This window comes from Mus musculus, chromosome 3 (assembly GCF_000001635.26).
Source record: "Mus musculus strain C57BL/6J chromosome 3, GRCm38.p6 C57BL/6J".
Taxonomy (NCBI): domain Eukaryota; kingdom Metazoa; phylum Chordata; class Mammalia; order Rodentia; family Muridae; genus Mus; species Mus musculus.
The window spans coordinates 87,435,545-87,998,867 of NC_000069.6; the positions used below are offsets into that span (position 1 = coordinate 87,435,545).

General features: G+C 47.2%; 18 protein-coding genes, 4 long non-coding RNA genes and 3 pseudogenes across 96 annotated transcripts in view; 15 read left to right on the forward strand and 10 right to left on the reverse strand.

Moving 5' to 3' along the window:
- Nucleotides 1-232: 232 nt before the first annotated feature.
- On the forward strand, nucleotides 233-65,134 carry Fcrl5 (Fc receptor-like 5). Of its 5 annotated transcripts, none has more exons than XM_017319623.2 (13): nucleotides 233-404; nucleotides 4,644-4,664; nucleotides 6,461-6,724; nucleotides 7,990-8,100; nucleotides 8,513-8,797; nucleotides 10,701-10,982; nucleotides 12,615-12,893; nucleotides 19,080-19,187; nucleotides 20,208-20,235; nucleotides 21,564-21,646; nucleotides 21,826-21,888; nucleotides 22,240-22,309; nucleotides 31,451-31,986. In XM_017319623.2, exons 1-12 carry the CDS (start codon nucleotides 341-343, stop codon nucleotides 22,290-22,292), a joined length of 1,641 nt encoding a protein of 546 aa, XP_017175112.1. In that variant the 5' UTR covers nucleotides 233-340; the 3' UTR covers nucleotides 22,293-22,309; nucleotides 31,451-31,986. The 5 variants fall into 5 exon arrangements, 4 of the variants coding, with proteins under 4 accessions (XP_017175112.1, XP_006501662.1, NP_899045.3 ...); NM_183222.3 differs by having other exon boundaries at nucleotides 238-404; nucleotides 7,990-8,250; nucleotides 31,451-31,980; NM_001113238.1 differs by lacking the exons at nucleotides 6,461-6,724; nucleotides 31,451-31,986 and adding an exon at nucleotides 64,125-65,134 and having other exon boundaries at nucleotides 238-404; nucleotides 7,990-8,250.
- Nucleotides 51,477-77,099, reverse strand: Gm40085 (predicted gene, 40085). Its single transcript, NR_168327.1, has 2 exons — nucleotides 76,564-77,099; nucleotides 51,477-51,785 (listed from the first exon to the last, which is right to left on the reverse strand). It is a non-coding gene; the product is annotated as a predicted gene, 40085 (long non-coding RNA).
- Nucleotides 77,100-90,032: 12,933 nt separating this feature from the next.
- Nucleotides 90,033-104,614, forward strand: Etv3 (ets variant 3). 5 transcript variants are annotated; one of them, XM_006501545.3, is made up of 5 exons: nucleotides 90,033-90,115; nucleotides 91,714-91,772; nucleotides 92,326-92,563; nucleotides 93,680-93,806; nucleotides 99,967-104,612. In XM_006501545.3, the coding sequence occupies exons 2-5, from the start codon at nucleotides 91,727-91,729 to the stop codon at nucleotides 100,030-100,032; spliced, it is 477 nt and encodes a 158-aa protein (XP_006501608.1). In that variant the 5' UTR covers nucleotides 90,033-90,115; nucleotides 91,714-91,726; the 3' UTR covers nucleotides 100,033-104,612. The 5 variants fall into 5 exon arrangements, with proteins under 5 accessions (XP_006501608.1, NP_001273773.1, NP_001076787.1 ...); NM_001286844.1 differs by having other exon boundaries at nucleotides 90,034-90,434; nucleotides 91,717-91,772; nucleotides 93,680-93,795; nucleotides 99,967-104,614; NM_001083318.2 differs by having other exon boundaries at nucleotides 90,034-90,115; nucleotides 93,680-93,795; nucleotides 99,967-104,614.
- A 9,728-nt stretch (nucleotides 104,615-114,342) lies between these two features.
- Nucleotides 114,343-125,561, forward strand: Etv3l (ets variant 3-like). 2 transcript variants are annotated; one of them, XM_006502501.4, is made up of 6 exons: nucleotides 114,343-114,386; nucleotides 119,170-119,275; nucleotides 119,367-119,604; nucleotides 119,805-119,991; nucleotides 120,415-120,526; nucleotides 124,552-125,561. In XM_006502501.4, the coding sequence occupies exons 2-6, from the start codon at nucleotides 119,215-119,217 to the stop codon at nucleotides 125,016-125,018; spliced, it is 1,065 nt and encodes a 354-aa protein (XP_006502564.1). In that variant the 5' UTR covers nucleotides 114,343-114,386; nucleotides 119,170-119,214; the 3' UTR covers nucleotides 125,019-125,561. The 2 variants fall into 2 exon arrangements, with proteins under 2 accessions (XP_006502564.1, NP_001357785.1); NM_001370856.1 differs by lacking the exon at nucleotides 114,343-114,386 and adding an exon at nucleotides 114,513-114,691.
- Nucleotides 125,562-147,127: 21,566 nt separating this feature from the next.
- Nucleotides 147,128-147,247, reverse strand: Gm25167 (annotated as a pseudogene).
- A 34,756-nt stretch (nucleotides 147,248-182,003) lies between these two features.
- Nucleotides 182,004-302,495, forward strand: Arhgef11 (Rho guanine nucleotide exchange factor (GEF) 11). 20 transcript variants are annotated; one of them, XM_006501264.2, is made up of 43 exons: nucleotides 182,004-183,248; nucleotides 246,316-246,348; nucleotides 247,606-247,620; nucleotides 247,942-248,033; nucleotides 248,924-249,022; nucleotides 250,455-250,504; nucleotides 251,371-251,428; nucleotides 252,270-252,448; nucleotides 253,235-253,306; nucleotides 259,854-259,973; nucleotides 261,801-261,846; nucleotides 262,444-262,520; nucleotides 263,221-263,358; nucleotides 266,614-266,688; nucleotides 266,911-267,012; nucleotides 274,020-274,118; nucleotides 275,956-275,998; nucleotides 277,467-277,563; nucleotides 277,677-277,799; nucleotides 280,441-280,464; nucleotides 281,486-281,630; nucleotides 281,877-281,976; nucleotides 282,685-282,714; nucleotides 286,813-286,939; nucleotides 289,935-290,114; nucleotides 290,193-290,240; nucleotides 290,420-290,607; nucleotides 290,828-290,974; nucleotides 291,591-291,670; nucleotides 291,826-291,951; nucleotides 292,419-292,536; nucleotides 292,972-293,150; nucleotides 293,661-293,736; nucleotides 293,941-294,108; nucleotides 294,865-294,955; nucleotides 295,632-295,757; nucleotides 296,238-296,299; nucleotides 297,116-297,328; nucleotides 297,604-297,960; nucleotides 298,880-299,008; nucleotides 299,801-300,027; nucleotides 300,262-300,451; nucleotides 301,500-302,490. In XM_006501264.2, the coding sequence occupies exons 1-43, from the start codon at nucleotides 183,217-183,219 to the stop codon at nucleotides 301,556-301,558; spliced, it is 4,740 nt and encodes a 1,579-aa protein (XP_006501327.1). In that variant the 5' UTR covers nucleotides 182,004-183,216; the 3' UTR covers nucleotides 301,559-302,490. The 20 variants fall into 20 exon arrangements, with proteins under 20 accessions (XP_006501327.1, XP_006501328.1, XP_006501335.1 ...); XM_006501265.2 differs by having other exon boundaries at nucleotides 281,880-281,976; XM_006501272.2 differs by lacking the exon at nucleotides 298,880-299,008.
- Nucleotides 212,884-213,129, reverse strand: Gm19242 (predicted gene, 19242; annotated as a pseudogene).
- Nucleotides 244,099-244,481, reverse strand: Gm6570 (predicted gene 6570). Its single transcript, NM_001370863.1, has one exon. The coding sequence runs from the start codon at nucleotides 244,452-244,454 to the stop codon at nucleotides 244,107-244,109; it is 348 nt and encodes a 115-aa protein (NP_001357792.1). The 5' UTR covers nucleotides 244,455-244,481; the 3' UTR covers nucleotides 244,099-244,106.
- On the reverse strand, nucleotides 301,379-313,079 carry Lrrc71 (leucine rich repeat containing 71). Of its 4 annotated transcripts, none has more exons than NM_028971.1 (15): nucleotides 312,761-313,079; nucleotides 310,338-310,487; nucleotides 310,125-310,253; nucleotides 309,905-309,980; nucleotides 309,679-309,756; nucleotides 307,748-307,816; nucleotides 307,399-307,558; nucleotides 307,242-307,325; nucleotides 307,080-307,169; nucleotides 306,170-306,319; nucleotides 305,892-305,985; nucleotides 305,431-305,519; nucleotides 304,288-304,402; nucleotides 303,805-303,926; nucleotides 301,379-303,641 (listed from the first exon to the last, which is right to left on the reverse strand). In NM_028971.1, exons 1-15 carry the CDS (start codon nucleotides 312,918-312,920, stop codon nucleotides 303,531-303,533), a joined length of 1,677 nt encoding a protein of 558 aa, NP_083247.1. In that variant the 5' UTR covers nucleotides 312,921-313,079; the 3' UTR covers nucleotides 301,379-303,530. The 4 variants fall into 4 exon arrangements, with proteins under 4 accessions (NP_083247.1, XP_006502270.1, XP_017175266.1 ...); XM_006502207.3 differs by having other exon boundaries at nucleotides 303,427-303,641; nucleotides 304,288-304,399; XM_017319777.2 differs by lacking the exons at nucleotides 309,679-309,756; nucleotides 309,905-309,980; nucleotides 310,125-310,253; nucleotides 310,338-310,487; nucleotides 312,761-313,079 and adding an exon at nucleotides 304,478-304,519 and having other exon boundaries at nucleotides 303,427-303,641; nucleotides 307,748-309,321.
- Nucleotides 313,080-313,552: 473 nt separating this feature from the next.
- Pear1 (platelet endothelial aggregation receptor 1) lies at nucleotides 313,553-333,566 on the reverse strand. Of its 7 annotated transcripts, none has more exons than NM_152799.2 (25): nucleotides 333,334-333,409; nucleotides 327,716-327,814; nucleotides 326,668-326,737; nucleotides 324,680-324,841; nucleotides 323,933-324,037; nucleotides 323,550-323,650; nucleotides 322,781-322,873; nucleotides 322,383-322,626; nucleotides 321,600-321,720; nucleotides 321,305-321,441; nucleotides 321,008-321,220; nucleotides 320,562-320,736; nucleotides 320,361-320,481; nucleotides 318,954-319,117; nucleotides 318,749-318,851; nucleotides 318,520-318,666; nucleotides 318,222-318,350; nucleotides 317,164-317,292; nucleotides 316,928-317,056; nucleotides 316,563-316,775; nucleotides 316,310-316,398; nucleotides 316,106-316,229; nucleotides 315,896-315,970; nucleotides 315,566-315,811; nucleotides 313,553-314,753 (listed from the first exon to the last, which is right to left on the reverse strand). In NM_152799.2, exons 4-25 carry the CDS (start codon nucleotides 324,772-324,774, stop codon nucleotides 314,602-314,604), a joined length of 3,105 nt encoding a protein of 1,034 aa, NP_690012.2. In that variant the 5' UTR covers nucleotides 324,775-324,841; nucleotides 326,668-326,737; nucleotides 327,716-327,814; nucleotides 333,334-333,409; the 3' UTR covers nucleotides 313,553-314,601. The 7 variants fall into 7 exon arrangements, with proteins under 7 accessions (NP_690012.2, NP_082736.1, NP_001276530.1 ...); NM_028460.2 differs by having other exon boundaries at nucleotides 327,681-327,814; NM_001289601.1 differs by lacking the exon at nucleotides 322,781-322,873 and adding an exon at nucleotides 322,915-323,002 and having other exon boundaries at nucleotides 322,383-322,516; nucleotides 323,809-324,037; nucleotides 327,681-327,814.
- A 9,133-nt stretch (nucleotides 333,567-342,699) lies between these two features.
- Nucleotides 342,700-359,698, reverse strand: Ntrk1 (neurotrophic tyrosine kinase, receptor, type 1). Of its 2 annotated transcripts, NM_001033124.1 has the most exons (17): nucleotides 359,389-359,618; nucleotides 356,126-356,200; nucleotides 355,830-355,901; nucleotides 354,073-354,141; nucleotides 353,078-353,229; nucleotides 352,773-352,915; nucleotides 350,424-350,556; nucleotides 348,126-348,455; nucleotides 347,743-347,760; nucleotides 347,530-347,585; nucleotides 347,181-347,283; nucleotides 346,607-346,753; nucleotides 346,197-346,327; nucleotides 345,887-346,059; nucleotides 344,527-344,767; nucleotides 344,092-344,250; nucleotides 342,700-343,055 (listed from the first exon to the last, which is right to left on the reverse strand). In NM_001033124.1, exons 1-17 carry the CDS (start codon nucleotides 359,598-359,600, stop codon nucleotides 342,870-342,872), a joined length of 2,400 nt encoding a protein of 799 aa, NP_001028296.1. In that variant the 5' UTR covers nucleotides 359,601-359,618; the 3' UTR covers nucleotides 342,700-342,869. The 2 variants fall into 2 exon arrangements, with proteins under 2 accessions (NP_001028296.1, XP_006501187.1); XM_006501124.3 differs by lacking the exon at nucleotides 347,743-347,760 and having other exon boundaries at nucleotides 342,870-343,055; nucleotides 359,389-359,698.
- A 1,665-nt stretch (nucleotides 359,699-361,363) lies between these two features.
- On the forward strand, nucleotides 361,364-380,557 carry Insrr (insulin receptor-related receptor). 5 transcript variants are annotated; one of them, XM_006501451.1, is made up of 22 exons: nucleotides 361,364-361,964; nucleotides 364,794-365,345; nucleotides 366,835-367,138; nucleotides 367,225-367,367; nucleotides 367,529-367,673; nucleotides 368,460-368,674; nucleotides 368,855-368,981; nucleotides 373,027-373,265; nucleotides 373,733-373,900; nucleotides 373,989-374,184; nucleotides 374,349-374,390; nucleotides 374,469-374,689; nucleotides 374,887-375,023; nucleotides 375,104-375,266; nucleotides 375,395-375,500; nucleotides 376,038-376,090; nucleotides 377,409-377,638; nucleotides 377,980-378,129; nucleotides 378,237-378,396; nucleotides 378,642-378,771; nucleotides 378,904-379,038; nucleotides 379,591-380,557. In XM_006501451.1, exons 1-22 carry the CDS (start codon nucleotides 361,880-361,882, stop codon nucleotides 379,829-379,831), a joined length of 3,942 nt encoding a protein of 1,313 aa, XP_006501514.1. In that variant the 5' UTR covers nucleotides 361,364-361,879; the 3' UTR covers nucleotides 379,832-380,557. The 5 variants fall into 5 exon arrangements, with proteins under 5 accessions (XP_006501514.1, XP_006501517.1, XP_006501516.1 ...); NM_011832.2 differs by having other exon boundaries at nucleotides 361,407-361,964; nucleotides 378,019-378,129; XM_006501452.2 differs by having other exon boundaries at nucleotides 361,885-361,964; nucleotides 364,943-365,345; nucleotides 379,591-380,552.
- A 4,440-nt stretch (nucleotides 380,558-384,997) lies between these two features.
- Gm40086 lies at nucleotides 384,998-387,530 on the forward strand. The gene is made up of 3 exons (XR_867413.2): nucleotides 384,998-385,394; nucleotides 386,824-387,025; nucleotides 387,501-387,530. It is a non-coding gene; the product is annotated as a predicted gene, 40086 (long non-coding RNA).
- A 1,680-nt stretch (nucleotides 387,531-389,210) lies between these two features.
- On the forward strand, nucleotides 389,211-395,724 carry LOC105244486. The gene is made up of 3 exons (XR_867414.2): nucleotides 389,211-389,836; nucleotides 390,948-391,179; nucleotides 395,697-395,724. It is a non-coding gene; the product is annotated as an uncharacterized LOC105244486 (long non-coding RNA).
- A 15,486-nt stretch (nucleotides 395,725-411,210) lies between these two features.
- On the forward strand, nucleotides 411,211-420,178 carry Sh2d2a (SH2 domain containing 2A). 7 transcript variants are annotated; one of them, NM_021309.3, is made up of 7 exons: nucleotides 411,211-411,563; nucleotides 412,093-412,247; nucleotides 412,814-412,995; nucleotides 413,519-413,608; nucleotides 413,767-413,935; nucleotides 416,179-416,331; nucleotides 416,523-420,178. In NM_021309.3, exons 1-7 carry the CDS (start codon nucleotides 411,530-411,532, stop codon nucleotides 416,862-416,864), a joined length of 1,125 nt encoding a protein of 374 aa, NP_067284.1. In that variant the 5' UTR covers nucleotides 411,211-411,529; the 3' UTR covers nucleotides 416,865-420,178. The 7 variants fall into 7 exon arrangements, 6 of the variants coding, with proteins under 6 accessions (NP_067284.1, NP_001020742.1, XP_006501617.1 ...); NM_001025571.2 differs by having other exon boundaries at nucleotides 416,179-416,307; XM_006501554.4 differs by having other exon boundaries at nucleotides 411,226-411,563; nucleotides 413,719-413,935; nucleotides 416,523-417,229.
- Nucleotides 420,179-423,358: 3,180 nt separating this feature from the next.
- Prcc (papillary renal cell carcinoma (translocation-associated)) lies at nucleotides 423,359-450,018 on the reverse strand. Its single transcript, NM_033573.2, has 7 exons — nucleotides 449,331-450,018; nucleotides 436,666-436,713; nucleotides 434,039-434,605; nucleotides 431,771-431,866; nucleotides 426,587-426,730; nucleotides 424,602-424,667; nucleotides 423,359-423,802 (listed from the first exon to the last, which is right to left on the reverse strand). Exons 1-7 carry the CDS (start codon nucleotides 449,796-449,798, stop codon nucleotides 423,716-423,718), a joined length of 1,476 nt encoding a protein of 491 aa, NP_291051.1. The 5' UTR covers nucleotides 449,799-450,018; the 3' UTR covers nucleotides 423,359-423,715.
- Nucleotides 450,019-470,545: 20,527 nt separating this feature from the next.
- Nucleotides 470,546-480,588, forward strand: Hdgf (heparin binding growth factor). 6 transcript variants are annotated; one of them, XM_030252435.1, is made up of 7 exons: nucleotides 470,546-471,170; nucleotides 477,547-477,623; nucleotides 477,769-477,907; nucleotides 478,297-478,366; nucleotides 478,508-478,693; nucleotides 478,929-479,146; nucleotides 479,358-480,588. In XM_030252435.1, exons 2-7 carry the CDS (start codon nucleotides 477,617-477,619, stop codon nucleotides 479,362-479,364), a joined length of 627 nt encoding a protein of 208 aa, XP_030108295.1. In that variant the 5' UTR covers nucleotides 470,546-471,170; nucleotides 477,547-477,616; the 3' UTR covers nucleotides 479,365-480,588. The 6 variants fall into 6 exon arrangements, with proteins under 6 accessions (XP_030108295.1, NP_032257.3, XP_006501092.1 ...); XM_030252436.1 differs by lacking the exon at nucleotides 470,546-471,170 and adding an exon at nucleotides 471,239-471,545; NM_001331051.1 differs by lacking the exon at nucleotides 470,546-471,170 and adding an exon at nucleotides 471,306-471,621.
- A 1,998-nt stretch (nucleotides 480,589-482,586) lies between these two features.
- On the forward strand, nucleotides 482,587-487,906 carry Mrpl24 (mitochondrial ribosomal protein L24). 4 transcript variants are annotated; one of them, XM_006501940.2, is made up of 7 exons: nucleotides 482,587-484,161; nucleotides 484,259-484,284; nucleotides 486,273-486,504; nucleotides 486,587-486,682; nucleotides 486,844-486,947; nucleotides 487,391-487,521; nucleotides 487,666-487,906. In XM_006501940.2, the coding sequence occupies exons 3-7, from the start codon at nucleotides 486,322-486,324 to the stop codon at nucleotides 487,800-487,802; spliced, it is 651 nt and encodes a 216-aa protein (XP_006502003.1). In that variant the 5' UTR covers nucleotides 482,587-484,161; nucleotides 484,259-484,284; nucleotides 486,273-486,321; the 3' UTR covers nucleotides 487,803-487,906. The 4 variants fall into 4 exon arrangements, with proteins under 4 accessions (XP_006502003.1, XP_006502004.1, XP_006502005.1 ...); XM_006501941.3 differs by having other exon boundaries at nucleotides 482,587-484,107; XM_006501942.3 differs by lacking the exon at nucleotides 484,259-484,284 and having other exon boundaries at nucleotides 482,587-484,107.
- Rrnad1 (ribosomal RNA adenine dimethylase domain containing 1) lies at nucleotides 487,057-495,175 on the reverse strand. 15 transcript variants are annotated; one of them, NM_153562.4, is made up of 8 exons: nucleotides 494,312-494,651; nucleotides 492,380-492,504; nucleotides 492,019-492,211; nucleotides 491,511-491,573; nucleotides 491,187-491,330; nucleotides 489,403-489,887; nucleotides 488,800-488,984; nucleotides 487,057-488,368 (listed from the first exon to the last, which is right to left on the reverse strand). In NM_153562.4, exons 1-8 carry the CDS (start codon nucleotides 494,420-494,422, stop codon nucleotides 488,247-488,249), a joined length of 1,428 nt encoding a protein of 475 aa, NP_705790.3. In that variant the 5' UTR covers nucleotides 494,423-494,651; the 3' UTR covers nucleotides 487,057-488,246. The 15 variants fall into 15 exon arrangements, 6 of the variants coding, with proteins under 6 accessions (NP_705790.3, XP_006501401.1, XP_030108431.1 ...); XM_006501338.4 differs by lacking the exon at nucleotides 494,312-494,651 and adding an exon at nucleotides 494,900-495,175 and having other exon boundaries at nucleotides 487,762-488,368; nucleotides 492,019-492,171; XM_030252571.1 differs by lacking the exon at nucleotides 494,312-494,651 and adding an exon at nucleotides 494,900-495,172 and having other exon boundaries at nucleotides 487,762-488,368.
- On the forward strand, nucleotides 494,770-505,142 carry Isg20l2 (interferon stimulated exonuclease gene 20-like 2). The gene is made up of 4 exons (NM_177663.4): nucleotides 494,770-495,067; nucleotides 495,787-496,731; nucleotides 503,030-503,230; nucleotides 503,694-505,142. Exons 2-4 carry the CDS (start codon nucleotides 495,940-495,942, stop codon nucleotides 503,805-503,807), a joined length of 1,107 nt encoding a protein of 368 aa, NP_808331.1. The 5' UTR covers nucleotides 494,770-495,067; nucleotides 495,787-495,939; the 3' UTR covers nucleotides 503,808-505,142.
- Nucleotides 505,143-513,148: 8,006 nt separating this feature from the next.
- Nucleotides 513,149-517,828, forward strand: Crabp2 (cellular retinoic acid binding protein II). The gene is made up of 4 exons (NM_007759.2): nucleotides 513,149-513,366; nucleotides 516,571-516,749; nucleotides 516,934-517,050; nucleotides 517,443-517,828. Exons 1-4 carry the CDS (start codon nucleotides 513,297-513,299, stop codon nucleotides 517,491-517,493), a joined length of 417 nt encoding a protein of 138 aa, NP_031785.1. The 5' UTR covers nucleotides 513,149-513,296; the 3' UTR covers nucleotides 517,494-517,828.
- A 6,867-nt stretch (nucleotides 517,829-524,695) lies between these two features.
- Nucleotides 524,696-530,182, forward strand: Gm32518. Its single transcript, XR_375786.3, has 3 exons — nucleotides 524,696-525,357; nucleotides 525,447-525,537; nucleotides 530,149-530,182. It is a non-coding gene; the product is annotated as a predicted gene, 32518 (long non-coding RNA).
- Nucleotides 530,183-531,213: 1,031 nt separating this feature from the next.
- Gm3745 lies at nucleotides 531,214-533,149 on the forward strand (annotated as a pseudogene).
- A 2,399-nt stretch (nucleotides 533,150-535,548) lies between these two features.
- On the forward strand, nucleotides 535,549-544,907 carry Nes (nestin). The gene is made up of 4 exons (NM_016701.3): nucleotides 535,549-536,444; nucleotides 537,448-537,572; nucleotides 539,258-539,331; nucleotides 539,877-544,907. Exons 1-4 carry the CDS (start codon nucleotides 535,659-535,661, stop codon nucleotides 544,484-544,486), a joined length of 5,595 nt encoding a protein of 1,864 aa, NP_057910.3. The 5' UTR covers nucleotides 535,549-535,658; the 3' UTR covers nucleotides 544,487-544,907.
- Nucleotides 544,908-551,986: 7,079 nt separating this feature from the next.
- The window catches only part of Bcan (brevican), a 14,645-nt gene continuing 3,308 nt past the window's right edge, over nucleotides 551,987-563,323 (reverse strand). Inside the window, exons 1-14 of one of the 5 annotated variants that reach the window (XM_006500937.4) lie at nucleotides 563,154-563,281; nucleotides 562,201-562,311; nucleotides 561,441-561,812; nucleotides 560,995-561,169; nucleotides 560,574-560,701; nucleotides 559,866-560,159; nucleotides 558,568-558,789; nucleotides 557,511-558,098; nucleotides 555,131-555,238; nucleotides 554,596-554,754; nucleotides 553,624-553,706; nucleotides 553,149-553,293; nucleotides 552,728-552,918; nucleotides 551,988-552,423 (exon numbers count right to left, since the gene is read on the reverse strand). In XM_006500937.4, coding sequence (XP_006501000.1) covers nucleotides 552,328-552,423; nucleotides 552,728-552,918; nucleotides 553,149-553,293; nucleotides 553,624-553,706; nucleotides 554,596-554,754; nucleotides 555,131-555,238; nucleotides 557,511-558,098; nucleotides 558,568-558,789; nucleotides 559,866-560,159; nucleotides 560,574-560,701; nucleotides 560,995-561,169; nucleotides 561,441-561,812; nucleotides 562,201-562,291 — 2,652 coding nt within the window. In that variant the 5' untranslated portion in view covers nucleotides 562,292-562,311; nucleotides 563,154-563,281 and the 3' untranslated portion in view covers nucleotides 551,988-552,327. Of the gene's footprint in view, nucleotides 552,424-552,727; nucleotides 552,919-553,148; nucleotides 553,294-553,623; nucleotides 553,707-554,595; nucleotides 554,755-555,130; nucleotides 555,239-556,969; nucleotides 558,099-558,567; nucleotides 558,790-559,865; nucleotides 560,160-560,573; nucleotides 560,702-560,994; nucleotides 561,170-561,440; nucleotides 561,813-562,200; nucleotides 562,312-562,910; nucleotides 563,282-563,323 lie in introns of those variants that run through there. The other 4 variants (XM_030252396.1, NM_007529.2, XM_006500936.4 and 1 more) reach the window with 4 other exon arrangements.

Below are 563,323 nucleotides of genomic sequence, written 5' to 3' on the forward strand. Positions count from 1 at the left end.
ACAATCCCACAGCCATGATCACGTCTGATGCTTACATGCTCAGACAGTGCTGAATGTCAGCCATTTTTTATAGAACCATCTTCTCATAATCTCCTTAAGGTACTTTCCCCAGCAGCCAAAATGTGGTGTTGAAAGCATGTGATTATTAAACCCCAAAGTTTTCACTTTGTCTGTAGGGCAGGAAACTAATTAACAATTAAATGCGGCTACTTCTACTTCCTTTTTCTGATTCAAGTTACACTCAACTGTTTTAGAAGAGCAGTTCCCCAGATTTCTCCTTGGAGCTGTGAGTGACTACCATTGCGAGCAAGAGCAAGAGGAAAGCACTACCTGTGAGCAGATGTCTGGTTCATTCTCACCCTGTGTGGTGTTCACACAGATGTGGCTGACTCTACTGGTTGTGAGTGAGTAGATGGCTCAATATGGGGATAGAGTGGGTCGGACAGCATCTCTCTCCACTACAGGCCTGGTACTCTCTTAAGTTTTAGCTCCTCAGTTTCCCCGTGTGAGGCTGTGTTCCCCGACTTTACTGTACAGCTTAGAATTTCCTCTCCTGAGCCCAAAGAAAGTAGTCACAGGTTGAAAAAAAAATCCTTCAATGGACAGAGGAAGAAACGGTAGCAATGGCACTAGAGTTTCGCTTGCTTTCTTTTCTTTAACAAATACTTTATGAAGCACAGAAAGTAAATCACACTTGCTTGTTCAAACTCTTTTATTCAAATGAGAACTATATTTTAATCCCGTGTAGACAGGCTAGACCCTGGTCTTGTGCCTAAGATGATAGCTCCTTCTGCACATTAGCAAGAGCCATGAGCAGGACTGGGCGCCTTAAGTACAAGAGGGGAAATCAGGAAGGAGAGGTACCTACAGCAGTGGCTATGTCACTGCCCATGGATATGCATGCATTTCTGTCAGTTCATGCCTACAAAGGGTTTGCTTCTTACTAAATTTTAAATGGAATTAAATGTGGGTTCATCTATTTTAAAAAAGTTCTTAGGCCGGGCAGTGGTGGCGCATGCCTTTAATCCTAGCACTTGGGAGGCAGAGGCAGGAGGATTTCTGAGTTCGAGGCCAGCCTGGTCTACAGAGTGAGTTCCAGCACAGCCAGGGCTATACAGAGAAACCCTGTCTTGAAAAACCAAAAAACAAAAACCAACCAACCAAACAAACAAACAAACAAAAGGTTCTTAGCGCCATCTATGCACAGCATTGTATGCAATGCTGAGGACGGAGGGTTGTTTTGTGCCCACAAGGGAAAACACCAAAAAAAAAAAAAAAAAGCTCTCAGCAAAGCCAGTGCACAAGAAACAGCTGGGAAACACAATTCTAGTAAAATAAAATCCCAGTGGATGGCACAGACAGATAACCATAACCATCTACATACCAGTCAGGTGATCAGACTAAGCAACAGATAGGGCAAGGCCCATCAGAAACAGAAGCATATCCAAACTTAAGAAGTACTTAAGAAGGCAGGGGAAAGGAGGGAAGAAGAAGGGAGGGGAGGACAGGACAGGACAGGAAGGTGTTCATACAGTGTGCTGTGAGCTAAGGTTAGAGTTTGGATTCAAATCTGTGTTGTCACCTACTAGCCACTTAACAAGCTTTCTTCTTTCTTTTCTTCCTTCCTTCCTTCCTTCCTTCCTTCCTTCCTTCCTTCCTTTTTTCTTTATTGAAAATAGATTTTTTTCTTACATAATACATCCTGATTATTTCCCTCCCTCTACTCTTCCCACTTTCTCCCCACCTCCCCTACCATGTGAATCCACTCTCTTTCTGACTCTCATTAGATAACAACGGGCTTCTAAGAGATAAGAACAAAAAATATAATAAGTAAGATAATACAAAAACTATCACATCCAAGTTGAACAAAACAAACCAACAGAAAAAAAGGAGTCTAAGAGCAGGCACAAGAATCAGCCCCACTCGTTCTCATGCTTAGGGCTCCCATTAAAAGCACAAACCTGGAAGCCATAATATATGCTCAGAGGACCTGGTGCAGATCCATGCAGGCCCTGCGCACGCTGCATCAGTCTCTGTGAGTCCTGGTAACCTCTGCTTATGTTGATTTAGAGGGCCTTATTTCCCGGTGTCCTCCGTCCCTACTGGTTCCCTTTCCTGAGCTCTGAGGGGAGAGAGAGAGACTCTCTCTCTCTCTCTCTCTCTCTCTCTCTCTCTCTCTCTCTTCCCCCCCCCCAATAATGTCAGGTCCTCTGGTTTCGTTCCCATCTACTGCAGGAGGAAACTTCTCTGATGATGGCTGAACAATGATCTACAAGTGCAGCAGCACATCATTAGCAGACACTCACTACATTTCTATCTTGTTTTTTAACACTAGTAATACTTGGTGCTTTCATTGAGACCTCCTCCATATATGTATATATTTTAGGAAGTTTCTACTGCATTAATTTTCCATACTAACCCTCAAATACTCCTTAACTTTAGCTGTCTCTCCCTGAGTTCCCTCACTCAGTTCCCTCCCCTCCCTCCCCATGAGATCCTCCCATCCCAGCCTCTCTCCATCCATCCGTAATTATATATTCTGTTTCCCTTTTCTAATGAGATCTATCTGTTCCCTCTAGTCTCTCATCCTCTATACCTACCTTCTGTGGTTCTAGGGATTGTAACTTGGTTATCATTAACTTAACAACTAATATTCACATATTAGTGACTACATACCATATCTGTCTTTCTGGGTCTGAGTTACCTCACTCAGAATGATCTTTTCTAGTTCCATCCATTTGACTGCAAATCATAATGTAGGGTTTTTTTTGTTTTGGTTTGGTTTGGTTTGGTTTTTGTTTTTTGTTTTTAATGGCTGAGTTATACTCCATTGTGTAAATGTACCACATTTTCTTAATTCATTCTTCTGTCTGTTGAGAGACATCTGGGTAGTTTTCTGACTATTATGATAAGAGCAGCAGTGGACATAGTTGAGTCTTTGTGGTACACTGAAGTGTCCTTTGAATATTTCCAAGAGGAGTATAACTGGATCTTACAGTAGATCCAGTCCCATCTTCCTGGGGAACTGCAACACTGATTTCCATAGTGTCTGTACAAGTTTGCAGTCCACCAGCAATGGAGGAGGAGTCTTCTGCTTATTAAATATCCTTGACAGCATGGACTGCCACTTGAGTTATTGATCTTAGCCATTCTGACAGGTATAAGATGAAATCTCAAAATAGTTTTGATTTTCATTTCCTCGTTGGCTAAGGATGTTCGACATTTCTTTAAGTTCAATCAGCTTTCTTGTCTATGATATGGAACTTAAGTTAGAATGTTTCTGACAAGATTATATAGAATGACATGAAAATGCATACCAAATAGAAGCCCTCAAATACAAAAGCCATAATAACCATGATATGTAGGTAACAGTGACTAATTATTTGGTCTCAATAAAAATAAAATAAAATAAAATAAAATAAAATAAAACAAAACAAAATAAAATAAAATAAAATAAAACAAAACAAAACAAAATAAAATAAAATAAAATAAAACTTGGATTTAAACTGTTCTTCTATCATTTCCAGCAGACAGGGACGATATGTCCCTCACTCACAGCTGGATTTTTATTGCATTTCCCAACAAATGGCTGGCATTCCAGAAATTTCTTTTAAGTGAGAGGATCAAATCCATCCTTCATCTAAATAATTCATAAATTAATAACCCTGCTGAGCTCTGCCTACTTCCTCTCCTCAATACTCATGTCTCCAACCTGACCGATTTCTACTATTGCAACACTAGGGTTTTGCCTTTCTGGGTTTTGGAAAGGTGTTTGTTTGTTTGTTTAATTGATTCATTACTCAAGAAAGCTTACAGCTCTCCCATTGCATAGCAGTCCTTACAGTCTAGACCAGGCTTTAGGAATGAGCAGCAAACACACACACAGTTCAGATAATCCTGGATAAACAACTGAAGGAAGCTTGCCATTGCCACCACCCTGATGTGCTATTTCCTGTCTTCTCCATGGAAGACTTCTCTCTGCCGGAATACTTCATCCAAGCCTTAAGTTCTGACTTCACCGCACTCCTTGGACTCTTTCTATAGTTCCCCGATGGCTTCTATAAGAAAAGAATGGCCCCCGCATTCTTCCCCAACCATGTCTGTCCCACTACTCTTCACCCTTCAGAACTGCTCAGTCCACTTGGTGACACCAATGTCATCCCTTATTTCTGTGCCCTTCTCACCTTAACCACCCTCTCTCTGTGTTCTCATGCCAGCACAGCGTCAACCTTCACTTGCATGATTCCTGTGTTCTTGGTCATAATTTCCTTCAAGTATCATCCATGGTATACCCACCTCCTCGGCGCGCGAGAGCGCGCACGCACACACACACACACACACACACACACACACACACACACACACACACTGAATGTATTTTACTATTGTTACTTAATTCCCTCCAGGACTATACTTTTTTTTTTTTGTCAGAAAGTAACATTTTAAAATTTATCTTTAAAGTTCATGGACAATGTCTTCACAAATATGAACATTTGACTAGCAATTGTCAATATTTTTATAAATGAATTTTTCATGAGAAGTAATTTGTAAAATGGGTACAGAAACATTATCTTTTTTTAATAGGAAAAAAATAAGGCCTTCCTCTGTGCCCTCATCTCTAACTCTTGGTGTTTCTTTTCCAGCTCCTGTCAATGGACAGCATGGTGAGTCCTTTCTACTGCTTTGGGAGTGCTTGGAGAGTTTCTCCCTCATGCCAACATTTTTCTACTCAGGCTATCAGGGACTTGAAAGTGATGGCTGCCCCCTGGTATGGTTCCAAGCCAGAGCAACTTCACACTGCCCTCCAGCACTTGCTGGGTTAGGTGGTGAATGCACAGGCTGCCTGGGTCTTTCTGAGGCCCTGAATTGAATCCCATTGACAATGGACCCCACTTAGCAATGAAAAAAAATCATCTTTGTCTCTGCCTTAAATACAAAGGGCTCGGGATGGAATCCTTTCCAATCAGTCAACTAGGAAAATTGTGAAACATTCAAGATGCCAACAGTAACACTGTTTCCTTTGCTGTTTTAAGAGTAAAATTCTCCAGGAAGTGCAGGAGGAGTAAGAGAGTATCCAACCGTTGGAGCCTGGAAAAGTGTAGAGGAATAGAACCAGAATGAAAATGTATGTGCACACACACACACACACACACACACACATTTGTATATAGCACAGAACTTAAGTGTGTTTTAAAATAGCAACAGAAGCTAAATCACATCCAAGAAGCTGAGAACTCATAAGACACACAGTCAGAGTAGGTCCTAGAATAGCTGTCTCACACTAGAGTGGGGTGACTAGTAATTTATTCAGTCTACAAGGCAGTAGGCCCTAATCTGGCATTCAAAGTCTGGATGGTTCCTGGAGCCTCTGGTCCCAGTCCATGATGGAAGCTTGGAATGCTGGTTCTGCTGTCAGTGGCAGAAGCAGAGGCAGCAGCTACAGGGCAGATCAACTCAAAGGGAAGGCCAGGAGAGCAAGGGTGGGATACGCTTCCTTCTGAAAAACTGTTCTATCTGGGCTGCTACCCAAGAGTGCTGCCCACAATCAAAATGGATCTTCTTGCATCAATCAAGATAGTCCATACAGCTCTTCAGGTAAAGTTCCCTACTCCAGTGATTGTGGCAGGTTAGCATGAAAGCAAAGAGAATTATCACACATTTTCTCAGTCCGCCATCATTACCAATTTCCTGGGTCACAGGGGTCTTGGGTATTTGAGGATCCAAAGTAATATCGAGAAGTCTCTCCCTTCTCCCCATAGCTAGCCACCCGGTCACTCGAGTGTCTAGTTCCCCTGGGGATCAGCAGGTGACTGTCCATTCCTTATTCTGACACAACTAATGACGGTGGGTTATGTAGCTATATCATCCTCTACGAAACAGCAGTTAAGTGCATGATCTCTCAAGCTTTTCTAGTGTAATGCCCGATGGTAAAATGATTCACTACCTTAGGGGAAAATGCAAAGTTGTGATTGTAATGATTCTGAAATTCTTTGAGGGTTTCTGAATGACAAGATAGCAAAGGAAGAAGAAATGACTTTATCTAGGATCCATTCTCAGAGCAGGCTTACTAACCACACAGTGTTACAGTGCTAGAACTATCTCCAGAAATTGTCTTGCTCCTTGCCATCCCTGGGCAATCACTCTTCCCTGTGGGTGGTGAGTGCTCCTAAATGATGCTTCTTCAGCCTTCAATGACCCTCTGGGTGGGCAGGGGCAGGGCACGAATTGGGGGGGGGCACGGGTGACACAGGAGGACATGGAGGGGGGATGGACATGAGACAGGGGAGGGGGAAGGAACACTGTGTTCTTGGGAACTGTCCAAAGCCAGGTCCTTCTCTCTCTCCCTCCCTCCCTCCCTCCCTCCCTCCCTCCCTCCCTCCCTCCCTCCCCCCCCCCCAGGGCTCTTCTGGATTGGAAACTGTGGGAACATCTGCTACAGATTCATTTCTCTCCTCCTCAGAAGCTGCACAGCAGTCTGTGGTTTCCCTTCAGCCTCCATGGACCACTTTCTTTCGAGGAGAGGTCGTCACACTGACTTGTTATAGATTCGGCTTCTCCGTACCCCAGAAAACAAAATGGTACCAGAAAAGAAAAACAGTGAAGCAAACCCCAGGTGCTTTGGTAATTAAAGCACATACCTTAAAGGTCCATGAGTCCGGAGAGTATTGGTGCCAAGCCGACAGCTTACTTCCGAGCATGCACGTGAACGTAGAGTTTTCTGAAGGTGAGACAGAAGTAAAAGAACTGAAGCTTCAGACACCGTTTCTGTCCAATTTGCCCTGTAGAGTTAATTATTACTTACCACAAACAACTCATGAACAAACCATTCTATTTCATGCTATGGTTACAGAGAGATTAAAAGTGTCTATAGAGAACCAGATATGGCACAGAATTCATGTAAATTTAAACATAAAAATTAATAAAATTTAAGTAGTCTGAATAAAGTCTGCTCAGCCCAGTAGGCAGTGACTTTGACAAGTGCATACAGAAGGTCATAATTGTCACTAACTGCTCACTGAGTTCTAGATCTAAACACATTCACTCCTATCCCTGTGGTCCTTAAAGTCTAGCACAAATGAGAAGGCTTGCTCAGCTTTGTGACTACACAGAAACTCAGGAGCTACTCAGGATTTACAAACTCAAATCTTGAGATTATTGAGCCCCAAGAATATGTACTGTTTATAAGATGCTCATGTAAATGAAATTTGAGAAGCAATTTACTTGCATACTTCTTGAATCCATTTTGTTTATTAGGAATAGTAAGTACCATAAGGACTTTCGTGTGTGTGTGTGTGTGTGTGTGTCTGTGTCTGTGTAAATATTAAATAGATAGAAATAAATGGATTGATTTTATAGGTACACAAAGAGAGGAAGGGGAGAAAGGGAGGGAGGCATTTTTGGTTTTGGTCTTGAAGCCTTCTGTTTTAAAGTTGAAGTAGTGTCAGCCTTGTGAAAATAGTCTTTGATTTTGTGAGCAAGAAAACATACTATTAGCAAGGAAAAGAAAAAAGTAATACTCTTTGATCTCATGATTCTCTTGAACATTTACCTAACAAAGCACACAAATCTGCACACCCCAAAATAAAAGGCACTCCATTGAAGGGAGACCCCATTAAATGATCTTGAGAGTATTGAGAGAAAACTGTGGCTTCTGAAAATTTAGCTGCAGTGATGGTTCAACTTGAAGGGGCACTAGACAAATGAAAGGCAAGCCGGCGTCATTTAAATCCCCTTAGAGCGACAGACATACAGAAACTCTGGTGTACTAACATGGAGAAGGGACTGGAAGACTGTGTTCACAATGATGCAGGGAGCTTTCTAACTCGCCTTCTGCTGCCCAGCTTTTCTCAAGGTGCAGGTGTTTATTTTTAGTTCAGAAAAAGAATTCATGCTTTCTCCACTTCCGCTTCCTATAAAGCCTGTGTAGAAAGGCAACAACAAGGAGAACTGGGAGGATGAACCAAGTGGTGTGCCTGATGTGTTCCACAGATTTTCTGGTGCTGCAAGCTCCACCTGCTGTGTTTGAAGGAGACTCTGTGGTTCTGAGGTGCTACGCAAAGAAAGGCATAGAAGCAGAGACCCTGACATTTTACAAGGATGGTAAAGCTCTGACATTACATCCTCAAAGTTCTGAGTTCTATATTCATCGTGCAAATCTGAAGGACAACGGTCAATACAAATGCACTTCGAAGAAGAAGTGGTCTTTTGGGTCCCTCTATACTTCCAATACGGTCGTAGTTCAAGTCCAAGGTAGGGCTTTAATTATTCTGAACAGGTTAGTCAGAGACAGGCTTTCTGTGGTTGTAGAGGTAGAATAGGAAGAAAGAGTGGGCTGCCAGTCCATTGAGCAGAAGGACAGTCTTTGGGTGGGAGGATGTGGGTAATCAAAAGCAGCACCTCCCTCTAGCCAGCACTCGGGGAGTGGTACCACTCCACACCTCAGTGTTGAGGATGAAATGGGGTTTTCTGCAGACTACTTAACTGCTCAGTGGATGATTGTGATCCTTTGTAGAGTTGTTCCCACGGCCTGTGCTGAGAGCCAGACCCTCCCATCCCATAGATGGAAGTCCAGTGACCCTGACGTGTCAGACCCAGCTCTCTGCACAGAAGTCAGATGCCCGGCTCCAGTTCTGTTTCTTCAGAAACCTCCAGCTTCTGGGGTCAGGCTGCAGCCGCTCCTCGGAGTTTCACATTCCTGCCATATGGACTGAAGAGTCAAAGAGATACCAGTGCAAGGCAGAAACAGTGAATTCCCAAGTTAGTAAACAAAGTACAGCGTTCATAATTCCAGTGCAGAGTGAGTATCATTCTGAGTTTTTTCCAGGCATGGAAGCTATTTAGAAGCATTCACCAGTTTGGGTCACTAGCCTCTATAAAAGGTATTTTTCTCAAGCCTGTGGAAGTTGTATGGCTGTTGTGGATTGCTAAACTGAGGAGCTTAGAACCAAGAAAGAAAAACAAACCAACAACAAAAACCATGTTTGTTTTTTCTCTCGATGCCTTTAGGGAAAGGCTCTTCTGGTCTCAGCCTAACATGAGTTTTCCTTCCAATGCTATGATCCTAAACTGTAGATTACTAGGTGTTGCATGTAGCTTTTGCTACTCATCATAACTCCAGGAATGGTCCACGCTACCAGCCCCCCACCCAGCTTCCCTTGAATCCATAGATAAAACACACACACAGAGTTGTTCATTTTCAACTTGCCTTCTGGGCACAATTGCTGAGCATTATTAAACTCTCGCTGCTAACATGCCCTTATCAATTTTCTTAACTCCGCACCTCCCACAAGCCCTAAACTTTAGTTGCTCTGTTAAATCTCGTCCCTACTAAACATCCCTGACCATTGCCTGTTGGATAGCCACTTGCGTAGCCACTCTATTTTGAGATCTCACATGACCTGCCAACTTTTCTCCATCAGAAGCATGGTGAACTCTGTCTCTCTTCCCTTGAATCTGTCTCTTTCCTCCGGGAACCTGGAAGTCCCCCTATTCCTTCTGCCCAGCAATTGGCCCATGGCCCCTTTATGGACAGATCAAGAACCAACTGGGGAACAGGATAGCATCAGAACCATCCCTACAATGGGGTCAGCCTTCAGACTGGGCTGAATGTTCTGTTCAGCCAAAAGGACAGGTGTCCAGAACATGAGGTGCCTGGTGCAGACTGGTTAAGGACAAGAAAGCCAAAAGATGAAATCTTGCAGAATAAACAGATCTATCTTGATGCCCTTAGAGATGGTCTTTCACAGACTAACACTTTTTCCTAAGGCTCAAAAAAAAAAAAAGTTTTCTTAAGCGTGATCATTAGCCAGTGGCTTTGCCCGACTGAATTTGGCCTATCTCACAGGAAATCTAGTTGAGCATAGTAGGGGACACATAGTCTAGAACACCTAGATCCTGGGTCTGGAGGGAAGGGAAGTGAGAGCATCACCTATGAATTTGTTCCCATTGCTAAGAAACCAATCTGACTGACTAAATTCTATCAGTCTACTCTTTGGTTGTAAGCAATGGGTGCTCCTGTGGCTACTGATTTAAAGATGAGCAGTTCAGAGAGGAAAGAGAGGGCATTATCCATCAGTCACATCACAGTTATTCTTAGCACAGTCTTTCCTTCAACTTAATTGCTGAACCATCCCATCATCCCCATCCTCTAGTCAACTATCATAGTTTGTTCATTAAGTCTGGAAAATAATCCAAAAGGCACTGTCCTAAAACAGTACACCTAAAACCTTTCCCAGGGTGGACAATCCTTCCTTGTGAGTCGATCCTGGACACTAGAGAAGTTAAGAAGTGCCAACTCAAGGCCAGTTCGTTACTTATGACAATGCTTCATTTCCAGTCATACACGACTGGCACTGTACTCAGGACTATCATGTTTGATGCCAACTCTCTTGTTTCCTTCCTCCACTTTTCCTAAGTGTTGAGCCATGGGTAGCAGCTCTGGAATTATCAGGATAGGGCAGACATGCAGTCAGGTTGGGCAGAAGAACCTACAGTCCTGCTACATATCCTTGACAAGGCCCTCAAGGAATGTGGGGCCGTATCAGCTGGCAGAAAACACAGTCTCCACTGTCTTCTCACTTCCCAGAGACAAGCCTAATGTTACTCTAGGGCCCCTCCCCACATGGTAAAGCAGGTTTTGTCTTCTTTCCACCCCTCACCCATTGCCAAAAGTCCCATGCATGTCATTGTTATTCATTTAGGAGCTTCTGCGAGATTCCAAACACACATCATCCCAGCCTCAAAGTTGGTGTTTGAAGGGCAGTTGCTGTTACTCAACTGCTCAGTAAAAGGAGTCCCAGGACCCCTCAAATTCTCCTGGTATAAAAAGGACATGCTGAATAAAGAAACAAAGATTCTTAAGTCCTCCAACGCAGAATTCAAGATCTCCCAGGTGAACATCAGTGACGCAGGGGAGTATTACTGTGAAGCTAACAACAGCCGCCGAAGCTTTGTCAGCAGGGCATTTCCCATCACCATAAAAGGTGTGTGTTACAATATGAACTAACCAGTACCTCCAGAGCTCATGTCTCTAGCTGCATATGTAGCAGAAGATGGCCTAGTCAGCCATCATTGGGAAGAGAGGCCCCTTGGTCTTGCAAACTTTATATGCCCCAGTACAGGGGAACACCAGGGCCAAGAGGTGGGAGTGGGTGAGTAGGGGAGCAGGGGTTGGGGAGGGTATAGGGGACTTTCAGGATAGCATTTGAAATGTAAATGAAGAAAATACCTAATAAAAAATGTATAGTTAGGAGGTGTTAGTATATTCACAAATTGCCCAATTCTGTAATGTTTGCCTCTCAAACATGTATTTCCCTGGGACCTACAGTTGTTGACTTGTTTTTAAAATGAATTGTTGCTAATGCCATTAAAAAATCAAAAAAAAAAAGTGTGTGTTGCCAGGTATATCTGAGGAATGGATCCCTCACATTGCACATGGGGATCCTTGAGGAAGACTTGAAACAGTCAAGTGGAAGTAGATGTTGTCAGTTACCAATAATTCAATGTTCTGAATAACTTGCCAAGTATTAGTCAAAGACTAATAGGAAAGACTTAGATGGAATGGGCTGAGGGCAGAATGGGCTGAGGGCAGTGGGAGCTCTCAGAACATCAGATGGAGGAGAAAACACTCAGTGACTAGGAACATAGCCTTTGTAAGTCCTCCTCAGTTAAAATGAAATGGCTCTTTATAAAGGAGGAACAGATGGGATGCCAGAAACAGTATATCTTGAGAGATGCCTCCTGGCATCTTACTGTAACCAGAAGAATTCTCAGGGACCCATCCTGACCATGCTGCTATGTCTTCAAACCCTAGTAGCTCTCTTATTTCCACTCTTGGTCTCCTACAGTAAGATGCTATGGATAATGTAGTAGAGCTTCACCAAGAGGCTGAGGGCTTCTCCCTCTGGCCCAACATCTGCCTATTGGTTTTAACATGAGACTGAAATCCTCTGTTCACTGAGCACTTGCAAAATTATTCCCATGTCCAGGCCAGTGGGGCAAGGAGAAGCTATTGTCCACCAGAAGTAAGCAGCATCCAGAAGTCATATACAGGATCAGGTTGCATGCTCCTAACAGGCTACAGTTACCATCCACAGAGGCTCCTTACTTACCCCCCTCCTGCTCAGCTTCTAATATTCTGATAGAATGGATGGTTCTGGGTACCTGGAAGAAGGCAGTACTTGAGGAGAGCATCCTGCAAGAGTATGTGAATTTAGCAGCTTAAAGGTCCTGGAGCAAAGCACGGAAGTTACCCTAAGTAGAGAAATGGAGAGCAGAGACTGACACAGAGACTTAAAACTCGGGAGAGGAAATGGGCCACAGAGGAGCAAAGAGTTGATTGAGAAAAGGGTATCAGTCCTATAGCAGCAAAATACAAACTTCTCCCCTGAGGGTACCATCTCTGTAAAATTGAGGAGAGTTGGCTGACAAGGGGAGCCAGAAGGGATAAGGCAGATTGGAAAGGAACTGATGGAAGGCCATCATGGACGTCAGGAGATTGCTGATGTCCATCCAGCCTGGGAGGTTGAGCTGTCCCAACATCTGGTAGAATGGAAACCAAGTATGTGCATTGGAACAAAACAAAAGTAACCTGCAACCCACTTTCTTTCCTCCAGTCCCAGTATCTCAACCAGTTCTCACCCTAAGCACAGGCAAGACCCAGGCCCTTGAGGGAGACTTGATGACACTTCATTGTCAATCCCAGAGGGGCTCTCCATGTATCCTGTATGAATTCTTCTATGAGAATGTCTCCCTGGGGAATAGCTCTATACTCTCTGGAGGAGGAGCATACTTCAATTTCTCTATGAGCACAGAGCGATCTGGAAACTACTACTGCACAGCAGACAATGGCCTGGGAGCCCAGTGCAGTGAAGCTATAAGGATCTCTATCTTTGGTAAGTCCTGGGTTCCTGCTGATACCCACCACTATACAGATTTCCCTCTCACCAAACCCTTTTGGAAATTTGTCCCCACACCTTTACTTCCTACCATAATCACCTCAATCCTGTTCTAGGCTCCTATCTCAGTCAAGCTCATTGTCTGTGCTTATCTACCTCCTCGCTAGGCCTGACTTTTGCCTAGCTCAGAAGCCTCCACAACTCTTAATAAATGTGTGTGGTCATCACACTCTGTCTTCATATGCCCTGTAATGTTTAGTTCCCAAGCTAAGAGCATCAACATGGGCACCCAGTTCTCTACAAGCACCTATCATCTTCCCTACAGAACAGTGGCATGAACAAATACTCTGCAAAACCTTAGTTTTTCCAAAGAGTTCCAAGCAATTACAACTCTCAGTGTAGGTTAGGAGGAGACTGGATTTGAAAGAAAAGGAGAAAATGGCTTCCTTAGGAAATGTGTTCCTTATTTTCTAGGGTTTTCATGAGCCTCTTTCTAGAAGCCCATTTAAGCAAATTTAAATTTACTGCATGATGTAGTTTTCTAGACCTTTGTTAGAGGGTGACAGGATATGCGTCAGATCCAAAAGAATAGCTAACTCTGGTGCCTATTAGCATACCAGAGTGCATGTTGGCCTCTAGGCTCCCTCAGCAAGGGCCTGTTACAGAGTCCTGCTCTGGCACCCTGGCTTCTCTCAGTCCTTCTCACCCCACCCCCTGCCCTAAACTTCTCCAACCCATGAGTTTCCCTTGCCCCAGCTTCTCATTTCTACATATAATCCTGCCATTTGACCATGCACTCTCTTGGTTCTCTTTGCCCTTTTGGCTTTTGGCTCTCTCTCAGTCAGCTTGCCCCTCTCTCTCTTTTGCCTCCCTCCCCCCAAACCTTGGTCTTCCTTTCTTGCTCCTCCTGCCCTCCTCTCATGGCCCAGGTCACTCTCATGGCCATATGCAGACCACTACTTTCTCTCCCTGCTCTGAACTCTTCCAGGTGTCTTTGGCTGTACTCTCCCTCATAACTACAATCAATCGGTCAATGGATTGATCAATCACTTCTCCTCAGCCACACCTTAGATCAGTTATATTCTCCTTTTGTTCAATATATAGATCATGGTTGGTCTCTGTCAAGGCCACTAGTTAACATAATGGAGCCACTGAAGGAACAAATGTGCTTGTATTTGCACTTAGGAGAAAGTAAAAACCTAGCTGTTTTTTTTTTGTTTTGTTTTTGTTTTGTTTTTCAAAGCAGTAGAACAGCATTGTAGAAAAATATTGAGTCTGATACGTCAGACACATCTCCTTTGTATCACAAGGAAAAAGAAACCCAGGAGCCCTGGGTAGGTGCCAATTTTTAATACGGCTGTTTTGAGAGTAAATAAATAAGAAAGACGACATATAGGCAATTCAGGGAAGAACTAGAAGATTTCTCACAATGGGATATATTTCTCAAAATAGAATTATTGGGTTTTGGGGGGGGCGGTTGTAAAGTCTGAGGCTATGAAAGCTTACATAATGAGGATCTAAGAACATGTTTTAGAGTTTAAGTTAGATGTGCAAATGCGAGTTATAAAGGTTAGAGGATGTGAAAGCTTAAAGAGTGATAAGAAAGTGAGTTAAGGTATACAAAAGGAGGAAAAATGCTTCAGATTCCTTCCCCTCGATATGCTACTGCTGTATTAAGACTTCAAAATTCCAAAGTTTTGACATTGATGACTGGAGTTCTGCTAATATTGTAGACATAAGCTCAGAATTTTAAGTTTCTTTTGGTTGTCTGCTAAGTATAGATTTAAAAGTGCTCATTGTGCTAAATTTATACACACACACACACACACACACACACACACACATCCAGTCTTCTGGATAGAGGAAAGAAGCCACTCTTTCATGGTTTGCAATCATACTGAAAATCAAGATCAAGCAATCTTTTGCCATTTCTGCTCCATGGAAGGTTTCTGTTTTTCTTGAGCTTGCCTTAAAGAGTGGTTATGCTGTTAACCCAAAACTATTTTCCAAGCTTCTACTATGACACAAAGATGTGAGTATGTGAGTTTGAGTATGTGAGTATGTGAGCTTCAGTATAGACTACAAACAGTCGTAACACTAACATGTTTAAAACTTGTCTCTTTTTGTAAACTTAAAAAAAAAAAGATTGTAGTAAGCTTCGGGGGATCAACTTGAATCCACCTCTCATGGGTCAAATGGACTCCAGAGAAATACCCTTACCAATCAATCGCCTAAGGGGCCCAACCCATTACCTATTCCAGAAGGTGGGGTCCCTTACTCTTTCCCTGGTTTAGGGGCTCCTCTCCCTCAACTACCAGGACCACGTCTCAAATGTATACAAGAAAAATTTCCCCCCAGACTCTTTAATTTTACATTCTGTCCTAATATGTGTGTGTGTGTTCTAGCAGATTTCCAATCAATTAAAGACTATAAGCTGCTCTAACCACTGCCTGTACATCCCTAGCCCCAGATGTTCTTGCAGAGCCTAGACACAACTTGTTCTTCCCAGACTTGACCAACATTCCAGCTTCATGCCCTTCCATCATTTGATAAAGATCAAATCTTTAGCAGGAGCAGTCCTGACTGGGTCTCCAGCCTTCTACTCCATCACAGTTACTGGGCCTGTCAGACTGCTGCCCTACCCTCTGCAACAATTCAAATGGACCAACCTGTCTTCAGTCACTGCCCACACTGCCTGCCTCATAACCTATACGTAGTCCTCCCATATCGGATATGGCCCCTTTCTACTGCAAGTTTTGGCATAGTCTCTGAAGCCCACTTCTTTCTCTTCTAGCAGTCCTCATCTCTCAGATGCCCAGCTTTCAGCTGTGTCTTCATTTTCAGATTCCTCAAACATGTTTGTGTTTATGTGTCAGGTACTTCAGAATATATACAACACTATGCAAACATTCTCACTTCCCACATTGGGATAAATAATAATTGAGCACTGAAGAACCTGAGAAGGTCACTAAAACCTAATAATGACATTTTGCAGTCAGAAATGCCTTTAGTCCCCTATACCCTCCCCCTGCCCAGCATTTGAAATGTAAATGAAGAAAATAGCTAATAAAAAATTTTTAATTAAAAAAAAAAAAAGAAATGCCTTTAGTGTGGAGGGCTGTGTTCAAATGGGAGAAACCGATGGCTGGTTCATCTCCCTCAGTTCCAGGGTCCCACCCTGCCCTAATCTTAGACGTTCCCAGGGGCCCAAGCTGTAGTGTAGTGAGGGGGGGTGGTGAAGCTAAACTGTGAGACCCTGGAAGGCTCCCTTTCCTGATCTTGTACCATTTTCATCCTGAAGATGTCACCCTGGGGTGCAGGTTAGCCCTCTCTGAAATAGGAGAGTCCTTCAACTTCTGTCTGACTGTGGAATGCTTAGGGAATGGAGTAGTTCTACTCCAGTGAGGCTGTCGATGTCCCAGGGCCCTAGCACAGTGAGGCATTGATGGTCAGTATCACAGAGACTTGTCATAAGCAAGCACTGGAGGCACCTGCTCCTTCTGGCCGCAGGAAAGCTACTTCCTGTTGGTATCTTCACAGCGCTCCTTTCATCTCTCATCCTCTAATCTTTTGGCTCTCTTCCTTTTATATTTTCCCTCTCTCAATGTCACCTCCTACTTTCTTGTCTTTTTTATTTTATTTTATTTTATTTTACTTTATTTTATTTTATTTTATTTACTTACCTTGCCCCACTGCCTTTAATTAGGGTTGTATGCATAAACAGGGGTTGGAGTCATTTACTTGAACTTGCCAGATGCTATATTCCTGAGGAGTAAGGCATAACGTGTTTTAGTATCAGGATTGTCCTGTGTGTTTACCTATAAAACCTTTATTTTTAAGTTTAAAATAAATTCTATGCATCTACCCAGTCTATTCGGTTGTCTACAGGTTTTGTTGTGTTACAGAAACATTAGAACATAGAATTCTTGCATGAACTAGATACATGTACTATATAATGTTATATATAGGTATATAATGTATTATCATACAATATATAACATATATTTGAAAATAAAATTTCCATACTATATGATTTTCCCCTCCCACAGGGGACTTCATCCATCTCCATGCCTTTTCTCTCTCTCTCTCTCTCTCTAGAATACAATCAAACAAACATTTTTTAGAAAGAATAGCAAATAAATAAGAAAAGGCACAAGAAACATAACACAAATCACACACACACACACACACACACACAACATAAAAGTACAAAACATAGAAACTATAATACACAAGCAAAAAACCCAATAAGATAAAAAAAAATGCCCAAATAAAGCAATTTGAGTCAAAAGTGTACAAAAGCACCACTGTGTTCTTTTCGTGTTGCTCGTCTGGTGCTGGGCATGAGGCCTACCCGTGACTGTGGTCGTCTTGGGCACTGCTCTATTGCTCTGAAGGGACACCATGACCAGGACAACTCTTATGAAAGAAAGTGTTTAATTGGGGCGACTGCTTACACTTTCAGAGGTTTAGTCCATTGTCATCATGATGGGAAACATGGTGGTAGGCAGGCAGGCTGGAAGACACAATTTGCTTGGTGTCACCCATCTCTTCAATTCTTACAATCTTTTTACTTCCTCTTCACCAACGCTCCCAGAGCCCTCAGTGGAATAATAAAGACATCCAACTTAGGAATGAGCGTTCTAAAATCTCTCATTCTCTGCACATTGGCCAGTTGCAGGCCTCTGTTCATTCCCATCTACTTCAAGAGGAAGCTTTTCTGATGGAGGCTGAGTGAAGCACTACTCTACAGATACAGCAGAATGTTGCTAGGAGTCATTTTATTGCTGTATTACTTTAGCAGAACAGTACTGTTTCTTTCCTCCTTGCCCCATGTCCTATTTGCTTTCCTCTTAGTCTCAGGTTCTTGGCCACTAAAGCAGTGTCAGATATGGTTTTCATCTCATAGAATGGGCCTTAAAGCCACTCAAATACTGGTTGATTACTCATCCAGTTTTTGTGTCATTATTGTATCAGTAAATCATAGAGGCAGGTCAATTTTGTAGATCACAAGGTTCATGGCCAGGTTGGTGGACACCTTTTTCCTCTGGAAGCACTGAATACACATTTTTTTACCTACTTGGTCCTCCAAGTAGATTGTGGGCTCCAAATTTATGCATTTCCTTAATTTTGTAGATATTGTCAAACTACCTTTCAAACGACTGTCCTCAGTTTCCTTTGCCACAATTTCATCAGTATTATCAATCTATGTAGGCTTGAAAGGGATAATAGTTTATGGCTGAATCTAATTGTACATTTAATTAATAATGAAAATGAGTCTTTAATATATTTGTTGGCAGATGTTTCCAGTGATGCATATAACACTTTTCCCTTTTCTATTGAATATTTTTGTATATGAAAAACTACTTGTGGATCAATGTCATTAGCTTTTGAAATCAGATGTTTTTTATTTTCTTTAATTTGCTTATAATACTACTTTTCCCTTGTAACTGCAACAAATATGTTAGACGCAGAAGCTTCTACTGAAGTGTCATTTCCATTCAGTTCCAGTGTCCCCTCCCTGTCCTCACACTCAGGGTGTCTCAGGAGCTCAGGCAGTGGTGGCTGATACGGTGGAGCTTCACCATGAGGCTCTGAGAGGCTCTCCCCCAAGTCCTGTACCAATTTTACCGCAAAAAAATGTCACCCTGGGGAATATCTCAGCTCCCTCTGGAGAAGGAGTCTCTGTCGGCATCTCTCTGACTGAAGAACATTCTAGAAACTTCTGTGAGGCTGACAATGACCTTAGGGTACATACTTTTCATCACTGGTAAATATGCTTTAACATACAGTGTTCACCATGGCTGATCAGGAAAGCGCTTCTCAAAGGCAGGTCTCTTGAGCTATTGGCTCTCTAAATCATTGTGTTTTGGTTCAAGAGAGCCAGGCTTTAAAGAGTATCTCAGAACTTAGAATCATCAGCTAGCTGCTCCTTCTCTCTGACCACAGTCTATCTTGACCCTTTGCCTTTCCTTAGGCACAGAGACAAGCTTTCTCATAAACAAATGAGCCATCTTCTGTGCCATGTCTGTCACTACTAAGGCTTGGTACTCCTGGTCACAAAGGTTCTTCTCCTCCCCAACACTAAAACATCAGATTCAAGACTCAGAGCCACTCAAAACTGCCCATTCCTTCCTGGTTTTATGCTTAGGTATCCTCTGTCTCCCCCCTCCCCGCCCCCAGACATGACAAAGAACAGAAGTGTTCCTATGGCTGCCGGAATCACTGTGGGACTGCTCATCATGGCTGTTGGAGTGTTTCTGTTTTATTGCTGGTTCTCTAGAAAAGCAGGTGGGTGACTCCCTAATCACACCCTTCCTGTCTCTGTTCCTGCTTGCTCACACTGAATATGTGACCATCCGTAGGCTCTCGAGAGTTTCTCCTCTTTCATCGTATGATTCCTTGCCTTTCCCTCTGGGTCCCTCAGAAGTCCTGTTAACCAAATACAGAGTTGCTCCAAAAACTACCTGAGCGCAACACACCTTGATGAGATGCCATCTACCTAACCTCAGAAAGGGTCCTGTGTTTATTATATTCCCCCGAGGAAGGAGAAGAAGAGAAAAACACTAAGAAATGGAAGTCAAAACAGAATTCAAACTAGATTTGGTAGATTACTGATCCTTAAAATGTATAGTATTTTTATAGATGGTCAAGTCTATTTTCTGGTCTAAGACTATTGAACTATCTGTAGTCATTAAAGACCACTATCTTTGAAAAATCCAGGTTAAAGGAGTATGGACTGAGCTTAAGGAAGTAAGGACTGAGGTTAAGGGAGGATTGACTGAGGTTAAAAGAGGATGGCCAAAGTTAAGAGAGGATAGACTGAGGTTGAGGGAAGATGAACTGAGGTTGAGGGAGGATGGACTGAGGTTGAGGGAGGATGGACTGAGGTTGAGGGAGGATGGACTGAGGTTGAGGGAGGATGGACTGAGGTTGAGGGAGGATGGACTGAGGTTGAGGGAGGATGGACTGAGGTTAAGGGAGGATGGACTGAGGTTGAGGGAGGATGGGCTGAGGTTGAGGGAGGATGGACTGAGGTTGAGGGAGAATGGGCTGAGGTTGAGGGAGGATGGACTGAGGTTGAGGGAGGATGGGCTGAGGTTGAGGGAGGATGGACTGAGGAGCCTCCCTTCACTTGGGGCCAGCATGAAAAAATCAGTTGCTTTTACCCCTCTCCCCTCTGTCGGCATAGCAAAGATTCAGATCTCAGTAACAGAAGTTCCTGGCAGTCTCCATGTGAGCCCCACCTAAGCTGCCTCCTAGTCCCCATGAAAGACCCCTCTTCCTGAAATTCAATGTGTTCCTTTACAGGAGGAAAGCCTACCTCTGATGACTCCAGGTAAGAACTTGGACATATTTCAGGAAGTAATGTAAACACCCACAGGACAGAAATTTTAAGTCAAATCTCAAATCTTATTACCTTATTATCACCAAGATTACAATTTCTATGCTCGTTGCTGAGGTGGGTTGTACCCAATTGATGCTACCCCTCCCTTGGGATGCCTCAAGTCAATTCCCAGAACGTTCACCTTAGCTACACCTTAGAAGCCTCCTTCTCGTGTCATGAGGCAATTGATTTTCATTTATTAAATCACTTCCTTGTACTACTGTGAGCTTGGTTGTCTAAATGATCACTTTGGCAGTTACCAGGGAAACAGGTTCCCTTTGGAGATCCTTATTCTCATTAATAAAAAAATTTAGAAACAAGCTAAGAAGAAAGCTCAATACAAATTTACTAGAATTTAATTAAAAAACAGGTAGATGAAAATCCTGGTGTTACTAATGAGGAAAGATGAAGGAAAAATTCATGCCTTTGAAGTTGGGCGGCATAGGATAGAAATAGTTTATTTAAAAAGGAAGCATCACTCTCAAGAATGGAACCAGACTAGCCAGCCAAGAAGAGAGTCCCAAAATCAGCCATCCATGTGGCTCCTGATCGTTATAGCACCACTCCCCCCATTTGTAAGTCCTGGGCTTCAGATCACACGTGTTCTCTTTGTTAGATGATGCCAAAATGAGGAAGGGCTTCAGGTTTTCCTTCCTCTGCAAACTGGCTTCCTTCATGTTAATCGTATCGCACAGACATTGAATCCACCCACACCTTGAGATGACATATCTTAATTAGCCTAGAAATCTCTAGGCATGGCCTGCCTGATCAAAATCTGTTGCAATGACAGCCAAGAATGTGGAGCACATATCTCACACCTAGAGGAGTCATTCTGCAAAGAAGTAGGATCTGTGAGAAGACTGCCACCATGCCACGATCCTGCATCCTGAAGGCTCGCTTTAAGAGTCATCCCACAGCTCACAAAGTGCCATGAGCCTCCCATAGTGGCCTCATCCAAACCACAGGAGTTCCTTGGGGTCTTTGTTTGTAGAAGATTGTTGTCTCTGAAAGGGGTCTCAGCCTGTTTTAAATCTTGGCTCTTCCCCTTTTCTAGTTTAGTGGTGATGGTAAGCTACTTCACTTTATAAAACACTCATTGCTTATGCATATAAAATGGGAACAAAACAGAACTAAATACTTACAAGTATTGGCATGGTGCCTCTTACATACCATGGGGGCACAACATAGAAACAGAACAATGTTGGTTGAGAACTCCTTTGGAGGGATCACTATTCCCTTCCTCTCACTCCGGGAAACATCAGTGTTTCTATCTCTTACAGGAACCCTTCAGATTCAGAACCCCAGGAGCCCACCTATTACAACGTACCAGCCTGTATAGAACTGCAGCCAGTGTACAGCAATGGTGAGGACAAGAGCCCTCTGGTCTCGGGGTAATCACAAGATACATATTGGAGCAGCATCGGGAAGATGATAAAGCCTAGAGGGCTATAATCCTTCTAGAGAACAAACTGGCCAAGGGGTAGCTGAGAAGAGAGGGAAGCTCCTTATTCTCCTCTGAAATTCTGCCTTCTTCCTAAATAGAGCCTGAGGAAAACGTGATTTACACAGAAGTACGGAGAACTCAACCAAGACAGAAACATGCAGGTAAAAGCTGGAGACCTCTCCGTCCCTTGCTATTGTTCAGCCTTGGCTTCTCAGCAGGTCTGGGCCAGCCAAGCCAGTCTCTTCACTAGGACGCTAGGATTCCTTAACTTGCACCTACATTGTTTGGAGTTAATCCAAAGCCATCATGTAGTGCTGCTGGCTTCTTCATTGTCTATGGATGAACTCACGATAACCCGAGTTACAAAACCATGACAGAGTCCCCTCTGAGCATCTGTGTCAGCACCTATAAGGTGGAATAGGGCTATCTATTTCTGGGTGCTTTTCTAGTTCTGGGTGGCTGAAACAGAACCCTGTAGACCGGGCAGCTGAAATAACAAATATTTGTTACAGATCAGGAGTCTGAAAGCCCAAGATCAAGGTGCCAGATGGCTGAGAAAAAGTAGGATATGTCTCCTCCAAGGTATGGCTGTGGAGAAGGTTTATTGTGGATATGAGGGAGAACAGCCAGAGGGATCTGGATGAGTCCAGACTGAACTGGGCCATGGGGTGGCAGGGCAAGTGGACCAAGAGAGACCCAGGAGCAGGGCAAGCCAGGGGGACTGGTGACCAGTCTCTGCTTTGATGTGTTAAATGGGCACCTTAGTTAGCCATTTGTCCTGAGTTTGAGACTTAACACTCTAGCCTTTTGGCTAATGATAAAAGATGATGGAATTTCTTCTATAACTACTTTCTGCTGAAATTGGGGTGTCATCAGGGCCCAAGAAGACTGGAATATTGATCAAATATTCCAGGAAGGGACAGATGAGGGCAGGTTGGGGAACATCTGTTTCACTTGCTGCCCAGGTTCTGAGGGACCGCCTGGGGCAAGGAAAGTGCAGGGCTGCTTTGGAGCAATCTGGCATGTGGGTTGCAAGGAACACTTGGGGCTGGCACATTGCTGCAGTATTGCAGTAGTCTGCAGCTGTTTGGAACCTGCTGGGACAGATATAGACAAGGACAGAAGGTAAATTTAAGGAGTTTAGGAGACACTTTTTTTTTTCCAAATCAAATATCCTTTATTGAATAAAACAATGCACTATAGAATATTTTCTTTAAACAACAGTGAAATTTTAGAGTATTCCCATTAGATATACATATACCTTGGAAGATGATAGTTGTTCAATCACCTTTTATAAAAAGAAAAAATAAGATTTACATTTTACTTAAACTTGAATTTAGGGTTATTTGACTACCTTAATTATTTTATAGTGACAAAATACCAGGAAAAATTAAAGAAATATATTAATGTGATATATATATGTGTGTGTGTGTATATATATATATATATATATATATATATATATATATATATAATGTATTTTCCTCAATTACATTTCCAATGCTATCCCAAAAGTCCCCCATACCCTCCCCCCCTACTCCCCTACCCACCCACTCCTACTTTTTGGCCCTGGCGTTCCCTTGTACTGGGGCATATAAAGTTTGCATGTCCAATGGGCCTCTCTTTCCAGTGATGGCTTACTAGGCCATCTTTTGATACATATGCAGATAGAGTCAAGAGCTCCAGGGTACTGGTTAGTTCATAATGTTGTTCCACCTACAGGGCTGCAGATCCCTTTAGCTCCTTGGTTACTTTCTCTAGCTCCTCCATTTGGGGCCCTGTGATCCATCCAATAGCTGACTGTGAGCATCCACTTATGTGTTTGCTAGGCCCCGGCCTAGTCTCACAAGAGACAGCTATAACAGGGTCCTTTCAGCAAACGCTTGCTAGTGTATGCAATGGTAGGAGACACTTTTTATTTTGGGTGTATACTTGAAAGTTCTAGGCCCATGGTCCTGGTAGTTGGGGTAGGGAGCAGCCCCAAAACCAGGGGTAGGCAGTAGGTGGGAAAACTTAGGTTGCTGATTGACAGGAGTAATTGTCTGGAGTCCATTTGACCTGTGACAGACAGGTGGATACAAGTCATGACTTCCTGAAGCTTACAAGAATTTTTTTAAGTTTACAAAAAGATAAGTGTTTTCAACATATTAGCATGACCACTGTTTGCAATCTGTACTGAAATCTGCATTGTAGAAAAAGCAGTGGCCTCAGGCCTTTGAGGCAGAGTAAAAGCTTGGGACCATCAAGGCATGATTCTGAGTTCAAAGCATCAACACTGCTCCTATATATCCTGAGGCCTGGTTATATAGGTTGGACAGAGGTGGTTTTAGCGTGATTGAGAAGGTTGTTAAGTCTATGCTTAGAAGACAATTTTGAGCTTGTGACTGTAATAGCAGCAGTGACTTACCAGGGCTAGATTAATAGCTTGTCAGAACTCCACTGATTAATGTTAAAACTGTGAACTTCAGAAGTCTTTATATGACAACAGCATGGAGAGAGGAAGCGATCTGAGATGGTGTCATCACTTTAAATCACTGTCTTACACCTTTACAAAATGTGTGCTTACACACCTTAAATTACTACCTTAGACCTTCACAACTCAAGCTTTCACGTTACCACAACCTGCATTTACAAACTTCCCTACAAATCACTTTCCCAGACCCCCACAACGTATATAAACGTTGGGCTTTTTCTTTTCAGCTGATCATTTATCATGAGACACAAATGGTTGATTATTGAGAGTAGTCGCTGCAAAGCAAGTTCCTTTAAATAAAGGAGCTGTACAGTTCATGAAAACCTGTTGTGAGTGTTTCTCTATCAGTGTGGTAAACTATGACTTTGTCTCTGAGCCAGAGACCTAGTAGCTCTAGAAAAGTGAGTCCTGGTGCCTGCTTCTACATAGAAATGGCAGCTGTAGCCTCAGGGAGAGGAGCTGGGTACCTGCCACTGTTAACATACAGCTACAGTTAGCCATCAATATCATCAGAGGTCTGAGAAGGGTAAATTATAGCAGGAAGTACAATCCAAATGTATGTGTGTATCAAGTAAAATGGCAGAGAATGACTGCCACCTGGACGTTTGTCCTAGGCTCCTGTGGTCTCCGTGGCTTCACTGAGGGCACCGGTCTTTGGTTGTCACTCAGTTCAGACAGCATTATCTCTTTCGCTGTTACACAGGAGAGCACTGGCCTTCAACTACCAGACCCAGAAAGTCTGAGAGATTCTTCTGTGGAGGAACTGGGAAAAACTGACCCACTTTGGCAAGGCAGAGTAGAGCAGTCAACACAATAGTGTACATAATTTGTGCAGAGCCCTGGTGGTAGGTAAGGCACAGGCAGTTTCAACCAATGGTTAGTGTGACGGCAATCCAGGTAAAGTAGTCTGTATCCCATCTTCTTCTTTTGAGAGCTTAAGGTTGCCTCTAGGAGCTTGCAGTTCTGTCTGTCATGGAAATATTTTTCAATCAAACATGTTAAATGCTGTATTAGTGGATTTCTGTAGAAGTTAAGTCCTGGTTCTTTCTCCCAGCCCCATGCTCCCAAAGTAAGACTCAGATTCAAAATATATTTGCAGATACCTTGGCCACACAGTTAGGTCTTTAGTTAGATCTCCTCTGACTAAATCATAACTAAAATAACTCAATTACTTAGCCTGCATTCTACCATGTGGCTGGTTACCTGTGCTCAGGTACCATGAATCTATCTCCTCGCATCTCCCTGGGTAGATCTTCAGAGCCTGACTCTATCCCAGAATTCTCTCTCCTCCTGCATGTCTCACCTGCTATTTCCTGCCTAAGCCATAGGCCGTCAAATTTATTATTGGCAGGTGCCACATCCGTACAGACATAAGATATCTTCTCTACAGATCTCTGAAGAGTTTGAGGATCATTATCTGTTGTATATTCATGAGTTAAACAAAATTGACTTGTTTCTTGCTTTTAGTTACCAGTCTTAGGCTTAACTTGGAAACATATATTGAATACTAAATAAAATTTGCCCCTGTAAATGAATTACATTTGTACTTAACATGGCTTATGTGCATAGTTTAGAGTACATTAAAGAATTTGATCATTTATAAGGTGGCTGACCATTAACTTGCATGTCTTAGTTATCTTTAACACTGTACAAGTTAGTAGTTTTATAATATCAGGATTTTACAACTTTATCTCTGCTAAGTTTGAGCCTTAAAACTTTGAACTTTGTTGAAGAATTGATTGAAAATCCTTTAGCATTAAAACAAAACTTTAAGCCATAAGTGTATTCCATAAAAGGACTAGAAGTTTTACAAAACCATAAGTACAGTTCACATAGAGACCAGAAACCATTTTGGCTGTCGTTTGTTCGTTTTCTCCTTTCATGATGCACCATTACAAAATATCAGTTTCTTGTAAGACTCTGTTTATCTAAGTAACTAAACTTAGAAAAATCAGTAAAGACAAAGAGGCTAGACAATAGGTCTAGTCGGTTAGTTAACCTGTGTAGACCTTAGGAATGTATAAACCTTATTTATCAAGCATATGTTTTTTATTATTTAATGTTCTAGAAGCCTGATGTTGAGCAGTTAGCAAAGGCATGAGTGGTTAAATATACATCCCTAAAACAGTCCCTGTTCACCTGAGTAGACTTTATAACCTTAGGAACTTATTACCGCATAAAAATTCATCCTAACCTGAATGTTTAGAAGCCCTGCTGTTGCCAAGTGTGTTTGAAAGGGAGATACAACGATAAACAGAGGCCTCGGCAGGACTGAAACGTTGTATACTTGTTGCTTTATGCCACATGGTCACCTTAACCAAGATGGTGGTAAAATTACATCACATGTACACTTTTTGACCTTGGTAAAGATGAGCTGCCAGACATGTGGTTGCTATTTAAAACCATCTATTTTCTAGTAGACCTGTTTTTTAAACAAGAGTTAAATCTAAATTACATATACAAAATATTCTAAACAAGAGTTGAGTCCCAAATATAGAATGTTGTAATAAGATTATACAGATATAGTTTTTTTTTAACTTTAAGCCCTTCTGTTACAAGTGTTAAGCTAAATTTTGTTCAGATTTTTAATCATACCCAATGAACTTACAAACCCTGAGATAGTTTACAGTAAGAGATTGGGGGGAGTGAGGCAGGGGAGGAGAGAAATTGTAAGGATAAAGGTTGTTTATGAGTGGAAAGTAGAAAAAACCTTAGAGGTAAGAAACTTTTCGAAGTGTAAAGAAAGTTTAGATATAAGAGATTTGATGTTGTTTGTTTGTTATGCGGTGGTATAAGCTGTTACCATAGGAGAGAATTTAAAATCAAGCATGCCACACTGACTGAGCAGTACTGAGGCCAAGGCATGCAGAGTAAAACAGCGAGGCTTTAATAAGATCCTTGAGTCTGAGGAGGAGAAGAGAAAGGGTCCTATGAAGCCCAGGAGGGTTTAAGGAAGCTGAGGAGCTTCCAGGAGGGAGCTGAGAGACAAGGGATGGGGTCTCAGAAGCCCAGGAAGGCTTATGGAAGAAGATACAGGACCACAGCTCCTTGAGGAAGGTGCAGAAGCTCTGAGAAGGAGCTGGGAGCAGGTCGCTCCGGAGGAGAAGAGGCAAAGAAAGGGTCACAGGCCCAGGAGGACTTAAGGAAGCTGCAGGACAGCAACTCCTAGGGAGAGGCAAGAAAACACCAGGAAAGAGCTGAGAACAAACAGAACAGAAGAGGTTTAAGAATTTCAATCCTGTCTGTCCCCAAGTAAACTGAGAGACTCCTCTGAGAGAAGTGTCCCAAATCACAGAGACCAGGCATTTTTTTTCCCCATGGGAATGGAGCCCCGTAGGGCAAGAGGAGCAGCCTGGTGCACTGCTGTGGCTTTTGTAATAATAGTGGACAAGGCAGGCAGCTCCAGGGTGACACTTACCCAGCTGAGGAGGAGAGAAGAAAGCAGCTGAAAAAGCAGGCTGAGGCAGGCTTTTGGAGAAAGGGAGAGGGTAGATGTCTTTAGTAGAGATATGTGGGTGTAACTGACCAAAGAGACAAAATGATATGCACGGATAGGGAGTAGTAGGTGCCAGGAGCCAGAGAGACACTGAGTAGCTATATTTGGGACACTTAGAGATAGAAATGATAACATTTACTCTCACTAAATGTGTATCTCATCTTCACCAGGTCTTCCAGGCTCCCTACTGGAACACCTCCTGGACTTAAAGTCTGCCAAACAACTCACACACTAAGTTTGGCCCCAATACCTCTAAACAGCCACTTAGCAACACTTTTGAAGGAACTTTTACAACTTTTGCCAGAGATCCGGAAATGGAAGGTTGCCTATGTGCAGGCTTCTCCATACCTTCACTCCAAACCTCTTCATTCCTCCTGATCCCCAACTCATTTCTATCCTTGATCAGGCTAGCTTGCTTTCTCATTCTTGCTCCCCATTCCTTTGACTCTAAAAATACTCTCCAGACTTTGTTTCAGACTTAACTCACTCTTGTTCTCGATCCCTGCCTGGTGCCCTACTCTACCACACACTCTCCCGTTTGCTCCAGCTGGCAGCCTTGAACTTCTTAAACTCTACTTCCTAAAAAATAATTTATCTCTGATTTCTGCTTTTCCATTCTGATCTGCAACAGCTCTAAGCCAGCTGTGGCCAAAGACAGGCCCGGTGGTTACTAGATCCCTCCGTGCACAAACACAAGAGGGAGTGCTTAAGTGGGTCCATGCTGAGACATCTTTCCCTGAGGTACCATGATGGGTCTAGTTTAAAATAAACCATTTGGGGGCATGAGAAGGGGTTTGAGAAGAGAGTAGAGGCAGAGAAAGAGAAAGGACAGAGAAGGACAGAAGGAGGAGAGCGAAAGGGAGAAGAGGCCGGCCAAGAGACAGAGAGGGGGAGGGGGGAAAGAACAAAAGGAGAAAGAGGCCAGAGAGAAAGTCCAGAGAGAGAAAGGCCAGAGAGATGTGTGTGTGTGTGTCTGTGTGTGTGTGTCTGTCTGTGTGTGTATGTGTGTGTGTGTGTGTGTGTGTGTGTGTGTGTGTGTGTGTGTGTCTGTGTGTGTGCAAACAGTCCTTTCATAGCAAGTGAGGATTGTACCTGGCTGTTGCTAGAGAACTGTTGGGCAGAGCCTTGAAGAAATGCTATCATTGACTGTTTTTACAGAGGACCAGGGCTGGATTCCCAGCATTAATATGGCAGCTAACATCTGTAACTCCAAGATCCAACACTCCTACACAGACATACATCCAGGCAAAACACTAGAACAGATTAAAAACAACAACAACACAGATTAAAAATAAATAAATAAACAAATAGACATTATTTAAAAGAAGAGAGCCCATGAAATTGAGAGAGAAAGGTGGTGGTGGGTGGGAAGTAGAAGTGGGATTGCAGACAGGACCGGACTTGATCCAAATGCATCATATGTATTTAACACAACATTAAAAAACAGACTTAAACCATCAAGTAAAGTGAATAAAGAAATGAAAGAAAAAAAACTGGCCATTGTTAGCCCTCAAAGAAACCTGGGAAAATGGCTAACTGAGACCTATTTCACATATCAAACCCTGCTTCTGTCCACCAGTCTCCCTCAGTCCTTATTCACAAGAACCTGCTGTAGAATTGTTCTAGGAAGGAACTTCTACATTGCTGTTCATCACCAAAGGAGGTCAGGTCAGGAACTCACAGAAGGCAGGAACCTGGAGACAGAAGCTGATGCAGAGGCCATGGAGGGATGTTCCTTACTGGCTTACTTCCCCTGGTTTGCTCAGCTTGCTTTCTTATAGAACCCAAGACTACCAACCCAGGGATGGCACCACCCACAATGGGCCCCCCCACCCTGATCACTAATTGAGAAAATACCTTACTGCTGGATCTCATGGAGGCATTTCCTCACCTAAAGCTCCTTTCTCTGAGATAACTCCAGCTTGTGTCAAGTTGACACACAAAACTAGCCAGTACAATTACTTTAAAGATTTACAAAAGTAAAAAGTTAAGGACCACTACTTTAAAGATAGGTTTAGCTTTGTTTTTGCTACTATGATTATTAAGTTACAATGTAACCTCTTTGTTTGCTAGAACAAATAATTAAAAACAGATACAAATTGTCTAACTCAGATATGCTTTATAGATACTAGCTCTCAATCTTGTCAGAGATCTGCTAAATATTAAATGTTTAAGCTTGCTATGACAGACAGAGACTCCCAAATCCTAACAGTGACCCCCGCCCCAAGGTCTCCAAGAAGATATGGGCACAGCAGCAAAGGACTCTACCTGGCCTCTATCTCAGAGGTCTGATGACCACTGAGAAAGACTGCTCCATTGCCTTTCCTGCTGCCAGGGCTCGGCCTGGTCTATGGACAGAGGACACCTGGAGAATTAAATGTCTCATATTGCCTAAGACAAGATGAGTCATTTCTCCCATGTTCCTCCTCCACAGGAAAAGGCCTCTTATCTTCTGGGCCTAATGGCCAGACTGCCTCTACCCAAGTTTCGAAGGAGACCACAGAGACCTGGGAGAACTGTTTAGGTAGTAGACTATAGACTAACCTCTGTCATTTTAATTAATATATGATATCTAGACTATAATTAATTCTCCCCAGATTTCTGATTACATTGACAGCTAAACTAACTGCAGCTTGACAGCTAGAAAACAACTAACTCCTTACCCCAAGGTGATCCGCCAGCATATTAGCTCATTAGTCAATTTGTTAACTAGTTAAGACTACCAGATCTCGTAGTTTCATGATAAAAGATACACAAATTTCCCATGTAACCTTTTTGCAGATATAATCTTCTGCTACTTATCTAAAGAAAATCAGTTTACAGTGACTACTCCCCAGTGATTAGATTTATACCTTATGGTAAATAATTAAATAAAAGGCTTAAATATTTATAAAGCTCTAAATGGGGGTCTGGAAAGGTGTTTTGAGGTCAGTAATCATAAGATATAAAGGTTAGAGGACATACAAACTTAGGTGGTGATGAAAATTGATTCAAACTACAAAGTGCTTCAGATTCCTGCCCCTTGCTATGCCACTGTTAAATTGAGAGTTCAAAGGTTCAAAATGGAGTTCTGATAAATTAACTTAACTTTAATCAAACATCCCACTATACAGTTGAACTTTTGTAATCGCAGGTTCAAATTTCAAGTTTCCTCTGATTGTCTTTTAACTATAGGCTTAAGATGTTTCCCATGTTAACTCTATATGATCAGTTATCATATGCACGAGGTCAAGATTTTGAGTTTACTCTGATTGTCTCTTAAATGTAAACTTAAAAATGTTTCTCATTGTGCTAAATTAATATACATCTACACAGAGGAAAATAACTGGCTTGCCCCTTCTACTCCACAAAAGGTTTTTGTCTTCCCTAAGACTGTTTGTGCTGTTAAAAAATTATTATAAACTTATAACCTCCAGGAAACCCACTCAGATCTACCTCTCATGGACCAAGTAGGCTCTGTCTAGATAAGTACACCTGCCAGTCAATAGCCTAAGTTCCTACCTCTTACCTATTCCAGAGGGTGGAATTTCCCCCCTGTTCCCTGGGTTTAGGACTCCCCTCACCTCAACCTCCAAGGCCTAAGTGTTTCAAGTGTACACCTAAGAAAAAGTTTTTCTCCCAAACCTACTTCCTACTTAACTTTATTCTGCCTCCAATGTATGTGTGTGTGTGTGTGTGTGTGTGTGTGTGTGTGTGTGTGTGTGTGTTTCAGCATCTTGCCAAGTCCAGGCATTTACTCAAAATCTACATCCAGAACAGCTCCAGAGAAGAAACCCGAAGCTTCCTCAGTCTAATTTCACCGATGCTTCTACTGGGCCTGCACTTCCCTACCCACGGATGGCTCCACAGATCATGGACAGCAAGGAAACGGCCAACTCTCCTAAGACTGGGCCAACATCCCCATCTTCTCTTTGGTTTCCCAGAGCCACGCCACCCCAAAGTCAGCAGGAAGTTGCAAAAGATCACAACGACCCTATTCCTGTTTTGTAACCACCCCCAGCCTGAAGCAGGCTGAGCCAGACCTTGACCTTGCTGCCACTAAGAAGTTTACCTAGGGTGGAGCCTGCCTCCCTAGATCACTCTATTGTTCAACCACTGCCACTGTTCTCCATCAAGACACTGCTACCTGCTGGGAGGCCACTGAGCTATTCCAGAGACTACACCCTATCCTGCACATCGTCACCTGTAGCCTGTTCCAGGCTCCAAGAATGAATTGGCGGCAATGGGCCTCCCCCCTACCCCCTTTATAAGCGCATTTGCCATTAAACATTTGGGCTTTGATCAGAAACCTTGACTTAGCTCCATTTTTCTCTCAACCTCCTAGTTCCCCTCTCTTTTCAGCTCCAGCTTGCCTCCCAGGTGAAACCCGGTCCATGTGAGCCTCGGGTTGGCTTCCAACAGTCTGGCGTCCAAACAGGGACCTGAGGAATGGCAGAAAAATGCTGGAGGAAAGCTGCTTGGTATGGAGCTCCACGGGAAGAAAAAGAAAAGGATTGTATCGGGCACCAAAGCAACAGGTACACATGCTAGTGCTAGCCTAAAACTTCATTTTTAAAGTGTTGCTAGAGGTGCGGGAGGATATGGGCTAAGTTTGGAATCGGTGCTAACCTAGTTATAGTCTAATATTGCAAAAGAAACTTAAAAATTCTAAAATCTGTCCTCATGGCAAGATGAACAAAGCTCAGACTAGCCTCTGCGGGGCTTGTGTGACTTTCTTTTGTCTTGCAAACAGTGCCTAAGGAAGCTCTCAAAACTTGCCTCTCCTTGCCTTCAGGGAAAATTCCTTTTAGCTAAAAGAACACTGTTGCAGATCTATCCTGATGTTGTTCTAAATAAAGTTCAAATTCAAAGTTTATAAAAAGGTCAATCAGGCTGTAGAATTTATCAGGACATTGCCATTTGACTTGCCTACTTCATGTAAAGTTATTATAGATTTAAGAGTTTGTTTTTTCCTTTGCATCCAGAAAATTGTAAAGAGTTTGCTTCTAGTGAGCTTGTAATCATTGGAAAATTTTGCCTCTGGGTACGGCTAATATAACTTTACCTCATGTAAGAGAAATTCTTATTGTCTTTGCTTCAATACAAGACGCTAAGAGTTTGAATCTTTCAGTATATATTGTTTCCTAAGTGGAAAGTATTTTATTAGCTAATGCCTCTCAAGGGAAGTTTACTTTAAATCCTTGCTCTCACACAAGGAGCTTTTAAGTTCTGGGGAGTAGCTGTTGCTCCAGAAAAGATTCAGAGGCAATATCTTTTGAATACTTAGGGTTTTGGTTATACTATAAAATTGTGGTATAGAAAAATCTAAGAACAAAAAATTAATTTGCTTCAAAGTTTTATTTTCAAAAGCTTCCAGGAGATGTTAATTGGCTAAGACCTCACCTTAAACTCACCACAGCAGAACTTAAGCCTTTGTTAGGTGCTATTAAGTGAGACACAAATTAACTGGCAAAAAACAAAAGGCTTTGCAGAAAAGAAAGAAAGCTTTTATGATTGCTATCAATTATAATCAATGGTAATTAAATATTAGCTGCCTATTTTAGTTATTGGTCATTAAATGTGCCCACAGCAATTCCTTGGCAAGAGAAAACATTATTGTAAAGTCAGCTTTCTTCTCCTCCCGGCCGACCATTGGCCCACGTGGAGCCGGCCAGCTGCTGGCTGCTGCAGGGCAGGGCCTGGGGTACACAGCTTTCCCTGAGCAGTGGTGGTGTAGGAGGCTGCCAGAAAGCGGCCACCTTTATAGCGAACTCAGGGGAGGGCCTGAAGCACCGGTTGTGCGCGCTATTGCTCCTATGAGCATCCACTTGTCCCCATGGCCATATTTTTCCTGCTAGGACTCAGGGTGCTCTGCCACCCTTGCTTGGGCTTCCTAGCCTACAACAGATTGGGCTGCTTCAACCTCTATGGCCTGGGAGGAGGGCCGGAGGCAGGCAAGGCCGAGGTGTCGTTCACCCCAAAGCACAGTTTTAACATCCTATTAAGGCTGCTGTGGTGCTAATAAATAATTGTAAGATAAATTTGTATATTTTAGAAAACCTATAACAAAAATTGTGTCTTAAGAACCTGACAGCCCTTCCGGTCCACTCGAGCACCGGGGTGCCTTGCCAGCTGAGTCTCCCGACACCCGCAAGGGCCCACACAGGATTCCCCACAGGATCCTAAGACCTCTGGTGAGTGGAACACAGCGTCTGCCCCAATCCAATCGCGCGGAACCTGAGACTGCATTAACTAGGGAAGCAGACGATCCGGGCCTGACCTGGGGCACAAGTCCCTTCCGGTCCACTCGAGCACCGGGGTGCCTCGCCAGCTGAGTCTCCCGACACCCGCAAGGGCCCACACAGGATTCCCCACGGGATCCTAAGACCTCTGGTGAGTGGAACACAACTTCTGCCAGGAGGCAGTTTCGAACACCAGATATCTGGGCACCTTCCCTGCAAGAAGAGAGCTTGCCTGCAGAGAATACTCTGACCACTGAAACTAAGGAGAGAGCTAGCCTCCCAGGTCTGCTTATAGAGGCTAACAGAGTCACCTGAGGAACAAGCTCTAACTAGAGACAATTATAACAGCTAGCTTCAGAGATTACCAGATGGCGAAAGGCAAACGTAAGAATCCTACTAACAGAAATCAAGACCACTCACCATCATCAGAATGAAGCACTCCCACCCCACCTAGTCCTGGGCGCCCCAACACAACCGAAAATCTAGACCCAGATTTAAAAACATTTCTCATGATGATGGTAGAGGACATCAAGAAGGACTTTCATAACTCACTTAAAGAAATACAGGAGAGCACTGCTAAAGAGTTACAGGTCCTTAAAGAAAAATAGGAAAACACAACCAAACAGTTAGAAGTCCTTAAAGAAAAACAGGAAAACACATCCAAACAGGTGATGGAAATGAACAAAACCATACTAGAACTAAAAAGGGAAGTAGACACAATAAAGAAAACCCAAAGCGAGGCAATGCTGGAGATAGAAACCCTAGGAAAGAGATCTGGAACCATAGATGCGAGTATCAGCAACAGAACAAAAAATGGAAGAGAGAATCTCAGGTGCAGAAGATTCCATAGAGAACACCGGCACAACAATCAAAGAAAATACAAAATGCAAAAGGATCCTAACTCAAAACATCCAGGAAATCCAGGACACAATGAGAAGACCAAACTTACGGATAATAGGAGTTGATGAGAATGAAGATTTTCAACTTAAAGGGCCAGCAAATATCTTCAACAAAATAATAGAAGAAACCTTCCCAAATATAAAGAAAGAGATGCCCATGATCATACAAGAAGCTTACAAAACTCCAAATAGACTGGACCAGAAAAGAAATTCCTCCAGACACATAGTAATCAGAACAACAAATGCACTAAATAAAGATAGAATATTAAAAGCAGTAAGGGAGAAAGGTCAAGTAACATATAAAGGCAGGCCTATCAGAATTACACCAGAGTTTTCACCAGACTATGAAAGCCAGAAGAGCCTGGACAGATGTTATACAGACACTAAGAGAACACAAATGGCAGCCCAGGCTACTATACCCGGCCAAACTCTCAATTACAATAGATGGAGAAACCAAAGTATTCCACGACAAAACCAAATTCACACATTATCTTTCCAAGAATCCAGCCTTTCAAAGGATAATAACAGAAAAAAAAACAATACAAGGACAGAAATCACGCCCTAGAAAAAGCAAGAAAGTAATCCCTCAACGAACCAAAAAGAAGACTGCCACAAGAAAAGAATGCCAACTCTAACAACAAAAATAAAAGGAAGCAACAATTACTTTTCCTTAATATCTCTTAATATCAATGGACTCAATTCCCCAATAAAAAGACATAGACTAAAAGAATGGCTACACAAACAAGACCCAACATTCTGCTGCTTACAGGAAACCCATCTCAGGGAAAAAGACAGACACTACCTCAGAGTGAAAGGCTGGAAAACAATTTTCCAAGCAAATGGTCTGAAGAAACAAGCTGGAGTAGCCATTCTGATATCGAATAAAATCGACTTCCAACCCAAAGTTATCAAAAAAGAAAAGGAGGGCCACTTCATACTCATCAAAGGTAAAATCCTCCAAGAGGAACTCTCAATTCTGAATATCTATGTCCCAAATGCAAGGGCAGCCACATTCATTAAAGACACCTTAGTAAAGCTCAAAGCACACATTGCACCTCACACAATAATAATGGGAGACTTCAACACACCACTTTCATCAATAGACAGATCGTGGAAACAGAAACTAAGCAGGGACACAGTGAAACTTACAGAAGTTATGAAACAAATGGACTTAACAGATATCTACAGAACATTTTATCCTAAAACAAAAGGATATAACTTCTTCTCAGCACCTCACGGGACCTTCTCCAAAATTGACCATATAATTGGTCATAAAACAGGCCTCAACAGATACAAAAATATTGAAATTGTCCCATGCATTCTATCAGACCACCATGGACTAAGGCTGATCTTCAATAACAACATAAATAATGGAAAACCAACTTTCACGTGGAAACTGAATAACACTCTTCTCAATGATACCTTGGTCAAGGATGGAATAAAGAAAGAAATTAAAGACTTTTTAGAGTTTAATGAAAATGAAGCCACAACATACCAAACCTATGGGACACAATGAAAGCATTTCTAAGAGGGAAACTCATAGCTCTGAGTGCCTCCAAGAAGAAAGTGGAGAGAGCACACACTAGCAGCTTGACAAACCATCTAAAAGCTCTAGAAAAAAAGGAAGAAAATTCACCCAAGAGGAGTAGACGGCAGGAAATAATCAAACTCAGGGGTGAAATCAACCAAGTGGAAACAAGAAGAACTATTCAAAGAATTAACCAAACGAGGAGTTGGTTCTTTGAGAAAATCAACAAGATAGATAAACCCTTAGCTAGACTCACTAGAGAGCACAGGGACAACATCCTAATTAACAAAATCAGAAATGAAAAGGGAGACATAACAACAGATCCTGAAGAAATCCAAAACACCATCAGATCCTTCTACAAAAGGCTATACTCAACAAAACTGGAAAACCTGGACGAAATGGACAAATTTCTGGACAGATACCAGGTACCAAAGTTAAATCAGGATCAGGTTAACGATCTAAACAGTCCCATATCCCCTAAAGATATAGAAGCAGTTATTAATAGTCTCCCAGCCAAAAAAAAAAGCCCAGGACCAGACGGGTTAAGTGCAGAGTTCTATCAGACCTTCATAGAAGATCTAATTCCAGTTCTGCACAAACTATTTCACAAAATAGAAGTAGAAGGTACTCTACCCACCTCATTTTATGAAGCCACAATTACTCTGATACCTAGACCACAGAAAGACCCAACAAAGATAGAGAACTTCAGACCAATTTCTCTTATGAATATCGATGCAAAAATCCTCAATAAAATTCTCACTAACCGAATCCAAGAACACATTAAAGCAATCATCCATCCTGACCAAGTAGGTTTTATTCCAGGGATGCAGGGATAGTTTAATATACGAAAATCCATCAATGTAATCCATTATATAAACAAACTCAAAGACAAAAACCACATGATCATCTCGTTAGATGCAGAAAAAGCATTTGACAAGATCAAACACCCATTCATGATAAAAGTCTTGGAAAGATCAGGAAATCAAGGCCCATACCTAAACATGATAAAAGCAATCTACAACAAACCAGTAGCCAACATCAAAGTAAATGGAGAGAAGCTGGTAGCAATCCCACTAAAATCAGGGACTAGACAAGGCTGCCCACTTTCTCCCTACCTCTTCAACATTGTACTTGAAGTATTAGCCAGAGCAATTCAACAACAAAAGGAGATCAAGGAGATACAAATTGGAAAAGAAGAAGTCAAAATATCACTTTTTGCAGATGATATGATAGTATATATAAGTGACCCTAAAAATTCCACCAGAGAACTCCTAAACCTGATAAACAGCTTCGGTGAAGGAGCTGGATATAAAATTAACTCAAACAAGTCAATGGCCTTTTTGTACACAAAGGATAAACAGGCTGAGAAAGAAATTAGGGAAACAACACCCTTCTCAAAAGTCACAAATACTATAAAATATCTTGGCGTGACTCTAACTAAGGAAGTGAAAGATCTGTATGATAAAAACTTCAAGTCTCTGAAGAAAGAAATTAAAGAAGATGTCAGAAGATGGAAAGATCTCCCATGCTCAGGGATTGGCAGGATCAACATTGTAAAAATGGCTATCTTGCCAAAAGCAATCTATAGATTCAATGCAATCCCCATCAAAATTCCAACTCAATTCTTCAACGAATTAGAAAGAGCAATCTGCAAATTCATCTGGAATAACAAAAAACCTAGGGTAGCAAAAACTCTTCTTAAGGATAAAAGAACCTCTGGTAGAATCACCATGCCTGACCTAAAGCTTTACTACAGAGCAATTGTGATAAAACTGCATGGTACTGGTATACTGACAGACAAGTAGACCAATGGAATAGAATTGAAGACCCAGAAATGAACCCACACACCTATGGTCACTTGGTCTTCAACAAGGGAGCTAAAACCATCCAGTGGAAGAAAGACAGCATTTTCAACAAATGGTGCTGGCACAACTGGTTGTTATCATGTAGAAGAATGCGAATCGATCCATACCTATCTCCTTGTACTAAGGTCAAATCTAAGTGGATCAAGGAACTTCACATAAAACCAGAGACACTGAAAATTATAGAGGAGAAAGTGGGGAAAAGCCTTGAAGATATGGGCACAGAGGAAAAATTCCTGAATAGAACAGCAATGGCTTGTGCTGTAAGATCGAGAATCGACAAATGGGAACTCATGAAACTCCAAAGCTTCTGTAAGGCAAAAGACACTGTCAATAAGACAAAAAGACCACCAACAGATTGGGAAAGAATCTTTACCTATCCTAAATCAGATAGGGGACTAATATCCAACATATAAAGAACTCAAGAAGGTGGACTTCAGAAAATCAAATAACCCCATTAAAAATGGGGCTCAGAGCTGAACAAAGAATTCTCACCTGAGGAATACTGAATGGCTGCGAAGCACCTGAAAAAATGTTCAACATCCTTAATCATCAGAGAAATACAAATCAAAACAATCCTGAGATTCCACCTCACACCAGTCAGAATGGCTAAGATCAAAAATTCAGGTGACAGCAGATGCTGTCGAGGATGTGGAAACAGAGGAACACTCCTTCATTGTTGGTGGGATTGCAAGCTTGTACAACCACTCTGGAAATCAGTCTGGCGGTTCCTTAGAAAATTGGACATAGTACTACTGGAGGATCCCACAATACCTCTCCTGGGCATATATCCAGAAGATGTCCCAACCGGTAAGAAGGACACATGCTCCACTATGTAATGGGCCATCACTGGAACGAGAGGCCCATTGGACACGCAAACTGTATATGCCCCAGTACAGGGGAACGCCAGGGCCAAAAAAATGGGAATGGGTGGGTAGGGAGTGGGGGGGGGTATGGGGGACTTTTGGGATAGCATTAGAAATGTAATTGAGGAAAATATGTAATAAAAATATTTTTTAAAAAAAGATCCTGACAAAGTGTCTGTTCCTTGTTCCAAACAGCAATTAATTTGGTTATTACAGAATATTAATATTTGTTCTATTGCATACCATCATTTTAAATAAAATTGTCAATCATTATCCCAAAGATAAGTTAAAAAATTGTTTTTATGCATGCTTCTGTATCTTCTATAAATTCAAGCATGCATGCATTCCAATTACTCTATTTAAAAACAGCCCTTCTATGCTAGAAAGGTATATGTGAATTGGATCACACGCTTATTCTTTTGAGTTTCCCCCTGCTTCAGCACAGATAATTAAATTGTGTGCTGTAGATGGTGTTTTAAAATGTTGAATAATCAAGCTTTAATTTGTATATTTATCAATATATATCTCAGAGCTTACAATTGCTTAAAATTGTTCATCCCTCAGATGCTATTAATTCTCAAGTTTGCAATTGCTTATGCAACTCATAAGAAAAAAATGCTGTTCTTTTAAGAAGACTGTTTTTGGACAGTTAAGAATTTGTCCTGGGTTGCCTGGAAAAGACCCCCAGGATTTGCTTTTGTGTTATAGAGATTTACAAAAAGCTTTAGCTGATAAAGGATTACAGATAGCTCTTGAAAAGATATAAACTCCGGATCCTTATAATTATTTGTGTTTTAGACTTACTAATCAAGCTGTTTTCCCCCAGAAGATAGTTATTTGCAGAGACAACTTAAGGACTTTGAATGATTTTCAAAAATTGTTAGGTGATATTAATTGGTTTCACCTCTATTTAAAGCTTACTACAGGGGAGTTGAAACCTTTATTTGATATTCTTTAAGGGAGTTCTGATCCTACTCCCCAAGATCTTTAGCCTCAGAAGGATTGCTGGCCTTGCAACTAGTGGAAAAAGCTATTGAAGAACAATTTGTCACTTATATAGATTACTCTTTGCCTTTACTTCTGTTAATTTTTAATACGTTTCATATGCCTACAGGATTGTTATGGCAAAAGTCTCCTCTAATGTGGATACATTCGAGGATTTCTCCTAAACGTAATATCTTGCCATATTATGAAGCAGTAGCTCAGATGATTATCCTTGGAAGGAAGCAGGTGCTAACTTATTTTGGCAAAGAGCCAGATATTCTTATTCAGCCTTACAGCGTAGGTCAAGACACTTGGGTAAAACAGCACAGTACAGATTTGTTGCTTGCTCAAATAGGGTTTAAAGGAACTATAGACAGCCACTACCCTCAAGATAAGTTGATAATTTTTTTTAAATGTATATGAGGTGATATTTCCTAATATGACCTCTTTACTACCTTTACACAATGCTGTTCTGGTGTTTACTGATGGCTCCTCTAAAGGGCAAGCTGGATATCTTATAAATAATCAACAGGTAATCATAAAGACTCCTGGCCTCTCAGTTCAATTAGAAGAATTAACAGCAGTACTGAATGTCTTTCAGTCTGTGAATGAGGCTTTTAATATCTTTACTGATAGTTTATATGTTGCACAATCGGTACTCTTATTGGAGACCTGTGGTACGTTTAACTTTAATACGCCAGCAGAATCCCTGTTTTCACAATTGCAAAACATCATTCTTGCCCGAAAACACCCGTTCTATATTGGCCACATACGATCTCATTCTGGTCTTCCTGGACCTTTAGCTGAAGGCAATGATTGCATTGACAGAGCTCTAATAGGGGAGTTCTTAAATTCAGATCCTGTTGCTTTGGCCAAAGGTGATCATGAAAAATTTCATCTCTCTAGCCATACCTTAAGGCTCCAACATAAGATCACCGAGGAGCAGGCAAGAATAATTGTAAAACAATGTCCTAAATATATTACATTATCTCCAGTGCCACATTTAGGAGTTAATCCACGAGGTCTTATGCCTAATCATAGTTGGCAAATGGATGTAACTCATTATGCAGAATTTGGAAATTTAAAATATATACATGTTTGTATTGACACTTGTTCAGGATTTCTTTTTGCTTCTCTACTTACTGGAGAGGCCTCTAAAAACGTAATTGATCATTGCCTACAAGCCTTTAATGCTATGGGATAGCCTAAATTTATTAAGACAGATAACGAGCCATCCTATTCTAGCAAAAATTTTACTTCATTTTGTAAAGAATTTGGCATCAAACATAAAACTGGAATTACTTATAACCCCATGGGACAAGGAATAGTTGAACATGCTCATCACACTTTTAAAAATTGGCTATATAATCTCGATCTTTATATATTCAAAACAGTAATGGTTTAAGATAATATTTTGATATTTTTGGAGAATGTGTGTGTCAAATTGTAAAAAATTTGCTCTTGGTGTCCTTAGTTCCTACCTGTTTCCACATAATGGTGTTAATTCTTGAGGACCTATACTGAATAAATTGCTGCAAATGAATGCTCTTATTTCTGATTAATAAATAAATTATGCACATGTGACTATTAATAACTTTTCAAGCTTTCTAGTTGCAACCGCTCTTCAAGAGAAACAATTGAAAGTGTAATTAGTCACTGCCCTTGTTACATTAAAACTGACTTTAACAGTCAAGTATTTGAGATGTTTTGTCAACAATTTAATAATTCTCAAAGACAGGGTATTGTGGAACTTTAAAAACTCTTCTTCTTAAAAAACAAAGAAAGGGGGAAATTATATCCCTGTGCACATTATTTAATATATCCCCATGCACATTATTTAAATCATACTTTTATTTTAAGAATTTTGAAATTTGGATGTCAAAGAACTTAATAAATGCCTCATAGTATCTTAAAACCAGACATAATCATGTCTAGGTGAGATGAAAAGGATCTACTTATTGGCATATGGCTTGATCCTGAACAGCTACCTTATTGGGAAAGGAAAAAGCATAGGTTCTCTTCACAGAACGCTGCAGAAGCATGACGGCTAATTCATGTGACAAGCTGACAGGTGAGTTCGCTGAGTGCCCTGACTGTAGTGACAAGAAAGCTGAATTGGGTATATGTTTTTGACCCACCTTTGCTTGCCATTTTCCCAGTGTGGACAGGCTAAGCTGCCTTGCTTCAAGCTTTTTAAACCTTATGGGACATAGAACATTAGAGACTGTGTAGTCTGACTTAGAAAGATTAGTCACAAGAAAGAGTTATAGTGATTCTTCTCCTTCCCTCATTGTGACCAGTTATTCTAACTCAATCTTGGACTGGTCTAGTAATAATTCCAGTATTAGAGAATCCTAGGGAAGATAGCTAAAATCTTAATTACCTAGCAAAGTTAATTTGGAGCACAGCCTCCACTCCCAGAGAAGCTGCAACCTTTCTGCAATTCTCAAAGCCACCTCCCCTACACCAGGAGCTCATAGTCTAAGCTTGATCGTTGCTAATTTGCAATTGAATGGCGTACCTGGACTTCCCCAAAGAAGCTTTTGTACTTTCACTGTCTCAACTTTGTTTTTCAAGCAGGTCAGCCAATGCCCTTCAGCCTGACTGCAGCAGGTGTGCAGCCTTGCCTCCAACAGCGCAGGTGGCAGTTATTAATCTTCATGAAGAAGCATTCTAAGTGCATATTGTGGCTTTGGACTGAATTGGGAATAAGGTGTGCTAATGAGTGCCAGACAGTCAAAGATGGGCACCCAGATCTTGGAACCATACCAATCTAAGACAGAGGTACATGCCAAAAGGCCGTGGTTGTTGATAACACACCACAGAGCCATGTTTTGTGTGAAATATAACACAAACAGCTGCATGTAGCCTCCAAGATGGAATTGGATGGTTCGGGAAAATCGAAGATTTCCTAAGACAGGCGCAGCCGCCAGCCACCATAAGTCCCAGGCAGGACTAAAGAGCATAAATAAATTTTATGCCTCAGTCCAGCTTTTTTTTAATATTAATAACGGGGGGGGGGGGATTGTAACTACCCCCAGCCTGAAGCAGGCTGAGCCAGACCTTGACCTTGCTGCCACTAAGGAGATTACCTAGGGTGGAGCCTTCCTCCCTAGATCACTCTATTGTTCAACCTCTGCCACTGTTCTCCTTCAAGACACTGCTACCTGCTGGGAGGCCACTGAGCTATTCTGGAGACTACACCCTATCCTGCACGTCACCTGTAGCCTGTTCCAGGCTCCAAGAATGAATTGGTGGCAATGGGCCTCCCCCTACCCCCTTTATAAGCGCATTTGACATTAAACATTTGGGCTTTGATCAGGAACCTTGACTTAGCTCCACTTTTCTTTCGACCACCTAGTTCCCCTCTCTTTTCAGCCCCGGCTTGCGTCCATGTTAGCTGCGGGTCGGCTTTCAACACTTTCACCATCACTGCCGCAGACCCTCTGGGTCCCTTTGTCTGTGTGGAACGAGTCTCTGGGCAGGTGGACAAGGCGTCAGCGGGTGACAGACAGACCAACACGGGAGATTGTGTAGAATCTGAATGTATTCTCACAAAGTGAACACCAGTCTTATATAGTACAGAAAATACAAAAAGGTAGCAGGCAAAGAACATTGAAGTTACCTGATACAAAACAAAGGAATGACTTCAAAAGGATTTAGAGGAACCAGGTAGATGTTTACAGTAAAGATAAAGCAGTCCTGCCTAGGGTCAGCTTAGTGACAGGTAAGGATTTCACACTCTAGTGCTATACCTTTGAACCTTGTGAAAGCTAGCACCAGGGGGTTCTTCTCTTAGCAGGCCTCATGAATAATGCAACATCACAAACCCCTCCCCTCCCCATTTCCTAGGCCTTGCCAAACTCCCACATGAGTGTAACTTTTAAGTAACTGGAGAATCTCCATTTGTCAGGAGAATTCACCAACTTGCTTCTAATATGCAATGCAGCCTATACTGAAGATTTCTATCTCAGTGGGATTCCCTGGCTCTATTATGGTATTCCCTTGTTTGGGTGAGATTTGCTACTGTCCTTAGTAAATATTTTGAAGACCAGCTCTTAGCTACTGGCTCCGTCCTTTGTAATGCTCAATTAGTAACTGAATAGGTTAACTTCCTTACTGCATTCTTACAGGATTCTAAGCTCAGCTTCTGGGACCTGGAAACACTAGGGAGACTTAACTATATATAACAGAATTTAATCTTAAAAGGCATTTATAATAAAATATGAAAAGAGAGCTCATAGTTCCATACACCAGACTAACGCGGGAATAGAGTATGAGTATATGGGTAAATGAGAACGCCAAAGCTCCAGGAGGTGAGTTTCCGTAAAACTCTTTTCCTCGTTGAGTGCTTACAGACTTTCAGCCTGTCAAACAGACTTGACCGGAGGGTGTGGCATATCGCCTCTTTCTAGTTTCTTAATTTTTTAAATTAAACCAAAATGGAGGAATGTTAGCATTTCTTCTAAGCTCCACCCAACAGTTACCTAGGAACAGCCAGGTACCAGTCTGGCTTGCTATAAAAAGACTGTTTCTTTCTCTCTCTCTCTCTCTCTCTCTCTCTCTCTCTCTCTCTCTCTCTCCCTCTCTCTCTCTCTCTCTCTCTCTCTGAATGTTTCCAGGATCAAATTCTGAAGTTTCCAGCAACCATAACAGTATTACACACTGAACAGTTTTTATGCATTGGGTTCATTTCTAAGGCCTGTAAGTAAAAACATATTTTCTCCCTTAGCACTACACCTGTGTATATGACTGCAGCATATATGAAGACAATGAAAGGGAACAAAGATACTGTCCACACTAGGAAGATAACAGGTATTATGCAGATACAGATATATACACAGCACACACATACCTGCATGTAGATACACGTGTCTTCACAGTAATTCTATATGCAGATAGTGAGATGGCTCCCATCATACAGATGAGAAACAGAGGCCAGGGAAGCTGAGTGCTGTGGCCCTGGCATAGTGGTGGCAAGGCATACCCAGGGCAAGGCATGGTACCTCTGCCTCCCTACAATGTGTGGCAATAATCTAAGATCAAACAACTAACAGAATAGAAAGCAGCATCCTTCCCTTGAGTGCCCTCAGCAGCATGGCAAGCTGCTGTTGGGTAGGCTGGTCAGGGAAAGGATGGAAGGCAGAGGGTGACCTCACTATACAGGACACAGAGTCCTCTAAGCAGCACCCACATCTTAATTCTCCATTTCTTTGTACAGTGGCCTCTGAACTCAGGGTCCCTACAGATACAGTGAGTGTTCTGACGCCACAGGCGTCCCTTGTGGCCCTGCCAGCTCTGCCTTTACCCTGATGCTTCATCTTCCAGGTATCTTGTCATTTACTCCCATGAAGCTGACAAGAATCACAGACTATAGGCTCCAGAAGTCGGTTACCTCAGCACCCCATAGATGAATCCACAGACCTCCCACCTCCTGCCTCAGCTGGTACACCCTTAGCATTCTCCTCAGGAGAGAGAGTGCTCTTTGGTGAGGCTTCGGTGCATCCTCCACTCTCTGTACCAAGTGGCCAGGTCTCAGGGCCCTTCTGAGCTCCCACCAACCCCCAGGGATAGTCATATCTCCTGGCTTCCTCAGTGACCTTCAGTTTTGATGGCTGTTGCTCTCCTAGATTAGGACCATTCAACTGTATCTGGAAGTCCTGTTCTAGGGGAACATGGTGTCAGCCGGGTGGCCCTCTGTACTGCTCCACCAAATGGGAACACACACTCTGGACCTCGGACTCATGAGGAACTCCTTATGGCTCGGCTGCATTTACTCTCTTCTGATTGTCTAAAAGTTAAGGTCAGCACCTGGTGTGAAAGTCAGGATCAGCAGCACCTAGGACTCCATAGTCCATGTTGAGCTGTAAAAAGTACTGTGCAAATGTAGGTAAACCATGAGGAAGAGAGCAATATGGAATCCTATACGCAAGAAACCCAGAAGCACCCTGCTCTTTCCCAAGTGAAATGTGAGAACATCTGGGCAGGAAAGACTGTCTGCCCAGAGTTAGGGCTTCAACTTTCCATGCGCTCGTGATCACCCAAGGACGTGGTGGACATGCAGGTGCTCATCCCAAGCCTGGGTAGAGCCTGAGATTCTGCATCTCTAATAAGCTTCCAGATGGTACTGGGATCTAATAAGCGTCCTTGTTGATTTTCTCAAAGAACCAGCTCCAGGTTTTGTTGATTCTTTGTATAGTTCTTTTGTTTCTACTTGATTGATTTCAGCCCAGAGTTTGAATATTTCCTGCCACCTCTCCTCTTGGGTTTATTTGCTTCTTTTTGTTCTAGAGCTTTCAAGCGTGCTGCTCCAGTTTCTTTTTGGAGGCACTCAGCTATGAGTTTTACACTAAGCACTGCTTTCATTGTGTCCCATAAATTTGGGTACATTGTTCCTTCATTTTCATTAAATTCTAAAAAGTCTTTAATTTCTTCCTTTATTTCTTCCTTGACCAAGTTATCATTGAGTGGGGCATTGTTCAGCTTCCATGTGTGTGTGGGCTTTCTGTTGTTTTTGTTGTTATTGATGACCAGCCTAAGTCTGTGGTGATCTGATAGAATGCATGGGATTATTTCAATCTTCTTGTATCTTTTGAGGACTGTTTTGTGACCAATTATATGGTTAATTTTGGAGATGGTACCATGAGGCACTGAGAAGAAAGTATATTCTTTTGTTTTAGGATAAAATGTTCTATAGATATCTGTTAAATCCCTTTGGTTCATAACTTCTGTTGCTTTCACTGTGTCTCTGTTTAGTTTGTTTCCATGATCTGTCCATTGATGAGAGTAGGGTGTTGAAGTCTCCCACTATTATTGTGTGACGTGCAATATGTCCTTTGAGCTTTAGTCAAGTTTCTTTTATGAATGTGAGTGCCCTTGCATTTGGAGCATAGATGTTCAGAATTGAGAGTTCATCTTGGTAGATTTTTCCTTTGACCAGTAGGAAGTGTCCTTTCTTATCATTTTTTTTTGATAACTTTTGGTTGAGAGTTGATTTTATTCGATATTAGAATGGCTACTCCAGCTTGTTTCTTGGGACTATTTGCTTGGAAAAATGTTTTCCAACATTTTACTCTGAGGTAGTGTCTGCCTTTTTCACTGAGGTGTGTTTCCTGTATGCAGCAAAGTGTTGGGTCCTGTTTATATATCCAGTCTGTTAGTCTTTGTCTTTTGGGGGAAATTGAGTCCATTGATGTTAAGAGATATTAAGGAAAATAAGATTGTTACTTCCTGTTAATTTTATCGTTAGAAGTGGAATTATGTTTATGTGATTATCTTCTTTTGGGTTTGTTGAAAGATTACTTTCTTGCTTTTTCTGTGGTGTAGTTTCCCTCCTTGCGTTGGTGTTTTCCATCTATTATCCTTTGCAGGGCTGGATTTATGGAAAGATTATGTAAATTTGGTTTTGTCATGGAATATCTTGGTTCCTCTGTCTATGGTAATTGAGAGTTTTGCTGGGTATAGTAGCCTGGACTGGCATTTGTGTTCTCTTAGGGTCTGTATGAGATCTGCCCAGGATCTTCTAGCTTTCATAGTCTCTGGTGAGAAGTCTGATGTAATTCTGATAGTTCTGCCTTTATTTGTTACTTGACCCTTTTCCCTTACTGCTTTTAATATTCTTTCTTTGTTTAGTACATTTGGTATTTTGATTATTATATGACAGGAGGAATTTCTTTTCTGGTCCAGTCTCTCTGGGGTTCTGTAGGGTTCTTGTATGCTCATCAGCATCTCTTTCTTTAGGTTAGGGAAGTTTTCTTCTATAATTTTGTTGAAGATATTTACTGGTCCTTTAAGTTGGGAATCTTCACTCTCTTCTATACTTATTATCCTTAGGTTTGGTCTTCTCTTTGTGTCCTGGATGTTTGGGGTTAGGAGATTTTTGCTTTTTGCATTTTCTTTGACTGTTGTGACAATGTTTTCTAAGGTATCTTCTGTACCTGATATTCTCTCTTCTATCTCTTGTATTCTGTTGATGATGCTTGCATGTATGACTCCTGATCTCTTTCATAGGTTTTCTAACTGCAGGATTGTCTCCTTTTGTGATTTCTTTATTGTTTATATTTCTATTTTTTAGGTCTTGGATGGTTTGGTTCATTACTTTCGCTGGTTTGATTGTGTTTTCCTATAATTCTTTAAGGGATTTTTCTGTCTCCTCTTTAAGGGCTTCTAGCTGTTTACCTGTGTTCTCCAGTATTTCTTTAAGGGAGTTATTTATGTCCTTCTTAAAGTCCTCTATCACCATCATGAGAAGTGATTTTTAGATCTGATCTTGCTTTTCTGGTGTGCCAGGACTTGCTATAGTGGGAGAATTGGGATCTGATGATGCCAAGTAACCTTGGTTTCTGTTGCTTATGTTCTTACGCTTGCCTCGCACCATCTGATTATCTCTAGTGCTACCCTCCCTATCTGACTGGAGCCTGTCCTTCCTGTGATCCTGGGTGTGTCAGAGCTCCTGGGAGTCAAGCTGTCTCTGGGACCCTGAGATCCTGGTGTGACCAAGCTCCTGGATCCTGGGATCCTGAGATCCTGTAGTCCTGAGCGTGTGAGTGCCTGGGAGTGGATCTTCCTTTGGGTGTTGTGGAACTGGCTGTGGATTTTGCGCCCAAGGTCTGCTCAGGGCACTGGCCCAGATCTGAAGGTGAATTTTTGTTTCTTAACCCGTTCTGTCTGTCTGTGTTTTTTGATTGGAAAATTGAGGCCGTTGATATTAAAATTATTTATTTAAATATGTGTGTTGATTATGGCCATTATGTTATTTGAGTTCTTGATGGTAGTTTGTTGGTTTTGTTTGTTTGTTTGTTTGTTTGTTTGTTTTAATTATGGGGCTTCATATATCTTTTCACTGCCTCTTAGCTTTGTTCATTCTTCTCATCCAAAAACAATGCTGTCTGTATTTTCCTTAGGTTTGTTCTGTTGGATATGTTTTTTAGGCTATTTATATCACGGAAATTTTTCTTTCTCCTTCAATCATGGAAGATAGTTTTTCTGGGTGTAGTATTCTAGGTTAGCATCATAGTCTTTTAGGACTTGGAATGCATTGCTCCAGCTTACTCTGATCTGTTTTCCTTTAAAATGACTTACATTTTTTTTCTTTTACTGCTTTCAGTACACTTTCTTTATTATATATATTTACTGTTCTAACTATGATATGCTTTTGGGAATTTTTTTGTTCTGTCTATTTAGTGTTCCATGTGCTTCTTGTATTTGTATGGGTGTATTTCTTTCCACATTTGGGGAAGTTTTTCTTCTATGATCTTGTTGAAGATCTGGCCTATGCCATCAACTTGGGATTTTTCTCATCTATGTCTATAATTTGAAGGTTTGGCTTTTTCATGGTGTCCTACATTTTCTTTGTGATATTTTCCTGTTCTGTTTTGTTTTGTTACCCTTTTATGTTTCTTGTTCATTTGGTCTAGATCCTCTACTTTATTTTGGAGAACTAATATTCTATCTTCTGCTTGATTCATTTGACTTGTAAAGTTCTACTGTGAATTTCTACAGTAGAACTTTAGCTATTATCTTTTTCTTTTTTATTTAATTTTTTTATTATTACATATTTTCCTCAATTACATTTAGAATGCTATCCCAAAAGTCCCCCATACCCTGCCCCCCACTTCCCTACCCACCCATTCCCATTTTTTGGCCCTGGCATTCCCCTGTACTGGGGCATATAAAGTTTGCGTGTCCAATGGGCCTCTCTTTCCAGTGGTGGCTGACTAAGCCATCTTTTGATACATATGCAGCTAGAGTCAAGAGCTCCGGGGTACTGGTTAGTTCATAATGTTGTTGCACCTACAGGGTTGCAGATCTCTTTAGCTCCTTGGATACTTTCTCTAGCTCCTCCATTGGGGGCCCTGTGCTCCATCCAATAGCTGACTGTGAGCATCCACTTATGTGTTTGCTAGGCCCCGGCCTAGTCTCACAAGAGACAGCTATATCAGGGTCCTTTCAGCCAACGCTTGCTAGTGTATGCAATGGTGTCATCCTTTGGAGGCTAATTATGGGATGGATCCCTGGATATGGCAGTCTCTAGATGGTCCATCCTTTTGTCTCAGCTCCAAACTTTGTCTCTGTAACTCCTTCCATGGGTGATTGTTTCCAATTCTAAGAAGGGGCAAAGTGTCCACACTTTGGTCTTCATTCTTCTTCAGTTTCATGTGTTTTGCAAATTGTATCTTTTTCAATTCTATCTTCATTTCAGCTTGAGTCTTCCTCAATATTTCTATCTCCTGATTGAATTCTGTTCTCAAGCCTTGGATTATCTTTATCATTTCCATCAGCCTTATGCTTTCTTGAAACCACCAGTTTGTGGTTTCTTGGACATCAGTCAAACAATTATTTTTCTTAAGCTCTTTGTTCTTGATTTCAGCAAGCTGGTTCTTTGTTTTATCTTTAAACTCCTTGTGCTCTTTGAGGAAGTTTATAATGGTTCTTTCAAATTCTGTGTTCTGAGGTTCATCTAGGTAATTCTCATTGTTAAACATTTCTACAAAACGGGTACATTTTAGAGAGAAGATGGTGGTTTGATTCTTCATACTGTTATTATTGCAATGAGTAGAGCATGTGAACTTCCTTTGTTAGTTCAAGTTTCCTATGGACAGAAAATGTTGGGGTGGAAGGGAAGATGTGGGTGCAGGTTGGATCTAGATGTTAGAAATGGCTTAGTGGAATTGAAGTCAGGTAGACAGAGGGAACTGGGATGGCATAGAAGATGTGTTTCCTGTTCCAATCATGGAGTGATGGGTAGAAAGGTTAGATATGGCATGGTAGAGTCCTATAGTTTGGGGATATGTAGTGAGAGGATCCTGCCTAGGGATCTTTTACAGTGAAGGCAGGGTATGTCGGTGGGAAGGTTAAGAGATCAAGGCGAAATCCTCTGGACTGTGGAAAGGGTATAAATGGGAGGTCAGGGATACACACTAGGCTAGACCCTTGAGGAAGACATGGGAAATCTGGATATTTGGGGAAGCCTCATCTTCACAAAGATGGGATATCTTTTGAGGTTGTAGAGTTGGCCCAACAAAGAACTGGGGACAGGGGCTTTGGGTAGGTCAGATTTCAGCAGAAACCTAGAGCTTGGCTGTGGTATAGATTGTTTAGTCAGAGTAGGCCAAGGCACAGAATGTGAGACCCAGGCTAGAGCCTGGAGGAGGACATGGAAAGTCTGGGTGCCTAATGGGGTAGTGTGGAAAAGACTTATAGTGGATCTATTCAGTTTCAGGTAGCACAAATTTTGATAGAAGCCTAGATGTTAGCTACAGTGCAAGCAAGAGTCTCTAGTCTTCCATTTTCTTTTTTTTTTTCCAAGCCCAATGCCCTGAAGACAACATTGTATGTAACTATAGTTCAAGACCAGAGGCTGGCTCCTGTTCAATGTACCAGGTTAAGCCACTTACCAAAGAAAGCAAAGAAAAGTAAGATGAGAGGCAAGAAAATATTTTATCAAAACAGTTGTTTAGAGAGGCACAAAACACTGGAGCCCACCTTCATGGTCCTGGCATGAGTTTTAACATTAAATAGAGGAAGAATTGAGGCAGTGATGAGAAGCACATATAAGTAAGCCATCTTGGTCCAAGAGTGTTCCAGTTACTCATTCTCTACAGTCTGATTCAGCCATGTGGCCCAAAGAAGTCCTTCTTGCTAAGGGAGCAGTCTTGTTCCCCATGAGATGATTGCTCCTACTTAGGCTATCTCATGATGGAATGATTTGTTTGTAGGTTCTGATGTGTCTGGAATACAAGATGAACACAGATTTAGAATCTTGATGAGGGTGTGGCAGCATTCTTTGATTACACACATCTTTGTTTCTTTAGCCTTGAAGAGAACTGAGAGTATTATCATTTTTGAGACAGTTTTAAGCCTGCCTTCTGACTGGTGATTCTCCAGCCTCAGCCTCCCATGTCTAGAATTATAGCAATGCATCACACGGCTGCTCAGACAGATGTTCCTTCGGTAATTAGCATGCCCAAGTTAACTGTCCAGTTAAGCATAAAGTTTGAAGGAACGGGGTCGGGGGTGGGGAACAATAAAAACTGAAGTCCCAAAAGCTAGACTTTCACTCAGCTCTGAGTCACCTTACAGGCCCCAGAGAGGAGTTGGTGCTTTTCATTAAGAGCAATGTCTAAGAGCCTGTTATAGATTCCCTTTAATATATTTCACCTGCTAAAGAGCATCCAGAAATGGAATGGTCTCCATTCTGTCACAAAAGCTCCCTATTTTAAATGACGCTGAAGAGCTCACTGATCATTCCACAGCCCTATTTCACAAATGTGCTCTATCCAGTCCACTAAGCTGCATGAAACTCACTGGATGTTCATTGCTGGCTGGGGTTCTTTGTAATACGAGTCAAAGCCTTCCTACCATTCAGCTCATTAGCTCTTACTATTTTGTTTCTTTTCTTTTTGAAAACTTCATACAAGAATACATTCTTGTGTGTTGAGCATTCATTCCCCCACCCCCACCCTCTGACTCAGTGCTTCTTTCTCACCAGTCCCCTGATAGTTTCATTTCTCCTTTCACAACACACACACAGACACACACATACACACAATGTGGTTCAGTGACAGAATGCTAAACGAAACCAACCACATCATATTTGCATAGGATCTTTTAGTTCTAGAAACTGTTTGTTCTTTTATAAAGAGGGTTTTCATTGAGTTTCCTGAATCTGAAGGCTGAGAGTCTTTTCACTGGGAGCTGGAAACTCCTCACATACAAGAGTCACATTTGTTCCTTTGAGCCTGTGTCTTACTCCACAATACATACTCTCCTGAAGGTGGTCACCTCCTCTGGTTTTTAGGGTTTGCTAAGAACCATTATGAAATAATTCCCAGTGTGTTAACATTTCTTCTAGGCTCTGCCCCACAGTTACCAGGCAACAGCCAGGTATGTCTGACTCATTATAAAAGGGGCTACTTGCCCCCTCCTCACTCTCTTGCTCTCTTACTCTCTTGCTCTCTAACCCTCTTCCCTCTCTGTCCCTTCTCTCCCCATTCCCCTCCCCCATCTCTCCACATGTTTATGGCTGGCTTCTTCTCTTCTACTCCTCTATTCTCTCTCCCTCTCTCTCTCTCTCTCTCTCTCTCTCTCTCTCTCTCTCTCTCTCTCTCTCTCTCCCTCCCTCCCTCCAACCCTCCCTCCCTCCCTTCTCAACTCTCAACTCTCTCTCAACTCCCCTCCCCATGCCCTAAAATAAACTCTACTCTATACTATATCCATCGTGTGACTGGTCTCTCAGGGGGACGGGATGCCTCAGCATGGGCCCACAGAGGCACCCCCTTCCCAGCACCATACTGTGCCTCTACCAAACATATCCCTGACTTCTTTTTCTTTTCTTTTTTTTTTTTTTTTTTTTTTTTAATGAAACACAACACCCAGGGCCAGGCAGCGTGTCAGAGAGGAGGAAGAATCAATACCCAGGAATGATAAGGAGGTTTTCTGCACACTGTTACTCTCATCCAACTTTTTCATATTTTATAGGAGAACAGGTGATAAAATGTCATGCATAGATTTAAGACATACCCAGGCCCTGAAAAGGCTTCTGCTTAGTGGCAATGAACCTGGAAAGGAGCCCCTGAGCCAGAAGAGAAGTGTACACCAACAACTCTCCTTGCTCACTGGAGAAGCCCAGGCCAGTGCAGCCCTCTCCAGCTCAGACTCCAGAGTCTAGCTGACCCCTCTTTCACAGCACAGCTTCAAGACAGTGTTACCTCCTGTGTTTCAGGCATGGATACCACAGTGTGAAATCCTCACTTCTCTGCTCCAGGTCTGACATCTGTTTCCATCCCTTTCCCCTTCAGCCTCAGTCTTTCCCTCTTGAGAAGACATAGGGCCTCACCCCTTTTGTAGCCTAGAGTGCCTGAGCTTGGATCCTCAGCCTCCTCTTCACTGTAAGCTAGTTGCCTCTCTCCCTTCATCCTGATTTTGTAAATGTTAACAAATATTAAATGCTCTGAAGAAAGGCTAGAGAGATGGCTCAGTGGTTAAGGGCACTGACTGCTCTTCTAGAGGTCCCGAGTTCAATTCCCAGCAACCACATGGTGGCTCACAACCATCTGCTTTGTAATCTGATGCCCCCTTCTGGCCTGCAGGTATGCATGCAGATAGAGGGCTAATAGACATAAAAATAATATCGAGGGATATTAGATCTTGTCACAAGCCTTTTCTGCCTCTACCAAGTTGACCATGTGATTTATGTCCATGAGTCTATTTAATTTATAATATTTATTGATTTATTATATTCTGAACATCCCTGAATTTCTGGGATAAACTCAACTTCATCGTGGTAATTGCCTTTCTGATGTATTCTTAAACTTGAGTTGCAAGTATTTTACTAATCTATTATTGTCTAATATTGTCAGGGAAACTGGTCTGTCTGTAATTTTATTTTGGTGAATCTTTATCTTTTGATAGCAGAGTAATACCAACTTCATTATAAGAGTTTAATAATGTTTCTTCCTTTCCTAATTCCCTCTTTAGTTGGGAAATTTTTAATTTCTGTTTATTGTAGGTTATTTTTATTTGATTATAGGAATTTTTTCATTTCCTTCTTGATTTTTTTTTCATGGACCCATTTGTCATTCAATACTGCATTGCTTAATCCCCTGAGTTTGTGCATGCTTCAGGGTTTCTCTTGTTGTGGATTTGTAGCCTTATTCCCTAAATAGGATATTAAATATTAGAGCTCTTATATCCGGGCTATTCCCACCCAAGAGAAGGAGTCCAGGAAGAGTTAGTTCTTCATGAATTTGAAATTTTTATTGAGCCACATAGACCTGGCAGGGGACACATACTCTTATAACTACAAATCTCGAGGCAGTCTCAAGCTGAGTGAGCACAGGGTTTAAAAAGGTAAAAAATAAAATAAAAACACAAGTTTGTTATCTCCCATTGACGTAGCTATAATGGCTGTTAGCAAGCATGACAGGATGTGGACCTTTAATAAAAGCAGGGCACAGCTGTGTCTCCATAGTATTTCTGTTTGAGAGATGAGCAGAAAGCCTTATAGTTACAGAAGCAGAACAATGCAGGTTAGCAGAAGTTCCTGTCAGTACCATACATGCCTGAGAGTCAGGCAGACCTCAGCTTTAACAATTACATCTCTCTCACCTCAGAGCAACCACGGCTGTTTGATATTACCACTATGGTGCTGTACTACTACCCAATAATAACTATGGCCCCTTTGGCTGCAATAACTGTTGGGAGATAAACAACCAAGGATAGTATGGAGTGAGACCCTATCTTAGTTACTAAGATTAAGAGTTGGAGGAAGTATCAAAAGATGGCCTAGTCGGCCATCACTGGAAAGAGAGGCCCATTGGACACACAAACTTTATATGCCCCAGAACAGGGGAACGCCAGGGCCAAAAAGGGGGAGTGGGCGGGTAGGGGAGTGGGGGTGGGTGGGTATGGGGGACTTTTGGTATAGCATTGGAAATGTAAATGAGCTAAATACCTAATAAAAAATGGAAAGAAAAAAAAAAAGAGTTGGAGGAAGCTGGGCAGTGGTGGTGCACGCCTTTAATCTCAGCACTTAGGAGGCAGAGGCAGGTGGATTTCTGAGTTCAAGGCCAGCCTGGTCTACAGAGTGAGTTCCAGGACAGCCAGGGCTACACAGAGAAACCCTGTCTCGAAAAAAAACAAAAACAAAAACAAAAACAAAAAACAAAAAAAGGAAGAAACTCATCCCTTCATTAAAAAAAAGAGTTGTAGAAAAATAAAAATTAAATATTAGACTGACATTGAAATGAGAAAAAAAGTGGTGGCTAATGTATCTAGGAGGAGGAAGTCGAGATATTGTTAGTTAGGGTCCACAGATTGTAGAGACTGTTAGCACTATGGAAGGTTATAATTAAGAAATAAATAGCTAAGGGGATAATAATGAGCAAAAGAGAAGATGTGGGAATAAAAGGAGTAATAGCTGGGGCTGGAGAGATGGCTCAGTGGTTAAGAGGACTGACTGTTCTTCTAGAGGTCCTGAGTTCAATCCCCAGCAACCACATGGTGGCTCACAACCATCTGTAATGAGATCTGATGCCCTCTTCTGGTGTGTCCAAGTATAGCGACAGTGTACTCATATACGTAAAATAAATAAATCTTTTTAAAGGGGGGGCAGGGGTAATAGTTAAACTGAAGGATAAATAATGCCTTAGAGTAAATCATTCAGAAAACCACAAGCAACAGCTCTGACTATAAGCTGAGCAATGTTCAACAGAGGTAAAACCATCATGAGACCTGTCTGAGAAAGTGGAATTTAAGTATCAGGAAATAATAAATTAAAGACTACGTATGGGGCTAACTGTGGGCACAGCTGTGCGGATGTGAAGGGTAACATGTCCAGACATGTCTGGTTCTAGCAGTTGCTATGCTGTGCTGGACGGTGGGGAATTAGGTGAGGACCTGCGGTGTCTGAAGCTTCAGCGTTCTGGGGGTCTCTTCTGGGTCTTTTGTGCATCCACATTAATTTTAGAAATTTTCATCTAGGTCTATGAAGATATTATTGGAATATTTAGGAAGACTATATTAAATGTATGGGCGCTTTAAGTTGCATGGCTATTTTTTTTTATTATTAATCCTGCCAATCTGAGAATGTGGGAAGTCTTTCCGTCGTCTATCATCTTCATGTTCTTTGGTGCCTTACAATTTTCACTGAAGAAACCTCTCACCTCCTCGCCTAGGTTTGTTCCTAGGCCTTTGTTTTTTAAGCAACTGTAAATGGGATTTCTTTTTCCTCCTAGTTTCTTTCTCAGCAAGTTTGTCATTGGCATGCAGAAAAGCTAATAATTTTGTATGTGTTGGCTTTATTACCTCCTATTTTGCTGGAAGTGTTTATTGGATCTAGCTGTTTCCTGATGAAATCTTAGGGTGTTGTTGTTGTTGTTGTTGTTTTTGTTGTTTGCTTTGGTTAAAGGCCATGTCCTCTGCAAATAGAGATGAGTTGACTTCTTGTTTCCTGTGTGTGTCCCTTTTATTTATTTCTTTTATTTTCTTGCTAAGATTTCAAACACTATATTGAATTATTGAATTATTTATTTATTTATTTATTTATTTATTTATTTATTTAATAATATCCTTCCTTGTCTCTTTCCATATCTTAAAGGAAACTCTCTGAGCTTTCTCATTTTGAATAATGATTGTTAGAGGTTGAGAGATTAACTCGGAAGCCAGGCAAACACAGACCCCGGATTCAGTCTCCAGCTCCAAAGAGTAGTTGTAGTGATGATGATGGCGATGGTGATGACAATATTAATATTGTCATATGTTTGCCATGTGTATGCTTATTAAGATAACATGCTTTTCGTATTCCTAGTTTGTCAGGATATTTGTCAGGAAGGAATGTTAAACTTTAAAACCTGTCCTACATCTATTGAAATGATCATGTGACTTCTGTCCTTTAAATATATTTATATGCCTAATTACTCTTACTGATTTACATGTGTAGAGCCCACCATGAATTCCCTGCAGTGAACTACCTTGGTCATCATGCAAGATCTTCCTAATGTATTCTTGAATTCAATTGACAAGAATTTTATTCAGAACTTTTGCATCTATGTTCATTGGGGAGTTTGGTGGCTACTTTTCTTGTGTGTGTGTCTGTGTGTCTGTTGTGTCTGTGTGCACATGCGCACTCCTATCCAGTTTGGAGCATTAGGGTAATGCTGGCTTTACAGGATGCTTTGGGTACCACGCCTCCCTTTCTTATTCCATAGAACAGATTGAGAAGTATTCATGTAAGTCCATCTTTAAAGGTTTAGTGTAATTCTGTAGTGACTCTGCCTGGCTTTCTTTGTTGGGAGATTGTTTCTATTAATGCTTGATCCTCAGTGATTGTTATGGGTCTGTTTAAGGTTTATTTCCCAATTGATTTAATTTTGATATGTTACATATGTCTAGGAATTATCTATTTTGAGATTTTCTAAGCTACTTTAGTATTATGTTCAAAGTTGCCTCTAAATATTCTCTGGGCTTCACTGGAGTCTGCAGTAACCTCCATTTTCCATCTCTAGTTTTATTAGGTTGGGTCTTCTCACTCTTTCCTTTCATTTGCCTCAAGGTTTATTAGTTGGGTGTTCTCAAGGAACCATTTTTTATAGATGCATTTGGTACCTTTATTAATTTTATATATTATTCTTTTATTCTCTGTTTCATTAATTTCTGCCCTGATCTTTATTTTTTCTTGACATCTGCTAGTCTGGGGCTTGGATGTACATGTTTTTCTAGGACATTGAGGTGCATCATTAGACACTGTTGGACAAGCTGGACCACAGCCTGAAAGCTATTCTAATACATCCCTTTCTGTAAATGATAGATAGATAGATAGATAGATAGATAGATAGATAGATAGATAGATAGATAGATAGATCAGCTCTGCTGCTTTCAGTGCAACATCTAAAAAAGTCAGGGTTTTTTTCCAGAAAAAAAAAAAGCACTTAAAATCCATATGGAATTTCAAAAGACCATTTGTGCTGCCTCAAGAAAGTATCTATTACTGAACAAAATATTGTTGCCTAGCAGTTTCCTCTGAATTGAAACATTCTTCCAGGAGAGGGGAGGAAGACTGTGAGACTCAGAAGGTAAACAGCCTTCTTCGTGTGTCTTGGATAGCTGAAACCCACAGGATTTATGAGAGGCCCTCTGCAGAGGTGCAGGGGCAATAAACATCTGCTGGGGAAGGAGACTGAGGGGCTGAAAGGAGATTCCTGGGAGTGTAGAGCTGCCTGTAAGCTGTGCAGGGAGCCCCAGGGTGCAGCTTTCTAAGTCACCACCCACTTTGGGGTAGGGATTTTGCATCATGCAGATGCAAGTGACTCCTCACCCAAAGCTGCTGTCAGTGACCCCACTAAGAATTCACTGGATCACCAAGTTGGACTTTGATGCAATTGCTTCTTTGGTGTGTTATGGCTGCCTTTCTCAGTGCACAGGCGTATGATGTTCCTCTTGTTGAATAAGTCTTAAGCCCCATTAGAATGAACAAAGGACAGACAGTGACATTTAAAAAGTGACAGAGACACGTGGATACAGAAACGCTGGGGTCAGGTAGGTCTTGTGTACTCTAATGGAGCCACTCCTACCTCTACCACAATCTGGAACCTTAGAATATTTGTTGTATGCAGCACAGAGAGAGCGGTTAGCTAGTGTATATAAAAATAGATAGATAGATAGATAGATAGATAGATAGATAGATAGATAGATAGATAGATAGATGATCCTGTTTTTCCCACTCAGACCCTGCTCCCAGAATGACGACTCTGAGACTAGTTATTAATGCCTAGGCCACAAGCTTTGGCTCATTTCCCTACTAGCTTGTAACTTATTCAACCTATTCTAACCATCATGTCTTCCACATGGTTAGTTACCATTCCTCGGCTTCATAGGTTCAAGTCTAGGGCAAATCTCCTCTGTATTCTATTCTCAGCTCAGCTACCTGCTGGTTTACCACAGTTTCCTCAGCGTTCCCAGGCAATTCTCTCAAGCCTCTCACTATTTCCCAGAATCCTCTCCCTTCTGCCCAGTGTCCCACCTCCCATTTTCTGCCTCAGCTCATTGGCCAGGGCTTTTATATTGACAGGTGTTGCTAGTCTGAAGGAAAGGCCATCCAGATACTGCCCCACCTGGGGCTTCATCCCATACACAGTCACCAAACACACACTATTGTGGATGCCAAGAAGTGTTTGCTAACAGGATCCCGATATAGCTGTCTCCTGAGAGGCTCTGCCAGAGCCTGACATATACAGAGGCGGATGCTCACAGCCAACCATTGAACTGATCACGGGGTCCCCAGTAGAGGAGTTTAAGAGAAAGGACTGAAGGAGCTGAAGGGGTTTGCAACCCCATAGGAAGAACAACAGTATCCCCCTCCCCCAGAGCTCCCAGGGACTAAACCACCAACCAAAGAGTTCACATGGAGGGACCCATGGCTCCAGCCACATATGTAGCAGAGGATGGCCTTGTAGGGCATCAATGGGAGAAGAGGCCCTTGGTTCTGTGAGGGCTCAATGCCCCAGTGTAAGGGAATGCAAGGGTGGGGAGGCAGGAGTGGGTAGGTGGGTGAGGGCACACCCTCATAGAAGCAGGAGGAGGGGAGATGGGATAGGGGGGAGTCTCCTGGGGGGAATTAGGAAGGGGGATAACATTTGAAATCTAAATAAATAAAATAGCCAATTAAAAAAAAGAGAGAGAGAGTCTCTCTACAAGCTAGTCTTGGTAGGGTAGGAGATCTCTGTAGGTAAGCAGTCTGTGGGTGTTTACAAGGAGTCTCTGAATATAAACATTTGAGAGGAAGAAGATAGGGTCACTGGGTTTTGCACCTATGGCTCAATCGTTCATAAACACTCCTAGTTGAGCCAGAGGAAGACGGTTTTAACAATCCAAAGCCTGACCCATGTCATCAACAGCCATACATTCAGCACTTCACTAACTCAAGGCTTCCTCTGCTCCCTACAGAAAGGGGAGGAGGAAGGAGCTTAAAGGGAAGAGAAATGGAAAGTGTAAATACTGAAAGCAGAGAGGGGACTATTGGGGGAGGGGGGCTAGCAGGTAAGGGAGCGAGGCATGGAAGGGCAGTGGGCAGTGAATGAGAACAAAGTATAATAAGTTAATGCGTGAAAGTGTCACAGCGAAACCCATTACTCTGTACACTGACCAAAATAATAATAACTTGAACAAATATTAACTGTTGGACCCTAGTCTCACTGGTAGAAAACCATCCATGGAATATTCATTGCCTTGTTTATGCTCCCTCTTTAACTCCAATTCCACATTCTGATGTTGCCTACCTAATTGCTACACTCCTCAGCAGATTGCAAGCAGCCATGTCTTCTCAACCCTATTTAAAGTGACACTGACTAATTTCCCACAAGTCCTTGGACCTCTCAGAGGGAACTATTAAGAGATGGTCTGCCACAGGTAGCATCTCTCCTCTCCATACCACTGTCTGCATGATTATTGTAGCCTGTGGCTGCATCTTACTTGCTTCTGGCTCTGGGGCAGTTTTTGGCCAACCACAGCCCTCTCCTTTTATACTCAGAGGCAGAGGATCAGAGAGTTTTGTTGTGAGATAGTGTCTGCTAGTAATATCAGAAGCTATACTCACACAGTCTTACCCACGTGACTGCCCAAACATGCGCTGAACAAGGACAATAACAGGCATACCAAAGTGGACAGGGAAAGCCCAGGAGGCCATAGCCCTACACAAAGGACTCAGGCAACGAAGGAATGCTGACTATAAGAGAAACAGTCTGCTCCAGGGAAGAACACAGCAATGGTTAGTCAATGCCAAGGAAAACATGCATACAAGTAACATTGTACAGACTGAGGAATATCTACGTATAGGCATATACATAACGTGCTTGTAATAGCAATGAAAAGAGGACATGAATTTGGAAGGAGGAGTATATGGTACTGTTTGAAAGGAGGAACAATAAGAAAGAAATGTTGTAATTATGTTATAATCTCAAAATAAGAGCAATAACTTTTAAAAAATTCTAATCATAACCCAAAGGATGAGGTAGGAATTGTAAATCCATGAATGTGCAGCTCTGTTCACACCTTTCTCTCAGGTGCAAGCCTCTTGCTGAGTTCTCTCAGGTGCGAGCCTCTTGCTGAGTTCTCTCAGGTTCCAGCCTCTTGCTGAGTTCTCTCAGGTTCCAGCCTCTTGCTGAGTTCTCTCAGGTTCGAGCCTCTTGCTGAGTTCTCTCAGGTTCGAGCCTCTTGCTGAGTTCTCTCAGGTGTGAGCCTCTTGCTGAGTTCTCTCAGGTTCGAGCCTCTTGCTGAGTTCTCTCAGGTGCGAGCCTCTTGCTGAGTTCTCTCAGGTTCCAGCCTCTTGCTGAGTTCTCTCAGGTTCGAGCCTCTTGCTGAGTTCTCTCAGGTTCGAGCCTCTTGCTGAGTTCTCTCAGGTTCGAGCCTCTTGCTGAGTTCTCTCAGGTGCGAGCCTCTTGCTGAGTTCTCTCAGGTGCGAGCCTCTTGCTGAGTTCTCTCAGGTGCGAGCCTCTTGCTGAGTTCTCTCAGGTTCCAGCCTCTTGCTGAGTTCTCTCAGGTGCGAGCCTCTTGCTGAGTTCTCTCAGGTGCAAGCCTCTTGCTGAGTTCTCTCAGGTTCGAGCCTCTTGCTGAGTTCTCTCAGGTTCGAGCCTCTTGGTGCCCCATGGCAGAAGTAACTGCTTAACAGTTGACTCTTCAGAAGATAAAAGGCCCAGTTTCTTGTGTTTTCCAGCTTCTCTGCTATAAATATCACCACCGTAGCTGATTGCAAACTATCAGCATTATAACTGAACACAGAGTTTGGAAGCGACCACATAGATCTAGCTCTTAGCCTGTTCCAGCTGGCCCCGGCACGTGGCAGCCAGCAAATGCTAATGTTTAAATGTGGAGAGTAGTTATTTTCTTTTAATTTTTGAGACTGTCTCACTGTGTAGCCCTGGCTGGTCTGGACCTCCCTATGTAAACAAGGCTGGCTTCAAACCCAAGTTCTGGGATTAAAGGTACCTGGCTTATAAGGTACACTCTTTATATACCATGGACCCTAACTAACTGCCCCTATTTTTTAAAATATGTATTTTTTTTTAGAATTTCGCACATGGATTTAATGCATCTTCATTATATTCCCCTCTTTCCTGATCCACACCCCCTCCCCCACCACCCCAACTCCATTTCCTCTTTTATTACACTCACTGAGTCCAGTTTGTACTGCCTATACACTCACGGATGTGAGACCGTCCACTGAGGCCTGGTCATGCTACCAGAGTCCACACAGGATGCCTTAAAGAAAGCGGACCCTCCCTCCCCAGCAGCTCTCACCTCTCAGCTAGGAGTGCAGGCTCAAGATCCCCTCCCTACTCTGTGCTGGATAGTTCACTGGCTTGGTCTCGTGCAGGTCTCGTGTAGCCACAATAGCTGCTATGTGTTCATGTATGCAGTAGTCCCTCCCGCTGTGTTCAGAAGACATTGCTTTCCTCTGCTCCTCCTTGACTGATGGCTCTTACGATCTTTCTGCTCTCTCTTCTACAATGACTCTGGAGCCTTGGGGGTGGGAGTGGACGACGTCTCAGTTGCTGAACACCCAACTTATCCCTGCGCTTCAGTTGTGAGGTTCTGCACTAAGCACTGGTCACTGCACCGTGAAACTTCTCTGGTGAGGTTCAAGAGATGCTCTGATCCATAGATATGGAGCTATGGATTTAGAGCCTGTCCCTATCTTATAGGAGGAAGTGGCCATCTGCTCCTAAAGCAGAAGGGAAAACATGCGAAGAGAGTTCGTTGCTCTCCGGCACAACAGCACCATTGTGGAAGTCACAAGAATAATTTTAACAGTATGATTCCTACCAGAAACTCTTTAACTTCCTTTCAATGGCCTTAAGAAAGAATTAGGAACTACTCATGTAGTCCCGCAGGGTGGGGCTGAGGTTAGGGTTACAATATTATAGTGAAAGACCTTTCTAACACAATGTTTTCTCCTTCGCTGTCCCACACGTTACCCATGTTCTCAAATATCTATGTCCCCTGAGTGTAATCTAAAGCCACTCGGGATCCAGACAAAGTAATCCATTTCCCACTCCTACTACTAAACTGTATAATCCTAAACAGATCTGTGACCACCAATGATTCTGGCAAATGAAGGCTTCCCTGAAGATCTGCTGGGCAGATGAAGTAAACGGGTTGTAAAAGCTGCTTCCACTTCCAGGAACAGATGTGCTGAGCCACAGGCATGCAATATTGCCACCTTGTGGCTTCTCACAGAATTGCCCAAAAGGCAAACATTCCTTGGAGGTCCAAAAGGAACCTTACTAGGGGTGTGGGGAGTGCAGTCTAGAGTTGTGATGAGATTCAGAGCTATGATTATAAGAAGCCAGTCGGTATCACAGGAAGAGACTGGCCTCTACCAACCACCATAAAACTGATTTGGGGAGTTGTTGTTTTGTTTGGACAATTATCAGCTCTTTGGCCCCCAAAGACAAAATTATCTAAATATACATTTTACAGTTGAAAGGAGAAGATAACAGTTCCTACAGTTTGTTCAAACACTCGTGATTATCGGCTGCCCTTCATATTGTTCTTGCCCCTCTTTCCTATTCCAGATTCCCAAGAATAGAATGTGCCTGACTCCCACAGTACCCTGTAGATCTGGCCAATCATCTCAGTTTTCAGTGGAGCCATGGAATATGCTCCCAATACCCTCCATCTCTTAGAAGAACAATCTCAGGTTCCAATCTCGTCCCCGGTGCTTCAGATCCAAACCTCCAAAATTTCACATTATTTAGTAACAGATTTGGTGGCACGCTCCTGACAAACTCAAGTCAAGAACCCCCGAGGAGAATGGCAGACTAGAAGACGTTTCTACGCCACCCTTTAAATGAGAAGAGCCACAATAAGAAAAATAGACACTTCTGAAGAGAAAGAAAGAAGAAACGTTTTAAAATGCACCAAAATAGTGTTAAAATACCTGGAAAGTGGGGAGGAAAGACAGGTAACGCATGAGAAACAGCCAACGTAAACACAGACCAGCAGCATGGCTGTGGTGTGGACAGGGTGAACAGACTTCTCATAAGCTAAAGGAAGCTGCCCTGGTGAGAGAAAACTGGCCGTCCTGCCCTCAGAGCAAGTCCTCAGCCCTCACAAGCCTGAAAACCAGTGGCAGCTTTTGTGAGACAACCATTCCTCCGGCACTGAGAGAGGAAGCACACCCAGCAGCTGCGTGCGCCTCAGAGCGGAAGTGACCCGGTTTGAATGAGAAGGTCTCCCACAGGCATGTGGATTTGAACTCTTGGACCCCAGATGCTAGCACATTTGGAGAGGTTATAGAACCGCTAAGGTATGGAACCTTGCTGGAGAAAGCGCGCCCCTAGAGATAGGCTTCGTTAAGAGTGTAGCCTGCTTCTAGTTTACCCTCAGCTTTCTGTTTGAGGTTGAGGATTCAATCATCCCCGCTTCCTGTTCTGGCCCCTCAGCCTGCCGTGGACTCTGCCTTTGGAACCAGAAGCCAGAATCGGCATGTTGTTCCTAAGTGGCTGCTGACTGGCCATGCCATTTTCCTCACAGCAACAGAAAAATGTCTGATCCAGACGTTGGTACAAAAGAGTGGGTACGGACAAAATAAAAAAAAAACAAGTGAAGAACTTGACCATGTCCTTTAGAGCAGTGTGGAAGGCTTGGGAGGACTGGACTAGAAAAGTGGTAAGATGCTCTAAAAAGAACGTAACGGCCGCTCTAGCTGGAGCTTGGAAGACAACAGTGCTGATCGTGCAGATGGTAGAGGCATGCTCACAAGAGGCGAGCAACATTAGCAATCGTGCCAGAGACAGTTTCTATATGCTGGCAAAAAGTCTGACTGTTTTCTGCCCGCACCCCTGAGAATGCACAGAAGGCTGAATTTCAAGTCATGAACCAAGTTTTGGCAGAGAAAGTCTCAAGCAACATAAGGTCGAATCCGTGAAATGGGCATTATTAATAACTCTTAGGCAGGTCTACAGTGAAAAAGAGCAAGCAGGATCATCATGTACAAAATGTGTAGTTATGAGGAGAAAAACTCTAGCAAGCTTAATGTGGCTCCCAAGGTATGATCTAGAAATGAAGCTGTACTGTTAAAGGGCTCCGCGCTGTGCCGTGCAGGAGAGGCATCCTGCCCTGTACTGAAGCAGAAGGAAGTGTGCCCACACAGAGAGGCCCCACCCAGCTAAACTTCAGATTTGTCAAGGACAAAGCCTAAGGGCTGCTTTGTCCTGGAAAGCAACATTGCTTCAACATAGGATGACTGCTTAGCATGTGGTTTAAAGGTGGGAGGCTCCCTCCCAAGCTGGCAGCCAAACTTAGCATCTATCTGATACTGGCAATAAAGGCAGGGGAGACACGGGACATGGAGCTGCAGAAAAGCACAGGATTAGGGGTGGAGGCCGTCCTATCAAGACCACGGTGCTGTAGTTGGCCGCTTCTCATTCTCTCACTTCACGCTCCCCCTCCCTCCGAAGCTCATCTCTAGACAGCCACTCCCTTTACACAGACAGCCTCTGGTAACTCTCCTAATTGCTCTCCCACTTCCAGACCTGATCACAGACCCCCGCCAACTCAGGCTTCCTCTCCTAACTGAGCTCATTTTGAAGGGTAATTTTGTATCAGCTCCTTTCCTAGATCAACCTACCTCCCCCAGTCATCCCTGATTCATAAAAGATGAGGGGTAACCCTGGGAACGGAAGACCTCTTTCTCACACCTCCAGGAGGAGGCCATCAAAGCATCAGAAGGCTGATCTGTGTACAGATTCCGTTTCCCAGAAAGCCCCCTCCCTCACTGTGACCTTACACAGCTGAAGATGAAGCTTTTCCTGGCTTTCTGTGAAAAGTCCCGCATTTACTACTTTTTGCTGGTGATAAGTACTTTACAAAAACAACTTAAATGTTGCAAGGCTGCATTCCTTCACAGTTCCAGCCCCAGTCCCTCTGGGGAAAGGCATGGTGGCAGGAACTGATGATTCACCTGTGTCTACAGTCCGGGGCTGAGAGCAGTGAACTCTGGTGTATTCAGTTCAGGACCCCAGCCCATGAAATGGTGCTGTTCACATTTAGGGTCGTTCATTCCACCTCAATGGACTGAATTTATAAAATCCCTCCCAGACACACCCAGAGGTTTGTCTTTTATGTGATTTTAGACCCTATCTAGTTGACAGCAATACAAAGAACCCTAGCCACTAATCCCATTCATGGGGCCTCATCCAACTGTGACCTCACATCCCAAAGGACCCACATCCAACACCCTCCACACTGGAGATCATGTATGAATATGGGGGTAAAACAATGTATATCAATTAGCAAATTTTCAAATACCATTACTTGTTAAATGGTTTCTTCTCCTTCTCCTCCTCCTTCTGATACGTCACTGTCCATCTGCACTCTTCGGTTCACTGTTGTTTCTTGTAAAAGCTCTTGAGGTATTATGGAAATTAGCTATCTGTCTGCCCTGCATGCTAGATATGTAAATAGAGTTTCCGGGAAAAAGACCCAGTTCCTGGATTCACAGCCACCCAACCCCATATACTAATTAAAGAGCTAAGAGGTGATAAAGATCAAAAAAGCAAGATTTAATCTGTGTTCACCTTGGAGAAAGGAATGGAGAAAGGAGTCAGGTGACCCCAAGTCTGTTTTCAGAGTATTGACATGCTCTGAAAGAAGAGCATGGAAAGAACTGGGAAGAGACAAACCATGTACAACTCAGCAGCCCTGGCCAAGGTGCAGTCTGGCTTGTCACTGTTTCTGGTCTTGTTCTGCCAGGTGTTTCTAGGAGGCTCTGTTGCTTGCGAACCAGAACGGCCTCACCGTCACAGAGACCTGGCCTCACCCAAGGGCTTGTCTGCCCTTCGAGGCTGGCTCTACTGTTCCTAGAATCCAGGACTGCTGAGGACAATAACCTGAGATGTTTAGATGCCCCTTGGATATCTACAACCGAATGTTGTGAAGAGCAGGCAGTAAGGTGCCTGAACCTTGAATGAGAGCTGTTAAGTCCCCCCAGCTTGTGGACAGATTCCCCCTTGAGTGATCAACATGCCTACATGCAGAGGTGAGCAGGTAGCGCAAAGTAAAGGAAACAGGTGTGGAAATGCAAGCCAGACTTTTCATTCCACCTTTTAGTTACCTTGTGAGCCCAAGAGCAAAGCCAGAGCTTTTCAACAAAAGCAGCTTCCACAAGCCATTATTGATATATATCTTCACACTGTACAATGTGTCCTTTTCTGTAATTAGCGCTTGCTATCCCCACAGGGCCTTAAAGGGTTCTAACTGGCCATCTCTGACATAGGGCAGGGACAGGTGGTAAATATTTGTGGGTAGGCAATCAGGTAGGACAACATCCCAGTTGTAAGCATATATTGTTCCCCAGGGGAATACCAGGCCTCTACTGTAACTATCTGACAGGAATTAAGATATTCTAAAGATATCCTATAGTCCTCTCATTGCCTGTTGAAACCCAAACAATTGGGATTGCCCCCAAGAATTTCATAATGAAAGGAAGAAAGGGGTAGAACCCTAGCCAAGCAGTCTCCCAGAAAAGATTTCCCACCGTTAGCCTTTCAGTAGACTAGAGCTGGGTCAGTGGTCACAGGCTGGGACACACCTTGGCTGCGACTACTCAATTACAAGTGCCTCTTGCCTTCTACTTAAACCTAAACCTCACGTGTGGACCCCAAGTGTGGACTTAGGAAGTCACTAGAACTGTTTCTCTCCCCAGTGTGGCCACATCGCATAAACCTCTTTTTTCTGCTTCCCAGTATTACTTCGTCGCTTTAGTTAGCCTGTTGAGGACATGTGACCTGCCTTGGCTTGTCAAGGCTGCCAGGGCCCAGGTTTTGACCTTCATAATTCCATCCACATGCATAGTCCTGTGAGAAAATGTGAGATGCCACATTTTGCGGATAGACCAGAGAATTCATGGAGCTGAGACAGGAGTCTGATAGTCACCAAGAAAAGGGGAAAGTCAGCTTAGAGAGGAGGTGCTTTTGAAGTGTCTCAATCGAGAACACACAGTACCAACCACAGCTACTGAGAGCTTTCGACTGCTCCTTGACTGAGAACAGCCTCAGACCCTCCCCAAACACAGGTCCCCTTGACACTGAACACCAGAAGGGCAGCCCCTGACTTTGTAACTGTAGCACAGGGTCAGAATGGCCTGTACAAGAGGAAGCACTATGGTAAAGAAGCCAGGGCTCTTTGTACAAGTACTGAGAGCTTGCCTGAGACGGGAAGAAGTTCCCTGAGAGGATAAAGGATGAAGAGGAGCCCATGGGCCAACTCTGCCTCCAAGAACAGAAGAAAGTATGGCTTATCATTCAGGGATCTGCCTCCCCTTCCCTGCTTCTCAGGGTCTGACCTGTAGTACTCTTGTCTTCCCTGAGATCACTCTGGAAGAGATCGGGAGACACTGTCAGCCCCTGCCAAGCTATCTCTGCCAGGACCTGGGTACAGTCGCCATCTGGTGGTTGATAAGCAAATTACCAGTAGTGATTCAATAAAAGGAGCTGGTCACCACTGGACAAACCTATAACAAGTGTCTGCTTTGTGCCAGCCTCTCTGGGCACAATGACAGAAGCAAGATCGCTTCATTAGGAAGCCTTCAAGCCAGCGAGAGGCGGAAGCAGAAGCCCGTTCCCGGCAGGCTGTGAGCTCCCGTGTAAAGGTCCCTGGAGGCATCACTCACAGGGAGACAGAGCAGGCCAGACCATGTGATTCTGAAATGATACAGGAAAGTATCCTAAGGTAGCAGGTGACTTCGAAGAGCAGGTGCAGCCCACACTGTGAGGGAAGAGTGTAAATGTAGCCTTGAGGCCAGATCTCTGCTCCTGATTAGGCCAGGTAGCCAGAGACTGAAGGAGCTGACCTCATTCGGGTGGGTCAAGAGCTCCTGAGGGCTGAGGCAGATTGGCTGAGGCAACAGTCTTAAAAGGAAACAGAAACGGCAAAACAGCTCTTCCAGATAAGCTGTAGAATTAAGAAAGATGGCCTCTAGAGACCAGGCTCCAGAGAGGGGTTCAGACAAGGAGCTCCCCTCCCACGGGTGAAGGTGTGAGCTCTCAGGCAGCTCTCCTCCCAGAAAGACTCTATACCAGTCTCTTCACAGATGCTCCTGTCTGCTGGGGACTCTGCAGCTTGGCCTCCCAGACACCAAGGTCCCCAAAACCTAGAACCCAACCCTGACTTCTGCTCAGCCTGAGCCTTAGAGTGGAGATGCCTCCCACCCTCCACAGCCCCTTCACTGACTTTCTGCTGAGAGAGAGACAGACAGACAGACAGACAGACAGGGCCTGGTGTGGGGTTTTGAAACCTCAAAGTTCATTCCCAGAGACATTCCTTCACCTCCTCCAACAAAGATGCATCTCCTAGCCCTTTGCAAACAGTTCAGCTGGGGGCTGAGCATGCTAATAGATGCACTGGGGGTGTATTTTCATTTAAACCACTACAGTGAACTTATTCAACTATACCCTAGGCCTCCTTGGAAGCCAGGAACAGAACTGGCTACAAATAGCCCTGGAATTTAGTCTCTAAGTTCACCCCAACTAACTTGTTCTCTAAGTGCACCCCAACAAGTATTGGCAGTTCAATTTCCTTCTGGGACAGTCTCCATCCGTACAGTACCCACAATTATATTAGTGCTTCTATCCAAGCCTGAGGACCACAAATTCCCTTCAAGTCCCTGTGCCCCTCAGTTTTAGACACCTCCTCTCCCGTCTTATAAACTGCTGGCACCCGATTTGGACAGACGGAGGCAGCAATTGTCCCAGGTCCTTGCTGCCCAGGCTTGTCCTCTGGGAAAGGACAAGCCAGAGGAGCAGATTCCCTCTTCTGCATATAGAAAATCACCAGACCCAGCCTCGCCTCTCCACAGGTTGATGGTGGGGGCAGGAGTCACAATTTTTTCTTTCCCCTTGCCAACATCTCCTGGGAATTATCCTTGACTAAACCCTGGTCACCATAAGTCCACATGAAATTTCATGCATAGCTGTTAAGACAGAAACCAGCTGCTTTCTGGTTGTAGCTGAGACCCATTCTACAGGAAATTCTTTCCTGTCTCTGTACACCTGGCCAAAGATCCGTGTTTCTAGAGGTCGTAGGCCTTGGAGTAAACTTTTGTTTTGCCAAATGGACATTTTGTCAGGCAGCTCCTGTTTATGTGGATATCCGGCAGCATATGCTCTCAACCTTGATAGATAAAGCTGCTTTGAGCAGGGAACAGCAGTTAACACAAAAGCTCGTGGCTTCTTAAAGAATTAGTGACTACTGAGTGTTCACCCTTGAGTACAACATGTATATCACCCCCTCCAGTGTTCAGGGAACATGACAAGGGAGGATGCAGAAAGAACCTAAAAGCCAGAAGGGGAGAGGCCTGCGAATCATTGTCTTCTGGACGTGACATAACTGTTGCAATCACAAACTCACAGCAGCTGAGATTGTCTGCAATGGGTCTGTGCAACCACCAATGATATATTGGGGGAGGGGGGACTCAGGAGCCTTGCCCCTCCCCCAGGGAACCATTGGCTGCTGTGGGAAGGAGAAGTCACTGTAGTCAGTGGTGGCCATGCTCTAGTAAATAGTTACATCTGTGTTCGCAGGGGTAGCCCTCACTGCACTCGGTGAGTCACAAAACAGAACAAAAGAAGACCTGAAAGAGGGAAGGGAAATTGCTGGCAGGAAGGTGAAGTCAGTGGGGTGGAAGAGATATAAGAGAGGGTGGAGGGGGTGAGAATAATCGGATTGTGTTATATCCATATATAAACCTCAAATAATAAATTTAATTTAGAAAAACAAGCAGCGCATAAAATTACAAAAGATTCTGATTGTTTCTTCAAACCCCATGATACCCACAGAGAGAGTGGAGGAAGAAAAGAGGGAGAGAAGAGAAGGTGCTAATACCTTGTGATAGGACCTCAGTGAGAAATGGGGGGTGACGGGGGGGGGGGTGTTTTGTTCTTGTTAAGGAAGGAAGTCTTAAGTAGACCTCACCGGCTGTGGACAGGAGAGAGAACGAAACAGTAAGACTGGGCTCTGTCTTTGAAGCCCCAAGGAATGGAAAAACTGGTGCCAGAAGGGCTTAGGAGCAGGAAGAGAGGTGACAGATGCTACATAGAGCAGGGAGGACCCTGAGGGAGTTGTCCAATGTCCATGAGACAGAGTAGGAAGGAGCCCTGTGTTCGTGCCAATGGCCCGCTAAATATGCAACTCATGCGATCACAGTCACTCGGTCCTCTTCTCTAGCTACCCACTCCACAGCAACAGGACAAGACTGGTGTTGTGATCAAACTTGAGAGTCCCCAAGGCAGGTCCAGCCACCCTCCTCAATACATCAACTAAAAGAGCAGAAGGGGTGGGGGTATTCATTGTGGCTACACTGGAAAGAAGGACAAAGAGAGCCAAGGAATCTTCTCAAGTCTGTCTTCTGGGTCCTGAAATAAACTTCAATTTTAGTACCGGGTCAAGAATATGAACATCAAAACAGGCAAGGTCAAGGTGTGGTCCTGCCCATCTCTGATCCATTCTGTCCAGACTTCGGTCTCATCTTATAAGATGGTCTGACAACTTTGTTAGAACTGTGTGAGATCTCTTTCTGGGGGAGACAAGTTTCTCCCCCCCACAAAAGACCTGAGGTTTTTGTTTGTCCCAGTATGAGACACCTGGGGAAACTCCCATTTCTTTAGAGTCGCTCGTTCCAGTCATCTGATAGGATAGTCAGACGAGAGACACAAGTATCATTTTAGAATATCTTCATTTCTGCCAGGCCTAGTACAGTGAGAGAGAGTCCTGTGGTACTGAGTGAAGAGAGTAAGGGAGAAAAAAAAGAAAGAAACGATTGTCCATGTGTGACCCAAACTCAGACCAAGCTTAGCTGTCACGGTTACATTCTGAGGGGTCAAACTCGAGAAAAAGCGGTTATTGTGATAAGGTTTAGGGCATGCATAACCTGTGGCTGCGCCTGTCTTGACCGTGGTCCGTGAGGCCACGCTGTACCTTTAGTTTCGTACACTGTGTTCTTGTTCACAATCCAGAAGAATAAATTGGGTGTTTCTGAGATTTTAATCTCCCTCCTTAGGGTTATTTCTAGGTAAATCCCCAGGTGTCCACTGAGGTGTGAATGCTTTTAGAATCCTCTTACTCGATAGTGACAACTGTATATCTCACTACTGAATCACTTCGATGACTGCCAGTAAACCGGGACATTCTCTGGCCACATCTTCTGATTGTAAGTTACCTACACATATCACTGGGTGGCTCCACCTTCCTCCACCTGCTGGCTGTACAGAGTCCAGTCCAATCACAGGGCTAGTGACTGAGCATGCAGAATACTCCACTAGGGGGCGGTAGAGGCTCGGGGATTCCCTTCTATAACACCCTTCCGCTTCTTTTTTCTAAAGATCCAGACTCCAGTCCACCCAGGGTTTCCCTCACAGTCATTATTCCTCTTTGCATCATTTTTACCTCTGCTCTAGAACAGGCGCTGGAAGAGCCTACCCTCTAAGAAGAGGTTTAGAGAGTAAGTGGCCTAGAGGGTGGCATGGCTGGCTGATGGGACGGGGAATGTGCTCTGTCACCAGTGTTTTCTGCTTCGTCCTCCCCAAGGGCTATCGCTGGCTCTTGTTCGTCCCCTGCTGCGTTTGCTGCCGGAGGTCCCCAGAGGCTCATTTAGAGCCAGAGAGCTAAGTGAGGCATGGGTAAGAACAGAGACTGAGAGATTAAGTAAGAGTCCTGGAAGAAGAGGCTCTTGATCAACCGCCCAATTAATAGGGTCATTCCTTCCAACGCAGCCTCGCTAAGGAGAAACAGCGCCAAAAAAGACCAGTTTCCAGACACCCTCCTTCTTGCCCATGATAGGTCAGAATTGGGCCACACGTGGACTGTGCGCACAAACCTAGTTTCTCTAGGACAACTGGATTTCCGTAAGCACGGAGGATGAAATGCTCGTGTCTCCTTACCAGCCCCAGGATTTCGGATGACACGAGTGTTCAACTCAGGAAAGTCAACCATCCTATCTCACGGCATGGACAGGGACCAGGGCCAACCAAAGCAAGGCCTGGGAGACAAAAGGTGGAGCAGTCTCTCTCTCCTGTCGCCCTCTAGCTCCACTTCCTTCCCCTGAACTTGGCCTTGCCCTCCAGCCTCAGGGACCCAAGTCCCCAAGTCCAGATAAGTAGAGGTCAGAGTGTGTCCCCAGCTGACCAGGGAAACAGGCCTCTCCCCTGAACTTTGGTCTTGCTTAGTACCTGGGCAGCAGCCAAGAGTCAGGCTTTCCCTCTCCCAACTCAGACTTCCTGCTACTGCGGGCTGGGGAAATCCCAGACGCTAAACTGTGCCTCCCCACCCAGAGGCCAGGTCCTGAAGGCAGGGAGGGTTGGCAGGGAAGGGCCCTGGGAGATGTGGGTTCTAGGGATTACAGGAACCAAGGGAAAGGAAACCCAAGATGAAGATAGTTGGCCTCCTTCACTCCTTGTTCTTATGAGGATTTGACCAGTGCCAGCCACCTCAGGGGAGACCACTGAGAGCTGCTGAGGGCCAGTAGAGGGAGAGGGAGACGGCTGGGAAACACAGGGAGAGAATGATGTCTATTGAGGAAAAAAAGATCCAGACTGGCTGAGATGAGGGACCCTCGTTCCCCACACTGGGAGCTGGTCCCTCCTGGAGTAGGGGGAGGGGAGTGTCATTTACATGGAAGCCCCTCACCCACCCACCCCTCCCCCACTCCAGAGTAGCTGGGCTGTGGAATGGCCCTGTGCATGTGACAGGCTATTCTTTATCCTTTTCTGTATAGATTTGGGTCTGGACCTTCACAGCAGCTGTGATAGGCTTTCTCCCATGCTCCTGAGATGCATCAGTGGACTGTAGCCCAGCTAAGACCAGCAGTCTTCTGCTCCATTCCCCACTGCTTGGCAGTTACTGCCCTTCCTGGCCAAAGTGAATCCAGGACAGACACCTGGACCTTGGGTCATAAGTCAGTTCATGGGTAAGAGACTGAGAAACTTCCTTTCACAGTATAGAAGCCTAGCTCCATCTCCCTACACTGAACCCATCTGAAACCTACCTTCATCCTCCCTTCCCTTCCTCCTGGAAAAAGCCAGTCTGGAAGCCTCCATACCACCTGTGGTACCCAGTCCAGGCGGATGGCAAGCCCCTTTGGCCCCCAGAGCCTCACCACTAGTCTCCACACCTTCCAGGGGTCAGCTGGTGTCAGGTGCCAGTTCTGGAGAGATGAGTAAGACACCAGCCTCGCCCTTGGAGGGGGTTACCACAGCACAGCGAAAGTACTTTGCCAGGAGCACAAAGGGCTTCATCGGTGAGAACCGTAGCTCTAATTTGGGGCTAAGCAATGCAGTCTGCCCTGTTTCTGTCTGTCCTCTCTGAAGGGAATGCGGGGCTGGCTCTCTGGCTGCCGGCTGAGTGGTCTCACACAAGTGTCCCCCACTCCCCGTGACCTGTAGGATTCGGGAGGATTAGATTTCAGTGCCAGCACTGTTAGCTCTCATACACCAAGCCCTGCCCTGGGTGCCTCGTATGGAAGGTGCCATTTAATCCTTGCAACCCCAACTTCCTACCAGGAAGATGGCATTATCATCTCTACTTTCAGAAGAAAATGAAGCCTGAGAGGGTAAGTTGTCCAAATTGGTCCAGCTGGAAGGATTGGCAACAGAATTGATGCAAGATTGAGCTTCCTCAGCCAGGCAACTCTGCCGTCAGAATCATTGCAGTAGTAGCTAACTCTAGCTCTGTTTTGCTTTATGTGTGGGGTGTTCTGTCTGCTTCGCGTGTGTCTGTGCACATATGCATGCTTGGTGCCCACAGAGGCTGGAAGAGGGTATTGGATCCCCTGGGACTGAAGTTACAGGTGGCTGTAAGTGACCATATGGGTGCTGGGAATTGAACCTGGGTCCTCTGAAAGGACAGACAATGCTCTCAACTGCTGAGTCATCGTTCTAGCCCCCGTTTTGTTCTTTGAGACGAGGTTTCAGGGTCCCGTGTAGCCCAGATTGGCCTGGAACTCAACACTGTACCTGGCTTGTCTATGCCTGATTTCATTTTGCTTATATCTAAACCTTAAAGCACCCCCTGAAAGGCAGATACGGACATTCTGAGGGAGCACGAGACCCTGACAGGGTAGGCGGTGACCAGGGTCCTGCAGGCCATTCCCTGCCGAGCCAGACCTGAGCTTGAGAACGTCTAACTTCAGAGTCCCCATGTCTGTGATTGGTCACCCACCCATACTCAGTCAGTCACCTTTCGGGCTCACGGTCATCCTTCATGTCTCCCTCTTGGTTTGTTGGCACACCTCCCCTTTCCAATTTCTAGCTGTGATTCCGTGCCCCACCAAAGTACACCAAATAAACCATCTCATGAGCCCCTGCATGTGGACTCGTTCAGTTCACCCCTGCATTCTTCTGACAATATATAGCTAAACAACATGGACCACACCTATTTTGAGACTTGATAATATTTGACAATGTGATATATATATATATATGTGTGTGTATACATATATATATATATATATATATATGCTTTTTTTTCCAATTTTTTTATTTCTTTATCCCTCATCAGAATGTACAATTCCTTAAGGGGCAAGAATCTTGAGATTCCTTTACCTCTTCTGCCTGCGCACCCTGCCCCCCCAGTCAGATAGTAGAGTGCCCTCACCCAGTGCTCTGTAGAAAAAGAGAGAAGAAAATGACACTTCTCTGGGAAAGCCAAGAAGCCACAGTCACCCCACCTGTCCACACCTCCTGTCTGTGCACGCTCTAATTCCAACATAGCCTCAGCCCCATCTGGAGTAAGCCTGGGAGTTGAAGCCCTCAGAGGAGATCAATTCAAGGACAGTTTTACTCCCCCCCTCCACAAAGCCTCCATCCTTCCCTAAATGGGGTTGCGGGTGGTGGATTAACTGGCAGGAAGGAAAGGAGAGAGCATACATGTGGGGCTGCCAATAGCACAGAAGTCCTTGTATCTGACCCATGCCGTTCCTGAAGCAGCCAGGCATCGGGCCCACCCTCCTAAGCTGCTAACCTGCATGTGATGTCTTGAAGGTCTTGGTTTTTGAACGAAGAGCTCGCCTTTTCACTTTGTGTTTCCTCGGTATTTCCTGGCAGGCAAAAGGGAACACGTGAAGAGTGCCTGCCGTGGTTATATGGTACACCTTGGCAAACTGTGCCTGTTGGGAGCGCCAGGACGATTAGTGCTGAGACCACTTTGCACAGGGGAGTTGCAAAGGCAGATGGGGCTGGGGGATGCTGGGAAGGCTGCCTTGTTAGCAGAGGGTAACCCAGAGCTGCAGACTGTTCCAGAGATGCTGAGAAGGAAAGAGTGCTGAGAGTGTTAACTGCACCCCACCCCATCCCTGCCTGCTCAATAAGAGCCTGGGCTCTGTCCCAGGCACCTCTCTTATCCTGTCTTATCTTTTCTTATCTCCGCTCTCTACTTCTGAAACCTCAACTGTTTGCTCTCCCTCCTCCTCTCCCCAGGCCTGTCACCTCCTCTCTGAGGCCTTCCTTGGCCGGTGGCACGTTTCCCTCAGATCCTTTTCTGTGAAGCAGCGGCACACTGCAATTGCTCAGGACCCTGCTTAGTCATGGCTTGCTGACTTTCCCCACCCACTTAGAGGAAGCAGCTGCCCTACCCCTATCGTGACGGCCAGACACCTGACCCCACTGGAAGTCTCCCCACCCCTTTAGAAACCTTTCCTCTGAGCTGTGAGCTATTTGCCAGCCTCTTCTCAGCACCCAGTTTCCACCTTTGCCAAAGATAGTGGAACAGCAGCCTCCCCTTTCCTTGGAGAATGGGATGGAGGGTGACGAGTCAGATCCAAAGGCTGAATTGCTAGAGACTGGGCTTCCGGAGAACTCCAAAACGATCTAACTTCCATGTGCTCTGTCCTCCAGAATATCAGAAAAAGTGATCAGTCTTTCAGAGCCAGTGTCTGAACTGCAAGCTCCACGGCTGATGATATAAGTAGCCCTTGCAAGGAACTGCTCTGTGACTCAGTTTCTCTGACGTGCCCTGACCTCGGTGTTGGATGTGGCTTATGAATGCAGGACACTCATACAGCAGCCCCTCCAAATAAAGTTTTGTCTTTCAATCATATACGTGTGCATGTATGTATGTATGTATGTGTGTGTGTGTGAGTGTGCATGTGTGCATGCATGCATGTGAGTGTGTGTGAGTGTGTGTGTGAGTGTGTGTATATGTGTGTGTATGTGTGTATGTCTGTGTGTGTATGTGTGTATGTCTGTGTGTGTATGTGTGTCTGTGTGAGTGTGTGTATGAGTGTGTGTGTGAGTGTGTGTGAGTGTGTGTGAATGTGTGTGTGTGTGTGTGTGTATATGTGTGTGTATGTGTGTGTGTGTATGAGTGTGTGTGTGTTCAGTACAAGTTCACTCATGTCCACAATGGGTTAGGTTGTTTTGTTTTTTTGTTTTAAATATTTTTAAATTAAGTGTTTGGAAAGAGGTATTGCGGACATGAGTACAAGCGCCCTCGGAGGTCAGAGATGTCAGATCCCCTGGAATTGAAATTACAGACAGTTGTAGTCTGGGTGCTAGGAAGTGAACTCAGCTCCTCTGCAATATCTATATGTGCTCCTAACCACCAAGCCACCTCTCCAGGCCTAAATGTGTTGTTTTACAACTGCATACATGTGCACAATGTATTTTGATCAAACTGAACTCCCATTGTGGTATCTTTCATTTGTCTACTTACCCCTGAAAGGAATCTGAGCTGGTCCTGTGCAATCTGGCACACCTCAGACCCTCCTCAGCCTTCATGGCCAATACTCTCACCTCAGGCCCTGTCCAAGACCAACCATGCTCAGGGGAAGAAGAACGGGGGTCTCTTCTCCTCAGTGTTGCCATGAATTGTTTTCTGTATAATAAGTTGAGTAGTGGTAACTACTCTTACAGGAAATAAATGAGGTCAGCTACTTGTTTCTCTCCAGTTGGTTGAACTTTGGGCCTTTATCAGTAGCAGCATGAGTGACTATATTACTCCAGTAATTGCCTGAGGCTATTTTGATAGGGACCAGAGGAAGCCCTCCTTGTTCTGAAGTTCCGTGTACCCACAAAAAATATTGTAAGCATCTATTTTTCCCATATTTTGTTCTGTTACCTACTGTTTTATAATAACACATCCCCAGATTTAAGGGACTTAAAACAGTAAAGTTGATTATATCTTATGACTTTGTAAGTTAGATTGATCTCAGCTAAGTGATCCTTCTGCCCCATACAGCACTGATTAAAGTTTCCCAGTAATGTCCATCTTGTGGGTCAACCCAAAATGACTTATAATACATCTACATTTCACCTGAGATGAAAGACTGGAATCATCTGGGTACCTCTCCCTTTCCATGTGGTAGTCTTGAGGTCTTAAGACATGTTTTCTCTAATAGGGATTCTAGGCTTCTTAAATGTCAGCTCAGATGGAAGCTGAAAGTTATCCCAAAGGCTCACCCCCGGCCTCATACTTGACTTTTCATGCGTTCACTTGACAGCTCAGTCATGGGCCAGCCAAATCTCAGAAAGAGAGCAGAGTCCTCCTATCAAAAGAAACAAGTCTAATGCCTCACATGCAGTACTCTTGGCTATGAGAAGAAAGGGGAGGTGTATCCCTTGGATGAAGGATGCCGGGGAGAGTTTCCTGGGATGACTGACTAACGATTGGGACCTGTCTAAAGTTCCCCCCAAAGGAACCAAACATCTCACTCCACTCCTTCTGTCCATCCCAAACCTAGCTCGGCCTGGACAGATCTCAGGGATTCTTCTCACTGAGTAATTCAAGATCTAGCCTGTGGTCTGGAACACACTCCGCACAGCAGCTGGCCGTCCTCTAGACCCCTCTACTAGCCTTGTCCTTTGTCCCTACCAGTCACTTTATGAGCACTTCCTTTGCAGTAGAGGCTTTGCAGCAAGGGCTATACTAACTGTCTTCTAGGTGAGGAAACTGAAACCTGTAGGACTTATGCAACACACCCAAGCTCCAGAGGTCCAACTCAAAAGGCTTTAAGCCCTGTGCTAGACATTTCATGTACTCAAGTTACCCACGGTGTATGCCTAGACCTTATAGGCATCCCTGGGGAGAGAGGAGGCTAGAAACCCGCAGAAAGCAGGAAAGAGGAAAAGGAAGCCAGGAACCCTAAATCCCTAAAGGAAGAAAAGCCAGAAATCTTTGTTAAAAGGGTGATAGAGCCAGGCTGTAATCCCAGCTACCTGTGAGATTTAGACAGGAGGATTACAAATTCAAGGCTAGCCTGGACAACTTAGTAAGGCCTTTTCTCCAATTGTTACAAATTTTAAAAGTCTGGAGACATAGCTTGGTGGCAAGGCCCTTGTTTATCACATAAAGCACCAGCATCAGTCCTCAACATCACAAAAGAAAAAAGGCTACAGTAGAGGTGTTTCTGTTTCATCTATGCCAGGGCACGCATCGTAGGGTGCAGGTTAGCTTAATGGTGAGGGTAAATCAGAACATATCACTGAGCACTGCTTACAGAGAGATACAAGGCCCTAAGCAGAGAGGATTGGAAACTGCCCGGTCCTTCTGATAATGAGAGATCACAGTCGCCACACCCCGCTTAACTGGAAGTCAGACTCTGACAATTTCAGTTCTGTGGAATGCGGCAGCAAATCCGGAAGTGAAAAGGACCTTTGAAAACCAAAATAGCTGACGAAGACTGAACCAGAGCCAGGTCCCCCGGGGGCTCTGCAAGGAGCCTGGCTGGACTGTATTGAACAGAGTACTGCAGAGGTTTGACCTGTGTCTAGTGGAGGGCCTCAAGAACAAGGTGCGACAGGTGAAACTTTCCCGGAGAGAAAGGCAAGCCGTGGAAGAGTGAGATCAGATAGACGCTCTCTGTCACTCCACCACAGAGAAGTATTGAAATACCTCAGCATACAGTGACTGGTGCTTTATCAAGCCCACGCACACATTACGTCATATCTCTACAGAAAACAAACACTCAGAGGCATCATGGTTTTGCCATGACCACACAGAGGAGTTAGTCTGGGGCTGGGAGCGACCCTGCTCTGAAGACGTCCAGCAAAGTTTCTCACGATGTTCCCAACACTCTGCCTTGACCCTTTACTCCGTGATATCTCTCCCTTTTTCATAGTGGTGACCATGACTCACCAAGAAAAGACTGGTCTCTGTCTAACACACTGTTAAAAAAAAAAAAGATAGGGAAGTAGTTAATACTTTTATATTAAAAATAGAAAATTGACATTTGGGATAAAGTTCAGCTTTCTGGTATTACGTATTTTATCAAGTCCTACCACTTACCTCTTACCAACTGCCACAGTACAGGTGGGGTACTGGTGTGTGGTGCTACAGTGCGGCACCTCCAGAGCTCTGCCAGCATTTCCGTCTCCGTTTCACTGCCTGGATTCTCTTCTCATCTCTCTACCTCCCCATGCTCTTCACACTCTCAGCTGGGTCTCTGCCTCCTGTTTTGACCCCTTAAATGTATCTTCTGCTCACATCATTGTGACCAATCCTGGAGGCACTATGGCCCAGTTCCTCACTCCAGCATCCAACTTCTGACCCCCTCCTCAGCCCCCTGCTTGCAGTTCCCTGCTCTAAACAGGGGCTTCTGCAATGTCAAGGCTTGTAGGCTTCTCCTGAACCTCACTGCCCCTGGCTAAAAGACTCTTTATCCAGCCTTCACTTTCAGTGTGTCTCTAAAACCCGAGTACATTTTTTCATCCGGCATACCTTCTTGATGTCCTCATAGGACTGCCGTGCCCCTGTGCTTGCTCTGCATCACGTGGTAACTCCCAGAGCAGAACAGCTGAGAACAGAGCGTGGGGGTCTCCTCACAAGAATCCTGGAGGTAGATGGACCCCAGGTTGGTGTGGTGATGCCACCGTTCTAGGTTAGCACCTCTAAAATTCTACTGGCCCTCTGCAAGGTGTCCGTAGTACCTCCAAGTGCCCATGACTACAGTGAAGAACAAGAATGTAAATTAGCTCATAAGGCCACCACGACAAAGTACCACTGACCAGGAAACTCAAACAATAAGAATTTATCTTACAATTCTGATGGCTAGAAGTCCAGTATCAGGGTGTTGGCAGGGCTGGTTTCCTCTGAAGCCTCTCTCTCTCTCTCTCTCTCTCTCTCTCTCTCTCCCCTCCCATCCCCTCTTTCCCCACCTCTCTCCCTATCCCCCCTCCCCCTCCCCATCTCTCTTCCTCTCTCCCCTCTCCCTTTCCTTCTTCCCCCTCCCCCTTTCCCTCTCCCTCCCTCTCTCCCCCTCTCTCTCCCTCTCTCTGTAATGTCTAAATACCCTGTTCTTGTAAGAATCCAGTTACACTGATTCAGGGCCTTCCCTAATGGCCTCACTTTAACCTAATTACCTCCTTGAACATCTTACTGGTCACATTCTGAAGTGCTGCAAGTTGGGACTTAAATATATGAACTTGGGGGCCACACAGATCAGCCATGACGAAGATTCCGTAATAGGAGCTCTTCTTTGGGATGACTTTTCAGGTAAAAGGTCTTTCCTAGAACCTTCCAGTAGACTGGCAGAACAGGCTCTAATAGCCTGCCTTTTCCTATGAAAGCTTGTCTACACTGAGGAATGGGGATCGGGGAACGGTGGGAAGGGTCACAGAGTAAGCTACCAATCGGTCTTGCCAGACTGTGCTCCTATGCTGGTGGGGCTGTCTGCTTAGTGTTACTCCCAGTGTTAGCAGGACACACGCACCTCTCCCATTAGCTCTCTGAAGCAGAGTTGAGTGCCCCCACCATCTGAGTACCCCTCATGACCAGCACAATGCCTGGTTCAAAGTGAATGTTCAACCACTACCCACAGAAGGAACAAACAAATAGAATTTAATGAACTAGATGAACCTGTTTGTGTTACATTTGATGGCAGCATTAAATCTTGTTCGTATGTTTTGCCTTGCATAGTCTGTGTGGATCATACCTTTAAGTAATTGTGGGGTGCATGGCTGATGAAGCTGCTATTACAATCAAGTTCTGTGAGCTCAGTCTCCCCTGAATCTGTATTGCTGTATGAATTTTTGTTGAATGAATAAACAGATAATGGATGTATGAGTTAAAGTGGAAAACTGGGTTAAGTAATACGATCTAAGAAGTTACGGTTTCTAGAAGACACAGCCCTCTAGACCTAGCATCTGTCTTGCTAGTGCTCACAAAGGTGGGTGTCAAGTCGTATCTGTTTCTTCTCGTAGTAAAGAATGATCCAGATGACCAGCCAATAGTCTTAAGACTGTCATGCTGAGAGCAAATCAACATGAAGTGAATCCGCTTGACATGGTCCTTGAGTTTGGCTCAGAGGAGTGACAGGGCATTCCGGATACCCAGAGGCCTGCTGACCTCCACCTAGCATGCACTGCTTTTGCTCCACAAAACCCCACATATTTAATCTTTGGTATTCTGTAGAACAGAAGAGAATAAAAGCACCTAATTAATGAACATCATTAGTTGTGGGGGTGACTGATCTGTTGGTGATTCCCCAAATTCTGACCACATACCCCCAGTGTTAGAGAGACTGGTGATTTCCAGACAAGTCATGCTTCTCTCTTTGCATCAGAGGGGCAGGACTCAGGCAGCTGAGGCACAAATCATGCAGATAAAGGAGAAGCCAAGGAGGCAGAAACTCAGAGTCACTGCAGGTAACCAACCAGGCTCCCAGAGGCAGTGTATTTTGGCACCATGAGACAAGCTTTGCAACTGAGAGTTGAGTCTCCTCTCACCCTATTTCAGACCCAAAGGACTCATCCTCCCTCGCACCGTTCAAATAATGAGGTTCAATTAAAACATTCAGGTTCAATTAGTGTGTTAGGGCCTCAGAGGCTGGCTCAGGGCAAAATATTTTCTGTGAGTAACTTAAGAGAAACTAGCACTGTTCTGGTCCAGTATGGCAGCATGCAGGGGCAGGAGACAACTTGGTCTGCAACCAATGTGTGTATATCACAGAAGAGCTGGACAAGATGGCACTTGTGTGTATTCAGGCTCTAGCCGTGCCTGTTCCCTGGGCCCCAAGGGCTTTCCTAACAGCCAGGAGAAGGAATTGCATGCTAGGGTGTTTTCCTAACAAGTTGTGACTTTTTCTTCTTTCTTCATTGGTAGCCCAGAATTTTGCTGAAAAAAAAAATATATATATACTGTTACTATAATGATGTTTTTTAAGTTGTACCAATAAACTAGGTCTTAACACATTAATGCAAGCATATTAGCCAAACCCATTATAATAAACTATTGTTGAGAGAAAACTATCCTGGCAATACCTGTATCTAGAAATTCTGTTGTTGGGATTATTGCCAAAACATGATAGATTCCCAGTTCCTTATGATGCCCCACTGCTGTGCATGAACTTGCTCCCCTCTGTTGACTGCCAACATAATCACTAGCTTTGCTTTGATGTTCTCTGCCCCTCCCTCTCTCTCTCCCTCTCTCCCTCCCTCCCTCCCTCCTTCCCTTCAGGATCTTATGTAGCCCAGGTTGGTTCCAAACTCTGGACTGTCAAGAACAGCTTTGAACTCCTAATCCTTCTGCCTCCTTCTAAGTGCAGGTATGTGGTATACACACAGCCTGTTCTCTGCTTTCATGGCTTTGATTCTCTCACACACTAAGCACATTGCTATCTGGAATCCCATTACCTTGAATGCTGCTAATTGGCATCCCACAGATCAAAGGCACAGTGACTTTTGAGTCATTTAGAAAATATTTGAGTACGTTCAGAATAGTTTAATGTTAGTATCTGAATGGATATTGTAGATGTTGTTTTCCTGTTACTCCAAGTGTGTTAATAATTTGCAAAACAATGCAATCTAATAATCAAGATGATGTGGACAATCTAGAATAAATACTAGAATGAAATCAACAAGATAAACAGGTGGGAATTCATGTAATTAATACAGAGTCTGTCGTCTGGGGTTAAAGGCTACTTAACAGAAGAACACTGGGTTAGCAGTCCCTCTAAGGAAGCCAGGGGGATATGCTTGCAACTCAGCAGTGTTTGATGCTTCTGAAACAGTGGTTCTTATCCAATGGCACCTGGGGTTTGTTTGTTTGTTTGTTTGTTTGTTTGTTTGTGGTTTTTTTTTACTGGTTTTTAAGTGTCCAAACAAAAAAGGGAACAGCATCACTCTATACCTAGCTGGTCAGTCCAGGTCTATGGAGGACTGTGTTTCCTTCTGGAGGCCACATCTGAAAGGGAAAGGAGCGCAGGATGTTTCTTTTGGCAACTCCAATATAGTAGCAGTCTGCAAATCAAGTGGGAGAAGCATTACATTTAACCATGGAGCACCAGAGCCCAGAACCAAGTGTCGGGATTAGAAATGACATGTGTCAGCTCCATACGAGATAAGACTTCCTACAATGTTAATGGTGGTCAACACTTCAATGAACTCCAGCAGAGGCCAAGATTTGGGCAGGAGACTTCTAGGACAAAGTAACTTCTATTCTTTGCCCTGTGGTAGAAGTTTAGATCTTTTATTGTGCTATGGTCTTTCCATGGCCCATCATAAATTTTCATGTAGGTATGACACATTTTATGATGAAAAAACATTGACTGGGTTGTAAGTTAAGTGGTGAACTTGGAGTCACCATGAGGGTTTAAAAAGGAGCTGGTGGCACTGGGTGAGAGGCTAAAGAAATGACGTTGATGTTCACTCATCTCCAAGATCCTGGGACACAAACAGACAATTCTTACAGCAAAGCTCTTCTAAAGTAAGGAGGCAACAGACTTTAATTAACTTCCTGAGAGACATCACTTGTGGCAGGCTCAAAATGAGTGTAGCTGGTGTGTACTAGACTATGACCCCATGTCTCTGTCGCAGCGCTTGTCGTTTTATAGGCGATTATACAAGAGAAAGAGATAAACAAAATTCCTGTCCTCTCCAGATGGCAAGTGGCACTGATAGTAATGAAAAAGAAGAGAATGAGAGCCAGATGTGAACAGTGGATAAATATTCAATTTTAAAATGTTTGTGTAGCGAGCAGGTCAAGGTTTGGAAAACAAATGCCAGGTCTTGGAAAGCACAATCTAGATGGGTTCCCACCACAAGCTAGCCGGCTGCTCCCACTGCTTCCATGGGCTTCCTGGAAGAAGCAACACATAGACTGACAACCAAAGGTTTCAGCAGGGGAATCTTTCTCCTGAGCTGCCAGGAATAAAACAAAGCCAAAATAGCCCGAGCAGTCATTTCCTCATGTAGATCCTGTTCTCCCATCCTGCTCCTCATGATCTCTCTCTCACTACCCTCTCCACTGTGCTGATCTGAAGGGGAACTAAGACTTAAAAAGGGGAAATGAGAGGCCGGGGTATTTGTGGACTGTGAGGGATGTAGAATCCCGGAGAGTCCTTGAGTCCCCAAGTCATTGCAAATAAGTAGCCAAGCTCTCTGCTCCTCCTGGCTTGGCTGTAACCTGGAGCAAAGCTACTTCTGCTTTGGACCCACTTAACCTTTTAACTGGGGATCCCCAATCATGTTACCGACATTAATTCCTCTATCCTTACAATGACCTTAGGTTGATGGGAAAAACAAACCAAACTGAGCTTACAAGCTAGTCTAGTCCAACATGCCAAAATGCAAATAACATCTAGTCCAACTTTATTCTATAATTTATCTTCACTTTACTGAGGAGCACACTGCGGTATTAGAGGTGTAAATAACACCAATTTTATATCAGCCTTCGTGTCTTTGAGTTCATCTCTATCAATCATATTTTAGTATCTTTTTTTCTTCTTCTTCCTGGAATTTATTTATTTGCTCAGAGCATCATGTACTCCAGGTTGGTTTTAAATTCAGCATGTAGAGGAAGAAGATCTTCAACTCTTGGTCTCCTACTTCCCAAGTGCTGGGATTAGTGTTAGCTGGCACACTCCTCTGTGTACTGCTAGGAGTCTAACGTGGAGTCTTGTGTTTAACAGACAAGCACTCTGCCAACTGAGAATGTCCCATCCCCCACCCCCAGAACATCTTAGCATGATCACTTGACTGAGAAACTGAAACAGAGAATGACTGGCATGCATCACCCAAGGCTAGGCATCAGAAAGTAAGAAACCCAAAAGCCTGAATTCTGGGGACAAAAATACTTTTTTCTCATTAGATTATGAACCAAGTTTAAAACACTGAATCTACTCAAAGTTTGTAAAATTATGTGGTAACTGCTGTCAAGTTTGAGCTCTTGATACCAAGAATAGTGTGGAATCAGAGATGGTGGTAAAAGTAATTATGATCCAGAGTTTAGAAAGGCTATTATACTCTGTCCTCACCAAGAACATCAGTAGTGTCCCGTCTTAGCTAGGAGGAGGTGGACACTCAGGGGATGCTAATAGTGTCCAGTCAGAGAACAGATAGCAAACACAGAACAGGGACTGAAGCCTGGGTCTTGGAAGTCCAAGTTCAGGAAGGATACACTTTGGGGGGGGTGAGGTGTCCTGCCTTCTAGAGGTGACTAAGAAGTGGGTGCAGGAACACTCACCAGAGCCTCCACCTGACAGCAGAGGAAGAGGCATCTTTGGGTGCTTCTAGCGAAGGGACAGAGCCTATGTGGTGGCCTGCAAGCTAAGGCAAACACTCTAGGAAGAAGAAGTATGTCCATGACACAAGTCCTCGGAATAGAAACAGCAGCCTCTGCAAGAGTAGACAGGAGAGACTTTTATTATACACATGTTCAGGTAGGTTCAGGGTGTGGAAACCTTTGAGTGCATAAATAAAAATGGGAGCAGTTAAGTAATGCAAGCTGGAGGTAGGGAGAGGATTCCAATCCAGGAGGGGTTGTTGGAAGGAAAATAGAATTTCCTCTCTGATTTGTTTTGTTTTGTTTTGTTTTGTTTTTTGAGACAAGGTCTCATGTCACTCAGACCATCCCCAAACTCTCTGTATGGATGCTGGTCTTGAACTTCTGATCTTCCTCTACCTCCCAAGTGACTGGAATCAGTCATATGTCACTATGCCCTGCTCTTCTTTAGATTTAGGAATCAGAGAATAGCTGTATTTTAGTAAGAATGGAATTTTGAGAATGCATGGCTTAGAACGGAACCTGATCCTAGATGTGGGACAATTACAAATATGGGTGGGGAGGGGGAGGAAGGCAGCGTCAAAGTTACTTTGAGCAACTGGAAATTCAAGAGTGATTACAAGATAGCTTGACTAGTAGGCTATATCTAAGTGTTTCCACGCCCGTACTTGTAGAAGGTACATGCTCTCCCCATTTCAAGAGCATAAAGAATCTTCAACTTGTAAAAGCCTGTTTGCAACAGATGATGATGGCAGCCATGGAGTGGTGTACACAGTAGATAGGGACTTTGGTAAACTAGGTAGGAAGTCCCTATCCGTCCCAATCTGCCCCCTCCAGATCCCTCCCAGGTTCTGTCACACTGTTAAGGTTTCCAGTGAGCAACCCAAACCTTTGTATTGTCCAGTTTGCTTTATCAAAGCTAAATTCCCCTGTTAAGTTTCAGGCGATTAACTAAGTTCTCAGAATATGAACTCTGTTGAAATCTGCTGTGACATAAACATTTCTCAAGATATCAGTTCAGGCTCAAGCCAAATACTGAGGCCAGTTCATCTGTGTAAAGTGCGTTTATTCATCCTCTGTGACCCTAGTTAGAGAAATAGCCATAGAAAAATCTAGAGGAACTATCTACAGAAAGTATCCCCATACTCTGGCTACCAGTCCTCGATTATTGCTGGTGCTAGCCGTGCCCACCTAACCCATGAGCTGAAGGTTGGCAACCTCAGTTTCTGAAGAAACCGCTCATTCTGATCGCCTTGGTTTCGGAGTTGACAATGACTAAGGTTTGCATGAATGGTGTGAGACTTTGAGGATTCTTATCAGTCTCAAGATCATTTTCTCACCACCTAACCATATGCTATATTTACACTGTGCCATCCTCCGTCCTAAGTCGTAGAACATGGTGTTCACACATTAAATATCAAGGAAGTACTTATTGTAATCTCCTACGCAATAAGATACTACTAAACATCTAAAGGTGTCCACGGGAATACTCCAAAAATACTACATTCAAACAGAAGAGGAAGTGACAGTGACTACTTAACCGAGGTAACAAAGCCCATCAGTAGTTGAAGGCAAGAGGACTAAAATGTTATGTTCATTTCGCTCGGTGGTTCTCAGCCTTCCTAATGCTGTGACCCTTTAATACAGTTCCTCATGTTGTGGTGACCCCAACCATAAAATTATTTCCGTTCCTACTTCATAACTGTAATTTTGCTACTGTTATGAATTGCAATGTAAATAGGTTTAGACATAGGGGCTTACTAAAGGGGGTCAACCCACAGGTCGAGAACTGCTGATTCGGCTAAACCCTAGCATTTGTTCTGTAGACCCAAACATAGAAAATGGTGTTCTAGACTGGACAGAAGATGGAAACCATTATAAAGCAATTTCTATGCTCAGAGTGCTCATATTTCTAATCCTCTCAATGGTATTTAAATTTTGTTCATTTTACTGACTTTCAAACTAGAAGGGGCGGGAAAACTAGACCTCACCAACACTAGTCCTTCCTTTTTAAGCAGGTAAGGTAACCTTAGGCCATACTGAGTACTGAACTTATCTCAAGACCTCAAGAACTATCAATTATTAGTCTTGCATTGTGACACATATCTTTAATCCCAACAAGTGTGAGGCAGAGGCAGGCAGATCTCTGTGAGTTCGAGGCCAACCTGGGTCTCTACATAGTGCTTTCTAGGGCAGTCAGAGATACATTGTCAAGACCTCTGGCAAAACAAACAAAACAGTAGTAGAAGCCAGAAGGCCAGTTGTGGTAGTATATACCTATAATCCTACACACACAAGTACAGCATGAGATAATTACAAATTCATTGGCCAGTCTGGGAAGGGAGGTGCTAATAGGCATATCCAAAGCTAGAAGCCAACCTTTGATACAAATCATGGTAAGACTTCCATGTTCTGTGTCGTTCCCAGGAGGGAAAGGTTGTGATTGCATAAAGTTGTTGCTACGCACTCGTGCACTCGATGAAGACTTCAATTCTGCCTCTCATCTTCGCCTTCCCCCACTTTTCACCACTTTTCACTCTCATCCACTTAACCTTTACTGGTCCCAACACTGCCTCTGGAGGGAAACTAGGGCTGGGAACCATTTGGAATTACGGAAGCTGATTTCACATCCCTTATCACTAACTCTTGAACAAAATTTGTCTGGGACAAAATTGTAATTGCTTAATCGGGAACAAAAGGCAAAGGGAAAGGGAGGGGGGAGCGGTGTTTGAATGGCAAAGTCGTGCACGCTGTAACACTTGGACGAGGCAGATCAGGACTAAAAATGGAACAGTGCAAGGCAAGGCCAACTTCGCACGTGCCTCTGAAGCTCCTGTGCTCCTGTCAGCGCGGAAGAGCCTTCCTTCTGCAGAGGGTTCCAGCCCCGCGGCCTCCGAGCCACGGAGGGGCACCGGTACCTTCTGGGCGGAAGCCGTGCCGCTCACGACACCGCCCCCTCCCACCCTGGCCCAGAGTGGAAGTGACGAAAGCCGCCGCGGAGTCACTTCCTTCTGGGTGGATGAGGAGGAGCCCGAGCTGCCGCGGAGGAGCCCGAGTGGAGACGGACGGCGCCGGAGAGGTGAGACTGGTGGCGTCGGCGGTCGCGGCCCGCGCGGGCAGGACGGAAGGGACGCGGATGAGGGCGGCCGTGGAAGCCGCTGCGGACCAGCGGGAGCGGCGAGCCCCGCCGCAGGCCGGGAGGGTGACCGAGCGCCCTGGGGGAGTCGCGAACACCTGCAGACGCGCCTGCGGGCTCCGAGGGGCTGGATGGGCACATCGGGGGCCGGAGGATCGAGGAGAGGGTGCCCGGCTCGGGCGTCGGCCAGCGCGAGCCCACGGACACCAGGCTGAAGGGTGTTCTGGAGCAGGGAAAGGGCCCTGCGATCCGACAGCGCAGGGTAGGAGTTAGTCCCGGACAGTGTCCCAGAGCCTTGGAGAAATCGGTGTCTCTTCAACCCCATCATCACGGAAATGGGAGAGGAAGCTCTGCCCAGCCCTGGTGCCTTGTTACTTGTGTATATCCTGTGTGTGCCACTGTCTGTCTGTTGCCTCTTTCCTTGAGCCATTTGTCAGCTCCTGGATCCCGAGGGTTGTCATGGACTGAAACTTACTGTTCTCCTTAGTGTATTTGTCGTCAACGAAAATGCAGAACACCTAGAGGAATTCTAGGTTAGATGAAATTTCCAAGATTAGGAATTTGTCCCACCCCACCCTGGGGCCTCTGAAGCACCTGCAGTTGCTCCAGACCTGCTCTGGTTGGTGCCGGGGGCTGTCCACCCTGCAGGGTAATGAGAGTAAGTCAGGTCTCTCCTCCTCCGTCATTCCCGGTCAGTTTCACCCTCTCCTCCTATTCGCTGAAGGACTGACACAAAGCTGTCTGCTGCTGGGAACGGGAAATTTATTGAGGAACTATAAATCTGCATGGAATGAATTCAGATCCTAGCAAGATGCCTTCCTCCACCGGCCAGGCGATCTGAAGTACCTACTTTACCCTTTTTATTTCCCTGTTAAGTAGATGGCATAACATTTTTTTTCACAAAATTTTAGGAAAGTGACATGTTTCTTGTATGGAGTGGCTGTACACAGGACATGTTTACTTTCTGTATCTCAGAATACTGTTGGAAGGTGAGCCCAGTTTCTGACTGGAAGATGTCCTTCTCACACAATTCAAGAAATACGTAGGATCGGATGTTCCTTTTTGAATAGGGGATTTGGATTTTTTTTTTTCTCCCACTTCTTAAGTTGGTGTGTCTGGGTGAATTCAGGCTTGTGTATCTTGGCATCTGGGCTTGTCTACCAACAGAAAACAAACTGTGTGGCTTGCTTTTGCTGCCGTTTTGGACTTCTTTCACTGTTCCCTTCCCTCTCTTATGTCGGAGGGTCGGTTGGTCACAAGGAAGAAAGCAGATATTAAGGACAGTGTTTACACTTTGCGGCTAAGGTCAGGTGAGAGATAATTATGGCTTTTGAGGTGGATGACCCAAGGACCATCATTTGAGGACATGAGGATTACTAGTTTAGAGGTGACATGTTTGAAAGGTTAAAGAAGGCTTTGAAACGAAGTAAAGGCAACAAGAAGGATGTTGGGGGGGGGGAACTGTGACCCTCCCCCCCAAAAAAGCCTTAATTAGATAATTCATAACATCTCAAAATAGTAGTGTGACTTGTCTCTCTCAGCAGGAGGGCGAAAATGAAAGCAGGCTGTAGCATCGTGGAAAAGCCAGAAGGAGGTGGAGGTGAGCAGAAGTTCGTCATCGTCGCTGATAGATCTGGAATGTCCCTTGGTGCTTCCTGTTCTCCCTACTTGGGCTTAGTTGACAAATGCTAGACCACGACCGAAGGTCTCACAGCTGTCTAGATCTTGGTAGAGTGGCTGTAGGCCTGTTTCCTATGAATAAGCATATAGCTTTCGCACCCTACACACGTTTACTGCACGTTTTCGTGTCTGGGGATAAGGTGCCTTCTGCCATATGTCCCTAAAACATTAGTTTATCTTTCTTCTTTGTTCCTTTTTGACCTATCGTGTCAAATAGGTAATCTACATGGAAAGGTCACGAATTAGGGTATATAGGCACTGCTGCCCAACTTGTGTTAGATATCAGTGATTGCCACAAGTATGGGTAATTTCTCCATCCTTTCCTCTCCTCTTCGTGCTGAGCCTAGCTGACTGGAAGGGTGTGTTTGCCAAGTACTCTAGAGACTGTGAGCCGTGGAATGTGGAGGTGGGGGTACTGGCATGTTTGTACCTAACTCCTAGCTACTTTGATCTTGCCCTCTTTCCCACACAAGGGTATCAGTTTCCGGATTGGGCCTACAAAGCCGAGTCGTCGCCGGGCTCCCGGCAGATCCAGCTGTGGCACTTCATCCTGGAACTGCTGCAGAAGGAAGAGTTCCGCCATGTCATCGCCTGGCAGCAGGGAGAGTACGGGGAGTTTGTCATCAAGGATCCAGATGAAGTGGCTCGCCTCTGGGGCCGCAGGAAGTGCAAACCACAGATGAACTATGACAAGCTGAGCCGGGCCCTCAGGTGAGAGAAATGAGCCCCCAGATGTGTGGCATTAACAAAGTTGGAAAGAGAGTGTGCAGTTCTGTGACTGTTATCAGAAAGGGTATCAGGTGATGAAGGACTGCGCTCCTCGAGTGGTGTGTGACTTGAAAGTGTGAGAAAAGAGGTGTCGGGTCTGAGTGGCCTAGGAGGTGAAGGGGGTGGGAGGGAGTTCCAATGTGGCTGGCACTGGCTCCTGACAGCTGGTTCTGCTTTGTAGTGGGTAAGAATACATGGCGAAACATGGACTCGGACTCACTGATAATCCACAGGATTAGTGTAGACTTCCCTGTTGGGAAATTCCTACCATTTCTTTGCTGTAGGCTCTTCTATAGAGGAATCGAGAAGGGAAAAACCGAGTATGGCAGGGAGGTTTGCCTGAGTGGCTCTGAGCCCAGCTGCTCACGTACCCGGGCCGCAGCCTGCATGCCTGCATGTCTTCTCTGTCAGCTTTTAAACTTTATAACTCTTCTGTCCTCAAGGGGCCAGCAGGTAGTTGATGATATCTGCTACATAATAGACGCCAGAGATTCCATTCTCAGTAGTGAGAGTGTAAAATCTAGGCAGTGAAATGTTATCTGGAGCCTCCCACATCCTATGTGTGCCACATTAAAGGTGCAGAAGGCCAGGGTGGTGGTGGTGGTTCCCAGCTCATCCCATATCCCACTTGCTACTGTAAAACAGGTTTCCGGCGCTTTGCTTCTTCCTTGCGCTTGGGCTCCTGACTGACCTCGGGAGGTTTCCCTGAAGACTTGTCAGACCCAACCAGGGCAAGACAGAAAGCAACTGCACAGTTAGTTTTATTCACAGTGGAGCAGGAAGGAAGTGGACTGTAGATCGAAACTGTAGAGAAATGAGACGGTGAGTGGTTAGAACCAAGGAAGGCGTTTGGGATCTTAAAGCAGAGTCGTCAAGCTCTGGCCAAAGACTACAGCCAGGCTGACACTGGAGTTAGCGCTTAGGTCTGCAAGGCCTAACTCCAGGGCCAGGCGACAAAGGGATGCTGGAGGTTTTTGTAAGCAGTGCTTAAGAGCCAGGATTGGTCTTGGTAATTACTTGAGTGTAGCAAATGCTGAACCGTGTGTCCTTCCTTTGTAGATACTATTACAACAAGAGGATCCTTCATAAAACAAAAGGGAAAAGGTTTACTTACAAGTTTAACTTCAACAAGCTCGTGATGCCCAACTACCCGTTCATCAACATTCGCTCGAGTGGTAAGATGCAGGCAAGCACCTGTGATGGAGAGTGGGTTTGAATTCTAAAAGAATTTTTAAAAGCCCAAATCTGAGACATTCCCCGTGTAAGGAGATGTTTAGAAGCAGTGAAGTAACGTGATCCCCTAGACTACCTCAAGCCCTCCTTACTCATCTATGGGGGTAGTGGGCTGCGCGGGGCTCCGATGAGCTGTGCGGGGCTCCGATACGCTTGCTTCCCCCTTTATATGAACTATTTTCAGTCTCCTGGAGAGCAACTGAACTCAATTTGGGGAATGAGCCCATAGGTTTATGTTGTGTTTTAAGTTCAAGACTCTGTTTTAACACCTTGCCCAGTGGCTGTTTCATAGCTGTGAACCTGTTTCTACAAACGTTTCCGATTTTCTATGAAACTACATGCTCTCCCTTATCACGTGAATGCCATCAAAACCACAGCATCCTTGATCGGAGAAGGGGAAGTTGACGTGTTCGCAGTGAAAGGCTGAGGCTGTGATGTGCAGCAGCGCTCAGCTCCGTGCCTCAGTGCAGGGCTCAGGGCTGCAAGCAGGCTTTCCCAGTCCAGGTTACAGCATTGCATCACAGCTCCCAGCCTCTCGGTCTGCCCCTCGATAAAGACACGGCCACTTAGAAAAGTGTCAGATGTAGTTGATGGTGAGATTAGAGTTTTCTTTTTGCTTCGGGGTTTTTTTTTGTTGTTTTTTTTTTTGGTTGGGGGGCAGCATTAAAAGATGATAAATTATCCACCTGCTCAGGAGTCACTTTTTTTTAACATCGGAGACAAGTTTCACTGTGTAATCAGATGGTCTTGAACTTTACTCTGTGGTCAACCTGGCCTAGAGCAGTCTTCTGCCTCATCATCGAAGTGCTAGGATCGCAGGTGTCAAAGGACCCTCTTGACCAGTCTTATCTTTGTTCTTTGTGTCATTCTGTGCAAAGAAAACGTGATGATTTTGAATAAAAGTCCTCAGAGATTGGCAGAAACTTAAAAACTCAAGGAGGGTGTGGCTAGGAGAAGCTAATACCAGATGTCTGTAGATGTGTAATTACTACACATAACAGGTTAGGGCAGCTTTAGCCTGACTGCTCTCGGTGCAGTTCCATCTCTCCAGTAACCGCTCCCTCCTGTCCCTGGGGCATGCATTTGGGGGTGGGGGTTGGAATGCACCTCTAATTACAGCCTGTTTTCTTTCCCTGTGCCTAAGGGAGCTGCATTAGGAAATCAGGGCTGTTCTAGCCCCTGGAATCTTGTTTCCTGTTTCTCACTCTGGCTTCTCCCCTGTGAGCCTCTAGACAGTAGGTCTGCAGGTAGACAGCCATCAGTCTTGAAGTAGCGTGTTGGTCCTCACACGCTTTCGCTCCAGCTCCCGATACATTGGTCTTGTTCTTTGATCCCTTTTCAATCACTTGAAAGCCCAGAAGTCCAACCACTTAGGCAACTTGACTAAAATGTCCATCCAGCCTAGAAGTAATCCGATTTTCCAAGGCAAGGAATCATGGACTCTGACTGTAGAAGTTCTTCTGGTCTGCAAACCTAACAGTAGTTAGTGGTCTGGCACACCACACCTGAGACACCCAAAGCTCTTAAACCACAGGTGATCTTAAATAGGTTCAAGATGGTAATCAGAAAGTCCCGGGGTGCCATAGCTCAGAACAGCACTGCCTGGCATGTATAAGGCTGTGGCTTCAACCGTCAGTACAAAAAAAAAAAAAGAGAAAATAACAAAGTAATCCCAGGAAAAGCACAACAGTGAGCCGTCCCTTTAGGCTGTTGGTTTCTTGGTATAGATAAGACCAACGAAGCAGAATCATTTGTTTACAGAGAACTTTTGCCCATATAGACCAAGTGTTCAAGATTAACATAATGCTGACGAAGGAAAATGACATTATTAAACATCTACTTAGTAGAGGTACTTTGGTTTGGTTTAGTGAATTCCTCTATGCCTATGATAGGGACATATATCATGATACTATGCAGAGGACAAAATTAAGGATGGAAAGAGCAGAGCCAAAGGCAGAAATAGGTTCAGTCCTTCATCTCACTATTAAAATCAGGCTTTGGGTAATGTATCGTGCATCTTCCTCATGATTAGGACTCACCCATGCATTAGCGGACGTGCTAATCCCCAAAGAGAACAAAGGAGTGTGGGCAAGCTCTCTTCCTCCAGGAACCTGGGAGTTTAGCTGAGAGATAGAAGTCTGGGTTTGTGTGTTGGGAAGTAGAGAGTGTGTTAGAAAGTTTGTCCCGTGACTTAGACCCTGAAGGCCTAACAGAGATTCTCCCTGTTGCTGGGCTGGTGTATAGAACTATTTTTGTCTTTCTGTTTTTAAGTAGAAATAAATGGCCAAATACAAAACCAAATACTACAGAACTTTTATCAGTGTGAATATTGCTTTTCCCTCCACATTTGTTCTATTCATTGTTATAGTTTATAAGGTGGAACTGAATATGGTAGAGCAAGTTTGTAATTTTGACACTGGAGAAGTAGGAGGTCCAAGGAACTGGAGTTCAAGGTCACCCTTGGCTGTTTGGCAATTGACATAAGCCATAACCTGGACTACTCTAAGACCATGTCTCCAAAGCCCCCAAAAGACACTTTAGGGTAGAGTATTCAATATTTGAGTGGTGTTTTGATACTTCTAGAAACTAAGCATTGTGGTCCACACCCACAATCCCAGCACTTAGAAGGCTGAGGCAGGTGGATCAAGAGTTTGAGGTCAACATTGGCTATATGATGAGTTTCTGTCTCAAGAAGGTACACCTGTGTGCAGTATCTTATTTTATGTATGTGTGTGTGTATGTATATGTATATATGTATATCATATATAATATGGTCCACATGTAAAAAAGTATTTAAATTTTTAAATTATTGAATTTTTTTTGAACCATTAAAAATTAAGCCTGGCGGGGCGGTGGTGTCACACGCCTTTAATCCCAGCACTTGGGAGGCAGAGGCAGGTGGATCTCTGAGTTCGAGGCCAGCCTGGTCTACAGAGTGAGTTCTAGGACAGCCAGGGCTAAAAGAGAAACCTTGTCTCGAAAAAAAAAAAATTAAGCCTGGCATAGTGGCTTATGCTGGCAATCCAGACATCTTATTCTTTATACTTTTCTATACTTACATATGTGTATTTGCCTAAGAAGCATTGGAAAGTTAGAGAAGATGCTGGTTTAAAGAGGCTAACGCTCAGTAGGTGGGGGCAGGGCAGGCTAAACCTGTCTCTCAAATTTGCCTCTTTGCCAACACCCAGATTTTTAATACTGACCTTGGAAAACTTGAAGCCTACTGAAGAATTGAATGGCAAGCAGAACACTGGCCTACCCTCCACCTGATGACTGGTGGCTACCATCGTTGCCACATGTGCTCAAGCTCTGTCTGCAGATACTTTCTGTATCAAGAGATTAACGTGCAGGGGCCATGGCTTCTCTGCCAGAAACAAGGATGTTCTTTCCCATAACTGCAGTAACATTGCCACACCCAGGACATTGAGTGTTCCTCTAATAATATATATAACATGCATGGCCCGTATGTAAACAGTATTTACATTTCTTAGATTTAGAACTCTGAATTCTGAATTTTTTTTTGAACCATTAAAATTAAGCTAAGCACAGTGGCTCGTACTGATAATAAAAGCACTTGGAAGCCGGCAGGTGGATCTCTGTTAGTAGCAAGTTCTAGGCCAGCCAAGACTGTATAGAACAAAAAGAACAAACAAGTTTAATTTTAACAACATGTTCGTGCTATGCACAGGTGTATTCCAAAAGCCTCACAGATATTACCTATTTCTCAAATATTAGGATTGGTCTTATTATTTCCTACGTGAGAAAACAGGGCCAGAAAGGTAATTTTCTTTTTCAGAGACACGTGGGAAGCATGGGGTTTGAACCTCCGCAGAGAACTTATTATTTGCATTGTTTACAGAGGGAGTACCAAAGCTCCAGCTTACACTAGTTACATGGTAGCAGATACAAGAATTAAGGTTCAGATTTCTGACCCTGGTCCGCGTGGCCTGCCAGAAGGCCCTCTTCTTTCAGGTACTCACGGACACGTTTCAGCAGGAGGGTTTTTGTTTGCTTGCTTGCTTGTTTTTCAGACAGAACTGTAGATTTGACACCTCGGTATATAACGTGCAAAGGCGAGGGACTTTGCATGAGTCAGCAGCCACCCTTCACATCAGCCACACATCACCCTTGTCCTACCTTACCCTGTCCTGTGGAAGTGCGTTTGGAAATAACTTATTCCTCCATACAGGGGTGCAGTGTGCCTTAGTAAGTGTATAAAAACCAGAGGAGACTCCATTAAAAGTAAAAACAGAGCTGACTTGACTTAAGCCAGCATCTCTGACTTTTTAGGAAACAGGACTTCCTTCTCCTCTCCACATTCTCCTTGTATCTTATATAATCTGCATTTCAGATTATAAACACATTATTTTCACTTTTGCCTCTATGTTTCACCTGTCTGCGTGTATGTACTTGCACGGCGTGTGTACAGTGCCCATGGAATCCAGAAGATCCAGATTTTGGAGTGGCTGAAACTGGAGTTACAGATGGTTGTCAGCTACCGTGTGGGTCCTCTCAAGAGCAGCAGGTGCTCTTAGCCACTGAGCCACTTTTACAACCTTTAGATAAGACTTAATAAGTCAAGAGTCAGAATAATAAAAATAATGGACTCTTGGTTGTTGTAGTAAACTAAGGAAGAGATCCATTGGCTTGGACCCAGCTTGGCTCTTTTCAAATCGTATGCAAGGTCATGTGTCTAGTTCTCCTAGTTATTAATCTCAATAATTAAGGAGCCTTTAAACAAGGCCTACAGGAGAGCTGTCCCTGGCAGGTTTCACTCAACCATGAACACCAGGGCAGCCAGTCTCCCACACAGTGGCCTGCTCAGGAGTTAGGCCCGAGAACACTGCTGTCAGTGTCTGACAGTGTGTGTCAGAACAACAGTCCTGGCACCATGCCTTATGCGCTGTCTTTTCTCCTGCACCACCAAACTTTAACTGTCTCTCCCTCCCCCCTTTTCCTTTTATCTTTCCTCCATGTGTACATCATCATGTTAGCAGCCCCTGGTTTCTCCAGGAGCTTCTAGGGCACCTGAAGGTTCAGGTGGCCGCTTTCTTCCTTACACCTTAATTTAGGGCTTTTAGGGGAAGTTGAGAATTTCTGAGCTTTTCAAGTTGATGTGATACGGTGGTCGTCTCTTCTTAGAGTTTGAACTGTGGCGGTTGAACTTGGTTTTTTTGATCTATCCCAACCTCAAATCACAGTAATTTCCCTGCCTAAGCCTCCCGAGTACTGGGATTCTAAGCCATCACACCTGCCAGCAGTCGGACTTGGGAGAGAAAACAGTAGGTCGTGAGTTTTCTCCCACCCTTCCCGGTGCTTGAGAACAGCAGAAGGAAGTATCATTATATAGGACTTGTCGGTCATAGCTACAGAACGACTGGGATCTCTGAGATAATGATTGTCTATCACAACTCTATTTCACTGAAGTAGGACCTTGTCCCTGCCCATCTATGTGCGGTAGAGACTGGGTTTTCAGTGCAACCACATGCATGTGTTTTGTGTGGCTGCTGGGTTTACTTACTTTATAAACACAGCCAAAATTACGATGGTGAGAAAAACCTTCCTCGTCAAGTTGGAAACAGAGATAGATGATATCTACACGTGATAGAGTTGCCAGGCAGAGGCTCTCAGACCCATTGGGATATCGTTTTAAATAACAGGTAGTCTGTTGTATGAAACGTAAATATTGCTCACAGATGGATGACATGGCCTGTGGGGAGGAGGGCCACGTGGACAGAGGTAGGAGGCCAAGCTGAATGGAAAAGCTGAGCTACTGCCCTTGAAGGCTCAGTCCTCCCACCTCAGCCCCCGAGTGCTGGGATTGCAAATCTGGGCCACCACACCCAGCCTGAGCAATAGTTTTGAAAAAGACTCAGACTAGGTAGACTAGGTAGACGACTAGGTAGACAACTAGGTAGACTAGGTAGACGACTAGGTATCAGACTAGGTAGACTAGGTAGACGACTAGGCAGACTAGGTAGACTAGGTAGACTAGGTAGCAGGTTTGCTTGCTGTTGTCACTTCACATGTGTACTTAGCTAGTGTAAGTAAAGGCGATGATGGCGAGTGACCCGGTGGCCAGTGCTGACTTCGGTTCTTTTCTTCCGTCACAGGTGTGGTTCCTCAGAGTGCGCCACCAGTGCCAACAGCCTCCTCCCGGTTCCATTTCCCACCTCTAGACAGCCATTCTCCTACTGGCGATGTGCAACCGGGTCGCTTCTCTGCCAGCTCACTGAGTGCTTCTGGCCCTGAGTCAGGGGTTACCACTGACAGGAAGGTCGAGCCTTCGGACCTGGAAGATGGCTCGGCCTCTGACTGGCACCGGGGCATGGACTTCATGCCCTCCCGAAATGCTCTGGGCGGAGGAGCAGTCGGCCACCAGAAACGCAAGCCTGACATACTGCTTCCTCTCTTCACCCGGCCAGCCATGTACCCTGACCCGCACAGTCCCTTCGCTATCTCTCCGGTCCCTGGCCGCGGAGGGGTCCTTAATGTCCCCATCTCACCAGCCCTGTCCCTGACTCCCACCATGTTCTCCTACAGTCCCTCACCAGGCCTGAGCCCCTTCACCAGCAGCAGTTGCTTCTCCTTCAACCCAGAGGAAATGAAACACTACCTTCATTCTCAAGCCTGTTCGGTGTTCAACTACCATCTGAGTCCCCGGACTTTCCCCCGTTACCCAGGGCTCATGGTCCCACCGCTGCAGTGCCAAATGCATCCTGAGGAGCCTTCCCAGTTCTCCATCAAGCTGCAGCCCCCGCCGGCTGGACGGAAGAACCGCGAGAGGGTAGAGAGCCGGGAGGAGGCTGTTCGCGGCTCTGTGCCCGCCAGCGCTCCTGTTCCCTCTCGGATTAAGGTAGAGCCGGCCACAGAGAAGGATCCTGACAGCCTCCGGCAGTCAACCCAGGGAAAGGAGGAACAGACCCAAGAAGTGGACAGCATGCGGAGCAGGACCATAGAAGAGGGGAAAGGCACCGGGTTTGCCCACCCCTCACCCACCTGGCCCTCTGTGTCCATTAGCACTCCCAGTGACGAACCCCTAGAGGGGACCGAAGACAGTGAGGACAGGTCTGTCAGGGAGCCCGGTGTACCCGAGAAGAAAGAAGACGCCCTGATGCCCCCTAAGCTTCGGCTGAAGAGGCGGTGGAATGACGACCCTGAAGCCAGGGAGCTCAACAAAACGGGCAAGTTCCTCTGGAATGGGGCAGGACCCCAGGGCCTGGCCACAACGGCCACTGCTGCCGCTGATGCTTAAAACCACAGTGGAAGGGAAGCTGTTCATATTACAATCAAAATACATATTTATGTAGCAAGATTCTGGGGCGGGAGGTGGGGTTCAGCTGGTTTGATAATTCTGGGGCGTGGACTTGTACTTTTCTGTTGGGGATGGGACGAGGATCTTGTGTTGTATAAATAAGTGGGGTATGGACACTTTTTTTTCTTGGCGCGTAGGACATAGGGAGGCTATGAACTTTGGGGAAGGAGCCTGTTTCCTGTCCCCTCCTGCTGCCTGACAAGCTCCATAGGCCCATACACTGTAGTCCCATCACAGGTCAGGCCCTATAGTCTTTCCTATTGTGTTTATACATACAGAAAGCCCATAGTGGGATAGTTTGCTTTGAGAGGGAGAGAGAAGAGGAAGAGGCTGGAAGGTTAGGCGTGAGAAACATACTAACCATGTACCTGAGTATGTGTTTCAGGAGAGGAAAAAGTTCATCGCAGTCTTACCGAAGTGGGGGGCATTTAGATGGGGTTCTCTACTCCCCTCTCCCCCTTCTCCCTCACTGGAGTGTGTGTGTGTGTGATGTGTGTGTCTATGTGTGTGTGTGCACACACACAGAGACACACACATGCTCTCTCCCATGCATGCACTCTCTCTTTCTCTCCCTGGGGGGAGGGTGACACACGCACATTTGGCTCCCCTCCCCCCTTTTTAGAAAATGTTTTCAAGACACATGAGTGTACTGCCAGTTATACTGGGCAGGGAGGGCACCGGAGACCCCCCACCCCCGGCCCCTCAGCTTCAGAGTTGAGGTGGGAAGGCAGCCTGGCTGCGAGGTCCTCAAACTCTCACCTTCTTCACCTTCAAAAAGCCATGAGGAGTTGTAAACTCTTGATCAGGGAAGAAAGAAGAGGGCAGGAGGAAGTAACCCAATGCCTTTAAAAACAAAACAAATGACAGAAATAGTCTTCATTTTCTTTTTCTTTTTCTTTTTCCATTGTTGGTTTGGTTTCCCAAACCAAGCGTGACTGAGCACGTTTTATGAGGAGCAGGATAGCGCCGTTGAAGATGTTTTTCTGTTGTGTCTGGTTGTCTTACTGTTTTCTTAAGTCGAGCCTTAACTACGAACATGCTTTAAGATGATACGGGTCTGTCAACATAAACCTGTGAAGGGCATGGACGCTGTTCAGATAACCCAGGAATGTTGAGGCACAGTCGAATTCCTAGCTGATAGTTATTCCCTCTGATGTTGCCGGTCCGGGTGGCAAAAGGGCAGAATTGTGGGAATGAAAGGCAGATGATAACCTGCAAACTCAATGTACTGCTTGTCGAAACTGAAGGAAGAGGTAGGAAGGTGGTGACCAGATGCCAAAAGGTCTGGTGTAAAGGAGAGAGCGGTGTTGCCTGCGGTGGTGTTGCCCGCCTTGTGGTCCCCCGTTGCCCAGATTGTTCTGATCGGTCGACTGTTCCCAAAATGCAGTTCACCAACAGGGGTCATTTGTCCTTGGGAAATCCCCTTACAGCAACTTCAAAGGAATGGGAAGATACTGATCTTAGGTGAAACAAAACACTAGCACTAGGGTAGAGAGAAAGCGGCACCAGCCAACGGCCTCTGTGCACGTGTGTGCTCTAGTAGCTCAGAGCAGCAAGAAGAAATGGTTTCCTATCTGCTGAGGCAAGGGATGGCACTCGGGCATCAGAGTGATGACTCACTCCGTCCGCCACCTGAGCCTGGCCAAGAACTCCATACTAAGTGACATTTGAGTGTTGTCTTCTGATGGAGTGTTTGGGTTTGGTTTAGTTTGGTTTTATTTTCTTTAACTGAAATGCATGCACAAAAGGAGCTCAGGAGACATTAGACCTGGTGAAAGGTGTGAGCTGACGTGGATCACTTGAGGCTGTCATTGCTGTTTCTTGATGAGTGTCCTATAACTTGGTCCAGATTCCACGCATGTGTGAAAGGCCAGGAAGGGGGCCGAGTGGTCTCTGGTGACCCAGGCTCTGGTCGGGCCACGAAGGACTTCAACCCTCCTGTTGCCTTTGGTGGTTGTGTTTTGATCAGTTTCCTTCTCTGCACCTTGACGGACCTCTGAATCAGAAAGCAGGCCCAGCAGGTAGAGGAAGGCTCTCTGGTTGGTGTTGCCCATCAAACCAGGGAGGCCAGCTGGCCACCGGTTGTCTGCTAGTGGGGACGGCCAGCGAGCATCAGTATGAACTCAGGAATAGAAGCGTGGGGCCTTTAAAATGAGGGCAGGAAATCCATGATGCATACCTGAAACCCCTAGAACCCAAGTGCCGGAATTCATTCTAGATGCTGCTTCCATTTGAATAAAGCCACTGCTTTTACACTTGAAAGTGAACTCCATGAAAAATGCTTTTGGACTTTTATGAAACTATTTGCCGTTTGTTTCCCTTGATTGCCATTCCACCAGTAATCTCTTGGTTGATTGGCACTGCACACAGTTGGAGTCTGGATCTGGGGAAGGGTCTGTCTGCAGAGCAGAACTTGGGCTCGCTCAGGAAGTGGACCAGGAAATGTAGTGATCACTGATACTTCCTGGGGCAGAGGAGTGAGAGTGCTCGTCTCTCCCCAGCCCCAGCCTGGCAGTTCCTGCCTCCAGCCTGGTGTCACCTTCTTTCTACGAGCACGCCATTGACCATCAGCCAGGCGAAAGGGGGCTAAAAGCCGGGCCTACTTCCTCTCCCTGGGTTTTTTCTTCCCTCTAAATTTTGTTGTGCCAAATGTGTAAAACTTTGTAGGTGTAAATCTATTGCAATCTCACTAATCAAGAGCTTGTTTATTTAAACAGTTTGCTTTTTTAGCTGTAAAGAGTAGCAGACTCTCGGGGCATCAGCTCTGCTGTGCTCGCGGGTCTTCCTAGACATCAGGCTGCACTTCTAACCCCAGCTCGGGAATGCAGGGAACCCTAGTGACCCATAGGCCAAGAAACTTCCAGAAGCATTAAAAAAAAAAAAGTTATATTCCACTACCAAGTGGATAGTCATTTAGCTGTTTGTCCCTTGTTTTTTTATTTATTCCATAATTATGTTTGTGCTTTTTCTTGTGTGAACAGTAGTGGTGAGGCCTATGTTTTTATGTGGCTTTAGAGAAAACTTCAGTCTTCAAAGAACTCTTCTAATTAGTTCCTTCTTAGAAAAAGTTATGCGTTAATTTGTTTCAAAATATTTAGGCATTCTTTGAATTATAAACTTGTGATGCAGGGATTTATGAATGAGACGTTCACATGTGAAGATGACTTCACTAAGCATCTGTGTAAGCAGAATAAGATGTGTATATGTACATAAACTATAAGGAACCTGAACACCATTGTGCAGTGCCTTTTAGATGTTCTGCTTTCTAAAGTCTTCAAATTTTTTGCATATATATTATATATATGATGTAATGTTATAGAAATATATGTATAATATACATATTTTTTCCAGGGGTATCTGATAGCTCTGTATTTTGTTATGGAAGTCGAAAGAAAAAAAGTATTTTACCTCGAAAATTAAAGTTAAATTTAAAAACAAAGAGTACTTAAATGTTTGCTGAGTATTGATTTTGTTGTCCCTTGCACACTGAGCCAAAGTCTGCAGGCCTGCAGGGGCCCAGCAGAGTGAGGGGTGGGTCTCTCGACAGTGTGGAAGTTTCCGTGAGTGAGAGAGAGTGAGTGAGTGAGAGAGTGAGTGAGAGAGTGAGTGAGAGAGTGAGTGAGTGAGTGAAGGGTACTGAACCCCGAAACAGGAGTAGGGAGGAATGCCTGCATACTGACTGTCGTGAGGATTATTTAAGCCACGTGGTCGCCTGTGTGGAAATGTCAGCCAGACAGATCCGTAGACTGAACTTGGGAGTCCTCGCCAGAGAGTTAGAGTGCAGCTGCTGATGGCTTACAGTTCACTGTAGGGTGCTGGACATGATCTGGGCTAAAGGAGTAAATGGCAGAAGAAGTAAATGGCAGTTGGAACAAACCGTCAAGGCACTCCAAATGATGGACATGACAGTGTGTGAATTATAAAATAGATACAGGTCTGTGATTGTTTTCTTAGGATTTTTTTTAAGTGCATGGCAAGCCAGAACTAGAGAAACGTAGTAATCTCCAACAGGGACAAAAAGGCAAATGGGGCAGTCTGAGCGGGTCCTCCGGAGAGCTGGGGTCTGCTGGCAGGTGTGAGCCTTACTGTTGTAAGTGTGAGTTGGCCAATGAGAGTCACAGAGGCATTGGGTGGGAGGAGCTGCCCTGCCAACGTGATATGCCAATGAGATAGTCCTTTAGGCCGGGGCAGGAGGCCGGGAAGCAGTGGGCAGCTGCTCTCTTAAGCTCCCTGCTGCTGAAAGGTGTGCACAGCAATCTGAGCCCCTGGCAGCAGGCTCTGCCAGCCGAAGCTGACCATTCAGCGATTACTGCTGGAATTCTGAATGAAGAGGCAGGAGGGGTGGTGAGCCGGAGGGAAGAGAGCAAGAGGCAGGCAGCTGAGCACAGGGGAGAGACCTCCAGCCCCTCCTGCAAGGTCAGCCAGCAAAAAGCCTTAGGTGCAGTTCCTCCTAGTCTTCAGGATAGTTGGGAAGCTGAGCCTGGTCTCTCTCTATAAGCAGCCTATTCCTTGCCACAGACACAGACCCAATGCCTGAGCACCAGAGCCAGAGAAGCACTTAGCGCATGCTGGCCTTTCTCTAAGGGCTGCCCGTGCTGACTCGGCCCTCATGGCAGCTCGTGAGAAGCTGAATTCATCCCTATGCTACAGAGGGGAGCCCTAGGCTTCAGAAAAGCTCCTGGATGCCAGCCACACTGCACAGGCCCTCCCTGACTGCGCACCCTCTTGCCCTACTTCCGGCCAAGTGTCTTCTCCAACACTTTCAGTTCCGACCAGTCACAGGCACGTCAGGATAGTGCATCATCTGTCTCCCTTTCTCCAACACCCAGTGCTGGGACCTAAAGATGCTTGATGAGAGATGCCTGATGGACTAATGTTTTTCACTGTTGGCATGGGAGACACCAGTTTAGATGGGACTCAAAAAAGGCAAATAACTGGATGAGGCAGAGAAGATGCAGTCCAAAGAGTGCATGCAGCCTTGTGACCTCCTTTCTAGCATAGCTTCCGACCTCTAGGCCCCGCCCTCAGTTGCTTCTCGGGCCTGTTTTTGGGCTTTCCTGCCCTGTTCCCATTCCCATCTTCCTTGGGACATGGTGACTGGATTGATAGCTAACCCTCATCCCCCCTGTGTTCATAGTGTGCCTCGATGAAGGAGATGACAAAGAATGCTCACAGGGAGCGCTCAGCATTCAAACAGCAGCCCGGCTTCACCATTCCTTCCTCTGTGGGGCTTTGTGCTTTCAGCTTAACACTGCTCAAAAGGAGATGGATCCCACAGCCTTTTACAGGCGGGGAGATAGAGTGCACTCTGACACACACAGTGAAGGGCATACTCCCTCAGTGACGCTTGGAGCCAGTGATGCTTGGAGCCCGGGGCCGTTCTTGGCTCCAAAATTCATCACATTTTGCCCACTGAAGACACTTCCTCCCTCCTGTCCTCCAAAAACCAGACAGTGTTCTGGGCAAGCCAGACTTGACTTTTCTTCACACATCAGGCCAGGGTGTTGCAGTCTGGAGTTGAGCAAGAATGCCTCTGGGATGGCCAGCACCTGTGGAGGTTTCCCTCTGGTCATTTAGGCTGGGAAGAAAAGAAACCACAGATCAAAGCATTCCCAGAATGCAGAGGGGCAGGAAGTCCACCTCCACCACCTCTGCCTACCCCAGGGGAACAGTGATGGTCCCTGTGGGAAGGAGGCAGAAGCCCCACCTAAGCTTTCTCACCCAGCTCCAGTCTCTAGGGATTAGGTCAACAGACAACGGGATGCATACCATAAACCCAGGGGATGCCACCCAAACCACAGAGGCGAAGGACAAACAGCAGCAGTCATCTGTCCCTGCTCACTAAGCCTGCTTATTCCAGCCACAACCCCTGGACATGACCAAGCCTCACAGCCTGGGTCCTGAGAGCTGAAGGCCCTTGTAGCAGGAATTCACTGGCCTCTCTCCCAGGAGGGAGAACAAGAGGGTCAGGGCAGAGGTTAATCTGGAATCTCTGGCTGCAGATGTGAGCTATTGTTATCCCCACTGTGCCCGCCCTGTTGAAGAAAACAAAGGGCAGGAAAGCTAAGGGAACTGCCCAAGGTCAACAGCAAGTACCCAGTAGCCTGAGCTTGAGTCCAGGCATTGCCCCGCTGTACTGACGCAGGGACTGGGGAGGGGTGGGCTATTGCACTACCTTAAAGTGATCCCATGTTTCTCTATGGGAAATTGTTCACACTTGCCTGTGCCGACCTTGGGGCCAAAGCGTGTCAGCCAGCCAGCAAGCCAACTTTGGCTTGTGTCTGCTGGCCACTGATGCTGGCTTTCTAAGGGCTCACAGTAGGGATTGGGGGAGGGGGGAGGAGGGAGCAGTGCAGACAGCCAACAGCATGCACTGAAATACAAGTAACAGTGGCCATTCATTTATCCCTCCGGTCCAGGCATTGACAGTCTAACAATAGGGACAGGCAGGTAAATGTGGAGGAGTAGGGGGCTGGCTCCTATTCCAGGCCTGCCTGCTTCCACAGCTCCATAGCCTTTCTTTGTACTACCACACACCCTACACACATGCACACACTCACACCCTTGAACTTCCAACTCTTCAGGTGGTCATAGGCTTTTCAGTGCTCAGGCAGAGATGCTCTGCTCTCCCCACAGTCAGAAGTTCTCATGTCTCAGAAACCGCAACCCTCAAGCACCCACCTACGCACTGGAAGCCCCCAGTTGGGCGAATGAGCTTCAGTGGTGGCACCTGCACCGTAGCCCCTACAAGCACCTTTGGATGGGTGGGGCCCAGGGCCTCCTCCCAGCCCCCTACCTGCCCTCTGAGTCCAGTTCAGCCAGCACTAGCTTGTGGGCAGGACTTTGCACATGGAGGCTTGTGATCGGAGGACAGACTTAAGAGGTATGGCGGAACTCTTCTCACTACCCAGGCAACCTAGGCTGTAGCCACTGGTATAACAAGGTGGGGGACATGGAGGAGAAGGGAGGGCATCAGACCAGGAACCAGTTGAGAACGGGGCCCACTGGGAAGGAAGAGGGAGTCCATGAGGAGCTACAGGGTAGCAGCTGACACAGGCTGGAGGCAGGGGTAGCACTTTCAGGATCCCAAATGTAAAGGCTGGGGTGGGAGGTGGACTGACAGATGAATTTCTAAGAGGGACGGGAGAAGATGGAGGCGGGCTGAGAGCAGGAGCACCCGAGCCCATGGTATTGATCGGTGGATTACTCAATTTCACCGGTATTGATCATGTAATTGCTTTATCTCGCGTCTCATTTGGGCTCCACATTCTCTGGCTCCCTCTTTCTTCTCCCTTGTTTTTTCTTGTCAACCTGACACAGGGTTCCTTACCACAGAAATAGGAGCTTGGTTAGGCTGCTTCAGGTTAGTGTTTGGGCAGAAGCAAGGAATGAGGTAGAGAGAGGGACGGACCGGCTGTGCTCGGAACATCTTGGAGCCTCTGAGTTCTCTTCCAGGAGATTCTCCTGGGCTCCAGGCAGTAGAAATGCCTAGCCAGGTTCTCAGGGTCCAGGAAAAATAGCCTATGAGTGATCCCCAAATTCCAGAGGCCTAGGGCCTCAGATGACATCATGCTGCTCCCATAACTGACATCCCTGGGGTACCCCAGTTATGGCCTACCACAGGCTCTGGACACCCTACCTCTAAACCACAGTCTTGCCTTCACTGGTCTTACTGCTCTTTCAGGGCACCCTAAGTCTCATGTGACCTAGGCTCCCATACCCCTTGTGTGCACCCTTCCTTCCCACCTTCCTCTTGTCCTTGCCTCCCCTCACAGACCCCAGGAACACAGTTTCCCAAACCTCAAATCCTCAGCATTGTATTCCCAAGCTAAGATCCCAGTCTGAGGAAATACACACACACACATACACACACACACACACACACACACACACACACACACACACACACACACACACACACTAAAGACAAGGTCCAAAGGGAGTGGTATCCTGCAAGAGTCAGTTCTCTGCCATCTTCAAAGCCTTGCCCTGATGGCAGAGATCAAGGAGAACCTGACACCACATGTCACAAGCACCTGGAAGAAGACTGGAGGGACCAAGGAACCATGTCCCACCACTAGCCCACTCTCTGTGTCTTGGCATCCAAGCAGCCCTGCCTAAAACACAAGGCACTGCCTCTGGGAGCACCTGGCAGGGCCACAGGGACAGCTGCCTCCATGAGCTCTCAAAAGTGTCAGCAGTAGCCTAGGGGACCAAGACACCCTTAAAGTCCCACTCAACACTTCACCTGAGAACTCAGTTTAGGAAGTGGATGCTGGTGCTGCTGCCTCCAGACAGCTTAAATCCTGAAGGTTCTGCCAAGGCCTCAGTTCCCATAAACACTTCATCAGCCACTACAACAGGGACAGACAGCAGAGGCTGGAAGCTCCTGTCTGAGCAGGTAGGTCATTTAGCCTTCCAGAGACTTCTGCAGTCTCCTTTGTGCTCCCCTGGGGTGCTCCCTTGTGATGCTCCTCTGGGGTGCTCCCTTGTGATGCTCCTCTGGGGTGCTCCCTTGTGATGCTCCCCTGGGGTGCTCCCCTGTGAGGCCCAGTGCAGCAAACTCTTAGAGCAGACAGGACTAAGGAGGAGTACAGAGAACTAAGGCCTCTTTCCTGCCCTCACCCCAGACAACGTCCAAAGCTGGCAGAGCAGGCCACAGGGCTGCAAGCTTACAGTCTCTCAGGAGGCAAGGGACACAAATTCAAGGCTAGCCTGGTCTTATATGCTAAGATCTGATACCCCTCCTGCCACCCCACCCCCCCCAAATCAAAGTGCTGGAGATCAAGAGGGAGCCCTCATCAGCATGCCAAGCACTGGAGGAGCTGGAAGGCCACTGGGAGCACAGTGACTTTATCCAGACCCTCCTAGGTCAGGAACCAGTACTGCCACCCTCTCAGAACCTCCGCTTTCCCCCCATCCACCTGTCCCTCACTCAGGACCTCAGGGCCCTGACCTGTCTTCTTTGAGGAAGGGAACCACCAGGCAGAGACAGGGAAGGGCTTGAAGGCAGGCACCAGAGCGTGAACTGACTGACCCACCCCCCTTCACTCTGGCCAGCACAGTGTCAGCGGAGATGTGTAGGAGGGATGGGGGAGTACTGACCAGGCCCTGTGCCTGCAGACTACCAGGTAAGCATCCTCACACTCTGACATTGCTTGCCCCCCCAGGAACTAGCACAGCCCCCCCCTACAGTGTTCCTGAGTGGGGACAACCCACCACACTTTCTGTAGCTTCCTCTCTCAGTGCCTTAGGGAAACTCCTCCTACTACTGCCCTGGTGGTCTTTCCAGTTCTTCCTCTATCCAAACACCTTGACCTCTCGGTTGCCCGTCTTCTCAGCCTTTCCTCTGTCCTTCCTTCGCAGCTACCTGCACTTCCGTTCACTAGCTTCCGAGTCAGCTCTTAGCCCTGGGAAAGCAGGGTGGTTGAGTGCCCTGCAGGATGCTGCCTGACTGACCAGGTTGGGGCAGGGTTTTCCTTGAGTACTGGGATTCCAGCATCATTTCCCCAGTGTCCAAGAGACAAAGACAGGCCAGATACAAATCCACAAACACCCACAGTCTCTGAGACAAAGCACGCTGCAGACAGCCACCGAAACCCAGACCTCACGCTCAAAGCTTATGTGGGGCTCACACACCCACGTGTGACAGGCATGCGTGGACAGACAGGCACACAGACACTGGAAACACAAAAGCTGACACAGACACCCACGTACACAAATACAGCCCCAGGCAGACAGCCACAGAGGAATGCATGCGCATTTCACTATGACTTGTCACACTCATAGACCTACTGAGGCAGACAGTTGAATTCAGACACCCACACTGGACCCAACCCTCCTACTGACACAGGAACACAAAGAGGCTTCCATCTGTGCCCCGGGGGAGCCAGTCCACACACTCCAAGTCTGTCCCTGTTCCCACTGGTAAGGCAGGGGCCTGGGCAGGCACACAGGATCCTCCAACAGCCCGCAGAGCTGGGCCACAGCAACCTCCTCTCTCGGCAGCAGTGGGGGCGAGAAGTGTGAATGAAATAGGTTTATTACTGGGAGTCTGTTGCCTCGATTGGAATCGATCCCACATGTCACCTTCTATTGCTGCTAATGGGATTTGAAGGGTCTCCAGTCCCCAGGACACCACTGGCCTGCAGCGCCAGCTCCCCTCACCCTCTCATCCACCTCCCTGGCCTGACAGCCCCTGCATCTCCCTCTCCTCTGTACCTCCTTCCTTCCCTTGGCCATCTCTGGCCACCTAGGGTCTCCATTCTTTATCAAGAGCGTGTCTTCCTTTCTGAATCCATTGAGGCCACATCCTTGTCTCATCCTTGACTTGGACACAGGGAAGGAGTCACTGGGCGGGGCCCCTATTTCTCCAACAGATGGCCAAATGTACTTCTAAGTGTGTCTGCTGTGATGACTAAGCTGGCCAGACAAGCCCCCCAGGAATCCCAATGGATCCTCAGAACTTCACTCCACCAGGCTGGGGAGAGGAGTCTTGCCTCCTTTCCTATTGCTCTAGGAAGGAAAGGGTGGCCTGCACTCCCATTCCCAAGCCATGGAGAAGCTTTGCCCAAGGTCTGAGCCATGCAGGGCTTACCTCCATGGAGGGATTTTACCAACCCCACATCAAAGCAAAAGTGAGGAAGTCCGGGAGCCCTGTGGAGGTGAGAGGACTGTACCTGAATCAGATTAATTCCAAGCCTTGGGGCCCAGCATGGCTGAAAGGAAGCGTCCCTCCCATCCACCTCATCCCCCTGTGCCCAGCTCAGCCCCATCCAACCTCAAGCCATCAGGACTGTCTCTTACCCCCAAGAGGCAGGCTTCTACACCACTCCTGCAATCAGCGTAGGCCGGTTATTGTATCACCAAGCCGGGGCAACTGAGAGGAGTGAGCAGACAGGAGAGCTGTCAGCATGGATATTCTTGGAGATGAATTTGACATTTTGGTTGGTTGGGTCATTGGTTTTTGTTTTGTTTTGTTTTCAGACAGGTTCTCATGGAGACTCAGCTAGCGTCAAACTCAATATGTAGCCTAGGCTAGCCTCAAACTCAATATGTAGCCCTGGCTAAGCTTGCCCTCCTGATTCTCTAACCGTCATGTCTCAAGGCTGGGATAACAGGTGTGGGCCACCAGACCTAGCTCACTTTGTTTGGAGGTTTTTGTTTTTCCCTATGGTTCTAAGGATTGAACCCAGGGCTTTCCGTATGCTAGGCAAACCCTCTCCCACACAGCTCCTCCCCAACATTATCTTTCCTCTTTATTTTGAGACAAGATCTTGATAAGTTCTACAGGCTGGACTCAAAACTCACTGTGTAGGCCAAGGTAGCCTTGAACTTGTGATCCTCCTGCCTCAGCTTCCCACAGTGCTAGGATTATAGGCATAAATCACCACACTCCACATATTTTAAACCATCTTAAAACCCCCAACCAAGTTGGCATTTTCAAGTGTACACTTGAAATCTCACCTGGATGCTGAGGCAGGAGCATTGTCATGAATTCAGAGCCAGCAAGGGCCATACTCAGCTAGGATGAGGTCCTGTTTCTAGAACTGAAAAAACATGAATGTATTAACTGTGTATGGAGGCCGTGTGAGAAGCTGGGTAGGTAGGTGGATACAGGAGGGGTATGGGTGCCTCCTGGTGTTCTGCTCAGTGACAGGGCCCATTACCCCAGGACTCTGCCCACTTTGCTTTTATCTTGTAGAGGAAACAGCTGGCCAGCTGAGAAACCACCTTCAAGCCCAGTGCCTGGCTGGCTAGTCCACATATAATGACATGGATGGAGCAGGAAGACAGAGACACTGGAGGCTGGCAGCAAGGAGGGCTTCCCTGTCGGGTGTCCAGGAAGATGAGAAGAAGTATGCTGGGGTGGTGACCAAGCAGCAAAGGAGAAGAGATGGAAATACTAAGAAGCAGCCAGCCCCCCTCTCCCCACCCCCCAACTCTCACCCTGGCCTCAGCTTGTGTTCTGTAAGGGACTCTGCACTGTAGTAACAGAGCCTGAAGAGCAGCCTCCTGTCTATGGTGGACAGGAGGCCCAGGCTTCAAACTCTTAAGTGAATGAGCGTAGGTGGGTGATGGCGAGCAAGGGGCAGGCCAGCCTGCTGCACTGCAGACCCAGCACCTACGACAGACAGCAGGATGCTAACTACATCTCCTCTTCCCTTCACCGTGTGTCTCCTCTTGCCCATCACTGTGCGAGGTTACCCTTCCTGCATGGCTCTGGCCTACGGAGCCCTGCCTTCACCAGGACCCTCCCTCCCTCCCTGAGGCCCAGCTCTTGTCTTCCATCAATCAGCCCCTCTCCCACCTGTCCATCACGCTAGCTTCGGTTGATTTAACCAGAAAACAAGCCCAGAATGTAATTCCGTGCCCTCCATCCCATCTCCATCAGCTCAGAAGGCAGTATGCTGAGGGGTGGGGGCATGGCCTCCCAGAGTCAGTGAAGACAGGAAAATCATACTGATACCAACAACATCCATCAGCCTTCTCCCTGCTTGGGGCTGGAAAGCTGAACACAGCCCTGACAGGCTCCAGGGTGGCTTGGTCCCAGGTATCAACCTGAGATCCTGTTCCTTAGGCATCTCAGCTAAGTTCTCATCTCCTCCCCAAGATGTCCTGGGAATTCTAGCCCTTATCTTGTTCCTCACTGAGCTGTCTGATACTCCTGTAGTCACTGTCTCCTAACTGGCTTAGTCTTTAGTTGGAAGTTCTTCCTGTTGTCTAACTTCAAGTCAAATTAGTAAGGTCTTAAAAAAATTTTTTTAATCTCTAGAACCATAAGAGAGTAAACATATTATGTGCCTTTAAATCTTTAGAAAAATGACCTTGAGTAACTATCATGTGGAAGATGGGACTCACTGGTGGAAGAATTTGCCTAGCCATGTCTCCAGTACTAAGGAGTAAGTAAAAAATAATATACTTTAAAATATATTTCATCTATATCATTTTATTCTAGCCAAAGAAGGAAAGTTACAGGTTGTGACAATCTGGCACTAGTGAGTGAGTGAGTGAGTGAGTGAGTGAGTGAGTGAGTGAGTGAGTGAGTGAGTCAGTGAGTCAGTGAGTGAGTGAGTGAGAGCGCATCTCAAGCAAAGGCTGGAGTCACGTTTAAGTCTGGGAGGTATGAGGTCAGTTTTTAGATCTGAACTCCGATCTCCACAGAATGCTACACAAGAAAGAATGGATGGCTAGACAACTCGCAGGACGTCCCAGCAGGTCAGTAACCTTGAGAAGAATTGAAAAGGAGGAAGTGTCCCTAGCAGGTACTTTAGGAGCCAGCCACCCCACAGGAAGAGCCCCTACTCTGCTGCAAGGTGGACACATGTGTGGGGTGTCTGTATAAGGCATCGAGCCGTGCCACTGGCTCTCAAAGGGTTAATGGTGCTGTCTGCAAACGACCTTGGCTCCCCTGGGAGCTTGGAGATCCCCGCTCTCATTTTAAGTAACCCTAACGCGATGAGCAAGGGCAAGGAGCGAGTCAGAAGGAACCAGACTGCGCGCAGAATTGATGATCCAAAGCGGTAAGCCATCCTGGCAGGTCTGAGACGGGGGCTCCTCTGTGCACCCGGATATGGAGCCAGTTATGGGACAGTTGGGAAGTGGGGCGGAAGGAGCTGAAGCCCACAGGTGTGGCGAGGCTTTTCTTTCTCCAGAGGAATGGCACAGAGCTGGAGTTGTGTGCTCAGGGCAGAGAGCTTTCCGGCATCTGTGGGAGGATGTCACAGGGACACTGGTTCAGTGTAGCAGGGAGTTCTTCTATGAAGGTGGGGCCAGTATCTACTATCTGGAACAGACAAGACTCTGGGGTGAATGATGAGCAAATAACCAAGCTCTCAGCCAACTTCTCATCCTGCTAGCCTTGTGGGTCCTTAGGAGCCATGCCCCTGCCCAGGCTCATTGCTCCAGGGCACGGGTTGGGGTGGGGGTGGGGGTTTCGGGGGACGACGATAGTCGGGTCGGTCGGGGGTAAAAGGCCAGTTGTTGAGGCTGACTGGGGAGCAGATGGAGGCAGCCGAGTTGGGGAGCATCACGGAGTGGGTGGAGACAGGACAGAGAATTCCTCCTGAGCCTGGCAGGATGAACTAAAGGGATGCATGCCTCTGGTGGGGCAAGAGGGTTCTGCTCCATCCACCTGCCCCTCTTCCTTTCTCACACCGTTTCCCAAAGTACTAGGGCCAAGAATCCTGACGTATGAGAGCCCTTATGGTAGTGAGCACAGATGCAGGCTAGAGAGGCAGGTGCGATGCCAAGAGAAAGTTTCAAACTCTCTCCAAGCCCTGGGTCAGGGTCGGGGTGGAGGGGGTTTGATCTCTCTGGCTTTGTCAAAGGACAGTGGAGCCTCCTGGGCATAGAGACTCAAGCACAGAATCAGCTGAGAGAGCTTCAGACTTGATAGAAAGTGAAGGGCTCAGGTCTAGCCTGGAGGTCTGGGCTAGATGTAGACACGGGATTGGTTTTTATGGACGGAGGCCTTGGATGCTGGGATGCAGGGTTGCGGGCTACCTCTGCTTGCTGCCGGGTTTTCCGGCTGATCTAACGCCCTGCCCTGGGCAGTGATGAGCTCACCCAGCTCAACTGTTTGCTGGAACTTTCATCTCCTGCCTGCCTTGCCCTGCTGCCCCCTTAGTGCCTGCTGCACGGGATTTCTTGTTCCTGGTGGGGAGACTAAGGGCCGGGGTGGGATGTTCGGGAGGCTTCCCTAAGGAACATTGGATAAGAATATGATGAATGAGACCAGCACTGTGGGAAGAGAGTGGGCACCAGAGGCAGTTGTGGAAAGGGAGCAGCCCAGGGTAGGGGGAGACAGAAAAGGGCGGGCAAGAGGCAAAAGTGGCAAAGCCCGCCACACAGAACAGGGCTGGATGATCGGTGGTGAGACTGAGACCAGGAGAGACCAGCCACCCAGACAGGGAGCAGGGGTGAACAGAGACCGCACAGAGCTGAGGAGGGAGCACAGGAAACAGCCCGACAAGAGGAAGCCACAGGTGAGAAGGAAAGCTGGAGGGAAGAGGGAGGGGTGGGGGGAGGGAAGAGGTAGGCTGAAGATCAGAGGAGGGCAGAGCCCCAGACTGAAGCCTGTGACAACCACCTCCATGGCCCATTCCCCTAAGCATCTGTGAGGGGATTTTTCTCTAACCTTCAACAACCCATTCCTACCAGCCCTATGGGAGTTGACATTAAGTGTCTGGGTTTGGAGTTCTAAACCTTAGGCCACAGGGGTGGGGCTGCCACCAGAGGCTAGGTGGAGATCTAAGACCCATGATGGAGGGGCTGAGGGAGCCTCTCCCCAAAGGTGCCATCCCCAAGAGAGGGAGGAATACCAGGTCAGGGAAGAAGGGAAAGGACGTGAGTAGAGGCAGAAAGGCGCTGGCTGCTTCCCCACCATCCCCAGCTGCTCCACCCATCCCCATTCAAAGCCTTCGCTAATATCAGCAGCAGCCTCAGAGCCAGCGTCCCCACCTGCCAAGAGCCAGGGCAGAGATGGGAGGTTTCCAGTCAGACTGGGGAGGGAAGGAAGGAGAAGCGGCCTTTCCAACCTCTGGAGCCTCTGAGGTCTCTCCTGCTGTCACTGTGGCTGTCACTGTGATCTCCTCTCCGTTCCTGTCCTTCTGGCCCTGGGTCCCAGTCTGGTCTCACTGTCCAGGATCCAGCTCTCTGCCTGGCTCTTTCAGGCTTATGTCTCTCTGCCTCTCTCTTCTCTGCACATCAACAATCCTACCTGCCGCTGATTCAACAGGGCGCTGAAAAGCTCAGGTTTTGTCCAGTCGATCTGGTTACTTGGTCCCTGGCTTCAAAGGTCCCAATGACAGCATGACTTTCTTTTCATAACTTTTATTGATTTGTTTTGTTTGAGGCAGGGCCTACCCATGGCACATTTGCTGGCCCCTAACTCTTTGTCGCTCAGGCTGGCCTTGAACTAGGAGCAAGCCCCTTGTCTCTGCTGATTCTACAAGTGTGAGCTACCCCATCCAGCACCACAAAAATGACTTTCACTCTAAGTTTCTACATACATACTGTACTGGGCTCAAAGGCTTGTGTTTATGTGTCTGTGTCCTTGTATGTGAGTGTGTGTGTCTTTATGTGTATGTCTGTATGTCTGTGTGTCTCTAAAAATGTGTGTCTGTGTGTCTCTCTATGTGTGTGTGTGTGTATGTGTCCGTGTGTGTCTCTGTGTGTACGTGTCCGTGTGTGTCTCTGTGTGTACCTATGTGTATGTGTCTGTGTGTATGCATCCATGTGCCTGTGTGTTTATGTGTATGTGTCTGTGTCAAGTATGTCTCAGTGTGTATCTATACATATGTGTCTGTGTGTATGTGTCCATGTGTGTCTGTGTGTGTATATGTGTATGCTTGTGTATATATGCTCCTGTATATCTATATGGAAATCTGTGTTTCTGCATGTGTCTGTGTATGTCTGTGTATTTATGTGTCTGTGTGTATGTATGTATGTGTATCTGTGTGAAACTATGTGAATGTATCTTTGTGTGTCTATGTGAATATGTCTGTGTGTCTATGTGAATGTGTCTGTATGTCTATGTGAATGTGTCTGTGTGTGTGTCTATGTCTATGTGTGTGTGTTTGTGTTTCTATCTTTCTCATGCTTGCCCATTGGGTTGGCTGGCCTCTGGCTTCCTGGGACTACTGTTGAAATTTTTCTGGCAAAGAGCCGACATCCCAGGCTTGGTTGGACAGTTTCCTTCAGGGCCAGGGCCTCCTGTCAGCCTTGCCTCTCTCCTTAGAGTTCCAACTCTTCTGCCCCAGTTGACCAATTACAGCTCAGTGCCTGGAGTCAGACAGACCTGTTCTCATCCAGCTCTACCACTTGGCAGGATCTTGAGCAAGTCTCTTAATCTTTTGAGCCTCTGTTTCCTCAGCTTACAAAATGTAGCCAATACCAACCTCAAAAGATTATTGTGAGGAATTAGTGAAGTAACGTAACAAGAGCAGCACCTCGTCCTGAACTGGTGGCCGTCCCAAGTTCACATCAGCTTCGAGGGTGAAGCAGCTTGGGAGGTTGTCTTTGGCAGCACGCCCAGCTGGAGCTTTGTCCCCTATTGTTTCCATCGTTATCTATATTGCTTCTATTAAATAATGACCTAGAACCTACTTGTGTTGTAATGAACACTTATACTGGCCAAGGGGATTAACATTATTAGTAATCAGACGGATGGCGGTGGTAATAACGATCACTTGCTGCCGTAGCCCTTCCTGAAATACAAAATGCTTGGGAGAGCAAGGATGATCATGCCAGACAGGGCTATGATCCTTTCTAATTTATGGTTCCCAGTATTCATCCTGGAAGCCACTGTATTAATCTTGCCATGGGTGCCGCAGGGCTGTTTGCAGCCAGTAAATAGAGTGTAGCCAATCTTTGTGTGTGTGCCCTCCAGCCCAAGAGAGACAGAGCTAGGGCCCAGGGCACAGGTGACGGGAAGGCACAGAGTGGGATGCTCCCAGCCAGGGAAGTTCTACACCAATGAGTAGATTAAGGTAACACAGGGATCAGCTAGATGGCTCAGCAGATAAAGCACTTGCAGAACAAGCCTGGTGACCTGAGTTACATCCCTAAAACCACTTAAAAAGGACAGGAGAGAAGAGATTCCACAGAGCTGTACTCTGTGCAAACACCCATGCGCACATACACACGTTAACAAATGTTTAAAGTTTTTCTTTTTAAGTGACACACAAGGGATTAGGGTTAAGTGACAAAGACAGTTGACACTGTTGGCAGTGGAGCTGAAAGCTGCTCTTCTCTGGAGTTCCTCCAATGTTCATCTCTCTGTCTAACTCCATCAAGGATTAAGATGGAGGACCATTTGCCTTTTTACTTTGGGCTTAGACCCAAGCCACCGCCCTGGGGCAGCCTTTGAGCAATAAGGAGGTCTGCATAGAGGCTGGGCTGTATACAAGAAAATTCTTGCTTTAGCTTCTCTTTTCACCCTGGACCCTTCCTTCCTTCTTCTCTCACCTCCATTCTTTCCCTCTGTCCCTTACTTCAGCAGGCCTTCAGTTCAAACTCAACCCTCTCTCGCCTACCACTCACCATGTACTGCAACTGCTTCTCAGAAGGCATCCTGGCTGCCCCTGTCAACCACTGGGTCTCAGGTAAGCCTCCCTGCCTCCTCCCCATGCTCTTGAAGCTGACATGGGCAGGGCCTGAGGACAGCAGGTGACCCTCACACTCCCCCCGCCCCAGGTCTGGCCTTCCCCGATTGGGCCTACAAAGCTGAGTCGTCTCCGGGCTCCCGGCAGATCCAGCTGTGGCACTTCATCCTGGAACTGCTGCAGAAGGAAGAGTTCCGCCATGTCATCGCCTGGCAGCAGGGAGAGTACGGGGAGTTTGTCATCAAGGATCCAGATGAAGTGGCTCGCCTCTGGGGCCGCAGGAAGTGCAAACCACAGATGAACTATGACAAGCTGAGCCGGGCCCTCAGGTGAGAGGAGGGTGGCCAGCAGCAGGAGAGGCAGATCTCAAGGAAAAGGGCTGTGGTTCTTGGCACTGCAGGCCGCTATTGCAGGGCTTAGGAAACGCTCTCACTGTGTGAAGATGGCTGGTGTCCTCCGGCAACTGCTAGACCAATGGAGGAGACTCCAGTCTCTCCCTTCTTCACAGAGGTAACTCTCAATTCTCTAGGTATTACTACAACAAGAGGATCCTGCACAAGACCAAAGGCAAGAAGTTTACCTACAAGTTCAACTTCAGCAAGCTCATGGTAGCCAACTGCCCTCCGTGGAAAGTGTGGGCACCCCCCAGCCCTCGCCTGCTGCTGAGGTCCCCTGCCCTGTGTCAGCCCTTGGTGCCTATGGCTAAGCAGAGTGAGGTAGGCATGACATCCTGTCCTTATAGCTCTGACAGGACCTGATCTTCGGTCCTGGAGGCTTCTGGCCACTCTCCACCTTAGAGCCCTCCTTGTCTCCAAAGTTCTTCTATATTCTAGTCCCTGAGTGCTCTGGGATCTGGCCTTTGAGATCCATAGCCACCTTTGAGGAAGGATGGTTTCTATGCTAGGCACTATCTTTTAGCAGTGTGTCAGAGGGACAGCTAAATGGTGCAGGGGAGGGTCCAGGGAGATGGAGACAGCAGGCAATCCACAGCAGTCACTGGCTGCTTGGGACAGTATGAAAATCAGTATGGGACTACTCTGTCATATTAACAACTGGCTGATAGCCCTGCCGAGCCTTATAAGACTACACCCTGGTGAGAGCCATCTCCACCCCAGCTTTCCTTCTTCCCCCCTCCTTAGCCCCTGTATAGCATGCTGTGCACACGGGCCACAGAAACTCAGCCAGCTGGAGAGAGGACCCCACAGAGACCACCAAAGGCCTCTGGGGACAAGGAGAGCAGCAGCTTCAACTGTGAGTGTTGAGCACCGAGTTGGTGGGGATCTCAAACAGAGGAGGGGAGCCTCCCAGAGCCTGGCTGGCTGAGCATATGCCCACGTAGGCATGAGACAAGAGATCTTCGTGCAGTCAGTGCTTAGTGACTGATTCTAGCTGTTTACTAGGCCTGGGGCTCAAATAGGAAAGATTAGCTCAGGAAGAAGCAGAGGCTGGTGGGAAGCAGAGGTGGGAGGACTGCCAGTTACTACAAGTGCTGGGAGGGCACAGGGGAGCACTCTGGAGGCACAGAGGAGCACTCTGGGGGCACAGAGGAGCACTCCAAGAGGAGAGAAGAAGGGCAAAGAGAAAGTGCATGTATGACGAATCTGGAAGGCATATTGTCAGTGTGGGTGGGAAGGAGAAGGGTGTGTGGGAGGCAGTCTACCAAGCTAACAGCTAACCAGGTCCAAAAGTCCTCAGAAATAATTTGAAGTGCAGAGAGTCCAGTGAGAAGAGCTGTTTAGGTTTTTGTTTTGTCTTTGTGGTGCAGGAGACAGAACCCAGGGCCTTTATATGTTCATTGAGCCCTCTACCAACTGAGCCACATCCCCTGTTCCTATTTCATTGTATAAACTACCAAAGCTTCCAAACTGACGATTTGACTGAAGGTTTCTAGGCCTTATGATCCAGTACAGAGGCAATACGCATTCCGTGACAGAAATCATATCTTGAAGTTTGAAGTTTGACCTTCCGTTGGCTATGAATGGGAGGTGCAGGGAGCCACCTCTCCAGTCACCCACGTAGCCTGAGAGTAAACAGCCAGCCCTCCACAGCGCCCTGCACGGCTGAACTGACTCATTCCACAGGTTATATACACCCAACACAGTCTTGATGTAGGTTATTTTTAACCCACAACGGGTTTATCAGCATGCAACCTTATCATAAGCCAGTGAGTATCTGTACCCAAGCTGTCTGCGGCTGTGATTAGGGGAGAAGCTCTTCTATTGTTGAAAGGCTCTTATTATTTTAAGTTATGTGGAGGGGGTGTGTGTCTGCACACAGGTGTGTGCCCTGGAGTGCAGGTGCCCTCCAGAGGCCAGAGACGTTGAACACCCTGGAGGTAAAATCAAAGACAGTTGTGAGCACTCTGACGGGGAGGGGTGCTGGGAACAGAACTCAGTTCTTCGGGAAGAACAGAAAGGCTCTTACCCACTGAGCCATCTCTCCAGCTCCCACTGGGAAGGTTGTTGTTGTTTGGTTGGGTGGGGCGTGTTGCTGTTGTTTGTTTGTATTTAGACAATCTAAGAAGAAGACTCTAGGGCCATGGGGAGAAGGAGGGACCTCAGCTGAAGAGAGATGGGCAGACCAAGCTCATGTTCTTCTTCCTTCTCTCGTCCGATGTTTACATGACCTCCTGTTTAGTGTGCCTTCTTGTGTTTACTGTGCCTTGGCCCCAAAGGAAACGCCATAATTTTATAACTATTATTTATTTAATATATGAGTATAATGTAGCTGTCTTCAGACACACCAGAAGAGGGCATCCAATCCCATTACAAATGGTTGTGAGCCACCATGTGGTTGCTGGGGGTTGAACTCAGGACCTCTGGAAGAGCAGTCAGTGCTCCTAACCACTGAGCCATCTCTCCAGCCCTGAAACACCATGATTTTAAGAGAGAAAATTTTAGCCGGGTGTGGTGGCCCATGCCTTTAATCCCAGCATTCAGAAGGCAGAGGCAGGCGGATTTCTGAGGAAGAACACAGACTAGGAGTTCAGAAGCCTGGAACATTAAGAGGGATGGGGAGCAAGCTATCAGTGGTACTTCATGATGGGGTAAGAAGAGAAGGTGGTCAATGGTAGACACCAGTGGCTATCGGAGCAACCAAGTCAGGCTTCCTGTGGAAAGATCCAACCCAGGTATCTTCTGCAGAGGTTCAAGCCCCTCTGCTTCCGGCAGTTTTGAAGATTAGGGTCACCCAGATTTACCCACCCACAATGCAGGCCATGGATGCAGGGTGGTTGGGCCATCACTTGGGCATCCTAGAGCTACCTAGCATCGAAGGGCTTCTCTGTTCCTCCACATCACTGTTCTCCCAGCACCAGAGTGCTGAGGACAGCAAGCTTACCCCCTTTGGAGCAGGCTGCTTTTCTTTCCTTCTCGCACTCATGCACGCGCACACACACACACACACACACACACACACACACACACACACACACACATTCCTTGTGCTTGGACCCTGAAGGGTGTGAAGGTTTTAGGTCCGCAGAGGGCTGCCAGCAGTCACTTGCCATGCTTCAGGACTGGAGTTCCACTTCGTGCCTTACCTCCACCCTCACTCAGATCATGCGGTACCAGGAGAGGGAGCTGCTGCAGAACACTCAACCAGCTTCAGGAAATAGGGAGACTCCAAGTATCTCCTCTGCGTGCCCACTCAGCTACAGTGTGGACACAACCCCGACCCCAGGAGCTGGGGTCACAGCCTTTCTTTAGGACAATAGCCCTTACCTCGTCTAAGGGTCTAAGGAGAACAATACTGGGCCACAGAGAGAGAGCACCTCGGCAGGAGTCCACATGTTTTCTTCTCAGGGTGAACATTCTGACTACTTCACTCCCTCACGAATCTGGCTTGAGAAATATCCCTAGCTAATAAACTGGCTATATTAAGTAACACCTGATCTGTTTTCCCAGGTTTTATTCACTATATCACACCCATGTGACCCCATTAGTCTCTCAGCAAATTGATGTGGCCTTGCTGAAGGCAGAGCACTTCAGGGAGGCCCACTGAATCAGAAAAACATGGTGTGGAGCTCTGTCTAGCCATTTCCAGGAAGCCCAGCCTGGGCAACCCCTGTCGGGCCTGGCAGGTGGGAGGGGGAAAAGGTGGGTCTGGATGGAATGGAAGGAGGAGAGGGAACTATGGGACCAGAGGAGGGCTATGGTTCTCACACACGGACGGCCCTGAACTCCATGGGCCTCTTATTACACATACGCTTAGCGGATGCCACTTGATCTTAACCAAGAGAGTGGACTTTACGGAGGCGACAGAGGCCTTCATGCTTAAATGACAAGCACCTGGTCCCACAACCAATTCTTTACCCAGCTAAAATTTGGAGCCTTTGAGCAGGGTTAGGGGGAGTTAAAGATAGAGTCCCTAGATTAGAACACAGGGCATCCATTCAGTCTCTCAGCACATTTTTACTGTGGACTTAATCCATTAAGTCTGGACTATATTCAGGGGAGAATAAATCCCTAAGTGTATGGTTTCTAACAGAGCCATGTGTCCCAGCAAAGGTGAGGAGGGAGAGGACAGCAGGAGCAAGCACTCTCACGAGGCTGGCAGAGTCTCCGGGAAGTTCCATCCAGAAGTATGAACCAAATGAGCAAAAGGAGGGAGAGAGATGACCCCCTCCCACCCTCCATCTCCCACCCCAGCCTCATTGGGAGAATACTTACCTAACAGACAGGCAACCCCGGGTTTGTAATGCCAGCCCTCTGGAGGTGGGTTCAGGACAATCAGGAATTAAAGGTCATATTCAGCTGCAGAACAAATCCAAGCCAGCCTACCTCCTCAAGATTCTGTCAGAAAAAAAAAGGGGGGGAGGGAAGGGAAGTGGGAGGTAGAGGGAGAAAGGGAAGGGAGGGGAGGGAAGGGAAGAAGAGAGAGCAGTGGGGAGGGAGGTGTCTTAGTCAGGGTTTTACTGCTGTGAAGAGACACCATGACCAAAGCAACTCTTACAAGAACAACATTTAATTGAGACTGGCTTACAGGTTCAGAGTCCATTATCATCAAGTTGGGAGCATGGCAGCATCCAGGCAAACATGGTACGGGAGGAGCTGAGAGTTCTACATCTTCATCTGAAGGCAGCTAGGAGAAGACCGACTTCCAGACAGCTAGGATGAGGGTCTTAAAGCCCACACCCACAGTGACACACCTACTCCAACAAGGCCTTACTTCCTAATAGTGCCCACTCCCTATGGTCTATGAGGGTCTATGAGGGAAGGAGGCAGCGGAGCATCTCGGGGAGGGGCCCTCTTGACCACTTCTCTCTGTGTCTCTAGGTTTTGGCTCTGTCCTGGGCCCAGGCTGGCAGAGGCCTTGCTGCTGTCTCCGGAACCTCCAAGGTGGCCTGCCCAGCCCTGCTCCCCTTGCTTCTGTGCCCTGCCTCTGCTGTAACTGGACCCACCTCTTGGGGCCCATCTTGCCTCCTCTTCCCTCAGAGCAGTCACTTTCGGGGTCCTCAAAGCCTGGTCCTCGGCTCTCAGGCCCCATGTGTATGCCAGGTACCTGGCATTTTCCAGGGCTCCACCTTCTGGCCAGGCTGAGACAGAACACTGGCCAGGGGCTTTGGTGCCAGTTTCTCAGGCCCGAGGAATTGGTGGTAAATCCTGGCCCAGGGCCAAGCAGGCATCTGGATTCCAATGAGGGACTCTCCTCAGGGACTCAGGGACTCAAACTTGGGAAAGGAATCTCCATGTCCCCCAATCCAGAGAACATGAGAGTCATGTGGCCTTCTGATCCTCCTTAATTGGAGAGAAAGAAGTGAAGGGGTGGCTCTTCCCCCTGTCTCCTGTTCCCCCACTGGAGGCTCTGAAGGGTGAAGTTGAACCAAGGGCAAATGTGGGCATGGGGAAATGGAGATGGCACCCCTCCCCTATACCAAATTGCTATCTGACTAAGGAGACATTATTAATTAACTTTTTTTGGAGAGAAATGAGATTAGGAGTTTCTATCATTAAAACTGCCCCCTGCCTACTCACAGGAGGGGATGAAGGGGCTGGGCTGGGGCAGACCAGCGTTTGTTTGGCTTAAGTCTTAGGATCTCTTTCTTCCTCTGGGTTCACTTCCCCATCCTGGCTAAGGTTTCCCAGGACCTCTCACAGCCCTTCCCATACTTCTCTGCCCTCCCCTTGACTGCACAGCCACTAGGAACCTCTGTTCCAGGGAGGGTCTTGCTTCTATGAAGGAAGGTTCTGTGCTTCTATCTCCATGACCCCAAGATGCAGGCAGGGGCACAGAGAGGGAGGGGTGGTTCTCTCATCTCTGTAACACTCCACTGCCAACTGTGAATAAAAATGTCCTTGGACCAACAATCTTTCTCCCGTGCATCCTAGTTTGGCTGCGTTCCTTCTCTGTGCCCATCGGTGGTGGTGCTAAATGCAACGCAGGAGTCCTGCTGGGTTTGAGAGGAGGGCCTGAGGCTTAGACTGGAAGCATCCAGCCAAGCTCCTCTCTTCTACCATCATGCCTGAGAGTGAGCCAAGCAATGAGGGAAGCCGGTCCCAAAGACAGAACAGCAGAAAGAGTGGGGGGTCTTTGCCAAAGACCTTAAGGCTCCTGTAGAGGACCTCTGGGCAAGGTTCTAATGGTCCAAGTGGGAAAGGAAAGGACACTGGTGCTAAATACCCTCTGCTTCTGCCTGTGGGCTCCTGAGAACGAGCAGCAGGGCTGACTTGAAGCTCCTGGTGCCAGAGAGCATAGAGAACACACAAGAAAGCATCTCTACTTGACGACAGATGAATCAACGAGGAAGAGATGCCACACAAGCCAAAGCCACCGAGCCACCCGCTCTCCTGCCTCTAGGCTATCAATTACCTGACCTGGATCTGTCTCTTTTTGAGGAACAGCTCATGAGCTGGAAAGGCCCAAGGGCTCTACTGCCCATTCCAAGTTCCTCTTGGAGCCGCTCTCACATTTACTTCCTTCAGCCTCACTTGGTCTTCTGACCATACGTTGTCAGTCAGCTAGAATGGGTGAGAACTGCACAGGGTGTGACATAGCCCTCGTCTACAGGAAGGCCAAGGTGATTCCCAAGCTGGGCCTAGGGCAGGAGAAAGGGTCTCTGTCTCCCTCCCTCAGCCCATCCCCAGTACAGTTTTCCTGTTACCCCGCCCAGCTTAGGAGATAAGCTTAGGAGATAAAGCAGTGTTGCCTGTGTGCACCAGGAAGTGGACGGGGCACTCGCTGGGCTTGTGTCCGGTTCAGAGTGGCTAGCCCTAAGGACAGGGGTTTCTCCATAAAAAAAAAAGAAAGAAAGGATGTGTTCTCTACCTGGCCCCACCTCCTCCTCAGTAGTGTGTGGTGATTGTGGTCCCTGTATTTCAGGTGATGAAAAAACGCTTTGAGGTATACATTCTAAGACTCCTCTGAAGGCTAAAGCCCACTGTAAGGACTTGCTTCCAGGTGGAACCTTGTGTGTAGGTCACAGATCTCAGTAAAGAGATCCTGCCACAATAGGCATTTTTTTGTTTTGTTTTGTTTTTCACTAAGTACTCCATTGTTAGTGAGAGCTGCCTACCTGTACAGTCCTGAATACTCATCAGAACTTGGGCTCCATATCCAGAAGATAGTACCACCAGCACCTTCGTTCATCCAACTGCAATAACCCAAAATGCCTCCAGACAGGTGTGAAACGGGAGAAACTGCCCAGGGTTGAGGGTTGACTGCCTCTAAATTCAGGAAAACCCTATGTTCTGTCAAAGATGTAAGTAGCTTCCTGGAGAGCTGTTGGCTTTCACGTTGCAAGAGTGCCCTCTAGTGGCTAGAGTTGGTACTCTGCGCTCAACGCTCAGGACTAGGGTACAAAGTAAGGCCAGCTCTATGTTGGTATAAGAGTGAAGGACTCAGAACCTCTGAGATGAGGGAGTGAACGGCAAAATCCAGGGATGCAGATGCAGAGCTCTTCCTCATCAAGCTCCCTTAAATATGGTTGTCAATCTATCAAAAGACCAACTCGCCTGACACAACAACGCAGGCAGTGGAGGTTGTCAGTTTTTTATATAACCATGCCAGTCACCAACCTCAGCTGCCACATACGTTGGCACCCTCATGTGGGGAAAGGCACAGTGAGCACTCAGTATTTCTCAGGAGTAGGACTGCAAAGCGTGCTCAGCAACCACTCTCCTCTGTAGCACTAGAAACCCTGGGAGATTCAGCAGGTCTTCAGAAATTAGAGAGTCTAACTCCTGGGCTGCCGGAAGAGACCTCTGAGATCCCAGAGAAAGGGGCTTGTTTCGAATCACAGGGACGAAGAACAAGATTTGGAATACAAATTTCTTAGTCATTAGTCACCACCATCACTCGGCTGGAGAGTTTAAAACCCATTAGTGTGAGAGTTTGCTATGCGTGCAGAGGGGCTTTTCAGAAGCGACTCCTGTGAAGGCTTTTCATGAGGCCCTCTGAGGAAGCACTTTCCTTCCCAAGAACACTTGGGCAGTTTGGTGCTTGCCTCTGATGGTCTCATAGGCATCAGTATAGTGCTGCATAAATCTGGTGTTGGTAGGACAGTGCTCCAGGGGCTTGCGAAGTGGAGGGAGTCTAGGCACTAGAACACTCAGCTAAGCACATAGAAGAAGTTTGGAGGCTGTCTTAGTCAGAGTTTCTGTTGCTGTGCAGAGAAACCATGAGTTTGGCAACTCTTATAAAGGAAAACATTTAACTGGGGCTGGTTTTTCAGACGTTTAGTCCATTACTGTCATGGCAGGAAACATGGCAGAGTGCAGGCGGACATGGTGCTGGAGAAGGAGCCCAGAGTTCTACATCTTGATCGTAGGCAGCAGGACACTGCCATACTAGGCCTAACTTTAGGATATGAGACCTCAAAGCCCGCCTCCATAGTGACACACTTCCTCTAACAAGGCCACACCCACTCCAACAAGGCCACACCTCCTAATAGTGCCATTTCTTACGGGCCAAGCATTCAAACATATGAGCCTTTAGGGGCCACTCCTAGATAAACCACCACAGATGCTTAGACACAATAGCAGGTGTTCACTCCCCTGAGTTGGTGGCAGTGTGGATAATCCCTACCCTCTTCCTTTCATTTCTTAAGGAATCTTCATGTGTCTCCTTCTGTCAGATGCACTCTATGCTGTTAGGTGGTTCTGTCCATGTAGAAATGTCATTGAATGAACTTGCAGGAAAGCAGATGGCAGAGATCAATCATGGTGAATGGCAGCAGGATGCTATCAAGCAAACACATGGTGCACAAGGCTGCTAACCATGCTGTATACTGCTGGTACTTTGTTGCAAGTAGGGATATGAGCTAAAATTTTTAGAAGAGTGCCTACCAGAGAGCAACACCTTGGTTATAATCATTTTCAAAACGTAGGCATTGCATACCATTGTACTGCTATACTTCACATGAGCAACTTTGCAGCAATTGGCACACATAGTGCGTTTATCTACACCGATTCACCACAAACATCTGAGTCATGGTATCACATTGATCTCACTGGGTCATATGAATCTTTCAGGTACACATACGCTTATATGGCTATATATGCATGTATATACGTATATATGAACATCTGTATATATGCACACACATATAGACCAGTAAATACAATCCAATAGGCATTTATTAAATGTTTATTGTGATTTGTTTCTTTGGTTGGTTGCTTGCTTGGTTTTGGATTTTCTTTATTCATTGAGATAGTCTCACTATGTAGCCCAGGCTGGCCAGGAGCTTGTAATGTGAACTATGCTAGTCTCAAACTTGTAGCATTCCACCAGTTTCTGCTGCACAAGGGCCGGGATTACACATGTGTGCCACCATTCCATGAAATGCCATACATTTCTACTGTGCTTATATATGCACTGCTGTCATAAGGATAGGGACAGAATAAAATTACTGGGTGAAAAATCATGACACTGTAATGGCTTCAGGCACATATCACTCATCTGACTTCCAGAAAGGGATATGTTGTTTAAAACTACATTTATGCACCACTCGCTATGAGCCTGACTGTGGTGGTTGGGATGAAAGTACCCCCCTCCCCATAGGCTCATACATCTGCATGCTTAGTCCCCAGCTGATGAATTGCTTAGGAGGGGGGCAGTTAGGAGGTGTGGCCCTATTGGAATAGGTGTGTACTTGTCAGAGGAAGTATGTCACTGTGGTGGACTTTGAGAAATTAAAATCCCATACCAGGCCCAGTCTTCTCTCTCTCTCTCTCTCTCTCTCTCTCTCTCTCTCTCTCTCTCTCTCTCTCTCTCTCTCTCTCTCTCTCTCTCTCTCTCTCTCTCTCTGCCTTCTACTAGAGGATCAGGATATAAAGCTCTCAGCTACTGCCCCAGTGCCATGCCTGCCTTTGTGCCACAGACAAGCCCCCAGTTAAATAAACATTTAACTTTATAAGAGTTGCCTTTGTGTCTTAGTCAGGATTTCTAATCCTGCACAAACATCATGACCAAGAAGCAAGTTGGGGAGGAAAGGGTTTTATTCAGCGTACACTTCCACATTGCTGTTCATGACCAAGGAAGTCAGGACTGGAACTCAAGCAGGTCAGGAAGCAGGAGCTGATGCAGAGGCCATGGAGGGATGTTCCTTACTGGCTGCTTCCCCTGGCTTGCTCAGCTTGCTTGCTTATAGAACCCAAGACTCCCAGCCCAGGGATGGCACCACCCACAATGGGCCCTCCCACCCTTGATCACCAATTGAGAAAATGCCTTACAGCTGGATCTCATGGAGGCATTTCCTTAACTAAGGCTCCTTCCTCTGTGATAACTCCAGCTGTGTCAAGTTGACACACAAAACCAGCCAGTACACTTGGTCATGGTGTCTCTTCCTTGCAATAGACCAGACCTGCAGCATCCTAAGTGCTTCCTATATGTCATTCCAACCAATGCTAGGGCTTCGGGAGGCAGTCCCTGTTTTCATCCCACTGTGCAGGTAAGGACAAGTACGGAGAGATGAAACCTGCTCAAGCAGATTCCTGCCAAGTGGCAGAGGTTGGGTGCAGACCCAAGCAGTCTCTTTACAGTCTGCCCAGGCATGCCGCTTCAGCGTGCCAACTACAGAGCAGAGACTTCCGGTGTACTCACCAGCAGCCCAAGACCCATTCCCTCTACCTGCACAGAAAGCACAGGCAGTAAAAAGGGGGCTCTTCAAGCACTAGTCTTTGTATGGCTCTAATTTGACAGCAAAGAAAGGCAGCAGTAGGTGATGCGCCCCATAGACTATAGAATACTAGGTCCTTTGCTTTAGAGGCGGTCCATGGTCCTAGAAAGTCAGGATGTCTTAATCCTTCTCTCAGGCTCTGCCTTCTCTCCACCATCTCCACGCCCTGGCTGCTCATGTACAATTCATCAGCTTCTCTGCCAGCCTAATGTTGCAACAGTGCAGGGAGAGGCAGCAGAGGCAGCCCTGAGCGGCTCACAGAGCTGAGCAGCCAGCTTACATAGCACCAATCACAGTCAATTACACATGGTGCATTGTGTTTGCACCAATCACAGCCCTGCCTCTTTCCATGGCACCAATCACAGTCAGTAACACATGGTGCTTTGTGTTTGCACCAATCACAGCCCTGCCTCTTTCGCACCAGCCACAGCAGTCCCTCTGTCAGGCCACTAAAGGAAGTTCTGCCCCTCTGGCCTTTGTGAAAAGGGTTGCAGGGTCATCCAGAGTTCACTGGGGCTGGTGACAGCGACGATCCAACAGCTGCAGATTGAGAAATCAAATAGCCCCATCCCGCAGGTGTCTACTTATGTACTACAGAATGAACACCAAGAGTGCTTCCACGGCTTGGAATTGGTGTTAACAATGATTTTGACAGGCTTACTAGTAAGTACATAATGCCTACCGAAGGGCAGGGTGAGTTCCCTTTATCTGTCTAGCTGGTGTCCTATTTAGGGTTGGTTACTGTTGCTTAAATGAAATATCGTGACCAAAAGCAATTTGTGGAGGAAGTCGTTTATTTCATTCACATTTCCATATAACAGTTCATCACCAAAGGCCGTGAGGGCAGGAATTCAAGCAGGACAGGAACCTGGAGGACAGAGGCTGATGCAGAGGCCATGGAGGGATGCTGCTTACTGGCTTGCTCAGCCCTCTTTCTTACAGAACCAAGGACCACCAGCCCACCTATAATAGGCTGTGCCCTCCCCCATCAATCACTAATTAAGAAAATGCCCTACAGCCAGATCTTATGAAGACATTTTTTTAGTTAAGATTCCCTATTTACAGATAAGTCGATACAGTCTGTATCAATAACAGATTGATCTAACAAAATTATTTAAAAGAAAAATGTAGACAAAATAGTGTGAGGATGGTACTAGATGTCAAGAGAGAAATTCCTGCATAAATTCATATGGACTCCATCATATACCAAAAGTCTAGAAAAATTAACAAGAACTAACATGAGGAGTTACATGTTGGGAAGAAGGGGGCAGATGTGAGAAGTGGGCTTCTTGTGAAGTATAAGGCTATCCTGTGTTTATTTCTGCTGGATTTAGTTTTTTTGAGATAGAGTCTCATGTAGCCTAGGCTAGCCTCAGACTCACTAGGTAGGCAAGAATGGTCCCATGTAGCCTAGGCTAGCCTCAGACTCACTAGGTAGGCAAGAATGGTCTCATGTAGCCTAGGCTAGCCTCAGACTCACTAGGTAGGCAAGAATGATCTCATGTAGCCTAGGCTAGCCTCAGACTCACTAGGTAGGCAAGAATGGTTTTGAACTCTTCCTGATGCCCCCAACTCCACTCCCTGAGTGCTCGGGTTATACATGTGTGCCGATCACACCTGGCCTCATCACGTGCATACAAAATTACAGTAAAATGACACTTTCCCCTGCCAAAACCACAGCACACAATTACGAGAGAAGGCCGGCAGAGTATCGCAAAAGTACGCGTGAGGCTTAAGCAATAATGGCATTGTATTACGAAGCTGCCGTTCTGTGGTAAGGTTAATTATAAAGACGAGTGTGTCATACTCCTTCCTTCCTCTGTGCCCTTTATTATCCATACGAAGGAAGTGACAGCCAGGTCCACACATAACCTCACACCTGCTTCTAACACAGAGGTCCCCACCCTCGAACTTAGACACCTGCCGTCAGGTCCACATGTTTCACTCATTAGTCTAGCATGCACATGGGGACTGTGATGCTCATTCTCGAAGCGTGGCAAGCTCTCAGGCGCCTCAAGGCTGTAACTCTATGGAGCAAGCCAGCAGCATGGTCCACGCAGACAGCAGAGGCCGAACCCTGAGAACCTGGCAATGCCCGTCAGCCTGAGTCCATCTGAGGCTGACTTTGCTTCCCATTCCACATCCCCTTTATCGACACCTCTAAGAGATGGGGATTTAGAGGACGAAATTTCAAAGTTTGATTTTGGAGTCTGTCCAGGAAGCAGGCCTGAGTACCACCCACAGCCAGATGCTTCCGAGGTTAAGAATTTTGCAGGGAGCCCCTACTAGTTCAAGCCATAGCTGAAAAGATTTGAAGGAACTTCTTAAACAATGTTCAGAACCATAGGCTTATCCGTTCAACAAGTATTTAATAAATGCCTCCTAAGTGCCAGGCACTGTTCTAGATTAAAAAAAAAAAAGTTGGATCCTATTCTCCAAAAATAACATTTTAATTCTGATTTAAAGCATTTGCCAAGGGCCAAGAAGTAAATTCCCCCATTACAATCAGTGGCCAACTACCTGCCTATGGCAAATGTACAACTTGGAAGAGATGTGAACTAATGCTGCTGTTAACCTATGTGAACAAATGCTGCTGTGAGCCAGTGTGAACAAATGATACCATTAACCAGTGTGAACAAATGCTGCCGTGAGCCAGTATGAACTGCACAATGAGAAACTACATTCATGAACTCTTAATAGTTTTTATCAAGGGCTAACTAAATGCCAGGTAATACTCTAGAACTTTCTAGTTATAATTTGTGGGGATGAGGTAATCAACCTTGTGAAGGAAGAAGTGGGGTAGAGAGGAGGCACCACAGGCTCCTGCGACTCCTCAGCGTCCTGATCTGCTGTACACAGCATTAGATCTAAGATGGCTCCCGGAACACCAGTGAGACTGCAAAAAGGAACAGAGGCTAAGATGGTGGCTTCTTCCACTGTCTCCATGGAAGTCCTATCAGGTGACAATGTTGCTTCTGACTTATGTCATCCGGCAGGGTTTTCATTGGAGCACAGTGGTGGTGTGGCGAGATACAATTGGCCAAGGATTTAGGGCTCAGGTTGGTTCAGACACTGTATATAGGCTTATGAACTGCACAATACACTCAGATCTACACCCTGTTGCTGGTCTCTGGAGTCTGTTTCCCAGGTTTGCCATGTGACTCCATCGCCTCTCACCCCTGTCCTCGCTCCTGTTCCCACAATATTGGCTAACTTCTCATCATTGTGACAAGATTTCTACTGTAAACAACTTAAAGGAAGATCTATTGGGGCCATAGTCTCAGAAGGTTTAGGTCCTGGTTGCTTGGTCAAAACCATAGGGTAAGGGCAGGGGTGGGGGTGTGTGTGGGGGGGGGGATGTACAGAGAAGACTCCTTATACTCTGTCAGGCAGGAACCTATGAGAGTAAGGAAGAGATAAAAATCAGACACACCTCCAGAGACCTACTTCCTACAGCTAGGCCTCACTGCCTAAAGTTTCCAGAACTTTCAGAAAGACTAGGAGGAGAAGAAGAAATGGGGAAAGATGATAAATTTGGAATAATCTCAAGTATTCCTGAGACATAGAATTTAAAGATGCATAAACAAAGACGAGAAAATGGTTTCATATGAAACCAGGAACACACAAGGAAAGAGTCACACCAACCGTGCTGTTGGTGTTAAAGACACTGACAGGCTACACTGTGTCTCTGTGAGCAGGAGTTTGGGACTTATCCATAAGCATCAGAGAGACCCTATACCCTCATGCCTACCATCTGCTAGTGTGATTACAGAGAGTTCCCAAAAATTCACCTAGCGGAGTCATCAGGACTTTGGAATTTGTTACATCAGATGCATCACCCTAACGAACAGAGAGGCTGTCTGCCACAGTAAGAGTAGAATCTGCCTCTGTACGGCTTAGTGGAGGAGACAAATTAGGATAAGGAAAAATAGATTCTTTCCGAAAGAAGAAGAACTTCAGAAAGCCAGGAGGAATGACAGGACAGGGGGAAGTGCAGACACAGAAGACGGGTGCACTGAGAAGTGTGGAGCCAGCACAGTCCCAGCAGTGTGACCCCTAACAAGGGCATGGGAAACAAAAGCTCACCAGACAGGTAAACCATGTGGTCCTGGTCAAAGGGGTTGCAGACCTGTGCACAGGACAAGTGGCCTCAAATGCAGCCATAGAGCTCACTGAGACAATGACTTCTCCAACAGGTTTGTTTAGTCATTGGTTAAGAGCTCTCCCAGCTCAGCCAGGTACTGCACAACCATGGGCCTGACACTACAGTCACAGGCAGGGAGCGTGAACTCAGTATGCCACAGCTCCAGGATGAGGGACAGCCTGGAAAGCAGTGGAGGGGGAGCAGTGGGGTGGGAGTCAGGGAGTGTATGCTGACAAACTAAAAAGTAAAGCAAACCCAGACAGTGAAATGGACAGAAAAGGTAGCCTCACTCCTGTGCCTCATTAGTTGAGAACAACTTTGAAGGTTGGCATCCATGAGCCTGAAGTCAGAGAGCAAACTGTCCTCTGACTTATCTACTTGCTGCGAGCTTCCCTGCTTGAGTCTGAGAACTCTAAAGCCCTGGAAATCTACTTGGTATCAATAGCTGCTTGCCTTCAGCAGAATCCTAACCACGTAGTAAGTTTAGAAAGCAGATGGGAGTTCTGACTGTCTAACTTCAGAGACACTCTCTAGCTAGAACAGTAACCACCCCAGGGATGCAAACTGGGTAGTGTTGGGAGAATAGACCCAGTCTACGTGCTGAAAAGCTAGGTGTGGCCGACAGAGCTTTCTAGTCTGCAAAGAAGAGAGGTACTAAAGTGAAGGCAGCTCTGATGGACAAACTAGGCTCCACCAAAGCATCAGTCATTGGCGAGACAAGAGCTAATTCACACACGCACACGCACACGCACACACGTGCACACACACACGCACACGCACACGCACACACGTGCACACACACATGCACACGCACGCACACATGCACACATGTGCACACACACATGCACACATGTGCACACACATGCACACACACACACACGCACACACACACGCGCACACACACATGCACAGAGCATACATCTGGCAAACAGCATCAAAGACCTAAAAGAATACAAGAAAAAAACTCTATTGCGTTAGTCCCATGCCGCCCTTCTTTCCTTCCAGTCTCTTTTCTCTCTCCTTTCTCTTTATTTTTGTGGTTCTTGAGATTGAACCCAGGGCCTTGCACATGCTAAGTAACCACTCTCTCCCTGCTCTGAGGAATATCCCCAGCTCTCTTATACACTAAGTAGTATTCATACTTTTCAAGATTTACATATTTATTTATTCTTTTAAATGTCTAACATATACTTATGTTATTTTTCATATTAGGCAAACTCTTTTCTTTCACTTCTGTCCCCCACGTTGCTCCCCTTTTCCTTCTCCCTATGATTTTAGTAGGGTTTTTTTTTAATTTTGTCTTATTGGCATTTAAAAAAAATAATTTGTGGAAGCTGGAAAGATGGCTCAGTCAGTAAGAGTGACTTCTCTGTAAGGTCGAAGACCTGAGCTCAGATGGCCGACGTTCATGTAAAAAGCAGGGCATAGATGCTTGCTTAGCCATGTCTATCGCTTCTCCGCACCATAGCTAGGAAAGGGAAACAACCTGAATGCCCTTCAACTGAGAAGTGGATGATGGGACGTGATACATACTCACAATGGGATACTATTCCACTGTAAAGAAAAGTGACCTGTTCAGTAACTGGATGACCTCAAAGTTCACATTGAGTGAGGGGTCCCACACCCAGCAAGACAGCCATATTGTGTCTGCCACCTTCAGTTCCTAACTCCAGATTTTTGGATGGAACCATATAGCCTGTAGTAACCGCAGAAAGCTGGGTAGTAAAAGGGGACCATGCCAGGAGAGAGCAATAGAAAGAGTATCAGAGTACGAGTGATTTAATGGGGGAAAGTGGGGGAAGGCTTTAGTAGAGAGAAAGAGGGAGATTAACACAGAATAAGAGGAGTTAACTAACAGTAAAGATATCAGGGAAAGTCATAAGGAATCATATTATTACATAGAAGCCCATGTATACATACATACATACATGCATGCATTTGTTGTTTAAATGAAACTTTTCCTATCTGATAACACTCCCTGCCAAAGCCATAAACTACTTAACAAAACCAGGCACGAGAAGCCTCCGTGTAGGGCAGGGTTGTCCAAGACACTCCCAAAACATTATGGACTATTTCTGTTGCCTTGGTGGCCACCCAGAGGTGGGAGGTAAGTCCCTGTTGCTGAAGACCATGCACTTTGGACACAGGACCCAGAGGACAGGAGCTGGATCTGACGTCTTCCCGAGGACTAGCTTTTACAGCACAAGTGGGGGCCATGCAAGCTTCCAATAGAAGGAAGCAAACAAGAATCCCACCAAGCTACGGTGCCTATGAACTAACGCAACAGCAAGCATGGCAGGATAACCCTAAGGTGCAAATGGCACATATACCTTGTTGGTAATAATCACTTTCCTTAATGGGACTTAAGAGACACTCAATAAGAGGTAAACTGTGACTGGTACTTGAAACCTAGCCAACTATCTGGGGATAGAGAAGCAATCAATCTTGGAGGAGAACCTACAACCACCACTTTACTAAACCAGCACAATCCTTACTATATTCTAAATACTTATATCCACAGATAAGTGTAGTATCTATTAAAGAAACTTCTCTCTTCAGCAGACTGAGACTATTTAAAAAAAAAAACTACAACCAATCAAAATTCAGGGAGACCATGTGCATCCCAGTCCCAAATGATATGTCTATAATAAAACTCCTGTATGTAAGGCTCAGGGATCATTGTAGAAGAGGGAACAGAAAGGTTGTAAAAGTCAGAGAGCTGCCAGACAGCGGTGGCAAATGCCTTTAATCCCAGCACTTAGGAGGCAGAGGCAGGCAGGCAGATTTCTGATTTCCAGGCCAGCCTGGTCTACAGAGTGAGTTCCAGGACAGCCAAGGCTACACAAAGAAACCCTATCTTGAATCTGCCTGCCCCCCACCCCCGAAAAAAAAGGTCAGAGAGCCAGTAAGTCTGCTGTGAGCTTGTTTCCTAGAAATGTCAGAGAAGTTACAACCATGAAGCCTTACCAATATGGCTGCCTGAGCATGTTATAAGCAAGGACCACATCAACATGCTAAAGCTAACCCTAACCCTGACCCTGACCCTGACCCTGACCCTAACCCTAAACAAAGTACCACAGGGAACTAAAGAAATGAGAGAAATAACCTTCCCTAGAGAAGAGAACACCAACTGGTTATCAAATACCAAATGGTTGTCCCTGAAAACATATACATACAAGAAACATTATAAGGACTAATTTGTATTTATTATATATTTAGGAATACATATGCATAGATGTGTGCATTCACAATTAAATAAAAAGAGGCCGTGAATTTGAGTGAGAAAAAAGGAAGGGCACATAGGAGGAGGAAAGGGAGGGGAATGATATATTATAATTTCAAAAAATAAAACATTATGTTTTATTTTTTTAAAGCAGAACTGGGCGGTGGGGCACTCACCTTTAATCCCAGCACTCAGGAGGCAGAGGCAGGTGGATCTCTGAGTTCAAGGCCAGCTTGGTCTACAGAGTGAGTTCCAGGACAGCCAGGGTTGCACAGAAAAACCTTATTTTATAATAAAAAAAAATAAATAGCCAGACATGACTACACATACCTGTAACCCCAACATTAGAAAGTGAAGACAGGCAACCCAGCCCAAATGGCACAGAAAAACCTTGTTTTATAATAAATAAGTAGCCAACCAGACATGGCTGCACATACCTGCAACCGGAGCATCAGAAGAAGGAGACAAGCAACCCAGTGCAAAAGACAAGCTGCCAGGCCAGTTAAAGACCTGGTCTCAAGGCAATGAAAAAGAGAAATACAGGAAGAATCCCAAAACCCTGCTCTGGCCTCTGTATGCATGCTCATGCACCTGCATAAGCACAGGTATGCAACACATGCATATGTGTGCATGCACACAAGCACACACACAGGCACACTCACACGCACAGGCCCACACAGGCAATTGCATGTGTGTGCGCACATGCATACAACAAACACTACATTCTTACACACAAACACACACACACAAGGCCTTTGGTATATTTTAATTTTCTTTCTAACATTTATCTACTTTGATTATGGGTTTCCTTCTTATTTGGAAGTCATATTATTTATTTTTATTTTTGTAATTATAAGCAAAACCACAGATGGCTCTGGAAGAGCCTCCTTTCCGAGTCCCATGCTTGAGGGAGATCCCTACTTCCTGCTCCCCCAACGTAATAATGCAAATGAGAAGTCTCTGCAAATGCTGGAGCATTTCATAGGGTGGGGCCTTTTGCTGAATAAGGAGCACAGACACACATAATGTGACCATCCAGCTCTTGTTCCTGATGTCCCAGCATCCCTGACATGATTGACTATATCCCCTAGAACTGTAACCCAAATAAGCTCCTTATCCCTCCCTCCTTCCTTCCTTTCTTCTTTCCTTCCCCACTTCCTTCCTTAAATTGCTCTTATTGGGTATTTTGTCAGGTAAATAAGACAAATAGCTATATAATAAGAAACTTCAGTAATCCACTCTCCTCTACAGATAGGTCACATAAACTAAACATCAACAAGTTAAACTACACCATAGAGAAAACAGATTAATAGATGTCTGTTAAACATTCCATCCAACAGATACAGAATACATATGATTCTCAAAACTTGATGAAATCCCCTCTAAAATAGACCACAGTAAAGGTCACAAGAATTCCCAACACATATAAAAGAATCAAAGTGATTTATTATATATTACAAGATCTTAGTAGAATAAAATTATGAAAGCAATAAGGAGGAAAAACCACAGAAACTATGTAAGTATTGAGAGCGAACAATACATTCTTGAATGACCAGCAAGTCACTGAAGAAACCAGAATGAAAATTAAAACATTTCTTTTTGCTTCACTTTTGTTTTATTTTGTTTGTTTTTCAAGACAACTCACATTTGTAGCCCAGGCTGGCCTAGAACTCACAGAAATCTGCCTGCCTCTGCCTCCCAAGTACTTGCAGGTTATAATCGTGTCTGCTTCCAGCCCAGGGCTCAGGCCACTGGGCATGGCAGGATGCAGGAAGTTTGACTGCAGGCACCTCATATCACAGATAGGTGGGTGTCGGGCTGTGAGAAGCCACAGGATCCCGCTCCAGGGATGGGGAAGTGCAGTCTGAGGTCTCCAGGGAACTGCCAGAGTTTGGCTCGTGGGTCCAAGGGCCGCATGGAGGCCAGGGATGGCAGGTTCTCAGGCTCTTGGACACTGGAGATGGAGACGCTGCTCAATGTCACAGAAGAGCTGAGAACAGAGTGAGACCAGTGGGGATGGCTCTGGCCTGCAGCTGAAGGGAAAGGGACAGGCGGCTTGGCTTGGTGGAGACCAAGGCTGAGAGAAAGGAGGGGGCAAGCAGTCCCTTTTATAGTAGGCCAGGCCTACCTGGCTGTTGCCAGGTAACTGTGGGGGTGGAGTCCAGACAGAATACCAGGGGCCCTATGTGACTGATGGCCACAGAATTGTGGATAGCTGAGGCCTTGTGTCAGGAGTCTGGTGTCTGGGAGCATGGCAAAAGCTTTCCATTCCTTGCAGGAACACCTGCTGGGTCTCCAAGGTTTAAACCTAGCTCAACCAGAAAATGGGCTGCCTTTCACGGTCCCACAAGTACTGGGATAAGAGTTTTGTCAAAAATAAAATATTTTTAAAAGTAACTATGAATTAATCCCCAAATCCTCTAACTGGATTGATTCTAGCCAGAGTTAAAATAGTTACAGGGGTGGGATGCATGGTACCACAAGCCTTCAATCCCAGCCCTTGGGATGCAGAGGCAAGTGAATCTCTGTGAGTTCAAGGCCAGCCTGGTTTACATAGCAAGTTATGGGACAGTCAAGGCTATATAAAGAGGCCCTAACTTAGAGCAAAACAAAACAAAACAAAACAAACCACAAAGTTACTGGACGTTTTCAGCACCTCGGACAGTACTCTTAAGACTTGTTTGTTGCCCTCAAGAGAATGGAGATGGAGCCCCGGGGAGTTTAGAGGTCAGGTGGGGTTGGGGGTTAGGGCCATCCACGAGAGACAGAGGGTGGGCGAGAGGAAGTGTGGAATGTGGAGCAGTCAGAGGGTGGATGGGAGGGCGGGGAATGGAATATGGAGTGTAAAAAAATAAATTAATTTTTTAAATAAATAAATAGAAAAAAAAGAGAAGTGTTTGGTAAAATAAAGAAAACCAAAGATCTTCTAACTGAGCACTTCTCAATATTTTCTGATTTTTAGAATTCAGTCAAGGTAATGTATTGCTTCTGGGGCTGGAGAGATGGTTCAGCAGTTAATAACATTGGCTGCTCTTCCAGAGGACCAGGGTTTAATTCCTACCACTTACATGGTGGCTCCAGATTGTAGGCCTGTTTCTGACCTCTGTAAACACCAGGCATTCACATGATGTACATACAGACATGCAAACAAGGCGCTCAGGAATATAAAGTAATAAAAGTAACTTTTAGAAATAATGTATTACCTCTTGAACGCTGGGATATTTAAAGATCTCTTCTGTGTGGGGAGTTACTTTAACTTCTTTCATAGCTGAGTTTGTTGCATCTCTTAGCAGCACTATAATGAGTCATATTACCACCTATGTTTTATAGAGAAGTAATTTGAAATTAGCAGCTCATCTGAGAGGCTGGTAAGATGGCATATACCAGATCATCTCAGTTGGGTCTATCTCTGAAACCTATGCAAAGGTGGGAAGAGAGCCATGAACTCCACAAGTTTCCTCTGCTCTGACCCCTGTATGCGCACTGCTGCATGCACACACACACACACACACACACACACACACACACACAATGGAAGTCCAGTAACTGACTCCTGAGCCCACATTTTTAACCATAACATTGTGTCACCATAAAAAGAAAAATATTAAATTAAAACAATATCCTTTTAAAGATTAAGCCACAGACTGAAAAGATGGCTCTGTAGATAAGAGCATATACTGCTCTTGCAGAGAACCCCAGTTCAGGCACACACATGGCAGCTCACTACCATCTGTAACTTCAGTCTCAGGGGATCTGATGCCCTCTGTTGGTCTCTCTAGATACCAAGCACACATGTGGTAAAAGAATATATATGCAAGCAAAACATCCATGCACATAAAAATAATTAATTAAATTAGCTGCTGCTTCTTCTCCTTCCTCTTCCTCTTCCTCTTTTTCTTCTTCCTTACTACTCACTCACACAAAGACCACAGAGATCGCCATCGTTGCAAACACATGAGGATTTTACTTATCCAACATGTTGGGGAGCCCCTCTCAGCATGCAGGCCAGAGGAGAGACCCAGAACAAAGAAAGAACACACTTTTTATAACTTTGTAAGGGCCAGATATAGGCACCAGGGTAGTTTGGCTTATTTTAATTGGTGTAGCCAATAACCTTTTTAGACATTGGTTGGTTTGTATAGGGTGACTCTTATTTTGTCTGTCCTTGTGTTTTTAGTGTGAGGCGGGGCAGGAGAATTGCTAATCTTGTTTTGGAAGCTTAGTAATTTTGACCGTTAAAACTATGTTTCTATATTTGTTTAGTCAGCCAGCTTTTTAACTGACTCTGTACTTGTCCTGCTAGTACAGTTTCAAAAGTCCTTTTGAAGGGGGAAGGTACTGGGTAGTCTTGAATTTATTTTGGATATTACAAAACCACCACATGTGTTAACAAGGCAGAGCTTAAGGCTGAAGAGATAGCTTTGTATTTAGGAGCAGATACTACAAACTGCTCTTGTAGAGGACCCGAACTCAGTTCCCAGCACTCACAACACATGGCTCTCATGCCTGTAACTCAGCTCTAGGGAGATCTGATCTCTATGGCCTCTCCTGGAAATTCCATTCATGTGCACATATCCACATGTAGGCATATGTGCATATTTGAAAGTAATAAAAATTAATATATTTAAAAGGGAAGTAATTGTCAGATGACAGTGGGAGCAAATGCATACTTCTTGAAACTTACATTAAATATAAAGAAACAATTTTTTTTAAGTGAAAGGTTAGGAAACGATTTGTCATGCCAACTCTCTATAGAGTACTATAGAAAGTACTATAGAAAGCAAGAGTGGCTATGCCAGTGCCAGATAAAATGTATTTCATAGCCAAGAATGTCATCTGGGCTGATGAGGAGCACATCAAAATGATATGGGGCCAATTTGTCAAAAGGACAAATAATTCTTTTGTTTTGTTGTTCATTTGGGAGTTTTTATTTATTTATTTGTTTGTTTGTTTGTTTTACTTATTCACTACATCCTGCTCACTGCTCCCTTCCCAGTCATCCCCTCCCACATCCTTACCCCCACCCCCTCTCCTCTGAGCAGGTGGGGGTCCCCCCTTTGTAACTGGCTGGTTTTGTGTGTCAACTTGGCACAGGCTGGAGTTATCACAGAGAAAGGAGCTTCAATTGAGGGAATGCCTCCATGAGATCCAGCTGTAAGGCATTTTCTCAATTAGTGATCAAGGGTAGGAGGGCCCATTGTGGGTGGTGGCATCCCTGGGCTGGTAGTCTTGGGTTCTATAAACAAGCAAGCTGAGCAAGCCAGGGGAAGCAAGCCAGTAAGTAACATCTCTCCATGGCCTCTGCATCAGCTCCTGCTTCCTGACCTGCTTGAGTTCCAGTCCTGACTTCCTTGGTGATGAACAGCAGTATGGAAGTGTAAGCTGAATAAACCCTTTCCTCTCCAACTTGCTTCTTGGTCATGATGTTTGTGCAGGAATAAAATCCCTGACTAAGACACCCTTGGTGTTCCACCCTTGAGCATCAAGTCTCGGGACAAGTAGTTCTAACCATTGGACATTTAGTGGCAAAAGTTACATGAAGAGAAGTGGGTAGAACTGAAAGCAGACAAATCCATAATTGCACTTAAAAGATTCAAGCCTTCCCCCTTTTCCATCTCTTCCTGATGGAGCAGCAGAGAGCAAAGCAGTAAATGCAACCTAAAAACGAAACAAGGACAAGAACTGAGCAGTGCTGTCAACTAAACTGTCCTAGCTGACATTGAGAGATGGCTTTACCCAAAAGCAGAATGTATGGGACATTTACAAAAACAGACTATTCAGTAATATAAAGTAAGACTTTTTAAAAGGAGTCAAACCAGTCAACGAGTATTCTCTAACCACAGTGTATTTAACTAAGCAGTTAACAACAATGATCTCCAGGATAAAAAAAAAACCTCCAAATATTTGGAAAATAAGTAACTTGCTTTTAAATAATTCATGGTTTTTAACTGAATGAAAATGGGAACAGAAACATATCAAAGCCTGTGCAATCAAAGTAAAACTAACATTAAAGAGACCTTCATAATGTTAAAATGCTGTTTTATAGATATTTTTAAAAATCTGTATCTGTGCATGTGCTCATGTATGTATATGTATGTATGTGTGTGTGTGTGTGTGTGTGTGTGTGTGTGTGTGTGTGTGCGTGCGCGCGTGTTCGCACACACGAATGCAGGTGCCCATGAAAGCCAGAAGAGGGCCTTGTATCCCCCAGAGCTGCAGTCATAATTGGTTGTGAGGCACCTGATATGGGTGCTAGGAACCAAATTTGTGTCTCCTGGAAGAACAACATTTGCTCTTCATTGCTGTGCCAACTCCATACTCCATGAAAACGCTACTTAAGAGAGAAGACTGACCTTAGGTTCAACCTTACAAAACGAGGGGGGGAAAGCTAATTATATTGAAAGAAGAAAACAAAAGTCAGCATAGAAATTAACGAAACAGAAAAACAATACAGAAAAAAAATCAGTGAGAGAAGAGCTGATTATTTAAGAACATCAATAAAATGTATAAAACTATAGTTGGATAACATAAAAAGCAACAAATACTAAGGATGAAAGAGGAAATATGGTATTCATATATTAAAACATAATAAAGGAACAGCATAAACAAGAGAAGATGTAACAGACAAATTCTTGCAAAGACTGAACTGATCAGAAATGCACAAAAGGGGCTGCGAGAATGTTCAGTAGTTAAGACACCGTTGCTCTTGCAGAGGACCTAGCTGGGGTTTCCAGCGCCCACATAGTGGCTCACAACATCTGTAACTCCAGTCCCAGGGGATCTGCTTTCTTCAGGTTTCTATGGGCACCAGGCACACACATGCTGCACATACACACATGCATACAAAATACTCATACACATAAAATAATAAATCAATAACATTTTTCTTTGTTTGTTTTTCAAAACAGGGGTTTCCTATGTAGTCCTGCCTGTTCTGGAACTTGTTCCATGGACCAGACTGTCTTTGAACTCAGAAATCCACCTGCCTCTGCCCACCAAATGCTGGCATTAAAGGGATACACCAACACTACTTGGCAATAACAATTTTTTTAAACCTTTTTATTGGTTCTTTGTGAATTCCACATCAGACACCCCAATCCCACTCATCTCCCTCTCCCCTTGTATCTGCCCTCCACCCTTGCACCTTGGAAGCTGTACTGTGTCACGGTGTATCCAACAGCATACCGTTTGCCCACACATCTTTGCTTGAGAATGTTTACTGCAATGACTCATTGGTCTGGTACGAGACCTCTGACTTCTGCTACTCTTGAAAGAAAGATGAAATTTCAAGACCTGTAAGTCATATAAAGTACTCAGAAATTGCTGGTTGTTTGTGAGCCTAGAGGCTTCCTGGGGATGAGAAAAAAGAAAAACAAACCCGGGCATGCCCCGTAGTTAAAACATTCCTGGGAACAGCTTGACCATAAAGATAAAGAGGAATGTGAGGACATAACAGGGCTATCTGAACTGAGTCAACAACTCACAGAACTCTGACACCCTGCACGTACATGTAATTTTTCTGCTGATGTTTGCATAAGCCAATAGTGTGTTGCTATATTGAATTCCCCACCCCTAAGCCCTTTACCCCATAAAACCCCCTAGCTTTCGAGCCTTGGGGTCGAATCCACTGTCTCCTGCGTGAGATATGTTTCAACCCAGAGCTCCATCATTAAACTACCTCATGTGCTTACAGCAAGAAGGATTCTCGTGTTTCTTTGGGTGCGCTCTCTCCCGAGCCTAGAGTGGGGGTCCACGAAATGGGGTCTTACACTCTATCAATACTGGAACCTCACTAGGACTCCTCTGGAATATCCTGTCGTTGTCCTATGTTATGGAGATGCTGTAGCATTGGATCTGTAGGATCAGCTCCTCCATATACCCCACCAGTTAATCAATGGGATAGATGTTGGGGGGTGGGGAGATAATTCAAAGCCATGGATCTGGGCCTGAGAGATATCTGAACTGGTCAGCCCACTGGCTCTCTCATTCTTATACCGTTAGAGCAAGCTCACTGGCAACTCTCACACCCAGGCCCAGCTCTACCCTGCTGCCCAGGTAAGGTGCAGGGCCTGCTCTCCCAAATGTTGCAGCCAATGAGAGACATGGCCAGTTCTCCTGCTCTTATGACCCCAGGCTAGCTCTCCTGTTTGCCATATATGGGGAGAAACAATGGCAGCACCATACAGAAACAAGAGACAAGGCCAGCTCTCCTGTGCTCACACCCTTGGGGCCTGCTGACCTGCAACCCCCACATCCAGGGCCAGCTCTACTGTGCTGCCCTGGAGAGGTGCAGGGCCTACTCTCCCAGATGCCTTAGCCAGTGAGGGGCAGGGCCTGCTCTCCTGCTCTCCTGCTCTCCTGCTCTCATGACCCCAGGACCAGCTCTTCAACCTGCCACAGGTGGTGAGGGGGATAAGGGTGAAGAGGGGATCTCTCCCTTGTCCACGCCTCCACATGGGAGACAGTAGCAGGGCCAGTTCTCCCACACTCATATTCTCTGGGTTGGCTCACCTACAAGTCCTGCAATGTGTGGGGGCCCACTCTCCTGAGTACTGCAGCTGGCTAGGGGCGGGGTCAACTCTCCTACTCTCACATCCCCAGGGCCATCTTTCCTGTGATGCCCAGGTGAGGGGTGAGGCGAGTTCTGCACAGCCCTCAGACATCAGCATGTCCCTGGGAGCTCCCTATCCCAGACCAGGGGCATTAGCCCAGTCATTGGTGGTAGCAGACCCCTGATGTTGCAGGGTCAAGGACCCAGACTTGGCCCCCAGTGGCAGCACAGGCCACGAGCCCATCTTGGTTCCAGGTGCCATCACTGGCTACTCACATCAGACTGTCCCTCACTACCCTTGAGTCCAATTCTGCCTCTCTTCATTGAGCCCACGTCCTTTTGTTTCTCTTTCTCTTCTGCTTCTCCACCACTCACTTGCTCCTCTTGGTGGTGCTAGGGTCTCTGAGTGTCTGGGGTTTTCTCAGGAGAGGTGTCAGGAATGCTATACCTTGCTCGTGCATTATGGCACCAGGCCAAGGTCATCTTGGGCATGGTCTGCTCCCCAAGACCTGCAAGGTGTCAGGCTGGTGGTCATCTCAGGATAACTTCCTATCCAGGTCCATGGCACCAGTCTCCTGGTCATCTCATCTCGCTCCTTGCTGGGACCTGCCTGAGCGGCAGCATGAGCAACATGGGGTCTTCTGTCTCATGCTCATTTCTGTACAGGCCCAGAGGTCCTGGGCAAGGTTCTTCTAGTCTCTGGCTCAATCCCAACCCTGGGATCCTGTCTGGACCTGCGCAGCACCTGACTGGTAGACTAGTGATCATCTCAGGCTAGCTCCCTGACCAGGTCATCTCAAGCTTACTTTTTTTCAGGAAATGTTAGGCTATACTAATCATTCAGATGTTTACACTGAGCAAAGATATGGCCTCTCCTCTGCCACCTACTGACACACATGTGACACAGCAGCCATGCCTGCAGTGCTTCTAGGGACAGCAACAATATTTTTTAAATCTAAAAGACTTATGCAAATAACAGATAAGCTGAGTGGTGGTGGTGCATACCTTTAGTCCCAGCACACAGAAGGTAGAGGCAAGCTGATCTCTGTGAGTTCGAGGCCAGCCTGGTCTACAGTGGGAGTTCCAAGACAGCCAAGGCTACACAAAGAAACCCTGTCTCAAACAAACAAACAAAACCTAAATAAATAAATAAATAAATAACCCAGATAACTCAAATAGAATTATATATACTAAAAAATTAAATTTGGGGCTGGAGAGATGGCTCAGCAGTTAAGAGCACCAACTGCTCTTCCAGAGGTCCTGAGTTCAATTCCCAGAAACCACATAGTGGCTCACAACCATCTGTAATGGGATCTGATGCCCTCTTTTGGTGTGTGTCTGAAGACAGCTACAGTAAACTCATATAAATAAAATAAATAAATTTTTTTAAATTAAAATTGTAGTTAAAATTTTCTCACAAAAATAACTCCAGGTTGGAATGACTGCAGTGGGGCACTTTTTAAAAGCCCTTATTTTCCTGTTTTATCATAACATTTATTTATTTTTAAGATTACTTTTTATTAGTTTTAATTAGTGTATGTGTTTGTGTTAGGATTTCCATTACTGTGAAGAGACACCATGATGGCAACTCTATATTATAAAGGAAGGCATTTAGCTGGGGCTCATTTATAGGTTCTGAAATTTAGCTCATTGTCATCATGGCAGAAAGCATGGTGGCACACAGGAAGACATGGTGTTGGAGAAGTCGCTGAGAGTCCTACATCCAGATCTGCAGGCAGCAGGGAGAGAGAGCCACTGGGCCTGGCTTGAGTTACTGAAACCTCTAGGTCCACGCCCTGTGACACACTTCCTCCAACAAGGCCACATGCCCCAATCCTTCAAAGAATGCCATTCATTATGAGTATGTGAGTATATGCACACAAGTGTGGGAACCCATGGCAGCCAGAGGCAACAGATCCCCCAGATCTGCAGGAGTTATGGACTGTTGAGAACTGTCTGCTATGATGCTGGGAGCCAAACCAGGATCTCTGGAGGAGCAGCAAGTTCTCCTACCTCAGAGCCTTCTCTCCAGCCCCTACTTATTCATTTTGTGATGTGTGCATCTGGGTACATACATGCATGTCAGAGAGAACAACAGGCAGGACTCCCTTCTCTCCTTCCACCATGTGGGTTCCAGGGATCAAAGCCAGGTCATCGTGGTCTTTATTCTCAGACAGCATCATCTTTTACATAGACCATCCAACTACAGAATCCTAGAACCAAGAAGGAAGTTTATGAAACTGAAAGATTAAAGATGAATATACACTATGGAACTTTATATTTGTAAATGCCAGTAACTATAAAGTAAATGTCCTGTTATATACACAGAGATAGATGACATAGGTGAATCTAAAAATAATTATGTTGGGTAAAAGAAGCCATACACACACACACACACACACACACACACACACACACACACTATCTGATCTTGTTTAGGCATTATCCTAGACAATGTAATCTATAGAAGCAAGCTTCAGGTCAGTTGTTGACTGGGGACTCAGAATGGAAAGGAGAGAGTCAAGGGGAAGGGTTGTGGGTGAAGGATTAGGGGAATGAAAGTCAGCTTTTCCTTTCTTTTTCTTATTCTCTCATATATAACATACCAATAGCAGTTTCCTCTCCCTCCCTTCCCAAAGTCTCTCCCCTTCCTCGCCCTCCCCCAAACCCACCCCCCATAAAGTCAGCTTTCCAAGATAATAATTCACCTTCACTGTGCTAACAGCTTCCTAAACGTGTGTTTCAAAACATCAAATTCTACATTTTACATTGGTGTAACTAATTCTGTAATTGTGGGATTGATTCAACAATTCTTTTCATCATTCTTATTTTCACTACATTCTTAATTCACTACATGTGTGTGGTGTGCATGTGCATGTGTGTGAGGAAAACCAGGTGTTGACCCTCTCAGTCCACGGGGCTCTAGGGCTGGAATTCAGGCTTGTACACTAAGCGCCTTTTACTCTCTGAGCCATCCTGCCAGCCCACCTTTCAGTTTTTAAAACCAGTTTCAGGCAGTTAAATTATTTCCCTTTTGGCATCTCACCTATTTTGTTTCTCACATCTGATCCTGGAAACTTTTCCAGGCAAGGATAGAAAAACACACACACATACTCACTCGTGCACCCAGCTTCCCAAAATACGGGCCTTTAATCAGAAGCTAGTTTTCTTTCACACATTTTTCCTTTACTATCTATCTTAGAGCCTTCTCTGCTATTCAGTCTATCTCAGTGTCTACTGGTGTAATGACAGAAAGGTGGTTTCTAAGGTAACAACAGACAGGAAAGGACCAGGCTCGGGGAAATGAAGGGCAGAGATTCTGCCTGCGGTCCTCATGCCTTGCAGACAACACAGCTGTCTCTCCAGCACGAGTTACAGTGAGCAGTCTTTTCCAGCTGAATGCTCTGAGATCCCTGGCAAGGATAAGAGAACAAACCTCTGAGGGAAATAATTCAGGAGGCACCATGAAGAGATGCACAAACTATTGGCAATTAAGAGAAATCATGCTGGTCACTGTGCCATGGGAAAAAGAAACCACACCCAGGCATACAAGATCAGCACAGCCTGAAGATGGCAGGAAGCAATGATGGGAAGGAACGGTGGACCTCAAACTCAGTCCCATGAGGTCTAGTCTAGTTCTCCTTCTGACCACTGGCTGCCTCCTGATTCCAACGCCTCTGTTTGCACTGGGAAAAAAATTCTTTTGTTTTCTAAACTGTGATTTTATGTTCACTTAGACAAACAATTTCAAGGAAGGGCTTCCTAAGAAAGCCATCCCCACAGTCTTCAAAGGGGGCATGTGAGGAGACACCATGGTGAACCTGGACAACATATTTAAGAATGTATTCAAAGTAGCACTCAACTATAGAGAGGTAATTATTTAAGCTCTCCAATACTAATGGTCTAGCATACCCACTATGTCAGAAGCAGTATGTGAGGAATCCCCAGAAATCACATGTAACATTACAGTTAACATTTGTTTTCTTCATAGAGTATGGAAAAAAACAAGACTAGTTACAAAATTCACAGTTTTTTGTAATGCCAAAAGGGAATGAGCAGGCATCTTTCTTTTGTAGACAATCTCCCAGGAAAGGCCTAATACTAGCTAGTGAAGACAGCTGTTCCCATCTTCTGTGAGAAATGACTATAATGAACATATGATCTTGGGGTTGGAGAGATGGCTCAGTGGTTTACAGCACACACTGTTGTTATTGAGGACTCAAGTTCAGTTCCCAGGACCCAGTTCCACCAGTTCACAGCTGCCTGTAACTCCAGGGGGATCTAACACCTTTGGCCTCGGGGGCACCTACACACACACATACACACACACACAATTTAAAAAGAATATGTGACCCAATACTTATTTTCAAAAACCAAATTAATCAAAGATATACAGATAGATAGATGCATAGATAGATAGATAGATAGATAGATAGATAGATAGATAGATAGATACATAGATACATAGATACATAGATAGATACATAGATAGATACATAGTTAGATACATAGATACAAAGATACATACATAGATACATAAGTAGATACATAGATAGATACATGGACATAGATATAGATATATATTTATCAGTTTAATCTGCCCCTTCAAAGTGACTTGACAGTGTGTGGTTGACTGAGAAAGCCACTGCTTTTCTAGAGATTGGGTTGTTGGAAGCTTGTGAGAGGGCTCAGCAGTAAAGGCACTTGTCACAAGTCTGAGGACCTGAGTTTGATTCCTAGGACCCACAAAAAGGTGAATGGAAAGAACCAACTCCACAGGTTGTCATCTGATATCTCCATGCACACCCTGATATGTGCACCCACCTACCATGGTAATAACTGTAAAGAAAAGCTTTAAAAAATTGTTTAAATGGGAAGAAAAAGAGAAGTGGAACAGTTTGAGCACTATGAAGAGAGGCAGAACTGGAGAGGTGAGAGTAAAGAATAGCCTTGTATGAGGAGCCTGTCACCTGAGATCATGGTGAAGTCCCAGCCCATGCTGCCATGCACACATGTACACATGGCCATGAAGCAGGGGGTCTATGTCAATATCCATGGCTCATAGCAAAGGCCATGTGGACTTCCTTGGTCTGGGCTGCTGGCTGGGACCATGTTGATGTCCAAGAGCTGGTTGGAGCTGGCCTGGCTCCTCCCAGCTAGGGCACTTGGGAGAGCAGGCCCTTCACCTTGCCTAGGCAATACAGTAGAGCTGGCACTGGTGGCAAAAGTGTGTGTGAGCCAGTCCCAAGAACATGATGGCATTAGAGTAGGAGGGCTGGTTTTGCCCCTGGCCAGCTGTGGCACTGGGTAAGCTAGCTGGGACAGTGCTGAAGAGCTCACGATGGTAGTGTGGGTATAGAAGATCTGGCAGACTGACCAACCCAACTACAACCCAGGCCCAGATCCAGGGCATTGAATTGGCTCACCCTAACATCTTCCCCATCTATGAACTGCTGGAGCATGTAAAGGGACCAGACCTTCAGACCCAAAGCTGCAAGATCTCCATGACACAGGGCACCAACAGAATATCCAAGAAGAGTCCTGGTGAGGATGCAGTACTGATGATGTAGCAGAAGCCAGAGGCTTGGGACCAGACCAATGACTCATTACAATGACCATTCGCAAGTAAAGATGTGCAGACAAAAGGGTATACTATGGGACACACTGTGACACACTCCAGCATCCATGACAAGATTTTGTTTGTTTGATTGATTGACTGATTGATTTTTTTAATTTTCTTTTGGTGGCAAGGCTGCAAGGACAGAGGGTAGATATGAAGGGATGGAGAGATGAGATGGAAGGATTGGGTGCATGATGTGAAATTCGCAAAGAATCAATAAAAAGTTTTTTTTAAATAAAAAAAAAGAAAGAAAGAAAAAATAGGTTACTGAAAGTATTTCACGTACTGTGAATTTTTTTTCCCTCTGCACAACTGCATAACTAGGAACCAGTTAGGTGTGGGTGCAGGTCTGCAATCCCAGCACCAGGGAGCAGAAGCAGAAGGGCCACAAGTCTGATGCAGGCCTGTGCTATTCAGCAGTACTACCTCGAAAACAAAGAAAACATTGAAAATAAAGCACATAAGCCTCCTTGAAAGTTTTAAGCTTTTTAATGTATATCTTTTAAATTTTTCTCATTTATTGTGTGTATATGTGTGTGTGTGTGTGTGTGTGTGTGTGTGTGTGTGTGTGTGTGTGTGATGTGGGGGTAAGGGATTGTGTACACGTCATAGTGTGCATGTAGAAGCTAGAGGCCAACTTTGAATGGACCCTGGGGATTGAACTCAGGTCATCAATCTTATAGGGTGAGCTCCTTTGCCTGCTGAGAAATCTTGCCAGCCCCTGAGTATGTTTTAAATACTCTGCTAAAAATATAAAAATGTAATACCCTTTTCTATTCATTTAAAATGGACTAATTGCCCTGAGTTCCGCAGAGAGGGATTTGATGGAGCATCCCATTTTGGATTCAGATCACGTGCTCTTGCACACTGTCCAGTTGTAGGTCTCTGTTTTGTTCCCATCTACCGCAGGGGGGAGATTCTCTGATGATACCTGAGCAAGACACTGATCTATGAGTGTAGCAGGCTATCGTGAGGAGTCATTTGATTGCTATGTTCCTTTAGCAGAACAGTAGTGTTTGGTTTTCCCAGGCCCATGGCCCATCCAGGCTCTGGTTCTTGACCACCTGGGCAGTGCTGGGGCTGGGTCCATTGCATGGAGTGGTTCATAAATCCAATCAGATATTTGTTGGTTACTCCCATAAGCTTTGTGCCAATATTGTACTAGTGCAGTTTTGATTCCTCAGAATAGTCCTCTTGTCTTCCGCCTAAGAGACAGAAGTACCTATCTGCTAGTCAAATACAAAACAATCCTACTAAAGCCCGGAGGAACAGTTACCCCTAGGTGACTAGGAACCAAGGAAATGGACATTTGGTGCAGTTGGAGCACTAAGAAGGGCAACTGGGGAAACAGGACTCCACAGGTACCTTTCAGCCTTTCTCCATGACTTCAAAGTGCAAACACTCATAATTGGAAGGGTGCTTACCCACAGACATGATTTAGCTACCACTTGATTTAAAAATCAAGTTACTCAACAAAAGCATAGTTCAGCCTATTTTTAAATGCTTTAAGTATTAGAAAAAGAACTCACAGTCCAGAATGTCCTAATTTCTATCAAATGGAACAATTCTGTAGAACTGTTAGAATAAAAAATGTAAAATTAAAAAATAAACCAGACAGAATGGCTCCAAATGTAAATTAACTAGTTAATTCTGATTTTTTTTTTTTTAAAAATCAACCAAACAAACAAACAAAAAACCCAAAACCTTTGTGTCATTAGTGAATGGGATTGGAGGATGAGTGCCACGACTTAATGAATGCAATCAAGAACGACTTCTTCCCCTAGAATCTATGCATCTTTGACAGATGCTGTACTAGTCACGATGATCATTAACTTTCCTTGAGAAGCATGGTTCTGCCAGGTGAGCCGGCACATGCCTTTAATCTCAGCACTTGAAAAGCAGAATTGGGCAGATTTCTGTGAGTTTGAAGCCAACCTGTTCTACATTGTTCCAGAAGAGCCAGAGCCGCATAAGACCCAATCCTTGGAGGAGGAAGAGGAGAAGGATGACGATGAGGAAGATGAGAAAGATCAGGAGGAGGAAAAGAAAGAGGGGAGGGGGAAGGAGAAAGGGAAGGAAGGGGAAGGATGAGGAGAAGGAAGAAGAGGAGGAAAACGAAGAGGAGGAGGAAAGAGGGTTTGAATCAAGCTAGAAGAGAACTGGATGCTTCCCTTTCTGGCTAGCTCTCATAGCACTAGAAGGCATTGTGAAGGCTATTGGGAGAGAAAATTTATCAACAGTCTTATGTAGCGGTGGCCCCTGTGTGCTACACTACTGACCTGCCACTGTTGTGCCCACTTGTGTAATAGAGGCACGACATTTATAAGGGTAACCAGCTACCTTGTGATTGAATTTGAGGCCTTCTCCACAGGAAGGAATCCATGTGTGATACTGTAAAGCATTCTGGGGAGGCCATAAGCTCTACTGAAGAAATCACTAGTATTGGACATACTGTACCCATCTAACTATCTTCTAAATATTTGTGCTTGTGCTCACAAATCAGTGCTACACTCAGCTTTGATCAGAGAAGCTTCTCTCTGCACTGTTTTTCAGTGGTTGCTGTAGACATGTAAGTGGTCACAGTTTGGAAAATAAGTGATTGAAGAACAAACAGCTCTAATGAGCCATGCAGATCACCCTCTCCAGGGCTCAGGGGATGTCATGGAAGGTGGAAAGACTGTAAGTACCAGAAGAAGGAGAGGAGCATTGTGGAATGCTGGGGCATGAGATGGCCATTGTACTCAGGAGCTGTGATTACCTGCATAATAATAATGTGATTACCTGCATCCTGGATGGGGTAGGGGCTCACAACACCCATCACCTTTTCCTGGGGATTTTTAGGCAGTAAATGGTTCCTGGAGAAGAAGGACTATTTTATTTTATCTTTTCTTTTTCTTTCCTTTCTTCCTTCCTTTCTTCCTATCTTTCTTCCTCCTTTCCTGAGGATTTTTAGGCAGGTTCCTGGAAAAGAAGGAACATTTTTTTTTTCTTTCTTTCTTTCTTTCTGTCTGTCTGTCTGTCTGTCTGTCTGTCTGTCTTTCTTTCTTTCTTTCCTTTCTTTCTTCCTTCCTTTCTTCCTTCTTTCCTTTTTTTTCTTTTCTTTCTTTCTCTCTCTCTTTCTTTCTTTCTTTCTTTCTTTCTTTCTTTTTCCTTTTTCTTTTTGGAGACAGGGTTTCTCTGTGTAGCCCTGGCTATCCTGGAACTTGATCTGGAGATCAAGCTGGCCTCAAACTCACAGAAATCTGCCTGCTTCTGCCTCCCAAATGCTGGGATTGAAGCTGTGCATCACCACTGCCTGGCTGAGGAACATTTTCTTCAGTGGTGTAGCCACGGGTAAGGCGCCCAATCTCCAGTAAATAACCCCTCACCTACGCTCCTGTAAGCAGGCCTTATTAAACGCACCAGAACAAAATGCTGGGTGTCCTTCTCTGTCTCTCTCTGTCCATCTCTTTTGAGGCAGGTTCTCTCTGTGAATCTGCCTCCTTTGCTAGGCTAGAAGCTAGCAAGCCCAGAGAGTCTTGTGTTTCTGTCTTCCTCAGAGCGGAGTTGCAGGCATTTAGCAGGGAAGCCCAGTTTGTTTCACTGGTACTGAGATCCAAGCACCCATCCTCATGATGGCAGAGAAAACTCTCTTACTACTGAGCCATCTCTGCACTGCAAAATGACAAGTTTAAAAATGTGCTCCATCAGGGCTAGAGAGATGGTTCAGTAGTTAAAAGCACTGACTGCTTTTCCAAAGGTCCTGAGTTCAAATCCCAGCAACCACATGGTGGCTCACAACCATCCGCAATGAGATCTGACACCCTCTTCTGGAGTGTCTGAAGACAGCTACAGTGTACTTGCATATAATAAACAAACAAACAAACAAACATTGAAAAAAGGAATACATAAACAAACAAAAGTAAAATATACACTCCAAAAAAAATTTTTTTTTAATGTGGTCCATCACACTAGGTGACTGAAACAGGGAATGGTGAGTTCAAGGCTACCTTGGGTACCCAGTGAGAGTCTGTCTCAAAAAAGAAAAAAAAAGTCTAAGTCTTTCATAACAAGGACATGCTTTATAAAGTATTTAAAGAAACATTTAAATAAGCATTTTAAAGTTATATGTAGGTGTGTGTGACTTCATGAGAGTATATGCACATGAGTGCAGGTGCCCGCAGAGGCCAGAGGCATCAGATCCCCTGGAGCTGGGGTTACAGGCGTCTGGCTATAAGCCACTTGATGTGGGTCCTCCCAAAGGGCAGTAAGTACATGTTCTTAACCTCTCCACCAACTCTCCAGCTCCATATAAATAAACATTAAAAAATAAATCATCATATACCAAGAAACACATTTTTAAAAGGTTTATTTATTTATTTATGGTTATACTGTTGCTGTCTTCAGACACACCAGACCTAAAATCACATCTCATGAAGATGATAGAGGCCTTTAAGGAGAACATAGATAATTCCCTTAAAGAAATACAGGAAAACACAGGCAAACAGGTAGATGCCTTTAAAGAAGAAACAAATAAATCCCTTTAAAAAAAACACAAGAACATACAATCAAGCAGGTGAAGGAATTGAACAAAACAGTTCAGGACCTAAAAATGGAAATAGGGACAGTAAAGAAAACACAAAAGGAGGATACCCTGGAGATGGAAAACCTAGGAGACCAGGAACTACAGATGCAAACATCACCAACAGAATACAAGAGATAGAAGAGAGAATCTCAGGTGTAAAAGATACCATAGAAAATATTGACACATCAGTCAAAGAAAATACAAAGTGTAAAAATCTCCTAACCCAAAATATCTAGAAAATTCAGGACAAAATGAAAAGTTCAAACCTAAAAATAATTGGAATAGAAGAGGATGAAGATGCCAAGCTCAAAGGGCCAGAAAACATCTTCAACAAAATTATAGAAGAAAATTTCCCTAACCTAAAGAAAGAGATGGCCATAATGTACAAGAAGCCTAAAGAACACCAAATAGATTGAACCAGAAAAGAAAATCCTCTCATCACATAATAATCAAAACACTAAGTGTACAAAAAAAAGAATATTAAAAGCTATAAGGGAAAAAGGCCAAGCAACATATAAAGGCAGACCTATCAGAATTACACCAGACTTCTCAATAGATACTCTAAAAGCCAGAAGATCCTAGGCAGATGTCATCCATACCCTAAGGGAACACAGATGTCCGCCCAGGGTACTATACCCCATAAAACTCTCAATCACCATAGATGGAGAAGCCAAAATATTCCATGGCAAAACCAAATTTAAACAGTATATTTCTACTAATTCAGCCCTATAGAGGACACTGAAACAAAATCTCCAATACAAGGAGGGTAACTACACCCAAGAAAACACAAGAAATTAAACATTTCACAACAAACCCAAAAGAAAAGACTCACACATACATAATTCCACCTCCAGCAACAAAAATAACAGGAACTAACAATCATCTTTCTTTAATATCTCTCAACACCAATGGACTCAATTTCTCAATAAAAAAGACACAGGCTAACAGACTGGATATGTAAATAGGATCCAGAATTATGCTTCATATGAAAAACACACCTCAGTGACAGAAACAGATACTACCTCAGAGTAAAAGGCTGGAAAAAGAAACAAGTGGAAGTTGCTATTCTAATATCCAACAAAATAGACTTTCAACCAAAAGTTCTTAAATGAGATGAGGAAGGATATTTCGTATCCATTAAAGGAAAGATCCACCAAGAGGAAGTCTCAGTTCTGAACATCTATGCCCCAAATGCAAGGGCACCCACATTTATTTGAACTAAAGTTCAAAATACACATTGAACCTCGCACATTAATAGTGGGAGACTTCAACACGCCACTCTCACCAATGGACATGTCATTGAAACAGAAACTAACAGACTCACAGTGAACTAATAGAAGTTATGAACCAAATGGATTTAACAGATATCTACAGAACATTTCACCCCAAAACAAGAGAATATATCTTCTTCTCAACACCTCATGGAACCTTATCCAAAGTTGACCATATAATCAGACACAAAACAAGACTCAACAGATACAAGAAGATTGAAACAATCCCATACCTTCTATCAAATCACCACAGACAAAGGCTGGACTTCAATAACAACAAAACAACAGAAAGCCCATATACTCATGGAAACTGAACAACTCTCTGCTCAATGATAACTTGGTCAGGGAAGAAATAAAGAAATCAAAGACTTTCTGGAATTCAATGAAAATGAAGACGTATCATATCTAAACTTATGGGACATAATGAAAGCAGTGTTAAGAGGAAAATTCATAGCACTAAGTGCCTTTATGAAGATATTGGAGAGATTCCATATGTTGTGTTAGAAGGCAGCTCATATCCAGACAGATCATACCAGGCCAACACAGCTCCATGAGAAGAGGTTTATTGGGGAAGCAGGGAAAAGAAGGAGGAAAGAAGGGGGTGACGAAGAAGAAGGGGTGAAGGACTGGGGTCTCTGCCTTTTATTTGGGCCGTGACATAATCAGTAACCACGTGCACCACCAAGCACAGGCAAGACACGCAGGTAAAGCACAGGGGCAAGGTGCACACTGGGAAAGTGTGGCAGTTGCCATAGCAACAGATTCAGGAGGGCCTTGTTGCCTAGAAGTGATGTCATTGCTGGATTCAGAGGCGACCATAAAGCCAGTCTCTGATGCCAACCAATACCAAACAATCAACTTAACAACACACCTGAAAGCTCTAGAACAGCAAGAAGCAAACATATTCAAGAGGAGTAGATGGCAGGACATAGTCAAACTCAGGGTTGAGATCAACCAGTTAGAAACAAAGAGAAAGATATAAAGAATCAATAAAACCAAGAATTGGTTCTTTGAGAAAAATCAACAAGATAGCTAAACCCTTAGCCAAACTAAGTAAAGGGAACAGAGACAGTATCCAGATTAACAAAATCAGAAATGAAAAAGGAGACATAATAACAGAAATTGAGAAAATTCAAAAAAATCATCAGAACCTACTAAAAAAGGCTATACTCCACAAAACTGGAAACTCTAGATGAAATGGATTTTTTTTTTCTAGACAGATACCACAGATCAAATGTGATGGTTTGTATATGTGTGGCCCAGGGAGTGGCACTATTAGGTGTGGTCCTGTTGAAGTAGGTGTGCCACTGTTTGTGTGGGCTTAAGTGCCTCGTCCTAGCTACCTGGAAGCCAGTATTCTATTAGCAGCCTTCAGATGAAGATGTAGAACTCTCAGCTCTGCCAATTCCATGCCTGCCTGGATGCTTCCATGTTCCTGTCTTGATGATAATAGACTGAACCTCTGATCTTGTAAGCCAGCCCCAATTAAGTGTTGTACTTATAAAAGTTGACTTGGTCATGATGTCTGTTCACAGCAGTAAAATCATAACTATGAAAGAAGTTGGTACCAGGAAGCGGTGGTGGTAGGGAGTGTCTTTCTGTGATAGGCCTGACCATGCTTTTGTTTGGAAGAATGTAGATTTGGGGACTTTGGATTTGCAGAGCAGTAGAATGCTTTAAATGGGGGCTTACTGGGCTATCCTAGTAGGAATATGGAAGACATTGTTACTGAGAGTGATTTGAATTGTGCAGACCTGGCCCAAAAGGTTTCAGTGGAGAATTTCAATAAATGGCCTAGAGACTGTTTTGTGGCATTTTGGTGAAGAATGTGACTACTTTTTGCCTTTGAAGTGTCTGCCTGAGGCTAGGTTGAAGAGATTCAAATCAATTGCATTGACAATGGAAGTCTCAGAAACACCCATCATAGAATTTGTTCTCTGGTTAAGTCTTATGAAGAGCATTTTAAACAAGCATAGCAAGCTAAGAAAGGAAAAGACTATAGAATAGATGGTATTAAAGGGGCACCAGGAAGTGAAATGGACGTGAATCCTGTGTTCTAGCAGATAGCAGATTATCTCCAGGAGATAAACCAAGAAGATCTCTGAGTTCAAGGTCAGCCTGGGAAAGCAAGGCAGTGATAGAGGACACCCAGTGCATTCTGGCCTCAGTACAAGCACAGAGACGCACGTGGACTGACATGGTGGGTGATGACAACAAGACTAGATGAGTCCTTAGAAATGTCAGGAGATTAGCAGCCACACCCATGCATGCAGGGAATGTAGATAGCTACAGTGTGCTGAGTCTAGGTCATATGAGAAATGGAAGCTAGACTCCCAAATCACTACGAATTACATGTGTGGATTTTCTATTCATTCTCCTTTCCATTGGCAGGGTAATCTTGGGGCCAGAGGATGAATTGATGTATAAAGTGCCTGCCGAAAAAAGGAGTCTCTGAGTTCAGAGTTGCAGCACATAAAAGGGAGGTATGATGTCAGCCATCTGTAAATCCAACACTTTGACAGTGCAGAGATGGGTTCCCAAGGCTCCCTGGCTACCCAGTCTAATCAAGGTAGAGAATGAGAACACCAGGCACTGACTTTTGGTCTCCACACAGGTGAGCACATAAACACACTCTGAGTGCAGACCTCTTAAATGGTAAGAAGTCCAAAGAACAGAGTTTTTCTGTGTAAACTACAGGGCTACTTTGCTGGGGCAGATCTGTTCTCCTAAACAGTGGGACCAGATATTTATCTTACCTCCCTGCCACCTCCATCACACTCATCTCAGTTTTAGAGAAAGATCTTAGGGCTCAGACTCCTGATTAGCTGCTTAGATCTCAAAATTAGGCTCCCAGCCCTGAACTTAAATTTACTGGATCATATTGAGAGCTGGTTAGCTTGTAGTTAAGAGCTAGTTATAGGTGAAGAAAAGCTTAAATCCAGGCTTAGTGGACCACACCTTTAATCCCAGTGTTTAGGAGATAGGCATGCAGAGCTCTGAGTTCAAAGTCAGTCTAAAGAGCAAGTTCCAAGACAGCCAAGCTTAAGTAGTGAAGAGTTAAAAACCAGAAAGCTAGTGGTAATGTAAAGAACAAGGGCGCCCTGTTCCAGCTCCTGCAAGCAGCAGAACTCGGCAGCTTTAGCCATGTGGTTCTGGCTTTAGAGTCAAGAATACAAGGGCCTACTGGGGTAATTGATGCTAGTTAGCTGGGGCTAAGAAATTAGTGGTGATTAAGAAAAGATCAGCATCACTGAGGAGACTCTTCTGGGAAGTGTTATCTGAGAGCACAAAGAAGCTGTGTTCCAGAGATAGCCAAGGTTGTATCTCCTGCTGCATCTGTACTTGGTAATAAGTAAGAGTCACCCAGATGGTACTGGTTTTGAAGGCATGAAGGGGTCATGAAGAACAGCTGAGACTTGGCACTGTGAGAGGCCAGGGAAGGCCATTGGTAAAGGTGCAGCCTCAGTTGTAGTTGATGGCCCAAGACTGAAAGGGGTCATGCAAAGAAGTTGAGGCTTGGCACCAAGAAGAAAGCCTATTAGAGACTATTAGTGAATCCTAGTTGCAGCTGAAGACCCCAGATTATTGGAGATGCCAGTACCATGGAATGATCACCAAGGACAGCAGTAGCAGTCAAGTAGATCAACCTGAGCTTAGAGTGCTACAGAGGGCAGAACTGGAGAAGTGAAGCCAGTCTCTTGGAGGAGCCCAGAAGATCATGTGTGGATCCCAGACATTGAAACAAGAAACTGTAACACTGAAGTTGCATTGGAGACCCCAAGATGTTTGAGATGCCAGAGCCATGTGCTATCTGCTGAGGAAAGCTGCTAACAGGGAGTGGAACCAGGCAAGAAGAAAGAAGTTTGTTGCAGTCAACAAAAATGAAAAAAGAGTTGGAGATCTGAAGACTGCTTTGACATCAGACATGGTGATGCAGAGTTTGGAGTTTACCTAACTGGTTTCCTGTCTTTCTTTGGGGATTACAGTTAAGTGATTGGATGAATCTCAGAAGAGACTTTCAGCTTTGGACTTTGAACATTGTTGAGACTGCTATAGACTCTGGGAACTTTGGAAGTTGGATTAAAATGTACTTTTTAATTATGCTATGGCTAGGTATGGTCCCATAGACTCATGTGTTGGAAGAAGACTGTGAGGGCCAGGGAGTGGAATGTGATGGTTTGTATATGTGTGGCCTAGGGTGTGGTACTGTTTGGAAGTGTGGCCTTGTTGGACTATATGTGGCCTTGTTGGAGTAGGTGTGTCACTGTGGGCACTGGCTTTAATACCCTAGTCCTAGCTGCCTGGAAGCCAGTATTCTGTTAGCAGCCTTCAGATGAAGATGTAGAACTCTCAGCTCCAGCTGTACCATGCCTGCCTGGATGCTCCCTTGATGATAATGAACTCTGAACCATATAAGCCAGCCCCAATTAAATGTTGTCCTTTTTAAGACTTGCATTGGTCATGGTGGCTGTTCACAGCAGTAAAACCCTATCTAAGATACCAAACTTAAATCATGATTAGGTAAACTATCTAAACAGTCCCAAAACCCCTAAGAAAATAGAGATAGTCATTTTTAAAAACTCCCAACTAAAAAAAGGCCAGGGCCAGAGAGTTCTAGTGCACAATTCTACCAGACTTTCAAAGAAGATCTAATACTAAGACTCTTTAAACTATTCCACAAAATAGAAACAGAAGGAACACCACCTAATTCATTCTATGAAGCCACAGTCACTCTGATACCTAAACCATGAAAAGATCCAACAAAGAAAGAAAACTTCAGGCCAGTTTCACTTTTGAATATCAATGCAAAAATACTCAATAAAGTTCTTTAAAACCAAATCTAAGAACACATCAAAACCATTATTCACCATGATCAAGTAGGCTTCATCCCAGGAACGGTTCAATGTATGAAAATCCACCAACATAATACACTATATAAACAAACTCAAGGAGAAAAGTTACATGATCATCTCATTAGATGTAGAAAAGCAATCTACTGATTCAATGCAATTCCCATCAAAATTCCAACACAATATTTTACAGACCTTGACAGAGCAATTCTCAAAACTTCATGTGGAAAAACAAAAAACCTAGGATAGCCAAAACATTTCTCAACAATATAAGCACCTCTGGAGGAATCACCAACCCTGACCTCAAGCTGAACTACAAAGCAATAGTGATAGAAACTGCATGGTATTGGTACAGAGACAGCCAGATTGATCAATGGAATAGAGTTGAAGAAACCCACACACCTATGGACACTTGATCTTTGACGAAAAAAAGCCAAAAACATAAGGTAGAAAAAAGAAAGCCTCTTCAATAAGTAGTGCTGGTTTAACTGGCAGTCTATGTAGAAGAATAAAAATAGATCCATATTTATCACCTTGCACAAGTCCAAGTGGATCAAAAACCTCAATGTAAAACCAGATACACCAAATCTAATAGAAGACAAAGTGGGGAAGAACCCCAAACTCATTGACACAGGGGGAAATTTCCTGAACAGACCACCAATGGCTCAGGCTCTAATATCAACAATTGATAAATGGGACCTCATGAAACTGAAAAGCTTCTGTAAGGCAAAAGGCACTGCATTAATAGGACAAATCGGCAACCTACAGATTGAGGAAAAAAATCTTCACTAATCCCACATCTGATAGAGGGCTATATCCAAAATATTATAAAGAACTCAAGAAGTTAACCTCAAAAAAACTAATTAACCCAATTAAATATGGGGTACCAACCTAAATAGAGAATTCACAACAGAAGAATCTCAAATGTCACAGAAGCACTTAAAGAAATGCTCAAAGTCCTTAGTCATCAGAGAAATGAAAATCAAAATGACCCTCACACCAATCAGAATGGCTAAGATCAAAAACTCAGGTGACAGTACATGCTGGTGAGGATGTGGAGAAAGAGGAACACTCCTCCATTGCTGGTGGGAGTACAAACTGGTACAACCACTCTGGAAATCAATCTGGAGTTCCTCAGAAAATTGGAAATAGTTCTATCTGAAGACCCACCTATACCACTCTTGGACATATACCCAAAATATGCCCCACCATACCACAGGGGCATGTGCTCCACTATGTTCATAGCAGCCTTAGTTGTAATAGTCAGAAGCTGGAAACAATCCAAATGTCTCTCAACCAAAGAATGATTACAGAAAATGTGGTCCATTTACACAATGGAATACTATTCAGCTATTAAAAAACAAGGACATCGTGAATGTTGCAGGCAAATGGATAGAAGTAGAAAATATCATCCTGAGTAAGGTAACCCAGACCCAAAAGGACATGCATGATATGTCCCAAAAGGACATGCATGATACTGGTAAGTGGATATTAGCCAAAAAGTACAAAATACCTAGGATAAAACCCACAGACTGACCGTAAGAAGTGTAACAAACAGAAAGGCCCAAGTGAGGATGCTTCAATCCCACTTTGAGGGGGAAGAAAATAATCATGAGAGACAGAAAGAGGGAGGGACCTGCATGGGAGAGGGGAGGGGAAAGGAAAAGGATCAGGCATAGGTGGGGTGGTGACAGAAGAGAAGCCCAGAGGGCCAGGAGAATGAATGGAAATAAGCAGCTGTGGAGAGCCTTGAGCAATCGCCATTACAAGATGGCACCAGCTTCTGCTGTGCCTAACTGGTAAACAAGTAATGTGTGCAGGTGCAAGAGTGAATTCGTGGCAAGTCACTGCCCATCCCGGGGCGTAGCAATGAGGCGATGGGCAAGAAACAAATCAGGTGCTGACACGCCACTCCAAGGTATATAAGCAGCACCATTTTCGGGGGTTCGGGGCCTTCCTCCTAATGAAGCAATAAAGCTTGCTGCAGAAGAATTCGGTTGTCCGAGTGTATTCTTGCTGGCGAGGCACAAGCTCGGGACAATTGGCGCCGAGAACCCAGGAAAGCCATACCATCGCCAGGCGCAGAGGGGACCCTCCGTTCATGGAGCGGATTCAGAACTGCAGGACGAGATAAGCTCTGTAAGGTATGTTCGGTCTTGAACTTTCTCCAGCGTTAGAGGCCTTTTTGTTTGTTTTCACGGGGCTCATTCTTTTTCTTTTGGTTGTGTTCTGCTTTTTACCGGTGGAACTGCTGACTGATTCTCAGTCGAGGTCAGGCACAGTTAGATAAAAGGGCAGTATGGGAACCTCCCACTCCATGGTGACCGCCTTACGGTCGGTCCTGAGGCAGTGTGGCCTGAAGATCACCACTAAGACTATAGAGGGCTTTGTTAAAGAGATAGATCGCGTAGCGCTGTGGTATGCGTGCTCAGGGTCATTAACTATCACCTCCTGGGAGAAACTGAAAGGAGATCTAGTTAGGGAACAGCAGAATGGCAAACTTAAAGCAGGGATCATGCCATTGTGGAAGCTGGTAAGATCGTGCTTAAAAGACGAGGATTGTCAGCAAATGGTTGAGGCGGGCAGAGGGTCCTGGAGGAGGTCCAAGACAGTCTATCAGAGACAGAGCATGGAGAGAGATTAGGAGTTCAGAGGAAACAAGGAGCACCTAAGAAAAAAAGCCTTTCCACGGACCTTGAGCCCGAGGAAAAGAGAAACAAGGGAAAGTATGCCCTGGGAGAGTTTAGAGAAGGGGATGGGAAGGGAGAGATGAGGAGAGATCGAGCTGGGGAGGCCCCTAGGGGAGGGAGCCTCTATCTGCCATTAGATGAGTTTAAGGCTCTAGGTTTTGATAGCTCAGAATCGGATGAGGAGCTTGGCCCCTCTGAGGAAATAGACTTAGAGGAAGAGGCGGCTCAGTATGAGGAAGAAAGATACCATCCAGATGAAAGAGGAGCTAATCAGTCACAGAATAAGACAAAAGCAGCTAGAGATGAAAATCAGCTCGCTGCGCGGTCTCCGGGCCCTCGACCTCTGGGTACTTGTACACCTCCGCCCTATGTGGAGAGGTTCCATTCAGACTCATTCATTTCAAAAGAGGAACAGAGGAAAGTGCAGCAAGCATTTCCGGTCTTTGAAAGCACCGATGGCAGACGTGTTCACGCTCCAGTGGAGTATATACAGATTAAAGAGCTTGCTGAGTCAGTCCGTAACTATGGAGTCAACGCCAATTTTACTATAGCGCAAGTCGAAAGGCTTGCTACTCTGGCTATGACTCCCGGGGATTGGATGACTGTTGTGAAAGCTGCAGCTCCTAATATGGGAATGTATCTAGAATGGAAAGCTTTGTGGCAAGATTCCTGCCAAGCACAGGCAAGGGCCAATGCCGCCGTTAAAGGGGACCAAAGAACATAGACTTTTGAGTTGCTTACAGGTCAGGGACAACACGCTGCTAACCAGACAAATTACCATTGGGGAGCGTACACCCAAATCTCAGCTGCCGCCGTTAAGGCATGGAAGGCACTCTCTAGGGAGGGGGAGGCAAGCGGACATTTGACAAAGATTATTCAGGGTGCCCAGGAGTCTTTCTCAGACTTTGTGGCTAGAATGACAGAAGCGGCAGGGAGAATCTTTGGAGACCCAAAGGCAGCTATGCCTTTAATTGAACAGTTGGTCTATGAACAGGCTACGCAGGAATGCAGGGCAGCTATTACACCCAGAAAGAGCAAAGGGTTGCAGGACTGGTTAAAGGTTTGCCGTGAGCTTGGAGGGCCGCTCACTAATGCCAGTTTGGCAGCCGCCATTCTACAAGGGCAGAAGCGCCCTGACATGGCTGAGCTCAAACTCTGCTATAATTGTGGCAAACCAGGACACTTAAAAAAGGACTGCCGAGCCCTTGTCAAAAGGAGAGTGCCAGGACTGTGAACTAAGTGTGGGAAAGGATATCATTGGGCCAGAGATTGTCACTCAGTCAAGGACATTCGAGGCAGGCCCCTGCAGCCAGGACTCTCTCAAGCAGAAGAGAATGAAGGCATTCCAAAAAACGGGTATCAGGCCCCCAGGTTTCAGGGCCTCAAAACATATGGGACCACAGCAGGCAACAGGTGGACCCCACAGTCCGCAGGGCAACAGAAGGCTCAGCTGGATTGGACCTCCATGCCGCCACCCGATTCATGCTGATGCCCCAAATGGGGGTGCAGCCCGTTCCTACTGACTACAAAGGGCCTCTGCCATCTGGAAGTGTCAGCCCAATACTGGGCCGAGCCTCCCTTACCTTACAAGGCCTTATTGTTCACCCTGGAGTCATAAATCAAGATTATGAAGGGGAACTTCAAGTTCTCTGTTCCTGCCCTCAGGGTGTCTTTTCTATTTCACAAGGGGATAGAATAGCTCAGTTAATAATTTTGCCAAGCCTACATGGCTGTTTTCCCTCCTCTTGTGTCCATCGTGATGCCACAGGGATTGGCTCTACTGGAAATGATTCTGCTTACTTAATAATGCCTCTTGAGACTCCAGGCCATCCTTAGAATTAGTTATAGAAGGGAAACAATTTAAAGGGATTTTAGACACAGGAGCAGATAAAAGTATCATCTCTTCCCACTGGTGGCCAAAAGCCTGGCCCGTTACTCAGTCATCACATTCTTTACAAGGGTTAGGCTATCAGTCCTGCCCTACTATTAGCTCCCGTTCTTTGAGCTGGCAAGCGCCTGAAGGTCAAATGGGACAATTCACTCCCTATGTTTTACCACTCCCAGTAAATCTCTGGGGGAGAGACATTTTACAGGCAATGGGAATGACCTTGACTAATGAATACTTGCCACAAGCTGTTCAAATGATGAAGAAAATGGGCTATAAAGAAGGAAGGGGATTAGGGAAAGGAGAGCAGGGTAGACTTGAACCTATCCCTCAAGAAGGTAATAATGGGAGACAAGGTTTGGGTTTTTCCTAGGGGCCGTTGAGGGCTCCATGTCCATACCATGGCTTACAGAGGAAGTTGTATGGGTTCCTCAATGGCCTCTCTCCTCTGAAAAATTAGAAGCAGCCACAAAACTGATCTCTGAACAGCTATGCTTGGGTCATTTAGAGCCCTCTACCTCAACCTGGAATACATCTATTTTTGTAATTAAGAAAAAATCTGGCTAATGGCGCTTATTACATGATCTTAGAGCAATTAATGCACAAATGCGCCTGTTTGGGTCAGTTCAGCAAGGGCTACCATTGCTTTCTGCCCTACCTAAAAATTGGGAAATTATAATTATAGATATTAAAGATTGTTTTTTCTCTATACTTTTATGCCCTCAAGATAGGCAAAGATTTGCATTTACCATCCCAGCCATTAATCATTTAGAGCCTGATCAAAGATACCAATGGAATCTTTGGGAAACTCAGGGAATGGCGAAAAGCTCCACCATGTGTCAACTATATGTGCAATTGGCACTTAAGTCAGTTAGAAATCATTTTCCATCATTACTTTTGATACTTTATATGGATGATATCTTGATTTGCCGTAAAAATTCACAGTTATTGCAAGATGCATACCCTATATTAATAAAAACGTTAGGGCAATGGGGATTGCAGGTGGCCACAGAAAAGGTGCAAGTTGCTTGAATGGGAACCTTCCTAGGGTCACTCATTTATCCTGACAAAATTGTTCCTCAAAAATTAGAGATTCGCAAAGATCAACTACATACCTTGAATGATTTCCAAAAATTGCTGGGAGATATTAATTGGCTGAGACCATTTTTGAAAATTCCATCAGCGGAATTAAAGCCCTTATTTGATATATTAGAGGGAGATACCCACATCTCCTCCCACAGAGCACTTACCCCAGCTGCATGTCAAGCTTTACAAAATGTAGGAAAGGCCTTACAAGATGCTCAATTACAACACATTGACAAGTCGAAGTCATTTGAATTGTGCGTATTAAAAACTGCACAGTTACCAACAGCAGTCTTGTGGCAAAATGGACCCTTATTGTGGGTCCACCCTAATGCTTCCCCTGCAAAAATCATTGAATGGTATCCTAATGAAGTTGCTCAACTTGCACTTCGGGGGATAAAAGCAGCTATTACTCATTTTGGGAAAGAACCTCATATTCTAATTGTGCCTTATACCTCTGCTCAAGTTCAAACCCTGGCAGCAACAACTAATGATTGGGCAGTCTTGGTTACCTCCTATTCAGGACAAATTGATAATCATTATACAAAACATCCAATCTTACAGTTTGCCTTAAGTCAAACCATAGTGTTTCCAGTAATGACAGCCAAACATCCGCTTGCGGATGGGGTGGTGGTATATACAGATGGATCCAAATCTGGCATAGGTGCATATGTAGTAAATGGCCAAGTAACATCCAAACAATATAATGAGACATCACCCCAGGTTGTAGAGTGTTTGGTGGTACTGGAGGTCCTTAAAACTTTCCAGGGACCGCTCAATATTGTATCTGATTCCTTATATGTGGTTAATGCAGTTAATATGCTTGAAGTTGCTGGTTTAATTAGACCCTCTAGCAAGCTTGTTAACATTTTTCAGCAAATTCAGTCTGCCCTGTTACATAGAAGACATCTTGTTTATATTACTCATGTCAGGGCTCATTCTGGCCTTCCTGGCCCCATGTCTCATGGAAATGACTTGGCAGACAAAGCCACTAGAATCGTGGCTGCTGCTCTGTCCTCGCAGGCAGAGGCTGCAAGGGAGTTTCATAAACGCTTCCACGTAACAGCTGAAACTTTACACCGCCATTTCACTTTAACCAGGAAAGAAGCTCGTGACATTGTCACCCAATGTCAAAATTGTTGTCAGTTTTTGCCTACTTCTCATGTAGGGGTAAACCCCCGAGGCATCAGGCCATTACAGGTCTGGCAAATGGATGTCACTCATATTTCCTCCTTTGGAAGAAATCAATATTTACATGTTTCCATTGACACCTGCTCTGGTGTTGTTTGCTACACCTTTAACAGGTGAGAAAGCCTCTCATGTTATACAGCACTGTTTAGAAGCTTGGAGTGCTTGGGGCAAGCCCACAATCCTTAAAACTGATAATGGGCCAGCATATACCTCTACTAAATTTCAGCAATTTTGTCATCAAATGGATGTCACTCACCTGACTGGCCTTCCTTATAATCCTCAAGGACAAGGCATTGTGGAACGTGCCCATCGTACACTCAAGTCTTATTTAATAAAACAAAAAGGGGGAGTTGATGAGACTCTGCCCTCAGTGCCAAGAGTAGCTGTCTCCATGGCATTCTTCACACTTAACGAGCAAGGTCGCTCTGCAGCTGATCGACATAGCTCAGACCCTGATAGACCAAAAGAAATGGTGAAATGGAAAGATGTCTTATCTGGTCTGTGGAAAGGCCCAGATCCTATTTTATTAAGATCCAGGGGAACTGTCTGTGTTTTTCCACAAAGTGAAGACAACCCATTTTGGCTGCCGGAATGACTCACCCACAAGATATTAATCAAGGATGGTGTGGAAGATGCTGACCTCCCGAGGACTGCTTCTGATTCTGACAATGCTGAACTTGTCTCAGGTTCCTAGTATAATGGGCGAACAGAGATGGGCCATTCTTTCGGCTTTCCCTAAACCAATGCCAGTTCGCCTTGATGCTATAGTTTTCCCAAAATTCTTTACTACTAATAAAAAACTGGATTTACCATATTTGCCATTTGACCCTTTACGGGTCCTGTTAGGAGAAAATCGCTCCCTCCAAGAACAGGATTCTTTATGTTTTCAATTATCGCAAAAGAGGGATTGTATTCAGCTCAGTATCTGTATGTTAGGATCATTTAAGGATAGTGAGACTGTAAATCTCACCCAAACCCGAGGAAAAGGAAATAATAGTATTATTCATGTTACATGGTTTTGGTGGCAATCGACAGTCTGGCTAAACGGGACTTTCCCATCTCCCAATTGGAATGAGACGGAGCATCCTCGTCAACCCAGGATTGCTCCCCGTTGTGGTGGAGAGGATGAAGGGGAGTTACCGCCATGGTCAGACTGTCAGTTGTCTGTAGCCAGATGGATTGATGAGCACAAATATTTTACCTTCTCCCCCAATATGTTGTTCGGGCCTGAAGAAGAGTTTGTAATGAGAACGGGCCTCTTCTTGCAGGACCGCAGAATGAGCCCTTACCACAAATGGCTACTTTGTGGGATTAATGGAAGCTGTACAGATATTAATCCCCTTGTTTTCTTAAAAGGAGGTGCCGTAGGAAAGGCCATTTACACTGGTCTCTCCAATTATACCCTGATTGGGGCATATGGACCAACAAAAAATATATATATAATTCATACTGAAGAGATCTCTGGTTTAAATAAGACACAAATTAATCAAACCAGCTATATATCAACTTCAGTATGTGTCTATCCTCCTTTCTTGTTTATTTTATCTAATGGTTCATTTGAAAACTGTGTAAATGATTCCTGTTGGATTTCTCAATGTTAGGATGCATCAAAGGACACCCGCACCATGGTGGCCCGGATCCCACGTTGGATCCCTGTTCCTGTGGAAACACCCTCCACCTTATCCCTGTTTTGACAAAAAGGAGACTTTGGCATTACTGCTGCCGTGATCTTAGCAATTTCAGCCAGTGCAGCTGCTGCTACAGCTGCAGGGTTCGCTATGGCTGGTACGGTCCAAACAGGCACAAAATTAAATCAGCTTTCAGTCGAATTGACTGATGCCATCAATGTCCAAACTCCTAGTGCCCAGTTGAAGGGAGGGCTGATGATTTTGAATCAGCGGCTTGATCTGGTTGAGGAACAGATAGGTGTCCTATACCAGTTGGCCCAGTTGGGTTGTGAAAGAAAAATGGGCGCTCTGTGTATTACCAGTGTTCAATATGAAAATTTTACTCATGCAGCTAATCTGTCTAGACAGTTTTCCTTGTATCTTGCAGGAAATTGGTCCGAAGGATTCAATGAGACTCTTGAGGCCCTGAGGGCGGCAGTTTTAAGGATTAACTCGACGCGAGTGGACCTGTCATTGACAGAAGGCCTCTCCTGGACTTCATCTGCATTTTCTTATTTTAAGGAATGGGTGGGGGTAGTTTTATTTGGTGCTGCCATCTGCTGTGGGCTTGTGTTCATGCTCTGGTTGGTTTGCAAGCTCAGAGCCCAACAAACACATGACAAGGTTGTCATTGCTCAAGCACTTGCGGCCATTGAACAAGGGGCCTCCCCCGAAATCTGGTTATCTATGCTCAAGAATTAGTTGGCATTTGAGTTCTCTGCTTTTGCACCCCACGGATTTATGGATCCATTGCACTGGGATGAGAGAGACTCAACAATCATTGATCAGCCCTTGCACATCGCTGAGGTTTCCTCATTGCACGTGGTAGGGTGATCATGATTTCCCTGCTAATTCATTTCTTTAAAACTTGGCTGGCCTCTTTTGTAGAGTTCGCCCTAGGTCATTTAGTAGTTACTGTCACATGGCACTGTGGTATCCAGGGACGGGCAACTTTCCTCATGCACAGATCAACCTAAGACATGGGGTCCGGTGGTGATAGGGTTACCCTATGATGGGAAAGGCTGTGACATTAGAGGAACGACCTAAAACAGGAGCCGTGGTGGATGGACATAATTGCACAGACCTAGTCCAGCCTCATTTTAATAAAACAAAAAAGGGGAGATGTGGAGAGCCGTGAGCAATCGCCATTACAAGATGGTGCCGGCTTCCGCTGTGCCTAACTGGTAAACAAGTAATGTGTGCAGGTGCAAGAGTGAATTCGTGCCAAGTCACTGCCCATCCCGGGGCGTAGCAATGAGGCGATGGGCAAGCAACAAATCAGGTGCTGACACACCACTCCAAGGTGTATATAAGCAGCACCATTTTCCGGGGTTCAGGGTCTTCCTCCTAATGAAGCAATAAGGCTTGCTACAGAAGAATCCAGTTGTCCGAGTGTGTTCTTGCTGGCAAGGCACAAGCTCGAGACAAGCAGCTTTTGGGATGGGAGGTGGGGGACCCTCTAGAAAGTACCAGAGACCCAGGAGGTAAGAGATTCTCAGAACTCAATGAGAGTGACCTTAGCCAAAATGCCCAACATGGGAGAGAAGGAAGATGCCACCTCCAGTAGATAGAATTTCCCCCCCAGGAGCCTCATGCTAGGAGAAAGAAGGCTAAATCCTGGTACCAACCAGAGGAGGCAGTCGTCTCCCAGAAGTTAACTTACACTTTCTGAGTAGTTGTCAGTACACCACCATACAGGAGAATCTGGAGCTAGGATGCTGATAGGTCAGTGAAGGGCAGGACCACACCTCAACTAAGACCACTTGATTTACCTCTTGTCTTCTCTTTGAACCCACGTCAGGACTCCAAAGATGAACTGGGGAAAAGATTGGACCTCTTTGTTCTTCCCAACATGGACACACAAAATTATCTTTTTCTCTGCTTTTCACTATTGCTTGTCTGGTGAAGTGGCCTTTTCAGGACGTGTGTTAGCTACTTGTCTCATTGCTGTGACTTTTGACCTGACCTCAAGTAACCTAATGAAGGAAGCACTGATTTGGGCTCACAGCTTGAGCATGAAGTCCACATGGTAGGGAAGGCTAGAGGGCAGGAGCATGAGGCATCTGCTCCAGCTGTGTAACCAGTTAGGAAGAAGAGCGCCATGGGTGCTGGGAAAGTGCCTGACTCTTCTCTTTCTTATGCAGTTCAGGATCCCAACCCATGGAATGCTTACAGATCACAGTTAACCTAATCCTTTGCAGGCAAGCCCAGAGGCTAACCTAATAGATAATCCTTCACAGGTATGCCTAAAAGGCTTGTTTCCTGGGTTACTGTTTATCTTGTCAAATCAACAACAGAAACCATCACAGGATGGGGGATTGAGCCTAGCTTGCTATGAAAACCAGGGCTCAGTGTTTGGCTCTCTAAAAACCCCAGTAAAAACCCCTCAATTCTCTCTCTCTTTTTTTTCCCCTCACATTTCCAATGACCTAAAGATCTCCCACTAAGCCCTACCTCCCAAAACAGCAGACCAAGCCTTTGATACACCTGGGCTTTGAAGGACACTTAGGATTCCATGGGCATGGGCTGCTACACCCATAGTCCCAGTGTCTTGGGATTTCTATTGCTGGGCTAAACCACAATGACCTATTTAAAGCAATTTGTTGAGAAAGAGCTTTATTTCATTTTATAGCTTTTTGTTCATCATCCAGGGAAGTCAGAGCAGAAACTTGGGGCAAGAACTTATGTAGAGGATATAGAAGAGTGTTGCTTACTGACTTACTCTTCAGAGCTTGCTCAGACTGCTTTCTTAGAGTTACCAAAACTACCAGTCTAGGGTTGGCACCACCCGTAGTAGGCTGGGTACTCCCATGTAAATCACTAATTAAGATGTCTGGGGGCTGGAGAGATGGCTCAGCGGTTAAGAGCACTGACTATTCTTCCAGAAGTCCTGGGTTCAATTCCCATCATCCACATGGTGGCTCACAACCATCTGTAATGGGGTCTGATGCCCTCTTCTGGTGTGTCTGAAAACAGCTACAGTGTATTCATATATATAAAATAAGTAAATAAAAAAAAAGAAAGAAAATGTCCAACAGACTTGCTCTCAGGCCAGTCTTATAGAAGCATTTCTTAATTCAGATCTGGCATTAACTAAAACCCAAGCAGTTGGGTACATCTGTGAGAGTTTTTATTTTTATTATTATTATTATTATTATTATTATTATTATTATTATTATTATTTAAATCATGTGAAGTGGGAAGATCCACCTTTAATCTTGGTCTCACCTTCTGGTGGCAGCCTATACAAAGACCATGGAAGAAGGAAGCTTTCTCTCTTTGCCTGCTTATTCTTGTTCTTTCTGGTAAATCCATTCCTTCACTGGCAGTAGAGCCTATTCTTCAGGATTTTGGACTACCCTGAAGATGATCTGAGACACCCAGCCTCATGGACTGAGCACATATAAATAAGATTCTTGTCTTGACCTTCCATTGGTAAGCAGCTATTGTTGGACTAGCTGCATCACCACCTATAAGAAATAATTCTATAAATCTCATATACATGTATATTTATTTATTATGACTGACATGATTTATATAAGGACAGAACCTACATAATGTATGATGTATATATATATACATATATTCATATACACATGTATGTGTGTATATGTATAGACACATGTGTGTCTATACATTATATTTAATATATATGTGAGAATGCACACATACACACATATATAATACATATACTTTATATAAGCTCTATTTCTCTAGAGAACCCTGACTAATAAAGATTTTGGTACCAGAAGTAGTTCTAGAGCAACCGAATAAGGATTAGTTTTTAAAGTATCTGGAATAGGCTTCTCAATTTGTCAATATCTACAGTTCCTGAAGCCTCTCCTGGAAGCTTGAGAATACTGAAAGTCCACAGCATGACTATTTCACAAATTTAAGGAGACAAATGCATTTGATTATCCTGATTCACAGATTGTGAAAGGCAAGGGTCTTGGTGAGTCTATTTATAAAACTTTTGACAAATTGTGAAAAAACAAAGAAAATGATTATGCTGGTACATTGCTCTTGGCATCTTGGGATTAATTGACAAAGGAAAAGAATGAGTTCCATGATTAAATTAATCAGCTTCTAGCATCTCAGAACACAGTGAAGACAACACTGAGCTACTGATAAAACTGACTGGCTCCAGATGCAGATAAGTGGCCTAAAGCTAGCTAGTTTGCTTGCTTTCTTCCTTTCTTCCTTCCTTCCTTCCTTCCTTCCTTCCTTCCTTCCTTCCTTCCTTCCTTTCTTTCTTTCTTTCTTTCTTTCTTTCTTTCTTTCTTTCTTTCTTCTTTTTCTTTCTAACGTAACATTTTTATTGATTCTCTGGGACTTTTACATCACACACCCCAATCACACTCACTTCCCAGTCTTTCCATGTCCAGCCCCTCCCTACCTTTGAGACCACTCCCCAAAAATAAAGGTTAAAAAAAAACAGATTAAAAAATAGTCCTATGCCTTTATACTCACTGGAGCACGATCAAACTTTCAATGGCCTGCCCCTAAATAGAACTGGGTCCTTCTCTTCCTGCACCCTTGCCAGAAGCCATCAATTGTAGAGACCTATACTTCAGCATCCCCATCATACTTATAAAAGGAGTTCTCTTCATCAGCTTCCTGTCTAGGCTGTTAATTTGGGGGTGGGGGTGGGGTTGTCACAAAAGCCATGCATGTTTCTCCCTCTCAACTGTGCATCTGCAGTCACTGATATCACATCAAAAAATAGCTTTCTTGTTCTTCACAGCAGGGGCACAGATCATGGGCCTCTACATAGTTTCTGGTGAGAGCACACACCACACAAAGGACTTTCAGCTGCAGAAGGACAAGGGACTCAGACAAGGCCCTCAGCAGAACGGGCCTAGACATCACTATGACCTCAGTTAACAGTGCAGGCCATCAGCATCAATATGTCCTCTCAGTAGTAGCAAGGCCCAGGAATATCAACATGGACACTGGCATGGTCTTCAGTGGTAGCATGAGCCATGTAAATCAACACAGACCCCGGCTGCACCAAGACCACAGACACAGGCATGGCCCTCGGCAGATGCAGCACAGACCATGGACATCTGCGTGACCTTCACTAGTAACATGGGCTGGGCCCTGGACATCAACATAGGCCTTGTCAGCAGCTTGGACTTAGACCTGGCCCTTGGAGGTAGCACTGACCTGGACATCTTCCTGGCCTCGGGTGGTAGTGCAGGATACCAGCATCAGGACAGTTCCAGATCCAGGTGCAGCACAGTCCACGGACATCAATGTGGCCTCAGGCTGCAGCTGAGACCACAGACTTCCGCACAGCATTCAGCGGTGACCATGGACAGTAACAGATGCAGATGTGGCCCTTTGCAGCAGCGGAGACCCAGGCACTACCTTGGCCTCAGGGGTCAGCGCAGGTCACTCACATCAATATAGCGCCTGTGGCAACAGGGCCCATAGACATCAATGCAGCCCATCTGGCAGCTTCCTCCTCCAGCTAAAGGTTTCTAAATGTGCACTGGAAGAGTCACCTCGCCAGCACCCACACAGCTCAGTTTTCAGAAAAATCAAACTGTAACCCTTATTAGGTTGGCTGGATTACAGGAAAAAATAATAATTCTTAGCTTTAGAAGGTGTCAGGGGTTAAAGGAAGGGCGTTAACTGGTAAAGAATGGGATCTTGTAACTTGAAATGGAGATGTATGGGAGGACCTGATTGAAGCTGAGAGCTTTGAACTCTCAGATTCTCAAAGGTTTATCTTACCTGCAGAAGTAGTCTCTCTACCCTCAACAGAAGGTTTACTCCCACCCCCAACCCCTTGAATACTGCTTTTCCTGCCTTTGACTGAAGAAATTAATCCTTTATCTGCTAAACCAGCAGTGACCTTCTCTGAAGGAGATGTAAGGCAAGACATACTGATGTCCCTCAGGGCCCACCAATAGTTGCCTCCAGACCTACAACTGCACTTAAGGCTAAGCAGGCTCCTAAAAGGGAGAGAAAAAGTCCATGAGGAAGTGCATCACCACAGTACTAAAGAGCTTAATGCGTTCTCTGATACATGCTAGCAGAAGTCTGGGGAATATGGGTGGGAACGGACTTTAGTAAGAGTCTGGGATAATGATGGAAGGAACATAACACTGGATCAGAATGAGGTTATTGATATGGGTGGAGATTCTAGGTTTAAAATGGAGGCTTACACTGTTTAAAAAAAAAAAAGAGGGGGAGGTGTCAAAAGTTTGAATAGTTGGCTGAAGCATTTGTCAAAAGATGGCTGAAAAGGACCAGGAGGTGCTTGATGTCCCTTGGCTGAGTGTTGATGAAGGGATCTTAAGGCTCAAGGGAATTGCAGTGCTAGAGTAGATGCACAGTGTAAAACATAGTCCTCCACTATGGCAGGCTGAGAAGACATGCCCTTCATTAATCATATGAGACAAAGTGGTGGGAAGGGCCCCAGAACATTTGAAGAGCTCCATTGTCACCCTTTCTTTGTGCCAGACTTTAGGGTTGGAGATACTGCTGCTCTGTTGGATGAATTAAACGCAAAGGGTTCATTGGGCCTGGAAGTAGCACTGGCCAAGGTAACAGCACTGACTGGCCAAAGGCAAGGTGAGCATACTTGCCATAATGGGAAGCACAGGCAAAGAGATCTCCATCATAGCCTAACTCATAATGGGCAGCACAGGCAAAGTGATGTTTATGGTGGCTTGACTTAAATGAACCTTTGGTACTGGCTAATCAGCCATGGTATTTTCAGATATGAAACAGATAAAGAGCATACTGCATTTTTGTTTGAACTATACAAGCAGGAAAAAAAAAACAGCATACAAAACCAAAAGCAAATGAAAGAAAGACTACATTGGATTGTGGCAGAAAGAAATCAACCTGTGGATCAGTTTCCAGACTTGAGTCAGTTTGCAGATTTGAATGAAGGGCCAGCCAGGTTCTCCTTAGGAAGGACCTTGATAAAGTACCTAAAAGTTGTACTGTTAGGCTTTCTCCTTCCATAGAAAAATACAGCCTTTTACAAGGATAGCTGTAAACTGGGGGGAAAAGAAACAATCAGACTTTCCAGGGTCTATTGGATACTGGTTCTGAATTGATTCTGATTCCAGGACATCCCAAGAAACAATGTGGTCCATCAGTTAAAGTTAGGGCTTATAGAGGCCAGGTGATTTATGGAGTTTTGGTTGAAATCTGACTCAAAGTAGGTTCCCTGGGTCCCTGAACTCATCCCATGGTTATTTCCTCAATCCTAGAATACATATTTGGACATACTTAGAAATTGGCAGAATTCTCACATTCTGACTTGTAGAGTGAGTTTTGGAAAGGCTATCTATGGTTGAAAAAGCTAAATGGAAGCCTTTAGAATTGTCTGTACCAGGGAAAATAGTGAATCCAAAGCAGTATTGCATTCCTTGAGAAACTGCAGAAAATGGTGCAACCATCAAGGACTTGAAAGATGCAGGGGTTGTGGCTTCCATCACATCTCCCACTAACTCTCCTATCTGATTAGTGCAGAAGACAGATGGATCATGGAGAATGACAGCTGACTATCAAAAACTCAAGTAGTGGCTCCTATGCTGTTCCAATGTAGTGTCCTTAATTGAGAAGATTAACGCATCTCCTGGACCATGGTCTAGTATGTTGTATGCAGATATTGATATAACAAATAGCTTTCTCTTTATAACCCTGGCTGTCCTGGAACTCACTCTGTAGACTAGACTGGCCTCGAACTCAGAAATCCACCTGCCTCTGCCTCCCAAGTGCCGGGATTAAAGGCGTGCACCACCACGCCTGGCTAAGCATGTGTTTGTACATACATTTGTGGTTTTTGTTCCTCGATTTCTTTATCATATGATGTAACATCAATGAAGAGAGTATCAGTGTTTATAATATTTAAGTTTGAGATACTAAAAGAGATAATGCCATCTATTCTAAAATTTGCAATGCGTTTGTGTATGGAGTATAGTTATATCATGTTAGGTATAATTATGGTTTAAATATATAATGCATTTGTAATTAATTGTATGTAGGATAGTTTTTATCATGTTAGATGTAATTATGACCTAGTTATTGTTTTCATTTAGAAATTAAGCCTGACTTAAGGAGATAAGATTGTGTGTCAAGTTGACAAGGAGTGAACTTGTGATGGCTATTCTTGGTTGTCGACTTGACTACACCTGGAATTAACTAAAACCCAGGTGGCCTGGTACATCTATGAAGGACCTTCCTCCTCTTCCTTTTTCTTTCTTTCTTTCTTTCTTTCTTTCTTTCTTTCTTTCTTTCTTTCTTTCTTTCTCTCTTTCTTTCTTCCTTCCTTCCTTCCTTCCTTCTTTCCTTCCTTCCTTCCTTTCCTCCTCCTCCTCCTCCTTCTTCTTTCTTCTTTCTTCTTTCTTCTCCTCCTCCTTCTCCTTTTTCTCCTTCTTCTTCTCTTCCTCCTCCTCTTCTTCTTCCTCCTCCTTTTCTTTCTTTGTTTTTGTTGTTTTGTGTTTTTGAGACAGGGTTTCTCTGTGTAGCTCTGATTGTCCTGGTACCTGTTTCACAGAGATCCACCTGCCTCTGCCTCCTGAGCACTAAGATTAAAGAAGCATCCTACCACGCCTGGCCTGAGATATATATATATTTTTTCTTAATAAAGTCATTTGAAGTAGGAAGACCCACTTTTAATCTGGATCTTTTGAAGTTGAAAGATCCACCTTTAATCTGGGTCATATCTTCTAGTAGCAGCCTATATAAAGGACATGGAAGAAGGAAGCTTTCTCTCTCTGCCTGCTTGATCTTACTCTTGCTGGTAAATCCATTTCTCCACTGGCATTAGAGCTTACTTCTTCAGGATTCTGGTATATAGTGAAGACCATCTGAGACATCCCGCCTTGTGGACTGAATGGCTACTGGATTCTTATTTTGGCCCTCCATTGGTAAGACAGCTACTGTTGGACCACAACCAGTAAACCAGTCTAATAAATCCCATATGTGACTGCTCAGAGATTGTGGGCAGCCTGAGATACTTAGTGAAAACACTATCTCAAAACAAAGATACAAGCATCTGGAGATAAGGCTTAGTAAAAACATGCATGGCAAGTACAAGTTCAACCCTACTGTGTGACAGACATTTCCTGAGAAGATGTAACCAAGTATCTACCCACTCCAGAAAGGGACTAAGAGCAGAACACAGTATAGAGACCACCACAGTCCAATTTGGGGAACCAATGAGTCTTATTAGGGCTGCTTACAGAAACGTGGGTAGGGTCTTTCTTATAGGAACAGAAATGACTTAAAGACAGTAGCATCCCCAAAGAGCATCCCACCAAAGCTGGAAACCTGGAGCACACTGCACACTCTACAGCAGCTCACCATACTGTAGTGTTCTCTCTAGGTAGGTAGCTCAGTTGTTCTGAGCCTCTTCCAGGCTGCTTAGCTGGTCTTAAAGTTGGATTGTCTGAGGATGATTCTAAATCGTTCTTATTGATTACATATGCTTGGGGAGGGAGGGGTCTAGTGAATCTAGTCAGTTTCAGGAACCTTCTGAAGCTGTTTTGAGTTTGTACTTCCTGTCTGAAGGAGCTTCTCCACGGGATAGCATGTTTTACCTCTCCTTCGAACATTTTGCCTAAAAAATATGTTTCGCTTCCCTTTTCATATCCTATGTCTTATAGGATTTCTCTCCAAGAGAGAAGGTTCTGAGTGGAAACTGCTACCCAGCAACCCCCTAGAACACACATAAAGAGGCTGAGTTTGGGTGGCTGTGAACTTGCTCTCACAATGCTGAGAAGGGTAAGAGGGTGGCACTTACTCACCAGCCATTCTTGGCCTACTCAGCAAGCTGGGGCTGTGGAGAGAGACCAGGCTCCAGAGAAGGGGTGAGGTTGTTTGGCATTTGAGGAAGAATGCCACCCACACTTGTCCTCTGGGCTCCACAAGCACACCTGTGGAAGAGCGCAGCAATTGTTAAGGTTCAGATGGCAAGCACTCAGAAATTTCAAGAAGTTGTTTCAAGAGTCACAGTGCTGCTCCCCACGGTTATAGAAACAATATCAACTCCAATAGCTCTAGTGGTAGAGGTCAGTAGTCCACCGTCCTCATCCATGCGGAGATGGGTTTTTGCTGGTGCCTCTGCCTTTAGGGGTTTGTACTCCTAGAAGTAACCCCAATAAATCCACTGGCTGTTGAGAACAGGCTTCAGTAAAACTGTTGGTGCACTATCTAATGTTAACAGATGTCTGGTCTCACCAGGAAGTCACATATTACACACACACACACACAAAATAACAAAGTGTATTCATCAACCTGTACTGGAAAAGTCTCCTTTTTACTTCAATCTTTACTTCTGACTTCCGACAGTTACTTGAAGAGATTTAGAAACCGTGATTTCACGAAGGGGGTGTGTGTCATCGAAATAACATTGCCCTGCAAAGGCTTTTGCATTGAAATTAAAAGGCAGAGCCATACAAGATACCCAAGCTAAATCGAGTACAGCCGCGAGGGGAGAGACGGTGGGTGCTCAGAGGGGCGAGGGCACAGCTAAGAGGGTTCCTGGTAACTTGGAAAGGAGCGCGACAAATGAGTGAAAACGGGCAGAGGAGGACGGGACCGCAGCGAGAGCGCAGACAGAGGCGCGGCCAGCGGACACTGCGGAAACAAAGGTCGAGTCTCTGGGACAGCAGCACCGGGAGCAGCTAGGCCGCAGCGCGCGGACCGGGGGCGCGCGGGGCTGTGAAAGGGCGGGCGGCGCCAAGGAGGAGCCAGCGGCCGGCCCGGGCGAGCGGAGTCCGCCGTGGCGGGGCTGTGGCGAGGCGGGGCGAGGCGGGGCGGTGGCGGGGCGGGGCGGAGCGGGGGTGGGGCGGAGCCGGCCGGCGGCAGCGGGCTTGGCCTTAGCGAGCGAGCGCGCGCGGGGGCGGGGCCGGAAGCGCAGCGGCCGCGACGCGGACGCCGGGAGCGGCCGAGCGGGGAGGCTGTGGCTGGCGGGCGGGTGGGCACGGAGGCCGAGGCCGCGGCCCGGGCTCTCCGCGCCGCTGTGGAGGGCGCCCTGGCCCTAACCGAGCCGCAACAATACTAGGAGCGGGTCGCCGGACACGATCGGCGGGCGAGGGGGAAGCGGGACTACCGCTCCAGAGCGCTGCGGCGAGAGAGACTTTCGGAGCCTGGACGTGCTGGAGCACACAGAGCTGACTGAGGAAATTGTCTGAGAAAAAGGCCGATCTGAGGCTGGGTTAGGTGGAGGAACCTGCAAGTCGAAAGGGAAAAGAAGGTTTAAGATTTCCTGGGGGTTTGGCCAATGCTACCGTTTTGAAGGTAGAAAGCATTGCGCTTCAGGTGTTTTGTGATTGTTGTGTGTGTGTCTGCACAATTGGTTCATTTCAGAATTCAAAAACCTTTACTGTAGAAGAAGATGGTTGTTTTGTTTTGATTTTTAAAAGAAATCCGCAAATTTTGCTTCCCAGGGCTGCACTGGACCGTGTTGTGTACATACTGCTGTGTGGTTTTATTTATTTTAACTGTGCAAATCGTCTGGAAGATTTTTCTCCCAAGTGCCATTTCGGATTTGTTCAGCCTTTTTGTTTTGTTTTGTTTTGTTTTTGTTTTTCCTTCCCTGGAATAATTCTGCTGTTGGCATTTTAAGCATTTGGAAACCAGAGATTTTTTTTTTCAACCTTTGGAGCTTAAGGCTTCCCTGTCAACAGAAGGACAGCTGGGGAAACTGGATTGAAAGGATGGCTTTTATCTGTCTGCAACTAAGACTGATATTTTGAAGTCAGATTCTTTCTGTGGTTCAGTTTTTAGCCCGTAGGGCTAACCTTGAAGAGATTTGTGGTTAACAGTTTGGTTTCTAAGAAGGTCATAGTTTTTCCTCTCTTTTTTTCTTTTCATTTTCTTTTTTAAGACGAGGGAGGGGAAGGTTAAGGGTGAAGGAAGGAGGAGACCATGTTAACCGATAGAAGCAGAATAGCACTGCAGTTACCAGGGTCCTGACAGCTGGAAGAAACAAGGATTCAGTCTTCAACTTGGGAGGCCTTCCTCTCACCTTCCTTCAAAATTGCAAGGGACTCAGGCCTGATCAAGACGCCCAAAGAAACTACAGGATTCCAGAACTGTGGAGACACGGAGAAACCATGAGCATACGGTTGCCCCATAGTATAGACAGGTATGTTTAAATAATTGAGGATTTTTTTTTTCCAACACTTATTAAAATGACTGGGGGGGAAGTGTTGTGTTTGCCTGGCTGGGCTGTGGGATAGATAGGCTGTGGTCTATGAGGACTGTCAGTGTGTCAGTATATATGTTTCTGTACCCTCGGTGTGTGTTCATGTTCAAAATGTACCCCATAGTTGTGTGTCCTTTCTAACCAGTAAGCAGTGAGGCTGAGAGGAGGGGGTGATGCTTGCTGTGGCTTTTACCTTACACCAGGTATAAGGCTCACTCTGAGTCCCCCAGCTTGCTAGCCTAGGGATCAGGTTGGACCAAACCTGCTCATGTGAACCCACAGGGCTGAGTGGGGACTAGCTTTAGCTATCTGGGGAGGGTCGGGGGACGGCTGACAGGGCTGGGAGCCTCCATGAGGCTGATAGTTATGGAATGGTGGGGCACAGTGGTAGGTAGGGTGGTTCCCATTTAAAATGAGGAAGATGCTGTTGCCTGAAATGTTGGGACAGTGTCACCAGTGTCACCAGTGGTTGATAGAGCTCGGAAATGTTTAGGCCACATTAGGATTTCTTCTTCCAGTTGAGAGTTTAAATTGAGACCTACCAACAGGCTGATTGATGCTCCAGGTTTAATCTTCCAAGCTGTTCTCAATAAGCTTGACTCTGCAAAACAGGCCTTCCCTTTGCTTGAAGCCGGAAGGAGTTGTTTTGGCTCCTAGGCCCTTGAAATCAGCTGGAAGCACATGATGCCCCTTCCCCCATGAGCTGGGTCTGGCTTTGCAGTACAACTTTGGTAGGTGTCTGCCTGGCCATCCCTTCCCCTTTCCCTCTTCAACCCTTCCTCCTTAAAAGTCCTCTATGGAGGTGTGTTTTGTGGATATTCTATACGTCCTAACTGGATAGATAGGTAGGTGGTTGGAAACTAACAGTCCAATGGAAACTAGTATTTGTGAGGTAGGAAGGAATATCTGGAAGTCTACCTATCTATCTATCTATCTATCTATCTATCTATCTATCTATCTATCTATCTATCTATCTATCTATCTGTAAGTCAGCAGTTGCTCTCTCTGGGTCAGTTAACCTTTGGCTATACATGCTAATAGTAATTTCCTTTTGACTGTGGAGTGCGGCCTAAAACATAATGTCTCCCAAATACCACCTCTGTGTTGTCTCAGGGTCCCAGTTAGATCTGTTTAGTAGTGGGGGTTGGGGGCGGGGAAGGAACTGCCTTGCAGTCGGGAAGAGCGGGCAACCACGGAGGCAATGTGGCTAGCTGGCATCTCCCTTCCCTTTTCCATTGTGGTCTTCTGAAATTTGGCCCTGGGAAAGGATAACTGAAGCTGTCAGAGTAAGAAGGTGAAGGGTTTGCATGTCTGCCCTTCTCTCCCTCTTCTTAGACCTGGGGGATTAGTATACTCAAATTAAGATTTGAGGTGATGAATAATTTCTGTTAGTTCAGGGGTGTGAGCAGATGGGAACCAGGAATTGAGGGGTGTGAGAAGGAGGCAGTGAGGGCTTCTGGGTTAATGTGAGATGTTCCTCTAGAAGCTTGCATGACTTCACAGATACAGACCTCAGGCTCCCAAGTGCTCTCCTTAGCACGCTGCTTCCTTGAACCTTATGATGTATCTGTGAGGTAGACAAGCCGGAAGTCACTGCTCACATTTTGCAGATGAGGCGACTGAGTGGATTCCCGGTTTGTTCAGTGCCATTTAGCGTTATCTGAGGAGTGTCAGGATCTAGTGTAAAATCTTAAGTTCCAGTTCTGAATCCCTGTTCTTCCTGTTGCCCATCCTGTCTGCAGAGGTTTATAGACTCACCATTTAGAATGGGTAAGGCACCATTTTGCTCTCTCTGGCAGTTGTCAAGTGTCCCCCTGTACTTTGTACCTATAATCTCTGGAGTTAAAGCAGTGTGTTATTCCATGGGAAGGCCTTGCTTGCTTTTACCGTGCCTGACTCTCTGCCACAGTCAGTCCTGAAACTGAAGTCCCCTTCTGGCTTTGTCTTGCTGGCCTCCCTGATCTTGCAGTAATAGAGTCAAAGTACACTGTTGAACTTGATGTCGCAGGCTCTGTACCTTGTGAATGTAAATAATTCACAATCTTTTTTTTTTTTTTTTTTTTTTTGTCACCCCAGCTGGCTTCCCAACTTGCTGTGTATCTGGGACTTTCAATCTTGCTTCCGCCTCCTGCATGATAATTTAGTCTGATGCCACACTGGAGTAACAGATTAGAAGGAAGTGTTTCGAATTATGGTGTCAGGAATTCTATTCTCTTTTAGCTTGCCAATATATTGTGTGAGATGGTGTCAGGGTTTTAGAAAATTATTCGTTTCTTCCTGAGAGCAGGCGATCTAATTGGAAAGTAGACACCGTGCGTGGCACATGCTTATGACTCCAGCACTTGGGAAGCTGAAGCAGGAAGGATTACAAGGCTGAAGCCTGTGCTACTTAGAGAGTTTGAGGCCAGCCTGAGTTTCACCCTGGCTCAACAATACAACACCCCAAAGGCCACAGAAGTACTAGTCCGCTCTGAATGCAGGGGCTGTGTTGTTTGGCTTGCTTTTGTCCTATCTGCTAAGTTCAGTGCTTGGTATGCAGTCAGTGATCCGTAAACACTCCAGACTTGTGTTGAGGTTAAGTGAACTTACCAAAAAGTGTGAATTCATCCACCGAAAGTTGTTTTAATGACTTGGTTATGTGGTTAATCTAGGGTAAACTTCAGCAAAAACTTCCTTGGCGTTACGTATTTTCTAGGAGATAAGAGGACAGGCTGGAGGATCATATAGCTAGAGACTGAGTGTGCCTTAAATAAAGCCTGGGCTACCTGTTTGGCAGCCTTTTACATCAGTTTTCTCCTGTTGAGTCATGGAAGTCATGTTGAGTCATACGGGAGTCATGGAGCGTTTTTTTTTGGATGATTTCTCTCTTTGTGATCATCGGTTGTAAGAGATGAGATGAGATGTGGCTACCCCTGTCCTCGAAGGGGTAAAAAATAATATCTTTTTTGCCCTTCATCTTAATTTCAATATTTTCTGAAAATGTGTTTGGTATTGTAAATAGAGATTATGCCCAATACCTCGGGGTAAATGTTCTTGGGGCTGGGCAGGGTAGGAGTTTGTATCTATAGAACAGCTTTTCTCTGCACAAAGGTAGTTCATGTGAAGACCAAACTAGAAAAAAACACAGTTATGCCAAGAATTCTTGGTCTTCTCCATTTATTTCCTCCTGTGTAGGACAGCAATTCCACACAAGTGTTAGCTCCAGTTCACACGATTCTGGGTTTGCTATTTGAAATTTGCTTACTATATCTCCTTCCAGGGCTGTTGAAAGGCGCAAACCAGATGAGAGAAGACATTCCAAATTGCTTTTTAAATTATGAAACTATCTAAATTCTATGTGGTAAATTCATGGCTTTGTCTTAGCTTTGTGTACTACTTCATGACTTAAATAATCTAAAACAACCTAAAGCTGGTATGGTGGAGCACACCTTTAATCTCAGCGCTTGGGAAGGAGAGGCAGATGGATCTCTAGAAGTTCAAAGCTAGGATGGTCTACAAATCAAGCCTGGGGCCAGCCAGGGCTACGTATTGAGACCTGTCTCAAAACAACAACAATAATAATGATTTTAAAAGTTAAGAAGTATCATAAAATTCTATTATTTTGAGAAATTAAGAATGAACAGGATTGTTGTTGTTGCAGAAATATACAAGGTGAGAAGAACAGAAGATAATACTGGGTTGGGTGTATAGCTTAGTTGGTAGTTAGTTAGTAGTTGTTGCTGGGCTGTGGGAAGAACTAGGTTCAGTCACCAGTCATTCCTATAATGTCAGCACTCCAGAAGTAGAGGCAGAGGATTGGAAATCTAAGGGCCTTGGCTTCATAGGGAGTCTAGGCCAGCCTGAGCTACAGACTCTGTCTCAAAAAGAAAAAAAAAACAATACTGATAGGTAGGTGTGGTGGCCCATCCTGTAATCCCAGCACTTGGGAAACTGAGGAAGATCGCTGTGTGTGTATGCACACGTGCATATGCTTGGTTCTGTGCACACATGTATGTGGAGTCCAGAGGTTGGTATGAGGTATCTCTTTCAATCACATTCCATCTTATTTTGTAAGACAAGGTCTCTCACTGAACCTGGAGCTTGCTGGCTGGCCAGTGAACTCTACAAATCCAAATTCAGGTCCTCAAGCTTTCAGGGCCAGCTCTTTACCTACTGACTGCTCCCCAGCCTCCTTCCCTGGAGTTCTGATGAGTGGAAGGAAGAGAGTTCTACTTTGGCTAATTAGATGTCATTCTCCGGGGTGCAGTTAGAATTTGTTGTGGGTTTGCCTCCCCCCCCCCACACACACACACCTGCCCCCCCTTTTTTTTTCAGGGCTGGAGGTAGAACCTAGGGCCTCTGACAATCTAGGCAAGTACACTAGACTCCCCAGGAAAGATTTGATCCATTCCTTGTAGAAGAAATGCGGACCCCCAAATGTCAGGGATCTCCTCCACTGAGAGTCCTGTCTCTAGTGAGCTCTGGGATCAGCAAGCTCCAGATATTTAACTTAGTTTCTATTTACATTAGAAGAGTGGCTCCAGCACAGCCATAAAGACCTAGAGCAGCAAAGAGTAAGGACCTAGAATGCTAAGTCTCCCCCACAGCACAGCCTTGTCTTTACCTAGAGTGTGCGATGGAGACAGCGGTAGGCTTGCAGATGAAACATTTGGCCATGAGTTAGTATTATGAGCCAGGAGCAGGCTAAGCTTAATTTTCATACTCAGAAATGTTCTGATAGAGCAATCTAATACTTTTTCCCCTCTTCAAAGTACTATCAGGCGGAGAAACTGCCCTCCAGTTTAGGAGCATAAACAAAAAATAAAATAATTGCACTAATCAGAAACCAAAAGCAAATAGTAGGAACTGTATAGGTAATCCCTAAATGAACACACAGATAAGGGCGCTCTGGAAGTCAGCAGCTTCTTCGGAGCAGGGCTTGGAAACTGCGGTCTGGATAATGTCCCTGGCTGCTTTAAAGATCTAAGACGTGTGTGTGTGTGTGTGTGTGAGCACTTGTGTGTGTGTGTGCACTTGTGTGGGTGTGTGTGTGTTTAAAGGGGTTGTTAACCCCCAAAATCTGTAAGAAAACATGAGTTATTTTCATTTATACTAGCTGACTACTTCACATTATCTTGATGGCATTACTATAAAAATATTTTTACTGGGTTATTATTTTAAAAAATTTATCATGTAGCTTAGAAATTTACCCCTGGGTGCTATGTTGGTTGGTTGGTTTTTGTTTTTCTTTATTCAGTGGATATTTGTTTATTTCAATTTTTAATTTTAAAAAATTTCAAGCAATATATTTTGCTCACTTCTCCTAAATTTTTAAAGTTTATTTATTTTTATATTATGTACATAGGTGTTGTATCTGTATGTATGTGTGTATCATCTGTGTGCAGTGCTGTTGGAGGCCAGAAGAGGGTGTTGGATCCTCTGGAACTGGAGTGACAGATGGTTGTGAGCCACCATGTGGATGCAGGGAATGGAACCCTGCTCCTCTGCAAACCAAGTGCTTCTAACCATTGAGCCATCTCTCCAACCCCCTACCCCCTTCTTTTTTTTTTTTTTTTTATTACTGCATTGGGGAAAGACCCCAGCTTGGACCTGTAAATGTCTTCCTGGACACTCCCTTGCCCCACTGGTCAAACAGGATGAAAGAAGTTGGTGATTCTAGTCTTAAAAAAAAAATAAAACAAAAGATTGTCAGTCACATTGGTGTTTGTAGGAAAAATTTAAGATTCTTGAGTTAACAAATATGGGTGCTGGGGCCAGCTTTACTTCCAGCTACATGGAAAAATGCTTGCCTGCTCTGGCTCTTCATTTTCTTAACTAGAAAAAATGAGTCTATTGAGCTAGCTAGTCTCAAAGATTTGAGCCTTAAAAGATATTATGTCCCTAGAGTATCTGGAAACAATGTCATGTTTCCAGTGAACCAGGACTTTTTCTTCAGGAATAATTCTTATGTCTCCCTGACACTCTTCTGACTTGTGTGGGCACTGGACATGCATATGGTACACAGACATACTTGCAAGTAAAAAAAAAAAATATATATATATGTGTATGTATATATATATGTATATATAAACAAATAAATCTAAAGACAAAATTGTAAGCAGGCAGGAGCAAGCAGTGTTTTAGGTGGAAGGGAGAGGAAGCCATTTGGGGCAAAGGGAAGATGAGCAGAGCTTCTGGAATGGGCGTGGACTGGAAATGGTGCTTGCAGGCCTCTAGAGCAGAGAAAGGTAAGTTGATAGTGTGTACGAGGTGGAGATTCGTTCAGACTTTATGGGGGAGTCCACTGAGATTTATTATAGAGCGACTTTTAAAACAATATGTGAAGTCAGTGTGATGTTTCAGTGGGCTAAGGCTGGTTTGCCACCAAGCCTGACAACCTGAGTTCAGCCTCTGCAACCCACATGGGGAAAGGAGCCAAGTCCTGGTCTCTGGTCCCCACATGTGTGCTGTGTCAGTCATGTGTGTGCATATACACAATTAAATGTAATACAAGACCTAAAATAAACGGTGGGTAAAGAGCAAATCCTTGTGTTGATGTGTAAATTAGAAGAGAGTTTACATGTGGGAAGGCTGGCTAGCTGGAAGTTTTTGTAGCAATCTTTGCCAGAGATGTGTCAGAATGGTTGGTGACAGTGACAATGGAGAAGATGCTGGGTGCAGGCGGCATTATGGAAGGACAGTCAATGCTAGAGCTGAATTTAATGTGATTCCTGACTGTGAGACTAGTTGACTGGGAAAGGGACAGTGCTATTGATAGAATAGAAGCTTCATTAACAGTCACTTGTCTCACACTGGTACCCAGCAGTTCACTGAGTACAGACTTTGAACAAATGATAAATTTGTTTTTAGATAATTGCTAAGACTCTTGGGTTGGGCTACTTCTAACAAATAGTCTTTGAGTCCTTCAGTGCAGTCTTTTTAGAGAGATGAGGAAAGGATAGTTTGTTTTGGAGGTAATCTCTTAGAAAATTGGGTCATGCTTTGAGAAGATTAGTGTGTATTTGATGGATCCTGATTAATCATTCATACTCTATTCCTAAATATCATTTATATTTGAGGGATGTAGAAATCATGCTGATAGATGGATATAGAAGATAGAGGACTTTAAGGTAAAGGTTGTTGTGTGAGCCCTACTTGGCCACTAACTAGCTATATTCAGGATGAGTTTTGTAAAAGCATTTTGTGAATTTTATAGCATAGTAGTTAAGTGTTGTCAAAGAAATTGATTTGACAAGGACTCAGATTGGCCTAAATTTAACCTCACTTGCCACTGTAAGACCCATGCTTGGGTTATCCATTAGTCCTCTGTCGACTCTATTGAGAACTGACTATAATGGCTCTGAGATCATAGTGTACAAAGCCAGGAGTGGTTGAAACTCTGGTAGCTAGCTAGCATGGTGGTGTACACCCCTAAACCCAGAACTTGGTAGGCAGAAGTAAGTGGGTCTTTGAGAGTTTGATGCCAGGCTTGTCAATAGAGTGAGTCCCATGTCCCAAGACAAGGAAGGAAAGAAAGAAGGAAGATAGATTACTTAGGTGTCTTTAGATCTCAGTCCAATGCACATTCTGTTTTTCTTGAAACCTACTGCATTTTTCTAGGCCTAGCTGACTAGCTTGGAATTTTTGGCTTCCTTCTTCCTCTCAGCCTATAGCTTACTAATTATGGTATTATTGCCATTTCCTACCATAATAAGGTAGACTACCTGTTTTCTCAGCCCATAACATTCATTTTTACCCCTTTGTATAAAATGTTCTATCTCCTCTAACCTCATTAGTCTTTTATTTCCTTACTGATTAATGCCATCAAATTCTACCATACATCTGTATTATTCCTTCTTCACATAGCAGTTTAATTCTATTATTCTTTGTTTGTGCAAAAGAATTTATATAAAAGCTTATTTTAAAATAAACTTTAAAAAACTTGCAAATAAATAAAAATATTACACACCAAAGTTAACCAGACTCAGAATTTACAGCTTAACCTATATATAGTTAGAATTAGCATTCAAAACAGAAATTGTGAAGCGCCTTACTGAATTTATTAAATTCTTGCTAAATGTATGCACTTATCCACTATCAAAACCAAGAAAAAAATCCTCAACAGAGTTAGAACTAGAAGAGCAATTAGCTGTATGTCTTCTTTCACAAGTATGTCCTTACCCTTTCTGTTTAGCTTTTCAAGTTCTCTTTTCTTCATGTCACACTGCACCCACAAGCACATTTGCTCACATATATGTTATTGTCTAGATCCCACATATAAGAGAGAACATGTGATTTCTTTCTTTTTGAGATTATGTGACCTCATTTAATATTATACATCCCAAGTTCACCCATTGTCCTGTAATTTTTTAACTTCATTTCCTGACAGCTGAGTAGTCAGGAATATATATATATATATATATATGTATATTTGTGTGCGCGCACACAAACACACACACACCAGATTTTCATTATTCATTTATCTGCCAATGAACATCTAGATTGATTCTAAATCTTTGCTATAATGAATAAAGCAGCAGTAAAATATAATCAGAATTTATATAAAAGTTTACACATAGCCTGTAGCACATAGAAGACTGTGACTTAAAAAGCCAATAAGAGGTGCTGTCCTACTCTTGTTTTATATTGGTTATCACATCTGGCCCTGGCAGTCAAGGCTCAAAACAGTGTGTCTTTTCTGCCTTTCTGGGTGGTCTTCTAGTTCCCAGTTCTTGTTATATTAGATATTTTTTTTAATATAACAAATACTGTTTCTAGACTTGAACTGTAGCTCACTTTTGACATTGCTGATTTCCTACAAGGATTTCAAGAAAATGCTGCCAGACAGGCTGAAGAGATGGCTCAGCAGTCAAGAGCATTGAGTGCTCTCTTCCAGAGGACCTAGGTTCAATTCCCAGCAACTAACAACTGCCTGCAGCTCCAATTCCAAAGGATCTAATGCCTTCTCCTGGCCTCTGTTGGTGCCAGTCATGTGTATGGTACACAGATACACATGCAGGCAAAACACTGGGTACTTAGTAGTTCTTGTAGGGACAGGCGAGCCTTGTTGGAGGTGTTGCCTTATTCAAGTTTTAGGGGTCTCCCGCTTGGCAGCTTAGTTTCTAGGCTGCCTTTCCCCACAAGGGTCTGCAGGCAGGATCTACCCTGCTATTGTCCTGCCTACCCAAGGCTGGCTCCATTCATTCCATAGAGCAGGACCTTAGAAGCTTCTCTCCAAGAGACTGCGGCTGCAGAAAAAGGTCGCTGTTGTTCTGGGAGTGGTAACTGAAGAGAGTGTAGTGAATAGCTCTGTGAATGGGACCTTGTATGAAGCAAGAACTTCAGACCCTCTTTTCAGAGCCCCCTAGACAAAGGAAAACACCACTTAGGTTTCAGTGTCCTCTCTAGAACAGGGTTTCAGTATTGGGAGAATTCATTCATGTTGCCCCTCAGATAGGGTGATGTAACAAATCTTCACATGGCATGCAAATGCACGGATTCCATATGAATAAGATGCCTACTGTGGTGTCAAAGAACTGATGATTTTGTTGAGAGGAGACAGTTGTGAGATAGTACTGAAACTTACTCCTCTGATCGCCATTTGGAATATGTGGCAAGGACACCTTTAGGGTTACAGACGTCCTGGAGGAAGAGACCTTCAGATTGAGACACAAAATGATAGCCAGGAAGGAGAAAGGAAAAGAAAACCCAGGCAAAAAACATCTTCCCCTGGAAGAGCTCTTCATTAATTTAGTAGGATTAAATCAAAGAGTAAACTTGTCCCCAAACTGATCTAAAGTTCTGGATCTTGAATAAGAAGGATCCGTGGAATGTCGTTGATTTCTCTTAAAATGTTGGTACGAGTTCTCAGAATGTTAAGATCCCACATGAACATGCTGCCTGGAGTAGCCCACAACACAACCAGTCCTCTCCACTCAAGGCTTGAGTTTCTGTTCTACGTCCTTGGTCACTTCTCTTGAAGTGGGGCCCACAGACCACACAAGGTTGCCAGAGGGCCCGACCTTTAGTCTCAAATCTTGTCATGGGAAAACTCCATTACAGTGGGTTCTAGCCGTGGCTGAGTCTGAGGTGTGGATCTAGATATGGGTATGGCAGATATGCAAGGCCTGGCAATTCCTGGGTCAGAGGTTTTTCTAACACTTCATTTAGACCTTACAGCAATTTAATTAAGAAATCAGAAGCCAGAAATCCTAGCCTTTTTTGTTTTTGTCTTAGTAGCCATCTATTTTTTTTGTAGCCATCTCATTTAATAAGCTAATAATTATCCTACTAGCTAGCAGTGGCCCTTCCTATAAATTATGAGAGCCAATTTTTCTTGTATCTAGTTTATGGACAATCTGTAGCTGTCTTTGATATCAGGAATATCTCCGATTTTATGGCTCGTCCTTGAAGTTGGAGGTGTATTAATCTTTCTGTTGCTGCAGCAGATCTCTTCCCTATAAATTTATGGCTATGTCAGCCATATATGACTTTAATTTTTCTATTTGATCTTCAGATCCTATATATTTAAGCTATCTTACATTTTGTTTTATCTGGGGTAAAGTTCTAACCCCGTGAACTTGAAGAGGTCAGCCTGGAGGCCACGGTTTTGGTGAGACTGTGGTAGCATCTGCTCCTATGTCTACCTTTTTTTTTTAAGTTTAATATTATCCATAAACACCTTAATTATGGCTTCTGATTATCTATAAAAGTTCACCAGAATGTCTATATTTTGACAATCTTTAGGATTTTTGTTGTATTTATTGGAGCGGCTCTATCTCTGTTAAATGTTTAGTTAAGTTTTGAACAATGTTGCTTGTCCTATCAGACTTTAATTTTCTCCTTGCTCTCTAGAACAGTTTTTTTCCTCAGCTGACAGGAAATAAACAGCTCCTGATGTTTCTGTTGGACCTTGAGTAAGGGCCCTTGGGCAGCATTCTGACAGTAATTGCCTCAAATATCTCTGGGTGATCTACATTCACAGAGCCCTGTGTCTGCTCTCTTGATATATTTTACATATCCCAGGAAACTTTTCCCCTAGATTATTATTATAGAAAATATTACCCTTAGAAACTGTTTGCTTACAGTTTTTTTTTAAAGATTTTATATGTAAGTACATTGTAGTTGTCTTTAGACACATCAGAAGAGGGTGTTAGATCTCACTATGGATGGTTGTGGGCCACCATGTGGTTGCTGGGATTTGAACTCAGGACCTTCAGAAGAGCAGTCAGTGCTCCTACCCACTGAGCCATCTCACCAGCCCCCTTGCTTATAGTTTTTTAGGAAACTTCTTGGTCTTTCACAGCCAAAGCATTGGACATTCTGAGCTCTCGACCCTTTTGCAATTGCCTTTCCAGTTGTAACTGAAAATCATAAGCATTTGATTCAATATCTGTGGTAGTTTTAATCCATTCATGAGTAAGTATGGATCTGGCCTTTAAAGATCTAATAGCCTTTTTATATTTAGTGTTAGCATTTTCAAAGTCTAAAGATTCAGTTAAATTTTCTCTAGCATCTGAATCTGATATTGTTCTATTTTCCCCTGAATTAATTTGAGAAAATTCTCTCTTTATTTTGATTTTTAAAATCCTCTAATCTCTGTTCTATTGCCTGTAGCTCTGTGTTCCGTCTTTCAGTCCACTGCTTATCTTAGTCTGCTTTATTGTCATCTTTCTAAAAGAGGACATATAAAATGGCAATCATTACTAAATATATAATTATTTCTATGCTGGTAATTGTAATAAAACCAAGTGGGGTCCAAATGCTTTCTTCTACAGTGTTTTCCAGTTTTTAATATGGAAAATATTTTCTTTTTAAATCTCTAACTCTCTCCTTTCTATGGAGACTTGTGGTTTTTTCTCCTTTCTTTGGAGACTTTATTTAATATTTCTCCCTATGACTTTCTATATTCAGTTTCCTTTCTTCTGAGTTTAAGCATAATTTTAAATAGATTTTACCTGATCAGAAGTTTGGCCGCACTTGATCTCTTCTGTGTGTTGTATGCTTCCCTCTGCAGTTCAGCTCAGACCTTTCTCACTGTGATTGGCCCAGGCCCTGTTTTTTCCTTCACAGGAAAAGACATTTCTGCCTTCCACCTGACTTTGGCCTTACACTGGCATGCATTCTGATGGTTTGCCTGGGCCCATATGCCAACCTGGGCTGGGCGGCTGCTTGCTTGAGGTCATTAGCGGCTTCTGCCATCCCCGTCTGCCCGGCCCCTGGGTCCGCATTTCCACTTACTGTATTTCATCCACACGCACCGGTTGGCAGCTCTGAGAAGTTTCTGGGCCTGCAGCAGCAAGCTGGCGTACATTCCACACACTACCCTCTGCTCACAGCCCTCAGCTTAAGTGCCAGGCAGCCAGCCATGCTGCACCGAGGAGGGGTCTGTTAAAGGAGCTGCAAGCACTGGGCCTGCCTGAGAAACTACAGTTGCTAAGAAAACATTTTTCCTCAACCTTCTACCTGGAACTTTTCAGGCTCTAAGACTAGTTCTTTTTAAGTTTGGATTTCTGTGTAAGTTCTACACCCTCTTTGCTCCCAAATAATTGCTAGGCATAGCCCATTTTAGCTCCCACATAATTGACACAGAGACCTTATTCTTATTAAAAGGCTACAGGCACCAAGCTGGGCAGGTTCTGAGCTAGTCTAACCCAACTAGGCTTGGTCTTGTCCTGGATCGCTCTGATCCACGTGTCCTCATGGCTGCTCTCTCTTCTCTCTCCTCTCTCTCCTCTCTCCCTCTCTATCCCCATGGGACCCTCACTGGGCTCCAGTGTCCCACCCCCTCTGTCCTCTCCTGCCCAGCCATAAGCTGAGGAGCTCTTTATTAAGCAATTAGAGACGACAGAAAACAGTTTTTACACAGTATGGAAACCTGAGAAACTTGACCATGCCAGCCTCCAGACTGCAAACAGACATCTGGGCGTAGACATCAGCATCTGAATACACAGTGCACAAGACCAACCCCCAACAGTTAGGGCATGTTCTGGGTGCTGGGGGTACGTTACACTGGACATTCTGTTGGAAGCGGGTGTCATCAAGCAAGTAAAAAATTACCAGCTAAAATGCAAAGACCTGGGTTCATAACTGTTTCCGGAAAGGCAGGAAAGATGTGATGGAATAAAAGAAACATAAGAGACAAGTAGGGAAGGACAGTAACCACCAAGGAGAAAATACTTCAAAGATGGAGACTCTAAGGCCAAATGCTGGTGTAGTGCTCTCAGTGTTCCTCGTGCTGCTGGCTAATCTTGGGCACTGCAGATTCCCAGCTCCTGTTTATTTTATGTTTCACATTTATTTATTTTTCTTGTGTATAAGGAAGAAAGGTGCATGTGCCATGGAACAAGACTGGAGGTCAGAGAACCACTAGTGGTAGTCCATTTTCTCTACTACCATATCAGTTCTGGGGTTTAAGCTCATATCATCAGGCTTGTCAGAAAGTACGTTTGTGTGCTGAGCCATTTCACTGCCCCGTCAGCCCTGCTTTATAGATAGACAAGGAGGCTTAGAACGCTTTAACAACTTGCCTAATGTCGTTGAGCTAAAAAGTGATGGAATTGGGGATTATTTTTTCTTTTTAATTCAGTGCTTAGCAAGCCCTGTGAGAACTAGTATTGCTTTCCTACACTCTTAGCAAGGCTTAGGTAGCAAGCAATTGTAAATCTTGTGAGGGAACAAGGCTTCTGCTTTGTTGGACAGTGGTAAAGATGGCCTCTTGGAATCAAGTCTCCTGAGTTGCTCCATATCTTCCAGCTAAAATCTATAAGCTGAGGTTTGTAGTTGCCACCCCGGAAGAGGGGGATCCTGCAGTTGTCTTCAAGTAGGTGTATGATGGGGAATGAGTAGTACTCTGGGGCCTAGGAAATGTCAGAGAGGTTGAAAACAATCTCAGAAATGGCCTGGCTCTCTACCACCGAACAGTGTCTTTATCTGCTCAAGGCTTATCTCCATAAGTAGTACACTTTAGTAGCTAAGACTGTGTAGTAAGTAAATGATTAGTAAAATATTACTGAAAAATATCTTTTTCTTGTTCTTTGGCAATTTCAGAAGTATATAGAATGCATCTTGATTGTACCCACCCCCTACGGTCCCCTTCCCATTCCCTCTGGACACCTCTTCCAAAGTGCCCCCTCCCAGCTTATTTTTTATAACCACTGTGTCCGGTTAATACTGCAGGTGACATGTTGACTCATCTTATGCAATGCAGGTAACCATAGCTGCAGGAGGTTTATGAGTGCAGCAGCCATGCTATATCCAGAAGACAACATTACATTCTTTGTGGCACATCTTTTGCAGTATTTCCTGAGCTTTCGGGTGGCGAGGGATGATACCCATGTTCAGTCATTTATTCTCAGCAGTTCGGCCAGTCTTGAGTCTCTGCATTAACTGTTGCCAGCTGCTAAAAGAAACTTCTGACCAAGGTTGGAAGCAGCACTGTCTAAAACATAAGTATTTAGAAGGCAGTTTGTAACATGTCCATTTATAAAAACAGCTCTCTTGGATTCCACCCTAGGGTCTATGACTTCCCAAGCCATGGACTTTTGACCAGGTTTATGTACCAGACATGAATTTCCTCCTGTGGAGTAAGCCTCAGACCCATTCAGAACACAGTTGGTTATCCTCAGAACCTTCCTGTCAGTATTGCACTAGTGAGTACGACTTGCTTGGCAAGTTGGTGTTGTAGAATTCAAGATCCACTTCTTGGTAATATCACTGATGGCATTTCTCCTTGAAACAGCCTGACTAGACCCTTCCAGCACTGTGAAAGCTAGTAAGCAGGGGGAAGGTTTTCAGATCAATTCTAGGTTGATTTCTCCATGTCTTCAACTGTAATATCTTACCACACAGCTATAGTGGTCAACCAAGAACAGTGATGGTAGGCTGCAAGGTGGGAAGGGGTGTTGTAGGGATGTATCCCATAACTGGCACTGAGATTTTCATTCTATAACCCATGTCTTTTTAGGAGAAATCTTATCCACATGTACAGCTTTTTATCCTTTAGTTATACTTTTTAATTAGCTTATAAAGTAGTGGATTTCTGTGAGGTTTTTAGACATACCTAGTTTTGATTAACCCACCATCTGTTCTCTCCCTCCTATCTCCTCCTTAAGCCTTTCCCCTCCAATATTTCCCCTCCTTCTAATTCCATATCACAGGTTCTTCTGTCCCCTCACTCCTTGAGGCTTCCCCTATACCTTCTTCCCTCCTGACCTCTACTGATACTCCAAATTGAACATACAAATCTAAAAATTTGAAACTAGGATCCACATATGAAAAAACACATGGCAGTTGCCTTGCTGGACCTGAGTCATCTGACTTAATATAATGTTTCCAGTTCCATCCACTTTCCTGTAAAAAATTCATAATTTCATTTTTTCTTTGCATCTGAATAAAATTCTATTTTATATACGTACCATATTTCATTATCCATCACTAGTTGATGGACCTCTAGTCTGACTCCATTCTAGCTGTTGTGATTAGAGCAGTAATGCACATGATTGTGCATCTCTCTGTAAGAGGTTGTGGGGTCCTTTGGGTGTACCCTCAGGAATGATAGAGCTAGGTTGTTGGTAATTCTGTTTTTAGCTTTTTAGAGATATCTCCACACTGACTTCCATGGTGGCAGTCATGTCTGGTTTTGCATCAACTTGACGCAAGCTAGAGTCATAAGAGAGGAAGGAGCTGCAGTTGAAATGTCTCTGAGATCCAGCTAGAAGGCATTTTCTCAGTTCGTGATCAGTGGGGAAAGGGCCAGCCCATTGTGGGTGATGCCATCCCTGGCTGGTGGTCCAGAACCTACTGTGGATATTTCATATGGGTAGAATCATATTTCCTTTATTGGTATGTTTATTCAGATCCTTTGTTTATTGTCTATTTGGATTATTTATCTTTTTTATTATTAAGGAGTTGAAACAGTTTTAAGGCTGGAGATATAGTGCTGTCTGTGGTAGAGTGTTTGCTTAGCATATATGCGGCCCTATGGTCAGTTGTCAGTACCTCTTGTATTCGTGTGTGTGTGTGTGTGTGTGTGTGTGTGTGTGTGTGTAGAAACCTCAACCAATGATACAGTTTTAGGCTGAGTCCTCTAACTTTTATTGGCCTTTGTTTCATTGCCTTTCTAGAACGATATTTATTTATTTGTGTGTCTGTGGATGGGAGAGCAGGTGTAGTCAGAAGACAGTCTGTTCTCTCTACCATGTGGGTCCCAAGAGTCAGACTCAGGCCATCAGCTTAGGGCCTTATCTCCTGAACCGTTTGCCCTTACTGAGCTTAAAAGTGTAAAAGCTGGGTTTGATCACAGAATAGGTTTTACTGTTGCTGTTGTTTCTTTTGCTTTGAGACTTGGTTTCATCTCCCCCGATATCTGAAGGTGGCCTTGAACCCCTGATTCTCCTCTTTCCACCCTCCTAGTATTTCTATTATGGCATGCACCACCATACCCAGCTTCAGCTCTAGTAGTATTCAGTCTGGTACATTGTTCGGGGTTTGTACTCAGCATCTTGTTACAGTACTATTAGGAGTATGAATTTTGTGTCAAATAGACCTATATTTCTCCTTATTTAATCCTTTAAAGCCTGTTTTTTTTCTGTTTAGAAAATGAGAAGATTAAGTGATACACCACTTAGTAAAATACCTGACATTAAGAGTCCAGTAGTATCTGTTTTTATTATACAGTCCGTTTTTATTATACAGTCCTTACCTCATCTGAAAGTCTGCAGCTGGAATCTGCTCCCGGGAGGGGGAGCTTTGGATGCTCACCTTATCCTTTGCTGCATATCCAGCTGCCCCAACAGGAACTTTGTGTGGTATTACTCATTTGCTTTGCTTGCTTTTCTCAGGGTTGATTAGACTGAGCTGAGCAGTTGCTCTCAGTTGGAGTCTGCTACAGCTGACCATGCAGGGATAGAGCAGGGCTTCAAATACGACTCTGGCACCTGTGCTGACAGGACTCCAACAGCCAGGCCTCGAAACAGCTAGAGCTCCTTAGGCATCTCTTTTCTCCGTCTGCACACACTCTGTAGAATCTCTCCATTTCCCTTCTTGGTGCTAGGCTCCATTCATTGTGACTTGAGGTTTTTCTGAGCAAGCACTCCCAGAACATTTGCAGAGCCTCAGGCGTCTGCTAGTTGGAGTTACAAAGGCCTGCTCAGAATTAGGGAGGAAATGGAATATAAGCTGCTGTTAGATAGGTAAGTATGGAAGTAGGTAAGGAAAGGAAAAGAAAAGAAAAGAAAAGAAAAGAAAAGAAAAGAAAAGAAAAGAAAAGAAAAGAAAAGAAAAGAAAAGTTCGTTGACAGTGGGACTATCTAAGTGACATATTTTAATCACTTCTCCCCTCTTACCGTATCTGACCCCCTTTCTACTTCCTCTAAACCCCTCCTACTTTCATGTCTTTGTTGTTGTTGTTTTGGTTTATTGTGACTCTGTGCATTTAATTAGGGTTATTTTGCACAGGCTTTGGAGGGGGAACATGGGCAACTACCACTGGCTACCCCACTGAAGAAAATGACTTGTCTCCCCCACCAGCAACTGTTACCGGCTCCAGGAGGGATTAGGCTTTCTGATCCCCTCCTTCATCCATAATGGAATTCTGATGGGCTTAATCTTGTGTGGGTCCAGTGCAGGCAGCTGGCTGCCACGTTCCGTGAGTTCACGAGTGCAAAGGCCACGCTGTGTCCAGAAGTGTTTTACAGAGCTGCTTTCTATCATCCTGCTCTGATGGCCTTCCCTCCCTCTCCTCCCAGGTTGCTGGGAGGGCTGATGTAGGTACCACTTTAAGGCTGAAACTCAGCTTCTTGATGAGGATAGTGAGGCTAAAGACAGTCATTTCGCTCTTTCATCATTAATTTGATTTTTTATTCCTCCTCTCCTTCAAATGCTAATTCAGAATTTTTTTTTAAATCACTAATGGGGACAGTTAAGAGCACTGACTGCTCTTGCAGAGGGTTGGGGTTCAGTTCCCATTACCCACATGGCAGCTCACAACTGTCTGTAACTCCAAGATCTGGCACCCTCACACAGACATGCAGGCAGGCAAAAGAACAATACACATAAAATAAATAAATATTTACTGGTGAAGTCTTACTGAATTAACTCACCGTGATTTGGGTTTCTTCTTAGATCTCTCCCACATAGATCCTTGTTGACTCTCACATGACATCTGATTGTTTATTCGTGTGCCTCCTTTTTGCAAACACTTTTAGAGTATCTGCAACTGGATCTTGTATTCTTTTTTCTCTTTTTAAGAGTTATTATTTTTATTTTATGTGTATTGTGTTTTACCTCCATGTCTGTCTGTGCACCATTTGAGTTCCTGAGGCCAGCAGAGGGGATCCCCTGGAGCTGGACTTATAAGCAGGTATTATCAGCCATGTGTGTGCTGTGAATGGAGCCCAGGCCCTCTGCAAGAACAGGTAGTGCTCTTATCTGCTGAGCCGTCTTCTGAGCCCCTGGCTCTGTGTTCAAGCACTAACAGACAGCTGCCTGAAGTAGATGCTGAAATTTCTAGCTGTTTTTCCCAGGAACTTCAGTGTTAACAACTTTGTCTTGGTTAAAACTTTTCATATATCTTCAGACTGATCCCTTACTCTAGTACAACCAGTCCTGCACACTGAGGAAGTCTATACATCACACTCCTTTGTTCTCCCAAATGGCATTCTCCCTTAAAGACATCTGCAGGTAGAGGGAAATATATTTGCCTGGTACTTGCTGATTTTGGAAAGTGCTTTAACAATCTTTCTGATATGTGTTTTATTTGTTGGTTGGCTTTTTGAAATAGGTCTCACTCACTGTGTAGCCCAAGCTGTCCTAAGTCACTGAGTAGTCAAGGCTGACTTCAGCCTTTAAACAGTCTGTCCTCAGACCGAGTACTGTGATTACAAGCATGAGCCCCCATAGCCAGCTTACAGTTCTTACTAAGTTCTTACTAAGCTAGGTGTGTGTATAAGCACTAAAGCTTGACACTACCTAGAGTGAACTTAGTGCTCAGACTCTAAGGCGTCAGAGGAAGGCATCTGGTTTCCCTTCCAGTTTGGTGGTGTTCTTATCCAGAACTCAGAAGAGTCCCCAAAGGACTGGTCTCAGGAATCTCTCTGCTACCTTCCAGTCTTGAGTGAAGAATCTCTTTCCTTCACAATTGTAGCACTCACTCCTCTATGATGATCTGAGACTCTGAGCTTTGTTTCCTCCTGTGGTCTTTTCTGTGCTGCTCTGATATTTACATCAAAGATTATGTGGCTTGGAGCATTATCATTGTCTTGGGTTGAGCAGAGTACTAAGTACAAAACTGATAATATCTCCATCAGTGATGGCTCTGCCTCCAGATTGGAGCTCCCACCTGTGGGGTTTCTTTGTGGAATGTCTGATGCATTTAGTTTCTGTCCCGGTGATTGGATGATTGGTTCGTTTTACTAGAGTGTGGACACTTGGTACCTTTTATTAGGGTGCTGTTGCCAGAACCAGGATGTAACCCAGGCAAAGAGTAAGACCCCACTTAATAATCATTGCAGTACCATTTACCATGTGGCACCTTTATTGTTCAAGGCAATCTCCATCTACTACTGCACTTTATTGTCACTGTCTACTTAGGAGGAAGAGCTTAGGGGTACAGACTGAAGGATTGCTTTCCAGGTGACCTTGGTTTCCATTTCCTCCTCTCCTTGGCTACCCAGAGCACTATTTTTGGCAACTCTTAGAGTAGCCTCCCTTTGGATACAAGCCTGTCCTCCCTTGAATGCCTTCCCTCCATCCTCATGATTAGTTGGGGAGCTACTTTCTGCGTGGTCACCTAGTCTGTCCTCCACCTCTTGGAGGGCCTTTCATATGCAAGTTATATGGTTAGAAAGTGAGTTAACTGGGGCAAGAAGATTACCAACTCTAAGGCTAGAAACTCTTGTTGGAAAGATGCAATGAAGGGGTGCTGAGGAGGAAGGAATGAGATAACGCCTGCTGCAGTCAGTGGTCCTTTCCCTGGACCAGCCTTCTGTACCATCTGCAACATCCGGCATCTCCCTGGCTCAGCTCTGGCCCTGTTGTGTATTTCTTGCTCTTCTGCCTGCTGTGGAGAAAGTAATGGAGTAAGTTATCCTGGCACTTGACTAACCTACAGACCAGTTGGGAAGGAAGCAGAAGGCCTTAGAGAATTCAGTGCTTTCTGAGTGGACAGGTTAAAGGCCTTAGCCCCTACCAGGAATGTTCACTGAGGGGTTTGGTGAAGATAAATAGCCTCCTCTCCTTTCCTATTTGACTTTGAAGTCATACTTGGCAGTTAATGGCTCCAAATAGAAATGTTTATTGGTCCCAAGTTGATGTGCTGAGACTGTACTTGAGGGAGGTTGTAGGGATTAAATACTGATAATTAGATGCTTAAGCCAAGGTATGTGGTCAAAATATGAAAAGAGTAGTCATACAGGATGCCTGAAGAGTGACATCTGACACATTTCTCAAAAGTTCTCTTACTAGGAATAGACAAGGGTCATGGGCCTAATTACTGAACTAATAATCTCTAACTATGCCACAGACACAGAAAGGAACCCATTTTTGTTTCCTTCTCCTGTGCATTCAACCTTCAATATTGTTGGTCAGAGATGAAGTACTCAAATTAAAATATAAAATACTTATTAGCAGGCTGAGCACCTTCTTTAATAACAATTCAGAAATTTTGGTTTCTTTCAAGCACACACACACACACACACACACACACACACACACACAAATATTATAAGAATATAGCTTTCTTTTAATCCCAGGTGTGGGACATGGGGCTGCTTCAGATTGTGCACAGCAGCTGACTATGATTTGCCTCATACTGTAGCAGGGGTGTGATTTTGGCAGCTGCAGATAGATTCTGCAACTGTTTGATGTTTGGAATTCTGGGTACTTTTCAGAGGGTTTATAAATGCTAGGGCCCCAAGAGATGGGGTGACTTGTTGTTGGTTGCTGTTGGTCGAGGTTTGTTAAGTAGTCATGTGCAAAGAAGACACAAGAAGAAGAAATTAGATAGTCTGGTGGTAAAGATCAAACTTGTCCCAAAGAACTCAGTGTCCCTGATCAGCAGGAAGTAGTCTAATGATGACGCTGCCCTCTTCCCTACCACGGACTTTATTCAGGGATCTCTTTCCTTTCTCTTCTATCCTTTTTCCTCTCCTATCTAGTATTAGGGGTTAGTTAAAAGGGTAGAAGAAAAGGAGTAGAGAAGAGTGGGGCAAAAAAAGAATCCACAAAGTAGCCAAAGGCAGCTACAACATCCCATATCTACTACACTTTTTTTTTTTTGAGGATCAGTAAATTGGCTGGTTTAATTGCTACTTCATTTAACCTTCATGATGTCAGAGTCCACAGCCATTTATTTTGAGTTATAATAATCCCTTATGTTTGTGCAACACTTTGCAGTTTTAGAGTTGAGTTTTTTGGTTTTGTTTTTATTTTTTAAACATAGGTTATTGTTGTTGTTGTTGTTTTTTATAAAAACAGCCTTAGTGAGATATCATTGCACGATGAAATTCACCCCTGGGATTGCGCAGTTATCATTGTTACCTAATTGCAGACATGTTCATCACCCCCAAGAGAAACCTGTTGGCTGTTAGCAGTCACCCACCATACACTTACACAGACCCAACCACTAGCCTACCTTTTGTTTCTGTGATTTACCTAGTTAAACATTTCCCATAGAAAGAATCACACAATATATTATTTAGCATGGTATTTTGAAGGCTCATTGTTTTATAGCATGCTTCATCCTTTGTATTGCCAATTAATATATTGTTGTGTACTTATACTACCTTTTGTTTTCATTCATTTGTTGGTTGATCGTATTTGGGAGCTATGTGTTGTAAGTAATATTGCTGTGAGTATTTAAGCACAACTTTTTGGAGTTGTGTTTTTATCTCTCTTGGATATACTATACCTTTGATGGAAATTGCTGTATCATATGGTAACTCTGTATTTAGCATTTTGATGCACTGTCCACTGTTTTTTAGGATTGGAGAGATAGTTCAGTAAGTAAAGTACTTAATGTGCAAATGTGGAGACTGGAACTCAGGTCCCGGAACCCAGGTAAAGCTGGGAGGGTACAGCGGCTGCCTCACTTGTGAAGCATGGGATTTAAAAGTCTGGAGCCAGTGGGATAGAGAGCTCTAGGTTCCATGAGAGACCCTGCCTCAACACAGAAGGTAGTGTGCATTCCAGGAAGACCTGAAGTTACCCTCAGGACTTCACCCAAATGTGCTCTCACGTACAAAACACATACACTCACATACACCCCCTCCAAAACATGTTTTCAAAAGTAGTACCAGCGGGGCAGTGGTGGCGCACGCCTTTAATCCCAGCACTCGGGAGGCAGAGGCAGGCGGATTTCTGAATTCGAGGCCAGCCTGGTCTACAGAGTGAGTTCCAGGACAGCCAGGGCTACACAGAGAAACCCTGTCTCAAACAAACAAACAAAAAGTAGTACCAGCTTATGACTGTTCTATCAGCAGTCTATGAGGCTCTGCTTCCCCAGCACCTGTCTGAGGGCTTTGTCTGCAGTCATTCCCTATATGTACTGGGATGTCTGTTAATGGTGTTGAGTATCTTTTCATGTGCTTATTGGCCCTCTGTACATTTTTTTTATTCAAATCATTTGCTTTTTGTTTTTATTTTGAGACCAAATCTTCCTGTGAGTACCTAGCTGGCTTTGACCAAGCTGGTCTCAAACTTAGAGTGATTCTTCAGCCTCTGCCTCCGGGATGCTGGGATTCCAGCATGTATCAATACTTAGCTCTCGCCCATGTTTTATTTGAATTGTTTATCCTTTTATTGTTGAGTTCTAAGAGTTAGTGATGTTGCTGTGCTTTTGATGTCAGATCCAAAGCCATTGCCCAACTTGCAGCATTTTTTCTACAAGTTTTGTAGTTCTAGCTCTCTTCTAGTTTTGTTTCCATTGTTGTAATAAAGTCCATGACTAAAAGAAATTTGGGGAGGAAGAGTTTATTTCACCTTACACTTCCAGAAAACAGTCCTTCACTGAGGAAAGTCAGTGGGAGCTGAAGCACAAACTGTCGAGGAACACTGCTCTCTGGCTTGTTCCTCGTGGCTTGTTGAGCCTGCTTTCTTCTGTACCACAGGGCCTCCTGCCCACAGTAATACCACCCACAGTGGGTTGGGCCCTCTCACATCAGTCATTGATCAAGAAAACGTCCCTCAAACTTACCTGTAGGCCAGTGTGATGGAGGCACACTTGATTAAGTTCCTTCTTCAAAGATTAAATTTAAAAAAAAAAAAGAAGAAGAAGAAGAAAGTAGCCAGGACAAGCATTTATAGTCTGTGGATTATGTGGAGTGAGTTTTGTACACAGGAGGAGGTAGAACTCATACCTTTATATATGCATATCTGGTTGTTCTCTCACTATTTGGCGAGGACACCGAATTGTCTTAGCAGCCTTGTTATTGGGCTAGACAGATGGCTCAGGAGTTAAGTAAGAGTGTATCTTGCTCTTCCAGAGGGCTTAAGTTCAGTTCCCAGCACCCACATTAACTCCAGCTCCAGGAATTCTGTGACCTCTTCTAGACCCCACACACTTTGACTCACACATGCACATACCCGAACACATGTACACATAAGTTAGAAAATAAAATGTCTCTTAAAAAATGAAAATTACTGGAACTGCCCATGATGTTTTCTAGGAGTTTTGATATATCATGATGGATGGTAGATTGAGAGATTGACAGTAACAGGTGTGGGGACATTGTCAGTGTTAACTGGAAGTTATATTGTGTCCTGCAACTCTGCCCAGCTCATTAGTTTATATGCTTTTCTTTCTCTTCTTCTTCCTTTTCCTCCCTCCCTTTCTCTTCCTCCTCCTCCTCCTTTTTCTTCTTTTAGAATCCTTGGGTTTTCTAAATGCAAGATTATGTCACCTGTGCAGAGTCAAATCTTTTCCTCCTTTCTAGTCTGGATGGCTTTCATTGTATCTTCTTGCCTAAAATGTTGAGTAAACAGGGTGGTAGTTACCATCCTTCATTTTTATTCCTAATCTTAGAGTTTCCCTCTTTTTACCATGATGTGTGATGTATAATACTACCTTGAGATTGGAATAGACCATCTTCACTAGGAGGAAGAAGAGGTTTTCTTCTGGTCCCACTATTGTGTTACTTTGGCACCAACTGATTTTCATATGTTAAACCAGCCTTGCCTTCTTGAGATAAATCCCACTTGGCCATGGCATCTAATTCATTTCCCATGTTGTTAGATTCAATTTGCTAGTAGTGTTTTAATGTGGATTTTGGTACTTATTTGGTCCTTACAACAATCCTATGATTATAGTCCTCCAGAAAAAATGAACCCTGTGACCACATAATGACAAAACTGAAGCAGGAATGAAGACTTTTCCCCTCTTAACATAAATAATTCACCATTGGTTTTCATTTCTTTGGGCTGTTTGAGACAGGGTCCCATGAGCCCAGGCTTGCCTTGAACTAACAGATTCATCTGCTTCTATCTCCCAAGTGCAGGGACCAAAGCCTCCATTACCTTCAAAAAACAAACAAACAAACAAACAAAACCCTACCAATAACATCCTGGACTGGAAACTCCCAGAGAGGGAGAGAATCTTTTTAACGCTCTCATCACAAGGCCATGCATTAGGATGGGTTGCATTTTGGTTGTTATTCATGTGCTTTTCAACGTCTCTGTTTTGAGTCATGATCATTAGTAGGCAAGGTATTTGTGTGATTCCACTTTCCTTTTGGTGCTCAGCATTGATGGTGCCTGTACATACATTCCTCCTGCTTCAAATATCATTGCCTTTCTCTTTAACAACTCTTTACCTGGCACTGTGTATTTATCCCCTCCCCCCTCCTCTGTCACCATAGCAACTGCTTTACCAAAGACTATAATTGCATAGAGTTTACTGAAAGAATCTCAAGATTAAAATCTTTTGCTTTCTCTACCTTTTCTGATGTGTATACAGTTAGACTGTTATACATTTCACATTGAGATTTAATCACTTGGATAACCAGAAAGTTCTCTATAGCAGCTTGCAAGAGAGAATAGAGAATGCAGGGCAAATGGGAGACACAGGAATCCCTTTGAATTTTCAGTGTATACATGTACCCCAGTTACTTCATCAATTTCAGCATTGTAATTTATCCCTACCATTTATTCCTGAGCTCCTATTGTAGCATATAGGTTTTTGACTCTTTTTATGTGTATAGGTGTTTTGCCTGATGTATATTTATGTGCTTAGGGCCTATGGAGGCCAGAAAGGGATGTCAGGTCCCCTGGAAATTGGGCTATAGACAGTTGTAAGCTGTCACATGGGTACTAAGATTCAAACTCTGGTCCTCTGGACGACCACACAGTGTTCATAATTGCTGAGCCATCTTTTTAGCCGCTGGTGTACAGTTTTTAAAACATATTTCATGGGCCAGTGAGATGGCAAAGCGGGTAAACCTGCTGCCTATCCTGATGGTGAAAGGAGAGCACCAGAGCCCCCCCCCCCACACACACACACTTAATTAGTAAATAGTGATGTTAGCTCCCTTCTCTAAGCCACATACTAATGTATAACAAAGACAATAAAAATGCATTTAAAAAATTATCAGTCCTGATTACTGTGTTGCCTCTCTATTGTTATGTATATTTGGAACTTGCCTATGCATTAATCAAGTAAATAGCCATATGCAGATTCAAACATAAAATGCAAGAGTATATGTACATACTAATTTTCTTCCATTTTAAATTCAAATGGAATTGCCTCATCTTATAATTTAGCAGCATTCTGAAATAGACTGACTTTTATTGTCAGCATAAAGAATGTTTTTCTGCTGGGCGGTAGTGGCACACGCTTTTAATCCCAGCACTTGGGAGGCAGAGGCAGGTGGATTTCTGAGTTCGAGGCCAGCCTTGTCTACAAAGTGAGTTCCAGGACAGCCAAGGCTATACAGAGAAACCCTGTCTTGAAAAACCAAAGGGGGGGGGAAGAATGTGTTTCTACATATCTTAGTTTGAAGAGTAAAATTTATAATGTCTAGTACAGATGGAGTGCTGTAGTGCTGTTTTTTTTTCTTTTAATAGCTTTGTTAAGATATATTTGTTTGCTGGGCATGGTGGCGCACACCTTTAATCCCAGTGCTTGGGAGGCAGAGGCAGGTAAATTTCTGAGTTTGAGGCCAGCCTGGTCTACAGAGTGAGTTCCAGGCCAGCCAGGGCTACACAGAGAAACCCTGTCTCGAAAAACCAAAAATATTATATATATATATATTTATCTATCTATCTATCTGTTTAAATACATGCATATCTTTATAGAATCTAAACATGATGCATTTTGATTCATGTGTATATATGATACCATCTCCCAAATCAGCATAAAGAACATAACCAGCATTCCTCTCAGAAGTTTCGTAGTGCCTCTTCTAGAAACCAGCATTATGTACCCTTTTACTGTTTGCCTTCCCTCACTTAACACAGTCATTTTGAAGTTAGTCTGTGTTGCCATGTGTATCAGTAGTGTATTCCTTTACGTCGTTTAGTATTCCATTTTTTTTAAGATTTATTTTATTTATTTTATGTAAGTACACTGTAGCTGTCTTCAGACACCAGAAGAGGGCATCAGGTCTTGTTACAGATGGTTGTGAGCCACCATGTGGTTGCTGGGAATTGAACTCAGGACCTCCAGAAGAGCAGTCAGTGCTCTTAACCTCTGAGCCATCTCTCCAGCCCTAGTATTCCACTTTGTAGATAATTTTTGTGTGTTTGTGCTGCTATAAGCCTTTATGAACACTCATGTGCAGGTCTTTGGTTAGGCATGTGTTTTGCTTCTTGAGTTTTTTTCCTTATGCAAATCTTAGAAGAGTGGCTGTCATGTCCTAGGTATGTGTATAACACAGTTGGTCTGGTCAGTAGCTGTGCACTTGTACTTTATTGTGGTGAGTGACGTAGATGAACATCTGTATGTGTCTATTTGCTATTGTCCCAGTTTTCTTTTTGTTGCTGTGATAAAACAGACCAAAACTAACTTGGGGAAGAAAGGGTTAATTTACAGATTATAGACCGTCATCAAGGGACACAAAGGTAGAGACTGAAGTGGAAACCACAGAGCAGTGCTACTCACTGGCTTATGTCCTGTGCTCAGCCAGCTTTCTTACACAGCCCAGGACACCTGCCTAGGGATGGTACAGCACTGCACAGAGTGGGCTAGACCCTCTTCCATCAATTAGTAATCAAGAAGATGCCCACAGATATGCCAATCTGATGGAGGCACTTCCTCAGTTGAAGCATCCTCTTCCCAGGTCTGTCAAGTTGACAAACACGGCAGCCATCGCAGCAGTGTTTGTTCTTTCATCTTTCTTCATATGTTCAAGTCTTTTGTCTATTTTAAAAGAATTTTATTTTATTTCTTATTTGAGAGAAAAGAACTCACTATGTAGTTAGCCTTGGCTGTCCTAGAACTCTGTGTCGATGACTTCAAATACACAGAAATCTACCAGACTCTGTCTCCCAGTGCTGGGATAAAAGGTGTGTACCACCACTCCTGGCCTAAAGAAAGTCCCTTTAACATTTACTTTGTATGATGGGTGTACATGTGTGCATGCCAGGGGACAATTATTAGAGTCTGCCCTTTTTCACCATGTTTGTTCTGAGGGCCCAACTCAAGTTTTCAAGTTTTAAGACAAGTGCCTTTACTTGCTTAGCCATCCTGTCAGTTTTTAAAATTGGATATATTGAGATTTGGCCCAGTATTGTAACTCTGTGTGTTCTGGGTAGTTTCTATTGGATGTCTTTGCTCTGTTCTCCTTGGATTGTGGCTTGGTAATCAGTTTGAAGAAAGTTGTGTTTTAGCAATATTCAGTCTTTGTACCTGTGGACACGGTCTATTTCTTCACACATTCAGGTCTGGTTTTGTGGTGCTGAGCTTGAATCCTGGAGTAAGGTCGTTCACCATTTCACACGCACAAAGTAGCTCCTTTGATCCTAACAACCCTAAAAGGAACTGTACATTTATGGTAATTAAACATGGCGCCTTCCCCAAGGCCATGAAGTTGGTAGGTAGTAGAACTTAATTTCAGATTTCAGTTTGGCTCTGTCTTAGGCTTCTATTGCTGGATAAAACTCCATGACCAAAAGCAACTTGGGAAGGAAAAGAGTTTATCTCATCCTACATTTTCATACCACTGTTGATCAGTGAAAGAAGTCAGGGCAAGAACTCAAGGCAGAAACCTGGAAGCAGGAACTGAAACAGAAGCCATGAAGGAGTGATGTTTACTGCTTTCTTATAATTCAGGACCATGTGCCCAGGGAAGGCACCACCCACATCAATCATTAATTGAGAAAATGCACTACAGACTTGCCTGTAGGTGAATCTGATGGAGTCATGTTTTCAATTGAGGTTCATCTTCCCAGATAATTCTAGTTTGTGTCAACTGAAGAAAAGGCCAGCCAGGAAAGACCCTTGGAATCTTGGCTCTTGATCACTATACCATGCAGTCTCTGGAATTCCCAGAATAAACACAGAAATAAGTAGAAATGCCTTTATTGTACTGGCAGAGTTATTACTTAACTGAGTGGGCATGAGAAAGATGAGAAGGGACACAGAGCTTGAGAATGAGAAATGGCTTTTTCAGTGCATTGGATTTAAGTATCTATAGGACGTTCCATAGAGTCTGAAACTTGAGAGAATCTTAGGTTGACTAAAGCACGAACATCCTGTCTTCCAAGACCGCATGAGAGCAAAAGCCCCAGGAAAAAGGCATCAGCATTGCCCAGTAAGGTGAGAGGCCCAGCTAAGTGAGACCTAGAAATAAAATCCTTCAAACCTTTCCGTCAGTGGGCTGGCTAGTAAGGATTTTATTGAGAATAAGCTCATCAGAAGCCAAATTGAAACCCCTTGGAGAAGTCAGGAGGAGGAGGAGGAGGAAAACCAGATGGCAAATGGGCACCACACTTTCCAGAAGTCTAGATGAGAAGCAGGCCAGGAGACTGGCTGATACTAGCTACAGGGACTAACTGCATTAAGGAAATAGTCTCCCCTCAGGTTAGAAAGGATTTGGTTGAATTTGTGGCCTGAGTAGGTAAAGCCCAGAGAGGTGATGAACTTGTACTGAAGGAGATGAGTTGAGTGTGAATGTAGTGTGAGAAGCTTGAGGTAGAGGTAGGAAGCTGAAAAAAATGTATAAAGGCTCCAGTGTTTTGATGAAATTAGAGTGCCTTATATTTATTAGAGCCATAAAAATGGCAGTTGAGAGCCATCAAGTTTTAGAGCAGGGGAAGAATTGGCCTAGGCTGATAGAGCTGGACCATAGACCCTGAAAGTCTGACCGTGGCTGCTGACCTTGAAGCTGCAATGTGCAGTGGTGTGATTTTCCCCTAGCTGAGTGTAGTGTCATCCAGAAGTGACAGCAAAGCCCACAGGTGGGCTCTTTGGTTGGACAGATTCAATGAGAAAAATTGGACATGCAAAAGAATCAGAATGCCCACAAACAAGAAATCAAGAATCAACTTGTAACCTGGGAGGAAGCAAGAAAGGGTATGGTGGGGTCACCAGCAAGCCAATGTGCTAAGATTAAATATGCGTGGAAGCGGGGTTGAATCTGTGTGCTTGTATGTTTGATTCAGGATATGTTTATTAGGGTGGTTTCCACTCATCTTGATTCAGATAATTGTAGTATTGCTTCCACCTGGAGGAACATCCTCCTGTCAGCCTTACTTTCTGTCTATAGGCTGCAGGACAGTGGAATGCCCACGTCTCAAGATGCCATTTAGTAAGGCCAAAGACCATGGAGATTAGAGGCATCCTGGGCATTTCATATCATGGCATAGGAATTGGGGCTTTGCATCAGCCATTGCTTCTCCTGTTCCCACTTCTGGAAAGCATGTTCTTACAGGAAAGTCACCTTAGGAAAGGCAAGTCTGTGTGTTTTAAAGCAGCGTCAAGATCCACGTATAGTTACACAGTAAGTACTCAAAGTTAAAGCCATAGGAGTTAAAGGAAAGTATAATTAAGGAATTCAAAATGGATTGCAAGATCCACAAATTTTTTTTCTAAACAAAATGAGGAGGGGCAAATGTAAACATTTGTATCATTAGTATTATAATAATTGTTTTTGAAATAGCTCCACTTGCTAGAAAAGGCTTTTTGAGTTCTGTCTCATCTGCCTTTCCCTTCACAATCTGTAGCACTTCTTCATCTGCATTCAACTGTTGATAAACTGTGTTAAGTGTATGACCTAATGATGACGATGGCTTTGTATCAAAATAAGCAACATTGTTCCAAATATTTTTAATACTTAACAATGTGAAATTAACTTAATAGTTTAACACTTAACAATGCTGTGGGCTAAGTTCTCTTTTTATCTAGAGTCCACATAGTTGACACATTAATACCTGGACAGAGCAGTAGGCATGCAGCTGGCCAGTGTGTGAAATGTGAGGAAGTTGTTGTAGGAGAGTCTTGTGTGAGTGCCAGGAAAGATCTTACAGGTAAAGTGCCTTACCGAGATACATTCCATACATCATAAGGCTCACTCAGTTAGAGTGGACAGTTAGGGGTGTATTAGAGTGGTCACGGTTTTGCCATTACCACTGCTGAGTTTCGGAATTCTTTCAGTGCCACAAATGGAAACCTCACTGTCTTCCCCTTGCTGCCCCTCTGGGTTCAGTCCTAGCTGCCTAGCCACTCTTTCTTCTGAGTACTTCACAGACATGGAACCAGGCAACATCAAGTCTTTGTGCTGCCTTCTCTTGCCTAGCATGGTGTTTTGAAACTGCATCTGTGTTGCAGCATGTGTCATTTCTTTGTGTGTATTTTAACTGCCTGCCAGTTAATATGGCATTACCTGTTCATCTCTTAACAGATGTTTGGGTTGTTTCTTCATTGATGCCTTTATAAAGCTCTGCTGTTGGAACCATTCATGTGTATTTCGGGCGAGTGTAGGATTGGAGCCTTGGGAGTAGACTGCTGAGCCCTACAGTGCCTCTCTTTATCTTTTTGGAAAGCTGCTAGTTCCCACCAGCACCTTCTGTGTTCAGGGTTTGTTTTTTACACCTGTTTACTCTTGTTCTAGCTATCCTAGTGGATGTAAGGTAGTAAGTAGCTCATTATTATCTTGATTTCCCTGGAAAGTCATAGGGAACTGATAGGAAATTTTATCTTTTAAAGTATTTATAAGCACACATGCACTGTGTATGTGCTTTTTAAAATTTTTTATTGTTGCTATCTAAGAGTTTTTACATATTTTGGTTATAAATTCTTTATTGCATATGTTATTTGAAGGTATTTTATGCCATTGTGTGTATTATCTTCAGTTTCTTGATAGTATGATTTGCAACACAAAAATTAATTAATTTTGATGAAGTTTAATTTTCCTTTTGTGACTTATATTTTTGATCTCATATCTAAAAAAACTTTTGAATAACTCAGGAACACAAAGGTATATTAGATTTTGAAATCAGAAAGTGTGAGTACTCCAATTTTGCCGTTTTTGTGTTAGCTATTCATTTTCATGAGAATTTTATCAGTAATATTCTGTGCCAAAAACAAGTAATGAAAATCTGGGGTTCTGATAAAGGTTTTGTTGAATTTGTAGCTCAGTTAGTACATCACTTTCATACCCCAAAATCTCCTTCCCTTTGAACATGTCTTTCTGCTTTTTTTTATTATTTTGTGAATTTTAAGGTACAGATTTTGTACATATTTTCTCAATTTATTCCTGTATGCTTTAGTCTTCTTACTATTAGCATGGAATTGGTTTGTTTGTTTGTTTGTTTGTTTGTTTGTTTGTTTGTTTGAGCCGGGGTTTTACTATGTAGCCCTAGCAGGACTGGAACTCTGTAGACCAGGCTGCCTTCAGGAGATCTGCCTCTCCCTGCTTCCTAGAGTCTAGGATTAAAGACACGTGCCAAGATTACTTTCTGCATTTCACTTTTTTATATTGTTTATTTTTATATATAAAAAAATGCACTTTTGTTTGGTGATCGTGTATCTTTACAATTCCTTAAGATGTCTGTGCACATGACCAAGCCATCTGTGAAGGAGGGGTTTACTTCCTTTCAAGCTGAATGTTTTTGTTTCTTTATATTGTTTAGTGGTCAACTAGAACTGGCAAGAAGCAGGCTTTCTTACCTTGGTTACAAGATTTCCCTGTTAAGCCTATTAGCTGCAGGTGTCAGTGCTAGTTAGTTTTTTTCAACTTGACACAATCTAGAGTTCTCTGACAAGAAAGACCCTCAGCTGAAAACATTTCTCTTTTTGATTGGCCTGTAGGTAAGTCCATGGGCATTTCCTTGCTCAGTGACTGATGTGAGAGGGCCCAACCCACTGTGGGTGGTACCACCCCTAGACAGGTAGTTCTGGGTGCTATAAGAAAGCCAGTCAACAGCTCTGTTCCTCTATGCCAGTGCTTCTCAACCTGTGGGTCACCATCCCTTTGGGAGGCCTACCAACCCTTTCACAGGAGTCACATATCAGACCTCCTGCATATCAGATATTTATATTTCAATTCATAACAGTAGAAAATTACAATTATGAAGTAGCAACAAAACTAATTTTATAGTTAAGGGTCACCACAACATGAAGCACAGCAGTAGGAAGGTGGAAACCCACTGTTCTTTGCCCCTTCTTTAGTGCCTGCCTTCAGGTTCCTGCCTTGGTCAAGGGTTTTGTCACAGCAATAGAAGGAAAAACATGACTTTTGGTCATGGGTTTTGTCACAGCAATAGAAGGAAAACTAGGACAGTCTTCCTTTGCTGTGACAGAGAGTGAGATTGAATTTGACTGGTGTTCTGGGCAACAGGTTTACTGGGCAACAGGTTTACATGGCCATCCAGCCAGTGCGTAGTGAGTGTGAGGTGGGGCTAATAGAATGGCATGGCTCAGAACCAGGTACATGTCCTGGAAACTTGATGTCTATCAGACTTTCCAGCCGGCTAAACTAACTTTATATTGTGCAGAGGGTTTCTACCAGCTTTCTTAGACAAGACAATGAATCTATATTGGGTTTTTGGGTTTTTTTTAAATTACTTTTAATTGTGTTCTGTGTATGGTCTGCCCGTATGTACAAATGAGTGCAGTGGGTACCCTAGGAGGCCAGAGAAGTCAAAGCCCTGAAACTGGAGTTGTAAGCTGCCGTTGGTGGTGGGTGCTAGGAACCAGACTTGAGTCTTCTGGAAAAGCACGCAGTGCTCCTAACCTCTGAGCCATCTCTCTAGCCCTTGATTGTTTAAAACAAATCATGATTCAGACTCAAGTTTTCAACAATTTGGGGCGGGGGTGTAATCTTTTGGTAATCTCATTCAGGAATACAATTGTCTTAATTTAATTTTAATTTTTAGAAGACAAATTTTTAAGAGTATACTTTTGTGTGGCATTTTGAATGAGAATGGCCCACATAGGCACATTTATTTGAATTTTTGCTCCCCTGTTGGTGGACTATTTAAGAATAATTAGGAAGTATGTCTTGTTGGAGGAGGTGTGTCACTAGGTTGCTAAGAGACCTTGGCTTGGGGATCTCAACTAGAGACCACAAGAGGAAAAGAAAAAAGGCAGGGGGAAGAACTAGGTCAACATTAGGCAGGATGGACCATAAGCACATGGCCAAGAGAGATTTGCCTGAGGATAGACTGCTACAACAGAAACAGCCCAAACAGGACAAATTGGCAAGTCACAGGTTTATATGGGTTTTAACAACATGGTCTGGTTAGAGTAGCTCAGAACCTGCAAGGCTAATATGCCAACAGCTTATTAATAAAATTGGTGTCTCTGTGTCATTTACTTCGGAGCTAAACAGGCTATAGTGAAGTAGTCACCCCAGTAGAAAAACAAAAGGGGCGTAGTAGTAAAGCCCCCTCAAACTAAGTCTGCAATTCTGGGGGTAGGCTTTAAGATTTAAAAAACTCAGGCCAGGCTAGTCTCTAACTCCTACTTGTAGATCAGATATAGCTCTATCACTGCCCTTGCACCATGTTGCATGCCTGTGTACCACCTTGCTCCCCACCATAATGACCATGGACTCATCCTCTGAAACTGTAAATAAGCCCCCAGTTAAATGCTTTCCTTTCTTTTCTTTTCTTTCCTTTTCTTTTTTCTTTTTCCTTTTCTTTTCTTCCTTCCTTCCTTTCTTTTTTTTTAAGATTTATTTATTTATTTAATGTAAGTACACTGTAGCTGTCTTCAGAGACAGAAGAGGGCGTTAGATCTCGTTACAGATGGTTGTGAGCCACCATGTAGTTGCTGGGATTTGAACTCAGGACCTTCAGAAGAGCAGTCAGTGCTCTTAACCACTGAACCATCTCTCCAGCCCCCCAAATGCTTTTCTTTTCTAAGTTGCTTTGGTCATGGTGTTTCTTCACAGCGGTAGGACACTGATAAGACAGAGGGTGTCCTAAAGAGCCTGGTTCAACACAGCTGAACTTAGGCTGTCTCTCTGTGATGTGCTTCACTTTTGGATAACTGGTGTTCACTATATCCTGTGTAAAATTGTGGATTTGGATGTAACTTTTTGCATTTTGTACATTGCACAGAGTTAAGTTTGTTTTTCTGTCTCCAAGCTTAAGATCTTAAGTCTCCCAAGGACATGCTTATACCTTAAGGTATGTCCTAGATGTCTAAAGCATTTCTTTGTACCAGTAGACACTTGCTAACCATTGGCAAAGGTTAATGTGATTGTAATATCGAGCCAAGCATTGTGACAGACACCTAGAATCCCGTCATTCAGCTGCTGAATTTAAGGTCAATCTGGGCTACAGAGAAAAACCCTGGCTCAAAAATGTGATCAAAAATACAAAAATCTCTAAGTTACTTAGGAAGCATATTAAGTATAAATTGTTTCATACTTGATACACAAATTTTTCATAAAGATGGAGGTCACTTGAAAGTTATGATTTTGGGGCTGGTGAGATGGCAGTTAAGAGCACTGACTGCTCTTCTGAAGGTCCTGAGTTCAAATCCCAGCAATCACATGGTAGCTCACAACCATCCATAATGAGATCTGAATCCCTCTTCTGGTGCGTCTGAAGACAGCTGCAGTGTACAATAAATAGATAGATAGATAGATAGATAGATAGATAGATAGATAGATAGATAGATAGATGACAGCTGCAGTGTACAATAAATAGATAGACAGATAGATGGATGAATGACAGACAAACAATAAATAAATCTTTGGGCCAGAGTGAGCAGAGGTCCTGAGTTCAATTCCCAGCCACCACATGATGGCTCACAACCACCTGTACAGCTACAGTGTACTCATGTTCATAAAATAAATAAATAAATCTTTAAAAAAAAGAAATTTGTGATTTTAAATGTCTAATGATACACAGGAGTCTTGACACTAAACTGCCCCCAGGTTTGCTTTAAGTCCAGTCTTATTATTTATAGATACTCTTTCACTAGAGAGTCTGACTTTCAACTTCTTATGGACTTAATACCACAATACTTAATATTTCTCTTAATCCTGACTACAGCCTTGAGGCTCAGCAGTAACTATGAAAGGGCTGGTGAGGAAGCTCCGTAGGTAAAGCTCTTGCCATGGCAACCTGAATTTGATTCCCTGGGACCCGTGTAGAGGTGGATGGTGAGAACAACTACGCACATGTACTCAAACACACACACATCACATACATACACTAAATGATAATAGTTTTAAAATAGCTAGTTTAAAAAGCCTTTGGAAGCAAAACCATGCCTTGGTTTTTGTTTTTGTTTACCTGTCCTATGAAAGAAGAAATGAAGCTGGACTCGGGAGAAGCCGGTGAGAGTTGTTAGGAATTGAACAAATCTGGGATGAGCTGCCAGTCTCCCCAGCTTCTCCTAATGTCATTATCTTCAGACTCAGGATGAGCCAACTGGCTACCCAGGGTTCTCACCGTCACTAAGGGACCCCTAGAATTTTATTTAAATTTTACTTATTATATTTATTTATTTTTATTATATTTATATATAATATTATATTTATTATTTTATTTAAAATTTTATTTAAAGGCTCCCCTGGCTAGCTGGGCTCTGTCTTGGTTCCTTTTCCTGTTGCTATGACAAAATACCCTGACAAAAGCAACTTTTGGGAGAAAGGGCTGACTTTTGGCTCACAATCTGAGGGTGTAGTCGATCGGGGTGGGGAAGTCATAGTGGCAGGTGATGCCTCCAGTCAGGAAGGTGCTAGGCTCCCACCTCAGGTGATGTCATCTGTAAAATGCTAAACAGAAGCTCCCAGAGGGCAACCTAAGCTCTACCCACAGGCAATCAGTACTACCACGGGCTCCTATGAGATACCAAAGACTGGGTACGTTAACTCATAGACATTGACTTTGCTCTGCTCTGGACGCTGGGGGCTGAGTTCCGAGAAGTCCCTGGGCTACAGCTGATTGTCTTCTCATCTTCTCACCGTGCTCATGTGTCCTTTCCCCACACTGCTTGTGAAAAGGAACAGCAGGCTCCCTGGCTTCTCTTCTTCAGTGAGCACTAATCCCACCGTGAATGCCTCACCTGAGCCTAATCATCTCCTAAAGGCTTGTTGTGTGACAAGACTTTTCCTGGGGAGATGCAGCACACACGATCAGGAACCCAGGACAGACAGAGGACAGGTACCACCAGAGTCCAGCTGTGTGGATGGAGTTTTTTTGAGGTTACTTACAGGAATATGGGTGAGGGGTTCCTTACAAGAGCAGAGGTCTTCACTTCAGCATGGGTGGTAGCTCACAAAGCTGGGACTCTGGACCACAGTGTGCAGCCCTGCAGGAAGCTCAGTGGGCTGCAGAGCATCCTCTGCTGGTGCCTCAGTTGGTCTGAACCCCTTCCAGACAGCTGTGCTGGTTTCTGCTTCTTGCAGGCCGCTGGTCTAGTCTAAAATCTTCATTTCTGCTTTTCTCCTCTCAGTCTTTTTTTAATAGCTCGTTTTGCTTGCGAGTCTTTGCAGCTTGGCTTCTATCCTTCTAAGGGGACTCTCAGCTTTTATTGCTTACTCTGGAAGGGAGGGGCCTAGCGCATCTTGTCAGTTTCTGGGACTGCCAGAAGCTATTTTGAATTGTTTACCTCCTTTCTTACAGAGCGTTCTATTGGATTGTTTTTATTTTCAAAGGAAACTGTTACACAGCACAGTCCCTCCCATCTCCAAATTCCATCCTACTGGAGCTTAGCTGTCCAGCGTTTGGAGGGGTCTGTCCCGAGTATGTAGCCACACAGTCACTCGTGCACAGCAAAGGTTCTGCTCCACAGTTCTTTCCTATGAGAAAGGATGATGTGAAATTCTCTTTAGCTCTTAACACTTATGTGCAAAGTGGTTTTATATTGTTTTGTAGTTTGAGATGTAGAAGACACTTTCTTCTTCCATTCTCTGAAGTCACAGAACTTAGTAAGATTGGATTCGAATTGAGATAGGCTTGCTCTTTCATTTATTAGACACTTTTTGAGCATCTGCTGTGTTTCAGGAACTATTGATAACACTGAGAGAGTGAACAAAATGGGCAAAAAATTTTTGCCCACTTTGAAGTTACCATTTTTTAAATTAAATTAGAAATGAATTTAAAATATATGAGGCAATAATAGCTAAGGAGAAAAATGGGAAATATTAGGACTGTGGAGCTTACAGTTTAGATAAGGTGACCAAAGACAACAGTTACTTGAGGTAGCATATTAGTTAAAGGACAAGAGCAAGTGTTGACTTCCATGTAGCCAGATTGGAGGCTGAGATGCTACTAGACACAGTGCCTTAAATCAGAAACCTACATAAGGCAAACCTGCTTCTTGTTTTTAGATTCCAACTCCCCACTTCTGTCTACACCCCTCCCTCCTCTGCACCTTATCCTGTTTTGTGACAGACACTGTGTTCTAATTAACAATTTTGCAGCCTTTTTGTAAAACACAGTCTGTAATAAGATGTTTTATGTTAACACCACTACTGCCAGAACTGAGCAAGTCTGGCTGGCTTGGACTGTACCAGCCCCTGAGGTGGTGTGGTCTTTAACTAGCTCTGTGTGCCCTTCTCCCCTCAGTGCTTTGTCACCCCTGCCTGTGTCTTCCCTCGCCTCACATCTTTCTGTGTAACTTTCCACCTGACTGTTTTCATCCACTTATTCTGCTTTCCATTCTTCCTCTTGCCTTGTTCTCATCACACCATATTCCATGTCTCCCTGTCCCTTCTTTCTGTATTTTTCTTCTCTTTCCATTTTATACCTTGTGATGTACGTGGAGAACAAGGGTTACACAGGTGAAGAGTTCTGTCCATTTCTTCAGAGTAAGTCATATTTGGTATCTCAGCAGCCTCCCCTGACTCAGCTGCCGGCACTTTCAGAACCTGCCGGGGAGACAGTCAAAACTTCTGCCCATCCTAGCAAAAAAGAAGTGGATGCTCACAGTCAGCTATTGATGGATCACAGGGCTCCCAATGGAGGAGCTAGAGAAAGTACCAAGGAGCTAAAGGGATCTGCAACCCTATAGGTGGAACAACATTATGAACTAACCAGTACCCCAGAGCTCTTGACTCTAGCTGCATATGTATCAAAAGATGGCCTAGTCGGCCATCACTGGAAAGAGAGGCCCATTGGACATGCAAACTGTATATGCCCCAGTACAGGGGAATGCCAGGGCCCAAAAAAAAAAAAAAAAAATGGGAATGAGTGGGTAGGGAAGTGCGGGGGAGGGTATGGGGGACTTTTGGGATAGCATTGGAAATGTAATTGAGGAAAATATGTAATAAAAAATATTAATTAAAAAAAAGAAATCTTAAAAGCCAGGAGATCATGAGATGATCTACTCCAAGTCCTGAAAATAAGTAACTGACAAACAAGACTGATATGGGGAAGGACATTACGCATATAGGAAGAGGAAAGGCACCCTCAAGCATGAAAGGACAGGCAGGAGTAAACGCATGAGACTAGATAAACAAAGAGCTAGGAAGGAATCTGTCAAGCCCAACACTGTGAAGAGGACAAATTAAAACCCAAACAACTAGCAAAACAGCCTACAAAATTACAAGAATTGGGGAAAAATCCCATCAATTATAAGCCTAACTGTAAGCTCACCTATAAAGACACACAGACAGGTTGACTGGATTAAACATCTAAATCCAAAAAAAAAAAAAAACTTCTGCCCATAGTCTCTTAGGATATAAATGGCTGCTAATCTTGGCCAGCCTGGCCTTGCAGGAGCCTGTGTCCTCCAGCCCATGCCATGGCACATTCACTTTAATAGATTATGGGGATGGCATTCCATACCAGTCAAATCATTAAAGGTTCAGTGTGATCCCAGGAAGGAAGTAAAGCAGGTAATGAAACGTACATGCCACTGATGCTGCTGTCTTAACACTACCTGCCTAACAGGAGCCTGCTGTGTCCAGGAACAGTCTAAGTCCCACTCTAGGGCAGTCTTCACTCATAGGGTCATTCTCAGTATCTTTTCCTTCCAAGACATAGGAGAGACACAAAATTTGACCAGTTCTGACCTGTTACTGCAGTGCTTTCAGTGGGATGCATCTTAGCTCCTTCCTTACCTTCTCAGTCTTCAGAGTAGAACCCATTTCAGGGTTGGAACAACTCTTGTGATCATTGAATTAACCAGCCCTTGGATGCCTAGTCCATAGATTGTGTGGTTCAATTTTGAATATCTCTCTTTTATTTAGGTGTCTGATCTCTTGGATTTGTAGCTGTCCCAGTCACCCATTGTCATTTGGCTTACCAAACAATGGGTTGAACAATGCAATTTGTATAGAGTCCTGCATCTCATGTTAAACTACCACTTAGCCATCCAGCTGGCCAGCAGAAAAGAGAGAATGCAGAGACACTTTACAAGTGAAAAGGTGGGCTGGAGAGATGGCTCAGCGGTTAAGAGCACTAACTGCTTTTCCAGAGGTCCTGAGTTCAGTTCCCAGCAACCACGTGGTGGCTCACAACCATTTGTGGGGTCTGATGCCCTCTTCTGGTGTGTCTGAAGACAGCTACCATCTTAAAAAGAAAAAAAAAAAACTTAAAAATACTAAAAATTTTGTTTAAGTAAAAAGGCATGTTCTTTCTCTTCAAAGAGCTGATCATGTCCTGGGGAAAGCCAGAGATGTAGAAGTATATTAAGACAGTTTAGAAAATGAATATCAAAGCAAGCAAGCTTCCTGTAATACAACAAAGAACTTTTTAGAACAATCCAGAGTAAAGTGTTTGTATTTTTGGTTATGCTAGATATGTAAGATGTAACTTAAAAATCAGTGGATGAAATGGCTGTATATTATGTTTTTTCTCTTGATCTTGTAAGAAAGTAAGCAATGGTGTGTTTATAACAACTAAGATAAGCTAGGTATGATGGTTTGTATATGCTTGGCCCAGAGAGTGGCGCTATTAGAAGGTGTGGCCTTGTTAGAATAGATGTATCACTGTGGGCATGGGCTTAAGACCCTCAGCCTAGCTGCCTGGAAGTCAGTCTTCCACTAGCAGCCTTCACCATGCCTGCCTGGATGCTGCCATGCTCCTGCCTTGATGGTAACGGATGAACCTCTGAACCTGTAAGCCAGCCCCAATTAAATGTTGTCCTTATAATGTTGCCATGGTCATTGTGTCTGTTCACAGCAGTAAAACCCTAACTAAGACACTGGCCTAGAGGAAAGATCAGTCACAAGGCACTAAATCAAAGAAAGCTTTCTGGAGTTGACTTGTTTTAGGTCAGGTTTTGGTGAAGTTGGGACTGAGCTATATTTCTGAAACTTTTCCCCATCAGCTGTGTCATCTACAGTTCTGAGGGCTCTAGACACTATCCTAACAACCTTCCTCTCCAAAACCCTTTAGGATTTTTAAGTCCGTTTCCCATTTGGAACTCTATTCCATCCATATTATTTGTACCATTAACTTTAAGATCACCTCCGAGAGTCCCTGGGGTGATCCAGTGTTCCGAGATGTACTGAAGGCCTTCAGCATTATCAGGCAGGCCTCGGTGGAAACTGTAGAGCCTTGAGAACACGACGAGCAGTAGAAGGAAGAATACTCTGTTGAAATGATTTGTTTGAGACAGTCATGAAACTAACTTTAGCAAATCTACCTCGCCAAGAAAGGGGTGGTAACGCTGAGCAGAAGGGTGGTGCTGCGGAGTGAGTCTGAGATAAGGGAGCACCAGCCCTACCTTTCTGCATAGAAGAGCAGCTTATTTAGAGAGGAAGGCCTGAGCCCAGTTAGGTGCAGTTTAGAAAAGAGAAGAGCTGACTCCTCCCTCTACTGTCTTAAGATAAAACTTAGAATCCTGATGCCTTTGACCTTCAAGATGTCACGTTTGCCATCTTCCGTTTCCAAGACTATTCCCATTCTGGAGAGTTGGAGGCTGCTGCTTTCTTCTTTTCTTTTTTTCTTTTTTTCAGATATATTTTTATTATTTTTTATTTGTGTGTGTGTAAGGATGCCCCTAGAGGCCAGAAAATGATATTGGATCCCCTGGAACTGGAGTTACAGGCAGTTGTGAGCCACCATGTAGGGCCTGGAAACCAAATATGGGTTTCCTGCAAGAGCAGCTGGTGCTCTTAACTACTGAGCAGTCCCCCAGCCTCCAGGTTTCTCTTTGTAATTTCACATGTCTAATTCACAAGATCCCTTCTCACATTTAGAAGAGGACTCCTTCAGCAGACTCCTTTCCAAAGCTAACTTTGGGGGACAGGCGAAGGGAGGGATCCTGAGAGTGTTTCACTGTCTGTGGCTGCTATCACCGCCAGCATTATCTCTGTATCTGTGAGCTGGGCTCTTTATTTTCTCACCCTGCCTTTTTTTTTTCCTTCAGTTTCCTGGAAGTGGGTAGGGGTTGGAAGAGAAGACAAATGGAAATTTCCGTGCATCTCTTCACTGTGCAGTGGTTGAGATGGGGTTTGGGCTACAGAAGATTGGGAGAGAGAAATGGAGTCAGCCCTGAGGGAGAACTGCTGAGCTGATGGTATGGTCTAATTACTCCTCTGCTTTGAGCTTGCCTGTAATTGTGGTTTCTGGGAGCCAGCACGTCCTGGAAATCTGCTAGGACAGCAGAGATTTGGGGTTTCCGCCTGGGATGGAGTTGAATTTTCCACTTGGAACAGCTTGCCCAGCACCCATTTTTGGTTGGGAGCAGGACGAATCCCTAAAGTTCAGAAGGGACAAAGATCAATATCGTCATGGGACATAGGCCTTCCCTTGGAACTGAGTAAGAGTTACATATTCTGAAATTGTAGATGTTTTTGAAAGATTCAAATCGGCAGCAGATAAGCCAGTTTGAATGAAAGGCAGATGCTGAAAAGTTAGACCAAACTCTGTCCCTTACCTCGAGAATGCATTTACATGCCAGTTCCTCCCTCACTATCATTTTTATAGGGATGTTCCTAAATAATAATAGGTGGGGAAATACTATACTAAGTCAGCAACTTAAGTTCTCATTTCTCATGGTAATGAGGTGTGGTAAGAGTTGGCATATTCTGAGCATATATTATGTGCCCTTTACCAAACACTTGAGTGAATTCTGCCATTTAACTTCCTAATGATGCTGTGTCATAGTTATTTCAACCTCAGATGAAGTTGACAGGTTTAATATGTTGTCCGAGATAAAAGGTGCACTTCTGGATCTGCACCTGAGACATGAATTCAAGTACCAACTGCAGGTCTCAGCAGCCTAGGAATCTCAGACAAGTACTTTATCTTCTGTTGATATCTCAGAGTTGCTGTGAGTATCAAGTACAATACTTACTCCTCAGCATACCTGTTACCCAGCACTTAGCAAATGAGAGCAGAATTCTTTAAAGTCTGTAGTGCTAGATATGGAACTTGAGACCTGTGCATCTAGGCAAGCTCTCTACTACAGAGCCCCATTCCCCCACCCCTCAGTTTGTTAAGATAGGATTTCACTATGAAGTCTTGGCTGGCTTCAAACTCAAGATCTTCTTGCCTCTACCTCCTGTATGCTGGGATCACAGGTGGATGCACCGTATGGTCATAATTTAAATGTGAATACAGAGAAAACAACCTTTCCTGAGTTTGCGAAATAAGTTTGTTGAAATAAGTTAAGAACAGATCTGTGATAAAGTAGATACTGAGGGCTCAAGCCAGAGAACAAAACATCGGTGAGACATTTCCCCCTGTGGTGCCAGGAAATGAACCCAGGGCCTCGTGCATGCTAGGCAAGTGCATTTTTTCTTAGTTACATCCCTAGCTTTTGAAAGCAGTGTTTATAGAGGTGTGTACTTGACACTAAACTGCTTGGGTTCAGCTACCAGCTCCGTGTTACTTACTGGGTGCTTGTAATCAAGACAGCCTTTCATAGTCCTGCTTCCTCAGCATAAAATAGTAGAATTGCATCCCCTCAGGGGACATTATGAGAATTGAATAGGATAAAAAAGAATGAGTTGAAAGTTATGGAGTGCCAGGCCCTGGCCTGAGCATTTTAAAGGTGTGTTTTAAAGTAACCCCGTCTTAGAGATCCTGTGAGATGGTGGTGCCATCGTCATCTCTACTTTATGGACAAGGAAGCTGCAGCAAGAAGTTAAATCAGCTCCTTGAGGTTGCATAGTCAATAAAGGTCTGGGGCGTTTAAAGCTGTGGAAGAAAGCCTGTGCTTATAGGTATGCTTTCTTTCAGTGAGTGCTTGAAAGCAGTCTAGCTCCTGCTTCAGCATTTCTGTGTGTTTGACAAGCATACGCTCGGCACTGTGGGTCGGTCAGTACAGGGTATGGCAGGCAGGATTTGGGCTCTTTAATTGTTGCTTATATAGTTAGGTGGAGATATGTTCAATATTGTTGAAATAAATGCAGTATAAACTCAAAACTCAGTAAAAATTAATTTTGTTTCTGAAAAGATCACTGGGGAGGTGGGGCTAGTTAGGATAGCTTATTGGAGATGGTTGTATTTGAATCCAGCCTTAGAAAACTGTGCTGAGAAGCAACAATAAACAATCTGGAGGCCTGGAATTGGAAAAAGTTTGAATTTCCAAGTTAGTCACTCATCATTCAACACATTTTCATTGAGTGTATATTTAGACACCACATATTGAGGCTTTAATCATCCACAAACCACATTTCTGATGGTAGTTCTGTAAGACATTATTACCCATTGATGTCGTAGCCATCTTTTGTCTAAGTGCACTATGATGTTCAATCAGCAATTCAATGAGCTGACACCCTTCTTAGGATGTGTCCCTTTAGACAGCCCTCAGTGGAGACTGAGGTCTGAGGGGATGGCTCAGCTGCCTCTGCCTCTCCCGTCCATCCAGGTCTGTCTTCTAGATGTTACTTTTGTGGACTAGTGTCTTCCAAGCTGAGGTACTGTTATTTTCATACTCTGGGTGAGCCCTTGCTGTCATTAAAAAAAAAAAAAATCATTATGTGATTTGTGCCTGGATAAAACCAGTGTATGTTCTGGTCCCTGGGAAAGGAGTCTCTGTCGCTCATTCATTTCTTCTTCTATCCTTTACTTCCTAGCACACCCCACCTTTGAACCACACGTTAGAACTAAGACTGTACTCCAAATCCTCAGACCCATAGTACACCATATTTAAACCTCTCTGCTACCCGATAATAAACGTACTCAAATTGCATGCTCTGAAGCAGATGCTTATTATTCATGCTAATCTATGGAAGGTCTTATAAGGCCACCTCCCTGAACCAGTAATTTTTGTCTTACTACTCTCTCCATTGTTCCTCACAAAATGAAATTTGATTCAATAGAAAAGAGCATTGTGCATATGTGTATATGTGTATGTGTCATACATATGGAAGGAACAGAAGCTGTTCTACAAACCCTTTGTCTTTCCACAAAATGGCATTGGATCCCTCCAACAGAAAACAGCAGGTGATTCCCTCTTTCTGTGGATTAACCAGCTCTGCAGACCTGAAAGGCCTGAGTGGCAAGGCTGCTGGAGAGTTCTCTTGATTTGCAGCCTGCCTGTTCCACCTACAGTCAGGAGGACACAAGCTGAGTTTGTTGCAGAGATTATTTTAGGCGTGGTAAGTTTATTCTACAAATAGTGCCATGTGTCAGTGTAGCCAGCCTGAAGGGATAGTGAAAATCAGAGAGAACCAGAGTGAACCTCTTGCTGATGGAACTGTAACGAGAGCTGCAGGAGTCTGGCTACTCAAGAAATGGATTCAATTTTTCCATGGTTGGCCTTCAGTCAGGATCCTAACCAGATATGTGTTTAAATAGGAAAATCCACGAGGGATGAAGAATCGTACAGTATTAGCACGGGAAAGGACCCATAGTAATCCATCCCAGCCTCTCGCTGAAGGGGTGACAAACTAAAGACCAGAGAAGAAAGGGTGGATTGACTTCATGCCCTGACTGTCAGCATCTCAGTCTCATTTTCTTCATCTATAGCTGAAAGCAGCAGGGTCCCCTCACCATGTCATTGTCAGAATTAAATGAGTAGCTACTTCATATTAATGCTTTTATTTATCATTTTCTTCTATCTTTTCATGGGCATACAAAAAAGACAGGCAGGTCTAGAACCCAGCTGTCTCACTGAGCCCCACCTGCTTGCTTTCAGGGTTTGCTCCCCTCTCCTGTGGCAGTCTCAGTGGTTTCCTCCCCTGGGGCTTTGTTTGCCTTGGCTGCCCCAGGCAGATCTTAGATCTTCTGAAACTTGGTTTGATTATGATGTCAAGTTGTACAGCCTATAAGTGGCAGATTTGGTACCAGCATCCCAGTCTCCTAATCTGCAGATACTATCTTTAGATACTATTCTTTTAATCAGACGCAGTTGTTTGTTTGAGGACACACAACAAAAAACAAATTAATGTGGATTAAATATGATGATGGACAGTAGTGAACCATCTACTTCAGACATCTGTAAGATGGGCATATCTGTGCTGGATAATTCAATTCATGTATTTTGTTTTGAAAGACAGGTTATAATTGCTTATAAGGCAGCAGTAAACTAATTATGTTTGTCTTCGGGCCCTTTAACAAGAATAGCAGCCTTGTATAAAGTATTGCTGAATGCCATACATTAGCTAGATACTTATTATGTGAGTCCTGTTTGGTTTTGAGACAGCCTCTCACTGTGTATATAGCCCTAGATGATCTGGAGCTCACCGTGCACACAAGTCAGGCATCAGACTCTCAAGATCCGCCTGCCTCTGCCTCCTAGATTCTGGGATTAAAGGTGTGCCCAAACACACCTGGCTGTGCCAGTTTTTAAAACAGCACTGCATGATGGTTAGTTAGAATTATAGTTTTGTAGATAAGAAAAGTATACAGAAAGTAAATTATTTGCCTTAAGTCACAGATATCAAATGTAAAACTAGGATGCAAACCTATTGTGTCTAACTCCACACACCACCACGTTGCTCCTTGATCATAATTTGAATTTCCAGATGTGGCTCAGACAATGAGCTGTATATGTGGACTATGTAACAAATGAAGTAGAGCTCATGGGAGGAGCTAGGGAGATAGTTCAATGGGTAAATCTAAAGGAGGAAGGCGGAGTTCTGATTCCCCAGCACCCACATGAATGTCAGCGAGTTGGGAAGCCCTCCTGAAATCATAGAGTGCAAGAGACAGAAACAGGGAATCCATGGAAGAAGATACCTAACTAGACTCACCAAATCAGCAAGCTCTGGGTTCTAGTGAGAGGCCCCGTCTCAATATACATTAGATGGAGAACAATTGAAGAAAACAAATTGACATCAACCTCTGACCTCTTCCACATGCACACACACACATGCACACACACACACACACATGCAACCCCATAGTGATATCTAATACCTGTGTGCTAATTTTACTTTTTAAAGATTTTTTTTTTCTTTTTTGGTTTTTTTCGAGACAGGGTTTCTCTGTGTAGCCCTGGCTGTCCTGGAACTCACTCTGTAGATCAGGCTGGCCTCAAACTGAGAAATCCGCCTGCCTCTGCCTCCCGAGTGCTAGGATTAAAGGCGTGCGCCACCAACGCCTGGCTTATTTATTTCTATTTCATCTGTATTAGTATTTTGTGTGTGTGGATGTTTGTGCACAGTTGTGGGGCGGGGGGGATAGCGTGGGGAAAGAGGGGAGTGGGAGAGAGAGCCCGTGTCCCGCTAGAGTTCTGGTGCTCTGGGCGGGTGGACAGGGGAGGACTGCCAGACGCTTTCCACGTGGCCCCAGGTGGGCATCTGGCTGTGTTAGGCCACTGAGCCCACACGGTCAGTGGTGGACAAGGGACAGCCCCAGGAACTAGGTTCTCAGCCTCCAGCATCCCACGCTGGATACAGCAGAGGAGCTGAGAACAGAATAGGGTCCCTGGGGCAGCACTCGGCCCCTGGATATAAGGGTAGAGGGCAGAGGGAGAGGGGGCGCTGGGTGGTTCCCAGGCAGGCGAGAGTCCTTAGTCTGGTCCATGGCTGAGGTGTAGGAAGGTCTTCTGTCGGGAGGTTAGATACGGCTGTTAGGAGAAAGCCTATCCCATTGTTCAATCACTGCGGGCCTTGATGAACAGAGACAGTCTATGGTTTTAGAGCTTTATTGTAGAAAAGCAGGGAGAAAGGAGAGAAGGTAGAAAGAGTGGGAGAGGCCGGCCATGGCCAAGAGGAGAGAAGGGGGAAGGGGGGGTAGAGAGTAAGAGAGGTAAAAGCTTAGAGAGAGAAAGAGATGGGAAGGGAAAAAGAGAAGAGCTAGAGAGTAAGAAAGCTTAAAGAGAGTGAGGAGGGACCAAGCAGCCCCTCTTATAGTGGGCTGCTATCTTGCTGTTGCTAGGTAACTGTGGGGAGGAGTCTAACCAGAATGCCAGAAGTTTAGAACATTGTCTAAGGGACTGCTAGCCACATGCCTCTCTTGTCGGGGCTGTGGAGGTGGTAACTTCGACAGGAGCCCAGGGTACAGGAGACGTGATCAAATGCCTTCTGTCCCATGTAGGTGGAAATTACCAGCCACCGGGTCCCACGGGGGTTCAAGACCTAAACTCAACTGGAGACCAGGCTGTCTATGCATAACCCATTGCCCCCACATGGTGTGTGTGTGTGTGTGTGTGTGTGTGTGTGTGTGTGTGTGTGTGTGTGTGTGTGTGTGTGTGTAGTGCCAACAGAAGCCAGAAGATGGTGTCAGAGCTCCTGGAACTGGAGTTACAAACAGTCATGAGCTGTCGTGTAGGAGATGGAAATCAAGCCTGGATCCTCTGGAAAAGCAGCTGTTCTCTTAACCATTGACTCTTGAGCTGTCTCTGCAGTCCCTTGTGTGCTAATTAAAAAGAAAAAATAAGAAAAGTGTGAGTCTCTGTTAATAAAAGCTGGAAGACCCATGTAGTGTTGGATCAAGAGTGAGGAGATGTATGCATACCCCAGAGTAATTCTGATTTGGGTTGGTTTTTTTTAAGATGATATTTTTCCTTTATTTATTCATCTGTTGATAAGCATCAAGGTGGCATCCATGAATTGAATATTCTGAGTAATTCTTTGATAAACATGGATGAGTAGATAGCTCTAAGCTTTGTGGACTTACATACTTTTAGAATATGCTAGAAGAGGTACAGATGACCCAGGGGATAGTTCAACTCTTATCAACTAAAGCAGCCATATTGACACCCCCACAGTGGCTGCTTTAATTTTGACTCAGGCTAGAAATGTGTATAGGATCTCTCCTCCCTCTGTATATACTCATTCATTTTTCTTTGTTTTCCAGTTATATTAGTTTTATTTTTCTTCTTTAATACAATGCATTTTAATCATATTCAGCCTTCCCCACCCCTCCCAGGTCCATCGTCATTCCATACCAATCCAACTACATATATGCCCACCCTCACCCCACTTTCTGTCTCTCTTTGGAAGAAAACAGGCTTCTAAGAGATAACAGCCAAACATAACAAAACAAATATGATGACATACAATAAAACCATCACATCAATGCTGGGCAAGACAACCGGACAGAAGGAGAAGAGCCCCCAGAGCAGGCACAAGAATCAGAGAGCCACTTTTTCACCTGTTCAGCAGTCCTATAAAAATACTAAGCTGAAAGCTATAATATATATGAAGAGGACATGGTGCAGACCATGTAGGCAGGCCCTATGCTTGCTGCTTTGGTCTTTGTTGGTTATTTGAACCTTGCTCAGTTGATTTAGAAGGCCATATTCCTTGTGTCCTCTGTCCCCTCTGGCTTTGCCTCCTTTTCCTCTGGGTTCCCTGAGCTCGGGGGGTGGGGGGAGCACTGATCTATGAGTTGAACAGAATATCATTAGGAATCTTTTCTTTTCTTTTCTTTTCTTTTTTCTTTTCTTTTCTTTTCTTTTCTTTTCTTTCTACCAGTAGTGTTTGGTTTTACTCTAGGTCTCTGGGCTATATATCTAGTCTTTGGTTCTTGGTCATCCAATGTGGTGGTTTGAATATGCTTGGCCCAGGGAGTGGCACTGTTTGGAGGTGTGGCCTTGTTGGAGGAAGTGTGTCACTGCGGGGGGTGGACTTTGAAGCTCCGCCCAGTGCAGAAAAGTCAGTCTTCTCCTATTTGCCTTCAAAACAAATATAGAATTCTACATCATGCCTGTCTGGATGCTGCCTTGCTCCTGCCTTGATGATAATAGACTGAACCTCTGAACCTGTAAGCTAGCCCCAATTAAATGTTGTCATAAGAGTTGCCTTGGTTATGGTATCTGTTTACTTAGTAAAACCCTAACTAAGACACCCAAGCAGTGTCAGTTATGGGTTTCATCTGATGGAATGGACCTTAAGTTAAAACAAACGTTGGTTACACCCGCAGGTTCTCTGCCACCATTGCCCTAGCACATCTTGAAGGCAGGGCAGATTGTAGGTCAAAAGTTTTTTAGCTAGGCTGCTGTTTATGTTTATTTTTTTGGTAGCCTGCAGAGTACCTTCCCATACCAAAGACACTAGAATGTAGGGGAGAAGGCTCATGTAGGCAGCAGCTCGACTTATCCACGTTTAATGAGTTGTGTAGGTGTTGTCTTCAGCAATGGGGCCCTGCTGTCCATTTGCAGAGAATAACCCAGCCTAGGTTGTTTGGGGATTTCCATGAGACCCCCTTGGCCAACAACTCAATTGAATGCAGCCTAATCCTGGTACTGGGAGCCTTGTTTAGTGACAAGAGATGGCCAAGTAGGACTCCAATTCCCCCATTATTAGGAGACCTCATAGGATATACTTAATACACTTTAGTTTTTACTCTACTAGGTTTCCATATCATCCCTCAGATGCCCCTCAATTCCAGCGCTTGCTCTCTCTCTCTCTCTCTCTCTCTCTCTCTCTCTCTCTCTCTCTCTCTCTCTCTCTCTCTCCATTTCCTTCCTCAACCTTATCTCCCCCACCTCCCCACCCAATCCTCCCATTCCCCTCCCCGGTTGCCCCAGTACACCGTAAAGTCTAGTCTAGTTCACCCTCCCAAAGAGATCCATGTGTCCTCCCCCTCCCACCCCCACCCAGTTCTTTCCTCTGGTGGGCCTACAGATTGTAGATTGATTGCCTATCCAATAGTTAATATCCACATATAACTGAATACATACCATCTTTCTCTGTCTGGCTTTCCTCACTCGGGATGATTTGTTTCCTAATTCCATCCATTTGCCTGCAAGTTTCATGTCATTGTTTTTAACAGTTGAGTAATACTCCATTGTATAAATGTACCACATTTTCTTTATCCATTCTTTTGTTGAGGGACATCTAAGTTGTTTTCAGTTTCTGACTACTATGAATAAAGCTACCATGAACATGGTAGAGCAAGTGTCCTTGTGGTAGGATGAAGTGTCTTTTGAGTGTATGCCCAAGAGAGATATAGCTGGGTCTAGAGGTAGATCAATTCCTAACTTTCTGAGAAACTGCCATATTGATTTCCATAATAGCTATACAAGTTTACACTCCTACCAACAATGACTGAATGTTCCCCTTATTCTACAACTTCATCAATATGAGCCATCAGTTTTATATTGATCAGCGCAATTCTGAGAGGTGTAAGGTGGAATCTCAAAGTATTTTTGATTTGCATATCCCCAGTAGATAAGGATGTTGAACATTTAAGTGTTCCTCAGCCATTTGAGTTTCCTCTATTAAGAAGTCTCTATTTAGGTCTGTACTCCATTTTTAGTTGGATTATTTGGTGTTTTTTTTTTTTATATCTAGTTACTTGACTTCTTTATTTATTTTTTATGTGGTGTTGGTAAAAACTTTTCCCCATTTTGCAGGCTGTCACTTTGCCCAAATGATGCTGTCCTTTGCCTTACAGAAGCTTTTCAGTTTCAAGAGGCCTGTCTTGTTAATCTTGATGCCTGTGCTGTCAGTGTTCTGTTCAAGGAGTTTTCTCTTGTGCCAGTGAGTTCAAGACTATTCCCAGTTTCTCTTCTATTGGGCTTAGTGTATTGGGTTTTGAACTTGAATTTTTTTACAGTGATAAGTATAGATTTATCTGCATTCTTCTACATGCAGACATCTGGTTGACCAGCACCACTTGTTGAAGATTCAGTTTGAAAGTATTTTATTGAGTATTTTTGTATCTATATTCATAAAAGAAATTGGTGTGAAATTTTTTTTCTTGTTGGGTCTTTGTGTGGTGTGGGTATCTGAGTGACTGTGTCCTCATAGAATTAGATAATGTTCTTTCTGTTTATATTTTGTGGACTAATTTGAGTAATTTTGGTGTTAACTCTTCTTTGAAAGTCTGATAAAACTCTGGGCTAAAACCATCTGACTGTGAGCTTTTCTTGCGGGAGATGTTTAATGATTACTTCTATTTCACTCGGTGATATAGGTCTATTTTGATTATCTGATCTTGATTTAAGTTTGGTAAGTGGTACTGTTTTAGTTAAGGTTTTATTGCTGTAAACAGACATCATGACCAAGACAACTCTTATAAGGACAACATTTAATTGGGGTTGACTTACAGGTTTAGAGGTTCAGTCTATTATCATCAAGGCAAGAACATGGCAGCATCCAGACAAGCATGATGTGGGAGGAGCTGAGAGTTCTACATCTTCATCTGAAGGCTGCTAGCAGAATACTGGCTTCCAGGCAGCTAGGATGAGGATCTTAAAGCCCACGCCCACAGTGACACACCTACTCCAACAGGACCACACCTTTTAATAGTGCCACTCCCTGGGACAAGCATATACAAACCATCACTGGCCATACCTAGCTATGGCATAATGCAAAATACATTTAGTCCAACTTCAAAAGTCTCCATAGTCTCAACAATGTTAAAAGTCCAAAGTTGAAAATCTCCTCTAAGGGATTGGAGAGATGGCTCAGAGGTTAAGAGCACTGACTGCTCTTCCACAGGTTCTGAGTTCAAATCCCAGCAACCACATGGTGGCTTGAAACCATCTGTAATGAGATCTTTTGTCCTCTTCCGGTGTGTCTGAAGACAGCTACAGTGTACTTATATATAATAAATAAATAAATATGAAAGAAAGAAAAGAGAAGAGAAAAGAAGAAAGTCTCCTCTGAGATTCATCCAATCACTTAACTGTAATCCCCAAAGAAAGACAGGAAACCAGCTGGGCAGACTCCAAACTCTGCATCACCATGTCTGATGTCAAAGCAGTCTTCAGATCTCCAACTCTTTTTTTCATCTTTGTTGACTGCAACAAACTTCTTTCTCCTGATCTGGTTCCATCCCTACTAGCAGCTTTCCTCAGCAGATAGCACATGGTTCTGGCATCTTGAACATCTTGGGGTCTCCAAGGCAACTTCAGTGTTACAGCTTCTTGTTTCAATGTCTGGGATCCACACATGTTCTTCTGGGCTCCTTTGGAAAGGGCTGGCATCACTTCTACATCCCTGTCCTCTATAGCACTCTAAGCTCAGGTTGATCCACTCCACTGCCACTGCTGTTCTTGGTGATCATCCCATGGTACTGGCTTCTCCAGTATGCTGTGTCTTCTGTTGCAACTAAGCTTCACCAATAACCTCTCATGGGCTCTCTTCATGGTGCCAAGCCTCAACTCCTTTGCATGACCCCTTCAGTCTTGGACCCTCTTTTGCAACTGGGACTGCACCTTCACCAATGGCCTTCCATAGCCTCTCACAGTGCCAAGCCTCAGCTGTTCTTGATGACCCCTTCATGCCTTCAAAACCAGAATCATCTGGGTGACTCTTACTTATTACCAAGTACAGCTGCAGAAGGAGATGCAACCTTGGCTGTCTCTGGAACACAGCTTCTTTGTGCTCTCAGATAACACTTTCCAGAAGATTCCCCTCAGTGATGCTGATCTCTTAATCACCACTAATTTCTTAGCTCCAGCTAACCAGCATCAATTGTCCCAGTAGGCCCTTCTATTCTTGACTCTAAAGCCAGAGCCACATGGCTGAAGCTGCCGAGTCCTGCTACTTGATAGAGCTAGAACATGGCCTCCCTTTTCTGTTACATTATCACCAGCTTTGTTTTCTAACTCCTTCACTGCCTAAGGTTGGCTGTCCTGGAACTTGTTCTGTAGATTGACCTTTAACTCAGAAACCTGCATGACTCTGTCTCCTGTAATTCTAGGATTAAAGGCATGTACTGCCATGCCTGGACTTAAGCTTTTCCTCACCTAGAACCTGCTCTGTTCAAGGCTGACCTTGAACTCAGAGATTTGCTTAGCTTTGCCTTCTGGTATTAAAGGTTTGTTCTGCCAAGCCCGGACCAAAACTCTGCTGGGTGGTATCTTACCCCAAGATCACTACTCCCTTAATTAAATTTAATATCCTTAAACCCAGGAATCAGCTCCTTTTTACTTCCTGGTGCCTCTTTAATACTCAGACCATATATTTTATATTTTTCCTTTTTCAGCATGCTATGCTTCTCATGAGACTTAACCAGAGAAAAACGTCTGTGATAGGTGTTTCTTTTTTCTTGTTCTTGTTATTGTTTTGGTTTTTGGTTTTGTTTTGGTTTGGTTTGGTTTTGGTTTTGGTTTTCAGGTTTATTGAAAATATGGCATAACAGATTAAACAGCTCCACATGGTGTTTTGAAATTCATCTCAACTGTAGGCTGAGTGACCTGAAGGTTAAAGATTTCTGAGACTTTTTCTTTGTCAGCAATTAATCTGAGTCTCTTCACATTAGCCTCAGACACACTCCTCAGACAAAGGCAGAAAGCAGCCACATTCTTCACCAAAATGCCACAAAAACAGTCTCTAGGCCATATATTGAAATTCTTCACTGAAACCTTTTGGGCCAAGTCCAAACAACTCAAATCACTCTCAGTAACAAAGTCTTCCATATTCCTACTATTAAGCCCCATTTAAAGCATTCCACTACTTTCCAAATCCAAAGTCCTAAAAGCCACATTCTTCCAAACAAAAGTATGGTCAGGCCTATCACAGAAAAACCCCCCTCCTGGTACCAACTTCTGTCTTAGGATTTTACTGTTGTGAACAGACACCCTGACCAAGGCAATTTTTATAGAGGACAACATTTAATTGGGGCTGGCTTACAGGCTCAGAGGTTCAATCCCAGTATCATAAAGGCAGGAACATGGCACCATCCAGGCAGGCATGGTGCAGGTGGAGCTGAGAGTTCTACATCCTCATCTGAAGGCTGCTGGCAGAATGCTGACTTCCAGGCAGCTAAAATGAGGGTCTTAAAGCTCACACCCACAATGACACACCTAGTCCAACAAAGTCACACCTACTCTAACAGAGCCACACCTTATAATAGTGCCACTCCCTGAGTCAAGCATATACAAACCGTCACAGGTACCTATTGAGAAAATTATCTATTTCTTTTAGACTTTCCAATTTTGTGGAGTACGTTTTTAAAAGTATGTTCTTATGGTTCTCTGGATTTCTTTTAAGTCTGTTGTTATGTCTCCCTTTTTATTTCTGATTTTGTTCATTTTGAGAGTCTCTGCCTTTTAATAACTAGTTTGGGTTTGTCTCTCTTGTTGTGGGAGACTTCGGTACCCCACTCTCATCAATGGGCAAGTCATCCACACAACTAAACAGAGAAATACAAATGGATCTAACATATCTACAGGATATTTCACCCAAACACAAAAGAAGATATTTTCTTCTCTGCACCTCATGAAACTTTCTCCAAAATTGACCACACATGTGGTCACAAAGCAAGTTTCAACAGATGCAAGAAAATTGAAATTATTCCCTATACCCTATCAGACCACTATGAATTAAAGCTGGATCAACAACAACAGAAAGCTTACAAACTCATGGAAACAGAAAGACTCTCTATTGAATGACTACTGAGTCAAAGCAGAAATAAGATCTGGAGAAGGACAAGAAGAGGTGTGGCCTACTTATATAGCACTGACAGGAGCAGCCCAGCAGGCATCCCTGCTAGGGTTAGATGCTGAGAGACAAAGCAACTAGTTGGAGGAAAGAGGTCAGAAAGTAAAGATCTGGGGGATCCACAGGAGACAGGACCTGGGGGAGGGAAGGCTGCTGCAGGTGTGCTACTGCAGCTGTTCTGCTGCAGAGCTGGGGGTGAGACTGGGAACTGGATTTGGGGGAGCAGAGGGAAAAGAGAGGAGCTACAAACACCCTACCTGGTTGTCTGGTAGGTGGGCACTGCAGGTTTTGAGTGCCAGGAGTGGAAGTTGACCTTCAGAATGTCTCATACCAACCAACCCAGGAATATAGTCTCCATGGGGTGCAGCTCCACGAGTGTAGCTCCATGGCAGATTCATGGCAACACCTGCTGGGGCCATAGCGAAGTCAGCTGAAGGTAACTCTCCCTCCCTTCCCTTAGTCTGAAGGGCTAGAGGCTCCAATTGCAGAAAAGGGCAGAACATGGTTCACAAAGTAGAAGCCACTGTGTGGTGTGGTTTAAATTTTTATAGTAGCCATATGAAAAGTGGTAAGAGAGAGATACAATTAATTTTGATGGTATGCATTTCATTTAGCCCATTACATTCAAAATGCTATCATTTCAATATGTTGGTGGTGGTGCTTCAATCCCAGCATTTGGGAGGCAGAGGCAAGTGGATCTTAGAATTCAAGACCAGTATAATCTACAGAATGAGTTCCAGGATGGCCAGGGCTGCACAGATAAACCTTGTCTTGGGGGGAAAAAGGATTATTGAGACCATTTTTTTTTTTACACTAAATTATTGAAATCTGGTGTGTATTTTATTTTTACAGCATATTTTAGTATGAACCAAGTACAGTTTAGCCAGTACTCTTTAACACATGCTATTATTCAATGCAAGACAAGGCCAGAAAGTGCACCCAACATCAGCTCCCAGCAGCCTGCCCTTGGGACACTCTCATTTGCCTTTCTGGCATGTCTGATTGCTAGTGCTCCCCTTCAGGTATATGTCCTCCACCCTATATAATCTCTGGGCCTCTGGTGTTTTCTCTTCAGTACACTCTAGTCACTGGTAGTCAGGTCTCCCTTTTTAAAGATCTATCTGGTCGTGCTAGATAGTGCTATTCCTATAAGTAAAATCCAGAACCCTCACATGTAAAGATTGTATGTGTGCGACCTGCCCCAGTCCTGATGGCATTCTGCTTCCTAAGGTCGCTGGGTTGCTTTCCAGTTTGCAGGGCCTTTGACATACTGGATCTCACTTAGTTCTCACAGCTGCCATGTGACATAGGAAGACCCGAACAAGTGAAACATTTATCCATATTATTTAGGTAGAAAAATAGACTTGAACTTAATAGGAGGTTTTCTAAGATACTCCTAATAACAGCAGAACAGGCTGAAAACTCATGTCTTTGGAGAATCTCTTTAGTCCTGTTTCTTGCTTAATTCTTTTGCTTTTTTCTCAATATTGCAATGGCATTGACAGCTCGACAAGGTTGCTGTGTCTTTTACTTTTTTCTGTGCCTATACACATTCTTTCCTTCCCTGCATGTCAACAGAGCCGCTGTCAGAATCCTACCCTTTCCGGGGTGCTCTGGGTAAATCCATTTAACACATGCCAATCATTCCTTGGATCTAATTTGTAGCTTCCAGTGCACTTGAACGTGTGTTTGCCTGTTTGGCAGATGCTTCACTGATTAGTGTATAGGACTGAATTCTTTGTTTTTTCAAGACAGGGTTTCTCTGTGTAGCCCTGGCTGTCCTGGAACTCACTTTGTAGACCAGGCTGGCCTCGAACTCAGAAATCCACCTGCCTCTGCCTCCCAAGTGCTGGGATTAAAGGCATGCTATTTAGGTTGGCACCATAGAAAGAAGGTCCAGGGAAATCCAGTGTGGCTTCCCTGGAATATATCTGAAGCTGAGCCCTGAAGAATGAGTGGATCTCAGAGAGTTAGCAACTGGTGGTCAAGGGGAGTGTGGCAAAAGATATGGACTTGTAAAAGACACACACACCATGTTCAAGACTTAGAGCTCAATCAGAAACAGGAATCATTGGACCAGGCTTTGTGGACACACCTTTTATCACAGCACTCGGAAGGCAGAAGCAGGCAGGTCTCTGTGACTTGGAGGCCATCCTGGTGAGTTCCAGGACAGCTAGAGTTACACAGTGAGACCCTATCTCAAGAAAACAAAAAACAGAGAATCCCTGAAAGGTGAAGGGTGTTGAATGTTGTGACTCACTTCTTTAAAGGATAGCTGTGAAGCAAAAGCACTAGTACGTGCAGGAGTTAAAGCTGAAGTGGGTATAGGAGGCCAGATCTTGTCAGGTGAAGTCAGAGGTGCCTCAGGCCATTGTAGAGGCCGTGCTGTCGAGGTGGATTCCTGAGATGCCGGGCAGTCAAGTCGGAGGGGCCCGATTGATTCATTTCGAGATCAAGAAACTTGAATTTCTGGCATGGGCCTGCACAGCACTGCTTGCAGAGGAGAAAGCATGTGCATGGCTGGCCTGGAGCTGAGGACACTGGCTTCAGTTTTTAACATTCTAGCTTCAAGGAGTTGTGGAGGAGGTGATTTTGTCTTTTTCCATAGCCTTTAAGAAAGCTGGTGGTACCACTTCTTGTTATTGCTTGTTGTTATAGTGCTACTTGCTGCTGCTGCTGCTGCAGCTGCTGGGAATCAGATTTGGAGGGGCCAGGTGACTTGCCTGAGAAGTACACAGCCAGGAAAGGACTGAACCTGGACTTGGGATTGTGTTTGAACCACTAACAATGTGTAGGGGGCCAGATGTTATTGGCTGTCTGGGGAGGAATATGTGTATGTGGAGGGGTGTGTGTGTCCACGCACGCATATGTGAAGCTAGGGATAAACTTCTGGTGTCACCATCTATTGTTTTCCACTTTATTTTTGAGATAGGCTCACTGAATGGCTAGACTGACTGGCCAGGGAGCCCCTGGGTTGTCCCAGCCCTGCCTCTGAACACTTGGATTATAGGTACATATTGATACTTGGCTTTTTACATGGGTGTTGAGACATCTCCCTCCAGCCTCTAACGCTCTGTTTTTAAAACCATATCCCATCTGTGTTCCAGTGTTGACAAGCTAAACAACCCTCAGCATACTAGTCTGCCTGCTTCCTCCACACACACGTCTGATAGCCAGTTCCTCCTCTGATACACTCATGAAATTAGAAAGGAGAGACTGGGGCTGGGACTTGATAGCTCTTCAGTGCATATATATATCTTTGATATCCTGGACAACAGTTACACAGGTGTTCTTAAAGTGATTGTGAAAATGTGAGTGAACCTCTTTTTCGTATGATTGGGGGTAGGGGGAGGTCTGGGTCGAGTGAATAAGTCACCCTAGACTGCTCACAGGAAGAAAAGGTGACATTTTAAACATTTTTTTATTTTAAGATTTATTTATTTATTTATTATATGTAAGTACACTGTAGTGGTATTCAGACACTCTAGAAGAGGGCATCAGATCTCATTATAGATGGCTGTGAGCCACCATGTGGTTGTTGGAGTTTGAACTGAGGACCTTTGGAAGAGCAGTCAGTGCTCTTAACCGCTAAGCCATCTCTCCAGCCCTTAAATATTTTTTAATGGTGGAAGGAGATTTTAGGTACAGCTCAATGCTAGAGCTATGGGCTAGTGTACACAAAACACCAAAGAGCAAAGGATGATGAACTATAGTGGATGACTTTAGGGGAGAAATAACAGATGTGGTTACTTGTTAACAGCTTAAAAGAGAGTGAGGGCGGTTTCCTCAGACAAGGACCAGTAGTAGATACATCAGACAGTAGTAGATGCACAGCCACCTCTTACTCAAGCTCTAGGGAGTCTGATGCCCTCTTCTGGCCTCCACAGTCACCTCCACACTTGGCAGAAGCACAGACGGCACACTGACACATAAGTAAAAAAAATTCTAAAAGTAAAAATAATAGTAACAAATATAAACACTTGGGTAAGTGGTTATTTGAGAACAGAATTCTCAAAACACATAGCAGATTTCAAGTAGAATAGATTTTTTTTTTTACCTTTGAGAAATCTCACATCACCACCACAGGGCAAGCTATACAATATCACTTATAATGTTTCAAAATAGCCAGGATGGGTGTAGTGGCATGTTCCTATAATCTCTTGCTGAGGCAAGAGGATACTTAATTTGAGCCTAGCCTGGGTTAAATAGTGAGTTCCAGGACAGTTTGGAATACAGAGTGAGATTCTGTCCCAAACAAACAAAAACATTGAACCTGATTTTCATCATGAGGAGACAGGAGGCATTTACCAATTGTGGGCCATTCATTCAACAAGACGGTCGGCTTGGACTCTTCAGACTATCCTGTGGGGGTGAGGGGAGGGAGATGGCTCAGTCAGTAAAGTACTTGCTGTACAAACGTGAGGACCAGAGTTCAGATCCACAGCACCCATGTGAAACACTGGAACTGATAGAATCTGTAATCCCAGCTCTAGCTCTGTGTCTAGGAACGCAGAGACATTCGAATCCCTGGAGTTCCCTGGCCAAACAGCCTAGCTGAATTATTGAACTCCAGGTTCAGTGAGAAACCCTATCTTTAAATAAGGTGCAGAGTACCTGAGGAAACACCTGATACTGACCTCTGACCTCCACATTTGTACAAACATATCCATACACATAGAACACACAACATGATAAAGCATCATTGTTCTAAGAGATAAAATGGGCAGAGGGCTCAGTAGGTGGAAAGAATCATAATGCAAATATCTGATATTCAGGATATCTGTTATTCAACCCCAGTGAAAAGGTCATTCGACCCACAGGTTGAGAACTGCTGATGAAGAGCATTACTCTCCCTCCTGCTCCTTCAACTTTAGTGCTGCTTGAAATTATTCAAAATCAAACATGGAGCAGGGTAACTTGATAGAGAGGGAAGGGGTAGAAGCAATTGGGCAATATCTTTAAAAACGTATATGGTTAAGTTGGAGGCAGACGTGAGCACAGTATTCCATAGGATCTGCTAGTGGAGAGAGGCAGTCAGGAGTGAACTTGAAATTTTTTTTTAGATTCACCTAATGAAAGGCACTCACACGCCAAATTGTATACGTAGTGAAAAGCTGAGGAGTCTATCATGGGTTCTCGAAGGGCTGAGGAATGATGTGACAGAGGGACAGTAAAATGACATGATCGTAGTTGGTGGCAGTCAGTACTTGGTAGTCAGTTTCTTTCAATAACCCAAGCTTGAGACAGTGTACCTACTAAGGTACCAAGTGCACGGATAACACTGAACTTTCTGGACAAGGAAAACTTCCTCTTGATCAAGAGTGCACTGAGGGAAGACAAACCATAAACAGGAAGTGTATTTGTTATACCGGAACAGGTTCTGAAGGACCTATTTTAGCTGGATAATTTGTATCAGAAAACTCTAGAGAGTATATGTTTGAAGGGAAATCTCTACTCTTTTTTTTTTTCTTTCCCCGAGTCAGGGTTTCTCTGTATAGCTCTGGCTGTCCTGGAACTCACTTTGTAGACCAGGCTGGCCTCGAACTCAGAAATCTGCCTGCCTCTGCCTCCCAAGTGCTGGGATTGAAGGCGTGTGCCACCACTGCCCTGATGAAATCTCTACTCTTAAGGTTGAAATTAAATGAAACCTGAACTTTGGTATTACATTTTATTTTATATTTTATTTTTATTTCTTCAAAAGGAGCTCTGGCAAAGTTTTATTAAAGGTAAACTTTCTTGTTTACTTCTCACCAGTCTGTTCTGGCATGCTTCTAATAATATCAGAATCACCTGGGTCAATGATAGCCAGTGTGCATACTCTGTAGTATTTTCCACACGCTGTGCCCAGTTCAATATTATTGCCACTGTAGTGATAGACCCCAGTTTTAGCCAACATGGCATAGAACTCTATTTCAGATTTCCTCAAAGCTGGACAGTTGTTGGCAAGGATAACCAACTTGGCTTTGCCTTGTCTGATCATCTTCAGAGTCTGTTTGTATCCCAGCACGTACTTCCCACTTTTCATAACAAGTTGGAGCCTAGAGTTGATCAACTCCAGAGACTTTTCCGTCTTCTCTGCAGCCACCATCTTCCTGCCTTAGGTGCTGGACAACCCCCAACCAACACCAGCCACCAAGATGGCCAGGGATGGAGAAAGGCTTGGTATTACTTTTTTTTTTTTTTTTTTTTTTTTTGAGACAGGGTTTCTCTATATAGCTCTGGCTGTCCTGGAACTCATTTTGTAGACCAGTCTGGCCTCAAACTCAGAAATCCACCTGCCTCTGCCTCCCGAGTGCTGGGATTAAAGGCATGTGCTACCACGCTCAGCTGGTATTACATTTTAATGGAGAAAATAACTGCAATTTTTTTTCTTCTGACCACCATGTCAAACTTCTTTATTCTCTTCTTTGCTTCCTCCCTGGGCTCTCATATTTTAACCTCCTAAGGTTTTCCTTCCAAATGTATGCTCAGACATGAAACTAATATGACCCAAAGTTTGGCTGTTCTTTCTACCTACCAGGCCTAACATAGACATGTCTTCTTCCTTCAATTCATTGGTCATTTTTCCTTTTTTAAGCTCTTAATTTAACAAAAGAAATGCAGCTATATTTGTGTGGTGTAAGCAAGGGCACAGTGAACCACTGAATTAGACCATTCCAATGGTAGAAAGAAAGGTTGGTTGGGGATCAGATTACCAAGGGACAGAGAGAAGAGAAAAGTGACAGACAAGCAGGCGGATTTTATCCAGCAGGGTGGGGGTCTTTGATCTGATACAGGCTGTTCAGATTGACAGGGACTAGATGCTCTGTCTGAAGTAGTTGACCTTTGGGGGAGGATCAAGGGAGGTTCCTGGTAATTTAAGGGAAGTTCTTGGTAGGCAGAAACCCACCTTTAGGTCTCTGTTTAGCAAATAACATTCTGTTTACCAGGCAAAGTTCTTCTATTTAAAGTAAAGTCTTCACTACCGGTGAGGGCAGGGCAGGGTAGAGAGGAACACCTTTAATATCTGACAATCTGTCCTGTCAGACCCACCCTGACCTGTGCTTGCTTGGGTGCTTGGTTGGTTGGTTGGTTGGTTGGTTGGTTTTGGTTTTAGTGAAACCTGTAGTGGCTGGTCATGGTCAGCTGATCTTTGCCCATGCCCCCAGCAGTCTTCTTTAGTATGTATACTCGCTTTCAGTTTTGAAGCCCTAATTCATGCCACAGCTCAAAGGCAGTCCAGGCCAGCTTGACTCAGTGATAGACTTCATGCTATGCAGGGTCATAGACTCAGTCCCCACCACTCAAAACATACAAGTGTTTCCCAGTTCAGATGAATCTTAAGAGTTTTAATTGGGATGTACAACGCCGGTTTCCTTCTAGAGTCAAGAACAAGGTAAAATGGACGTTCTCAGGAATTCAGACCCAGCTTGCGTTGGATGGAGGATGTTGTGGGTACACTAAAGAAAGCAGTGGAGCAGTTGGAACCAAAGAGCCCTTTTCCAGAGACTCATTTCTGACAGGGGGCTGGTAGTCCCTGGGTTGGGACCAAAACTACAAGTTTTCCTCATCCACTTGTTTGTATCCCTATTGCCTGGCAGTGTCTAATAATATTCCCTGTTGGAGAAAGGCGAGATACTGAGCCCTATGGAACAGTTCAGGGAAGCACCTAAGTGTATGGTTATACAGCAGGTCATACCTCCTGTTAAATATTATGGCACTTCTGAATGCAGGCCGAGCCTCAGGAATCCTACAGAGACTCTGGTGAATTTGCACTATTATAAGCTCACCACTGAATCCGCTCCCAGCCCTGGTCGGTCTGTCGGGTTTTTCTTTTAAACTAACCATCTCCAGTGTCTTGTCTGGTTTATGTTGTTTTGTTTTCTTTCTCTTCCTTCCTCCTATCCTGCATCACTCTCTCCTGGGTCCCACGTCCTCTTCTTTGATGTCTTCCTCTCTCTGACCCAAAGATCAGCCAGTAAAAAGCAATCTCACCTGTCCAGGTAAGAGGAATGCCTCTGGGGGAGAAAAGATCCCGTCTTTGTATTTTTAAATTTGTGTAGGGTGGTGGTGGTGGTGCTGGTGGTGCTGGTGGTGGTGATTGCTTGTGGAATAAGGAGTATTGTTTTGTTTTCAAGACTGGCCATATACCCCAGGCCGGTCTACAAAATGTTATATATAACCCTGGCTGCCTTGAGCTCAGCAGTCTTCCTGCCTCAGCCTCCAAAGGCCAGGATGACCGTTGTCTGCCATTTCATCTGGCTCTTGTGAATAGTTAATATCTTCACACAGTTCACAAGTAAACACAACAAAGAATCTGCTAAGAGGGCTCCAGTCCAGTGCCTGTTCCTTAGCCAACCCCTTCCCACCTCAGAGAAGCCACTGTTGTTTCTCTTATACGCTGCAAAGATGTGGCAGATGTTTCCATATATATAATAAATATGCAAACATATCATCCTTTCATTTTTATCTACTGCTTTAAATGTCCACACAATTCTCATCTTCTCCCTTAATAGTATCATAGAAATCATTCTTTAAACACAATTTTATAAGGACAAATTCTGCATTGTTCTATAGATATGAGATCATGGTTTCTGGTATTCTACCATTGTGCACAGTCACATAAGCTTCCACTTAGTCACTGACTACAGCTAAGATGGGGACCACCCCTTCCTGAGGGCAGCAGCTACTGAATCTGGAGCTGTGAACTTGTGCATGTTCTAAAAAGTCTGGCCACAGCAGTGTTCTGAGTTTGTTTCCTGTTCCTGTATCTTCCCTAATTAAAGAAGAGACCAAGAAAGGAATGTGATGGCTGGTGAAATGTGGTGTGTTGAAGGTTGAGGGTCTTAACCTCTGAGCAGTATGCCAGAGGCCAGCTGTGGGCGGGCTGACTGTGAGGCTGAAGGACATGGTCACCAACAGAGCAGATTCCTGTTCTTCACTAGTAGCTAGAAGATGAATAGACTTTTCAGAAGTTCAGGCTGTTGGCATGCTCCTGGTCTTTAAAGATCAAGGATTCAAGTTGCCCTTTCCCTAGTTCCTTAGTACTAAATGTCCAGGTGCCATCTTAGAGAGGGAAGACTTTCAGGGACAAAGAGATGAAGTCATTCAGTGCTCTGCTGTGTTCATGGAGGCCTCTGTATGTGTCTGGCCCACCATATCTCTCCAGTCTCCTCTTTTGCATATCATCACCTAACGCTAACTAGCTGTTTGTTTTTCTTGCATTCATTTTTCTCCGCTGCTCCGTTCTGTTCCATCAGCCCCATTGCATCCTGGTAAGACCCTGCAAGCACATGTATGTTTGCACAATCGTCCTGCCGTTGTCTCTTTGTTGTCTGACTCTACAAATGGTATTTCTCTTCACACCCTGCTGAGTATTAAAGAAACCATACTTGCCCTGCCCAGTCAGGATTCCAGATAGGTGATGTTGTCAGCAGTATAGGACACATGACTAGTCTGCTATTGGGATGACCAGGTTACAAGGTGGGTGGGTTATCTTTCATTGTTCAAGACTCTGGGCCCCGTTTAACAGAGCCTCCGACCCCTGGTCCCTCCCTGCTCGGCTCACTAGTGTGTTTCCTTTGCTCCTTCTCCAGGTTAAGTAGCCTGTCTTCTCTGGGAGATTCTACACCTGAACGCACATCCCCTTCTCACCACCGCCAGCCCTCTGACACCTCTGAGACAACAGGTAAGTGCCTGGTGGCATCAGCATAGACACCGGTGTGTGCCCCTATAGAGAAATCCTGTACAGGCATGTGTAAAACACCTAACTTTGCGTTGAGCATGTAATATGTATATTGGGTTTTATGTCAGGAGGTTTATAACATTTACCTCCTTATGCCAACCTAGGAAGTAGGTTTTATATACTTCTTTTGTAGCTAAGGAAACTGAAGTAGGGAGAAAAGTTAGGAAACTTGCCCGACCTCACACTTCTTGAAGACAGCATTGAGGCTTGGAACAGTTGTGTTGTAACTCTAGGCCCACACTCTGTCATCCCAGAGTGCTGTCACATATGTGCAGTGTCCAGTAAAGATCTACAGCAGAGACAGTGGCATACTATGCATGAATAATGATATGTATAAAAGGGTTTCTCCTGGCATTTGTCATTCCCTATATTTGGCAAGGAAACAACCCCAAATCACCTTCATGATTTATCCAGCTCTGTAGCACAACTCAACAAGCTTTGGGGTCCCGTTTGCTATGGTCACTGAGTATAACAATGTAAAATTCCAGTCAACCCAGGGCTCTACTTATCTTTCCTGTGGTCTTGAGGACCACAGCTAGACTTAGCTCTACCCCTTCTTCAATCAATCTCACCCACATAGGCCTAAAGGGACAACTATTTCAGCACTTCAGAGAAGTGTCATAAGGATTACTTCTTATGGATTACAGAGATGATTACCGTTTTTACCAGTCACTGAGAATGCCATATATTAGAGCAGTATATGTGGACACGGTGAATCTGGGAATTGGATTAGCCTTGGAAAAGACTAATCTTTAAAAAGCAGTTGGCTGGCTTGGATGCACTGGCCTTCTAGTGAGACTGCCTGCCCAAACTCCTGTCCCCTACCCCAACAGGTCTTGTTCAGCGCTGTGTCATCATCCAAAAGGACCAGCATGGCTTTGGCTTCACAGTTAGTGGAGATCGCATTGTGCTGGTGCAGTCTGTGCGCCCTGGTGAGTATCATGACCCTCCTGTTAAGAGTAGGCACTGTGTGTATGCTAGTGCTGCATGACTTAGAGTCTGTTTAAATGAGAGATCCTGAAGGAAGGGTGAATGAGTTATTCTAGAATTCTTGGTTGCATCACAGAGGCCAAGTGGTAAAGCACTTTGTGATGCACATTTACATACATATACAATTTCTTAAAAATGTGCAATGTGTGGAAATCTACTAGCAAATAACTTGAAATTAGAGAGGAAGTAGCTATCTTACTGAATATATAAACATCAGGTTACTTCTAATAACAAGTAATTTTAAAATGTTGAATTTGAGCTGGGCGTTGTAGCACACACGTTTAATCCCAGCACTTGAGAGGCAGAAGCGGTTGGATTCCTCTATGTATTTAGGGTCAACCTGGTCTATATGACAACAACACAACAATAATAATATAAAATCTGCCCACAGAGGCCAGAAGAGGGCATGGGATTCCCTGAAACTGGAGTTACAGGTAGTTACAGTTGGTGCCCAGAACCATTCACTGTTCTGGGCACCAACCCAGAGCCTCTGCAAAAGTAGCAAGTGCTGTTAACCACTGAGCCATCTCTCCGGCCTCCAACAGTACATGTTAGATGATGGCAATCTTAGTTCCCAAATTGAAAGCTAAAATGAAAAATAGACTTGATATACTAGGAGCATCTTGGGGAAAATTTACAAAATATAATGTTTATGCTTCTCATTAGCTTGTTTTTGTTGTAGTGTTCTTGTGCTTCTTGGATATAAATTAAGGTTAAAATAGAAGCTATTTACAACTTGTGAACCAAAACTCTGTACCCTCCAGTTAAAACGGTCAAGAGCAGGGTCATCTGGGCTCCACTTTGGTCAGCTGACATCAGAAGACCTTAATACGGTCTTCTTAATACCTCAAATGAAGAGACTATCAATGGATTGAAATCTGTTTAGTAGAATGTTATTATCTCTAATGGTAAGAACCTGGAGAAGTATCTTTATGAGCTTCTCAAGAATTATAAGCCACCGGTTTGAAAGCTAAGGTTTTAATCCACTTCTCTAATTCTTCTTATTACTTTACTAACTATATTTAATACAGTAAAATTATGTTTCCCATGGGATAATAAGAAATAACTCTTATCTGATCTTAAAGCATTCAAATAAATCAAAAGTATACTCTTCTCAGAGCCTGGTCGTACCTGTGCCCCACATTAGTTGGCTGTCTGCACGCCATTCTCTGAGCTAGGTGAAGAGCAAAGCAGCAGGTGTGACCCAGTGTGGTCCACTCCAGATTAATAGGCCTCACGTTGCTGGAGCAGAATTGGGTGTCCACCCAGGATTTGACATTCTGACATAAAGTTTCAGAGCATGGGTCTGTGGTGTGGTTGGTGTAGATGGGGCGGCTGTAGGACTCTGCTGACGACGAGGTCTTCTCCCTACAGGAGGCGCAGCCATGAGAGCTGGTGTGAAAGAGGGTGACCGGATCATCAAAGTGAGTAAACCTGACCTGCCCCCGTCTTACAGTAGTGGCAGGTTCAAGAGCTGCCCAGTGCAGTGCCTATCTCGTAGTTCATTTCATTTCTCCCTCTCAGCAGCCACTAGATCAGGTATTACCATACATAACAGGGAAGGGGATGAAGATGGCCAGCTTCTGTGATCCCAGTTCTTCAAGTTCACTGACCTTGAAGTGTTCTGGAACTGGTTTTATTTATCCTTATTTCACAAAAGACAAAAAATAGGGTTAAGAGGAAACAGCTGTGGCTAGTGAAGGACCCACGCCCTCGGGTTCTTAGCTTCGTGTGTCTTCCTCGGTGTTGGCGTGAGATAATCTTCTGGATATTGGCAGAGTAGAGCCCTGGCTACATTAAAGAAATCCTAGGGGCTGGTGAGATGGCTCAGTGGGTAAGAGCACCCGACTGCTCTTCCGAAGGTCCGAAGTTCAAATCCCAGCAACCACATGGTGGCTCACAACCATCCGTAACGAGATCTGACGCCCTCTCCTGGAGTGTCTGAAGACAGCTACAGTGTACTTACATATAATAAATAAATAAATAAATCTTAAAAAAAAAAAAAAAAGAAATCCTAGCAGCAGAGACTTCAGCCCCTCTAGTAAGGAAGAGAAACCCATAGGGCCAGCTGATATATACAGGTGTAGATGAAAAGTCAGTGAATGGAGAACGTGGGGCTTCTCCCTGAGAACTTAGAAGCCAGCTTGAATAAAGTGATGATGTAAATTTGAGTAAACAAGTAGCCAGAGGTAACTGAAAACCACTGGGAAATAGCCCGAAGGAAATGACATTTTCAACTTGGAAAAAGGTTCACACCATTAATACTCAATGCTCTTTGTCCCTCCAACAGGTAAACGGCACCATGGTGACCAATAGCTCACACCTGGAGGTAGTGAAGCTTATCAAATGTGAGTTGCTTAGGTGGACTCTGGGACAGATTGGCAGGTTTACTGACTCTAGAGGCATCATTTATAGATACTGAGACAGCTGAAACCACATCTTTAGTCTTAACATGAGTGATAAACTTAAACTGCTACAAACCCCTAGTGTGACGTCAAGTAGACGCTATTTGTTTTCATTTGTAGCACACCATCTTTGCCCCTCCTGACCATACCTACTAAAACCACTTCATTTAATTGTCATCTGTTCCATTCACGTTCTACCTATGGAGGCAGAAGAGAGGCAAAAAATTCTAGCCAGGAATATCGGCCAAGTGAGTCTATACAGATAGTCAGATAGACGAATACCGAGGAAGTAAATGACGAGAATGGGAAGCCTTGGGGGAGTGGAAGGCTAGACTTAGAGGGCCTGGTGTGTGCCAGGCAGGCAGTGTGCTACACTTAACATTGGTTCAGTTTAATGAGATAAAGAAGGAAGCTGGGCATGGTAGTGCACCCATACAATCCCAGCACCCAGACTGAGGCAGGAGAACCTTGAATTTAAGGCTATTCTCAGCTACATTGAAAGACACCTCAAAAAAAGCAAAGAAGAGAATTGGGTGAGATGGCTCACTGGGAATGTTTCCAGAGATATTTATGGTTGAGATTTTGGTTGGAGTCTCTATGTGAAGAAAGGATAACTTGGTTGGTGCAGGGCAGGAGGACAGAAATTAGCAAATGGCTAGAACTTTAAAAATGAGATTTTAGTCTACAGGATCATGAGGGTTAATGAAAGAAGAAAGATGATTTTCTTTGTGCCTAACTAAGAGTACACTGGTACTGAAGCAAGCATCCTCTTCCTTCCTTCTAGCTGGCGCCTATGTTGCGCTTACCCTCCTGGGCTCTTCTCCTTCCTCCATCGGTGTCTCTGGGCTCCAGCAGAACCCTTCTCTGTCAGGAGGGCCCAGAGTTAACCCCATGATTCCTCCACCACCTCCTCCTCCACCCTTGCCACCTCCACAACACATTACTGGACCTAAACCTCTACAGGTAATAGTTTTCTAAATGCCTGCTGATCACTCTAGGGGCTCTTTGACGATCTCCCTCAGTGAAACTTAAACAGGGTTATGGGAAGCAGAGATAGACCAAAAGAAACATGTGAATACCACCAAAGAGTTAAAAATGCAGTCTGCATAGATGGCCGTCCATGCCTTATGCCCTACTCCTCTGGTTTCATAAGTGGTTTATAGTAGCATCTTCAGTGTTTCCTCACTGTGTGCAGACTCACAGAGAATATCAGGTACTCTTCCTACCTGGGCCCCAGGCATGGACAGAAGCAGCTGTTAGACCAGTTGGTGTTGGGAGGGTGTGCTTGAAAGTCAGAGACTGCTTCCCAGAGTAAGGGGGCTGCCTGGAAGAGTGCAATACAGAGGACAGTCAGGAGAGGAAGAGTCAGAAAGAACAAAAATAGGTCAAAGAGAGCCCTCAAGAGTAGAACAACCTGTGTAAAGACTTCACAGTGGCAAGATGCAGATATGGATAAGGAACAGGCTTCCAAATTGAATAGAAGATTGACCAGGGCTTTGGAGAAGTTAGAAAACAGTTCAATATTAAAGCTGATTATAGCCAGGATATCTAAGCTCAGTCGTAAAGTTAAAAATAAATTAAGATTTTTATGTTAATTGCATTCCAGCAAGGTGTTACATTATCCATATTGTACTCATGACTAAGAGTCTACTCTCAACACCTTTCCTCACCCAGGAATGAGCAGATATCAGAGAATTAAGCTATTGAGCTAGTCTCCAGGCCTCACTAATGTTCTATTTCCATCCCTAGGATCCTGAAGTCCAAAAGCACGCCACTCAAATCCTCAGGAATATGCTAAGGCAGGAGGAGAAGGAGTTACAGGTGAGATCACTGTTAAAGATAGGCTGGACAGTGTCTTCATGAGATTGTCCCTTATCACAGCAATCTACCAGTGTGTGCAACCGAAGGTTTTTTTGTTTTTGTTTTTTGTTTTTTGCAACAAAATTAAGTTTTTATTAATTTTGTAGACCATGTCCAATTATAGTAAAACCTTAGAGCTGTTGGTATATAGCCCAGTGGTAGAGCACATGCTTAAGGTCCTTGGTTCAGTCCTCAGCAAACAAAAAAAGTACTATCTCAAGACCATTAAAGGGTTGCCTCTGGCCAATAGAATTTATTAAAGTGGGTGAGTAGGATGGCAGAAGCCTATGGTTAATCCATTAGGAGGATGACTAGCTAGACAAAATATAAATAAATAAATAAATAAATAAATAAATAAATAAATAAATAAGGAAAGAGACTAAAGTAAGAAACTAGTAGAACTGAGGAACATTGCAGTTCATTGGAATAGCTTAGAGGAATCCAAGGAAATGAAAGGTAACCTGGGAGGGTAGGGGTGGGTAGAAGGATGCTGGTCTAGACTGATGATGGAGAGGATGAAGAGAGACTACCAGCCAGAGAATGATGGGCACAGAGACCAAGAAGAAGATTAATTTGACTGGAATAGGTCATGCTATAAGTACTTATTATATATAAAGCATTGCTTTAGTTTCTGTGGTATACAAAAAGGAGATGAGGTAGTTCTTGCCTTCAGTGTACTTAAAATCTAATTGGAAAAATTTCCAATTTTATAATAGGAAAGTAGGAAGAACAAAGAGTTGATAATAAAAATTTTAAGGCAGAACAACTACAGTGATGTATGAAAGCTTTGCAGTAAAATTAGTGTTTTGGTCAGATTTGGAGGAATGGAACTGTGACAGACAGAGAAATGGAGGAGATGAGGAAGGTAGCACATAAGCTTTATGCTGATACTTGGAGAGTGAGACACGTGCATCCTGGTAACTTTAAGGCCTGCCTGGTCTGTGTGGTGAGTCTCAGCCCCACCAAGGCTATGTAACATAGAGTGACCCTGACTCAAAAATAAATAAAAAGAGTTTGGGGACTATTTGTGAGAAAACAGCTGAGGGAAAGGCATGGAGGTGTGAAAACACACTTAACAAGCACTGTGCTCTTGCTGTATGCTAAGTATTCTGTGAGAGCAGTGAGTGAGGGGAGCCTTAGAGGCAGGAGTTAGGATGGTTACAGAGACCCTTAAGGAGCTATAGCAATTCCATAGACCATAGAGTGATGGGGTAAATGAAGGCATACTATGTTGTAAATTGGTGCTTGTATATTCACACTGGATTACTAAGACACTGTGCTACAATATAATGCTAGACATATAGGTCAATGGACTAGAGTTTAGACTTGTGTATGAAGTTCATACATCTATAGCAACTCATTTCCAACAAAGGTACTAAGACAATTCAATAGTGTTTGTCTCTTCAACAGATAGTGCTGGGTCAGCTGGATATGTACAAACAAAGAATTAATCTGTATCCTTATGCAATTAACAAAACTTAATTAAGAATGGGTTAATAAAGTCTCAACAGACAAGAGTATCAAACTCCAGAGAGATGGAAAAGAGGGGACTTGCATCTGAGCTGAATATGTACAGATGGTCTTCGTGTCATTGTTTTCTCAGGATTGTAGCTACGCAGCATTTACATTACGTTAGATATAAGTAATGAGCAAAAAAACAAAACAAAACTTTTACAAGAAACATGAGTGTGAATCTTCATAACCTTGGATTAGCCACTGGTTTGCCTATGCTACTAAAAACACAAACAATCCCCCAAAAAGATAGATGGATATCATCAAAATTAAAATGTATGTATTTAAAGGAGTAAAATAAAATAATAAAATGGCAGCTCACAGAAGAAAAGAAATATCTCACAGTCAGATGTCTGCTAAGGGTCCAGTTACCAGACTGTTTAAAGAACTCTTCCACCTCAAGAGTAAAAAGGCAAATAATGGGACTGGAGAGATGGCTCAGCGGTTAAAAGCACTGGCTTCTCTTCCAGAGGACCCAGGTTCAAAACTCCCAGCACCCACATGGCAGCTCACAACTACTGTAACTCCAGTTCCAGGGGATCCAGTGCTCTTTTGAACTCAGTGGACCCTGCATGCACGTGGTACACAGACATGCAAGCAAGCACAATACCCATACACATAAAATAATAAAAACGACAACACAGTTAAAAATTTGGCAAGGGGACAGGAGAGATGGAGCAGTTAAGAACACCAGCTGCTCACAACCCTATGCCCTCTTCTGGTGTGTCTGGAGATGGCTACAGTATACTCATATTAAAAAAACAATTTGCAGGGCTATGACTTTTTATTCAGTGGTAGAACACTTGCCTAGATCCTGGATTCATTTCATACACAGTACTAGAAGCAAGCAAACAAGAGCCAAAATAAAAAAAAAAAAAACAAAACAACAACAAAACAGAGCAAAAAAAAAAAAACCCACATTAGGTAGGAAGCTGATTAATTCAAAATATTATTTGATTTTTTTTTAATTTATTAGCTTTGTTGTTTTGGTTGGTTGGTTTTGATTTTGGTTTTCCAAGATAGGGTACCCTAGCTGTTCTGGAACTCACTCTGTAGACCAGGCTAGCCTGGAACTTGGAGATCTACCTGCCTCTGTCTCCCAATTAAAAATATTTTAATATTTTTTAGGAATGCATATGTGCAGGTACTCTGAAAACTCAGAAGAGGGCGTCAGATCCTCTGGAAGAGTAATAATGCTCTTAACCCCAGGACTGCTCTCCAGCCCCATTAGTTTGTTCTTTGTTGTTGGGTTTTTTTTTAAGATTTGTTTATTTATTTTATGTATATGAGTACACTGTAGCTGAACAGATGGTTGTGAGCCTTCATGTGGTTATTGGGAATTGAATTTTAGGATCTCTGCTTGCTCCAGTCAGCCCCGCTCACTCTGGTCAACCCTGCTTTCTCAGTCCCTGCTCACTCTGGCTCAAAGACTTATTTATTACTATATGTAAGTACACCGTAGCTGTCTTCAAATGCTCCAGAATAGGCCATCAGATCTCATTATAGATGGTTGTGAGCCACCATGTGGTTGCTGGGATTTGAACTCAGGACCTTCGGAAGAGCAGTCAGTGCTCTTAACCACTGAGCCATCTCACCAGCCCATTAGTTTGTTCTTATTCTAAACAAAATTAGCAAATAATTTGAACAGTTCTCTATAGAAGATACATGCTAGAATTGTGACATACACCTGTAATTTCAACACGTGGAGTCTGAGGCAGAATTGCAGTTTGGAAGCCAGCCTAGGTCATGTAGTGAAAAACATCCTAAAAACACAATGAAAGAACTCCATGTGGCAAATAAGCATGTGAGAAGACGGACTGCTTCTCCAGATGACAAGATGCTACTTCTGCTTCATAGCCACCGGGGTCTTTATACCCAAAATAATGGAGAGTAGCATGCTGGGAAGGGCCTTAGACAAACCTGAGGAATGTTTTTATATTTGTCTGCAAGTTTACTGTCCCAGTCTGTTTGCGTCACTGATGGTGGGAATATAAAAGAATACAGTCATGTGGAAATGTTAGGCAGTTATTCCAGGTGTTAAACACAGATACTGTGTAACCAGAAAAATCCACTTCTACATAAATGCCAAGCAGAATTGAAAATTCATATTCACACAAGAATGTATACAGGAACATTCATGACAACTGTCTTTGTGATAGCCAAAAGGAAATAACCTAGAGTCTATAACTGATAACAAAAATGCGGTATATCTTCAACACAGTAGGGTATTTAGCTGTAAAAAAAGAATGGATGCATGCTACAAGTGGAAGAACCCTGAAGACATTCTAAGTGAAAGAAGCCAGACAAAAGCCCATAAATGTTGTGGTCCTGCCTGTGTGGAATGTACAGAGTAGGCAAATGCTCAGAAACAAACAGTCTCACGGTCACCAGAAGCTGGGAGGTGGGAGCGGTAGACTGGCAGTGACTGCTTACAGGAACCGGCTTTCTCACTGAAGCAGTGAGAATGTGCTGGAATTTGATAGCGAGAATGATTACACAACTGTGTGATATACTAAAAACTGTGTTGTACACTTTCAATAAGTTTAAATTATGTGAATTATATCTCAATGCCAAATTTTAAAATAATTCTTAGGCACCATGGAAGCCTGAAAGAATGAGTAATTTATGCAATTATCATCAGTGCTTTCCTGAGGTGATCATTGAATTGGGTTCAGTCTGCTGTGACCAGAACATTGAAATGACAGAAGAAGACAGTGGTTGGCAAGTGATTTGGGTCACTTAAAGATCTTGGAATTTCTTCTAAAGGAAATGGGAATTGATCAAAGGTTTCAAATCAGTTTTCTTGAAGTGTGTTTTGGGAGCTGGAGAGATGATTCTATGGGTAAGAGCATTTGCTGTTCCTGCAGAGGACCCGGACTCAGTTCCCAGCGCCCACATGGGGTCACTTGCAACTTCCTGTAGCTCTATTTTCAAAGAATCATGGGCCCTTTGGCCTTTGCAGGCACCTGTTCATACATACCCTGAGGCACACACACACTTGACATAAAGAAACCTTGTGGTGGCTGCTCTTAGTATATGAGATGATGGCAGGCTTGACAAGAACACTAGAAGTTAGAATGAAAAAGAGAGCTGGTCAGAAGTGTCTCGGAGGTCACATCAGGGAAACTTAAACCATGTGCTAAGAAGAGAAAGAATAAAGGATGACTCTGAGTTTGGTGCCATGGGTGGAGTCAGGACACAGGAGCAAGGCTTACAGGATGCAATTAAAGGTCAGCTTGGGTCTGAATTGAGCATGTCTATGAGGTGTCTGGGTAGTCTCTATGCTCTGGGAAATGGCTCTGAGAAAGGAGCTTCGGTATCCTCAGCAACAAGATAATCACTGAAGCTGGGGTCCGGCTGAAGTCAACCAACACACCAATGCAGAGGAGAGAAACCTGGAAGTAGTTTGAAGATTTGTGTACATCTGTGTCACTGTGCCAGCATCCAGTGTCTATACCATTTGCTGCTATTTGATCTTTTAAAGGGTAGCTGCTGAGGTTAGGGAAAGGGAGAAAAATGGGGCTGTGGCTTAGAAAACAATCTAGATTGGCAAAAATAATTTATTGTGGGAATTTGCTCTTAATTTAGGGAACTTAGGAATGTTTTTAAAAGGCAGGATAAAGGAAAGGAACCATTTGAAAAAAATTTTAAATGTATCTGATGTCTAAGGAACTTTTCAAGTAATCAGAGTGCTTTGGAGTGATAAAAGATGCAATTTCTGAGTCACAAGAAGAGAGAGATGGATGCTGTCTCAGTCAGGGTTTGTATTTCTGCACAAAACATCATGACCAAGAAGCAAGGTGGAGAGGAAAGGCTTTATTCAGCTTACACTTCCACATTGCTGTTCATCACCAAAGGAAGTCAGGACAGGAACTCACACAGGGCAGGAACTTGGAGGCAGGAGGGGCGCTGCTTACTAGCTTGCTCAGCTTGCTTTCTTATAGAACCCGGAACCAACAGCCCAGGGATGGCACCGCCCACAACGGGCCCTCCCCGCCTTGGTCACCTTGATTTTCTTGTTGAGAAAAATCAATCTCATGAAGGCATTTCCTCAAGAGAGGCTCCTTTTTTCTGTGATAACTGTAGCTTATGTCAAGTTGACAGACGAAACCAGGCAGTACAGATGCAGATGTTTTGAAGTGGAACAATGTTGGAGTTCTCAGATGGTATTATCTGCTGAGACAGATGTTTGGACTCTGTTTGCGTGGAACAGATAAATGTAAAGTGTAAGGAATTTTAATGAGGTTGGCAGGTAGCAGGAGCTTCAGATGAAGTCAGTGAATATGTAAATCTAATGTCATCATTCAGCTAGGAAGTTTTGCTAGTGATTCCTTTTGTACAAAAACATTTCAGCAAAAAACTGCCACAGCCACTCTGGTGAGCAATGTGTTACCTAATCGTATTGAGATCTTAGGGTGGTCTCAGGATGCAGATACTGTCACCTGCATTCTTGACAGCTGTATTGGGGCAGGTAGTAAATGGAGGGGCCAGGGTCTAGTGACAGTCCTCTCAGCTCCTGCTCTGCTGCTGCATGCTGCAGACACGTTAGAAGAGGCACCTAGATGGTGCCTGCCCTTCAGTGCTTCTAAGCTTTTCCTCTCCTTCTTTGAGATTTCCATTCTGTTACAGTTGCCCTAACATCATCTGTGTAGTGATCTGCATAGTCACTTGAGTGTGAGTTACATGTGCAACCTCGTCCAGCCCTTAAATATAGGTGAGTGTAGGACAGGCCTTCTGGTTTCTGGTTTGTTGGTTGGTTGGTTTCCTTTCTCAGCTGCTCATACATTCTGTCTCTCATCAGTCACCCCTTTTTCTGATCCTAAATGACGGTGGAATAGCAGGCAGGCATCTATAACAGATGGAAATCTCTTCTCTCTTCTTGTTTTGTGGTAACTACTGTTCTTACTGCTGGTAAGTCAGCTATCCTCTACTAACCACCCCTCTACCTTTTCCCCTCCTCCTCCTCCCTTTTCTACTCCTTCTTACCCCTCCCTAGCGTATCTGTGAGGTGTATAGTCGGAACCCCGCCAGCCTGCTAGAAGAGCAAATCGAAGGTGCCCGGCGGCGAGTCACTCAATTACAGCTGAAGATCCAGCAGGAGACTGGTGGCTTAGTGGTGAGTGGTAGCAGGCACTGCTTCAGGAACAGCTCCATGCAGACAGATTAGTGTAGGAGAAGGAGAGTGGGGCAGAAAGCCTCTTGGGCCATGGCAGGACTAGCACCACAGAGGCTGAGTGATCCCTATTGCAATACCTACCCGGGAGACTGTGGAGATACCACAGGATATCAAAGCCTGCTTCATGCCCTCCTTGTGAAAAGCAAATATGAAAAAACTAAATTAGAGTGTCTGCTTCAGTTTGCTAATTACTCTTCCCTTCTGAATACTTTCCTCAAGATGTGTATTTCCACTCTGGTGTCACTCACCATTCATCTGGTAGCTTTTTCTCTGACAATCTCCTCAGAGGAACATACGTTCCTCCCTTCATTATCCTCAGAAAAGCATCTCAGTAAGTAGCTACAGATCTAGATGCACTTTCTAGAAAATGCCACACAGGAGGCGGTTGGTTGTTCTCCTCGTCAGGGACTTTACTCTGAGTGCCTTGCTTATAGCTATCCAGCCTCAGTTCTTTGGGTGAGTAAGAACTAACCTTAGGAAACTGTACTGCCTAAGAAGAGACTTTTCCCAAAGCCATACAGGTTGTTTGAGGTAGAGCTGGTCAGCAGTTGCGAGCACTGACTGCTCTTCTAGGGGACACAGGTTCATTTCCCAGCACCCACACGGTAGCTCACAACTGTCTGTAACTTCCGTTCCAGGGAATCCCATCCCTCCTCTGGCCTCCATGGATGCTGCGCATACATGGTGTAATACATGCATGAGTGCATGCAAAAACACCAATAAACACAAAAGCAAAAATAACTTTTTAAAACTTTAAGACATTTTATGTTCTTTTTTAAATGTCCTGCTTAGAAGTTGGTGAAAGCACAGGCAGATAAACTTTACAAACGTACTTTCTGAGGGAGTGTCCGCACATGTGGATGGCTTAGGTTATGGGCACAGGCCATCTAGCTTTGATTCCCAGCTCTAGTTCCCCTCAACTTTCAACTTTCCCCTCATGGCTAAGCAACCTAACCACTAAGAGCCCTCTCTTTGTTTTCTTACTTATAGAGGAAGACACAACAGACTCTACCTAGTAGGGTGTTGCATGCTTCCAGAACTGAAGCATGCCCCTGGCACCATGCTTTGTGCATGTGTGTGTGGCTGCTGCCGCTGCTGCTGTCTGTGTGATGTGAATTCTGAGACTCTGAGCTGAGATCAGGACACTGGGACTCCAGCCCTGCTTTTGGGTTTTTTGTTGTTGTTTGTTTTTGTTTTTCACTTAGAGTGTGGCAATTTCTGAACATCTGAGCTTCTTTCTGTCTTCTCATTTGTAACATGGGAATACCCTCTTTACTGGAGTTGCTGAAAGATCGAATGCTGTTAAGGAAATGCTTTGTGCACAGTAAAACACTGCCACTGTTACTTCTGCAATGGCTGGGGCACAGCTCCATGCCAGTACCAGTGCTCCTCATAGACAGCTGTTTAACATCTGTCCTCAGTGCAGCCTTAGGACTATTGTATTTCTTGATGGTTAGATACCTTTCCTGTATATAACTGAAGTAAAGCAATAAATGTTTTGAAGTCCAGGGTGGTAAGTGAAGGGAGATATTTGTTAAGTTTTACAATAATGGTCAAGCTCCTTTCCCACTATAAGAAGTTGGGTCACCACCTTCTCAGGCTACACACTCTCGGAGAGCATCTCTTTAAGCGGGACATTTCCCAGACAATAAAGCAGAGGTGGCCACTTGCTATAAAAGCAAACATGGCTCTGATGGGGTGGGGACTGGGGACGGGAGTGGGAGAGGCTCTAAAACAGTTCTCACCCTTTGGTCTTTTCTCTTTTAGGATGTACTTCCACTCTGTGGTGAGACCAGCCAGAGAACATGTGAAGGTAAATCCTGTCATCCCCTGGTATAAACGAGGCTACTTCATGGTAGTCTCTCCCAATGAGGCAGATTTTAGAATAACAAGCAAAAGAGATGCCAGGACACAGGGCAGTTGGGTGTGTAAAAATAAGCAGTAGTTAAGTAAAAAACAGCTACTGAGGTGACAAGTCCAGACAGCAGCTTGTTGACAGCATGTGGCAGTTAGGAGTTCAACAGACTCTTGTGAAAGAGGTGGTGACCAGATGAAGGTCAGGAATAAGCTGAAGAGTAAGGTAAGGGTAGCTTTAAGGCATTACACAGACTTATTTTAGGTGGTGACATGTTCTGTGCCCAGTTGCAGACATAAGCAAAAGCTGGGTATGGGGAAGAGCAAAAGACCAGTGTGTCAGGAGAACATGAGGGTCTTGCAAAAGCTGGGTATGGGGAAGAGCAAAAGACCAGTGTGTCAGGAGAACATGAGGGTCTTGGTGTGAAAGAGTTAAAGGACAGCCAGCAATAGGTGAGAAGATAGCAGCTTCCCTCCCTACCTAGTGCCCACAAGAAAGTCTGTTCCCCAGGACCTAAGATCTTTTCTAGAACTGTCTAACCTGGTGTCTTCTCAGGCCGCCTCTCTGTGGACTCCCAGGAGGCAGACAGTGGCTTGGACTCAGGGACAGAACGCTTTCCCTCCATCAGTGAGGTGAGTGCCAGCAGGCACAAGGCCATTTACAGCTATGCATTCACTGTCCCATCCCTGGCACTGGCCAGCTCTGCTGCTCCCTGGCCCATCATCGGGGTACCTTCTCCACAATTCTAGCTCCAGGGATTTAGTCACTGTGGTCTAGATTTGGGCAGCTTTGACATGCATCCTCATGCCAGATCATCACATCTGGATTGTAATTTATCACAATTACAATCAGCTCTGTTGTGTAAAGTGTGGAGTGAAAAGGTGGGCAGTGTTAGTGAACCCCACCAAGTCCTTTTCTGACTGTTCCTGACTAGTGGTGACAAGATGGTTAATGTCTATAAAAGGACAGATATGTGGGAAGGTCACCAAGAAAGTGGTGGGATGTAATATGAGCCTCTGTAACCTCTGGTTGGCATACACAAGACGTGATGCACTTGGCAAGGACGTGTGTGAGCTGTGACTGAGACTTCCTGGATTGAACATATACTACCAGCCTTTTACTACCAGTAAGTCTCGTGACCTTTCTGAGGCCTGGTTTGTGTGAAAAGCAGGTTGGAAGATGATGTCCCCTCAGAGAACTGTTAGATTAAGTGGGATAATGCATAATCAAGGGTGTGGTGAGTGGCAGCATGGTTGTCCTTATAAAGCCAGTTGACCCCAGAGAGTTGTTTGCATAAGGGAGGTTCCTTCTCACAGAATTCTCTTCCTTTAGTCATTGGTGAATCGGAACTCAGTATTGTCAGATCCTGGACTAGACAGCCCACAAACCTCCCCTGTAATCCTGGCCAGGGTGGGCCAGCACCACAGGCGACAGGGCTCAGATGCAGCGGTGCACCCCCTCAACCACCAGGTGAGAGACTGGAGCCACCCCAGTCTGCCTTTCTCCTTTTACAGCTAGGGTTTAGGCCAGGATAGCCCCAGTATGTCATCTTGACTTATCAGACTGACCTGCTGTGACAACACTGTTTGAGATGGTCACCTAGAGAACACATAGAGAAGGCCGAGCACAGAGCCAGGCGTGAAGCCGTGAGGGTCCAGTGGGTCAGCTTCTGGGTGAGGAGGCAGTAGATGCCTCCGACAGGTCACACAAGGTAAAAAAAAAAAAAAAAAAAAGAAAGCTAGTGATCTTTAACTGTTCGGGTATTTGGAATCTTATCTTCCCTTAGCAAAACTTTGCTTCAATCAAAACTGAGGACAAGGATGTGAATAAGAGCAAGATACAATGATGTAGCTATATGAAAATACCATGTTGTGTATTGAATAAACAGTAAGCCTTATTACTAGAATACTAATATAAAAAACAAACAGAAGGTCAACATGTTTAGGGTCTTCCCTTGTCCAACTACCTCAGGTTCTTTGATGCTGCCCATAGAGTACAAAATGTGACTTGAAAGCCCCCACTCTCAGGTAGAACTAGGTCCAAGGAAGATTTCAGGAAGACGGGTTTGGGCTCAAGACAAAGTCCCACAAAGAACTGGGCAGTGGATGGGCTTGCCTGGAGTAGTGCAGATAGAGACTAACAAGACACTGGCTCACTACATCAGTATTCTATGAATTTTACCACTACACTGATTTTTATTTTCAAGTCCACATTTTAGTTTCATAATGTTATTTAGTATTTTCTTCAAGGCTGCTGCTGCCTCCTCCTCCTTCTTCCTCTCTCTCTCTCTCTCCCTCCCTCCCTCCCTCCCTCCCTCCTTCCTCCCTCTCCCCCTCCTTCCTTCTCTCTCTCCCCTCCCTCCCTCCCTCCCCCTCCCTCTCTCTCTCTCCCCTCCCTCCCTCCCTCCCCCCTCCCTCTCTCTCTCTCTCTCACATACACACACATACACACACACAGAAGCTGGTGAGGATGTAGATCAAAGAGAATCCTTATATATTGCTGGCAGTAATATAAACTAGTCCTAACCACTATTAAAATCAATATGAAGATTTCTCGAAAACTAAAAATAGGTCTTTCATATGACTATTGTGTGATACTACTCCAGGGCAACCTGAACAAATATATACTTACCCCAGATAGGGACCTGATGAAGATACCACCAAAGTCCAACTTGGTGTACTTGAGTTTTTATTGGAGTTACTTACAGGAGTATGGGTAGGCGTTGGTTACAGGAGCAGAAATATTCAACAAGAGGAGGCATCACCAAAAGCCAACCCTAGCATGGGTGACAGGTCAAGACAGCTGGAAATCTAGAGTGCACTGTGGAACTTAGTCAACTATCAAGTTGACAGGTTGGAGGGAATCTCTTCCAGGTAGCTCAGTTAGTCTGAGAGTATTTCTCAGCAGTCCTTACTGCTTTTATATGATTGGGGAAGAAGTGGCTTAGTGTATACAGTCAGCCTCAGGGATTTCCCGAAAGTTTTGATGTTTACTTCCTCAGTCATAGGAGCTTCCAGTAGCATGGAATGTTTGATCTTAGAGAAAATTTCTGTACAGCAATGACCATCTATACCACTCCTGGATATTTAGCCAAAGAGCTCCAGGTCAGGATCACAGTCATGTGCACATCCATGTTTACACACCATAGTTCACAGTAACTGACTCATGGCACCAGTCTTAGTATTCAGCAACAGAGGATAAAGAGTATGTGGTGTGTATACACAATGGATTTTTTTTTAGCCATAATAAAGAACCAACTCATGTCATTTTCACAAAAATGGATGCAACTAGAACTAATCATAAGAATAAAGCCAATTTCAGAGAGACAAATAGCATGTGTTTTTGATCATTGCTCTTTCTTAGCTTTCTATAGATATATAAAATCATATATTGTGTACATGAAATGACTGTCCCCAGAAACAAAGAGGACCAACAGGAGGATAAGGCACTAGAAAGGGGAAAAGTATGGAGAGTATGCTCAGTATTCAGTAAATACATACCTATACAGAAACATTTAAAAATTAATGTATTTCTGAAAAACCTTCCCCAGACGAGCTAAAGCTGGGCTTTTTAGTGCTTTTGCCAGAGCTTCTAGGGGATCCAGATAGCATGGGCTTCAAAGCCTAGGTGATGCAAGGGCCTTGGAGTGTATCTGAGATTCACAGACACGGCTTGCCAACCCAACTGTGGCTTTGAATGTGTGAGCAGCTCAGAGCCTCTCTGTCATCCTGGGGTTAGAGATGAGGAATGGTCCTGAAAACCAGAAAATAAGCAGCAGCATTAGGATGCGCCTGCTGAGGAAGGGCGTGAGTACAGTGGGTGCTTCCAGAAGCAATGTGATCACTGGAAAGTCTTTGATAATCCCAGCATGCAGAGGCAGAGGCAGGTGGATCTCGTGAGTGTAAGGCCAGCCTGGTCTACATAGTGAGTTCCAGAACAGCCAGGGCTTCATTGTGAGACTGTCTCAGGAAAAAACAAAACCAAAAAAAAAACCTTTAGTATCTCAGGGAACCTTTTAGAAGAATCTGACCTATAAAGCATTTGAAAAGTTCATGTAGCCTCCTGGAAGTCATTACTGATATGTCAGTTAGGATTAATATTTTATTAAAATTCATGGAAAGAGAAAAGAAAAATAAAATCCAGAGTAGAAAGTCTGGGTTTTAACAGGGAATGGGGCTCAACCATAGATTGTTAAGCAGACAAGGAAAACAATGTGTGTGGGTATTTGAGGAAGAGCAGCCTCATCCTGTCGCCTTGGAGAGGCAGACCTGCTGCTCTGGTCCCTCTAGCAGTCACTCACTCACACACTTGCTGTCCACACTCCCAGCAGCACTGTGATAGTTGTGTGGTTGTTTAGGGAGAGCAGTGGTGATTTAGTCTGTTTAGGGAAACACAGGTCTCCAACCCAGTAGTCCGTTAGGTGTTGGTAGCTTTTACTTTGTTAAAGGACACTCACTCCTCATCTTTTGCAAACAGAAAGAGAATGTTTTTCCAACTTCCCATCTTCCTGTGTCATGTGACCTGACTGTTCTGTGTCTTCTGAGTCCCACCCAGAAGCAGTTGGCTTTCTGTGAGTGGAAATCATTACATCTGTGCTGAACCTTGGGGTGCTATTCAGACCCATGTGGCCTTTTTAAAGTTAGGCTGCTAAACAGATGTTATGGAGGAAGTTGAATGTATGCCTTCTGTAATCTCTCATCTCTATATTTCAACTCTTTCCTTCAGGGTATAGATCAAAGCCCAAAGCCTCTGATTATTGGCCCAGAGGAAGATTATGACCCAGGCTATTTCAACAATGAGGTAACAGTTTTCTAGTTCACTCCTTTAATTTTCCTCCCTTGCTTTACCCACACTGCCCCTGACTGGAAGCTGTTTGGTTGACACCAGCTATGAAAGGATCCTATGGGGAAGGAGGCTCAGCTAACGCAGCTGAGCCGGGAAGATAGAGAGCTTAGGTGTAACGTTTGCTGCTTGTCTCCTGTCTTGGTGCCTCCCGGCCACTCTCAGTTTTCTGCCTTCCAGAGTGACATCATCTTTCAAGATCTTGAAAAACTGAAGTCACATCCAGCTTACTTGGTAGTATTTCTACGTTACATCTTCTCTCAGGCAGACCCCGGCCCCCTGGTAAGTCAGAAGTTCAGTGTGTTTGAGTCCCATTTGTACTCAACAGAGGATCTCTGATCACTTTGTCTGATCTCTATGTATCTAGCTTTCAATGTCAGATCCATAGGCAAAGTCAGACATCTCAAGGACAGAGAAAGAACAGACCCGTACTTGTAGCCTACCAGACAGCAAGATCTAGGCCAGGAAGTCTTCAGAGTTTTTAAATGAAAGCAGATACAAATTGACCCAGGAGTTGAGAGAATCTCCCTTGCAGATTTACAGTGTTTCTATAAAAACTTTTGGTAGGGCAAAGCACTAAAGAATCTTCCTTATAAGGCGATACATGAAGGAATACCAGATTCTGGAAAGCAAAGGCAGGTGGTCTCTTGAGTTCAGGGCTACACAATGAGACCCTGTCTCAAAAAAAAAAAAAAAAAGACATAGGAGAAGAGCGATAAAGTCCAGAACCCCAAAGTGGCCCACAAAGCCGCCACCCTCTCATTCCTTCAAGTGCACAGAAACAAGGGATGGTGGAAGAGGAGGGCCAGAGTTGTGTTTGTCAGAGTGAGCCCAAGGAATGAGTTGTTGATTCTTTCTGGGAATATCACAGTTAGAGGGCAGACCAACATTGATTTGCTCAAAGGGAACTCATTGAATACCTGTTTGTTTAGCCCCGAGTGCTGATGTCTCAAGCACTCCTGAAAAGTCGGACATCACCAAGAGAAGCAAAATAAAAGTTCTTTAGGAATAACACATAAGCACATCAGGAAGCACCAAGAAGCATTGAGTGTGGAAGGAAACAGTAGAGGAGTAGCCACCCTGATACGTGCTCGTGGGAGGGACTGAGGTTGCTTATGGTTTTCAGACTCCGAATTGTTGGCATCTCAGAGGGAAAAGTCTTTGCTGTGGGAGGTTGTCCTTTTTTTGGATATTTTTTTTTTTACCCTTTCCCAGTCCCTTCCCCGCAAAACACCCTATCCCATCCTCCCTCCCCCTGCTTCTATGAGGGTGTTCCTCTACCCACCTACCACTCCCACCTCCTTGCCCTTGATTTCCCTACACTGGGGCATCTATCCAGCCTTCATAGGACCAAGGACCTGTCCTCCCACTGATGCATGAATGACAAGGCCATCCTCTGCTACATATGCAGCTGGAGCCATGTGCACTCCTTTGTTCATGGCTTAGTCCCTGGGAGTTCTGGGGGGTCTGGTTGGTTGATACTGTTGTTCTTCCTATGGGGTTGCAAACCCCTTCAATTCCTTCAGTCCTTTCTCTAACTCCTCTATTGGGGACCCTGTGCTCAGTCCAGTGGTTGGCTGTGAGCATCTGCCTCTGTATTTGTAAGGCTCTGTCAGGGTCTCTCAGGAGACAGCCATATCAGGCTCCTTTCAGCATGCACTTCTTAGCATCCACAATAGTGTCTGGATTTGGTAACTGTATATGGGATGAATCCCCAGGTGGGGCAGTCTCTGGGTGGCCTTTCCTTCAGTCTCTACTCAACACTTTATCTCCATATTTGCTCCTGTGAGTACTTTGTTCTCCTTCTAAGAAGGACCAAGCACCCACACTTTGGTCTTCCTTCTTATTGAGCTTCATGTGGTCTTTGAATTGTATCCTGGTTATTTGGAGCTTTTGGGCTAATATCCACTTATCAGTGAGTGCATACCATGTGTGTTCTTTTGTGCTTGGGTTACCTCATTCAGGATGATATTTTCTAGTTCTATACATTTGCCTAAGAATTTCATTAATTCATCATTTTTAATAGCTGAGTAGTACTCCATTGTGTAAATGTACCACATTTTCCTCAGTTGAAGGACATCTGGGTTCTTTCCAGCTCCTGGCTATTACAAATAAGGGTGCTATGAACATAGTGGAGCATGTGTCCTTATTACATGTTGGAGCATCTTCTGAGTATATGCCCAGGAGTGGTATAGCTGGGTCCTCAGGTAGTACTATGTCCAATTTTCTGAGGAACCACGGGACTGATTTCCAGAGTGGTTGTACCAGCTCACAATCCCACCAACAATGAAAGAGTGTTCCTCTTTCTCCACATCCTCCACAGCATTTGCTGTCATCTGAGTTTTTTATTTTAGCCATTCTGACTGGTATGAGGTGAAATCTCAGGCTTGTTTTGATTTGCATTTCCCTAAAGATACTGAACATTTCTTTAGGTGCTTCTCAGCCATTCGATATTCCTCAGTTGAAAATTCTTTGTTTAGCTCTGTTCCCCATTTTTAAATAGGGTTCTTTGTTTCTCTGGAGTCTAACTTCTTGAGTTCTTTGTATATATTGGATATTAGCCCTCTGTCAGATATAGGATTGGTAAAAATCTTGTCCCAATCTGTGGGTTGCCTTTTTGTCCTATTGACAGTGCCTTACAGAAACTGCAATTTTATGAGGTCCCATTTGATGATTCTTGATCTTACAGAATAAGCCATTGGTGTTCTCTTCAGGAATTATTCCCCTGTTCCCATATGTTCGAGGCTCTTCCCCACCTTCTCCTCTATAAGTTTCAGTGTATCTGGTTTTATGTGGAGGTCCTTGATCCACTTGGACTTGAGCTTTGTACAAGGAGATAAGAGTGGGTCAGTTTGCATTTTCTACATGCTGACCTCCAGTTGAACCAGCACCATTTGTTAAAAATGCTATCTTTTTTCCACTGGATTGTTTTAGCTCCCTTGTCAAAGATCAAGTGACCATAGGTGTGTGGGTTCATTTCTGGGTCTTCAGTTCTATTCCACTGATCTCCCTGTCTGTCGCTGTACCAGTACCATGCAGTTTTTATCACTGTTGCTCTGTATTACAGGCTGAGGTCAGGGATGTGATTCCCCCAGAAGTTCTTTTATTGTTGAGAATAGTTTTCATTATCCTGGGTTTTTTGTTATTCCAAATGAATTTACAAATTGCTCTTTCTAACTCTATGAAGAATTGATTTGGAAGTTTGATGGGGATTGCATTGAATCTGTAGATTGCTTTCAGCAAGGTGGCCATTTTTACTCTATTAATCCTAATGAGTATGGGAAATCTTTCCATCTTCTAAGATCTTCTTTGATTTCTTTCTTCAGAGACTTAAAGTTCTTATCATACAGATCTTTCACTTGCTTGGTTAGAGTCACACCAAGGTATGTAATATTATTTGTGACTATTGTGAAGGGTGTTGTTTCCCTAGTTTCTTTCTCAGCCTGTTTACCCTTTAAGTAGAAGAAGGCTACTGATTTGTTTGAGTTAATTTTATATCCAGCCACTTTGCTGATGTTATCAGGTTTAGGAGTTCTCTGGTGGAATTTTTGGGGTCACTTAACTATATGATCATATAATCTGCAAATAGTGATGTTTTTACTTCTTCCTTTCCAATTTGCATCCCTTTGATCTCCTTTTGTTGTCTAATTGCCCTAGCTAGAACTTTAAATACTATGTTGAATATATAGGGAGAGAGTGGGCAGCCTTGTCTAGTCCCTGATTTTAGTGGGATTGCTTCAAGTTTCTCTCCATTCAGTTTGATGTTGACTACTGGTTTGCTGTACATTGCTTGTACTATGTTTAGGTATGGGCCTTGAATTCCTGATCTTTCCAAGACTTTTTAACATGGAGGGATGCAGAATTTTGTCAAATGCTTTTTCAAGCATCTAATGAAGTGATCATGTGGGGTTTTTTTCTTTGAGTTTGTTTATGTAGCGATTATGTTGATGGATTTCCGTATATTGACCCATTCCTGCATCCCTGGGATGAAGCTTACTTGATTGTGGTGAATGATCCTTTTGATGTGTTCTTGGATTCGGTTGGCAAGAATTTTATTGAGTATTTTTGCATCAATGTTCATAAGGGAGATTGGTCTGAAGTTCTCTTTCTATGTTTGGGCTTTGTGTGGTTTAGGTATAAGCATAATTGTGGCTTCATAGAATGAATTGGGTAGTATACCTTCTGTTCCTATTTTGTGGAATAATTTGAAGAGTACTGGTATCAGGTCTTCTTTAAAGGTCTGATAGAAGTCTCCACTAAACCCATCTGGTCCTGAGTTTTTTTTTTTTTTTTTTTTTTTGGTTGGGAGACTATTAATTACTGCTTCTATTTCATTAGGGGTTATGGGACCGTTTAGAGGTTTATCTGATCCTGTTTTAACTTTGGCTCCTTGTGTGTGTCCATAGAAAATTGTCCATTTTATCCAGATTTTCCAATTTAGTTGAATATAAACTTTTGTAGTAGGAGCTGATGATTTTTTTGAATTTCCACGGTTTCTGTTGTTATGTCTCCCTTTTCATTTCTGATTTTATTAATTTGGATACTGTCTCTGTGTCCTCTTGTTAATCTGGCTATGCCCTCTGGTTAGTCTGGCTAAGGGTTTATCTGTCTTGTTGATTTTGTCAACCAACTCCTGGTTTTGTTGACTCTTTGTATAGTTCTTTTTGTTTCTATTTGGTTGATTACAGCCCTGAGTTTGAATATTTCCTGCTGTCTACTCCTCTTGGGTGTATTTGCTTCTTTTTGTTCTAGAGCTTTCAGGTGTGCTGTCAAGCTGCTAGTGTAAGCTCTTACCAGTTTCTTTTTGGAGGCATTTAGAGCTATGAGTTTTCCTCTTACCACTGCTTTCATTGTGTCCTATAAGTTTTGGTATGATGTGTCTTCATTTTCATTAAATTCTAAAAAGTCTTTAATTTCTTTATTTCTTCCTTGACCAAGATACCATTGAGTAGAGCATTGTTCAGCTTCCATGTATATGTGGGCTTTCTATTGTTTTTGTTGTTATTGAAGACCAACCGAAATCCATGGTGATCTGATAGGATGTATGGGATTATTTCAATCTTCTTGTATCTGTTGAGGCCTGTTTTGTGCCCAGTTATATGGTCAATTTTGGAGAAGTTACCATGAGGTACTGAGAAGAAAGTATATTCTTTTGCTTTAGGATGAAATGTTCTATAAATGTCTGTTAGATCCATTTGGTTCATAACTTCTGTTAGTTTCACTGTGTCTCTGTTTAGTTTCTGTTTCCATGATCTGTCCATTGATGTGTGGGGTGTGATGTGTGCTTTGAGCTTTAATAAAGTTTCTTTTATCAATGTGGGTGCCCTTGGATTTAGAGCATAGATGTTCAAAATTGAGAGTTCACCTTGGTAGATTTTTTCCTTTGACCAGTATGAAATGTCCTTCTTTATCCTTTTTGATAACTTTTGGTTGAACGCTGATTTTATTTGACATTAGAATGGCTACTCCAGCTTTTTTCTTGGGACCATTTGCTTGAAAAATTGTATTCCAACCTTTTACTCTGAGGTAGTGTCTGTCTTTGCCACTGAGGTGTATTTCCTGTATTTAGCAAAATGCTAGGTCTTGTTTACGTATCCAGTCTGTTAGTCTATATCTTTTTATTGGGGAATTGAGTCCATTGATGTTAAGAGATATTAAGGAAAAGTGATTGTTACTCCCTGTTATTTTTGTTGTTAGAGGTGGAATTGTTTGTGTGCCTATCTTCTTTTGGGTTTGTTGAAAGATTACTTTCTTGCTTTTTCTAGGGTGTAGTTCCCTCCTTGTGTTGGTGTTTTCCATTTATTATTCTTTGTAGGGCTGGATTTATGGAAAGATATTGTGTAAATTTGGTTTTGTTGTAGAATATCTTGATTTCTCCATGTATGGTAATTGAGAGTTTTGCTGAGTATAGTAGCCAAGGCTGGCACTTGTGATCTCTTAGAGTCTGTATGACATCTGCCCAGGATCTTCTAGCTTTCATAGTCTCTGATGAGAAGTCTGGTGTAATTCTGATAGGTCTGCCTTTATATATTACTTGACCTTTTTCCCTTACTGCTTTTAATATTCTTTATTTAATGCATTTGGTGTTTTGATTATTATGTGATGGGAGGAATTCCTTTTCTGGTCCAGTCTATTTGGAGTTCTTCTGGTATGTTCATGGACATCTCTTTCTTTAGGTTAGGGAAGTTTTCTTCTATAATTTTGTTGAAGATACTTACTGGTCCTTTAAGCTGGGAATCTTTGATCTCTTCTCTACCTATTATCATTAGGTTTGTCCTGGATTTCCTGGATGTTTTGGGTTAGGAGTTTTTTGCATTTTGCATTTTCTTTGACTGTTGTGTCAATGCTTTCTATGGTATCTTCTACCCCTGAGATTCTCTCTTCTATCTCTTGTATTTTGTTGGTGATGCTTGCATCTATGACTCCTGATCTCTTTCCTAGGTTTTCTTACTCCAGGGTTGTCTCCCTTTGTGATTTCTTTATTGTTTCTAGTTCCATTTTTAGATTCTGGATGGTTTTGTTCCTTTCCTTCACCTGTTTGATTGTGTTTTCCTTTAATTTTTTAAGGGAGTTTTGTGTTTCCCCTTTAAGTACTTACCTATGTTGTCCTGTATTTCTTTAAGGGAGTTATTTTGTCCTTCTTAAAGTCCTCTATCATCATCATAAGTGACTTTAGATCCGAGTCTTCCTTTTCCAGTGTGATGGTGTATCCAGGACTTGCTATGGAGAATCGGGTTCTTATGATGCCAAGTAACCTTGGTTCTGTTGCTTATATTTTTATGCTTGCCTCCCACCATCTGATTATCTCTAGTGCTACCTTCCCTCACTATATCTGACTGGAGCCTGTCCTTCCTGTAATCCTGGTTGTGTCAGAGCTCCTCAAAGTTCAGCTGTCTCTGGGATGCTGGAATTCTGGGATCCTGGGGTCCTGGGATACTGGGATTCTGGGTGTGTCAGAGTTCCTGGGAGTCAAGCTGCCTCTGAGACCCTGAGATCCTGGTGTGACCAAGCTCCTGGGATCCTGGGATCTTGTGATGCTGGGTGTTCCAGAGTACCTGGGAGTGGAGTCTCTTCTGGGGGCTGGGGGCCTGGCCACCGAGTTCGGCAAACCAGCACAGGGGGAGGTTGTCTTAATTTGAAGATATTTACCACTTACTGGACTCTACCCCGAGATGGCAGTAAATATAACAAGTCAGAATGTCTTTAAACATTACCAGATGTCCCCATGGTAAAGTCATCCCTGATGAAGGAATATCCACTGCTCTAACCCAGCTTCTCTCTCGTTGTAGCTTTTTTATTTGTGTTCAGAAGTTTATCAGCAGACAAATCCCAAAGATTCCCGAAATCTGGGGAAAGACATCTGGAATATTTTCCTAGAGAAAAATGCGGTAAGACCATCATGAGTTAGATTAAAATTCCATAGTCAGTACCACAAGCAGAGGAAAACCAAACAAAATATTAAAGCTAAATAGAGACGGGGTTTGTTTGTTTGTTTTTAATATTTAAAAAATGTGTTCACTAGGCTGGTGCCCACTCATCTTGAATTTAGTACTGCTTCCTCCTGGAGCAGCTTCCTCCTGTCAGCTTTGCTTTATCTTCTGTGGATGACAGGACACTGGAGCAGCCAGCATCATGGACATTTTATACCCATAAAGTAGGAATCAGGGCTCTGCACCAGATGCTGCATGTGGTGTTTCTTCTTCTGGAGAGGGGTGGGGGTAGCTTTTGTGAGAGGCATGTTCTCCTGGGTAGCTGTCAACACCAGAAAGCTATGGGCAAGTTTTTAGGATTCCTGGATTCGGTTCCTGCTTCTCAAAGATTTATCCCCCCTAGAGCTGTAGAGATGGGTCCAGGGCTAAGAGCACGTGTTATTCTTCCAAAGGACCCAGGTTTGATTCCCAGCGCCCACATGGTGGCTCACAACCATCTGAAACTCCAATTCCAGGGGATCCGACAGGCACTCATGTGTTGCACAGGTAGACAGATAGGCAAAACACATAAAATAACATTTTTCTTTCTAATTTAAAAGTTTTGTATCCTCTGTGACTCTTTAGTTCCACATATAAAATACACACTACCTCTCTTCAGAATATTTAGAAATAGAGCAGTGGTTCTCAACCTGTGAATCAAGACCTTTTTTGGGGTCTAGTGACCCTTTTATAGGGATTACTTAAGACACAGGTATTTACATTATGATTTCTAGCAGTAGTGAAATTACAATTACGAGGAAGCTACAAAATAACCTTATGGTTGGGGTCACCACAGTGTGAGGAACTGTATCGAAGGATCTCAGCGTTAGGAGGGCTGAGAGCTCTAAGATGGATGTTCTAATCACTCCCAAACCTGTCTCCTTTCTTCCCCTGGATGAAGAAACAGATCCAAGAATATCAGATAATCTGGATCGGTGAGGCAAGGAGAGTTCGAGTTTCCCAGACTTAGGCAGACTTGCTGTCCTCTAAAGACGGAGTCGAAAGGGAAGCCTATCGTGCCTGTCTAGGAGGAAGGCGCCTCTCTGCATCTGCACGGGGTTCTCAGGGATGTGTCAGCATCCTGCTGGCCAGAGCATCCGCCTGCAGATGACATTCCTCATCATGACTTTATAATCTGATCAGCTAAACTAATTCCAAATGACTTTATTCTTCTCACAGTCCACTACGAGGCCTAATGAAGTTGGGGAAATTTGGTTTTCCTCAATGATTTGCATTTACTGCCTTCAGTGGGTCTTGAATAAGGAGATTAGAGCTGCCACATACTCTCTGCCATCATTTACAAAGTCATACCAACATCCAGCCACATGGCAAGAGATTTAAGGACACATGCCCAAGTGACATGCAGGACTAGGTAACATATACCCAGTTTCCACTGGTAGCAAAGGGAGAAGCCGCAATCCATCAGAAAACAAAGGTTATCCTCTTGGGAACACTCAAAGGCAGAGTCTAGCAGCTAATTTAACACTGGTTCAGTTTTGGAGCATGCCATTCTATATCCCATGCATCAGAGTAAAAAAACTGCTCAGCCACCCTCAGAATGTAGTGTCCACTTGCCTTGTAAACTCATGTGCCATATCCAAAGTCCTAGCCTAGAATTCATATCCAAAGTTAGAAGAGATGAAAAGGTGAGGGTTGCTATAGACAGGAGAGGACACACATGACCAGGACCTGGCACCTCACACTCCCATCCTCTTGGCGCACGCAGCCTCACTTTTGCCCACTTTCTGTTTTACAGCCTCTCAGAGTGAAGATCCCTGAGATGTTGCAGGCTGAGATCGGTAAGTTGCTCGTGGGTCAGGTTGCCTTTTTAGTGCCCTCTTGTACTGAACTCTCAGGAAACATCAGAGACAGAGTCCCTGACCCTGGGTAGCTGTCCTGTACTGGGGGCAGAAGCCATAGATGATTAGTTCAAAACACTTGACACTTAACGGACAGGTCTGAATAGATACAACCTAATAGTCACTCTGCTCTGTCACAGAAAGACACTGGAACAGTTAGGAACCCTGCGTTCATTTCTGCCAACCCTCCATGGGACCCCTGGGCCTGACTTTGTAGGCTTACTTGAAGAAAAGGAAATTAGACTTAACCAAGGATTTCTAAACAAAGACAGATTGCTGTGGGTGACTTGTAAAATTACAGAGACCAAACCTTACTCCAACCCACTACCAAGTCAGAACCTCTGGACTCTTGACTTGAGAGGATTTTTCAGTTGGTTGGTTGTAGGGGGTTGGGTTTTTGTTCGCTAAAGAGTCAAGGGGAGGGAGGGGAGGGAGGGAAGGAGAGAGAGAGAGGGGTGGGGGGGAAGGAAAGGGAAGAAAGAAAAGAAAAGAAAGGAAGGAACTTAAGAAGCTGGGCACAGGTAGTGTTTTACAAGCTAGAACTGCATTTGGAAAGAAACAATAAATGGTAGACACAGGGAGGATAAATCACTTGTACACTCAAAGCAGCTTGCTCAAAAACACAGTGAGAAACCTGGCATGGTGGCACAGGCCTTTAGGAGGCAGAGGCAGGCAGAACTCTGAGTTCGAGGCTAGCCTAGTCTACATAGTGAATTTCAGGACAGCCAGGGCTACATGGTGATACCCTGTCTCAAAAAAAAAAAAAAAAAAAAAGCACCCTGTGTGTGTTGCCAGATGTCAGAACGTGAAGTACACGTCGCTTGGGTCCATGAAGTATGAAGGTCTCTGGTTTCTAGGCCTTTGAAATGGTGTCAAGGTAGTAGAGGGAATAAGTGTACAAGAAGGCTGCATGTTGACATCAGCAGACATTTAAGCATATATCCAATGAGAACGGGCTTCAGTATCTCCTCCCATGGAGCATTAGACATCCAGAGAGTAATTATATCCTTTGCTTTAATAGGAACAGAAGAATGATTCAGCCTTAAGCCTGACAGCCTGAGTTCAATTCGTGGAATCCACTTAAAGGTGGGGAGAGGAGAACCAACTCTACAGAGTTGACCTCTGACCTCCACATGTACACCACGGCCCATGTACACACACACACAATAAGTGAAACATGGCTTTCATTAAACAAGAAAAATACATTGCCTGGAAAGAATGCAGGCCTCTCCTGCTTTCAGGATAATGGGCCAAAAACTCAATTTTTCTACCAAACATCACAGGATGCAAAAACCACTTGAGGTGCTTAGCAGAATTTATCTCCTCCTCCTGCTACTCCTCTTCCTCTTCCTCTTCCTCTTCCTCCTCAACACCTTTTTATTCTGCCTTCCCTGGTCTCCCACTACAGACCTACGCCTGCGAAACAGTGAGGACCCTCGCAGCGCGCTTTATGAAGCTCAGGAGGCAGTCATGCCGGAGATCCAGGAGCAGATCAATGACTATAGGTTTGCGAGCCCCTCTGTGCTCTCTGCAACTCTGGCGGGTGTATCTGCTGTCCTTTCCTGGGTACACATCTGTTTGGTGTGTTACGTGTTTCCCCGTTTTATCTCTGTTGTAGATCAAAGCGCACTCTGGGGCTGGGCAGCCTCTATGGTGAAAATGACCTACTAGACCTGGATGGGGACCCTCTTCGAGAGCGCCAAATGGCTGAGAAGCAACTGGCTGCCCTTGGAGATATCTTGTGAGTGTTCAATTTAACTCCTACCTCTGGCCTTAACAGACAGGTTGTTAAGCAGATCTTGTGAGTCTGTCTTCACCAAAAGACAGGAGATCCTGCTGCATTTCTTGTGCTGAGGGCCCCACGTTCAAGCCTGGAGCTGCTGACCACTCTCTAGTGGTTATGACAGTCCAAGAACACAGTGAACTTTCTGCTTCCCCTTTCTAGCCCTTTCATGATCTTTCTCCTTCCCTGCCTTTGAGTTCATGCATGGCTGATACTCAGAGAGAGACTGCACCCTTGCCAGGGGACCGAGCATCTTCAGGAGGCAGTCAGAGCTGGCTTACAGAGACCAGAGCCTTCGTGGGGGCCTCAGCACAGTGCTCTTGCTGTGCTTCTCCAGTCTTTCTGTTCTTTGCTTTTGTTTCTTTGACTTTAGGTATTTGAGTGTTTTCTCTGCTCCTAAGTCAGGGCATCCTGCGCATGCATTGCCCACAATGGCCAAAAAAGGTGTGGAATCCCCACGCCCACCCCCACAGCTAGAATTACAGACGTGTGCTGGGAATCAAACTCAGGTCCTTTCAGAAGACCAGCCAGTGGTCTTAACCCCACTCCCTCCCCAGTCCCTGAGTCCCGTTTTCTAAAGCATATGTCGTCCGTGATTTGAATCCCAGGGCAGGGTTGATGACTGAACTTCTAAGCCTAGACAATTTGTCTTCCCAGCATTTCTTCTTACTGAGTAGTGACCTTAATCAATCTGTTCTGCCTCTCTGGACCTCACAAACGAAGTGACAAAAGTTACCCGGGTGACCTTGGTAGTGTCAGTAACGTGAGCCTTTCAGTTTGCCAAACATAAAATATGTCTCCACTATATGAGGCATCTAGTGATCAAGTGGTTATATCCTTTGTGGTGATTCTTCAGTGATGAGAAGAAACAGCAATATCTAGGAATTAAGTAGATTGGTAACATGTTAAAGATAACAAGCAGGAGGAGAAATAGACAAGATACAGAAGGTCAGTAGTGCCAGTCAGTGGTTTGCAGACTTAAATAGGCTAGTCCAGGTGAGCTACCTGGAAACAGTAGTACTTAATCAGTTGAAGACATTGGCTAAATTATCCTTGACATTTGGGAAAGATACTGCAGACAGAATAGCCAAGGCAGACAGAAGAAGCCAAGTAGAGTGTGCTCAGCATTTAATGAACAGTAATGAGCCTGGAGCAGTGCAAAAGGAGCAGAGTGCAGAGTAAGTGATGGAGCCAGGAGCAGTGCAGAAAGAGCAGAGTGCAGAGTGAGTGGTGAGCCTGGTCATGGGAGGGACAACACATAACATGGGGAAGAGTCTGGTCTTCACTTAGCAATTGAGGAGCTGTTGGAGCTACAAGAGATGGGACAGCCAAGAAGTTCACTTAGAAGGTTCCTCCATAGGACTCCCCACCAATGATGGTAAAGCAATAACCATGGAAGTCATGAACAGAAGTCAGCTCCCAGTGGAGTTGAGCAATAGAATCATGAAGAGAACTTCTTAAAACTTGAGTGTCAAAGTCAAAGAAGAGATCCCAAGAGTTCCTTGCATAAGCCACTAAAAAGACTGTCAGTCACTCTAGGCGAGGCTGGTAACATGGGGAACACTTTTGGACATGTTAAATTTGTGGTCTCTAAGATAACAAACTACAGATGCAAAGAGACAGCTGCATGTTTGAATCTGTCATTTGGTGACAGATCTAGGCTAGAGGGGACTTGTGTTACAGCTCAGTAGTGGAGCAGTTACCTAGCAAGCAGGAGGCCCTAGGTTCTCGGCTCACAAAAAAAGTTAAAAAATAACTGAGCCTGGTGGAATAGGCCTACAAACCCAGCTACCTTGAGAGGCTGAGGCAAAAGTCAAGACTTCCCTGGGCTACTGAGTTCAAAACCAAACAGTAGGACCAAGTTTAAAAAAAAAAATTAAGGGCAGAGGATCTAACTGCAGTAGAGTGATTGCCTAACATGTACAAGACGCTGGGTTTAATCCACGGTACTGATGAGTAATAAAGAGGAAAGACTGGGGCATCTGGACTAGAAAGGAGGCTGCCCAGAAAGCGTGGTCTTTGCAGACTCAGCCTCCCGGCCGTCAGTAGTAAGGTGCCAGTGACTGGTTCTGGCATGGAAGCAGTACCTGACTGAGCCTGTTCAGAGACTCAACTTACAATATCTCTATTTTAAAGTAATGATAGTTTGTTCTTTTGGAGCCTTCTTGAGGGTATTTTGAAAGTTAGATGGGCTTAGTGTGTAAACAGTTTATAAAAGTGCCAGGCCCATAGTAATACCCAAACATTAGTTGCTGCTACCATTTGCCTCTTTTCAATAAATTTCTTTGTGTCAGGCTCCAGGTTTCAATTTTTTTCCTCCTGATAACTTCATGCTTTAAAACAAAGAACAGAGACTGAATTTGCCACATCCCCTGTTGTACTAGAACAACATTATTGTCCTGATCATCATTGTGCTAGTTGGGTCTTTGAGGAAATGGAAACCTCTTAACTCCTGGGCTCCAAGGCTCCAGAGCTGTGACCAAGAGTCTTGACTCTGACCTTGTATCCCTTCCCACCCCTCCTTTTTCCTCCCAGGAAAGGACTTCCTGTCCAGAGAACAGCCTGTCTCAGGTCTAAGTCATCTTTCCTTTCATTACAGGTCCAAATATGAGGAAGATCGGAGGTGAGCAAATCCACGATGTGGTCCATTTGCAGCGGTCAAGGTGGCAAGAAGTAGGGCTGAGCTCGCCTGTGTTTTCCATGTCTACTACCCATAAGAAAGCTGGGATGTTACAGGACATGAGTCCATTCAGGTGTAGCCCCCAGACGACTGACTGTGACATGCAGGACTTAGGAAGACCAGATCCTTGATGCCTAGGAACGGCTCTACTCCTTTGTGTAGCAGGCTAGCCCTCACCTCCTGACTTGTCAGGCCTGCTGTGTATCTACCCACAGTACCCCTGAGTCTGCCTCCCAGCTTCTTTCCCTGAGGAAAGATTTTTACCTCCCAACAAAATTGTAGTGTTAAGAGTCAGTGTGTGACGGCAGCACCAGCAGAAAGCACACACCTCCTTTCCTGGCACTTTTTTCTGTGTAATTCCTACATATTGGCCTTATTATTTCTTATCAGCTTAAAATGAGTCTGCATTCCCTGCCTACACTGCTTTGTAAGGGAAGAGCCGGGCCATGAAGCCAAGGAAGCAGATAATGTGTCTACTGAATTACAGGCCAAATATACTTTAAGCACAGAGCTCTGGATAGTTTCATTTGTTTGTGGCAATTGGAAACACCTTGGTAGCCCTTTGCTCTCTTTTTTTCCTTGTTCTCAGAGATGGGGGAGGGTGAAGGCCCCAGGCCTACTTTAAACCCCTATGTGTGTGTATGTCTGAGGATATTGGCTACAGACTTAGCCCACCCTCCAGGCCTTATGTCTAAGGGACTTTGTGTTCCCATCCACTAACCATCATCCCTTCATGGGGATGGAATGCTACTTATATTTCTCTTGGGAGCAGTGCAGAGCTGGGCCAGCTCCTGACTGCAGTTGCATTTGATCATCCAGACTTCACTTTGAATATGTAAGCTCATAACTGCCCTTTCTTCTCCGTGGAATGGCTGTACGGAGATTGTCTGCAGACAGTGTCCCTCAGCCTTCTGTTAAGAAATATGACTTGACCTTTCTGGTGTGCAACACTCCTGTCTTACAGTGCTCCCATGGACTTCGCTGTTAATACCTACATGAGCCACACTGGGATCCGTCTTCGGGAGTCTCGACCTTCCAGCACAGCAGAAAAGACCCAGTCTGCCCCCGACAAGGACAAGTGGCTGCCCTTCTTCCCTAAGACCAAGAAGGTAACAACTGCCCACAGCCTAGCTGTCCGGAGCAGTGCTATGTGCGGAGGCAGACCAGGAAAGCCATTTCACAGCTTTCCAGCCACATCCCTTTTCTCCAAACCTGACCACAGGTGAAATAGGCTATAAGCCTGAGTCAGCTCTCTAGTGATTTGCTAGGGCCAGTCTAGGGAACGGGGGAAGAGTGATTAGCAGTCTTGTGTCTGAGTGTTGTAACCACCTCCTCACTAATGTCTCCTATCTCAGCAGAGCAGCAATTCCAAGAAAGAAAAGGACGCCTTGGAGGACAAGAAGCGAAACCCCATCCTCAGATACATTGGGAAGCCCAAGAGCTCTTCTCAGAGCAGTGAGTATTTTAGAAAGCAAAATTCTTGGCCATTCTTTGGTAGAAAACTCAGCCCCTTCACTGTCCCAGCAAGTAGAGGGGCTTCCTGTGTTTCTGGGAGCCAAGGCCCAAACTCTGGAGACTGTGGCTTGCTCTTAATACTGCTGCTCTCTCCCCCTGCCACATCTAGTGCAGTCTCATTGAGGTAAGGTGAATGTTTCAGAGCAAAGGGGCCATGCTTACCTGTGGGTCTAGTCTAGAACTTCAGAAGCAGTCATAGACACTGAATAGTTCTGTGAAAGAACTTCTGTCTTGGAGAGACTGCCCTTTGGTCTCGAGTTCCCGCTTCATCTTCAGCCCCAGGATTTATATATACTCCTGTGGTTTTTTGTTTTGGATCCTTGATGAGTTTTAAATGACTGTTAAGTAGAATTGGGAGGGTCAGGGACAAGCTCCATGACACTATCGGTAACTAATGCGCTAATGAGCCTTCCTACCAGCTGTGTGTCATATGTCTAGAAACTGTCAGTATGTTCAGTCCTGAGTTTCAGTGGGAATTGCCTTCATAGACCTTGGTGACACTGGGGTAGGGGCAGGACTCCTGCATCTACTTTGGTTTTGTTACCACCTTTTCATTTTCCAGCTGGATAGAATTTTTCTTTTTTTGACTCTTGCAACATTAATTGACTTTTCATGGTTTACTTTTGTTTTTGTTTGTTTTTCTTTTAGCATTTCATATTCCCTTGTCCCCTGTGGAAGGTAAAAGGACCATTTTCTTCTGTTTTATCTTCGCATTAGAATCAATTTTCCACCTCCGGGATCTTGCTGTCTTTTTCCATCTGGTCCTATCTGGTCCCTCGTTGCTTCTTCCTTTTCTTCCCTCCATCTCTCTTATGTATTCCTCCTTTGTGCTACTGCTTCTCTGTAACAGACTGCTGGGGTCCCTCTTGTGCACTGTTAGCTGCCAGACCTTGTTACCTTACCTGGTTTCTGAGGGATGGAAACCCCCTTCCCTGAGGCAGGCCTTCCATGAGGTTCTGACAGAGACCAGCCTTCTTGGCTGCAGCTTTCCTGGTGCCCTAGCCTTTACTGTTTAGAGTATAGTAGCTTGTCACTGTAACAAAATACTGAGATAAGTAACTTAAAAGAGGAAGTGTTTATTGAGGCTAATAGTTTCAAAAGTCTCAGTCCCTAATCACTTGGCCCATTGCTCTGTGGCACGTGGAGAGGAAATCTGTAACTCATGAAACAAGAAGAGAAGCTGCTGAGAGAGAGGCCCAGCTGTCCTTTCCAAGGGCACACCTGCCCTTGTGACCTCCTCCTTGTAGGTAGACCTCACTCCTTCTAAAACACTCACCACCTCCTGGTCACCCCATTAGCTGCGACCTAGCCATCAGCATGCAAGCTTTTAGGGGGCTGTGTATATGAAGCAGACCCTCCTAGGCTGCAGTGTGTACTGCAGGGGGAGAAGCAAGAATGGTCAGCTTTCATTCCATGAAGTAACAATCAGCTTAAGGTCTTTTTAATTAAGTTACAAGTTGCTAATGTTTTCTCTTTTATTTATATTCTCTATTCCTGCTTAGGCTCTTCAGTGTAATACAGGAGGATATTCAGTTGGAAGCCAGGCTGGCCTACTTAGTTGAGTCAATAAAGTACTTGCCCCAAAACCTAAGAGCTTGAGTCTCTTCCTCATCAGAAAGCTCAGTATGTTGGACCTGGACAGAGGCTAAGTGGCTCAGAGTGCTGGCTGTTCTGTAACTCCAGTCCCAAGGCATCTGAGATCCTCTCTGGGCTTCACTGGCACCAGGCACAAAAGTGCTACACAGATATACATGCAGGCAGAGCACACATACACAGTGAATAAATAAACTGAAAGGAAAAAAAGACAGCTATAGTAGTATGCATGTAGAATCGCAGCAATGAGGAGCAGTTGGAGGCAGGTAGATCCCTGGCGCTCATTGATCAGCCGGCCTTCTTACTGAATCGACCAACTCCATGTCAGTGAGACCCTGTTGGGGGATGGGAAAAGGTGGTCATTTCCCCAGGAATAGCATTTGAAGGTTAGGTTATACACACACAATCAATCAATCTCTCTCTCTCTCTTTCTCCCTCTCTCTCTTTCTTTCTCCCACCCCACCCCCCTTTTCACATACACTTGAGGAACAATGATTGATACAGGGCTATGGAGATGGCTCAGCAGAGCACATGACTGGCATGTGTAAACTCCTGACTTTGATTGCCAGCACAACAAAAATAATAATAAAACAAAGTATACACATTAACCCATAAGAAACTTAGCCTACATCAAAACGTCATCACGTGTGTACAGTTCAACAATTCAGATTGTACATGGTGGCATACTCCTATAACCCTAGAACTTGGGAAGTTGAGACCGGAAGATTAGGGAATCAAGGTCAGCCTCAGCTACATAGCCTGGGCTACATGAGATACTGTCTCAAAAGGAAAGTACAAAAAAATGATTAATGCCTTCTAGGTTCTACAGTCATTTGTACAGGTAGAAAAAGAGCAATGAAATAGAGTCAGGAAATTCCATTGCTAGAATTCATTTTATGTAAAAATGGCAATTTAAAATAGTGCCTTGGGATTATTTTAAGTTACTGACATCCCATGCTATCCTAAGCCATAGAAATAATTCATGAAAAAAAAAAAAGGTAGTAAAAGAATAGCCTAGAAACCCAGGCCCTTCATTGGAACCAAACTGCTCTACCATGAGCTGCTACAGTCCCAGCCTCAGGCTCCTCAGCTGCCATGGCAAGGAAAGTGTGAGGCGAGAGCAGGTTGTAAGAGGCCAAGCGGCTTCACTGGAGCTTTCTGTCTGTCAGCTTGTGACAGAACAAGAGTAGACAAGGTGGAGTGAGGTTGCTAAGCCCAGCAGAGCGTCCTCATCATCTCTCTTTTCAAGATTTATTATTATTATTATTATTATTATTATTATTATTACTATTATTATTATTAAATTGTATGTGTGGGTATCTGCACATGAATGCAGGTGCTCACAGAGGCCAGAGGAGTCGGATCCCCTGGAGCTGAAGATACAGGCAACTGTGAGCTGTATGATGGGCTTGCCGGCAATTGAAGTCGGTTCCTCTGGAGGGGCATTACACACTCTTACCCTGATGTGCCTCCCCAGCCCTATTCCCCATCCACATGCTCCATCATTCACATTTTATTGCTCTGAGTGCTTGATTTGATTTGGACTTCTAAAATTTCTAGGACATCAGATTAGTGTCTATCTACATCTGAGGATCAAACATCCACTGTTAGGAAGGCTCAATTGGCTCTTGGACTCACCTGTGTGGGGGGGGGGGGCTGTAGAAGTCAAAGATTGACCTCGAGTGTCAGTCTTCATGAAACAGCCACCTTGTTTTTTATGATGGTCTCTCATTAGGAACTGGGGCTCCCCAGTCTGCTAGGCTAGCCGTCTCCATCTTCCTACCACTGGGGTTACCAGTGCTTGCTACCACGCTGGTTTTTTTATGTGAGTGTGAGGGATTCCACTCTGGTCCTCATGTTGATGCACCAAGCACTTCACTGAGTGAGCAATCATCCTGACCCCCACTTTCACGTATACTTAGTTCTATCATCACTCAGAGCAGAGGAGAGGGAGTAAAGTCTATGTTGAAGCTGCTGGGATTAAAAGTATGACCCCCTTGTTATCAGCACACCAGATCTCAGGGCTACGGCTACTTTTTGCCATAGCCACACCCTACACACAGCATTCCTAGATGTTTTTCTGACAGCCCAATAGTAGACTCTGCCTCATGCTGTCAGGTATAGAATATTTCTAGATTCTTGAATACCACGCAGACGAGTCCACTGTGGGTGCGCAGTAGATCATCGAGTCTGTAGTAGCCCCCGAGCCAGCTGCACATTCAGTCTAGGAAGGATCCTGAATTCCAAAAGCAGTGATAGTAACAGCCCCTAATAACCGATACCCAGCCGCTCACTTACCCTCACTGTCTGTCTCAAGGATAGAGTTGTAGACATGGGAAGATTAGACAAATGTTTTTGTTCTCTCAGGCTTGGAAGTTTTCCTGTGAAAGTCAGATTTTTGCAACCAGGAGGTCAGTCTTGTTATCAGGTCCTTGGGTACCTCTGCTGCCTCCTCTGCCCTCTGCCCAAGCCCTACTCTAACCTCAGTTCTGACTTGACAATGGACTCCTCATCTCCTCCCTGGCTCCCTGAAGCTGGGCTTGGGTCTGAGTTCCACTCTGTAGGGTTCCCAGGCATTGTGTCTGGGTTTCTCCTCCCTGTCTGCCTCTTCTGTCCTTGAAACAAGACTAGCTCCTAAAGGTGTTAGCTTGTGGGAAGAGCTAGAGTTTAAATACCAGAGAGTAATGTGTTGCCTCTGTTCTAAGAGATCACCTCTTGCTGATTCTTTAATAATGGAGCTCAAAGCCGGACAGAGGAATGGGATGGGGAGTTGTGGGGTGGAGAGGGGTAGGGGGGTGAGTTCTTAAAGTGATAGAAATTTTTAAAGGGCCTGAGATTTGCAACATGGGCAGATTCCGTATAGGTGTGGTTTGGTCTTCCTGGCTTTCTTTCTTTCTTTTTTTTTAACTTGCCATGTGACTTAAGAAAAGTTAATATGAAGAATTATGGTAGAAGATGAAGGTTTATACATGAGAAGAAAAGGATACCTAGAAAGGGAGAGTGTCCACCTAGGACCACACAGCGTACGTAACCAGAGAAGAGTGAGGACTAGGTCACGTGCCTGTCTTCTGGTCCCATGCTGTTCTCATCTGTGCTTGTTCATTGCTCTGTCTTGTGGGCTACAGGGGAGTCAGGGCCCTGGAACAGAAAGCATAGTACCCTTCATTTTCTCTTTGCCTGCAGTTAAGCCAGGCAATGTGAGGAACATCATTCAGCACTTTGAGAACAGCCATCAGTATGATGTCCCAGAGCCGGGGACACAGCGACTCTCAACAGGAAGCTTTCCTGAGGACCTGCTGGAGAGTGACAGGTAGCTGTAGCTGGATGGGGCCCACCAGCTGCCCAGCATGGGGCGTGGGCAGGCTTCATCACTAGGGTTTAATTCAGCTGCCTTGCTCCTCTCCACTAGACTGTGAGGTCCCACCATACATAGGGCCTGCCCACCCTGAGTAGTGTTGGGAATTAGGTCAGTGGAAGACCATGTAGATGAACAGCCTTCAGGTTGATCCTCCAACTAGTGAGCAGTTCCATCCTCAGATGGAGTTAGATTATATGACCCAGCAGCTAGTCAGAAAGCACTGGGTGATGTGGAGAAAACAGGGAAGTGCTGGAAAGGCTAAAGAAAGTCTTTGCCTCTTAAGAAAACTTAAGCTAGGTAAGTGTAATGGGCACACCTTTAATCCCAGCACTAGGGAGACAGAGACAGCCGATCTCTGTGGGTTCTAGGCCAGCCTGGTCTACATATAGAGATCTTGTCTCTGAAAATAATAATAATAAATTGTAAAAATGCTTAGAAAGGAGTTTCTGCAGACACTTTCAAAGACAACTACTGGGAATACGTCATCCATTTCAGCAGACCATAGAGTCAGTTGGTTCAAGACAAATTGTTCTTCCCTTTAGGGAGAAAAAAAGGGGAGGGGGCACATGTGGTGACACATGTCTGTAATCTTAGCACTCCAGAAACTGAGACAGGAGGATCACTGAGAGTTCAATGCCAGCCTAGCTACAGAGTCAGGCCCTGTCTCAGAAAGGGTTGAGAAGAAGTGGGGATTGTGCTATCTTAAGTTCTGCATCTCCATCAAGTATCAGGTGCGAAACAGGATGTCTGTCTGGTTGTAATACACACTCTAAGGTTTACTTGCTCCTGACTGGCGTGACAACAGTCAGGTTGTGGCTACAGCCAGCTTTAGATAAAGATTGCCTGTAGTCAGAAATACCTGCAGACTCCTCGGGTCACCCTTGAGGTACCATGCTACAGCCTTTGTATAGGAAAATAATCCTATTATTAAATCTAGTCTGAAAGCCACTGAGGAATAGCAGTAGGCAGAAGCAAGTCTACAGGTAGCAGTGTAGATACTCTAGCCATTTTGCCTTTGAAATAACTGTTAACTCTAAGTCAGATGTTCTTCTTTCTGCTCTATATTAGGCCTTCATAAATTTAGCACACATCAAAGGATTTGACAAAGATTATTATTTTATTTATTTTATGTATATGAGTGTTATATCTACATGAACACCTACATGCCGGAAGAGGGCATCAGATCCCAATATAGATGGTTGTGAGCCATCACGTGGTTGCTGGGAATTAAACTCAGGACCTCTGGAAGAGCAGTCAGTGCTCCTAATGGCTGAGCCATCTCTCCAGGATTTGACAAAGATTAAAAGTTGTACTATCAGCCTGGCGTGGTGGCAATACGCCTTTAATCCCAGCACCTGGGAGGCAGAGGCAGGCGGATTTCTGAGTTCAAGGCCAGCCCGGTCTACAAAGTGAGTTCCAGGACAGCCAGGGCTATACAGAGAAACCCTGTCTCGGGGGGGAAAAAAAAAAAAAAGTTGTACTGTCAAGATTTCAATTACCTAATATTTGTAGGTAAATAAATCATATAATTGCTGTGAGAGATATAATACTTTAAATATATGTCATATTTTTAAGTTTCAAAGACAGTGTCAATACCTTGAGAAAATATTTGAAACCGCTTATAGACTGTACTCTTGGCCTTGCTGGATAAATTTGTTCTATCTAAGGCAGTCACCAGAATCCTAAAGCTATTCTAAGCAGAAGCCTTTGGGTTTTATTGTAAACTCCTTGGCAGTCTTGGAGAAGAGCAGCACTTGGAGGTAGTTTAGCCTGCTGTAGATAGATGCTCAGCAGGTATTGAGTGCCGAGGCTTCCTCTAGGAAGACAAAGCTTTGCAGCCCTCTAGCCCTACTGAGGGATTTGCAGTGCTGACTGCAGACACAGGAAACGGTGTGGGTCGGCCTGGATTGGAATTGTCCTTGTAGGTTTCTGAGGAGTAAGTTCAGTAGGGCATCAGTTGTCAAGAAAACCTCAAGGACAAGTTCAAGCCCTCAGGAGATGAGCCCCACTTTGAATCTCTGGCTTTTTAGAGAATATGAATGAAGAGTCAAGGCACTTGGCTCTCCACTTCCACAGCCGGCTTTACCGTTGAGAGCTCTCCAGACATCTCAAGGCCCTCTGTAGTTCCAGACACAGAACAGGATGTACATTAGTAATAATGGTAATAATGTCAACAAAGGGCCAGCCCAGCAGGCCTGAGGCATCCAGGGGCATCTGAGGGTCAGAGGTGCCAGCTGTGCTGAGCCTGATATACTGCAGGACTCAACAGAAAACCGTTCTCAGCTGTCCGCCTCTCACCAAGCCCCACGGACAGCCAGGGTTGAATCTCTGCCTGTCTATAACCAGACCCTGGAAGCGTTCTCTCCAGCCATTCCTCCTTGGAATGGAAATTGCAGCTTAGGAAGGGTGCTGTAAGTAGGAAAAGAAGAAATCTACATCACAGCTAGAGGGTGAGAATAGTGCAGCAGGTAACATCTTCTGATAGATAGCCTGGAAACTATGGAGCCCCAAGGTATGAGAGCCGTTACTATATCTCCCTCAAAAAAAGGATCTTGTCAAGGAAAGATCCACCTTAGAGTCAGCGAAGAGACAGCTGGTCCGCAACAGGCAGGTGTACTGGCCATGGGATGGCCTCCCGGGCAGTGGGGTCGGATGAACCATGTGGTTCCTGATGAACCATTATCTAAGACATCATGGCACACCACAAAGCTGATTCTCTTAGCCTCTGACTTCACTTTTCTGAGAGCTCAAGGTAAAGAGAGGAAACTATTCAATAAGTTCACTGGGGAGAGCAAAGTGTCTGTAGAGCAGCCAGAATAGCTTGTCATTGTCTGGCTTCTGGACCCTCATGTTTGGGCCTCTGGTATTGAGGTGCCCTTGAAGTGGGGTAACAAGTAAAAGCTAGCCACACTGTCAAATCTCAAAGTTTTCTGTCCCTCTCTGACAGTTCACGCTCAGAGATTCGCCTTGGCCGCTCTGAAAGCCTCAAGGGCCGGGAGGAGATGAAGCGATCCCGGAAGGCAGAGAATGTGCCCCGGTCTCGAAGTGATGTTGACATGGATGCTGCTGCTGAGGCTACTCGCCTTCATCAGTCAGCCTCATCCTCTGCCTCCAGCCTCTCCACCAGGTGCGTAGCGTCCAGTGACTACACCCATTGCTATTTAGTATGACGACAATGTATTAAGAGTTGGCATTTTCTCCTCAGGTCTCTTGAGAACCCAACCCCTCCCTTCACCCCCAAAATGGGCCGCAGGTGAGTGGTGAGCACTGTAGTGCTTCTGTTTGATATCTCTGTGGCACACCTGTTTTTAGCCACCTTCCCACATCTAGAGCTGGCCAGATATGGTCATTCCCCGTGGGCCTGGGAGAGTAATGGACAGTCTTGAGTGTAAGTTAACCTACAAGTGAAGGCGATCTCTCCATTTTCCACAGGAGCATTGAGTCCCCCAATCTGGGGTTCTGTACAGATGTCATCCTTCCCCACCTCCTTGAGGATGATCTGGGCCAACTGTCTGACCTGGAGCCAGAGCCAGAAGTCCAAAACTGGCAGCATACAGTGGGCAAGGATGTGGTGGCAAACTTGACACAGAGGGAAATTGACCGGCAAGAGGTCATCAATGGTGAGAACCTGCCTTGTCCCCATCATCTCCACTCATGCTTATGTGAGGGAAAAGGAGGAGAGATTTCCCAAGGTCACCTCACTTCTGATCTTAGCCCAAGGATAGAAAAATCAGCACTCTAATTCCCCAAAAAGTAGCATGGTGTGGGAGCCGGGTAGTGACTCTAGACACTTGCTGATCTATTTTTTCCCTGCCTCTCCTTGTCATGACCCCTGCTCAGAGCTCTTTGTGACAGAAGCATCCCACCTGCGCACGCTACGAGTCCTGGACCTCATCTTCTACCAGCGCATGAAGAAGGAGAACCTAATGCCACGGGAAGAGCTGTCAAGGCTCTTCCCTAATCTGCCTGAACTCATAGAGATCCACAGTAAGGAGCCTGAGTCTCTCCAGACTCCTCGTGCCACCCACCCCACCCCACATGTAGATCCCCCTGAGTAAATAGGGTTTCTACTGCTGTGATGAAACACCATGATCTAAAAGCAAGTTTCAGAGGAAAGAATTTGTCTTGCTCTTCCATATAACTGTTTATCATAGGAACACAAACAGGGCAGGAGCCTGGAGGCAGGAGCTGATGCAGAGGCTATAGAAGGGTGCTGCTTACTGACTTGCTCCCCATGGCTTGCTCAGCCTGCTTTCTTATAGAACCCAGAACCACCGGTCCAGGGATGGAACCACCCACAGTGAGCTGGGCCTTTCCCCATCAGTCACTAATTAGGGAGATGTCCTATAGCCAGATCTTGTGGAGGTGTTTTCTCAATTAAGGTTCCCTCTTTCAGATGACTCTAGTTTGTATGTCAGGTTGACATGAGCATACCCTACTACTACTGCTGGGAGAAGCTGATGGATAGCTTGAAACTAATCCTCCAGAACCCCCAAAAATCAAGGTTTCCAGACTTTTCCATGGACTCCTGTCAAAATGCCTTTCCTCTTAGTAACAAGGTACCTAGCAGTATAGCTCAACCCTAGCATTCCTGTCTCCCCAGATTCCTGGTGTGAAGCCATGAAGAAGCTCCGGGAGGAGGGCCCCATTATCAGAGACATCAGTGACCTCATGCTGGCTCGGGTATGGCAGTGAGGAGACTGGAGGAAGAGATCTCTTTACCTACTAAGACTAAGGAATTTCCGGGGGGGGGGGGGGGCGGGGAGTAGTTAAAGGGAGGGAATGCTACTTCCTAGCAGGAGTGTGATGCCTGGACCATATCCATTCTGCCTCTTCAGTTTGATGGTCCTGCCCGAGAAGAGCTCCAGCAAGTAGCTGCACAATTCTGTTCCTATCAGTCAGTAGCCCTGGAGCTAATCAGGACTAAACAACGCAAGGAGAGTCGATTCCAGCTCTTCATGCAGGTATCCTGGGCAGTGTCTTGACCCTCCCTCATCTCTACCATGCTCACCAAAGATCTGACCTCCTCTTCTGGCCCCTAACCTCATCCCTTCTCTACTGAGGAGGGCACCTAGCTATACCCCACCTACCCACATCACCCAGCACCAAAACTAAATCATTATGTCTAGGGCAGAGGTGCCTTTGGTTGACAATTACTCTGCATTGCAGGCCAAAAGCCTGTTTTGCGTACTAGAAGTAGTGTGCACTTTTCTCTAGAATTGGAATGATACTGCCCTTCTGTTTTGACCATCTCTTCCTAGAATGTCAACTTCTCCCTAAATGTTGAAAGAGAAAACTGCCACCATTTCCAGGGGACCCATGTAGGATTAGGACTTACGTCACATTTTCATAGCCATCTTAACCCTGAGCCCTGAAGACAGCTCCCAACCACCAGTTGGCACCTCTTCCTCCTCTGCTTCTTGCTCTTTAGGAAGCCGAGAGCCACCCCCAGTGTCGGCGTCTGCAGCTTCGTGACCTGATCATCTCTGAGATGCAGCGGCTCACTAAGTACCCACTGCTGCTAGAGAACATCATCAAGCACACAGCGGGTAGGGAGGGAGGGCCTGGACTGGCGGCCGCTAAGGTCCTTGTTTTGTCACAGTCTTGTGGTCTTCAGTGTCTTCTTCCTCATCCTGGTACATTTTGAGTCTCAGAATGTTTGTAAATGTGGTTTAGAAACACAAAATGCTACAAGGCCATGGCTGGCTTGTGGGGCCTTTATACAAATCAGGAAGTGTGGACCCACAGGCTGGCCCATCAGGTCAAATATGAGTTCCTCCCAGGGCTTTGCTGAGTTTTAGCACCCATTCATACCTCTGCTGGATGCCTCTGTAGTGTACAAATGCCATAACCAGGGACTAGCAAGATGAGTAGAGGGGAAAGGGAAGACCAAGTTGTCCTCTGACCTCCACACACACTGATAGTAAATTAGATTTATGAACCATTGCAGAAGCACCAACCACTACACATCCTCCATTTGGTAGGTGGCACATCTGAGTATGAGAAGCTCTGCCGTGCCCGGGACCAGTGCCGAGAGATTCTCAAGTTTGTGAATGAAGCAGTGAAGCAGACAGAGAACCGTCACCGCTTAGAAGGGTACCAGAAACGCCTGGATGCCACTGCTCTAGAGCGGGCCAGCAACCCCTTGGCAGCAGAGTTCAAGGTAGGAGGTGGAGGCTGCAACACTAGAGCCCCTCACGTGCATCCTTCTTGGGCTCCCTTAGGAGCAGAATTCAAGTCAGGGTCCAGTGAATCTTAGAAGTAAGAGATAGGGACTGCCTGTCGTCATGCCCTGGGAGACACACCCTATTGACGTCACTCATCCCTAGATGGACAAGAACAGGCAGCCTCACTAAGTACACACTAGATGACGGAACTCTGCCTTGGAAGAACAGGACTGGGGAGGGCTTGAGGTAACGGTGGAGGTCATAGAGAAGGAGTGGAGCTGAAGAGGAGGTCAGGAAAGGCAGCACGTCTCCATTGGTATATCCCCCAGAGCATCACAGGACACACACAGGGCTTCATAGCACCCTTTACTTCTCTCCATCCCCAAGAGCTCAGAGGTAACAGCTGTTTCCTACCCACTCAATCCCAGCACCTGAGCATAATGTCCATGCACCATGGTTTCTTTTTTAACACTTGAGTGAATGGAGTGGTGGTGTCTCCCTAACAGAGCCTGGATCTTACGACAAGGAAGATGATCCACGAGGGGCCTCTGACCTGGAGGATCAGCAAAGATAAGACCCTGGGTATGTGCCAGGGACTGGAAGTGGGAGGGCACCTGTGGTAAGTGTGCCGCTCTGATAGGGCAGTGGGAAGCTGAGGAGGCATACACAGTACAACTAGAATGTCAGCGTAGGACTCCTTGAGACAAAGCTGGCGTTACTGTATTCCTCCTGGGCCCCGGATGCTGATGAGAGGTGAGCGAGCTCAGGGATTGTCTTAATTCTTAGACCTCCAGGTGCTGTTACTCGAGGACCTGGTAGTGCTGCTGCAGAGACAAGAGGAGAAGCTGCTGCTCAAGTGCCACAGCAAGACAGCTGTGGGCTCCTCAGACAGCAAGCAGACCTTCAGCCCTGTGCTGAAGCTCAATGCCGTGCTCATCCGCTCTGTGGCCACAGGTACCCATGAGTCGATGAGCCAGCAGGCCTGGGGCTCTGTGGTGTATTCACTGTTCACTATCCATTGTGTGCTGGGTGATGTAGGCCCATACTGGGGCTTTACAAGACTTATGTCCTCCTGTGTTTCCTCCTGTGTTCCTATCTTGACCCAGTCTAAGCAGGAAGATTTGGTCCAAGATGGGCAGGCTAAGGGGTGGATAATGGATCAAGATGAAGATGCACAAGCTGAAATGGGGTTGAAGGACACTGATGGATGGGATGGGTGCACTGTCGGGGGCTGAGGATATCAAAGCAAGGTTCAGAGGAATTGGAGTAGATGTAAGGAACAGGACAGGTCTTGTTGCCAGAGTGCCTGGAACAGAGCAGTTTCAGAAGCAAGCACACCTAGCACAGAGCCAAGTCCAGGGGTTTGAGATGACAGTGCAAAGTATGATGTGACAAGAAAGGGTAGGATCCCACACTCCCTACGATCACCCTCATCTATGACACCTGACCTCAAGCAGATCAAAGGGATGGGGTAGACGTGAAAAGACTTGCTAAGCCCGAAGCACTGTGTACACATCAGCCACCAGCAAAGCAGGGGAGAAGTAAGAATGACCCTGACAGATGTCACTGGGGACCCAAAATTGCCTGCATCTTTTGTTGGTGGATCACAATTGATTCTGATGACCCATGCCAGTCTCAGTGTTTTCTTCAGGTTAGGGACCATGTCTGTCGTGCCCAGGGCACACTTTCTGGCTTTCTTTCTTTACCCAGATAAACGAGCCTTCTTCATCATCTGCACCTCCGAGCTGGGCCCTCCCCAGATCTATGAGCTGGTTGCATTGACATCATCAGACAAGAATATGTGAGAATTGATCGTGGGGTCCCATGTAACGTCAGTCCCCTGGGAACCAGAGTAGTGTATAGAAGGATTTGAGCAGTGAGACCAGGGCTGAGCCCAGAGCAGCTCCTGGGTGGAAGGCTAGGAAGAGAAGTCGGAAGCAACATAGCACGGAGCAGCAGAGGCCACCACTCTAGAACATAACCAGACTCTGGGACGAGCATACTAAGTCCATGTATGATTCAGGCCCTGTCTCCCCCCAGGCTGTCTATCTACCCCATGTTCTCAACATTGCCTGCCAGAGGTGGCATGACACAGTGGGCAGAGACAGGTTAAGTCAGATAGTTTCTTCCCCTTGGGGTTTTCAGGTACATGGTGTCATCTGAGGGGGAACTATATACAGAGACTATAACTTAGTGCATAGTATATAAGGTCTATGTTCGCATATATTATACTAATATATTAGTATATAGAGTATAGCTTAGTAAAGTGTTAATATGTAATAATTGGTAGGTATGAGTCATACAAACCCAAGGGAACAGCCAGTGAGAAATGTTGATGGAGGTGGAGGCCTAGCATAGGTTCCTTGAGATGGGGTTTAGAAAGGGCTTTGAAGGTTTTTGGCAGTGGGGTCCACAGAGGACACAGGTATGCCTGGCCTTGTTTTCACCACTAGTCCTGTGTTTGTGCCGAGTAACAGATGGATGGAGCTCTTAGAAGAGGCTGTGCAGAATGCCACCAAGCACCCTGGAGATGCCCCAGTACTCAACCATCCCTCACCACCAGGATCCCAGGAGCCAGCCTACCAGGGCTCCACCTCCAGCAGGTGTGGTGCTGAGCCCTCCAGTTCCCGGCGCTGCTCCCCCCACCCCCAATCCAACCTGCCTGTTTCCTGATGCTCCTCAGCCTCTCACCCTAGGGTAGACAGCCTCCCCAGGCAAAGGCCACTGGGAAACAGTGTCTCTGAGAGCCAAATAGAGGAACATGCCTCTGCTGTCTACCTGCTGTCCTCCCTGCTCTCCCCCACCACCTCTCATGGATACAATGCAGACTGCCTCTAAAGTAGGGTTGAGGTATAGAGTACAGCTAGAAAAGCGAGGCCAGCATTCATCTTCTGCATTGCCATTCTGCACAGCCCAGTCAGGTGGTGAGGCCCAGCACCTTCCCCCCTCACACCCTGTTCCTTCATTGCCTGTGAAAGATATAAGGGGGCCGGCTGGGAGTCATGACACCCTGACCAGGCTGGCAAAGCTAGAATCGCCACCAAGTGGTCCCGCTCTAACCTTGAGTGGGTTTCTTCCCTCAGGGTAGAGGTGAATGACTCGGAAGTGTATCCCACTGAAAGAGAACCCAAGAAGCCATCTGAAGGTAAGGCCTCTCTCCATCTTGTGGGAGACCAGGATAGTCCATTTCTTGTAGATAGGGTCAGATTGGGGTGTCCAGGCCAGAGGTATGAGGTCTGTGCTAAATGAGTTGAAGAGAACAGCAAGAGGGGAGTCTAGGGGGAGCGACTGATAGACAGCCTGAGCTTCTCCACTGTGCCTGTAGTAACAGGGTTAACAGACAATGCTCTGCATGGTTCAGCTAGATTGCTGTCAGAGAGCAAGAAGTGCAGGGTGCTCCAGGAGTTAGGGCTAAGACGTAATTTCTGGGATGGGATGTTTGCAGGAAGTTCCCTGTGAGGTTTGTCTGGGGCTTTTTTTTGTTTTCATTATTATTGTTTTGGTAAATTAGGATCTTGAGTTTGGAGAAAAATGTTCCCTGCATACGTTACTCTTTCATTTCTTCCCACTTAGATTGTTTTCCTCTGAGTCTCACGAGTCCTTCATAGCTTCATTCAGTTGCTGTTGTTATTTTTGTTGTTTGTGTCAATTACAGTATAACCAGCCTCTAATGCTCAGACCCTGACCTAGTTTCTTTTTCCCATAATACTCAGCACCTCCTAACAAATGCCTGACTTCCTAGTTTACTTTTATGCCCTATGTCCCTCCACTAAGACCATAGGTTCCACCCCCAGGCACAAGTCTTTGTCTAGTGGTGTGTGTCGGGAGTCGGTTTCGTGAGGTGCTCCGTGAATTCCCATAGAGCTTGTCAGCCAGTGCTCCCAAGCCCTGGGTCTGCAGCCGGACATAGCTCACCTCTTACATCTCCTCCGCCATGCCCTAACACACTCATCCAAAACAGGCCCCGGGCCCGAGCAGAGAGGTCAAGACAAGCAGCTGCTAGCACAAGAGGGGCCTGAGCAGGAGGAGGATGCAGAGGAGCTGAGGGCCCTGCCTTGCCCTCCTCCCTCCCTGGATGGAGAAAACAGAGGCATCAGGACAAGGGACCCTGTCCTTCTGGCCCTCACAGGCCCTCTGCTCATGGAGGGACTTGCTGATGCTGCCCTGGAAGATGGTGAGTGCTTCAAAGACACTGTCATTGGCCCTATGACCCAGTAACATAGACAGTGTGAATCTCACCTTCACCTGCTCAGAGTTCCCTACTAGCTATGCTTGAGGGAAGCTGGATGCAGAAATACCAGCTAGTCGTCAGATCCCACCAGCTCCACCCTCCCTCAGGTTGCAGCAGACTGTGTTGGTGCAGGAGCAATGATACCCTCATCTCCCTGAGCTTTCCTTTAGTAGCCTCTGTGCAGTCCTTCCCTGAGGAGGCCTCTGTCTTTCCTGCAGTGGAGAACTTGCGGCACCTTATCCTGTGGAGCCTGCTGCCTGGTCACACTGTGAAGACTCAGGCTGCTGGCGAGCCTGAAGATGACCTTACACCCACCCCTTCTGTCGTCAGCATTACCTCTCACCCCTGGGACCCAGGATCCCCAGGGCAAGCTCCTGCTATAAGTGACAACACCCAATTTCCAAGGCCAGAGGGAAGCCAGCCAGAGGGCGAGGATGTTGCTCTCTGTTCTCTGGCACACTTGCCACCAAGGACCAGAAATTCTGGCATCTGGGACTCTCCTGAGCTGGATAGGAATCCAGCTGAAGAGGCTTCAAGCTCAGAACCAGCAGGAAGTTACAAAGTTGTAAGGAAAGGTAAACTATGTTTGTGTGTTCACTGTGCTCAGACTTTTGCTGGGGTAGAGGTGAGTGTTACAGGCAGACACTTGCTGCATCCTTCTCCTAGATACTGAGTGAACAAACTGGCATTGGGACCTGGGAGAAGATAGTGATATGAAGTCAGACAAGCAAGGTTCAAAGTCCTTCCGTCTGTGTGTCTTAGACAAATTTCAAATCATACCTCATTTTCCTTCTGTAACAGCTGACATTCCCTCCCTCAGCCAAGCACAGATCAACTTCCAAGTACAAGGTTTTTGCTATTCACTGATTGCCTAAAAAAAAAAGTGTCACTCTTCCCCAGAGACTCAGGCTTAGAATGATGAGTGCAAATCCTACAGTCTATTACTCCAGACAGTGGCTGAGCACAGAGGGGCTTAAGGCAAAGCTGGGGAGACTTTGGAAATGGGGATGGTCTGGGAGCAAGTGCACAGAGCAGTAAAGAGGATGCCCGAAGTTGGAGATACTATGGGCAGCTCTGTGACTAGGTTTGAATAGACCTGTAGGGCTGAGGGCAGGGTGTGGCAGACCCTGCAGCTTGAACTATGGGAGGCAGGAAGACTTGCCTGAGGAATGTGGCCAGAATAGTGAAGCCAGGCCTGGGCCACTGGAGGCCGAGAGGACTGTCTGGCAATGACTCCCTAGCAGTGCCTTGTGACGTTGCCCCGTTCTGTTGGCCAAAGGCTGCCTCTCCTGGGCTTCTGGGAACTGACCTGCTTCCGGTCTTCCAAGGTGACTTGGTGGAAAGTTCTCTGCAGCTCCTGGGACAGAGCCATGTATGATCTTGTACTCACTTTGTGCTTTCCTTCCTTTACTCTGTTCTCCCCTGCCACGTCCACTTGTTTCTCCCTCCCCTTCATGCTTTCTCTCCCTCTTTTTCCCTTGCCTTGTCTCTCAGTCTCTCTACTCCCTGGTGGTGGTGTCGGTGCAGCCAAGGTGGCGGGCAGCAATGTTACCCCTGCACTCCCAGAGAGTGGCCAGTCAGAATCTGAGCTATCTGAAGTGGAAGGCGGAGCACAGGCTACGGGTAATCAACTTCTCCTTGGAGGCAAGGCCAGGCCAGGCGGGAGCAGGGGTCCGATGGGCTGGTACTGGGCCCTTGCTGTCAGAGCTGTGTGTGTTTCCTGAGCTGCCTGAGATGGGTGGGAAGTAGTGTCACAGTAGCCCAGACAAGAGGACCTGGACCTCCTGCTTTAAGCAGCCACTCCCTGGGACATGTAGAGCCCATTTCAGAGCTTAAGCAGCCTATGCTTCGGTGAGGAAGAAGGCAAGAAAGTGGCCAGCGCCCTCACTCCAGTGCACTTACCCACCATCCCGAGCAGCTGCTTCCCCAGCCCTGTGGTGGGAAAGGTTTGCATGGCTTTGCAGGTTCCTTCATGTTTCTCCATGTGGGGCCTCCAGTGACCCGTTACATATTTCTGCTGGTGATCTCTGACCTCCCCTGATCAGGAGATGCTTCTAGGAGCTGGTGGCATGTAGGGCAGTGTCGACATGCATCAGTAGGGTGTGAACTGAGGTACTTGAAGTACTGTTGCCTACTGCTCTCCAGAGGGGCCTCAAACCCTGCCCCTTCCTCCCTCCCTTCCTTCCCTCCATCACTGAGCATCCTCCCCTGGCCGCCGGCCACTGAGGACAGTTGCCATCAGAAGAGAAAAGGGCCTCTAGGAGAATGGTAGGCAGCACACATGGCCCTGGACGCACTAGGCTGTCTGTAGATGTCTCCTTGGCCTTTTCTGTCACAGGGTCCACTGGGGGCATGGGAGACTTCATCAAGCAGCTCTGCTTGCCTCCTGATTTCTTTTTCTTGCCATTGGGACAGGGAACTGTTTCTATGTCAGCATGCCAGCAGAACCTCTGGACTCTAGCACTGAGCCTCCTGGGACACCCCCAAGTCTCTCGCAGTGTCACAGCCTCCCTGCATGGCCAACAGAGCCTCCGCAACACAGGGGAGTCACTGGGGGTCAGCGTTCCAGCCTGGTCCTCAGGGATATGGGTGTGATCTTCCACACCATCGAGCAACTGACCGTCAAGCTTCACAGACTCAAGGTGAGGGGTGCAGCCTTGGGGCAGGAAGCCGTCCATCCAGTACCCGGGACAGTTCCCCGAGAGGGAAACTGATAGAAATTTGAGACGAGGGCCTCACACAAGCTAGACAAACATTAAGCTCCATCCCCAACTCAGGAAGTATATCTCTTCAACTGGAGTCCTATGCTACCCTGCGTACCCTCCCGCACCCTCTGAGCCTTAGCACAGGGAAGACACCTCCTTCAACTCTTGTAGGACATGGAGCTGGCCCACAGAGAGCTGCTCAACTCCCTTGGAGGAGAGTCGTCTGGTGGAACCACTCCTGTGGGAAGTTTTCACACAGAGGCAGCCAGATGGACAGACTACTCCCTCTCTCCTCCAGCCAAGGAAGCCCTGACCTCTGACCCCCAAAACAATCAGGAGCAGGGGTCCTACCCTGAAGAAGGTGAGTGAAGCCAACCCCTGCATGTGCTGCCTGAGGGAATGCTGTGAACCAGGAGTAAGTGTGAGCAGGTAGTGGGCCGTGCTCCCATGACTCTTCCCTAAGAAAGAGCAAGCACATTCCCTCAGCTTCACAGAGAAAGTTTGCCAGGCACAGTGCTGTGCCTTTAATCCCAACACCCAGGAAACAGATGCAGCTGAATTTCTGTGAGTTGGAGGTATATAGTTCCAGGCCGGGAGGGGGGAGTCTGTCAGAGAACAACTTCAGTTGTCCGTTCTTGCCTTCCACCCTGAGGCAGCATCTATGTTCACCGCTAGATGAGCCAGGCTGGCCGGCCCACCCACCAGTTTGTTCTCCTGTGTCCTGTTTCTAGGTGTTCTGATTATCCATTGAACTCTCTCCAGCCCCAGAAAGTGATCTTTATAGGCAAGCTACACAGAGACTCCCCCCCAAATAGGGACTAGTAGTACAGAACCTCTTGCCTGCATGTAAGTCTGTATATCACATACATGCAGTACCAAAGGATGCCAGAAGAGGACTGAAACTGGAGTTATAGGTGGTTGTGAGCTGCCATGTGGGTGATGGGAATTGAACCTGGGCGCTCTGGGAGAGTAGAAAGTATTCTTAACCACTGAGCCATCTCTCAGCCCCCAGAACCTTCTATTTATGTTGGTTTGAGGAAGTAATGTACCAGGAAAGCCGCCTTACCTCTGCAGCAGGTTCTTAGTGGCTCAGACCTGGGTTATAAGGGCAAGGACCGAATTCAGAAAGCTAAAACGCCTAACCTGTCTTGGTTTTGGCGCCTGGAAAGAAATGCAGTCCCACAGGAAACAAGGCTTGGACTGACAAGATGGCTCACCAAGCCTGACCATCTGAGTTCGAGCCCCAGGATTCACATGGAAGGAGAGAACCGACTCCAACAAGTTGTCTAGCTTCCACACACTCTATTACATATAAGCTTTGTCACAGCTGGCACTCAAGAATCAGCCAGGGACATGAAAGAGAACCTCTCAAATGTAGCCAGCGTCTCACCCTCACCATCTTCCCACAGGCTCCGACACCCCCCTGGAAGACAGTGCCACAGACACAGCTTCGTCACCAGGACCATAGCCATCCAGACAACCAGAGTCTGGCCTGAGCCAGAGCGCCACATTAGGAGATCCGAGCCTCCCCGTGAAAGATACTGTGAGGCCTGGGAATCCCTCATGTTGCCTGGTCTGTTCCCACCAGACAGTCCAGTTTAGTGTCTCTTCCTCCTGTTAGCCCAAGTCTCCGTGGCTTTCGTCTCCTAAGCATGCTGACCACAATAGAAAGGCCTCCACCCCACATAGCCAGTGTGGGGTGTGCTATGTGCACAGTGCCCTTGAGGAGGCTTATGTATAAATGCACTTTCTTCCTCCTCTTCTTCCTAGGCCCCGAGACAGCTAGATGCCTGGCTCTCCTCTTTGCCCTTTAGTTTCCTATAAATATGTCTATTGTATGTGTATCTTTGCCATTGTAAATAACTTAGCCTTTTATTCTGTCCCTGGCATGTTCAACCAGTCACAGAGAGCCAGGCAGCAGCCCCGCACAGGGCCATGATTGTTTATGTCCCACTGGCAGGGAGGTCTCCCAGATTCCAGTGCTGTCAAGCTCCAGGGCCTGCCCACCTCTGAAGCCTAGGCCTTCTCAGTGTCAGGAAATGCTCCTGCAGGGAGTGTCTTACCCAGCCCTTCCCCACTTGCCCCATAGAAACAATACACCAGGTACGGATCTCAACACAGACTCTCAAGAGAGATGTGGAGTGGATTGCTGGAGTCCCTGAGTTAAGTCAGGGCCCTTCCTTCCCCAGGGGCCACAGCACCGTTGGCTCATCACCCTGTCCTCACGCCACTCCCTACAATGAACATACACACTGTGCTAGGTGTATATATACATATATATAAATATATATAATATATAAAATATAGATATGGAAATGACTGTTTTACTGTTAAAATAATGTATACTCTTATTTTCTTCCTTTCATGGTTAAGATTTTTTTAAAGAAAAGTTAAATATTCTTCCATTGTGGTTGTATGATTCTTAGCCTGATAGAGGGTGTGAGGCTGCCGGTGTGACCGGTCAAAAATGGGTAGAGGGAGACAAGAAAGCCCCTGCCACAGCCATCCTGCACCAGGTCTTTCCACCTGTCCCAAAGTGCCGGTGTGTAGACCTTCTCAGCAGAGGTTGGACAACTGGCTCTGGCCCAGAAAAGGACATTGTGGTTACGTCACACGAAGGAACAGGGCTGCTGTGACCTACTCTCAGATGCAAACCATGAAGAGGGTTACCACACTGCCCTCCTTCCCACAGACCAGGAAGAGCCATGGCAGCTGAGCCATGCCTTAGAGGACCTGGGACATAACTGGAAAAGCCATGGTGCACCTTAACACAGTGACTGAGACTCAGAGCAGCCGGAGAGATCCCCAGAGCCACTTGCCAGCCGGGGCTGGAGCTCTGGAAGGTAGAGGAGGGGCTAGAGATGAGGGAGAGTTACCTTGGTTGGAGATTCCCTGGAGGTTGGCATGGGCTCTCCAGAACCCTCAGCAGAGGCAGCCCTGCTCTGGATGTCCATGATTTCTAGTTGCTGACCTGCCTGCCGTGTGTACGTGTGTCTAAGGTTTGGCCTTTGTTATGCAAATTGGATACAGTACCCTCTCCAGAGTGCCCTCATCTTTTAAAGCAGAGCCCTGGCCTCTGGAAAACCAGACAAACACATGGAGATAGCATCAGAGAAGGCTGGGTTCCAAGCCCGCTCCCTCCGTCATTGTGCTAACCAACCCCCATCATCCTAGTGCTGTGCATGCTGACAGAGATGGCCCGGAGGATGCTGCTGGGACTCTCAGAGCAATGGCCCTAGCCAGGAGCTCAGCTCATCCCCCAATGGAACCATGGTGTGATTCAGGCCAACATTCGGCCCTGTCTAGCCAGGGAATATGAACAGACTTAAGAACCTAAACGTTCCAAACAGGTATGGAGTGATTTTCAAGGAACAGCACAGCAAGAGACTATGTTACTGGTCCAAGCTACCTCCCAGGGAGACAGGCTGCCTGTAGGAGACCTAGGTAGCTGCAGCCTCCTCCTCCCTGGCCTTGGCCTTCACAGGGTCCCTTGGCAACATCAGTTCTTGAATCATGACGTGTGTTGGACACTGTGGGTCAAAGCAGTTTTTCTGAAAGAAAAAAAAAAAGTTGCCAGGATAAAGATTTGTCTCCAGGAAAGAACAATGCCCGGGACAGTTTTAGGGCTGTTGAACGGGGGGGGGGGGGGGGGGGGGCAATCCCAGCACTGCTAATTGCAGGAAACAAACAAAGAACTGGGGCAAGGAGACCTACCGCCAAGGACAGCCACAGCAGACCCAGGGGGGCCTTGGGTGAAGTCTTGGGCTTGGAGACCTGAACCTGGTATTGCACAGCAGTGAGGAAGCCTTCCAGCCCCACCTCTGTGATTTGGTTTCCTAAGGGGAAGCACAGACAGTAGCATCTGACATCACTGGCAGCCTGCCTCCCCTCCACTTCCAAATTCAACAGGCAGAGCTGACTTTAACTAGCCCTCTTCTCACTACCCTTCACTTCCCTTTACCCTGCTGATGCCTCTCCCCCACCTAGCTATCTTATCCATGTCACTACTGCCCTGGATCACCTCCCTGACCCAGCACTTCTGCCCCAGCCCCAGCCCCAGCTCCATGGGTCTGACAAGATGGTGCTCAACTATTGGAGAATCAAGTCCATCCCATGGAGCTGGAGTGGCACCCCCTAGCAGGGTGGAGCCCAGGTCATCAGTCCCATGGTAAGGATAGGCAAGGCTAGCAAACATACGGAGGAGGTTGAGGTGCAAAAGGACCTTGTTCCCAGGCAAGAAGACCTTCCCATCTCGGTGTTCCACGGGCTCCAGGAGAGGGTTAACCATCTCTGTAGCTTCAACAACCAGCTGCTAAAGCAGAATACTAATTGCAGCAGAGGAGAGGGGAGCTGGTCAACGGGCCATTCATTCATTCATTCAACATACAGGCTTTGAGTGCTGGTTATAATTCAGGCTGTGTCCCAGGTGCTGGAGAAACAAAGATAAATAAGCCCATACCCTCAAAAAGTTCCCTGGTGTCGGGGAGCCAGAGAATTAAACAGGAATGTGATGTGGAGGGGGTCCTGAGAGCAGAGGATTGTGGGAGTGTAGACCTCAGAAGGCAGCCTGGGAGTGAAAAGTGAAGGCATACACTCAGGGAGGGTGGGTTCCCCAGGCAAGGAATGTGGCAGGTGCAAAGGCTCTGGGCCTTCAGTCCACACGGGACTGGGGTTTAATAAGGATCTGTAAGTCTCCCATAAAGAGAGTAGTCTGAAAACTGATGCCCCGATGAGAAGGGGCAGTCTGCTTAAGACAAAGGCAAAGACTGTGGCATGGGAATTAAAAAGCCATCCTCCTTCCATCTAACTTGCTTTTCTGCCAGAACTGGTCCTGGGTGCTAGGAAAGACCCCCAAAGGACAAGACTTTCAATTCCAGGAGCACATGACAAGGCCGTGGAGTCTCCTCATGGAGAGAACCACTCAGATGTAAGGAGAGAGTACTGGGAGCCAGAAGTAGGTGACCCAGGAAGACCTCCTAAGGAAGGGTGCTGAAAGGGGGGATCCAGCAGCAGGCAAGGGTCTGGAGGAGGAGGGGTCCTGTGTGGAGCAATGTGGTGACTGGAAGTGCCTTACAGAATGCCTAAGGGGCAAAAGCAGCCCGTCCCTGTGCAGATGCCAGGTGTTGGAGGGCTGGTGTTGAGCTGTGGGCCTTTGAGAGCACAGCCTCAGTTGGGCAGCAGGTCCCGAGTGGGGCTTCCCCTAGACAAGGAGGTAAAGGGACCTGCCGCATGGGAAGGGAAGGTGGCATTCTCAGTGTCACCTCCGCAGTAAGTGCAGGTTAGTAGCACTCTGGTGTAGCCTCAGCAGTGAGTGGGTGGCACATCCCAAGGTCCACTTACTTCTGACTCCAGGAGGATGCTGCGCTTCTCTTTGGCCCCCATCTTTGTCGCTTTTCCCTTGCTCATCTTCTGCTCAGGGATGGTTACCTCTGGGACCAGAAGAGGAGCCAGAATGCACAGAGCAGACCCCCTGACACCACCCAAAGTCCCCAGGGAAAGGGGCTTGGTAAGGCAGATTCCCCAAACTCTCAGATTTGGGGAAAACATGGGGACAGCTATAATGAGCTCCCGTCCAGCCGACAAGTCCCTTTTCTGAGGACAGCCATGGAGGTCTAGTCCTACAAGATAAGGTAGTGAGCCACAATGTGTAGGCCAAGGGGAGTGTCACTCATTGTAAACAAGGCCCAGGGAGAGTCTTGAAAGAACAGCTCCTGGCAGGCAGAACCAGGCTCCTACACCCTGCCCAAAGCTCTTCCTCCACGTGGGTGGGGAAGAGTCCCATAGGAGGTTCTCACACTTACTCCCCTTGCCTGCCTTTGCGGCATCTTCTTTCTTAGGGGTTCCTTGTGTGGGTGACTGCCCAGAGCCCAGCTTCTCTTCCTTCTTGACAACTTCCTATGATGGATGCAAGAAGGCATGATAATGGATATTCTGTCTCCCAGAGGGAAAATAGGTTTGGCCTGAGAGACACCTTCAAAGGCCATTCATTTGCCCTTCTTCCTACTGCCCTGTGTATATACACCTTAGAAACTCCTCCCCTGCCCATTCCAGACCCAAGGCTCCCTTTCCCCACACCTACCCCTGTCTTCTCCTTTTTCTTGCTTATGGTCTTAGGGGCTTTCAGTGACTGCATCTTTTCTTGCTTGTCCACCAAAGTGACATTGCTGATCCCCAACGTCTGAGACTTCTCACGTTCTGCTTTGGAGTCCCCGTATCGGGAGGAGGAAGGCTGTGCTTACAAATGGGAGGGTGTGGAGGAAGTAACTAGAGCCTTGCCCTTGCCTTTCCCCATTCCCCTTGCCTATCCATCAATTCAGGACAGAGTTGCTGTTGGCAAGAGAGAGCACAGAAATGGTAGAGAATGAGCTGGAGGCCCAGGCTCTCATAGAACAGGGAAATGGCTCACTTTGAATTTGGATTTAAATGTATTTATTTCTTCTTGTATTTATTGCAATACTGGGGATCAGACCCAGGGCCTTATGTGTGTTAGGTGAGTATTCTACTATTCTGTATCTCCAGCCCTTGGTTTTATTGGGCCAAGGTCTCACTCTGTAGCTCAGGCTGTCCTTGAACACGTGTTTCATCTGCCTCCTAGCTGACAAGGTTCGTATCATGCCCAGCCAGCAGATTTTGTTGAACTACGTGCTAGGCAGTATTCCAAATGTGTTATAGTAACTCATTTAATCATCTCAATTTTGTGATGAAAGTAACAGCTACCCTGCTTTAGTTGAGGAATGTGCAGCTCCAGGGTTAAGCAATGAGTTCATGATCAGAAGGAAACTGGTAATATGGCCTGGAGAATTTCCAGCCAGGTCTCAACAGCATCTTTTCTTTTAACTACACTCTAATTGTCAGAGTGGCTCTATAATTAGAGTTGGGTTTGGCAGACTCTAGGTCTGAAGAATCCAGAGGAGCAAGAGGATTTGGGAAATTTAAGAGTCCTGGGCAGCAAAGCAGTCAACCAGGAAAATGAACACAGCTGTCCTCACCGATCGAGACCGCTCCTGCGTTCCTTTCACCAGCAGCAGGCGCCGCCGCTCCACCACCTCCCTGTGGGTCAGCTCAAAGGGGCGCAGGACCTGAGGCAAGGCCAGCTTCCTGCATCAGACACCTGCATCAGATCCCCTGCCCCACCCAACGTGCCAACCCACCTCGGCCAGCTTCAGTGCTCCCTTGTCTTGAATGTGGTTGTGCGCTAGGGACAGCCAGAGGAGAGAGCGGTTCAGCCTCAAGCCCTAGAGAACAGAGTGACTTGTAAGCCAAGGACAAGCTGGCGACCCCACACAGGAAGCGCCCCACCGCACGCACATCCGCAATGTAGCCTGCGCCCACATCCCCGATGTGGTTGAATGCTAGGTTCAGTGAAACCAGGGTTCGGTTGCTGTTCTGCAGTGTGGACAGCGCCTGGCCCAGGAGCTGCGCCCCGTGGTCGTTGATGTTGTTGTTCCTCAGAGACAAGTGAACAATCCTGGAGCAGAGAGGGAGAACCTGTATTCCTAGGGCTCAGGGCCTCTTGGGGACGTGAGGGGTTCTAACTAGACTATGGATGGGGGGGGGGCAAGAATCAGAGATGCCTGGGATAAAGAAAGGTAAGGGCTAAAGGTAACTGGGAAGTGGGGGCAGGCCAAAAAGGGAAAGTGAAGTCAAGGAGACTCACGTGCTGTCCAGTCCCATCAGCTTACTAAAGGACTGCTCTGGTATTGGGTTCCCCTCCAGAGATACCTTCCTGAGAGGGAGAGGGATCTGAGATCCTGGAAACACCACTGAGGCCACACAAGTAGGAGGGAAATAGACTGAAGGATGGACATTCGGGGAGCATCTGAGCCTAAGGATAGCCCCCAATAGAAGAAATACATCTAGGACAATTCCCCAGGCTAAAGTTCCAGAAGCCGGACCTGCAGTATAGTGGTTTCTAAGACGGCCTTGACTGGGCCCTACTTCTAGGTACCCAGGCCATGCTGGGTAATCCTGTCTATTGTGATAGCTAGAACTAGTGACATTTGTCTGTGTAGGGGGCAGGGGGGAAGGGGTGGTGGTATTTTGGTTTGGTTTTTCTCTGTGTAGCCCTAGCTGTCCTAGACCAGGCTGACCTCAAACCCAGAAATCTGCTTGCCTCGGCCTCTCAGTCTGGGGATTTAAAGTCGTGCATGTGTATGCACTAGTGACACTCTCAGTGAACAGAATATGGCAAAATGATAGGCTGTCATTTCTGAGTTATGAGAACTGGTTTCCATCCTGGGTGCTCTCAGACATTCAGCTAGGTAATGGAAAGGCCCACTGGCACCACGTAAGCCAGCTGAGAAGCAGAGTCCCTGCCTCAGCTTCCCCTGAAAGGGCAACAGTCCCAAGCAGAGCTTTCCTGCAGCCTCAAGCCTGAGTCAGAGGCAACCAGCTACTCTGTTTCAGAGGATCTCAGGGGAACTCTCGAGGGGATGATGATGGTTGGTTGGTTGGTTGGTTGGTTGGTTGGTTGGTTGGTTGGTTGGTTTGGTTTCAAGACAGGATCTTACGCCAGCCTCAACACTTCCTGCCTCAGCCTTTTCTGCACTACATGTTTAGGCTCACGTGTGTGTTGTCATGCTCCACTCTCCTGGTTGTTTTAAGCTACTACATACTTTGTTACACAGCACCAAGGAAAAAAAAAAAGTCACCACAGGGCCCTCTATCAGGCAATAACGTCTCTCCAGTCCTAAGAAAATGGAACCAAGGGGCAGAAATTTCTCTATTCAAACATTTCCAGTGCTGTATAACTATTGCTCAGTCTTTTGGGCTGCCTTGTTTCGTATAAACAATTCAAGTCATCTTCTACTGCTGGGGCTCGTTCTTACATAATGAATTCACGCGGTTCCTTTTCTGCTAGCTTGTTCCCCACTCCTAAAGCTATGGCACTGCTGTCAAGGAATACGTATCCAATTCACAGGATGAAAGCCCACATGTATAGCCCAGAGAGGTACTTCTTGTGAAGCAAGAATTGGCTCTAGGATCCTGTGGGAGTCTGAAAAGGGGCAGACAGCGAAGCTGGCTTTGTCCTCTGTATAGCAAACTGTAACTGGCTACTTTTTGTTTGATTGATTGGTTTGTTGTTTGGGTTTTTTTTCTCGAGCGTGTGTGTGTGTGTGTGTGTGTGTGTGTGTGTGTGTGTGTGTGTGTGTTTATACACATGCATACGCACACGTTTTACAAGAGAGTTTCTCTTTGTAGCCCTAGCCGTCCGTGGCTGTCCTGGAACTCACTCTGTAGGCCAGGCTGGGCTCAAACTCAGGGATCCTTCTGTTCTACTCTCAAATGCTGGGATTAAAGGTGTGGGCCACCACTGCCCAGCTGTAGTGTTGTAGTCAGCTACCTTAACCTGTCTCTGCCTCCCACCCATCCCTGTGATTCCTACAGAGAAGAGAGGATGGGACCTCAAAGGCTCTATGGATACCGTGTGGACTAAAACATTGGTTTCTCAGGTGGGAATCCTGCACCTAACAGACATGGGCTGAGCCCCATTGCCACAACTGCAGGCAACTGCTTCCCCCTCACACACCCCAGCCAGGCCCCTTAGGCACTTAGGCACTTAGGCACTGGGGTCCGACCACAACTGACCTGAGTGTGGAGGAACAAAGAGGCAAAAGGGCGATGAAAGTGGTCAGGGTCTTATCCGTCAGCCCCACCTTCCACAAGCTGGTATTAGAAACAGAAACAGCTGGACGCCATGTCCCACAGGAAGCCCCTTCCCACAGTCCCCCAGACACACCCTCCGTCCGCAGCAGAGCCCACTGCTGTCTCTTTTCAAGGCAGCCAGAGGCTGACCTCCCACAATGCCTCTCACTTGATGGCCTGCAGCTGGCTGAGGGAGGGCAGACATTTGGAGAAAATACCCAGAATCCGATCTTCAACTTTCCAGCCTGAGGAGAAAAAGGCCAAAGTCATCTCAGGCCCGGAAGGAGCCTGGCATGAATTGTGAGCCCGTGAGGGGCGGTGATGCGCTGGCGTAATGAGTGGCGAGGGGGTGGGGGTGGGGGGCGGGGCGCGACGGATCAGATCATCACCTCGAATGTAGATCTCCTTCACGGCCTTGCTGTCCTCCTGCTCCAGCTCCACTTGAATAGTGGGCCGAAAAAACACATACTTGCTCTCCAGGCTGCTCTGGCTGCAGGATGCCGACGGTCTCTGGTCATCTAGAAAACAGAGAGAAACATGAGAGCACCTGCGGCTTCAGTGTGCCCCGCCCAGTGAGGAGGTTTGAGTGGGCTGTGGCTCACCTAGGACAGGTTTTTCTGACGTGGAGGCGGAAGGGACAGAGCTCTGTTGGACCCGTGGCCGGGTGACAACTTTGGGAAAGTCCACGTAGCCTGACCGTGTGCAGAGCTCAGCGAAGTCTGTCTCCAGGACCCCCGTGCACTGGTACTCCTCTGCAGGGTAGCAGGAAAGTGGGTCCCCGCCTGCAGCGCAGCGGTCACCTCCACCCTCACAGCAGCCCCAAGTGGAAGCTGCTTTGCTAAGACCAAAGCTGAAAATGCTGAAGGAGAGCAAGGGCTCACAGAAAGGGATCTATACCTACCTAGCCGGGTCGCTGACCTGTTTGACACTTCATTATACATATAGTACTTGCTAGTCAGTGTCCTGACAGTTGTAAAAGTTTCTCATTGTCTTGATAAGTTCTGTTAAGTCAGTCAAACCCACCACCTACCATCCTGAGACTGCAATAAGATTGCAAACCTGGTGTCTGACACCCTCAAGGGCCCCCTGCTCTTTCCAGTTTTCACCATGGTAGCCTAGGAAGGGTTCCTGGAAATGGGGAGTCCCTGTCAAAGCTCCACAACGGTCCCCAGGTGTCAGTTGTGCCTGGCCTTCTACCATAAGTTTGTGTAATAAGGGAGCCGGGCCCCAGGTCACCAAGAGCCGCATGACACAGAAAGCCTGAGAACTCTTTGGGGAAAAGGCAAGAGGCACTTGGCTCCTGTGGCCAGCTGTCAGTGGAAACTCAAGACACATGGGAAATGGTCAACCATTTAGTCAGATCTACTCACTTAACACTTAGAAGGAGACTCGTGGAGGGTGGGTGGCCTCTGCAGCGCCCTGTGTATGCTCAGGCTGGCTCTTCTCAACTGGATGCACCCTTCACCCTTCTCAGCATCACTCACCTCTCAGGAGCAGAGCCCCTCAAACTTTAACATCCATGGGAACCCCTGAAGAGTAGGCTCTCACAGTGGTTTTATTCCTACAAGACTGTCTCAAAGGAACTTATTTTTGTCCTCAGACCCATGCTAAATGGCCCCAACCCACAGTTTGAGAAACTAGTCACCAGGACATACAATGGCAACTGTACAAGTCTCTGTGACCTCCACATTGCCCATACCCAGGGTCCCTGTGCAGTGGTCACTTGAGTTCTGGTCCCTGCATCTGCCAAAGCTGCTCGGGCCGGCCATCCTTGCTAGAGCCTTCTGCTTTGTGTTTCTTCAGTCAGAGTTCTGACCCATCTTAGAGAGTCTCAGGTTTGAACATCCCAGCACCCTGGAAGTTCCCAAAGTAGTCACCCTGCCACTTCTCATTCCTGCTGAGCCTCGAACCTGAAGGCCCGCCACTGGACGGCCCTTCTCCCAGCTTTCTTCCCACATCTCCACCCAGCTAGCATCCCAGGCTAGAAACCTGGGACTCGGTCATGCAGTGCAGGGTGACTCTCCATCCCCCTCATCCTTCACCAACTCCATCTCCCAGGAGCCTAACACACCCTCTCAAACCTTCACTGTCCTGTGCCGATGATCACCGTCCCTGGACTGGGCTACTCAGAGTCACACTCACCTTTCTGCTGCCCCTATCTCTGTTTCCCATCTCCTCCATGCACAGCCAGCGTTTCTTTTTCTCTTTTACTCCCTTGGGTCACACTGTCTTGATGTATTGTTCTATAAGGAACTTAGTGCCTCCTGCCTCAGTACCCCGAGTGCTGGGATCACAAGTATGTGTGTGGGCTTTCTGTGCCCAGCAAACCCTGGCCTATCTGTCTTCCCTATGAAAGATGCTTTTTCTCCAGTTCCTTATACCCTGCCTATCCCTGGGCACTAGCGCTGACAGGAAAACAGCACCTGGCAAAAGGCAGACCGGCAGCATCTTTTCCCAGTGTTTTATTTCCATTGCAAGGAAAACGGGGTCCTGACCCTCTTTAATAACAAAAGCATCGAATTTGTATCAAGATGCCTTCTGATACATTCCCTTTTGTGCTTAATTGGTTCAAACTGAGTTCTGTCCCTTGCAACATGAGAAGCAATGGTCCTGTTAATCCAACTTTAATAGTTTTCTTTAAGCGTGCCAAAGCACAACTGTGACCATGGCCACAGAGAAGACACTCAAAAGTAACTGTTGTCTAAATGAATATCCATAGAGCTGTGTTCCTAAACCTTCCCACAGCCCCACGGGATCTTCTCACCACTGCCTCAGCCTTCTTTGACCTATCTTGTCACATCTTACAGTGCACGTCAGCTTCCCCAGGCAATGTGTACTCTTTAAGACCAACCCCTGAGGAGGTGGGATGTGCTGATCCACATTTGATCTCGGAGGAGATAGGTAGACCTCTGAGTTCGGGGTCAGCCTAGTCTGTAGAGCAAGTTGCTGACCAGTTTTAATTTTAAAAAAGAAAAAAAAAGAAAACGTCAAGTCCAATTAATCCAGCCCTGCCCCGCCAGCATACCCGGATTTTTTGGCTCGTCCTCTCCCACCGGGGGCAGGGTGCTTGCTGTCTTATCTTTAGCAGCCCGATCCCCCTTCTTGGTTACTGCTCCGGATGACTTCTGGGCCCCAGGACGCGGAGTCCTGGGTGAGGTCCCTGTAGTGCTTGGCTCACTTGACATAGGGGTGCTTTTGGACCCCTCGAGTGAGAGGCAAGATGAAACGGGACTCTGTGGGCCTCACCCCTAGGATCTCCACTCAGCCAAGCGACTCCGCGACTGCCCTCTCCAGGGCAACCCAGCCTGATTGGGTGGGGCTGTGGCCGGAGCAACGGGCAAAGAGTGCACGTGGAGGCCCCTGACTCTGCCAGAGCCAGAGCCAGTGGGCGTGGCTAGGCGTAGGGCATAGATGCGTGGAATCTAGGGCAGTGCAGCTAGGGCCCTAATGGTCTGTACTCTCTGTACTCGCAGAGGAGGTTGTGGGGGGAGAGGACAACGCACTGAGCTAGAAGGTTGTAGGGGAGAGAGAGTGCCTTGTGAAGGGCCCAAGTGGTAAGGGCTCGGGCTATGCTGAGTTCTTTGCCAGCTCTCCTCAGCTCCCTGGAGGTCTGGAGGCTTGTCTGCTGGTTTGATCTAGGAGGTCCCATCTTTACCATTTCGCCATCCCGGGCCCCTTTGAGTTGCTTGGCTCCTCATTCAGTACCACAGCAGCACGGATGCTGCTCTCTGCTGAGACTCTATCTCTGAGGAGAGCTCCAAACTAGGCTCTGGGGGACACTGGGGACACGGTATTGCTGGTACTTTGATTCAGCCACTCAGCTTTTAGAGGAACATTTATTGAGTGACTACCCTGTGCCAAGGAAACCAATAGTGAGTGAGCCTAAACACCAGAGTCCTGCATCAGAGAGCTGGCGATCAGCCTCTCCACTAGGGGGAGGCAGACGCTAATCTAGCAACAGGGGAAAGCACATCGGAGTGCAGCTTGAGCTGTGCATGTGACCCTGAGCCGTTAAACCCAGCACTCAAGAGGCAGAGGCAAGCAGAGCTCTTGAGTTCCAGGCCAGCCAGGACTACATAGTGAGACAGAGTCTCAAAAACAAAACAAAATGCAACAATCCCATCTTCTTGCCTGGTACCACTTCTGCCTTCTGTGGGTACGTGGAGAAGAGAGTAGCTATGAAGCAGATGTGGGGTGGGTGTTCTGTGGAATATGTGAAGGGCAAGCAGGACTCAACGGGTAACTTAGGAAGGCTGAACTTAGATGTGCCAATTCCTGGGCTGGGAAGTAGGGTGGCAGACAGCCTTCATTCTGGGAAAGAATGAAGCGAGACGGGAAAGGGAGACTGCAGGACCGTCAAGGCGTACCAGGAGGACAAACACCAGAGTCGGGGAGCAATCCTCTGAGCAAAGACATGGAGGATTACTGGGTGAAGGGCAGGCAGGTAGTTAGGGCCTGCTGCTGGTGGAGCTCTAACTAGTTAAGCTTGGAAGCTGACTACTAGATAAGATGGAAAGTGCAGAAGGCAGAACCTATACCTGACTCCCTCTAAAGCCAACTAGAGACACACACAGCCTGCCTGAGCATACACACAGAAAAGGTACCCAACACATACTTTTAAAAAAAATCGATCTAAAATCACACTTGTACAACAACATTCTGCCCACCAGCTTATGTCCACAGGGACTTGAGCAGTGGGTGGGAAAAGAGGGTTAGACACTTTGTCAACTAGTGTCTCCCTCGGTGGAAGCACAGGGCCACAGTCCGTCTCTGTTCACTTCACCAAGTGTTTCTGTTCGTGGCCTGCTGGTCCAGTCCCTGCTCCTGGCAGGGTACATAGGCACGCTCCCATACCATGCCGGCTCTTCAGCGGTCCTGGCGCCGGGATGGAGGGGATGGAGGATGCCGTACTGGAGGCAAGTCATAGTGTCCAGGGATATGGCTGTTCTTGGGGGAGTCGTAGTGACCAGGAGGCAGGCCTGGAGGAAGCGGGGGCGTGGAGCCCAAAGACTCTTCATCTGAAGACAGAGAGGACAAGATGAGGTGACTCCTCAGCCTCCCCTGGCTGCTCCTACTGCAGCCTCTTCCTACCCACAGAGAAGTGAACGGCAATGGGCAATGAGTGTGGGTTGGCTGGGTCAAACACCAGGATGTATGACTAGGCAAGGCCCTCTGCTCAACTACCCAACCTGTCCACCTCAAACAATATGAAGACACTGTCTCCCAACTTGTGTGTGTGTGTGTGTCTGTCTGTCTGTCTCTCTCTCTCTCTTTCTCTCTCTCTCTGTCTCTGTGTGTGTATCTCTCTGTGTCTGTCTCTCTCTGTGTCTGTATGTCTGTCTCTGTCTTTCTCTCTGTCTCTCTGTGTGTGTCTGTCTGTGTGTGTGTGTCTGTCTCTCTCTGTGTCTGTATGTCTGTCTCTGTCTCTGTGTGTGTGTGTCTGTCTCTCTCTGTCTCTGTCTTTCTCTCTGTCTCTGTGTGTGTGTGTGTGTGTGTCTGTCTCTCTCTGTGTCTGTATGTCTGTCTCTGTCTCTGTGTGTGTGTCTGTCTGTCTCTCTCTGTATCTGTCTGTCTGTCTCTGTGTCTGTCTGTCTGTCTGTCTCTCTCTCTCTGGTACTATTCAAGCACCATCTCAAACACTCAACCTTCAGAGGAGGAACAGGCTCGGAGGACGAGGGCAGTTCTCCCAATATCACACCTGCTTTGAGACCACACCACCCAAAGGCCATGGCCCTGCCCTATCATGCCACTGTCTGCTTCTCTCCCCTCCCCTCCCGTGAGCCAGTACCCTGTCACCCCCCTCCCCCCAGGGGGGACATAGAAGACTCACTATGGCTCAAGGGGCTGGGCTGCTCATAGGTGCCACTGTCCCTCTGTGGCTGCAGTTGCCGCTGCTGCCTGTCCCGGAGATGAAGAGACTGCCTGGGAGGGGACACTGATGGAGGTCCTTTCATCTCCACATAGCCGCTTTCTCGGGGTTCCCCAGGCAGGCTGGGCAGGTCTCGGATGGTAGCATAGGGGTTCTCACTGCTCAGGGACATAACGCTTGCCCCTAGTCCCTCTTCAGAGATGGGACCTAAGAGATCAAGGAAGAAAATCAGGCTCCTTGGAGGCCCTGGAGGCCCTGGCTTCCTTCCCCTCCACGTCTCTGCACTCATACCTTTATGACAGAATGGTCCCGGGCCATTCCTGTGGCTATAGCTACAGCTATAGCTTCGGTCCAGGTGGCTGGCGCCTGGGGGAAGGTGAGTAGAAATCAGACCTGTGGCCTTCCCAAGCCTCCTCTGGAAGCAGGCTCTTCCCCCACCCTGACCCCACCAAGCCGATCCAGCAGGTGACACCGCTCTGCCTCGGCCCTCCAAGCACCTACCTCTTTCATGGGGCTCCCGGCGGTGCTTCCAGTCAGCGGGCAGTGTGACATGGTTCTCACGCCCGTGGGCTCTGCTTGGCCGCTCAGGGGCCTGGGAGCTGACAAAGAGCTGACTGCCTGGGACCTGTGGGGAGCACAAGCACGGGTGAGGCTTTCCTGAGAGAGCCATCTCATCCACAGAGCACACCCCCTCAGTGCACTGACCTTGTTAGGGGGTGGGGGGTTAGGAGAACACTGAGACAGTGTGTGGTAGCTGGGGTTGGAGTAGTAGTGACTATAGCTCGGAGAGACATCTGCAGGACAAACACGGGTGCCAGGTAGACAGGAGGAGGCCAGGGCAACAGCAGTTTGCCCCTCCTTGATGCCCTCCACTCTTCCACCCCACATCCCATGGTGGGGAGCATATTCAGCAGTCCCCTACTGCCCAGCCATCACTTAAAGTCCCACAGCAGCTCACCTGGCATGACGTAATCAGAGCCATCCAGCCGCCCAGTGCTGTAAGCCACTGCCAAGTGCTCATGTTCCTTGCCCTTTTGCCACTGGCGGTAGCCAATGAACAGTGCTATCAGGGCCACCACGAGGGTTCCCAGTACTGCAATGCCAATCACTGCACCCAGTGAGTTATGGGTCACGGGAGAGGTGGGCATTATGGTGAAGGACTCCTGGCTTCCTGTGAGATGGGGAGTGGGCACTGAGACAGGCACCTTTGTTCGTTCTGCCAGTGAACTTGAGTGCATTGTAAGGAAGACAGAGAAGGTAATGAGGGCACCCTGGGTTCCAGAGCCTAGAGGAAAACGAGGGTCAAAGGGGCGAAGGACTCACCCATTTTGCAGTCTGCACCACTGTGTCCTGGGGGACAGACACAAGCCCCAGTCTCTGGGTGGCACATCTCTCCGAGATCACACTGACATAGCTGGGAGCAGTTGACACCAAACATTCTTGGTGGGCAGCCTAAAGACAGCCAAGAAGGCAAGTAGGGGTCATGGAGCCAGCAAACTGTAGCATCCTCTCAGATAAGGGCTGTGGTGGATACCAGAGAGTCTGTGTTCCATTGGTACCTTCCAAGCAGTTGGGTCCAGTCCAGCCTGGCGTGCAGATACAGCTCCCATCCTGGGGGTGGCAGGTCCCACCATGATGACACTGGCAGAGTTGGGAGCATTTGAGTCCCCAGTGGCCTGGGGGACATGCTACAGGAGACAAGGGGCTGTCAGGCAAGACCTGGCCATTCCCTCAGTATCTCTGAAGTTTTCAGCCTGGCCACCTCTTAGGGAGACGAAGGCTCCGAGGGGCATTTCCATGGTCATGGCTCTAATGTCCATCTCCAGCTAGCTGACCCACTACCCACCTGACATCTGCACTTGACTCTGAGGAGATAATGTACCCAGTGCTAGGGAACTGGAGCTTCCCAACTGCCCCTGGAGGGCTTAGTGCTGGGCTTGTTTTTTTTGTTTGTTTGTTTGTTTGTTTGTTTGTTTTTTTCTGTTTTCAAACCTCTGCCTCTTGCCTGGGTGCTGGGATTACAGACGTGTTTAACACACCCGGCCTATTGTATTATCTCTGTGTGTGATCTTAGCAAATAACCCAACAGTAAATGCTACTGAGTTCTATGGAAAAAAAAAAAAAAAAAAAACCCTTCAGCAAGATCCCTTCCTTTATGCCTTGCCTCCTGGCAGTGCAGTTAGCTCTCTCTGGACAGCAGCATCCCACTCCCTTCAAAGCATGCTTCATCTGCTACCTAAGGCCAGTCACTTTGCTATCATAGAGTTATGTGGAAGAAGACACATAATAATACGAGAAAGCTAGAAAGCAGCCACGCTGGGAGGAAAAGGACCCATGTTCCAGGCCACAGCCCCACACCCATGCTGGCAAACAGACTGGCCTCAGCAGGTTATGGAGAGGAATGGACATGTGGGTAGGAGGAAGACATACTGGGGGCAGGAGGGGAAGTGGGATTGGATCAAGACACATAGTATATACCCAGCCTGCAGGTGATGGAAGGGTCCCCCCATGTTACAGATAACTGAGGGAGGGACGCTCTCTGCCCAGGGCCAGGAGAGGAGCCGGAGTGCAGCGACCCAAGCAGTGGGCACACTGCCCCACACAAGCTGCTACGCACCCTCGGAGCAGTCAGGGCCTGTCCAGCCCGCCAGGCAGGAGCAGGTCCCGTCCGATGGGTGGCAGGAAGAATGGTTGTTGTTACACTTGCATTGCACACAGCGTTTGCCATAGCGACCAGGCGGGCAGGCTGAGGAAAGGGACGCATGGTGATCAGGGGGCCATTGACCAGGGCTGACCTGCCCCTTCCCACTGGAATAACCACCCTGGAGATGGGAGTCGGGGGCCAAACCCATGGGGAGGGGGGGCTCCCAAATCTGAACCGCTAACAGGAGGGGCTGGGGTCTAGCGAGCCTCACGCCTCTGGCAGGAGGGGCCTCGGAACCCTGGTGCGCACACGCAGTTGCCATTCTCAGACACACAGGTACCACCATTCTTGCAGGTACAGGTGTTACTGCAGTTGGCTCCCCAAAAGCCCTCCGGGCAAGGCAGGTGGCAGCGTGTGCCTGTAGAGGACAACCAAGGGTCATCTCCTGTGGCGTGCAAGTCCACAGCAGACCTGGGGCCTAGACAGCCTGGAATACTCACCCATCCAACCAGCCTGACATCGGCACTGTCCATGAACAGGGTCACAGCCATCAGAGTGGTCACAGTCACAGACACTGGCACAGCCTTCACCAAACTGTCCCTTCTTGGAGAATGAAAGGAGGGGAGAGCAGGCTAGTCAGATTGTGGGTGTTGTGTTTGCCTTTCCCTCACCACCACCTCCCAGGCAGCCGGGCTGTGCACTTACCGGGCAGGGAAGCTGGCAGTGAGCACCATGCCACCCAGGGGTGCAAGTACAGGCTCCAGTTTGGGGGCTGCAGACTCCGTCGTGGGCACACTGGCAACTGGCATTGCAATTGAAGCCCCAGGTGCCAAGGGGACAGGGAACAGAGCAGTTACCACGCTGCCAACCTGAGGAGGGTAAGCAGGTACACTCTGTGAGCTGGGCATGAGCAAAGCTCACAAACTCTTGATGCTAAACACACTCAGCAGCTGAATTCAAAGATTCTCACTGATGCGATCGATGTTCAATCGCCTCAGCCTCCTATGGCTTCTACCCCACCTGGCCGCCTCTGCCAGCCCACCTGAGTATCCTGTGTCCTCCATCCTACCTGGGCCTTCTGTTTCTTCCACTTCACCTGTACCTCCAGTCTCTTCTTCCCTATCTGAGCTTCCATAATCTCTTTGACCCCACCTGACTCTCCAGTGTCTTCTAACCCATTTGACCCTCCTGTCTCTTCTACCCTACCTGAGCTGCCTCTGTTCCCTCCATCCCACCTGGGCCTCCTCTGTCTCTCCTACAAAATGGAGGAGTCTGGCAACAAAGTCAAGCCCATAGTGGTGGCCCCACCAGATCATCTGTGGGATAATGGGAAGAAACAGGGGCTGAAAACTTGAGGCTTGGTTGAGTCTGATATCACTGGATCGGAAGTCAGCTTAAGGGCTGCCAACATGTCACAGGGATAGACCTCCCTGGCACTGGCATGGTATGTTTCCACAGAACTGAGGGTGAGAGATGATCACCACAGAGACTTCTAGTCTGCACTATTTAGGGACAAGTATGACATTTGTAGTTAAAGGAAGATGTTCTGGGGGCTGGAGCAATGACTCAAGGGTTACGAGCACTGACTGCTCTTCCAGAGGTCCTGAGTACAATTCCCAGCAACCACATGGTGGCTCACAACCATCTGTAATGAGATCTGATGCCTTCTTTTGGTGTGTCTAAAGATGGCTGCAGTGTTCTTGTATACATAAAATAATTCTGGAGAGAGAGAGAGAGGGAGAGAGAGAGAGAGAGAGGTATTCTGTATGATCCCAGCACCCCAGAGGTTATGGAAGCTCAGAAACATAGTAGGTTCTCAGACTTTGAGTCTATCCTGAGCTATATAGCAGCATTCTGTCTCAATACAAACAAAACAAAACAAAACAAAACAAAACAAAACAAAACAAAACACCAGGGAGAAGTGGGGTTGGAGAAGCCAGGACAGGGACCAATGAAAGAGGACAAGAAAAGAGTACTCTAGCAGAAACTAGCCTGGATCCATTCCCACAGGGCCCTCTAATAAGCTCAGCCCTGGGGGTGCTCTCCTCGCACCCAACCCTCCCCCACCCCTGCCCTCGACTGCACCGGGTCTGCTCCTCCCTAATCCTTTACCTTCCTTGCAGATGCACGTGCCGTCGATGGGAGAGCAGGCAATGGCATTTTCACAGGAGCAGCGGGAGGAACAGTTGATCCCGTAAGTGTCCGGTGGACATAGGTTAGCGCAGTGAGGTCCCTGAACGCAGAAGGCACAGAGTGAGGGGAGGCTCGGAGCTTCCTACCCAACTCTTCTCCCGCTGTGGGGCTCAGCCTCACCGTGTATCCCGGCGCGCACCGGCAGAGGCCGCTGTCGGCAAGGCAGAGCCCTCCGTGCAGACAGAGGCAGTGCTCCTGGCAGCCCGGGCCATGCGTGTCCTGAGGGCAGCTCTCGTTGCAGTGGAGGCCCGCCCAACCTGGCTGGCAGGAGCACTCGCCGTGCATCGGGTGGCAGCTGTGGGCATAGAAGGGGACATGGGGGTCTAAGCCAGACTAAAAACCAAACAAAACCTCTCCGCAGAGCCCGAGTATAAACCAGGGGTTCGGGGTTCCTCCAGAGAGCCAGGTTGGGCAAAGGAGGGCTGCCCACGACACTCCTGCCCCTTCACCAGATCCCTCCTCAATCCTTCTGTGACATCGATGCCCCTCTTAGATATACCCTAATGTTTTTCTCGGGACTCCAGACCAAAAACCGGTCTCCTGTGACCGTGTTTCCCACAGCCCACCTGAGACTGTGTTCTGGGTCGCAGGTGCAGGGCTCCTGGCAGCTCAGACCATAGCGGCCATCCGGACAGAGGCGCTCAGTGCAGCGGTCGCCTGTGAAGCCATGTTCACACAGACACGCGCCATTAGCAGGAAAGCAACGGGCGCCAGGAGCACAGTCACAGGTCTCAGCACAGTCTTGACCGAAGCGGCCCACGGGGCACTCTTCTTGGCACCTGGGTCCCGGGTTATGTACAGCTGTATAAACTGGGCTCCACCACCTCCTGCCCCACTCCAATTTCCTAGGGCGTCACACTCACCGATCCCCGATATAGCCAGGAGCACAGTGGCACTGCCCAGTAAACCTGTCACAGAGGCCACCGTTGTGGCAGCGACATTCCTGAGTACAGTTGGGTCCATGGAAACCCTCTGGGCATGGCAGGGAACAAATGACACCCTGGGGGTAGGGGGTGAAAGTCACTTAATTCCCTTCTCATGACCACAGACGCTCAGACCTCTCCAGGTTCCTAAGTGTCCATCATTCCTGTGGAGAACCACCCTCAGAATTCTCCTGGGAATCCCAGCCCTATGCACGCAGCCTCCTGCCCTTCATACCATCCAGCCCGGTGGGCAGCTGCAGGAGCCTTGGGAGCCCTGAGGAACACCTCCATTTTGGCAAGGATAGGTTCTGGGGCAGAAGAAGCCATCAGTGCCCTGTGAACAGGGCACATTACAGCTGTGGAATAGGGGGTGAGGTCAGAGGGTCATGAGGAAGAAACTTCAGGGGCCCTCTTTGCTCCCCAAGGCTGCCCTCTGCACAGAAGGGGCTCTCTCTCACTCTCTCTCTCTCTCTCTCTCTCTCTCTCTCTCTCTCTCTCTCAGGCAAGTAGCTGGCAAGGACACCCCAGCATCAGCAGGTGGGGAGAGCAAGAGTGTGTTGCAGGTCTGTTCCTCCAGCATGCAGGGCCCTGTGCATCTCCTCCCCTGCTCAGGTGGTCCCCTCTTGATAACCTTCTCCTAGTCAGCTCTTGCATCCTGGAGAACTCAACACCCCAGGCCCCTCTGCACGTGGCCCTGGATTCTGCCTAGGTCTACATCTCAGTCTCACTTAATGACACTCCTTTCTCTCTCTCTCTCTCTCTCTCTCTCTCTCTCTCTCTCTCTCTCTCTCTCTCTCTCTCTCTCTCTTGCACACGTGCACACACACATGCGCGTGCACACATGTGCTTACTTTCTAATGCTATGACAGTGGCAGCTGGCCTAGGGAATCCTTCAAAAGGAATTGGTGGCTGCTCAAAGCTGCTTGGCTGGTACCCAGCAGAGCTGAACTAAGATCTCAGTCTCTCCACGCCATCATGTCCTCATTTATGGTCATATGTTTATGGCCTCATAACACACCTGGGTCCTGCTCTCCCTGGAGGGCAGAAACAGGCTCCATCCTGGGGGTCACAGGATGCCCCATAGCACTGGCAATCAAACTGGCAGGCAGGACCATAGTGGCCGGCAGGGCAGGGCTGAAGGCAGTTGGGGGGCTGCAGGCCAGAGGGGCAAAAGCACGTCCCACTCTTGGGATCACAGGAACTGTTGTTGCCACAGTGGCAGAACTTGTCACACTGTGGTCCCCACATTCCCGGGGCACACTCTGTGGAAGAGAAAATGGACTTAGCCCCTCCCAGGCTTCCAGGTAGGCCCTGTCTCAGCCCACACACCCACTTCTCCTCTACCACGTCTCCAGAAAAGGCAGCTAGCAGCAGTGGACTACCAGTAAAACCACCCTGGAGTGACTAGCAGCTTACCGCTGGAGCAGTCGCCACCCCGCCAGCCTGGTGCACACTGGCACTGATTCGGAGCCACACAGCGACCATGGACACACTCCTGGGCACAGAGTGCTGGCCAGAGACAAAATGAATGAGAAAATACCTCCACCTACCTTCCCAATTTAATCTGTGAAGCCAGAGCCATTCCCTCCCATACCGGGTCCTGTAGCTCCCCAACATCAGCTCTGTCTGAGATGAAGACTTGGGGAGCAACTCAGGGTTAGACTGGGTAGGACCCCAGGGCTCCAGACTGCCTGAACCCTCTCTGTGAACATTTCTAAACATCTTGTCGGGAAATGGAGGTGGGGGGTGGATTCTCAAATGATAGCAATATGGTCAGAAAGGGGAGGGGCTGAGTGGAGGGGAGTGGCTGAGGGGAGGGGAGGGGTCGAGGGGAGGGGAGGGACCAAGAGGAGGGGAGGGGCCGAGGGAAGGGTTGTGTCAGGCTGGGAAGCTGAGCCTGTGGGCACTGGTGACTAGTCAGAGCCGTGGAATGGAAGGCCAGAGGACAAGCAGGGATACATCTGAAGATAGGCTCACAGTATGCTAGGGAACAAGAGACTGATAGCGAGCCCAGCCTCCATTGCCAGCCCTGTCACCCCAACCCCAGCTACAGTTACTGGCCAAAGGGGAACTGAAGGAGCAGACAGTAGCACCCCACCACGGCACCCCTCACTAGGACAGGGGAAAATTCAGATGGCTGGGCCCCTCCCATTCCATTCCTCCCCCGGCCCAACTCAGGACTCACGGACACAGGCCCCTCTGCTCTCGTAGTAACCCCTACAGCACTGCAGGCGTGGGCGGGAGTCCATCTTCACCACCTGACGGTACACAGTCCGGTAGACAACCCTGCCGCAGCCCAGGGGGTGGCCATCAGTGCTCTCGGCTGAGGCCCTGGCTGCCCTGTACACCCCTCACACCTCAGTGAGGCACAAGAGGAGGTCAGAGGTTAAGTATCCCCCCACCCCCCACATCAGCCACACACGTGTCCAATGAACTAGACACACCTCCACAGGCCACGTGGGTACCCACTGTAGACAGGTGAATGCCTTGAGGTCAGAATGTCCTCTGAGCACCAAAGGTTCTAAGAGGCTGGGGCTTAACCAGCTCCCAGAAGATTGAAGCACTCACGTAGGCTGGGCACAGGTGTGGGGGTCCTCCCAGGGCCTGTGGCAGGACTCAGCTGGGAGCAGGCTGAAGGGGCGCAGGTGGGACTCCTTAGTGGTCGTGGTGAAGCTGTGGGTTGAGAAGAGGTCAGGGGCAAGGCCAGCCTGAAACTGGAGCTGGCACCGCGCAGCAGAACGCCAAGGCCAGGCTTCACCATGGAGAGAATCAGTACTCAATATTTGGGCTTCCTCCTCCTACCCTTCCCTATCTGTCCTGTGTAGAGGCTTCTAGAGCTGGAACGTTCTAGAACTCCTCCTACCAGAGCTATTTTCTCATCCTAGGGGCCAAAGCCTTACACACAGACACACACGGACACACACAGACACACGCACACAGACACAGGCACGCACATGCATGCACACACACACACACACACACACACGGATACGGGGACACACACATGCACACGTATGCACACATGCACACGGGAAGATTGAACTTGTCTGGACCCAGTTGGCATTGAAGACTTTTGGCTTCTCTACCCAGGGCCCTGTTTTCCTGTCCTGTCCCTACCTACCCACAGCCAGCCCCTCTGCTTCATCTACAATGAATGGCTCCCTCCCAGAGGAACCTGGGGACAAAGACAGGACAGAGATGAGACAAGGGCAGAGGTGGGGAAGGTCAAACACCACAGAGAGTGCAAAGAGACCAGAAACAGATTCCCGGGAGGAGCCACCCTGTGGGACGAACATCAAGCTTGGCCCCTCTCACCTTTCCCAAAAGGTACAGACATTGGGATCATTGGAGTTGAGTGTCCCAGTCAGACGCAGGCCTAGGGCCAGGAGGAGGAGGGGACAAAGTGGCATTGCAGAGGCCTGCGATAGGGCACACGGTAACAAAACAGCACTGCAGCCAGCAGCCGGAAGGACACATCTGCAAAGATTCAAGCAGGAAGCATGCTGAAGAAATCAGCCCACTGCCTCCCTAGTCCTTTGGTCCAGGGCTCTAGCTTCCCCAGAACCCAGAACAGTGTTCCAGTTTACCCAGAGCAGTGCTCCAGCTCCCCCAGAACAATGCTCCAACTTCCCCAGAGCAGTGCTCCAGCTTCCCCAGAGTAGTGCTCCAGCTCTCCCAGAACAGTGCTCCAGCTCCCCCAGAACAGTACTCCAGCTCTCTCAGAACAGTGCTCCAGCTCTCCCAGAACAATGCTCCAGCTCCCCCAGAACAGTGTTCCAGCTCCCCCAGAACAGTGCTACAGCTCTCCCAGAACAGTGCTCCAGCTCCCCCAGAACAGTGCTCCAGCTCTCCCAGAACAGTGCTCCAGCTCCCCCAGAACAGTGCTCCAGCTCCCCCAGAACAGTGCTCCAGCTCTCCCAGAACAGTGCTCCAGCTCCCCCAGAACAGTGCTCCAGCTCCCCCAGAACAGTGTTCCAGCTCCCCCAGAACAGTGCTCCAGCTCTCCCAGAACAGTGCTCCAGCTCCCCCAGAACAATGCTCCAGCTCCCCCAGAACAGTGTTCCAGCTCCCCCAGAACAGTGCTCCAGCTCTCCCAGAACAGTGCTCCAGCTCCCCCAGAACAGTGCTCCAGCTCCCCCAGAACAGTGCTCCTAGCGTTCTTCCATGGCTCCAGGTCTCAGCTCAGTTTGCTAACACACTGACCCCAGCTCTCATTATTCCTAGAGTTCTGTGCCTCAGGCCTGGCTTGAGTGCCACCTTCCTTTTCTGTCTGCTCCCTGACAACTCCATCTCCCACCAACACACACACACACACACACACACACACACACACACACACACACACACTGGCACCACATTCATCTCTCTTACAAGTCTCCTAACACTACATATCCACTTCTCTTGTCCCCTGAACACCCCCTAGCCTAACAAACAGCAGGACACCACAGTGCAAAAGCTGGGACCAATGAAGGAGGTTCTCAGGGAAGCCAGCGTGGGCTCGGTCCAGAACTTTCCGATGGACAGTTCAGTATCAGATGCCACTGAGAGCAAGCTTCCATTGCTGTATGTAGGCAGACAAGAGCCAAAGCTACTGCTGAAGCACAGGAGGTTACTGCCGTGGGGGACTGCATGCGTGAGGCCACAGCTAGGTGACCACACAGCCACTGGTGCGCGCCAAGGGGGCAATGTCCACGTTTTTCTCACAGTGCTAGGAAACTGGCCCCTCACCAGCTCCACACCTCGGCCTCACCCAGAGGGTGGGGAGAGAGTGAGTCAGGGCCCTGGATGGGATGAGTTTTCCTCTGAACGCCAAGGCTCAGGAAAGGTTGAGGGCTAGAGGCCACCCCTCTGCCGCTGGGTTCCTGTTTTCTGCTTGGAGTTTCTTAAACTTGCCCGGGCTCCGGGCTCGGCTCTCCAGAGATGCCCACATCTGCTTATAATTTCTCCGAGAGGTCGCAGTTGCTGGCCCCTTACACCCCTGAGTATCTCTGGAATGCTTGCTGCAGCCCCACCCCGGCCCCCCACCCACCCACTTATTCTGGCAGATTGTGACTCTCTCAGCTCAGATAGCGTGCCTCCTTCTCAGATTAACACAGACTCCCTAACTGAACCCCAACTCCCTGCTGTGGTCCAGCCCCACCTTTCACCCCAACACTTTTCCCTTGGTCCTCCTTATTCTATGTCACTGCCTCCCAGAGTGGACCTCTCCCCAACTCACTCACCGACCAGAGCCACTGCACCCCCCAGGACCTCCCCACCCCCCTGCTGACTCTAGGCTTCTCTCACTCAACCAAGTGACTCACCAGTGATGGCCAGCATGGGCCTAGGCAGCCAGGTGATGTTCTGTGGATCCCAGTGCTCAAGATCTAGATTCTAAAAGGGGGAAACTCAGCTGGGTGGTGGTGGCACACGCCTGGAGACCCAGCCCTCAGGAGACGGAGGCAGGCAGAGACTCTGAGTCTGAAGCCAGCCAGGTCTACATAGTGAATGGCTGTGTGGAGTTAACACACACACACACACACACACACACACGCACGCACGCACGCACGCACGCACGCACGCACGCACGCATGCACGCACGCACACACACACACACCACTCTGCTCCAGTGTGAACGAGTCTTATTTGGCTGTCTTGGCTACTGGGCTGGCACTGCGGCCTTTGGAAATGGGGGTTCAAGGGAGTGATGCTGAGCCCTGTGTCCAGGGAGCCACACCATAGTCAGAGGTACCCACAAGCTGACCCAGCAATATACAACCAGACACTACCTCTACTTCCTTCCTCAAGGTTCCCAAACTCTCTCCTCCAACTTTACCCTACCTCACTGGCCACCCACAGGGTTAGTTCTAACTGGTCCTAGTTACTCCCCAAGGGTGTTCCACACCCAGGGCCATGGAAAGAACCCAGATCTCTGCACATTTCTGCCCTACTCTGGGTCTTTTCCACAATCCATTCTTCAAAAAATCCTAGACCCCAGTCAGGACACAGCCTCATCTACAGAGTCACCCATGGGAGGCAGTGAGCTGCCCCTGACCTGTCTGTTTCTAGGGTCCATAGCATGGTGTGGTGGGTGGAGCCCATAGCAGGAGAAGACTGAGTTAAGGTGGAGGTGGTTCGAGCTGCGGCTGTGTAGTCCTTCAGTGTCACCTACCCTACCCCCCCTCCCCCCTCCCCCTCCCCCCTCCCCCAGCCAGAAGCATCAGCAAGCATTGCTGCTCCTTCTCCCCCTCAGCTGCCAGAGAAAACAGTTCAGCTGGAGGCTCAGGACGCCCCCCCCCCACAGAACAGGGGTGCAGGATTATGGGATATTACTAACTCTGCTAAGAGGGTAGCTGACTGGAGAAAGGCTACCTGCCCTCCTTCCGACGGCCTTCAGGGTGGGGCTGCACTGCGGAGGAGTCCTCAGCTGCCCTGCTCAGGGCTAGAAGCCAAGATGGGGTCAGCAGAGACCTGTGGGTGGACAACAGGAAGGGGAGATAGGACGGGAGTCCTAACAAAGAGCAGAGGGTTTTACCTGATCATCCCCAGCCTGGAAAATAAACACAGGCCTGATGAGGACCCCAAAGCCTCCCAAGCTGGCTTCCCTCTGCAGGGCTGGGGCCTCTGGCCCCTGACCCCTGACCCTCCAGCTCTACTCCAGTCCCAGTAGCACCCAGCCTCTATGATTACACACCTGTCCAGGGGCTTAGTCCTTAGTTCCCAGCTCCCCGCCCTAGGAGGCCCCTCTTGAGCCCCTTCTGCCCAACTCCATTTCCTACCAAGCTTCTGACTTGACATAAGCCCCAAATGCCTTTCCTCCACAACTAGCCAAAATGTGACCCTGTATTATCCTGAGACGGGTCAGGTACGAAGTGAGTGACTCGCTCAGCCCTCTCAGAAGGTGCTCAGCTATCCAGCCCACAGATTCAGTAAGCATAAGAGCCTGCTGCCCAAGGCCCATAGCCGTGGTATTGGAAGAGGAATCCAAAGCCAGCAACAGAGAGACCTCCCAGTAGTTCTGTTTGGGGGGGGGGGGGCGAGGCGGGGCCGGGCGGGGCCAGGCGGGGCCAGGCGGGGAATAGGAACCCAGGGGCTTGTATCTTTACAGCCTTAGTTATAGGAACAGACAAGAGAAAGGGAGACAGCCTCAGAACATGATCAGAGGCGTGGGAACGGCACGGAAGGCAGTCAAAACGGACAACTTTTCTCTCCCACCTCCACATGCAAATTGCTGGGCTCTTGGCCAGGCCCGGCTCCATTTCCTGCCTGCAAGGCTGCAAGCTACATTCCTGCCTCTCAGCCTCCAAGTCCCACAGGGCCCTGATCTGTTCCCTTTCCAGGAGCCCCCTCTGCCCTGACTGCACCCTGGCCTCTGGGAGGAGGATGTGAGTCTAGGGCCTCTGGGATCTGGTAGATGCTAGAAGGTCCTTATCCAGCAAACAGCAATGGGAGGGATGGAAGGAACTTCTGCCTCTTTTTTCAGCCCCACCCCCACCCCACCCAGGAGTAGTGTAGCGTGGGCTAACCCTTGCGAGTTGTGAAGAGCAGGATAACCCTTGCACTCTGGCCGTCTTATTCCAGAGAATGGTAGCATACCCCACCACAAGGCTACCGTGCGGATTAAACGTGGTGACACAGACAAGACGCTTGGAGCTAATCTGTAACACTATTGCTCCATCCACATTAGCTGTACCCAACCTCCACAGGACCTCCTGCGCTCTGCCGGCACTCATTCCAGGAAAAAACTGGAGTTGTTTTCTCTCTCCCCGCCCCCTGAAGAGCCCCCACGATGATGGTCCGGGAATAAACAGAGTTGAAAATGCTGACGGGGGAGAAAGGAAGTGGAGATGGGAGAAGCCAGAACCTGATCCCCAGAATAGTGGGCTGCATGCCAGAAGCATCTTCACACCAGAGCCAGCCACGGAGCAGGATCCGTGAATTCTCTCTCTGTCCTCCCTCACCTATGGTACCAACTCCCTGACACTCCCCCATCTCTCAGTCTAGAGAGTCTAGTCCTGTCCCTGTCACAAGCTATGTGGCTTTGGTCATGTCACTTGAGCCCTCTGAGCTCGGTTCTGAGGTGGGCTCTTTAGTTTCTGTCTCTCTTTGCTTTTTCTTGAGTTGCCTTTATCGCTGAGCCAGGCTCATGTAGTCCTTCCCAGCCAGGAGTGAGACCCCAACCCAGACCTCCACATTCTCCCCACAGCAGAGCTAGCACTGCCAGCCTTGACCACCCAGTGGCACCTCACACCACAAAGTCTTCATGAGCACATTCAAACACGGGGCCCCTCCTTCATTCACCCAGCTGAACCAGGCTCCGGCACGCCAGGCATGTCTGCCGGATGGAGGGGCCGGAAGCCTGAGAGAGGCTGACTAGAGGCTGGGGCAGAGCAGGGTGAGAGGCTGGCCCGCTGCTGGCTCAGGAAGCGGAGGCCAGAGGGTCTACCATAGGCCTTGTTTACTCATCAGGAAATAGAGAACCAGCAGGGTTCTGACTCAGATCTAAGCCAGTCTCCGCCCCAGCTCCAGCCCTGACTGCCACCTGGGGAGAGGTGGCCCCTTTCACTAATAAGGGGATAGGACGATCTTTGTAAAACGTGTTGCCCAAGGGCTGTGTCTGGCCACCAGATTGAGACAAGTCTGGAGAATAGCTACCCCACTAGCCTGCCTGCCTTACCACCACCCAGACATTACCTTCAGAAAGTACAATTCTGGCAGGGCAAGATGACTTTTACCTTTAATCCCAACACTCAGGAGGCTGAGATAGGAGGATAATTCATTCCAGGACAGCCTGGGCTACATACAGAGAATTTTTTTTTTCACAAAGTGCAGTTCTGCTCTGGCTCCTGCTTGCTTCCACCATCTTCTGTGGACCCCCATTACAGGAAAGGCCAGTAACACCCATCTGGCCCTGTGACATTCACTGAAGCCAAGGGTCCCACATGCCTCTCACTGTGCAGCTGCCTCTGCTCAAGCCTCCTCAGAATGTCTGGTCCCTCTCAGCCTTCGAGACCAGACTCAACCAAGAAACTCCCCAAACTCAAGCCTCACCTTCCCTCCCTGCCCTCTAGGCTTAAAAAGGCAAGCCCCCCCCCCCAATGGCTCTGTCTGTTACCTATAGCTCTACTCAGAAGCCGGCTCCAAGTGGGACGCTCCCCCCGACACAGGGAAATGACCCAGCCAGTCAGTAGCCTTGTGCCTCCTCTGGGAACAAGCAGAGCTAACTTCGGCCACTCCAGGGCTGAGAGCAGAACACTGCTGTCTAGGGAGGGGCTGAGGGACAGCCTTCTATGGCAGCTACACTCCCTAGCCTGTGCTCTCAGTCTCTGTGAGACCCACCCTGTGCATCACTCTCCAACACTGGCATAGTCCAAGGTTTCCTTGAAGACCATCCCTGGGACACAGGGCTCTTTCACTGGTCTAGGCTTGCTTGGTGGTGCTAGGAATGGAGCTCTGGACCTTGACCACCTAGCTGGCTTGTAACGCTTATCAACAACTGTCTGCCACCATGTCAGACTTGCCTTGGGCAAGGCTCTTCACCACACATCTGGTACCAGCCAGCACCCACAGCAGCTGTGTGGCAGGGACAGGTGGACACACTGAACTGAGTGTAATGGCTGTGGTCCTTTCTTCTGCTCCCCATCAGACCTCCCAAAGCCCCAGACACAGTGCAGAGTGACTGGTAAAAACAAAGGTGGAGGGCTGGAGAGATGGCTCCGTGGTTAAGAGCACTGACTGCTTGCTCTTCCAGAGGTTCTGAGTTCAATTCCCAGCAACCGCATGGTGGCTCACAACCATCTGTTATGGGATCTGATGCCCTTTTCTGGTGTGTCTGAAGACAGTGACAGTGTACTCACATAAAATAAATAAATCTTAAAAAAGAAAGAAAGAAAAAGAAAAAAGGCGGAATGCAGAAAGACTAAGCACAAACTGAAAGATGGCTCTCCACCTGTCATGCTGGCCTGGATCAGGACCTCCTCAGGATCGCCCTCCACCTTCCCAGCTGGTGACTGGGATAAGGGGCCAGTTCTTACAGCGGTCTGAACGGAGGACAGACATGCAAGGCTCCGAGTCACCTAGCAGGAAGCAGGTGTGGAGCAGATGTGAGTCCTCATCCTGCCCCCTCGGGCCTGGGACAGTGCCCATCATGGTCCACAAATCCTCCCAAACACAGGGACTGAGTCCCAGATGCAACCACAGGAAGGGAGAGGTGCCCACACTCACGGTCCTGCTTGCAGGTCACTCTCAGGCGACATGCAGGTGTGTAACATGAGGGAAACACAGGGAGGGCTAGCCTTTTCCTCCTCTTAGCGATTACACCACTAGGTGGGTATTTTGCCCTAGGTGGGTATTTTGCCATTCTTCATACAAGCTACAGCACAGCAGGGGTTCAGACCAGGCCTCAGGCAGACTCTGTGTGCCCTTCCTTCCACCCTCATGGCCTCTCCTCGACCTGGCATCTTTGTTCTCAAGCTCCATATGCACAGTTCTCTCCCCAGGCCTTGTTTTGCCAAGTCTGTGTGTCTGCATTGGCCTGCGTCTGTGTTTATGTCTGTCCATCCTCTCTCCTCCTGCCTTTCTGCTAGCTCCCCCCACCCCACCCCACACGCTGGCTGCCCCACAGGGCAGGTACCAGGAGCCATCATCCTGTTCCAAGCTGGAGTTTCCTCAGAGAAGCCACATACAGTGGCTGTGGCAACTATCTTTCTCTGGGTTTCTCGCTGGTGGAGCAGGCTGCCTGGGGAGGGTTTCCTCTTCTGGGTTGTCTGATAGGGCATGTTGGAATGGAGTGGAGAAGCAGAAGCCAACCCTCCCACTTCACCCTTCACTGAGAAGAAAAAGGCAAGCCAGGGAGGGGGCAGGTTTTGGAAGAGCAGCCAAGCAGGGTAGGCTGGCAGGTGGGAGGCCAGCCCACACCCATCTCACCCATGCACACACAGCCAGAGGTAGGGCACTGTACTGTGGGCTGGAGTTGGGTTTGGAGAACAGCCTCCAACCCCCTAGGCCTAGCATAGGCAGGGGTTGAGAACTGACCCCTTATCCGGCCCTGCCTAGAGCTAAGGCCTGGCTGAGCCTGGGAACTTCAACCAGCACACGCTGTTCCAGTCTCCGGGGACCAGGGGTCACCGTCCCCAGCTGGGGCAGCAGGCTCTACTAAAAGTCCAAAACAAGGAGTCACGAGTCCGTGGCTAGAGGCTGGAAACAGGGATGCGAAGTGAGGGAGGCCTTGCTGGATGGAGCTTGGGTTCCCGGGCCCCAGGGCTCACACTATCAGCCTGGCTATGGGCCCACATCATCCAGGAAAAAGAAAAACAAACAAAAAAACAACAATAAACAAGCCTCAGAGACTGTAGGTGCCTATGGCTGACCTCTCCCCTACAAGATGGGAAAGGACACGCAAATCCAATCTCTTCCCTGGGCAGGGGTAGGGGGCAACACTATGAACACTAAACAGGGTCTTTCTCCGCGAGACATAGGAGGAGACAGGCAGGCAACTGTGTTTTGTTGGTCCTCCCAGAAAGAAGAAATTGGGGGATAGAGGGAAGACAAGGTTTAGGGTTGCTTTTCAGGGCTTCGGTACCACCACCATGGTTCTACACTAGCAAACAGCACACTGGAATCCAGGAGACTTGCAGGCTGCCTTCCTCAGGGCGAGAAGAGAGCTCTCCCAGGCTGGTCCCCATCCTAGCTCCTTATCCTCAGAGCTACGCAGCTTTCTTTTTCTACTTAGTTAGGTCTCCCTCTCCCTCTCTGCTCGCTCTCTTCTTTCTCTCCTCTCTCTCTCTCTTTTCACTTAGGCGGCTTTCTCTACTTAGATCTCACTTTCTTCTCTTCCCCTAACTCTCTCCTTTCTCCTTTCTCTTCTCTTTCCACTTAGACGGAACACACACACACACACACACAGGAGTCCCCACTCCATCTCCTCCTTTCCTCTCTTCAGGTTTCAGCCCAGCGGTCTCGGGCTCCAGAGCCCAGGGCAGGTCACTCACCTGCCTCGGGGCTCGGAGCTCGGAGCTCAGAGCGGCGTGTTGTACCGACGGGTCCTGCTGGCCGACAGAGCTGGCTGCGCGGGCAGGAAGGGGGTGGGCCTCCGCCCGCGCCCAGGCAGGAAGTCCGCGCGGGGAGGCTGGAGCCCGGCCGGGTGGGGTCAGCCCTCCGCACGCCTGTCTGCGAAGTGGACGGGGAGAGCCGCCCAACCTGACAGCCCCGGCTCCCGGCGTCGCGGTCCACCCGACGCCCCTCTTTCCTGCCCGGCGGCGCCCCCTGGCGGCCTTCAGGGGAGGGGCACCCTGCCTGCGCGGTCAGATCTTTGGGACCTTTGCAAGAGTTGAAGCAGGATTCTGCTACATAAAGAAAGCAGATCTTGCTCATCAGCTTGCTCCGAAGAACTCAGCGACCTACCACAGTCAGGTCTCAGAACAAAGACAACTTGGGCCTGGGGGAGTGTGGCTTATGCTGCAGGCCCTAGGTTGAATTCTAAACAGCAGGGACACCTTTATTTAAGAGTGATTGACATATAATAAAAATAAGCCCACTTGGCTTGATGAATAATGTTCCAAAACTTTATCGTGGCAAAACATACACAATATAAAACACATCCTTTCAACAAATGTTAAGTATACAGTTCGGTGGCATAAAGTATTTCACATATACGAAACCTTTGCTACTGTCAATTTCCAGAGCTTTCTCCTCATCCCAAACTGAAACTCAGTCTGCATCCCCTGGCCCTGGTAGCCATCGTGAAGTTAGGCTATATGTACCTCAGCTCCGGCCTCCGACCTTCCACATCTAGCTTATTCTACTTAGCATGCTGTTTCATTGGCTTAGACAAATGTGTTCATCCCAATAAAAGTGTGGTTTAAAATGTCCCTCTCTGGGGATGGAGAGATGGCTCAGGGAGGGGTCGAGGGGGTGTAACGCGCTTGCCACCAAGCCTGATGACCTGAGGTTGAACCCAGGGACCCACATGGTAGAAGGTGAGAATCAAATCCCAAAACTTGTCATCTATGCCCACAACAGTGCCATAGCATGGTACATATTCCCTCCCCTGCAACAGAAGTCAATCTAATGTTTTAAAGTCCATCTCCCCCAGTGTACCTACTCTAGGCTACAGTAAGGACGCAGATTCCGTCCTCACCCCTAGCCCAAACCCCACGAAAGTTTTGATTTGCTTTCTGTAGTTTATATTTCTAGAATATCCGTGTAAATGTCATCATAGAGTATGTACTCACGTATGTCCATCTTCTTCCCCTCACCATAAAGTTTCTGGGCCGTTGGGTGTTCTCTACTACAGCAGGTGACAGCACTGGGCTATTCAAGAACAGGATTGCTGTGTCCTGACAATTCCTGATTCTTGGATATTGTGGTTCCAAGCTGTTTGTGTATAATACTTACTAATATTGTGTATAATACTGATATATAATAATTACTAATATTATTATTATTATAATCCAGGTGAGAGACAGGCAATGCTGTTTAACAGTTGTTCTGATGATAAACTGGGCAGAGCTCAGGTGCAGTGGATGGCAACAGTGTTTCAGAGAAGGAAATACGAAGTTGGACTGCGGTACCATAAAATGTCCAGCAGAGGGCAGTAAAAACCAACGCAAGGTCAGGCGGCATAAGACCCATCATTTTTGAAGCCTTGGAAATTACCTGATCTTTCTCATTTAAATGACCAATGAGGGCAACTGAGGTGCAGAAAGAAAGTGAGACATATGTGTGGCTCCACTTGTGCTCAGATGTTCTGCTCCATGTTCTTTTTTTTTTCTGGGATTGCATTCTGCCCTACGGCCCACATCCCATTCCTGCTAAGAAAGTTTAACACTTGAGTCCCAGAAATAGTTTCTTCTACTGTTTTGCTAAACAGTCACATCAGATTGCCTTCTAAATAGCCACATTATTACAATATTAGCGATTCCTCCAGCCTTCATCAGAAAAGCTGCTACCTCTTTCTCCTCTGCCTCCTCCTCCTCCTCTTCCTTTTCCTGTCCCTCAGCTAAAGCAACCTTTATTTAATATCATCCATGAGCCTTTTCCTGTCCCTCAGTTAAAGCAATCTTTATTTAATATCATCCGTGAGGATGAACACTGGCCAGGTCCACACCCAGAATTCCCAGAGAATAGCTCAGGGAAGCTTCATATAGCAGCAGGCATGGGTGAACGCAGAAACATGTAACCAAAGTGCAGAGAATTAGTAATGGTGACGTATCATCCCAACTGGGACAGCTATAGCATCCCCTCCAAGGCTGAGAGACCACTGCAGGGGGAAGGCAGAAAGAGTCCACAGCAAAAAGATGTCTCTGGACACGTGAACTCAGCATTTCCTGGGGTCCTGCTCCTCCTAAGGGGACAGTGGACTGTGGTGTAAACATTGCTAAGCTACCCTTGCTCCACTGAGTAACCTCTCACCCACACGCAGGCAAATAATTAACTAAATGCAGTGGGCCATGAACAGGAAGACATGTCAGTCGAGAGGGACTGCTTCCTTCAGGAAGAAGAGTGCTGATAGGAGAGGGAGGGAGGGAGGGAGATGAAGGAGGGAAATAGGGAGGGAAACGTGACTAAAATTCGTCATGTAAGTGAATATATGTGTAATGTATTCATAATAAAATAATTATATAAAATTCATTACATACTATATAATTCATTATATACAAGTCATTATATATGTGTATGTGTATATATGCATGTACATACATACATGGGCGGGTTGAACACCTGCACCTCTCCCCACCCCCATCTGTTACTCCAGACCTCTCGGTCCTCTATCTGGCAGGATGGATGCTAAGGACTGTGACACCTGGAGCTGTCCTCTGACCTCCCCATGTGCACTCACACTGACAGTAGCATGCGTTCATTCATGTACACACACACACACCAATGACAACCCCTTGCACAGAGTAGTTTACGGCATGTAATGCGTGTGGTGATGGTGGGTATTAAAGACAGGGGTATCAGAGCCAAATCTTGCAAGAACCTCTTAGGTCACAGTAAAGCTACTGGCTTTTGCTCTGTGTGGGATGAAAAGCCATTGGAATAGCTTGCCCAGAGGCAGGGCGGGATCCCATACAAGGACTATGGCTGTGTTGGCAGACTGTAGGGAGAAGAGGAACCTGGAGGCAGGGGACGAAGCTGCTGTTCTGACCCAAGGGGCTCAGGGAAGTGGCCGAGGAGCCAGTGAAAGCCTGGTTCCCACCCTCAGTGGGAATGGTCTTACAAGAAGCCCTAGAGGCGTCTCCCTAGCAGGAAGGTTGCTCAGAGCATCGCAGCTCCCAGAGGAGGCTCCCTGACCAAGCACAGAGAGGATGCTATGTGTGGAGACCAGACCTTCTCGCTCCTCTCACTCAGCTCAGCTCCCAGGGATGAGCATCAACCTTCCTAGCACACAGCTCTGTGTTTCCAGAGGCCCAGAGAGGTGACAGCAAACACAAGAACAGAGAGAGGACCTGGGATATCCAGCTTGCCCAGTAGGCACTGGCCAGCCTGGCCTTACACGGAGCAGGGAGTGGGACTCAGGAAAGATGTGGGAGGATGTATGCGGCTGGCTCACTCTCTTTTCCAGCCCATTCCTCATAAACATCTGGCTACAACTGAGGGTGGGCAGATTAAGCTTGGCCCTTGCAGATACATGCCACTAATTCCCCTCCTGCTCCTGAGGTTCATACACCAGGACCCCCAAATGTCCACTTTTCAGTCTACACCCCGCCCCTTCATGCACACTTTAGGCTTCCAGGTTCTTGTGCCCAAGATGGTCACTGTTCTGCGTGTGCTCACAGGGTCCAGCCCCTCCTGTCCCCGCTCTGCTTCTGCCTCCTGCCAGCTTGCCTGGCACTCAGACCCTCATCTCCAGCCCTCCACTCTTGCTGTAATCACAGCTCAGCCCAGCACACCCCCTGCATGAATAATTGGGGCTGATTTAGGGGCTATCAGGGGAAGGGGGGCTAATGGAGCTTGGGGGCACCCTCATGATGAGGGGAAGGCTGAAAGGCAATTAGCTGGACAGGCAGCCTGGGAGTCACCTAATGTGCCTGTCTGAAGGAGGGGCTGGCTGGTGAGGGGCCATGGAAGGAGGGATGGCCTGCTTCACCTCCACCTATTTCTAGAGATAGAGCTGGACTTGAGGCGAGGTCTGCCACTTCCTTAACAGGAGGCTCAAGGATACACAGGGAGAGAATTTCAGGAAAATTGTGACAAGGTGTCGGGGTAGGAGACCTAAGTGGAGGCACAGTGGGGAGAATAGGAAGCTGAGGAAAAAGTCAGGAGTTCCTGCTGCCCCACACCACACACACACCACACATGCATACATATGACCACACATGTGTGCATGCACATGTGTGTACACACCCACATGCACACATATGACCGCACATGCATGTGTGCGCGCTCATGTGTGCTTGCTTGCGTGCGTGCATGCGCGTGCGCACACAGACACACACACACACACACACACACACACACACACACACACACACACACTGGCCCAGCTGAACCTGATCTCTCGCTGGGGAACAGGGACCAGCTCCTGATTAATACCAACATTAGCCCTGAACATTCACTGTCCAGCCTCCCCTCATTAATTACCTCCTCTCCCACCCCAGAAGAGGGGAAGCCAGCTCCTCTGGGGCTGAGACATGAGCTTCTGAGTCCCCGATCAGGGGGGCATCAGGCCATTCTCAGGGTAGGGGGGGAAAGTCTTCTTCTGTACCCACCATTCCACCCTGGCCCTCTGTACCTTCCTCTCTCAGCCTCCAGCAGACATTCACAGGGGAGCCTGCCTGGAAAAGGTAGACCTGACTCTTAAGCCCCTGTGGCCCAAATCCATCTCAAGATGAAGACAGGAATGTGCAAAACTCCAGGTGGAGAAACAAGACTGCACCAGCCAACTCATAGGATGTCCCATGCAAACAGGAAACTGGACACACAAGGTCAAAAATCCTGTCATGTGGGAGCAGCCTGTTCAATAGTGAGGGGGCAGGTGAGGGCCTCAGACAGGCAGGGATCCCCTCCTCCCCCCTTGTATCTGTCCGGCAGCTATGGGTGTGCTCACATTCTTTCTCAGGTGTGCACAAAATAGCCCAGTGCTGGGGCTCTAAGACCTGAGCCCCCCTCAGCTTTTCAATCCCTCATCTCCCCAGGACTCTCACTCACAAACCGTGTCTCTTGTGTCAGCCGATGACCAGACCTGTGTGGCTGCCATTCCAGAAGAAGGGGCTGGGGCTCTGTGGGATCTTTCTGTGCCCCTCCCAACACCTTCATGTACCCCATTATAAGACCAAATGGGCCTGGAGACCCGGCAATCAATATCCCTCAAAGATGAAGACGCTAATAACTTTATCCCTCTTGTCCTCCCCTTCTCACTTGCATTAGCCCTGACCACAGGCCCCAGGCAGCTGAGACCTGCAGTGGGCAGGCCTGGAGCTGAGTAACCCCTTCAAATCCAAGTGAGAGGCATGAGGGTAGACTGCAAGAAGAGTTTCCTGACACTTGGAACAGCAGGCTATAGAGAAAGAGATCAAAGTACAGTTTCCATGCCCGCATCACTATTAACTATCAAAGACCTGACCCGGTTGGTAAGGGTCCATAACCCAGCAACGCCTGCCACAGGGTGCCAAGGTTCCTATCCTATCTCCTAGGCTACCCAAACTCAGGAGAGGCAGTCCTGCTGGGAGAGTCTGGGAGTTTGAGGCCTGTGGCTCAGCCCTGCCCTCCCTGTACCAACACGGGGACTTTAGGTAAACCCCAGTCCCTCCACACCTCACACATTCCACTCTGAAGCAACCTCAGGAAGAGGGGAAAGTTGGATCTGGGGGTCAAAGAATCTCTTTTCAAACACTGCAGTCCCCAGGATGTCTGCTCACACTCAAGCTGGGAGAGATGACTATCCTGAAGACTAGCAGGGTTCCCACTGGGTACCCAAGGCCTGAGACAGGCTAGAGAGAGGAAGGAAGAGAGAAGAAAAATGGGGAAGAAAGAACACTAACATAAGAACAGTATGTCTCCGCTGCGCAAGGTGGCTCATGGTGTTAATCTCAGCACTCGGGAGGCAGAGGCAGGTGGATCTCTGAATTTGAGGCTAACCTGGTATACAAAGTAAATTCCAGGACAGAATAACTAGGGCTACACAGAGAAACCCTGTCTTGAAAAACCAAAACCAAGAGAGAGAGAGAGAGACAGAGAGACAGAGACAGAGACAGAGACAGAGAGAGAACAATATGTCTCTACAGGGCACTGACCGGAGGGCAGAGCCACCAGGAGAGTTTCACATGTGGTTCTCAGCCTCCAGCATCTCTGTAGGGTTCTGCTATTATCTATTCCCCTTTTGCAGAAGACACTAAGGTACAGAAATGCTGAGTGACAGCACTGGTAATTGGCTGAGTCTAGTTTACCTGCCAGGGCACAGAATTCAACAGAGATGAAGGAAACTCAGCCTAGTGGGAGGTGGCTGCCAGAGTTCTAGTTCCAGGGGCTGGATTCGGAGCAGCAAAAAGCAGATTGTCTCTGGGGCTCCACCCTGCTGAGTCCTGGGGCTCTCGGTTGCTGGCTCTTTTCCTCCTAGCCTCCACTGGTTCGTTCCTGCAGCTCTGGCCTTGATTTATCTGTCTCTCTCAGCTGGAGCCTTCTGCCCCAACTCCTGGCAAAACTCTCCATTTTTCACAGCTGGGAGGGAACAGAAAGGCTATCTGGGAAAGTTCATACCCTGCTGGAGGTGCAAGAGTAGCCTGGCACACCAGCAGGACAAGAGGCTAGAGCCGAGGATCCCAGTGACTGTCCTGCTTGTCAACACTGGGTCGCCAGTCCAAGGCCCATATAGGAATATAGCAAGCTCCCTCTAGCTGACACTTATACTCCCGGGGCCTGTGAAGTCTACAGTTAGGACCTGTCCTCAACCTGAGGGACACAGGCAAAGTGGGGTGTCCTCCCAGTGCAGCCCTAGAGACCTGTCTGCAGGTCTTCAGAGTCCTGGAATCTGGCAACTATTCCGGCCTCCTGAGAAGCCAGCTCTGAGGGAGCAGGAGAATGACAAGTTCCTTAGAGACTTGTCCCAGGGATGGAGCCCTGAGGAGCCCACCGCACTGACCACACCACTTCCTCCTCCTTTTCTAACTGGGGAGAGCACAGCTCCTCTGCTCAGTGCTCCACAGCACCCCAGCCTCTCGGAGCCTCTCTTCCAGTCAATGCAGCCTTTGTCTGAGAAGGGAGAGTACAGGGGGAGATAATACTACCCTATGGCCCCAGGTTGATGTCTGCCTCAAGCCCCCAAAAGTCCCCAGGGCCCCATCCCACCCATCTCCTTATAGCTATCCATCTCAACTGGTGTTTAGCCCCTGGGACTGAGGGCAGCTAATGGGCTTGGCACAGCCAGGAGGTAATTAACAGAGAGGGGGCAGGGGCCACAGTGGGACAAGGACATTGCTAATGGCAACGGGACCCAGCAACAATGGCAAAGAGTGTTGTTTGTGTGTGCTCCCATGTGCACGCCTCCATCGAGGCTGGTTACGTGCGGTAGGCCAGAGCGCTAGGCCAGGACGCTGTGGACGAGTGTCTGAATCTCCATCCATGAGGAGAGGCCACTCTCTGACAGAGGGTACAGTCCCTTCTTGCCTCTGTGCAGAGCTTTAAGTCATGTTGCCTGAAGGATTGGTTCTCTTCTCGGCCGTCCCCAGATCTCTGCCACTTTCCCGGAAGGGTCCCAAGCCACATTCCCAGAACTCTGATCCTCTTTGGCTCAGCTTCTGCAGTAACCTTGCAGCAGGGCTCAGGAGTCCTCCATGTCCCATAATCAATGCTGGGAATACCCCATAGGCTTTTCAGGTCTCCTCTGCTATCTGGCCTCCAAACCCTGCCCAATCCTGCTCAGTGCAGCAAACCTCAGAGCAGAGCCCTGTGCCCCCAGCAAGGCTTCCTAATCTGCTATAGCCAAGCCCTCACCCACAAGAGGATCAAAGGACAGAGGCACTGAAGGAAGGGGTTGGCAAAGCCTGCAGGAGTCCTGGGCTCTTAGGACTCTGCCAGCGACCGACCGACTGCCCTCCCCTGCCTGTGTGTTACTAACCCTGGCTCCCTTTCTGTCTCATCTCCCTGTCTTTTGCGCCTCCCTCTGAAGTCTCTTAGCTTCAGTATCGGTAGCTCTTGTCCATGGCCTCACCTGCCAGATCTGATGCCTCCTCTCTGTCCCCCTCCTTCAGTGAAGCAGCACCGCCCATCCCAAGGCAGGAAAGGAGAGCTTGCCAATGAGGCCCCTGGGGACCAGAACCCCCCCCCCCATCAATCAGCCTGCCGCCCTAGGCTAGCCCTCCCTCCATTAGCTGGAACCAGCCTGGACAAGAGGCAGACACACTGCAGGGCTCGGCCCAGGGTGATAAGAACAGATTGAATCACAGGGACAAGGCAGGGAACTGGGCACCCAGGGACAGGAGACAGCCATCATTTGCCCCAGGAACTGTGTGAGCGGCCATGTGATATTGCAGGAACCCAGCATGTGATGGGAAGCGAAGGCTGAAATGCTGCTCCAGCCCCAGGGGTGGAAGCAAGCCTCCGCAATGGACAGGAGGCCCGGCTCTACTCCCCTGATATGGTGGAGTTGAGGGATATTAATGTGACAGATGCTTCAGGCCCTTCAGTTAGGGTCACAAAGAAAGGTAGACCCCCACCTGCCTGTTGAGTAGCATGGGACAGCACCCGAGTACTAGCCTCAGGAAGCCACCTTGTCCAAGTCCCACCTCCAAGTGCTAACCTCAAAGCTTCAGGACTAAGAAGGGAACCTGAAGGGGTAGGAACAGGGTTGTGGTCCTTCATCTTCAGTCCCTTGTGCATCCCAGGCAAGGGCTCTACTGCTGGGCTATTTCCCAGCTGTCTTTGAACTTGTTTTGAGGCAGGGTTTCCCTAAGTTTCCCAGGCTGGCTTTGAACTGATTCCAAAGCCCAGGTAGACCCTTGAATGTGAGATTCTCCTGTTGCACTCAGACTCCGGTAGCAGGGGTTAAAGGTGTGTACCACTAGGGTCTGTTCCTTCAATCCTTGCTGTAGACACACACACACACACCACAGTTTCTGTCTTGATCATTTGTTCTAATGTGTGATTGTTCTGTCTGCTCCCACCCGCAGTGGCTGCTGTCCCCCGGGCCCTATTCCCTTTCCTCAGCATTAGCCTTTGTGAAGACCAAATACAGACAGTGAGGGTGTGGACAGGCTGTCACCACCAGGTGAGGGGTGAAGATGAAGTGGGAGACAGCTGCATGGAGTAGGGAGGCAACCCAGAGGGACCAAAATGGAAATTGATTCCAGAGACCCAGAGATCACAACCTCTGCTGAGTCCCCAAGCCCTTCTCCCCAAGAATGGCCAAGAGACACAGCCAGGGATAATAAATATAATTGCTATTATGATGGATGCTGGCCATGAAGCAAGGCCACCCTCCACTCCCCGCCTGCTGGGTCCCCTCCACATGCTGAGGGTGAGAGACTTGAATGTGGTAGCTCCTGGGCACCGAGGGAGCCCAGGGTGGCCTGGCACCAAAACTTGGCTCCTAGCCCAGAACGTCCAGGTAACTGGGTGGCGCCTGTGCCAGGGCCTGCAGACGCGCGTGCACATCCTTCATGCTGAGGCGTTGCTGCGGTTCTCGCTGCCAGCAGCCTCGCATGATGGCGTAGACATCAGGAGGGCAGGCGCGCGGCCGCTCCAGCTCCCGGCCCTGCGTGATACACTCGATCGCCTGCGCCACGGGAGAGATGAGAGGAGAGCAAACTGAGAGTTTCGGGACAGGAAGGTTACAGGCTCTCCCAGATGGTCCCTGACGGACTGAACTGTATGGTGCCCTTCAAACTCCCAGGCTCTTTCCTGCTCCGTCTCTGAAAAGTGGGAATAATTGCTGCCCGACTCTAGGATTGCCTCCAGAAGGCTAGTGTTACACCCAGTGAGGACTCGCCGGGTGGGGTGCTAAGAGTGAGGGCATGACATTATCAAACCCATCACCCTCAGCCTAAGTCTCGGCCTCCCGGCTTCAGAGAAGAGCAGTGTGGGACAGCTGTAGCCTTTGGGGGGAAAATGGCTGTTTGGGTTTAAAGCAGAGGCAACCCTTGCTTCTTCTCCCTGTTGTGGGCACCACTCCGGGGGAGATAGCTGAAAAGAAACTGTAGCAATAGTTAGACTCCAGGAGGTGCCACTGGGGCGGCTAGGGGAGTGCTCTGACAAAGAGCCCGTGACAGGGACTGCTTGGGGAAGGCGCCTGGTGCCTCTTCCCCTTCTCCCCATCCCCATTAGAGGACTTAGATTATGGGCAGCACTAATTCCATTCCTTCTCTCAGTGCTTGAGAAAATTAAAATCTATAACCCTCTCCCCCACCCCATCAGCCTCCGGGGAACAGACTGCATTAGAAGGAGAAATGGAAACTGACAGCTGTGAGCCAAGGAGGAGGCTTGGGGGAGCTGCAGAGGAGACAAAACACCTGGGGTCTGCTCTAACTGTGGCTAGCCAGGCCAGGGGAAGGCAGGGCTGTCCTCCTCCAGCTAACCACCAGCCTTCCTGCTGTCCCCTCTTTCCCATCCCCCTCCTCTGCCCTGTAAATGCCCACTGTGACCTAGGAGACACACAGGCATGGCCAGGACTCTCCACAATGACCTCTAAGGGCCCTCCAGGAGCCATCTGAGCTTGGGTTTGGAAGACTGCACAAGAGAAGGACCAGGTGAGGCGAAAGAACGGGGGTGGGGGTGGGGGTGGGGGCGGGGCTAAGGCCTAAGACAGAGCGGACCTCAGTGTTGGAGAGCTGGTACCAGGGCTGCTTTCCATAGGTGAAGATCTCCCAGAGCACCACCCCAAAGCTCCACACATCGCTCTCGGTGCTGAACTTGCGGTAGAGGATGCTCTCGGGTGGCATCCAGCGGATGGGCAGCATGGTCCGACCTCCCACCTGCAGAGATACACTGTATCACCTCCTCTGGAGGCAACCACAAAGCCATCCCCATCACCTTAAATAGACAGAAAGTACTGCAGGGCCACTGCTGAGGGACCAGTAGAGAAAATAGTTTCCCATCAGGGTCTGAGATGCTGGAAGGGATGGAAGACCAGAACCCAGAGCTCACACTGCTAAAGGAAGAGGAGGGGCAAACTCGACAGTGCAGGGTCTTACAAACCCCAAGCAAGGCTGTGGACAGTACAGATGCTGGGAAGGTTTAGGGACACTTACTCGGTAATAGTCTGTGCTATAGATGTCTCTGCTCATGCCAAAGTCTCCAATCTTCACCACTAGTCCCTGACCCACCAGACAGTTGCGTGTGGCCAGATCCCGGTGCACAAAGTGCAGGCTGGCTAGATATACCATACCAGCAGCCACCTGGCTAGCCACAGCCAGAAGCTGCCCAAGGCCCAGAGGACCAGGAGCCACATCCTCACCACCAGCCAGCAGCTTTGCATCAGGTCCGTGGGACCTGAGAAAGACGGAGACAGAGAGAAGCTGAGAGAGAGGAGCTGGGTGGGTGGAGCCCTGGGAGCTGTGGAGGGAATGTGTAGAGTTGGATTTGAGGAAGGAAGAGACTAGGGGCAAAAATGGAGGAAGGGAAGAAGGAGGCAGCTGTCTGGAGAGAAGGGTAAGGGAGAAAACAGGCTTGTGTTTCTCCACAGCCATCCCCACCCCCAAGGATACTAAGTCCTTAGTCCTCGGAGGAACTCAGCCCCAGCCTCCAACTTCCCTGGTCCTCACTGCTGTCACATCACTTAAGCACAGCCTTTGCTAAGATGAGCTGTTCCTGCTCCCTGTCCCACCCTGCCCCATGAAGGGGACCTCTCCAGCTCCAGCCAGCAACTGGAGTCCCTGTTTACTCTCCCGGCCCCTCCCCTCTCCAGGCCATCCTGATCACTTGGTGTCACTCCCCACATGCCACCCCTTCCCAGACTTTCTTTCTTCCCACTGGTTGCCTTGCAGGCAGTGTCTTCTCCAGTTCGCTAAGTGTTTGTTGAACACCTCTGAGACCAGGGCACTGGGGCAGAGAATACACTATTAATAAGCTCACACCAAGGGATGGAGATAGAGAAGGCTTCCTGGAAGAAGGGACATTGAAACCAAGACTCCAGTCCAGAGCAGAGAAGTAAATCAGGGGGCATGACTAGAAGGGAGGTCTCATGTGTCATCAGAGCAAGCTGGAAATATGACAGCCCAAGCCTCCTGCCCAACGTCTCTCCTTTCCTCCCAGTGCTCCACGGAGCACCACCAGCTGCTCCTCACACAGCCTGGAACCCATCTGATGATATCTCCCTGGCTGGGCCTGCAAGCTGTCCACAAACAAGGAAATAGCTCTCCATGGCCTTCCCTTTTGACTGGTTCCTCTACCAACCTATCTCTACGCACCTTGGGCCTGCTCTACCTTGAGCCACCCAGTGTCCCCTAAGTCCCAGTGTACATCCTATTCAGGTCCTCCTGTAGCTGAGTCCTATAGACAGTGCACATGAACCTTTGCTCCCTAGAGCCTCTGGAAAGTCACCTGGCGGACAAGCAAGGATACTCTTGCAGGGAAGAGAGCAGGGAAGGGAGCAGGGGTGGGTTCTTGTACCGGAGGAAACGGTTGAGGTCCCCGTGGCGCATGTACTCAAAGACCATGAGCAACGGGCCACCCTCGGTGCAGACTCCAAAGAAGCGCACGATGTGCTGGTGCTGTAGCATGGTGAGCAGCTCGGCCTCACGCTGAAAGTCCTGCCGAGCATTCTCGGATGCCTCCTTCAGTGCCTGGGGGTCAGGATGGGGACAGAACTGGAGGGGACCCCAACACCATCTCATTTTGTTCCATTCAACTATCCCCATCCTGACATGATGGTGGTCTGAGGGACAGAGGCCAGCAGTCCCTACCAGGACCATAGTCTCACCTTGACAGCCACGAGCATCTTGTCCTGATCATTCAGAAGGTTGTAGCACTCAGCGAGAAAGACCTTTCCAAAGGCTCCCTCCCCTAGCTCCCACTTGAGAATGATGTCCTGGCGCTTGATGTGATGGACACCTGGGAGGGAGGGGCTTGCAAAGTCAGAAGGCAGGCCTCGCTTGGGCAGGATGGGGCAGTGGTAAGGGCAGTGCAGACCCAAGATATGGGGTGGGGGTGGGAAGGAGCATCTGACCAGAGAGAGTCCAGCGTGGGAGGTACAGGATTGAAGATAGGAGACAGGCTAGACTTTGAGATAGGATGGGGAGAGGCCTGGGGCAGGGACTTCACACACACACACACACACACACACACACACACACCCCATGCTCACACTCGCCTACTATAACAGTTCCTCACAGGTATCACTGAAGTACTGTGGGTTCTCCATGATGTGGCCCTGGAGTCCGGAGCCTTTGCCCTCAGTAGGGGAAAGAGAACTGCCACCCAGTGTCATGAAGTGTAGGGACATGGCCAGCCCATCCTCTGGAGCTAATACAGCAGGGCCTGGGGAAGAGACACACCTACATGGAGTATCATAACCCGGGCAGCATCTCCATCCTTGTCCAGACTAGCTTCAATAGTGCCAGGCTCCTCACTGGCAAGAGGGGCAGAGTAGTGCTAGAGCAAGACGGTAGGCGAGGGGAGGAAAGTGCCAGGGCCTCTCTTGATCTGGCTCCTGGTACCAAAGCAACTCCCCTGCTCCTGACAGAGCCGAGCCCCCAGACGCTCTGTGTTTGACACCAGCTCAGCCACCAACAAGTAGCTGCTGCCTCTAGAACAGCCCTGCCCCAACCCAGTACACATACAGCCTGAGCCCCATAGACCCCCCCCCAACCATATGTCAAACACAGGGCATAGATGGCAAGAGCCAGCAGAAAATTGAGCCAGTGGGATGGGTGAACAGACAGGCAGACCACTGCTGCCAACTCACGGTTGATCCCAAATTTGCTCCTCTGTCCACATTTGTTGAGCACAAGAAGGAGGGCAGAAAGGAAGAGGGCGGCAGAGACGGCTAGGCCCACAGCCACAGAGACCTAGAAGGAGGGTCAGGCCTACAGGGCTTCTGTACTCTGAACTCCATTCTACAGGGGACTCCAGAGCCAGGTCCCCAGCCCTGTGCCCAGCTTCCTTAGCAATCTCAGCTAGCCGGGCATGCAGTTGACCAAGCTCAGGACACAACAGACAGACAGTCCTGCTCTAGCTCCAGACGACAGGCAAAGGAGCCATGCCTGGCCACCCCATCCCACACCCCTCCATCAGCTTCCATACCCCACACTCACCCCAAAAGGGGTTTCATCTTTCTTCTCCACTGGGTCTCTTGATGTGCTGTTACCGTCTGTGGGGACACGGGGCACAGAGGGTGGGGCTTGGCACAAGCTGCCAGGTCTCCTTGAGCAGCTCCCCACCCTGGCCACACTTCGGGGTCCCAGCTAGCTGTCCCCTTTCCTTCAGCTTTGAGACAATACAGCTGCCCTCCAGCCCAGGCAACTCACCCACTGGCGAGAAGGAGACTGCGGCAGGGAGGAGGAGAAAAAGCGGTCAGAGAGGGAGAACAGGGAGGCCCTCCCCTCCAGGATGATCCTTTATGGGATAGATAGGTTTCTGGGCCTCAAGGGAGAGGGCTCTGTAGCTGCCCCGAGGGCACAGCCCTCCCCTTAGCCAGGACAGATGGAACAGCTCAGGGCCTCAGCAGGCCTGGCTTGGGAGAGGGGCAAGAGAACAGCGCAGAGCTGGCCACCAGCTCTTCTGTCCAGGACAAAGCACTCCAGCTCTGGGAACCAGGGTCAGGGCAGGCTGAGGCCAGACCTCCCTGGATTGCTGGATCTCCACCCAGGTCCTCCCGGGAGCAGGGCAGGGTTCGGGGTAGCTCTCACACCAGGGATGGGGTCCTCAGGGTTGAACTCAAAAGGGTTGTCCATAAAAGCAGCCATGACGGAGGCGGCAGCCTGGCCGTAGGGGTTGGCCGCCAGCAGGGTGTAGTTCCCGTTGTTGACATGCGTGGGCTGATTGAGGCGCAGGCAGCCGTGCCGCATGGTCTCATTAGTCAGCGCAGACTCCAAGAACTGAGTGAAGATGAAACTGGTCTCGTTGAGCACAGAGCCGTTGAACAACCAGCGCAGAGACGGTGCTGGCTGCCCGTCCACCGAGAAGGGGATGCACCAATGATGCTGCTCCACCGCTAGGCCCAGGTGCACACTGGCTGGGACTACGGGAAGAAAGCATGTGACAGGAAGTGGGCAACTGGCTGGACGGAATCCAGGGAAGGAACAAATCAGGGGACAGGTCGGGAAAAATAAGTTAGCGGACCCTAAGAAATCCTCTAGGAGACATATTTGGAAGAAAGTTAGTATACGATACTGAATATGGCAGAAAACGGGCAAAATCTGAGGCTTAAGGGTCACACATAGAGCCCAGTACAGGGCTAGTGGCTGGCCTGCCGTCCAAGCTATTTGAGAGGTCCTGGGTACCAGCACAGCACAGAAACGAACAAACAAGCAAACAGAGAAACAAGAAACACACTTTTGAGACAGTAACAATACCGAAAAATCTAAAATCTCTCAAGAAAAGAAAACAGTATCTATGTGTGAGGTATGTGCATCAACACATACAGTTTACATGAAAATGCTCACTAGCATTCATTCCATGAAGTATACATAGTACATGAAGAAATCATAGTTACTGTTGTTACCACAGATGTGTTTCTTAAATATAAAGTCTAGACAAAGAAAACAGAAGAAAAATAATACATGAAGTTTTCATTTACAAATTGCATAAAACAAACAAGTTTTATTATTCTGCAGACATGCAGAAAAGTATTTTTTTAAGGTTCATTTTATGTATATGAGTGTTTTCCCTGTATATGTGTACCACATGTGTGCCTGGTGACCTTGGAGGACAGACAGAAGAGGGTCTCAAATTCCTTGGAACTGGAGTTACAAAGGGTTGCAAGTCACCGTGTGGGTGCTAGGGACCCAGCATGGGCCCTCTGCAAGAGCAATCAGTGCTTTTAAACAATAGAAAATGCTCAAAACTGTTTCCAGCCCCTGTGGAAAAAGATTTTAGCAAGGAAGTGTTCAACATAAAACTTAGCATGGAAGAGGTGGAGCTGTGACTGAGGGAAGGTGTCTTCTAACGTCCTGGTAAGGGCACTTCTTTTTTTGTTTGTTTATTTGCGTGTTTTTGTCTTTGTGAGATAGGGTTTCTCTGTATAAGAGCACTGGCTGTTTTGGAATTCACTATGTAGGCCTTGAACTCAGAGATCCGCCGGCCTCTGCCTCCAGAGTGTTGGGATTAAAGACATGCACCACCACACCTAGCTTGATCAAGGGTCATTCTTTCTTAAAGTATGTAGGTTACCCAGCTGTGGTGATTTTGTAATCCCAGCATTGTGCAGGCTGAGGCGAAAGGATCAACAGTTCCAGGGCTGCATGGATTTCATTGCAAGACCCCATCTCTAAATAAAAATGTAAATAAATATTGTGCATGCTTGATTGCATAACTGTGTATTTCACAATAAAAAAGAATTGGTGCTGGAACATAGATTAAAGATAATGCATTGGCAAAGTCAGAGAAATTAGGCAATGAGTATAAAGAGGAACTCGAGAGAGGAATTCCCCTCCTTCCCAACTAGGATGCTTATCTATGGCCGTACACCCTTGATTAAACCTAAGCTTGTCTAAGAACAGAACGCAGAACTGAAATAAGCCCCCTTCGCTGGAATTCCAACCCTGAGCTCATTCTGCCCACAGAGCTCAGTTTGCACAAATGTCAGCCCAAGTTGGAAGAGTTCAGTCCTGGACGAGCAAAGACTTCACCAGCTATAAAGTAGTTATCCCAAACCTAGACTAACATCCTAAATGAAATAAATAAATAAAAGTGGCAGGACAAAAGCCTTAAAGAGAAATAGGCAATGAGGCCAGCCTGCAGCTGGTGCTGAGGGCCTCAGGTAGCAAGCTTGGGCAGCAGGCCAGAAAGAAATCCATCTATAACCCTCTGGCCTTGAGGAGCCCCCAGGACTTCCCAAGCAGGATCAGGTTTTCATGGGAATCTGGAAACAGCTGGGAGGGAGCAGCTGTAGAGACGCCCACTCACGATCCCATCTACCCCCCCCCCTTCCTTTTCAGGGGAGAGGAGATGGGTGGGGGTGGATGCAAGGGCTGTCACAGGGGCTTACAGGAGACGCTGACTTGGACAGAGACCTCGGCCCGGCCCACATCATTCTCTGCCCAGCACGTCACATTCTTCTTGTTGAGATCACTGGTGACATTGACCAGAATCAGCCCCAGGGATGGCAGATCTCCAAATTTCTGGACCAGAGAAGAAAGAGTCATCAGAAGGGCTTCAGCAAGAATAGGCAGGAGATAAGAGGATAGAGCTGATGTGTTTGGGAGCCCTTTGGTCCCATATGGGATGAGGGAGAGCCAGGGAGGCAAAGGGAAGGCAGGCAGAGAATGGCCTCCTTTGCAGTTTGTAGAGTAGCTCCTGGGTCAGAGAAAATCTAAAGCCCAGCCATCTGCCTCAAAATAGATAGACAGTACTCTAAAATAGAAGTGGCAATCAAGGGGCTAGCCGGCAGATAGCCAGCTAGCCAACTTCCACATTCACATGCAGCCCATCAGAGAGCCAGGTAGGACCTTGCCAACTCAATCCTGGCTCACAGAGTTCTAGCAAACTGAGTTTCAGTCAGTCCCAAAAAGGTCAGAAACAAAGGGATAGGCTGCAGCTAGAAGCAGCTTCGGCCAAAGCATCGCTTTCTTCAGCAAAGGAAAAAGATGCCAGTGAGTGTCTTCAGTGATGAAATGGCTGATTGTGAACCACTATTAAGAGATTAAAACCAGCTCGGATTATCTAAGAAACCGCGGCTGCACCGCGTGTAAATATGACCTTCCAAGAATTCTCGATCTCCATGAGTTCAGCAATTGATTCTAAGTTGAAGAAGTCGGCAGAATTTTCCAATTTCCCGTCCCCCACCCCACCCCTGGAAACTAAGTCTCACCATGTCGTCCTAGCTGGTCTAGAACTCACTCTGTGGCCCAAATTGGCCTTGAATTCAGAGATCCTCCTTCCTCTGTCTCCCAAAAAATGGGATTAAAGGTGTGCGCCACTACCCAACAACTTCAGAGGTCTTGTTGACAATTTTATCCAAGTCTGACAATGGGCTGTGCCCATCCAGGTATCAGGAAGTGGACCTATGGGATGAGGGTGTTCGGTATCAGGAGCGTCACTTTAAAAGGGGAGTCAACTCCCATTGCTGGAAAGGAGGGAGACCCTGGCATCATGGCTGCCGAGTAGCTCTTCCCACTCAGTGCCTGTGAGCAGTGGAGAAGAGATAAGCAGAGCAGAGCCAATATCTGCGTGTGGAAACATCTTCAGTCAACTTTGGGGAGTCTCAGCTTCTGGTATCTCTTTGGGAAATTGACATGTCACTAACACCTATCTCCTGAAATTTTTCATAGAGAAGTCACACCCTAACTGGAGTGTATGGAGGTGAACTCAGCCAATTCCGGGACAGCCAGGGGGCCTCTCAGAGAAACACCATCTTGGTGGGGAGCAGGGGAACCTCCAAAGTCAGCTGTAGCTAATGTCATTAGCTTGTGGGCAGCTTGAGGACAGACGCTAAGCCTGGGAAGATGCTCAGGTAAGAGAGGCTCTGGAAGGACAGAGATGCATCCAAGACATCTCTATGTGACCAAACAAAACATAGAGGAGGGAGGATGTCAGAAAGCCACCATGGCTACCTCCACTTACAAATAAGAAAACAAAACAGCAGGCTGAGGTTCTCCCTGAAAGTTATTCCAAGAAGTAATTAGTGAGGGCTGAAAGGAAGGCTCAGTGAAAGGGTGAGGGTCTGAGTCTGGATCCCTAGGACCCCCATAAAGCTGAGCTCAGCATCGTGGTCCTATGACACCATTCAAAGACAGATAGAAGGCAGAGACAGGAAACTCTTTGGAAACTCACGGACAAGCAGCAAGCAAAAACCTGAAATGAGATGGAGGGTGGGGACAGACAGCTAAGCTTACCCTCTGACCTCCGCATGTGCCAGTGCACATGTGTTATGTACACACGTTTTTAAAATAAGTAGTGAGAGTTGGAGCCAGCTGCCCTTCACTAATGTGTTCATAACATATCCAAGAGAGTACTGCTTCCTGCGTGTCCAGGGAGATCCAGAGCCCTTGTAATTGGCCCTGGGAGTGGGACACAGATCCTGTCCTGGCTCCTCCAGGCCTCAGTTTCCTAAGCTAGCAAAAGACTATATGGGGAGAATGGCCTGTTCTGGGTCTCACATGTGAGCCATAGCTCCCTCTCTTGCAGCCAGCATTGTGTTCAAAGATGGAGCCCAATGTCTGGGGGTCTGGGGGTCCAACAGACTGGCCCTGAGGACCTGCAGTCCCCTGGCTGTTATTCCTAGCCCAATGCCTGAGCCATCTCTGTCCTTCCAGTCTTCCCGTGTGCTCCTCATTACTTTCGCTGTCTCTTATGGCCTGGTCCTTTGTCCCCTTGGAGGGGCTGTGAGGCTTCTCACCTTCACGGTGGCTGCCCCTTCCAGCTCTGTGAGGATCCAGTCAGCCTGCTGTAGGGCCAGCCCCTCCACCTGGCACTGCAGAAACACGTCATCGCCCACTTCCACAGAGTCATTGGGCATCTGGATCTTCACTGTGGGTACACCTGCCACCCAGGGTACGGAGGGGCATTAGAACCTAAGTGTGGGCTGATGAACCCCACCCTGCTCGTGAGCCCCAATCTATGGACCCCAGCCTCCAGGGTCCATAGCCCCTGCCAATGCTACCCCAGGTCCCCCCAGGCTTCCCCCTCTACAACAACACCTACCACAACTGGTGTTGTGTCCCAGTGGGAGGAACTGGTCTCCAGGCCCAGAGTCATGAAGCGTCTGTGTATGCACACCACACAGCCCTTCCTGCTCCCAACGCTGGAGCCAGAACAGGGCACAGGAACAATGCAGTGGGTTCCCTGACAGGGTCCTGTTGGGTAGGGGGTGCTGAGAGTCAGGGAAAGAGGGTGCGACAGGTCTGAATGGCCAGGAGGCAGTGTTCTGGAGATGGCTGGCTACCAAGGGGTCTAGGCAAAAAGGGTGGGGTTTGGACCAGGCCCATAACCAACACAGTAACAAGACTTTAGTTACTTTAGTTAAGTAAGGGCAGACTGCTGTGGATGCCATCTGAGCATCGCATGGGACTCCTCTACCCCAGCTCTAGAGCGAGAAGCCAAGCAAGATGGGAGGAAGGGTGGGTCACCGTGGCACACAGGCCTTAGGTACCCATCACACACATGTGGACAAACATGATTGGAGGAAGGGTGGGTTGCCATGGCACACAGGCCTTAAGTACCCATCACACACAGACAGACAAGCATGATGGCAGGAAGGGCAGGTCACCATGGCCCACAGGCCTTAGGTACCCATCACACACATATGGACTATTCTATGTATCTCCCTTCCAGTGTGTGTGTGCTCTGGGAATGGGGCTGCTATCCTCAAGCATCAGGATGGCCAGAGTCTGTTCAACACAGCCCTGAACCTCTGGACACACACATGCTACTCATCCATATAGACTGCTCAGACCAGACCAGACCAGGATAGTCCTGCAGGCTCTACTTGGATGGGGGTGGGAGGGGCGTGGCTGACAGGCATGCACATAATTGCCAGTATAAGCTCCCAGACACAACACAGTCTCCAGAGATGCCCCACCTCCCACCCCTCCTCTGTTCCACAGAGACACAGTTGCATATAGCCCCAGGGACATGATCATGCACAGCCACACATCACACACACTGGCCCCTTGCCTTGCCCCTGCCCACACACTCACAGGTCCTGTAGGGAGAGGCCCTGCACAGTTTTCCAGGAGAGGGACTCCAACGCATTGGAGGACAGATTCCTGTAGGAGAACAGATGCCCTGAGCCAGCGACCTTACTCTGACCCAGTCTGAGGCAGAAGTCCAAAGGAGACCTCTATCCACCCCGTCCCCAGGCAAGTCAACTTGAACATCGTGCTACGCCTGAGGATGTGTGGGAATGTGGGAATGGGGTAGGCAGGTAAGTCTTTCAGAGTACAGACTTCTCCTTGGGACAACAAGGGTTAATCCCAGTTAACCCCCTCCCCGACCCCAGGGAGAGGGATCCAAGGGAACAGCCGGTTGCCCTGCCCCCACACCTCAGCCCCAGCTGGTGAAGTGCTGAGGCCACAGCTGGGGTAAGGGGCTCCATCTGTGCTCCCCACCAAGGAGGAGGGGAGGACCAAGGCTCTCACAACCTCCTCCCCCACCTAACCTCAAGACAGGGATGTCAAAGTACTTCCTCAGGCCCCCAGCCCTTCCTTCCTGTTCCTCTGAGAGAATTTCCAGTAGGCAGAAACCCAGGGACATAGTTCCCTAGGTGAAAATGAAGAGAGAGCCCAGACAGGGCTCTCTTCATGCCTCTAGGAAAAACTGTTTGAGGAACTCAGTGCCGACCATACACTGCTGCAGCTCCCTTGGGGGACCATGCCCTAATCACTCGCCTTGCCTACCCAGCCTTGACTTTATAAAGATGCAGGTCCTGGGACACCTGCAATACTGCCACCTGGGGTTGAGTGCTGCACCTGTCCAGCCATGTGGAGTCATGTGACCTCAGTCAAGAAACAGCTAATTCCCAGAATTTTCATCTATAAAATGGGGAGCATATTTTCTCTGTTTCCCCAGTTGCTCTCAAGTAGTCACTGCCATGAGAGACGTGAACTGCCACCCAGCACACATTTTAAATTTCTTTTTAAGTTGTTGTGGTGTTGTGTTAAGACAAAAGGATGGCCTGGAACTTGCTGTGTAGCTAAGTATGACATGGAACGTCTGATCCTCCTGTCCCCACCTCCCCAGTGCTAATATTACAGGTATGTATCACCAAATTGGTTTATGTGGCTGTGGGGATCAAATCCAGAGCTTCATGGATAGTAGGCAAATATTCTACCAACTGAGCCACATCTCCAACCCTAGGTGGACATTTTAAAGTCAGGACATATACTGTGTAACACAACATCACTCTTGTTAAATCCCTGGATCCAAGTGAGAGTTTAAAGGACTCAGCCCAACTCTGTGAATGACAACCCAGGGAGGGACTACCAGGGACTCTAAGCGCATCTTCTACCCACTCCATGTCCCTCTGTCTTCTGAGAACAAGTAGCTGTAACTCTCAGGAATGGGGAGGGGGAGGAGTAGCAACCAGAACATACCACTTCCCACACTGGCCTTATGGACCAGCCCACAGTGCACCTCACAGCAGAGGAGACGAACTTCTGATCAGAACCAGTGGTCTTGCCCCTGCCCCTCACACCCTACCAACCCCAGGCAGAGAGCCCGGATGGGTACTTGTGAGAAGTGTCCCTGAGGCATGGATCATAGAAGCGAATCAACAAAGATTCCAGCCTGACTGGATGAGAATCAGAACACCGAAGCAGAAAGAAATGCCCTAAGGAAGGGAGACCAGGCTGGACCTTCCTCAGGACAGTTCCCTGGGGAGCGCAAAGCCCATTCACTGCCCCAGGCTGGAGGTCCTCCTCAGCCCCGCCCCCTCCAATCCAGCCTGGCCACTCACAGGTGACTGAGCCGAGGGGTGAAACGGAAGGCATCTGGGGCCACAAAGCGGAGGCCACTCTTCACGATGGTTCTAGGGAAGGGATGAGAGGAATTTAAGCTCTGCATTCTGCCCACCCAGGCCAGACACCTCTGTGGAGCTGGGCACCCCTCTCCATAAGTTACCTGGACCCCTCAAACCCCTGAGCCTTCCAGACCTCTCCCACTCTCTCCCATATCGGATTTCCAGATCCCGATATGTGTGGGCACCCACCACCCTGTGCCCAGTCCCACCCTGTGTCTACCCTTGGTCCTCACAGGCTTCTCAACTCCCCCAGGCCCTGCAGGTCCTCAAACTCCAAGCGTTGCAGGTGCTGCTGGTTTTCCACGTAGCTGCAAGAAGAGGGGAGAGGGGCGAGTCACCAGGGGAGAGGGGTGGGTCACCAGGGGAGAGGGGTGGGTCACCAGGGGAGAGGGGTGGGTCACCAGGGGAGAGGGGTGGGTCAACAGTGGTCAGGACCTCAGTGGAGTTACCCTGTGCCCACAACCAACCCCCCTCCCTCACATGAGCATATGCACCAATCATCACACACAGACCCACTTCACACACCCATTCATGCACATGCCCCCACATGCTGACATGACTCACAAGTCACGCATGTGCATGCATGCACGCATCCCCCCTCACCTTTACACACATGCAGCCTCTCACATGCCTCCTGCAACACAGAGGCAAGTGTACAGAAACACACAGGGGTGTCCTCAGACCCTTACTGGAGGACACACGTGAACAAAGCTCACATAGACTTCTCCCATGCACATATAGATGAGAAGATGTGAAGACATGTTAGTCAATGCCCACTGCCATTCTCAGCTTGGGGCTCCATTTTTATAGCAGGTTTCTCCAGCATATATATGCTCAATGATAGGAAATTATGCTGAGACTAGCCTCCACAAAGGACAAGACTCCTGGAGGTACTTGCTCCACTCAAATGCTAAGGACGTCCCAATTGTCATGCTACTGTGTGCTCCTAAACGTACTTGCTCTGTGGCTACCATCTGGGTTCGTTGACACCAACCACATAGACACATACACACAATACACTCTGCTCTCTCTGCCCCCTCAAAATCTCTGGTTCTTCCCCACAGCAACCCCTACTCTCTCCTCTTCAGCACTTTGCCAAACCAAGCAAGAAGCATAGAGCCATTGGGCGCTCCCCGAGCCCCTCCTTAATCGTGAGGGACCCAGGAAGGGAGAGAGGATCCTGGAGTGAATGGACTCTGAGTGTGGAGGTGAAGAGAGACGGAGATACAGTGTGAGACAGTGAAGGCTGGAGGAGGTGGGTGGCAGAGCAAGGGCAGATAAACAAAGAGTGAAAACCCCAGAAGAGACTGACAGTAAGAAGACAGTGGGCTGGGCGGGGAGGAAAGAGACACAGATAAGGAGATGGAGACCCTGAGACAGAGATAAGGGGTGAGAACCAGGGAGGCAAAAGACAGACAGACAGAGAGCAAGCAGCCCTTGGGGTGGAGTGGCTGTGGGCGCAGTCCTATCTTGTAGTTCTGGCATCTTGGAGTTCCTGTGAACACACTCCCCTGTAATGACATGTCCTCTGTGGGGGCATGTCCATGGCCTCCTCTTTTCCCCATCCCTGCGTGTGCTAGGGGCTCTTGACTCACTAACAGTTCTCAGAACTCTTCCCCCTCAAAACCTTTGGTTCTTCCCCACAGCAACCCCTACTCTCTCCTCTCCAGCACTTTGCCAAACCAAGCAAGAAGCATAGAGCCATTGGGCGCTCCCCGAGCCCCTCCTTAATCGTGAGGGACCCAGGAAGGGAGAGAGGATCCTGGAGTGGATGGACTCACAGATAAGGAGATGGAGACCCCAAGACAGAGATAAGGGCTGAGAACCAGGGAGGCAAAAGACAGACAGACAGACAGACAGACTTGTTTGGGAACTTTCCCTTGGCTTAAAAAAAAAAAAAAAGGAGTAAGGGAACCAGTCAGTCCAAGGGACCCTGTGCTTCCCTGATCCCAGCCTTGTTCCCCATAGGATGGCTATGTGTCTGTCCTCCCCCTGGAGTTCTAAGGAATTGTTGCTAGCCACGTTGAGGGAGTCCAGATCCCTGTTCTGCCCCCAAGGGTTTCAAGCTATAGAGACCCAGGGAGTTGCTAAGAAGATCTATGTAGCCGGGTATGTGTGAGCTGTCAGGCAGTGTGTGTGCTTCATGCCGCCTCATTTGTTCAGATTCATAATCAATCTGTCTATTTGAGTCCATTAGCTCCCTGTTAGCTATGCGGGTGAGGGAGGAGGGAGAGGATTGTGCAGGAGGAGTTGGGAGGATCAGGCCCCACCCAGGGGGGTGAACATTTCAGCTCACCACCCTGCCAGCCTCTTCCTCAATAATCTAGGCTTGCCCACTACCCCTGTCCCTGGGCTGGACTCCCTTGGAGTCTTGAAAGGCTCTGAAGAACGAGAACATTGATGGAAACAATCAGGAGGCTGGACTCTGGTTTGAATGGACAGGCCGGGGAGTAACCATCTAGACTTCAAACCCCATCCCATCCTGCAGGAGCCTAGACCCAGACCAAGACAAGGCCATCTCCTCTCTTCTTGGTCTCCCTAGGGCCATTAGAAAGAGATTGAGTACCTCCGTTAATTACCACAAGATGCCCGAGTAACTCGGTGCCAATCACTGCAGGCTGCTAGCTCCACCAGCGTGCAGAATACTCAAGTATTTTCCAGCCATCACTGTGTGATGCGGAGTTCCTTCAGGTCAATTATACTCTCAAAGGTCTCACTAGCTGCTACAAAGTACTTGAGTATTTTGTAACCGATTATTGCACATTGTCTAAGTACTGCAGAGCTGAAGGTTCCTCCCAGCTCTGGACCTGGAAAATGGGAAAATCACTCAGCAACAGCCCTGACTCCCTGATACAAGAAGGGAGACAAAGGTGAAAGGAGAGATGGGTGAGCAGAGAGAGAAGCAAAGGGGTTTCGTTCCCTGCTTCCCGCATCCAAATCAAGGAGACTTGTGGTCAGTGGAAAGGAAAAAAGAGCTCAGACACCAAGCTGGTTCCTCACCATCTCCCACCAACTCCAGCTCAATCACAAATCCAGAGAAGAGCTGGATTCCCTGCATGACAAGGAAGAGGTTGGGGGCTGGCTTCCCCCTAAGTAAAAGAAGATAGCAAAGGTGCCACACTGCCAAATTCTGCACAGCTAACCACTCCTCCATGGGCTTAGGAACTTGGGCTCTTGATTGAACCCCACAAAAAGGTTCTTATCCTAGATCGCTGGACCAATGCCTAATCCACCTAGTTTCGGTCTTGCTCTACCCCAAACCAGCACCACAGTTAGCTACCCTTAATCCTGAGCGACATCCAGACAGTGACTGCGCGGCTCTGCCAGGGTGGTGGCAGCGGGAGAAGCCGCCGCAGCACAGCCAAAGGCTACACGTGCCAGTCTCCTACAGCAGCCAAGCCTGACCCCTCAAGCCAGAGGTGAATGAGTGCGCGCCCTCGGGGAAGGGCTGTGCCCTCCTGACCCCGCACCCCTCCCCCGAACGACACACACTCACAGCTCCGTCAGGTTCCCGGCGCCCCGCAGGCCGCGGAGGGTATCCAGGGACCCTGCCCTGGTGCAGCGCAGCCCCGAGGGGCCCACGGGACAGCAGACCTCGCGACAGGATGCGGCGGAGGCACAGGCCAGCATCAACGAAGTCATCAGACTGCCTAGCCCCGCGGCCGGGCGATGCCAGCCCAGCTGCCCGAGCCGCTGGCCTCGCAGCATCGCGGCGGCGCCCGCCTTGCTCGGGCCGCGCAGCCGTCCGTGCGCTCCTAGCTGCCGCCGCCCGGCCTCGCGCGACACGTGCGCGGGGCGGTGTTAAAGACTAGCCACCAGGAGAGGGCGGCACCCACGGCCCCGCCCCGCCCCGCCTGCCAATGCCCCCAGTGCCCCCTCCCCTTTTGAGGCCCTAATGCCAGCTCGCCTTCCTAATGTCCCTCGCGGCTGCAGGAGACCTGGGGCGGGGGGCTGCCATAGATTGCCTCACAAGTGTCTTCTGAGGCTGGGGGAGCTAGGAAGCTGATACCTTATTTCTCACAGTAAAACAGCTGCATTTTCAGATTTGCGGGGAAGTGGAGAAATTGAGCAAGGGAAGGGTTGAAGTCCAGGTCATCCCAGCCAGCCTCACGGTGCACTTTACTTAAGAGGGTGTGCATGTCACTTGGAATAAGTTAGGTGAACGCTCTCCAGACCCTAGTAAGGAAAGGGAGAGGGCCTCAGCATGGCTGGATGCAGAACCTGGGGAGAAAAATAGTGGGAGAGAAGAGTCCTTAGAACACAATTGGAGGAAGATTGGAAAGTGGAGACCTCTCGGTCCTCAAAAGACCACAGGGTGGCGCTAGAAGCCCTCGCGCCCGGCGTTTGCGCTCGGCCTGGGGCTTCGAGGGCGGAGAAGAGCAGTTCTGAGCCTTTCTAAGCTGTGCCTCTGGTCTTAGGGTCAGTTCCCAATCCTAACCATCCATCTGGGGCCCCAGAGCCGAGCCATGGCCAGGCAGACCAAGCTTGGCATCGATCGCCGTCCTGACAAGAGCATCGATTTCTGTGCGGAGAAATTAATAGATCTCTTAGTTCTTCGGACGTGGGAGCTGGGAACCATCGGCTCACGGTATTTGTGAACCTGGGAAGTCTCAGGCCCAGCATCCAGGCCACTAAATGGCAAGTCTTGCGCAATGGCCTTCTTGACTGCACGTATAAGTGTCGCGTTTAAGAGATCATCCCATCATGAATTGTCCTCCAAGTGGCCCCGAATAAGTACATATATAGAGACCCACTAAGCATCCTGAGTTCTTAAAAGTAACCAAATGGAGCCAGGCAGTGGTGGCACACGCCTTTAATCCCAGCACATGGGAGGCAGAGGCAGGCAGATTTCTGAGTTCGAGGCCAGCCTGGTCTACTTCCAGGACAGCCAGGGCTACACAAAGGAACCCTGTCTCGAAAAACCAAAAAAAAAAAAAGTAACCAAATGAAGGAGGAATCTCACAGAGAGAAGAACGACTCGTCTCCTAGGGATTTGAGCCAAAACCAAGGGATTTGACGGGGACATACCCCGCGCCAAGGAAGTATGTTCAAAGTAGCCTCGGGAGGCTGGGAAGGGCTGTGAGAGGCGAAGTGGTGAGGTCGAAGTGGTGAGGTCTTCAGGTTTCACCAGTGGAGTCCGACCTGTCCAGGCTGCGGGAAGTTACCCCGCAGATGTCAAAACACCTGTTGGACTCCAGAACTCCCCTGCAAATCAAGCCAGGGAGCCCAGCCGCTCCCTCCAGATCTGCAGCGAGCGGGTTGGGGGGGTGGGGATGGGGGAGAGAGGGAAACTGAGACAGAGAGAGGGGTTCCAGAGCTCAGTTCTTGGCCCCCAACCTTATTTCCCCAACACATCTGTCCCCCACCTCCCTCAGTTGACAGGCTAAATATTTTCCCTTGACTTGGTGGGAGGGGCGGAGAGAACAGAGAAGTCGGCGGGCGGCGGCGTAAACCAATCCGTTTCTGGAAAGGGCGGGAGCTGGGCGAGGTCCCTGCCTTTCTGCCCCACCAGCCGCGGCCGGTCGACCGAGAGTGGAAGTCTGCATGTCCAGGAGGTCCGCGGAGTGTCTCGGGGTGGAGTGCTGCGGGTGTCTCGGGACCCCGCTGCCGCCCCTTGGGGCACTCCCGGGGCTCACCGGGGGCTTCCACTCTGCCTCCCCTCAGGACTGCCTGGACTGTCTGGATCTTTGTGTTCTGAATCATCCTCCCTCTGGATGCCTCTCTGAGGCTCCTCCACTCCTATCTGCATCTCTGTCCCAGTATCTGTCTCTGGACCACACTGAGGCTGTCTCTAGCTGCTTGTCACAGGCTTTGTTTCCTCTGTTCCGAAATTCTTTTCTATCTCCCGCGGTCTCTATTTGAGATCTCTAATCCCTTTGCCTTTGTGTGTCGTCGTCGTCCCCACCCCTGCCACTTCACACTGGAACCTGGGTCTGCATCCTCCTTTCTCCCTGGAGGATACCTGGAAGACAACCAGGGCTGAGGTCATGGCAGTGCCTGCTCTGTGGCCCTGGGGAGTACACTTGCTTATGAGCCTGCTGTCCTTGGGATCTGGCCTGGACACACTAGAGGGTGAGTCCCCAGCAACGTCCGTCTAACCCCCATCTCCCTCCAGAACACCTATACTTAACTTAGTCTTTGGTTGGTTGGTTTTGGTGTCTCCAGACAGGGTTTCTCTGTGTTACCCTGGCTGTCCTAAAACTCTATCTGTAGACCAAGCCGGCCTTGAACATAGAGATCCACCTGCCTCCACCTCTCAAGAGCTGGGGTTGAAGGTGTGCAGCACAACTGATTCCTAGTTAGTCTTTATTGGGACGGGAAGACGAGGATCAGCTCTCAGAAGGACTTTTTGCCAGCTAGAACTGTTATATGAAGAGTTTTCTCTCTCAGCTCCCCTAAGAGGTTAAGGAGTTAGAAATGGAACGAACAGATGTTCTTCAACTCACGGCTGTTAGTGAAACCGCGATCCCAGTAAAGTCTGAGTTTAAACCAAAATGAGACTGAGAATTGGAGGTTGCTTCTAGGGCCACTGACTGATAAGAGGCAGGCTGGGATCGAAGCTGAAAACCAGGCACCATTAAGCAATTTGACTTACTGTGTGGATTGTAGGCTCAGAGACAGGAGAGGCAGACCCAGGGCAAGTCCTGAGCTCTGGCACCCCAGGCTTTCATCTGTGTTGGTGGGGACCCTGGGGTCCCACTGTGGGCAGGAGGGCTGTCTGAGAGAGGACTGCCTCTCCTCCGTAACTCAGTGATATACCTCAGATTCACACTTCTCACCAAAGGCACCTAGGGAGTGGGAGTGGGACTAATGCAGACCAAATAGCCCCTCATGGGTTGCCAGGGGCTATGTGGGACAAAGAAGAAGCAACAGAAGAGGAAACAGTAAGTGTATAACGCCATCATTTAATCTGCCTTTGTCCTCCATACAGAGTTTGGGAACTCAACACTCTGGGAACGGGAAGGGTCTTAAAACATTCTTCTAAGTGGGGGCTTCCAGGACCAAGCCAGGGCTCCCTTTCCTGTAAGGATAATACAGATGGACTGGGGTAAGGTGTCTCATGAAAGAGGCCAGAAGATTTGCAATGCATGGTGATCTACCTGAACGCCCTACCCCTGTTCCTTCTGTGCCAGGACACTGCACAGCAGATGCTAGGCAGGAGCACAGTTGTCAAAATAAAGCAAGCATGCCCTGGGAGTTAGTGTTTGGTCAAGGAGCCCAGCTGTTGTTTCCCAGCGAAGCTCTCCCTGGAGCTTGGCCTGAGGACAGGCAGGGGTTAATCTGCAAAGGTCTTAGATTTGTTTTTCCAATGTCTCACATTAGGGGAGCTCTGGAGAGGCTAAGGCATGATGGGAAGTGGGCGCCTGAGGGAACCCCCCCACCTGCCTCAAAGAGCCTAATTGGCTTTCATGGAGGGAACAGAAGTGTTTTTCCTTCTCTTCTTTTTCTGTGTATGTACCTGCCTAGTCTAGTGTGTGCGCAAGCATGTGGACACGCACGTGTGCAACAGCCGACAGTCGAGCATGGACCACAGAGAGAATGTATAGGAAGACAGGTCTTCCTGTCCTCCATCCCATCCAAATCAGCCTTGTCAAGTGCTAAGGCAGGAGGGACTGGGCTAGCCTGTATGGAAGAATGCGGGGTATGGTACCAATGTGTGTGTGTGTGTGTGTGTGTGTGTGTGTGAGAGAGAGAGAGAGAGGGGGGGGGGTGAGGAGAGAGGAAGTAGACCAGAAAATTACACCAAAGCTTTTAGACTTGCATCGTACAGGAAGACCCTGCAAGCTCTCCTTAGGAGGAAGTGAGGAAGCATCCAGCCCCTATAGGGAAAAAAGCCTTAACAAAAAGACAAATGGACTGAGTCCCAAAGGAAACAGTAGAGTCAGGATCCAGATGTTCATGTCCCATAGTGTCCCAAGTGCCCAGAGGTTCCAATCCTGAACTGGATAGCACGGGGGGGGGGGGGATGCAAAATTGACTTAGAACAGCCAGAACCTTGAAGAGAGGGTTGGAACTGTAAGCAGCCATGCTGGGCAGCCCCACAGGCGTTCCTGTGACTTGCTGCTGAATTAAGAGAAATTAAGCCTGAGGGGGAAGTGATGCAGGGTCAGAGCTAGAACAAGGACCCTGGGCCCCAGGATTGCAGGCCAAAGACCTAAGGAGCCTTTCTAGGTTTGAGACTAGAATGGTGGATGGGGACCAGCTTTACTACACCCCAGAATGTCAGGCTGAGGGGATGAAGTGAGGACCTCTGCTTTGACAAAGAGGAGCTATGGACTGTCTCCCCTTCAAAAGCAAAAATGATGTAGGTACCAGCAGGCTGGGTCCCTGAGGGCAGAGACAGAAGTACTCGGTACTCAGTACTCAGTACTTACTGCCTCCCAGGCACAGTTTGCCCTCATTTTCTCACCAAACACTCACCAAGCACCAAACGTTACATCAGGCACTGTGTGTGAACTAGGGTCTAGCAGTGAGTGAGTCAAACAGAAATCCCTGCCCTCCTGAAGCTTGCAATCAACAAAATAAATAAACAAGTTATATACAAGATAGTTGAGAGTTACAGGAAAATGGGGTGTGGTACACACAGACTCAGGAGTCAGAGCCAGGAGGACAGAGTTCCAGGCTACTGGACCACAGTAAGATCCTGTCTCAAAACGCCATGAGCTGGGGATGTAGCTCAATGGTGTGACATTTGTATAGCTAGCACTGACCCCCACCAAAAGAGCAGGGAGATAGTTTTAAGCAGGATAGAGGGAAAGGTCTTCGCTGAGGTGAAGGAGGTGAGCAAGCATGTAAGGGAACTTGGTACTGTCCACTCTGTCCTCCTACCAGCATGAAGCTGCCGGGGACAAGGCTCTTGGTCTGCACTGTATTCATTTGTCTGCCCACATGTGCCTACAGTGTGCCCCAGCCTGGATATCCGCTCGGAGGTGACCGAGCTCCGTCGGCTGGAGAACTGCAGTGTGGTGGAGGGTCACCTGCAGATCCTTCTTATGTTTGCTGCCACTGGAGAGGATTTCCGAGGCCTCAGCTTTCCTCGCCTTACCCAGGTGACTGACTACCTGCTGTTGTTCCGAGTCTATGGCCTGGAGAGCCTTCGAGACCTCTTCCCCAACCTCACTGTGATCCGAGGCACCCGGCTCTTCCTGGGCTACGCACTCATTATCTTTGAGATGCCCCACCTACGGGACGTCGGGCTGCCGTCGCTTGGGGCCGTGCTGCGTGGGGCCGTGCGTGTGGAGAAGAACCAGGAACTTTGCCATCTCTCCACCATTGACTGGGGTCTGCTGCAGCCTGCACCTGGTACCAACCACATTGTAGGAAACAAGCTGGGCGAGGAGTGTGCAGACGTGTGCCCCGGTGTGCTGGGAGCTGCTGGTGAGCCCTGTTCGAGAACCACCTTCAGCGGGCGCACTGACTACAGGTGCTGGACGTCCAGCCACTGTCAGAAAGGTGGGCACTTGCATAGAACGTGGCTGTAGCCACAGGGAGGCAGGCCTGGGGAAGGGTGGGTCTGGCCTTTGCTGTCCCACTTTTTGTTGTTTGTTTGTTTGTTTGTTTTGAGACAATATATAATATAGTCTAGGCTGGCCTAAAACTTGACATGTGGCTGAGGTTGGCTTTGAACACCTAATTCCTCTGTCTCTGTCTCCTAAGTGCAGAGTATGCCTGGCTTGCTGCCATTGTTTTTAAATCCTTACCCTTCCAACGAGACACGTACCCTCACTATCCCATTTTCCAAGAAAGGAAACTAACTGAAGCTCAGAGCAACTAGATAGTTAATGGGGCATCAGGCAGGCAGAGAGTAGGTAAGGAGGGAGTTTGGGAAGAGGGTAGACACAGTGGACGGAAGTCAGCCCAAGAAACTGTCTTCTGGAGCAGCAGCCAAGGATGCAGCCAGGTGGCCTGGACTCACCTCTGCTCACTAGCCAGGCTCACCTGGCGTCTCTGTGCCTGTGTCCTCTCAGCTGTGATGAGGAGGGTGGGAGCCCACACAGCGTTAGAGCAGAGCCAGGACCGTGGTATCAGTAAAAGGCCTTGGCCCCCTGGTGATCAGGCTGATAGCAGTGAAATATGGAGATGGGGTGCTAAGGACAGAAAGGAGGAAGAAGGGATGGAAAGACCAGGACAGGCAAGGGCAAGCAGTGACCTAGGAGGCCCACGAGACAGAAGGAAAGCAGTGTAGAAAGTGGGGAGCATAGTAAGACCTTCCAGAAGCCAGGAGCGGATTTGGGGTTACCTAGCCTTTCTCATCCAGCTCAAGGTCTGCCCCCCTCACCTCTAGCCTCGACTCCAGGCAGGAGAATAACCGGATCCCTGCTGTATCAGCAGTGAGCTGCCTCCCTGTTGGCTGTAAACACAGCTGCTGCATGTCCTCTTAATTTGTGTACCATGTCAACAGGCCCTGGCTGGACCCACCTTGCCCTGGCCTAGCTGATCAGGAGTGGCCAGCTGGTTCCCCCTGGCACCATACCAAGCCACCACAGGGCAGCCTAGACAGGACGGCAGGCTGCAGAGCAGCAATCCTGGTGGACAAGGTCGCTGCTCCATCCTGAGTTCTGAGACGCTCTCTGTTTTTCTTTTTTTTCTGAGAGAGGGTCTCTCTGTATAGTCTAGGCTGGACTAGAACCCCCTATGTAGATCAGGCTAGCCTCAAACTCATAGAGATCCACCAGCTCCTGCTTCCCAAATGCTGGGATCAAAGGCAGACAGCACACAGCACAGCTTGGGTTCTGATCCTCTCAAGGAGGCATTGTGGGAGGTGGAGCATGGGGGGGGGTGTCCCACGCTGATCTTTAAGCATCTACGGGTGCAAAGAAACAAAGTTAGTATTGCAATCTGAATCGGAGATGTCTGATGCTGAGAATGTGACCTCAAGATGGGGTGGGCCAGGGTTGGAAAGGGACATCACTGAGGGGTTGCTAACGTCTTTTGCCCGCAGTGTGTCCCTGCCCCCGAGGGATGGCCTGCACAGCAGGCGGTGATTGCTGCCACAGTGAGTGTCTGGGGGGCTGCAGCCAGCCTGAAGACCCTCGAGCCTGTGTAGCTTGCCGCCACCTCTACTTCCAAGGAGTCTGCCTCCGAGCCTGCCCTCCGGGCACCTACCAATATGAGTCCTGGCGCTGTGTCACCGCGGAGCTCTGCGCTCATCTGCGTGAGGTTCCTGGACTTGCCACCACCTTCGGCATCTACGAGGGCAGCTGCCTAGCTCAGTGCCCTCCAGGCTTCACCCGCAATGGCAGCAGGTGAGGGGGGGATACCCTTGGGGTGGTCCGAAGGTCCAAGCAGTTTCATCGGTCCAAGGCTTAAACGGGTCCGCTTGTCCCACCAGCATTTTCTGCCATAAGTGTGAGGGCCTGTGCCCCAAAGAGTGCAAGGTTGGGACAAAGACCATCGACTCTGTCCAAGCCACACAGGACCTGGTGGGCTGCACCCACGTGGAGGGAAACCTCATCCTCAACCTTCGCCAAGGCTGTCAGTACTCTTCCTGGCCATGCCCCCTCCCAATTGTATCCCTTGCATGGTTCCCCCTCATCCCTCCCTTCCTTCATACCGCCTTTGTCCCTCCAGCTCCCTTCCCTGTGGACCCATCACCCTCCCTGGCCCTGCTCCAGTACTATCTTCCTCATCCCCAGACAATCTGGAGCCAGAGCTTCAACGCAACCTGGGTCTGGTGGAGACCATCACTGGCTTCCTCAAAATCAAGCACTCTTTTGCACTCGTGACCCTGGGCTTTTTCAAGAACCTCAAACTAATCCGGGGAGATTCCATGGTGGATGGGTAAGGGGTCAGAAATCAGGCTGACCGGCACCTCCCCGCCCCCTTCCCCAACATTCTCAGAATAGTGGTGAAGAGAACAGGCTCTGAAGTTAGTTTGCTAGCTGTGTGTGTTTGGGGAGGTTGCTTGAGTTCTCTGGTCCTGAGGTCTTCCATCTGTAAAATGAAGCTTGTGTTCTAGGACTGCAATTGTTATGCCGTTGTATGCAAAGTGTGATAAACAGTGACTAGAACTCGGTCCAGGCAATCAGAGTTTCAGGCTGTTCCATAAGGATGGGCCATGATTGCATCACCTGACAGCTCAGGGGCAGGGTGAACCTGCCTGGGTGTAAGTCCCTGCCGCCTAGCAAAGGAGGTCTGCTCACAAAGTAGCCAGTATTTTCAAAGTAAAAAAGTTTAAATCATCATCAGTCAAGTGCTTCCCTGTGGCTTCTTCTTCTGTCTCCTTGCATATTATCGTGACCCCCTAGGGGTACTCACAAGCTGGCCAGTTCTAGCTTCTGTGTCCCCCACAGCCAGTGCACAGTTAAAGTGAGATGAAGAAGGGAAGAGACAAACTGTTGACCCCACTTCACTGGCAAGGTCGGCAGAGAGAGGGTGGGTGAATGTCAGGATGTCACACTGCTCAGCAGTGGCACAGAGGGGGTGTCCCTGAGGCCCCTCATGAATGTGAGTGGCTGGCAGACTGCACCTGTGCTCAGTGCAGCCCCTGCAGGGGAACTTATGAGCCAGCCCCTGGCTGCCGGAGCCTCTGTCACTTTGCACATCAAGGCGCCTGGCTTTCTCCAGGAATTACACTCTCTACGTATTGGACAACCAGAACCTGCAACAGTTGGGATCCTGGGTGACCGCGGGGCTCACCATTCCCGTGGGCAAAATATACTTCGCCTTCAACCCACGCCTCTGCTTGGAGCACATATACCAACTGGAGGAGGTGACGGGAACCAGAGGTCGGCAGAGCAAGGCTGAAATCAACCCCCGGACCAATGGAGATCGGGCTGCCTGTAAGGCCCCGCCCAAACCCAAGTGTGCGCTCAGGACACTACAGATCCACACGCACGCACGCACGCACACAAACACGTGCACTAAAATACCGAGGGGATCAACCCAAGGGGTGAGCAGCCATGGGTGGGGTCAGCGGCAGCATGACCCTGAAGCAGGTGCTTTTCTTTTGCTCTGCCCAGGTCAGACTCGCACTCTACGTTTTGTGTTCAACCTGACGGAGGAAGACCGCATCCTCCTGCGCTGGGAGCGCTATGAGCCACTGGAGGCCCGTGACCTGCTCAGCTTCATTGTCTATTACAAGGAGTCGTGAGTAGAAAGGGGTGCCAGATGAAGGACCCTAGTTTCTTTCCTTTCCTTTTCTCTTTCTCTTTCTCTTTCTCTTTCTCTTTCTCTTTCTCTCTTTCTTTCCTTCTCTCTCTCTCTTTCTCTCTGTATGTGTGTTGGTATTCTCAATATGTAAACTAGCCTCCAGCTCTCAAAGATTCTCCTACCTCGACCCCAGCCTCCAAGAACGCTGGGGTTCCAGGCTTGTGTGCTATGCAGAGTCAATTTATTTTCAAGACCAAGGGGGGCGAGAGTGTAGTCCAGCTGGGCTAGGGAGAGCCAGAAAGCTAGGACCCCCAAGTCACACCCCAGCCTGGATCTGTCTCACCTTGCTTGGTCCTCCATGCCTCAGTTTCCCCTCACTAAATGGAATGAAGAGGGCAACAGAGGTTTCTGAGAGCCCTGGAGATCATTCTGCTAGGAGAGCTAGGCTAATTAAGCTTCAATTCTCTGTGCTAACGCTCTCTGCTGACCACATGCTCTAGTCCCAGCCGCGGTTTGGGAAGTACCCACTAATTTGGCCATTTTTATGAGTGTCTTTACCAGCATTTCATTAAAGCCCAAGGAAAGAGGGAAAGAGGAGCTGGGTCTCTCTCTCTCTCTCTCTCTCTCTCTCTCTCTCTCTCTCTCTCTCTCAGACAGTATCTCCTTATGTAGTCCTGGCTGCCGTAGAACTCTTTATAAGTCAAACTAGCCTCAAACTTAGAGAGATCCTCCTGCCTCCCAAGTGCTGGAATTAAAGGTGTGGACCGCCAGTACCCAGCCCTTTCTTTTTAATTGGCTCTGGTTGGCCTCAAACTCTGAACTCGTTCTTCTGCTTTCACCTCCTGAGTGCTGGGATTACAGAGATGCACACCATACCCTGTCTATGTGATGCTGGGGATCAATCCAGGGCCGTTATGCCTGTTAGACAAACACTCCACCAGCTGAGCTACACTCCAGGCCAGAATGGGCTAACTCTTTGGAGAGAGTGGACTGACCTTATCAGGAGGGATGCCACAAGAAGGCCTGCTCCCTAAACAAGTTGAGATTCAACCACAGATCTCCTGGTCAAGCCTTTTAGCACAATCCTATGAAAGCATGACAGAAGCTAAGACAAGAGGCTCCTAAATCCAAGGCCTCACAGTTATCCCAATAAGACCCTATCACAAAAGGAGAAGGAGGAGGAGGACTGACTGTGTGTAGCTCAGTGGAGAAATGCTTGCCCAGTATGTGAGGGGCCCAAGTTCAATCCCCAGAACCAGGGCAAGAGTGAGAACAAGATCAAGAGATTTCCTAATAAGAGAATTTATTTTTTGTTTGTTCATTTTGTTTGTTTGTTTGTTTGTTTTGTTTTTTTGAGACATGATCTCTGTGTAGCCCTGGCTGTCCTGGAACCCACTCTGTAGACAAGGCTGGCCTCAAACTCAGCAATCCACCTGCCTTTGCCTCCCAAACACTGGGATTAAAGGCATGAAGTACCACCACCTGGTGAGAAATGGATTTTTGATCATTGTGGGGGGTAAGAAGTGCTGTCCTTGGTAAACAGGGCCTGAACCACTCATGTGGGAGGTATTTCCTGCAAAGTAGAACTGAAAGGTTTTATTGCAGCACCATCTCAGGGTCTGGCTGGAAGCAGGAAGGGAGCCCACAGAAACAGGGTGCTCAGCTAACCTAGGCTCATATAGGTCTATGGCAGGAAAATGTTTAGTACAGGGAGATGGGGAGTGTGTTAAATATAGATTCCTGGGCCTTTCTCTGACAGTCTGAGTTGGTTGTTAGGCAAGGCCTATGAACTTGCATTTCTACCAAGCTCCTAACTGATGTTGAGGCTGACAGCTCATGAGCCACACTTTAAGGAGCTACTGACATGGGCAGCAATGTGAGTGGCTGACAATCTATGTTCATGCATGCAGTTCACAACCTACACAACTATACACAGCTGTGTCTAGGCGCTAAGGTCAAAGAATCCTACGGTTCTCCAGGAAGCCCCTCCCCAGCATCTCTGCTTTACAGTATGGCTGTTATGTGCTCCCTCAGGGGCAGACACTGAGAATCCTGGTCCAATTTTGGCTCTGACCCAGACCTACTTGTGTGTCATACCTCACGAGGCATCTTCCCTCACAGCATCTATTCTGCAACCCCCATACCAGCTCCTGGACCAGCCCACTTCTGAGTTCCAGCAAGAACAGGTCCTCAGGCCTCTCCTCATCTCACTCCACCTGCCTCCATTCTATCCATGGGCTGGGGAGATGGCTCCGTGGGTAGAGTGAGGCTTGCTGTACAAGCCCGAGGACCTTGAACTCAGATCCCAGCACTCACAAAAAAGCCAGGTGTGGCAGTGTGCATCTGTGGGTCACACTAGCACTGGAGGACAAAACCAGAAAGATCCTGGGGGTTGGTTGGCCAGGGGTTAATAGAAAGAGCAAGCACCAGGTTCAGTGAGGGGCCTTATCTCAAAATATAAGGTAGAGAGTGATTGAAGAAAGAATGTCAACACCAACCTCTGGTCTCCTCCACACACACCAGCACCAGTGAGAACATCCCTACATATGCACCATTACACATGTGCACACATGTACACACATGCACACGCATGCACACACACACATACTTTTTTTGTCTGTGGCTCAGCATAATTCCACCCCTCTGCCTCCCATCAAAGAAACAGATACAGTGAACACGGATGTAATACCCCAAAGCCTGCTGACTGATGTCTTCCATTCGGTTCTTACTTGCTTTGCTGATGGCTTCCATTCGGTCCTTATTTTCTTTGCTCAGGAGCCAGCCCTCCTTATATCCCTAAAGCCCATGGTAGCTCTTCAAGGCCTGCTTCTGGCCTAAACCCCAAAGTCCACCTCAATTATTCCCTTGAACTTTTGAGTCTTGGCTTTTGGAGATCCACCTTTAAGACTTGAGAGCTAGCTGGGTGTTGGTGGTGCACACCTTTAATCCCAGTACTCGGGAGACAGAGGCAGGCAGATTTCTGAGTTCGAGGCCAGCCTGGTCTACAAAAGTGAGTTCCAGGACAGCCAGGGCTGTACAGAGAAACCCTGTCTCAAAAAACCAAAAGAGAGAGAGAGAGAGAGAGAGAGAGAGAGAAAGAAAGAAAGAAAGACAGACTTGAGAGCTAGCTAATTGTGATGGCACACCTTTAATCCCAGTACTTGGAGGCAGAGGCAGGTGGATCTCTCTGAGTTCAAGGGCAGCCTGGTACACATAGAGAGTTCCAGGATGACATGAAAGCTAGGAACCAACTTCTAGAAAGGTGTTTCTAGAAACATAAACATGTGCAAAACTGTGCCTATAATCTGGGAGGTTCATAGACTTCCAAGTCCATGCAGGGGCCCTGTGTAAAACACTCTGTTCATTGGGTTTGGTAGTACAGGCTATAATCCCAGCAAACACTCAGGAGGCCAAAGCAGAGAGAAGGCAAGTTCCAGACTAGACTGAGCTACTTAGAAATACTCTCTAAAACAGGACAAAGCAAAACCAAAATAGACTCTGCTCTCCCAGGCTCCAAGTCACCTCACTAGAGATGAGAATGATCTTCTTGCTTTCCCCCCATAACCACTTTTTAAAAAAGAATTATTTATGTATGTGAATACACTGTGGCTGTCTTCAAACACATCAGATCCCATTACAGATGGTTGTGAGCCACCATGTGGTTGCTGGGACTTGAACTCAGAACCCCTGGAAGAGCAGTAAGTGCTCTTAACCACTGAGACATCTCTCCTGCCCACTATAGTTCATTTTAAAATACAATTCAAACTTTTCTTATGGCTCTTTTCATGATGACAAAAGCTCAATCATTCCTCTGAAAGACAAGGGATATTTCATTACAATTTGTGATGTGTGGCCACGATCATAAGCCATACAGTGTGGGTGAATTGCCAGAATTACAGCTGTCCTTACTCACATAGTTATAAGAATCCTGAGTCAGGCTGGTGTGTGTGGGGGAGGGGAGGTGTGTATGTGTGTGTGGGGGGGGGGTATGTGTGTGTGCTAGAGCTTGGAGGTCCCCCAATACTGGGAATGTGGTATTCAGCCCATTTCAGAATGCCACAGAACACGTGGGTCCAGATGCCTGTGGAACCCAGAGCTGGAACCTGTTGGATGTGGAACTACCCCTCAGCCGCACCCAGGAACCAGGGGTAACCCTGGCCCCCCTTAAGCCCTGGACACAGTATGCTGTGTTTGTGCGGGCCATCACACTGACCACCGCTGAGGACAGTCCCCATCAGGGAGCCCAGAGCCCCATTGTCTACCTGCGAACATTGCCTGCTGGTGAGCTGAAGGCACTAGAAAGATATGCCTAAATCCTGATGCGGAAGAGGGAAGCACCCAGGTGCTAGACACACAGAGGCTGGGGCACCCTAGAGGACAGGACTCCTTTCACACTGAGCCTGGGGGAGCCTGGGATTGAACTTGTGATCGCTGGGTGAACTCAGAGGCCTGTGAAGGATTTAGAATACTGAAAGTTGAGCTTCTTTATAATAATATTGTCTCCCCAGGGTCGGGTCCAGGCTCAGGTAGGAGAGTGTTTACCTACCATGGAAGCCCTATTTTCTGAAACAGAGAAAGGACAGAATGATTTCTAGGGAAGGAAGGCTCTAGAAAAAAAGAGGGTGGATCCAGAGTGAGAGACAGAGACGCAGAGAGACGGTGAGAGACAGAGAGACAGAGAGAGGGAGGGAAGAGCTCAATATTTGGAAGGGTCCCACCCCTGAGCGTCACCCTTTTCACAATCACAGCACCCACGGTGCCCCAAGATGTCATCTCCACCTCCAACTCCTCTTCCCACCTCCTGGTGCGCTGGAAGCCACCGGTCCAGCGCAATGGAAACATCACCTACTACCTGGTGCTGTGGCAGCGCCTGGCGGAGGACGGTGACCTCTACATCAATGACTACTGCCACCGCGGTGCGCCCTGGGTGCCTCAGGCCTGGGGTGCTCGGTAGTGGCGGGTGGACCACTGCCTTGACTTCCCGCCTCTGCACCGTGGCCATAGGTCTGCGGCTGCCCACCAGCAGCCACGACACACGCTTCGACCGTGAAGACCCGGCGCTGGAGGCTGAGCCGGAACAAGGCTGCTGTCCTTGCCAACACTCACCTCCTGGGCAGGCCCTGCCTGCACTGGAGGCTCAAGAGGTCACCTTCCAGAAAAAATTTGAAAACTTCCTACACCATGCCATCACCATCCCCAAGTGCGATCTGGTTGGGAGGGCCTGAGGGGCGGTACCTTGGAGAGGGTGGGACTTAGTGGGAGGGGCCTATTATGGTGTGGGCCTGGCCTTGGTGTGGGAGGATTTGGAGGCAGGGTGAAGCGATAGAGCGCCCCGGAGCTGAGAAGGTCCCCGGCCTCCTCCAGGGCTCCATGGAAAGTGACATCCATCAACAAGAACCCCCAAAGGTGAGCTGGGACAGGTGCGGGGATGGTGGGAGGGGCTCTGAGAACTGGCTTTACATCTCTGACTCATCCCATTGCCAGGGATTCGGAGAGGCACCGCAGGGAAGCTGGACTTCTCAGACTAGGGAAAAACAACTCGGATTTTGAGATTCAAGAGGACAAGGTTCCCCGGGAGCGAGCGATATTGAGCGGCTTACGGCACTTCACAGAGTACAGGATTGACATCCATGCCTGCAACCACGCTGCGCACACTGTGGGCTGCAGCGCCGCCACCTTCGTCTTTGCACGCACCATGCCACATAGTAGGTGCCCCCTTACGCCAGTCAGTGCTCTGTAACCAGCAGGTTTTGTCCTCCCACTAGTCTCAGAGCCTCGCTCTGTTCACCCTCCCCGGTCCCCATGATTGTGGAATTTCTCCAAACTTCCCAGTTTAGCCTGGGTTTGGACGTGAACAAGAGGAACTGCTTGTGGCCTATTTGCCAGACGCCCCCTCCTACAGGAGAGGCCGATGGCATCCCGGGGAAAGTGGCCTGGAAGGCAGCTGGCAAGAGCAGTGTCACCTTGCATTGGCTTGAACCACCTGACCCCAATGGGCTCATTCTCAAGTATGAAATCAAGTACCGACGTCTGGGAGAGGTAGGTACCCAGCCGCCCCTATCCCACCCTGGGTCGGCACCTCCACCCGCTCCCCAGCCTGCTGTCTGTGCTGTCCACAGGAGGCCACAGTGCTTTGTGTGTCCCGTCTTCGATATGCCAAAGTCGGTGGAGTCCACCTGGCTCTGCTGCCCCCTGGAAACTACTCTGCTAAAGTTCGGGCCACCTCGTTGGCTGGCAATGGTTCCTGGACTGACGGTGTTACCTTCTACATCACCGATCTAGGTGAGGCCGACCTGCTTCCCAATCTGATTTCCACTCAGCACCAGCCCTGCCCATGACCATGCTCCAGCGTTGCCTGAGGAGCAGCTTATATCCTGACCTGTCAATTCTCCCCAACCTCCAACCACCAGAGGAAGAGGATACCGGGGGGATGCGCATCTTCCTCACTGTCACCCCTGTGGGGTTCATGCTGCTCGTGACACTTGCTGCCCTCGGTTTCTTCTACAGCAGAAAGAGGTGATGACAAGTCCCACACATTTCAACCCCGTTCTCTCCCTGAGCCATCTCACAGGGACAGCACGGTCAGACAGTAATAGTTTAGACAACAGAAAGGACTTCCTTAAAGACAGGAACTCTTTCCCTAGAAGGTATGAAGGAGACATACCTCTTAGCTGGGGTGACAACACCTCTTTTTTAACCTGGAAATGTATTATAGCTTGAGGAACTCTTTAGTGTGGGCACGGGGGGGTGGGGAGGACTGTTGGTTCCCATGCCCTTAGCTCGAGCAAGCAGGTTCTGCTGTGACAAGAGGAAGACAGGAGCCCTAGTATACACTTGTACAGATGTCATCGCATGTCCCTGGGGTGAGCACAAGAAGATCCACAGAGAGAGACCCCCTCTTTCGACCCCTGGCTTTACCTATTCCCAGCCTATTTGATCCCGGGACTAGTATCATGGGCAGCTTGGCAATGCTTGGGACTCCCCAGAGGTCCTGCTGGCCAGAGCAATTGTGGTCAACAGCATCCTGTGGATCTATCTTGCCTCCTGTTGCAGAAACAGCACGCTGTACACATCCGTGAACCCCGAGTATTTCAGTGCATCCCACAGTAAGTCCAGGGACACGGGGGTGTGGGAAAGAAGGTGGGCACAGGAGAGTGGAGCTCCAGAGAGCCTTCTTGGAGAAGGTGGCCTTGGGAACAGAGCCCTTCAGATGACAAGTTAAAGGGAGTCCTTGTCGGTGTAGAGCACACCTGAAATGACATTGTAGCCTTCGGTGAAGAAACAGCACCCTAATCTGATGGTCTGGGAGTGACGGCTAGGGAGATGGCTCATCGAGTGAAAGTGTTTACTCTGAGTGCCTGAGTCTGAATATCCAGCATACATAAACACTTGACACCATTATACATGCCTGCAATCCCAGCCCTGGTTGCTGAGACAGGCAAGGATCCCTCAGAGCTCATTGCCCCCACTCCCAGCCCTGTCAAAGCATGGGGCTTCTGTATCCGCGGGAGATTCTGTATCAATGCAATAACTCAGCAGGTCCATCTGCACACCATTGTGCAACACACCCACCACCTCGCCTCTACCACCATCACCTCCACCTCCACCTCCACCACCACTACCACCTCCACCACCACCACCAAACAAAACTAAAAAGCTGAAGAGGTCATTCACCAGTAAAATGTTCCCCACAGCAGCTAAGAGCATCAGCTTTTCTTGCAAAGGACCTGGGTTCTAGCCCCCAGCACCCACAGGGCTACTCACAGCTGTCTATAATTCTGCCTCCAAAGACCCCATGCCTTCTTCTGGTCTTGAGGAATACACATGTGGCACACACACATGCAGGCAAAACACTTATGCACTTAAAGTATAAAAAGATAATAATTAAAATGTTTGCTGCACAAGGGTAAGGGTAAGGGTAAGATTGTTTGGATCCCCAGAAACCGTCATAAATGCTACGTGGGTGCACACAGGTAATTCCAGCCTAAGAAGATGGAGTCAGGGATCCCCAGAGCAAACTGGTTAGGACTAGGCATATCGGTGAGCTCTGGTTTCAATTAGGAGTCCCTGCCTCAAAGAACAAGGTACAGCACACACACACACACACACACACACACACACACACACACACACACACACACAGAAGTACTGCCCTAATTTGAAACTAACAGTTCACTGCTTTCTGTACCAAGGAAGTCAGCATAAAACTGGCATAGACGCCTTTGTCCTGCCTTTGTGTGAGCCTGTAGTTACCAAAATCTTAAAGGATGTAGGATCTTTAGAAAAATAGTCCATTTTTCACATTAAAGTTGGATAGTGGCTTTAAGAAAGAGGAAAAAAAGTCCAGAGGCAGATGAAGGCCTGTGGAGAGATGCACCCCTGCCTCCCTACACACACCCCTTCTCAGACACACACCCTTCTCAGTGTATGTCCCCGACGAGTGGGAGGTGCCTCGGGAGCAGATAGCCATCATCCGGGAGCTGGGCCAAGGCTCTTTTGGGATGGTCTATGAGGGACTGGCCCGAGGACTTGAGGCTGGAGAGGAGTCCACGCCTGTAGCCCTGAAGACAGTTAATGAGCTGGCCAGCGCTCGGGAACGCGTTGAATTCCTCAAGGAAGCATCTGTCATGAAGGCATTCAAGTGTCACCATGTGGTAAGAGGGAAATGGTCTGAAATGAGGTCAGGGAATTATCCAGGTCAGGGTTGGGACTGTGGTTAAAATCCTGATAGGAACAGAGTCACATTGAGAGCTGAGATAGTCATGAAAAGGGTACAGCACTGGGTATCCAGAGAGTTATTAGGGTCTTGATTGGAATCAAGGTCAGAGGTGAGCACGTCATGATTATGGTGATAATCAGATATGATCAGAGTTAAGAGTCAAGGTCAGGGGATTTTAGGTCAGGATTAGGATGACACTGGAGTGTGGGTCAGGGTGGGCATCTGAGTCGGGTTATAATTACAGCAGACTGAGGTGTTGTTCCCCATGAATCACAGAGACAGGAGGGACTACCACAGAGATCTTTGTCGTCCCAGGTTCGTCTCCTGGGTGTGGTGTCTCAGGGCCAGCCAACTCTGGTCATCATGGAGTTAATGACCCGTGGGGACCTCAAGAGCCATCTCCGATCTCTGAGACCTGAGGCAGAGGTTGGAATGAGAAAGACCCTGAGCCGTGTGATGGTGGGAGTTGAGAAGAGCTGGGTACAATGTGGGTGTGGGGAAGTCCTTCACCAGCCCCCCTCTCCCACCTGTAGAACAACCCCGGCCTCCCGCAGCCTGCACTCAGTGACATGATTCAGATGGCAGGGGAAATTGCAGATGGCATGGCCTACCTTGCTGCCAAGAAGTTTGTGCACCGGGACCTGGCGGCCCGCAACTGCATGGTGTCCCAGGATTTCACAGTCAAAATTGGTGGTACAGTAGATACCAGGTGGATGAGGGAAGTCTAAAGGTAGAGAGCCTCCCTAAGCCATAGGAGACCAGGCCTGGCTCACAGGCGCGTCAGGCAAGTCCCCAAGTCCTGAATCTCTGAGAAGGGATGGCCTCCAAGATCCTTTGAGCTCACACATTCCACAATGTTTAGAGAGAATGTAGAGAGGTTTGGGGACTGTCTTCCAGGGAAACTAACTTATGACTTCCCTGAAACTCTTACTTTCCAGACTTTGGAATGACTCGGGATGTGTATGAGACAGACTATTACCGCAAGGGTGGAAAAGGGTTACTGCCAGTGCGCTGGATGGCCCCCGAGTCCCTCAAAGATGGAATCTTCACCACTCACTCAGATGTCTGGTAGGGCCTGGTGGGAGCAGAGGGTTGCAGGGATGTGCAGCGGCATCTGGAAAGGGCCTGGAACACTGCCTCACCAGGGATGCTAAGCAGCCTGAAGAGTGCTGGACTCAGGCCGTCCTTCTTGTGCTCCAGGTCCTTCGGTGTGGTGCTCTGGGAGATTGTGACCCTGGCCGAACAACCATACCAGGGTCTATCAAATGAGCAGGTGCTGAAATTTGTCATGGATGGTGGAGTTCTAGAGGAGCTGGAGAACTGTCCGATTCAGCTGTGAGTCATCCCATTGTCTGTCCTTCCCTCCCTCCTTCATCCCTGCACTGTGCTCACTACCCTCCTCCTTCATCCCTGCACTGTGCTCACTACTCTCCTCCTTCATCCCTGCACTGTGCTCACTACCCTCCTCCTTCATCCCTGCACTGTGCTCACTTCCCTCCTCCTTCATCCCTGCACTGTGCTCACTACCCTTGGCTCTGACCTTCTTCCTCCAAAGCGTCTACATCACTGACTCCCAATTCTTTGTCTATTTGGTTTTGGGGTTTAGGGGGTTCAAGACAGGGTTTCTCTGTGCAGTCCTAGAGGTTCTGGAACTCTACAGACCAGGCTGGCCCCAAACTCACAGAGATCCACCTGCCTCTGCCTCCCATGTCCTGGGACGAGTCCTGGGGTTAAAGGCGTGTGCCACCATAGCCAAGCTGCTCCCAGTTCCTAACTTACCTACTTTCCTCACTTTCCCCCTCTGACCCCTTCCTTCCACCAAGGATCCTGTAGTGTGGGAGGCAGGGGTCTGTCTGGCATCCCTTTAACCCCACCTCACCCCACCAGACAAGAGCTGATGAGACTCTGCTGGCAGCATAGTCCACGCCTGCGCCCGACTTTCGTCCACATCCTGGATCGCATACAGGATGAGCTTCGGCCCTCTTTCCGGCTCTGCTCCTTCTACTACAGCCCAGAGTGCCAGCGGGGTCAGGCCTCCTTGCTGCCTACTGAGGCAGAACCTGATTCCCCACCAACCTTAAATGGAGCTTCAGACTATAGTGCCCCAAATGGGGGCCCAGGACACTGACGAGTCAACCTTTTCCCACCTGACTGGCCTCCCACGGGCAGAGAAGGCAGAACCCAACCTTTATGGCCAGCTGTTCCCCTCTCACCTCGAGTCCCCCTCAGACGAGTCAAGAATTAGCTCAGCACTCACAGAGATCAGGTGCCAGAAAGGGAGGCATCTGAACTCACAAATGCACAGACTCACAGAGACAGCGTGTGGGAGATCATGAGAGGCTGCAGCAGGAGGGACTCTCAGGCCATAGGGCAGAAGTGCTCTGCCCTCAGAGAGAAACACTGGTCAGACTGAGAAAGCTAGCTCATGGGAGGCAGGGTCCAGAGACACACGCCTCCAACTTCAGGTGGTTAACAGCTTGAAAGCAAATGAGTGGCCAGAGACAGGCCTGGGAGGTCTCTCCACTCATGTTGGGGCCTGGGGACAAGGATTCCTTCTTTCCCTGTGGTTGGCTCCTCCCCCTCTGTCCCACATACCAGGACAAAGCAGGAACCCTAGGACCCTCACTCCTCTCCCCCTGCTCTACCCAGGGACCCCAAGCTTGGTGCTCCTCCTTCTTTTGCCTTAAGAGCATCCCTCAATGTGCAGTCTCCCCATTTCCAGCTGTCCCCTGGATTATTAGCCCTGGATGCTAGGGCTTTGAGAGCCTTGTCTCCCTCTCTCCCATCTCCCATGCAGCCTCTCTGGGGAAGACTGGAGAAGACTCAATAAATACGGAGGTCTGTTTGTATCTGGTCCCAGGCCGCCCATTATCTCTCCATCTACAGTGTTGACACAGGATAGACTTCCTCTCTCTTTCCAAAGGCAGCCATACATGAAAAAAAAACTGCTATGAAATATTGCCTCCATAAGGACCCCAGCAGCCAGAATTACCACAACAGTGACACAGAGCAATCTCGTCATTATGACACCCATGGCCGGAAGTGGCTGAGGCCCCCAGGGGACCTCTGTATCTGGCCTCTCAACAGAACCAGCCCGTCCTCCATCCCTCTTCTGCATTTTGTCCATTGCTGAAGCTGGACAGGCATCACAGGACAGACTTCAAGTGGCCAGAGCATAGAGTGCAGAAGGGACCCTATTCCTACTAGTGCCCTAGCGGAGGCAGGGATGCATGCCAGAGGAGGATCTGTGTCAGGGTCCGTGTGGTTATTCTGGGAGGCCGGGATCTCCACTTCAGTCTCATATGCTTTTGAAGGACTCTGCCATTGCACAGGGAGGCAGTCCAGGCTTTCATGTCAACACCAGGGCCTCAAAGCTTTCTAGCACCCTGCACCCAGGCTGATGTGGCTGCACCATCATCCACCGAGCAGGCTTGCACATTGCACAGTCCTGCGGCAGCTGGGGAAGCCACAGAAACATCAGGACAGGACCTGATTTGGGGCAGGCATTGAGCTGTGTGAAGCCATGTTTGGTTCCATAGCGATCCTGTTTCTCTGACTCTAGGTCGGCAGCAGGGCGCTGTCGCCCAAGCCTTGCCTGTCATTGTGACTAATGCAATCCTGACCCCTAATGGTTGCTACCAGAACTGCAACTAAGGGAAAGTCTGGGTTTGATGAGGTCGGGTCCAAGTTCGTAGCCTGGATCTGGAACCTGCTCTCTCACACAACACATAGATACCACTTCGTCGCTGTATTAGAATTAGCCCCTCCCACCCAACTCCCAACCTCCGTGCTGGACAGCACGTGCTCAGGATGCCATGGCAACTTGGAAGTGGGGGAGCTACAGGAAGGGTTTGAGAGCCGAAAAACGGATGCTTATCTGCAATTTGGGGCTCCACCTCAGAGTTCTGTTGCCATCCGTGTCCTGAAAAGCGGTGGATTTAACAAGCTAGGAAGAAAACTGATGATTGGATTCCATTGGGGATTTTCCAATTACGCAGGAGGGTTTGTGGACAGAAAAATGTCTTTTTCCCCCCTCAGAGACAAAAGGGTTGGCTTTGGAGGGAAAGATAAACATCTACTGGAGAAAGAGAAGTAAACGGGTCTAAAGAGAGTAAAAATGCGACTCCTTGGACCTCTGTACTAGCTTCCAATTTCAGAGAACTCGCAAAGAAGTGTCCAGCCACTGGCCAGCCAAAAGGTAGCAGAGCTGGAGGAGATGGCAGACCATATAGCACGACAGCATGCTTAGCTGTCCCCTCTAGATCATCTCCGGTGCCTTGTCACGGGTCCCCAACCTGGCCACAAGTGTGCTGGCCATGTGTCTTTGTAGGGATAGAGAAAGTAGACTATAGACCTCCGGGGATTGAACCCAGGGACCTAAAGAAACAAGAGAGGTGCTTGAGTGGCCTTTGGAGTAGTGGACCTCGGGCAGGAGGAGAAACAAGACGAGCCCTGATACAGGCAAGATGGCATGTCCCTGGGGACCCCAGAGTGTTTAAGGAAGCAAGCTAGAAGATTATTAGGATACTTCTCAGTGTGGGTCTGCCCTTCGGTGCTGCCCATTGGCAAGAACACAAGACTTTCGGTTTACTCATTCCCAGAAACAAAGGGTTCCTTCCTCCGAGAGCCAGGGCCTATCCAGGCCTGTCCTCTTAGGGTGTGGTAGTTCTGTGTCCTCAAGCAAAACTAGAGCAGAGGGAGGTCAGGTAGAGCTGAAGGCAGAAAGAGGAGGGATGCTTGAGACTCAGAAGACTAAGGTGAAACCAAGGAGAAACCAAGGAGCTTGGGGCTGGAGAGATGGCTCCCCAGGGAAGAGCACCTGTTTCTCTTCCAGAGGACCCAGGTTCAATTCCCAGCACTCCTGTCAGGCAGCTCATAACCACCGGTAACTCTAGTGCCAGGGGATCCAACATCCTCTTCCTGCTTCTGCAGGTACCTGTGCCTGCGTAAACACACACATACAGAATAAATATTTTTTTTTTCAAATCCAGAAGCTATGAAGGTCCAGAAAGGAATGAGACAAAAAGCAGAGCTGAGCACACATGGGGTCAGTCAGGACAAGAAGCTGCTGAGCGCAGGAAGTGAGGCTGGTGTAGGCTTCAGCCTCCGAAAGTCAGTGTGAGAGGGCATCAGCCACTCCGGAAGCAGCGGGGCTGAGGCAGCAATGTGGAGATTTTACAGCGTGGAAGGCCAGGCCTGAGATGAGACCATGGTGACACGTGCTTTGTAAGCCCTGGGGCACTACTGTCACCATTCGTTAACTGTGGCGTCGTTTGAAAAGATGCTGCAGAAGTGCATAGAGAGGCATGAGAGACAGCCACGGTGAGCTGCAAAATCAGTTTTCTGCACTTATAGGTGCAAGCGCAGGCAGCACCCGTGAGTGTGAGTGATAGGACTGCCTGACACTGCCTGACGGGACTATCAATGCGCTACCTCCTCCTTCTTCTCGCCCGCATTTTCTCTTTCTTTTTAAAAGAATATCCATCATTTATAGAGTGAAACGCAGAGAGTTTGCTTTTAAATGAACACTCTCCAGAGGATCACATGGCTAACAGTGGGGCTGTTGGACCTGGTCCCCTCTAACCTGCTTTCGGACTGTGGACCACGGGGTCTCTCACACACTTTCCCCAGGGACATTTTCCCTCCTGCGATGTGGGAAAAGTAGATTTTCTTGGATTCAGGAGCGGCAGTGTGACTTTGTAACCTTGTGACATCTTCCAGCTGGGGAGAAAAAGACAGGAGGGGGCACAGCAAAGCAGACACTTGTGAGGCATTCCCAGCAGTGGGCTGATAGCCTCTCTGCTTAAAGCATCTTGTGTGGGGGGGAGGGGTCACACGTAGTCGGGGAGGGTGTCCTCAATGCTGTGGGATCAGCTTCTGTCTATAGTGGTGGCCAGAGTCTAGTCTCCTTTCCCATCCCTTCCCTGGCCTCTGCTCCGCTCTCCTCACATGTATGAATGGACATTACACCCCTTGGAGCTTCATTCCAAATAATTCCCACTGTGATCCGCTCAGAACCACAGCCCTAGCTGCTCTTCTCCACAGTATCTTAGGCTACAGCCAAAGTGTGTTTGTTTACACCTGTTTTCAGAAGGGCCGCATCAATGGTCAGGACTTGCCTGAGATCATGCAGCAGATGATGAAGGCCCAGCCCACCTGAGAGGCAGCAGCAAAACCCTCCAGGCTCTCTCACTCCCTGGCCTTGTCTCTAACATGTCCCTCCCTGGCCTCTAGGCCACAGCATTGAAGCCTCCCTTTTTCCACTCCAGTGGGCCCTTCCAGAGTAATGAGCTACCCTGCTTTGTGCACATGCCACCTTCAACCCAGCTGAGAGCGTCCCGGTCTCCACTTTGCACAGCACCAGCCATCCCCAGGCCCAGCTTGCATCCTATGAGACTTCCTCTAGGCCTGACCCTTCTCTCCCCACTGTTGATCTTCAATATATCTCTGAAACAACTCCAGGGTCGTCCCCACTACTATGTGGTGTCATGTGTCATTGTACAGTGTCTCCATAGGCAAACAGAAGCCATTCCAGGTGTTTCCTCAGACTGCCCTGAATATGAAGGGTTGGCATTACTGCTGTGACAGCTGAAAGCAAAATGCTAAGCAAGAGAAACAGTGGCAGGAGGAAGCTTCTAGCCCAGGCTGGGTCTTGGGAGTAGAGGTGGGACTGTCAGGGAAGGGGAGGGACTGCTCACAAGTGCTGGAGCCAGAAGGAAGCAGCTAGAAGCAAGCCCTCCCCACCCCCCTACAGTCAGCCCCTCATGTTGTTGCCAACATTTTTACAGATGGGAAACTGGACCTTAGGGAAGTGAAGTCAGTTTGCTCAGAGACCCATAGTTGACATGAATAGCTGGCAGAGCTGGGGCTCAAAGTAAAATCTGGCTGGGCATGGTGGCGCATGCCTTTAATCCCAGCACTTGGGAGGCAGAGGCAGGTGGATTTCTGAGTTTGAGGCCAGCCTGGTCTACAGAGTGAGTTCCAGGACAACCAGGGAAACCCTGTCTCGAAAAAGAAAGAAAGAAAGAAAGAAAGAAAGAAAGAAAGAAAGAAAGAAAGAAAGAAAGAAAGAAAGAAAGAGAGAGAGAGAGAGAGAGAGAAGAGAGAGAGAAGAAGAAGAAGAAGAAGAAGAAGAAGAAGAAGAAGAAGAAGAAGAAGAAGAGGAGGAGGAGGAGGAGGAGGAGGAGGAGGAGGAGGAGGAGGAGAAAAGAAGAGAAGAGAAGAGAAGAGAAGAGAAGAGAAGAGAAGAGAAGAGAAGAGAAGAGAAAAGAAAAGAAAAGAAAAGAAAAGAAAAGAAAAGAAAAGAAAAGAAAAGAAAAGAAAAGAAAAGAAAAGGTAGTCTGTTGACACTTATCCCACCCTGTCATCCTGACTATTGGCTGTCGGCAGGAAGCTGTGAGGACAGGTGGCTTGACTTCCACCCCTCTAGTAACTTCGTCCCTGGACAGAGGACCACTCCTTGGATGCTTTGACTTTCACCCATGCTTCTAGCTCAGCTGTCACCCTGAAACATCTGTATTTATTAACCTGTGTACACACCTCTGCCCTCATGTGTCTCCTGCATCTTTTATCACTCTCAACCAGTGCATATAGGTGCATATTCAGTGCTCAATGAATTCATGAGGGGGAAGAAAACTAAACAACGAGCTGAAGCCAATCTGAGCCAAAAGCAGAGTACAGAGCAATGCATGGTAACGTACTATACCATCTACCACATCTTCCCATTGAAAGTCTACTCCACAGCTCACGGAGTGACATCATCCAAGTCATCTTCAGGGCTTTGTGGGGCATTGTGAGGTGTTGCTCAAGCTAGATGTAAAGCTCTCAGCCCCGGGGCTGCAGGAAGGAATCTGCAGTGTGGCTTTTACAGCTTGAAACAAAGTCGACACCAGTGGTTCTCAACCTGTGGGCCGCAACCCCCCTAGGTGATTCCCATATCAGACCTGTTTATCGGATATTTACATTACAATTTATAACTGTAGCAAGATTACAGCTGTGGAGTATCAATGAAATAATTTTATGGTTGGGGTGACCGAAATATAGGAGCAATATTAAGGGGCCACAGCAATCCACTGGTCTACACACTGAGCCAGGCTAGACAAAAAGTAGGAGCCCTGGAATCTCTCATCCTCTGGGCTTTCAAGATCCTTCTTCTTCTATTTACTTATTTATTTTATGTATATGAGTACACCACCGCTCTCTTCAGACACAGCAGAAGAGGGTATCAGACCCCATTACAGATGGTTGTGATCCTCCATGTGGTTGCTGGGAATTGAACCCAGAACCTCTGGAAGAGCAGTCGGTGCTCTTAACCGCCGAGCCATCTCTCCATCCCTATCCCCATCTTTTTAATACTGCCTTCTCTGACCCCGAGATCCTTTGTGGACTTAGCATCATAGAGTCCTTCAGAGTATGTAGAAGTTTTTTAGACTCTTTGAAGAACCTGCAAGGATCTTCTATATGTCTCCACTGGTCCCCATCACCTCCATCTCACACTCAAGTAACAAAGAATCTGTTACTCTCTCCAGACTCAGAATTCTTGGATGTCTTATTGAACCCTTTCCACCTCTCCAGACACTCCTGGCTCTAGCACCATCAGACCTGGCCTTCAGGCAAGGAGCTCCAACTGCTCTAGCCTCTAACAGCAGCACCGTGACCCCCAACCCCCAACCCCTGTTCCTACCTTCCTGTGGCTTTCTGCAATTTTCTCCAACAGCAAATCAGGTCTCTGTAAATTTCCATAAGCAAAATATCTCAGAAGGGAGAAGAAAGAGAAGTGGCTGGAGAGATGGCTCAGCACTTAAGAGCACTGACTGTTCTTCCAGAGGTCCTGAGTTCAATTCCCAGCACCCACATGGCAGCTCACAACTGTCTATAGCTTCACTCTTAGGGGATATGACTCCCTCACACACACATACATGCAGGCAAGACACATACAATACAATTTACATAAAATAAAAATATTTTAAAAAAAATAAAGAAGGGGGAAGGGGAGGAAGGGCCAGCGTGCTCTGGCAATGGATGGAAGAGACCACCTGACTTCTGGCCTTCACTGGGCCCCGTGCCATCACTGAGCCCTGCCATTTCTGCCTGAGGTTCTTCTTTGTTTCATTTTTCCAGACAGGTCTCACTGTGTAACCCTGGCTGACCTGGAACAGATTTTCCTGGACCCTATGTTGATCCTCCTGCATCAGCCTCCCAAGTGCCAGGATGACAAACATGGCACTAATTGTGGCTGCCAACTTGACTCCATCTGAAATCAACTACAGCAGAAGCAGCTGGGTACCCCTAGGAGGGATTTTTCTCGGCGGGAACATTTGAGGTAGGAGACCCACCCTAATTCCAGATCATCTGAGGTGGAAAAGCCTCCCTGAATCTGGGCCATACTTTTGGTGGCAGGCTAAGTAAAGGAAACGGAAGAAGGAAGGATTTGTCTTTTGCCTGCTTGCTTTTGCTCTTACTGGCAAATTCATCTAACCTGCTGCTGAGGCATTCCTGTGCTGGCATCAGAACCCATTTCTTTCTTTGGGATTCTGACATATGCTGAAGACCAGCTGTGGACTGAACAGCCACGCCATTCTTGGTGTTTCTGTCAGGATAGCCATTGTTGGACTAGCCACATCCCAGCCTGTGAACACACACACATCCCCATGCTCATTCTTCTCTGTGTAGACCGCCCTTTAGATGAAAATTAGCCATTATCTACGGGAGCCCTTGGTAGCCACATCCAGTCTTCCCAGAAAGAAGGCTGTCATCTTTTACTTTTTAATATTTATTTATTTATTTATTTATTTAAGTACCCCTTAGCTGTCTTCAGACACCCCAGAAGAAGGCATCAGATCTCATCACAACCATCACAGATGGTTGTGAGCCACCACGTGGTTACTGGGATTTGAACCCAGGACCTTTGGAAGAGCAGTCAGTGCTCTTAACCGCTGAGCCATCTCTCCAGCCCGGCTGTCATCTTTTCTAAAGGTAAAAATACTCCTGTTGTGTGCAGGAGATGGACAGTTTTGGGAAGGCGGCTATGCAATGTAGCACTGTAGCCAGCCCTCGGGGCGGGACAGAGGCTGTGCTGGGGCTCCCTGCCGCCTGGTGAGGGATGTTAGGATTCCTGGCTTCGGTGGTCACAACCAGACACCTGGCATGTAAAACGCAGACTCGCTCTTCTCTTTTTACAGATGGAAAGCAACTGTGGCCCAAGGGGTGAGTGGGAGGTGGATGCTGAAGACCAAGCAGTCCTTGTTCCGGGTCCTTATATGGAGGCAGACCAACCAGGGTTCTGGAGTTGCTGAGGCTCTAATCTACATCTCTCCCCTCCTCATGCTTTCCCTGACACATTGCAGCTTGCCCTACACCTGCCCGTCACCCCAGCCCTGGATTGGAGTAAGAAAACCACAGCAGCAGGAGGCTAAGAGAAAAAACAGGGCTGGCAAAGCCACTCAAGGCCCCAAGTGACTCTCAGGCCACTGAGGACCGAGGACTGCAGTGCTCTCGGCCATAGTCCCCAGACCCTTAGAGGCTAGCTGCCACTCACCTGACCTCCTCCTCCTCCTCAAGCGGCCTTCCAGATGCATTCCTCACCCCCAAGCATCTGGCCCCGCCAACCTCATCATTCCTAACACCACTAAAGTACCTTTCTCATTCCTAGATTCCCTCTATGTCCCAGAAGGTTCACAGAGAGGATGCAGCACATCTGACCTGGGGTGGACACCCTGCCCCACCTATGCACTCATCCCTACCTGCCCCACTCCGGGAGGGCCCACCTGTGCTGCATGTTGGATGAGAGGCTGGCACAGGCCATCATTTCTTAGTATATATTGACATCATGATGTAAAGATGATACCAGCCCCACCCACTGGGAGTATCGCAGCCCCGGGAGTGGCAGAGCCTTGCCTTGAGCCACCATTCAGCTCCTTCACATTATGACTTAGGATGGCTTCTTCCCTTTTACAGAGGTGGGCACGGAGGCTCAGGGCCACAGCATGGGCCTAGGCCACAGGGCTATACTGATATACTAGTGGCAGTTCATCAGAACCCAACACCTAATCTCTCTCTCTCTCTCTCTTTCTCTCTCTCTCTCCCTCCCCCTCCCCCTCCCCTCCCCCTCCCCCTCTCCCTCTCCCTCCCCCTCCCCCTCCCCCTCTCCCTCTCCCTCTCCCTCCCCCTCTCCCTCTCCCTGTCCCTCTCCTTCCCCCTCCCCCTCCCTCTCCCCCTCCCTCCTTCTCCCCCTCCCCCTCCCTCCTTCTCCCCTCCCCCTCCCTCCTTCTCCCCCTCTCTCCCCCTCCCCCTCCCCCTTTCCCTCTCCTTCTCTCTCTCTCTCTCTGTCTGTCACACACACACACACACACACACACACACACACACACACAGATAGTCCCTTCTTCCTTGCTATCTATGCCTGTATGACACATGGAACCTCAGAGGTGGCCTCTGAAGGACAAACATAAAGGATGGGAATCACCATGAAGCCACTATTTATTAAAATTTTCTCTCCTTTCCTTAGAACGTCAATACGAAGCTATTGAGCATGTCCTGTATGCCTACCGTTTGCCAATGCTGGGAATTCCACAGAAATCAGAGAAAATGTCTACGTCAAACAGCACTCAAGGAGCTCAGGCAGGCAGATCACAAGCGCTGCCCATCTCCAAAATTAGTAAATGAATGACCTGGACCACGGAGGAAAGGGCTTTTTCCTTATTTATTGAAGAAGTTGAATGTTTAATGAAGACAGACAGTTATGCGGTCTTCCCCCACTCCTGAAAGCACTAGAACTGCCAAAGGAAAGCAGCAGAGGAGAGGAACCCAGGAGACACCTTCAGGGGTCGATGTGAGCGTCATTAACGGGTTATCTAATTATAGTCCCTGTCGCCGCACTGAGAAGGACCAGAGTCCCTTCTGTGATTCCTGGCTGCAAACAAACAGTCCGGCTATGAGAACAGTGATGCGTCAGGAAATCCCAAATGAGAGGCGGTCTACATCCAAATTGTTTTAAGACGAGGAGTCCAAAAAGGCTGAGGGATGCTCCAATTCCTTCCAATTCTGAATGTCACGTCGTAGTTGTGTGGAAGGTTCCAACTTGCTGAAAATGTTAAAGTAACTGGGAGATGACGGCATACGTTACCAACCTCAGGTGGGTTAGAGGGAAAGATTTTGTATTAGAACTTGGAACTTGTCTATTACCTAAGAAAGGCTGTTCTCTAAAAGTTAGTCAAAGGTGGGTTTTTAAGAGGAAAAGGAAGAAAGAATTGAGAGGATGTCTCAGGGAGTAGACTTGCCTGCCCTTGAGGATTCAAGTTCAACCCCCAGGGCTCACATAACCAGCCAGGCCAGCACTGGGAAGTGGACACAAGAGCATCCCAGGGACTTGCTGGCCAACCTAGTCATCAATGTCATGTCATTTATCTTAAAAAATAAGGGAAGTGACAGAGGAAGGCATCCGATGGTGATTTCTGGCCTCCACATGAGCACATTCACTCATACACGTGCAAAGAAACAAGCAGAAGTAAAAAAAAAAAAAAAAAAAAAAAAAAGATTTAAAGCAGAAAAGTTGGGCTGGTTTGGTTGGAGACTCCGTTGTGTCATGTGATGTCTTTCTGGAACCTGTCGACACAGTGAGAGGATGTTCTGCTGAAGCAGACACAGTGAGAGGATGTTCTGCTGAAGCAGACACAGTGAGAGGATGTTCTGCTGAAGCAGACACAGTGAGAGGATGTTCTGCTGAAGCAGACACAGTGAGAGGATGTTCTGCTGAAGCAGACACAGTGAGAGGATGTTCTGCTGAAGCAGACACAGTGAGAGGATGTTCTGCTGAAGCAGACACAGTGAGAGGATGTTCTGCTGAAGCAGACACAGTGAGAGGATGTTCTGCTGAAGCAGACACAGTGAGAGGATGTTCTGCTGAAGCAGACACAGTGAGAGGATGTTCTGCTGAAGCAGACACAGTGAGAGGATGTTCTGCTGAAGCAGACACAGTGAGAGGATGTTCTGCTGAAGCAGACACAGTGAGAGGATGTTCTGCTGAAGCAGACACAGTGAGAGGATGTTCTGCTGAAGCAGACACGTGATGTTCTTCTGGAAGCTGTCTGCTGAAAGGGCACGTGACGTTTTTGCTGGAGCAGACATTTGAGAGGACACGTGATGTTTGGAAAGGGTATAAGTATAACGCAACAGACAATGGATGACACTATTGTATTGGTTCACCTTGCTTTCTTCTCTGATCTTTGCTTGCCATGACTTCATAGAGAGAAATGCACCAAAGAACTTTTGGAGGTGTTCCGGCTGCTTCTTGCCGTTGGTGTCAACAGACTTATGCCAATCGGTGGAGCCTCATGGTTTCTTCTGGATCAAGCCATGGCTGCTGATTTGAGTGGACGGAACTGCTGACAACGAAGAATGGAATCACCCCCAAAGAACTACTTCTAAACAGGTCTACATCCCCCTTGTCCTATTAGCCATCTTCGTCCCTTACTTCTGGTGAGTGGTGGGCTAGAAGGGAGGTTGAAGCATTAAGAACTCTCTTATAGTGTGGTGATGAACATCTTTAATTCCAGCCCTTAGGAGGCAGAGGCAGATGGATCTCTACAAGTTCAAGGCCAGGGTGATCTACTTAGTGAGTTCTAGCCAGCCAGGGCTACATAGTGAGACTCTGTCTCAAAACAAAAATGCCATAAAAATTTTTAAAACTGGGAAAACATTTATCTGTGAAGAAAGAACTACAAATTACTTTTTATAATTACAATTCTTAGGAAATAAAAATCTGCCTGGTAGCACTATGAAAATTGAAAAATAATGAAACATCGACGATAGCTACAGAAATTGCCAAAGTAGTATCGACCTACATCTTTCCACACAGCCTGTATCTCTACATCCTCAGGGCAAAGGGATTGTGCATTGTGGCCATCCTGGGCAACCATATCTCAAAATAATTAAATAGGTGTTGGAGAGATGGCTCATCAGTTAAAAGCACCTGTACTTGCAGAGGACCCAGGTTAGATTCCCAGCATCCACAAGATGGCTCATAAGTGCCTGTAATTCCATTGCCAGAGGATCCAATGCCTTCTCTGATCACCTTGAGCACTGAACATGAACACTGCACATACATACACACACACAGGATACACATAAAATAAAATACATCTAGTCTTTAAATGTCTAATAAAGTATATTTAGGTTCATATAAAGCAATAAAATTTGGAAAATATAAATAAACCAACACAAAAGCAATATTTAATGCCACCAGACTTTTAATGTCAATTCAGGTGTTAGTTAAGCACCTGGAATTTGGAACCGTTGCAGGCATAAACTTTAAACACAGATCTCCATTTGCAAAAGCCACCTAAAACTAATCCAGATGTTGAGAAAGATGTTTCTTCAGGGGTATAGCTGCTGGTAAGTTGTTCACAGTCTGCTGTTCATACCCAAGCCCATACAGGCAACCCTATTTAAATTTAGTGAGCCAAAAAAGAGAGATTATGGTGAGATGGCTCAGTGATGGCACTTGCTGCAAAGCCTAAGACCCGAGTTCAAGCCCTGGAACCCACAGGATGGTGGGCAGGGGTCTGACTCCTGCCAGTTGTCCACTGATCTCCACACACCCAACTGGGCAGAAGGGAGTCAGATAAGAGAGATTAATAGAGGTTGAATATGGCCATAATACTTTATATTCTTGAGCAAAACTGTCAAAAATTTAAAAAATTAAAAGTTAATCTGAATACCACAAAATATCATATGAAATTTTATCACTGCTACATGATATAAAACTATTTTCAGAGGCTAGGGAGACGGCTCAGTGAGTTAATGGTACTAGCTACACAAGTCTGACAACCTAAGTTTGATCCTGGGACCCAGGCAGAAAGCTGAAAATGGCAACAAGAATCCACAGGACCAGGTACTCCTGCAGTGAGGTGGGGTGGGGACGGATTGCCTGACAGCTTGTAAGCCAGCTGGCCTGGAAGACACAGGGCAGTAGTAGAAACAAAAAGAGAAACCCGCTTCAAGACCTTCTCCAACTTCTGAAAGTTGTTCTCTGACCCCCCCCCCTCTCCCTTCCTCCCCTCTGTGTATAAATAATTAATTAATTTAAAATGTTTACAATACAATTTTCAACTCATAATAGGAAACAAAATAACATAGTAACATTGTATTAGTTCTGTGGTTGTGGTAAAAAGTATCTTACAAAAGAAAAAGGGACTTTTTAAGTGTGTGCTTGTGTGTGTCCTATGAGCCTGAAGGTGTTAATCCCCAGGAATTTCAGTTCCTGGCAGTTGTAGCTGCCAGACACCGTGCTAGGAACCAAACCTGGGTCCTTTAGAAGAGAGAGGGGAAAAAAAGCGCTCTTATCTGCTGTCAATCTCTCCAGGCATGGGGTCAGAAGCAGGAGGAAGCTGGTTACATTGTTTCAACAGGGGAGGGGTGCTAGACTCCATCCACTTCTCCTTTAGTCTAGGACTCCAACCATAACGAACGAGAGGATACTAGTCACAATTAGGTTGGGATTTTCTGCTCAGTTAAACCTCTCTAGGAAACCATGATGATCATAAATTACATTCCATCTAGTTGACAATGCAGTCTAAACATTGTAAATATCCAAAAAGTAAAACCTTCTTTAGATCGTTTCTTTTTTCTAAATTTCTATATATTCTTGATTTGTTTCAGAAGGTAGATGTTTATAATGAGACTTTCTCAGACCCAGCAGTAATATAAGTAATAACACAAGAGGGTACTAATTAGGTTTAAGATTAGGCCTTTCCTTGGACAGTCTACCCGCTAGCTCATCTAACTTAGCCCAACTATCTAGACCACCAGCTGCCATGTGGCTAGCTCTATACGCTCTACTCCGCTGCAATCTGACTGTTTGCTCTGTTCCCTCCATTCTCCCGCACCTGTTTTCTTCTCCTTGCTTCATTCTCTTCCCAGAAGTTCCGCCTCCTACTTCCTGCCCAGCTATTGGCTGTCAGTTCCTTATTGCAACCAATCAGCAGCGAGACAGTCTCTGATAAAATTCTCGATTGCCTTTAGGCAGGTGAGGAAACCCAGTGATAGCCACAGAAATGAGAATGCCAGAATCTCTGCAGGTACAGAATTAACAAGTGAATATACAGAGACACACCTTCACACAATGAAATAAAAAATAATAATAATAAAAGATTACCCCGCCGGGTGTGGTGGCGCACGCCTTTAATCCCAGCATTCGGGTGGCAGAGACAGGTGGATTTCTGAGTTCGAGGCCAGCCTGGTCTACAGAGTGAGTTCCAGGACAGCCAGGGCTACACAGAGAAACCCTGTCTCCAAAACAAAAAACAAACAAACAAACAAACAAACAAAAACGATTACCCCAACAGATGTTGGCTTCTCTTAGTAAAGATACTAAAGCAGACGGTCTAAAACCCAGATAACATTATAACATTCACTCGTGACTTCTGTAGGTTTTTTTTCTTTTTCTTTTCTTTTCTTTCTTTTTTTTTTTTTTTTTTTTTGGAGGGGGGGAGGGAGAGTAGAGGTTGGGGGAATTCAAGACAGGGTTTCTCTGTGTAGCCCTGGCTGTCCAGATGCCTCTGCTTGGCATTCAGATTATTGTCAGATTGTTGTTACTGTATCTGCTGTCTGTCTTCTGGGAAGCAATAAGAATGCTAACCCAAAAAAGCAGGCTGCCCAAAAAAGAAGACCCCAACCATTATGCTAGATTCCAGAAATCATGAAGAAGTCTCTTACTGTCACAAGATTATACCTTCAATCCCAACACTCAGTGAGTTTGAAGCCAGCCTGGTCTACACAGTGAGACCTTGTGTCAAAAAAAAAAAAGTGTGTAATAATGCAAGCTAAGCTATACGATCACCATCAATGTGCTCAGACACTGGATGCCTAGTCTTGTGGCTCTTGGTCTCATGTAAAGTGCCGATTCTCCCACTGAGGGTGCACAGTAATATTTTGTTGGCTGCATCTAAACCTATTCTTTGCCTTCCATGTCACTGTTCTTTATTGGCTTTTTTTTTTTTTAATCATGATTTTCATCAACCATTTCTAAGTGGCAGCCAAGGAAGGAAACCTCGAGAAGCAGGGTGCTACCTGCTCAGTTGCCCTCACCCACACCTTCTCCCAGTCCATGGGACCCATCTGTCTATCAGTGGAAATGAAGGTCAACAGCTTGTCACTTCAGGCTCATAATCCCTTTCTAATCATTCACTTACTTCTTTCGTCACTATTCCCTTTTCATAAGAAACTGAGGCATTAGGAGGTTAACATGTGGTTAAGCTACTCCCTGCTCTAGAGAACCAGAGTCCAGTTCCTCTGGGAACCACGAAAGCTTCCCGGCTCCAGTGCATCCTCCTAACAAGGGTCTAAAAACTCTGAAACCATGAACCAAAATATAACATTCCTGCTTTTAAGTTATCACAGGGATTTGTCATGGTGACAAAACATAGAAAACTGGTGCTTGAAATAGATGTTGCCATGTACACCTATAATCCTAGCAGTTGGAGAGGCGAGGCAGGAGACACACTTTTGCTTTTTGCCTGCTTGCTTTCACTCTGTCTGGCAAGTTCATCTGTTCTACATGATAAATTCCTACAGTGGTGTCAGAACTTCAGGATTCTAACATATATCTGTAAGAAATGTCAAATATGAGTCTTATCTTTTAAATAGTATAAAACCTGTGTTTAGGACAAGGAATTAAAATTTTTATCTCTCCCACCTTATAATATATTAATGAAAACATTTAATCCTTTGCACCAGGCAAAATATTTGTTTATACAAAGGCCCAGTGCTTTATTCTAATAATCTGATGGCCTGGAGCAATAACCATTTCTCTCTTCTTCCTTCATTTACTGTGTATCAATTCTTTACAGACTAGACAACTGAATAGGACTGTGAAGAAGTAACAAGCCGATGGAAAACAGACATGCCACCACTTGAGTTAACTTGAGTTAGATACACTTCCTGTTTGTAAGCTTTGCTGAACTCACCCTCCTGACCAAGAGATTTGTTTTTTCCAGACACTTCAGTTGGAACAGCAGTCTCTTTCTTTGGAATCCTGAACTTATTTCTAGCATACCAAAGACCAGCTGAGACATCCAGCCTCCTGCACTGAACTACTACTAGATTCTTGGCCTTTCCATTGGTCGACAGCCACTGTTGGACTAGCTGGACCACAGCCTGTAAGCCACTCTAATAAATCCTCTTTTAATATAGATCCATTCTGTCAGTTCTATCCCTCTAGAGAACCCTGACTGATACAAACTGTGTACAAGGAGAGTGGTTCTAGAGAAACAGAATTAAAAGAATGGATTTTTTTTAAAGTATCTGGAACAGGCTTTCTAATTTGCTGACACCCACGGTTATTGAAGCCTCTTCTAGAAACACAGAGAGCACTAAAATGCTACGGTGTGAATTATTTAATCAATTTATGAAATAAATGCATTTGATTATCCAGATTCATCTAGGGTGAGGAGTAAGGAATTCAGGGAAACAATGAAGCTGATGATTGCTCTTGCCATCACTGGATCCATGGGCAAAGGAAAACAATGATAAAGTGGACCAGCTCTAGAGTCACATATACACTATAAAGGTTTCTAACTGTGCCCTGGAAGAGAATTATCCCTTTATCAGCCACAGAGCTCAAGTTACAGAAAATCAAATAGAAGCCCTGATTTTAAGAGTAGCTGAATTATAATGAGAATCTCTGTCACGGTGGTGGATGGTGTTGGCAGTTAGGGTAAGGGCACTGACTAACAAACACTGGCACCCTGTAACTTGGGGTGGAAGTGTGTGTGGGTGTCCCAACGAGGCTGAGGATTCTGAACACTTGAATTCTAGAGAAGTCTCTCTACCCTTAGCAGAAGATGCACCTCCAATTCCTACCTTCTGCAGTACAGCCTTCTTCACCTTTGCCTGGGAAATTAATTCTTCATTGACTGCTGAACCAAAGGTAACTTTCCCTGAAGAAGATGCCAGGCAAGACAACACTGGCGTCCCTCAGAACCCACCAGTAGTTGCCTCTAGACCTATAACCAGACTCAAGGCTTTAAGCAAGCTCCTGGAGGAGAGGTGGAAAGCGTAGACAATGAGGAAGTGAACCACTGAAGTGGAAACTTCTGGTTTCTTTGGAAAGTCAATGATGTCAAATGATGTTTTGCTGGGGCATACAAATGAGAGGATGTTTTGCTAATGTAGACATGAGAGAAGACACGTGATGTTTAGAAGAAATACAATATGACCCTGCAGACAGTGGAAGCTTGAGCATTCGTTCATTTTGCCCTACCTCGCTAGTCTTCGATGATGACACACATGTACTGGTTCACCTCACATTGTGCTGCTGAGCTTCACCTGTGGTGACATCATAGAGAAAAACTCACCACAGAACTTCTTGTGAAGTTCTTGTGATTTCTTGCCACTTTGGCAGACTCAGGCAGATTGGTGAGTTTCTTCTGGATTGAACTGCCCTTGCTGATTTGTATGTGGTGTCTGCCAAGTAGACCAGACTGCAGCTGCTGATTCATGTTTGGTGTTTGTAGTGGACTGGACTGAGAACAATGAAGATTGAAATCACCCCAAAGAACTATTTCTAAACAGGTCCACTTCCCCCGTATCCTAATAACCTTTCTTTTCCACTACCTCTGGTGGGTGGTGAGATAGAAGGAAGGTTGAACCCTTATTAAAGTAGGTTGAAAAAAATATATGCCTACACACTACCTATTAAAAAGCTTAAGAACTTTGCTAATTCATTCTAGCAGAAATCTGAGACATATGTGCAGGATAATGGTGGAAGAAACACAAACTTGGTCAGACTGGGGTTATTGATGTGGGTCCACTGAGGGGAAATCCTAGTTTTCACATGAAAGCTCAAATCATATTTTGTTTTGTTTTGTTTTGTTTTGAGTGCCTGAGAGTTGGAGAGATAGATCAGTGGTTAAGAGCACTGACTGCTCTTCCAAGGATCCTGAGTTCAATTCCCAGCAACCACATGGTTGCTCACAACCATCTGTAATGGGATCCGATGCCCTCTTCTGGTGTGTCTGAAGACAGCAACAGCATACTCTCATACAATACAATACAATACAATACAATACATAAATAAATCTTTTTTTAATGTTTGTTTGAATGGTTGACTGAAGCGTTTTTCAAAAGCTAGCCTACTGAAAAGAATCTAGAGATGCCTGATGTCCCTTGGCTTAGTGTTGATGATTTCGGGGGACAACACCATGTAAGAGTAAGTATGCTGTGTAAAACCTAATCCTCCACAATAGGAAGGCCCTGAAGACATGTCCTTCAGTAAAGTCTCATAAGATGCAAAATGATGACAGGGGTACCAGCACATTTGAAGAGCGTTGTTGTTGTTGTTGTTTCCTTGTGTCAGATCTTAGGATCAGAGACACTCAGCTGGATTCCTTAAATGTGGTAGGTTAACAGGGTCCAGGTTAGCAGGAGCCAGGTGGCAGCACTGAGTCATCAGAGACAAGGTGATCAAGTTATAACAGGCGACATGAGCAAGGAGACATCCCTAATGCTCTGGTCCACAACGGGAAGGAAAAGCAACATGATTTTTACCATGGCATGAGTCATACGGACCTTTAGCATTTACTAGCCAGTCACGGTATGTATTAGAGTTCTCTAGAGTAACAAAGCTTAACAAAGCTTATAGAATGTGTGTGTGTGTGTGTGTGTGTGTGTGTGGAGAGAGAGAGAGAAAGAGAGAGAGAGAGAGAGATTGAGAATGATTTACAGATAACCCAGCAATGGCTGGCTATGAACTGAAAGTCCAAGCAAACAGTATTGTTCAGCTCATGAGGCCGGATGTCTCAGCTGTTCAGTATATTCTAATACCCAAAGAAGTAGGCTCTAATGCCTGCGAAGGAATGGACTTGTTAGCAAGCAGAGACCAAGGCGGCAAAGTGCCAAAGAGTCCTTCTTTCCTTCCCTGCTCCCAGCAGAAGGTATGATACAGCACAAAACAAACAAACAAACAAACAAACAAACAAAACATATCCTGGCTTGGCATACATCAGATAACAAGAGTGAATCCCTGAACAGGCTTTGATGGACTAGGCCTTTGTTTTGTTTTGACAGGTGGTGCTGTTTGCATGCTGAGTTTAACAGCCTGAATGGTACTAAGTAGGCATAATGCCTTTTTTGAGCTGTGTAAAGTTTATCCTTGTGTTACTCAAATGCTGATTTCTCTGCCCTCATATCTTGTTTCAATCCAGACAGGTATTATAATGTTTATGTCAAGAATCTCCTCTTCGGAGCTGGAGAGATGGCTCAGTGGTTAAAAGCACTGACTGCTCTTCTAGAGGTCCTGAGTTCAGTTCTCAGCAACCACATGGTGGCTCACAACCTCTGTCCTGGAATCTGATGCCCTCTTCTAGTGTGTCTGAAAAGAGCAACAGTGTGCTCATATACACAAAATAGATAAATAATTCAAAAAAAGAATCTCCTATCTCTGGGTTAGAAAGATGGCTCAGCAATTAATGAATGACACTGTCTGCTCTTCCAGAGTTCCTAAATTCAATCCCAAGCAACCACATGGTGGCTCACGACCATCTATAATGTGATCTGATGCCCTTCTCAGCCATGCAGGCATACATGCAGATAGAGCACGCATATACATAAAATAAATTCTTACACGCGTTCGCGACCGGCCAGGAAAGACGCAACAAACCGGAATCTTCTGCGGCAAAAGCTTTATTGCTTACATCTTCAGGAGCCAGAGAGCAAGAGAGCAAGAGCTCTATTGCTTACATCTTTAGGAGCCAGAGCGCAAGAGCGCAAGAGCTCTATTGCTTACATCTTTAGGAGCAAGAGAGCAAGAGCGCAAGAGTGCAAGAGAGAGAATGGCGAAACCCCGTCCCTTTTTAAGGAGAATTATCCTCCACCTAGGACGTGTCACTCCTTGATTGGCTGCAGCCCATCGGCCAAGTTGTCGTCACGGGGAAGGCAGAGCACATGGGGTGGAAAACTACCCTTGGCACATGCGCAGATTATTTGTTTACCACTTAGAACACAGGATGTCAGCGCCATCTTGTAACGGCGAATGTGAGGGCGGCTCCCCACAATAAATAAAATCTTAAAACAAAAAAAAAGAGGGGCTGGCAAGATGGCTCAGCGGGTAAGAGCACTGACTGCTCTTCCGAAGGTCCTGAGTTCAAATCCCAGCAACGACATGGTGGCTCACAACCATCCATAATGAGATCTGATGCCCTCTTCTGGTGCATCTGAAGTCAGCTACAGTGTAATTATGTAGAATAATAAATAAATCTTTGGGCTGGAGTAAGCAGGGACTGAACGAGCAGAGTTGACTGGAGCGAGCAGAGATCCTAAAATTTCAATTCTAACAACCACATGAAGGCTCACAACCATCTGTACAGCTACAGCATACTCACATACATAAAATAAATCCTTTTTTTAAAGAGCTATACAGAGAAACCCTGTCTCAAAAAAAAAAAAAAAGAATTTCCTGTCCCAAGTTTGTGTAAACAATGCTCTCCCCTGTCAATAAAAGCTGATCACCCAATGGCTGGACATAAAAGAGAACAGGGCAGGACTTCTGCCAGCAGTGGGAGGGGGAGAACTAAGAGGACCATATGAGCCAGAAGACCTGATGGTACTTTGTGGGGAGCGGGTGTGGCGGCAGTCCCAAAGGCGCCAGGGACTGCAGCTAAGTCATATGACTTGCACCTGATTTCCTCATATAAGACACAAACATCTTGAGTGCTGCTCAGGTGTACCAGGATACAGGTGAATCCAATTTGGTGGAGATTTGCCCCTGCTGCCCTGATTAGCTGAAGCCTCGTGACTGGCGAGGGGGCGTGGCCTGCGGTGCGTGGATGAGAGAGAGTATAAAAAGAGTGAGAGGGCCAGGGTTCGGGGGAGATATTAAACAAGAGAGATATAAACAAGGGAGATATAGAGAAAGAAGAAACAGGACTGAATAAACATGTGCAGAAGGATTCTGTTGCAGCGTCGTTCTTCCTGGCCAGTTAGGTGCGCGCAAGAGTACTTGAGGTGTCAATGGCAGATGGAGATGCTGTATGGATCCTTTAGCAAGTCCTATAGGTGAATCACAGAGGAGACCTTTGGGATTTTGGAGCAAGGCTCTACCATCATCTATAGATAACTATTCTCCCTCTGAAGCTCTTGGCCTGTTGTTGGGCCTTAGTGGAAACTGAACGTTTGACAATGAGCCATCAAGTTACCAGGGAACCTGAGCTTCCCATAATGAACTGGGTGTTATTGGCCCTGCCAAGTCATAAGTAGGATATGCACAGCAGAAATGTATTAAATGTATCCATATGATACAGAAAAGTATTAAATGTATATGCCATTGGGTCCTAAAGGCACAATGAAGAAGTTTCCTAAATGCCTAGGGTTTCTACTCCTGTTACAATGTCCCATCTTCTGCCAATCATGCACCTACAGCCTTATGGGGTATTGCCTATGATTGGTTGACAGAGGAGGACAAGAATAGAGGACAAGACTAGAGTCTGATTTATTTAAGGTTCTGCATGTTATAGACCTTACCCAGAAGTAGACACTTGCAACATTATGGGCAAAGGAGGTGAAGGTACGTGTGTCTCATGCAAATGCTCACCAAAAGGCGACTTCAGCAGAAGAGGAGTTCAATGAGCAAATAGATTGTACAATTTGTTCTAGACAGCCTCTTTCCCTATCCATTCCTGCCATTGCCCAATGGGCCCATGAACAAAGTGACCATGGTTGCAGAGAAGGGGGGTGATGCACTAACTAGACAACATGGACTTCCACTCACCAAGGCTGATCTGGCCACAACTGCTGCTGAGTTCCAGATCTGCCCACAGCAGAGACCTCACTGAGCCTCCCATGTGGCACCATGCCAGTAACCTGGTGGCAGGTTGACTACATTGGACCACTTCCTCCATGGAAAGGACAATGTTTTGTTCTTACTGGAGAAGAAACTTACTCTGGTCATAGATTTTCCTTTCCTGCATGCAATGCTTCTGCCAAAACCACCATCCATGAATTTACAGGATGCATTATTTAGCATCATGGTATTCCACACAGTATTGCTTCTGACCAAGGAACTCAATTCACAGACAGAGAAGTGCAACAGTGGGCCCACGATCATGGAATCCACTGGTCTTACCATGTTCCCCACCATCCTGAAGCAGCTGGTCTGATAGAAAGATGGAATGGCCTTTTGAAGACACAGTTACAGCACCAATTAGGTGGCAGGGGCATGGAGGGCTGGGACAGAGTTCTTCGGAAGGCAGTATATGCTTTGAATCAGTGTCTGATATATGATACTGTTTCTCCCAGAGCCAGGATCCACAGGTCCAGGAATCAAGGGGTAGAAAAGGGAAGAGTTCTACTGCTGTAGTTACCACTACAATCCAGATATGGCGAGAATATGTGTGAGAGATAGTCTGCTTGGTTTGAAGACAGTGAGTCCACTTCGAGTCCTGACCTTTGAGGTAGGAAGACATATCTCTGATTCAGACCTTGTGGTAGGAAGACACACCTTTAGTCTATATGGCTGGTTTCTTCTCCTTGGTTTTGTTGTTGTTGTTGTTGTTGTTGTTTTTATTGCCCATTTCTGACTATTTCCCAGAATTCTCTTTATCCCTGCAGGACACCTCCTATTTCCTGCCTCTGCTTATTGGCCATAAGCTTTTTTTATTGACAGGTGATGCTTATAAGAGATTCTCTCTATGTATCACTTTTAAATAGCCTAGCACAAAGTTTCAGGGCTTGGAGAAAATATAGCCAGGCTTTCTGCTGTAATGTAACATGAAAGGGCTCTAATTCAATTCCCAATAGAACCCTTGTTCCTATGAGGAGCCACAGGCACCCTTCAGCCATTTTAGTTTTCTGAGCTGCCATCAGAATTAAAATAAAAGGGATAATAAGTTAAGAGCAAGTCAAAGAACAAGCGGAAGCTTATCCTGGGCACTTATTGACAAATAATTAGTCTCAGGGTTGTTATTTCTGGGAATTAAGTGGACAGGAAGAAAACTTGACTATTTTACAGCGATAGAGTAATTAATGTGGCAGGGACCATTTCAAGACACCCCAGCATTCAGGAAGCAGCATGAATGTCACTGGCTACTTTTAATGAAGTTACAGTCACTATAGAAGTCAGAAGCAAAGCAGGAAGATTTGAAAACATTGCAGTTTGGGCAGAAAAGCCCTCGTTGGGCTGAGACTAAGGACCACATGAAGAGATGACCAATGTTTAAAAGGAAACCAAGTGCCAGGCAGGTGCCTTGCTTTAATCCTCGCCCTCTTTGGGAGGCAAAGACAGACAGATCTCCGTAAGTTTGAGGGCAGCTTGATCTACAGAAATTTCAGGCCAAACAGAGCCATGTAGTGAAACTCTGTCTCAAAAAGCAAACAAACAAAAAATGAAAGAAATAAAAAGAAGTCAAGAACCATGAGCTAGAACAATAGGAAAGATGTCTTGAAGACATCTCAGGAATCATCAGACTCCAGGGAGTAAGGGATAAAGGTGTCAGCTAAGACTTCTCTTAAGAAGAGACCACTGCTGGGGCCCTGTGCTCCCAGGAATTCACCTCTCCAGGCTCAGCCGTACAGCTGAAAGACAAGGGTGTCTGGCTACAGCTCCTCCTAGCGGTAGAACTTGGTATTGTCCATGGGTGTTGACGGCACTCAGGATGTAAGAATTGAAAGATGATGGAGCTTCCACTCAGATTTGGGAGGAAAACCTGGGGTGCCAGGCCTTGTATATAGAAGGAGCAGATTCTCGGGGAGCAGCCATGAGAAGGTCATTGGTGAAAGTGTAAGAGTGGAACCAGAGATTCCCTGCCAAACCCAGAAAGGTAGAAATGCCAGGATCGGGGCTGCAGGCAGTGAGCAGAGCTAGCTCGAGAGAGTGGCCACATGGATTACAACCAGCAAGGCCACAGAAAGGATGCTGTACGTCCAAATGTCAGAAATGGAGTTACAGGGTTTTAAATGTTCTGTGTGGGTTTTTGGTCTTGCTTAGTCAGGTCCCTCCAAATCCCTGTTCTCTTTTGAAACGAGAATGTTTGCTCTGTGTTGTATTTTGGAAGTGTGTGGCTCTGTTTTGATTCTACAGGGACCAGCAGCTAAGAGTTTGCCTTGCATCTCAGAGGACACTTTGAATTTGGACTTTTTGAACAATGTTAACAGACTGGTACTGCTGGAAACGGACAGAATGCATCTTGCTGGGGGTGGGGAAGACAGATGAACGCAGGTGTCAAGTTGCCAATTAATAGACTTGTGCTTTTAATTTTAATTGTCAACTTGATGGGATTGATAGATGCATAGATTACTAAAGGACTCTTCTGGACTGGTCTGAGAGGGTGTTCCCAGAGACAACTAAATAAAGGATGAAGGCTTTCCCTGAACGTAGGTTATACCATAGAATAGACCAAGGCCCTGGAGAAATGGAAGAAAGCTTGCCAGCAAAGCCAGCTCTCTGCTTCCAGGCTGCTCTGCTGTGCCTTGCCCTTCCTGGCACAGTGGACTGACATCGGAAACTGGGAGCTAAAATAAGTCCTTGTCCCCTTTAGATGCTTCACTCCTGTATTTTGAAGCAGAGTTAGAGGGACGTCGGTAGGTTAGGAAAATGTAAGTTGGTTCCCTGAGATGAGTGTTTCCTGCTCGAAGAAAACATGGGGAGGAGAAATGCCATGAAGACATGGGGGCTTGTATCCAAACAAGACAAACAGGGCAAAGAAGAAGAAACCAGGGCCTATAAAATACCCGAAGCCAGCAGCCATGTAATGGACTTCTGGACTTGGCTTCTCCCATTCCGAATGCTCAAAGCTGTTACTTTTCTTCTTTCTCTCTGCTAGTGGGATAATGACTGAACAGTGACAGGAGGAGAGCGCTTTACAGGCAGGGACTCCCTGAGGTGTCTCCTCACACTGCCGCAGCTACTGATGACCTAGCAGATGACTCTGTTAAGCAGCAGGGCCAGGGCAGCTCTGGATGTAGACACTTGGGAAATAAAGCTTCAGATTCTCTTACTGGCAACAGCTCCGACCTAAGTGCTGCTGGAGACGGGTGGTGAGGAGGGACCCAATGACTGTCAGCTACAGCTCCTGGACCAGTCATGGTCAGGAGCCTGCCACCTTGTTCACTAACTCTTCTGTTACTCTCTAAGAAAACTGTCATAACTACCAATTGAACGGAAACATTGTTTCTGCCCAGGTCTCTAGCTCCCTCCTTCTGGGAAGTGGGGATAAGACGTTAAGATTATATTTTAAAAACAAAAACAAAAGCCTTTCTGAGACAGGGCCTCTCTTAAGTAACCCTGGCTGTTCTGGAACTTGCTGTGTAGATCAGGCTAGCCTCACACTCACAGAGATCCTGCCTCTCTGAACTAAGGTGTATCACCGTGCCCAGTGAGAATGTCTTTTAGTTTTTAACAGAACACATTTAAACTGAAAATTGTAGAAAGGGTCAAGGATTGACTGTGTCAAACAATTTTGCATTTTGCTTTAGAATCTTGTGTTCTTTGAGGGAGGGGGTGCTCATTGCAGTTTGCAGGCTACAAGAATCTTTTTTGCAAGGCAGGGTCTCAGATATCCCAGGACGGCCTGGAACTTGTCATGTAGCCCACAGATGACCCTGAATTTCTTATCCCCCAGATTGTACCTCCTGAGTGCTGGCATTAAAGGCACAACTGGCCCAGCCCAGCTCTCCAGTTACATCATGCCAGGTTTATTAGTGCTGGAGATGAAACCTAAGACATCATGGATGCTAGCTAACCACACTAGCAACTGAGCCCACATCCACACCCCCCCTCAATATCTTTTGACTCATTTTCTAAGAGAATGCCTGGTCCTGGTCTCTCTACCACACTTATCAGAGCCTCCCTCCTCCCTCTGTTTTGTTTGGTTGGTTTTGTAGCCACAACTTCACAAGTTGAAGTCTTCAGAATGACAGTCTTCACACTCCATGTGTGAAGCTAACTTTTCTGTCACCTTTCTCTCTCCCTCTCTCTTCTCTTCTCTTCTCTTCTCTTCTCTTCTCTTCTCTTCTCCCTCTCCCTCTCCCTCTCCCTCTCCCTCTCCCTCTCCCTCTCCCTCTCCCTCTCCCTCTCCCTCTCCCTCTCCCTCTCCCTCTCCCTTTCTGGGTTTTTTGAGACAGGGTTTCTCCGTGTAGCCCTGGATGTCCTGGAACTCACTCTGTGGAAGAGCAGGCTGGTCTCGAACTCAGAAATCCACCTGCCTCTTCCTTCCAAGTGCTGGGATTAAAGGCGTGTGCCACCATGCCTGGCTCAGCTTTCCTTTTTTTTTTTTTTTTTTTAATTAAAATCATTATGTAGTAATGAACTCACAAAGAAAAATATCACACTGCTAAATTAAAATAGCCATTCAAATAAACACTTGCCCAACCCCAAACTCTATGAACCAGGTATAAATTCCATCTCGTGGAGTGAACCTTAAATCCAATCAGAAAGTGACTGGCTACTCCCATAACATTTGTGCCAGGGTTACACCAGTGTACCTTGCAGGCAGGTCTCTATTGAGGTGTCAGTTGCAGATAGACCTTCTCTGCAGTAGAATGGCCACTCTGAAGCTGTGGGGCTTCACTCATGATTTTAAGCATTAGCTGTTAACTACACTTTTATGCACTTAGCCACTACAAAAAAACAAAACAAAACAAAAACAAAAACAAAAAACAAAAAACATGATGTAGGGCTGGTGAGATGGCTCAGTTGGTAAGAGCACCCAACTGCTCTTCCGAAGGTCCGGAGTTCAAATCCCAGCAACCACATGGTGGCTCACAACCATCCGTAACGAGATCTGACTCCCTCTTCTGGAGTATCTGAAGACAGCTACAGTGTACTTACATATAATAAATAAATTAATTAAAAAAAAAAACCCATGATGTAGTTGAGACCAGAACGATTGCCCTCATACCCTCTTTCACAGCTCGTGTGGCCTCTGCCTGCACTGCATCCTTCCTGGCCACCCTCTTTCTTTTCTTAATATGAAATTTTCGTACAATGTATTTTGATTCCATTTGAACAGATCTTCCACCTCCCTAGCCACCCAACTTTATGTTCTTTCTTCTTTCTCTTTCAAAAACAAACCAAAAAATAAAAATAAAATCCACAAAACTAAAATCAAAAGAAACAAGCAAAAGACCAATAAGGAAAAAAACAAAAATTAAGCAAATAAAACAAAGTCCACACACAAAAGTACCATTGTGTTCATTTTGTTTTGGCCAACTGACTACTCGTGGGCATGGGGCCTTTCCTGGGGTGTGGTTGATATACCCAGTGATACTCCATTGGAGAAAACTGATTTTCCCTTTGTCACAAGGTATCAACTGCAGACAGCTTCCTGGTTAGGGATAGAGGCCTGTGTCCACTTCCCCACCTTAGCCAGGACCTGTCTAGCTTGAATTTCCTCAGGTCCTGAGTATGTTGTGTATATTGCCACAGTCTCTGAAGGCTATGTCAAGAATACACTGTTTCCTTGGAGACATTCATTGACTCTGGCTCTTACAATCTCTCCACTGTCCCTTCCCAGTAGACCCTGAGCCTTTAGGGCTTGGGATTCCACTTAGCACTGAGTGCTCCAAAGTTTCTCTCTTTGTACTTTTTCCAGTTATGGGTCTCCATATTAATTTCCATCTTCTGCAAGAAAAAGTTTCTCTGATGTGGTTACTCCAAGGACTGATCTATGTACAAGAATAGCAGTGTGTAATTAGGGTTCTTTTAGGTTTTGTTTGTTTTGTGAGACAGGGTTTTGTTTGTTTGTTTTTTGTATTTTTGGGTTTTTTGTTTTTGGTTTTTTCGAGACAGTGTTTCTCTGTGTAGCCCTGGCTGTCCTGGAACTCCCTCTGTAGACTAGACTGTCCTCGATCTCAGAAATTTGCCTGCCTCTGCATCCCAAGTGCTGGGATTAAAGGCCACCACGCCCGGCGAGACAGGGTTTCTCTTTGTAGCCCTGGCTGTCCTAGAACTGGCTTTGTAGGCCAAACTAACCTCAAACTCAGAGGTCCACCTGCCTCTGTCTCCTGAGTGCTGCAATTAAAGATTTGTAACACTTCCCAACCTGGGGGGGGTCATTTTATTGCTATATTTCTTTAGAAGAATAATAGCAGTAAATTTGCCCCTAGCCCATTGACCTATCTAGTCTCAAGTATCTAGTCTCAAGTTCTTGACCACTTTAACAGTATCAGGTGTGAGTTCCATCTTACAGAGTGAACCTTAAATCCAATCATAAAGTGACTGGCTATTCCCATAACGTTTGTACCACTGTAACACCAATATATCTGCAGGCAGGTCACAACTGAAGGTCACAGGGTTTGTAGCTGATTGATACTAGAACGGCCTTTCTCCTCCAGTAGTATGCAGATTATATTCTAGTATTATGCATGAAAGTCAATAGGGGTCCAGCTTCTACTTGGACATCCAATCAACTTCTCCATGTTTAATGCCAGAAATAAGTGTTGACTTCAGTTATAGAGCCTTACCATCAAGTTGTAGAGAACACCAATAGATTTGGCAATAGCCTGTGATGTTTGGGGGTGTCTCAGTTCAGGTTTTACTGCTGTGAACAGACATCATGACCAAGGCAATTCTTATAAGGACAACATTTAAGTGCGGCTGGCTTACAGGTTCAGAGGTTCAGTCCATTGTCATCAAGGCAGGAGCATGGCAGCATCCAGGCAGGCATGGTGTAGGAGGAACTGAGAATTCTACATTTGTTTCGAAGGCAAACAGGAGAAGACTGACTTCCAGGCAGCTAGGAGGAGGGTATCAAAGCCCATGCCCCAAGCCCACAGTGACAAACCTTCTTCAACAAGGCCACATCTCCTAATAGTGCCACTCCCTGGGCCAAGCATATACACACCATCACAGGGGGTCCCCATGGAGTAGCCACAGTAAACATGAGGATGCTAATATCTTCATAGCAGGGGATGGCGCCCCCTGGATGTGTGCCCAGGAGTGAGATAGCTGAGTCATATGGTAGTTCTGGGGGTTTTTTTTGTTTTGTTTTTTTTGTTTTTTTGTTTTTTTTGGGTTTTTTTTGTTTTTTTTTTTGAGAACTCTCTAAACGGATTTCCACAATGACTGTATTAATTTGTCGTCCTACCAACAGTGAGTAAGAGTCCCTTTCTCTCCCCATCCTTACCACATCCTCCAAATTCTTGATGACAGCCATTCTGACTGGAGCCAGTAGGTATCTCAGAGTAGTTTTAAATTGCATTTCCCTGATGACTAGGGATGCCAAATATCTTTAAAAACAGTTATTGTCCATTGTATTTCTTCTGAAAACTCTAGTCAACTTACTGCCCATTTATTGACTGGTAATTTTCTTTCCTTGATATGTAATTTCTGCAGTTCATTGTGAATCCTGGATATATAAGTCCCTTGGGGGTTTTTTTGTGGGGTTGATTTTTGTTTTGTTTTGTTTTGTGTTTGATACATGTAAACCAGCTGGCTTTGAACTCATTGAGATCTGTGTGTTCCTCAAGGGGTTGGTACAGCCATGCCCGGCTTCTAGTAGTTCCTTTTACTGTATAGAAACTTTGTATTCTTGTGTTGTGCCATCTTTAATACTCAGGACTAGTTCCTGCAACCTTGGTATTCTGTTCAGAAAGTTCTTGCCTTCCCCAGTGTCTTGCAGAGTATTCCTTATGTTTTCTTCTAGACGTTTCCATTCTTAAATTAAGGTCTTGGATCCAATTTGAATTGATTTGTGTTTAAAAGGAGAGATGTAAATCTAATTTTATTATTTTGCACATGGATATTTAATTTTGCCAGCACAGTTTGTTGCATGGGATTCTTTTCACTGCATGCTTTTGAAGTGGAAACTTTTGGTTTCATTGGAAAGTCAGTGATGTCAAATGATGTTTTGCTGGGGCACACGGGTGAAAGGATGTTTTGCTAGACAGACACGTGAAAGAATGTTTTGCTGAAGCAGACACAGGTGAAAGGATGCGTGATGAAGGGATGTAAATATGACCCCCCCCCAGACAGTGGGAGCTAGAACATTGGTTTGCTTTGCTCTGCCTCACTATTCTTTGCTGACAACATGCATATATTGGTTTGCCTTATGTTGCATTGCTGAGCTCTGCCTATGGTGACTTCATAAAAAGAAACTCACCAAAGAACTTGTCCTGAGGTTCCTGCAACTTCTTGCCATTTCCTCGGCCTCTGGCAGGTTGGCAACCCTTTTGGATTCTTCGGGATTGAACTTTAGTTGCTGATTCGTGAGTGGTGATTGCTGAATGGATGGAGTGCAGCTGCTGACTCATGTTTGGTGTTTGCCACTGGACTGGATTACTGATATCCTGACAATGAAGATTGGAAACACCCCCAAAGAACTATTTCTAAACAGGTCCACTTTCCCCATGCCCTAATAACATTTCTTTTCCACTACCTCTGGTGGGTGGTGGGCTAGAGGGGAGGTTGAACGCTTATTAAAGTAGGCTGAGAAAAATTTATGCCTATATGCTTTTGTCTCCTTTGTCAAAAATGAAGGGGACATAGCTCTGTGAGCTTCTTTCCATGGTCTCTGCTCTCTTGCACTGGCATAACCCTCTCCTTTCATGCCAGCACCAGGATGTCTTTATCACCATGGCTATGTCTGGTGTTGGCTATTGTGATATTCCAGATGTGGTCTTTGTTATTTGTTTGTTTGTTTTCCAAGACACTTTTTTTTTCTATATAGCCCTAGCAGCGCTAGAACTCACTCTGTAAACCACGCTTCCCTCAAACTCAGATATCCCCCTGCCTCTGCCTTCTGAGTGCTGGGCCTGGGATAAAAGATATGCTGTCTTTTGCATTTCTAAATACTGTTAAATACTTTGGTGTAGGTCATAGGATCTGGTTTCCTGGGTAGATGCCAAAAGATGCAGAAGACCCTGCCTGTCCAGTATACCCTGCCTCTGGTACCTACCTCTTACAAGCTCCACAGCCTCCCAAGATAGCAACTACTTGCTTGGAAGCACACAGTGGACAAAGCTGTGAGATAGCTCAGAGTCAACCCCAACAGCCAATCCTGCCATTCCTAGCAGCGACCTGTTTAGTTAGAGAATCCCCTAAGGTTGCTTAGTGTTGCCCTAATCTAAATCCACCATCTGCTCAAAGATGAACATCAGGCCCCTCCTCTCTAACCCAGGTCTCGTGGGTCCCACATAGCTAACCGAGTCCCCAGCAGCTGGAGCAATGGCTCTGTGAGCAAAGTCCCTGCTATTCAAGCATTTAGGCTGAGATAGGAACCTCAGTGTGCACATGTCCGTGGCCCCAGTGCTGGTTTAAGAGGAGATGAGTGAATCCCAGGGGGTTAACTGACCTGCCAGTCTAGCTGAAATTATGAGCTCAAGGCTCAGTGAAAGACCTTGTCTCAATAAGGTGGAGAATGGTTGGGGAAGCCACTTGCCTCAACCTTTAGTTTCCTTGTTACACATATAGGCAAGTGCACCTGCGGTATAACACATACGTTGAACAAGCACAGACACATATACGTATATACACAAAAGTCCTTCCAGAGGTCTGACCCACATCCTTCCTGTTGCAGCTCTGCCCCACTCACCTCATGTATCTTCTCAATGCAAACTTCTGAGTATGAATCTCTGAGAAGCCTTATAACACTTTTGGAGAAGGGGACAAAGGTCAGATAGCAAGAACACCTCACACCTAACAGAGTAGCCCACCACTACCCCAAGTGCCTGGCTTCCAGAGACAGGACTGGTGTGTTACTGCACTTTCCATGACGTGGGTCCTTTTCGAGACAAAGGAGGTGGGTAAAGCGACATTTCCTGTCCCTGGGGGAAGGAGGGAGAGGAGAGATGAGCAGCTGCCGAGTGTGCACCTCCTTTGAGAGCACCCACACCTGCTTCCATGGAGTTCTGCTTGGCCCAACCATGCCCCCAAGGTACGTATAAAGTTTTCTCTCTGCTCCCTTCCTGAGCCTCAGCCTCCACTTCACAGCTAAGCAGTTGACCCAAGCCAGAGCTGCCTTAGTGTCCACTGCTTCTACTCCATCTCTGGGGCTCCACATCTCTGCATCCCTGAGGGCAGGGGACAGGATCCCAAGAGATTTTTAGGAGCCTGGAATGGGAGGGTGAAAGACAGAGGAGTCGAGATCAAGGGAAGGCCTGGCCTAAGGGACTACCTCTCTACGGGGCTTCCAGGCCTCAGAGGCTCAGCCTAGACCCCAGGGTTCTCCCTTTACGGACAACCCTTCTCTTGCCACCAGTCCCTTTGAAACACCTTGACTCCTTATTCCTATCCCTGGGATTCCCACCCGCTACCTCCCTGGTACACACTTGCACTTCTCCTGTCCTCATGACTGTCCCTGTTGGGAAAAGCCCCTTTGGAGATGTTTAAGAGCCTGAAGTAAAGAAGGGAGGGAAAGATGGCCTGCCTCTGGGAAACCCCACCAGCCTCCCTTGTGCCAACAGGGAATCATGAAGCTACTTCATCAACCTTCAACACCTTCCAGCCAATGAACCTGACCCAGGGGAGATGCCAGAACTTGAGTTGTGGGAGCAGGCCCAGCATGCAAGTTATGAAGGAACAGGGGGTTCAGCTCAGCCCCAGAACTAACCACACGGTGGTGAGTAGAAACCTAGGTGGGTGCAGCTGCCTCATCCACCACCATCCTCTCGAGGATGAGGGTGTGCACATGAACCCATGTCAAAATGCAAGCTGGGGACCGGAAGCAGGAAGTGGGGAGTTCCTTCCTCCCGTACATAGCTACCCACTTGCCCTCAGTTTCTCTGGCCCTGAAAAATCTCAGGCCCAGTCATCAGGGGACCAGGACACAGTACACTGACACCAAATGCAACTGTCTGCATGCTGTGCCAGCACGTCCATTTGCCCAGAGCATTCCAGATCTTTCTTCAGTCCCCTTTCCTCTCACCCACCAGCTCAGTCTCCTTTATTAGAGATGAAGTCACCCTCCCCTGGCCTGAGGTGACTTCCTGTACCATCTCCTGCCCTCTGGGGCCAGTATGGAAGATACAGAAGGAATTTAAGTCAGTGACCTTAGAAAGGACTTTCTGGGCAATCTCACCCTAAAATAGACTGGGGGAGGGGCTGGAATGAGGATAAACAGGAGGCAGTTTAGGGTTAGAAGTCTGCTAATCGTGGCCGCTTCTGTCCATGACTTCTCATGTCCAGGTCTCTGCCTCAGCCCCAGGAACTGCCTGGGTCCTAGGGAATGCCGATAGGGCAGAAGAGGTGCCTGGGAAAGGTGACCTGTCATTGCAAGCTGAGACCAGAGCATGGGTCCAGAAGACCCAGGCCCACTGGCTCTTGCTCAAGACTGCCCCTCTTTGGTTCCATGGCTTCATCACCAGAAGGTGAGTCACAGAGGAAGGCACAGGGTCCTGAGTCAGTCAGGGAAATCCTGACAGCGAGGACTCTCGTTTCCCAGGCCTCCATCTCTCAGCTCTCTCCTCCATTTCCTCGCTCTCTTTTTTAAAGATTTACTTATTTAAACACACCAGAAGAAGGCATCAGATCCCATTGCAGATGGTTGTGAGCCACCATGTGGTTGCTGGGAATTGAACTCGGGACCTCTGGAAGAGCAGTCAGTGCTCTTATCTCCAGCCGGATTCTCCTTTTCTCAATCCTCTTCTCTCTCATTATCTCCAGCTTTCAACTTCTAAACTCTATTTCTTTAACTACCATGTCTGTTGCTGCTGCGGCTCCCTCTCCATGCTACCCTGCAGATGAAGCCCAGGGTCTTTTAAGTAGGACCCCTGTCCCCTCGTCTTCACTTAGACTTGGTAGGCTTGCTTGGGGTGGAGGTGAGGGGTCCCTTAAGAGAGGAGACAGAACCGAGGTCGCAAGAGTCAAAACCAGCCCTACACTTCTCTCCAGGGAAGCCGAGAGGCTGCTGCAGCCCCAGCCTCTAGGATGCTATCTGGTGCGCTTCAGCGAGAGTGCTGTGACCTTCGTGCTGTCCTACAGGTGAGGGGCAGTCCTCGTTGACCAGCTGGAGGCGGGCTTCCTGCTAAGGGGCAAGCCCCTGTGCTTACCCACTCTCTCCAAGGAGGGCTCAGGGTTCTTCCCCTTCTCAGCCTGGTGGGGGAAGAAATGGCAAGTCTGACTCAAAGTGGCCCCTCCAGGAGCCAGACCTGCTGCCGTCACTTCCTCCTCGCGCAGCTAGGGGATGGGCGCCACGTGGTGCTAGGTGAAGACAGTGCCCATGCGCAGCTTCAGGACCTGCTTGAACATTACACAGAGTGCCCCCTCAGCCCCTACGGAGAGATACTCACCCAACCCCTCGCTCGACAGGTGAGCCCTTTACCCAAGTCCCATAACTGAGTGTCGCCGCCACTACATCCCCACCAGGTCCAAGTTACTGGCCTCTCTGCCTTTCTCAACCCAATCCATGACCGGCCACACTGGCTTACCCACACGTCTTCCAGAAAGGTGTCCTTTCATGGCCAGACCAGCCACAGACAGCAGGGTAACGAGAGGCAGTCAAATTAAGTGAAGTTTACTGAGTCTCCAAAGCAGGGGTGAGTGGGAGAGGTCCCCAGACAGATGGGCATCTCGCTCATAAACCCTACTACAAGTAGCAATGGCAGACAATCTAGTGGTGGGATGATCATGTGTGGTGGCGGTGGTATATGCTACTTAGCTTAAGAGAAGCTCTCAGGGAACCTCCACTTTCAAAAAGTGCAGACACTTCAGAACCATTGTGTGTTGAGCCAGAGGTTAAACACCGAAGAAATAAACAGTGACAAATATACCTATATCTCCTGGCCTTCGTGCGGCATCTATTCTAGGACAAGGCAGGTGCCATAAGTGATACAGAGAACACACTGATAACAGAAAGGATGCATGCTAGGAAGAAAGCCAAGCAGAGATGGAGAGCAGCAGGATAGGCAGTATGTCACACAGGGACAGTAGAGAAGGTGGGGGACATCTGAATAGAGGTCTGGATGGTTGTAAGAGGGAGCAGTGCAGACGGCTGGAGGGAAAGCTTTTGGGTTGAAAGTTACAGCAGGGGCAAAGACTCTGAGATGGGAGGATGTTTGATGTGTCTGAAGACTGAGCAGTGAGGAAGCAGCCTCACTGGATGATTGATGGATGGAGAGGTCAGAAGAGAGGTCAGAAGGGTGACGTGACTTAAGGGGCCCCTGTGGCTCTCACAAGGCTCTAAGGTTTTATTCTGAATAAGATTTGATTACACTGGGGAGTTAGAAGCAACAATCTCACCTGACAGGGTGGTGAGGGCCTGACCAGGCGGCAGGAGATGAAGATGGCTACAATGTTTCAGAAGGTGATGGGCGGCCAGGGCCAAACAAGGCCACTAGAGATGAAGACAGCTGCTATGTCAGTGTTTCAGCCAGCTGTTGATGGTTAGCACAGGGAGGTTGAAGGAGTAAGAGAGGGCCTGCTGGCTGTTTAGATTGTAGAGCAGGGTCTTTGCAGAACAAATGAAGAATGGAAAGACGTCTAGATGAAGGCTAGAGAAGGAGCCTGTCTGAGCCAGGTGTGGAAACATTTGTAGGCTGAGGTGTCAAGTCGGAAGCTGGGGGCTCAGAAGTAGCTGGAGGGGCTTGTCCAGCTCCAGACTGCAAGTTGCCAGATCCCCAGGAGAAAAGACCCCTGGAATCCACAGGACTGGATCCAGCCGGGAACAAAGGTGAGAACAGGAACTAGGCCCAACACAATCAAGCTTGAAGGTCTGAATCCTTCTAGAGCAGGAAGCCCTGGCTTGGGGTAGAAAGACTGGGTAAAGATGCTGCAGAATGGCGAAAGTGGGAACCAGTGGGGAGATGTGTGCACCTGATCGGTGGTGCCGGCTGCGTGAAGATGTGAGCCACGGGCAGTGGGCAAAGCACAGCTTGAGTTGGTTGGATGGAGAAGGGTGAGGTATTGAAGCTGACCTTCCTGCTGTTTGGGCAGCAGGGTGAGCCTAGTGCTTTCTCAAGGAGAGATGAAGTACAGGGTGGACACGGAAGAAAGAATTCTCATTTGGATCTAGGAAGCCTTGAGTAGATCGTAGGTCTCTGGAAGTGGAGGGCGCATGGAGCCCTTCGTGAAGCAGGCCTTAATGCTGAGCTAAAAACATAACTACTGTGGGGTAGCTAGAAGGGAAGGTTCGTCTCTCCTGTGGTGGTCTCTGCCCCTGAACATGTAGCTTCTGTCTTCATATATTAAGCTTCTTGAGCCTGAAGAAAAAAGACCCAGCAATCATAGAGGTTGGTCCCCAGACCGATTGCTTTGAAGGCAAGGACTCCTAAAGCCTAAAGCCTCCTAGTTTTGCAACCATAAGTACAAATGAGACTGTCTTGGCCCTGAATTCCAGATAGTTGGTTGTTAGACAAACGGGTGAAAAGAGTTTGTTTCTGTCCACAGTCCCCAGGCCTCCTCCATGCCTCCACTCCACCTCTCTCACAGAGAGCCCAGCCCACAGCACACTTCTTCCCCAGTCTCTTCCATCCTCTCCGACCTAATTGCTGTTCTGGGATCACCTGATGCCCCCACCCCGCCCCAACCCTTCAGGCCTCCTTTTTTTCCTGCAGACAGCTGAGCCTGCTGGACTTTCCCTAAGGGCTGATTCAGACTCTGGAAGCAAAAGACAGGACCCAGACACCCAGCTCAGCCTGCTCCTCCAACAGGGCCAGGCCCAGGCCTCAGGACACACAGAGAAAGTATGGGCCTCCCAACAGAAGGCGGTACTATATTGGTCAACTCAACCTGTGGGATGGGGGGTGTTGGGGTGTCAGGGCCTGGAGAAGGGGACACAGGACAGAGGAAGAAGCCAGGCTGTCATAGGTAGAGGCTCAGGCTGAGATGGGCCTGGGCTTAGACCCTGTCTCCACGGTTCTCATTAATTTTCTTCCCTGGTCTTGCCTTCTCCCCCTAGACATCCCAGGCATCCAGACCCAGGCCGCCCATCCCCGCCAAGCCTCAGCTTCCTCCTGAAGTCTATACAAGTCCTGCTTCACGACTGCATCAGGCCCCACCCATTAACCCCATCTACCAGGAGCCTGATGAACCCATAGCCTTCTATGCCATGGGGCGGGGCAGCCCTGGGGACGCTCCTAGTAATATCTATGCTGAGGTGGAAGGGCCATCGGGAACGGCGCCCATTGGACACCCCATCCTCCGAAAGTGCTGGTCCAGGCCTATCTCAAGAGGCCAGGTAAGGGAGGTACAGGGAAAGATAAGCTCAAGGAGTCGAGCAGAAAGAGGGAGCCCCTCCTGAATATCGGGCAAGGTGAAGGTCAGCAGGCTGAAGCGAGATGGAGTGTTCCACGCTGCCGAAAACCTTTGCCCAGCTCCAGGCCTAAGGCTCTTCCTGGACATTCACGTGGACTCAGCTTTGTCAAGCCCTACCTGCCCCTACTTCAGGTTTCCTTCAACCACTCTCCATCCCAGGCTGCCTCTCATTGGTCAGGCCTTCCTCACACACATGTGACACTGACCCAGCTCCCTGGAGAGCGTCACTGCCAGTGGGCTCAGAGGAGGAGGCTGCCACACTGTGTGCTCACCCTCACAGTTTCCCCACAGAGTTTCAGTCATGTCTGAATGTGGTATTACTATTAAAGGAGTCAGACTCTTTCCCTTGTACCTGCGTCAGGTCCTACTTCAGGCTTCCTCTCTGCTGCCACCAAAGGTCCCTGCTTGGCCCTCACCAGCCCAGCTCACCTGTACCCTACCAGCCTTCTTAACCCTGGGTCCATCCAGGCTCTGCCAGGGTTCCAAAGCCACTCCAACATCAATTGAACCAACCTCACTCGCACCCTGTGTGGGCGCGCGCATGAGCGCGCGCGCGCACACACACACACACACATGCACCACGCACAGTGTCCTGTGTTCCACACCCTGATTGATTAACCCCCAGCACCCAGCTATCCAGCCAGAAATGTGGGGTCCCTAAACATCTCCATCCCCTTTGCTTCAGTCTCTGTCTGTCAATAATGTCAGTTGCCTCTACCTCCCAAGTTCTGGAATTACCACTGTGTGCTCCTACAGTATGTGGGATCAAACTTGGGGCTTGGTACGTGCTAGACAAGCACTCTATGTCTGAGCCACACCATGATTTCACTGAGTGGCTTAACTGCCTTCCTAGTACCAGGCTTGTCAGCTCTGACCTGTTCTTCCCCGAGGAAGCCAAAATGGGCTCTGTGAGTCAGCTGCCTGGTCCTCCAGCTCTTCCATACTGAGGCGAGGTCCCACTTCGTCAGCCCCACTTCAAGCACCCACACCATATTTCTCCAAACTCACCAAAGGCTACCAAGTCAGTCCTGCCCACAGCAATCCCTACAAGACCGCCCTCCTGCTGCCTGGCAACCCTTAACCCCACTCAAGACCACAAGCCCTTCCCCTTGCAAAGCCTTCCCTGGCCTGACCTCCCAACACACCCTTGCCAGGCCCCTGCTCAGCCCAGACTCCCATTGCTCTTTTTTTCTTCTATCTCCCCTTCCTGCAGAGCCTGATTCACTAGAGGCAGCCCTGGGGGATGCTCAGCTATCTCTAAAGTACTGGCCCAGTGCTTGGCATGAAGCAACTGCCTCAGGGAGGGAGGGGGAAGGGAGAAGAGGAGAGGCAGAGGGATGGACGGGAACCTAAATCCCCTCTGGAGGCCAAAGGGTTAAGACCATATACCTTCTCCTAGAGACTGTAGCTCTGCCAAAGAGGCAGAGGGTATGACCCAGAGCTGTCCTTCTGTCTGCAGAGGACAGATGGTCCAGAGCTGCATTCTGAGGACTGTGTGGCAGAGTAAGACCCTGTCCTTCATCATGAGCCCCCCTGGCCCTAGAGGCTTGCCCTTTCTAGACAGAGAGCACTCATGGCTCCCCATCAGGCCTTATTAGGGGTAAGTCTGATCTGGGAGGGTAGCTTGGGGCATTTTGTGTCCTGAGACCTTCACAGACCCCTGGGTCCTCTCTTAGGGAAGGCAGGTGGGATAGACTACAGGTGAGCAGAGCTTCATCTGCTACACGGATGGCGAGGAGGTGTCACCCCGCGTGCCAGCTCCAATCCATTGGTCTCGGCTGCCTGGCATGCAGCATTGGAAGGATATTAAGGTCAGATCTAAGCTCAGCAGAAAGGAGCAGGTGACGGATGAGTGGCGTCTGCTGTGGGTGCGGGAAGGGTGAGCAGCGTTTCTTTCTCTCCTATCAATTAAGTCCAGTCCTCTCATTATGCAAATCAAGAAACAAGCCAGAGAAGGAGAAAGCCTGGGCCAAGGTCAAGGATTGAAACCCCTCTCAGCATTCCCCATCCGTCCTCTGAATCCTCACTTCTCCACAAGGGACAGAGAGATTTCCTCAGCTAAGAAGCTGGTTGCTCTCCAGAGTTCTGCACTGGGACCTCCCTGCACTCCACCTTTCCCTGTCCCCTTAACAAGTCTGCCTTCCTTGCTCCAAAGCAGCCTGGAAGTCAGAGGACCAAATGTGGGATCTGTGCTTCCTCATAGCAACACACACACCACACACACACACACACACACACACACACACACACACACACACACACACATGCATGCATACACACACACACATACACACACGAATACACACACATGCTTGCATACACACACACATGCACATACACACATACATGCATACACACACATAAACACATACACACACACATGCATACTTGCATACACACACACACACAGACACTCACACTGCTCCCTTCTGAAAGTCACCAGGAACCAAGGCAAGGAACTGTATGTACTAGGGAAGCCATCCTGCCTCCTGTGCCCTGGTTTTTCCTCCTGAAGAAACTGGACTTTAGGAAGCCTTGGCACTCTGAGCCTTCGCATCTGGGCCCCGATCCAATGGCTGCTGTTGTCTGAGAAATGTTTTGGTGAGAACAGATGTTAGGATTTGTTTGTTGGTCCTTGTCTGGCTAATAAATCATTAGCAACAATCTCCCTCCTCGGGAATCTCTGTCCTTCCAGCTCCTCCCCAGCCCTTTTCTCTCTCCCACTGTCGCTCATAGGGGTCTAGAGGTTCAAAGACACTTAGGCAAAGTTATTGATCTTTTGGCTGAAAGTTAAAAACCATGAGGACAAGGACACGGACTCCCTTTGCCAAGTGCTTCTCCCTTAGCTGGGGTAGGCTGGGTGGGCAGCCCGGGCACAGGAGTGGGTGCCTATAGAGATGGGCAACTCAGGACTTGGGAGAAGGGTGCCTTAGCAATCTGTGAGCCCTCAGAGGAGGCAGCTTAAGTCCTTACCTCACTCAGGAGCCCATCCCCCTCCCTGCCCCATTCTATGGGCCTTTCTCCCTTCTCTGCCCAGACTCACTTCAGGACTGGCTTCCTGCCCTAGAGCTAAACTCCTCTAGAGTCCTAGCCCGGGAGCAGTCTGTGCTAGGTCCCACTTTCATCTCACTGGAGGTTTTCTGAGGCTGGCCATGCATGGCCCTACTGGCTCCAGAGTCACCCGAGTCTCTGGAGGTAGCCTTTGCCACTGTTTCTCTCTCTGTGTAGCTCCCCACACAGCTGTTACCCCGATTTACTACAGCTCATTTAAGGTAACATGTGCTTTTTGTGTCCTGTCTCAAAAACAAAAAAACAAAACAAACGAAAATAATGGACTGGCCCTCTGAACCTGTAAGTCAGCCCCAATAAAATGTTGTCTTTGTAAGAGTTGCCTTGGTCATGGTATCTGTTCACTGCAGTAAAACCCTGAGACACTCTCCTGTTGCCTTGACTTCCCTGCCGTGACATGCTTAAAGTGTGAGCTAGGAAAAAAACAAAAAATAAAAACCCTCTCTCCCAGCTGATGCTTTTGTCAGAATATTTTATCCCATCAACAGGAAGAGAAACTAAGATAGCACTTCTTCTTCCCGGCCCAGGCACTCTGGCCCAGCCTGCTCTCACATCTGCCAACAGTCAGACTGTTCGCACTGTAGATCCAGCTGTCCTCCAGACCCAACCTTTCGCCAGTGACTGATCCTCACGACTGCCATTCCCTGCTCCTTGGGGGAATACAGCAGAAAGTTTCAGTATTGTCCCTTGTGCCTGCCTGGAGGACGAGAGACTGGGTAGCAGTGACCCCTCCACACATGCACTCAAAAGGGCTGATCATCCTTAGCTACCTCTATATGGTCCTCCCCCGAATGCAAGCTAAAACCAAAACCCAGCCACTTTCCTGGGCCCCGTGCCATGTCGGCCAACAACAGGGAGGGGCTGGATAGACAGAAGCCCTCACTCAAAGTTCTCCATCTTTCTGCAGTTTGAGTCAGATCTTCAGCCACGTCAGTCTCTTCCACTCTTGTCCTGGCCAGTGACAGTACACCTTTATCTTCAAGGACACTCACTGATGGTTTGTTTTGAGGAAGGATCTTACTCTAGAACCCATAAACCTCCTTCCTCTGCCTTCCAAGGGCTAAGACAGGATGCTTGTGTGGCCAGGGCCTTCTCCCCTTTCCCCCTTGACCGTTGCCGTTAGTCCATTAAGCACACATCATTTCTACAGCTCCTCTCTCTCTGATCCATTATCCATCTTCTCTTCCTGTTCATCGGAGGAAGCCTATTTTCTTTTCTCCTTTTCTCGACCCCGTGCCTTTTAGAAAGGGTCTCACCAAGTAGCCCTAGGTGCCCTGGAAATCAGCGATCCACCTGTCCCTGCCTTCCAAAGTATTGAGATTAGTGTGCCACCATACCTAGCCTACCTTTTGAATTTTGAGACTAAGGCTCACACTGTAGGCCTTAAATTTATGGTAATCCTCCTGCCTCTCTACCTTTAAAGTTCAGAAATAATAGGTATGAACTAACACACGTGCCAGCATTTCTCTTGGTGACTAAGAAATTCCAACCACCAAATAAAATGTCATCTTTGGTAGGATTAAAGAGTGACTTTCAAAAAATGTGGCTGGGAGCTGGTGAGGCGGCTTAGCAGATAAGAGCACTTGCCCTTACACAGGACCTGGGGTCTGGTTCCTAGAACCCACACATGGTAGATAACAACCATCCTTAACTCCAGTCCCAGGGATCTTGATTTCCTATCCTGACTTCCATGGACACCTGGCATACGCACATGAATACATGCAGGTACAACAACATATGCATAAATCTTTTGTACTTTATGTGTATGGATATTTTGCTGGTGTGTGTGTCTGAAGGTGCTGGGAATTGAACTCAGGTCTTCCAAAAAAGGTCAGCCAGTGCTATTTTAACCTGAGTCATCTCTCCAGTCTGGCAAATGTTTTAAAAATGTTTTTCTAGAGGGGGGCGTAGTGGTACATGCCTATAATCCCAGCTCTTAGGATACAAGATTTAGGTTTGGTCAGCCTCGGCTATATAGTAAACTCCAGACCAACCCAATTGCTGTAGTGACTATCTCAAAACACATTTTTTTAAAAAGGTAGATGCAGACCCCTTGAGAACTGAAGGTAAAAGGCCCACCTCCTGCTTCCCTGTAGGGTAAGGCACTTCCTACTACATCACAGTACAGACTCTGAAGAGAAGCTACTGAACAGACAGGGTGATAACAACACAGATGTGAAGAGCTGCACCTAGAGTACGCCAGGCCCAGAGAGCACCTGGCACAAAGGGCTCTCAAGATCCCCAATGGGAGGTGGACCTCAGCCCTGGCCCTGAACCTCAGTGGACACCGGGATATAGCTGGAGCTGATGCTCCCTGCTGAGAATGGCTGGATGTACACATCGGAACAACTACAGTCCCTGTGGGACTCAGAGCCCTGTCTGGCTCCAACCCGAAGTAGGTCAGATTTCAGATAAGCTGGTAGTTTTCCTGTAAGTGATGAAACCCTACAACGTACTTAATGAGAAACAGACGCCTCAACTTACCTCCGCACACAGAACCAGAAACTGAGATGTCTCAGTCTACCGGACCCTAGTCCCACCACAACCTCTTCAAACTGTTCCTCTGGCCATAGGCTTGCCTGTCGAGGCACGCTAAACACTACTAAACCCTACCAGGTATTTCCCACCTGCAGTGGGCCAAAGCCGGTGCCCTGCATAGCTCCTCTGCCTAGAACTGACAGGCTCGGGAGTCTTTATCACGCCATCACGCCATTCCTGAAGAGCAGGTAGGGCTCTCTCAGATCCCTGGCAGCTGACTCATGCACGCTGTACACTTTGTGATACTCCCTACTTGAGCCCTGCCTGAACTGAAAGGAAGACACTGCACTGCATACTGTCCCTGGTGTGCACATAGCACCTTACAGCTCCTAGCCCGTATTCCCTTCCATATTCCTCCCTCAAAACGCAGAGATCTTGACGTCTCCATGGAGAGCTCTCTAGCCTCCAACTTCGATGCCTAGCTTGCAGATTAACCTAGAGCGTGCCATGTGATGAACACAACTTACTCCAAATCAGTCCATGCCCTTGACCTCAGTGTAAATTTGATTCACTCTGGGGACAGGTTTTTTGCCAGAACCTGCTAGGTGTCCCTTTATATCTACTGTTTTTTTTTTCTTTGTGTTTTAAAGGTAGGGTCTTGTAACTCAGGCTGGCCTTGAACTCCTGAATGCTAAAATCACAGGCATACCGCACCACACCCACACTGACAAGTCCATCTTGAGACACCGAGGCCAGCAATACTCTGTACTTGGGATCACACACCTGATACCATCCTGTCCCAGGTAAGACACCAACAGGTCCTGGGTGGTCAGAGGATAACGTGGGCAAAGGGGGAAGCAAAGCACGGAGAAGCCCCTGGGGTGCGTGGCAGGGCCCTCTGCACAAGCTCAACTCTGAGATCCAGACACCTTGTAGGCAGCATCTGTCACACTCAATGTTTTATTTCAACAGACATCCCTGTTTAAAAAAAAAAAAAAAAAAAAATGGTGGGAGAGTTCACCATTTCATCACTCCCTGCTGCAAGGAGCACAACTCCCAACCAAGGCCGTAGATCCTCGGGGCAGCGCTCCAGTCTTTCCAGCCCAGCACAGAAAGGAGCTGCATTTTTTAACTTGTTAAGAAAAATCTATCAAATATGTTCCTTCTCCAGAGCTAAGGGCTGAGTCCTCAGGGTAGAGGTCCTGGACTTAGAGCAGCTGGGGTCCTGGAGGTGATGCTGGGGCTGGGCCTCTGTGCCAACGGAGATCCTGGGCCATCAGTCCCTGGGCCCTAGAATCCATATTTGGCTTGGGTCTGCCGGCGACTGAGCTTGTTTTCTGACCAGGTGTTCTTCAGCTCCAGCTCCCGCTCCTTAGCCTATAACACAAAGGAGGGGTTGGGAGAGTCACAGTGGGCACACTGACTAGGGATCACACCCACAGCCTTTGGACACACTAAGCTCACACTGTACCACTGGACATCCCAGACCCAGATTGTTTTGTTTTGTTTTTTTTAAATAAAACAGATAAAGTTGCTATTGAAAAAGCCTTCTGGGGACTCAGTGAGTAGAGGTGGCAGCCACCAAGCCTGATATAGCTGAGTTCAACCCCTGGGACCTGCATGGTGAACAGAAACAACAACAACAAAAACAGTGAAATTTTCCTGACCGCTATACTCACATTGTGGTACACATCTATGTAAATACAGACACACAAACAATAAATAAAATGTACTAATCAACTTCAATAAAAAGGATGGGGCTCAGATGGTAGAGTTCTTCCAGGAAGCACTCAGTTCTATCCCTAGCACCTTGGAAACCAGAGAGACACATGCCCATAACATGCCATAAATCTCAGCACTCAAGGGGCAGACCCAAGGGAATCAGAAGCTCAAAGTCATCCTAGGCTGGAATGCTTGAAACCCTGCCTCAAAAAACCCCAAAAGAACCCTATAATACACTACCCTCTTACATAACATGATTTCACTAAATACCGGAACTAGACTCCTGTGAACCAGAGGCAGGGGGGAATGATATTAAGAACACAGCCTCCCCCTAGTGGCCACATGGAGAACAAGAGAGTATGCCTACCAAAAGGGTGGTGCCTGGCTCCGGCTGTATTAACTTCCCTCCCATCCCCAAGTTTAATGGAATGCTGTGAGCCCTGAGCATCCTCACCTGATGAATCAGATATGTGATCTGGTGTTTCCTCCGCTGCTGGCCAGTTGGCTGTTCACCTTTCTTCTACAAGAGAAAGTAAAAAGAAAAACAAAAAGCAGTCCTTAATTCACAGATGGAAAGACATAAATCTCTCATATGCCTAGACAGTATAAAGCTGACAAACTAAAGCATTAGACATACAGCCCAAATCTTTAGGGAGAACAAGGGAACTTGGAGCTGCTTTTGTGTCTGTATACTTATAAAGCTAACATTTTATTAGAGCCATTATGAAAAACAAATCTAAAATGAGAATGCTTGCTAGAAGCAGCCCATTAATCCCCAACAGGCTGGCTACTCTTTGAAGTCAGGGCAGGAGTCACTGTCTCTTTGATAACCCCACTCTCCCTCAAGCCCGCCTGTGGACACTAGCTTGTAGTGAGTCTAGGACAGCTTTTATACCACAGGCATGTGATCTGCTGACCTCTCTTCAGACTTTCTATCCATCTGCCTCTTAAACCTTCTTCATTTCTGTCCTCTTCTCTCCAGCCTGGGCAAATGTCTGGTCTGGCTCCTACCTACCACTTACTAAACCCTCATCCATCCATCATCTTTGACCGAATCTGTACTGTCCTATCCTATGACATGTCAACCACTTCCCTGGGACAACAAAGTTCACAAGCTCCTTCTTCCTCGATCTATCTTCCAACCTCCATCAGTAACTACATTCAACTCCAAACCACAGGTTGATGCGAACGATTTACTGTCAAGATCTATACTGGTCTGAGCTTTCACTGTGTGGTTTTTCTGTCCTCTGCCCGAGCTGTCTCGGGCTAGAAGCTTTCTCGCCAGCCCCACCCAACTCTCAGAACTCCTCCCCAGAGTCTCCTCAGCACTTATGTAATCAATTTGCACTGTAATCATTTACACTCAAGTGTCCTTAAATCTCATCCCAACTCTGCTGTCAACTTCTTGGGGAGAGAGGGGACTCTATCCTTTCTTCTCTTAAAAAGCAAGCTCAACAAAATGAAATGGGACAACACCCTGAAGCTGGGAAAAGACCAGATTCTAACACTGCTACTCAATGCATTACAACTGTAATTGTAACGTTACAACTGAAGGTGATACACACGGACGTTCATGCCTCCCACAGTAAGCACACACCAGCAGCTGCCTGTGATGATGCCTCTCAAGCCCAACCTAGCAAAGCCCTTTCTCCTAAGTGGTTTTTCCAGTAAACAATGATAGATCTATGCTGCTCTAACCACAATTCTTTGCTCTATCCTGTATGACCGCCAACATTCAGTTAAAATAAATGATGGGGGTCTGGAAGGCCATCTGTGACCATAGAACAAAGAAAAACCAAATTGGTGGTGGTGGGGTGTCATAAAATCCTCGACCTTGGTGTTGCTGGCATGCAGCTCATATCCAGCTACCCCACCCATGGCAAGCTCATAAGTATCCATACTATTCAGTTGCTAAGTGAAGATACTTTCAGCATACTGACTGAAGAAAATGAGCACAGGGACGGCCCTTAGTGTGGGAAACAAGAACAACCAGAGACAGAGGTTAGCTACAACAAACTATGGAAAAAGTAGCAAAAGAAGAGCAGCATGCTTGGGATCCAGGGCCTAGAACCTCTGAAGATCTGCTGTGCCCACTCCCCAAAGATAGGCTGAGCCAGCTCCCACATTAGTAGCATGGAGACTGGTGTGATTAGAGAGCATCTGTAGATGCTGGCTGGTCAGTGGGAAGAGACATACACAGCAGCTGGGAAACCGACCCAATCATTCATTCTCAACAACCAGAGCACACCAGCATCTGGACAGCTGTTAAATTCTGTAAAGTTCTGAAAGGCAAGCTTTGTTCCCATGAAGCTTGGTGTACACTTCATTCCCATGGGCAACAGTATTTGCTAAATATACAGAGGTATATTTAGAGAACAGTAGGTCAGATGAGGTGCAAGGCCTTCCAAGTAGGCCATCCAAATGGTCTTTCACACTTACTTTGCTGAAGGACTTCATGGTTTTCTCTTCTGTCAGTGACTTGGTCATCCACTGCTGAGCCCCACTGAGTTGGTCATCACCTTTGATCTCCACAAAGTTGATTTCCTCTCTCCCTCGGTTCCTCTTGCCCTGTAGCCGCTTAAACTGAAAAATAAAAGTCATCAAAACAGGAGTGCAGGTGTCTGGGAAGTGGGTGAGGAGAGCCGGAGACACTGCTAAGAACCCGCCTCTAGCCTAGAGTGCCCTTGGTTTCTCTCTGTGAAATAGATGTCTACTGGCTCCCATGGAGCCAGGTGAGGGCTGCTGCTCAGGAGGTCTCCTGGAGTCAGAGCCAGGGTGGCCAAGAGTATTTGTAGAGATCCATAAGTGCAAACCAGAAGACTGTTTGCCTGAAAGGTCTATTCTTCATTTCTGTTTTGGACATAACCATGAAGCCTCAAACTCAAAATCCTCCTGCCTCAGTCTCCCAAGGACTAGGATTACAACTTTCAAAATGAGGGTAGGGGGCTGGAGAGATGGCTCAGCGGTTAAGAGCACTGACTGCTCTTCTGGAGGTCCTGAATTAAAATTCCAGAAACCACATGGTGGGTCACAACCATTCATAATGAGATCTGATGCCCTCTTCTGGTGTGTCTGAAGACAGTGACAGCATACTTCCATATAATAAATAAATTGAAAGAAAGAAAGAAAGAAAGAAAGAAAGAAAGAAAGAAAGAAAGAAAGAAAGAAAGGAAGGAAGGAAGGAAGAAAGAGGGAGGGAGGGAGGGAGGGAGGGAGGGAGGGAGGGAGGGAGGGAGGGAGGGAGGGAGGGAGGAAGGGAGGAAGGAAGGAAGGAGAGAGAGAGAGAGAGAGAGAGAGGGAGGGAGGGAGGGAGGGAGGGAGGAAGGAAGGAAGGAAGGAAGGAAGGAAGGAAGGAAGGAAGGAGAGAGAGAGAGAGAGAGAGAGAGAGAGAGAGAGAGAGAGAGAGAAAAGGGTGGGCAGTGGTGGTGCTGCACGCCTTTAATCCCAGCACTTGGGAAGCAGAGGCAGGAGGATTTCTGAGTTCAAGGCTAGCCTGCTCTACAGAGCGAGTTCCAGGACAGCTAGGGATACACAGAGAAACCCTGTCTCAGGGGAAAAAAAAAAAAGAATAAAGAAATGAGGGTAGGCCAGGGGATGGTGATGAACACCTTTAACCAACAGAAGCAGATGGATCTCTGTGAGTTTGAGGCCAGCCTGGTCTACAAATCAAGTTCTAGGACAGCCAGGGCTATACACAGAGACACTCTGTCTTCAAAACAAAACAAAACAAACTTATTGAGAGTAAGGGGCTGGAGAAATGGCTCAGCAGCTAAAAAGCACGGGCTGCAGGGTCCAGTCCCAGCACCCAAATGATGGCTTACAACTATCTAACTCCAGTTCCAGGTAACTGAAGCCCTCTTCTGGTCTCCATGTACACTTGCATGCATATGGTACACAGACACACAGGCAAACCGCCCAAACACATAAAACAAAAATAAATAAAATCAAAGGTAGGTGGGTGTGGCCTTTTTTTTAAAGGAACTGAGTCTGACCTGTAGCCCCAGCTACATGGGAGGCAGAGACAGAAGAAGCCTTTAAGTTCAGAAGTTTGTTTGTTTTCTGTTTGATTTTGTTGTCACTTTGTGTCACTTCTTTTTTATTGCATTTTATTTGTGTGTGAGAGAGAGACTGAGAGAGACAGAGACAAAGCCAACACACACTCAGATCAAGGCACACGGGTAGAAATCAGAGAACAGCTTGTGGGAATTGCTTCCCTTTTTTCACAATGTGAGTAAAACTCAAACCACGAGGCTTAGCCACAGGAACCTTGTACCCACCTCCTAAGCCCAATGAAGCATAAAGAATCCTAGCAAGACCCTGTCTCAAAAAATAAAGGGGGGGGGGGGACTGTAAGATTTCTCCTCTAAAAATTCTTTCAGGAGGATGTGATTCACTAATGTACTTACGTTAAGTGTGTACTAAGCCCTGGTTCATCTCCCCAGCCCTGTATGGCACACATGTGTAATCTCAGCATTCTAGAGGCAGAAATGGGAGAATCAAGGTGATCCTTGGCTACACACGAGTTCAAGGTCACCCTCAAAGACAGACAAAAACAGACTACCCAACAGTTCTCTTTCCACCTTTTCTTTCTCATTGGATTGGTATGCCACCATCAAATTCCACCCCAAAGAATCCATGAAGAAAGAGAAAATAGGGTGGATAGTAAGGGAGCCTCAAAAGGCCAAAGAATGCTGGGCGTGGTGGCACACGCCTTTAATCCCAGCACTTGGGAGGCAGAGGCAGGCAGATTTCTGAGTTCCGAGGCCAGCCTGGTCTACAGAGTGAGTTCCAGGACAGCCAGGGCTACACAGAGGAACCCTGTCTCCAAAAAAAAAAAAAAAAAAAAAAAAAAAAAAAGAAAGAAAAGAAAAAAAGAAAAAAGAAAAAAAAAAGGCCAAAGAATTCTCTATAAAACTCCTGTTTTTTTGATCTCTGGAAGAAGAAAGGGGGTGGGGGAGTTAACAAAGATGAAAAGGAAAAGGAAAGACAGGACAGGACAGCCACCATCTGGGCATGGTAGGTACATACCTGTAATCCCTACAGTGAGGAGGGCAAGGCAAGAGAACTGCCATGTCTTTTGAGGCCAGAGCCCCTGGGTAGGGAAGGAGAGGAAACAGAAGGAAAGAAGGAGGAAGAAACCCAGACCACCTGGAGCACTGATCGGCTTCAGTGAGACCCAGGCGCTGGTGGGGCCTGTACAAGGAACTACCATGGTTACTCAGGGAATTTTTAGCTGCTGCTTGAGCTGAGAAGCCATGGCACTGCACTTGCCTTAAGGTAATACTCAAAGGAGTAAGCACAAGCTACCGATCAGAACAAAGATTAGCAAAAGACGAACAGACAGACACCTTTCTGGGGAAAGTAAACAGAAAATTATTTTTCCTAAGAACTAAGCTGCAACTTTCCTGCAGATGAGACAGTTAGTTGTATCTTGACCTTGGGTGGAAGGCCACAGAACATCCTTCAATGTGCCTGTCAGTCAAGTTAAACCCAGAGGTCCTGATCACAATGGCTAGGTATCTCTCAAAACACATTCTCCCTTTCTTCAGTGTAAATCAACCAGTAATTCAGCCAAATGATCACTCAACTAAAAAACTATGTTATGAGCCTCACTAAAAACAGATCTAGCCATGAGAGCAGACTCTTGCCTAGTCATAAGGGCAAGTACCCTAGGGAGTTTGAGAAGTCCTCAAAGGAGACTGGAAATGTCTCTCCTGTGTTCTCCATCCTGCGGAGCTCCCACACAGATGGGATGGCAAACATTCCAGCTGCCATGAGAACCAAGACAACAGCATAGAGATAGCAGCACAACTCAGCAGAAACCATTTTGTGGAGCTGTGATACCAGCCCTGGCCTGCCCCAAACTTTCTTTCATAAGGAAAAATTTAACTGCTATTACACAAACTATTGTTGGGGTTTCGTTTGTTTGTTAATTAGTTTTATGTCAACTTAACACAAGCTAGAGTCATTTGGGAAAATGAAACCTCAGTTGAGAAGATACCCTCACTAGATCAGTCTGTGGGCAACCTGGGGTACACTTTCTGATTGGTGACTGATGTGAGAGAGCCCAGCTCACTGTGGCTGTGGCCACCTACAGGCTGGTGGTCCTGGGTGCTACAAGGCAGGCTATGCAGGCAGGCCATGAGAAGCACAGCAGGATGCAGTGCTCTTCCATGGCCTCTATGTCAGCGCTGGTCTTCAGGTTCCTACCTTGAGTTCCTGCCTTGCCTTGCCTTCCCTGAATAATAGAGACTACAGCTGGAAAGATGAAAGAAACCCTTTCCTTCCACAGCTTTGTTTTGTTTTGGTTTTGTTCATGGTATTTTATCACAACAATAAAAAGGCTAAGACAATGTGTCTATATGTTATACGTACAACAAAAAATTAAGATGTAGTAAAATTCTTTTTAATTAAAAATAAACTTCCGCCAGGCGTGGTGGTGCACGCCTTTAGTCCCAGCACTCAAGAAGCAGAAGCAAATGGATTTGAGTTTGAGGCCAGCCTGGGTCTACACAGTGAGTTACAGGACAGCCAAGGCTACACAGAAAAACTGTCTCAAAACAAACAAACAAACAAACAGTAAATAAATAAAATAATAAAAATAAACTCCCCATAATCCCAGCAGTCAGAAGACAGAACATAAAACTTGCAAATTCAAAACCAGTCTGGCCACATAGTGATACCCTGTCTCAAACAATCAAAACAAAAGCAAAGCAAAATCTAAACAAGAAAACTTCTTTTAACTTCAGGTTTGAAACCTGGTATCAAAAATGGCCATTGATGGGCTGGAGAGACTCTGCCAAGAGTGAGTGCTGCTCTTACAGAGGATGAATTTAGTCTCCAGCACCCACAGCAGCTCCAAAGGGGCCTAACCCCCGCTGGTCTCTGCAGCTACCTACACTTATGTGCATTTACCCTGACACAGACGCATAAAGATATACATAACAATATAGAAAGGCAGGCTGGAGAGATGGCTTGGTGGTTAAGAGCACTGACTGCTCTTCCAAAGGTCCTGAGTTCAAATTCCAGCAACCACAGGGTGGCTCACAACTATCCGAAATGAGAACTGATGCCCTCTTCTGGAGTGTCTGAAGACAGCTACAGTGTACTTACATATCATAAATAAATAAATCTTAAAAAAAAAAAAAAAAAAAAAAAGGCCACTTGTGGGCTTAGGACAGGGCTCTGTAGTCTACTACCTGACTAACAAACACAGGCCTTGTGCTTAATCCCGAGCACAGAAAATAGAAAGCTATTTTGCCTTTGTGGCGGTTTAAAGAAGAAGTGTTTCCCATAGGCTCAGATATTTGAACACAGTCCGTAGCTGGTGGCACTGTTTGGGGAGATGGTCCAGTCTGCTGGAACACTGGTGCTGGGCTGTGAGAGTTTATATAGCCTTGCCCCACTTTCTCTGTTCTCTGCTTCCTGTGTGTGAATGGAGATGTGAGCTCTCAACTTCCCACCTATCCCTACTGCCATGCAAGCTGCTTGACCCTTGCCTTCCCACTGCAACGGTCTCTCATCCCTTTGGAACTGTAAGCTCAAAACCGCCTTCTATAGGTTGTTTTTGTCATGGTATTGTCTCACAGCAACAGAGAAGTAAGTAATACATTTGTAACTCACTGCTTCATCATCAATGAAGGAGGCATCAGGGGCAATTTCCTGGGGAGGGACCAGAGCCGGGTCCGGTGCAGGATAGTAGCCACCACTGTAGTAATCCTATAGCCAGAACAGAAAACAAATGACAGAGGGCATAATGAAGACAAGACAAAGCAAAGTGCATGGAAAAGGCCAATGCTGCACCAAAGCCCCTCAGACGGACCAGCCCAGATCTATCCGAGGACCGACCCTCTGGGTCACCAACAGTCCCTGCAGCTCCCTCATGGGTACTATCCAGGCAGAGAGGTGTTATCTGAGAGAAGGTGACAAAGGATGCACATTCTCTCCTGCTGTGCCCTGCTCCCTTAGCTGCTTCCCTGTGTAACTCCCACCTCACCTCTCCAGTGCCCTTAGACAGACCTGGCCTGTTCTTAAGACACAACAACCTCTGTCATGAGCAGGGAAGAAAAGGCAGTGCTATTAGATCAGAAGCCACATCCCCTCACAGACCAGGCCATCCTCTCCCCTGCTTCCCCTCCTCCCGGGCCCTCCACTCCCTTTCCTCTCTGCTGTACAGTTTTAGGGGGCTGCCTGGTCATGTGCTGACCCTGCAGTACAGGACTGCCTGTACTCAAGAATCACAGGCAGTCTGACTACAAACATGCACCATGAGCTACTTGTTGCTGGGCATGGTAGCATACACCTTTAATCCCAGGACTCAGGAGGTAGAGGCAGGTGAATCTCTATGAGTTCAAAGCTACTCTGGTCTATGTACTAAGTTCCAGGACAGCTAGAACTATGTAGTGAGATGCTGTCCAATAAATAAATAAATAAATAAATAAATAAATAAATAAGAAAGATGCTACAAAATTGGGAATGAACTAGGTTAAGAGCTGTGTACTTGGGCTAGAAAGATGGCTCAGCAGTTAAGAGCACTGACTGCTCATCCAAAGGTCCTGAGTTCAAATTCCAGCAACCACATGGTGGCTCACAACCATCCGAAATGAGATTTGATGCCCTCTTCTGATGTGTCTGAAGACAGCTACAGAGTACTTACATATAATAAATAAATAAAATTAAAAAAAAAAAAAAAGATACCAGTCACTACTCCAGTTAAGGATGAAAGACAGAGGCCATCTTGGCATTGCATGCTGTCTAGCTGAGTGGGTTCTAGGGCACCTGTTTTGCAAAAAAAAGTTGTCTTGACAAGTCACTTTGACTCTGTTCGTGTGCTCCCTTATGTGACACTGCCTGGTACCCAGAAGCTTATACCAAACTTCCCCATTCCTCAACATCTATGTTCAAAGCGGCAACTCTTAGTTCTAGGATTAGAGACCACTCCTCTCCTATGTTTGTTAAATCTCCCACAACCCTCAATAAACTTCCATTTTCAAAATTCTCTATTTCAGTGTCTCTTGCTGATCCCTGTGTTAAAGACAGGAGATAGAGCCGGGCGTGGTGGCACACGCCTTTAATCCCAGCACTCAGGAGGCAGAGGCAGGAGGATTTCTGAGTTCGAGGCTGGCCTGGTCTACAGAGTGAGTTCCAGGATAGTCAGGGGTACACAGAGAAACCCTGTCTCAAAAACCAAAAAAAAAAAAAAAAAAGACAGGAGATAGAGGAACTATTGGGAGGTGGAGTTTCCTGGAAGGAACAAAGGTCAATGGTGGTGTAATCCCACAGGATCCTAGAGCCTTCTTTTCTCTTCGCTTCCTCTGCTGCAGTCCCATGACAAACTGCCCAGCAGTAACGCAGCAAACGGATGCTCAGAGGCCCTTAAGCAAAGCAGCCATGGACTGAAGCCTGAGACCCTGAGTGAAAACAACCCTACTCTCCAGCATATCACCTGAGGCTTCCAGCAGTGACAGAAAGCTAACGTGCAGAACGAAGGGCTAGAGACGTGAGTCACCCTGTAATAATACTCAGGCAATTTACATCTGTTCAGAATAAAAGCAGTATGTTTTGAGACCTAGTAGATATAAGAATATCAAGCAGGGGTGGAGAGATGGCTCAGCAGATAAGAGCACTAACTGTTTTTCTGGAGGTCCTGAATTCAAATCCCAGCAACCACATGGTGGCTCACAACCATCCGTAATGAGATCTGATGCCCTCCTCTGGTGCGTCTGAAGACAGCTACAGTGTACTTACATATAATAATAAATACATCTTTAAAAAAAAGAAAAAAGAAAAAGAAAATCAAGCAAAGTGACCCATAGGCCATATCACTGGTTCAAACTCTCCTTCAGCACCATGTTCCAATATTCCTGGGCTGCCCACTCTGTCCTTACCTACCTGATAATAAGCACCAGCAGCATTGGCATCGCCATATGTGGAAAACTGATTGTAGCTGTAGTCATCCCCAGGCTTCGGCATCCAGGGAGCTCCACTTGACCCTGCCGCCATCTTAAACTCAAGGGGGGCATTGGCTGCATCGTCCTGGAAAGCTGGTTCTGGTTCTGTGCCTGGAGGCAGCTCTTCAGGGACAGTGGGGACAGGGTAAGGGTATGGCTCAACTCCAGGTGGCTCAGCCTTGTCAGGGAGGGAGAAAAAGTTCTCAGGAGCAACTTCCTCGTCACTGTCGTCATCCTCCTGTGTTATCTGCTTGGTCACCTGCAGGGCAGCACTCTTGGCAGCAGCCTTGATGGCAGAGGGTGATGGAGTGGTGGTTGTGGTACCCAAAACAGGAGCAAGTGAGGCGGGCTTGGTCTTAGAAGCCAATCTAGAGGGCTTAGCATCTGAGGAGATATCTGAAGGTTTCCGGGAGAAGGCATGGGGCAGGAGCAACCTGTTAGTCTCTTTCACAGTCAGGTTTTTAGGTTGGGGGAGCAAGGCAGACAAACCAGTCCCCTCGCCGGATCCCTAGTGAGCCCAAGTTTGGAATGAGAGGAAAGAAAGACAAGTGAGACTTCACGTTATACAGCAGCAATATGACAAACAAGATCATAGTTCTACACTTCTCTGAGGCCCTCGGCCCTTGATGCTCTGTTACATCACGCACTTAGGCCCTCCTATTCCAGGACTTATATAGATGTTCTTTCCACAATGAAAGGCCATCTTGGCTCGGCTCTGCCCAGTCTCGTTCCATGATTATCTGACACGGATCCTACCTGAACTCCGAATCTTCAGTAAATACAGTTCGTGCCCTCAATCTCACATTAGCCCTTCTTAAAAACCTAAGTCTTGAGTTCAGAGAAATTATTCAGTGATCAAGAGCACTATTCATCTTCCAGGCAATCAGGATTTAGTTCCCAGCACATATATTGCAGCCCACAACCTCTAGTAACTACAGCTCCAGGGAATCCAATACCTTTTTCTGACCTCAGCAGCCATCAGGCACACATGATGCATATATACATATATGTACATATGTATACATATATTGTATATGTATATGTGTGTGTACGTATACACACTCATATACACAAAATAAAAACAAATCTTAAAAACAACCAAATATTCACCTTCTCCCTCCCTTGAAGTGGTAATTAGTCAAGAACATTATTCTGCTTAAGAGATATCTGTACCTGTTGCTAAAAGCTCCTTCTGCCAACCCACCCAAGGAAAGCCCTCTGTGTGGTACATCGACTAATGCCATAGCAAGCACTTAGCTTATCAGTTTCTACACTAATTGGCCCCACCCCTCCAGAGCTCCTCTTACTCATATGAATTGCAGGATTCTGCTTTCTGTATGCAAAAGGGCTGGTCTGTCCTAAGTATAGAGAGGTTCCAATAGGAAAAGGACAGTGGAATATGATTACTGTGTCACTGTCCTCGAGCACCAAGAAATTCCCACAAAGAGTGAGTGAAACAGGATTTCTGAGATAAGCAGGCCAGTCAGAGGAGAGGTGTTCATTTGGAGGAGGACCAGAGTGAGGTGCTGGGGGCAGGAGGTCAGGAGCCCTGCTCAGGCCACCTTAGAACTTCTTTGTTGTTGTTGTTGTTGTTGTTTTGGGGAGGGTTATCGAGACAGGGTTTCTCTGTGTAGCCCTGGCTGTCCTGGAACTCACTCTGTAGACCAGGCTGGCCTTGAACTCAGAAGTCTGCCTGCCTCTGCCTCCCAGGTGCTGGGATTAAAGGCGTGCGCCACCACTGCCCGACCAGTTGAGACTTCTGTTCATGCTTGCAGCTGCTTCTCTCCAAATACAATAGCTACTTGACTCCCCAGGACCAGATCTGACCTTTGGAGTCAGAATACCTGACACAGGTGTATTCCACCCACACTAGCTGTCTGACTTTGGGCATATTCCTCAGTTCCCTCTTGTAAACTATGGTCATAACCTAGGATTTAGTCCCTCCAGTGAAGAAGGAATCCGTTAGATACCAGTAAGGCATTTAAAATGAATGATACCTAGTACCAAGTAAGTGCTGTCTGCGTATCTATTTCCAGATTAGAAACACAACAGGAAAAGCAGGCAATTTTACAACACAAGTGTCCCAATCATCATCTCACCAATGTACATAACTCTCCCTAATCAATCCTTCTACCTGAAATGTAATGGACTGAATTAAGTGACAGTCTCTGCTCCTACCATTGCCTGTCCTTCCAGAGAGGTCAACTTCATTGTGCTAATGCCAGGAAAGAATGAGAAAAAGAGGGGTGAATCAGATTCAAAGCAACTACATTGGAAACCAAAGTTAGACCAACAGTTCTCAAATACCTGCAAACATGCTAGCCCTCAATTGAAAACCTTTGGGCCCTTTAAGTCCTATCTTTCTAGAAACAATACAGAAAGAGATTAAGGGTTGGGCAGTGGTGGCACATGCCTTTAATCCGAGCACTTGGGAGGCAGAGGTAGTTCCAGGACAGACAGACAGGGCTATACAGAGAAACCCTGTCTAAAAAAAAGAAAAGAAAAGAAAAAAAAAGAGAGAGAGAGAGAGAGAGAGAGAGATGAAAGAGCTATGGCAATCAAGCTTACCTGCAGGACAACTTTCTTCTTCGCAGGTTCATCTTCCTCAGAATCTGACTAAGAGAAAAAGAACCAGAGTAAAGCATAATTGTTTTAGCACAGTAGACGAAACATACTCAACAAACATTTATAAAAGACCGAGGGGCTGGAGAGATGGCTCAGTGGTTAAGAGCATTGACTGCTCTTCCGAAGGTCCTGAATTCAAATCCCAGCAACCACATGGTGGCTCACCATTCTCTCTCCAAGTCTGATCTATTGTGTGCCAAATACCATCCTTCCTGGCTGGGGAAGACAGGAAAATGATGGGTCAGAGATCCTGACTGAAAAAGGGGGCCACTAATATTAGCCTTTGGACTCACCAGGACTGGACCACATTGAAAAGACATGCCTGAGCTATTTGCCAAATGCAGTGGCTGCCTTCAATCACAGCACAAGAGGCAGGTGGACCTCTGTGAGCTTACACTGTTTTTAGGCACACATATCCACACTCATACATAATTAAAAGAAAAAAATGTTTAAAAATTGTTTTAAATAAGTGCTTCTTAGAACCATGGAGGTGGCTCGGCTCAGCAGGTAAGAGCACTTGGCATGCAAGCCTGACAATCTAAGTTTATCCCCTGGAACCACGTGGAAAGCCAGATACAATAGTGCACATCTGTAATCCCAGCATTCCTACAAGAATGGAGACAAAAGAATTGGTCAAAAGGGCTGGCAAGATGGTTCAGCGGTTAAGAGCACTAACTGCTCTTACAAAGGTCCTGAGTTCAAATCCCAGCAATCACATGGTAGCTCACAACCATTGGTAATGAGATCTGATGCCCTCTTCTGGTTTGTCTAAAGACAGCTACAGTGTACTTACAAATAACAATAAATAAATCTTTGGAGAAAAAAAAAAGCACTACCATCATTAACAAAAAAATGACTTCTCAAATCCACCTTTCCATGGTCTTGGTCTAGGCATTTGTAAGGTAAAGGTGATTGAACTTTGGTGGCTCACCTTTAAGCCCAGCACCCAGGAGGCCAGGGGAGGAAATTCTTTAAGAGTCTGAGGCCAACCTGACCCTGTGTTTTTTTTTTTCAAGGCCTGGGCATCAAGAGTATTAGACACTAATCTTTAGAAATACAACCTGGGCCATTTACTTTAATGTGCCTGAAGAGCTTCTGTGTGATCTGCTCACAAAGAACTTGGATGCCAACAAGCATGACAAATGCCCAAATAGCTGTGAAATTAAATAATAATAATAGAAAAATCAGATGTAGTTCAAGCTTCCCTCAGTGACTATAGCCATTATGAGTACAGTACTATTGTGTATGGAATTTGTGTGAGGTAGCTCTTTCTATGTAACCATGGCTGGCCTTGAACTTGTAATGATCCTGCTCCTGCCTTCTGAGTGCTGGGATTTTAATGAGGCACACCTCCACATCTGGTTACAGAGACTTCTAATAAAACTAACCCTTCAGATCAGAGTGAGGGGAAAGCACATAATCAGTGTATGCATGGCCCTAATTATCAATCTACTGGGGATCTACCCCCAAGTCGAAAGCTGTGTATTGAAGAAAACATAGCCATTTCACTGACGGTGTCGGGGCCTGAGGACCACACTAAAGTCACACTGGGACAACAAATCAGAACACAGGTTTTTGTGGCAGCCATGTCACTTACTGGGTGGGAAATGCAGCTACTCACCCTACCCAATGCTAGCTAGAATACTATTACCCCGTCACAGTGACACTGAGACTGTATGGGCTACTGTCCAAGAAAATGCATATGAACCAAGGTTCCTAGCAGAGCTCAAGGTTATCATTCTTTCTCCCACACCACAAGAAACACTCAATCAAGAAAAAGACATAAACATCACCATCTGACCATGTGTAACTCTTTCTCTCTTCAATCCACACACACACACACACACACACACACACACACACACACACACTCCTGCATTCTGATCCTGGAGAGCTCAAGAAACCCCAACACCTTGTTCCCTGTGTTATCCTGGTCCTGAGCACAACTAAACTAAAGCATCTGCCACAATAGATCTATGAGCAACTCTGAGGTAACTCAAGACCACCAGTCTTTTTGTTTGTGGGTTTTCATTTTTTGTGTTTGTTTTTTGGAGACAATGTTTCACTCTGCAGCCCAAGCTAGCATTGAGCCCTCAGCAATCCTGCTTCGGCTTTCCAGGGCTGGGATTACATGCCTTGTAAAGTATGTCCTCTTTTCTTAGATCCTGTGAAACACAGGGGTCACAGTCACAGTGGAAACAAACTGTCCTTCCTTCAGCTAATAGAAATGAAGACCAGATCAGCAGTGAGAAGAAAATTCAGTTTCTCTTTAAATGTCAAGACTGTTTTCAATATAGTAGTGATAACCTAACTTTTTTGGGTTTTTTGTTTTGTTTTGGTTTTGGTTTTGTGTATTAAAGGGGATCTCTCTATGTACCTACCCCTGGCTGTCCTGGTACTCTCTATGTAGACCAGGCTGGCCTCAAACTCACAAAGATCTGTTACATCTGCCTCTGAATGCTGGGATTAAAGGTGTGAACTACTCCCAACTGATGTCTATTATATAAACACAAACACAATCCTCTCTACTGACTGACCAGGTCAAATATGCCACTACTTCTGATCTAACTACTCACAATCATCCTTCTTTGAGCTTCTATTGAGAGCCCTTCATAAATTATCCTGTGACATAGATCACTATGACAAACTCCCAGACACAACACATCAAGCAAATAAATAAATAAAAGAAATGCTGAGGGGCTGAGCAGATGCCAGTGGGTGAGAGTGTTTGCTGTGAAAGAGTTCCTAACTCCAGTACCACACACAAACCCAGGCACAGCTACTTGTGCTTGTAACCTTGTAACCCCAATATGGTAGGGAAAAGACAGGCAAATCCTGGGAGCTTGTAAACTAACCCAGCTTAGCAGTGTCGGGTTCTGTGAGGCACCTTGTTATAAATAATAAGATGGAATGCTTAACAGGTAGAACCAGGCCTGAGGAGCACACCAGATCTCACAGGAGGCAGGAGAAGGCTCAGTGACAGCCACAAAGAATGACCAGGTGCCAGTAGATGAGGAAACAGAATATAGACACACTTCCTGGCCCTTTCACAAACCTCACCAACCTGATCCCAGGCATAGCTGGAAACACGGGACGCCATTGTACACTATGCAGAGAAGCTACGGTGCCACTCAACACTCCTGGGTACCTAGGAACCTGACCACAGACTAAAGAAAAACAAAAGTACAGAAAGAAATTATCCCAACAACCCAAAGAAAAAAGAAAATTTAGTGCTGTTGGTGCTGTAGCTCAGTAGCAAAGCACTCACCAACACTAGAGAACCTGGGTTTAATGAGTGTAAGTTCATTAGAATACAGCGGGCTTCTTAAACATCTTTCTCCCTTTTGGCTGGGGAAATTTGTATGTGGCCTCCCAAGTATACAGGTATACAAAAAGCATATCATTAAAATACTTTATAATAAGCCATGAAGAAACGTATCTTTTAGGGGGTTTACTGTTGTTGTTGTTGTTGTTGTTTGAGACAGGGTTTCTCTCTGTAGGCCTGGCTGTCCTGGAATTCACTCTGTAGACCAGGCTGGCCTCAAAATTCATCCACAGAGATCTGTTTGCCTCTGCCTCTTTTGGGATTAAAAGTAAGAGCCACCCTACACAACCTTCTGAGAATGTAGGTATCGCAATCTTCTTCAGGGCTGATCCATACTTTGACTTTATAAGCACCAGTACTAGGTTTGGGGTTGCAGCTTGGTTACTGGAGTGCCTTGGGCACTAGGACCTAATTCTCCGCCTTGAATTTTAAAACCTTGCATGGTGGTACATGCAGGTTAGTAATCTCAGCACTCAGGAGGTAGAGACAGGAAGATCATAAATTCAAGGTCATCCTAGGCTTCACAGTAATTCTGAGGCCTGCTGGGGGCTACATGAGACCCTGCCTCGAAGAAAGGGGTGGGGAAGAGGATGCCATGAATATTATGTAATATAAAATGGAAGAAGTATGATTAGAGCTATTTCTGAAATTCTCAAGACCTAGAGAAGGCTCCACAGTTAAAAGCATCTGTTGGGCCGGGCAGTGGTGGCACACGCCTTTAATCCCAGCACTTGGGAGGCAGAGGTAGGAGGATTTCTGAGTTTGAGGCCAGCCTGATCTACAAAGTGAGTTCCAGGACAGCCAGGGCTATACAGAGAAACCCTGTCTCGAAAACAAAACAAAACAAAACAAAACAAAAAAACAAAAACAAAAACAAAAAAAAGAGCATTTGTTGTTGTTGTGGGGCTGGAGCGATGGCTCAGAGGTTAAGAGCACTGACTGCTCTTCTAGAGGTCCTGAGTTCAAATCCCAGCAACCACATGGTGGCTCACAACCATCTGTAATCTGATCTGATGCCCTCTTCTGGCCTTCAGGCATACATGCAGGTAGAACACTGGTAAGAAATAAATCTTAAAAAACAAACAACCAACAACAACAATAAGAAGATCTGAGATAACTTTGTAGATAAAATGCTTACCACACAAGCATGAGAACCTGAGTTTAATATCTACAACCTAGATTTAGAAGGAAGGAAGGAAGGAAGGAAGGAAGGAAGGAAGGAAGGAAGGAAGGAAGGAAGGAAGGAAGGAAGGGCAGGCACAGTGGTGACTCACAACTGCCTATAACCCCAGTTCCTGGAGAATCTAATGTCCTCTTCTGAGCTCTACACAAGGGCTCAAACCCACACCATACTCAGACACACATAAGTTTTATATATACACATATACATATACATAAAACTTTCCTGGTACTGGAGGCCTTTAATCCCAGCACTTAGGAGGCAGAAGCAGGCAGATGGATCTCTGTGAGTTGGAGGCCTGGTCTACTGAGTAATTTCAAAACAACCAGGGCTACACAGTGAAACCCTGTCTTGAAAACAACAACAACATAAAAAAAAATTTTTTTTTTTTCAGAAAGTAGAACTCAAAAGTTTTAGGAAGTCCCTAAAATATATCAGGTTCCTAAGACTTCCTTCCTCCCCAAGGTTATATAAGCAATACAGACAGCACAGCTAGCAGCACAGATACCCTCTCTAACCTACAAAGCCGTCTACACGTCCAACCTACAGAGCCGTCTACACGTCCTGCAGTTTTGTGGCAGCCACCAATGGTCCTTTGGTTGTGAACTGAGCTGTGAATACTTTTTTATTTATATATTCATTTATTTATTTATTTTATGTGCACTGTAATTTTGCCTGTGTATATTATATCTGTGTGAGGGTGTCAGACCCCTGGATCTGGAGCTACAGACAGTTGTGAGCTGCCATGTGGGTATTAGCAATAGCACCTTCAGAAGGGACCCACAAACATTACAGAGCCCAACCCCTGAATCTGAAAGGACAGTCCCCAGTTGTGAATACTTACAACCCCAGTAAACTCCATGATTTACCAAGGTGGGTTTTGGTAGTATTTTTGGTCTGTTGTAGGTCCCCTATTTGAGGTAAGGGAACATTTGTTCACAACTCCCTAGGAATAATGTCACATAGCACTGTTGTCTCTCTCAGCCTGGACCACTGAGTAAAACTGGGACGGTGACTCACAAAACTTAGCCTCACAAAACCCTAAACCTCAGTGGCCACCACTGTCCTCTCTAGCTGCCAAGAGTGACAATATGCACACCCAGAGACTGCTGAGCAAGAGCGGAAGCAGACATGTTCCATTAGGCCAAGTCCAGCGGGATCTACGCATCTATCAGTCCTCATTCCCCATGGCAGCCTTCCTCTTATCTTCTCAGGCTCTGGTTCTGAGACTCTCTCCAAAAAGCAATCACTGGCTATCAGGGCCAGGAGCCAAGTAGGAAATCAAGGTTAAAAACAGGCACTCCACCTCTCCAGACTCCAAATGAATTATACTATTATCTCATTAGCTGGATTCATCAACTTCTTTAACTCTTTGGGGTCTCTTATCTACCCTATGGTTAAGATTTTGTTTTCTCTATTTTGCTTCTTGTTTGTCTTCCCTTCTGATTTGTGCCTGCCCATGCATCTTCTCCTTATCTTTTCAATTAATATCAAAACAGAGCTAAGCACAAGTCTAACCTCTGCCTCCACTTCAAAACTATATGGCTTGAGGAAACTTGTCAGTGTTCTCTAAGCCCATTCCCTTCTAGGTAAACTAGAGTTAAGAGCCTAGCACTAAAAGCAGTGGAGGCATGTGCATGCCAGTAACTTAGCACTTGGGAGGTAAGGCAGGAGGATCAGAAGTTAAAGTCACCCTTCACTACACAGAGTTGCTGACAGCCCAGGTTAGACCTTTTTTAAAGGGGAGAGAAAGGAGCTCAATGCTGTGCCAGCACCTTCAGAAGGGACCCACAAACATTACAGAGCCCAACCCCTGAATCTGTTGTCTGAAATAGTGTCTCACTATGAAGATCAGTCTAGCCAGAAACTACAGAGCTCCACCTGCTCTTACATCCTGAATGCTGAGAATTAAAGGTGTGTGTGGCCAATTTCCACAAGGAACCAACCCTAAACTTCTTTTTATGTCAGAATAGACTATGAAAATTCTAACATAAGACTTGCTATCCTAAGTTTGTCTTTTTCAGTATCTTCATCCCACAAGCCTAGAAAATCAACCAATGACTTCTGTAAAGTTTCAGTAAGAACAAGAAAAGCAGGGGTGCCAGGCATGGTGGCGCACGCCTTTAATCCCAGCACTTGGGAGGCAGAGGCAGGCGGATTTCTGAGTTTGAGGCCAGCCTGGTCTACAAAGTGAGTTCCAGGACAGTCAGGGCTATACAGAGAAACCCTGTCTTGAAAAAAAAAAAAAAAAACACCCAAAACAAACAAACAAACAAACCAAAAAGAGCAATAAAGGAGAAAGAAAAGAAGAGATAATCAAGCACTCCACAGATCATTCTGAATTAAGTCAGAAGCCAAGTGAAGCCCAGGGAGGCCAGGCTTGTGGCACTTGCCTATAATCCCAGCACTAGGGAAGCTGAGGCAAAGAATATTTGGAAACTGAGCCATACACAGTTAAACCCTGTCTCCACACTCACACAAGATGGGGAAGAGGAGGAAATGATGATCATCAAGGAAAAGGAAAGATGTCTGAGTTGACTTTGGACACCTCTGCCCATGAACAACAGATAACCCGGCCAATGTCAAATCAAGGGTTAGACTACAGTTTACTGAGATGATGAATAAAAGGAAACTTAAAAAAACAAACAGGGCTGTAGAGATGGCTCAGCAGTTAAGAGCACTGACTGGGGCTGGTGAGATGGCTCTGTGGGTAAAGAGCACCCGACTGCTCTTCCGAAGGTCCGGAGTTCAAATCCCAGCAACCATATGGTGGCTCACAACCATCTGTAACAAGATCTGACTCCCTCTTCTGGTGTGTCTGAAGACAGCTACAGTGTACTTACATATAATAAATAAATAAATCTTTAAAAAAAAAAAAAAAAGAGCACTGACTGTTTTTATGAAAGTCCTGAGTTCAAATCCCAGCAACTACATGGTGGCTCACAACCATCTGTAATAGGATCTGATGCCCTCGGTTCTGGTGTGTCTGAAGAAAGCTACAGGGTACTCATATAAATAAAATAAATGAATAAATCCTAAAAAAACAACAAACAAGATGTTGTAGGTGGCTTTTTCCTTCCCCCCCCCCCCCCGAAACAAAGCTTAGAAGCACTATAATTCTAAAAACAAAACAAAACTTTCTTTAAGGCAGTGAGCTTGCCCATGTGTTGTGGTTTGAAAGAACCTGCCCCCATAGGCTCATGGGGAGCCGTACTGTGCTTGCCTTTCTGGACTAGGCAGCATCTTTGTTGAAGGGGTGTCACTGGTGTGCGATGTGAGGTCCCAGAAGCTAAGCCTGACCTAGTATGTCTCAGCCTCTTCCTGGATCTAGAAGTAGAATTCTCAGCTACCCCTCTAGCCCCAGGTCTGCCTACACGCCACCATGCTTGCTCCTATGACAATAATGGACTGTAAGCCAACCCTGATTAAATGTTTTTCTTTATAAGAGTTGCTATATGGCCGGGCAGTGATGGCGCACACCTTTAATCCCAGCATTTGGGAGGCAGAGGCAGGCGGATCTCTGAGTTCTAGGCCAGCCTTGTCTACAGAGTGAGTTCCAGGACAGCCAGGGCTACACAGAGAAACCCTGTCTCGAAAAACCAAAAAAAAAAAAAAAAAAAAAGAGTTGCTATGGTCATGGTGTCTCCGCACAGTAATAGAAATCCTAAAACATTCTGCAGACATGCACAGAGGGCTCTCTACATACATGTGCTCAGAACCAGAGCTATCAGAACTAGAAGTGACATAGCTCTTTATGGACCAGGTCACAGGCTGGAAAGATGGCTCAGCAATTAAAGCACTGGCTGATCTTCCAGAGGACCCAGGTTCAACATCCAGTACCCACACGAACTAACAAGCAGCTCTATGTCCAGTTCTGGGGTTTATATGCCCTCTTCTGGCCTCCATGGACACTCAAGCAGAGTACCCATCCACGTAAAATACAAATAGTTGGTGGCTCGAGCCTTTAATCCCAGCACACAGGAGGCAGAGGCAGGTCATCTCTAAGATTAAGAAACCTTGTCTTTCTTGGTTTTTGTTTGTTTGTTTTTTGTTTTTGTTTTCGAGACAGGGTTTCTCTGTGCAGCCCTGGCTGTCCTGGAGCTCACTCTGTAGACCAGGCTGGCCTCGAACTCACAGAAATCTGCTTGAGTGCTGGATTGAGAAGCCGTATCTAAAAAATTCAAAAGAGAGAGAAAGAGACAGACAGACAGACAGACAGACAGAGACACCTGACACACCTGAGAATCTTCAATATTCTTCAACATTCTTAGTCTGCCTTTCCCTAAGAGTTATGTTCAAAGCACAAATCTACCAATGTGAATAAAACACAACAGGGATAATTTAAAAAAAAAAAGGGGGGGTGGGTATGGGGGACTTTTGGGATAGCATTGGAAATGTAAACGAGGAAAATACCTAATTTAAAAAAAAAACACAACAGGGAAACAAACAGCTAGGGCGTGGCATTCAATGGACTACAATTTCTTCACACTTCACAACCTCAGTGGGTCAAATTAAAAAAGCCTTCTGTTTTCTGCCACTTTCACAACTACAACCTCCACCACAAATCTTTTTTTCTTTTTTTGGATATTTGAGACAAGGTCTTGCTATGTAGCCCTGTTGGCTATATAAATTCAGGGAGTCCCAAACTCAAGGCATTCCTCAGTCTCTCAAGAGCAGGGAGTAGAAATATATCCCAGCAAGTTGTTCTAATCTCTGTGCAAGAGATGAGCCTTTCCACAGCTGTCACTGAGGAGAGAAGCATTCCCAAATATAGCAAATATAATAAAACAATTAAGTCTTGGGGGAAAATGAGAGAAGAGGAAAGAAGCAGTAGGCAGACTGTGTTTCTGATCCACTCATGGATGGGCTTTCTTTGGCCACAGTTAAATCAAGATCAAGGTTAGTTTCAACGAGGAAACAGAAGGCTTTTGTAAAATCTTAGACTAAGAAATGACAAACTTAAGCCGGGCGGTGGTGGCGCACGCCTTTAATCCCAGCACTTGGGAGGCAAAGGCAGGCAGATTTCTGAGTTCGAGGCCAGCCTGGTCTACAAAGTGAGTTCCAGGACAGCCAGGGCTACACAGAGAAACCCTGTCTTGAAAAACAAAACAAACAAACAAACAAACAGGAAAAAAATTTAGAGTGCTCCCCATCATCAGGGAAATTTTCTCTTCACAACCGATGGAGATCACCATAGAACACCACAGCGGGGGGCTGGCGAGATGGCTCAGTGGTTAAGAGCGCCGACTGCTCTTCTGAAGGTCCCGAGTTCAAATCCCAGCAACCACATGGTGGCTCACAACCATCCATAACGAAATCTGATGCCCTCTTCTGGAGTGTCTGAAGACAGCTACAGTGTACTTACATATAATAAATAAATAAATCTTTAAAAAAAAAAAAAAAAAAAAAAAAAACACCACAGCGGGGCTGGAGAGATGGCTCAGTGGTTAAGAGCACTGACTGCTCTTCCAAAGGTCCTGAGTTCAAATCCCATCAACCACATGGTGGCTCACAACCATCTGTAATGAGATCTGATGCCACCTTCTGGTGTGTCTGAAGACAGCTACAGTGTACTCACATACATTAAATAAATAAACAAACAAACAAACAAACATTTTAAACAAAACAAAACTACAGCAACTAATTAAAATGCAGAGTCCTGAAGCCTGATCCCAATGGACAGACTCATCTATCAATAACTCCTGCACCCAAGGCTGAGATGAAGTTAGAGGAGGGGGCAGCCTGATAATCTTGCAGTTTGCTCTGACACTGTGTCTCCTGGTAACATCAGAAACTACACCCATAAATTTCCATTCACATGACTGCCTAAACTTGAGCTGAACAAGGACAATAGTCTCAACCCTACCTAAAGAACTACAGGCAGCCATGCTTAGAGTGGGAGAAGCAGCCTTCCCCAGGGAAGAGCAGACCAATTGGTTGTGCAATACTGAATGATCATCCCTGAAAACATATACACAGAACCACATACAAGCTGAGGTTACATATTTAGAAATACATATACACACACATGCATGCATATTAACAACAATAAATTTAAAAAGGACATGAATTTGAAAGAAAGCAAAAAGGGGATATATATGAAAAGATTTAGAGAGAAGAAAGGAAAAATTATATAATTATATCATAATTATAATTTTAAAAGTAAGAGAAGTAAAACAACAACAACAAAATGTAGGGTCCTAAGTAGCTTCTGCCTTCATGGAGTTTCTACACCAGAGAAGGAAGAAAAGCTAAATATATAATGTAATGTAGTAAGGTGGTCAAACTACAGAAAAAAACAAAGAAGACCAGATATGGTGGCTCACATCTTTGATCCAGCACTCACAATGCAGAGGCAGGAGGAGTTTTGAGGCCAAATTCCAGGCCAGCTAGGGTTCCATAGTAAGACCCTGTCTCCAAAAAAATCAAAGCAGGGAGGGGTGGGCCAGAGGTGCTTGGAACATGCCTTCCAAGCCAAGACTTGACAGAGCGTGATGAAAAGACCAAGACAGCTACTGGGGGGGAAACTGAGTTAAAGAACTTTACCTACAAAAGATAAAGATGGCCCTTGGTAGCTTGGAAAAACTAAAGAAAAGCAGAGTTAGCAAAAGGAACCCAGGGTGGACCAATTCATTTACTAAAAGATAGAAAGCAAAGAACTGTCACAGGCTGCCTCCTTTATCATGGAAGTCCTCATGGAAGAGGCCTTATCTTTTCCTGCTTAAACATCTGAAAACAACATAAGTCAGGAATGATGGCACAAGTCTTTAATCCCAGAACCCAAGAGGCAGGAGCAAGAGGATCTGAGTTCAAGGCCAGGTCTACAGAGCAAGTTATAGGGGGGCATCTAGGACTACATAGAGACCATCAAACAAACAAACACACAAACAAACAAGAAAACACTGTAATCTTAGCTGCCTCTTTTAGAAACTATACTCTAATGCTCATCTAGCCTGGACAGTATCTAGATGGTGAAACAGATTTAAACAGATCCAGTTGTCAATCTCCAGTAAGACTACATGCTGGACTCCATTTTCATATCTGTAAATAGTATGTTAGGGCTGAGGATATGGCCCAGTTGATAAGGATGCTTGCCTAGCATGCACAAAGCCCTAGACATGAATGTAAGCTGCATAAAGCAGGCATGGTGGTGTTCAGCTGTAATCCCAGCACTCAGGAAGGAGATGGAGGAGAATCTGGAGTTTAAGGACAATCTTAGCTACTAAAGTTGAAGCCAGCCTGGACTACCAAATCCTGCTTCTATAGGTTGTAATCCCAGCTACAGGGGAGACTGAAGCAGAACAATCTAAAATTCAAGTCAGTCTAGACAATCTAGAAAAACCATTCCTCAAAATAAACAATGGAAACAGGGCTGGGTTTTGTAGCTCAGTGGAAGAGCATTTACCTACTATGTGTGAGGGAGGCTACAAGTCCAACTCCCATTGTGTGTGGGGGTGAGGGAGAGGCAATACTCAATTTCTTATACCAGGGATAGTGTAATACACTTTTTAATCCAGCACTTGGACTCTGAGACAAGAGGATCACAAGTTGAAGCCCAAGCTGAGCTACACAGTGATTCAAGAAAAGCCTGGGTTACAATACTAGAACCATGTCAAAATAAGTAAACATTCCATCTCTTCTCTAACTCCACTCATGTCCTTTACCTCCTTCCAGCCTTCTTATTTTAGAGATGGGGCAAAGGATAAGGCTGGTCCTGGATGTTCAACAGGAGCACTTTAGTCCCACCAGCTGTCACTTCAGGCGCCACTTTTAACCTGCCCTCAATATGGGAAGAGAAGCCAACTGAGATAAAGATGCTGAAAGGGAAAGAATTGTCTCCATGCATGCGCCTTAAGCCTGTCAGTACCAAGGATACCACGCATCCCTTTCTGCAAGGAAGTCCCAGGTTCCAGAATGCCTCATGGCCAATACCCTAACTCCCCAAAGCAGGCAAGTTCAGGTGAATTTAACCGCCTTCTAAGAGGATTCCAGCGGCTCGGAGTCAACGGATGCGTTTGTCGAGCTCCATTATGGTTACAAGTCCCTCCTACCCCTAAACTCCAGCCCAATGGGACTTGAGGTGCCCCCCCCCTCCATACTCACATCGCCCTTCTGCAGCTCCGGCGCCGCTATCCTAACCGGTTCGGTTCTCTTCTTTGGCTTGGGAAGGCCCAAGGGGGGTCCGACACCGCCCACAGCTGGGGGCAGACTGAGCCCAGGGCCTTGAGGCGATGGCAGCCCCAGCCCCTCTCCAACTCCCGCAGCTTCAGCAGGGCTCACTCCTGCAGGTGGCGGGAAGCCGCCCAGGCCAAAGGGCAGCGGCGGAGGCGGCTGCAGTCTGGGGTCTCCGGTGGGCGGGGGCAGCAGGAGCGGCGGGGGGAAGGCTGGGGCCAGCATCTGGGGGGGCGGGGGCAGCAAGGCCGGGCCTTTGGGTGCAGGAAGAGAAGCGAACAGGCCTCCTAAAGTGGGCCCTGGCATAGGAGCCGCCACATCCTCTTCCTCCGGCTCCGGCTCCGGCTCCGGCTCATCCGGCTCACTATCGTCGCTGCTGGCATAAGCAACCAGAGACATGGCGCCTCCCGCCTTTGGGACGCCCTTGCTGGCAGACTAGGCCTACTTGAGACCCGGGATGTCCCGGCGGCCTAGTAGGCCCTACCAGCGGGCAAGGCGGGGAACCGAAAAGCGCCTCCTGCTCCGTGCTCTAGAACTATCCCCGGCAGGAACCCATGGCTAGGGTTGATTTCCACCGAGTAAGAATTCCCGCTACACTTAAGCTCCTAGCACCAAGCAACTACACACACCTAATGGCCGCCGAGTCACTCCGCCTACTACTCACCTCACAGACTTAAGAACTACAATTCCCAGAGAAGACTTTAGCAACAACCCCATTCTCTACCTCCGGGAACTCAGTGCAAAGCATGGCGGGAATTGCAGTCTAAAGGTGGCGTAAAGGGTGCGCAGAAAGACTGAGCGAAAGCTTCCTCTGATGCAGTGATTCCTGGGATTCGTAGTTTGTTTGTTTGTTTGTTGTTGTGTGTCCTTTCAAGTCCTATGTTACTACAAGCCCCATGGATCAGCGCGGTAGCACGTAAGCATTTAGAGCATTTCGGTACTTGAAGTTCCTCAGAGCAGCTAAGGATTATGGGAGCTGTGGTACCCTTAGAAACTGCAAGTGTTGTCGGGAAAGTGATGAAGTCTGGGAAAGTAAATAGCTTAAAGGGAAAGTTACCTGTAAATAAAACAGTGATGCTTCCGAGTCGACCTGGGTGTTAGAACAAAGCACCCCAAGAAAAGACAAAGCTCTAGGGTACGTTATAAAATTAAGATTGCGAAGCCAGAAAGAAAACGAGGCCGCAGGCATCTGAGAGCATGGCAAGGGTGGTGTCATGCACCTTGAATCCCAGCACTAGGAAGTCAGACGCGGGCGGAGATCTGTGAGTTCGAGGCCAGCCTAGACTATGAAGTGAGGTCCAGGACAGCCAAGGTGACACAGAAAATCCTGTCTCTGTCTCACAGAAAAAAAAAAAAAAAAAAAAAAAAAAAAAAAAAAAAAAGAGTCAGTGCTCTTAACCAATGAATACACCAGTATACATCTAGTAACAGTACACACCTCCCATGAACGCTATCCCCATGAGTGTGGGGACTTGGGCTCCTTCCTCAGCAACTAGTGAGAAGCACGGGAAACTAGGGCAAGGTATTGGAGAATTGGAGATTAATCACTTTACCTCAGTAAAAGGACAGACTATGGCCCGGTACACTTCCAAGTTCTTAGGGGTTGATCACCTGTGCCCACCCTACAGTGCATGTGTCTTTGGCATTCATTTCTTGGCTGGATGTGCTGTCTTCTCGGCCTTTGCGTATGGCCCTCATATCCACCCACTTTTACTGCAGGCTTTTTCACATACTGCCCGTCTATGATGACGTGCTGTGCAACTGCTCTTCCCTGGCTCCCTGTGATTCTGGATCACTTCTGTCACCCTCTAACTGAGGGCCCTCTACTTGCCATGTCCTTTATACATGAACCCATCTCTCTGTGGGTACCTCCCTGCTCCTAAGAGCAGAAAACCTTTGAGGTCAGCCAACAACGAAAGAGCTGCTAGAGTTTGGCAGGGAGGAGGCTAAAGAACGTGGAAAGGGTGCTTTGAGCGAAGGATGAGGATTGTAAAGACTGTGAAAGGATGTGGCTCTTCCTCACCAGCCTCCTCGCCATGTGTCTGAACATTTGGCTTCATACACAAACTTATACCACCTTCTCTAGACATCTGCTTAAATCTCCCAGAATAACTTGTATACACCTGTGTTTAAACTATACTGAGTTTAGGCAGCTCAACATTACAGTGCTTAGCTAGCATGCACGTATGTACATGATTCAGAATTTGACACCCCACTGATACCTGTCCCCCCCCCAAAAAAAATTAAGATTTATTTATAGCCCAACAGTGGTGGCGCACGCCTTTAATCCCAGCACTTGGGCACTTAGGAGGCAGAGGCAGGCAGATTTCTGAGTTCAAAGCCAGCCTGGTCTACAGAGTGAGCTCCAGGACAGCCAGGGCTACACAGAGAAACCCTGTCTTGAAAAAAATATATATTGCCAGGCGTGGTGGTACATGCCTTTAATCCCAGCACTTGGGAGGCAGAGGCAGGCATATTTCTGAGTTCAAGGCCAGCCTGGTCTACAAAGTGAGTTCCAGGACAGCCAGGGCTATACAGAAAAACCCTGTCTCGAAAAAACAAACAAATATATTTTATGCGAGTACACTGAAGCTTTCTTCAGACATACCAGAAGAGGGCATCAGATCCCATTACAGATGGTTGTGAGCCACCATGATGTGGTTGCTGGGACTCAGGACCTCTGGAAGAGTAGTCAGTGATCTTAACCACCCAGCCATCTCTCTGTGCCACCCCAAAAACAAATTTTAATGTATATAAGGAAAATGTGCCCTAGGAAAACTGAAAACTACAAATCCTTGCCTGGGCATAGTGCACATGTCACCACCGCCCGGCTTGTTTTTTTTTTGTTTTTTTGTTTTTTTTCTAAAGAAAGAATACCAACGGGCAGCAGTGGTGCACACCTTTAATCCCATCACTTGGGAGGCAGAGGCAAATGGATTTCTGAGTTCGAGGCCAGCCTGGTCTACAGAGTGAGTTCCAGGACAGCCAGGGCTATACAGAGAAACCCTGTCTAGAAAAAGAAAAGAAAGAAAAAAAGAAAGAAAGAAAGAAAGAAAGAAAGAAAGAAAGAAAGAAAGAAAGAAAGAAAGAAAGAAAAGTCCAATATTGATTTCTGTCCTCTTTCTCTCTCTCTCTCTCTCTCTCTCTCTCTCTCTCTCTCACACACACACACACACACACAAACACACACTCACACACTCACAAATACAGAGCTGATTATGGTAGCTCATGCTGAAGGGCCCTTTTTATCCCATTTTGTCTCCACTCAGAAATGGTTTATGGCCATAAACCATTTATTACCCATCCTTAGTATAAGGTATTTCTTTTGCTCCACAGTTAATTTGCCTGTCTGCAGTCTGCAGTTTAGCACCTCATAGTAAAACAGAGAGAGGTGAGGTAAAGCAGCCTTTGTTCTATCTTGGGAGGAATTGCACAGCTCTAAGTTGAAGTCTTGGGAAGAAAAGGGGAGAGAGGACTGTCTCTGTTCTTTGATCTCAGCACTTGTAAGTAAGACTTTCCAAGTGTGTGATCACATGGTAAAAAGTTCACAATGAGTTTGCACATAGATTCAGGTCACAAATTGAATAAGAAGTTTATATCAAAGAATATCTACATGCATATCCACTAGGAGTAGTTATCTGGCTAAGCATTCATCAATTGTTAGTTGATAAAGCCAGTTCAATCAGTCAACTGGTTCTCCAGGGCAGGAGCAAGGGGAAAAAAAAAAAAAGACAATTAGACAACCTTGTAACATGACCCTAGCCAGTTCTGAGGCTAAGGCAGGTTTATTTTTTCCCAATCTGCTTTTATACCATTTTTAAAATTTTATTTTATTTTATTGTTTGTTTGTTTATTTATTTTGGTTTTTTTCGAGACAGGGTTTCTCTGTATAGCCCTGGCTGTCCTGGAACTCACTTTGTAGACCAGGCTGGCCCCAAACTCAGAAATCTGCCTACCTCTGCTTTCCAAGTGCTGGGATTAAAGGCATGCGCCACCACACCCGGCTATACCATTTGGGGGGGGGTTCAAGACAGGGTTTCTCTGTGCAGTCTTGGCTGTCCTGGAACTCACTCTGTAGACCAGGCTGGCCTTGAACTCAGAAATCCACCTGCCTCTGCCTCCCAAGTGCTGGGATTAAAGGCATGTGCCACCACTGCCCGGCTACCATTTTTTAATTACATGCAAGTAATAAGGTCAGTTCTGGGTTACAGAGCCAGCAAGGAAAAAAAAAAAAAAAAGTCTCATGATCACTGTGTCTAAAGGCTTGTCAGGACGACCAGATATCTGAGCCTAGTTCCCTGCCCTAGCCCAAAGTCATATTCTTGCCATATTCTACTTCTTTGCTCTAGCCCAAAATCAGATTCCTGCCTGAGCTTACTTCCTTGTCCTGGCCTAATGTCAAATTCCTGCCTGGAGCCTATTTCCTTGTCCTGGCCCAATGTCAAATTCCTGCCAAGCAGCCCCAAAAACTCTCCACAGTTACTACCTCACAGGTTTATGGAGAGTTAAAAAACATAGTTTAGTTGCCCTTGAAGTTTTGTAGTGATAAACCCAGTCAATATTTCATCTCCTGGTTTTTTTTTTTTTTTCCTCCCCCGGTTTTTCGAGACAGGGTTTCTCTGTGTAGCCCTGGCTGTCCTGGAGCTCACTCTGTAGACCAGGCTGGCCTTGAACTCAGAAATACTCTTGCTTCTCCTTAGCTCCTTCTTTGTGACCTTTGGTTAATGATTGTTTTTTTGTTTTGTTTTGTTTTGTTTTTGCCACAGACACTCTGGGTCCCTGGTCTGTGAAGAACGGGATTTCTTAGGCAGATGGACAAAGAGTTTGGATGAAAATGACAGACAGATTACACGAGAAATGTGTTGAATCTGAATGTAATGTTCTGGTTGAGCTTCAGACTTATATAACAACGAATTATCAGAAGATACAAATCACAAAAAGACAAGATACACTGAAATTCACCAGTTACAGCAGAAAGGAATTTACAGGGACTAATTAAATGTTTACATTAGGGATAACAAGCCCTGTCTAGGATCAGCCTAATGCCAGGCAAGAATTTCACACTTTAAGGTTAAAAGCATCAGGGGGTTGTTAACTCTTGACAGGCCTTAAGAGTAATGCGCTATCACAGAGCTCTAAATTCTTAGGTCTAGTAAAACTTATCTTGTCTGGAGAGTTTCCCCTTATTAGGGTAGTATATCAACTTATACTTGACATGGAAGTAGCCTGTAGTAAAAGATTTCTATCTCAGTGAGACTTTTAGTCTCTATCTGTAAACAGCTGAGTAAAATGGCAAGTGCTTAATTGTTTACTGAATGGGTTAAGCTCCTTGCTGCTATCTGGAATCTAAGAACACTGGAAAAAGGCTTTAGCTATGTTAGAATACAATCTTAAAAGGCATTTACTATAAGGTAATACTATATAGAGTGCACGTGGATCTATACACTAGACTAATGTGGGAATGGAAAAATTAATTTTATGGTTTATATAGATTAGGGAGAAAATGCCAGGCCCCCGGGAAGGGAGTTTCCTTGAAACTCTTTGTTTCATGAACCAGCTTCCCAGCTTTCGCTTTGTCAAGCTGACTCCACCAGAGTCCCTGGCAGTTTTAAGATTTATTTTTATTTATATGAGTACACTGCAGCTGTCTTCAGACACACACTAGAAGAATGTATTGGATCTTGTTACAGATGGTTGTGAGACACCATGCTGTTGCTGGGAATTGAACTCAGGACCTGTGGAAGAACAGGCAGCACTCTTTAGCACTGAGCCATCTCTCCAGCCCGGTTAATGGTTTTGATAACCCTTTGCTCTAGGTTTTAGAAGTCTGTTGTCTCTGACGAAAGTAAGCAGTTCTGTTATGAAAGGGGCTCAAATGTCTTTGTCTGGGTCACCATTTTGAAGCAGTGGTGACCCTAGCATGGTGTTGCTTCTGCAAAATAAATGTTTTTATTCTTGCATACATACTATTTGAATTTGGGGTCTTCCTTCAGTGATATTTGAACCCTAACAAAGTTTGTAACACCAGCAGTGGGGAGGCCAAGTGAGAGAATCTTTCATGAGTTAGAGATCAGCCTGGGCTACATACTAGCTTTCAGGGCCATGGAATGAGACGACACTGGTAGAAAAGAGAGAGAGAGAGAGAGAGAGAGAGAGAGAGAGAGAGAGAGAGAGAGAGAGAAGAAACAGGGCTGGCATGATGAGTCGGTGGGTAAAGCATTAGTTGGGGAGCCTCATCACATGAGTTCCACAGCTGGACCCCACAGAGTGAAAGGAAAGACTTAACTCCTACAAGTCTACACACCTTATTTTCTGGCTCTCACACTTGTGCCATGGCACACACATATCCAGGGACAATAAGCAAATACTTTTTTTTTTTTTGACACACTCCATTCTTTTTTTATTTTCTTCAAGATTTATTTATTACATGTGAGTAGCTGTCTTCAGACACACCAGAAGAGGGCATCAGATCTCGTTACAGATGGTTGTGAGCCACCATGTGGTTGCTGGGATTTGAACTCTGGACCTTCAGAAGAGCAGTCAGGTGCTCTTACCCACTGAGCCATCTCACCAGCCCCAAGCAAATACTTTTTTAAAACAGCAAATACTTGTATTCTGACCTAGGAGGTTAGATGTGGGGTGGATCCCAAAAGTCTGGCTCTTTACGAAATCCCTGAGTTTGATTGCAAAGCAGGTATGCAGAAGATTATACTGAAACTAGACCATCCAGTCCTGCCTCTCCTCAACTGATGTGGATTGCACAATGCTGATTTCTAAGGCCTGCTTTGGGATCCGGGCTCCTCAGCCTGCTCCCTGGGGACCTTGGGCCACCCTTCTCTTCTCTTCGTCTTTTTTTTCTTCCTTTTGTTTTGTTTTGGTGGTGGTGGTTTTGTCTGTTTCTTTGTTTCCATGGGCAGTGGTGGCCAATGCCTTTAATCCCTGCACTCCGGAAGCAGAGGCCATCAGCACTACTGAGAGAAACCCTGTCTCAAAAAAACAGAAAGAAAGAAAAAGAAAAGAAAAGAAAAGAAAAGAAAAGAAAAGAAAAGAAAAGAAAAGAAAAGAAAAGAAAAGAAAAGAAACAGGGTCTAGCCTAGGCTATGTTTATACTATGTACCCTAGGCTAGCTTTAAACTTCCCATGATTCTCCTCCACTTCCCAAGTGCTGAAATTACAGGCATGGACTAAAGATTGAATCCAGAGCTTCATTCATGTTAGACAACCACTCTACCAAGTGAACCATTACAGATATGTTTTTTTTAAAAGATATTCAGCTTTTTGAAGTGTTTTGTTTTGTTTTGTTTTTGTTTTTTGTTTTTGTTTTGAGACAGGGTTTCTCTGTATAGCCCTGGCTGTCCTGGAACTCACTTTGTAGACCAGGCTGGCCTGTCAACACTCACAGTTTCTAACCATACAGTGTCCTGTTCACAGTCTCTTTAAAGTGCCAGCATGTCCCAAGATTGTGATCACTTAAAAGGAAAATGAACATTTACCTAAGTAATAAAACTTTATTGATTCTCCTTTTTTTGATATATTTTTTGTATACAAGTAAAACAGGGCTGGGGATTTGGTTCAGTTGGTAGAGCGCTTGCCTGACATCTCGAGGCCTGGATTTGATCTCCAGCACCTCATAAACCTGGAATGGTGTAGAAGACCATGGTAGAGGAGCAGAAGTTCCAGGCCATCCCCAGAGACAGAGCAAGTTTGAGGCCATCCTGACATGCTTAAGATCCTGACTTAAAGAAGCGATGGGGGGCTGGGAGGTGGGGGTATGATAGAGAAATATGGAATCTTTTGGCTGAGCCAGGCTGTAGCTCTGTGCTTCCTGTTTGAAAACAGGCAAGTAATTAATTTATATTAAGTGAATATGAAATGTAAATATGCAAAATGTTGATTATTTCACCAGAATTAATTTTTTTGTTTTGTTTTGTTTTGTTTTTTAAGACAGGGTTTCACTGTATAGCCCTGGCTGTCCTGGAACTCACTTTGTAGACCAGGCTGGCCTTGAACTCAGATATCTGCCTGCCTCTGCTAGGATTAAAGGCATGCTCGACCATGGCCGGCAACTTTTTTTTTTTTAAAATAATATTTATGTGTGTGTGTGTGTGTACATGGAGGTCAAAAAGGGTTGTCAGGTCACCTTGAACTGGAGTTACAGCCAATTTCCAGCTGCCTGATCTGGGACTTGAACTTGGTCCTCAGCAAGAAAATGTCCTCTTAAATGCCGAGCCATCTCTCCAGCATCTAAAAATAATTCTGAAAAGCTTTAAACCTACAAAGAGGCTTTCAGAAGAGGAGACATTCTGAAAAGCAGACAGGGAAACATCGGGATGTGTTGGGAGCTGACTGAGTGGGTATAAAGAGAAGCCACGCTGGTTGCAGGGAATGCAATTGGGACAACACTGCAGTTTTGAAGAGCTTTTTGGGGGACCCACTTAAGGTTTAATAATAAAGATGCAGAGACATTTGTACAATTAAGGCTGTTGGCCTTTTGCTTGGGCAGACTCTCAGTTACAGTGTAATTTAACCCCACTTCCAGCCATTACAACTAAAGTCTCCTCTAGTCCAACACCACCACCACCCAGTTTAACCTCCAGGCCTTTATTCTCCAAAGAGCCACATTCCAGTTTGAACCAATCAGAAGCAGGACAACGCCCAATCTCTTTGGGTTGCCCTTTGGCCCAGATGATCTCCTATGTGATCTCCTTCTGGGCAGTTTGCTTTTTTTTTTTCCCCTAAATATTTATATATTTGATATGAGTACACTGTAGCTGTCTTCAGACACACTAGTAGTACCCCAACACTGCAGAGACATCCAGATGCTCAGAAGTGGTAGCACCAAGTGGCTCTGAAAGAAAAGCAGAGAGAGGGGAACAAAAGTGTTGATTAATACCCAGGCAGTGGTGGCGCAAGCCTTTAATCCCAGCGCTCATCAGGCAAAGGCAGATCTCTATGAATTTAAGTCACCTTGCCTTGGAAACAGAACAAAGCAGACCAGTGAGTGCTGGAGAGATGGCTCAGTGGTTAAGAGCACAAGCTCTTCTTCCAGAGGACCCAGGTTCAATTCCCAGCCCCCACATGGCAGCTCACAACTGTCTGTAACCCCACTTCTGGGGATCTGACACCCTCACACCGATGACAAGCAGTCAAATCGCCAATGTACATAAAAGAAAAATGAGTGTCTGCATGTAGTGCAGTGTCTGCACTCAGTGTCTGCATGTAGTGAGCAATCACTTCTAAGTGTCACTTCCCAGGAGACACCCAGGACAGAATTTCTTCTCCAAATAGGCAATAAAGGTTTCTTCAATAGGAAAACCCAGGCATGGTGGTAAAGGGTAGGGCCATGTGACTAGCAAGGCAAGTGAAGCTGTACTCAAGTTCTGAGCTGCAGTCCTGGGATAAAATGCAGGAACCAGCACAAAAAACTGATTAATCAGCTGTGAAGCCTTCTGCCCTCTTCTGGAATACAAACTCCCAGGACTGTAGCTTCCTGAAAAGGTTCTTTGAAAATCTTTGGAAATTTTATCCCACCTAAGAGAAAGAATTTCGACAAGAGGCACCCAGAATTCCCCTAGGAACTTCCAGATTATTCTGACAGAAATATCTCAATTGTCCAAGTAGGCTCAAAATGCCAGTCATTCCAGCTCAGGAGGCTGAGACAGGAGGATTGCTAGAACTTACAGGCCAGTTTGGATGCTACATAGTGAGCTCCAGGCCAGCCTGGGCTATCTGAGACCCCGTCTCCAATAATAATAATAATAATAATAATAATAATAATGATAATGATAATAATAATAATAATAAAGACAGGGCATTTGGCTAATTTGATAGAGTGCTTGCATAACATCCATAAGCCTTAGGCTCCGGCACCAAACAAACAAACCAAACGTGGTGCTATACACCTACAATCCCAGCTCTCTGGAGGAGCAGAAGCACAGGAAATCCAGGCCAGCTTGGGATACAGAAGCTGGGCATAGTGCTGAACATCTATAATCTCCAAACCCAGGAGACCAAGACCAGCAGATCTCTGAATCTGAGGATAGCTGATCTACATAGAGAGTTCTAGGACAACCGGGGCTACACAGAGAAATCCTATCTTAGAAAGAAAACAAAAATACAAAAACCACAGCCCCAAATATCATACTGGGACTACTGGTATGGGTTAACTTCTCATTGTGGAGTGTTAAGAAGTAAGACCAAGGCCGGGCGTGGTGGCACAAGCTTTTAATCCCAGCACTCCAGAGGCAGAGGCAAATGGATTTCTGAGTTCGAGGCCAGCCTGGTCTACAGAGTGAGTTCCAGGACAGTCTATACAGAGAAACCCTGTCTAGGAAAAAAAAAAAAAAAAAGAGAGATCCAAGGCAAGACATGTAAACACTAAAAAAAAATAAATAAATAAATAAACATTAGGCAGGTGGTGGTGGTGCACACCTTTAATCACAGCACTAGGGAGGTGAGGAAGGTGGGGATTTGTGAGTTAAAGGCCAGCCTAATCTACGTAATGAGTTCCTGGACAACCAAGGTTACACACTGAAACCCTATCTCAAAACAACAAACAAAAAGAGGTGGAGGAGACTGGAGAGATGGATCTTGAGGCAAGAGCACTGTTGCTATTCAAGAGAATCCAGGCTAGATTCCCAGCATCTACACAGTGCTTCACAGTATCTCCTGGTGGTTTCAGGGATCCCATAGCCTCTTCTGACCTTCATGGGTACCAAGCATGAGTGCTGCACCTGGCAACACCCTCACATATAAAATAAATAAATAAATTCTTTCTTTCTTTCTTTCTTTCTTTCTTTCTTTCTTTCTTTCTTTCTTTCTTTCTCTCTTTCTTTCTTTTTTAGTTTTTCGAGACAGGGTTTCTCTGTGTAGCCCTGGCTGTCCTGGAACTCTCTTTGTAAACCAGGCTGGCCTCGAACTCAGAAATCCCCCTGCCTCCAGAGTGCTGGGATTAAAGGTGTGCCCCACCACGCCCAGCATAAATAAATTTAATAATAAAAACAAACCACAACAAAAAATTAAATATCGAGCAATAGAGGAACTCACCAGATGTGTGTGCATGGATATACACATACACACACACACACACACACACACACACACACACACACACACCACACTGTTTTGGAGCCAACTCTTGCTTGAATTATTTTTTTTAGGAAGGATGACCTGCCTTATCTTGAGACTCTTTGGAATCACCAGGAAGAAGTCCTTCACCAGCTCATGACCCTTGACATTTAAAACTTAAGACTGGGAGCTAAAAACCTTAATTCTTTATAAATTACCCAGCCTGAAGTATTTTGTTATAGCAACAGAAACTAGATGAAGGGAGAGCCAACTATCTGATAGGCCTGAGAATAAAACAGAGAAATCTCTAGACTTGTAAGTTCCCACAAACCATTATGATGCTATGCATCCTTTTTTTTTTAGTTTCAGGTTGTGTCTCATGTAGCCAGGCTGGCCTCAAACTTGCTATATGGTTGAGGAAAACTTTAAAGTTTCTTTTTTTTTTTTTTTTTTGTTTTTGTTTTTGTTTTGTTTTTTTTTGTTTTTGTTTTTTGAGACAGGGTTTCTCTGTATAGCCCTGGCTGTCCTGGAACTCACTTTGCAGACCAGGCTGGCCTCGAACTCAGAAATCCGCCTGCCTCTGCCTCCCGAGTGCTGGGATTAAAGGCGTGCGCCACCACGCCCGGCTCTAAAGTTTCTTTTATATTTATTTATTTATTTTTATTTTTATTTTATGTTTTTTTTTCCTTCCTACATGACACCATGTCCATGCAGAGACCCCAGAGAAGGTGTTAGATCTCTTGAAGTTTTTTTTTTTTTTTTGGTTTTTCAAGACAGGGTTTCTCATCTCAGCCAGGCGTGGTGGCACACACCTTTAATCCCAGCACTCGGGAGGCAGAGGCAGGTGGATTTCTGAGTTTGAGGCCAGCCTGGTCTACAAAGTGAGTTCCAGGACAGCCAGGGCTATACAGAGAAACCCTGTCTCAAAAAAACAAAACAAAACAAAACAAAACAAAACAAAACAAAAAAAAAGACAGGGTTTCTCTGTACAAATGGTTATGAGCCACCATGTGGATGCTGGGAATTGAACTCAAGACCTCTGGAAGAGCAGTCAACTCTCCCAACCACTGAGTCATCTCTCTAGCCCTCTAAGCACCATTTTTTTGTTTGTTTCTTTGTTTTGTTTTTTTGTTTGTTTGTTTGTTTTTTGTTTTTTTTTCTGAGACAGGGTTTCTCTGTATAGCCCTGGCTGTCCTGGAACTCACTTTGTAGACCAGGCTGGCCTCGAACTCAGAAATCCGCCTGCCTCTGCCTCCCAAGTGCTGGGATTAAAGGCGTGTGCCACCATGCCCGATTCTAAGCACCATTTTTAACAAATGACTTTTAAGTGTGTGTGTAAGTGTGAGTGTGTGTGTGTGTGAACTGAACTTTTACATGTGTGTGTGGGAGGAATATGGGGCTGGGAATTGAACTCAGGACCTCTAGAAGAGCAGTCAGTGCTCTTAACTGCTGAGCCAACTCTCCAGCTCTTCAGCATCATTTTTTCTTTTTTTTTCTTTTCTTTTTCTTTTTTTTATTTCATTTTATTTTTATTTATTTACTTATTTATTTATTTATTTTTGGTTTTTCAATATAGGGTTTTTCTGTGTAGCTCTGGCTGTCCTGGAACTCACTCTGTACACCAGGTTGGCCTTGAATTCCGAAATCCATCTGCCTCTGCCTCCCAAGTGCTGGGATTAAAGGCGTGTGCCACCATGCCCGATTCTAAGCACCATTTTTAACAAATGACTTTTAAGTGTGTGTGTAAGTGTGAGTGTGTGTGTGTGTGAACTGAACTTTTACATGTGTGTGTGGGAGGAATATGGGGCTGGGAATTGAACTCAGGACCTCTAGAAGAGCAGTCAGTGCTCTTAACTGCTGAGCCAACTCTCCAGCTCTTCAGCATCATTTTTTCTTTTTTTTTCTTTTCTTTTTCTTTTTTTTATTTCATTTTATTTTTATTTATTTACTTATTTATTTATTTATTTTTGGTTTTTCAATATAGGGTTTTTCTGTGTAGCTCTGGCTGTCCTGGAACTCACTCTGTACACCAGGTTGGCCTTGAATTCCGAAATCCATCTGCCTCTGCCTCCCAAGTGCTGGGATTAAAGGTGTGTGCCACCACCGCCTGGCTCAGCATCATTTTAAAAAAGAAGCAACATATGTGCTTAGAACGAGCTAAGTACCAGGATGGATCTTAGCATCAGATCTAGTGTCCAATCTATAGGCTTTCCTGAGTTCTAACCCCAATACTCAAAAAGAAAAAGAGGGTTGAAAAGGATTTAGAAAATACAGTAGTAGCACATAATTTTCATTCTAGCACCCATGAAGCAGAGGCAGGTGGATCTTTGAGTTAGGGCCAGCTTAGTCTATCAAGCAAATTCTAGGACAGCCAGGGTTACACAGTGAAGCCCTATCTTGAAAGAAAGAAAGAAAGAAAGAAAGAAAGAAAGAAAGAAAGAAAGAAAGAAAGAGAGAAAGAGAGAGAGAAAGAGAGAGAGAAAGAAAGGAAAAAAGGAAGAGAGAGAGAGAGAGGAAAGGGAAGGAAAAGAAAAGAAAAGAGGTCTGGCATGCTATAATGAGGTCAAAGGAAATGTTCAGGGCAGTGTGACTGGAGGAGAGCTAGTCCAAATGCAAAGGTCACCAGTCAAAATAGATCAGTGTCTTGGGGAAGGATAGCTGCTAGAAATGAAGTAGGAGGGATATCTGGTCCGTCTAAGCACTTTTAGACTGTAATGGGGAATTCATGCCTCGTGGACCACAGATTGGGAAAGTGAGCAACAGAAAACAAAAAGTTTCTGGGAAGTCTGGCGTAGTGGCACACGCCTTTAATCCCAGCACTCGGGAGGCAGAGGCAGGTGGATCTCTGAGTTCGAGGCCGGCCTGGTCTACAGAGTGAGTTCCAGGACAGCCAGGGCTACACAGAGAAACCCTGTCTGGAAAAAACAAACAAACAAACAAACAAAAGGGTTCTGGGAAAATGAAATGTGTGTAAATGGAATAAGACCAGGCATGGCAGAACACCCAGGAGACTGAGACAGGAAAATCATGAGTTCAAGACTAGGCTAGGTTGCCAAATTAATACCCTGTCCCCAAGACAAAACAAAATACCATAGCACTACTGGGAAAATATGAGTTTGGGGATAGGAAGAACTCATGATTCTAAGATAGAAGATAAATTTCTGTCTTTATTAGAGTTTCTATTGCTGTGATAAAACACCATGACCAGTAGAAACAGGGAGAAAATGGTTTATTTCAGCTTACAGTTCTACATCATAGTCCATTATCAACAGAATTCAAGGCAGGAACTCAGGGCAGAAGCTCAAGGTAGGAACTGAAGCAGAGGCCGTGAAGAAACATTGGTTAGTGTCTTGCTCCCCATGGCTTCCTCATCCCACATCCCGACTACCAGCCCAGGGATGGCACCACCCACAGTGAGCTGGGCCCTCCCACATCAACCATCAAGCAAGAGAATGTACACAGGCTTGGCCACAGGCCAATTTGGTGATGACATTTTCTCAGCTGAGATGCCGTCTTTCCAGGTGACTACTTGTGTCAAGTTGACATGAAACCAGCCAGCAATCTCCCACAGGTTTAGCCTAATTTAGCCCACAGCTGATGCCTAAGATTGAACAACTCAAGGATAGCCATAAAACACACTGTTTAGTGAGATGGTGGTAAGTCAGCAAACATTCTAATACTTTGAATGGTAAATGGGAATGTTGTCTCTGGAGAGAGGACATAGAGGAATTTAGATTACAGTTTCATGGAACTGTGTTTCCCAAAAGCACACAAGTCTCTGCCTTTACCTTTTGCTGTTGATGCTGTTGTTGAGGAAAGGTCTTGCTGTGTAGCCCAGGCTGATCATGAACTTGTGACCTTCTAGCCTAGGCCCCTAGAGTTGGCATTCGAGGTTTGGGACACCATGTCTCACTGTATGCATCATTGGAATAAAAATGTCAGACTGGGCTACCTCAATGACAGCACATTTTCTCAGCATCATAAGGACCTGGGTTTTGGCGCTGGAAAGATGGCTCCGTGGTTAAGGGTACTGGCTGTTCTTTCAGACAGGCCTAGGGTTTGATCCCTGAATCCTCATGGCCTCTAATAACTGTCTGCAACTCCTGTTCCAGGGGATATGATGCCCATTTCTGAACTCCATGGGCACTGCATGCATGTGGTGCATAGAGACATGCATGCAGGCAAACACCCATAAAACATCTAATAAAAATAAATAATATCTTCATGTCTCTAGTTACCTTTTATTTCATACTGCCAGTTTCTTATTTTTTCCTTCTGTCCTTAATTTCTTTCCTTTTCTTTTTTCTTTCTTTTTTTTTTTTTAAAGATTTATTTATTAATATGTAAGTACACTGTAGCTGTCTTCAGACACTCCAGAAGAGGCAGTCAGATCTCGTTACGGATGGTTGTGAGCCACCATGTGGTTGCTGGGATTTGAACTCCGGACCTTCGGGAGAGCAGTCTGGAAGAGCAGTCGGGTGCTCTTACCCACTGAACCATCTCACCAGCCCAATTTCTTTCTTTTTCAATTTACTTTATTTATATGAGTACACTGTAGCTATCTTCAGACACACCAGAAGAGGCATAGGATCCCATTCCAGATGGTTGTGAGCCACCATGTGATTGCTGGGACTTGAACTCAGAACTTCTGGAAGAACAGTCAGTGCTCTTAACCACTGAGCCATCTCTCCGGCCCCCTTTTGTTGTTGTTGTTGTTTTCAAGACAAGGTTTCTCTGTGTTGCCTTAGCTGTCCTGAAACTCACTCTATAGACCAAGCTGGCCTTGAGCTCAGAACTCAAAAGATTTGCCTACCTTTGCTTTCCCAGTTTCCTTATTTAAAAAAAAAAAATCTTGGGTTCCATCTCTAATGGCATAATAAATAAATGCAATAATAAATAATGTAAGCTTCCACATTGGCCCACTGGGGCAGGGCAAGGACAGAATGTGCCCAGGTGACCAGCAGGATGGAGCTGAAGAGCAGTCTCTTTATGCTCATTACAGTTCTGGCACCCAACTATCCCCTTCCTCCTGTTTGCTTGTTTGTTTGAGACAAAGTTCTCATTATGTAGCCCTGGCTGGCCTGAAACTCACACTAAGGACTAGACTGGCCTGGAATTCACAAAGATCTACCTTCTGCAGCCTCCCAAATGCTGGTATTAAAGGTGTGCATTACCACACCCTGCTGTCCCACCCAAGGCCCAGCACTCACTCATCCAAGGTCTGCCCTCCAGCAGCCAAGAAAGATGTGGGAGGAATGAATGCCCAAGCAAAGGAACCAAGCCCTTGAGCCCACAGGCAAAGTGAGGTAGCAGAAATGGCCTTTCAGTAGCCACCACTGCCATCTGTCCTCAACAGAAACTACAATCAGCTTTCTGCAGCAGTGCCTGACAACAGAAGAGGTTATCATCTCTGAGGAGGAGTCAGAGAGCCCACCAGGGTTTAACAATCTTATCAGTCCAGTAGGGGTGGCACAGACCCCTGTCACTTCCTGTCCCCAGTATCTCTGTGGCAACACCCTTGAATGGAGAAGTGAAGGGTGTAACCAGATGTCAAAGCCAACCGACTTCTGACTCTAGCTCCAAAGCTCAGTCCTTTAGTCTCCAGGGATTACAAGGAGAGCAGAGGAACTTGAGGATGGTGACTGGTGGCTTTCATGCCCTCTGTGGTCTACTGTCAGCAAGCTCCTGGGAGCAGGATTGATGGCAGAGGCCTCAACCCTTTCCTAGGTTCAAAGTAGAGAGAAAAGTGGCAGGGGGTCTCACTCCTGAGGGAAAGGAGAGGTACAGTATTATTCACACCCACATTATTGATGTTCACCAAAGACAGTAAAGCACTCAGTGCCAGTCGAGTGGGGCTGGGGAACAACCTACAACAGGGAATGGGTGGCCTTCACATCTTCACAGGAAGGAGTCTTATATACATTGCTAAGAAGAAAAGGAAATGTAAATGAGTGTGCTGTGGTAAAATGCATGCAAAAGAAACACATGCACACACCCTTGAATTTTCTTGAAAATCACCTAGCAAGGCTACCACAGAAGACGACTAAGTGGAATCAGTTAGCATCACACTCCTGTGGTTGGAGCTCAGTTGGCAGAGTGCTTGCCTAGCATGTCCAAGCACAGGATTGAACTGGCACCCTCAGACGGTACCTGTGCTTATTGGTAACATGGCAAACGACGGACATAAATAATGCTTCAATTGCCAGGTAGTGGTGGCGCACACCTTTAATCCCAGCATGTGGGAGGCAGAGGCAGGCAGATTTCTGAGTTTGAGGCCAGCCTGGTCTACAGAGTGAGTTCCAGGACAGCCAGGACTATGCAGAGAAACCCTGTCTCGGGGGGGGGGGGGGGGGGGAGAATGAAATCGTCACCTAAGCCAAGGATTGAAATTATTGGTGTGATTGTGGGTGACTATGGTGAAGTCATTGGTTTTCAGAAGATGGCTACAACTCCAGGTCATATGTGGAAAAGATTTGGGGATCTGGGATATGCCATCAATTTAAAAATGATATTAAAACTTTTTGGAGCTGGGCTTGGTGGCACAGGCCTTTAATCCCAGCACTTGGGAGGCAGAGGCAGGCAGATTTTTGAGTTTGAGGCCACCCTGGTCTACAGACTGAGTTCCAGGACAGCCAGGGCTATATAGAGAAACCCTGTCTTGAAAAATCAAAAAAAAAAAAAAAACTTTTTGGGGGGGCCAGAACTTAAAGATGAAATCAGGTATAGATTTAGGTTTTTTTTTTTTTTTTTTTTTTTTTTGTGCATCTAGAAGCTCATTAAGTAAGTTAAATATGTGTGTATACACTGAAAGTCAATTTATCAACACAGTATTTCAAATCATCAAATCCTCAAAATGAAACCAGAAAGCTTATGCTAAAGCAAACAATCCTAGGTGTGTTTAAGCATAATCCAGCAAAGAGCAAAGAACACGTAGCCTTTCTTTCTTATTTGACACATTCATTTAAAAACATTTCTGGGGGTGGCTGGAGAGATGGCTCAGAGGTTAAGAGCACTGACTGCTCTTCTGAAGGTCCTGAGTTCAAATTCCAGCAACCACATGGTGGCTCACAACCATTGGTAATGAGATCTGATGCTCTCTTCTGTGGTGTCTTTAGTCAGCTACAGTGTACTTACATATAATAAATAAATAAATAAATAAATAAATCTTAAGAAAAACATTTCTGGGGAAATAATCAACATTTTGCATATTTACATTTCATATTCACTTAATATAAATTAATTACTTGCCTGTTTTCAAACAGGAAGCACAGAGCTACAGCCTGGCTCAGCCAAAAGATTCCATATTTCTCTATCATACCCCCACCTCCCAGCCCCCCATCGCTTCTTTAAGTCAGGATCTTAAGCATGTCAGGATGGCCTCAAACTTGCTCTGTCTCTGGGGATGGCCTGGAACTTCTGCTCCTCTACCATGGTCTTCTACACCATTCCAGGTTTATGAGGCGCTGGAGATCAAACCCAGGCCTCGAGATGTCAGGCAAGTGCTCTACCAACTGAACTAAATCCCCAGCCCTGTTTTACTTGTATACAAAAAATATATCAAAAAAGGAGAATCAATAAAGTTTTATTACTTAGGTAAATGTTCATTTTCCTTTTAAGTGATCACAATCTTGGGACATGCTGGCACTTTAAAGAGACTGTGAACAGGACACTGTATGGTTAGAAACTGTGAATAGGACTCTATACAGTTAGAATTACTGTGTGAGGATTTTTTTTTTACATACCTGTGATGGTCTTTGTCACAGGTTTATTTATTTATAGATGAGGTCTTAACTGAATGCTAGAGAAATCATAAGGTCAGTTGCCCTTTCTTAAGGCCTTACTGCTCCAAAGGTGGCGGTTTGCAGGTGCTGCTCTGTCTAACAGCTTGTTAGAAATGCATACACCCCCAAACCTGACAAAATCTGCTCTCTATGAATTCCCAGTCGCAAAGAACAAAGGGAAGCCTGACTCCCCAAGGGTCTAGGCTTCTGCTCATGCTGTAACTGAGCCTCTGAGGTGCTTGGCTTGGCTCAGGGCAGCTGGGGGAGCGGAGGTAAGGACTGGATATTAAATTGCAGCCAAAGCCAGGAAGGTTTATGGCAACAAAAGGAACCTGCTTGTGGCGTGCTGTCTGCATGGGCCATTGAGGGAGGGGCCGGGAGGGCTGCTGCCAGCAGAAAACTTTCTTTGTGTGTGTGTGTGTGTGTGTGTGTGTGAGAGAGAGAGAGAGAGAGAGAGAGAGAGAGAGAAGCTGAGGATCAAATCTAAGGCCTCTTTCCTGCTCTATCACCCGAGTTCCATTCTCAGCCCCATCAAGAATTTAGAAGTTGCTCTTGCTCTTCCTCTCTGCCCCCCCCCCCCCGCCACCCCTCCTCCGTATTCATGGCTACTCCTCTACCCACTCTGCCTTTCTCTGTCTCTACTACCCCCTCAACTCCCCTCCCCATGCCCTAAATAAACTCTATTCTACACTAAAGTAATAATAACTTAGAAGTCTTACTGATACCTTTTAGCCAAGTGGAGAAGAGGGTAGGACCCTCAGTTTTAATTAAATTGGAATGTGCATGATTTGAGTTTAAAAACATGTAAAATTTCATACTTATAGGACACAAAAAAAAACTCATTAAACTTTTTTTTTTTTTTTTTTTTGGTTTTTCGAGACAGGGTTTCTCTGTATAGCCCTGGCTGTCCTGGAACTCACTTTGTAGACCAGGCTGGCCTTGAACTCAGAAATCTGCCTGCCTCTGCCTCCTGAGTGCTGGGGTTAAAGGCGTGTGCCACCACGCCAGGCATCATTAAACTTTTTAAAGAATTTGTGATTAGGGTTGAAGAGGTGGTCAGTTGCTGCTCTTCCAGGAGACTCAAGTTCAGTTCCCTGAACCCATGTGAATGGGCTCACAATGACCTGCGACTCCAGCCTCAGGGGATCTGACACTCTCTTCTGCACACCACACATGTAGCATGCATTCACAAACACAAATAAAAACTTCAAATCTGAGCTGGTGAGATGGCTCAGTGGTTAAGAGTGCCTACTGCTCTTCCAATGGTCCTGAGTTCAAATCCCAGCTGTTTGTGGACCATTTGAACTCATACATGGTGGCTCACAACCATCCCTAATGAAATCTGAGGCCCTCTTCTGGAGTGTCTGAAGACAGCTACAGTGTCTTACAAATAATAAATGAATAAATAAATATTAAAAAAAACCTTCAAATCTGCTGGGCAGTGGTGGTGCACCCGTTTAAGAGGGAGAGGCAAGTGGATCTCTGAGTTTGAGGCCAGCCTGGTCTACATGAGTTTCAGGACAGCCAGGGCTACACAGAGAAACCCTGCCTTGAAAAACCAAAAACAAACAAACAAAAACCAGAAACCTTCAAATCTCTTTAAAAAGAGAGTATGCAGGCCAGCCAGCCAGGGCTACATACTAAGACTGTCTCCCCCGGCAGTGGTGGCACACTTCTGTAATCCCAGCACTTGGGAGGCAGAGGCAGGCGGATTTCTGAGTTTGAGGTCAGTCAGAGTGAGTTCCAGGACAGCCAGGACTGCACAGAGAAACCCTGTCTTGAAAAATAAAAAAAAATAAAAAAAAAAGACTGTCTCAATAAAAATAAGATATAAAACAATTAGATATAAACAACAAAAAACCCATTGCACAGAGATGTAATTACAACAAAATCTTGTTTGGTTTGAGATCTGAGATCAAGTTTTGCGCACATCATTCCTTAGAATATAACCCAGGCCAAATACAGTCTTCAAATTAATACTATATATCTCCAAACTAGATTTAGTGGTATCCAACTGTCTTTATCGTTTAGGACCTCCTTATTCTAGTGAGGGTAATTGGTGATAGTCCAGATACAGCTGTTAATTTAGAGTAGACTGAAATGGTAGGACTCGAACTCTTATACCGCCACCAACAGAAGCACGTGGAGTGTGTGGGGTACACCTCTTGCCTTGGCGGTCTAACTAGTTAGAAGTCAGAGGCGCAGAGCAAATACGTGGGTTGGGACATGGCACGTGGTAGGGGGGACAGAGCGCAAGGCAGGCCACAGTAGGCCCCGCCTGGCCAGGGCATTCAGAGGAGCCCGGGGAGGGGCACGTGCAGCCTGTCCAGCGGGCGCCAGCTCCTTTTGGGCTGGCACCCACCACCCGCCCGCACACAAAGCCCGCTCGGCGCGCTCGGCACTCGGCTCTTCAAGCCTGTGCCTCTGAGCCCCGCCTGGCGGCCTCCAGGTTGGGTGTGAGGCCGGGGCAGGCTGTAGGCGTCGATTGGCTGCGCGCATCGAACCGCCGCGGGCGGGAGCGCGAGGGGAGGAGTGGGCCGCGGGGGGTGGAGGAAGCGGCCTCGCTCGCGCCGAGGAGGGAGCAATTGAATTTCAAACACAAACAACCACACGAGCTAGCGCTCCCGGAGCCGTGTGTTGCCCACCGCGCCCGGCCCTGTCCGAGCGGCGCGCGGGCGCAGACGCCGTGGCTGCCCCGGAGCTCGCGTCGGGGGCCGGCATCGAGGCGGGGGCCGCGCGAGGGCCGGAGCGCAGCGGCGCCGCAACCGCCGCACGCGCAAACTTGGGCTCGCGCTTCCCGGCTCGGCGCGGAGCCCGGGGCGCCCGCGGCCCCGCCATGTCGCGATCCAACCGGCAGAAAGAGTACAAGTGCGGAGACCTGGTGTTTGCGAAGATGAAAGGATACCCACACTGGCCGGCCCGGGTGAGTGGCGCGGCCGTCGCGGGCCCTGCTGCGGGTTGCATAACGCTCGGGAGGGCACGGCCGCCGAGCGCGGAGCGGGCGTAGGGGCAGGGGTGCCAGGCCTGTTCTGGCTGGCGGGAGCCCACCACCGCTTACATAACGGAGGCGATCGCGGCCGGCACCTGGCGGGCAGCGCCGCGTGCTCAGTTCGCCCTCACCCCTCCGTCACAGCGGCCGAGGCTTCGGGCTCACGGTGGCGGGGGGGGGGGGGGGAGCGGCCCGATGGTGTGTCGCTTCTTTCGCCGCGAATCCCAACCCCTTCTCGGAGCCCCGCTTGAGCCCTGAGTCTCCATTGATAGTTGCCTCCAGTTCAGGTTTCTCTGGCTGGACGAACGGGTGCGAGGGGTCTCAGTTCACAGAGGGTTAGGTGGATGTAGAGTTGGCGACTCACAAACTTTCTTGGAGCATTTTGGTAGGAACTCTGAAGTTGGGAGGGTCGTGAAATGTTTGGGGACGACTTACTTAAAAATGGTCTTGCCTGGCCTGGTGACTCTGCCATAACCGATTTAGCCCCCAGCTCTACAAGAACATCCCTCCATATGCCTCCAGCTCAGACTTGGAACTGGAGGCAGCAGGGCCCCCGTGTGCTTTGGGAAATCCAGTACAGACGACCTTAGCGCGGTGTGGGGGATTGTGGGACGCTGGAGTTTCCTCGGCTTCCCATTAGTGAGCGTCTCCAGTCAGGGAGGCCGGTGTCAGCCATGTGGTTGTTTGAACCCGCCAAGAGTAGGGCCTTCCCCATTCCAGCACCTGGCCAGGTGGGAGGGTGGGGCAGAAAGCCTGCTGTGTTTATCACCTTCCCTCCCAGGAAAAGGTGTGTGTGTGTGTGTGTGTGTGTGTGTGTGTTGGGGGGAGGGTTGCTTCTGGGAATTTTTCAAAACGATTGTAGAGGGGGCCCTTGATACCGAGTGAGGGCATGACTCAGCCCCTTAGGGTGTGGAACTTGTGTAAAAGAAATCCTCGGGCAGAAAGGCCTGGAGGGAGGGGTCTCAGGCAGGATTGCCTTGTGAATTTTACAGTATGGCTGACTGTTCATCTGGCTCAGTACGACTCTGAGGCTCCATGCTGTCTTCGTTCCTATTCAGGGTGTCAGGACACCTTGATCTTTGAGAAAACTCAAGTGGCCCTCCATATTCTCTCTCTCTCCCTCCATCCCAAGGAGTGTGTTCAATCCTACTTGCCTGAGCCTTGCTCACTGAAACTTTAAAATGGGTCAAGTAAGGCCTGGGTCTGGCCTGGGAGTGCAGTGCAGAGAGAGAGAGGCCAGACTCTTTCCAGAAGCTTAGAGGGCCTCGAGGGCCTGACTGAAGCTAGGCTTTGTATATGTGTGTCATGTAAACACTCATGTAATTTATTACCTTGCATCCTCTGATCCATTGGCTTCTTGGTCCAGATGCCAAGGCACTGGTAGGGAGGGCAAGAGCTGGACCCAGGTTTCTACTGCTTTTCCCTGCTGGGGGTGAGACAAAGTTCAGAGGTAAGCTATGTCTGAGGAAAGAGAAGTAGTTATGGAATGTTGATTTACAGAACCTTCTGGTATGCCTTATTTCATGAGATTTTGGGGCCCCATGAACAAGTCCCTCTGATTTTGGTGTTCCTTGGGTAGAGGATAGCCCTTGGAGTAGATATACCATCTATTATTTCTTTTCATTATGAGTGTCTAGGAGAGATGGGCAGGAGAGAGAGACAATTTCTTTCTATTGAAGCCAGGACTTTTGAGCTGAAGTTGTAAATGGGTCTCAAAGAGACACCCCAACACTTGGCTTCATTGTGACACTTAACAGGGGTACACCAGGCTATCACCTCTAAGGCATTCCCCTTGACTCCCAAAAGGACAAAACCGAGTTGTGGTCTTCCCCACCCCCAATTCCTTAGAACCTGTTTTAGCTTTTCCTGAGTCCGGAGGAGGAGGAAGCCTGGAGTCTGCTCCAGGGTGTAACCAGAATCCCCAGCCACTGTGCAGGCCACCACTTGTACCTAGCGACTGCTAGGGGACATGGGCTTCAGGAAAAAGACTGAAAGGGTCCAGGGTTGGAGATTGAAGTCATAGGGGCTACCTGATAGCAGGACCTGACTAGAAGAATGTATTATGAATCCATCTTCTCTCTTCTTCTTCTTCCCTAACTTCCTGAAGGATCTCCAGGCAGTTAACAGTGAACAGCCCTAGCCCTGAGATTCCCCTCCCCCAGTCCTGGAGAGGACTCTTCTAGTTCCTGAGCATCCTAGAGCCTTCCTTTTCCCTCTGCCACCTCACCTTTTCTGCCCTTGGGCTTTGCACACTCCCTAGCCCAAATCTCTGAGCTGCCTGCTATCCTGGACATTCCAGTTTTCCTAGGTCAAATCAGTCTGACCCTAGGAATGGTGGTCAGTTAGTATGTTCTTTGTTTTTTTGAGACAGGGTTTCTCTATGTAGCCCTGGCTGTCCTGGAACTCATTTTGTAGACCAGGCTGGCCTTGAACTCAGAAATCCTTCTGCCTCTGCCTCCCAAGTGCTAGGATTAAAGGTGTGTGCGCCACCACTGCCCAAGTTAGTTTGTTCTTATCTTTCCTTAGCCTTCCTAATGCCTGACCTTCCCCCAGCCCCCTTCATTTCCCCCTTGAGACAGGGTTTCTCTGTAGAACTGAGACCAGGCTGGCCTCAAACCCAGAAATCTGCCTGCCTCTGCCTCCCAAGTACTGGGATCAAAGGCGTGCGCCACCACTGCCCAGCTTAAATGCCTGTTTGGGTTCTGAGTGGTGTGGGCCTGGTGTTCAGTTCACCCTGCTCCTCTGAACACTTCAAATGGCTTCTAAGGATTCTACCCTTAACAGGACAGGATTTCTAGTGCTTGAAGCTTGTCTGATGGAGGCAGGCAGAAGCAGAGGAGTGAGCCCAAATGGTTAAGAAGTTTCAGAATCTCCCTCCAGTTGGCTAGAGGAAGAAGTGTGGTAGGGTCACCAGCACATCTGACTCACTTTTCTTTGACTCACTGAGTTTAGTAACTGTGGATATAGAGAAAGGGCACCACCTAGGAGACAGATTCAGGTAGAGACCTTCTTTGAGATTTAATAGCCTCACCTTAGAAGAACAAGTGCCAGGAAAGAGTTCCTTTATAGCTTAAGGGGTGCTGCCACATAATTGACTTTTCCTGTTTTGTGGGGGAGGGGGCTGGAAAGCACTCCCATCCCCCAACCCTACCTGATGCCTCTACTGTAAGATGAATAGGGTTAGGATAGTTAGGGAATGAGCCTCTTCAGCTCTTCAGGAAGAAGCTCATCTGCCCACACCCAGCCTTTCTGTAGCAGGAAGTTGGCAGGGCAGATGGAGCTGGTGAGTCTCATTACGTCCAGTTTCTGGGCAGCTAGAGGCCTCCTGGGTCTCCTGCCACACAGCTTAGATTCTGTTTGCTCTCCGTGGGAAGCGGGGATATCCAGTTGTTGCAGCCTGTGATCTTGGAGAGCCTCAAGCCTAACCCTTCCCCCACCTCTTTTCTTTTGGAGTCACCTCTCCTTTTTTTCATTTCACGTGTATTACCAGATTAAATGTACAGTAATACCCTGGCTTAGGTATGGGCTCTCCAACACTTTAGTTTGAGCCCCCCACCCCTTCCAGGCATAGGTGTCAGGCCTTTCACCCCAGAGAGGCCTACAGGAGAGAGTCTTTTTAACTACTGTCTCCTGGGAACTCTTAGGCTCTAGAGGTCCTTATTTTATTTTTGCTAATGTCCTCTGAGAAGAGGCTGAGAACTGGAGCCAGGTAGCTTGTCCTGCCCCTCCCTGCCCCACCCCCACCCGCCTTCCTGTCCTAGCTTAGCTTCAAATACAGCCCAGGACCTGCACGCCAGACTACGGGCCTGGGGGGGTGGGGTGCGTTGTTTAGTGTCCCCTCCTCCCCAATCCTAGATGGAAGGCCTGGGGGAGGGGTGGTCACATTCCTAGTTGCTGAGTGGCCCCGGGGGCGGGGTTGAGTTGTCATAGTGATGGGGAACACGTTTGTTGGGGAACTGCGTGCCTTTCCATCAGGTTCCCACACCCCAGCATCTCCTGATTGTTGGGCTGGGCCTAGTTGAGTTTTGCCTTCTGAGGGGGCGGGGCTGGACCGAAGTCCCCAGAGGCCACGGGGCAAGGGGGAGGGACTCAGAAGCCCAAAGACCTCCAAGTCTGGGGCAAGGTGGCCTTCCGAGTCATGCCCACTTAGCTCATTCTACTCACTCAGCTTCCCTGTTCATTTAGTGCACCCTTTATCTCTAATTACTGCTTTGGTCTTCTTCTTAGGCCTGGGTCTGCAGCCCCAGTCAACATGGCTACTTGGCCTCTGGGAGAAGGGCGGGCATCCGGGGCTGTTGCAAGGATTGTTGGGAGTTGTAGTTTTCACCCCAACAGCTTGGCATGGCCTGGACTTCCAGTTGCTCTCTGTTGATTTCAAACTTGACCTTAGATCTCAGCACTTGCTTCCTTTACTGCAGAATTCCTCCTGGGGCAAGGGATTGCCTCAAGAAATTCGGCCTAGATCGAAAAGATGCCTCAGTGGTTAAGAGTACTGGCTGGTCTTGCCAAGGACCTGGGATTCTATTCCCAGCACCCAGACGGCAGCTCACAACCATTTGTAACTCCAGTTTCAGGGGATCCAAGACCCTCTTCTTCTGGCTTCCTCAGGCACTCATGAGGTGCACAGAAGTAATGCTGGAAAACATCCACACACATAAAAATAGCCCCTCCCCCCTTCTACCCTTGAGGGAGACTAGGCCTGAATCTGGTCCTTATTAGAATGTGCCATGTTATCTTGGCAAAGGCATGTCTTCTCAGGGCACAGTCTCCTCTGTAAAATGAGTTGACTGATTTTACTGGCTTTCATTTCATAGTTGTTCACAGAAGTCTTTTAGAGCCAAGGAAGAGGGTTTTGTTTGTTTGTTTTCTTGTCATTTTAATCAGAGCAATCTTTTAATGTCCATAGATTCAATATTTGTTTTTCTGTGAAATCTTGTTAAGTTAATCAGGCTAACTGAGCTCATGAGCCTCCCCCCTCAGCCTTCACATTGCTTAGGATTTCATATTTACTGATTTATTTTGGTGTAGGGGGGTTGGTAGTTTGTTTAGAGTTTCAGATGGGGTCTCCCTTTGTAGTTCTCACTGTCCTCATAAGTATACCAGACTGGCCTTGAACTCACCCAGGGATCTGCTCCCTAGTGCTGAGACTGAAGGCATGCACCACATTGCCTGTTAAGATTTCAGACCTGTACCATCAGGCCTGGCTCATTCAGCAAATACTGTATTTCTGCTGTGTGTTGGAGATGAAAGCAGACCTGAGCGGGTGTGGTGGATACTGCTTTAGACTGAAGAATGAGTCTACTAGCCTAAACTATATGGTGAAGACCTCCCCACCACCACAAACACAAACAAACACACACGCATTCTAGTACAGATAGTCCATGTGAATATCAAGCAAGTAATAAGATGTATTTGTAAAATTGGAACTGTAGTTGGGCAGTGTTGGCACATACCTTTAATCTCAGTATTCAGGAGGCAGAAGATGGAGTTCAAGGCCAATCTAGTCTAAAGAGCTAGATATAGGGCTAGAGAGATGGCTCAGGGGTTAAGAGTACTGACTGCTCTTTCAGAGGACCTTAGTTCAATTCCCAGAACCACGTGCTGGCTCACAGCCATCAATAATGAGTCTGATGCCCGATTCTGACACAAAGGTGTACATCAGATAAAGCACTCATATACATAAAATAAATCTTTTTTTAAAAAAGAGCTAGCTCTAGAACAACCAGAGTTACAGAAAGAAACCCTGTCTCCAAAATGAAAAAATTGGAACTGTTAAGGAGAGATATTATCAGTGTGTTGTGGGGGTGGGGTTGACAGGTCAGAAATGGTTTCTGGGCAGCATGATGGTGGCATGGCAGGGTTGAGGTTGGCAAGCTGGCCAGTGAAGTGGGCCCTGATCATGAGAAGGCATTGGAAGAGGAAAAGTGCACTTCTTGACTTCTCATAATTGGTGATGGGTATGTTGGCATGGGTCTGTATCTGAGGCAGGAGGATCTTGATTTGGAAGCCAGCCTGGGTTTCATAGCAAGGCACTGTCTCAATATATAAAGAAGTGACATCATTGGTCTTGGAATTGGCCAAGATTGGGGAAGATAGTCTCTGGTAAAAGGGAGGGAACTAGTCTTGGGCTTGTTGGGCTTTTCTATCTTAACTCAACTTGGAAAAATTGTACTACTAGAAATATTTTACAAATTGGGTAGTCTCTGGAGCCCTGCTGTCAGGCTCTATACAAATGTATAGGTGGTGGCCCTGCCCCAGACTGGAAAGCCTGGGACTCCTGCTCACATTTGTTCTCCCTTTCTTGTCCCAGATTGATGAGATGCCTGAGGCTGCAGTGAAGTCAACAGCCAACAAATACCAAGTCTTTTTTTTTGGGACCCATGAGACGTGAGTGAGGGGCCAGTGGGCTGGAGGTGGTAACCATGGGAACACGAGTGTGGTGACAGGGTGATGATATCACTTGTTCACGTTTGGCTGTTTAGTTTGGGGGCATCTTAGGGCTTGAAAGCACAGTCTCCTATCTCCTATCCAGGGCATTCCTGGGCCCCAAAGACCTCTTCCCTTATGAGGAATCCAAGGAGAAGTTTGGCAAGCCCAACAAGAGGAAAGGGTTCAGCGAGGGGCTGTGGGAGATCGAGAACAACCCTACAGTCAAGGCCTCTGGCTACCAGGTGAGCAGTTAGTTGTTCCTGCAACCCCCTGGATAGCAGGTGTGTTGTGGGCTCCAGGAGCCTCACCCAGAGGCAATGCTTAATCTTTAGAATATCAGGGCCTTTGGGGTGGTAGAGATGGGACTTCTGCAAGAGGGGCTAGGGGGTGTGGGGTGACTTACAGTTAGGGGCCACTGTCAATGGTTTTTGAGGGCAAGAACAGGTTGGAGACGGTAAGTGGGGCAGGCCTTTATTGGGCCCATCATTAGTAAGAGGACACAGCCTTCCAAGAGGAGGTTCTTGTGAGCCGGGCAGGACAAGGCGGGAGGGCAGGGGGAGCGGGGGTTGTGGGGAACGGGTCCCAGATCCCTTTGGGAGAAGTTGACCCGAGGTTTTGCCTCCTGCTCCAGCCCTCCCCCCTCCTGCACAGAGCCCTGCCTGCCCGGCCTGTGGGTTAACCCCAGGGCTAATCCAACAGAGGTGGGTCTCAAATCACTTGTGAGACTGGGCACCTGGGTGGGGGTGGGGGAAAGGTGGGCAAAAGAAGGAGTGAGTGTTGGAGGGGGTGGTTGGGAGGGGCTAGCCTCTGGTACCGCTCAGCCTCTGATGTCTCCACCACAGTCCTCCCAGAAAAAGAGTTGTGCGGCAGAGCCCGAGGTGGAGCCCGAAGCCCATGAGGGTGACGGTGATAAGAAGGGCAGTGCAGAGGGCAGCAGCGACGAAGAAGGGAAACTGGTGATCGATGAACCAGCCAAGGAGAAGAACGAAAAGGGCACGCTGAAGAGGAGAGCAGGGGATGTGTTGGAGGTAAATGCCAGCATGTGCTCTTTGGCACTTTGAGCCTCTGTGTTACAGCCCAACTCTGAAGTATAAATCCAGCTCCTGGTCTCTGGGAATCCATTTGAGAGCGGAGAATAGAAGAGGATAGTGGGGCAGTGAATGTCACCCAGAGACCCTGAGCAGGAGTGGAAGGAAGCACAGGGAAATGAGCTATTAATGTTCTGTCTCTAGCCTCACTTTATGTCCTCTGATATCTGCTTAGGACTCCCCTAAACGTCCCAAGGAGTCAGGAGACCATGAGGAGGAGGACAAGGAGATAGCTGCCTTGGAGGGTGAGAGGCCCCTGCCTGTAGAGGTGGAGAAGAACAGCACCCCCTCTGAGCCAGACTCTGGCCAGGGACCTCCTGCAGAGGAAGAAGAGGGAGAGGAAGAGGCTGCCAAGGAAGAGGCTGAAGCCCAGGGCGTCAGAGATCATGAGAGGTGAGCTAGCTTCCCTGGCAGTGGGCTGGGAGGGCCTAGCTACTAACAGAGAGGAGGAGGAGGAGGTGGAGAAGAGGACGTAGAGAATGGCCTGCAGTGGTCAGCCTTATTGGAGGCTGGGTGGGCTCTCCCTAAAGACCTGCACTGGCTGGGGTAAGGCCGGGCCAGGATCACACCATTAACCCTTCTCCCCTCCCACCCTCCCCTGCAGCCTGTAGCCACCAATGTTTCAAGAGGAGCCCCTGCCCCGTTCCTGCTGCTGTCTGGGTGCTACTGGGGAAACTGGCCATGGCCTGCAAACTGGGAACCCTTTCCCACCCTATTTACCCTACTCCCTCACTCACTCTCTCCTCTAAGCCCACTCCTGGAGAGTGTCTTGGCCCTCACCTCCAGCTCCCTTCCTACATACACCCTGTGCCCCAGGATGAGATGAGGCCTTGTATCTCTTTACACTTGTTTCCCAGGGTTTCTGCTGGGGTCTAGGCTGCTGTTTCCACCTCTTGACACCTCTGCCCTGCTGCAGGCATTCTAGACCTTTGGGGTGGATAGTGGGCAGGAGTGGAGGTGAAAGAATATAAAGGAGTGTGGGTTCATGGATGGCATCGTCTACCTGAGCTCCTGTCTCCAGCCCCCACACTTATTTTCCCATCTGCCTACATTCAAGAAACAGGACACTGTGGGAGAGAGGCTACCATCCATCCATAAATCCTTGTTGATTTTTGGGAACACTTATCCCCCTGACCCCAGGGTTCAAGGAATTGTAGTTTAACATCTAGACTTTGGAGTTTCCAAGTTTGGGCCTAGGACCTGGAGGGAGCTAAGAGCTGAAGAATCAACTGATTTGCATTGAGGAAATGTCTCTTTAGATCTCAGGGCAGAAATGATAACCTGGGGAGACCTGCTGCCTTCATCTACTTCCCAATGCTTGAGGCCAGCCTGTAGTCAGATATTTCACCCAGACATAAAGGAAAAGACCATTTTTTTTTTAGGAAATGTTTTTAATAAAAGAAAATTACCAAAAAAGAAAAAAAAAACCCAACCCACAAAAGAAGAAAAAAAGGAAAAAAGTTGCCCCGCCCCTTTGTGTGTTCCTCTCTCTGCTCCTTTCTCCCCACTGCTGACCCGTTTTTTGAGGTGCGCTAGGAGGGAGGCTCGCCTCTGACCGGGTTGGCTTTCTCTTTGGACATGGGGCTTTGATGTTCTTCCAGAGTTGGTCTCTGGTGTTTTCTCACATCCAGTTTGTAGCCCACTAAGAATACAGGGAAAAGTGTCCTCCAGCCTCTTCTAGTGGTTTCTTACATGCCCCTCTTCCTTGTCTTTTACTCCCATCTCTCCTCTGGGCTCTGAAGAAAAATTGCTGACTGTAGCTTTGGAAGTGTAGCTCTGAGAATAATAGAAAATTTTGAGTTCTAGGAAAATAAAGCCGCTGATTACTATCCTGATTCTGACTAATTCTTTTCAAGTGTCTGGGTTAACTGAAGAAAGGGAAAGAGACAATCTCTAGATGTCTTCCTCAGATTGGGGGCAGAGACCTCAGCCTCCATTCCCTCACCAGGCCTACAAAGCCCACATCATCCAGTCTACCCTTGCAAGCATCTTGGAGATTCTAAAATATTTTTATACATTTTAAGCTATGTTTTATAAGTATTTTGTCCACATATATGTGCACCACATGCAAGCCTGGTACCTGAGGAGGTCAGAAGAGGCCATTAGGACCCCTGGAACTGGAGGTTTTAAGTTCTTGTATGGGTTTTGGCAAGTCAAGCCCAAGCCATGCAAGAACAGCAACTGATCTGTTGAGCCTTTTAACCAGCAAATAGTCTAACATATTTTAAGCCAGGTATGGTAGCACTAATCTCTACTTCCAGCAATGGGAAGGCAGAGGATCGCAAGCTCAGTGCCTGCTTGGGCTATTATACAAAATGGCCATGCTGAACACTTTACTCCCACTCCAGCCATGCACGCACATGCGTGCACACACACACACACACACACACACACACCACTTGCAGAAATTGCCGATACTCTGGAGATGGAAGCAGGAGGATCAGAAGTTCGTGCTTGCCACACAAGTCAGATTACCTGAGTTCTATTCCTGAGTCCAAAAAAGCTGGTTGAACTACTAGGCTAGTTGGAATGCAGACAGGGGACTCCTGGTCGTGTATCATCTGCCTCTAGAATATGGAAGGAGAGGCCTGATTTCCTGGAATAGAACTTCTAACCCCCGTAGGTGTGTGGTGCCACTGGTGTCTGCACTCAGGCATATACAAAAAGACATACTTTTCAGAACCGAGGACTAAAAAGGGCCTTGTGCTGGGCTAAATTCCCAATCCCAGCAAGTAAAAAGCCTTTAAAAATGATTTGTAATAAAAATAAAATTCAGGGGGCTGGAAAAATGGCTTGGTGGTTAAGAGCACTGATTGTTCTTCCAGAGGTCCTGAGTCCAATTCCCAGTCACCACATGGTGGCTCACAATCTATAATGGGATCTGATGCCCTCTTCTGGTGTGTCTCAAGACAGCGACAGTGTACTCATACATAAAATCTTTTTAAAAAACAAATCCAGACTATATAGTAGTTGGAGAGTTGGTTCACAGTTAAGAGCACTTGTTCTTGTGGAGGACTTGGGTTCAAAGCTCACAACCAACTTCAGTTCCAAGGACTCTAACACCATTTTCTGATCTCCCTTGGCAGTGCACATAGGTAATACACAAATCTAAAGCTTTACTATATTTTTACTATATTTGTGAAGCTGTGCCACCAAGAACAATTGGCAGGAATCAGTTTCTCTTCCCACCATGTGCAAATCCAGGATTGAATTCAGGTCAGGCAGGTAGGAGCCTCTGTTGAGCTATCTGACCAGCCCAAGGAACTTTTTTTATTTAAGATTTAGTTTATGTATATGTACATAAGTACACTGTAGCTGTACAGATGGTTGTGAGCCTTCATGTGGTTGTTGGGAATTTAGGACCTCTGCTCGCTGCAGTTGGCTCACTTGCTCTGGTCAACTCTGCTCACTCAGTCCCTGCTCGAGGATTAGAGGCCTGTGCCACCACGCCTGGCGGCTGCAAGGATTTAAACTGAGGACCTTTGGAAGAGCAGTCAGTGTTCTTACCTACTGAGCCATCTCAGCAGCCCCTCCAAGAAGCTTTTTTAAAAAATCCTTTAAAGTAGCCGGGTGTGGAGGCGCACGCCTTTAATCCCAGCACTTGGAAGGCAGAGGCAGGCGGATTTCTGCGTTCTAGACCTGGTCTGAGTTGAGACTGGCCAGGACAGCCAGGGCTACACAGAGAAACTCTTGTTTCGAAAAACCAAAAACAACAACAAAAATAAACAACACCCACCCCCGTCTTGAAAAACCAAAAAAAAAAAAAAAAAAAAAGTCCTTTGAAGTTATCTGCAGATGTACAGCAAGCTTTGGAGTATGCATGAGACAGTATATATATAATCAGGGATGGTTGGAGATTCAGTTTCCTGTACATGTGTACTTCAGAAAAGAGAAACGGAGTATAGTCATGGGAAATACATGACTTTTGTCGAGACAGGTCACATATAGCCCAGGACACACACTAACTGTAGTGGAGGAGACCCGTTAACCGACTCTGCCAAGTGCTGAGTTCCAGCTGTAGACGTTCCTGATTGGTTTTTTGTTTTGTTTTGTTTTTGAAGTAGGATCTTCTTATTGGTCTCAAACTTAAAATTCTTTTGCCTCAGTCTCTTAAAAGTGTTGGGAAGAAGAGTTTGGTTCTTAGACCTTCAAGAGCAAGTCAAAATGTAGGGAGGAGAGGTTACCACTTAATGCTAGTTAGGTCGGTGACCACAGTCGGCTCTGAGTCCAAAGACAAGGTCTTAGCCAGGCATAATGATGCACACCTTCAATTCCAGCATTGGAGACAGGTGGGGAATCTGAGCTCTAGGCCTGCCCAGTCTGCATAATGAGTTCCAGGACAGCCAGAGTTTACATAGAACCTGTTTTTAAAAAATAAAAGGCTTTTAGGTAAGAATTACTGCTTTTAAGATAAATGTTTACTGAGCATGCAGTAAGCCTGGGATATGCAGTAAGGGCTGGGTTCAGTCTGGAGCATCATATAAAACCAGATTTGATGGTTAGCTCTCGCACCTGGGAAGGAACAGCAGAAGCCAACTAGCAAGTTTGAGGTGATCCTGGGCTACATGCACCACTCTCAGAAAACAAAAGCAGCTGAGAAGATAGAGCACTGTTGTTCTAAGTTCATCTTGCTGGGTTGCTGGTTTAGGGATAGGCCAGGTGAGGTTAGTTTGCCCACTAATGAAGTTTATAACATTACAAACTGTAGGGGAAAGCTGCTTCAAAGCTCGTAGTCATCAGCAAACTCAGGAATGAAAGGAAACATACTTAGTCTAATCAGAGCAGGAAGGTGAGTGGAGTCAAATAGCGAGCTGATAAAAGAGATCTGGTCTCTGCTAAATTTTGGTAGGGATGCCTGCCAGTCCACGGATGGTGAGAGGACAGGTGAACATGGTCGAAATCTTCCAGTACATTTCACACGAGTGATTGCTAATATAATATCACTCTTTTCTCTGAAAAGGCGGGGCATTTTTTTTTAATATGCCGCGTCCTGGTCCCTCAAGCAGAGAAGAGCCAGGACATAAAGGTGATCTCATCTGGAAATGGACACCCTTTGCTTTGAATTAGGAAGCCATAACTACCAAGAAAATGGAGCCATGTTCTCTGTGAACTACAACTCCCAGTGGTCTCCACGAAGAGCGCGAACGAACTTACGCAGCAAATTAGCATGTCTTTCGCCTTCAATTCCCGACATGCCTTTCCCAGTCTGGATTTCCTACGGTTGGCTAAATTTCCTGTTTCCTGTCCATTTTGTAGCAACGGACTAGAGTTCCCAGACGCTGGGAGGCTCGCTTCGGTTTTGTTTTGTTTTGAGCCTTCCTTTCCGCAATTTGACTACATCTCCCAAAAATCCGGTGGGTGGGGACTGCGGACGTAGAGAACGCACGTGGAAAGAAAGTTGCGGGGAGGTGAGGCTACTCAGCGACGGGGAAGGTCGGAAGGTGGATAAGCGAAGGGACTTCTTTTCCTAGTTTTAAACTGAGCCTTGGGCTCCTCTTTTGCTAGGACGTTGGAGCTATCCGCATATCGGGGTGAGTCTGACGAGGGAATTACTTGAGGCGGTGACCTGAGGACTTGTACTGAGAAGAAAGCCAGCCCCACCACGGAAGTGACACTAGCTAGCATCTAGGTTGTGTAGGGAACCAAAGGGAAAGATGGAGTGGGGGCCTGTCCGGGGCCTAAAGGAGTTTTTAAAACAAACAAGCAAGACCCCCCCCCCCCACACACACACACATACACACTTGTGATGCTGCATGCTAAGAGAGGGCAAGGTTTTCCTGGATCTTGCTGTTAGCATCCCTTACTGAGTTCTCAGTTTTCGACTTGTCAGGTAGTAGTTAGTGCTTAGTAATCGTGTATTTGATCTAGATAGAAATAGTCCCCGTGTTTCTCTAGCATCATGGTAACACTTGACTTTGCTCCCATCTCTTATCCTGAAATGTATAAAAAAAGGAGTAATAGTTCACTTATGCAAAATGCTTGCCTGTTATATGTGAATCCCCAAGTTTGATCACCAGCACCACACACACATACAAATCACAAAACATGATAAGATTATGGGCAACTTTTCATCGCTGTTGTTAGGCTTCTGTGAGATGCTATTTAGCATGGTACCACGCCAGTAGCAACTGTTTTAGAAAGCTTACTGCATGCTAGGCTAGCATTTTTACATTGAGCGTTTTTACTTTGTTGGTTTCATTCAGATAGGTTTCTCATTATAGCTCAGACTGATAATGTTTTTTTTTTTTTTTAAGATTTATTTATTTATTATATGTAAGTACACTGTAGTTGTCTTCAGATACACCAGAAGAGGGCACCAGCTCTCATTACGGGTGGTTGTGAGCCACCATGTGGTTGCTGGGATTTGAACTTCAGACCTTCGGAAGAGCAGTCGGGTGCCCTTACCCACTGAGCCATCTCACCAGCCCCGATAATGTTTTTATAAAGACGAAGGATATGTTTTGAAGAGCGCAGTAAGATGTGGTGGGAGGTGGTACCTCAGTGGGCATCTCTCCCCACCAAAGTACCAGCCATACAGTGGGTCTAGTATAGAATAAAGTTTATTTGGGGGCATGGGAAGGGAGTTGAGAAGGAAGTAGAGGTGAAGAAAGAGGGGACAGAGAAGGACAGACAGAAAGAGAAGAGGCCGGTCAGAAACATGTGGAGGTGAGATGGGGAGAAAGGTCTGAGGATCTGAGACCAAACCATCCCTTTTATAAGCAAGCCGGGACCACCCAACAGCTGTTTTTACCCCTGCTATTGCTATTCACTTGTCTTGTGATTGCTTGCCTGTGGACTGTCCTAGTACTTTCTTCCATTACCTGTTTTCCTCCTGCTCTAATGTTCATGTACTCACGTAATAACTCTCTTAAGTACCTTCAGTGCCAAGGTCTCCTGAGATAGCTAGCAATCCAAGCTAGATAGTGTAGCCCCTGGTCTCGTGAGTTTTTTACTTATAAGTCAGATATATGGGGGAGGGGGTTGAATACAGATGTTCCCATGGATGGAAGATACATTACCTCTTTGTTTTCTCATTTGTAAAGATAGCCTGTGAGGAGTGTCAGTGAGATGAAGTCCTCTACGAAAGAGAGTCAGTGCTTTAATAACAGTCCTGGAGCTATATGGAGCTATATAGCTGGATATGGTGCTATACACCTTTAGTCCTGGCACTAGGGAAGGAGAGCGAAGGAGAAGGATTTGTGAGTTCGAGGTCAGCCTTGTCTACACAATGAGTTCTAGGTCAGCGAAGGATATATATATATATATATATAGTGAGACCCTGTCTCAAAAAGCAAACATTCCTTCCTTTCTCTCTCTCTCTTTTTTTTTTTTTCCGAGACTGGGTTTCTTTGTATAGTCCTGGTTGTCCTGGAACTCACTTTGTAGACCAGGCTGGCCTCGAACTCAGAAATCCACCTGCCTCTGCCTCTCAAGTGCTGGGATTAAAGGCGTGCACCACCACTGCCCAGCTAAATGTTCCTTCCTTGTTCAAATCTTCATTCTGTTTTTCTTGACTCAGCTGGCAAAGTTTTTGAGTGTTTCCCTGGTGAGATTTCTTGAATCTAGCTATGCGGCTCTCAGCCCTGCTGGCCTTGGCATCCAAAGCCACTTCCTCCCCCTTCTACCGCTATGGAATGAGCCGTCCAGGTTCCATAGCAGACAAAAGGAAGAATCCTCCATGGAGCAGGCGGCGCCCAGTAGTGGTAGAGCCCATCTCTGATGAAGACTGGCACCTATTCTGTGGAGACATGGTAAGGACCTCAAGACAGAGGGACAGGAAGGCTAGTGGGCAACAATTTCCTGCCCTTGTCCTTGCATCTCATCTTCCTACAGGTAGAAATCTTAGAAGGCAAGGATGCTGGGAAGCAAGGCAAAGTAGTCCAAGTCGTTCGGCAGCGAAACTGGGTTGTCCTGGAGGGGTTGAACACGGTGAGTCTTGAGAAGTCTTCCCCATCTCTCCCTTTTTCCTTAAGAGAAGCATGGGGAGACAGGAAACTGGCGGAGGGGCAGGCTGTACAACTTGGACATGCTAAGCAATAGTGGGCAAATCCCCATCACACTTGTTTTCTGATCTACCTTCTCTTGGACAGCATTACCGATACATTGGCAGAACCAAGGACCACCGAGGGACCATGATCGCTAGTGAAGCCCCCTTGCTTCATCACCAGGTCAAGCTAGTGGATCCTGTGGACAGGCAAGCACAGGGACCTCTGGTCAAGGGACTTCTAACTCTTGAGAGTTCAGACAGGGTGGGGTACATCAGACTAATGTGTTGAATATGATGGAACTCAGAGGTCTGTTAATTGTTTTAAAGATGTTTATTTATTTATTATATGTAAGTACACTGTAGCTGTCTTCAGACACCCCAGAAGAGGGCATCAGGTCTCATTATAGGTGGTTTTGAGCCACCATATGGTTACTGGGGATTGGAACTCAAGACCTTCGGAAGGGCAGTCAATGCACTTACCCACTGAGGATCTCACCAGCCCCCCAGAGGTCTGTTTCTTGTACACAATTCTGTCAGTAACCCTGATACAGACAAAATCCCAGAGGTTCTCAACCACTGCCTTCACTTTTGGGTTGCAGGGTGACACAGGCTCCAAACTAGATTTTTTTTTTTTTATTCTTACCCACCAGGAAACCCACTGAGATCCAGTGGAGATTTACTGAGGCAGGAGAACGTGTTCGAGTCTCTACAAGATCTGGCAGAATTATCCCCAAACCTGAATTTCCTAGAGCAGATGGCATTGTCCCTGAAACATGGACTGGTAAGTTGAGGATGGGCAGGAAGAGCGTAGGGCTGTGAGGTTTGAGAGGAAAAGCTAATAAGTTGCTGGGCTAGGAATGTGGGCAGGGCTTGGTTGTAGGGCAGTTGAAGAAATAGAGAGTTGGCAAACACTTTGATTCAACAGATGGCCCCAAGGACACATCAGTGGAAGATGCTCTTGAAAGAACTTATGTGCCCCGACTAAAGACATTAGAAGAAGATGTGATGGAGGCCATGGGGATCCAGGAGACTCGAAGATTCAAGAAAGTTTATTGGTATTGAGCCTCAGAGTGCTGCTTCTGCCTGTCCAGTTTTCACCTTGATGGTAGAGGCCTTTTTTCTAAAACACCAATAAAGAGACTTGAGAGCAGCCGTTGTCCACACTACCCCTCTGCCTCTCCCAAGTGCTTGCATTTTGGGGAGCTCAGGCACAGTGCAGCTTTTCTTCTTGTCAGGATAGACTGGGTAGGTGCTAGCCTTCCCAGGGATAGGTCCTGATGTTTGGAGATGGGAGCAAGAAGGCCCCTCTGTTCTTTTCCCTATTTACAGAAATAGGAGTTTTAAGAGTTTTAAGAAATAAAAATTACATGGTATTTATAGAAACAGAAGTCTTAAAAGCTTTATAAATAAAAATTACACAGTATTACTTTACACAAGAAGAGAAAGAAAGGGTACAAATCTGAAGTTATGGTATCCAGCCATATTGGCACTGGTGGTTTCAGACTGTCAGTTGTCTTCAGTCTCAAGAGTGGAGAAGGCCTGACCCAGGGGCGTCTTGGTGGCCACCAGAACCAGATTTCTGGGAGAGAGTTCAGGGCTGAAGATGGGCAGGAGCTCAGCATAGAAGCCTAGGATAAAAGAACATGAGGGCTAATTAGAAAGGAATCCCGAGGCCCGTCCTATGGCAGTTTCTTATTCCAAAGTGGGTGGACTTCAGAAGCACGAGCTTGAGAGGCTTCGCTTTCTGTCCATGTGCTTTGTTAATACCTGCTATGCTTGCTTAAAGTCCACCTTATTGGTACAGAAGAGGCTCAAGTTAAGAACACCTGCTCTTTCAGCATCCTCAGGTTTGTTCCTAATACCCACATCAGGAGGCTCTTAACTATTTGCAGCACCACTTCCAGGGGACAGGACATCCAAAAGCATGGGATATATGTACACATTATTTTAAAACCAAAAGCAGTTTCGGGAGGTGCTGCTAAGACTCTACATTGTTAACAAATGCCTCACCCATCAGACTCCAAGGACTCAAGGGAACCCCAAAACCTCATAACCTCACCTTGCTCCTGAAGATAGAGCATCCGGTCCAGTAGAATCAATGTCTCTACCAGTGGGGCCAGCAGGAGGGCCAAGCTGAAGAAGGCCACCACACGATTCTCTTGGGCCTGGTGGGCCTGGAGGGCAGCCAGATCCAAAGGCAGCTGGGGGTCCAGACCCACTCGCTTTAACCCTTGTTTCACATATCTGTGGGACCAGCCCCAAATCAGTTAGTTCTCAAAACTTTTACCTCCCACTTAAAGCCGATTCCTACTTTGATTTGCTTAGTCATTTTAAAAGGTCCTTTTTGCCCAGCTTGCCCCATGCTGAGTACAAGTATCTTCCTAGCTCAGCCTCCCCAGGCAGGCCACAGTGCCTACTCTGACATTCCTGGCTTGTGTGAGTGTTGAGATAGAGAATCTCTGTGTTGTCCAGACTGACCTCTGCCTCCCAGGTTCTGGGGTTAAAGACATAAGTGACTAGGTCTGCCTGTTTTCTTTTTTTGAGACAGTATTACTTATGTAGCCCAGTCTGCCCTCAAAATAAAATGCCCATTCCTCTGGTACACACTTTCTTTGGCTAGGGTAGTAAGTGGAGTTGGGTGGGGAGCCTCCCCAGACCTCACTCTTCAATCTTGAGTTCATGGACCCTGGGGATTCCTTGCACACCAGGCCTCCGAAGCTCAGGGCAGACTTGTCGGATGACTGTCTCCAGTGCTGCACGGAAGCAGTGTGTTTGCAGGCCAGGCTCTGCTTTATGTAATCTCTCCGCATAGTCCTCCAGAGCATGGCAGGCACCCTCCCGGAGCCTGTAGGGTAGTTCATGGCCAGGCAGCCCAGCTATCCACTGACTCAGTGGGTAGCTGCCAGGGTCACTGAGTTTCATGTAGCAGCAGCCTACCGAGGCCAGGGCCACCACTTCAGGACAGCAGCAGAAGTGTCTTAGCAAGGCAACACTAAGATCCCCACAAGCATGAAGGCCTGTGAGCAGCAGACGTGCACTACTCTGGCCTGGTCTCTCCAGAGGAAGCAGAAGCTCCTCACACAGAGTTGTGGGGCTGACCCACTGAACCACGTGGTGGGGCCGGTGGCGAGGGCCTCTTTGCACCATCTACGGAGAGAGGAAAAACAAAGGCAGATGCAAAATTGGATGGCCATCCTCAAGCCACACTGGGACCTCTGGGTTATATGGGTGAGAAGCTGGGCACAAGAGTTAAGGCTCTTAACCAGGGGATGAGATCTTTGTTACAGACGGTAGACCTTTTCATTTTTCATGCCATTTTTCTTCTTTTGGGTAGCACAGAGTGTGAGACAAGGTCTTTGCAGCCCTTTCTGACCTGGAGCTCAATATGTTGACAGAGCAGGCAAATCTGCACGGATCCGGTTTATACTTCCCCAGTGGTGGAAATACTGGCACGTACCACCATACCTAACTTAGTTTCCCTTTTTCTTTTTTTCCTTTTTTTGGTTTTTCGAGACAGGGTTTCTCTGTGTAGCCCTGGCTGTCCTGGAACTCACTCTTTAGACCAGGCTGGCCTTGAACTCAGAAATCCACCTGCCTCTGCCTCCCAAGTGCTGGGACTAAAGGCATGTGCCACCACCACTGCCCAGCTCCCTTTTTCTTCTGGTGGTGCTAGGGATGGAACCCAGGGCTTCAGGAAGGCTTCTGCAAGTGTCCTGCCACTACTGATCGGTATCCCAGTTCTTCTGGCTTCCTTGTAGGTAATGAGTCTAACACATGACTGTGGGTTAGGGATACAGCTCGGTGGTCATGGCTTTATCTCTAGCACAGCAAATAATATTACCCATCTGGCCATATCATAGTTTACTATGAGAACATGTATGGAAATTACACAAACTAGAAAGTGCCTTTGAGCATCTTGTGTGGATGCTTTGGGGAAGAAACAAAAAACAGCAGAAATAAAAAGGAGAAATCTGGGAGTAGAAAATGAGTCTTGGGCTGGCGAGATGGCTCAGTGGGTAAGAGCACCCGACTGCTCTTCCGAAGGTCCAGAGTTCAAATCCCAGCAACCACATGGTGGCTCACAACCATCCGTAATGAGATCTGACTCCCTCTTCTGGAGTGTCTGAAGACAGCTACAGTGTACTTACAATAATCAATAAATAAATCTTTAAAAAAAAAAAAAAAAAAGAAAAGAAAATGAGTCTTGAGCTGGAGAGATGGCTCAGTGGTTAACAGCACTAGCACTGACTGCTCTTCCTAAGGTCCTGAGTTCAAATCCCAGCAACCACATGGTGGCTCACAACCATCCTTAATGAGATCTGACGCCCTCTTCTGGTGCATCTTAAGACAGCTACAGTGTACTTAGGAAAGAAAATGAGTCTTACTCCATAGTCCCAGCCAAGCACCCTGCTCCTAACAGTGCAGGCTGCAAGGAAGGCAGCTTACCTTTGGGTGCCTCTTCTCCATTTTGTCCAGAGCCTTCAGGAGCTCCTGGTCTAGATGCTGAGCTCTCTTTACCAGCCTCTGATTCCCTTCAAGGCTCTTCACCATCAGCCCCAGCCCCAGAGACATGAAGCGGGAGAGGTGGCCCTGGAGTCATGAGGGAGGACAGCATTGTTCAGTGCCCTGTCATCCAGGGTGTGGATGACTGGGTCCTGGGCTCCATCAAAGGCTTAATATCCACCCCCTACCCCTGACTTCCCACTTCTCAGCACTTGCTTCCATGGGCATCCGACCTGCTAATCTTGCCTTGCCTGGAGTCTGGCTCACCTGGCCTGAGCCCACATCCACAACTTGGGTGCAGCCAGTGAGATCGCTAAGCTTCTTCACCAACTGAAAGAAGAAGAAACAAAAGTTTCTTCTTGGCATTGGCTCCTGACTCCTGAAGCAAGAACTCAGAAGGATGGTAGGAGCCTAGATGCTAGGGAAACATTGAGGATATCACACCGATAAGACATGTCAAATCAGTTCTGAGGATAATGGTAGGTGTCTAGCCTCGACTGCTTGCCCCTTAAGTCAATGACTCAAAAGCAAAAGCCCTGTAGGCTGTAAAACCAAAAATTGACTGCAGTGAACAGAATAAAGGTCACCCATACACAGCTACCAATCAACCCAGAAAAATGACAGGAAAGCCTTTCAGCACCAACAGACAGGGGTCTAGCATATTTGCTAAGGAAGGGGACCTCTGAAGTTGCTGGTTCCTGTATTTGCATCTTCATAACCTATCAGCTTTAGGAGTCCTAGGCTCTCATAGTCTAACCTCCAGCAGTCCCCTCACCTCTCCCAGCCTCCGGATCTCATGCTGCTTCTTGGGCTTGACATGTTTCCGAAAAGGAGCTGTTAGTCGGGAGCTCTGGCTGGGGTTCTCCAGGAACTCTGATGGGGTGTGAAAGCCAGGTGTCCGGGTAAAGGCGAGGGCACAAGCTGTGGACTTCAGGGCCAGCAGGGTGAGTGGCCACACAGACCTGTACCTGAGATAGTCCAGCCCAGGCTGCTAGTGAATAGCCCACAATCACATCCTGAGTGTTCCAGCTTATGATCCAGCTGCCCAGGAAGACCCATTGAGAGTATCTACACAAGACTCAATACATGGCTCAGTGCTCATTCCCCATCTCAGGGCTCCTCTGGCTTGTACATACCTCATTTCCTCCCCGTCCCTCGGCATCCCCAGCAGCAGGGTGGCCAGCTGTGGTGGGTTCAGTCCATCCAGTGCTTCTTGCCATGAGTGGGGGAGTGTGCCCCACAGGCTGTCCGTGAAAAATTCCTGCAGGAGGAGCCAAGCAGTTTGAAGGACTCTACAACTATTCCCATTGTCTCAGCCCCATCTCAACTCTCCAGCTCATCACCTGCCTTTTTTGGCACTAGTGCCCAAGATGACAAGATGCCCGTATCTCCTGTCCATCTGTATCAGCTCTCAAGCCTGTCCCTGCCTCTACTAGCACCCATGTGGTACAGACTGCACTATATGTACACCTCTCATTATTAACACCCCATTCATTTCTGTTTTTCTCCATTTAGTTTCTTGTTTGGTCTGTTGGTTGTTTTTAAATTTTTATTTATTTTTATTTTATATACACTGGTGTTTTGACTGCATGTATGTCTGGGTGAGGGTGTTAGATCCCCTAGTACAGAAGTTAAAAGACAGTTGTGAGCTGCCATGTTGGTGCTGGAAGTTGAACCTGGGTCCTTTGGAAAATCTCTTGACCCCTAAGCCATCTCTCCAGCATGACCAATGTCTCTTTTCTTTTCTTTTTTTAAATCATGCATCACTAGCATGATCTCACCACAGCATTAACAGGTAACTATTTAGTAACCTGCTATTTTATGGTCCAGACAGCTGTGTATTTTAATTCATTCATTTGTTCTTTTAAAATTCTGGGGCTGTGGGGGCCAGGTATGGTGTCTATTATTAAAGGATCCCAGCACTCAGGTGGCAAAGGCCAGAATATCTCCATGAGATATTTCAACATAGTGAGTACCCATCTGAAAATAATGAACTAATTAAGGAGCAATTAAAAGCCTTGTTAGGAAGCCGGGCGTGGGCGTGGTGGCGCATGCCTTTAATCCCAGCACTCCAGAGGCAGAGGCAGGTGGATTTCTGAGTTCGAGGCCAGTCTGGTCTACAAAGTGAGTTCCAGGACAGCCAGGGCTATACAGAGAAACCCTGTCTCGAAAAAACAAAAAACAAACAAACAAAAATGCTTTTAACCACATAGCCATCTTGTTAGTCCTAGACAAACATTTACCCTAAAACAGCGGTTCTCAACCTGTAGGTTGGGACCTCTTTGGGGGTTCACACTTCAGCTATCCCGCATATCAGGTATTTACGATTCATAACAGTAGTAAAATTACAGTTACAGAGTAGCAACAAAAGATACTTTTATAGTTGGAGATCACAACATGAGGAACTGTACTAAATGGATGGATGTAGGATCACGAAGGTTGAGAATCACCCCACCCACAAGCCTTGCTGGTGCTCTTCTGTGTGTGTGGGGGGGAGTTGGGGGGAAATGAGACATGTCTCAACACTCGTTAAGCTGGCTGCAAGTCAAGACAATTCTGCCTTAGTCTTCTGAGGGGCGAGATTACAGAAAGGTAACTTTATGTATGTCTGCCCTGTTTTGTTTCCCTCCCCTCCTTTTTTAAAGTAACATCGTCCAGTCCAGGCTGCCCTAGAACTTGTTTTGTAGCCCAGGGGAACCTTTTACTCCCGATTCTCCTGCATCTACTTCTTAGGTGACAGGATTACAAGGGTACACCACATTTGGCCAAGCACTTCCTCTTCCCCAACCCACTCTTTATTGCCTTTAGTGGAGGATATCCTATGGAACATCTCGTTTCTCGTATGTTTCTATGCAACTGTAGCATGGCCAAATGTTGGTTGTGGGGTTTCAAATGAAACAAACAAAACTTAAGTATTAGAGTCAGAAGGCTGGGTGAAAAGTATTCTAGTAGTCAACGCGTTCCTTATTAGGAAGAGATAAAAGCTGTCTCCACATTTTCTCTGCAGTGGGCTCCTATTCACCCCCCGCCCCCCAAGAAGCACCCCGCCCTCAGCCCGGTGGCCTCACGATGATGTAGGCGTCCAGGATGGAACGGTAGTGAGCTAGGACGCGGGTGAGGTCCACAGCCAGTTGCCTTCTCTCCTCATGCGAGAGGCCATGGGCTGAAACGCCCCGCATCCTGTGGCGTGAAATGTCGGTGCAAGGAGGGAGGAGGTGAGGAGACACAAGGTCGGTACCACGAAACCATGCAACCCAAACCGGACTCAATTCTGCACGCCCGACGCAAAGCAAGAACTCCGAACCCGCCCGACGACACCTCTCAGGGCGATCCCGTCCTATTACAAATCCTTAGAACAAGGCGCACTTGCCCAACGTCACGACTTCCACTGGGCCAAGCCATTTGCGCAGCCGCAGGGGACTCGGAGACGTCACAGAAGCGCGCCCAGCACCAGCTTACGGCGAGGGGGTCAGCTGCAGGTCCCACCCTCCCTCCCGGAAGTGGGACCACGGTTCCGGCGCACTCTGTTCCGCTTCCCGCGGCCCACCACCTTCGAGTTGTACCTCCACGGGGCCCGAGGGGCCGGGGAGCGCATCCCGCCCCCGCCCCCACCCACGCCGCCGCCGCCGCCACCGCCGTTCCCGCTGCTCACGCACTCCGAGTCGCTGGCCTCGCTGCCTGAGGTGGGGGCGCTGCGGGCGCGTGCGCGCCGGCCGCCTTCCCGTTGTCGCCCGCGTTCTTGCCGTCCCGGCATACGTCGGCGCGCGCCTGCGCCTGCATCCGGCTTCGGACGCTTGCGATCTTAGTGGGGAACCAACTTGGAGGTAGGTGTATAGGGTGTTCGGGAATAGTTCGTGGATCGTCAAGAATGTGGTGGCCGAGGTGGCTGGCCCTCCACTGTGTCCTTACTGTGGGAGACAGGTAAGGTATGTGAGGAGATCGCCCCCACGTGGAGCCGAGGGAGCGCGACACCTGGATTTGGTCTTCATTTCGTAGCACGCTGAGAATTCCTGGGTGATCCAGAGGGTATTTGTGTTGTTTCTTCTCACCACTGGTACTTAAAAGTCTCATCTGACGCCCTTGTTTTGACTTCATAGACATGATAGAGTCGATCTCCGTGGGTCCCACATCTTTTTATCCGCAGCCTCAGCACCCTCATTTTATGTAATTAGATTTATTATTTGTCTGAGTGTTTTGTTTGTATTTATGTATGTGTATCGTTTAATTGCCCGGGGCCTGCAGAGATCGGAAGGCATCTAGTTTTTTCTGAAGCTGGAGGTACAGATGCTGTGAACTACTACAACGTGGGTGCCTGGAACTGAACTTAATATCTCTGCGAGAGCAACAAGGTTATAACTACTAAGGCGTTTCTCCAGCCCCAGCATCTTTAGTTTTTAAAATGGCACAGAGATCCGGAGAAGGGAAATAACCCTTTTAAGACCAACCTAAAGGTGAATTGTGGAGGCTTCAGTAGTTAGCCGGGCTTTGGGGCTTGTGGAAGTTATCACTTATGTCTTCCAGAACTGATCTTCTTTTCTCTCAGGCCTATGGTGCGGGAATCAGGATTACTTTGTCCCCAAGGCTGATTGCAGACCTCCACATGTTGAACTATGGGATTCCACAGAGGATGAGCCTCTCATCCTTTTGCTATCAGTGAGCCATTCTTCCCAGCTTCCTCCCACCATCCACTGATCTCATGTCTACCATACTCCTGAATTTAGACTTTGGGCAACCTTCGAAAAAGGCATTTGGAGGAAATGCCAAACATCAACGCTTTGTCAAGAAGCGAAGGTTCTTGGAACAGAAAGGATTTCTGAATAAAAAGAACCAACCCCCTAACAAGGTGTCTAAGTTGAACTCAGAACCTCCAAAGAAAGGGGAAACTTCAAGAGTAGATGGCATTTTGAAGATCCTTCCATGCCCAAAGAAGAAAGAGGCAGCTGCCTCCAAGAGGGACTCAGAGCAGTCCAAAGACAAGAAAGCACCATTGTCTTGGCTGACCCCTGCTCCTTCAAAGAAGACTGCTTCTGTTGTGTCTAAAATAGATTTGCTAGGGGAGTTTCAGAGTGCCCTTCCAAAGACTAAGAGCACCCAGAAGAAGGGCTCCAAGAAGAAGTCCTTGAAAAAGAAAATTGCTACAGAGAACTCCACCCAAGCTCAGTCAAAGGATAAAGGCTCCAAGAAGAAGCCCTTGAAGAAAAATGCTGTACCGAACTCCACCCAAGCTCGTTCTGAAGATAAGTGCCCTACAGTCCCCCAAAACTTGCCAGGGAAGATGGTGGCAATAGACTGTGAAATGGTGGGCACAGGACCCAAGGGACGCGTTAGTTCCCTGGCTCGATGCAGCATTGTAAATTACAATGGTGATGTGCTGTACGATGAGTACGTCCTCCCCCCCTGCTACATCGTCAACTACCGGACCAGATGGAGTGGCATCCGGAAGTGCCACATGGTTAACGCTACACCCTTTAAGACTGCTCGGAGTCAGGTGAGGAGCGTGGGTCGAGACAGTAGAGAGAGGTCTGGAGAGGACTTTCAGCAAGTGATATTCTGGGGAGGTGTCAAAGGATGGTAAAGGGAGGGAGAATAATGTCACGTGATTAGGAAGGCTTCCTATTGGAGTAAGGATTAGTTTCTTTTTTACATGGATCCTACCACCTCAGTTGACCCAATCTGAAAGCTCACAGACATGCTCAACTTTGCCTTCTAGTATAATTCTATTAAGTAGACAGTTGTGTCACAAGTCCATCCCTGTCAACTTATGACCAAACATCATACTTTTTAGCCAAACTTTCCATCCTTGGTCCTCATAAGCTCATAGTTATCCTATAATACAAATTTATGGACTGGATTTAGTTCAATTTCAAACGTTTCGAACAGTCTAAACAGAGTCTCTGAAGCTTAGGCAGACTCTTACCTGTGAGCCCCAGCACATCAGAAAACAAAACAAAGGCTGAGTGTGGTGGAGCACACCTTTTTTTTTTTTTTTGAGACAGAGTTTCTCTGTGTAGCCCTGGCTGTCCTGGAACTCACTCTGTAGACCAGGCTGGCCTCGAACTCAGAAATCTGCCTGCCTCTGCCTCCCAAGTGCTGGGATTAAAGGCGTGTGCTACCACTGCCCAGCGGAGCACAGTTTTAAAGCCAGTACTTGGGAGGTAGAGATGGGTGGATCTCTGTGAGTTCCAGGTCAGTTTCGAGTTACAAGGTGAGATCCTGTCTCAAAACCAAGTTTACACAAAAAGTGCGTGCTACACGAGCATAACAACTGAATCCGGAATCCGTAGAGCCCAGCTGTCTTAGTCAGGGTTTCTTTTTTTTTTTTAAATAATCTTTTTTTTTTAGATTTATTTATTATTATATGTAAGTACACTGTAGCTGTCTTCAGACACACCTGAAGAGGGAGTCAGATCTTGTTACGGATGGTTGTGAGCCACCATGTGGTTGCTGGGATTTGAACTCTGGACCTTTGGAAGAGTAGTCGGGTGCTCTTACCCACTGAGCCATCTCACCAGCCCTTAGTCAGGGTTTCTATTGCTATGATAAAACACCACGACCAAAAGCAGCCTTAAGAGGGAAGGAAGGGTTTATTTCAGTAATAGTCCAGCATGAGGGAAGTTAGAGTGGGCACTCAAGGCCGGAACTCCATGGCTGAAGCCATGAAGGAATGCTGCTGCTGGTTTGCTCCCTCCTGGCTTGTTCGGCCTGCTTTCTTGAAATACCTGTCTGGGGATGGCAGCACTTGCTTCAGTCACCATAAAGAGAAGGCAGCACAGACTTGTCTACAGACAAGTGGAGACATTTTCTCAAATAAGGTTCTCTCTTCTCAGGTAAATGTCTCAAGATGACTAAGTAGTTGACCCTGGTCACCTTAACAAACATATCATTGTTAAATCAACCTTTCCTTTCTTGTTGTCCCCAAGATGTCATAGTAATATCAATATTACAATATAAAACTTACTCCAAACTTTAATAAAAGTCCCATAGTCTTTAAAAGTTCAAACACTTAAAAAGTTTAAAGTCTTAAATATCTAAAGTCTTTAGAATTCCTGATTTCTTTAAGGTCTTATAACTATGGGTTCTTGGAAAATCAAAAACAGGTTAAGTATTTTATTTCAAGAGAAAAGAGCCAGGATAGATACAGTCACAGTCAAAGGAAAAGAAAGTCCAACATTACACAGCTTAAGCGTCCTGTTCAGAGACTCACGATCTCGTAGGCTGGCCATGAACTCGGAGACAGTCTTGCCCCTGCTTCTCAAATGCTGAGAAGGAAGGTATGCGCTGCTATGCCTGCCCTTAATAGAATCTTTAAGGAACTTTCAACCTTCTCTCTGAAACTTTACAAGCCAGGCCTTCATCCTCTGCACTGCTCTCAGCATTATTCTTCCTCTAAGTTTGCACAACAGCTCGTTAAGCTTTGAACACTAGGTGGTTTTCCAGTGCCAACTTCCAAAGTCCTTTTTCAATCCTCCCCAAAACACATGGTTAGTGTTACATCAGCAATACCCGACAACCTAGAACCAGTTTCTTTCTCTCTCTCTTTTTTTTTTCCTTTTCGGTTTTATTGAGACAGGGCTTCTTTGTATAGTCCTGGCTCACTCTGTAGACCAGGCTGGCCTTGAACTCAGAAATCCGCCTGCCTCTGCCTCCCAGGTGCTGAGATTAAAGGTGTGCACCACCACTGTCTGGCTTCTCTTAGAGGTTCTATTGCTGTGATAAAAACACTTTGACTAAAAGCAACTTGGGGAGGGAAGGGTTTATTTTAGCTTACAATTGTAGTCCAAGAAGAAATCAGAGCAGGATTCAAGGCAGAAACCTGGAGGCAGGAACTGAAGACGAGGCCATGGAATTGCTCGCTGCCTTGCTCCTCCCTCCAGGCTTGCTTAGAGCATCCAGGACCGTAAGCCTTGTGGCATTTGGAGGAAATGCATGGCATAGCTGGAAAAGACAACGGGGCAAACACCAGAGCCTCCAGTTCCATGTCCAGCACTCTGCACTGGTCATCACATTATCTGGACTGCCAGGCTATAGGCTGTAGGCTGGCCCTTGCAGCTCTCCTGCCTGTAGCACACAGAGCCCCTCTGTTGGGCTAGCTTCACTTTGTGCCTGTAGTGTACTTGACAAGTACACTGTGGTCCTGGCATTTCCAAAGCCCCAGATCCTCCATTGTAACTTAGGTTTCACCTTTACAGCTTTGTGCAGGAGCCTCCTTGAAAGGGCACCACTCCTGTCTGTCACACATGACCTCCCCTTAAATGGCCTTCATGCAAGCCCCCATTACCCCCTTATTTTTTGCATTTTTTTAATGCCCTAAAAATCAGTGCCACGTGTTGCAGAAAAGTTTTGCTTCCAGTTCAAAATGTAGTCTGGGCCCCTAAAACTAAAGTTGTGGGGACATCTGTTTGCTTTGAATAAATTTTTTTTTTGAGACTTTTAGAGTTTCTCTGTGTAGCCCTGGCTGTCCTGGAACTCACTCTGTAGACCAGGCTGGCCTTGAACTCAGAAATTCGCCTGCCTCTGCCTCCAAGTGCTAGGATTAAAGGTGTGTGCCACCACACCCGGCACTCTGATTAAATATTAATTAAGAACTTTCCTAAGTGCTGATTCGGCTTTCTCCATTTAAATGAAGTGATTTTTCCTCCCCTGTGGGCAGAGTCTTGCCCTTTATGCACTTTACCCCTTGTCCCAGTGGCGGCATCACTTTTCATAGCCTGTAACTTTGAGTGTATGGTATATGGTCTTTTCCCCAGCAAACTGTTCTCCCCCCCCCCCCACTAGTTTACTATCCTACTTGCTCTCTCACTGTAGATGTGGATAAGAACAGGGAGCAGTCGCCTTTACATAGCCTTGAACAGTACCCCGTGTAGAAGTATCTTCTGCCAAACAGTCCATTATTTTTTAATTCAGCCTCATTCAAGTTCTCTGGGCTCTGATGAGCCAGGCCTTCATTGTTGCATTTCTCTTGGCGTTATCCTCTTTCAGAATTCCCCCAGAATAGCCCATTGAGCCCTGTATGCAGCATTCTAGTTCTTCTTCTCTAATCCACCTCTCTAAACTCCTACATTCCCTCCCCAAAACCAGTTCCAAAGGTAGAGAACCTGCTGGTGCTGGGTGGCCACCAGAGGGCACCATTGCTCTGCTTTGCAATTGGGGAATTTGCTTTCTCTAGACACACTTCAGGAATTCTTTTTCTTGGACAGGGCTTCATGTAGCCTAGGCTGGCTCAAGCTGGCTTTGAATTTGTAGCTAAGGATTATTTTGGTCCTCTGATTCTCTTGTACCTATCTCCTGAGTGCTATGATTATAGGCATGTGCCACCACACATGGTTTGCACAGATACAACCCAAGGCCGTATCATGACAGGCAAGCGCTATGCCAGCTGAGCCACATCCCCAGCTCCTCCAATGATTCTTTTAATGCCAGACAGTCCACTGAAGGAAGTTTATAAGAGATGAAGTAGCTAGGGGTTTTTAAAAAGGCAGGAAGTACCAGGCATGTTGGTGCACACCTTTAATCCCAGCACTGAGGAGGCAGGGGCAGGTGGAGCTTTAAACTTGAAGCGAGCCAGGACTACACAGTGGGGTTTCTCAAAAACAAAAGGAAAGAGATGCCAGGGCACAGTTGCGTAGACGTGTAGGAGAGGGCCCAGCTTCAGTGAGGGCAGCTAAGGGCCAGACAAGATGAAGCGCGTGCTGGGGGAGACTGAGCAGAGCACAGAGCAGATGCTTGTTGGTTGAACCTACCCGGGCAAAGACACACTGTGTGGTGTTCATCACCAAGAATTTCACCTTGATTAAGCTGGGGTTATGAATCTGAGATGAGCCCAGATGCCTTACTAAGTGGGTCCCCTGAAAACTGCAGGACTGCTGCTGCTTTCACAGTACCGTTTTGAGTATGGCCTGCAGAACCTGTAAGATTTTAAATGCTGAGACTTTAGTTGGTTTCAAGAAAAGTATCCAGAAAACCCCATCTACAGCTTTACTCTTTTTTTTTTTTTCCAAGACAGGATTTCTCTGTGTAGCCCTGGCTGTCCTGGAACTCACTTTGTAGACCAGGCTGGCCTTAAACTCAGAAATCCGCCTGCCCCTGCCGAGTGCTGGGATTAAAGGCGTGTGCCACCACGCCCAGCTTTTTTTTTTTTATTTATATGAGTACGCCGTAGCCGTCTTCAGACACACCAGAAGAGGGCATCAGATCTCATTACAGATGGTTGTGAGCCACCATGTGGTTGCTGGGAATTGAACTCAGAACCTCTGGAAGAGCAGTCAGTGCTCTGAACCACTGAGCCATCTCTCCAGCCCCAGCTTTACTCTTTCAATGGCTATTGTTTGTTTGCTTTCTTAGCTTTTTTTCTCTCTCATTTTGTGAAGATGGAGTGTGTCATGACATGAGTGCAGAGGTTAGAGGGTGACTTGTGGTGGCTGGTTCTCTCATGTGGGTCTCAGGGATCATCGCAGATCATCAAACGTGGTGACAAGAATTTTTATCTTCGCCAGGCAGTGTGGCGCACGCCTTTAATCCCAGCACTTGGGAGGCAGAGGCAGGTGGATTTCTAGTTCGAGGCCAGCCTGGTCTATAAAGTGAGTTCCAGGACAGTCAGGGCTACACAGAGAAACCCTGTCTTGAAAAACCAAAAAAAAAAAAAAAAAAGACTCTTTATTTTCGGGGTCCATCTTACTGGCCTACCACCTTGGAGCAGGTGCTCATATATCCCAGGCTAGCCTCATGTATCTCAGTCTAGTCTCAGACCTTCTGTGGAGCCAAAAATGACTTTTAACTTCAGTTCTTCCTACTGTGACCTCCCAAGTATAGGGATTACAGGCCTGTGCCAATGTGCACAGTTATTGTGGTGCTGGAACCCAGGGTTTTACACATGCTAGGCAAGCACTCTGAGCCACATTCCCAGATTTAAACCCCCCACCACCTTTTTTTTTTTAATTTGTTTTTTTAAGATTTATTTGCCGGAAGAGGGCATGAGATCCCATTACAGATGGTTGTGAGCCACTGTGTGGTTGCTGGCGATTGAACTCATCACCTCTGGAATAGCAGACAGTGCTCTTAATTGCTGAGCCATCTCTACAGCCCCGCCAACCCTGTTTTTTTCGAGAAGTCTCTTGTAGCTCAGCCCATTCATTCTGTAACTTTCAGTCTGCCTGCCTCAGCTGTCTTTGTGCTGGAATTGTAGGATTATATAACCTTGCATAGTGATTAATTTTTTTTAAAGGATTTATCTTTAGTTGTGTGTATATGTGGTTTTACATGTGTGTGCAGTGCCTTCGGAGACCCAACGAGGATGTCAGGTCCTCTCAAACTGTGGTCACAGGCAGTTTTGAGTTACTCTACATAAGTGCCAGGAACTGAACTCTAGTCCTCTTGTAGAGTACACACTTTAACTTCAGCCCCATGATCAGCATCTTTATGTCCCATTGGAGACTGAAGGAAGCAGCTAGGGATAATGGTCAGTGGTAGAGCATTTACTTGGCATATACAAGGCCTCAGGTTCTTCGGGGATGGGAGAATGCTGATAACCATTGTTGGGATGGAAGTTACTAAACATGTAAGGGACCTCTGGTGATGTAGATCCAAACAGGATTGCATAGCAGTTCTCTAGGGAAGGGAGAGCTGGAGTTCTGAAGGAGGAACAGTTGTGGAAGGGGGCATTTCAAGAATGGGGTGAGGGTGGAGGTGATGGGGTGGTATGTTGGTGATGGCCATATTGGGCCTTCACAATCTAAGGAGCTCCACCTTTGAGTATGGCTTCTCATTACCTCCTTATGTGCCCATTCTAGATCTTGAAGATACTCTCAGGGAAGGTAGTGATAGGGCATGCCATTCACAATGACTACAAAGCCCTACAGTACTTTCATCCCAAGTCCCTCACCAGAGACACTTCCCGGATACCACTCCTCAACCGGAAGGCTGACTGCCCAGAAAATGTCACTTTGTCACTGAAGCATCTCACCAAGAAGCTCCTGAGTCGGGACATCCAGGTAACTTCTCTCTAAGTGCCCCCACCAAAGGTGACCCGGTAGCCCTGTCTGCAAGGAGAAATAATAAATCCTGGGTGCTTTATAGACCGTGCCAGATGGTACAGTGGGAAAGAAGAGCACTCAGCATTTCACATGCTCAGCAGTCAAGGACATGGCCACAGAATATGGAGCTCTGGGTACATGTCACACAGAGAACATTTAAGAAAGAAGACCCAGACAGTCTGTTTGACCTGAAATGTCCTGCCTCTGCAGAGCTTAATAGTAAGATACATATGCATCGTCACTCAAATGAGCAGGCCTTCTGGGAGTTGAAACTGAAATGTGCTAGGGAGGAGGGCCCTAGTAGACTTGTGACTACAACTCATAAACTATAGAAGAGAAAGTATAGACAACTAGCGGGATGCAGGGAGTCCAGTTGTCTGGGAAAAGCAACAGTTCTCGTCTTCATGTTCTTTTCCTTTAGGTTGGAAATACTGGACATTCCTCGGTGGAAGATGCCCAGGCCACAATGGAGCTGTACAAGTTGGTTGAAGTTGAATGGGAACAGCACCTGGCCCAGAATCCTCCAGAAAATTAGCAATCCCAGGGAGACACATGCAGTAGACCAACCCACAGTTCTTCCAGCTTCTCACCTGCAGAAGCTAGAATCACTGGGGAGAGGGGCTTGGCCAGAGGCTTAATACCCATTGAAATTTCATCTCAGCTATTTTGGTCACTGTGTGGTTAAGTGTCTCATGGAAGAGGAGAGCTTTCATGTTAAACCCACCTCTAGGTCAGGCAGGTGGCTCAGACCTGTAATCCCAGATACTTGGGAGGCTGAAACAGGTTATAGATGTAAAGTCTGCCTGGACTACAGAATTAATTCTAGGTCAGTGAGACCCTGTCCTAACATAAAAAGAGGGCCAGGGGTAAAGCCCAGCGCTAGAACACTTACCTAGCATGCATAAACCACTAGGTACAGTCTCCAGCAGTGGGGTGGGGGAGGGTAGAAGGAATGGAATACAAAGTCATGAACCATAACTGTTTACTTCTTTAGAGTGCTAACCACATGTCACAGGGTGCTTGTGCCAGTCAGCCTTGACTTTGAGGAAGCAAGGCACACCAGGGAAAACAGTGTCCCACACTACCTTCTCTATGGGACACATGTCATAGATATGTCTCCTTTTGGTGGGGAGTAGGGTAAAGGAATTGAGTTGCCAGGGCTGGCCTCAAACACTTGGGCTCAGATGACTTCTTCCTCAGGCCCGAGAGTAGCTGGGACTACAGGTGTGTGTTCACCACTGTGCCTAGTTCTTTTATTTTTTTTATTTTTTTTGGTTTTTCGAGACAGGGTTTCTCTGTATGGCCCTGGCTGTCCTGGAACTCACTCTGTAGACCACGCTGGCCTCAAACTCAGAAATCCCCCTGCCTCTGCCTCCCGAGTGCTGGGATCAAAGGTGTTGCGCCACCACGCCCAGCATGGTTCTTTTAATTTTATGGGATTTTTTGTTCTAAAGTAAATAGCAGTATCTTTTCACTTTCAGACAAGTCCTGATTGGAGCTCAGCATAATGGTCTGTAATCTCAGGACTCTGGAGGCCAAGGCAGGGAGATCAAAAGTTTAAGACCAATCTGAGTGCATAGAAAAAGCTCTGGGTCAGAGAAGTAGAAACAGAGAAGGAAAGAATTTTGTGGTTGCTTGCTGAATTTTATAGCCACGTTACATAGCACTGACTAACAGTGTTTACTTAATTTAGGTTCCACTTAGTTTAAAAAGAATTTGTATAGTTTTAATCGTCTTTCAGCCTTTTCAGCCTTTCACCTTGCAAATGCAGCCTCTTAGTTCATACGATTCTTTTTATGGATTTTTATAATAGAAAACTGGTGGGTTTGTTTTTTGTTTTTTTTTACATATAAAGATCTATTTTTATTTTACTTATGTGTATGTGTGTGCTTTCAGGGTCCAGGAGAGGGGTCAGATCCTGCAGAACTAAAGCTTCAGGCCGTTGTGAGTCTGGGAAGTGGGTGCTGGCGGGGAGGCGGAGATCCTCTAGGAGGAGCCACCTCTCCAGCTCACGTAGTGGATTCTTTATGGCTTTGTATTAAATAAGATCTCTTCGTGTGGAAGGCTGTGTAGTCCTGTGGGGATTTCTAGGCTCTCTGGATGGGTCACTGGAGCCCTTGTTTGCTGGATGATTTGAAGCTCTGGTAAGCCTTTGTCACACATAGGGCCTTAGCTTTCCTGTCACACTTGAAGTGACACCCTAAGCCGCGCAGGGTAATGTGGTGGAGTGAGTCCATGTACATAAGGGAGGAAGGGAGCTTGGTGACGCAGCCTGCCAGCTCTTCCTTAGTGGTACACACCGTTGTTTCCTGAAGGTGAGTCACGGGTCTGCAGCATGGTTGTCCCTACTCTGTGGAGCCGTGTCCCTGTCCCTTCACGATTTCATTTTATCATTTACTTCTTGGAGTTTTAATACCAGATCCTGAGTTCTACCCTTGGTTTATATGGGTGGTAATTGATTATGGGGGTGAGGGTGGCTGTGGTAAGACTGCCATCTCCGTGAGAGCTTCACTGTGCCCTGCCCTATACTGAGCCCTTGAGCTGCACTGTGTCACTCAAAGCTGGTTGGGATTTTTTTTGCCTCTATGTATAACTGCACTACTTGTGTGCCTGGTGCCCATGGAGGCCATTGGGGTGTATCAGATCCCCTGGAACTGGGTTTACAGACAGTTGTAAGATCTCACATGGGTACAGGGAATCAAACCCAGGTCTCTTGCAAAAGCAGCCAGTGCTCTTAACCACCGGGCCATTTCTCCATCCCCTCAAGGCAGTATTCTAACTTAACAGTTGAGGAGATTGAGGTTAACCGAAAGGCAAGGTGTCTCTCCCAGGCCAAGGATGTAGAGGTTGCATTGGCACTCAGGTTTGGTGAGTAGGCCTGAAGTCCCTGCCTTGCTGTTAGCATCTGAGTAGTATCTGGCAGAATATGGGCACTACACCCAGCGTCTGTTCTGTACTGGGTGGTGTGTTAGATACTGGAAATGGAAATCTTTGGCCCTGAAGAAGAAAAGCTAAGAAACCTCACTGAGCCACACATTTGCTGTCTAGAGCCAAGATTTAATGCTGGTTAATAAGATGAGCAGGTGTGTATTTTTGAAAGACAATGCTGTCTGCTGTAGGGAATCTGCATTGGGGAATGGCCAAGAGGTGAGCCATCTGTGGAGTGGGAGGAGAATGTGAGTATCAGAGTAGGTGACATTAGCAGGATCAGGAGGTTGGGACAAGAGAGGGATAGATGTGTTGAATACTTCAACAAAGCCCAGGGGAGGATTCACCAACAAAGGGTTTGAGAAAGGTAAGGTGGGTAGTTTCTGGCTTCCTGAGCAACTGGATAGCCAGCTGGGTAGTTGAGACAAGTTTAGCAGATGGAAAGAGACCTGAGCCTAGAACTAAGGTTTTTAGTCAACATTGCAAGGCTGGGTTTTGGAGGCTCATATCTGTAATCTTGGCTCTCGTGAGGTAGAGATAGGAAGATCATAAGGTTTGGGGTTTTGAAGTGGTCTCACTATGGAGTCTCGGTGAGTTGAAGGCCAGCTTGGTCTACAGAGTGAGTTCCAGGGCAGCCAAAGCAATGAAGAGAGACCTTGTCTCTAACAAAACACCCACCATCAACCTCTGGCCTCCACATGTGTGCACAGGCACATATGTGTGCACTATGAACACGTAGGCACACATACACAAATTGAATGGGCCCCACATACCTTCAGTGCTCCAGAGTGAGACTCTAGGGTAGACATAGATCAGAAGACTTGTGCATGCATAATGTTAGCCTGAGTAAGAGGTTTCTCAGTCCAGGGCCTGGGATCCTAGCCCAACATTTCTGAGTAGCAAGCTGCACAATAATCTCTGCCAGAGCAGCTAGTTCCCCAAAGGCCGTGCCCTATGATTACACCCTATGGAATCCTGCTCAGTTAAGTGTCTTAGTTTGGGTTACTACTGCTATGATGAAACCACAGCCAAGAGCAAATTGGGGGAAGAAAAGGGTTCATTTGGTTTATGCTTCACACTTACTGTCCATCCCTGAAGGGAATTAGGCTGGGAACTCAAACAGCAGGAACCTGGAGGCAGAAGCTAATATAGAGACTGGAGAGATGCTGTTTACTGGCTTGCTCTGCCTTCTTTCTTTTTTTTTTTTTTTTTTTTTTTTTGGTTTTTCTGTATAGCCCTGGCTGTCCTGGAACTCACTTTGTAGACCAGGCTGGCCTTGAACTCAGAAATCCACCTGCTTCTGCCTCCTGAGTGCTGGGATTAAAGGTATGTGCCACCATGCCCGGCTTTCTGCCTTCTTTCTTATGGAACCCAGGACCACCAGCCTAGGGATGGCATAATCACAATGGGCTGGGCCTGCCTACAGCCCAATCATACAGAGCCGTTTTCTCACTTGAGATTCTTCTCAGATAATACTAGTCTGTGTCAAGTTGACATAGAATTAGCCTGCACAGTTGGTTACTTATTTGTAAAGAGTCTATTGGTGGCGCACACCTTTAATCCCAGCACCTAGGAAGCAGAGGCAGGTGGATTTCTGAGTTCGAGGCCAGCCTGGTCTACAAAGTGAGTTCCAGGACAGCCAGGGCTAAACAGAGAAACCCTGTCTCGAAAAAAAAAAAACAAAAAAGAATCTATAAGAGGCCCCAGATTATAATTCAAAGAGGAAGAAGGCAGGAGTGCCATGCCGAGGCTGCTGGGAGGGAACTGGAGCCCACGCCTAGAGAATCCAGCCTGGCTGCCCCATACTGGGCTGGCTGGCAGAGTAGGTAGAAAGGTGTTCTTGTGAGTCCTGGTCCTTGAACATCTTTGGCTCTGGGCCAGCTACCAGTGTAGTAGAAAGACCCACCACTGACAACCCAGATCACGGGGGAACCGGTGCTACCAGGACTTGAGAGGTGTGAGACCAAGACTGAATGACAGCATGGTTGGCAGCTATAAAATCCAGGAAATACTGGCCTCTTTGATTCCCCGGGGAAATGTTCCTGCTAAGTCCCAAGTTCCAAAGCTCTCACTTGGATGGCTTGGCTCAAGTTAGAGGAGTGGCAGGCAGGAGAGAGTTGGAGACATCACTTGGATAGCATACGTACTCGGGCTAACAAGTTCACGGGCCTCAGCCCAGTGCCCACTGGGAGTGAGGCAGCCTGGAACCCTGATAGACCAGATGAGGTCGGGGTTTGGGGTGGTTGTGGGACAGTTTAGTTTTGCTTTGACAGAACTATTTTTTTTTCCAGAACTGTTGCCCACAGGGAGGAAAATCAGAACTTGTCACTTCATACATCTTTCTCCCATTTTGTTCATGCTGTCCAGAGCATAGTGTTAGATCTAGGTGAATGTAGGGACCTCTTCCCCTCACCCACCCTGCTCTTTTATCCACTCCCTGGCCTTGCTCTTAGAGATAGAAGTGAAAGTCAGGTGGAGAACAAGGCCTTGGACTGACTAAGGCACCAGATACTTGGATTTTTTTTTTTTTAATCTATAGCCTTATTATGTGTATATGCTTGACCTCATGTATATTGTATACTGAATGCATGCCTGGTACCCAGGAAGGCCAGGAAAGGGCATCAGATCCACTGGAACTAGAGTTATGAAAGGTTGTGAGTCACCATGTGGGAGCTAGGATTCAAACCCAGGTCGTCTGGAAAAACAGCCCAAGTGCTCTTAACCACGGATCCCTCTCCACCTCTAAAGCAGCCTTGTGACCCTGCTTATCTGCTGATTCAAGATGGTGAGGGTTGGGGGAAGACCCCGGATTCTGGGCTGCTTGCTTCCATCTCTTCTGAACCTCAGCATCTCAGTGGCATGGGAAACCAGAGGAGCGTTTCAGATCCCAACTCTCTGTGAGGGCAGGAAAAGCAGCACCAGGGAGGTGACTGGATTGCGGGTTCTCCAGCCCCAGTGCCCTGGACAAAGCAGCAGAGTTGGAGAAGCCTGGGCTGTCCAGAGCCATGTGTCTTTTTCAGAACAGGCCCTTTTCCCCATGTGCCATAAAACCTATCTGTCCTGTCTGTTGAGCTTGCCCATGGCCACAGCCCCATCCCTCCTACCTTGGCTGCTAGGGCTGAATGCAGGACACTGTTTGTGGCAGGTGGGTACAGTACTAGAAACCAGACCATAGAGCCAGCCCAAGTGTAACTGCAGGTCAGTCTCCCAGCAGGGGACTGAGACTAAGTCTGGACACGTCCTCAGCCAGTGCATCCCTACCCCACCCTCCTGTCTTCCTGGCTCAGCCAGCCCAGCCCAGCCCAGCCCTGAGGAGAGCGTTGGCAGCTGGAGCTGGGAAAAGCATGGCAGAGCCAAGAACAACAGAGGCCCCGCCTGGGTGCTGTACAGACCCTCTTCTGGCCTGTGGTAGCCCCTCCTTCTGCCCCAGCCTTTCCTATTGTTTCTTTCCAGCCTCCTGTACTGTCTTCCTGGTCCTATTTGCCTCCCCTTGCCAGACCCCAGGCTGGCCTTGCAGGTCACAGCATCTTCTACCTTTGGGTGGAAATCAGGGTTTTCAGGGTCCTCTGTTCTTTCCTGACTCTGCATCCAAATGTTTCTGGGAGGTAGGTTGCTTTCTTTCTAGGTCCCTGACCCTGTCTTACAGCTTTGGGGCTCTACTGCCCTTCATTCTGCTACAATGACAAAGGCTGGGTCTCTGAGCCAGGGAGACAGGCAGAGGTACCAGAAAGAGTCCCTTTGTCATGGAGGACCCCAGTGAAAGGTAGGCTGTCGATCTAGGCTCTCTGCAAGTAGAGTCCTGAGGGTGTAAGGGCTCAGGAGACACAAATCTAATACATGACAGCCAGCCTTTCTTCTGGCTCAGAACACCACCACCACCTCCTCCTCCAGCCCAAACTGGCTGGCTTTTACTTTGGAAGTCCAGGTCAACAATTACTGACCCAATAGAGATAGTAATACCACATTGAGCAAACCCCTCCACCAGTAGCGACCTTGGCAGAGTCTCTCTCTGTGGTCCTGATGGGGGCGAGGCTAGGGATTCTGTGACTTTGCTGCTCTTCCTATCCCCAGTCAACCCTGGCCTCTTCCGTGATGGACTGACTGGGTGGTTCCTCATGCTCCACGGCCTCATGGAAGGGGTATAGAGGGTAGAATTGTCTCCTATACTGCAGCCCTTTTAACTTGTTCCTTGCTGTCATCTCAGCCCATTTCTCTTCCTCCGCTCTAAGCCTGAGACCACCTTCCTCCTAGCCACACAATGGAACAAAGCACCAGAGTGTCCCTCACTCTGCGCTGGTCTGTTCCCCACTCCATCCTCCGCTTGCTTCTGCTTGCCTCCGCTTCCCTATTGTGTCTCCAACTCCTGTCGGGAGAGGGGCCCCCAAGAGGGCTCTGATCACTGGAATGGGGTCACTTGGGGCAGATCTGCAGCAGATTTGGTTATAATTGAAAGACCAGAGGCACCGGGAAATTCCTTTCCTTATTGATCCCAGTGGGAAATTAAAACCAGTAGTTGGGCTTGGGGCTCTTAATGGTGGCAGCTCCTCCCATTGAACAGCTCTGAGGCCCTAGCCCCTGCCCCCTTGTTAGTTGGATACCCCATCCACTTGTGCTAGCCCGCCTCCTAGGCCCCTCATCCCTCAGTGTCTCTTCCCAGCTGCTCATGTCTGCGATTCCCCTGGAATAAAAGGGCTGCTGGAGGCCAAAAGCCCTAGCCCTAGCATATTGCCCCCTCCCTCCCTCCCTCATTCAGCAAAGTTGGGGTGCGAGGAGCTCCGGCCCTGAACTGCCAAACCACAAACACATCTGGAAAGAATTCCCCGCCCAGTCCCACTTCCCTTTGTCTTCCTTCTGTCTCTGGAAATCCTAGCCAGTTGCTAGAGGAGGGAGGTGGTGAGGGTAAAAGGAAGGGAGTGGGCCTAGGGCATCCACTCCCACCTGGGGGAACTTCCTCCAGGGCTCTAGTCTTAGTGGGACTCTCTACCTGGCCTGGGTTCCTCTAAACTGCCATCCCAGGCTTCCTTCCTAGGCTGTGTCCTCACCCATCATCATGACCATCAGTAAGGTTCTCAAGGCTCCTGGAAGAGGGCTTGCCTGCCCTTTTCTCTTGTAAGAAGGAAAATGCTACCTGGGCTCCAGGAGTCTGTCTGGAGAAGTAGAAATTGGACACAATGACCACCGGTATGGGAGTAGGGACAGCGGGGGTGGGGGTGGGGTGGAGCATCAGGCTCCTGTTTTTTGCGTTGTTCCTTCCACAGGCCACTCCTTATTTCTCCGTCTAGAGGCCAGATTTCACTGTCAGAACTGAAAATCATCCCGTTGTGCCTACCTACAGCAAAGCTGCACTGAAGCGGGGAAGGTTGCAACCTATACTCAGAGCGCTTTCAGATTCCCCTTTCTCCCCACCTAGCTAAGCATCTGCAGTGGCGAAACTGCTAGACCCACGTGCCTCCTCTTCCAGAAGCCTATGCCTCCTACGCGCCCGCCCCTCAAATAAGCATTCCGCTTTAAAATTTAGAGTCCTAGACTCAGGCCGACTTGTCCCACTCCCTTCTGAGTGTTGGTGGTGGGGTGGGGGGTGGGGAGAGCGGCGATCCAGAGGCCCTTCTGAGAGGCAGCCTTCCTCCCTCATCCTCTCAAGTTTTCCACACCCCATTATTCGGGATTGCCTCGATGAAGACCTGACTCGAGTGACACTGTCTGGCCTCTGAGTGAGGTTAATCCTTCAGGCCCTGTCCTCAGCTCAGTTCCACTCCCCAACCAAAGCCTGCCAAGTCCCCAGTTCACCAGGTCAGGGCTGCCTGTTCCAACCTTGGCCACCTAGATGAGAAGGGGCCAGGCAGGGACCTTGTTTGAGATCCTGAGGGGACTACGGGGATAGCCCCGGGAGACTGAGGGCGAATGCCAAAGAAAGGGCAAACACTTGTAGCTCCAGCACAGAGCAACGTTGTTTCTGGCTTTGGGTTACCCGCGTGCCTCCGAGGCCGCTCCTGTCCTTTCTGCTGTCTCGCTGTCTTTCCACTAGGGTTTCACCCACGTAAAAATCAGCCTCGGAGAGGCTGATTCACCGCACTTTCAGCTCTAGATAGGGACGTCTCAGACCCACCCCCTCCCCACACAGTCAGCCTTCCCCCAACCCCGGAGGCAACGCGGCAAGCCGCGGGGTGGGGGTGGGGGGTGGTGGGGGGCGCTTGGCGTCTTTCTCCCCCTCCTTGTGGCCCAGGGGGCCCAGGGAAGCGTAGCCACCGAGAAAGCGCCTTAATAAAAGAGTCGTGTCAAGTGATTGGCTGTGACCTCTGCCCTTCTAGCCTCGAGCCGGGGGCTCCTGCTTAACCCTTCATTGTCCGTCCAGGGCTTGGAGAGGAATGAATGAGTTGCCTTGTGCTCACTTCAGGCGTCCCCAGGCACTACTTGAACCCAGAGCTGAGTCAAGGGGTGGAGGACAGAGCAGCACCTCCCTGTCACCCAAAAGAACGCTTGAATTCCGAGCTGTTTCATTGAGTCCATTTCGACTGCCGGTTGCCGGGGGGGGGGGGGGGGGACAATTCTTGCGCTAGTGGGGTCTCCGGATGCCTGGAGCTGAGCTGTCCAGAGCACCAAATCTGGTAGAGAACTACTAGGGAACTGGTGAAACGGGACCTGTGTTCGCCCTGCAGGCCGAGAGAGCATCCGTGACCCAGGCGAGAGCCGTGCCCTGTTCTTGCCAGAGGCACAAACCCCGTTCTTGCCTTCTGACGCTTCTCGGTCCGCCTACTGATGCGGGAGAAGGGTATCTTGGCTCTTGGAGAACCCTGGACCCACCCACATTTCTAGAAACAGGAGGGATTCCGGAAAGGATGGGGGTGAAGTGGTCACAGAGCAGGGCCCCCAGGTGGTGTGGAAGGCGGGGCGGGGGCGGGGCCGCCTCATGCACCAGCTGGGTATAAAAGCCTAGAGCTCTGGCGCCCAGCGGCTGTGCAATTGTCCTCCACGCGGCTTGGTCCCCAGGTGGAAGGATCTGTTCTGCAAAGGAGACAGCAAAGTATCTTTAGCCTAAAGGACTCAGCGTCCAGTGTTCTAGTTGAAGATCTAAAGAGAAAGCCACCTTGCTGCCACTATGCCTAACTTTTCTGGCAACTGGAAGATCATCCGATCGGAAAACTTTGAGGAAATGCTAAAAGCTCTGGGTAAGGAGGTTTTCGTGAGTTGGGAAGGGAGGACAAGAAGGGCGCTGGGGTCTTTAGAGCAGAGGCCGAATAAACGGAAGGGGGCCGAATCAGGGAATGTACCTGGGAGCCTGCATCCTAGGAAAGGGGCGTGCCGGATACCCTGGGTCCTGGGGCACCAGGCCCAAGACTCTTAAATCCTACTTTCTGAGGCTGGGCGCCCACCAGTGCCAGCTTCAACGGTGACTCAGAGCCTGTGAAGCAAGTAGAAACCAGAAGCACGAGGTTAGTCTCAGGAGGGGTTGGCTAGCCTCGGCGCCTGGACCTGCTGACCAGGGCACCTGGCTCTGAGCTTTAAGAATCCAGAATCCAGGCAGGGAGCCCCTAGGAGACATTCCAAGATCTTTCCGCGTACCCTAACAGTAACCCAATCCAGGCGACAGGTCCATTATCCTCAACACTTGGCTCCGCCCACCAGGTGGTCCACCACTTCAGCTCCCCGACCCTCCCCCACACCTTGCACTTCCCACTCCAGTCTCCCCACCCCACCCCACCCCACCCCACCCCCACCTGTGAGACATATTTTCCTACAGCAACCGGCTCCCAAGCCCTAAAATCGCTCTGGACAATTACCACTTTCTTAGATTTCAACAAATGTCCTCGTGTGAAACACCAATCCCCATTTCCGAAAGTCTAGGATTGCCTCCCTCCTCGCCACAGACCAGCTGCACCCTGCGCAACTGGGCTGTTAGCCAAGGGTGGGAACACAGGAACCACCCAGACTTTCCCTACCCACCTTCTACTACCCTCTAGGATGCGACTGAGCTAGAAGGTATAGGAAAGGAGAGACATCTGCGGAGAGATGCAGTTAACCGCCCCAGGGAGTGGAAACTACCCCAGAGCCTAAGGGTCAGCATGCCTTCCATTTCTGCACTGGAGAGGAGCCCTGTGGTGGGGAGCAGGGGATACCCTTGAGGAGCTAGGGACTGTATAAGAGTGAGTCTGGAGCTAAAAAGAATGTTGCGAGGGCAGTAGGGCCTCTGTTCTCATCTTTCCTCGCTGTTCATTCTCTTTGTGTCAGCTAACCGCAATGATCCTTAGAGTCATACCCAGTTTTCTTGCTCCGCCCTTGCGAAATTAAAGATCAGAGAATAGAAATTTTCAGAAAAATCTATTGCTGTCTCCTCCCTCATTCGCTCTAAATTCTGGCCCCTCTCTGCAGTGGATGTGGGAGCCTGGCATCACCCCCACCCCCACCCCGGGTTCCAGCTGCAGAGAAAGGCCCAATCCTACAGTCTGCCTTCAGAATGTTTGTCCTCCCCGCAGGGTCTCTCTGAGCCACGCGACTTGCTAGGGGGTAGATTGCAAACAGACCCGTTGTTACACAAACTGCCTGTGTCAGCCAAGGTCAGCTGAGCCAGGACCCCAGCTCTGCAGACTGAGGGAGGCGGGGTTCTCCTTAACACAGCCTCCAGAGACGCCACAGGGTCTGCGTTCAGGGTCCATGTTGTGGGAGAGTTCAGGGCTCATCATGATAATCAGGGCAAACACAGCAGGTCTTTCGGTTAGGACTGGGTGAGTCCACTTTGGGGCTAAATGAAGTGTCAGTTTTCTTCTCAGGAACCCAGAGCTATGGAATGCATGAGTATTTGTGTGTATATATGGGGGTGGCGGGGAGGGGGGTTGCACGGTGGCAGTGGCTTGTCCCCTGTAGCACCTTGAAGGGCCAGTTCTTCACCTCATCAGGCTTGGAAAGGTGGGGGTGGATCCTCCTGTTGGTGGCAGAGGGTTGCTCTCCTTCATTTACAGAGCCCTCTGTAAATGAAATGGGGGCAGGGAAGGGAAAGTATATGAATGAGGACACAGAGACTCTAAATACACAGAAGCTGAGCTGGATGGCCCTTGGATGATTCTTGGAGCTAGGGACATCAGAGGGGAGGCAAAACACTCCCATCTCTTCCCCTTCCCTTCCCTTCTTTCTTTCTTCCTTTCTTTCTCTCTTTCTTTCTTTCTTCTTTTTCCTTTTTTCTTTTTTTTGGTTTTTCGACACAGGGTTTCTCTGTATAGTCCTGGCTGTCCTGGAACTCACTCTGTAGACCAGGCTGGCCTCGAACTCAGAAATCCGCCTGCCTCTGCCTCCCAAGTGCTGAGATTAAAGGCGTGTGCCACCATGCCCAGCTCCCTTCCCTCCTTTCAAGACAGCAGAATTTTCCTTTGAAAGAGACCTGGAAATATTACAGAGAGCAGTCTGGCACAGGAAACTTTGTCCAAACCTAGTTTCGTTTGGCTTTTCTTTTTTTATTTGCATATATTACCTGCATGTAATAATGGGTTTCACTATGTTCTGGCTTGTTTTTTGTTTTTCTCATGGTTTTTTGAGTCAGGGTTTCTCTGTGTAGTTCTGGCTGTTCTGGAATGCACTCTATAGAGCAGGTTGGTGAGTTTGAACTCAGAGATCCATCCCCCCTGCCTCTGCCTCCCAAAAAAGGGTGTACACCACCATGCCCTGCTATGTTGCGGCTCTTTCATCCATTGTACTTGCTTTTATTTAAAAAAAAAAGTTTCTAGAAACTATGAATGTGCACTTGGCCTTGTGTGTCCCCCATTCTTACTGTGGAGCCATGGGACAATTAGAAGAAGCTGCTGTTTCCTTTTGGCAGTTGAGGAATCTGAAGCCAGAGCCGCTTAAGCTCAGGGTCACCCAGTTTTCCTCTGTATCCTCCTCGGCTGAGAATCTGCTCCTTGGGTTTGAGAGGGGCAGGGGTTGTGCAAATAAAGAGACCTAAGAGTACAAGGTAGGTAACTGGGGCAGAGAGGGAAGCAACCTGCTTGCCTGGTCTACCCTGCAAGTGGGCATGGGGAATTTAGTAACGGCCAGCCTACCTCACAGTCTCAAACCCAGTGGTGAGAGGCCAGAGTGAGGGAAACTGAACGCACCAGGTAGTCCGTGGGGGAAGCTGACCCTAAGGGTGCTAGGAATGTGTTGCTGGAATTTGGGGAGTCCTGCCCACCTACTGACTCAACAAGGTGGGGTCATATAGCCTGCCTCACCTGGATCCCTCTCTTTCCTCTTTCAATTTATAGCCTCTTTCCTTATTATCACCCCACCCCTACACTCCCCCCACACACACACACACCAACACACACACAAGGCCATCAAGATGGGGCTGCTCCAGCTGTCTCATGGCAGCCGGTGCCGGAGCTATCTGTCCTCTCTCCCCGCAGGGGTGAACATGATGATGAGGAAGATCGCTGTGGCTGCAGCCTCCAAGCCAGCAGTCGAGATCAAACAGGAGAATGACACTTTCTACATCAAAACCTCCACCACTGTGCGAACCACGGAGATTAACTTCAAGATCGGGGAGGAATTTGAGGAGCAGACCGTGGATGGGAGACCCTGTAAGGTGAGGGACAGGGAGGGCCCCCTCCGCGTCACAGCACCTACTTGCCACGTCTAGCTTCCCTAGACTCTTTGCTCTCATGAAGGAGTCCCTAAGGAGTGCAGGGTGCTGGAAAGGGGTCTGCCTCTGCTCCCTTTCGCTTGCACAGGCCCTTACTGTGAGCTCTTTGGTCTCTGGTCTCTTGCAGAGTTTGGTGAAATGGGAGAGTGGAAACAAAATGGTGTGCGAGCAGAGGCTTCTGAAGGGGGAGGGCCCCAAGACCTCCTGGAGCCGAGAACTGACCAATGATGGAGAGCTGATCCTGGTGAGCCCTGCCCCCTCCCCTCCCCTGGAAGAACCCCTGCTGCCTTCTGCGTTCTCTGCGGGGCTCCAAGCTCCTGCAGATTTAAGAGCAGCTGTGGCCACACCACCCCTCAACCTCCCGATGGGGGCTGTTTGAAAATGCTAACCCTTTTGGGTGCAACAAAGATGTGCCTAGAGGAGCCCAGAGTTTTCCAGCAGACTCTCCCTGACTGCCTATGGACTCCAGGAGGAAGTGGGTTTCTGTTTGATCCCCAGCAATGATGCCCCGGCATCCTTGCATCTGTTCTTGCCTGTTTGGGCTTGGAAGTAAAAACAGTCGACCTCCCATCCCCTCCCTCCTTTAAAACAAAGGCGCCCGGGTACTTCACCAGCTAACTACCTCTATCCTTACAGACAATGACAGCAGATGACGTTGTGTGCACCAGGGTCTACGTCCGAGAGTGAGTGCCTACGGGTCCAAGAACTGCCTGAGACGACTTCCGTGCCCGCTACAGGACACAAACCTCCCTCCCACGTCCATCTTACAAACTAGCTCTCCCCTTACTCCTGAGGGTTACTGCTTCCTCCAAGGCCTTTTGTTCTTTGCCTTCTCTAAGCCAGAGAGGGGCAGAAGCTCAGAACCCTCCCACCGCCATTTGCCCCTCCCAGGTCAGCAGTCCCAGCTCCACACCAGGGTCCTTCCTGGAAGAGACTGTCTCTCTGGCCTCTACTCCTTATCCTTGTAGTCTGTGTGATTTAGAATATTTATTGGTTAATTTTATTAAAATGTTTTAAAATGTAAAATCCTTCTGTGGCTCCCTGAGCAGTGGTAGTCAATGGCCCGTTTAGCCTTTTCTGAAGTGTAATGGGAGAGGTCTCTGTCCCAGCAGGTCAGCTGACCTGTGCCTTACCTGCCTGCCATGAGTATCTCCTCTATTCCCTTCCCCAGCCCTGGGGCCCCAATCAGAGTGTTGGGTTCTAGAGCTGACTCCCACTCTCTCCACCTGTTTTCCCTATGGTGACACTGGTCTGTCACAAGGTTCAGGATAAGCTCATTAGCACCCACAGGCTGACCTTGCTCCTGCCTAGGTCTCTCAGGGAAAGGTCTCCTGCCTTGTCTCTGCCACTCTTTCTTCCCCACCTCTGGGCCTTTCACATGCCTTTTCTGCTCCTGGCTTCCCATCTCTCAGGCTCCTTAGAGGAGCTCCTGAGCCTATAGAGTCGACATTGAGCTGTTCCAGGTGTGACCACAGGCAGGTTACCAAGCATCTTTGTGCCTGTTTTTTCTTTTTAAAGCACAGCACTGGTTTTGTTTTGTTTTGTTTTTCATTTAAAATTTTTTTATTTTATTATTTCCTGTGTATGAGTGTCTTGCCTGCATGGATGTCTGTGTACCACATGCGTGCCTCGGGAGGTGGGGAGCCTCCATGTGGGTGCTAGGAATCGAACCTGGGTCCTTTGCAAGAAGGACACATGCTTTTAAAACCACTTGGCCAACTCTCCAGCCCCTAACACTTTTGTTTGTTTGTTTGTTTGTTTGTTTGTTTGTTTGTTGTTTTGGAGACAGGGTTTCTCTGTGTAGCCCTGGCTGTCCTGGAACTGGAGAGGCTGACCTCCAACTCAGAAATCCTCCTACCTCTCTCTACCTCCCAAGTGCTGGGATTAAAGGTGTGTGGTACCATTACTGCCCACAAAACTGTTTTAAAGCTTGATGGCTTATACCTTTAATCCCAGCACTTGGGAGGCTGAAGCAGTGAGTGAGTTTGAAGCCTGCCTGAGCACAGTGTGACTGGTCTCAGAGTGACTCAGGGGAATGGCTTGGTGGGTAAGTGCTTGTTGTGGGAGCATGAGCACCCAACTTTGGATCCTTGGAACTCAAATGGTATGGCTGAATGTGGTAGCATTCTTCCAGGGAGGTAGGAGGCAGAGATAGACAAGAATCCCTGTAGGTTCATGGGCTAGCCTGGTGTACAGAGTGGTGACTAGCAAAACAGCAAGAGAACATATTTCAAAGAAAGTTGAAGACATGAACTGACGCATGAGGCTGTCTTCTGATCTCCACTTGTGTTATGGTCTGTGTCTGCCTTCATACAGAGAGAGAGAGAGAGAGAGAGAGAGAGAGAGAGAATATGAACTACCACCACCCAAAACAACTCAGGGCTGGACATGGCTTTCCTGGTGCTAGAGTGCTCGCCTTGTGTACAAGGCCCTGTGTTCAATCCCTAGTACTGGGGGCAGATCACAGAATTGGGGCTGTGACTGTAGCTTAGTGACAGAGTACTTGCCTAACATCTGCAAGGCCCCAAGTTTCATCTTCATCACAACAAAACCCAAAGTGAACCCCACAAACTCATACGCTGTTTGGCTTATGTACTAGTAAATTCTCCCCGGATCTACTAAGCTTTAAATATAGCTGGGTCCAAAGCCTCAAAGACATCACCGTCTTTCCTTGTCCCCCTACTTTGCACTGGTCACATTCAACTTTGTCACAAATCACTTTTCCCAGTCAAAAGAAGCTTCATATGCCACCAAGCTTACACAGGTACACAGCCTGAGACACACTGACAAGAGACACTCTCTACCCAGCTTCATCTCTTCAGGTCCCAAGCCTTGATCAGCGGCTGCTTAGACTTCAAGGCCATCCTTAGACTAGTTGCTATCAACAGGGCAGAGTTCAGTAATGAGTCAAGTCTGGGCCTTGAGACACACGTTGCTAAGGACCAGGCGGGACTCTGCTCATTCCTCAGAAACCCAGAGGGTAGGAAGGAATTTCTTCCATGAAGAAGGTCACTATGATCCCAAAGTTCCTAACCCACAAAGCAGTGTTTATAAACACATGACTCTCAGCAGTATGAAGCCTTTAAAAGCTGATGGTTTAGAGCTGGCCCTGCTGGTGATGGAGGTGGAGGCAGAAGACCAGGAGTTTGAGGCCAGCCTAGGCTGCACGAGACTCTCTCAGGACAAAAATAAACCAAAAGTGATGGATTTGGCTAAGCTTAATGATGCAAACCTGCATTTCCAGCATATGGAAAACTAAAGCAGAAGGGATCCCTTGCAAGTCTGAGGCCAGCCTGGTCTACATAGGGGAACTTTGGCTCAAAAAATATCTCCCCCCTCAAAAAAAAAAAAAAAAAAGCCAGGTATGTTGGTATACACCTTTAATCCCAATTTTCAGGAGGCAGAGGCAGGTGGATCTCTGTGAGGTCAAGGCCAGCAGTCTACATAGGGAGTTCCAGAACAGCCAGGGCTATATAGAGACCCTGTCTCAAAACAATAAAATTTCCAAAATGAAAAAGGGCTAATGAGATAGCCGGATGGGTAAAAGCAGTAGCCATGAAAACTCAATGACCCGAGCTTGATTCCTGAGACCCACAATGGAAGGAGAACCAACTCCTGAAAGTTGTCCTCTGACCCTCACATGTGTGCATGGCATCCCTCACTCACATATCACACACCATAACAACAAAATAAAACCGCTCTCTTGGACGGCACGTATGCTAAAACTGAAAAGGAGTACATGGTATTTTTCAGAATACCAAGAGTGTGTGTGTGTGTGTGTGTGTGTGTGTGTGTGTGTGTGTGTGTTCTACATCTCTAGTTCACTCTGCACAATTTTAGGGAAATCCTGAAAAATATAACTGTTATCACTTCAGTATTTGTCTGAAAAATTAGCAAGGGTTTGGGGTGGATCTAAGTTAGTGATAGAGCCCATGTTTAGCATGTACAAAGCCCAGATTTTCATCACCAGCACTCCAAAAACTTCTAGAAATAAGGTCAGATAAAATAACCAAACAAAAATTACCTTAGCTACCTCTTTCATGTCCAACATGAAATATAAACTGGTATTGGATGAGCTTTAGTGACCCCTACCCATTCCACATCTAGCTCCCTCTCCACCTGTCTCCCTAGCTTGGCTCTGGGTAGTGTAACAGCCCCTCTCTGTTGGTGTTGCCATTTGAATGTCCATGGCTTCCTCTCCTAGAAGGCCAGGGTGAGTCAGGACCAGGTCAGAGGCTTGTAAAGGGGCTTGGGGTGTTTTATTTGGCTGCTTGGAAGGATTTGGATTAGAGAAATGAAAGCAGAAAGAACAGGAAGGAGGCCAATGTCTGGGTCCATGGTAGAGAAAGAGTGGTGGAGAATGTGGACTCCCTCTGCAGATGGGAGGACTTGGGGGTGCTGTGTGCTGAGCAAGGCCTTGGGACACCTGACTCTGGTCTTTTCACAAATGGGGAAAAGTCTGTTGAGGACTGGCTGCATAAAAGGGTCTTTCTCCCAACTGGTTCCTTGTTGGAGTCCATGACTCAGCTTTAGGTCTCGCTTTTTTTGTTCTTCCTACCTTGCCTGTCCCCAGCCTTCAACATGGCTTCTGCGCTGCCCTCCCCTGGTGTCCTGGGTCTGGATCCATAGATTTGAGCTCCTCAATCTGATCGTAGGCTCCTCGGAGTCAAGGGCTTCCTGGGAGGTTTGTTCCCTGGGCTCTGGTCACAGCCAGGGTAAGAGGGGAATCTCGGCTCTGGTTAGGGTGATGGGATCAGGGTGTTCCCACGGTCCCACTTGATTCAGCCATGAAGGAGCTGCTCAGCTTCCTGCCCCGCCACAGTCGCCACAACCAGCAGAGCCTCTTTCCCTACCTGACCTGAATAAATCTTCCTTACTCTTCCTTACGCACTAGTTCCTCAGTGCTGCTGGGAACGAGGGCCTCTCAGGTCCCCCACCCACCACATCCCTGAGAATCTGTGTGGTCTCTGTAGGTAAAGCCTTCTCTCTCCGAAACCCATGTTTCTAAGAGTGTAACCACAGGCGAGCCGAGCCTCCAATCCAGGAAGCCAGAGAGAGATAGAGCAGAGACAAGGCAAGGGGCCGTGTGAAGAAATGACTGGGGGCTGGTGAGATGGCTCAGTGGGTAAGAGCACCCGACTGCTCTTCCGAAGGTCCGGAGTTCAAATCCCAGCAACCACATGGTGGCTCACAACCACCTGTAATGAGATCTGACTCTCTCTTCTGGAGTGTCGGAAGACAGCTACAGTGTACTTACATATAATAAAAAAAAAAAAAAAAAAAAAAAAAAAAAAAAAAAAAAAGACTGGGGTACTGCCAGGCACCACAGTGTCTATCAATACCATAGGGAGAAGTCAGAGAAGTGGAGACAACTCTTCCCACTCCTGCCCTCCAAGAGACAGGAGCTTTGAGTTAAGGGAAAGGCACTTTAAGGACAAAACTTAGAGATCCTGGACACATGAAGAGACAAGGGAAGATCCAGGACAGGGCTCAGTGGACCTCTGAGGTCCCCAGCACCAGACACCAATACCATGTATGGTAAGAGGCCAAAGTAAATATTGCATGTGGGCCCACATGTGCATGTACATACACACTCATGTGTGGATATGCCCACAAGCTCAAGTGTGCATGGGCTCGAGCACACACACACACACACACACACACACACACACACACACACACAAACACCCACACCCCACCTAGAGGGAGAGCCAGAGATGGGAAAGAGACAAAGAATAAGATAGAAGGCTGGGCTGGGTGGTGGGGCTAGGGAGGATCAGAGAAAGTAAAGAGGTCTGGACCTAGAGGCCTGAGATTCTCTAAAAGGGCAGGGTGAGGGAAGAAAGGGCCAGGGCCTATGACCCCAGGGCCTGACAAAGAGCTTATGGCCCTCTGCAGGCCAAGATGGATGGGACTGGATGCCAGGGCCTTTGTAGTGGAGAAGAAAGGAAGCTACTCTAAGGAGGGCCTGAATCGTGGGGGCAGGAGTGACCCCTATCCTTTTCTTCCCTGAAGGAACTTATGTGTTGGTGAGAATTGAGGAATGGGCTGAGTCCAACCAGGTGTTTTTCCAGGCTGGGCCATCTGTCCCACTTGAGCAGAGCAGGGGACAGGGCTGAGAGAGTAACTACAGAGAAACCCGTTGAGTTATAGGTAAATGAGGGCAACCAAGGCAGAGGAAGGCCCCTGCAGAGGCTACTGAGAACGTCCCAGGGATCAGCAGGGTACCCTGTCCAGGTCTTCCCACCTCTCCTTTGGGCCTGGCACTGCCCTCCTGACCTGGCTTCCTTTTGCCTTTTCCCTGTTGGCTCTGCTAGTCGAGAAACCAGTTCTGTTCCTGTCTGGATAAGGATCTCAGCCGTCTCTTTCCAGGCCACTGCAGAAACCTGTCAGGTCAACAGCACCTGTGACAGCACCTCCAGCTGTGAGAACACCCACCACACCTCCACCCAGGCCCTGTCCCTCCTCCTTCAGCTAGCCCCTTAGCCCCAGTGCCCTGCTTCAGGGGAAAACCCTCCATATCCCAGAAGTGCGTCCATATGTCTACCTGGCCTCTCCCTGGAACCTGTCTGCTCTTCAGAACAGGTGAAAAAGACAGAGCCCTCCCTTGGCCTTTCCTTGGGTGTCCCAAAGCCAGGCACAGCTTCTGGTGGCTTCCTTTTCTCAGTAGCTGCCTGAACTCCTTAGCCCCTCCCTAGCTCCCCATAGCTGTCTGCTGTAATAATTGTTCCCCTTAGCAGGCAGGGGAGCCCCTTGCATAGTCACTGGCCTGAAGGGTTGACCTCACTTAACCTCAGCCCCCCCACCCTGGGCTCTTTGTGAGCCATCATTCATTTTCCATGACAGCCTAGCCTTTTTCTTATTCTTTGGAACAGCAGCCCCCTCCCTCCTTAGAGAAAAGACTGAAAGGTCAACTCTATTTTTCTTCTTCCTCATCAAAAATCTTGCTACTCTCTGACTTTGTCAGTCTGATGCCCGGGAGCCCCTCCTTGTTCCTCTCCTAACCAACAGTAGGGCTAGCCTTCTGCTCTCAGCTTCCCTGAGGGATCTGGCCATATTGGGTGGAGTGGGGGTGCTAGAGTGGCAGCGGAGGTCTGTTCTAGAAGCATCCGGGGTGTAGGTGTTGAGCAGTGACTAGCCTGGTTCCATCTCCACCCTTTGAGGTAACCCAGTGTGTCAGGCCAGGCCGGGACTCCAGCTGGTGACTCAGACCCCAGCAGCCCACAGCTGAGCTGTCTTGGGCTGATCGAGTTCCCAGCAGTGGGATCATAGAACCAACCAGAGAATAGAGTCCCAGAAGAAAGGGATCTCTGGATTGTGTCTCTCCTTAGTGTGAAAGAAAAGGAAACGTAAAGATGTCAGGGAAACTCTGGGTCACATCACATGGGTGATATGACACGGTTCGGGACAACTCAGCTTGGTCCTGGAGATGGCAGTAGATATGCTCCTCCATCTTCTTCACCTCCAGCAAGGGGAGGACTTGGGGGCGAGGGGTGGAAAGGCACGGTGGCCAATCAATCCCAGGTCCTTCCCACTGAAGCAGGCAACTCTGCCTGTGGATGCCTCACATGGATAGTCCTTCAAGCTCAAGGGGGAATCACCAGTTGACGGGTCAGGGGGAATTTGAAATCCTGACTTACTGGTATAGCAAAACCAACTTCCCTGGCCCTGCCCCAGAAGGAGAACTAGGGGAGGCTAGCCTTGTGCTCAAGTGGGCAGAGTGATAATCTGTTGGCTCCACTTCTTCCCCCACTTCTCATTGAAGTAATGGTTCCCCTCGGATCTGGTAAGGACAGTCACGAACATTCCTGTCTTCCCTACTCCCTGAAGCCAGGGGCTTGCAGGGCGGGCACTGTGGTGCTGTTGAAGGGCAAGTTTTTCTCCACTCTGTCAGGTTTCCAATGACGAGCTTGCCTGACTCGTCCTGTCCCTTCTTCACAGCGGGGAAGAGGCTAAATCTTTTAGGGAGACCTTTCCGATCAGCAAGAACTGTGGAAACAGACATCAGACTCAGCACCCCAATCTTGGGGCAAGAACAAGTCCCACAGCCCAGGAGATGCCTAGGGTTCCCTACAGCCTTCTCAAATTTGAAGTCTTTCCTAAAGGTTGACTCCAGGTTAAAGGTTCAGCTCCTCCGTGAGGTGAAACCCGGAGGATAAGGAAGAAAGGCGTGCAGACAAGCAGAAAATTTCTCCACGACTTTCCCTTTTCTCGCTGTTTTCTCTTTCCCAACCCTACTTTTTACTTAATCCCCCATTCAATTCACTGCTCCTGGCAGGGAGCCAGCATTGTTCCTGCCGACTCTGGTCTTCCCTCCTCCTTCCCACCCCGCGGCGGTGGGGACCCAGAGCAGCCCCTGCGGGTCAGGGCACAGTCTTCACTGCTGGCCCCGCCCGGGCCTGGAAAGATGAGAGTTTGGGTTTCTCAGGCCCCCACTTATTCCGAATGCCATCAGCTCCGGAGTAACTTCTAGAAGGCCCCCTCCCTGCAGCTGCTCTGCACCCAGCGGTGCTCCCCTCTAAGAACTGCTTGAGCTAGGCTCTACCGGCCGGTAAGCCGGGGCTTGGGGTAGGCGGAGCCCGGGCTGGAAGCCCAGAGCCCTCCGCTCGTCCCCCACCCTCCGCCCGCTTCTTTCTGCAGCTCCCACTGTGGCTGGAGTCTAAAGCCCGCTCTGACGATTGCCCGGGGCGGGACCAGGACAGAGAACCGAGGAGTATCTCCAAGTCTCCTGGTGAGGCCGCTGTGAGCTCCCTAAACCTATCCCCAAACAGGCTTCGCCCTCCCTCTGGCGGTAGCTCTCTGAAGCACAGCTGAGGGGTTTTTTGTTTTGTTTTTTGATTTTTGTTTTTTTGTTTGTTTTGCTTTTAAAAAATTGTTAGTATACAAAGAAATAGATTTTATTGTGAGATTGTGACACATATATATTATTATACGTTTTTATTTGCAAACACACACACACACACACACACACACACACACACACACACACACACACACTGCTTTCCTCCTCTTCCTCTCCCTCTTGTTGGTCCTCTTCCTCAACTTTCTTAGCTTGAGAGATGTTACAGAGTTCGCTAGAGCATACCTCTAGGTCTGTCCGGGAGGCGGATCATCCAAGAGGCTGAGGGCTAGATGTAGCCCTAGATGTCCTGGAACTCACAGAGGTCCTGTTTTAAAAATACAAACAAAGAAACCCCCAACAACAAACAAACAAACAAATCAGTAAGAGAGGTGCTGTACCGATGCTCATTGGTTAGGAGCAGTTGCTGCTCTTTCAGTGGACCTACCTGGGTTGGAGTTCCACATGATGACTCACACCATCTGTAACTCCTTTTCCAGGGGATCCAATGCCTTCTTCTGGCCTCTTCAGACACTAGGCTTGCTTATAATTCACAGGCATGCATGCAGGCAAAACATTCATACACACACACAAAAAATCACACACACACACACACACACACACACACACACACACATGGGTGGGGGGAACAATGATGAAAGTCAAGTCCAGGCTGAAGGGTAGGAGCTAGGCTGGTGTACTTGAGTGACAGCTGCAGCCACACACATTCAGGAAGGATGGAGCTTAGTGCCTGTTAGCATTCTTTCTTTTTTCTTTTTTTTCGAGACAGGGTTTCTCTGTATAGCCCTGGCTGTCCTGGAACTCATTTTATAGACCAGGCTGGCCTCGAACTCAGAAATCCGCCTGTCTCAGCACCTGATGGCTTTCTTTTCTTTCCCATTTTGTCCCACCTAACCCCAGCCTCTTGGATGATCTGCCTCCCAGACAGAGCTAGAGGTATGCTCTAGCGAACTCTGTAACATCTCTCAAGCTAAGGAAGTCGAGGAAGAGGACCAACAAGAGGGAGAGGAAGAGGAGGAAAGCAGGGTGTGTGTGTGTGTGTGTGTGTGTGTGCAAGCTCCAGTGTATATGTGTGTAGATGAAGACAAATAAGAACTACCTATAATGATGTGTGTGTATATGTGTGTGTGTGTGTCAAAATCTCACAATGAAACCTATTTCTTTGTAAATTAGCAAATAAAAAAAGATAAACTGGGTTCTATTCCCAGCACCCCACATGGCAGGTGGCTCACAACTATCTGCAACTCCAGGGGATTTAACACCCTCTTCTGACATCTAGGAAGACAGAAGGTGTTAGATCCTCTGGAACTAGAGTTACAGCTAGTTGTGAGCTGCCATGTGGGTGTTAGGAATTGAATCCAGGTCCCTAACAAGAGCAGCAAGTGCCCTTAACAGTCAGCCACCTCTCCAGGACCCCAGCCCTATATTTTGAGGTGAAGCGGTGGAGCATGGGGGAGGGGATAAACTCAGGCCTGGTTCAGACCCCTCTGCCCACTGCCGGTAGCAATGCTCTGCTGTTTTGTCTTCCCCTGTCCCATGGTGTCATTCTTGGCGCATTGCAGAACTTTCTGGACACTTTGGGATATAGAAACATCCTGGATAGTCCTTTAGCATGTCCACACCTTGGAGCTACAAATGTGAAGAACAAACAAGCAAAACAAACAACCTCGATCTCCACTCCTACTCAAAAGCACTTTGCCAGGAGCCTGTGTTCACACTTGTAATTCCAACACTATCGAGGCTGAGGCAGGAGCATGGTGAGGTGAGGCTAAGGCAGGAGGATGGTGGTGAGTTAGAGCTTAGTTTGTCTCAAAAATAAAACAAATAAAAGAAAGCTCTTTTGCTTTCTTTTCTTTTCTTTTCTTTTCTTTTCTTTTCTTTTCTTTTCTTTTCTTTTCTTTTTTTTTAAAGCCAAGGCTTGGTTGGCAGAGTGAATCCTGTGCTCTTTGTTCCTGCCTGCCTGCCTTTTGACTGCAGAGGGACAGTACCACCTGCCTGGCACTGGGGTTGGCCTCCGTTGGCTGCAGTACTCCTGGGGTGAGGCCTTTGCTCCACAGCCTTCTCTTCTGGGATGCCGTCCCCTATTCCCTGGGCCCTGGGAAGCAAGCCTGTGCCCTTGAGTCCTCCAGACAGGCCTGCCCAAAAAATCCTTCTGTAGGAGACTGTGCCCACTCTCTTTGGAGGGTGGCATTGCACTCTGAGCAGGAGTGGAGAGCAATAGCTGCCCTGGCTTTGACCCAGCAGTCACCCTTGCTCCAGCACTGCCACTATGGCCCCTTGGTGCTTTCAGTGTCCCTCATGTGCCTGGTGGGATAGAGCCCTTCAGACAGGCCTGGAGACTTCTTGAGGACATTTGCCCTAGTTAGATTTCTGTTGCTGTGAAACACGCCATGAGCAAAAGCAACTTGAAAAGGAAACAGTTTATGTCCTCTTATAACTCCCAGGTCATACTCTGTCACCAAGGGAAGTCAGGGCAGAAATTCAAGACAGGAACTGAAGCAGAAGCCATGGAGGACCACTATTGACTGACTTGCTCTTCATGGATAACTCACCTTGCTTAAAATATATATATATATATAACCATGGATCACCTGCCTGGGGGTGGCACTGCCCTCTGTGGAATGACCCCTCCCACACTTATCATTAATAAAGAAAATGTGGGCTGGGCATGGTGGATGGTGCACACTTTTTTGTTTGTTTGTTTTGTTTTTCGAGACAGGGTTTCTCTGTGTAGCCCTGGCTGTCCTAGAACTTACTCTGTAGACCAGGCTGGCCCAAAACTCACAGAGATTCACCTGTCTCTGCCTCCAGAGTGCTGGTATTAAAGGTGTGAGCCACTACTGCCCTGTAGAGGGGCACACTTGTAATCTCAGCACTCAGGAGGTAGAGGCAGGTGGATCCAGGTCTACTGAGTGAGTTCCAGGTCAGCTAAGGCCATAAGGGAAGACGCTGTCTCAAAAAACAAAAAGAAAGAAGAGAAATTACCCTCACAGACTTGCCTCCAGGACAACCCTCAGGTGATGTTTCCTCTTCTTAGAAGACCCTTAGCTTGTGTCAATTTAACCACCACCACGACGAAACAAACAACCCCCCATAACCAACCTCATCAGGAGAGTAGTATGGTACTTGGAGGCCATTATATTCAGGTCTGGATCTTAGCCACAGCCCTGAGACACACTTGAGTCAGAGACATTACACATTATTCCAAGTGCCCACCCTGTCATCTGAGATGAAACCAACCCATCCAGACCCTTGTTCACAGTGTCCACAGCGGTACGCCGTGTTGGAGGGAATGTCTCCATCCCTTATGTGGGCATCGCGTATAACTTATACTCTTCGTCCACTTTTAGAAAGCCACATCCCTGTGTAAGGTCAGCGCAGGCTCACAGTCACCTACAACTCCAGCTCCTCACCCAAGCTACTTGTCTTTATCCTTCTCTTCACTGCTTTCCTCTCTTTTCTATTGACTTTTAAAAACTAAAGTGAAAGTTTCCGTTTGTCTCTATTAAATACCACCTGGAAGTGCGGAGCCAGCTCAGTGAGGGCAGGGGTCTGTGGCTAAGCCTGGCAACCCAGGGGAAGGCCTGGAACCCACATGGTGGCAGGAGTGTCCATCCCGAGAACTGTCCTTTGACCTCCACATGCACACTGTAACACGCGTGCACACCTGCACACGAATCCACAAAATAAATTAAAATTAGTAAAAAGTCAAAATGCCACCTATCGCTGTTTGTTGACTGGTCTCCGTAGTGGCCCGGGTTGGCTCTGAACTTACTGTGTCTCTATGAACCCAGGTTGACCTTGAACTCTTTTTTTTTATAGTTTATTGTTTTGTGTGATTTTTTTAAAAAGTTTTTTTATTTTATGCATATAATGCACACTACCATTGCTCTCCTCAGACACACAGAAGAGGGCATCAGACCCCATTACAGATGGTTGTGAGCCATCATGTGGTTGCTGGGAATTGAACTCAGGACTTCTGGAAGAGCAGTCAGTGCTCTTAACCACTGAGCCACCTCTCCAGCCCCATGATTTTTTAAAAATGTGTATGGATGTCTGTGCATGCAGTGGAGGCCAGACAAGGACACTGAATTCTCTGGAGTTTCCAACACTTGTGAGCTGCCATTGGTCAAAGGGAATTGAACTCAGGTCCTCTGAAAGAGCAGCCAGTGTGCTCTTAACATCTGAGCAATTTCTCCACCCACCCCCAAAAGGATACAGAGTCAAGAATGTGGGGTTGATTTACTTTGAGACAGGGACTCTCTAAATAGTCCTGGCTGTCCTAGAACTATGTGGGTCAGGCTGGCCTCAAACTCACAGAGATCTGCCTCCCTCTACCTGCAAGTGTTGGGATTAGAAGCATGGGCCACTGTGGTGGTTTGAATATGCTTGGCCCAGAGAGTAGCACTATTACAAGGTATGGTCTTGTTGGAGAAGTGTGTCATTGTAGGAGTAGGCTTTGAGACCCTCCCCTTTTCCTAGCTGCCTGGAAGACAGTCTGCTCCTGGCTTTCCTTTGGATGAAGATGCAGAACTCTCAGCAACTCCTGCACTGCCATCTTCCCTGCCTTGATGATAATGGACTGAACCTCTGAATCTGTAAGCCAGCCCCTATTAAATGTTGTCCTTAATAAGAGTTGCCTTGGCCATGGGGTCTCTTAACAGCAACGGAAACCCTGATGGCCACCATGCCTCTAGGATTTTATTGTGGTTTTTTGTTTTGTTTTGTTTTGTTTTTTTGTTTTGTTTTTTTGTTTTTGTTTTTTGTTTTGTTTTGATTTTTGTTTTTTTTTAAAGATTTATTTGTTTTATGTATATGAGTATACTATAGTTGTCTTCAGACACACCAGAAGAGAGCATCAGACCCCATTACAGATGGTTGTGAGCCACCATGTTGTTGCTGGGAATTGAACTCAAGACCTCTGGAAGAGCAGTCAGTGCTCCTAACTGCTGAGCCATCTCTCTAGCCATGTTGACCTCTTGTACTCCTGACTGAACCCTTTGTGTACTGGGATTACAGATGTAATGCCAGGCCTAGCTCATTTCTCTCCTATTTTGTCAAGATCTCTTGTTTTTTGTTTTTTTTTTTTTTTCATGAATGTAGATCTGATAAACATGGTTTCTACTCGATTCACGGCTAAAATAAAAACATTCAGCATGGTCGAGTGCTTGCCTAGCATGCATGAATCACTAGGTTTAGGCCCCAGCACCGGTAAATGAAACACCATACCCTACCCACTTTCAGTCGTCAGGGAAAAGGACAGGCCTCTTCCTGGGTTGCCCAGAGAGGCCTTGGCTTGCTTAGGGATCTCTGTCACTGTTTTTTTCTGTCTTGTTGTCTCTTCTCTCTCTGTCTCTATCTTTTGTTGCTTTTCTCTGTCTCTGTTTTTGGGCCTCTGTCTCTCTGTCCTACTTTTCTTGGTCCTGCCTGTAGCTCTGTCTCTCTCTATCTCCACTCCTCTCTGTTGTCTCTATCTCTCTGTGTCTCTTGCTCCAAATGGCTGCTGATCTGTTTTGCACTTACCTAGTGTAGTGGCATGTGGCCCATATGCTGTATGCTGTGGTCTTAGGAGATAATAATAACAACAACAATAACAACAGTGCTGGTGAGATGGCTCAGCGGTTAAGAGCACTGACTGCTCTTCTGAAGGTCCTGAGTTCAAATCCCAGCAACCACATGGTGGCTCACAACCACCCACAGTGAGATCTGACACCCTCTTCTGGCACATCTGAAGACAGCTACAGTGTACTAATGTATAATAATAAATAAATCTTTTAAAAAAAAGAGTACTCGCTGCTCTTAAAACAAACAAACAAACCAATAACAGCAACAACCACAACACTGCAGCTGAAGTCTCACAGATTCCTCAAAGCCAAGAATACAGCTCAAAGATTACTTGTCCAGTATTCATGGTGTCCTGGGGTCCATCTGTAACCAATGCAGCCCCCAAAGGTTGAGAGAGGGTTCCCTGTAGGTATAAATTTTTTGCAACCTACTTTTAATAAGGGTTCTATCCCTACCACCCAGCAAAGGTAGTAGAAGAGAAAAGTTATTAGGCTATGGTGGAAGTGGACCTGTTCAGCAATAGTTCTTTGGGAACAAGCTCGATTTGCTTTGACAGCAGTTCATTCCCATAGCAAACACCAAATACGACTCAGCAGCTGCAGACCAGTCCTCTAGGCAGGCAGACACCATGCATGAACCAGCAGCTACAGTCCAGTTCTCTCAGCAAGCAGACACCAGGCAGCTGTAGTTCAATCCTGAAGAAACTGCCAGGCTTACCAGCCTGCCTGAGGTGAGGCTGCAGAAGCAGCAAGCTGCCTCGGGAACCTTGAGAGCAGTGCTTGGGTGAGTTTCTCTCGGTGGCAGCATTATCACAAGGTGAGCCCAACAACACTATATATGATGAATCAATACATGTGTGCCTTTAGCGAAGAATATCAAGGTGGAGCAAACAAAACTCAGTGCTCGTCTCTTATTGCCTGTGGGGTCATATTTATACTCCTTCATCAAGAGTCCTCTCATGTGTTTGCTATATCCAAACATCCTCTCACCTGTGTCTGCTTCAGGAAAACAGCCTCTCACGTGTTTGCTTTAGTAAGACATGCTTTCACCTGTGTGCTCCAGTCAAACATTTGACATCACTAACTTATTCAGGGCTATTGAGATGGAAGGGGCGAATTCAGAGCCACAGCCCTGTGCAAGGCACCGCAGTCTCTCTAGAACACGATCAGTGCTCAAGGAACTCTGCTGAGAAGGACAGAGAAGGGCCACTTATCCTCTTTCCACTGGAGACCTCAGTGCCCGAGGAACATTTGCATGATCCACAGTAGCAAGTATGTAACAGGCATACAAGCCAAATACTGATAATCATAAAGACATTTATGTTAGAGCAAATCTCTGGTATACAGATGATTTTTCCATTTTTAAAAGATAAAAGAAGGGGTGGGGGAGTCTGGGGAGAACGTTCAGAAGTGGCACCTCACGAGGGGAAGGAAAAGAGGGAAGAACAGGTCACCAGCCTTGGACCTCAGGTGACTGAAGGAGAGAATGTATTTGTTGCCTGTCAGACCTTTGCGTCCTTCAGTGACACCCTTGTCCATGTTACTGATCTTTCTGGCAAGGAAACCGTCTGCCGTGTGACTGGCAGGATGAAGGTAAAGGCTGCCTGAGATGAGTCCTCTCCGTATGCAGCCATGTTGGCTGCCCAGGATGTTGCCCAGAGGTGCAAGGGGCTGGGCATCACCACCCTGTGTATCAAACTCCGGGCCACAGGAGGAAACAGGACCAAGACCCCAGGACCTGGAGCCCAGTCAGCCCTCAGAGCTCTGGGATGAGGATTGGGCAGATAGAAGTTGTCATCCCCATCCCCTCTGACAGCACTGGAAGGAAGAGGGTCATCATGGTTGTCATCTGTGAACAGGACTTCTCAAATTATTTTCTGTTAATGAATTGCTTTGTGTAAGCTAAAAAAAAAAAAAAAGATGAAAGGAGATTTCCCTGCGAATGGGAAGGATTGCTTGCTTATTGTTTTTTCGAGACAGGTTTCTCTGTGTAGCCCTGGCTGTCCTGGAACTCACTTTGTAGACCAGGCTGGCCTCGAACTCAGAGATCCACCTGCCTCCACCTGCCTCTGCCTCCCAAGTGCTGGGATTAAAGGCATGCGCCACCACTGCCTGGCCTGCTTGTTTATGCTTATGTAGAGCTGAATCTTGCCTGAACATTTGGTACTTCAGGTCCATGATGGAACACCTTCAACATTTTCAGAATTGATCCATACTTTAATTTAAAAAAATAGTTTATTGTTATTTGTGTGTGTGTGTGTGTGTGTGTGTGTGCATGGGCGTGTATATCTGTGTGTGGATGCATGCAGAGGTCAGAGGCTTTGATGTCCCTGGAGCTGCATGTGGGTGCTGGGAATGGTACTTGAGTCCTCTGGAAGAGCAGCAAGTGCTTTTGACTACTGAGCGTCTGTCTCTCCAGCCCAGATATCCTGATTTCGTAACCATCAGTGCTGAGAATGCCAATCTGTATGAACGATTCTGCCCATAGAAGTATGTTTAGGACCATTTCAGACATTTTTGGAAATTTTGTCCTAATCCCAAGTCAAAATTCACTGAACGATTTATTTATTTATTATATATAAGTACACTGTAGCTGTCTTCAGACACACCAGAAGAGGGCATCAGATCTCATTGCAGATGGTTGTGAGCCACCGTGTAGTTGCTTGGAATTGAACTGAGGACCTCTGGAAGGGTAGTCAGTGCTCTTAATTACTGAGCAGTCTTTCCAGCCCCCTATTTTTTTTTTCTTTTAAGGCAGGATCTGACTATGTAATCCTGGGTGGCCCAGAACTCATTTGCTATGTAGAGGCTGGCCTCAAACTCAGAGATTGGCTTTATTCTTTCTCTTGCGTGCTGGGGTTAAAGGGATTAAACTGGCCTCACTGAACAAAGTTTGATGAAACTCATGTCATTGACTCAAACAGCTATTTTAAAGAATTTAGATTTATTATTGTTCTTCTTATTATTGGTGTGTGTGTGTGTGTGTGTGTGTACAGGTGCACCATGCCACAGTATGCCATGTGGGAACCAGTCTCTCCTCAGCTCACTATGCGGGTCCTGAACATCACAGTAGGGAGCATGGCAACAGGCAGGCGGTTATGGCACTGGAACAGCAGCTGAGAGCTCAGGTCTCAATGTACAAGCACAAGCCTGCCCCCAGTGACACACCTCCTCCAACAAGGCCATTCCTCCCAATCCTTTTTTTTTTTTTTTTTTTTTTTTTGGATTTTTGAGACAGGGTTTCTCTGTGTAGCTCTGGCTGTCCTGGAACTCACTCTGTAGACCAGGCTGGTCTCGAACTCAGAAATCCGCCTGCCTTTGCCTCCCAAGTGCTGGGATTAAAGACATGTGCCACCACTGCCCGGCCCCAATCTTTTTAAACAGGTCCTCCACCTGGGGAGCAAGCATTCAAATATTTGAGCCTGAAATATTGGTCCCTTGTAGAAAATCTACAGCTTCATTTCTTTCTTCGCCAAACTTCATGCTTAGCCACCAGGGGGCTCTCTTGAGAGCCGCGTAACTTCTTCACTAAATGACAAGAGGGATCGAACTTCAAAGGAGAAAAACTTTCCCTTGCTAGTCTCCTTTTCCTGGTGCGGGGTAGGGTAGGGTAGGACGTCCCTCTGCGGGTACGAACTGGGCATTGTGTCTGCTAACATTAACTGGGCAGGGGTACTGGCACAGGCATTTAATCCCAGCACTGGGGAAGCTATGGCAGGAGCGTCCCTGAGACCTGCCTGATCTACATAGCCATACCAACCATCTGAAGAAAAGGGGTGGTGGTGGTGTTTACTACCCAGGCTGGTGTCAATCCTACTTCAGCCTCCGGAGCACTGGCAGACTTCCCTCAGTACCAGTGGGCTCCTCTTTCTTCGGGCAGTGTTTCTTCGCAATGTTGCCTCTCTTGGGGGTGAGTATTTACTGTTATACACAAAACACTGCACCGTCCGTTTTTCCAACAGTTCACGAGGTTTCCAACACCAAGCCATTTTATAAATGAGGAGCTGAGTCCTAGAGGATTTGAGTAAGAGTGTAGAGAAAGGAGGTCCTGGGGCCCAGTTCTGTGCATCTTAGGGTGTTCTGGGCTGTCTGGCTGTATCTCAAGCCTCTTTCGGAAAATCACCCGCACCGGACGGGATCCCCGCCAGGGCGAGGCTACAATTTGATTCTTCTCTGCTGAGCTGGGATGATGCAGGGACCCGGGCTGTGTGTTGCACTGAACTCTAAAGGGTTAAGGCCTAGGGACCGCCCCTTTTCCGCCCGGCCGGCGGGAGTATGAATACCCTCGCTTCAGCTCGCTGCTGGAATCCTCCGCTTCCGCTGGGTCACTGTCGCCGCTACTCCCTTTCTCCCCCTTAAAAGCTCCAAGGGCCACTCCCTTCTCTAGTGCTCCACGTCCGCTTGCCCTCGGGGGGCCAGACCAGCGACATGGAGGGTTGCGTCGGGGAAGAATCTTTTCAGATGTGGGAGCTCAATCGACGCCTGGAGGCCTACCTGACCCGGGTCAAGACGCTGGAGGAGCAGAACCAGCTGCTCAGTGCCGAGCTTGGGGGACTCCGGGCGCAGTCCGGGGACGCCTCCTGGCGAGCCCGAGCCGACGACGAGCTGGCAGCCCTGCGGGTCCTCGTCGATCAGCGCTGGCGGGAGAAGCACGAGGCTGAGGTGCAGCGCGACAACCTTGCCGAAGAGCTGGAGAGCGTGGCGGGCCGGTGCCAGCAGGTGCGGCTCGCCCGGGAGCGGACCATCGAGGAGGCGGCCTGCAGCCGGCGCGCGCTCGAGGCGGAGAAGAATGCGCGGGGCTGGCTGAGCACCCAGGCTGCCGAGCTGGAGCGCGAGTTAGAGGCTCTGCGAGCGTCGCACGAGGAGGAGCGCGCGCACCTGAACGCCCAGGCCGCCTGTACGCCGCGCCGACCCCCCGCGCCGGCCCACGCATCCCCCATCCGGGCCCCTGAAGTCGAGGAGCTGGCCAGGCGCCTAGGCGAAGTGTGGCGCGGGGCGGTGCGTGACTACCAGGAGCGCGTGGCTCACATGGAGAGCTCGCTGGGCCAGGCCCGCGAGCGTCTGGGCCAAGCCGTGCGGGGCGCTCGGGAGAGTCGCTTAGAGGTGCAGCAGCTGCAGGCTGATCGCGACAGCCTCCAGGAGCGCAGAGAGGCGCTGGAACAGAGATTGGAAGGCCGCTGGCAGGACCGGCTGCAGGCCACTGAAAAGTTCCAGGTGAGGAGGGTCACCAACACGCCCACCCTGTCCCTGGTAAAACCAAGCCCTAGGAGGTACTTAGGATGGCAAGAGACCTTCAGGAAAGGGGTGGGGGCAAGGACAACTGTATTCAGGAGTCCTTGCTCAGAGCAAGCACAAGTCCTAGACTTCCCTGTCCAGACAGGCAGGATGGATGGAATTCTGAGACCTCCTAGCACAGCCCCCTTGAAAGGCCCGCAGGCCAATACCCACTGTAGCTGCTCCTCACTCTTTGAATGGCAACCCCTCTCTAGGGTGACTCCCTGTGCCCTTCACTATGCAGTTGTCAATCAGAAGGTGCCCAACACATGCTCTCTCCCCACCAGAAGGTTCCTAGCAACCATAGTGAAGGAAGGCAGTGTGAGCCACCGCAGACCACCAGCCCCTCTCTGTGTCAAGGCTTCTCAGCTCCCTGAAGCGCATTCCAAAGGCCTGGGGCACCCTCCCCCTCATATTGCACAGATGTGACCAACAGCTGAGAAAACAGCCTCTTGCCTGGCCCAGACAGAAGTCCCGACGTGACCACCTGCCCACTCTTCTTGGGGGAGAAGGATTCCAGAACAAGTGGGAAGTGGAGGAACCCAGCCTGCTATGAGGAGCCGGGGGCAGTGGTGGCCCAGCTGCTTTCCTTCCAAGCCTTCTCGAGGCGACTCTTGATAAATTGCTTTTTCCTTCTGTTTCCACTTTGCCTCCTCTTCCGCTGTGTAACCCATCTCCTCTCCTTTATCCCATCTCCTCCCGTGGGAGCTAGGTTCTCAATAGCATGTGTTACCATTTAACCAGCATCCTAAGAAGAAGCCTGGTCTATCTAGGAGAGGCCTGGAGTGTTTCCTGTGCTTGTCCGGGGGTCCAGCACAGTGCTCCAGACAGGGAGAACGCAGGTAGAGGAACAGGACTCTGCCCTACAAAGATGTGAGCAGTGAAGAGAGTCATGGCCCAGAGCAGAGGCCCCTCCCACTCACTCTGCCGGCTTGCTTTGCAGCTGGCTGTGGAAGCCCTGGAGCAGGAGAAGCAGGGTCTACAGAGTCAGATCGCTCAGATCCTGGAAGGTGGGCAGCAACTGGCACACCTCAAGATGTCCCTTAGTCTGGAAGTGGCTACATACAGGTACACAGTACTGACTGTCTCCTTGGCTGAAGGGCCCCGAAACTTGACCCTGTAAAACTGTTCTATTTACGTGTATTTGTGTATAGGCCCCATGTGTCCAGGTGTCTTAAGAGCCCAGAAGACACTGGGTCCCTTGCAGCTGGAGTTATAGGCTGTGAGCAGCTCCACACTGGTGCTGTGAGCCACACCCCTGTTCTCTGCAAGGGCAGCAAGCACTCTTAACCACTGAGCCATCTGTCCAGCCCTCAGATCCACTTAAAACTTTTTATTACATGTATTTATGTAATGTTTTTGTCTGTGATGGAGGCTTATGAGTCCCAGAGATCAAAGAGGTTGTCTGGCTTGGCAGCTTGGTAGGCATAAACTTGAGCCCACCTGCTCCCAGGTTCGGGACTAGAAGAGATGGTTATGCTTAAAGAGACAACTCAGTCTTCAGGGAGGAGACCAGAGGGTACAGTCACCTGCTCTCGAGTTCTTTGAAAGGCAGGCAATCTCCAGTGTCTATGCCAGATCCCAGGGACACCTGGGCGGTCTCAGGAAAGAGACCTTGCAGGATTGCCTGGTCGTGCTCACCGGTCCCCTAGCCCGGGCCTCAGCTGTGTCTGGGGTAAGAGCTGGGCGCCTAGCCTTCTGCCTTCCTTTCAAGCCCTCGTGTCACTGGCCCTGCCCAGCTCCTGTTGCCCCTTTCTTGGCTGCCTCAGGAAGGCTGAGTGGAACAGCTGTGGGTAGTTTGTGTCCAGCCTCTGTCTGTCAGAAGAGGTCCCGGCTGGAGTCCCACTGTTGAGGGCTGAGGATATCCCGCCAGAGTATGGGGCCAGGACAGGATGTCGCCCTTCTCCAGAATCCACTGGCAAAGAGGCAAGACCAGAGACAGATCTAGGAGAGGAGCTGGAGGGTAGAGTCCAGAGAAGGGAAGCCAGTGAGTGTCTAGGAAGGACTGAATGCACAAGGCAGGACACTATGAGGACGGAGGAAAGGCTATTTTGAGAACCAGATGTGCTCAGAGGCCATGAATGGAAACAAGGGACTAGCTCCGAATCCCTTGTGAACTGATTCCCCTCATCTCCTCCCATCAGCTGTGAACCTAAAGACCTCTGGCCTGAAGGAGGATTTGTGATCCTAAGATGAGGGCCTTCGCCCCAGTCAGTCTTCTGAGGCGAGGGGAAGGGTCCAGGCAGCTCTGAGGAATGTAAGCACTGGTGTTTGCGGTCTGAAAAGGATTTGGAGAAGGAGAGCTGAATTCATTTGCTTTTGTCTGTCACCAGCTCTGGGGGCCTAGGAGAGAGCCATCCCATGGGAACAGCCTGAGAATTCCCACTTCCCCTGAGGAGCCCCTCCTTCTCAGGCCCTCCAGATGGTAGTGTGGACAAAAGGCAATAATTAGCATGAGAATCGGCCTCCCTCTCCGAGGATGAGGTCATCGGCCTTGGCCTTGGGTGGGGAGGCGGAGACTGATCTGAGGAGTCTGATCGAAGTGTTAGCAATTCACTTGGCCCTGCTTCCGAATGTGGGAATCTGCGTGTGGGGTCTCCCTGAGTCTCAAATATGGGTTCACCAAGTATATATCTGTGGGTATATGACTGTGTGGCTTTCATACGACAATGGTCACAATAAAGAGTGATCCTGCAGTGGCAGGACATGCAACCTCAGCTGGGCCTGACCCCATCGCCTCCCCTCCCCCCCAGGACTCTGCTGGAGGCTGAGAACTCTCGCTTGCAGACACCTGGAAGAAGTTCCCAGGCTTCTCTTGGCTTTCCTGGTAAGAGGCGGAGCCAACTGCTCCTGGACGCTCTCCTTCCACATCTTCCCTAAGCAGCATCAGTCCAAGTCTTCACTCCCTGGTCCCCACAGTACTGATGTCCCCAGTCTAAGCAGTGGGGGTCGGATAAAATGGCTGAAATGAGGGCTGCTCTGGGTGAAGTCAGGACATACTTACAGTGTTTCTTTTCTTTTTTAAGATTTATTTATTTTATGTATATGAGTATACTATAGCTGTACAGATGGTTGTGAACCTTCGTGTGATTGTTGGGAATTGAATTTAGGACCTCTGCTGGCTCCAGTCTGCCCTGCTCGCTCAGTCCCTATGCACTCTGGCCCAAAGATTTATTTATTATTATAAATAAGTACACTGTTGCTGTCTTCAGACATACTAGAAGAAGGCGTGAGATCTCATTACGGGTGGTTGTGAGCCACCATATGGTTGCTGGGATTTGAACTCAGGACCTTCGGAAGAACAGTCAGTGCCCTTACCCGCTGAGCCATCTCGCCAGCCCACTTACAGTGTTTCTTACTCTGCTTTTCCAGACCCCAAGCTGAAGCTGCATTTCCTTGGGATACCAGAGGACCAGCACCTGGGATCTGTGCTCCCTGTCCTCAGCCCAACATCCTTCTCTTCCCCCTTGCCTAATACCCTTGAGACTCCTGTGACAGCCTTTCTGAAGACACAGGAATTCCTTAAGGCCAGAACCCCCACCTTGGCCAGCACTCCCATCCCACCTATGTCTGAGGCTCCCTATCCTAAAAATGCAGAGGTCAGAGCCCAGGATGTCCCCCATTCCCTGCTCCAGGGTGGGAGGCAACAGGCTCCAGAGCCTCTTTGGGCTGAGGCCACAGTGCCCAGTTCTACTGGTGTCCTCCCAGAGCTGGAGGAGCCTGGGGGCGAGCAGCCGGACCACTTCCCTGATGATCCAACCTCCTTAGCCCCACCCCTCAACCCTCACCACTCTATTTTAGAGGCTAAAGATAGAGAATCCAGTGAGTCTAGAGTTTCTAGCATATTCCAGGAAGAAGAAGGGCAAATCTGGGAACTTGTAAAGAAAGAAGCAGCCACAGAGGTAAAAGTAGAAAACAGCTTAGCACAGGAAATACAAGAAAGTGGTCTGGACACAGAAGAAATCCAGGATTCCCAGGGACCTTTGCAGATGGAAACCCTGGAGGCTCTAGGAGATGAGCCACTGATGTCTCTGAAAACCCAGAACCATGAGACCCCAGGAAAGGAGAATTGCAATTCATCTATAGAAGAGAACTCGGGGACAGTAAAAAGCCCAGAAAAAGAAAAACAAACACCACTGAAGTCTTTAGAAGAAAAGAATGTAGAGGCAGAGAAAACTCTAGAAAATGGGGTTCTTGAACTATCTAAACCTTTAGGAGAAGAAGAACCAAGAATGGAGGATCAAGAATTAATGTCTCCTGAACACACACTAGAGACAGTTTCATTTCTAGGAAAGGAAAATCAGGAAGTAGTGAGGTCTTCAGAAGAACAGAACTTAGAATCATTGATAACTTTTAAAGAGGAGAGCCAATACCCACTGGGAGGTCCAGAAGCCGAGGACCAGATGCTTGAAAGACTGGTAGAGAAAGAGGATCAGAGGTTCCCAAGGTCTCCAGAAGAAGACCAGCAGGCGTTTAGACCTCTGGAGAAAGAGAATCAGGAGCCACTAAGATTTGAAGAAGCAGAGGACCAGGTGCTTGAGAGACTGATAGAAAAGGAAAGGCAGGAGTCCCTGAAGTCTCCAGAAGAAGAGGACCAGCAGGCATTTAGACTTCTGGAGAAAGAGAATCAAGAACCACTAAGGTTTGAAGACGCAGAGGACCAGGTGCTTGAGAGACTGATAGAAAAGGAAAGACAGGAGTCCCTGAAGTCTCCAGAAGAAGAGGACCAGCAGGCATTTAGACTTCTGGAGAAAGAGAATCAAGAACCACTAAGGTTTGAAGAAGCAGAGGACCAGGTGCTTGAGAGACTGGTAGAAAAGGAAAGTCAGGAGTCCCTGAAGTCTCCAGAAGAGGAGGACCAGAGGACTGGGAAGCCTCTAGAAAAAGAAAATCAGGAATCTCTGAGGTCTCTTGATGAAAACCAGGAGACAATTGTACTGCTAGAAAGCAAGAACCAGAGGCCACTGAGATCTCTAGAAGTAGAAGAGGAGGAGCAGAGAATTGTGAAACCTCTAGAAAAAGTGAGCCAGGTCTCCCTCGAATCTCTCGAAAAAGAGAATGTGCAGTCACCAAGGTATCTGGAAGAAGATGACCACATGATTAAGAGCCTGCTAGAAGACAAGACTCATGAGATCCTGGGATCTCTTGAAGATAGAAATGGGGAGAACTTTATACCACCTGAAAATGAGACCCAGGGTTCATTGAGGCCTCCAGAAGAAGAGGACCAGAGGATTGTGAACCATCTAGAAAAAGAAAGCCAGGAGTTCCTGAGGTCTCCAGAAGCAGAGGAAGAAGAAGAGCAGGTGATGGTGAGATCTCTAGAAGGAGAGAACCACGACCCACTGAGCTCTGTGGTGAAAGAGGAGCAGATGGCTGAGAGCAAGCTAGAGAACGAGAGTCAGGACTCCAGGAAGTCTCTTGAAGATGAGAGCCAGGAGACCTTTGGGTCTCTGGAAAAAGAGAATCTAGAGTCCCTGAGGTCTCTAGCAGGACAGGACCAAGAGGAACAGAAACTCGAACAAGAGACCCAGCAGCCACTGAGGGCTGTAGAAGATGAGCAGATGACAGTGAACCCTCCAGAAAAGGTGGATCCAGAGTTACCAAAGCCTCTTAGAAATGACCAGGAAGTAGTCAGATCTCTTGACAAGGAGAATCAAGAGTCACTAGTGTCACTGAATGAAGGAGGTATGGAGACAGTGAAGTCTTCAGAAACAGAGAACATAGAATCACTGGAGACTGTGGGAGAGTGCCTGGGAAGAAGGAAGTCTGTAGATACTCAAGAGCCATTGTGGTCTACGGAAGTGACTAGTGAGACAATAGAACCTCTAGAAGATGAGACCCAAGAACCACTGGGGTGTGTGGATGAGAACCAAGAGGTGCTGACACCCCTTGAAAGGGAGAGTCAAGAACTGAGATCTCTGGGCAAGTGGAACCCAGAGACTGTGGAATCACCAGGAGGGGTGGAGGACAGTCAGCAGTGCCTGGAAGTGGAAGAGGGCCCGGAGAGGGAGCAGCACCAAGAGTCTCTGAGGTCTCTGGGAGAGGTGGAATGGGAGCTGCCTGGATCTGGAAGTCAACAGAGGTGGGAGGATGTGGTGGAGGATGGAGAAGGTCAGGAAGCATCCCTGGGGGCTACAGGAGTGGAAACTGAGGATAAGGCAGAGTTGCATCTGAGGGGCCAAGGTGGGGAGGAGAAAGCTGTAGAGGAGGGAGAGCTGCTGCAGGATGCTGTGGGGGAGGCCTGGAGTCTGGGGAGCTCGGAGCCCAAGGAGCAGAGGGTCCCTGCTGAGCCCCTCGATGACCTGGAGGGACAACCAGAGCAGACGGGAACCCTAGAGGTCCCAGTTGCTCAGGGAATGCCAGAGGCAACAGAGCAAGATGAGGACAGAGCCCAAGCAGGTGAACAAGACTCCGTAGAGGTGACCCTTGGGTTAGAGGCTGCCAGAGCTGGACTGGAACTCGAGCAGGAAGTGGTAGGGCTAGAGGACCCAAGGCATTTCGCCAGGGAGGAGGCCATTCACCCATCCCTGGGGGAGGAAAGTGTGAAGGCAAAGATAGATCAGGGCTTGGAAGAGCCTGGAAAGGAACCAAAAGAGGCAGGTGCTCTGGACTCAGGCATCCCTGAATTACCCAAGACTAGCAGTGAGACTCTGGAATGCAAGGGCTGGGAAGAGTCTGGGGAGGGCTGGGGAGAAGAGGAGGCCTCGCTGGAGACCTCAGACCATGAGGGCAGCCATGCCCCTCAGCCCAGGCCCCCTAAGACAGAGGAAGATGAGGGTCTACAGGCAGCGCTAACAGTCCCTGGTCCCAAGCTCCTGGAACCCTGTTCACCCATCCCGATCTTGACAGATGCCCATGAGCTGCAGCCCCAAGCTGAGGGGATCCAGGAGGCTGGGTGGCAGCCGGAAGCTGGGACTGAAGCACTGGGAAGAGTAGAAGATGAGCCAGAGTTTGGTCGTGGGGAGATTCCTGAGGGCCTCCAGGATTGGGAGGAGGGCAGAGAAGACAGTGAGGCAGATGAGTTAGGGGAAACTCTCCCTGACTCTACTCCCTTGGGCCTCTACCTGAAGTCTCCTGCCTCCCCAAAGTGGGAGCAAGCTGGAGAACAGAGGCTTTTCCCTCAAGGGGAGGCCAGGAAGGAAGGCTGGAGTCCTGCTGCCCTGGCTGCCCAGGGTCTCAGTGACCCACCAGAGGAAGAGCAGCAAGGCCATGACTCTGACCTCTCATCTGAGGAATTTGAGGACCTAGGGACTGAGGCCTCTCTTCTTCCAGGGGTTCCCAAAGAGGTGTCCGATCATCTGGGCCAAGAGCCCCCCGTACTGCAGCCTGCATGCTGGGATCAGGGTGGGGAGTCTGATGGGTTTGCTGATGAGGAAGAGAGTGGGGAAGAGGGAGAGGAAGAAGATGCTGATGAAGAAGAAGGAGCAGAGTCAGGGACTCAGTGGTGGGGGCCAGGGCCCTCTGGTGGAGGTGTCAAGGTCCAGGATGTCACCCAGAGAGGGGACCTGGAACATGAATCTGTGGGTGACAGTGGCCTCTGGGATGATGGCTTGAGTGGGGCTGCAGCTAATGTTCTTGTAACTGCCCTAGAGACGGTGTCTCAGGACAGTGCTGAGCCTTCCGGGTCAGAGGGGTCTGAGTCTGCTTCCTTGGAGGGGGAGGAAGGTCAAGCGATTGACCATTTAGATGCCCCCCAAGAGGTGACTAGCGTGGTCCCAGGGGCAGGAGACACCTTTGATATCAGTGGCCAGGGCCCCAACCTGGAGTCAGAGCAAGTGAATGGGAGGATGGAGAATGGACTAGAGCAGGCTGAGGGTCAGGTGGTTCTGCATGGGGACGAGGATCAAGGCATCCCTTTACAGGAACAGGGTACCCTCAAGGCCCCTTTAGTAGGGTCTCCTGTGCATCTAGGCCCAAGCCAGCCGCTGAAGTTCACTCTGAGTGGGGTAGATGGAGACTCCTGGTCCTCAGGGGAAGATTAGAAACTGCCCCTCTGGCACTGAGGACTTAGTGGGGGGTGGGGGGAATGTCCCTCCCTGCTCTGGGCCAGCACTCTTAGCTTTGATAACTTGACCTGTGGTATCTCTCGTGGAGAGGTGTGGCTGGCTGAGACAGGTGAGATCCTGCCTGGATCACCCTGAAGGCTCAGGTCAGCTGAGCCTATAGTTCAACGCCCCCTTTCTTCTGTGGCTCACCTGCTGGAAGAGGCTTGGGCCCAGAGCTTTCCCACGAGACTGCTCTGGCCAGAGCTTGCTAGCCCTGCCTGTCTACAGTAGCACCACCTGCACAGGGTCTGGTGCATGCCCAGAGGAGCAGCAATGATGAGTGACTCTCATCATCTCAGCCTGCTGAGATCTTGTTTCTCTCTTCCTCCCTTGAATAAAGCTGTATCCCTACCTACAATGTCTGGCTGCTTTCTTCTAGCCTTCAGGGACTCTTCTGACTGAGAAGCAATGGAGTGGAGAGGCTGGGAGAGGACGCATGAGCTAGGCCTGGGGGAGAGGAGGGGAAGGGGCCGCCTCTCAGGGAGGCCAGGTTGTCATCTCTCCCATAGCTCTGATTACAGGGCCCTCTCACTGAATGTCCTCCTACCTAGCCCCTCTGTGACTCCAGCATAATTAGCCCCCTGGCTCCCAAACCCAAACAGTTGTCTAGCCTGTGATGAGTGACTGGGCTGGAGTGGGGGCAGGGAGGAAAGAGGCCACGGCCAGCTTTAGCCTGGTCAACAGCCTCAGGTCAACAGTTTCTCTGAACCGCAAACCCAGCCCCACACAGAGGCAGCTTTGGGTGGCTGCCTGGGGCAGGGAGAACAGGAGGGGATTGGAGGAAGCCTCTGCTTTGGGCAACTGAGGCCTCCCATGGCACTGAAGCAGGAGAGAGGGAAGAAGTGTGGATAGCAGGGCCAGGAGAAGGTAAGAGAGCTGCCAGGTGCAGTGCGCTACATAATGCCGGAGTGACTCTGAACCAGGTCCCACAGTAGCCTTCTCTCCCGACATCTATGCAGTGTAGGGAGGTTCTAGAGGTTCCTGGATTTAGGTACCCACAGGCCTCAACATTTGGGTACCCAAAGAAAAACACCTCTTAGGTAAACACTGCTGGGAGGAAGACCAATGCTCAGACCCTCATTTAGATACTCTGAAGGGGAAGGGACTGGTTGCTCTCCACAGGGCCATCATAAGCGCCAAGCAGGCCCCTTTCCTTAGGACTAAGAGTTCCCAAGGAGGGTGGACAAGGGCTGTCTTGCCAGCTGGCACTGTGGGCTCCTCTGTGCACACCCTTCCTTCATACCCATGTTCTGGTTCCGGGGTCCATTTCATCCACACCCTTGCCCTGGGGTCCAGGATCCCGACTGTGCTTCTCCACCCTCCTGGAAGCCCTAGTCTCCATTCTCTCCTTCCTGTACTAACAACAAGGTCCTCCTGTCTACTTGCCAGCTAACAGGCAGACACCAGCATGTTGGCATCAGGCAGGCAAGGCCCGCCCCTCTAATAGGACAAGACATCCTCTGCCTTCTCTCTTCAGGCCTTTCAGTACCACTGCTTGGGTGGACACCAAGGACAGAGCTAAGCCAACTAGCCCTGCCTTGTACCGGATCCCCTTCCTGTCTCCTCACGAGCCTGTGGTCCTCTACAGTTATCCCAGCTGGCCACTGATGCTAATAACCCTATGACACAGGGGTTGGGATGTAAGTTAGACAGAAGGGTGGACTTCCCTAAGAGGATATACAGCAGGAGGTATGTATGCGTGGAAATGGCCCAGTGTCCAAGCAGCAAGAGACGTAAGATCTGGACAGTGTCAGGGACACCCTGGTTGTGACCCTCAGTGTGGTTGTTAGTCTACTGACTGTCCGTCCATACAGCGCAGCCTCTTCAGGACGCTGACAACTTGCAACACAGCTCTTTGTATAGGAACTCCTGAGCAAAGGCCACCAACTTGAAATGGTGTCTGGAGACAGATGCATGCTGGGTAGGAGTGCAGAGTAGGGCAGGCTACTCTGAGTGGCCTGTGGTGGGGTGAGGGGTGTTCCTAGGGTGTGTGTGTGTGGTGGGGGGAACCTAGAACACATGAGATCTAGGGCAGTGGAAGACAAAGCAGGCAGGGTGGTGGGAAGGAAGGAAGAAGCAGAGAAAGCCTTGGTGAGATTGCAGGAAGCCCTGGCAGAGGGGCAAAGTCCTCACCAGGAAGCCAGGAAGCCAGGAAGCATGGATTCTTCCTAAGAAAGATGAACTTCTGAAAGGTTTATGCACAGGTGTCACCGCCCTGTCCCCCCCTCCCCCCCAGTTCTGCTTCCTGAGAAGGGCTGAGCAGGGCCCAGCGGGAGCCTGCCAGTGGTGCAGGCAGAGGCCAAGGTGCAGGAGGGGACAGTAAGATGGGGGAATGACGTAAACTCTTGGCAGCTGTGTAGGAGACCGGACACAGGACAGGCATGTCCCAGGGCTGCATGCAAGCAACTGGATGTGCGGTGCCCTTTTCCAAGACAGAGAGGCAAGCAGAGGGCTGTGACAGCAGAGAGTATGCATGTGACTCAGGAGAGCAGGGGCAGGAGCTGGAATAGAGCAGAGCAGTATAGAGTGAGGAGAGGCCCACGGAGGCCCTGGGGACCCCCAGAAGGCTGACCATGTGGCCCAAGAGGGCAAAAACAGGGCCAAGGCCTCTCAGAAGGTTCCAGCACGATAGTGAGTGCTTCAGGGAAGCAAGGTCCGGTTGGTGCCTGGAAGCCCCCTGAGTGACAACTGTACATGCTTCTAAGGGTAGAGGACCCCCAGGAGTGAGGCGGGGGCAAGAGAGGAAATGATCCCCAACACACCCACGGTATGAGACAGTGGGAGGTTATTCTGGGGCCTCCTTCAGTAAATATAGCCTCTGAGCTAGTTGGAGTTGGGCGGAGAAGGGGGGCCCAGCGGAGGTGGCTTCCTCAGTTTGTTTGGGGCACTTCCTTATAAGGCTGAGCAGGCTGAGGCGCCTCCAAGGGTGAGGTCAGGGGCAGAGGCTCCCTCCTGCCCAGTCTGATGCTGTCCCTGTAGCTGCCAGAGTCCCAAAGGAAATCAAAGTCTAGGCTTTGTACTACAGCCAAAGGCGCAAGCCAAGCGTGGCCTCTTAAAGCACTCCCTCCCCCATCCTGCTTGGGACACCCATCCTGGGTGGGACTCTCTTGGGCCCCTTGATTCCTCAGAGCCTGGGTTTTCTACCTGTAAGGTCCTGGGTGAGGGGAATTCTTCCTAGAGACTCCAAACATTTCTCAGATGAATGACATCACCCTTGATCCCCTCCTCAGCGCTCAGCCACCGGGGTGGGGGTGGGGAAACCAACCCGGGATTCATTCATTGTCTGAAAGAAAATCCCCCCTCTCCATTCTTGTGCTGCCCACACTCCACACCCCAGCCTCGCCCTGGGATGCCAGCTGTTGCCACTTGACCCATGCTGATGCAGCTGCTGTCAACCCTGCCAGCCTCTCTGGTGGGGGGACGAAGGAATGTAGTTTCATTTCGTCTGGAATGTGCTATCTGTACTACCGGTAGAAGGGGAGCCCACCCAGCCCAGAAAACCAGAGAAGACTCTGGCCGTAGGGATAGGCCCCAAGTTTCTATTGTATGCCGTCCCACCCCATCTGTGTGTGTGGGGGGGGGCAGGGAGAGGGCTAAATTCTAGGGTGGGCTCAACAGCAGGAAGGCTGGAAGTTAGCGGTGAGTCCTCCTGAGAGGAGGGAGAAGAGCCTGAACTACCCTGGTTCAGGTAGTGAAGAAAGGTTGCCAGCAGCTGTCTCTGAGCCCAGGAGCCACCTTAGGACCACACTAGAGCATGAAGCTGCCATAGAGCTGTGGGCACCGCTTGGTTCAGGGGCAGAGGAGCCGAGGCGTGAAGCCTCCAGCAGTTTGCTTTGGTACGCAAAGGAACCAGTGCTTCTTCTTCTAGCTTCCCCTGCTTTCTCCACCCTGAACCCTCTCACACCACCTCCTAACTCAACATCTGCCAGCAGGTCAGGAATAGTAAACCTGCCTCTAGCCTCAGCCCTCTCCAGCCCTGGTGCCCAGGGGCTCCTCCTGCCACCCCATAATCTAACGACCATTCTGTATGCCCTATCCCAAAAGGATGGGGCCCAGTTGTCTGAACCCCAGGTCCTGGCACTTCTTCTTCCCTTTCAGAGTCCCCTTTAATCATGGACCTCCCTCCTCACCCTTACAACTCAGCTGCGGTTCCATAAATAAACTGAGGCAGGTGCCAGGAGGCCTCTGTCGAGGAACCCCCACCCTGCAGCTGTGGGATCAGCTGCTCACAATCTGTTGGCCTTAGGCCCCAAAGGGGTGCCTCCTCAGGAGACTTTGGCTAGCTCTGAAATCCCCCTGATTTCTCTGGGGCCCTGTGTTCCCACTAATGGACCTCACTCAGCACAAAATGATCCCTTTGACTTTCCCTTCTCTTGCCTCTCTCCCCTCCCACCAGGCATCCAGAATGGCTCTGCCTCTCCAGGATGGCTATGAGTTCCAGACACCTTAGAGGGAACTTCAGCTGACTCTAATGGGGGAAACTGAGGCACAGAGTAACATATCTTAGTCAATAATGTAGTGTCTCCAGATGCCTCTTGGGGTCAGCAGAACATGGGCCAGGGAGCTTTGGGCTGTCTTTCATTGAGTATTGTCTTAGTCAGGGTTTCTATTCCTGCACAAACATCATGACCACGAAGCAAGTTGGGGAGGAAAGGGTTTATTCAGCTCACACTTCCACACTGCTGTTTATCACCAAGGAAGTCAGGACTGGAACTCAAGCAGGTCAGGAAACAGGAGCTGATGCAGAGGCCATGGAGGAGTGTTACTTACTGGCTTGCTTCCCATGGCTTGCTCAGCTTGCTTTCTTATAGAACCCAGGACTACCAGCCCAGAGATGGCACCACCCACAAGGGGATCTCCCCCCTTGATCACTACTTGAGAAAATGCCTTACAGCTGGATCTCGTGGAGGCATTTCCCCAACTGAAGCTCCTTTCTCTGTGATAACTCCAGCTTGTGTCAAGTTGACACACAAAACCAGCCAGTACAAGTATTAAATATGAGTAGTATTTAATTCCAGTCTTAAGTGGTCAGAAGCCTTCTCTCTGTTAACAATCCACTTAAACACCAAGGCATCTGGGTAGCCTGAGACTCAGGGTCCACCCACTTAGCCTATCACTTGAGCCACTGGCCCAGTGGGAGAGCATTCACATCCTATCTGCCTCTTTCCTAGCCTTTCCTCATTTTCTGTCCATGAACTTTTCAGTTCTTCTGCCCAGGAGGAAGCTAGCTATTTTTGCAGCAAGCCAAATAGAAGGCAGACATCAGGAAGGACCTCCGTTTGGGAAAGGGAGAGCCAGTTGCATCAGGCTCTGAGAGAGGGGGCACCTACGCAGGCACTCTGGTCAGGATCTGACTACAGAGCCTGAAAAAGATCTCTGACAAGGAGGTGAATTTTTAGAAGTCTTCGGGAACTGCTAAGTCACTGTGGACACTAGGACAATGGGACCCTTTCTCTCTCCACGCAGGAGTCAGGCCGACAGACAGGGCCTCCCGGCTGGGACAAAGGCCCCAAGTGAAGTCAGGCAGTGTTGTGGGAGGCAAGGGTATGGTGAAGAACTGGGAGGTGGAATGTGTCAGAGCATCCAGAGGCAGCAGGAACCTGGCAGAAGGCCAAATCACAGGCTCCTAAGCGCCGTGCCCCCTGGGCAACGCTCAAGCTGCTACCTATTGCCCTGGGTGGGTCTCTCTTTTCCAATACCTCTTAAATCCGGGGAACAAGACATCCTGATGGGGACCCCACTCAACTCATATGTGGAGGAGGCTGAGAGTCAGGGCACACAGTCAGGGTCCCAACAGTGACAGCTGGCAGCCGTGGCCGAGGTGTGGCCCTACTCCAAGTCTCCAAAGAGGTGTGCTGGTGCTCTATGTGTGACTCCCGAGGCACTGGCTAGCTACTGTCCATTCAGGGCACTGCTGAGTTATTCCAGGACACCCCCTTCCCTCTTCCTCCCCTCCCCCCCCCCCTTCCCCAGGAAGCTCAACAAGCCAGGAGGAGGTTTCCTGTTTGCTGCCCTGCCAGAGAGGCCCAGCAGGTGAGGGAGGACTCTGATTCTAGTCTCCCATCCACTTCTGGGACTCTCCTTACCCACAGAACAGAGAAGATGGTGGACCTGTGCCAAGTGGGAGGTTTGATGATGAAAATCTTGGAGAAAGGGCCGGGAATCCCAGTTTGCCACAAATTCACCATGCTACATAGAAATCATCCACCCACCGTGCTCCACCCACCGTGAGTTCTGAACCCAAAAGACAGACTCTGGCTCTTCTCTAGCCTGCTCCTTTTCGGGATCCATCATCCTGGGTCTTCATCCACTTACAGTTCCAGCTAAATGCCCCGACAACCCCCAGAACGCATTGAATGGGCAACTATGAGCCGATACAGGATAAAGCAGGGTCCACTCTTCCCTGTAGATCCTTAAGAACCAGTTTGTACTCTCTGCTTATTCTGGGTTGGCTGTGTGGGCAGGCAGATGAGCCCCGGGGCTGGAGGAAGGAGGATGATGATGGAGGTGGTGAGGTCTGAGAAATCCGTGCTTTCTTAGGGAAGAAGGGCCAGCAGAGTCTCAGGTCCTCAGCGCTACCTTCCCAAGCCTCTGTCTGGGACTCAGTGTCTTTTGCCATTTGTTTTTGTTCTTGTCGCCTGGCTTTTAGAAAAGGACTAAGAATGGCCAGGTGGGTTAATGGGTATAAGGCATGCGTCCTCGTGGCCCTCAATGCTGATTGAACCAGGTGTGAGGATATGCAGCCATCATTTGCCTTCCCTCAGGATGGGACTCCAGCCAATTAAAGGAGCTCTGGCTGGTTCAGGCACTGGTCATCCACTTCCTAGCTTGCGGTGACCTCATCGCTTCAGCCTCCGCTGACTCAGCCGAGACCAGCCCAGTCTTGTCAGCCGGAAGTCCTGCATTCCCCCCCGCACAACTTTCTGCCCCGCACGCCTACCAGGTCTGCCCCGCAAGTCAGAAAGACCGCGACTCCCCCTGGTGGCCTCCTGGCTCCTCTCTGGTCCGGATCTACTTCGCCCTCTAGAGCTACATAACTGTATCTGCAGCGCCCTCTACTGGTCACAGCCTGTGAGCCCCTTGGCGTGGCGGAGGACCCCTTAGCTTGTTTTTAATATCCTCTGCCTCCTTCTCTGTTTGTCGCTGCCCAACCTTCCCTTCAGCACTGCAGGAACGGAGGCACTCTCAGGAGCTCAAAATGAGGCCACCAGGGGTCCCCCTCTCCCCAGACCCAATTCTTCATTCGGTTGGTGATCTGATGCAGGCAGTGGTGAATCCTCGCCGGCTAGGCAACCATTTTACGCCAGGCATTGCTCTATTCTTCAAGTTCTTGGTGATTTTTCTGACCTTTTGCAAGGTAATAATCGCAGCGGGACCTACCTTTGGAGGGTCTGCCTAACACTGTCTGAATGTCCACATGTACACAGAAGCATCAAACTTTGGGTTCAGACAACTTTATTTCCACCTGGTTTTGCTGGTACTCCATCCTAAAAACTCTTTGAAAATCAAGAACGAATAGCACAGTGTCCCCTAACGAAATCGAGGGACAAGGAGGCAGCTGACATGAGAGGGCAGTTGAGGCACTTAGGGACTTACCGGGTAAAACCTGAGGCCCTTGTGTGAGGGGGCGGAGCCACCCAAGTGTTTCCCAGAAACCCCTTCGAGCGCTGTCCTCTGAATTTCAGTCCCACCCCTCTCACGTCACCCCCTATCATGGGGAAGAGCACTGGCAGTTGATGTGAGAGGGTCCTGCTGGGGGCAGCAGTCTTCCAGGCTCCCTAGAGACTGGAGGGCGGTGTCAACGGTGCCTTCCTGTGCCTCGAGAGCTGTCCCCGTGGTCCTTCTGGGGCGTCCATGGAGCGCAGAGCACGGCCCTATGGAAGACAAACACACCCATCCTCTGCACGGCGCTCCTCCTTAATAACCTGGGTCATTGCTGCTTAACCCCTGCCCTTTTCAAAATACTTGCTCTGCCCTTAGGAGCCCAAGTGTGGTTGCAGGTTCTCAGCCATCTGCACCCACGAGGTCTCCAGAGCTCCAGCCTATTTCCTTCTCTTAGCCTCAGCGAGAGGCAGTGGTCACTCCAAGCTCAGTCAGTGAATGGCAGGCATAATGGGTCTTTGAGCCTAGGGCTGCCAAGTAGCTGGTGCCCCCTACCTGTTTCCTCCTGTCACTTACAGGCCTCCGGGGTACACAGGAAATCTGAGGGGCCTCCCAAAGCCCATTCTCCTGGCAGCGGATCAACGGCAGGTTGCGCTGAGCCAGCCCGTCTCGGCATCGATATCGAAGCACAGTATCCACCGCGTAGCGCAGCCGAGGGCGACCAAATATTTGAGCCAGGGGTAGCTGTGGTGGAGGCCCACAGGACACTGCAAGGGGTACACATTTAGAAGCTGGGAGCCTGGCTTTGTGGATGATGGCTCCCAGAAACTTGACGGGGAGGAAAGGCATGGCCACAGTTGACCAAAAAAAAAGGGGGTCAGTGTGGTGTGTCAACCCCCCCACAGTCTGGGGTACACCCTGACAGGCTCTTCTGGGTAGCTTTGCTCTCCTCTCACTCGTGGCAGTCCCGGCCACCCTTTCCCTCGGCAGCCCTCACCAAGCCCCATCTTGCAGGTGTAGGATAGATGGTAGTTGCAGGGCACATCACTCCACTGTCCCTGGTCATGCCACACCATGACCACACAGTTCTCCCCAGACAGGAAGTAGCTGTCAGGCTGCCCAGGGTTCCAGTTTTCATAGAGCTGGGAAGGGGGAGTGGAGGAGGTGGTGAGACGCTTGAACCCCATAAGTACCAGGGGAAATGCCCCCAGAAAACTGGAGGGAGGACTTGGGGGGTATCCCAGGATATGGAGGGGCAGGGACTGGTGACTGGGACAGGCAGGGAGGGGGAATAAGAGAACAGGGGCTCTCCAGGAAGGAGACAAGAGCCAGAGAGGAGAAGCATGCGGAAAGAAAGGGTCCAGGGGAAAGGGGAACGAAACAGCCAGAAAGGGAGGAAGAGGCAGTGACGGTTACTGAGGGCAGAAAGGCCCAAGAAGTGACCTAGACTACAGTGCAGTGACAGTCCTCACCAGAGGGGCACCATCTGACCACAAGAAGTCACCCTCGATGGTCCTGTCATTGAGCCCAATCCACTGGTACTCCCGGTATCGATCTAGAGAGAAAAGCCAGAGGTGCAGTGAGCAGGAAGCCCAGTATTTCTGGGCCAGTGATGACCTGTTGGGGAGTCCATCCAAAAACCTCCCCAAATCTTGCTGGTTTGTGGCTGTTGGCTCAGACCTAGCCTCTTCTGCTGGGAAAGCAGCCAAAGATGGACGGCGTTCACCCACCTTTTCTGTCTTTCTCCCCCCCCCCCCCCCAGGGAAGACAATCAGATTTGCTATCATAAAGGCTCTCCCTAAATTCTCTTCTTTTGAAAGCTTTGAATTTTTGTTGTATGTATTTCACATACATTTGTGTCTGTGCACCACTTGTGTGCATCGTCCTCAGAGGCCAGAAGGCATCAGAGGGGCAACCCGGAACGGGAATTACAGATGGTTGTGAGCTGTCATGTGGGTGCTGGAAATTGAACCCTGGGCCCTTCAAAAGAGCAGCCAGTGCTCTTAACCGCGGAGCCATCTCTCTAGCCTGTCTCCCTATTTTCGTAAGTAACCTTCACATCCATGGCGCAAGGACATGCAGGTGGAGAATAGCACTTTGGAAGGGAAAGAAGAGGAGCAAACCTTGCTACCACAGAGTTAGGGAAACAGTTGCATCCGGGAAAGCAGGGAGACACACACACACACACACACACACACACACACACACACACACACACCCCACCCCCGCAGCCTAGGCAGCCCCGCAAATGTCGGACACCATGGGCCCAATCTCCCCACAACAGGTCTCCGGGTGAGTGAGAGGTAAAAGATGAGGGAAGGGGAAAGGGGTGTGAGAGAGGAAAGAGGGAGAGAGAGGGAGGAGTGAAGAGGCGTGAGTGAGGAAGCTGTGGGTGAGGAGTGGGTTTGGCCTGGAGCATGCGCAGGAAGTCAGGCCCCACCCACCGTTGACAAAGTCTTGCTCCTCAGGGGTGCAGATGCTGGTCAGATGAGCACCTAGCGCTCGGCACTGACTTTCTGCCTCCTCCCAACTCCTTCGTGTGGAAAAGTGCTTGTAGCAGGCTCCCTGGAAGGCCTCCCAGCCAGGGCTGCAGAAATGAAGGCCTGGAGCACAGGGAAGGAAGCGGGTGGGCTGCCAGGTCTTAGATTGGCTTCTTTAGCCAGCTGCTTAGCAGCAGGAGGGGAGGACTCAGAGCCACTCAAGTGCAGCCAGGAGGCCTGAGCCTAGAGGGCTCTTGGGCAGTGGCTAGGTCAGCTGGCTCTCCACCCCTGGCCTGTGCAGTCCTCCATGCTGGAGAAGATGTCCTCCTCCCCGCTCTGGAGACAGAACAGTGACAGGAAGGTTGAGACTAGCTATGTAACTTGCCTGAAGTCATTCATGGCAAGGCCCAAACCAGTGACCTCCCTCCACCTCAGAAACTAGCATATTGGGGTAGGCTCCAGGCTTTGGACCTGCCCCCACGTCCTTCCACAAACTCACCAACATCGCACAGGTCCCCCCCATAGCCTGGCAAACATAGGCAGCGGAAACCCTCCTTCTCCTCCAAGCATGTCCCACCATTGTGGCAGGGGCTGGGGATACAGTCACCTGACAGGGGAGAGAAGCGAGGTGGAGGAGCCTAAGGGTGAGCTCTCCAGGGGAGGGTCCCGGGCCCCCCAGCCCAGACATCTTCCAGACCAGGAAGGTAAGCAGTTCTGCCTGGAGCTGGCCATCACTCCAGTCCATCCCCGAGTTCAGAGGGCCTGTCCTCACTCTCACCTCCCAGTTCCTGACTGGCTCAGACTGCCACCAGTGTGAGCCCTGAGCAGCCAGCGGGAAGAGGCCAAGGAAGGGAAGAAGCCCAGGGCTGTGGATTATGAGACCTGAATTCCTGCCAGCCTCAGGCAGCCTTCTCCAGCCTTCTTCCTGGGCCCCGCCTAGGTACTGGAGGAGCTGTCAGCATCCACTCCATTTCTGGTCCAGATGACCAGAGACAATGGCTCCTTTAACCAACAGAGCAGACTAGGTCCCTCAGACTACTCCCCAGCAGTGGCTGCTGAGAACACAGCCCACATGCCAGTGGTAGCAGCAGGGGAGGAGGAAGGAGAAGCTGGGCTGATTAAATTTGCTGGAGTGCCCCAGCTATAATTGGTACACTGACCAAGCAGTCTTTTGAACATCCCTCCGCTAACATCTATCATGTCGAGCATCCCTCTGCTAACAGTTTTTCAAGTAGGGTGAAGGTTGTTGGTCTCAGGTGCTGAGGGTGAAGAGTCCTGGGCCCCCGGGAGTCCTCATGCTTTCTGCTTCTCCAGTTTCCTCTCCTTCCTGGGCAGCCCTCTAACCCTGGGGGGACAGACTCTTAAGCTCAGTCCTTGCCCTTTTGGCTTTAAGTTCCAACCTGGCTGTGGGCTACAGTGCCTGAACCTTGGCTGGGCAGTGCGGTATAAGGGACCCACTTTGGATTTTCCCTCCTCTTTTTCTACCCCACAGAACCAGAAAGCATTTCTTTCCCACCTTCTGACAGTAGGCCAGGGGGCCTCTGGCTCTCTTTACAGGTGGGCTGACACTTCAGTGACCTCTAAGGGGTTCCCTCTTCCTTACTACACTCACTCCAAGGCCAGTGGGCAGAAAGGCAATAGCTGAAATGGGCAAGCTTTTTGTGATGTAGGGGTGATATTCCACTTGAGCCATGGAGGAGAGGTGAACCTGGGAGGGCCTCAGCCTTCCCGGAGAAGACTTCCAATGGGAACCTTATGGTTCTGGGACAGAAGATTTCTTTCAGATGGTGGAAACCAGTTCCTTTCTTTCTGCCCACCCCACCCTGTTCCGAATGAGCCAGGTCCTTTGGGTTGAAGAACATAAGCCATTTCTCCGGGAGTGGGGGGTCATTAGTGCAGGGTTAGTGCAGGGAGGGAACACTGGGCACAGGGATAATAGTACTGTCTCTTGCTGGGTGCACCGAGGAAGATGATATGTTTAAGCCTTGGGAAGCTAGAGAACCAGCTCCAAGCAGGAACTACCTGGGTAGGCTACACATCATACCCGGGCAGTGTGGGTTTCTTCTGCAGGTGACGGAGGACTCCCTTGGGTGATATGTACAGTCAAGTCTGGGGTCCCAGCAGTATGAAGGGAAGGTGTAAATGGCCCAAGGAGAGATAGAGGGAGCAGTAAGAAGCTGCCATCCTGCTGTGACAGCAAGGATGTTGGCCAATGAAGAGTGGCAAAGAGACAGGTGGAGACACAGAGGATGGAGAGGGTACAGGGAAACAGAGATTCCTGATTCAGACACAGCGATGAGCAGAAAGGACAGCTGGAGATGGAGAGGTTGTCAACGGCTGGGTACAAAGCAGTTTAATACAGATTTATTTCCAAGGTTTGTTTTCCATGAAACAGTCAAAAAATACTTCACAGAAGTAGTGGCTTAAGGCTCTTTGGGGTGAGTATTCTGGTCCCCAGAGGTGAGGGGTAGGTATGGCCTCTCAGGCTTCCCTGGAATCAGTGGGGGTTGGTTAAAGGGGTGGAACAAAGGGCCCAGGGAGGGAACTGCAGACAATGGGCCTGCCTTCAAGGCTGATGAGGGCACCAGGAAGAGGCATGAGGACATTCTGTGTGGCCAGTGAGATGTGAGCTACAGCAGAGGGCCCAAGGGTCAGTGGTGGGTGGGGGAGGGGACAGAGGATCAGAGAACTGGGACGGAAGTGACAGAATGGAAGATCCAAGATGGAAGATCCACGGGGAGAGACAGAAAAGGGAACGAGGGCAAAGGACCAGAGGGTCCAGGGGAAAAGGGTGGATTAAAGGCCAACGTGTCAGGTGGCCCAGAGCTGGAGGAGGAGGAAAAGGAGAAAAGCGGGCATTGAGCCTTCAGCAGAATTACCTGATGAGGGAGCCACAGCCACTCCACCGTGGCTGGCACTGTCGGTGGGCAGCACTGGCTGGGCCTGCACTGAGGTGCCTGCCAGGACAGTTCTTCCAGACTTCTCTTCTGAGGGGGTCTCCAGCTCCCTGGGACCCACAGGGGCCCATGTAGCTGGAAGTAGGGAAGGGCCATCCTCCAAGCTGGAGCTCCCTGCCTCCTCGCTCTCTCGAGGAACCCCAGAGAGCTCAGGGCTCCCAGTTTCCCCCCCTACTTCTCTTGCCCCACCAGGAGTAGATGTGGGGCTTCCCTCCCTCGGGGGGAGCAAAGTCTCTGCAGGCGGTCCACGGACCCTTGGAGGCCCAGGAGAAGGTGAGGCACCCAGCTGTAGAACTGCCTGGGCTGGTGGGGACACCTGGGAGAGTGAATGCTCTGTTTCTGAGCCAGTAGGGAGAGGGCTGCTGAGCTCTCTGGGCCACACCCACAGGTCCTCCTGCTCCTTCTCTTCCTCCAGAGCCTCCAAGTCTTTGAATCTTTCTTCTTCCTCCAGGGCTACGCCTTCCTCTTCTGAGGACTCGGTAGGTGGTGCAATGGATTGGGTTTCCGATTCTGACCACAGCAAGACAGTTCAGCACCAGGGACAGCGCCCCAGACCAAGCAAGGGGAGGGGAGGGGAGGGGAGGGGGGTGGGGCCCAAGGGGAGGGGGAGAGGTACAGCGCCTGGTGCATTGCCTGTCTGGAAGAACTCTGACCTGGCCTACGCATTGAAGGGCTCTGCAAACTGCCTCTTACTGGGTCAGAAAAGGCTGTTGCATCTCCCTCTCCCAGTCTGCCAACATTTTCCAATCTTGGGGTAAGGAATATATTTCCTTCCCAGAGAGCACCCTCTAAACACAAGTTTCTCTAGTTAAAGAGAATTGGGTGTGGAATTTACTTGAATAAAAAATTTGGGAGGGTGATAGGAGAGATACCTAAGGCAGAATTATGTCAGTCATGACCCTAGTGACCACTTGGGCTTGCCCTCCTACCCCCAACTTCTCTCAGGTAGTGAGAACCCAAGGCAAAGGCTTCCAGTTACCTAGCGGAGTCCTGGGGGCCTCTGCTGGGTCTTCTGGGGTGGAGCTTCCTCCTCCCCCATCTTCTGAGATGGGGATGGAGTAGATGGCCCCACGAGACTCGCTCTCCATCGCTTCCTGAGGCAGCTGCAGTTCCTCCAGCTTTTCTGTCACTGTGACAATGGCCTCAAGTCCATCTGAGGCTGGGCTAGAGGCCTCAGAGGAAGCAGAGGGATGGGCAGAGTCTGTGGCAAGAGGAAAAGGCCAGTGAGAAGCTAAGTGTGCATTTGAATCCTCCCAGGGTGTGGGCTGCGTCTGAGCCTCTAGGCTAGACCTCTACAGGCCCTGGAATGTGCTTCACCCATCCCTCGAGTGCTAATGGAGTGCCTTCTAGTTTTAGGCCAAGCTTTCTCTGAGTATGGTATAGAGAACGCTAGGGAAACCTGAAGAAAATAGGCATAGGCAATAAACACATTGCACAATAGAAAGGCACTTGAGAAGCAGTGAGATGAAGTGGAGGCTCACTTTCCTTCAGATGGGTCTAGAAAGGCTGAGTGAGCTGCTCCTTTAAGTGTGAATACAGAGTGGGTGGATGGAGCAGGCTCTGTACCGTGCAGGCTAGGCTTGTGTGGAGAAGGGTAGAGACTCCATCCCCAGGAAGAGTGCTCAGTGGTCACTATCTGAGGAGCTTGGAGCTCAGCTATGGCTAAGGAAAGGGAAGGGACCACTTTCTGGGTGTGATGCTCAGTGGCTCAGAGTGAATTACCTCATCCTCTGGGGAGGGAACACAGAGCAGAGAACCAATGACTCCAACGTAGAGTTGGGCCAAGAGAAGCCCAGAGAGCTATCTCTAGGCAGGACAGACAGGACTGTATGACCTGTTCCAGTGACCCTTGCCCAGGTCACCACAGACCAGCAAACCTACATCTGTCCTTCATCTCCCCTCCTTGTCCCTCCACAGTCATGCCTCTTACTGCTTCTTTCAGAACAAAGTGCTTGGCTCAGAGTCTGCACTCATCTGGCTTCCTAGTACCACCCTCTGTCCCCTCCTCAACACGCAGTGTTGAAAGTCCTGTCACCCATAAGCTGTAGGATCTGGAACATTCTAAGGAGCGTTCCACTCCCACGTGCATTTTGTTCACTGAAGCACAGAACAGTTGGTTCATGGAAGTGAAAAAAATGTCAGCTACCTCTGTTGGCCAATATGCTGACAGGCACAAGGATTGAGGAAGCTAATACAGATTACTGAGGGCAAATGACCAAGAAGATGGTGAGGGCTTGAATTCCAGGCCTGGCACTGACTGCTGCAGAGGCCACTCACCTCGGAAGCAGTAGACATTGAAGCGGTTCTGCTTGCTGGGGAAGCCAGTCTGGTTGGGAAAGAGGAAGAGGGTCTTGACTCCTGGCAGGCCGCCCCCACAGCGTTGGCTGGGTGTGATGATGGGATAGCGCACGCTGCCATCAGCCAGCCAGCCAGGGCTACATCTGTCCAGGCCACCATTCCAGGCTGCGTACAGCTGGCCTGTGCTAGCGATCTGTGCACCACGTTCCAGACAGTAGTCCCGAGCCTCCTCCCATGTCAGCTTGCTGGGAGGGGCGCCTAGGAACAGTTCTCCTGAGTGTAAAAGAGGAGCTGGGTCATCAGGCAGTTGGCAGTACTTCCACCCTAGACGTTTAAACGTTCCTAGGCAAGCTCATTCCTGGTGTGTGTGGGGGGGTCACCTTGCCCACCTGATAGTACCAAAGTCTGCATGAAACCCAAGATGAAAATTAGTACTTAGAGAGCCTGGCCCCAGTTCCTCGCTCTACAGGACTCTGCTGAAACTCACCACCCCCACCCCGGCCCCGCCCCCACCCCTCTGTCTGCTATTTGCTAGGTCTGCTCAGAGGCTTGCCTCTGGGACAGTGTTTGGAGGCGTGCGTTAAGTGCCTGCCTAATTTGCCTGTCCTCTTAGACATGTGAAGTCTAGTGGAGGACCTAGAAGAAACCAAGGGCCATGTTGCAGAAGGGCTTGTCACTCCCAATTACCATTTAGGTCTTCGGCATAACAGTAGACATCATAGAGATCATCAGGACCCACCACTCCGTAGTTCCGCACGCCAGGATAGCCATCCATGTCTCCAGAGCAGGCCTCTCGTGGGTTCTGGATGGGGTACCTAAGAGAGAGGAAGAGGCTAATGCCTGGCATCTTCCACCCCAGAAGGCTGTCCCATGTCAACCCTGCTGCTGCTGCTGCTGCTGCTGCTGCTGCTGCTGCTGCTGTGTGTGTGTGTGTGTGTGTGTGTGTGTGTGTGTGTGTGATGTCAGGATGCAGGAAAGTAAGGCCCAGGCAGAGCTGCAGACCAATTTTCTTTCCAGAGGCAGGGAATCCTGAGGAACTTCGATGGAGGGAGGAGGTAGCAAGCATCCCGATGTGACCAGGAGTTCCTGGTCTACATCCCCAGCCCACCTCACAGTTTGGTCGGACAGCCAGCCTGCATCACACTGCTCATAGCCGCCGAGGTAGGCAGCATAGAGCTGCTCCGGGGTGGCGATTCGGGCTCCTATGCGAGCGCAGGCTTCCTGGGCTCCAGCAAAGGAGAAAGCATAGCGCGCAGAGCCCTCTCTGTAGAGGAAGACGACCCCTGCGGAGAAGAAATAACTCCTGAGTTGGCCGGACCACCAGCACACTGACCTCCCCCTCTCTTCTGTCACTTCCTGTTCACAAAAGTTAAAGTCCGATTGTGCTCCTGTTACAGCTTGTGGGACTGTCTCCCCCCACATCTCTGGCCCCCTATTCACCCTGTGCCTTTCCCCTGCAGGGTTTGCTAAGCCGCCTCACAATCAACTCCTTGCGGGGGGAGGGGGGCCTGAGTCCTTTCCTCCCTTTCTCTAGGGATCTCACTCTCCTCTCACCTTTGACCTTGACCTCCACAGCATCACTGCTGTCGTCGATACCGTGCTGGACCTCGCAGCGATAGACCCCGGAATCATTGGGCCGCAGTTCGCTCAATACTAGAGACACATCCGTGAGCGATGCGGGGTAGGCAGGCAGCGCCACGCGGAACCGGTAGGCTTCGTTTACCTTGACGCGCAGCCCACGAGCCACCAGTACCTCTACCTCCCGGTCCCCGGACAGGAAGGTCCACTTGACCCGGGGAAAACCCGGCGCGGCCCGGCGACTGTGCGGCGGCCGCAGGTGGTGGACGTGGCATGGGATGGCCAGGGCACCGCCCAGCACGCCCCGCAGCTGCGTGGCACCGATGCGCACGCGGAAGGCTCGATCCTCTGTGGACAGGGGTCAAAGCCGGCTGCAGCCAGACGCAGGACGTAGTGCGCCTGTGCGCTTGGCTCCAAGCCCCGCCCCTCGATCCAAGGCGCCTGGGGTGCACTGCCCAGCTCAGGGTGCTGAGCACTGCCCAGGGTCCTGAATTTGATCCTCTACCCTTAGCCTCCTGCCTCGTGCTCCTTTGCAACTCTGACCCCCAAGACTCCCCTACTTACTAGGGTTCCCAATTCATCCCTATTTTGCAGTTGGCTCCAGCCCTTGCCCACAGCACTTCCACATCTCCTTCCGTGTGCCTAGGCTGGAAGCATGTAGCTGGGGCTAAACCGAGACAGCCCTCTGTCCTGAGAAAGATGCAGCAGAGACATGGTCCTCTGGATGCTTACTCACCCGAGCTGTCTTCTTTCAGGTCATCAGCGAGGGCGGCAGGGGCTTGGGTCAGGACCAGAGCGGCCAGCAGGGACAGAAGCAGTGGAATCATTCTGCACACTGATGGAAGAACTTGAAGAGGAAAGAGGAAAGTTGTTAGACTGCGGAACGGACTTCCTCCGTTCTCTGTCCCACCATGCAGGTAGCACATACTAGAATCACCCCTAACTCTGTTTCTGATTCCTATCTCCAAGCACCAAGAGGTGTGCCCAGTCAACTCACTGTGTGACCTAAGCCAAGTTCCTTACCCTCTCTGAGTCTGTGTCTTCTTAACTGGGGGGGGGGGGGGGGAAGCACCATCATTAGCACCTTACGCATTTTGATGGGGCTGTATGCTTGAGTGATCTGTCTGTCTGTCTACCTGTCTAGCTGTCATCTACACACAGTTGCCACTGTCTATTACCTACTTACCTATTTATAATCTACGACAGAAAATGCCCTGTGCATAGGCCAGCAACAGACACATAACAGATGCCAGCGAATACTTGTAACACAGTGGCTGGTGGTACTGCGTAATCAGCTCTCTGTGCACGTGTATTCAAAATCTATGCATCCAAACCAGCTACTCGTCAAACATGCAGGAAAAAAAAAAGAGTCTGTTCTGAACACATACAGAGGTTTTTGTCACTGTTCCCTAAACAGCATGCATATACTTAGGAATTATAAGTCACCTAGAGACGGGTTCCTGTGTATGAAAGACATGCGTAGGTGAGATGCAAAGACATCATTCTGTGTGAGGGACTTGGGCACCTGCAGGTCCAGGCAGCCTCTAGGGGTTGGAGACTCAAACCCACAGACGCAGGGGTGGGGTTGGGAGCGCAACTATGGTCCTACTTCACCCCCTTGGCAAACACCCCCCTCCCCGCCCTCAGGTGCCAACCAGGAGTTTCTTTCCCCCACAGTAAAGCTCCAACCTTCCCTTCCTAACCCTTCCTCTTCCAGGAGGGCCTCCTAGACTGAACCCTGCTGAAACAGCGGCTTCTCCCTCTGCTTCCTCTCCACCAGGACTTGTAAGGAAGCTCCCCTGGTGCCCAACATCCTCTGCCCCCTCCATCCCTCCCTCCCTCCCACTTTGCTCTCAGCC

Bases quoted from the DNA above. Each gene is read 5' to 3' on its own strand.
- Fcrl5 (NM_183222.3), top strand. From the start codon at position 341: ATGTCTGGTTCATTCTCACCCTGTGTGGTGTTCACACAGATGTGGCTG. The intron at 8,251-8,512 runs GTAGGGCTTTAA...GATCCTTTGTAG, and splicing joins GGTCGTAGTTCAAGTCCAAG to AGTTGTTCCCACGGCCTGTG. The intron at 21,647-21,825 runs GTGAGGACAAGA...CTTCCTAAATAG, and splicing joins GCAGCCAGTGTACAGCAATG to AGCCTGAGGAAAACGTGATT.
- Etv3 (NM_001286844.1), top strand. From the start codon at position 91,727: ATGAAAGCAGGCTGTAGCATCGTGGAAAAGCCAGAAGGAGGTGGAG. The intron at 91,773-92,325 runs GTGAGCAGAAGT...TTCCCACACAAG, and splicing joins AAAGCCAGAAGGAGGTGGAG to GGTATCAGTTTCCGGATTGG. The intron at 93,796-99,966 runs GTAAGATGCAGG...CTTCCGTCACAG, and splicing joins CATCAACATTCGCTCGAGTG to GTGTGGTTCCTCAGAGTGCG.
- Etv3l (XM_006502501.4), top strand. From the start codon at position 119,215: ATGTACTGCAACTGCTTCTCAGAAGGCATCCTGGCTGCCCCTGTCAAC. The intron at 119,992-120,414 runs GTAGGCATGACA...CCCCCTCCTTAG, and splicing joins CTATGGCTAAGCAGAGTGAG to CCCCTGTATAGCATGCTGTG. The intron at 120,527-124,551 runs GTGAGTGTTGAG...CTGTGTCTCTAG, and splicing joins GGAGAGCAGCAGCTTCAACT to GTTTTGGCTCTGTCCTGGGC.
- Arhgef11 (XM_006501264.2), top strand. From the start codon at position 183,217: ATGAGCATACGGTTGCCCCATAGTATAGACAG. The intron at 183,249-246,315 runs GTATGTTTAAAT...TCTGACCCAAAG, and splicing joins TTGCCCCATAGTATAGACAG to ATCAGCCAGTAAAAAGCAAT. The intron at 295,758-296,237 runs GTGTGGTGCTGA...TTCTTCCCTCAG, and splicing joins CAGGGCTCCACCTCCAGCAG to GGTAGAGGTGAATGACTCGG.
- Gm6570 (NM_001370863.1), bottom strand. From the start codon at position 244,454: ATGGTGGCTGCAGAGAAGACGGAAAAGTCTCTGGAGTTGATCAACTCT.
- Lrrc71 (NM_028971.1), bottom strand. From the start codon at position 312,920: ATGTCAAGTGAGCCAAGCACTACAGGGACCTCACCCAGGACTCCGCGT. The intron at 307,170-307,241 runs GTGGGTTGGCAC...GCCTTGCCTCAG, and splicing joins GAGCACTGAAGCTGGCCGAG to GTCCTGCGCCCCTTTGAGCT. The intron at 303,927-304,287 runs GTATGTTTGCTA...GCTTCCCCTTAG, and splicing joins TTTGCACCTCAACCTCCTCC to GAAACCAAATCACAGAGGTG.
- Pear1 (NM_001032414.1), bottom strand. From the start codon at position 324,774: ATGCCACTTTGTCCCCTCCTCCTCCTGGCCCTAGGCCTGCGTCTGACT. The intron at 321,221-321,304 runs GTGAGTGTGACG...CCCGGGACCCAG, and splicing joins CCTGGCTATATCGGGGATCG to GTGCCAAGAAGAGTGCCCCG. The intron at 316,230-316,309 runs GTCAGTGCACTG...TGCTCCCCACAG, and splicing joins ACCCCCCACCCCCTAACAAG to GTCCCAGGCAGTCAGCTCTT.
- Ntrk1 (NM_001033124.1), bottom strand. From the start codon at position 359,600: ATGCTGCGAGGCCAGCGGCTCGGGCAGCTGGGCTGGCATCGCCCGGCC. The intron at 356,201-359,388 runs GTGAGTGTGTGT...CTCTTCTTGCAG, and splicing joins GCCGGGAACCTGACGGAGCT to CTACGTGGAAAACCAGCAGC. The intron at 348,456-350,423 runs GTAAGCCCCTGT...TTCTTCCCGTAG, and splicing joins TGTCCAAGTCAGCGTCTCCT to TCCCAGCCAGTGTGCACCTG.
- Insrr (XM_006501451.1), top strand. From the start codon at position 361,880: ATGGCAGTGCCTGCTCTGTGGCCCTGGGGAGTACACTTGCTTATGAGC. The intron at 367,674-368,459 runs GTAAGGGGTCAG...GGCTTTCTCCAG, and splicing joins GGAGATTCCATGGTGGATGG to GAATTACACTCTCTACGTAT. The intron at 374,690-374,886 runs GTAGGTGCCCCC...CCCCTCCTACAG, and splicing joins TGCACGCACCATGCCACATA to GAGAGGCCGATGGCATCCCG.
- Sh2d2a (XM_006501554.4), top strand. From the start codon at position 411,530: ATGGAGTTCTGCTTGGCCCAACCATGCCCCCAAG. The intron at 411,564-412,092 runs GTACGTATAAAG...TTGTGCCAACAG, and splicing joins GGCCCAACCATGCCCCCAAG to GGAATCATGAAGCTACTTCA. The intron at 413,936-416,178 runs GTGAGCCCTTTA...TTTTTCCTGCAG, and splicing joins CCCAACCCCTCGCTCGACAG to ACAGCTGAGCCTGCTGGACT.
- Prcc (NM_033573.2), bottom strand. From the start codon at position 449,798: ATGTCTCTGGTTGCTTATGCCAGCAGCGACGATAGTGAGCCGGATGAG. The intron at 436,714-449,330 runs GTGAGTATGGAG...TTTTTCTCTTAG, and splicing joins CGGAGCTGCAGAAGGGCGAT to TCAGATTCTGAGGAAGATGA. The intron at 423,803-424,601 runs GTGAGGATGCTC...TTTGTGTTATAG, and splicing joins TCACATATCTGATTCATCAG to GCTAAGGAGCGGGAGCTGGA.
- Hdgf (NM_008231.4), top strand. From the start codon at position 471,084: ATGTCGCGATCCAACCGGCAGAAAGAGTACAAGTGCGGAGACCTGGTG. The intron at 471,171-477,546 runs GTGAGTGGCGCG...TTCTTGTCCCAG, and splicing joins ACCCACACTGGCCGGCCCGG to ATTGATGAGATGCCTGAGGC. The intron at 478,694-478,928 runs GTAAATGCCAGC...ATATCTGCTTAG, and splicing joins GAGCAGGGGATGTGTTGGAG to GACTCCCCTAAACGTCCCAA.
- Mrpl24 (XM_006501940.2), top strand. From the start codon at position 486,322: ATGCGGCTCTCAGCCCTGCTGGCCTTGGCATCCAAAGCCACTTCCTCC. The intron at 486,505-486,586 runs GTAAGGACCTCA...ATCTTCCTACAG, and splicing joins ACCTATTCTGTGGAGACATG to GTAGAAATCTTAGAAGGCAA. The intron at 486,948-487,390 runs GCAAGCACAGGG...CTTACCCACCAG, and splicing joins CTAGTGGATCCTGTGGACAG to GAAACCCACTGAGATCCAGT.
- Rrnad1 (NM_153562.4), bottom strand. From the start codon at position 494,422: ATGCGGGGCGTTTCAGCCCATGGCCTCTCGCATGAGGAGAGAAGGCAA. The intron at 492,505-494,311 runs GTGAGGCCACCG...CTCCTCCTGCAG, and splicing joins TCCTGGACGCCTACATCATC to GAATTTTTCACGGACAGCCT. The intron at 488,369-488,799 runs GTGAGGTTATGA...CTTTTATCCTAG, and splicing joins GCTCTATCTTCAGGAGCAAG to GCTTCTATGCTGAGCTCCTG.
- Isg20l2 (NM_177663.4), top strand. From the start codon at position 495,940: ATGTCTACCATACTCCTGAATTTAGACTTTGGGCAACCTTCGAAAAAG. The intron at 496,732-503,029 runs GTGAGGAGCGTG...TGCCCATTCTAG, and splicing joins TTAAGACTGCTCGGAGTCAG to ATCTTGAAGATACTCTCAGG. The intron at 503,231-503,693 runs GTAACTTCTCTC...CTTTTCCTTTAG, and splicing joins TCCTGAGTCGGGACATCCAG to GTTGGAAATACTGGACATTC.
- Crabp2 (NM_007759.2), top strand. From the start codon at position 513,297: ATGCCTAACTTTTCTGGCAACTGGAAGATCATCCGATCGGAAAACTTT. The intron at 513,367-516,570 runs GTAAGGAGGTTT...CTCTCCCCGCAG, and splicing joins GGAAATGCTAAAAGCTCTGG to GGGTGAACATGATGATGAGG. The intron at 517,051-517,442 runs GTGAGCCCTGCC...CTATCCTTACAG, and splicing joins ATGATGGAGAGCTGATCCTG to ACAATGACAGCAGATGACGT.
- Nes (NM_016701.3), top strand. From the start codon at position 535,659: ATGGAGGGTTGCGTCGGGGAAGAATCTTTTCAGATGTGGGAGCTCAAT. The intron at 536,445-537,447 runs GTGAGGAGGGTC...CTTGCTTTGCAG, and splicing joins AGGCCACTGAAAAGTTCCAG to CTGGCTGTGGAAGCCCTGGA. The intron at 539,332-539,876 runs GTAAGAGGCGGA...CTGCTTTTCCAG, and splicing joins GGCTTCTCTTGGCTTTCCTG to ACCCCAAGCTGAAGCTGCAT.